Genomic DNA, 549,009 nt, shown 5'->3' on the forward strand with positions numbered 1-549,009 from the left:
CCTGGTGAGTGACATCGTAAACTGTGATCAAACTAACCGTGTATGCTCCACTCCTGGGTTCCATAATATGGGCAGCTAGTGCTCTACCGGGTCTGTCACCCTCCCCATAATATCTGGCCTGACTTCTCTGAGACATGTGACGTATCTCTTGATCAGCCACATCGTTATACTCTGCAACTTTTTCTTTAATAAGAGCAAGCACAGAAGGGTCAGGAGAACGTTCATACCACTGTTCGAACCCCTTCAATTCACGCTCCAGTGTGGACAGGATGATCGAAGAACCCCCGCTTGGAGACCAATACAGACCCCACGTATAGCTACCTTAAAGGCCTCCCATAGCGTCCCTACAGTATCAACCAATCCATTATTGTGTGTCAAATAGTCAGCAATGGCCTCCCGAACACCCTCACAAAACACCAGATCTAGCAAGGAGGAGGGCTGGAGCCGTCACTGGAAAGGGGGGGGGGGGGGAGTGTAAGCCGGCATAGCCATACAAAGATGCACAGGAGAGTGATCCGACAATGTTCGGGGCAGGTGCTCAATCCGTACTATCCAGTTATTTGCATCCAGATTCAGCAGCCAGAAATCTATACGAGACCAAGGATGTCTGGCATAGAAGTGGCATGTGCCCTCCTTTGTACAAGGATGGCGCAACCGCCAGGCATCCACGAGCCCGTGTCAGCACACCGTCCTGCAGCGCAGTTGCTGCCCTCTTAGGAGTCAGGTCCGTCATAGACACTCTATCCATAGTAGGGTCCAGCGTCGCATTAAAGTCGCCCCACAGATAACAGTGGAAGGGGGTAACTTGTATAGTTTTCCCCATAAGGTGTCATAAAAGGTAGGGTCGTCAATGTTAGGACCATACACATTAACCAACACCAGTGACCTCCCATACAGCGTCCCCTGAACTATGATATATCTCCCACCATCGTCTTCCTCGACGGAGAAGGGCACAAAGGGGGTACCTTTTTAATCAGGATCATCACCCCCGCGCATAGGAGGAATAGGAGGCAGCCAGCTTTACCACGGACCATCTGGTAGCTATTTTAGATGCCACCTGTTTGGTAAGATGCGTCTCCTGTAGGAGAGCAATTCTGATATGGTGACGATCTAGATAGGAAAGCACCTGACGCACTTTCCTCGGGTTATTGAGCCCCCTTACATTTCAACTAAGCCAAGATATCGTCTTGCTATTGGAGTCAGTCATGTCCCATCTGTGAAGTGCAAAAACCGGTCACAATGTCTATAAAATATCCCAAACATTGCCATACCATAACCACTGCATGCTGCCAGTGTACAATCCATATCGTAGTGATCCCCAACAACCCTCCCCACCCACTCCAGCAGAATAAACCTGCTGTGACAATCCCATATGGAACATAGATAAAAGAACCCAAGAACATGTTGCATAGCTAACAAAACATGCAAGTAGGATCTCCAATCAGAAAACAGTGCAACCAAGATACAAAAATGTGCCATAACAAAGAACACAACCTTGTGGGGATTTCCCATGTAGAGAAGCGCTAGCAGCCACTGGCACCCCGTGAAATACAGGGTGGACCGAGACTCAAAGTGAGAAGCTATTCAAGACATGTCTCAATGCGGCTCCACATGCTATATCGATAAAGAAGGCTCTCCCGCCTCCGGCAATGGTCCCACCAGTCATTACAATTCAATCAGCAAAGGCAATATAGATTGAGAAAACATGGCATTCATAAGAGGACATAGTGATATACACATAATTTGCAACATCAGAACAGTGGAGGCATCCCAAGTTAACATGCAGGGACTGCCACGCCAATAACAGTTGTGGCAGAAAAACAGTAGACGATGCAAAAGGATACCAAGCTCATCATATTAGCCATCAGAGTCAGTATCCCACTCTCTCTCGTATTGGTGAGCGACGTTCCAGCTGTCGAGTGTATTGAAGTGCCTCCTTTGGTGTCAAGAATATGTGGGTTTTCCCGTCATGCTGAATGCGCAGGCAGGCAGGCAGGGTAAAGCATTGCATATTGGATATGGAGCGATTGCATTTTTTTCCTTGCAGTGTGGAATTCCCTGCGCGCCTGCAGCACCGCCACTGTGAAGTCGGGAAATAGCTCCACCTTCATTCCATGTTAATTGAGGCTGCCCTTCTTCCTCGCCAGATGGAGCGCAGTGTCCGGATCCTGGTAATTAAGCAGCCGGGCTATGATAGGACGGGGCGGCGCTCCCGGAACTGGCCGGGCAGCTAAGGAACGATGAGCTTTTTCAACAATTAGCACCTTCGAAAAGTGTCCCGCCCCGAACTGAGGTAAGAAGCATCTCCACATAGAGCTCCATAGGCCTGGTGATGATCGACTCCGAAATGCCAGTTATGCGAAGATTATTCCTTCGGGGCCGGGCCTCAATGTCTTCATTCTTAGCTCTAATAACCTCCAAAAGATTTCCATACTGGCACAAGAGGAACTAACTGCCTCGACCCGATCCTCGGTGGTGGAGATTGGTTGTTCAGCCTCGGCCAACTGTGCACCATGCTTATCCAGTTTGGAAGCCATTGTGTCCATGCGCAGGTTCAGGTTATCAATTTTTGCATCAATGTTATGGAGGCTCTGTTGCATGGACATCATCAAGCGCTCCAACTTAGCACCTGAGCCCTGCTCAAGATCAGTTTGTGTCCGACGCATTGGGGGTGTGTGATTTGGGGGTTTGCTTGGCTTCAAAATTAAGTTTGCTTTGTTGTTTGTCTGTGCGCCACATGCCAAACAGGAGACCAGCCAAGCACAACCAGAGAGAGCAGTAGCAGCCAGACAGCAATTGCAAGCAACAACCAGCGTCCATGACTGTTCTGATCGGAGCCCCACAGGTATGAAGTAGGACATCGGGAGGGTAAAGGACGCGGTATACAAAATATTAGCGCCAACTCCGGTAACCGCAAAGCACAGCACAGCACTACCAGGTACCCACAGACAAGGACCGTCAAAGGTACAACAGCCCTAATGTCAGGAGTACAACACAGGAATCAGGAGAAAACACCCTATGTGAATAGTAAAATATAGATGACCTGCGAGGCCCACACTCCGCAATGTCACGCACCGTGCAGCGGAGAATCAAAAATGCAAACCAGCCAAGAGCCCATCAAGCGCACTCAGCGCCAATGATCACAGCCCCACACAGCAGGCCGCGCAGCAGGGGCATTGGAGGTCGCGCACAGCTAAGCGCGAATAGGGTATGCAGCAACAGTATATGCAGAAACACCGTTCCTAGGCAGGGAGAGGACTTATCAGCAGAGTATGTAGTGCATAGAAAAAGGCACAGGTATCGCTCGCTATAGGCCCAGGAATGCCTCTGCAGCAACAATCCATCAAGTGCACTCAGTGCCCGCGATCACAGGCCGCGCAGCAGGGGCACTGAAAGTCACACGCAGCCAAGCGCGAGTAAGGGCAAGTAGGCCACAGCAGTGTATAGAGGAACGCCGGCCCCAAGCAGGGAGAGGACTTCCGTTATTGTAGAGTTGCCGCTCTAGTGTTCACGCTACATCACTATGTAGCGTGAATGGCGGCCATTTTAGGTCACGCGGCGAGCGCAAGAGTAAGGTGCCGGAGCAGTGAGTGTATGCAGCACGCTCGGCGCTCTCTGGGAATGCACTAAATGTTAATAAATTAACATATTCTAGGCAGCACAGCGTCCTGTCTTTATTGGGCCCAACACCATCTTTACAGTGGCCACAAGGCTGGGACCCAGGAAAATAAAAGGACCATTCAATAAGAAAAAAAACACCGGAGACTCTGGGAAGACACCCTCAGCACAGGAAGAAGACAACTAGACAACACCACAAACTGGGCCACAGGAGGGGACAAGAGCAGCAGAGAGAGCGTGGCAGAAGCGGATGGGCACCAACTTCAATAAGGAGAGCTCGTGGAATCCAGGTACAAGGGCACCACACAGCAAGGGCTGCAAGGGAGGAAAACGGCGCGCCCAGGAAGGGTGAAGCAGTAGGGAGACAGATAGCCTTGGCCCAACCACGCGCCAGGAAGCGCGCAAGGGGGCTACACTACGTGGGAAGATCCCGACTGAACAGGAGCACTGGCGGAATCAGGGGGCAGAGATACAGGAGACGTGGACAGCCCCCGGCTCCATCCGGAACAGGGAGAGGAGAGCAGTGCACCAGCCAGCCCCAAGAGCCAGAGTACAGCGCCGGAAAAGCGCGAAGCCATGTGCGCAAACATCCTCGGTGACAGCGCCGATACCATTCCGGACCAAACCGGGAGAGCCCCTGATGAAGGGGGAGGACTGGAGAGAGTACATCTCAAATTATATCGAGGTCCTGGAAGACGAGAATGAGGAGGAGTTCACGAGTAAACGGAAAAGAAGGATTTTACTACACAATCTAGGCCCGGAAGGGCTCAGGGTATTCAAGAATCTGGTACCCAAGCCTTGGCAAGATGGAGAAGATGACGTCTACGCCCATGCGATAGAAGAACTTAACGAGCACTACCGGCCGGCAGTGTGTGTGTCGATAGACCGCTACAACTTTCAGCAGCGGAAACAAGAAAATGGCGAATCGATCGACGAGTATGTGGCGGCGTTGAAGAAGCTGGCGTCGACATGAAAATATGGCGCGCTCCATGACGAGTTCATCAAGGACCAAATAGTGATGCACACAACAAATAAATCGGTGCAGGACAAACTATGGGCGAGCGGAGATTCCTCATTGAAAGAAGTGATCGCGATAGTGAAGAAGGCAGAAATGGCGCGCAGATGCGCAGACGCAGCCAAAAGAGAACAAGTAGTAAGGCCTATGGTTAACAAGATCGATGAAGAAGAACCCAAAGGAGGGAATAAGAAAGCAAATACGGCTTACAGAGGGCCCAACAAATGGGTCCACAAGGGAAGCAATCAAAAGGAGTGAAGAATCCCTGCTACCGTTGCGGGAGTTCGTCCCATGAAGCACACGACAGGAGATGCCCAGCGTTCCGCGCCAAGTGCATGTTTTGTGGGGTGATGGGACATTACGAAAAAGTTTGTCGGAGGAAAGCGGGACGCAACACGGTGAAGTACTTAGACCAAGACCAAGAAGGCATGGAAAGAAGTTGCCAAGAGGAAGAGGACGAGGTACTATGTATAGAGGAGCAAGTTCTAAGTGTGGACACCAGGAGATCGAACAAACCGGTGCTGGACATGCTAATAGGTGGGGTGATGATAAGCATTGTGGCGGACTCAGGATCGCCAAACACGATTGTGCAGAGAGCAGTGTGGACTGGGATATTCACGCCTCAATTGGGTCCGCAGTTTGAACCGCCAGACATCAGACCGGTCACGTACCTGGGGGACCGCATCCCAATAGTGGGATTTAGACCGTTGAAATTTGAATTCAGAGGACGCAGTGCCACTTGCAAATTGTATGTAGCAGAAAAAGGCCCATCGGTACTAGACTGGATGGATCAAGGGGACCTGGGTATCAAGCTGGACCCCGGCGGAGCGGTGCAGGTGCTGATGACGGAGCCGGAAAAATGGCCGGACCTAGAAAAGTGGAAAAGAGATTTTCCTAAGACGTTTGGCGGAAAAGTTGGGAAATTGGAAAAGTTTTCTCACAAGATCGTCCTCAAGACGGATGCCACGCCAGTGGCACACAAGGTGAGGAATGTGCCGATCGCAGTGAGGGAAGCGGTGCAACAGGAACTGCGTGAACTGGAAAGAAGTGGAATAATTGAACCCATCACGTGCGCGGAGTGGCTGGCACCCCTGGTGGTAGTCATGAAGCCCAATGGCAAGGTCCGGTTGTGCGTGGACCTGCGCGAACTAAACAAAAGTATTGTGGTGGAGAAGTTCGCGTTACCCCACATTGAAGAAATGCTGGCGAAAACCAAAGGAATGAAATGGTACTCCACCATTGACTTGACGTCGGCATACCACCAAATAGCGTTACACGCAGAGAGTAGGAAGCTGACATCGTTCATAACTCCCTTCGGGTGCTACCAATTCAGCAGAATGCCGTTTGGCCTTGCGTCAGCAGCGGCCGTCTTTCAGAAACTTATGCATCGCCCCTTTAAAGACATGGAAGGGATCCAATACTTCCAAGACGACATCCTGGTAATGGGCAGGGATCAACGAGACCACAACGCCAAGTTGTCCAAAGTGCTGGAGGATAAAGGACTGACTGCAGAGTGGGAGAAGTGCCACCTAGGAATAACCTCGGTCACCTATCTGGGACACGAAATTAGTGAACAGGGAATCACACCAAAGAAGGAAAATGTGAGAGCAATATGTGACGCTCCACCCCCTGCCAGCAAGGAAGAAGTAAGGTCCTTCCTAGGGATGGCTGAATATTATAGCAAGTTCGTACAACACTTTGCCACCAAGACCCACCACATAAGGCAGCTTACGAGGGAGAAGACGGCATTCGCATGGACGGAAGAGACACCGAAGGAGTTTGACGGTATCAAAAGGGATGTTGTCCAGGTCATACCCCTCCAAGGGTCTGATCCGCTGGGCCAAACTGTGGTGACAACGGATGCCAGCGACAAGGGACTGGGAGCAGTCCTAATGCAAGATAGGGCCAGAGGAACTATGGAGACATTGAGCTTTGCTTCCAGAGCCGTGACTGACACAGAAAAGAAGTTCAGTGTTATTGAAAAGGAAATGCTGGCAGTAGTCTGGGCCATGGCCAGATTTCGCCAGTTCTTATGGGGCACGAGGTTCCAACTTAAAACAGACCACAAGCCATTGGTGAGAGTTCTCACGTCCAGCGGACATGCAAGCGCCACTCCCAGGATTGCAAAAATGACCCTCAAACTGTTGGAGTATCGATATGACGTGGAATACATCCCGGGGAGCAGGAACAAGGTGGCAGACTACCTGAGCAGAGCTGCAGCAATGGAAGCAGCAGAAGAGGAAAAGGATACGAATGAAGAGATGGTGGCACTGATGGAAGACCCGGAGAAGGTAATAGGCAATCAGGAATGGACGGATGCGTACAAGGAGGACAGGAACATCCAGGAGGTGATGGGACACATAGTCGGAGAAGGGCCCGAAAAGAAACATCTAGGAGGAAACCTAAGGAAGTAATATGAAATAAGAGAGGAACTGTCCTCGGATGACAAAGGGGTGTTCGTGTACAGAGGTGATAAGGTGATACCCCCGGAGGGGCTAATCCCGAGGCTACTCGCAATCCTGCACGAGGGTCATCTCGGCATAGGAAAAACCAAACTGAGGGCCAAACAGGGATACTGGTGGCCAGGCATGGATATACAAACGGAGCGCCATGTCAGGGAGTGTTACCAATGCCAACGTGCAGACAAGACGATGACACCATTGAGGCCGGCCTTAGGAAAATTCGCCACCCCGTAGAATCCATGGGAGGAACTCTCCGTTGACATATTGGGACCAGTTCTGGACGATCAAGGGATCCCGAAATATCTGTGTGTCCTAGTACACAGGTACTCGAAATGGCCTGAAGTGCACATCAAAGAGGAGATGGACACGGAGACTATACTCCGGTTCCTCACGGCTACCTTCCTCAGGGAAGGCATTCCCAAGTCCATATTGAGCGATAATGGTCCCCAATTCACCTCAGAAAAAATGGCTCAAATACATGGAGAGGAACGGAATCATCTCTAAACATACGTCCATATATTACCCCGCGGGAAATGGACAAGTGGAACGGTTCAACAGAGTCCTAATGGGGTCCATTCAGGCAGCCATCATGATCGGAAAGGACTGGGAAAAGGAAATCTAACATACGATTTGGGCCTATCGCATCACCCCCACGAGTACGGGGTACAGTCCCTTCCAGATTCTCAGGGGCAGAGATCCTTTCACTAAAGACAATTTGGCATGGAAGGAGAAGACTGTGACCAGCAAATGGTCTCCTGCTATCGTACAAGCAAATTTGGAAAAAGCTCACACCATATACTCTGAACACTATAACAAGAGAAAAAATGTAAAGGACACGTCATTGGAAGAAGGAGAATGGGTAAGAGTCAAGTTGGCTGTGTTACAGAGGAAGGGGGACAGTAAATACAGCCGACCTCTCCAAGTCAAAGAGGTTTTCGATCGAGCAGCGCGATTGAGTGATGGGAATGTGTGGTCCCAAGATCGCATGGCTCGATGCAACAAAATATTACAATGGGCTCCTGAAGATTGGGAACAAGGAGCGACTGATCAAAGCACTTCAGAGAATGAGCACGTCACCCAGGAAGGAAGCAAGGAAGGTGCGGATCCAGGGTCGGAGCAAGGAGGCAGTGAGACTCCCAGGGCAGAGACAATAAGTCGAGAGAGGAGAGAGTCAACTTGCAATGAGAGGCCGTGTGTCCAAGAAGGTAGAGAGAGGGGTCCACAATGGCTGGAGGAAGAGAAGTGACGTCCACCCCGGTAAGATGCACAAGAGGGGGGCGATTGGTGGCGAGACCCTCCAGGTTCCGGGACTATGAGATGGGTGATGGACATTGACACCCCAGACTGTGTTTACCCTCGTGGGACAACCGTGGTTACTCATTGGGGCAAAAAGGGGGAGATATGTAGAGTTGCCGCTCTAGTGTTCACGCTACGTCACTGCGTAGCGTGAACGGTGGCCATTTTAGGTCACGCGCGGCGAGCGCGAGAGTAAGGTGCCGGAGCAGTGATTGTATGCAGCAGGCTCAGCGCTCTCTGGGAATGCACTAAATGTTAATAAATTAACATATTCTAGGCAGCACAGCGTCCTGCCTTTATTGGGCCCAACACCATCTTTACAGTTATGAGCGGTGTATGAAGAGCGCCGGTATCGCCGGCCACAGGCTCAGGTATCGGCAACACACAGCCACCTCGGCAGCCACAGAGGAGGCCCGCCAGGCCCCGATCTCACCTGAGTGCAGATCTGGAAGACAGAAGCGGCAGCCGCGGCCGGCGGAGGAAGCACAGCACCCGGCCGCGCAGAACCAATAAGCGAGGGCTTTCCGGCCGCCGACACGGCCCCTCCGTCACCAGCCGGGGACTATACAGCACACAAGGGCCGATCGGGCGCAAAGCCGCAGGACAGAAAGCCCACCACCTCACCGCAGGGCCGCAATTTCCAGCTGCTGATAACGCCACTGATCCAAGCAGAAACCAGAGCAGAGAGATCGCAGGTCCCACAGCGCCACAGGAGACATCCCGCTCCACAGCCGCGGATCCACCACGATCAACACCAGGACCACCGCAGCACAGCAGGTAGGCCATCAGAAAATGCAGAGCGATGCCGCCATTTCATGCCAGACGAGGGACAGAAGTAAAGACCCAAGGCAGCAAATCCCAGCCAATGGATATCAAAACGCTCCCCAGGCAGTGAAGGGTGCAAATCTGTATAGTGGAGCCGTGGATAATTATGAGTAGGCAGGATGATAGTCGGATTGAAGTCTCGGCCAGCAGAGCAGCACTAAAGTGCAGCCATCTTGCTCCGCACTCTCTAGCGCCCCCCCTTACAGTGAACATACTTGATCAACTACTTTGATATGGCACATAGAGGAGACGGTATATATATCCAATTTTAGTTCCCGCATTTGTGTATGACAAGTTGGGGTGCGTTCTTAAAAGAAAATTGAAGCTAAAAGATAAAACAAGGTATAAAGAAATAAAGCTTATGTTATGGTGTTGCATGGGCGAAAAGAACTGGAGGGGATATGGTACGTTGCGTATAATGGATATGAGAGATGGAAGAATATTTTAGACTTCAATTTTAGTTTCAGAATTATTTTTTAAATCTCCTACGTTGATGGAAGATGTTGGGGGGTATTGTTATGATCTGATGCATATGCTTTGAGCAATCTGAGGAGTTATGCAACTCAAAGAATTAGAATTGGAAAATTAAAGACAAAACCATAATCTCATTGTCCACCAGAGGTCCTCGATACAACTTTCACATTTCTTTCACATACAGTGAGATTCACTGGGATTCTTCGCTGTATAAATTAAAACATATTTGACTCATAACCCATCCTATGTGGATGCTTGGAATGCTACCCCACCCTTAAACAATCTACTGCTGGGTCTCCCCCAGGTATTAGTAAGAATTTTGGGTTTGTCTGCTGCAGGAACATACACTTGAATCCATAATTTCAAACTTCTGCCTATCCCTCTTCGTCTTAAGGTCTGAATGATGTGAAAATGTCTCTTCCCATCTAAGCAAGAAACCGTTGCATGTAGCAGTAATGTGGCAGTTGGGTTTGTCACACAATCACGTGCTATGCATTCTTTTGCCATTTAGTGGTTAGGCCAAAAAACAGATTTGTATTAAAAATAAAAGGTAATAAAATAGAAATTATTAAAGAGACCAGACTTTATAATAAGACATTGTTAACACCCATCACCCAAAAACCCACAAAGGCAAACACATGGGGTGGACCACAAGTCTCAATACACACTGACATCTGAAGAAGGTGAGCTAAAAAACACATAAGCTTGGCTCCTCTGAAAATAGAATCATAGTTAGTTGTCATAATCTGCACTTGTGTAGTAACCGTAAAATTAGTTGGTGCAACTGGAAAAGCCAGTCAAATGTTTCGTGAACAGCGCATGCGATTCCGACCGGCAGCGAGAATATGTGCTTATGCAACGCCCTACATTTGAAGAGGTCGAACGAGGCCCATTGTTAGGACGGGATTATCCTCTGCATGGTGCACAATCATGTCCCCTGCCCTGCGTGCTCGAACCGAGCGTGCCTGCTGTCGTGGCCTTTAGGTCGAGCCTACCAGACAGCAAAAGCGGTCTGGTTGTAAAAGACCTACTGTGGGCTTACCAAGAACTTGCAGGGGTTTAGAACCCCGACATGGCTTAACAGGTTGGTTTTATGGTCACTCATTTGCTTGCTTCTTTATTAGATGGCCTTCCTTGTTATTCTATGTGAATTTGTAGGGAGTGGCTTATCACCCGGGAGAGTATCTAGGCACTGTCCTTCTTGTGTTTGTCCCTCCTCTGGGTAATAGCCTCTACCAGTCCTCTTGACTAGATGATTTGTGTCCTTCCACTGCCCCCTTCTAGGAACTATTTTCTCTTTGGTTAAGCACTCATCACAGGGCATGTGTTTTCCAGCTCTCTCCCTCATGTTTTGCTCTGCCTGCCACCCCCTACTTGTGGCTGATCGCTCTCTCTCCCCTCCACTTCTATCCCCACACCTCACCCCCAATGCTACATGTTGCTATATCAGGTGTATGCTTCTCCCTTGACCCGATGTTGCTTTCTTTGGTTGCTTTCCCAACCCACTCACCCCATCTCCTTTGTTTATTTTTTTAATCTATCTTTTAAAATATTGTTTTTGGCGAACCAGGCAGCAAATCGCTGCTTCACACAAGTGCTTTTGTGCACTTACTGATGGCAGCCACCATCTTAGAATGGAAATAATAAACAGAAGAAAAGGTCACCTGTATGCATGATTATGCCTGCACACAGCTACAGAATGTCATGATTGGGTCATTGCATTTTTTGGGCCTATACTAAACAGCACCACGAAAAGCACAGATTTTTTAACAAGGCTGTCCAAGATCAACAAAGAGCCTTGACAAACCCTGTAGATCCCAAAGGCAAGAGCTAAAGGCTTTGTCAATGTTTGTTGGATTTTGGCCCCAAGCCTCACATCAATCCTGTGTCTGTTCGGAGGCCTAAGTCTACCCTCGACTTACAATGGTTCTGGACTTATCCTGGATTTGGAAGGGCGCACCCCTCTTAGTGACAGCTGGACTAGAGTCCCTATCATAGGTTTCACATGTGTAGCTGTTGGAAAGTGGGTTATTGGTAGGGGCAAATGTAGGTCTGCCACTGGCAATAAGGCCACTAACACATGCTAGGACTCAGCATAGGTCTTAGAAAATTATTCCTTTGCTCAACCCTTGGTAACGTGGCTGCGAGCAGACAGGCTTAACTTCAAAGACAGGTATGTAAAGCATTTAAAAACACCATTTCAGTAAATAATTAAGACACAACACAAGATAAAAATCAAACACCAATTTATAAAAATAGGTAATATTTTTATCTTTTAAATGACACCAAAATGAAAATAATCCACTGTAGGGAACCTGAGATATGAATTTTTAAAGATTAGTCACTTTCTAGTGCTTAGAAACCAACAGCGCCCCTTTAAGTCTTTTTCTTTTCTCTGTCAGGGACACACCTTTATAAATTGTTCTGAAGAATTCTCACCACTGCAGTGGGCCGCCTTCTTCAGCAAGCGGGGTCCAGTTAGAACACCTTCCTAGCGTTCTGCTTGCAGGTCCCAAAGTATCCAACACGCAATCCAAGGTTCTGGAATCTCCAAGAGGGTCCTTGAAAGTGTGAAACTTCAATTCCGCAATCCACTTGAACAAAACCCCTTACAAATCCACTGTGCTCCAGGCTTGGAATTCTTTGTGGGGCTGTCCAGGTGAGCTCTGTTAACCTATAGCTTGCAGGGAGTTTCCACTCTTGAGTCTTTTGGCAGCAAGGTAATCCACAGGGCTGTAGTTTCAGAGGGTGCAGTCTTCATATGGCATGCCTTAGAGTTCCTTGCACACAGCAAAACCTTCAGCAGGGCACTTCTTGCTTCATTCAGTTTCTGCCCCTCTCAGATACTTATTCAAAATTCTCTGGGTCAAGCACCAGGTCACTGCTGACCAATGAGAGCAGGGCAACTCCTCCTAGTTATGACCACATCCTGTGGAGTGTGTCATTAGTTTGTCCCAGAATGCATCATCCTTCCAAATCCATAATGGCTGATTTTCCAGCAAGGAGGTAAGAGCTGGCTAAACACACCCCCTGGGATATCTCATTTCCATGGACCATCCCAGTAACATCTGCAAATTCCTTTCTTAAGCCTAGTCCTGACTCTGGGTCACAACTGTCATTGTGTACTAAAACCCAGGCCTCCCCTCTTGCCTTTGAAGAGCGTAGTTTACGACGCCACCTCCTGGCCTGGAATTCCTGTAGAACAGATCACTGCCCTCCCAGCAGCCTGGCTAATCCACTTAATTCTGACCAATCAGGGCAGACCACTGAAAGGCTGAATTTGGACTTACAAACAAGAAAGTCTCATAACTTATTGTATGTACACTTTAGGAGAAAATCAACACTATAATATTGTTGGATTTACTACGACCATTCTGGGAAGTCTTTGAATGGTCCGGCTAGTCCTCTCCTATCAATATTTATTAATCAATCACTTCCTACCATGTTAACCTATGGGCCATGTGGTTTGCAATGGGGAAAATAACTTGCGCCACTTGTAGCACCAGGGCTTATAAATCCATATTTTATAAGTATTTCCCAAATTTCTACCGGACCCCCACCCCCTGTGCAACTAGGGGAGACTTCAGGGGTTCTGAATCTGCAGAAATATTGCAGATCACCCTTACCCAATTCTTCCAGCATCAAAGTCGAATTTGAGCACCTCTTTAAGACAATGTGGGGAGTGAAATGTAAAATTTCACTTAACCCAGGCTTCTAAAAACTCATTTTATAAGGGCGCTCCTTATAGATAACTGACCCCCCACCCCTGGGATACCTAGGGGTGATCCTGGGGGTCCCTAATATGCATAACCATGATAGGTTTTTAATTTTTAAGGGCCCCTACCCCCAAAGTCGAGTTTGGGCACAATTTAGGGTTTAAACTGACCTCAGGCTTCAGCACTGCACACATGCTGGTGCAGAGAATCTGCTGGCCTCTAAACTGCCATGCCCCAGGATACTGGAGACTTCTAGGTAGTTTCAATCCCCTGCCCTATTACATACTAGGGGCTTAGGTGGTAGGTCATGCCAACTACAGTAGTAGTACTATAGTGTACCCTAGTGTATGTTGGGTGTTTTAACTGTGTTCTAATGTATTCCTTTTAGCTTGGCACTGGCCCTGGGCCTGGTTAAACAGAGCCCAGGGTCAGTCAGAGTCAGTTACCACCAGTTCCAGTCAGAAAAAAGTTGGGGGGTGCCCAGGGCACAGGATGACTTTGCAACAGTAGCGCAGAGGTAGCAGTATACTGTGTTTCGTAGTGATTACAATCTGACCAGGCCAAGTTACCTGTGTTGGATGAGGTGGAACTTACTGGCCGACTCACCAAAAATTCACCTGCTCACGAGAACCGGAAATCCTAGTGCCAAAGATCCCATTCGCTTAAAAGTAGGTATACTAGCAGAGTGGTGTGCAGTACTTGGGTGTATGAATGAATCAGAGTGACAAAGGCCTGTGGGTTCCATTTTGGGACATCCTGGTGTACTCATATGCACAAGAAGAAGTTGAGGTTGCTTCAACAGGTCGTATCAGATACCGAGGGCTGCTAATTAGTCTTCATGGAACTGCCATTCGGTGGGTATCAGAGGTGAAGGGCGGGCTGCTGTATCTATTGTCAGGGTGTTAAAGAACCTTCAAATGAGGGGAGCCTTTTGTCATTCTTCCTGGTTACTGTCCAATGTGGACCTGATGGAGCAAGGATTCACACGTTACGCGACTTGCTTGCATTCATGAACCTCGAATAACATGTAACAGAGTAACCCAATATGTTTGTCTTACTAATTTCCCTTTATTTTATTTATTTATTTATTTATTCAAAGTTTTGTATAGCGCGAACAAGATCCTTACAGATATCAGAGCGCTTCACAGAGACAGGGGTAGGGGCAGCAGGAAAGAACAGGAATAATGGGAGCAGTATACTAGTCACTAACATAGTAGGATAATAATAACGTACAGAGAACATATCAATATACAATCAGGTAGACAAGTAATATATCAATATACAATCAGGTAGACAGGTAATATAAGACGGCACAAGTCATTAATCTCACTACAGAAGTGTTCAGGTAAACCCTGGATGTGTGGGTGGCTTATACCAAATTCTTAGGCTAGAGAGAACACTGAGTGGGGCATCGGGAGGGTGATTCAGTGAACCAAAGTGTATCATATATTGGTCGGTAGTAAGAGGGTAGCATAGTAGTGTCACCATCAAGTATAAGTATAGTGCCAATAGACAAGGTGAACAGTGATACAAAGCGATGCAGAGTCTCTGATCCAGTACCTATAAAGTTCAGGAGATCTTGGCCAGAGGATGGTTTTCACCTCTTTCTTGAAGAGTGCAGTGGAGGAGATAAGCCTGGTTTCAGGAGGGAGCGCATTCCAGATCCTGGGTGCCATTCCTGAGAAGGAGCGCTTGTATGTTTTCTCTTTCCGAAATCTACGAGGTTTCAGGAGTAGATTTTTTGTACTTCTATTGGATCTCGAACCTCCTGATATAGACAACTTTTGAGCGAGGTAGTTGGGTGCATTGTGGTGCACGGCCGCGTGTGTCATAACTGCAATTTTTAGCTGTATTCTGGCTTCAAAAGGCAGCCATTTTAGAGACTTTAAGTCTGGGGATATATGCGAGTGTTTTCTTGAGCCAGTAATGAGTCTCGCGGCAGCGTTCAGGGAGGCTCTTAGGGGTGCCGTTGTGGATAGCGGGAGTCCGCTGAGGGCCACAATTTCGTAGTCTATTCGAGGGATGACTAAAGCTTGTACAGCAGTTTGGAAGTCTTCGGCAGGGAGGAAGGGTTTAATTTTCCTCAGTGTGTTGATTTGGAAGTTAGCTCCTTTTGTGGCTTTGCTAACGTGCTGCTGCATGTTGAGCTTGGCGTCGAGTGTGATGCCTAGGAATTTCGCCGAATCCACGATGGTAGGTTGGACATTGAGTGCTGTTAGGTTATTGAGCCAGGTTTGGGTGGTGGAAATTTTCGCCGGGGGTGAGATGAGTAAGAACTCAGTTTTCAGAGCATTTAGTTTGAGGTGATTATCGGCCAGACAAGATTGAGTGTTAATAAGTGTGGAATTCAGATGTTTGATATCTTCCGGGGATTGTAGCTTTAGGTAAAGTTGTGTGTCATCGGCGTACATATGGAATTGGACATTGGAAGCTTGGAGCAAGGTGGCGAGCGGTTCCATGACGAGGTTGAACATTGTGGGGGAGAGGGAGGATCCTTGTGGAACACCTTTTGACACTGGGAATGCCCAAGAGACGCTTGCCTATGTGTTTACTAGAAATTAATAACGCTTGTCATTAAAAATGGCCGCTGCTTGGCGGGATTTTCTTCTGCGCATGCGTTGGTCACACTCACGTGACGTGACGTACTCGCAGTTCTGGGGGGAAATGTTTGCTCATGCGCAATACAGCTAAAATGGCCGCTTTGTCTTCTCATATGCTCCGTGCTTGCAAAGCTGCTTTTGCAAAGTTGTTTGTTCTGCATTAACCCTAACGCTATAGATATTATAAAGTAAGGGGTATAGAGTAGCTATTCATGGTATACAGTGTATTCATTTATTTCTGTGTTTTAATTTGTTTTCGCTTACTTTTCATGTACTGCGGTCTAGGGGGTCTGAGGTACACTCGTGAATCCATCTTGAACAGCCTTTCTGCGCATGACAGTCTTCTGCCAGTGGCATTGAATCCCTGCCAACCAGAGGTCCCAGCCAAGATGTGCCTGGGAAGATGCACCCTCACCTAGCAGAAGAAGCTGAAATGATCCTGCAAATGCTACAATTGTATTTTATTCATTGAATTCTGTAGAGTAGGTCATGGGAACCCCAAATTCAATAGGCGGTCCCACACCATGTAAATTTAGGCTTGTAGAAATGAAATGTGATTGGTGTGTTGACCTATCCTACTTGAGGACCAATCGAAATCGGGGATTCTGACACTTGCAACATTTGGGGGGTGGTACACTGACCCGAAAACAGTATAACTAGCCTAGGTTTAGCTAGAGAATTTGTCCGACTTGTCCGAATAGCTGACCTGTCACTGACCCTACGCACTCAATAGGAGATTGATACAGAGGGCTGCGGAGCACTCTGTCCATAATTTCCAGAGACCCAAGCGGGGTTTTAAAACCTTAAGTGCTGGCGGAGCACTTTGCTGGAGAATTCGATAACCCAATCGGGGTTCTGACTGATAGCTGCAGAGAGGGTGGAGCGCAGGCGTTGCTTCCGAACTGCGGGTGCTGGTTTTACCTTGGTGGTCCTGTCCTAATCTGGGTTTCCTGTCCTGTGGTGTCCATTCTGCACCTGCTGTCCTACTGATGACGGTCTTTCCTTGGGGTCCCTCCCGTTCTTGACTGACCTGTGACCAGGGTTGGTCTTCACACCATTCTAGGTAAATGTAGTGCTGAAACTCTATATTGCACCTTCTAATTTTCTGTCTTTTGCTTTAATAAAGACATATTTGCATATATTGATTTTCCATGTTTTTCGCACCACTAAATGAACAAGTCATATCTTATCGTTGTTATTCTAGCATGTTCCATTTCTTACCCATCCTTTAAGTACATTCCTTTTTTCAGTTCAGGATACATAGATGTTCCTTGTCTTTACCCACTGTTTAGTCGATTCAAGTAATTGCACCGGTTTATTAGTATGGTCTATTTGCAATTTACCTATAGTTCCACTTTATGGGGAATTATTTCACTGTGAAATTCTAGTATGCTCTTTATTCTTCCCTGTCTTTTAGTCTCTCCATACTAAGTTTAAAATCTGAAACTGCTGCCTAGCATGTTCCCTGTTCTTACCTCCCTTTAGATTCACAAATAGTTGGTTTTATTTACTTCCTTTATGGATACGTGCTCTTTGTAATTCTGGTTATCGATTGCTTGCTCGTTGTAAACCTCATGTTTTCTGAGCTTGATGAATTTTAGATAAAGGTTTTCAAAACTTCTTGGGTTTGTGGTTATTATAGTACAAATAGAATATATGAAGCATAAGTATTTTGGTGTCTGCCTTTCTTTCACAGCTAGCTCCCTGATTCATTGTAATCATAGGTACCCGTAACGGTGGATTGGTAAGTCGGGTACACTGAAAATAAAATAGGAAGGAACTGGGATACTGATAGTAGAGTGTAAGGTTACCCGATTAATAAATATGGTAAATTGAAATTATATGGGCCCGATACGTATGTGGTAAATTTGTTGGCCGGGTGACCTGCGCGCTCTATCAGTATTTTTCTGGTAGCAGAGGAAATGGTTAGGGACTAGTTAAAGTTAGGTAGGACTAGTTAAGATAGGTAGGTAGGTTATATGCTGCTAAAAATTTATTTTTGCTGCTATAAAGATTTTGCTGCTAAAACTGTGAACATTTTATTGCTGCTAAATTGATAAATCACGTGAAATGTTTTTGCTTTAAAATTATGAAATGTTTTAAATTGTTTTTCTTGCTGTTATATTGATATATGTATTAACAAACCTTGTTAGTGATTGTTATATGTTTGTCTGGAATCCCCGGGGAATTGAATAGCGGGTGGTGAGGAGAATCCACGCCGTGGTGAGGTCATTGGCTCGAGGAAAATTAGTGCATGGTTAGGCAGAACTGGAAGCGCTAATTATGGTTTCTGTATGAATAATTGAATAAATGATAGCAACGAGTTCGCTGATGAAACTTCGGTTGTGATATAACCTAGTAAGGGTCACACGAGAAAGGAGTAGTAGGTTCATCGGAGCTTGAGTGATAGCAAAAGAGTTCGCTAGTGAAACTTTAGACTTAGTATATATCCCGGAAAGAAGTGGATGAGTCGAAGAAGTAGCAGGTTCTCTGATGCTTGAATGAAGGGTAGGCAGAAGAGATCTACCCGTAGTGTTTGAAAAGTAAATGGAAGTAGTTTACTTGCAGTAAAACAAATCTTTCCTGTCTAGACACTCGAGTACAGTGGCGAATGTGTTTACGTTGTTAATTAAATACAGCACATGCACTTTAAGAAAGAAATAAAGTTTCCGTTACCGTGTGGAGGAGGGAGTCAGTTGCGGAGCTGCTCTGACGTCACTCTGTGCCGTGCTGGGATTGGTAGAAACAGCGGGTGTGTAATGGAGCTGGAATTGTAAAGGAGGGGTGAGTGCCGAAGCGTGAGAACCTGTCTCGCGAAAAGGCCGCGCACCCATTGGTCGAGATTTATTTGAAACCGTGCACTTGATTGGTTGCACGAAAATAAAAGACGCAATTAGATTGGAAGTGACTTGTAAACAAAGTCGCTTGCGGAAAGGTATATGTGGCATACGAATAGGCCAGTGACTAGACCTGATCCAAGACATTTAGGGTTTGAAAACGATCAGTGGAAAGGTCATAACACCAGCATTATGTACGGAAACAAGAGAAAATTGACCCTTATAAACAAAGTAAAGAATTATTTCAAGAAGGACAAACCTATCAAAACTAGAGAAGGTGTTGTCATTCCGCCACCAAACACTCCCGCATCTTTTATGATGTTTGATAAAGGGTACCACTCATGTGTATGGTTGGAAAATTGGGCGGAATACACGAAAGAAGACGGAATTTTGGCTTTTCCATTAGAAGGTACATTTAATGGCAGGATTTTATTTAATTTGAGAACCCGAATGAATGATTTACATCCCAGACCTAGATTGACGCAGTACGAAGCGTTAGAGGAATGGGAGATAGAGGCTTTTGAGAGAGACAAGCCCCGAATGGACAAAGGTTTAACAAAATGGTATCCGAAATTGAAACAAGAAACCCGAAATAAAAAAATGAAGCAATGGAGACAGAATATGATAGTAGAAGGACTGTATCCTATGATGGCACTAGGAGAACCAGTGGGAGAGAAAAAGGCCGAAAAGACCAAACACTGGGTAACTAGTGGGGAATCGGATGACGATTATTTGGAAGATTTGTTCAATCCACCTCCTTATAATGAAGGACCCAGATCCCCTAGTGTAGGGGATGCTTCCCAAAGACCCCCATATCAGGAAGGGACTAGATCTATAAATGTAAGAGACAGCTGTCAAATACCTCCCTATAATGAGGGCCTGAGATCCATAGGTGCCAGAGATACCTGTCTAAGACCACCGTTTAGTGAAGAGTCAAGATACTCAGGTGAGAGAAACTTCTGTCCAAGACCTCCTTACGAGGGTGAGGCAAGACCTTTAAGCACAGGAAATCCGTTCTCAAGACCTAATTATGGTGAAGGACCAAGTATGACGCATCCCACTGCCCCGAGTTGTGCTCCAACTTTGACTCCACAGGTATTGCATGAGAATTCCTTGGAAAGAATATTGCAGGAAAAGGAGCGAGAGGCTCTAGCCAAACAAAGAACCGAAATAATTCAGAAAATCTCCAAGTTAAATACTAGCCCGGAAGCCTTGACAATCCCAGTGACTATTGGACCAGTTGTTCCTTTGTATGGGGATAGACAGGGGAGTCCAAAGACTCCGATCATTACCCCGACTGTAGTGCAGCCAAGAAAAGAGCCCTTAATTGTAGATGATCAGACGAGTGAATGTGAATCTGAGGTTTCTTTGATGGATTTACCGATCAGGGACTCAGGAAGGAGGGCGCAGAGGAGACATAATCCTTTTAATACAGGAGAAATTCAAATGGAATCAACTTCAGGTGCTAAAAGTGTCACAGTAGTGACTCCTGAAGAGATTGAGAGATGGAGTCGAGAATTAGAGAGACAAACTCCTCAGTCAAAACCCTTAGATATTTACAAACTGAGAATAGAAATTGAAGAACTGATGGCTGGAAATGTGGGGTTGGATAGATTAAATACCTTTTCTGAAGAAGAGCTGCTGTTTATTTGTAAGAGCATCACCCGTAATACTAGGGTGTTCCATGAGAAGTTAGTGGACACCGCGGCTAGTATGGGAATTGATATTGGGAAATCTAAATCATTGCAAAAATCCTATAGAGCAGAGTTCTCAGACAAAGATCTGGAAAATATGAATGTGTCAGAAAAGAAGGTACAGATCAAAGAATTAGTGAATCTGTTGCAAAAATGGGGAGAATTAGAAAAATGGAAAGCCAGATGGGCAAAGAAAAAAGAGGAGATTAGATCCAAACAGATGACTTCTGAGTACGTCTTAAAAGAGGCAGACAAAGCAGAACAGTTATATCCTATGCGAGAAGTGCCAGGTGGAAAGTATGTGCACGTTCCATGGTCCAGACAGGATATTGTGTCCTTTACCAATGACTTTCCGAAATTACGAGAAAAACCCGTGGAGTGGTACAGACAGGTAGAAAGGTTTGTGAAAGTACAAAAATGCCTGTGGAAATATCTGGATGGGTTTTTCGATATAGTAGTTCCCGTAGATTTGTGGACGGAATGTAAGATTGCCATTGGTTGGCCTAGCGAAGAATACCCGACTAACCCTACTACAGGAGCTCCTTCTCATGAGGTAATGAGAAAATACGATCAGGTAATGTTACACCTGAAGGGAAAGGTGCCTGCAAAGGAAACTGATTGGACCAGAATAGATAGAACTACACAGGAAAGAGATGAGACTGTGCATTCCTTTTATGAAAGACTGCTACAGGTGTTTAAAACATACAGCGGTATAGATAACATCGAGATGAAGGACATGACACACTTGATTTATAGGTTTGTAAATGGTTTAAGACCTGAAATTTGCCAGTGGATCAAAGACAATAAAATCTGTTGGCAATCTAAGAAAATAGATAAAGTCTTGCGATACGCAAAGTATTGCGAAGACGAAATGGCTGACAAACGGAAGGCCTTAAAAGAAAAGGTCATTTGGGCACAGGTAAAACTAGCTGAACAACAAGAAAAGCAGTTGGGTAAAATGAACAGTAATACTCAAAACCAAGGTTCTGGGGCGGAGGGAAGCCCAAAGTGAAAATGAGCCGAGAGGAAACCAAAAAGAAGTTTCCCTGTCACGGGTGCGGACAGATAGGGCACTGGAGAGACAAGTGTCCATACGCACAGGATAATAACCCCCAAACTCATGATTTAAATCCACAGACGCAGAATGTAAAACCAAGAAAGACCCAGCAACAGGTAAAATCGAGTCAGTTGCCTCGTGCAACTAGACCCAATTTTAAAGGAAAGGCACCGCAGTGTGAAGACATAGAAATTTGGGGATGAAAGGAGGATAGAAATGCAGCAACTTCGCAATTTCTGTTGAATGATACTTTCCTCTGTGATGATCAATACTGACGGGGCCTGAGGGGGGAGGACGAGGAGTGCGTACTTGGCGCCTTCTTGTTGGTAGACCAGTCAGGGCCATACAATGAAGGAAAGGTTGAAGGCAATGATGTCACCTTTCTGTTGGACACTGGGGCTACCCGTTCTACTGTAAGAACAGCAGACGTTCCAAACCTACCCCTCTCGGGAGAAGCAATCCAAGTAGTGGGTGTATCTAATCAATTGATTAGTACCCCAGTTACTGAGCCCATGGAGATTACAATAGGGAATTTCAAAGAAATGCATAGATTTGTTGTTTGTGATACCAGTCCTGTAAACCTATTAGGACGTGATTTGTTGTGCAAAATGAATTGTACCATCTTTTGCACACCAAAAGGCATCAAAATTCAAACCCCAGACGAAGATGGAATATACAAATTAATGTTAATAAGACCCGACTCAGAAATTAAAAGATTGACGATACAAGGACTTACCTGAAGAACTCCAACAAACAGTGAAACCAGAAGTATGGGATTTTACTGGAAAAGATGTAGGATTAATGGCAAATGTAGACCCAATTAAAATAGCCATAAAAGAAGATGCAGTTTACCCAAATACTAAACAGTACAAAATGAGTGCAGAAGTGAAAGCAGGAGTTGCCATTGAAATAAAAAGATTACTAGAAGCAAACATCATACAAGAAGTGTTGAGTAGTCCATGTAACTCACCCATAATTGGAATCAAGAAACCTACTGGTAAGTACAGAGTAGTGCAGGACCTAAGAAAGGTAAACAAAATCGTTGTTCCTTGCTGTCCTATTGTTCCGAACCCAGCAGTGATCTTGTATCAAATTCCATGGAATGCTGAGTGGTTCACCGTATTTTGATTTACATGCATTCTTTTCAATCCCATTGCATCCAGATAGCAAATTTCTTTTCTCATTTGAATTCGACAGTCACGTGTTCATTTGGAATCGCGTCCCTCAGGGGTACACAGAAAGCCCCTCAATCTTTAATCAGATTCTGAAAAAATGCCTTGAATCTTTGGTCTTACCAGGAGAATCAGTTTTGGTGCAATATATAGACGACCTCTTGGTGGCGTCTAAAAGTCAGAAAGACTGTGTTGTTGACACCATTGCCTTACTGAACCATTTAGGTGAAGGAGGGCATAAAGTATCCCCTGACAAACTACAGTTCTGTACCAATTCAGTAAAATATCTGGGGCACCAGATAGAAAAGGGAGTCAGGAAAGTTACTTCGGAAAGAATCAGAATAATTCGAAACATGCAATTACCCAATACTCAGAAAGAAGTCAGAATGTTCCTTGGAGTCGTAGGTTACTGCAGGCAATGGATTGTGGGATTTTCAGTACTAGCAAAAACATTGATAAAAATGACAAAGAAAGGAGCAAAGGACCCAGTGGAATGAGATGAGGAAAGCTTGACAGCCTTTACAAAATTACGAGAATGTCTGTGTACAGCTCCAGCATTGGGAATGCCTGATTATTCAAAAGAATTTGCACTGTTTTGTGATACACGAGATAATTGTGCACTGTCAGTCCTAACTCAGGAGCATGGTTTGACTAGACGTCCAGTAGCATATTTTTCTGCTACCTTGGATCCAGTGGCTGCTGGATTACCTGGATGTCTGAAAGCAGTAGCTGCAACTTGCACGAGTCTTGAACAGAGTGAATCCATCGTTATGGGACATCCTGTAACTGTGTATGTTCCACATGCAGTTGTAATCTTACTGACCAGAACTAAGACCCAGTATCTCACACATAGTCGGCTGGCTAAGTATGAGAGGATTCTTGTAGGTGCTGCAAATGTAGTCATTACTCGATGTAACATACTGAATCCAGCAACCTTATTACCCGAGTCACTGATTGCAGAAGCAAAGGGAGAGGTCGAGCATGACTGCATTGACCTGACTGAGTTTAGTACCAAACCACATCCAGATATCAAAGAAATGCCCCTGCCTGTAGAAGATTATGAGCTGTTTGTAGATGGCTCATGTTTGAGACACGAGAATGGAGGCCTAAGTGCTGCCTATGCTGTAGTCACAGTATCACGCGCTATAGAAGCATCCTATCTATTTGGAATAAAGTCTGCACAAGTAGCTGAATTGATTGCACTGGCAAGAGCCTGTAAAATTGGGAAAAATAAAAGAGTAACCGTATATACTGATAGTCAATATGGTTACGGGGTTGTGCATGACTTTGGCCAATTGTGGCTGCAAAGAGAGTTTCTGACTTCTTCAGGTACTCCTATCAGAAATGGAAAAGTGGTACAGGAATTACTGGACGCAATCCAGTTACCAAAAGAATTGGCAGTGGTCAAGTGTATTGCTCACAAATCTGGTGACGATAATGTGACAGTAGGTAATCGATATGCTGACCAAGTAGTCCAACATTGTGCAAGACATAAAATGTCAGTCAATATCAAATTGGGGGATATGGAAACAGCTGCCAACTTATGGTGTTTGAGAATGTGCCTACATGGGAAGAATTGAGAGATTTACAGAATGCAGCGACACCAAAGGAAAAGGAAAGGTGGAGAAAGTTTGGTTGTCAACAGAGAAACAAGGATGGTGTCATGGTTGGCCATGATGGTATGCCTGTGTTGCCCGACAGCTTGCTTGCATCTATGGCCAGGTTAATACATGGAAATACACACACTGGTAGGGATGCCATGGTTCGTGTTTTTAAACAGACATGGTTCAGCTCGAAGTTCAGGAAAGTAGCAGAGTCACTCTGCCAGAGGTGCTTGACATGTCAGCAATTCAACGCTGGGAAGAAAACAGTTGTTGAAATAGGTAAAATTGGGAAAGCAGGAGGTCCTTTTACAAGATTGCAGATTGACTTCATTCAGTTGCCTCTTTGTAAAGGAATGAGATATGTCCTTGTTATTGTCTGCCTATTTTCAAAATGGGTAGAAGCTTACCCGGCCAAGAAGAATGATGCCATCACTGTAGCCAAATTGTTACTGCGAGAACTTATACCTAGGTACGGGGTTCCAGTCACAATTGGATCAGATAGAGGTGGGCATTTTCAAAATGAAATAATTGGTCAGATCTGTGAAGCATTCAAAATTACTCAAAAGCTGCACTGTGCATATCGTCCAGAGGCTTCTGGAGTGGTGGAACAGATGAATGGCACTATCAAGTCGAGACTAGGAAAGATGTGTGAGTCTACTAACATGAATTGGATAGAGGCTTTACCTCTTGTTCTGATGGGAATCCGAAGTATTCCAGACCGAAATACAGGCCTGAGTCCCCATGAAATCCTGATGGGAAGAGTGATGAGACAAGCGTGGGTACCAGGACACAAACTGATAAGCATTTCTGATGATTTGGTACTTGAATACTGCAAGCAACTGGGTGATCAAGTGCGTTCTATCTCTCACCAGATTGGGGAAGACGCCGTCGCCAGTCCAGCAACTCCAGTCCATAAATTGAAACCAGGTGATTGGGTGGTACTCAAGAAACACACTCGTTCAAGTTGCCTTGCACCGAAGTGGGGAAAACCAAGACAAGTGATTCTGGTGACCACAACAGCGGTGAAGTGTGCCGGTGTGCCAAAGTGGATCCATGCCAGCCATACCAAAAGGGTAACAGAAGAAGAAGAAACTGACGCTGAAGGTTGTCCAGCTGAGGGGTCTCCAGACGTTGGTCCTGAAATAGCTGATGACGAACAACCGAGCACCAGTCAAGATGAGTGGAAACCTATAATCGACCTGACAGATGATCCCATAAGAACAAGAAGTCAAACCTATTCAGACAGAGAGCGGAATAGTGAGGAAGAGACAAGAATAGGAGGAGACAATCAGATTATCGAAATCCATGTCAAATCTGATGAAGAAGATCATATAGGGACAGAACAGGTGATCAATACACCTCCAAGAACTCCTGAGAGTGAAAAAGGACAGACAGAAACAAAGGCGAAAGTTCAAGCGGAAGAAAATCAAAGGTTCGAAGTGCTTGAACAGGATCAGATAGAAGTAGACGAACGTGTTCAGGAGACAGAAAGTGAAAAATCCAAAAGTCAAATCCAGACTACACCTGAACAAGGCCAGCTTAGCAACCAGGCAGAAGAAACCGAAATAAGACCTGGAACTAGTCAGATAGAAAGGGAGGAAGCAGAAACAGAAGTGCCACAACAAAACGAAAACAAAAGAGCATTAGAAGAAAGCCAAACAACAGTGCCAGTTAAAAGATTCAAGAAAAGGAATAAAGAACCAAGATACATTAAAAGACTGAGACTAAGACTAAAAACAGTAGAAGAAAAGCTTGAGCAAAGAAAGCAAGGTCCCAGTAAAACAGAGCAAACTGGAGAAAACTCCAAACGAAGACGTGATCGAATAAAAAGATTGAACGAAAAATATCAGGATCCTGAATGGACTTACTTGGTATTGGAAGAATTTGAGGAACTTGAGATAACTGACGAAAGTGACGAAGAAGTGACGGCTGATCAGTCTGCCGAAGAAGAAGAACCAACCTGAAAGTTGCTCAGTGTAAGCAACCTGTGCAAAGTTACAAAGAGGGGTTGAGAAAAGCTTCTTTTAAGCAGAAATGTCTGATTCAAATGTGAATGGAAGACCTAGACGTAATTGCTGTAAAACATGTTGTAAAGTATGTATATGTAGTGTAGCCTTAGTGTTAATATTATGGATAGGACTAACCTTTACTATTCCTTATATGATGAGCAAAAGTACTAATACTGACCCTATAGAGACTGTGACGAAAAATACAGAAGAAGTGACATCACAAAGTGTAGAAGGACATGAGAAAGCACTTAGCATTAGACAAACTAAATTGGACTTAGAAGCACCAGATGAGGAAGGACTACATTATCACGGAATCAAAAACCAAACTCATTTAAACGTATTCGCTAACCTTTTAGTGCACTATGTAGAAACCATGGAAATAGAAGACTGTTACGCTTGCATGAAGCTACCTACTTCTGTAGCTGAGGGAGTGACTTACCATCACTTGCCACTAACATATGGAATTTCTTGTAGTATACTAGCTAGCTTATTTTACAAAAGAGGACCGTTACAGTACTATTACTCTAACTCAGACGTGATATTTTCTGAACTTCCTATACGTGGAAATCTGAACCTTGTACATACAAAAAGTGATGTAACACGTTATATGGGAGAATATTTTCTGACTATAGGTACTATAGATTTAGGTGAAGCACATAGAGATAACTTGACCTGTTCATTACATGAACAAGAGAAAATGTTTCTAAACATGGCAGAGAAAAGAAGAGAAAGTTTCCAAAGAAAGGCGAATGATAAAAGACAGAAAACTCCTAAGTGGGCTGAAAACATGGGAAGCACCTCAAATGGTGGGGCTAATCCTGCTTTGTTGCTGGATTTCGAAAGAAAAGGGAAGCTCTGTCTTCACCGAGAAAAGACTAGTTATTATAATAACATTTTCATTGGTTCCAGTCAATGTGAACATAATTACAAGATAATTGGAGGTTGGGGTTTCAAAAATGGGTCAGAACCTGTGTTTCCCGGAATTTATTACATATGTGGAAACAAGGCTTATTTCAAATTGCCGGATCACTGTATGGAAGCTGCTATTTTGGAATTGTCTTCCCGAAAATATACCATGTGAATGAAATTGCTGGAAGCAATGAAAACACTAACAGTTTAGTGCGCAGTAAAAGAGGAAGTGTAGGTGAAATAATGGGTAGTATATTTAGTGCATTGATACCTGCAGTGGGAGTGGTTCTGAACACACACAGAATTTGCAAATTGTCAACTATAGTGGGTCGGTTGTCTACTGACACTGCTAGTGGATTTCTGATGGTCAATACCGAAATGGTTGCGATCAGATCTATGGTTTTGCAGAACAGACTTGCTCTTGACACCTTATTAGCAAAAGAGGGAGGAGTCTGCCGAATGTTGAAAGCGCAACATTGTTGCACTTACATACCCGACAAAAGTGTGCAACTCAAAAGGTATGTGAGGAACATTACCAATTTGGAAAAGGAACTCAAACCACTGGAGGTTGATAGTGCCTGGAAGAGACTTAATGATGGTCTCTCCGCTGTAGGTCATTGGTTTTCCAACTTAGGTAAAGGTTTTTTGTTAAAGGTACTGATGCCAATTGCAGTAATCGGTTTTATTATACTCCTCATATTTGTCTGTTGCAAATGTTGCAAACACCAGAGAAATATACCGTGAATAAGAGAAGTGTGAAACGGAGTGGGGACGAACTTGAATTAGAAGAACTGAATAATCAGATTTATAAAAGGGTGAAGAATTCTCACCCTAACAAAGATACGAAAGAGAAATTGAATCGAATGTTGGAGGAGATTGAATTGGGAAAATTGTGAAAGTTGGCATCTGATTCCATTGGTTTTGTGATGATAGTAAATATCATCAAAGAGGGGATTGATGGAGCAAGGATTCGCACGTTACGCGACTTGCTTGCATTCATGAACCTCGAATAACATGTAACAGAGTAACCCAATATGTTTGTCTTACTAATTTCCCTTTATTTTGACACTGGGAATGCCCAAGAGACGCTTGCCTATGTGTTTACTAGAAATTAATAACGCTTGTCATTAAAAATCGCCGCTGCTTGGCGGGATTTTCTTCTGCGCATGCGTTGGTCACACTCACGTGACGTACTCGCAGTTCTGGGGGGAAAGGTTTGCTCATGTGCAATACAGCTAAAATGGCCACTTTGTCTTCTCATATGCTCCGTGCTTGCAAAGCTGCTTTTGCAAAGTTGTTAGTTCTGCATTAACCCTAACGCTATAGATATTATAAAGTAAGGGGTATAGAGTAGCTATTCATGGTATACAGTGTATTCATTTATTTCTGTGTTTTAATTTTTTTCGCTTACTTTTCATGTACTGCGGTCTTGGGGGTCTGAGGTACACTCGTGAATCCATCTTGAACAGCCTTTCTGCGCATGACAGTCTTCTGCCAGTGGCATTGAATCCCTGCCAACCAGAGGTCCCAGCCAAGATGTGCCTGGGAAGATGCACCCTCACCTAGCAGAAGAAGCTGAAATGATCCTGCAAATGCTACAATTGTATTTTATTCATTGTATTCTGTAGAGTAGGTCATGGGAACCCCAAATTCAATAGGTGGTTCCAGACCATGTAAATTTAGGCTTGTAGAAATGAAATGTGATTGGTCCTCAAGTAGGATAGGTCAACACACCAATCGAAATTGGGGATTCTGACACTTGCAACATTTGGGGGGTGGTACACTGACCCGAAAACAGTATAACTAGCCTAGGTTTAGCTAGAGAATTTGTCCGACTTGTCCGAATAGCTGACCTGTCACTGACCCAACGCACTCAATAGGTGATTGATACAGAGGGCTGCGGAGCACTCTGTCCATAATTTCCAGAGACCCAAGCGGGGTTTTAAAACCTTAAGTGCTGGCGGAGCACTTTGCTGGAGAATTCGATAACCCAATCGGGGTTCTGACTGATAGCTGCAGAGAGGGTGGAGCGCAGGCATTGCTTCCGAACTGCGGGTGCTGGTCTTACCTTGGTGGTCCTGTCCTAATCCTAATCTGGGTTTCCTGTCCTGTCCTGGGGTGTCCATTCTGCACCTGCTGTCCTACTGATGACGGTCTTTCCTTGGGGTCCCTCCCGTTCTTGACTGACCTGTGGCCAGGGTTGGTCTTCACACCATTCTAGGTAAATATAGTGCTGAAACTCTATACTGCACCTTCTAATTTTCTGTCTTTTGCTTTAATAAAGACATATTTGCATATATTGATTTTCCATGTTTTTCGCACTACTAAATGAACAAGTCATATCTTATCGTTGTTATTCTAGCATGTTCCATTTCTTACCCATCCTTTAAGTACATTCCTTTTTTCAGTTCATGATACATAGATGTTCCTTGTCTTTACCCACTGTTTAGTCGATTCAAGTAATTGCACCGGTTTATTAGTATGGTCTATTTGCAATTTACCTATAGTTCCACTTTATGGGAAATTATTTCACTGTGAAATTCTAGTATGCTCTTTATTCTTCCCCGTCTTTTAGTCTCTCCATACTAAGTTTAAAATCTGAAACTGCTGCCTAGCATGTTCCCTGTTCTTACCTCCCTTTAGATTCACAAATAGTTGGTTTTATTTACTTGCTTTATGGATACGTGCTCTTTGTAATTCTGGTTATCGATTGCTTGCTCGTTGTAAACCTCATGTTTTCTGAGCTTGATGAATTTTAGATAAAGGTTTTCAAAACTTCTTGGGTTTGTGGTTATTATAGTACAAATAGAATATATGAAGCATAAGTATTTTGGTGTCTGCCTTTCTTTCACAGCTAGCTCCCTGATTCATTGTGATCATAGGTACCCGTAACGGTGGATTGGTAAGTCGGGTACACTGAAAATAAAATAGGAAGGAACTGGGATACTGATAGTAGAGTGTAAGGTTACCCGATTAATAAATATGGTAAATTGAAATTATATGGGCCCGATACGTATGTGGTAAATTTGTTGGCCGGGTGACCTGCGCGCTCTATCAGACCTCCTTCTCTCACATTTCAGCCAAGACCTGGAACAAGCTCCCGGCAGACATCAGACGCGCCCCCTCCCTGAACATCTTCAGGGAGACCCTCAAGACCTGGCTTTTCGGGTGGACAGAGCTGCTGACCTCTCCCCCCTCCCCCCAACCCCCTCAGCGCCATGACATCCTCACGGGTGAGTAGCACGCTTATAATCCCCCTGATTGATTGTTGATAGTCAATGTGCGGACTGCTCGCACCTCACCATGCCTCGGCTGTGGGTGCTCCAGCCTGGAGACAACCCTGCTGTTAGAAGCATCACTCAAGAAAAAGGCTGAACTGTGAAGGACACGTGAAAAGGGAACCGAACCGGAACAGTGCCTAAAAGGTAGACAGGGAATCTATATACCCTTTCTGCCAACTGCATGAATGTGGGAGCAGCCAACCCACTTGTTCCAGTTCCAAGGTCTCGTCAACTGAGAAGGGGGCACTCCACTAAGTAGTTAGAAGACCACACTGCACAGCCAAGGACTGGTGTCTGCCAAACAGCTAGTTCCCCGGAGTTGAGGAGACATCACCTGGAGCCCAATCCGAAGGAAGAATTGTTTGCTTGTACTGAGACTCAAAGAGCCCTGCTTGAACAAGAGGGAAGGAAAGCACTAACCCTGCAGGAGGAGTAGACTGTTGGAAGGGGCTGTAGCAACTGACCATGGAGCAGTAGTCCATCCAAGCAAGATTATGCAACCTGAACAATTGACTAGGGCAAGGGCACTGAGTGTTTAAAGACGCTTTGTCGGATTTACTGTGGCAGTGCCGGAGTGTCGCTGTGTACTATCCTCATTGTCACTGCCAAGCCGCTAAAGCTGGTGTGCCTGATTGGCTGGCCCTACTGTAGCAGGGATGGGTCGGTACCTGTGCCACCCAGTGTGTGGCAGTGAATGTGGACTATGTGACCACAGCACGGCTAGTTAGTACTGTGTGGCCCAGACCGCTTCAAGGAAATAAAGACTGCAATCCAAAGATACCTGCCCAGGATACCCCTCTAATGGTAGAGAACCCGCCACTCTGAAGACTACCAATGAGAGTTAAGTGCTGAAAGGGTTGTACGTAGCCCAGGTTGCAAGGCTCTTATAGGACAAGCCCCAGGGCAACAGTGGCAAACCAACCCAGATCCAATGGGGGTGGACCAGAAACCTATGCCTGGCCCGTCGCCTACCAGAGTCTGGCACGTATTAAACTAGATCACAGTCGTGCATTACCTGAAATTCTCAACTTAGTTAATCTGCTGAGTCACTTGTTACCCCTTGAGATATTCCGCTGTTGGAAACATTCCCCGGTGCTGCATCTAGTTTGCTTGCCGTTCTTCCTTTTAATTGGTCAGCACCTTGTCGATCCTTGATACACAGTGCAGTAAATAACTGTTGTGTGGGCTATTGAAGACATGCTAGCTTCTTACCAAGATTTATAACCATCCCCTTGAATTCTAGTGCTTATACTATGCTGCATTTCTCCCTTTCCACTGAGAACCTAGTACCTTGGACTTGTGTTTCTATTGGTTATGATCAGCACCAGGAGCACTGGATTTCTGGAGCGTCTTTTAAAGGGCTATAACCATCCCCCTTAATTCTACACTATTTAGTAGATGCTGCATTGGTCCTTTTCCCTTGAGCAGTCAGCATCCTGGACATGGTCACCAAGATCTTTGGATTTCTGAAGTTTCTTTGATTTGTTGTACTGGTGACATTACACGACCCTGGACCGAAGCGCTTCAACCTTTTATGCATAGGCCCTCTGCCTAGTCTTTCTTTAGATGCTAACTCCTAAGGAGAATACCGCAACACCCACCAAGTTAATCCCCCTCTCTCATCTTCGGGGATAATGACCCCATAAAAACTAGTTTTTACTGGAATGTCTGTGTATTGTTACCAAAGGGGGGAGAGGGGTATAATTCCATTTCATATTTGTTTCCAGGAATCTGACTACCTATTCTGGACCTAACTCTAATGTCTCTATGTTCACTGTGCACCCTACACAATTCAACAGAGGTATACCTGTTACTTCCTTATATAGCTTGAAGGAAATTCCTTTTACAGGTCAGTAGTCAAACTGGACTTGTATGTTGATCGTTGCTAGTGATGGCATTTTGAGATCACTCTTGGTCAGACTTTCAGTGCCTCGAAAGGATCAAAGGGTTTTAAACCGACTGTGACTCACATATCCCTCTTGTGACACACTGTTATTCAGAAGAACAAATTCTTCCAGTCTAGTATTGCCATAACAATTCACTCCCCACCCAAAGGAATCACGTTGAGCAGGGAGGCCGTCTTGACCTTCATTGCTGTAGTCCAGCCCAGAGAGCGGGGCTTCTATGTGGTAAGCATGTCAGACACGCATCTGGTCATGGCTGCTCTATGGACATGCCCTTCTTTAGCAGAGGATGATCTGCTCTTGTGAAAGCAGACAATGTTGCGACTTTGTCAGATTCAATTTCACTTCTCTCCAATGAAAAGAAACGTATTCTGGCCTATCATCTGCAGAGTTTACTTAAAAGCAAATTAGCCCTTGGTAGGACTGTGATGCATCATTTGAATCACTTGTTTAAAACCCTCCTATGAGCTAACGGCACTGGTGTTGAAGGAACCATCCCTGTGTTGTATCGCACCGCCCATATGCATGAAAGGAAGAAAACACACTCTGCCACCGTACGGGTTTACAAAATTGCATTTTCCGCGACGCGCAATTTTATTGCTTCCAGGATCTTTCCAATGCTATCAAAGTAGTCTTTAAACAGTTTCCCACTTGCGCTTTGCCATCAAGTAGCAGCTTTAGGACCCGTGCCTGTCCTTCTGATGCAGATCCAGGCATTATAAATAACAAGCATTTGCAATGCAATAGGTCTCGGGTTAATTAAGTTTGAGTAACAGGAAATGCGATCACGTGGCTAAAATCTTTTTTGAAAGACCGCACATTTCAGGTAGTGGAGGGGGCCACTCACTCTAAAATCTGGCCCCTCAGTCAGGGAGTGCCCCAGGGCTCCTCTCTGAGTCCCACACTATTTAATGTGTACATGGAACCCTTGGCAGGAATCGTACATCCATTTGGGTTTGAAATCATAACCTATGCCGACGACACACAATTAGTAGTGTCCCTAAATCACCCAGACAGTACTCCCCACAATCTGAGTGGCTGCCTAGAAGCTATAACAAAATGGATGGCCTTGTCCCACCTGAAATTAAACGGGGATAAAAAAGAGTTAATGTTCCTGGGGAACACAGCAGCACCAAGACCTACCATCGATTGGGCAATCTGTATGGGTACTCCACCAGAACCAAAGGATCGGATTAAAAGCCTAGGTGTATGGTTGGATGACACTCTTAGCTTCAATCAACAGGCCACAATACTGTCTGCCACATGTTTTGGCCTGTTGAGGATGCTAAGGAAGGTCCTGCCTCTCCTCCCGTTTCAAGCACGAAGAATAATGGTCCAGGCCATTGTCCTGTCCCGTCTTGATTATGGGAATGCCCTCTATTTGGGCGCCCCTCCCCAGCACAATAAAAAAACTCCAAGTAACTCAGAACGCGGCAGCCCGCCTTCTCCTTGGACTCCCCCGAAGACATTCAGGAGCCACCGCCTTGAGGAAATTACACTGGCTGCCCATCCAAGCCAGAGTAAAATTCAAGGCGATGTGCATTATGCATAAGGCCATGTGGAAGAAAGCCCCTGCAATTATCTGTTCCCTTGCCACCCCTTACCATCCATCGAGATCTCTTAGCTCTAGCACACCTTTTCTGGCCATAACCAAGAAAATCAAACGAGCCAGATGGGGTGGTCGCTCCTTTTCACTGAATGCGGCCTTAGTCTGGAACTCCCTGCCACCCACAGTGCGTTGTGAACCCGACCTACAAAAGTTCAGAAAAAGCCTGAAAACACTTCTTTTCCATTAAGCTAGATAGCAATCCCCAACAAAACCTACCGTCCCACAGCGCTACGAGGCCTCCGGGTAGTAACGCGCTCTACAAAACACATTCTCATTTCATTTCATTTCATTTGAGCTATTGGCATTGCTAAATATTGCAACACCAACTGCAACAAAAGCTACTGGTGCTGCATTATTTGGCAATACCTCAAACTTTAATAATGCGACACCTATTGCATTGCAAATACTTGTTTTCCTGGCTGTTGGTACCTGTGGTGGGGCACTACGTGCATCTATGCGCTGTACAGCAGAACACAGTTCTCAAGAAGTGTATAGTGCCCCACGCTGGTATACCCCAACACACTACGAAGGCCACTCCGATGCTGGTGTGAGGGGGGGTGGAAGGAGGGTGGGGGATCGAGGGGGGGGATGAAAAGTTAACGCGGTTCCAGATGAGGGGGCTGTGGCTGTGTGTGGTGGGGTCGAGCTGTGGAATAAGAGCATTCAAATTCTGGCAGGCCGACTTCTTTTCTCACGGCTAAATGACTCTCTGGGGGCAGCAGTCTTAAGCTGCTCGCCTGCCAACAGACGCTTCACGGTTCTACTGACTCAAAGAATGGACCCACTGGTAAACACATTTACGCGTCTGTGTGCGGTGGATACCTCAAATAAAAGCGTCAACCTTTTCAGGAATGTGTTCGTGCAAGCCTGTTTCTGTAGACGAGTGATGTCGTATTTGCATATGGCGCCCACCGGCCCAAGTCATCGCAGCGTTGCCAGCCTAACAACAGCAGTGTTTATTTAAGATGCTCGGATGACGGTGGTAGCCAGTGGCGGCACTGAGGGATGCCTGCCTAGCCTTTTAGTACCCGGTCAGTGCCCTGCAACCTCTGGCCTCCGAGCGAATACTGCACACAAGCTGAGAGGAACAGAAAGTAAGCAGTGCTCGTAAGAATGTTGTTTATTTCCTGTTACTTTAATTCCATGCCTTTCCCATAGCCCTTTCCCAGTAAGCAAGGGGGTGATGATGAAGGACCAATGGGGTAGGGGCAACATGATGACACTGCTGGCTCTCAACTAATGTGTGAAACCACTTAGGCCATCCCTCATATTAACGTGAATTGAGGTCCGTAATACAGAAAATCTTTAACCCCTTCCATGCTGGGCCGATTCTGCTCCTGTGCTGAAGATTTCAGCGCGGGTGCGGTCATGACGGCCCCCAGCCGTCATCAGCACACGAGCACTGTAGTGCATGATGGCTGGGGGCCGTCATCAGCATGGAAGGGGTTAAAATTATAACAATTATAGATATAACTGTGTACATAGGATTACAGTTCGTTTTGTTTAAAAAAGATAACAAGACAGTGCTGTTATCAGCGCCGTCCGCCCCTCTGCAGACTCCCCCTGCATTCCAGAGAGGCGCGCGACGCGATCCTGTCTGCCATGCCATGCTGTGGAGACAAGACCTGGCCGCGCGCACAACGTTTGCCTATGGGGAAGCGCTGCGCGCGGCCAGGTCTTGTCTCCCTTCGTCGTTCTGAGACGCCGACTATAGTTCTCTGGCGAGAACGCACTTTCAGCGCGTTTCTAGCCGAGACCTAAAAAGCAGACTCAAGGCTGCTCAGCCCACACCCAGCACTGCGTTCATGTACTTGTGGGTAGACTTGTCCCACATGCTCTAACCTTTGTCATATCATATGCTTTGGTGACACTGCAGGAGTGTGGGCACTTAGGCTCAATTATTTTCTCTACCTTAAAACTAAGGCTGGAAAGCTGGCCCTCTCACTGCTAGGGAAGTTGTTATACATACCACAGGTGTGTAATCTCTGGCTTTCTATTACTGCTGAAAGTTCTCCAGCTGTGCCAGTGGTAACTGAGTGTCTCCTGGTGGCCGGAATTATCATAAGAAGTTTTGGCACCAATTTAGATTTACTTTCCATCATGTTAGCTGTGGAGTACAGAAGGAAATTATTTCCTGCTACTAAAGAGTTTCAACATTAGGGTATACGTTCACTGGTAGTATGTCTTGGTTCCAGAGTCACCATTAACAATCCTACTGCCTGTGAGGTTCTTTTCCATGGTAACAATAAAAACATCTGATACCGTTCAGTGCAAATGTCAGTCTCATTGGGGGATTGAGCAACACAATTCTCCTGGAAAATCAACTCATTTGTTTTATCGTGACCCCAAAGTACATGGGAACAGGTGTTCTTTGTGGCTCTTTTTAATGTCCTGTAGTATGACAATGTCACTTTTGAGATCGAACATTTGAGGCGTTTTGGTCAAGAGGTCTCCAAAAGTGTTTTCTTCACAGCCAATAGTGCTGGATGTTTGCAGATGTTAAATCTTCATAGTGCCACACCATGGGGCCTTATTTAGCTATGTTGCATCAAGAGAATAATGCATTGGGCACAAGCACTGACATTTCAGTTTTGGGGCTGAATAGTCAGAAACCTTCTACCTTTTTAAGTGTCACTTTTAGACTGAACATTTCTTTACACCCAATTCAGAGTGTTCTGCTTCATTGGCATTCTCAAAACCATCCAGACAAATCCCCGGATTAGAAACTATCTAGGCCTCAGGAGGAAATTCTGCTCCACTCGCGTAGTTTTTCCCACTCTGTGCTCAGAGTAATGCACATAGTTCCGAAAACACGGAGCACAGTTTTTTTCCTTGCTTGCCCTTGCCAACCTTAAGTTGGTGAGCGTGAGCGAGGAAAATCTTACTCCAGACCTCCTCCTGGTGAGATTTCTCCACATGTGCGGCAGTGGATGGCTGCCACTGGTTGATTGAGAAACCTTCCGTTCACGTTGAGGAAGCGGCCACTCAAGCAAAACATCTACTTGAGTGGCAGAAAGAAGTAGCGCCCTCTTGCGCTGTGCATGGTGCCATTCACACTGATTTTCTAGTGCACGACAAACACCTGGTGCTAAAATACAGCACGAACAGAGTGACCTAAGGTATTCCGCTGCTTGCAGATCTCGGTGTAGCGCAGTAGAGTTTTTTGGTCACTTTGCAGCATTCCGCATAGCGGAACTCTGCCCAGGCCTGGCACTATCGAACAAGTTAACTACCTTTAGTAACAATATATCTGTAAGAAACATTAGTTAGTGATAGATTCCTTACCTAAGAATTACCCCCAGGCGTCAGACTTGATCCTGAAAGTTTTCGTCAGCAGTACCCCTGCGTATCAGAAGGTGGCGTCATGCGGCTTTGGGTCGGTCGTTGGCATCGTGGTCAGAGAGATGACGTCACGGCAGCTACTTAGACGCCGCCCTTGCGCGCGGACGTCAGTTCTACACACAACTTTCCGCGCCAGGAACACAGAGCCATGCAAGATACTGACCACTGGTGAAATTAAACTATGGCCCTGAAAGGCATGACCTTAAACCTAGAAATCAGTTTGCAGAACTGGGAGGATGGGTGGGGCGGTAAGGAATCTATCACCAACAAATGTTTCTTACAGATATATCGTTACTGAAGGTAAGTAACAAGATTCCTTACCTTAGAATAGATACCCCAGCAATACCAACCCCGGTGGTGAGTCTGCGAACGAAGATCACACCAGGAAGTCCCGGAGAACAGAATGGCCAAGAAGCCGTCTCTCCGGACTTGGCTGTCCAGGCAATAGTGCTTAGAAAAAGTGTGCAACGAGGCCCACGTAGCTGCCTGACAGAGGTCTTGTAAGGGGACACCACATCCCAATGCCGTAGTGGCAGCAGTCGCCCTGTTGGAATGGGCGCCCATCCCCATCGAAGGCTCCTTCTTCTCCAGAGAATAACAGGCTTTAATACACAAGACAGATGCAGCGAAAGGGTTTTTTTAAGAAAAACTCAGTATGAGTGAGGCGCTCTGCCTGATGTTTACGTCTGGGTATATAGAAAGCTGAGTAATAGTAAGGTTCGTAAAGAGCGAGCGGAGAAGCCCGTAACCACTCAAAATGAAAAACACAAGAATTTCACAAATCTAAAGAAACAGCATTGCTCTCGCACACAAAACATTTAGGGTTCGCAGAAGGCGAACAATTGGAGTTGAAAGCACCACAACAGTATCATAAAAGGAACAGATGCAGATTCTTGAGTGTGTGTTCCAAGAAGAGTTGTTTAATCAATCCACAATAGGCCACATTTAGCCGACACGTGTTTCGTCGTGTGAGTGTGGTTCACTACGACTCTTCAGGGCTTGTGGCTAGCCTGTATGTGTACAGGTCTAGAAAGGTAGATGTTCAATAAGGACATCCATCAAGTGTGGACAGGATTCTTTAGATCAAACAAGTGGTCTGGTGACTGGTACGCACACGTATTAAGTATACGCCTCTTTATAAATCAACACCTCGACGTTTTAATTTGAATCGGAAGCAAATACACTTGCTTTCTGGCATTATCTTTCGAAAGACCACTTATTTGATCTAAAGAATCCTGTCCACACTTGATGGATGTCCTTATTGAACATCTACCTTTCTAGACCTGTACACATACAGGCTAGCCACAAGCCCTGAAGAGTCGTAGTGAACCACACTCACACGACGAAACACGTGTCGGCTAAATGTGGCCTATTGTGGATTGATTAAACAACTCTTCTTGGAACACACACTCAAGAATCTGCATCTGTTCCTTTTATGATACTGTTGTGGTGCTTTCAACTCCAATTGTTCGCCTTCTGCGAACCCTAAATGTTTTGTGTGTGAGGGCAATGCTGTTTCTTTAATACACAAGACGACCCATCGGGAGATAGTCCGCTTGTGTACGACCTGACCTTTCTTGGCGCTTAGATAGCCAACAAAGAGCTTGTCATCCACCCAGAACTGTTGTGTGTGATTCAGATAAAATGAGAGGGCACGTTTTGGGTCCAGACGGTGGAGCCTCTCTTCCTCTCTGGAAGGGTGCAGAAAGAAGGTGGGCAAAGTGATGGTCTGCTCGATATGAAAGGCAGTGACAACCTTTGGCAGAAAGGATGGACGTGTTCTGAGCACAACCTTGTCCGGATGGACAGACAGAAAAGGAGGTTTACAAGAAAGAGCCTGGAGCTCACTCACTCTCCTGGCAGAGGTGATGGCAACCAGGAAAGCAGTCTTTAAAGTTAACAAACGAAGAGGACAGTTGTGAAGAGGATCAAAGGGAGGGCATATCAAGTATGTAAGAACCAGGTTCAAGTCCCGCTGTGGCGTTATGAAGGGACTAGGAGGGAAAAGATGAGTAATGCCGTTGAGGAATATATTTACAACAGGGGACTTGACAAGGGAGAGCTGATCAGGAAGCCTAAGAAAGGCTGAAATAGCAGAAAGGTAGCCCTTGATAGTGCCCAGAGCAGAACCCTGCTGGGCCAAAGAAAGAAGGAACAGAAAGACTTCTGAAAGAGGGGCAGAAAAGGGATACACAGCCTTTGCTGTGCACCATGCCACAAACTTGTTTCACCTGCAGGCGTATACCAAATTAGTGGAGGGATGCCTGGCTGCCAGAATGACATCAGAGACTTCAGGAGGCAAGTCGAAAGGAATCAACTGCTGCCTCCCAATCCCCACGCAAAGAGGTGGAGACTGGAAAGCTTTGGGTGGAGGACCGTCCCCTGCTGCTGCAACCGAAGTTCCTCCTGAACAGGCAGACGGATCGCGTGATCAATGGTCATATTGGGTAGCTCGGGATACCAAACTCTTCGAGTCAGTCCGGAGCCACAACAATAACTTGGGCCCTGTCAAGCACTCTGGGAAGAAGTGGTATAGGCGGAAAGGCATACAACAGACCGCAAATACACTCGCGACGGAAAGCGGCGCCTAGTGAGTGCCGCCTTGGAAATTCCAACGCGCAGAACAGCTGACATTGAGAGTTCTCTTCGGTGGTGAACAGATTTAAAGAAGGCTCTCCCCACTGTTGAAGGAGACCTTGCGCCACTTCCGAGTGAAGACGCCATTCGTGATCTATCATGTACCTGCAGCTGAGTTTGTCCGCCCTCGCGTTCAGTGAGCCTGTCAGGTGTTGAACCACCAGGAGAATGCCCTGATGTTCCAGCCATATCCAGAGGCGCAGAGCCTCCTGGCATAGGGTGTTGTCTGTGAACACCTGCACTACTCTCCCCTTGACAGACGGAAGGAATGCCTTCAGTGCAAGTTGGATCGCCCGAAGCTCCAACAGGTTGATATGGAGCCTGGACTCCGCCGGAGATCAGAGGCCTCTGATCTCCGCCTCTCCCATGTGGCCGCCCCAACCCAGGAGGGACGCATCAGTCACAATTGTGGGCTCCGGTTGGGGAAGGCAGAGGGATCTGCCATTGACCCAATGCCGGTTCATGAGCCACCACTGTAATTGTTGTGCAGTGCCCACCGAGACCCGGAAGTAGTCGGACACGTTCTCCTGATGCTGCGCCCACTGGAACATCAAGCCCCACTGCAGAGCCCGCATATGCCACCTGGCATGATTGATCAGCAGACTGCAGGAGGCCATGAGGCCCAGCAGCCTCAAGGACATTCTGACCGAAACCCGGGACAAGGGCTAACAGATCGAAATAACAGCCCGAATGTCCCGGACTCACTGTTCGGGAGGATAGACCCGAAACTGTGCCGTGTCCAGAACTGCTCCAATGAAGAGGAGCTTGTTAGAGGGAATCAGGTGCGACTTTGTCACACTGATGGAGAACCCCAGCAAATGCAGGAGGTCAGCCGTAATCTGGAGGTGGGAGACGACTGTCCGGGACAAGCCCACCTTCAACAGACAGTCGTCGAGATAGGGGAACACTGGAACCCCTGATCTGCGCAGATGAGCTGCGACCACCACCATCACTTTCGTGAACACCAGAGGGGTGCTGGTAAGGCCAAAGGGGAGCACAGTAAACAAAGTGCTTGAGGCCTAGCGTAAACTGCAGGTAACGCCGGTGGGTCGGTAGGACGGGAATGTGGAAATATGCGTCCTGCAGGTCCAACGCTATCATCCAGTCTCCAGGGTAGAGGGCAGACAAGATCAGAGCCAGAGTTAACATCTTGAACTTCTCCTTCCGGAGGAAGCGATTGACATCCCTGAGGTCCAAGATAGGACGCGGGCCCTTGTCCTTCTTGGGCACCAGAAAGTAGTGGGAGTAACAGCCACGTCCTACTTCTGGCCTAGGAACGCGCTTAATGGCCCCTTGGTCAAGAGGGCCGCAACTTCCTGTTGAAGAAGTGCCAAGTGATCCCCCGACATGTGGTGGTACTGGGGTGGCATGGCTGGAGGGGTAGTCTCGAAGGGGAGGGAGTAGCCCCTTTGGACTATTGGTAAAACCCACCTGTCAGAAGTGATGGTGCGCCAGTGGGAGAGGTGATGGTGAATCCTGCCACCCACTGGCATTTGATGGGCCTGAAAAACCGGACTAGGAAGGTATGGAGGTATGGAGGCAGAGGTGGCCGGGGCGGAGGTGGACTGACCCGCCCGCTGGCTCCCTGACCCAGTTCAGCGGGTCCCGTGGCTGCACTGAGACTATTGCTGCGCAGGCCTGTGGCTCTGAAGTGAAAGTGTCGGGCACCCCTTCCATGGCCACAAAAGAAGCGAAAAGCTGAAGGCCGAGGAGGGCGCGTGGCAGAAAGACCCGAGGACTTGGCCGTAGCACGTCAGTCCTTAAAGCGCTCCAACCCACTAACTGATTTGTTGCCAAGAAAGGCGAATGTCATCAAAGGGCATGTCCATCAGAGTGTTCTGGACATCCCCAGAACACTGTCGGGGAAATCGTTCTGCCCAGCGAGTCAGCGGTGTCAAGGCCACAACGGATAGTGAACTTGACTGCATCCCTCCCTTCAGCAATAGCTTGAGAGAGCACTGTCCGGGCCTCCTCCGGACATTGAGGCAGCACGCCCACCACCGTATCCCACACAGAGTGGGAATAACATCCCAAGAGGCCCTGTTGTTCACCGACCTCAGCCCTGAACTGGCAGAAGAAAAAATCTTCTTACCAAACTGCTCCAGTTTCTTGGATTGCCTGTCCGGATGTGGAAAAGTAAATTTTGCCATGTTCTGTGTCCCTACGTGTCATCCATCATATGTTATGTGTGCATGATTAAATATGCATATGTATTCCCCATGTCCGATTAATGACGCAATTACAGTTGTGTCCACCTCTAGTATGCTAGTTTCCAGTCCTCGTGAATACTACGAATATCAGGCCTATGTAAAGCTACGTTGCCACGTTTCTCAGTGTGCACGTTATTTCATTGAAAGTCCCCGTTTCCAGGCCTCAAAAGGGCCCGGACACCAGATTCAGCTCCTGTCTCCTGAAGCCCTCGCTGAGGAGCGACACGGCCCCCACCTGTATCCTCGACCCTTCACTTACTTCCTGCCTCGCAGTGCCCGGTGCAGCCTGGCTCTGCCTCTGAGTCTGCCAAGACTATGTTATGATTCCAGTTATCAGTTCAGCCCTCCTTCCCTGCATTCCTAAAGCTACTGAATCGCATCAATAGTTTCCGTCATTGTCTAGCCTTCAGGGCTCCATGTTAGAGAATACTGTATTTAATGGTCATTTAATATTCTTCATCACGCACTACATGTAGAATAATGCATGGTCCAGTCTCAGAATCAAGTTAGCCTTTCCCCTCCTGACTTCTAGTTTATATCAACATGTTCCCTAAACATCAGATACTAGATAGGGTTTAGGTACATGTCGCTCCGACCCTCCAGACTTCAGTCTCTGCTCCTAGCACAGAGTTCATAGCCCCCAGCTTCTCCTAGTAATACGTCATTGCCAGTTTGCGCGCACCACTAGGTTAGAGGTCCCGGCTCCTCAGGTAGCCCCCTCCATGGTTTCCGCCCCATTCATGACATATTCTGTTACGTTTGCATCACATGTCTATGTATACGCCCTGTTACACCTTCTTCTCACCCTTATCTTTCGCGACTGCTACGCGTCACACCTACTGCTCCACCCACTGTTACGCCTATTGCAATGTAATGCTATGTGTTTGCGTTATGTATATATGCTCATGTTTTGTTATTAAAAGTTATCCTTCCCTTGTCCAGATCCTGCCCCCGGCAGCGCTGCCATCCTATTCCTGTGCAGGTTGTCCTGATCCTGTCCTTATGCTGTAATAAACCTGCAAAACTCCCACTACCTCGAATCTTGACTCTTATTTTATTGAGCTATCTGTTATTCATTCATGCACTCAAAAATAGGGTATTATTTATTTATTTACCACATAATGGCGCCCGAATAGGGACTTGCCCTTTCCCCACGCGTCGGTGAAGCCACGCCGACCCCCTGACCCTCTGCAGTCGTGACGGAACTCTTCTGCGCAGTGGCAGATATTTCTGCTCAAGTATCCCTCAGGCCCACGGAGGAGACGGAGGAGGCGGTCCAGCATCCAGACGAGACGGTGGAGGAACGCGGCGAGTCCCGACCAGAGCCCAAGCCAAGAGTCCAAGGTCCGAGGTATCCGGAGGTCCACCCGTAACTGAAGTCCGAAGTCCGAAGTTCGTCGTCCGTCGTCGTAGCAGTCCAGTCCAGTCCGAGGCCTTCCGTTCTTGCTGCCCGGTGAGTACCGTTACTGGGGTGGTATCTAGACAGGGTCAATTTAATTGACTCTGGTCTGTGGGTTGGTGGTACACAGTCCCACAAACGAAGTGTCCACTTCGGTGGATGCGGGTCCTGACGTGTCTCTTTACGAGACCGGTAAGTTTCGTACTGTTTCAGCAGTGCATCTAGTTTCTGTTCTAGTCAGTTTCTGTTCTCGAGAAAATTTATGTGTTCTGTTCTCAATATTTCCAGGTAGTATTCTGTTCGAACTGTTATTTTAAATGTTTTTCATGTATTTCAATGTCGTGGTATGAATGGGGAATAAGTATCGTGTTCATTGTGTATTGTATTGTGTCTAGATTACAGTTCAGTCATGCCCATATCTTCCAAGTTACGTCAGTTAAAAACTAGAAAGGGTCTGCTGGAAGCAGCAGTTCCCGTCCCGCCCAGGGACAGTCCAGGTCACTTTATGTATCAGAAACATGGCATAAGCGCCATATTGTATCTAGACTTATGGGTGGAGTATACCAAACAGTTAGAAGAAAAGTATAGATGGCCCGTATCGGGTACATGGGATGCTGAATGCATCATGCGAGTAGAAGAAGCATTATGGAAAAAGAAAGCCAGACAGTCACAGAAAGATGCTATCGAGTTATGGCGTAAAGAAGCTCATAAAAGAACTGAAAAAGAAATCAGAAAGTCAGAATTAAGTAGAGAATCCTTAGAGCGAGCCCAAGAAAAAGAATTAATCGAGATAGGTGAACAAGTCAAAACTGAACAGAGAGACAGACAGAGGAATGCCCTTATTAAGGGTATGTATCTTCTTCTTGCCGAGGGCTTGCCAAAAGCGACCCCGGAGGCATCCAGTAATTTTCCGTCACCATTAGTTCCGACCAAGCTACGTCACAAACCGACCGCAGCTGATATTTTTATTTCGTCCTATCTGGACGACACAGTCCCTGAATATGCAAATCCTGTTCGCGCTCCGCCAGTCCCAGTAAATCAGGCACATCCTGCTTCTCCAGACACCGGGGCACCCCATGCAGTACCTGCTACGGTACCCCCGGTCCAGCCAGCATTTCAATTTCCCGCTCCGCCACGAAGAATATCAGTCGACGATTCTAGTCTAGGGGCCGCAGGAGGAGGTCCTCCTCAAACCCCGCCGCCACGCAAGCGTTTATCAGCACTCGAATTACATGCTCAAGCATCACAGCGTACTCCCAAGAGTAATAAGTCTGTTGCAGAAATCAGGCAAGCCCTTGGCGAATGTGCCTATGACCCAGTCCCAGGCGAGAATAATATGGTTTTATATTCAGTACGCGTAAGGAGGGTGACCGAGTATCTAGTCACCCTACCCAATATGAAAGAAGATCTAGACAGAATATATCGTTTCATCCGTACAGGGGATGATCCAGAAAGTATTAGTGATGCCATGTCTCAAAGGAAAGCTGAGATCCAGCGTATGATATTAAAGTTTTTAATTAACTGTCTAATAAGAGAACAAGATTACCCGTCTAAAGATCAGGCCGAAATGAAAACCCTGACAAAGTGGAGTGATAATATAGCCGAGGGTAAGCACAATACCATTAGTGCCATGGAGTGTATGTACAAGAAAATCCGTAGAGAAATAATAAAGATACACGAACAACGTAAAGCAGCACAAGTAAGCGAGAAAGAAAGTAACTCTGATACTGAAGAGGTAGAGGACGAGAATCCCGCCAGAATAGCGTATGTAGGAAAATCTAGATTTCCAGATCGCCATTTACGCCTAGAACACAAGTCAATTTTCCATCATTCAGCACCAGAACAAGGTTCCCTAGAACAAGTATTCCAAGCTACCGATCACATTCTGAAATCACGAATCGGTTACAGTGAGTTAAGTACCATGCATGAACAAGAACTAGCCCGATCAGCAGTCCGATGGATTACTGATTCTACCACTTTTCCAGACGAAATAGTGGCACAGATGTTTCTGAAATTGCCCCCAGCCGAGCAGCGACTGGTGGGTATGTATATGATCCAGCACCTCATTACATTGTATGAGGGTCAACATTGTGATCCAGGTCCGTTACACGATATCCTGAACGAGTTACTCCAGTATAGATGGAGAGGTCTAGGTACCGACTTAATTAGTGTCATTCTAGAACAGCGCCACAAATATAGAACGTTTCTGAACCCGCATTTTGTTCATGTCTCACCCCCAGAAAGTAAACCCTTTTACATAGACAGACAGAACCCGTTACGAGAAGTGCATCCAGTTAAGACAGAGGACGGTGAAATGCAACGAGTGTTTGTTTACACCCCGATTACAAAGATGGAACTCCTCGAAATGAAGAAATTAATTCCCTGTCATGACAAAGATCCAGCAGGATTCCATAGAGAATTAAAAGACATGCTCCGTATGGGAGAATACACTTACCCAGATATCATTAAAATGTTAAAGGTCCTGTTGCCCGCAGGGGTGTATGAAAAGCTAAAGGAAAAAGAATGGGAGGTGGGAGAGAAAAAGATAGATTGGACAGTTCTAGAAGCAGAAGATAAGTCACGTGTACCAGGTACCGGTCTAGGAGAGAAATGTAAAGAATTACCAGAATTATTGATTCAAGTTTTACCCAGATTATTAACAACGAAAAAGGAAGACTGGGATGCAATCTCAGCCTGTAAACAGAAACAAGAGGAAGATATTAGTGATTTTTATTCTAGGTTTGAAAAATGCTTTAGCATCAATAGTGGCCTCAAGACAAGTAGTGAGTCATACCCTCACCTTTTTGTTACTAAATTAGTCGAGAATTCAAGCCCACAAGTTAAAAATCGAGTTCTGAAAGTCGAGAGTACCTGGCAAGCTAATACCCCGTCCCAGATGCTCCAGATGCTCCAGTACCACCAGAATAGAATCAGGGAAGAGCAAGAACACGGGAGAAAACGTATGAAAGACACGAAAATGAAAGTACTAGTTGCACAATCTGTTCCTCAAGACAGTCAGAAGAGGGGTCCGAATCAAGCCAGTCATCCTGCAGCTCCCGTTAAAGGGAACTGCAACTATTGTAAACAGCCAGGTCATTTTATAAACGAGTGTGCAGTTCTGAAACACAACATAGCTACCGGTAAAACAAAAGAAAGACCACGTCCGCCTAGACAAGAGCAAGTTTCACAGACTCCTCAGCCACAGAATGCACAACAGACAGTTACAGTACCGCAGCCTATTGCTGCAACCCAGCATGTCACACAGCAGATGTACCAGTATGCACAGTCTGAGTATCCAGAGTACCAGCAGTATTCATGAAACAGCCTAGAGAGGGAGGTAGGCTTGCCTCTCATCGAGATACCTGTAGATCAAGAAGGTCCCTATGTTCATAGTCAAGTATTAGGGAAAGACAGAAAGTTCTTAATTGATACAGGGGCAAGTAGGACCACAATTAGTCACGCCGAAGTTCCAGGGGCTCCGCTCTCAGGCTCAAGAAATGTTTCCCTTGGATTTTCAGGAAAACCTATCGTAAATGAGATTTCAAAGCCAGTTACTCTAGAAGTAGGTCCATTGTCCCGTACTACTGATCTGTTACTTACTAAGTCATGTCCAGAAAATCTATTAGGCATTAAAACACTGAAAGAGTTAGGTGCAGTTATATGTTGTTCCCCAGAGGGAATACGACTGTTCCTACGTGACTTCAAGGGTCACTATGTATTACGAGATTTTGATTCAAGACTGTCTAATGTTCCGCAGCATTTATGGGCGCAAGGTCCAACTGATGTAGGGTACATGCAAATCACACCCCATCGTGTGACCCTGAAACCAGGTGTAGTGTTACCACGAATCAGACAGTACAGATTGCCACCTGAGGCTGTAGCAGCCTTATCCAAAATTGACGAGCTCATCGCTCAAGGAGTAGTTGTAGAAACTGACTCCAATGTATGTAATTCTCCGATCATTCCAGTCATGAAACGTACTGATCCAAATGCACCCCCAGTATATCGATTAGTGATCGACCTACGAGAACTTAATAAATGTATTATTCCTCAGTACCCAGTTGTCCCAGACATCTCTTCCCTATTAACGGCCATTGATTCCGAAGCCACGTTCTTCACTGTCATAGACCTCAAGAACGCATTTTTCAGTGTCCCTATTCATCCAGACAGCCAGTTCCTTTTCGGATTCTGTTTAAATGGAAGGAGCTATATGTTTACACGAGCTCCTCAAGGTTTCACAGAAAGTCCTAGTATTTACAGTCAAGCACTCAAGAGACAACTAGACAACATTCACATGCCAACTGACACTGCCCTGCTCCAGTACGTCGATGATCTACTGATCACAGCCCGTTCTGAACGTGCTTGCGAGCGAGCATCACTTACAGTCTTGTATTTTCTAGCCGAGATGGGGCACAAGGTGTCCCCTTCTAAGCTTCAATTCTGTGTCCAGCAAGTGGTCTACTTAGGACACTTACTGTCCAAGAGGGGTAGGCAGTTGACACCAGACCGTATCCAGTTAATAGCGAGTCTTCCTCAGCCCAAGACCCAGAAGGAGGTACGTGCTTTTATTGGCCTTACTTCTTACTGCAGACAATGGATTCCTCAGTATGCATTTCTAGCCAAACCACTGATACAGTTAACGACACAGGAGGCAGCCGTATCGACTGTTCTCCCTTGGACATCTGAACATACACTTAGTTTCAATGAGTTAAAGAAAGCTTTATGCCAAGCTCCAGTTCTAGCTACACCGAACTACAGTAAGCCTTTTACACTTTTCGTTACTGAACGCGAAGGTACAGCATTATCTGTTCTCACACAAGATCAAGCAGGACAATACAAGCCCTGTGCTTATTTTTCGAGCACATTAGATCCAGTCGCCCAGGCTTTGCCTGCGTGCCTCAAGTCAGTTGCAGCCACAGCACTAGCTATCAGACGAAGTGATTCCATAGTTTTAGGACACTCCCTGACAGTACAAGTTCCACACTCCGTAGAAGTTCTTCTGAACCGAACACAGACTCAGCACTTGACAATTGCACGTCTAACAGCTTATGAATTGACACTGTTCCAGCCACACATAGAAATCAGACACTGCAACGTCCTGAACCCTGCTACACTGTTACCATCAGCTAAATCAAATCCTGACCCACATGACTGTGTGGAAGTAGTTAACATTACGACAAAGCCAAGACAAGATCTGACAGATATTCCATTACCAGACCCTGACCTGACACTTTATGTGGATGGTTCATGTATGAGAACTAGTACAGGAGAACTAGTCGCCGCGTATGCAGTGACTACTGACACTGACGTTATTAAAACACACCGTATTGACACTCTGTCCGCTCAAGCAGCAGAGCTAGTTGCTCTGACACAAGCCTGCATACACGCCAAGAACCTGAAAGTTAATATTTACACAGATTCACGCTACGCATTTGGAGTCGTACACGACTTTGGAGTGCTCTGGCAGGAGAGAGGTTTCATGACTTCTCATGGAACCAAGATTCAGCATGGTCTCCTTATCCAAGCTCTATTAGATGCAATACATTTACCGACATCCATTGCCATCATGAAGTGCAAGGCACACACGAAAGTCACTGACATTATTTCCCAGGGTAACGATCTAGCAGATCGCACAGCCAAGCTCACAGCACAGACTCTAGACATTCCAGTTAATCAGACACATATTCCAGATCCGACCACATGTATGACAGTTAAGGACCCTACTCAAGATGTCATAGATATCCAGTTACATGCTACTCCCGATGAAATCAAGAAATGGTCCGAACAAGGAGGGGTCCAGACAGATCAAGGATGGGTAACGAAGGGTAGAACCACATGGTTTCTCCCCGACTCTATGGTTCAAGTCATTATCAATACCGCACATAGTCCAGCACATTTAGGAGAAAAAGCTATGTTAGATAGTATCCAGAACATTTGGTTCAACAAGCATTTACGAGCTGCAGCTAAGCAGAAAGTCCGTACCTGTATGATATGTTGTCAGTTTAATCCAGGTAAAAGTGTCCCGGTGGAACAAGGTGGATTCCAGCCCCCTGACCACCCTTTTGAAGTCCTCCAGATGGATTATATTCAGATGGAGCGATGTCGAGGTTTCAAGTATGTCCTTGTAGTTGTATGCGCTTTGTCCAGGTGGACAGAAGCATATCCAGTCCCAGATTACACAGCCACGACCACTGCCAAGCAGTTGGTTCGTGAGTTCTTCCCTCGTTATGGACTCCCTAGAGTCGTATATTCTGATAACGGCCAGCCATTCTCATCTGAACTCATGAAGCATGTTTCCCTTTTGCTAGGGTACCAGTGGAAGTTCCATTGTGTACGCCATCCTGAAGCAGCCGGTCTCGTTGAGAGACATAACCAGACTCTGAAAGTCCGAGTCGCCAAAATATGTAAAGAAAAAGGTGTGGACTGGCTAGTAGCTCTGCCAGTCGCTTTATTTTATATGCGCATGGTCGCACATTCCAGATCAGGTCTGTCCCCGTATGAGGTCGTTTTCGGCCGCCCCCCTAACATGTGGGGTACTCCTAGACCCCGAAGTATTACCGATGTTTCAAGTAATATGCTGACAGATTACCTAGCTTCCTTGATGTCTGCCCTCAACTCATGTCGTTCACAGGTTGCCGCCGCATTTCCAGACAATACCGAGGTGGCACCGCATGAAATCGTTCCAGGATCCATGGTGATGGTCCGCAACTTTGACAGATCAAGTCCGCTGGAGCCTCGTTGGAAAGAGCCCCGACAGGTCCTCCTCACCACCCGTACAGCCGTGAAGTTGGAAGGACGCAAAGGCTGGGTGCACCTTTCTCATATTAAACTTTTTAATGGACTAAAACCCGTCTTAAAGAACATTTCCCAGGATTTGAAGGATTGCCAAAATATTGTTCTCAAGGACTGTCCCGCAAATGACATTGCTACAACCCCTCCCCTGTTAGAGAAAACTCCGCAACAGGAGTATAAACAGAAACTACGGTCTAGTAAATTAAGTCAGCCAGTTTGATTGTCTAAGTCCTCCCCTAGGTGAAACGGTTAGACTGTTTCTGACATGTATAAAATAGACCCCCATAGTGAGAGAGTCAGTCAAAACTCAATCCGATGTATCGTCTTTCTATGTTTCATTTTATTTCTCAGCATTATGATTTCCTGCACCAGTTATGCATTTTTCTTGTACTTCCCAGTTCTTCATGTAAATAAGTCTTCCAATGTTACAGCAGAGCACACGTTTAGTGATCTGCCCCCTCATGAACTCTCTTACCGCCTCGCTATGCGTAATAACTCATTTATCCGCATGTTACATTACTCACACCAGACCAGCAATGCCACTAATTGTTGGGTGTGTGGTCGACTCCCCCCTTTCCAGACACCGAAGGGAGTTCTGCCACTTTTTCCTTATCCATTTTCACATAATGGTTCGTGTGGAGCATGGTCCACGTTAACGTCATCCTCAACAGATATGTCTTTTCTTAACAGTACATGTTTCCCAGACAAGCAAGGTCTTCCCCACAGAACCGGGTTAGATCTAGAAAATGAAGTGTATAATTTAGGTAATTATTCTTCGAATTTCATGGTCCTGAATGTTCAGTCTGATACTACTCCAGACTTACCTGCTATTTCAGTACTACCAGTCAAAGGCGAATTATGTGTCCGAAATAATGGTTCCATACATGTAGGACATAGTGATTGTACTACTGTTGTCAAGTATAGTGACAGTGGGAAATCTATTTTCAAAGCTTCACGTCATTCATATTTTATTTGTGGTCAGACCGCATATGTTCGTCTGCCCCTCGATTGGGAGGGAACCTGTTACATTGCCTTCCTACTGCCACCAGTTTTTCTAGCCCCATCTGATTATCACAGGAATACACATCTAGTACACATTAGACATAGAAGGGAGTCCCCAATTGTCGATTACACTGAAACTGCTCTAGAACAATATACAGATTTCAATAGAGGTTTCTTTTTCTTTATAGGACCTATCCAGAATAGTAAACTGATCCGTAGGTTAACCAGAACCCTCGAAGCTGTAGTAAATGAGACTGCCTCTGCTCTAGGTAACTTAACCGAAGAGCAGTCTGCTATGAGATTTGTCGTTTTACAGAATCGTCTCGTCCTTGACGTCATACTGGCCGATAGGGGCGGGGCCTGTAGAGTCATCGGATCTAGTTGCTGCATTTTCATTCCAAATAACGCGCCGTCTGTTTATTCAGCTATAACCAGACTCCATAAAATTGCCCATCTGTTACACCAAGATCCAGGCACCTGGACATGGTCCGGTTGGTTCTGGAATATAATTTCCGCCTGGGGATGGAAAGTTTTGTCTTTTCTAGGTATTGCAGTAGCGATCATATTCAGCTGCTGTCTCTGTATACAATGTGGCCCTGCGATTTGCGGCATTTGTGCTGCCTCTTGTATTCCTAGTCCCAAGCCCCGTTCTAAATCCCGTTCCAGGATAATTCGAGACGAGCAAATGATACTGTATGAAATGATAGATGGTATCATGAATATTGATGTTTCCTGATGGAAACGTAGTGACAAGGAGGGAATGTGGAAAAGTAAATTTTGCCATGTTCTGTGTCCCTACGTGTCATCCATCATATGTTATGTGTGCATGATTAAATATGCATATGTATTCCCCATGTCCGATTAATGACGCAATTACAGTTGTGTCCACCTCTAGTATGCTAGTTTCCAGTCCTCGTGAATACTACGAATATCAGGCCTATGTAAAGCTACGTTGCCACGTTTCTCAGTGTGCACGTTATTTCATTGAAAGTCCCCGTTTCCAGGCCTCAAAAGGGCCCGGACACCAGATTCAGCTCCTGTCTCCTGAAGCCCTCGCTGAGGAGCGACACGGCCCCCACCTGTATCCTCGACCCTTCACTTACTTCCTGCCTCGCAGTGCCCGGTGCAGCCTGGCTCTGCCTCTGAGTCTGCCAAGACTATGTTATGATTCCAGTTATCAGTTCAGCCCTCCTTCCCTGCATTCCTAAAGCTACTGAATCGCATCAATAGTTTCCGTCATTGTCTAGCCTTCAGGGCTCCATGTTAGAGAATACTGTATTTAATGGTCATTTAATATTCTTCATCACGCACTACATGTAGAATAATGCATGGTCCAGTCTCAGAATCAAGTTAGCCTTTCCCCTCCTGACTTCTAGTTTATATCAACATGTTCCCTAAACATCAGATACTAGATAGGGTTTAGGTACATGTCGCTCCGACCCTCCAGACTTCAGTCTCTGCTCCTAGCACAGAGTTCATAGCCCCCAGCTTCTCCTAGTAATACGTCATTGCCAGTTTGCGCGCACCACTAGGTTAGAGGTCCCGGCTCCTCAGGTAGCCCCCTCCATGGTTTCCGCCCCATTCATGACATATTCTGTTACGTTTGCATCACATGTCTATGTATACGCCCTGTTACACCTTCTTCTCACCCTTATCTTTCGCGACTGCTACGCGTCACACCTACTGCTCCACCCACTGTTACGCCTATTGCAATGTAATGCTATGTGTTTGCGTTATGTATATATGCTCATGTTTTGTTATTAAAAGTTATCCTTCCCTTGTCCAGATCCTGCCCCCGGCAGCGCTGCCATCCTATTCCTGTGCAGGTTGTCCTGATCCTGTCCTTATGCTGTAATAAACCTGCAAAACTCCCACTACCTCGAATCTTGACTCTTATTTTATTGAGCTATCTGTTATTCATTCATGCACTCAAAAATAGGGTATTATTTATTTATTTACCACACGGAGGTGCGGTGAGTGGGGTGTTAGGAAAGGAAAAGGGGGTCGCCCGGGCCGGGCAATGGCATCAGGCCGGGTTCCTATCCACAGAAGCCCCTGTGTTGGGCCTGGACCAGGTGCCCAAAAGAAAGTCCGAAAGTGCTTTGGTAAGAGGCAGCAGTGGCTCCGCAGATGTAGCCACCTGCTGAAGCACTTCTGTCAGGAGGTTAGTCCTGACGGCCACTGTAGGGAGCTCGAGGCGGATGGCCTCGGCGGCCCTACGCAACACCACTGCATAACTTTCACCCTCCTCCGTAGCCACGGTAGCATGAGTTAGCATGCCAAAGTCAGGAGAGGTATCAAGACCACTGGCATCCCCCAGCTCCTCTGCCCAGTCCGGGTCAAGCTCACACTGTGCTGTGAGAGGGTCAACAGACCCCTCCCAATCCTCCCCTTCCTCCGAAGGCTGAAGAACAGGACGAAAATAAGGAGGATGGACATGGGGATAGAAATCTCCCATCGGCGTCGCAATTGGCATTGAGCGACGCAGTTAAGTCACTGTGTCCATATTGGGGCTAAAACCGGGGGCGACGTCATCCGGTGGGGCGACGTCATCCGGTGGGCCGGTCAACGTCAGAGGTGGTGCCAACGTTGGTGGAGGTGTCACAAGGTCAACCGGCGTCAACCGGGATCCGAGCCAGGATTCATGTGGGTCCTGCGGCGTCGAGGCCGGAGCCCACAGAGATGCAGGAGCCACTGGCAGTAAAGAGCTAGGACCTCCAGTCTGGCTCTGCCGGAGCCATGGGGGAGGCACCACCCGCTCCCTCAACTTCATCGCGCAACCGGTGAGGGGAAGTCAGAGAGCAATCGCGCTTCTTCGACTTCTTGGAATGCTTCGTCTTACCTGACCCAGAGTGCAAAGACTTCGATCCCGACTAACGATGGTGGCGGCTCTGCGATCGGTCCCTGGACCTCCAACAGGACCGGGACCTTTGAGCGGCGCAGAGCCAACTGCCGGACTTCCAGCAACTTTCGGGACTGCTCCCGCAAAGTCTTCGGCGTCATGGCCCAGCATTCGGAGCACAACTTAGGGTCGTGGTGGTGCTCCAGGCAGTAAAGACACACGGTGAGGGTCCGTCACAGACAGAATCCGATGACAGTCCCCGCAGGACTTGAAGCCGAGCATCCCTACTGCACCAGGAGTCGATCAACTCGAAAAATACAGACAAAAAGGCCTCGAAAAACTAGTCAAAAAGTGACTGGGGGTACCGCTCTCTCCAGATCTGCGCTTGCTGGTGCGGAAAATGAAAGAACTGACGTCAGCACACGAGGGCAGCGTCTAAGTAGCTGCTGCGACATCATCTCGGCGACCACGATGCCAACGACGGATGCGGAGCCTCACAACGCCACCTTCCGACGCACTGGGGTACTGCTGACTAAAACTTTCCGGATCCAGTCTGACGCCTGGGGGTAATTCTAAGGTAAGGAATATATCACTACGTGTTTCTTTCAGATATGCACCAAACTAAACACATTTTGTTTAGTAAACAAAGTTTTGAGTAAAAGTTGCTTGCATGCAACACACTGGGCCTGTACATGGTCCAGAGTCAGATACATGTTATACTAAATGCCAGGCAGCATGGAAACCAGGTCCAGGTCTTTGTGTTTGGAATTCTTTGAGCCACTCTGGCAACCATCTCTTCATATTCACTGTCCTTGCGCTCCTTAAATAGCACTATTGAGACTTGGAAATAACAGAATGACTGAAATAGTTCTGTGTATGGCACGGAGGCCAGGTGCTGTAGGTTTCCAGATTTCATCATTGTACAATCCCTCTATGGACTATCCACAATATTTATTTTGGTTTAAACACATAGTAGGACACATATTCCTTCCACCTGCAATAATGGAACTATTACAGATGGGCAGGAGAATTGTATGGGTGGGGCATGATTACTTTGAGACGGGCTATGTGTAACTATCTGACCAATCATTTTACACAAATGGACATAATGAATTAAAGTGCTATGCATCTAGAAAAGCTTTCAGGTCCCAAAGTAATCCTATGCTAGGGGCAAACAATCTTTATGTCCTCTTTCTAGCTTCACAATTAATGACTTCTCTTTCGAAATGCATCACAGTAGAACATTCTCAAATACACTGTGAACCCTAGGTTTTAGGTCACAATTTCCAATCATAGTCCACATAATCCACTCCAGTCAATCACCCTGTCGACATGTAATATCACAAGGACAAACAAATCAGTTAATCATTCGGAGAGTAACTTGCCCAAGGCTGTACCCATCCTCCTGCAAAAGTCAATCACATCAAATCTTCTGCAATCAAATCCTCAAGGGATGCACTTCCAAGTCAACCATGTAACGTTCATCAACCATTACGGAATCAATTATCACCACACCCCTCTACTTCCCCTTCCTTTTTAGAACTCACCAACAATCGCAAGGAATTACCTCTTAACTCAATCAAGCAGTATCTGGCCTAGGCTCTAAAATTCTGTGTCCAATGTATCAGTCCACCAGGAAGTAGCTGCCTTTAGCCTCCTGAGTGGCACTCAAAGGACATCATTGTCTTCCAACCCACCCATGGGATCACACCATTCAATAATATCATAAGTACACATGACCCATTCCAGAGACCAGTGTGACTGTCCACATCCTCTGGACTCAATTATGGAAAACCCAAAGATGTTTTGAACCCACAGTCATCAACTACTTTCACCGTGACTGGGGGGTTGTATTATTGTACGTACATTAATGCTTTGAGAAAGCGGTCTCTGATATGTTAATATAAAAAATGAAATCTTGCAAGTGAAATTGAATCAGTTTATAAACTCTATGCCTCCACAAATACCTTGCTCCCTTACAATAAAAACAACAGCTACTCTCTTGACAAATAAGTGAACTTTCTCAATGTTGAGGCAATACTGTCCGTTTTAAAATCAGTTAGTAGTGGTCTCTATTTCAGCTCTTCAGGTCCAATGTCTATTTTCACATTTCACAGAGATTTTGCCTGGCGGCATATATTGGTACAGAGTCCCCTATTATAAAAATGGTTGTAGTTAAAAACTCAATACTGTGGAATATTTCCTGCTAGTCTTTACAATCTCTTCCATAAAAATCAGTTGAATAAAAAAAGAGGAAAAAAGTGCCACTGGGAGACAATATTGGTAAGTCCTACCATGTATTATAAATAGAAATGTTTTTAATATATAAAAAGGAAATCCATTTGACTCATGTGAGGCAGATGTGGAGCTTATCCAAAAGGTTGTACAGTGCAAAGAATCAAAGATTAGGAATGTTTAAAAGTTTGAGTAGAATCCGCTTCATCTCTTAAGACGGACTGTGGTGCAACATCTGTTAAATACTGGCAGCCTACAAGGCTCTCTCCACTCTCAACTTCTCCGTGGAGGAATAATCCCCAAAGAATTCTGGGCTCTTCACAACCAGTGGCTCCTGCGGTAATTTCACAAGACATCTTCCCTCTCTATGGTGGAAACCCACACAGGAACCAGTCGTGCTCAATCAAGTCTGGTACGTAGTTCGGTTAGCACTCATGCTGGATTCGTTCTTTTTACCGCTTGTGCAACCGCCTCATCTTGTTACCTGAAGATACAAATAAAAATAGTTAATGAAAATGTTATTAATTTTATCATACTTTTTTTCTCATGATGTCAAAGGAATATAGGTTTAGGATTGTGCTTTACAACGTAATATTTCACTGTTTTAAGTTAAAAGCGATAAACATTCTCATAATGTTTTAATAGTAGTCCAGTGTATTTGGTATATTTCATTTCCCCACTTTACATTACTCTAGAATATCTAGTATGGAAAAAAGCAAACAAATATATAGAATTAGGGATAGGGCTATAACAACTCTGGAATCGCCTTGCCATACAATTTTCTTTTTCGGGGTGCAGCGTGTGGAAAGTCTCTGAATCAGGAGCTGTAACCTTGTACTGAAAGGAGTTCTAACAGTATTTCTAAAAATCTACAAGTTCCTTTGATACGGTCATTCAATGCTGCAAACACATGTCCTACAAGTGCTGTTGGATGATTCTTATTTGTAAACTCTGGGTTTTACACAGTCTTAGAACACTGAAAAGAGAACCTCGTTAAAGGAGAATTGCTAATGGAAGGTTGTGTAATAAAAAAAAATGATTTTCCATTTCAATCAAATGCAAAGGACGTGCAAAGTCCATAAAACGTGGATGAAGAGACAGATCCAGATAAACTAATGGAAAAAAGAAAAAGCCAATATCTTTTTGTTTTTTTATCTTTGCCTTGTGGGCCTATTTCTTTAGGAACTATTAACAAATCTGAATGAATAATATGAAACAACGATTTAAGTTGGAGAAACTGGAGACATCAAGGACAGCAGACATAGCAAATGAACGGTTATGATACAAGACCAATTCCAGGTTTTTCGTGCCTCTCTTGATTGAACTCTCAATGGTGTTGCACTATGTCTGTATGGATAACACATGATTGTTCTACTGTCTATTTGCTCAACCTGATCGAAGGAAAGACTTCAAGCCAAGCGACTGCTCAGCATAACAAGATGTGGAGTGGATCTGACTTTTCTGTATGGGGACGCTACACATTGACTACAGTCGACAAAGTGGGCACCCCAACCTTGTATCAAGGAGTCTGTGACAATGCACTTGTGCAGAAATAAATCTTGAAAAAGCACACCTTCAGCATGTCCTTTCTCTGACACCACCATGGAAATCTGTGGAAAGCCACCTGTTATAGTGTATGTATGTATTTTGTGCTTGCAAAGCGCAACATTCATCCTGGGTAGGATATCACGGCGCTAAGATTGCTAGAGTCAGTGACCCGATGGTGAAGGTTTTAGAGGGATTTGTCAAATTTGGGGAAGAGTAAAGTTTTCAGTTTTTTCCTGAAGGTGAGGTGGCAGTCTGTAAGCCTGAGATCTGTAGGCAAGTCATTCCAAATGTTCGAGGCCAAATGAGAGAAGGAGCGACCGCCCATCCTGGTTCTCTTTACTACTGAGGTGGATGCTCTTGCTGTGTATTGTGAGCGGAGATTCCGGTTAGGTACATAGAACTTGATCCTGTTTTTTAGGATATTTGGGCCGGTGTTATGTAGTGCCCTGTGAGTAATGCATAACATTTTGAAAGAGGCTCTTTGCCTCATTGGAAGCCAATGTAGGGTTCTCATACAAGTTTTGGCTGAGTCATACTTTTTTTGTTGCAGACTGCCTTTGCTGCCGCATTCTGAACCAGCTGCAGTTTTGTGAATAGGTAGTCTGCCATGCTGACGAATAGGGAGTTCCCATAGTCCAGTTTGCTGATCAGCAGTGACTGGACTAGTATTTTTCTGCATTCTACGGGAATCCATGTGAAGACTCTTCTTAACATTTTTAGCAGTGCAAAGCTTTTGCCACATAGGCTTGTGACGTGGTTTTTCATGGACAGGGTATTGTCGATAAAGACTCCTAGGTTTCTGGCGGTCTGTGTAGGAGTGGGGGGAGCGCCTAGGTCAGCTGGCCACCAGATATTATCCCAAAGCTGTTGGAATCCTCCCAATAGGAGGATCTCCGATTTGTCGGCGTTTAGCTTTAAGCAATGACTGTACATCCAGTTGGACAAGTCGGTTAGGCAGTTGAGCAGCCTGTTTTTGGTGTCGTCCATGCCTTTTAGGGTTACCATTAGTTGAGTATCATCCGCATAAGAGCAAATGTGGATACCCCACTTTTTACCAATGGTTGCCAAAGATGATACATAGACATTGAATAATGTCGGGCTCAATGATGCCTCCTGTGGGACATCGTATTTGATCTTCCGGGGGGCAGATGAGAAATTGCCTAGGCGTACCGATTGCGATCTGTCTGACAGGAAAGATTCGAGCCAGCGTAGGGCTTTTGCCTGTATGCCTTTCGGGGCAAGGGTTTTTAGTAAAAGGTTGTGTGACACGGTGTCAAACGCCGCCGACAGGTCTAATAGTATCAAGGCGACCGTCTTGTTCTACCTGTGTTCTAATGTCGTCAAACACTGCCAGAAGGGTAGTCTCGGTGCTGTTAGCCCTAAAACCTGTCTGGGCGATATCCAGCAGGTTGTTGGTTTCCAGGAAGTTGGACAACTGTCTGTTTACCAGTTTTTCAAGGACTTTTGATAGGTATGGTAGTTGTGAAATCGGTCGATAGTTGGCAGGGTTGTTTATGTCTGCACCGGCTTTTTTTAATAGTGTAGTGAGCAACTGCGTTTTTCCAAATTGTGGAAATTATGCTTGGTCAAGTGAGAAATTTAGTGCTTGTGTAACTGCTGGGCAGTTAGTTGTGAAAAAATATGGTGTGGACAGGGGTCCAAAGGGGAACCTGATTTAATCTCCAGCATGGCCTTACTCACTTCCTCCTCAGAATAGGGGCCAAAAGTTGAGCAACTTGCCGATGGCATGGGATATATGTGTTGCTCAGTTTGTTCCTGGAGATTATTAGAGAAGGAGGTGTAGATTTTCTCTATTTTTTCACAGAAATAATTACTTATTTTGTCGCACCCCTCTTGTGATGGGGTCAGGTTTAGCATAAGGCTTGGAGGCCTGCAAAGTTCCTTGACTATTTTAAAGAGCTCTTTAGAGGAGTTTCTGTTGTTGGAGATTCGTAGCGTAAAATAGTCTTTTTTTGCTTTCCTTAAGGCAGTGTTGTAGTTTTTTTTTTTTTTTTAAATCTTTATTTATCAAGAGATCAAAAAGAGACATTAACATTTTCAGTCGTTAAGCACAATTGTACATCATTATCAAGTGTCATCGGGTGAAAAGAACTTAACAGATCTTGTGTTAGCACCTATCAGTGTCTAAAATCGCCATGCACTGGAACATGTAAGAGAGACAAGCATACAGAAAGCATGGCCAAAGTTTGCTTCTTATCCATAAGCAACTCCCTGATAATGCACTTCTGACATATCCTTTTGAATTCAACAATACTTAATTGTAGATAAACCATAAAACATTAAAATCCAACTAAGGTCATCATTGAGCACATTAGTGCGAATAGCCACATACAGTTGTCCACAGGGTTAGTTACTCAGCATTTCGCCTAAGGTAGCGCTGCGTTCTCGCATCCACCTGGCCCCCCCCCAGTATCGTGTTGGCACACCCTTTGCTACTAGTCCTCGTCCTCCTCAGATTCCGAGTCCTCACCCTCTGGCAGGGCCTCGCATGGTTCCCCCCTGTATTTGTTCCATGGTGTCCACACCCTATTCCATTTGCGAGGGCATGCCCTCAATACATATATTGCTCTTTCCTTCACCATGAGGAGGTCCATGTTCCGTATCCACCCCGCCACCGTCGGCAACTCCGGGGCCCCCCATCTCTGCGCAATGTCTCGCTTGGCCACTGTCACCGCCAGTTGTCCATACCTATTTAGGTCTGTAGGGTCCCAGACATTCAGCAAGCACATACGGGGTTCCGGTAGGACAGATACATTGATGGCCTGTGAGACTGTGCGCAAATTCTGTCTCCAAAGTTCCCTTATTTGTGGACATTCCCATATCGTGTGGAGGAGAGTTCCCTCATCCCCGCACCCCCTGAGGCAGTATGGGTGTGTTGCCCTTTATTTATTTATTTATTTATTTATTCAAAGTTTTATATAGCGCGAACAAGATCCTTACAGATATCAGAGCGCTTCACAGAGACAGGGGCAAGGGCAACAGGAATGAACAAAATAATGGGAGCAATATAGTGGTCAATAAACATAGAGTAACATAGATAACAATAATGTACAGAAACATATCAAAACCTATCAAATACAGTCAGGTAAACAAGTCATATAAATCCAACAAAGAGTAGCATATATTGGTCGATAGGACGAGAGTAGCGTAGTAGTGCCCCCCTAGGTAGTAGGATAGTGCCAAAGGGCAGGGTGATCAGAGATACAGCGCGATGCAGAGACTCAGTTCCAGTCTCTGTAATGTTCAGGAGATCTTGGCCAGAAGGATTCTCTTCACCTCTTTCTTGAAGAGTGCCGTGGAGGAGATAAGCCTCGTTTCCGGAGGGAGCGCATTCCAGATCCTGGGTGCCATTCCTGAGAAGGAGCGCTTGTATGTTTTTTCTTTCCGGAATCTACTAGGTTTCAGAAGTAGATTTTTTGTACTACGATTGGATCTCGACCCTCCTGATATAGACAACTTTTGCGCGAGGTAGTTGGGTGCTTTGTGGTGCACCGCCGAGTGTGTCATTATTGCAATTTTTAGTTGAATTCTGGCTTCAAAAGGCAGCCATTTTAGAGATTTTAGGTCTGGGGAAATATGCGAATGTTTTCTCGAGCCAGTAATGAGTCTCGCAGCAGCGTTCAGGGAGGCTCTTAGGGGTGCTGTTGTGGATAGCGGGAGTCCGCTGAGGGCCACAATTCCGTAGTCTATGCGAGGGATGACTAAAGCTTGTACAGCAGTTTGGAAGTCTTTGGCAGGGAGGAAGGGTTTGAGTTTCCTCAGTGTGTTGATATGGAAATTAGCCCCTTTTGTGGCTATGCTAATGTGCTGTTGCATGTTGAGCTTGGCGTCAACTGTGATGCCTAGGGATTTCGCTGAGTCCACGATAGTAGGTTGGACATTGAGTGCTGTTAGGTTATTGAGCCACGTTTGGGTGGTGGAAGTTTTCGCCGGGGGTGAGATGAGTAGGAACTCGGTTTTCAGCGCATTTAGTTTGAGGTGATTAACGGCCAGCCAGGATTGAGTGTTGCTAAGTGTGGAATTCAGTAGTTTGATATCTTCCGGGGATTGTAGCTTTAGGTACAGTTGTGTGTCATCGGCGTACATATGGAATTGAACATTGGATGCTTGGAGCAAGGTGGCGAGTGGTTCCATGATGAGGTTGAACAGTGTGGGGGAGAGGCAGGATCCTTGTGGGACACCTAGGTCTGCAGGCACTGGTTTAGATAGCACATTGTCGATCTTGAACTTCTGCGACCGGTTATGCAGGAAAGAAGCAAACCATTTGAGAACAGTTCCCGAGAGACCCATTCTAGTGCTTAGCAGCTCCAATAAGTTCTCATGTTTGACCGTGTCAAAAGCTGACGATAGGTCAAGAAGGATGAGGAGACAGGAATCAATGCGGTCAAGGATTTGGAGGGCGTCATCAATTATGTGTGTCATAGCTGTTTCCGTGCTATGTTTCGCTCGGAAGCCTGATTGGTGAGTGTTGAGAAGGTCAAATTGGTCAATGTGTTTTGTTAGTTGGATTTGGACACATTTCTCCAGCAGTTTGGCCAGGGTGGGGATATTGGTGATAGGCCGGTAGTTGTTCAGGTCAGACGGATCAGCTGTGGGTTTCTTGAGTATAGGTGTGACTTGCCCCACCTTGAGGGAGTCTGGGATGAGACCTTGTTGAAGAGAGCTGTTGATGATTTTGGTCCAAAGAGGGAGGAGCAGGGGGGTGAAGTCTTTTAACGCATTAGCAGGTAGGGGGTCTGTGAGGTGATTAGAGGGCTTCAGGGTGCAGAGTAGTTTGTATATATCTTCTTCCGTGTAGCTGTCGAAGTGCAGCCATGATGCATTGTTTTTAGGTTGAATGTTGGACATTCTGGTGTGATTGGGGAATCGGCTTAAGTCCATGACGAGGTCATTTCTTATGTTGTCGGTCTTTTGCTTAAAGAAAGCAGAGAAGGCTTCACAGTGTGGGGTGTCGCTTGTTGCTTTGTTTGATTGTAAGGGTTGTGCCTTTGTTTGAGTCTTGATTAGTTCGAACAGTTTCCTTGGCCTGTTTTTTGCTTGGTCCAGTAGACGGCTAAAGAAGTCAGACTTTGTGCGCTTTATTTTCCTGAAATAGTCATTTCTCTTTTTTTTAAGCGTCTTTAGATGCAGTGATGAGGGGTCAGATCTCCAGGTACGCTCTGCCATTCGCACAGTGCGCTTGTCGTCATTGAGTCTGCCATCGTACCAGGGGTTAGAACTTTTGTTGGAGACTCTCTTCAGTTGCAGTGGAGCGACTTCATTGACTATCAGTTTCATAGAGTCAAGGTAGTGGTCGGTCAGTGCTTGGGCATCCGAGACACCTGGAGGGGGGAGGAGGAGATTGTCGAGGTGGGGAGGGAGTGTAGTGGGGTTAAGACTCTTCATGTCCCTTTTCCAGATTTTGGATTTGGTGGGCTGAACCGGGTTAGGTTTAACTTTTCCGTTAATAGAGAAGGTGATAATGTGGTGATCTGACCAGTCACAAGGTTTGATCGCCTCCAGTTTGGTGGAGTCCTCCTTGGCGATGATGAGATCGAGTATTGCGCCTTTGTCGTGTGTTGGTCTATCAACTATTTGGGTGAGGTCAAGCGCATTAAGGAAAGTTTTGAGACTGTTCACCTCTGTGTCTTTCTGATCATTCCAGTGGAGGTTGAAGTCTCCCAGGTAGATTTGGGTGATCTGCCGACCGGCATTGGAGGTGATCGTGTCCATGAGTTGTTGGGTGAATATGAGGTTGTCGCCAGGCGGGTGATAGATGAGATGTAAAGCACAAACTTGTTTGCCCTCGCTGGTGATATCGAGGCAGAGGAGTTCACAGGAGGTGAGGGAGGGGGAGGCAGCTTTAGTGACGGAGAGGTTGCTCCTAAAGATGCATGCAATTCCCCCGCCCGTCTTGACAGGCCTATCCAGTCTAATGATGTGATAATTGGGGGGGACTAATATGTCCATTATCGGGGTAGAGGCTTCAGTAAGCCACGTTTCCGTCAGAATGGCTAGGTCCAGTTCCATTGCTGAGACGAGATCAGCGATGTCGGAGGAGTGTCTTTGGGCCGATCTGCAGTTGAGAATACTTTGTATTCTATGTAGTAGTGTTCGGGTATAGTAGGTGCGGTGTAAGATTTTTAGTTGCACTAGGCGGAATCTGGCCGAAATGCCCACCTCTCGCGGCGAGGCAAGCGCCTCGTTCCACTCCGAGTCATCCATTTCACCCAGTTCATCCACCCATTTTTCTTTAAGTCTCTGTGTGGGATCTGGCAGGTTATTAATCAGTTTTTTGTACGTGAGTGAGGTTGCTTTCTGTTCCATAAATTCGGTTAGTAGTCTGTCCTCCAGTGGTGATGATTCTGGAAGTGTGGTGTCTGGTGGGATTGCTTGCAATAGAGCATGCCTGATTTGCACATAGCGATATGTCTCAGAGGGACCCATGCCGTACATCTGTTGAAGCTGTGGGAAAGGAACCACCGTGCCTTTGTCCCAGAGGTCCCCAACCACCGAGATCCCTATGGCATCCCATCTCTCGAACCCCTTACATGTCCGCAGGGCACCCAGTGTTTTAGTGTCCCATAACGGAGTTAACCTGGTAATTTTACCCTTCCACCCCAGACGTGATTGCGCCGCATGCCATATTGTCGCCGTGTGAAGCGTTGGGCCAAGTAGGGCCTTCACTTGCGGGTAGTTGTACAGCACTGAAAGCATACCTTCAGTCCCCAGTTGCGACCAGTCCGCCTTATACGCGGGGTCTTCCCGTGAGACGTGTATCCAATGATTAATAACCTTAAGCTGGGACGCCCAGTAATAAAGATGGAGATCAGGCAGCGCGATCAGTGTTGTAGGTTTTAAGTTCATTTTTATAGTTGAGTTTGTCACTGGGTGCTTTAGTTAATCTCCATTTGTGTTCCAGTGAGGTACATTTTCTTTTTAGGATTTTTAATTCCGGGAAGTACCAGTTCTCTGAGAACATTCGTCTGGATTTGCTATTTTTGCATGGCGTTGAACAACGTTCGAGTGCATTCATGCTGCTGTATTGCAGGTGTTGAATTCCATGATCACTGGAGGAAACAGGGATGTTTTTATGGTGACAATGATGTTGAAATTTCTCCACAGAAAATTTCTTCCAGCTTATGGTTTTCCCTGCAGTCTGGAGTAATGGTCTCAGTCCACCATTCTACTTTCCAGCACTACCAGCCCTAGAGACATCCCTGCAGTGATCTCATGGAGATGCTCGACCTCTGGTACAATGAAAATGTATGAAACCACGAAGTCCAAGGGTGATGGAATTTGTTTGACTGGGGAGTTGTTTGGAGTTGCTAACATTTGAAAACTGTGGAAGTTTAATTTAGCTATTTCAGTGGATACGGAAAAGGACAGTGGCATAAAGCAGATTGACAAGGCTTCCCTATACAGAGGGGACTGCGGGGTGCCTGGCATTCCCCTAACTCACGGACATGCGCAGTTCAGACACTAAATGGGAGTGGAGGTCTAGTGAGCCTCAGGGGTTAAAGGGTCTGTATTATGCCCTCGGCTAGAGCAAAATCCCCTAGCATCTTAGGACTGATATCACTACCACCACATACTTAGAAGAAGACCCACGCAAGTTCAACAAAGCAATGGTGACACAAACAGCAGTGGTGTCCAATGCAACTGTCAATGACAAGCACCATTTCATATATTCAGGCCCATGCACGTTGGCCACATGGTGCTGGATTTAAAACTTAAAGGATTACCTAGGATCATGAGCTCAGTTTTTTCACCATTTAGCTTAAGGTGAGAAGCACCCATCCACTTAGATACTTCCTCAAGACAAGAATAGATGCCGTTAGACCTCTGATCGGCTTGGTTCAACGCTACAACCAGTTGAGTATCATTGGCCTAGGTCATCATGGGGATCCCGAACGGGGCTTCAATAGCCGCCAGAGGGGCAATATAAACATTAAAAAGAGTCTGGCAAATTGATGAGCCTTGAGGGACTCTGCACGTTAGGGGGGTGGGTTTTGAGACAGTGTCCCCCTCGAAAACCTGGAAGAATCTTCCCTCCAGAAAGGAACACATCAATTGCAGCACAGTACCAGTTACTCCTACGCTCCCAAGACGGTGAACCAAAATTAGATGGTTCACTGTGTCAAATGCTGCGCTCAGGTCGAGGAGTATAATGGCTGAAGACCCTACTGAATCTAGAATCTTTCTGCTTTCTTCCACCACGGCTAACAGAGCAGTTTTGGTGCTTTGTCACAGGCGGAACCCTATTTGGGAGGGATGAAGCAGGTTATGAGATTCAAGCAACCTAGAGAGAGCATGGTTTACATATTTCTCTGTGATCTTCTCAATTCCTGGAAGGAGGGAAATGGGGCGATAATTGCCCTGGTCCGCAGGATCCAGATTCGTTTTTTTTAATAGCATTGTCAACATAGCCCCTTTCCAATTAGTGGGGACTATGCCTGTGGAAAGTAAGGCATTAATCAGGTCAGTGATGGTGGGGGCAATTAAAGGTGCTACCAGTTTCAGGATATTTAGAGGTGCAGGATCCCACTTTTAACGGAGGAGGGCAAAGTTAAAAGTGATTCCTGTGGTAGAGGTGGAATGGCTTCCAATAGGTGTTCAGTTAAATGTTGACTCACATCCAAATACTCGTTTGAGATATTGCATTCATCACCAGTTTCGGGTAGTAATTTAAGAATATTGTGTACTTTGGTGATGAAGAACTCTGCCTGTTCATTGCAACGTTGACCCAAGGTGTCAAGTACAACTGGCGGGGCGGGGGCTTGGAGTAATTCTTTTGATTTCTGCTTTATAAATGCCAATAGGCACCCTATATTCCAAGTTCTTGTAGAGTGAGAAATCTTTCCTCCAGCTTCTTTCCAATACCTTACAACTCTGTTTTAAAATGCAAAGTTCGGAGGAGAACCAAGGGGATTTATGAGATCCGCCAGTCTTTATCAATATTTTTGGAAGGACCACAGTCAAGGAGTACTCTATCCAGTTACAAAAGTCCTCATTGTCTTTGACTGGACAGGGATCAGGCTTAGGGATGCGATGAAGCTGTAGTGAATTGCAATTAATGTGAAACACTTATTTCTAGACCACTCACCTAATCCTTTGAGGAATTTGTCGACCCCTCTCTGCTTACTGCTGGGAAGAGTTTCCAGATATTCTTGAGCCCGCATCTCAAAGAGCCCTGCAGAAAGAAAAGGAGGAGGCAGATGAAGCTCACATGGGAGGCAGCAAAGCGGGCACTCTGCATACATCAAAAAAAGACCAACGTGTTACTTGTCCACAACAGTAGTTCTAAACCGTTCAGTCAAGGAACAGTGCCAGCACTTATGACAACCAGAATAGATCAGGAAATTAAATGATCACTCTTGCCTATGTTCCACTTTATGCCTACCCTCCACTATTAGGGTGCATTCAGGATCACATAGTGAATACAAGCATGATTGTTATATTTGGGTTAAAGTACCTATACCAAGCTTTATAAGAAACTCACTGAGGAGTTCTGTTGCTAAATAGGGCAACTAGGTCGAATGCTCAGTTCCTTTATAATATCAAATGGGTATTTGTATCGTTTTAGTAGCAGAAACGGAAAGCTGAAGAAAAATGCATAAAAAATGAACAATTTGAAAGGATGATAGTGATTCAAGCTTCACAGGGAGGTACTGTGGTGGAGTGGGGGAGCGGGGGGGAGGGGTGTGGGGGTTTGGCGAAGGATTGGGGCTGGAAGGGGGGATCAGAACTCAAAAGTCAACGAATGTCCACCGAGTCCTCATATTTTCTGTTAAAAGACAGAAACTTTAATCACACAGCAGAAGTATATACTACACAATTCAAATTAAAAGGCATACAGAGTTGTAAACTAAGCCGCATTTAATAATGCATTACAAAAGGGGTTGGTGATGGACGGAGCATCTGAATCAATCAAACACTCACACCCAGTCAAAAGATCTGGGTTTAATCCATCATCGTTCTTTAGCCCACTCTGCCACCCCAGTTCAGACATGCCAGAAACCGGTCCTCGGAAGCTTGTTTCCGGTCCAGGGAAGGCATGGCTTGGCAGTTCGGGCTGGACTGTTCCCATGAGGCACAGGGTCAGACTGATTTGCATATAGCCATGTCTGAACTGGGGTGGCAGAGTGGGCTAAAGAACGGTGATGGATCAAACCCAGATCTTTTGACTGGGTGTGATTGTTTGATTGGTTCAGATGCTCTGTCCATCACCACCCCCTTTTGTACCGCATTTAATAATGCAGCGGGACACCCCCTCCTTCCCAGTATTCCCCTGCCCTTTCGCGAAGGTTATGATCTCGTATCTACAGTCCCCAATAAACTTCGAGTTTAGGCACAGGTGCCGATGACTATTACTCATAGGTAAATTTGGCAACTTGCAACTAAATTACTATTTCACCCCTTTCCGTAAAAAAGTCTTAATGTGAATGGCACACTCCTCTACGCACGTTTATGGTCTAGTCCCCAGTACAGGCTAAAATGTGTGTATTACTCACTGTAGCATTTCGGGCTGTCCCGAGGAAGCTTACAGGCTCTGCCATCACATCAGTGGCTACTCTCTTAAACAGTCTGTATTGGCAGCCTTGCTCGTTGTGATGTTTACGGGGTGAACTGTGTAAGAAAGTGCCCTCTTTTCGCATGGTTGCCCCCACGTTTTGCTGAATTATTTATGTACTTTGACTGAGTGTGCCCTAGGTTTCTGCCAAACAGGTACCCAGGGCCTATGTTCTTTCCCTAAAACTGCATTGAAACCAAAACCCAATTGTCACTCTCTGGCCACAGGTCAGCTCCTGATAAATGGTACACAGGTACCATGGGCACAGCGACCAGAAAAGGCTTCTAAGGGCTGCCACACTTATTATGCCACCCATAGAGGCCCTGTGTATACAAGTACACACACACGTACACACACACACACGTGTACACACCCACACCCACACACCCCACCACCCCCCTACCTTTTCAGGCTGAGTGTTTTGGTGCAGAACAAAGTGAAAAGTCGACTTGGCACACATCCCTGGGTGCCATGCCTACAACCCAGTGCCCTGGCATAGATCAGCCACCCCTCTAGCTGGGTGCACTATACCAGTGGTGAGGGTACAGGTGCATGAGCTCTGTACCCCTACAGAATCTAAGTCAATTCTGAAACATTGTAAGTGCAGTAATGCCATTATGAGTATATGGTGGTGGGAGTTTGTCATTACTAACTCCACAGAATCATAATGGCTTTACTGAAAACTGAGTAGTTTGGTATCAAACTTCTCAGCACATTAAACCTACAATGATGCCAGTGTGGGATTTAATGAAAAATGCATACAGAGGGCATCTTAAAGATGCCCCCTGAAAAATGACCTAACACTACTGTCCAGGCTGAGTGGCTGCTCGCCAGCTGCCACCACCAGACATGTTTCTGGACCCCTGGGTCGAGAACCTGCTGCTTTTGGGGGGGTCTTAAACAATGCATATCCTGGGATGAGGTGCCAAGCCTCCTCCCCCAGGATGGGGAGGGTCCACGAAGGGAAGCATCCTTTGTGAGCTTCCCCAGGCCTTTTGCTGCTTCCAGCAACTTGTCCCCACTGGTTCTGACCCCCACTTTGTGTGGGAGAACCAGCGGAAAACCAAGTGAGGAAGGGATGTGTGCCCAACTTTGCAAACCCCACCCCTCAGGTGGGGGAGGCGAGGTGAAGCACAACTCTCAGTCCCCTCCATCTTGCAGATAGGAGGACCCAGACAACCAGAGTGAGGCATATGCCCTCCTCCCACTGGAAGGTGGCATAATAGGGGGTGCACCCACCCCAAGGAAGGGACTCATTGGTCTCAACTTTTACTTACCTGTATCGCCCATAAATCTAGTATTTAACGGCACCCCCGAAATTTGCCTCCTCAGAAAAGCAACAATCAAGAAGAAAAAAGACCGAACAGCCGTGCTTGCCTGTCCCCACCTCAAACCTCCAGAAGCAAAACTCCGGTGTGTCCTACTGCCAGCAACCTCAAGAACCCTGAGGACCTGCCCTGCCTTCCAAAGTAAAGACTTTGTCTCCTGTGAACACCGGATTTGTTCACCCACAGACCCTAGCTCTAGCCAAATCCGCGAGTCTGCACCACTCTGCACCCGTCTTCAACGGCACAAGTTTGAGTTGGGTAGCCCAACACCACGAGGAGGTCTGCCCGTCGATTCTGACATGAGATCTGGTGATCTCGGACCTGCCTCAAATTTCTCAGCGAAGCCTGCAGCCTCTTTCTGGAGGATCCCCCCCGACTGCAACCAGAGCTGGTAAGACAAACCCGACGCCTAAAGACACCCCTGCACCTGAAGCACCAAGGACTTGGGTGGTCCAACCGACGGTGTCCCAGAATTCCCAGGCATCCTAACTTACATATCCAACCAGTGGTCACCTCCAGAAGATCTTCGTCCCGAGCCTTTAGTCTTTGTTGAAACCACAGAATCCCCATTGAAATCAACAGGGCACCCAACAGCAAAACAGCACCCTGCGCCCAGCCGCCCCAGCGCCGCTGCAGGTGTACTTTGGGTGCTAAATCAGACCCCCCTTTGCCTTGAGCTAAACCACATGAGCTTTGCTCCCACAACCCAGTGTTCTGCTCGTAAGCAGCCACCAACCGGAGGCCCCTATGCCCCATTTGATAACATTAGGCCACAGCACTCTGCACCCGGCCGCCCTAGTGCTGCTGAGGGTGTAACAAGAGTGAATCCTTGACCCTGGGGGAACCCTTGTTCTAATCCCAGAAACTCAACCCCAAAGACTGAGTACTTACCTGGTAACCATTAACTTCATTTCTCTCCATAGGAACCTATTAACTCTTTCTCTGAAAAATGATCTGTGTGGAGTTGATTTGTATGTAAACCTGAAAAATTAAAATTGTGCAAAACTGATTTTACTTACCTTTTCTCTTGGAAAGGTCCCAGTGTGATATCTAGGCGTATCACACTGAGTAGAAAAAATTACTTAAAAAGTAACGAAAAAGTAATCTGTGCAGTAATTTCAATACCTTGACTTACTTGTATTTCAAACAAGTGCATTTGAACTTGCTTTCACTTGTAAACACTGCATAATCTTTTGCAAAGCATATATTTCACTTAGCTGTGCCAGGCTTGGCTCAAGAAATAAAATTACTAAACAATTTGTCTGAGTTCAGTCTTTGAGTGTGTGCCATTATTTGCTGATTGCGTGTGTGCAACAAATAATTAACACTACCCTCTGATATAGCCTTACTGCCCGCCCACACTACCACAAATAGAGTAAGGAGCTATCTATTTTTACCTCAGCCTACCTTGGGGTTCCACTGGACACTGTGCACACTATACCTCATTTTGGTATAGTATATACAGAGCCAGCTTCCTACAAACTGTGAGAGATATCTATGCTGCAAGGCCCATCCTCAGCAGCCCTCGTAGCCAGCGAGTGACAGGGTTCTGGTTTGCAGCTGCTGCCTCCTAGCCAAATGAAGTATGGAGGCGGCTGTCAGCTGCGATTTCTCGGACAATTGTAGATTCTTGCTTCAGCGACAGCACAACCTTCTTCCACAGGATCTCAGAGGCAGCACAGGCCTCTCAACATGAGGCAGACTGGTCGGCAAAGAGGGTGTGAGGTACAGTCTTAATACAGCTCACACAATAACTGTGCAAAACAACCAGGGTGCTCCTTCATAAAATGGGTCATGCCTGGTTTCACGCTCTGAAAAAGCCAGCATTCTCCCTATGCCAGGAACACAGTGGCTTTTCCTCCTGGACAGTCTTCTGTTGCAGTGGCAGTCCTCTTTCTCAGCAGGCTTCTATATTCAACAACACTAGAATGAGTCTTCTACCCATATCATTGATGTCTTTTTCAACTACCTCATTTTTGTTCTCCAACGCGTCATTGACTTGGAAAACACAAGGTGTTTTTAGAAGAACCCTCTCTCAACTACCTAGTAGGTGACATGCTTCATCATTGGGTTCCCACCCTGGTTGCCGATCGCTTCCAGGGTGTGCTGAGACTCCCTATTACAGCAGAGCTGGGGTTTTTGACAGAGTGATGGTGTGAATATGTCAGCATGAGGTAAAAAGACAAAAATTGGCTCGAGACTCCTTTCCACAAATTGGGACTTAATTTCTAGCACTCTCGTCAATATTAAAAAACAGTGGCGGATAGATGTGGGATATTAAATTGCTCCCACTTTTCTTCAATGTGGTCGACACGTTTCAGTCATATTTTTGTGCCTTTCAGGGTCAGTTTGGCTTTTTTCAGGACCAAAGAATATGTTAAACTCGCAAGTGTACAAAAGCATGCAAGTGTAGGGTGTTGTGCAATGAATACTTGCAAAACCCCCAGTGTTAGTGAAGACGGTATTTCTTGTATACTGTCCAGTCAAAATAAAATGTTAGGGAGAAAGTAGAATTTAAAAGACATCAGGTAGGTCATTACTTTTTGTGGAGCCAGATAATTAATTCACTTTTTTTTAACCGCTCCTTGATATCCTGGAGTTTCTTACATTTGAAGCTGCGCATCATTTTTTATTTTGTGATATCAGCTCATGTGATAACTTTAGTATTCATATATGCAAATGTGCATTCTTTTTTTGGTAATAGATCATATGATACCATCTGTGTTCATATATTCGCAATCGTTTCTTTTTAAAAAACACATAGGTATCGAGATATACCAACAGGTAAAAAGAGAACGATTTTTGTAGAGAGCTCAGTCGCATGTGCTATTTGTTGTGCGTTCACAGTAAATGCGGCCCATTGAGCGTACCAACCCAGCCTACATTAGGGTGGTGATATGCCGTTGGTATTTTAGTAACATGGGAAAATACCTTCATTTCATTAGAATCATGTGTCTGGGAATGTAATCTTGTGTGCAGATAGTCAGATCATCCGTGTCTACTCGATTACAGTTGTGACATTTTTTTTAAAAATAACCATCATCTCTCGGAATTGGCATTCCATGGAGAGACAGGGTGAGGGTGTTTTACCATTTTAAAGCAGAAAAATCTTAGCGCGCTATACCCTGGTTCAATCGTGTGATCTCTTATGTGGGTATGTTATTAGTTACGCAATTAGTGTTTCAAGCAGATAGTTGTAACCACATATAATAATGATAATTCAAAAACTGTAGATCACACAGACTTAATTTGAGGTAGCTTGTTGCTCCTTGGGATACAGCGAGGAGGTGGGCCCTGTGGTCACACTCTGTAATGGGTTTAAACTAACACATAGACTTAGCTTGAATGGGCCGTTTGCTCTGAAATCAGGCTCTGCACGTTATAATTACTTCTTTAAGGTACCTCACCCGCAGTCAAACCTACCGCATCCTCAACAGTCCTGTAGATTGAGGACGGAGGTCGGGTGGCTCAGTTTAAAAATGCTATAACGGTTTCCGGTCCGCCGGGAACCGCCATGACCGGTGTTTGACCTCACATAGGATGGAGCGGCGTCCTAACGTGTGTTTGATTTGCACAGACGTGCTATGACGTGTGCTTGTTGTGGATATGCGAGACCCTCGCTGTCTGTCACTGGATTCTCGTGTCATGAGGCGACATAAGAGGTTTTGTTATTTTTAAAAAAGCCCATGTGCCTTTAATGCATATATACCTCCAAGTTGTCATATAGCATCTAGGGGAACAACCATGTGCATGAGCACTATGATGACATGGTGCAGATTTTACTTATCATTGGTTTATCATTCCTCTGTTAATATTCCCATATATTTATAATGGTTCCTGCATTTGGAAAATTCATCACGGAGGAGCAGGATACTTGTGGGTCAAAAATTGAAATGTATGGTTTTGCTCATATTAAAACCTTCGTTCTGTAGCGGTGATCATGTTTCCATTTTTTTAAATTATCAGGAGCTATCTAAATTAATGCAGTTTTTTCATACCTCCAACTTTATACATAGTACATAGGATATAGCTCCAAGGTGTATTGTCATTCAGCCCTGTTTTAGGAGTTGACATTTGGTATATCCACCGTTGTTCTTTCTCAAAGAGGCAGCTTGCCAGATTTCCTGAAGAGTTTAACAATTGTTCTATAATTACCCAATTCATGTCATTGGGAGTGTGTCCCTGTTGGATGAAGTGTTCTGTAATTTGTGTTCTGTTTGTTCTGCATCTTATATTATGTTCGTTTATTCCCGTCTTGATTCCGCAGGAGTTCATGCCCACGTATTTTAAAATTATGTCTGTGGATTGCAATTTGTGTGTTTTCGTAATGTCCAGGTGTTATCTGGTTTAAGGTTCAGAGTTTTTGTTGTACTCGTTAGATGGCAGACCTAGTTTCAACAGGCATGATGTCCAGTCACCTCCGGAAGACCCCATAACCTTCTGTGCTTCTTACATCAGTGGCTATACGGTGTTGAGGTCTTGCTCTTACCATACTGTATTTGAAGCACTGTGCGTTTTTGAAAGAGAAGAGGAGTTTATCCCATTTTCGGTTTCCTAATTGGATTATGCACAAGTTTATTTATTTATTTATATTTAATCTTATAAAGTGCGCAGCTACCCGAAGTTTTCCCGGCGCTGAACCAAAGACAAAGGAAGTGTGATTGCAGACTCGATTATTGATTAAAAAGCCAGGTTTTAAGATCTCTGCGGAACGTAAGATGGTTAGATTCCGTTCGAAGAGGAAGAGAGTTCCACAGGGACGGGGCTAAGAAGGCAAATGAGCGACCGCCCATTCTGGCTCTCCTAATTCTGGGAATCTGAAGTTTGTGTTGATTGGATGACCGCAGAGAGCGCGAGGGGACATACAAATGAATCAAGGATGTTAGATATTGAGGTGCCTTACCCCAGATGATTCTGTGTGTGAAACAGAGCGCCTTAAATTTAGAGCAACTCAATGCGGAGCCAATGAAGGCTACGCAGAGAGGGGGAGGTAGAGGATTGAAAAGGTAAATTACATAACAGACGTACTGCCATGTTCTGGACAGTCTGTAATTTACGAATTACCTCTTTGCTAGCCCCCAGAAGAAGGATGTTGCCATAGTCCAGGCGAGAGGTAATAAGCGCCTGGACTACGGTTTTCTGGGTGTCAAGGGGGAGCATCCAGGCAATTTTCCTCAGCCATTTAAGAATGACTGTGCAGGTGGAAGAGACTTTAACAGCATGTTGCCTCATGGACAGTTGGTTATCAAAAATGATGCCCAAATTGCGTGCTGTTTTGGAGGGAATGGGAGGGGTACCCATTTGGACAGGCCAAAGAGAGGGCCCCCCATAAGGCGGTGTTATTGCCAAACAGAAGGAGTTCTGTTTTTCCTCCATTTAATTTTAGCTTGTTGTTGTGCATCCAGGAGGCGATGTTGCTAAGTCCAGAACAAAGGGCAGATGTAGTAACATGATGACTGGTGGAAAGTGAGAAGATGATCTGAGTGTCATCTGCATAAGAAAATATGGAGAGCCCCGCTTGCTCCGCAATGGTCGCCAAGGGTTTTTGTTACAATTTTTTTTATGCAATTCGAGATGGTATTATACATTGTTACACACGTTAGGGGAATCGAGTTTTCATTTCTAACTGGTGGACCAAGTAGGGCTTCCCTGTTTTGATTAGTAGCTCTTTTTGAAAAAAATTTAAAGGATCTTTTCTGGATAGTCGTGATCCTGCTACTTTTCTTGCAGTTGTTTGGCTTGGATGATGAAAATCCATTTTCTTTGAGCTGTTCCTCCTTAAATCGGAGAACTTAGCCATAGGGAAGGTTTCTCAGCGTGTCCTCTGGTGGAAGCTGTCAAATTTGAGCAGCATGTTCTAGCTGGCTTCTAGGCACTTTAGGCAGATCTTCAGCTCCTCCATCAGAAAGTGTAAACTTCACGTGTCATCTCCACGCCTGTGGGAAAATGGCTGTAAGGCACATACTAGTCCTTCAAATACTCTGGTGAGCACTCCCTTACTAGGTCACAAATAACTTTGACCTGGATGAAAATAGGGTGGTATGGATTTTCATTTAATACACATTTCCCAGACAGGAGATGCTGATCCACTGACCCAAACTTCAGGACCAGTTTGGGTTGGTTCCCTTTCAAATGTAATGCCCAGTCGCTCCACAGACACTCCCTTTGTGTAAAATGACAGCTCTCCAAGCAGGTAGCAATGGGAAGGCTTCATGCCGGAGTGCCGCAATAATGAGCATAATGAAGTGCCTGTTCTCTGCATCAGGCGGTCCTCAGCCTTCTTGAAGCAGTAATCTCAGACAAAAAGATGGGCTCTGGCCACACAGACTTCCTCACCTTGACAGAAACTGCAGTGTCCAGTGTCACCCCTCACCACTAGCACCAGCAGTGCTGAAGAAGAACTAATTCGCAGCCCTCTGGCTAATAATGATTTTTGAAGGGCAACCTACAGATACAGTAATTCAGGAAATAGACTTCCACTGTTGTGTGTGTGTGTGAGGGGCTGTCCACTGGATGTCAGGGGAAGGTTCTGGGTTTCACATAAGAGCTGAACTTTACACTAGAGAGGTCAGCAGACTGCACACTCACTGACACAAGAAAAACAAGTGGTCACGCTACAGATTCTCAAAATATTTGTACACTGTCACCACTGATGTGTTACACCCATGGCATGTTACAATCAGGGCATTGACAGTAGATCACCACAAGCTATCAATGCACACTTGGTGTACCACTCCAGGTCACAGAACAAGTTCTGGACACCAATTTCCAGGGACATGCTTAAACCTCTGTACACATGCTAGATTAGCATAACATCAGGGCCATAATAAGGATGCCAGTTTCAAACATACTTGGGACACAGGCACAGGTTTGGTTAATATGAAGGAGACATTCCTATCCTAACACATATCTTCTGGTCTGACAGGCAAGAACTCAAAAGGTAGAAGCAGTTGGGGGCTATATTTCAGCCCAGGTTTCTGCAAATTGATCTGTTCCAGACACTTGGAACAGCAGAGGTGTTTCAAGAAAAGAAATGAACAAAATAAATTTTCCTTTGCACTGCATATCAAGAAGGCTGCCTCTGACTATAATACGGCCAGGGTGGGCCAAAAATGGAACATAATAAATTGAAGTGTGTGGCTGGAACATGTCACTGGTAGAAATGTGGATGGGAGGGATTTCATTAAATACTTTGACACTTCACCACAACGTTTTAAGGAAAACACATGTATTTCTCTTTTAACTGTTAGCACATGTTAAAAGGGGCAGAAGCGGAGGTAAGGGTCACAGTGACAAGTAGTCTAACTAGAAAAAAGGGCGAGTATGGAAGTGCTGGATGGTTGTCTGTTAAATGAAAGCCCAGGACTGGATATACCATGTCAGCTTCATGCGGCCATATTTCTACGTGTTCTTCATCCTACTACCTGCACCTAAATGCTGGCAAACTCAGTTCTAGAACAAGACGGGACTTTAGTTCAGCTCTGAACCTTTCTAAGGAGATTTCAAGCAGGAGGTCTGTGATTAAGGTGTTCCATAAATGAGCACCGAACTAAAAAAAGCCCAATCCTGCTACAGCTCACCTGTTAGAAAAACTGAGACTATGCAGACAAATACTTGTGAGGGAAAATTGATGTGCTGGGGTAACTTTACAATTCCCCAGTGAGCTAAAGGGCAAATGCATAACATTTTGGCATTATGAACATTTTGCACAACGCTGTAAACACTTGATGACTGAAATGGTACCAAACATTTATTAATGCAACTCATTTATCATTAATATTAGGGATTTTAGATGCTACTTCTTCACTTCTGGATGGCAATATTCTGTATAGTGGCCCAAGGCAAATTGCAGTTCTACCAAGGGGTTTGCGAGTATCACAGAGTTCGTGAGCAGGTTTCTGATAACTATAAATACATACAGATCAGTAAGTCTCACAGAAGCATAGCAGAAGTCCTGGGTGAGCACCTGCCATCCTTAAAACCAAAGATGCAACAATACTCACTTTGTTCATGTGCACATTCCAGCAAGTAAACCTAAAGTTACGGGCTTCATAAAAGTGTCTAGAAAGAATCACTCACTAAAAATAAGGAACATTTTAACTGGCTATTGGTTTGTAGCTTTTAGTGCTGTAGATTGACATGCTTTGCAAACTCCTGCCATCTAGTGTGGGGTGCAGACTTTGCAAACTTGTTTTCTTTGATGCCCAAGTCTTGATTTCAAGAGAACTCGTGATCCCACCACAAACCACACCCTGCACCAGGAAATGCTTTTTTCCCCAGTGGGTGAGTTATGCAAGACATGACAACTCACTTGTGAACATGGACGAAAGACTACCCAGCAGCTGAAGCTTGCAACTCACTGTGATCGTGCTAGTGCGGACAGCTGGAGTAAGTGGGTGCACCTTGTTTTTGGATGTAATATTTGGCGGACATTTTTGTCCTCATTAGGATTGTCTTGTTTCGAAAGAGCGTCTAAAATGTTCCAATCGCCAAATGGACCGGTTTAAGCTCTAGAAAGTTGATATATGATACTTTCATTGCTCCTATCATCCAGCTACCTTTGAACAGTCATGTAGTTCAGATGTGGTCCCCACCTTGTAAGTGAGAAGTCTTTGATAATGGTCACCTGTGGTTCAGGTCCAGAAATGGTCTGACTAATAACACAATTTTAAATTGGGATGAATTCAAGGCTCAACCAACACTAGATCTTTCCATTTACCCATCACTTGTGACCATTGTCTGGACACACACTCCTCTAGAGCACACACACATATACAGCAGAGTGTGTGCACTATGGCAATGCAGGAGGCCATCATCCCCACAGTTTCATGATAGTTTTCACTTTTAGAGGACGTGATGTGTGAAAAAGTGGAAGCAGCCTTTGAAATCACCCTATCTTGGTTGGGAGCAGCTTCGAGGTCACCGAGTTTAGAACTGCCCCTAAAAAGGGTTGGATCCGCTGAGGACAGAGATAGAACTTTTTGGCATTGATTGTAAATCATATCCTGTGCAGGAGTGACACAGCTGCTTAAGTGTGAGCTAGGCATTGCTGTCTGCTGCTGTTTTTTTAGATGCTGATCACCCAGATACAGACACCCCAATGGCGTGCCCTGTGGGTGCAGGGGCATTTACAGAAGCGCTTCTACCTCCTCCTCAAATGCTGCCCCTGAGTTTTCCTCAGATATGGGCCTTCTGCACCGGTTTCTCCTGAAAGGTGTGATGATGGTGATACCTGGAACACCGAGGTGTTGTTGCAAATTTCGCACTCCGTCGTGCCTTTTTAGAGTACTCCCATAGGTCTTTCATTATTGGTGTCTTGTTTATCTAGTCCATAACATTTTCCAACCAAAATCCAACAAGCATTTGCAATGCGATAGGTCTCGCATTTGCAAGAGTTTAAACTATTGGCATTGTAAATGACCATGCCTTATATTTATGTGTAAAAAACCAACACGTAAATAAAAGGCATTGCCATTTACAATGCCAATAGCTCAAACTCTCACAACTGCGAGACCTATTGCATTGCAAATGCTTGTCTGTAGAAGGTATCAGTACCTTTGATCATTACTAGAGGTCCCTAGAGTCTGAAACAAAGCTTTTGTACAGCAGGGTGCAGCACTTGAGGCTGTCACTAGAGGTTCCTGGAGTCAGACATTTGTCCTTTTACGTAGTACCTTTGGTCATCGCTAGAAGTCCCTGTAGTGAAAAACAAATCTATGTTTATAACATGCTGTAGTAGTACTTTAGGTGACTACTATATGTCCGCGAGTTCAGAAACAAATATTTTCCTTATGTCGATATTAGAGAGTCCTGGAGTCAAGCACAAATCTCTGAAACAGGGTATGTAAGGTCCTAAATTGAGGTCTGGATCCAGACCCAGTTCTTTTCCGTAGCAGACTGCAGTACCTTGGTTTGTTCCTAGAGGTCCCAGAAGCACAGTGCAATTCCTGTGTTATCACTGGGGGTCCCCAGTGTCACGTATGTCCTTTTTAATGAGTCTACAGTACCTTATGGAATTAATCGAGGTCCTATTCGTGTCCACCACTGCTTTTTCAGTCTCAAGATACACGAGAATTATGAATAGAGCAGTTGCCTTGAAAAGGCTTTTGTTGGATGCGAAAAGAAACAAATCACTAAAAGACGTTTGCATCAGTCTACATCCCGGAGAGCACTTGCCTTCAACATAATTCGCTTATTGCCTCGCACAAGTCTATTGACTTTTGCTTATTAGCTGTGTCCTGAATAAATATGCTAGTCATTATCCAAGCTATCCATAGGTTCTGGAAGAAGCAGAAATGGCTTTTTAACACACAAGTAATCATCTGTATCTAGAACAGCAAGTTTTATTATAAAAGATAGTCTTGAGTAAATCCGTCCAGATGGAATAATGGGCATGCAAATGAAAGTAAGAGAGCGGAGTCATTGAAAGACAAGCCAAGAGTGCACTCCACCCCATCACCATACAGACAACATTGGCTCTGCTGGCATTAGATGCCGTTCACTTTCCATCAGCCGCGTAACGCCTGCTAATCCTTGATAACCTATTGCATGGCTCAAGCCACTTTCTTTGAAAATAAGATCAACGAAGCAGCTTGCAAACCTAAAGAGATCTATCAGATCGCTAAAAGTTTGCTTAAACTCCCGGACAAACTTCCAGATCCTCTGACCGCACAAACCCGCTGCAATGAGCAGGCTGACTATTTTTATAACAAAATAGCAACGATCTACTCCTCCTTTCCCCCACTTCCTCATCCTCTTCCAGAACAGCAATATTACAGACCCACCCCTCCTATCTCCCTGGAATCCTTTGCACCTCTGGAGCACACCAGCCTAGAAACTATAATGCTGCAGGTAAAGTCTGGATCCCCCAGTGACACAGCCCCAGCTCGCTTCCTAAAAACAATCACGCCCACCATTCTCCCCACTATCCAAAATCTGATTAACAACTCTCTCTCAACAGGACTCGTCCCTCCGAAGTGGAAACAAGCTACAGTTAAAGCCCTCCTTAAAAAACCTAACTTAGATCAGATGAACCCAGGAAACTACCGTCCGATCTCCCTGCTACCATGGATTACAAAAATTGCAGAAAACATGTAAATAAATGAATCACGGAATTCCTGGAAACAAACAGATCCCTGGATACCTCGCAGACCGGGTTCCGTCCCATGCATGGAACTGAAACTGCCTTACTAGCAGTAACAGAAGGAGCTAGAAGGATTGTGGATGAAGGCGGCACTGCGGCCATTATTTTACTGGACCTCAGTGCCGCCGTCGACACTGTGAATCATGACATCTTACGTCAAAGAATGTCAGAGCTAGGGATAACTTCAACTGCGGCAGCCTGGCTACACTCCTTTCTCTCTGACCGCTCCTTCCGAGTCTGCGAGGGCAAGACCACATCGCCCAGCAAACCTCTCAGTTGTGGGGTTCCTCAGGGCTCGTCCCTGAGCCCCACACTGTTTAATATTTACATGCTCCCCCTTGCAGAAATAATACACCCTTTTGGCGTTCAAGTCGTGTCTTACGCCGACGACACGCAATTGGTAGTTACCCTTACCCATCCCTCTTCCTACTCCAGTGATCTCAGAGGCTGTATGGAAGCAGTCTGCACCTTGATGAGCCAGTCTTACCTAAAGCTCAACGGCGATAAAACTGAGCTAATGGTGCTGGGCAGCGCCCCTCAAAAATCTATTGACTCACTGTGGCCGCCAGCACTAGGCCCTGCTCCCTTAGCCAGAGATACCATCAAGAGCCTGGGTATCTGGCTGGATAATGCATTAACCTTCGGCCACCAGGCAACCAAATTAGCAGCCACCTGCATGAGCATCATCAGACTCATACGTAAGATTCTACCACTCCTTCCTTTCAAGGCCAGACAGATCATGGTCCAGGGTCTAATTCTCTCCCGGCTGGATTTCGGAAATGCCCTATATTTAGGAGCCCCCGAATCCACCCTGAAAAAACTGCAGGTTATTAAAAATTGCGCTGCTCGGACTCTTCTACGCATTCCTCGCCGGCAATCAGTGAAAACCGAACTAAGAGCCCTGCACTGGCTACCTGTAAAAGACAGAGTTAGCTTCAAAAGCATGTGCATCGCCCACCGTGCTTACTGGAGAAAGGGAGCAATTCTCAATCATACTCTGATTACCCCCTACCACCGCAACAGGCAGCCGAGGTCGACCCTCGCCTTTCAAGCCACCATTCCCAGGTTCAAAAGAGAAAGAAGTGGAGGAAGAATGTTCTCAACTAATGCTGCAAGGCTCTGGAACTCCCTTCCACTTTCCATCCGGTCGGAACCTAACATCTTGCCTTTCCGGAAAAAATTAAAAACCTTCTTCAACAGATAACCTCGCCCGGCCTCACCCTCCTGTATTTCGGCTAGAGCGCTAGGACGCCTGCGGGTAACTATCGCGCTATATAAAAATCTATTCATATCATATCAGATAGTGGACATTACAAAGATGAGGGTAGAGGGAGATGTCGTGATGTGAGGCAGCATAAAAGTATTCTTGCCTTTGGTAGAAAAAGTCTTGTTCGCACCCCTTCGTTGATTTGAAGTGAGGTAATTTTTAAGAATGTTTTGTGGGTGGTGTGAGAAGTTGGCCTGGTATATGATGTTCACTATTCTAGTGAGCACCTTGCACGAGTCCAAACAACCCTTATGGTGATGGTTGTAAAGTCAACCTTATAGACCAGCTATCCTAGTGGTAGCATGGACAAAGCAGTCTTAGGCTAAACTCAAGAGGGCATGTGAAGCCAGCTGTTTTACTATATGTAACCCCTTTAATACCAAATGAAAGGACACGACACAGGTTATATATATATATAAAATATATGTGTATTTATTACTAAATTAATCCTCTGAACTCTTTATGAGGTCAGAGGCACAAGCTCATAACACGATACTTAATTATCATACAATAAGTTGCACAAAATACAGCAATGCCCATGGCGCACTTCGAACCACATACTAAAATAGTGGTATAAGAACCACGTCAGAACAAAAGATAGGCCTAGGGCCTGGAGAATCGCTGGGGCTACCCTGTACTACCAAAGGATAGGGAGCAGGAGGCCCACGGGAGGCGGGTGCAGTGTCTTTACATACACACGCGAGTTACCATAGAGTTAGAATGGGAACGAAAGAAATGGAAACTAGGTCTTTTAGGTCACTTCCGGATGGACTAGGAGAAAGCTACTGAAAACTAGGACACTAGGATAGTTAATACCCACAGGAGCACCGAAGTACTTGCGTTACCTCACCCACAGAAAGCGGATGCATAGGTGTCAAGTGTGTCGGGTTTCGTCGCTGAATCCTATGGAGCCTTGAAGAAAGATGCTGCAGGCGACCAGGAGGGAAGTGTCTGGTTGGATCCAAGGGCGGATCGAGGATGAAGAGTACCTGAAAGCAGAGGGGACAGAGTCTGGGTCACTAGCCAGTGACCAGGAAGGAACCAGGCGATGTCGCAAAGCAATCAGGTGATGTCGTGAAGCTTGTCTCTGCAGCCACGTGGACCAGGAGGTGTCGATGACGACCAGGAGCTGAATACGGACTGTCCCGCGAAGGATCTCGCTGTCGTCTTCCGGATTGGAGTCAACAAGCCTTGGCAAAGGCAACCCACGCAAGAATCCAAGATGGCTTCTGGACCAGACCAGCAAGGTCTGATGGGCTTCTCCTTTTCAGGGAAGCAGGGACCAGTCTGGAGCAACCAGACCAGCGGTGTAGATTCAAAGGTTCGTCATCACAGAGGCCACTAGCCAATGGGCAAGTGACCGGACAGACGCGTCGAGCAGAAAAATGCAGAAGGGCCCCACGCGGCACTGGTGGAGTGTGGAGGGCTGATCTTCGGTGCAGATGGTGCTCGGGGATGGGGCTTCTCAATCCCCAATGCACAACTTCGAGGGTGCCTCGGAAGTTGCATGGAAAGCAATTCGCTGGCTTTCCAAGATGGCCGGTCCCACGTCTCTCGTCGCCTCCACGGGTCTCAGCTTTGCTGTGGCTGTGGATCGGGCTGAAGGAAGTCTGGGTCTTGTCAGGCGCTGTGCTCGGGCTCCGGCGGGAGCGTCGACAAAGCAAACCGTTGATCGCTTGATGGTGCCTGCTTACACAGGGTGGTCACTCCTTCAGTCTTCTATCTTCAGGTAGAACGTCGAAGGTCCAGAGTTTCGTTTCAAGTTTCAGTCAGGATAAATCTAAAGTCTCTAGACTCAGCTCCTACCTATATACAAAATTTAGGGGCTGGATTACCTGCTAGGTCCCTCCTATGGGTGGGACCAGGGAAGGGGGTGGTTACACCCCTTTCCCTTTGTCTAGTTTCGCGTCAGAGCTGGGGCTGGAGTGCTCCAGCACCGGTTTGAACCGGACTATGCATGGGACACCTTGTGTGCCCCAGGCAGTGTCTCATTTCATTCAGCCCTCCCTGCCCCAATACACTATGGCCTGTCTGGGGTGGTGCTAACAGGAAACCTATTGTCCAAGCCTCCCTCGCTGGAAGGACTCCTAGCAGCAGGAGGTCAGACTTGTGTCTGTGGCAGAGGCATCCATTTTGTGATGCTGAGGCTCTGGTTAACTTTAACCGGGATTACTAGGAACAACATGTCTTCTCCCTCTAGAAGGGTGGAATGCTACCCCCGTCGCCAGAACTGGCGAGGGGGTAGTATTCCAAAGCGTATGACACCTTACACTACATGTTTTGATAAAGCCAAACTAAAGTTAGCATTCAACCGCGAGGATTATAATGCACTTAAGAGTATATGGTATGGCTATATCATAGAACAGCTATAAGGACATGGTTCCGAAAGCTGCAGACAGACTAAGCTCATGCTAGAGCCTCATCTCACATAAAACCAAGCACTCTGCCTTCAGGATTGTTAAGGCCTGCCATAGGAGTGACTTATAGGTGCATATGTGTCTATATATAATGGTAGGTATAGGAATACTATACCTAAGCAAGGGGTGCTTACACGACCTTGCCCCAGCTGAGTGATCAGCCAGTTGTGTCAGTTTGGATGGCCAGCCAGGGGTGGCATAAGATAAGCTGCAGCCCCTGGTAGGCCTTGGGTGCACCTATGCACTGGGTACCTATGGTACACTGTACAGGGACTCGCAAGAATGACCCATTTCCCAATGGGTGATGTACCTTAAGTACATGGTATGAATTTAGAGAGAGAACAGCTGTGCTGTGGGTTTGATTAGCAGGCCCACAGCCACATTAAAGTCTAAAAACCAGTGAAGCAAAAAGCAAAAAGCGGGGTGACCATAGGAAAGCAGACCCTACTCTCCTACAGGTGGGACTTCAGTCCACTGGCTACATCCTTCAAGGCACCAGAGTGAGTTCATTTGTAAATGCTTAATCTCGTAAATCATCCAGAAGAAAAAAAGAGGAGCCATGTTGAAAACTAATAGTTCAAGCCCACTGTGGTGCTACCAGAATCAGTGTCATGTTGCTAGTTCTGCTTTTGCTGAGCACTATGTGTATCAGTGGTATCGGGGGGAAAAGCGTAGGCAAATGTCTTCGACCAGCTTATCCATAGGGCATTCCCCTGGGATTGTTCCCTTGATTGCCTGGATGCGAAGTATCGGCATTTTGCATTCTGGTGTGTTGCAAATAGGTCTATTTTTGGGGTCCCCCACTTCTTGAATAGCTCGAGTTTCCTGTGGATTAAGCTCCCACTCGTGGGATGCTGATGTCTGTCTGCCTCCACATTGTCCTTTCCTGGTAGGTGTATTGCCAGGAGATCTATTTCTAGTGGGATGGCCCATCTTCATATTTGTTGATGTAGAACATTGTTGTGGTGTTGTCGGTTTGTATCAATACTCTGTCTGTACAGTTGTTTCTGGAAGGCTTTTAGGGCAAGGAACACAGTCTTTAGTTCCAGGTAGTGGATGTGTCTGATCGCATTTGTTGGAGTCCACAGACCCCTCACCTTGGACTGGTTTATGTGTGCTCCCCATTCCCTCTGGGATGCGTCTGTGGTGATGCTCACTGTTGGGTTTGGTGGTGTTAAAGGCTTCCCCCTTGTTATGTTCTCTTTGTTCCACCACACTATCTCCTCTTGCACTGCGCGCATTACAACCACTAGATCTTCCCAACTTCCTGTAGCTTGTGACCATTGTTGTTGGAGCCATTCTTGGAATGGTCTCATGTGGAGTCGTATATTGGGGACTAGGTATATGCAGGACGCCATCATCCCCATTATTTTGCTCGCTGTCCTCACTGTCAGAGCTTGCCCCTTCTGGTATTGATGCGTCTCCTTCAGCAGGGCAAGTGTTCTCTTGTCGCTGGGGAACACCTTGCTCTGAATGGTGTTGATCTGTGTGCCCAGGAAGATCTTTACCTGTTCTGGCTCCATTGAGGATTTCCCCCAGTGAACAGAGAATCCCAGTTCTGTCAGCGTCTGTGTGACCCACTGTGCATGTAGTTGGCATTGTTTGTAGGAACTTGCCTTTATTAGCCAGTCATCGAGGTAGGGGTATACATGAATCCCTTCCCTCCTTAGGTACACTGCTACAGCTGCAAGGCATTTTGTGAAGACCCTTGGTGCGGATTTTAGTCCGAAGGCTAGGGCTGTGAACTGGTAGTGCGCTTTGTTGATGGCAAATCTTAGTAGGTGTTTGTGTTATGTGTAGGTAGGCGTCTGAGGTCTATGGTGGACATAAAATCTCCGTCCCTTATCTGAGGAATAACCTCCTGTAGGGATGTCATTTTGAATGTTTGAGTCTTTATGTATTGGCTTAGGAACCGTAGGTCCAGGATGGGTCTTAACATCTCGTCCACCTTAGGTACGAGGAAGTAGTTTGAGTACACTCCCTTTCTTTGACCCAAACCGTTTCTATCGCCTTCCTGTGGAGGAGGTCTTGTGCTTCCGGTAGGAGGAGCGCGAGTTTCTTTGCAGAGCGCGCCTTGCTTTTTGGTCTCCTGTTTGGTGGCTTATTTTCCAGTTCTATACAGTATCCGAACTGTATGATGTTCAGTATCCATTTGTCTGTTGTTATTTTTTTCAACTCCTGGAAGAAGTATCTTAGTCTGCCTCCTACTGGTGTTACATGTTCTCTGATCCTTGACTTGAGTGCGTGTAACTGTTTTTTGGGTCTTTTGTCGTGCCCCTCCCCTAGAGGTGTTGTGTGGGTTGGCACGTTCGGTGCAGCAGATTCACTTTGAAGTGGGATGCTGGCCACCTCTTGTTTGTCCTCGTCCATTCGAACGCCCGCAAAAGGACTGGCCCCATGGTTGTTACTGCCAGGTTTGCTGCTGCTGACCCTGCTGCGCTTGGTTGTTGCCCTGGTATGTTTGTTGGAATATCTGGTGTTGGGGGGCCCCTTCTCATACCTCTGAACTGCAACGCTCCCATGGACCTTGCAGTTTCATTCTCCTTCTTCAGCTGCGTTAGTTTTTCATCTACTGAAAGGTGTGTTTAGAATATTATTCTGGACTTCTGGCTTGAAACCTGAAATTCTCAGCCAGGCATGTCTCCTTTCTGTTATCCCAATCATCATGAGCCTGGTGGGTGTGTCTGCCGCATCCAGGGCTGACTTGAGGCAGGAGTTTGCCATGTTCTTGCCTTCCTCCACCTGGTGTGCTGCTCTCTGCTGGTACTGTTCAGGGAGGTGTTCGAGTAGTTGTCCGACCTCTTCCCAATGCTGGTACATATGCCTGTTGAGTAGGGCATTAGAGTTAGCAATGCGCCAGTGAATTGCTGCATTCCTCTCTATTTTCCTTCCAGTGAGGTCCATCCTCTTACTTTCTTTGTCTTGAGTTGGCCCTGAGGTCTTGGGAATGTTAGCCCTCTTTCTGGCTGTTGCCGCAATTTATTTTTATTTATAAAGTTTTATATAGCGCAAACTTGATCCCGAAGGATATCAGATGGACGTCGAAGTTTTCGATCTTCCTCTCCTTCTTCGCGTCCCGGCTCTGTGATCTTGATTGTGAGATGTATTCTCCAACTTTTTCGGTGGTTTTCTGTTTTATCCTCTCCTTTTTCTCCAAAATCTCTGGAACCTCTCGGTGACGATCCAGACCCAACGGTGGAAAAAAGAATCTGAAGATGGCGCCCAAAGGTGGGAGCTCCCGGGGGAAGCGCGCCGACGTCACGGGAGGACACCAAACGGTGGACGTCGACGCCCACCTGAGCTACGAAAAAAAAAAAAACCCAGACAAATACTACGATACCAGATCCAACCACTAGACCGTGGAATAATGCACAACATAGTGAATCCAGAAAGATTCACACTACAAAACTATTTATTTTAAAAGAGAAAATCACATTTTGCAAAGGGTACTGAAAGGTTTTGCAATTTTGCTACAGGATGGTGCCCTGGGCCTTCTCTATTGTCTGATGGGGCAGCTTTGCTTTAAATGCGCCCTCTTTGGGAGCAGCAGGCAGCTTTGCATTAAATGCTTTATCGGTTGGAGCATTAGGCAGCTTTGCATTAAATGTTCCATATTTGGGAGAAGCAGGCAGCTTTGCATGAAATGCTCCCTCTTTGGGTGTAGCAGGCAGCTTTGCATGAAATGCTTCCTCTTTGGGAGTAGAAGGCAGCTTTGCATTAAATGCTCCCTCTCTGGGAGAAGCAGGCAGCTTTGCACTAAAGTCTCCCTCTTTGGGAGAAGTAGGCCGCTTTGCATTAAATGTTCTCTCTTTAGGAGAAGCAGGCAGCTTTGCATTAGATGCTCCCTCTTTGGGAGCAGCAGGTAGCTTTGCATTCAATGCTCGGTAGGTTGGAGAAGCAGGCAGCTTTGCATTAAATGCTCCATCAGTTGGAGCAGGAGGCAGCTTTGCATTAAATGCTCCCTCTTTGGGAGCAGCAGGCATCTTTGCATTAAAGCTCCCTCTTTGGGAGCAGCAGTCACACCCCGGCTGATGCTCACCTTTGGATCCCTGTTTCTGCAGCTCCCGCTCTTGGATAAATCCACCAAACATCTGAGTTTCCATGAAGACTTCCAGGAATCGCCGAAGGCTCTTGGAGGAGACGGACTTGCGGAAAGCTTCCCGATGCAGAGTTTTCTCGTCCCGCTCCCCAGGGACCAGGAAGAGTGAATAGTGACCCACAACCTCTACGAAGAAGCGCACAAAGGACTCGGAGACAATCTCATTGAGGGGGCTAGAGTCTGTGTGAGAGAAATGAAGTGAGAATTATTGAGGGAGACAGAGCTGAGAAGGAAGGGAGAGAGGAAAGCTAATTCTCAGCAGTTGTCTATGGCAAAGAAAAACTAAAAAAGGAAATTTAAAAAAAAAGTGAACAGACAATATAGAGAGGTTCAGAATACCAATGTGGAGGTAAAAGTATAGTATTGACTTACTGACGTTGAGAGGGTATTCAGCAACACTGAAAGGTCACTGAGTAGCAGCTCTGCTGTTTACTTAGTGACAATAGGAAGCTCCACTAAGATATACTCTGGGGGTGATTGTGGGATTTACTCAACGACACTGGGAGGCTGCACTAGGACTCAATGACACTGGGAGACTGCACTAATGTTCACTCAATGACACTAGGTGGAAGCCCACTGACTCACTCAGTGAGACTGCACTAGAAATCCCTGAGTGACACTAGGAGACTGCGCTAGGACTCCCTTAATGACACTGGGGGGATACTAGTACTCACTCAACACTCAATGATACTGGGAGGCAGCCATCGGACTCACTCAGTGAGACGGGGATACTATACTAGGACTCGCTCAGTGACACTAGGAGACTGTACTAAGATTCACTATGACCCCGGGAACCACTTCTCAGACTCACACAATGACACTGGGAGGCTGCACTAGGACTCACTCAATCAAACTTAGTGTCTACACTAGTGTTCATTCAGTGACACTGGGATGCTGCGCTAGGACTCACTCAGTGACACTGGGATGCTGCATTTGGACTCTGTGACACTGGGATGCTGCACTAGGACTCACTCGGTGACACTGGGATGCTGCACTAGGGCTCACTCGGTGACACTGGGATGCTGCACTAGGGCTCACTCGGTGACACTGGGATGCTGCACTAGGGCTCACTCGGTGACACTGGGATGCTGCACTAGGGCTCACTCGGTGACACTGGGATGCTGCACTAGGGCTCACTCGGTGACACTGGGATGCTGCACTAGGGCTCACTCGGTGACACTGGGATGCTGCACTAGGGCTCACTCGGTGACACTGGGATGCTGCACTAGGGCTCACTCGATGACACTGGGATGCTGCACTAGGGCACACTCGGTGACACTGGGATGCTGCACTAGGGCACACTCGGTGACACTGGGATGCTGCACTAGCGCCCACTCGGTGGCACTGGGATGCTGCACTAGGGCTCACTCAGTGACACTGGGATGCTGCACTAGGGCTCACTCGGTGACACTGGGATGCTGCACTAGGGCTCACTCGGTGACACTGGGATGCTGCACTAGGGCTCACTCTGACACTGGGATACTGCACTAAGTCTCCCTCGGTGACACTGAGAGGCTGCACTAGGGCTCACTCGGTGACACTGGGATGCTGCACTAGGGCTCACTGTGACACTGGGATGCTGCACTGGGGCTCACTGGGATGCTGCACTAGGGCTCATTCGGTGACACTGGGATGCTGCACTAGGGCTCACTCGGTGACACTGGGAGGCTGATCTAGGGCTCACTCGGTGACACTGGGAGGCTGATCTAGGGCTCACTCAGTGACACTGGGAGGCTGATCTAGGGCTCAATCGGTGACACTGGGATGCTGCACTAGGGCTCACTGTGACACTGGGATGCTGCACTAGGGCTCACTGGGATGCTGCACTAGGGCTCACTCGGTGACACTAGGATGCTGCACTAGAGCTCACTCGGTGACACTGGGAGGCTGGTCTAGGGCTCACTCAGTGACCCTGGGTGCCACTTCTCAGACTCACTAAACGACACAGGTATGCTGCACTAGTGTTCACTCAAAGACACTGGGAGGCTGTGATAGGACTCACTCCATGACACTGGAAGGCTGCGATAGGACTCACTCAATGATACTGGAAGGCTGTGATAGGACTCACTCAATGACACTGGGAGGCTGCGATAGGACTCACTCAATGACACTGGGAGGCTGCGATAGGACTCACTCAATGACACTGGGAGGCTGCACTAAAACTCACTCAATTACACTGGGAGGCTGCGATAGGACTCACTCAATAACAATGGGAGGCTGCGATAGGACTCACTCAATGACACTGGGAGGCTGCACTAGAACTCACTCAATGACGCTGGGAGGCTGCGATAGGACTCACTCAATGACACTGGGAGGCTGCGATAGGACTCACTCAATGATACTGGGAGGCTGCACTAGAACTCACTCAATGACGCTGGGAGGCTGCGATAGGACTCACTTAATGACACCTGGCTGCTTTGGGATTTACACTGACAAGCTGCTCTGTGGTTTGCAAATGCAAAAAGAACAGTTGATGGACAGAATGCAGATTAATGTCATACATTTTCCCCAGTACAGAGATCTGGCCTAAACCCATCTTTTTTTGCTCACCATGCCAGTCCAGTTTGAACCCTGCCATATGCAAATCAGTCTTGACCCTGCACGCAATGGGAACAGTCCAGCCCGAACCGCTAGGCCAGGTCCTTCGTGGACTGGAAACAAGCATCCAAGGACCGGTTTCGGGCTTTCTGCCCTCAACAGCCAGGATAGCTTGATTCCAGTGGCACAGTGAACCCAGGACCCACGTCTGGGCATACCTGGCGCACTCTGGCTGACAAATGAAAAAAGAACAATTGATGGAGAGAATGCAGAACAATATCATACATTCACCCCAGTACAGCGATCTGGGCCTAAATCCATTGTTTTTTTGCTCACCATGCCATTCTAGTTTGGACCCAGCCATATGCAAATCAATCTTGACCCTGCGCCGAATGGGATGCTTGTTTCCAGTCCAGGGAAGACATCCCTTGGCAGTTCAGGCTGGACTGTTCCCATGAGGCACAGGGTCAAGACTTGTTTGCATATAGCTGTGTATGAACTGGGGTGGAGAAGTGAGCTAAAGAACGTTGATGAATTCAACCCAGATCTGTGACTGGGGGTGAGTGTCTGAAAAGTTTCGGCGCTCCATCCATCATCTCCTTGTGTTTGCTTTGCTTGCCCTAAGTTGGCAGGGTATGCCCAGACGTGTCCCTTGCTTACTTTGCCACTGGATTCAAGCTAGCCTGGCTGAAGAGGGCTGTTAGCCCGAAACCGGTCCCAGGATACTTGTTTCCGGTCCAGGGAAGACACAGCTCGGCAGTTCGGCTTGGACTGTTCCCATGAGGCACAGGATCAAGATTGATTTGCATATAGCGGGTAAATGGTCAAAATATCCAATCCAAAATATAGACAAACCAAAATATTGAGTCCAAAATATCTAATGGACAAAATATCGAATGGACAGAATATAGACATCAAAAATATCGTTTTGAAGGTAAGTAATGTAATATCGATTTTAAAAATATAGACAGTCAAAATATCGAAGTACATTATATAGTTTATTAAAAATATCGAATTTTTAATAATATCGCAATTTTTTAAGTGTTTTTTATGTTAGTATATGTGTGAAAAGTGTATATATTTTTGTAATTTATTTTAAGTAATTAATTTTATGTTATTTAATTATTGTGTAATTTAATTCTGTAGCGGGTTGTGGGTTTATAGGGGAATAGGGTGGGATGTAATTTAATTATAATTAATTAAATATGTTAATTAATTAATTGGTATTTATTTAGAATAAATTGTTAATTTTTAATTGGTAATTAATTAATTCTTAATTGATAATTATTTTTTATTAATTGATTAATTGATAATTATGTGAATTAAAGTAATTTATTTTCTGTAGCGGGTTGTGGGTTTATAGGGGAATAGGGTGAAAAGTAACTTAATTATAATTAAATATGTTAATTAATTGGTATTTATTTAGAATACATAGTTAATTTTTAATTGGTAATTATTAATTCTTAATTGATAATTTTTATTAAATGAATAAATGATGAATATGCGAATTATATTAATTTTTTTCACTAGAGTGGGAATAGTAAAATTTACCCCTATGCTATCCAACGCTTTCCCTACTGTTGCACTCTCTGGAGTAGGAATAGTAATTTTTACCACTACGCTATCCAACGCTTTCCCTACTGTTGCACTCTCTGGAGTGGGAATAGTAATTTTTACCCCTACGCTATCCAACGCTTTCCCTACTGTTGCACTCTCTGGAGTGGGAATAGTAATTATTACCCCTACGCTATCCAACGCTTTCCCTACTGTTGCACTCTCTGGAGTGGGAATAGTAATTTTTACCCCTACGCTATCCAACGTTTTCCCTACTGTTGCACTCTCTGGAGTAGGAATAGTAAATTTTACCCCTACGCTATCCAACGTTTTCCCTACTGTTGCACTCTCTGGAGTGGGAATAGTAATTTTTACTCCTACGCTATCCAACGCTTTCCCTACTGTTGCACCCTCTGGAGTGGGAATAGTAATTTTTACCCCTACGCTATCCAACGCTTTCCCTACTGTTACACTCTCTGGAGTGGGAATAGTAATTTTTACCCCTACGCTATCCAACGCTTTCCCTACTGTTGCACACTTTGGAGTGGGAATAGTAATTTTTACCCCTACGCTATCCAACACTTTCCCTAATGTTGCACTTCCAGGAGTGGGAATAGTAATTTTTACACCTTCACTATCCTACGGTAACAATATTGTGTATTTTTTATTAATATTATGTTAATATATATATATGTTTTAACAGATATGATTGTATTTTATATAAGAAATTAGTTATTTAATAATTAAGGTAATTTAAGTATTTAAGTATATTTTAGCTATTTATTTTAAATATTTTTTTAATTTTACATTAATTTTAAGAAATTCGATATTTTTATAATGTATATATATATATATAAACGATATTTTGTCTGTCGATATTTTGGTACTTACCTGTTTGTAGATAGGAATTCGATATTTTGTCTGTCGATATTTTGAAATCTATATTTTGGGTAGTCTATATTTTGTCCCTCGATATTTAGTCAGTGATCCCATATAGCGGTGTCTCACCTGGGGTGGCGAAGTGAGCTAAAGAACAATGATGGATTCAACCCAGATCTGTGACTGGGGGTGAGTGTCTGAAAAGTTTCAGTGCTCCGCCCATCATCTCCTTGTGTTTGCTTTGCTCTATGGTTTACACTGTCACACTGACTAGCTGCTCTGGGGTTTACACAGGGACACTGCCTGGCTGCTCTATGGTTTACACAGGGACACTTACTGGCTGCTCTGTGGTTTACACTGACTAGCTGCTCTGTGGTTTACACTGACGGGCTGCTCTGTGGTTTACACCGTCACAGTGACTGGCTGCTCTATGGTTTACACTGGGACACTGACTGGCTGCTCTGGGATTTACAATGTGACACTGACTGACTGCTCTGACGTTTACCACAGCACCTCTTCTGGGATTTACCTTGCCTAGCACTGAGAGGGGCTGGCACACACTCCGCGAACAGCTCGTTCCTCTGTTCCAGGATTTGTTCCAGAGCTGCCTGTAGCTTCCGTGGAAGGATGGAGTCTTCATCGTCCATCTGTAGGACCAAGGTCACACATGGTAATGCACAGAGAGTCAAACATGGTGCAATACAGATCTGTCAAAATGAGGCCATTGAAACCAAGAGACATGGGGACAAGGTCTACTATGACAGCATGTTCATGATGAAATAGAGGTAAGTAGACATCAGTAACAGACAGACACTGTGGCATACTGACGTGATGCACATACATACACAATCAACATGATATAGTATCAGGCCATGATACATGTTTTGGAGGAGATTCATACATAAAGAAATAGACATGCAAGAGGAAATATCCTGAGAGACTCAAAAACAATTACGGAGATAAATTGATACATGCAGGCAGAGATATAGTAGAGATGGGAGTCACATATAAAGGTCACATAAACATGACAACACAGTACACACTGGGACACATATATGAAGATCTCTGGCCAAGAATGCCCAGTGGTATATGGTTTTGGTATATATTTATTCCACCTTTTGGTTTCTAGCTCCTGACAACAAAGAGGGGCTTGCGAGCGAACAGCGGTGTAGGATCTGGCTGGCAAGGAGCTATCCAAAGTTCCTACCTTCTGCTCCAATTCAAAGAAAGTAATGTGTGACTAGCATCCCTCTTCCATAAACACAAACTCTTTACGTGTATGTGATTCTCATTGAGTCGATGTCTGTATTTATTAACCAACTAAGGAGCTGTTCTTGAGATACCTGGTTTTAGGCTGGAATACACACCCTGCTTGCCCAAACCAGTATGCCTTCCTTTGCACATGAATAGCCCTAACCAAATGCTTTCTTCTCGCAGCAGCTGACCAGCCACATTTTTAATAAGGGTCTTTTTATGGTCTACTGGAGATGTCTAAGATCACACAGAGTCTTTAAGGCTTGTCTAGCGGAGTGATATGAAGAGAAGACTACTGAAAGGACATTCTCAGAATCACTTGAGGGCTTGAAGGAGGCATCTGGAGGCCTATAGAGCGCACCTGAGGGCTGATTTGAAGTATTTAAAGACCAGTTGAAATGGGTGTAAGTGGGGGATGGGGGGAATGAGAGTATACTGGGTGTGTTTGAGAGCACACCAGTGGTCTCTAAGAGTACATCTGAGTTACTTAAATAGTAGCCGATGTTGTCTCATGGTAGGCTAAGGAATAGTTTGGTGTCTCTGAAGACCAAATGGAGGTGTCTAAGGGACAGGCTGACAGTTTGCGTATGGTCTCTGATGACCAGTTAGGGGTTTCTAAGTGAGGTCTGGGGTGTCTTCAGGAAGAGGTAGGTTGTCCAATGGATACGGATAGCCTTTGATGAACTTCTGAAACCAGGATGTGACTTTCTGAAGGACATCCTATGACTAATGACTACAAAGATGTGTTTGAATATGGATTGAGGGTTGTCTGGCCAAGGGCTGAATAGAGTATGCACCAATTAGATTCTCTGAATACCAGCTGTTGATCTCTAATGATTAGCTGGGAGGGATTGGAATCTTGGCTCACTGATGTATCTGATGACCAAAGGGGGATGTTTGAAGACCGGTTGAGCCTTCATGTCTCGGATGGTCGATTGAGGATTTCAAAGAGCTGGCCCAGCGTGTTGGAGGGTGGTTCAGGAGTGTTCGAGAGTTGACTGGGATGTTTGTTGGGAGATGTTGGGTAGCACGCACCAAACACTGACATTAAGGGACCTACATAGACACATAAAAAACCGAGACAGATAGGCATGCGCACGCATAAACACTGGAACAGGCAAAAAGATGGGGCAAGAGGCAATGTGAGAGGCAGAATAATACTCATTGTCACACAGTAATCCCCAGTCATAAAATGAAACTTCGTAACAATGAAATATTAAGAGACAATCAGCAGCAGAAGACAAAATACTAGGGTATACCAGATGCTTCACAATAAGACACTTTTGAACACATCCAGACACTGCGAAACAGTCACAAAAAGACCAGTAAATGATTACTGCAGTGTCTAACGCAGATTAACAGAGGATGCCATACCTGGTGCAATACAGTCATACAATGTGACACATAAGCTGAGAAAAACACACAATAACACAATTAGACCCAAGTTCTAAAAATGTAGGACACCATAAGCAATCTTTCATTGTGATACACAATCAGACACCGTTATAGTCTGACCCCATTTATACAGATGCTGCGATTCACGATTTGATGATGCAATGCACTACCGAATGCCTCAATACGCAATCAGACACTCAACGCATAATCAGACCCAACTTTCCACATGTATGTCCCAACACCTGGTCAGCACTGTTACACACACACTCAGATACTTTCTGAGAATAGAAGACCTTAGAAAAGACAAAGACACTAACACAATCTGACACAGAGATGTATGTATGTATGTATGTATGTATCTTGTAAAGCGCACTGCTGCCCTGAGGCGTCGTGGCGCTGTAGACCGCTGGGGAACCCGTCCTGGCTATCCCTGTGAGATGGTCCCTACTGGGTATCTCCAAGGTGAAACCAGGCATCCCCGGCGAATGTGGGGGGCCGTTGTAGAGATAAGGCAAGCTAATTCCCAGAGTTGCCGAGTGTGATCCCTGGTTAGAGTAGGCACCGAGGCGAGAATTATCGAGTCCGCTGATCCTGTGGCTCTTCACAGTGCGGTCTTCTCAAACCTATGGCTCTTCACAGTGCTGTCTTCTCAAACCCTCAGTCTGATACGCCGGCATACAAGAATCCGCTTTTTTGATGCCCAAAATGACAGTCGTACATAGTGAGCGCTTTGAGACCTGTCGGTGAGTTGGCGCGATACAAAACCCAGTACAAATACAAATACAAAGGTAGACATGTACAGGCACAACACAATGTGTTCAGCCAACTTGTGGGAGATGCACAGACAGAGCTACATGGTGTTCACTCACCTGTCTTAGAAAGCGGTTATGAACTAGATCCACCACAAGAACCTGTTCAAAGACAAACAATATGATGAAACGTCTATCCTTAAGACAAGACACCTACCCTTCCTTGCCGCACCTTATTCTCTCAATATGTAGCATACACCAGCCAACACTCTTAGAAACTACACATAGAGGGCCCGATTCACAAAGGTAAACCGAGACGATAGTCGAACTTTACGACTTTCAATATTCACAAAGGGCATTTACGAGTAGTCAAGTTAGACTTTTGTCTAAGTTAAATTTAAGTTTTGGTCTTAAGTTTAACTGAGACCAAAAGTCCACAGTCTTCAGTGAACTCACTCTAGATGTTACCTGTGACGTCTATCTTTACAAATTCTCCAATTATGGAAGCGCTCGCCGTTCTGCACTAGGTGCAAATTTTCTTTCAGTTAAATCCCAGACACCCCTAAGCAACATCCTCTTCAAACCAACATGAGCAAGTCGAATGGTAAGTGCAGGCAGAAGCAAGAATAAAAATCTGAGATTTGTGGCAGTCCGAGTACAATGGAGACCGATGACCTGGTTGTATTTTCCAGCTAATATTTTATATGAATCTTGGTGGCTACATCTACCAACAACATAAAATTGACGTGCCATAAAGTAATGAGGTAAAACTGAAATTAATAAAAACATTTAGAAAAAAATTAAAGTTAAAAAAGGCAAAATAATGATGTATGATTATACTATACCATGCTTATGACAATGACTGAGGATTTAACAGTTACCTCATTTGGCTCCCAGTGTCACAAGTGGAGAGCAAGCAAAGGGTAAAATACCTAGACAACACTCATCACACCAAAGGCAAAGGGTCAAAAGACGCTGATGGAGCTCCAACAGTCTGGTTACGCATCCTGAGAAACGCTAGATCTGATCATCTACTGGCTGTCTCTCAAGACTGCGATCTGATAGGCTTCCTCCTGGTCTAGGAATTAAGACAATTTGTCCCAGACCATTCCACCCCCTCCAGATCCTTGACTTACCTCTTCCACTGGCAGTTCCTTCAGCCGGGGGAGGGAGCTGGACAGGAGCCCGATAAGAAAGGGGGTGGGTGAGCAGACTATGTCGATCATGGAGGGGGGCAGCACTGGTATGTAGGTGTGCTGCCAAGCGAAGGGGTAGATAAGGGCCACCACTGCATGGCAGCATTTGGAGAGTGTGCTGAAAAACAAAAGAGAACAATGCGGTTAGTACACATGCAGTATGAAACCTTTCAGAATACAGGCAGGCCCAGACATGATAGGACAGGCATCATGGAACTTGGGTAGGCAAGTGAGGCAGCATATAAGCAACAAAGAAACATGCCCACAGGCACCAGGGGAAATAAACTACACAAGAAGCATAGAGCCAGGCCATTGTGGAAAAGTAAATTCTGCCATGTTCTGTGTCCCTACGTGTCATCCATCATATGTTATGTGTGCATGATTAATATGCATATGTATTCCCTATGTTCGATTCAAGACGCAATTATAGTTGTGTCCACCTCTAGTATGCCAGTTTCCAGTTCTCGTGAATACTACGAATATCAGGTCTATGTAAAGCTACGTTGCCACGTCTCTCAGTGTGCACGTTATTTCATTATAAAGTCCCCGTTTCTAGGCCTCAAAAGGGCCTGGACACCAGATTCAGCTCCTGTCTCCTGAGCCCTCGCTGAGGAGCGATACAGCCCCCACCTGTATCCTCGACCCTTCACTTACTTCCTGCCTCGCAGTGCCCGGCTCACCCTGGCTCTGCCTCTGAGTCTGCCAAGAGTATGTTATAGTTCCTGTTATCAGTTCAGTCCTCCTTCTCTGCATTCCTAAGCTACTGAACTGCATCAATAGTTTCCGTCATTGTCTAGCCTTCACGTCTCCATGTAAGAGAAATACTGCATTTAATGGTCATTTAATATTCTTCATCACGCACTACATGTAGAATAATGCATGGTCCAGTCTTAGTGTCTGTTAGCTTTTCCCCTCCTGACTTCTAGTTTATATCAACATGTTCTCTAAACATCAGATACTAGATACTGTTTAGGTACATGTCGCTCTGACTCTCCAGACTTTAGTCTCTGCTCCTAGCACAGAGTTCATAGCCCCCAGCTTCTCCTAGTAACACGTCATTGCCAGTTTGCGCGCACCACCAGGTTAGAGGTCCCGGCTCCTTAGGTAGCCCCCTCCATGGTTTCCGCCCTATTCATGACATATTCTGTTACGTTTGCATCACATGTCTATGTATACGCCCTGTTACACCCACTTTCACCCTTATCTTTCGCGACTGCCACGCGTCACGCCTTTTGCTCCACCCACTGCTACGCCTATTGCAATGTAATGCTATGTGTTTGCGTTATGTATATATGCTCATGCACTGTTATTAAAAAAGTTATCCTGTTCCCCTTGTCCCGATCCTGACACCAGCAGCGCTGCTGGGCCCTGCCATCCTATTCCTATGCAGGTTGTCCTGTTCCTGTCCTTTATGCTGTAATAAACCTGCGAAACTCCTACTACCTCGAATCTTGACTCTTATTTATTGAGCTATCTGTTATTCATTTATACATTCAAAAATAGGGTATTATTTATTTATTTACCACATAATGGCGCCCGAATAGGGACTTGCCCTTTCCCCACGCGCCGGTGAAGCCACGCCGGCCCCCTGACCCTCTGCAGCCGTGACGGAACCATACCGTGCACGTGCAGATATTTCTGCTTCAAGTATCCCTCAGGCCCACGGAGGAGACGGAGGAGGCGGTCCAGCATCCAGACGAGGCGGTGGAGGAATGCGGCGAGTCCCGACCAGAGCCCAAGCCAAGAGTCCAAGGTCCGAGGTATCCGGAGGTCCACCCGTAACTGAAGTCCGAAGTTCGTTGTCCGTCGTCGAAGCAGTCCAGTCCAGTCCGAGGCCTTCCGTTCTTGCTGCCCGGTGAGTACCATTACTGGGGTAGTATCTAGACAGGGTCAATCTAATTGACTCTGGTCCGTGGGTTGGTGGTACCCAGACACACAAACGAAGTATCCACTTCGGTGGATACGGGTCCTGACGTGTCTCTTTATGAGACCGGTAAGTTTCGTACTGTTTCAGCAGTGCACCTAGTTTCTGTTCCAGTCAGTTCTGTTCTCGAGAAAATTCATATAAAGTCATATATTCTGTGTTCCGTATTCCAGGTAGTATTCTGTTCGAACTGTTATTTCTAAATGTTTTTCATGTATTTTAATGTCGTGGTATGAATGGGGAATAAGTATCGTGTTCATTGTGTATTGTATTGTGTCTAGATTACAGTCCAGTCATGCCCTTGTTTTCTAAATTACGTCAGTTAAAAACTAGAAAGGGTTTGTTAGAGGAAGCAGTTCCTGTCCCGCCTAGGGACAGTCCAGGTCATTTTATGTATCAGAAGCATGGCATAAGTGCCATACTATATCTAGATTTATGGGTAGAGTATACCAAACAGTTAGAAGAAAAGTATGGATGGCCCGTATCGGGTACATGGGATGCCGAGTGCATCATGCGAGTAGAAGAGGCATTATGGAAAAAGAAAGCCAGACAATCACAGAAAGATGCCATCGAGCTATGGCGTAAAGAAGCTCATAAAAGAACCGAAAAAGAAATCAGAAAGTCAGAATTAAGTAGAGAATCCTTAGAACGAGCACAAGAGAAAGAACTAATCGAGATAGGTGAACAAGTTAAAGCCGAACAGTCAGACAGACAGAGGCATGCCCTTATTAAGGGTATGTATCCTCTCCTTGCCGAGGGCTTGCCAAAAGCGACCCCAGAGGCATCCAGTAATTTCCCGCCACCATTAGTTCCGACCAAGCTACGTCACAAACCAACCGCAGCTGATATTTTCATCTCGTCCTATTTGGACGACACAGTCCCAGAATATGCAAATCCTGTTCCCGCTCCACCAGTCCCTGTAAATCAGGCACTTCCCGTTCCTCCAGACACCGGGGCACCCTTTGCAGCACCTGCTACGGTCCCCCCGGTCCAGCCCGCCATACAAGTCCAGCCCGCATTCCAATTTCCCACCCTGCCAGGACGAAAAGCATCAGTTGATGATTCTAGTCTAGGGGCCGCAGGAGGAGGTCCTCCTCGAACCCCGCCGCCACATAAGCGTTTAACGGCAGCCGAATTACATATGCAAGCGTCACAACGTACGCCCAGACTGTCTGTTGCAGAAATAAGAAAATCCCTTGCCGAATGCTGCTATGACCCAGTCCCAGGCGAAGATGATATGGTTTTATATTCATTACGCGTAAGAAATGTGGCCGAGTATCTAGTCACCCTACCAGATATGAAGGAAGATCTAGACAGAATATATCGTTTCATCCGTACAGGGGAAGATCCAGAAAGTATTAGTGATGTCATGTCCCAAAGGAAAGCTGAGACCCAGCTCATGATATTAAAGTTTCTGATTAATTGTCTAATAAGAGAACAAGATTACCCGTCCAAAAATCAGGCCGAAATGAAAGCCCTGATGAAGTGGAGTAATAGTATAGCCGAGGGTAAGCACAAGACTATCGGTGCTATGGAGAGTATGTACAAGAAAATCCGTAAAGAAATAATAAAGTTACACGAACAACGTAAAGCAGCACAAGTAAACGAGAAAGAAAGTAACTCTGATACTGAAGAGTTAGACGACGAGAATTCCGCCAGAATAGCGTATGTAGGACAACCTAGATTTCCAGATCGCCATTTACGTCTAGAACCCAAGTCTACGTTCCATCATCCAGTACCAGACCAAGGTTCTCTAGAACAAGTATTTCAAGCTACCGATCACATTCTGAAATCACGAATCGGTTACAGTGAGTTAAGTACTATGCATGAACAAGAACTAGCCCGATCAGCGGTCCGATGGATTACTGATTCTACCACTTTTCCAGACGAAATAGTGGCACAAATGTTTCTGAAAATGCCCCCAGCCGAGCAACGACTGGTGGGTATGTATATGATTCAGCACCTCATTACTCTGTATGAGGGTCAACATTCTGATCCAGGTCCGTTACATGATATCCTGAACGAGTTACTCCAGTGTAGATGGAGAGGTCTAGGTACCGATTTAATTAGTGTCATTCTAGAACAGCGCCACAAATATAGAACGTTTCTGAACCCGCATTTTGTTCATGTCTCACCCCCAGAAAGTAAACCATTTTACATAGACAGACAGAATCCGTTACGAGAAGTCCACCCAGTTAGAGGAACGGGTGGCGAAATGCAGCGAGTGTTTGTATACACTCCGATCACAAAGATGGAACTTCTGGAGATGAAGAAATTAATTCCCTGTCATGGTAAAGATCCAGCAGGGTTCCATAGAGAATTAAAAGACATGCTCCGTATGGGAGAATACACGTATCCAGATATAATTAAAATGTTAAAAGTTCTGCTGCCCGCAGGGGTGTATGAAAAGCTCAAGGAAAAAGACTGGGAGGTGGGAGAGAAAAAGATCGATTGGGCAGTCCTAGAAGCTGAAGATAAGATACGAGTACCAGGTACCGGTCTCGGAGATAAATGTAAAGAATTACCTGAATTATTGATTCAAGTTTTACCCAGATTATTAACAACTAAAAAGGAAGACTGGGATGCAATCTCAGCCTGTAAACAGAAACAAGACGAAGATATTAGTGATTTTTATTCTAGATTCGAGAAATGTTTTAGCATCAACAGTGGCCTCAAGACAAGTAGTGAGTCATACCCTCACCTTTTTGTTACTAAATTAGTCGAGAATTCAAGTCCACCAATTAAAAATCGAGTTTTGAAAGTCGAAAGTACCTGGCAAGCTAATACCCCGTCCCAGATGTTGCAGATGCTCCAATACCACCAGAATAGAATCAGAGAAGAGCAAGAACATGAAAGAAAACGTATGAAAGACACGAAAATGAAAGTACTAGTTGCACAATCTGTTCCTCAAGACAGTCAGAAAAGGGGTCCGAATCAAGCCAGTCATCCTGCAGCTCCCGTTAAAGGGAATTGCAATTATTGTAAACAGCCAGGTCATTTTATAAACGAGTGTGCAGTTCTGAAACACAACATAGCTACTGGTAAGACTAAAGAAAGACCACGTCCGCCTAGACAAGAACAAGTTTCACAGACTCCTCAGTTACAGAATGCACCACAGACAGTTACAGCTCAGCAGCCTATTGCTGCAACACAGCATGTCACACAGCAGATGTACCAGTATGCACAGTCTGAGTATCCAGAGTACCAACAGTATTCATGAAACAGCCTAGAGAGGGAGGTAGGCTTGCCTCTCATCGAGATACCTGTAGATCAAGAAGGTCCCTATGTTCACAGTCAAGTATTAGGGAAAGACAGGAAGTTTTTGATTGATACAGGGGCAAGTAGGACCACAATTAGTCACGCCGAAGTTCCAGGGGCTCCGCTCTCAGGCTCAAGAAATGTTTCCCTTGGATTTTCAGGAAAGCCTATCGTAAATGAGATCTCAAAGCCAGTTTCTCTAGAAGTAGGTCCATTGTCCCGTACTACTGATCTGTTACTTACTAAGTCATGTCCAGAAAATCTATTAGGCATTAAGACACTGAAAGAGTTAGGTGCAGTTATATGCTGTTCCCCAGAGGGAATACGATTGTTCCTACGTGACTTTAAGGGTCACTATGTATTACGAGATTTTGATTCAAGACTGTCCAATGTTCCACAGCATCTATGGGCGCAAGGTCCAACTGATGTAGGTTACATGCAAATCACACCCTATCGTGTGACTCTCAAGCCAGGTGTAGTGTTACCACGAATCAGACAGTACAGATTGCCACCTGAGGCTGTAGCAGCCTTATCCAAAATTATTGACGAGCTCATGGCTCAAGGAGTGGTTGTAGAAACTGACTCCAATGTATGTAATTCTCCGATCATTCCAGTCATGAAACGTACTGATCCAAATGCACCCCCGGTATATCGATTAGTGATTGACCTACGAGAACTTAATAAATGTATTATTGCTCAGTACCCAGTTGTCCCAGACATCTCTTCCCTATTAACAGCCATTGATTCCGAAGCCACGTTCTTTACTGTAATCGACCTCAAGAACGCGTTTTTTAGTGTTCCCATTCATCCAGACAGCCAGTTTCTTTTCGGATTCTGTTTAAACGGAAGAAGCTATATGTTCACACGAGCTCCTCAAGGTTTCACAGAAAGTCCTAGTATTTACAGTCAAGCACTTAAGAGACAACTAGACAACATTCACATGCCAACTGACACTGCCCTGCTCCAGTATGTCGATGATCTACTGATCACAGCCCGTTCTGAACGTGCTTGCGAGCGAGCATCCCTTACAGTCTTGTATTTCCTAGCCGAGATGGGGCACAAGGTGTCCCCTTCTAAGCTTCAATTCTGTGTCCAGCAAGTGGTATACTTAGGACACTTACTGTCCAAGAGGGGTAGGCAGTTGACACCAGACCGTATCCAGTTAATAGCGAGTCTTCCTCAGCCCAAGACCCAGAAGGAGGTACGTGCTTTTATCGGCCTTACTTCTTACTGCAGACAATGGATTCCTCAGTATGCATTTCTAGCCAAGCCACTGATACAGTTAACGACACAGGAGGCAGCCGTATCGACTGTCCTCCCTTGGACATCTGAACATACACTCAGTTTCAATGAGTTAAAGAAAGCCCTATGCCAAGCTCCAGTTCTAGCGACACCGAACTACAGTAAGCCTTTTACACTTTTCGTTACTGAACGCGAAGGTATAGCATTATCTGTTCTCACACAAGATCAAGCAGGACAATACAAGCCCTGTGCTTATTTTTCGAGCACATTAGATCCTGTAGCCCAGGCTCTGCCTGCGTGCCTCAAGTCAGTTGCAGCCACAGCACTAGCTATCAGGCAAAGTGATTCCATAGTCTTAGGACATTTCCTGACAGTACAGGTTCCACACTCTGTGGAAGTTCTTTTGAACCGAACACAAACTCAGCACTTGACAATTGCACGTTTAACAGGTTATGAATTGACATTATTCCAGCCACACATAGAAATCAGACGCTGCAACATCCTTAATCCTGCTACACTGTTACCATCAGTTAATTCAAATCCAGCCACACATGATTGCGTGGAAGTAGTTAACATTACGACAAAGCCAAGACAAGATCTGACAGATACTCCGTTACCAGATCCCGACCTGACACTTTATGTGGATGGTTCATGCATGAGAACTAGTACAGGAGAACTAGTCGCCGCGTATGCAGTGACTACTGACACCGAAGTTATTGAAACACACCGTATTGACACCCTGTCCGCTCAAGCAGCAGAGCTAGTTGCTCTGACACAAGCCTGCATACATGCCAAGAACTTGAAAGTTAATGTCTACACGGATTCACGTTACGCATTTGGAGTCGTACACGACTTCGGAGTACTCTGGCAGGAGAGAGGTTTCATGACTTCTCATGGAACCAAGATTCAGCATGGTCTCCTTATTCAAGCTCTGTTAAATGCCATACACTTACCGACATCTATCGCTAACATGAAATGCAAAGCACATACGAAAGTTACTGACATTATTTCCCAAGGTAATGATCTAGCAGATCGCACAGCCAAGCTTACAGCACAGACTCCAGACATTCCAGTTAATCAGACACATACTCCAGATCCGACTACATGTATGACAGTTAAGGACCCTACACAAGATGTCATAGACATACAGTTACATGCTACTCCCGAAGAAATTAAGAAATGGTCCGAACAAGGAGGGGTCCAGACAGATCAAGGATGGTTAACGAAGGGTAGAGCCACATGGTTTCTCCCCGACTCTATGGTTCAAGTCATTATTAATACCGCACATAGTCCAGCACATTTAGGAGAAAAAGCTATGTTAGACAGTATCCAGAATATTTGGTTTAACAAGCATTTACGAGCTGCAGCCAAGCAGAAAGTCCGTACCTGTATGATATGTTGTCAGTTTAATCCAGGTAAAAGTGTCCCGGTGGAACAAGGTGGATTCCAGCCCCCTGACCACCCTTTTGAAGTCCTCCAGATGGATTATATTCAGATGGAGCGATGTCGAGGTTTCAAGTATGTCCTTGTAGTTGTATGCGCTTTGTCCAGGTGGACAGAAGCATATCCAGTCCCAGATTACACAGCCGCGACCACTGCCAAGCAGTTGGTTCGTGAGTTCTTCCCCCGTTATGGACTCCCTAGAGTCGTATATTCTGATAACGGTCAGCCATTCTCATCTGAACTCATGAAGCACGTTTCCCTGTTGTTAGGGTACCAGTGGAAGTTCCATTGTGTACGCCATCCTGAAGCAGCCGGTCTCGTAGAGAGACATAATCAGACTCTGAAAATCCGTATCGCCAAAGTATGCAAAGAAAAAGGTGTGGACTGGCTAGTAGCTCTACCAGTCGCTTTATTTTATATGCGCATGGTCGCACATTCCAGATCAGGTCTGTCCCCGTATGAGGTCGTATTCGGCCGCCCCCCAAATATGTGGGGTACTCCTAGACCCCGAAGTATTACCGATGTTTCAAGTAATATGCTGACAGATTACCTAGCTTCCTTGATGTCTGCCCTCAACTCATGTCGTTCACAGGTTGCCGCCGCATTTCCAGACAATACCGAGGTGGCACCGCATGAAATCGTTCCAGGATCCATGGTGATGGTCAGGAATTTTGACAGATCAAGTCCGCTGGAGCCTCGCTGGAAGGAGCCCCGACAGGTCCTCCTCACCACCCGTACAGCCGTGAAGTTGGAAGGTCGCAAAGGCTGGGTGCACCTTTCTCATATAAAAAAGTTTTATGGACTGAAACCCGTCTTAAAGAACATTTCCCAGGATTTGAAGGATTGCCAAAGCACCATTTTTAAGGACTGTCCCGCAAAAGACAATGTTACTACACCCCCCCTGTTAGAGAAAACTCCGCAACAGGAGTATAAGTTAAAACTCCGGTCTAGTAAAATAAGTCAGTCAGTTTGATTGTCTAAGTCCTCCCCTAGGTGAAACGGTTAGACTGTTTCTGACATGTATAAAATAGACCCCCATAGTGAGAGAGTTAGTCAAAACTCAATTCGATGTATCGTTTTTCTATGTTTCATATTGTTTCTCAGCATTATGATTTCCTGCACCAGTTATGCATTTTTCTTGTATTTCCCAGTTCTTCATGTAAATACGTCTTCTAATGCTACTGTAGAGCACATGTTTAGTGACCTACCTCCCCATGAACTCTCTTACCGCCTCGCTATGCGAAATAATTCCTTTATCCGCATGTTGCATTACTCACACCAGTCCAGCAATGCCACTAATTGTTGGGTGTGTGGTCGACCCCCCCCTTTCCAGACACCGAAGGGAGTTCTGCCACTTTTTCCTTATCCATTTTCACATAATGGTTCGTGTGGAGCATGGTCCACGTTAACGTCATCCTCAACAGATATGTCTTTTCTTAACAGTACATGTTTTCCAGACAAGCAAGGTCTCCCCCACAGAACAGGTTTAGATCTAGAAAATGAAGTGTATAATTTAGGTAACTATTCGTCGAATTTCATGGTCCTGAATGTTCAGTCTGATACCACTCCAGACTTGCCTGCTATTTCAGTATTACCAGTCAAAGGTGAATTATGTGTCCGAAATTATGGTTCTGTACATGTAGGACATAGTGATTGTACTACTATTGTCAAGTATAGTGACAGTGGGAAATCTATTTTCAAAGCTTCACGTCATTCCTATTTTATTTGTGGTCAAACTGCATATGTTCGTCTGCCCCTCGATTGGGAGGGAACCTGCTACATTGCCTTCCTACTGCCACCTGTTTTCCTAGCCCCATCTGATTATCACAGAAACACACATCTAGTACACATTAGACATAGAAGGGAGTCCCCAATTGTCGATTATACTGAAACTGCTCTAGAACAGTATACAGATTTCAATAGAGGTTTCTTCTTCTTTATAGGACCTATCCAGAATAGTAAACAGATCCGTAGGTTAACCAGAACCCTAGAAGCTGTAGTAAATGAGACTGCCTCTGCTTTAGGTAACTTAACCGAAGAGCAATCTGCTATGAGATTTGTCGTTTTACAGAATCGTCTCGTCCTTGACGTCATACTGGCCGATAGGGGCGGGGCCTGTAGAGTCATCGGATCTAGTTGCTGCATTTTCATTCCAAATAACGCGCCGTCTGTTTATTCAGCTATAACCAGACTCCATAAAATTGCCCATCTGATACACCAAGATCCAGGCACCTGGACATGGTCCGGTTGGTTCTGTAATATAATTTCCGCATGGGGATGGAAAATATTGTCCTTCCTAGGTATTGCAGTAGCAATCATATTCAGCTGCTGTCTCTGTATACAATGTGGCCCTGCGATTTGCGGCATTTGTGCTACCTCTTGTATTCCTAGTCCCAAGCCCCGTTCTAAATCCCGTTCCAGGATAATTCGAGACGAGCAAATGATACTGTATGAAATGATAGATGGTATCATGAATATTGATGTTTCCTGATGGAAACGTAGTGACAAGGAGGGAATGTGGAAAAGTAAATTCTGCCATGTTCTGTGTCCCTACGTGTCATCCATCATATGTTATGTGTGCATGATTAATATGCATATGTATTCCCTATGTTCGATTCAAGACGCAATTATAGTTGTGTCCACCTCTAGTATGCCAGTTTCCAGTTCTCGTGAATACTACGAATATCAGGTCTATGTAAAGCTACGTTGCCACGTCTCTCAGTGTGCACGTTATTTCATTATAAAGTCCCCGTTTCTAGGCCTCAAAAGGGCCTGGACACCAGATTCAGCTCCTGTCTCCTGAGCCCTCGCTGAGGAGCGATACAGCCCCCACCTGTATCCTCGACCCTTCACTTACTTCCTGCCTCGCAGTGCCCGGCTCACCCTGGCTCTGCCTCTGAGTCTGCCAAGAGTATGTTATAGTTCCTGTTATCAGTTCAGTCCTCCTTCTCTGCATTCCTAAGCTACTGAACTGCATCAATAGTTTCCGTCATTGTCTAGCCTTCACGTCTCCATGTAAGAGAAATACTGCAGTTAATGGTCATTTAATATTCTTCATCACGCACTACATGTAGAATAATGCATGGTCCAGTCTTAGTGTCTGTTAGCTTTTCCCCTCCTGACTTCTAGTTTATATCAACATGTTCTCTAAACATCAGATACTAGATACTGTTTAGGTACATGTCGCTCTGACTCTCCAGACTTTAGTCTCTGCTCCTAGCACAGAGTTCATAGCCCCCAGCTTCTCCTAGTAACACGTCATTGCCAGTTTGCGCGCACCACCAGGTTAGAGGTCTCGGCTCCTTAGGTAGCCCCCTCCATGGTTTCCGCCCTATTCATGACATATTCTGTTACGTTTGCATCACATGTCTATGTATACGCCCTGTTACACCCACTTTCACCCTTATCTTTCGCGACTGCCACGCGTCACGCCTTTTGCTCCACCCACTGCTACGCCTATTGCAATGTAATGCTATGTGTTTGCGTTATGTATATATGCTCATGCACTGTTATTAAAAAAGTTATCCTGTTCCCCTTGTCCCGATCCTGACACCAGCAGCGCTGCTGGGCCCTGCCATCCTATTCCTATGCAGGTTGTCCTGTTCCTGTCCTTTATGCTGTAATAAACCTGCGAAACTCCTACTACCTCGAATCTTGACTCTTATTTATTGAGCTATCTGTTATTCATTTATACATTCAAAAATAGGGTATTATTTATTTATTTACCACACCATGACACAGGCAACATGAAGACAGGCCCTCAGAGAATCAGGCACAGAAAACATGGACCCATGTCCTGAGAATACAGGAGACAGGTAGGAGGAAGTTAGACCTGGAGACGCTAGGAGACCGACCAGAAGGGAAAACCGAGCTGAGATGAACAGGACATAGGAAGCGGGAAACCGAGTCCTGGGAAGGTACAGAAAGCAGAGGTCAAACAAGTGGGTGAATGGGCAGGAGAGATGCAATCTGGTGTCCAGTTGTGGGATGCTGGACAGAACGCAAACAAATCAGTATCAAGCTTTGATCGCAGATAACAGGAAGCATCGAGCCAGGCTAGGGGAAGGAAGACAGGAAACACACGTAGTGGTGTCAAGACTTATAAACAGGTCCTTGCTCTGATAGTCTCAGTAAGCATACAGTCTAGCAGCGGGACAACAGGAAGTACAAAGAATAGATAGCAAAATTGCACGACAAAGAAAATACTTCCCGCATTTCAGAACGTACCATATTGACTTTTCTGTCTCGACAATTCTAATTCATTTCGAGGTTGCAAATACTTGCATTAGCTGTGTGTACCATTCACATTCATAGTTTACATTTTGTATTTTATACTGTGATTTACGGCATAAAAGTTGCACGATACATTGAGCTGTTCTATGGACATAGAAAAAATACTTAGCGCATTGTGTAACTGCATTTCTAAACTGTATAATAAAATTGCTACACATATTAGAACAATCAACATTATTTAGAGCTGTAAGTACATTTGTCCATTAAAATATTAATAATCAGAAAGAAGGATCACTTGTCCTGCATAACTCGGGTATGCATAGTTTGTTCTAATTATTCTCAGTAAAAAACCCTCCTGCACGTGTTTTAGATGGCAATTCAAGCAGTATATCTTGGTTCTCCGCTAATCCTCACACGTGTGTGCACAATCATTGGGTTTAGTAATTATGCAACCTTCACCCGGAGGTAGTACCCTTCGTTAAAGGCAGTAGTGATTAGTGATAGTGATAGTGATTATGTGAGGTGGAACTGTTTAAAAGTCGTTCATTCCCAGAGATATGCATTTAATCTGTTCTGGGTTTGGAGGCAATAAAATCAGATAAGGTGAAGGAGAGTGATTAGGACTCTCTCACACTATAAAATGTGAATTAGGTCGACATGTTTCAGCCCTTAGTTGTCAGTAGATCAATTGGGCTTTCTTCAAGACCTGGGTGCAGGATGTGTAGAGACCATTGGCGTCTCTAAATGTGAAAAGACATATAGGTATTTGCCTAATGTACAGTTTTTCAGAGGAAGCGTAACATTCTACTGCTCCTTCGAGGTCAATAGATACCTGTGGAAAAAATGACAAACTAAACAGTAGGAATGGGGAGGTGGGTTTACACAAAACTGAAAAATTGGTTTAAATTACCAGGAACAATAAGACATGCCTGTTGTGGCGTTACAACTAAAAAATGGCAATACTTCAAGTGACTATCCCTAACTCTCGGTCAGGGTCAACTTTCTCATTAATGGCATTATTTTATTCGACCATTAGTCTTGTTATCAAAAAATGGCAAGATTCCTTTCCTTTCTATCGAAACCCAGTTCTATTACAGAGTCTTCTGTGGTAGTTTCTGTTATTCTACTCTCACTATTGACTCTTGGATCGTTTGTATACGTGTAACTTATTGAACGAATGATAATATTTCATCAATCCCTTTCGGAGCCCTAGTTTGGATGCACTCGTTAATTAGGATTAGCTTCCCATGCTTATAGTTGTTGTAGTAAAATCACGTCTTTAGCTAAGTGTTCCCTCTCTCAAAGGTGTCACGCAAAGGTCAAGAGGGCTACCCAAGCGTCTAGGTCTAGTTGCGTGATCTGGTATTATCTCCCCAATAACTTTACAAACATTGCCAATGTCATTACACGCCGTAATCCATATACCTTGTCTTGCGGTATTACTTAGCCTCATCGGTGTCCCGGCGGGTCACGGAGGCCTTCTATAACAATAACAAGTTATTTAGAATTAAAATAAGGGTTATGAGGATACATTACGGTTCCTTCGGCGTTCGTGTCCACGCTACCTGCGGTCTCCACGCAGCAACTTGTGCTGACTCTACCACCTGGGCCCGGGAACTCGTCTTCAATTCCGGGTTCGCCTGTTAAGTTGAAAACTGCATGGCAAGTGTGGACAGACTATCGCTCTATGTGAAAGTCTGTTTTCTATACTGCACTTGAGCATAACTGTTTAATGTATTGCTATAAATTAAAAATTTGTAAAAAACGGATGCTGTGCTTCTCCTTATTCATATGATTAATTCTCAATGTTACAAATATATATTCTAGGCGTTTTATGGCTTGCCAATGTTACAGCATTATGAGAGGGAGGGTGTTTTCAAAGTGGGGTCATTTTGTCATTCTGACCTTTCTTTATCTGTTCCGAGGAAGGCTGTAGGTGGAGCTCCTGAGTTTCATGGTAAAAAAGGTTCTTTTTAGGAGTCTCCTCGTAATGGGAAGTAATTGCTGCAACTCAGTTATGCACGTGGTCTTCATACTTTTTTCGAGTTCGCTAAAAAAGAGAGGGGGAAAGGGGGTATTCATGGTATTCTTTGCTATTGATTTCTGAGTTGGTCACTTATGATTACAGTTCATGACTCAATTCGTGTTTAGTTTCCTTATGTATTGTGGTTCAAGATGGGAGGCACTCATTTTCATATTTTCTTTGTCGGGCTATCAATTATGTGTTGGGCACCGCCTCAATTTCCAGTTCGGGTGAGGTCTTCTTACCGATGTTTACTTCTAAATATTTGCCCACGGAATGTTATCATTGAGACCGTCTATGTCAGTTTTCAATCTGTGTACCCACCTTTGCTCCTTCTCAAAAAGGATCCTTTCTGCATTATGGTCTCTGTTGCCTAGTGTTTCTAGGATCACCCAGTTCAAGTCATTAACCCCTTCTACGCTCATGACGAGCTGAGCTTGTCATGGGCGTAACCTGCGCTACGCGGATGACGAGCTGAGCTCGTCACGTAACGCGTTTTTTTTTTTAAATCGCAGCGCGCAGCGGGAAAACCGCTAGCGCGCATGCGGGTAATAGTGTGTCCTGCTTCCAGGTGATGGTTTGACATCTTGGTTGTAATTTTTTTGCATTTAACATTACTTCGATGCTCACACAGCCGCTGTTTTACCTTCCTGCAGGTCATACCAATGTATCTTTTTTTACATGGGCATGTGATCATGTAGATCACATGACTGGTATTGTAGTTTGTGTGATGTATTAGCTTCCATTTGAAATCTGGTAATAACTATAATTCTTTTGAAACTTTAGTTAGTGGGCACACTGAACATGATCCGTATGGGTAATGTCCGACGACAGGCCTGGCGTCCCAAAGTAGGGAGGTTACAGCTGGAGTTTTCTTGGGGGGTGGTCGGGTATGGACTAGTATGTCCTTTAGGTTCCGGGTTCTTTTGTTAGCGAACCTGGGTTTAGGCCATTTGATGTTTGCCGAAGTCAGGATTCCCCAGTTTTTGTTGACAATCTTTTTCAGATTATTACTTGCCGGACCGTATGTAGTGACACAGGTCAAAATGTCGGTTTCTGGCATTCTCTGTGTGGGTTCCAAGAGACCATCTCCGTTTTGGTTCCTTGCTCTCTTTCTGCACTTCTCAATGACTCTTCTTGGGTAATTTCTTTCCTCAAGTTTTTCACATAGCTCACTTGCCTGTTGTTTGTATTCTGTTGTTTTGCTGCAAGTTCTACGCAGCCTTAGAAATTGGCTGTAAGGGAGATTCTCCCTTAACGGTCTGGGATGAAACCTCTGGTAGGAGAGTAAACTATTCTTTGATGTGGGCTTGTAGTAGGTTTTCATCTGTAGGGTTTGGCCTTCAACGTAAACCGTAATGTCTAGAAAGTCAAGTTGTTGTTTGTTTGCTGTATATGTGAAATTCAGCCATTCATCCCGTGTATTTATCCAGGCATGGAAGTTGCCAAGGCTCTCCATATCTCCTCCCCAAATCAAGATGACATCGTCGATATATCGACGCCAGAATAATATCTGTTCATGGTAGGGATTGGAGGGGTTGTTAATGTGCTCTGATTCAAAATTGCTCACATATAGTCCCGCTACACTAGGAGCAAACGTACTTCCCATGGATGTTCCATGGCATTGCTGGTACATGGTGTTGTTGAACTGGAAGTAGTTTTCCGTGAGGGCCATATTGCAGCATTCTAGGACAAAATGCCTAGGTGTTTTGTAATTCCAGTCGTTGGCAAAGATGGTTCCAACAGTGGTTCCTCCACGGATGGCTCCGATTGAAAATAAGGGTCTACCCATCCTTGGAAATGGGGGTTGAAGGGAGGAAAAGGCATCCCTGTTTGGTTCATTGTGTAGTGAGGTGTGTGCCAATAGTTGCGGCCTCGCCGATTTCCCCTTCTGTTGCAATTTCTCCCTCTTTGGTTATTGAAAGATTCATCCCCGCTCCAATCGGAGCCATCCGTGGAGGATGATGGCACTCACGGAAAACGACTTCCAGTACAACAACATCATGTACCAGCAATGCCATGGAACATCCATGGGAAGTACGTTTGCTCCTAGTGTAGCGGGACTATATGTGAGCAATTTTGAATCAGAGCACATTAACAACCCCTCCAATCCCTACCATGAACAGATATTATTCTGGCGTCGATATAACGATGAGGTCATCTTGATTTGGGGAGGAGATATGGAGAGCCTTGGCAACATCCATGCCTGGATAAATACACGGGATGAATGGCTGAATTTCACATATACAGCAAACAAACAACAACTTGACTTTCTAGACATTACGGTTTACGTTGAAGGCCAAACCCTACAGACGAAAACCTACTACAAGCCCACGTCAAAGAATAGTTTACTCTCCTACCAGAGTTTTCATCCCAGACCGTTAAGGGAGAATCTCCCTTACAGCCAATTTCTAAGGCTCCGTAGAAATTGCAGCAAAACAACAGAATACAAACAACAGGCAAGTGAGCTATGTGAAAAACTTGAGGAAAGAAATTACCCAAGAAGAGTCATTGAGAAGTGCAGAAAGAGAGCAAGGAACCAAAACAGAGATGGTCTCTTGGAACCCACACAGAGAATGCGAGAAACCGACATTTTGACCTGTGTCACTACATACGGTCTGGCAAGTAATAATCTGAAAAAGATTGTCAACAAAAACTGGGGAATCCTGACTTCGGCAAACATCAAATGGCCTAAACCCCAGGTTCGCTAACAAAAGAACCAGGAACCTAAAGGACATACTAGTCCAAACCCGACCACCCCCCAAGAAAATTCCAGCCATAACCTCCCTACTTTGGGACGCCAGGCCTGTCGTCGGACATTACCCATGCGGATCATGTTCAGTGTGCCCACTAACTAAAGTTACAAAAGAATTACAGTTATTACCAGATTTCAAATGGAAGCTAATACATCACACAAACTGCAATACCAGTCATGTTATCTACATGATCACATGCCCATGTAAAAAAAGATACATTGGTATGACCTGCAGGAAGGTAAAACAGAGGCTGTGTGAGCATCGAAGTAATGTTAAATGCAAAAAAATTACAACCAAGATGTCAAACCATTACCTGGAAGCAGGACACACTATTAATGACTTGAACTGGGTGATCCTAGAAACACTAGGCAACAGAGACCATAATGCAGAAAGGATCCTTTTTGGGAAGGAGCAAAGGTGGGTACACAGATTGAAAACTGACATAGACGGACTCAATGATAACATTCCGTGGGCAAATATTTACAAGTAAACATCGGTAAGAAGACCTCTCCCGAACTGGAAATTGAGGCGGTGCCCAACACATAATTGATAGCCCGACAAAGAAAATATGAAAATGAGTGCCTCCCATCTTCAACCACAATACATAAGGAAACTAAACACGAATTGAGTCATGAACTGTAATCATAAGTGACCAACTCAGAAATCAATAGCAAAGAATACCATGAATTCCCTGCTTTCCCCCTCTCTTTTTTAGCGAACTCGAAAAAAGTATGAAAACCACATGCATAACTGAGTTGCAGCAATTACTTCCCATAACGAAGAGACTCCAAAAAAGAACCTTTTTTACCATGAAACTCAGGAGCTCCACCTACAGCCTTCCTCGGAACAGATAAAGAAAGGTCAGAATGACAAAATGACCCCACTTTGAAAACACCCTCCCTCTCATAATGTTTTAACATTGGCAAGCCATAAAACACCTAGAATATATATTTGTAATATTGAGAATTAATCATATGAATAAGGAGAAGCACAGCATCCGTTTTTGACAAATTTTTAATTTATAGCAATACATTAAACAGTTATGCTCAAGTGCAGTATAGAAAACAGACTTTCACATAGAGTGATAGTCTGTCCACACTTGCCATGCAGTTTTCAACTTAACAGGCGAACCCGGAATTGAAGACGAGTTCCCGGGCCCAGGTGGTAGAGTCAGCACAAGTTGCTGCGTGGAGACCGCAGGTAGCGTGGACACGAACGCCGAAGGAACCGTAATGTATCCTCATAACCCTTATTTTAATTCTAAATAACTTGTTATTGTTATAGAAGGCCTCCGTGACCCGCCGGGACACCGATGAGGCTAAGTAATACCGGAAGACAAGGTATGTGGATTACGGCGTGTAATGACATTGGCAATGTAAAGTTATTGGGGAGATAATACCAGATCACGCAACTAGACCTAGACGCTTGGGTAGCCCTCTTGACCTTCGAGTGACACCTTGGAGAGAGGGAACACTTAGCTAAAGACGTGATTTTACTACAACAACTATAAGCATGGGAAGCTAATCCTAACTAACGAGTGCATCCAAACTAGGGCTCTGAAAGGGATTGATGAAATATTATCATTTGTTCAATAAGTTACACGTATACATAGGAGCCAGAGTCAGTAGTGAGAGTAGAATAACAGAAACTACCACAGAAGACTCTGTAATAGAACTGGGTTTCGATAGAAAGGAGAGGAATCTTGCCATTTTTTGATAACAAGACTAATGGTCGAATAAAATAATGCCATTAATGAGAAAGTTGACCCTGACCGAGAGTTAGTGATAGTCACGTGAAGTATTGCCATTTTTTAGTTGTAACGCCACAACAGGTGTGTCTAATTGTTCCTGGTAATTTAAACCAAATTTTTATTTATTTTATTTTAATTTTGAAAGTTTTATATAGCGCGAACAAGATCTTTGCAGATATCAGAGCGCTTTACATAGAAAGGGGGAACATGAGGGAACATAGTCAAACAGGTACGTCAGTAATGCTAATAGTACAAATACGTGGGAGCATAGAAAATCACGTAAGTCGATAATACAAGTAAAACAAATAAGCAAAGGGGTCGAACAAGTAGTACAGATCGGTGCAGAGTCTTAAAAGAATTCAAAATAATACTTCAAGTGTATATAGCCATGAGGATAGCTTTTACTTCTTTCTTAAACAGTGTAGAGGAGGAGATACGCCTCGTTTCGGGAGGGAGTGAGTTCCATATCCTGGGTGCCATTCCTGAGAAGGAGCGTTTATAAGTTTTTTCCTTCCGGAATCTTCGAGGCTTCAGCAGAATTTTTCAGTTTTGTGTAAACCCACCTCCCCATTCCTACTGTTTAGTTTGTCATTTTTTCCACAGGTATCTATTGACCTCGAAGGAGCAGTAGAATGTTACGCTTCCTCTGAAAATCTGTACATTAGGTAAATACCTATATGTCTTTTCACATTTAGAGACGGCAATGGTCTCTACACATCCTGCACCCAGGTCCTGAAGAAAGCCCAATTGATCTACTGACAACTAAGGGCTGAAACATGTCGACCTAATTCACATTTTATAGTGTGAGAGAGTCCTAATCACTCTCCTTCACCTTATCTGATTTTATTGCCTCCAAACCCAGAACAGATTAAATGCATACCTCTGGGAATGAGAGACTTTTAAACAGTTCCACCTCACATAATCACTATCACTATCACTAATCACTACTGCCTTTAACGAAGGGTACTACCTCCGGGTGGAGGTTGCATAATTACTAAACCCAATGATTATACACACACGTGTGAGGGTTAGCGGAGAACCAAGATATACCGCTTGAATTGCCATCTAAAACACGTGCATGAGGGTTTTTTACTGAGTAATTAGAACAAACTATGCATACCCGAGTTATGCAGGACAAGTGATCCTTCTTTCTGATTATTGATATATGACCCAGGGAAACTGAACGGATCACGTTTTCCTTCTCCCCTCACTTTGATCTCTGACATTAAAATATTAAAGCAACGTATAGCAAATCAAGTGTAATGATATCTAAAGGTGCTGTGATGCAACACTGCGGACGGCCTGTGCGCATTGCCTGGTACGGATTTAGCATTGCGGAATGCAATGAAGTCAGACATTAAAGAAATACATTTTCGTATTATATACTTCAATACTGTGTCTTAGCAAATAAGGTAGATGGGGAGAGGGGTTGGCCTAACGGCTAAGGCGCTCGCCCTCGGACCTGGGGATCTGGGTTCGAGTCTCGGTAACGACGCCAAAAAAACCCCTGTGATTCTGGGCATATCACTTAATCTCCCCGTGCCTAAAATGAAAGTGTGTCCTCATGTAACGTAACTGGTGCTATGTAAAGCGCTCTGATAACTGATTCGGTTCGGTTCTAGTTCGCGCTATATAAAACTCTGCAAAAAAAAAAAAGGTAATTCCATATAATGAAGGCGTCATTCTTGATATTTGCATTGTTAATAGCCAAGCAAATATTACACTGTGATGTCAGTCCTGCCTTTGGAATAGTAGCATAACAACTACAGGACCTGAACCTATTGTCAGCATGCTTTCTAGTTCTATACTGAGCAATTGCTCCCCCAATATTTATGGGTACCTATATGCGATATGCACAGCATTTGTTTGTGTAATCTGGCAAGCCTGATACTGCAGAAGTCCAAAATAGAGCTGAGCCACAATGTCATGAAGGTATACTGAAATGTCAAATTAGCCATACCACTAGTCGAGACTACTTCAGGATCGGAAGGCATCCATAAAGGATTATCTTGGATTTTATCTGTGAAGAGTCGACATGACACAAATCCCAATGTGCCATGCCTACAACCCACTGCCGTGGCATAGGTCAGCCACTCCTCTAGCTAGATGCACTATACTAGTGGTAAGGGTACAGGAGAATGAGCCCTGTACCCCTCCAGTGTCTAAACCAATTCTTAGATATTTAAGTGCAGTATTGCTATTAAGAGTATATGGTGATGGAAGTTTGTCATTACAAATTCCACAGCATCATAATGGCTTTACTGGAAACTGGGAAGTATGGTATCAAACTTATCAGCACATTAAACCCACACTGATGCCAGTGTGGGAATTAATGAAGAATGCATTTAGAGGGCATATTAGATATGCCCCTTGAAAAACAACCTAGCTCTAGTGTCCTGGCTGAGTGGCTGGTCCAGCTGCCACCACCAGACATGTTTCTGGACCCCTGGGTCGAGAGCCTGCTGCTGTCAGGGGTCTCAAACGATGCACATCCTGGGACGAGGTGCCAAGCCTCCTCCCCCAGGATGGGCAGGGTCCACGAAGGGGAAGATTCAAAGGCCTGTCGCCATTGTGAGCTAACCCAGCCATTTGCTGCTTACGGCAACTGGCCCCCACCGGTTCGGACCCCCTCTTTGGGCAGGAGAATCAGCAGTAAAACCTAGTGAGGAAGGGAGATGTGCCCTCCTTTGCCTACTCCACCCCTCAGGTGGGTGAGGCGGGGTAAAGCACAACTCTCAGTCCCCACCATCTTCCAGCTGGGGGGGACCCAGCCAACCAGAGAGAGGCCCCCTCCCACTGGAGGGTGGCATAGTAGGGGGTGTACTCAACCCAAGGAAGGGACCCATTGGTCACGACCTTTACCTACCCCTAAACCAGCAGCCCCGAACCTTGCCTCCTCAGACAAGAACAGACCAGAAGAAAAGAAGAAGGACCGAAGAAGCCATGCTGATGATCCTGAACTGAGATCTGGTGATTTCTGACCTACCTCGAATCTCCATTCTACGCCGGTAGCCCCTTTCTGGAGGATCCCCGGACCGCGGCCGTAGCTGGTAAGAAAACCCGAAGCCTAAAGACACTCCTGCACCAGACGTCCCACGGCCTTGGGTAGCTCAACCAATGGTATCCCAGCATCCCAACTTACCTCTCCAACCAGTGGTCACCTCCAAAAGATCTTTGTCCCGAGCCTGCAGTGTTTGTTGCAACCGGAAAATCCCCATTGAAACCAACAGGACACTCAACGCCGAAACAGCACCCAGCACCCAGGAGGCCGCTGCGGGTGTACCTTGGGTGCTAACTCATATCCCCCTTTTCCCTGAGCCTAACACCAAGAGCTTTGTTCCCACAACCATGTGGCCTGCTCGTGAGCAGTCACCAACCGGAAGTCCCCTATCCCCCATTGGATAACATTGGGCCTCAGAACTCTGCACCCGGCCCCCCCTAGTGCTGCGGAGAGTTTTCTGGGAGTGAATCCTCGACCCTCGGGGAACCCTGGTTCTAATACCAACTCCCACAAATAAGTACTTACCTGCAAACCATTAACTTAATTTCCTTTCATAGGATTACATTGACTGTTATTCCTTGAAAGTTCTTTTAAGTGTAGAGTTGGTTTGTATGAAGCATTTAAAAACTGCAAATGTACTAAAATTGAATTACTTACCTTTTGTCTAGGCAATGTCTCATAGTGATATCTAGGCATATCACACGGATTAACAAAAGTAATCTAAAGAGTAACGTGCACAGTAATCTGTAAAGTAACTGAAAAGTAATTTTGAACTGTTGACTTACCTGTAATTCGACCAACTGCATTTGGACCTGCCTTCAACTGTAAATCACTGCATAAGATTTTGCAAAGTATCATTTCACTTACTGCACCAGGCTTGGCTTGGTTCTAGAAATAAAATAACTAAATAATATTTTTGAAACGAACAAATTGGCTTGAGTTCAATCTTTAAGTGTGACATCATTTCTTGCTGGAGTGTGTACAACAAATGGTTAACACTACCCTCTGATAAAGCCTTCCTGCTCATCCACACTAATACAAATAGAGAGTAAGGTGCTATCTTCTTTTACCTCTGCCTTCCATTGGGGTTCCACTGGACTCTGTGCACACTATACCTCATTTTGGTATAGTGTATACAGAGCCAGCTTCCTAGAATGAATACATACATAAATAAAGAGGTGCTTTCGGCCAGCCCTCTTCATCCAGTGGCCTGTAGAACGGTCAGTCACTGAAGCAGATTATGTCTGGGGCTCGATTACTCAATTCACCAACCAATATGTCTCACTTAATACCACAACAATGGGTTTCCGGGGCGTATGTTTGATGTCAAGGAATTAACACTCAATGGCCAACTACACCCAGCAACAACAAAGAAAGAACAAGTATTAGAAATGCAAATAGGTCTCGCATTTTTTTAAAGTCAGAGCTACTGACGTAAATGGCAATGTCTTTTACCGTTGGGTGAACACTACAATGCAATCAAACACATAAGTAAACAAGCTCTAGCAACGAAAGTCCATTGAAACAGTAGTGGGAAACTTGCAGGCAGAAAAACACAAGAAAAACACTTCCTGGTGAAAAAGCAGCAAGAACAGTTAGCCCTGGCCGCACCTATTCCCCATTTATAAACGGTCAAAAGATTAAATAAAATAATCTTGTTTACCAGCTTTTAAATTTCATCTAGAAGTAACAAGCGGAATCACAGTGTAAGATTCTTTGGCGAGGGGGAAGAAGGGAGAGTTATGGAGGGAGGAGATCTGTGCTTGGTCCCTAACCACGGAGGCAAGCCTAACTGACGTTTGGGCTGCACTGGCCAGTTAGGAGGCAGCAAAGAAGAGTGAAGCAGGAACCAGCAAATGGTAGGCAAGTACGGGCTTCAAGTCCTGTGCTGAACACAACAGTGTTGCAAACGAGCACATGCGCTCACAGGTTGGACCCTTAAAAACTACTTTTGCCTTTGAATTACTGTAACATAGAAGAATGACTAAAAAGATTAGCAAAAAGGACTAAGAATGCAAAGGAAAAAAATTGTAAAATAAAAGGACTGGCCACTTGCACTTCTTTTTAGACCTATGGCCACATGTGATCAGACATGTAATTCACATGGCCAATACCCACACTGTTTGTTTTTAAAAAAAATGTGAATGACAGCTGAACAGACTAATGATGAAGAGGTCTGGCCCAAATCTCTTTTAAGCATGGTTTATAAGCATGTGTTTTTAGGTATGGAATTGACCAAAGCCTTTTGATTTTTGGGGCTTTCAGTAATCCACTGGTCTGTTGTGCCACACACATTGTTCTTCCTCCCTCTACAGCATGGGGCATTTGGTTAGCCTACTTCAGTCATTGACTAGTTTCACTGTGAGTGATGGCATTCTGCTTTTTCACATCACCTTGGCCTTATGGGCTGCACTCCCAGAATCCTAGCTGAAATACGGATGTCTTTATTTGGCTGTATGCTATCCGAGTGGCACCTGGGCCTTTATAATTACTTGCTTAAAATGCTTTTTTTCAGTGAACTGTGACCTCAGATTGCCTCCTAGACCACACTGCCTACTTTGGGCTCCCGGTCCTGCATTGTGACTCGTGAACACTCCTAACCTGAATGGTGCACGTTGAGAGGTTGCGATACAGATTCTAGTCTGCTCAGTCAATTATCACAAACTGTACGCCTACTTTTGCACTGATCTAGTCCGATTGTGCGCTATGTTCACTTCTACTGTGACTGAGGGGTCTCAGCAATGGGTAGATGAGGTGTAGGCTTTTTTTAACATTTAGAAATGAGCAGCACAGCAATGGACTGGTGAAGTGTGAGGTTTGTGCAATTTGTAGGTGTGAAGAAATGAATAACTGACTTATTTTGCAGTGCTTTGTAACACACGTAAGCCTTTTGGAAGCACTGCAAATTACCAGTGTTACTACCGCCTGATTTAATAAGAGTGAGTTTACCTACCTCGAAATGATTGAAGTCTGAGTCTGTGTTGCCACGATTCAAACTGTGAATAGCAAGATGTACACAACAAATATTTAAGCTACAGAGCCCTCGTGAAGACAAATGATGATCTATTAAATACAAAATTGAATAATAGTATAGTTGGAGAGTTGGAGAGTCGGCCATAGTTAAACGAGTGAGCATCAATGAAGTTCCAAATTGTCCCAAATGGCTTGGCTGAAGTACACATGAAAGACAATGTAAATTATGTGGAGTATTCTGGGATTAGATATAAATTATGTGGCACAATTTATAACATTGTTAACCATCTATTTTTACGGGGTAATGTATACGGTTATGAAAAACATGCCAATGATATAGAGCATGCATAGATAGGTTTTTTCAGAAGAAAACTATAGCTAATGAGCGATCCCCATTTAAATAAAAAGTCTCCAGTTAATGAGTTTATGATGCTTGGACGGATAGAACTCCATGTTATTAAATCAGTCCCTTATACCTCCCAGAGTAAAACATATATAATGTTGCACTGAACATTATAGAAGGCTAATATACATTACTTTGAATAAAGGGTGATCCTCAAGTTTATGTTTTGAAAGCAGTGTCCTAATCTGGATTCTCGATACAGGTCCCTTTGGAAGTACCGGTTTTCATTAGGAATCTTTCTAGCAGAACAGTCTTGTAAATTGTACATTTATTATGTATGTGTCTCTTTAAGAAGCACGGTAAGACTGAATGAATCAGTCCTTACAGAGAGAAGAAGCATGTTTTCCAATTGTTCGAAATGCTGAACGTCCCCTTGAAAAGCCTGCTCTTTGAGAACAAAATGCGCAAAATAAACGTTGCCCCGGGGAAAGGCTGCGAGGTGAACATCAATCTGGGCAGAAATTACAATTTTTGAATGAAGCCTGACCAGAACAAACAGTAGTAGAGAGGCGACAGGTATTTTTTTGTAAAATACGCTAGTTCTGTGTGCGACGTGTGTTTGAGATAGAAACGTTTTGTTACAGGAATAATGCAGCTGATTGTGGATTATGTGCAAGATGGGGCAACTTCAAATTTACGTGGGAAAGTGCTGCATTTGTGTAACCCCTCTGTATCAGTTTGGCAGGAAAATTAGCTGACTGGATGGATCAGAGGGCCCATCTCTTTGGATCGGTTAACTCTGGATGCACAAGAGAAGCCCAGGCCTCCTTGGAAGGTTGCAGCACCTCTGGCACACCACCTCTGAATGTGGGGTTGCCTAGCGCTGCACATCACCTTGGGATGGGAGGCACAAACATAGCCTAGCTAAACATGGAGGTTGCAGAATGAGGTACCTTCTCGTACCTTCCATGCCCTTTGAAGATTGTTTCCGCTTTCAACAAGAGAAATCCACACTAGTCTGCAATTGTGTCAATAATGATAAACAAGCTATGTTTACAGTCTCATCTATACGAATTTAGCATAATAATAATAATTATTTTCTATTGCAACGTGTTGCGTCTGTTCTACACTCAGTTGAAACCTACCAATGCTTGCGCTGGGCTCTCGGCTCAGGGCCTTGGTATCTCTGCAGCCCAGCAGAGTCCTGCTGGCAACACCGGCTGCCCTTCCTGTGCCAGAAGACCTGAGGGGTCTGCTATTCCTAACGATTCATTCTGCCAGGGTGTGGAAGCTGTCCTGCGTTGCGAAGAGACATTAGGGTTTCTCCAAAGCACTTTGCTTGAAAGCCCTGAACATCCGAAGGTATTAAACATGTGGACATACAGATGTGGGACACAGTGCCTACCTGGAAGCTAGTGCTGTGCGTAGAAACCTGGTCACAAATCTGAACAAGAGCAGCAACATCATTGACTCACCCACAATATAAAGCAAATAAAATGCCTACATAGGACTCACTAGACGGTCTTTTACCAGTTAGATAACAAGCTGTTGCCATTGTGCAAAAGCAGCCGCTTGTTTATATTTGCATCGAGCTTTCACTTTAACAATAGCGGCCGCCCCCACACAGCACTCGCGGGGTGGGGCGGCAGCTACTGTTAAAGTGAAAGCGCGATGCAAATATCAACACCCGGCCGCCATTGCCAAAGCCGCCTGAAAATAGTGCTTATTGACTTGTGAAGGAGACCGTGCAACGCTGCAAGTAAAAGATCCAGTCGTTATGCTCGGTTGCAAAAGAAGACAGGGCGGTAACAAGGAGGGACTAAGAAGCCTCATATTGAATCGGAAGCCAGCATTTACCAAGGACAATGACACCAACCAATGAAAAAAATGGGTGGAGGCTTCCACAGCACTTCTACAGCATACCCTACTACAGCATGCCTGCGCGGGGCAGGCGTGAGCGGAGGCTGGAGGGAATTTTGGGGTGGAACAGGAGGGAGCCGGGGCTGGAGGGCACACTGGGGTGAATCAGGAGGGAGCCTACTCTGGAGGCACACTCACCTATGGCAGTGGGCTCCCGCCACAGAAGTGTTGCCACTCTGTCTGCGGTACTGTGAGAGGGCTCAGCCTGCAGTTAACGCAGACTAAATGAGGCGAATCTACATCAAAGAGGGTCAACTGAGTGACGGAGAGAAACCGGAGGCAAGCAGAGGAATCAAATGGAAGAAAGACAGAGAATGGAACCCATGGAGGAAGAGGAGAAAAAGGGACCTCGAGAGACATAGTGAGACAGAATCAAACGAGGAAGAGGCAGCAGACAAAGCAGGGCTCAAGTCCTTAATAAAGGGAAGAAAGGGTGTGACATCACCGTGTGAGACATTACAGTTTGTGACATCACAGGAAGTGACATCATTGCATGTGATATCACAGTGCATCACATCACAGGAAGTGGCATCACATTCCATGACCTCACAGGCAGAGACATCAGATCTTAAGACCTCACCAGAACTTAAAATCTAGCAGATATATCAAGAGTACATGTGAGCGCATTACAATATTTAAATTCTAATTTGGGATTTTTCCAAAATATCGACACAACCCTGCTGCAAAACCTGAGCCTCAATTTATACATTTATTTTTTCCAGACCCTGCCACGAAGAAATTGGCAACAAAGAAAAACGTGGCAGTAAATCTGGTCTGCTTAATTGGTAACAATGTCTATATTTTAAAATATCTTATGGGGTTAAGGTACCTGCTGCAGAGATCTTTGTGTGCCAACTAAATCTCAGGGAACAATAATAAGATCACTCTGGAGGATAACATCTTTGTTGTAGAGATCTGTGTTTTGCCTAGTCCTAGTTTTGAATCAAAGTAGCATGGAGGGTTAATTTGTGTCCTGAAAGCACATTGTGTAACACCTAGATGACAGATTTTTATTTTATATAAACGGGTATTTAGTTACTGCTTTTAAGACAGAGATCCTTTAGTTACTTGCAGTTCATAAACTGTAATTCTTCTAATATAGCACAGTGAGGTATGAAAGACATGGGACTACTACATCTTTTAACTCTCATTGTCTTACGTAACACATCCTGTACATTGATTTGCATAAATAGGATTTATTTTCAATGTATTGTGTGATGTAAAGCACTGCCACCTGCATTGGGATGAGTAGCACTATAAAATATAACAAAATAGTGTTATTTAAATTGATCTTTGTGTAAATACTGGGAGAGACCAAGAGATTTGACATTCTTACAGTGCATGCATCTCTCAGATACAGGGACTGAACAAAGTCAAAAGCTGCCTCTCTCAAGTTGTGGTTCTGAAAAATATGGATCCGTAATAGTACCGGACTCGAAATAGGACGAATTTGGTATCAAAAGACCGGAAATGACGAGTACATCAAGCACGTATATTTTCAGTATATTCGAGTGACAATTGCGCCTCGAAATCGTCATTTACCTTCTGAACCCTCAGTTGCATGTTGCCCTCTACATAGGCCTTAATCCAGTCGAATTTGATTCCACAAGGACACGTACTCCTTAATCGACTTCTTCCTGACCCCAGTACAAGTTAGAACCATTGCCCCAGGCCGAGCTCGTTAGGTCAGTTCCCTCCCAGTGGCCAAGCAAGATAGTATCTAGGCCCAACCGGCCATAAAACCATTTCAGCACGCACACCTGCCATATCTCGCTCACATCTTTCTTCACTCCTTTCTCCTCACTTATTTTATGGTGGGGAGGTGACCATTTTTATTAGGGGTCCAGCGATATCTGATGAAATGTTGGGCCTTGCCGGATGATTTGTTATGGGCAGCACGACGTGAAATATGTACATGTCATCATGACTCTGCTTTTCTTTTTGTAATCAGTAACCATAAATGAAATACCGCGCACCCAAGGAATGTTTCGCCAAAGGGTGAATATTAGGTATAAGAAGAGAAGCCTGACTTCATGAAAGTGTGCAGTCTCCTGAATATACTTGTATCGTACTTCTAGGACCCTGTCACCTTGGTTGCAGCCAATAAACTAATCTTTGACTTCACCTGGAAGACTCTGAAGTTTCTGTGGGTCTGACTCAGGAGAACCCGAGGTCTTTGGTGTGTTGATCCCCTGGCACCGCTGGGTTACCGGTTCGGCACCGGTTCCTAAAAACCCAGTACCTCATTTGGCGCCCAGCGTTGGGGCGATTCCAGTGGTACCAATCAGCCTGAAGATCGTGAGGAGCTTTGTGTGAAAATTCCGGAGGAGGGCCCACCACCTCATCGACCCCTGCATGTCGACGTGGTCCGAAGGTCTTTACTACGAGGTTCCCCGCTTCCCGACGGCTACAAGGACTGCTGCCCTGGCTATCGCCCTGATGTTGGACCCTTGAAATTTTCGGTAGAGCGAAACGCTGAGACGAGTCTTCTGGTGAAGCCATCGATAATTTTCAGTTAAGTATAAGTGGAGCGTCTCCTAGTCCTTAGTTGGACTTACTTTGTGATATCTTAGAGATACATAAAGGTTTTTATTGGTTCTTGCAAGTACCATAACCGAAGGACTCGTGTTTTCACGAGCAATATCGTAATCGATAACTCCTTTGAAGTTTTGGAACTAGACTAGAGAGAAAGGATGCCTAGTCTTAGACTCGGGAATTTGTTTTGTCTTGGTAATAATAATAGGGACTCCCGATTGGAGGACTCATGTCCGGTTCCTCCAGTTGGAACTCCGACTTACGAGCTGTACGTTAAACATGGGGTAGGCCCCATCGTTTACAACGAGGTATGGATTAAATACACTAGGAAAGACGGTGTTTTAAAATGGCCCCAATATGGTAGCTTTGATTCTGAAATTTTAGACAACCTTGAAGTTAAACTCTTCAAAAAGAAAGCCCGGCCGGCGATGTTTGACTCTTTCCGCATATGGCGCAAAGAAGCCAAACAAAAAGAAATTAAATTAGCTAAGAAAAATAAGAGAGAAGAAGGACTTTCAGTAATGCAAGCTGCCGTGCAGTTTAAAGATAATGAGGAAGAGCAGATAAATGAACAATTGCACAGGCAATGTAAAATGGCAATAGATAAGTGCTATCCAGTTTTGCCGTCTCTTCAGCAAGGGAAAGCAAAAGAGCGTGAAAAAGACCAGTTAATGTCGCAATTGTTAACTTCGCCACCGCCCTATGCGCAGAATGCTACAGCACCCCCGCAACCTCTTGTTGCACAAGCTGTGCCTCTGGCTTTTCCACAGCACCCACCAGCTGTTCTTCAGCTGGCTCCTACTTCTTCGGTGCAGCCTCCTCCAGGCCCACCGACCACTTCTGTTGCTCCTGTGTTTTCTACGATCTTGCCTACTGTACTTTCTACAAATGCCCCTTCTATGATTTTGCCTAGCACCACATCTATTATTCCTCATACCTCTTCTGCCATCTCTGCATCCGCTTTACCTCACCCCGTTCTTTCATCTGTTTGTTCTTCCGTTTCACCTTCCTTTCGGCAGAAAATGGCCAGTACTGTTACTAATCTTCTTTTACCACTTTTCGGGTCGCCTGCTACGACCCCTAACATAGGAAGAAGACAGTTGCGAAGTCAACTGCCCGATTATCAAGAGAGAGATTCCCTGAATAATTTAGCTCGGAAATGGGTCATGGACACTGCAAAATATGATTTACAGTCTGTCATGGAAGTTTTCCATCAATTGGAAACAGCGACACAGAGATATGTGTTCGAACAGATGTGTGTTTTTCTGTGCGAAGATTTAGAAGACAATGATCAGGATTGCCTCCCACAAGAGATGTGTCGTATAAGGTTTAAGTTTAGTCTGGGTATGATTGTAGGTCCCGATGTAGAAGAAGCAATTGAAATGCTATTATCACATCGAAGTAAGGGAAGTAGTTCTGGGTCACCATCAGAATCTAGTGCATCTAGTAGGAAAAAGGCACGACAATACCCTATGAGAGAAGTTCCCCCACAGTGGAGAGAGGGTGACGCGACAGCTGTCCCACCTGTCCTGCCCCACTTTCACCGAGTATGGGTACATGTTCCATGGAAACGAGCTGAAGTTTTAGCACTCAAACAAACACTACCAGATCCGCGTAAAAATCCTGCAGGGTACTATAAAGAATTATCACAAACTGCTGGGTCATGTATTATGAATTTAGCCGATATCGATATGTTATTCGGGAACGTCGTTCCACAGCCTTTATGGGGAAAAATTCGTCATGAAGATCATGACCAGGAATTAGGTGACACGTGGGCTAATATTACTGTTGCAGATGCACGACAAGTTGGTGGTGCGAAGCCTGAACCCCTGATAGCGGAACTACCTGGTAGGATAGTAGATTACATGAAGACAATAATGCCTGCGATACGTGTAAATTGGGATAAGTTATCTGCATGCAAGCAAAAGAAAGAAGAAACTGTGTCAGATTTCTTCACCAGATTTGAAGAAACATTCATTGACCACAGCGGTCAAGATATGACCACAGAAGGTGGTCAGAGATTGTTAGTCGATAAATTTGTGCACAATCTGCTTCCAGACTTGTGTAGAAAATTGAAAGATTCAGAAAGTTCTTGGGCAGTCTCATCTTCAGCCCAGATATTAGCTACTGCACAGTACTACGAGAATAGAGACAAGGATGAGAAAGATAAAGTAGAGAAGAAAACTAGAGAACTCAAAACGAAGGTTTTGCTACAGCAAGCTTATCCTCCACGTGGTGGTGGTAATAAAAATAATAATGGTCCGAATCACTACCGGAACACTTTTCAGCAGCCGCAGAGAAACTCGCAGAGATTCGATTACCATCAAAACCGCGTAGGTCCCAACCAGTGTTTATACTGCAAACAAGAAGGACATTACAAATATGACTGTCCTGCCCTGCCGCAACGTACAAACGAGTTTTCTGGCGTAAGAGGTCGTGGTAGTCAGCAAGCGCCTAGAGGCAGAGGGCGTGGAAACACCCCTCAGGACGCACGTCCCCTTCCACCACAAAACTCTATGAACAGGTTTGACCAGCAAAATAACGTATCTGACAGGACAGCTCAATACTACGTCGATGAGTATTACCCAGAAAATGAGCAGTGGGAGAATAACGATTGCTAGGACAGCCTTAGACGAAGAGAGGGAGTTGTTTCAGTTCCAGTAGATCAGAGTGGACCTTACGTTGAGGTGATTACATCGGGTGTGTCAGAACCTTTTCTGTTGGATACTGGTGCTACAAAGAGTTCTATTATGCACTCCAAACTCCCTGGCGCACCTTTGTCTGGCGAAATGAACGTTTCCGTAGGGTTTTCTGGCGCCCCGGTTAGAAATCCGATTTCTGACCCTTTATCTCTTTCTGTTGGTCCTTGTGAATTCGAAGCACCCCTTATTTTGACAACAGGTTGTGGTGAAAATTTGCTAGGATTAGATTTGCTAAAAAGATTGTATGCGACTTTGTACTGTTCTCCCTCAGGAGTACAACTGACTTTAGGTAAGAAAGTGGTTTCTCCCATGTATTTGTCGAGGAATACGCTTCCAACAGAATTGACACTTCTTCCGGATATTCTTTGGGCTACTGGTCCGAATGATGTAGGTCTTTTAGAAATTCCACCGTATGTTGTAACATTGAAGTCGAATGTCAAAATGCCACAAATTCCCCAATACAGAATATCCAATGAGGGTGAAAAAGCTTTGCTAGCGATTGTTTACGAGTTAATTGAGAAAGACGTAATTGAGGAAACACGAGGCAATGTTTGCAATAGTCCTGTTCTGCCTGTTTTAAAACGAACTGACCCTTCTCAGCCACCTGTGTATAGATTCGTGATTGATCTTAGGGAAGTAAATAAGATAGTGGTGCCACAATTCCCAGTTGTCCCCGACATTACAACATTATTGACTATGATTCCAGCATCTGCATCCTGGTTTTCGGTGATTGACCTGAAGAATGCTTTCTTCAGTACCCCGATTGCTGAGGAAAGCAGGGATATTTTTTCCTTTAGCTTAGGTGGTCGCAGTTTCCGCTTTAAACGCGCTCCTCAAGGCTACTGTGAAAGCCCCTCAATATACAGTCAAGCTCTGAAAAGTCAGCTTGACGCAATGGTTTTGCCCGAAGGTTCCACTCTAGTACAGTACGTGGACGATTTGCTCATAGCCGCGGATACTGAGAAAATATGTAAAATGGCCACATTGGCACTACTGCGTCATCTATGTGATCTACATCACAAGGTGTCACTTTCCAAGCTCCAATATTGCCGACAAAAAGTGACCTACTTAGGTCATCTCTTATCGAAGGAGGGAAGGAAACTGACCCCAGAAAGAATTCAGGCAATAGCAAAATTAAATGTGCCAAGAACGCAGAGAGAAGTACGCGCTTTCTTGGGCATTACATCGTACTGTAGACAGTGGATTCCAAATTTTTCGTTATTAGCCAAACCCTTATTGGCACTAACGTGTACAAATACACCCAATCCCATTCCTTGGTCTAATGAGTGTCAGAAAAGTTTTCTCGAATTACGCACAGCATTATGTTCGGCCCCTGTGTTAGGTAACCCCAACTACAGTAAGCCTTTCACATTATATGTCCACGAGAAGGAGGGCTGTGCATTGTCTGTGCTGACTCAGTTATACGGAGATAGACAACGGCCATGCGCCTATTTTTCGTCAACTTTGGATCCGGTAGCACGAGCATTGCCAAGTTGTCTAAGGGCCACAGCAGCAGCAGCTGTTTCTATTCGACAGTCTGCAGGTCTAGTAATGAATAATACACTAATCGTGATGGTCCCGCATGCAGTAGATACATTGTTAAATAGGACCAAGACACAGCACTTAACTAGTGCTCGACTGTCCAGTTATGAATTGACGCTACTAGCAAGCCATGTGCACATCAAAAGATGCAGTACCCTGAACATAGCCACATTGTTACCAATTGCTGAGGAATCGGATGCTTCAGAACAGCACGATTGTTTCCTCAGAACGGAGGAGGAGACCAAAGGGAGAGTTGATCTATACGATACTCCTCTCGCCGAATGTGATGGTACATTATGGGTGGATGGGTCATGCTTTAAACTCCCAAATGGTAATGTGACTACAGCATATGCTGTCACAACTCTGCACACAATCGTTGAAACTGCGCGAATACCACATGGTTCGGCTCAAGCCGCCGAACTCGTGGCGTTGACGAGAGCATGTGTGTTATCAAAAGGAATGAAAGTGACTGTCTATACCGACAGTCAGTATGCTTTTGGAGTGGCTCACAGTTTTGGACGACTGTGGAGAGAACGTGGGTTCCTGACTTCGCATGGAGCTAAGATTCAGCATGGTCAGTTGGTGAATGAGCTTCTTGAATCACTGACGTTGCCCCTGAAAGTAGCAGTTGTAAAATGTAGTGCACACAAGAAAGTGATCGATGATGTTGGTCGTGGAAATGCATTTGCTGATGAAACTGCTAAAGAAACGGCAAAGAATGTGATGAGCCGAATGTATGTTGCGAGCCCAGAAAGATGGACTGGTGATGTTGGAATATGTGAAGACACGATAGAAAGTGTGAAGTCCATCCAAGCTGAGGCCACGGAGAAAGAGTTAAGCATGTGGAAAGAAAGTACAGGGAGAATGGATGTAAATGGTTGTTGGATTGAATCGACAGAGCAACAAAGATGGATGTTACCCGATGCATACGTGCCTGCAGTGGTTACAATGGATCATGGGATGGCCCATATCAGCGCGAAAGGGATTTGCGAGTCGTTGGCCCCAGTGTGGAAGAATTCAGGGATTCCCAAGTGTGCAGAGAATGTTGTCAAGAATTGCATGGTATGTCTGAAACACAATCCTGGTAGGGGAACCCCAACTCCAGCTGGTCATTTTGCACCTCCTACGTATCCGTTCGAGGTTTTGCAGCTAGATTTCATACACATGGAGAGGTGCAACAACTTAAAATATGTGCTTGTGGTTGTTTGCGCCTTCTCAAGGTGGGTAGAAGCCTATCCCCTAAGGGACAATACTGCCTTGTCCACAGCGAAAGCCCTTGTGAAAGAGTTCTTCCCCAGGTTCGGAATGCCTAGAATGGTCTGGTCGGACAACGGAAGTGAATTTGTGGGTTGTGTGATGAAACGAGTGTGTGAAGGGCTAGGCATTAGTCAGAAGTTCCACGCTGCAAATCACCCCCAATCAGCTGGATTAGTGGAATGTTACAATGGCACGCTTAAACTTAAATTGGCCAAAATCCAAGCGAGCACGGGTCTTAAATGGCCCGACGCTCTACCCTTAGCACTCCTGTCCACCAGAATGACTGTGCATTCGCGAATGAAACTCAGCCCCTATGAAATAGTCTTTGGTCGGCCAGCCAACATATGGGGAGTGCCTAGGCCCACGAAGTTTAGCGAGCTGCAACACCCCATTTTGCTCGACTATCTGTATGAATTGACGGCTAAATTGCGTGTTTTATATCAACAGGTCCACAACACCTTGCCTCCGGTTTCCGAGACACCGGGTCACTCCATTGACCCTGGCTCCTGGGTTCTGGTCAAGAATTTCCAGAGGACAAGAAACGACCAGCCCAGATGGCCGGACCTCACCTCGTCCTCCTGTCTACAAGGTCGACTGTTAAAGTGGAGGGGAAGGCCAATTGGGTCCACGGGATCCACTGTAAGAGAATACCTTTCCCTCTGCCACATGACCAATGGGTCCGAACAGGAGGCACTGACTCAAAGCGCACAACTGATGAACGCGTAAAAGAAGCTAAACGCGATTGTGACAGTAAGGACATTTTTCAAGAAACTACGCCGCCATCAGAACAATTGAACTCTGTGGAACCTGAGCTACTATTTCCGGACCAGACAGCACCCGGGAAAAGACGCTATAATCTACGAACGAGAAAAACAGACTAAAGTAAAAGTGATTTATTCTTTGATCCGAGAGAAAAACCTGTGGACTAATAAAATAATAAGTTTTTCCTTCCAAAGTGCTATTTTGAAAATGCAGATTCTCCCATCTAGGTAACTTGCTTATTTTTGTTTTTTCGAACCGCCATCCGGGTTCCGCTGCTAGGGTCGCGGTTGATTAAAGACTTTTGGGTGCAGCTGACAACAATAGGTTGCTGGTTCCAGTTGGTCGAAGGGAGCCACCCTAGACTGACGGAAGCATCCTTTAGCAGAAACAACCTACCGCCGCGGGCAGCACCTTAGAGAGGATGGAGTTTCCTGATGTGGAGAGAGCTGCCAAACAAATGAACTTTAAGCAGAGACTTTTGAAAGCAATGAGAAAGAACATTTTTATAATGATGTGTATTTTTATGATATTTAGCGTAATGGTGTTTTTGATAAGCTATGTTTTATTCTCTTCTCATATGACATTCACGCCTACTACATCGCCCATACCTCCCCCTACTGTTTCCTCTCATTCTTTCCACTCTTTGCCTGACCACGAATCAAATAGGAGATTAGAGTTCATTAATAACTCCTTCGTTCAGCTATTACACCAACACCAACTTGTAATGAACACAACCAACTGTTGGGTGTGTGGTCTCATGCCCCACACCACGGATAGAGGTATCCCCTATTTGGTCCTGTCATTTAGTCACAATGGGTCAGTATGGGCATATAGGACAATGTTCATATATGCACGAGAAATCCAACCCCTACGTTCTGTAAAAGACAACCTCAAGACTAGCGCCCTAGTGAAGGGTATAGTTGACATGATCAAGGAAGTGACTTCTTACGAAGATACCCCGGACGATGAGATACTTGCATATGTAGGTTGGAATGTGACCGGATATGGCGCTACATTGAGTGAGAAACAGCAAGCCAAGAGATCGTCCCCTATCTGGATCGTACCCCATCAAGGTCACCTGTGTCTGCAAGGTATTGGTAGGAATCCCAGAGCTCAGCTAGGGAAGAGTGTCTGCACAGAAACGTACGTTTTTGGATCTCAGACTTCCCCTGCCTTTTTAGCCGCAAAGGGTACTTATTTCATCTGCCACGATAGAGCCTATACGTGGTTGCCCCCTGACTTCTCGGGCTCATGTTTTGTTTCATTCCTGTTACCCCCCACCTACACAGCAGCGGCGGACTACCATCGGACAAGGGTAGTTAGAGGTGTTCTGAGTAAAGAAGACACTGCGGGTCAAGAATTTGGTGACTTCGCAATGGGTATTCTGCCGTTCTGGGGAGCCATGGTTAACAGCAGAAACATAAGGCAATTGACGAGGGTAGTTGAATCCACCATGATTGAGACTGCCGGTGCCCTTAGTAACCTGACTGCTGAGCTCCAGTCGGATCGACTGATGACCCTTCAGAACCGGGTCGCTTTGGATGTAATACTTGCGGACCGGGGTGGAGTATGCAAATTGATCCAGTCCAGTTGTTGCATCTTTATTCCAGATAATGCTCCAACAGTATACAGGGCCATCTCCAAACTACATAAGATTTCCGAATCTATTCATGTGGATAAAGGAGATTGGTCATTAATGGGATGGTTCTGGGGGCTGATATCTGCCTGGGGATGGAAAATTCTGATGGTCATTGGGATGGTCTTAGCCATTCTTTTCCTGTTCTGTCTATGCATACAGTGTGCTCCTGCAATATGTGGCCTCTGTGCTACATCATGTGTAAGGAAGCCTGTGTCAAGACACGAACTCAGCACTAGAATGATGTTGCAGCAACACCTCAATGACTTTAGGAATATAGATCTGGACTCAGATTAACATGAGAATAGATTAATTGCCTATGTAAGGGCAAAAGGAGGGTCTGTGGTTCTGAAAAATATGGATCCGTAATAGTACCGGACTCGAGAATAAAAACTTCGTCGAAATAGGACGAATTTGGTATCAAAAGACCGGAAATGACGAGTACATCAAGCACGTATATTTTCAGTATATTCGAGTGACAATTGCGCCTCGAAATCGTCATTTACCTTCTGAACCCTCAGTTGCATGTTGCCCTCTACATAGGCCTTAATCCAGTCGAATTTGATTCCACAAGGACACGTACTCCTTAATCGACTTCTTCCTGACCCCAGTACAAGTTAGAACCATTGCCCCAGGCCGAGCTCGTTAGGTCAGTTCCCTCCCAGTGGCCAAGCAAGATAGTATCTAGGCCCAACCGGCCATAAAACCATTTCAGCACGCACACCTGCCATATCTCGCTCACATCTTCCTTCACTCCTTTCTCCTCACTTATTTTATGGTGGGGAGGTGACCATTTTTATTAGGGGTCCAGCGATATCTGATGAAATGTTGGGCCTTGCCGGATGATTTGTTATGGGCAGCACGACGTGAAATATGTACATGTCATCATGACTCTGCTTTTCTTTTTGTAATCAGTAACCATAAATGGAATACCGCGCACCCAAGGAATGTTTCGCCAAAGGGTGAATATTAGGTATAAGAAGAGAAGCCTGACTTCATGAAAGTGTGCAGTCTCCTGAATATACTTGTATCGTACTTCTAGGACCCTGTCACCTTGGTTGCAGCCAATAAACTAATCTTTGACTTCACCTGGAAGACTCTGAAGTTTCTGTGGGTCTGACTCAGGAGAACCCGAGGTCTTTGGTGTGTTGATCCCCTCGCACCGCTGGGTTACCGGTTCGGCACCGGTTCCTAAAAACCCAGTACCTCAAAGTACTTGTGAAGTGATAAGCTGGGTGTCCTTGTTTACCCTCCATTACATGTAGGTGTGAGGCTCCAGATAGCTCCCAGCCAGGATACTCAACACAAGGGGGCCTGATGGGCCTTTGTTATGGGTTTAAACTAATCTGATTAGCAAAAGCAGACAACATACAGGAGCTGCTGGAAGTGTCCTGGTGTCAGACGAATCACATCAGGGACGACTTCAGCATATTTCTGTGAATTCTGGGAGAAGTAGGAAAGGACTAGGCATGCCACTGAAAGTGGCAGACTTTGCAGAAGGGTAGATGGCGTCAACCCACTGAAAATAGTGGTTAGACGGCGTCTACCCTCGACTTGAGCCCTGAGACAGAGGGTTGCCACCTTTCTTGGGTAAAAATTCCGGCTACTTGTGTGTGTTTTGCTATTCTGGAAAGGCGAAGAGCTGGTTGGGGACAAGGAATTTGTATACAAATCTCCATTCTTTTTAGCAACAAGGCAGTCATTCCTCTGCTCGCTTTAACAATCAATTAGTCAGCTCTCAAAGACTTTTCAAAATCATTTCTTTAAATGCCTGTTATCTTAACTTTGTATTTCAAAGGGAAACAATTCCGGATTTCACAAATTTCGCCTATTTTTCTACAGGCATGGACATAAAAAGGCAGCCCACACAAATGGCGTACAGAAAATGATGGAATATGAAGTGGGGCCCAGAGTCTCACATAAATCACGGATGTTCATTGACCTTGGGGCGGAACAGGCCCCTCTCTAGGGATCTGGGGTCCCAAGGGGCTTGTTTTGGGCGTCTGGGCCACACCAGTCAGATGGTACCCTACCTTACAGCAGAGGGCTGGCCACAGAGCACCAACGAAGACCGAGAAATGGGGAGAAAGAATACACCTGTACAAAGAAGAGGGGTTGGGAAAAAAGAGCAACTACAAAGAGAAGTAGAGAGAAGAGCCTAGATGGGGCAGAGGAAGAGAGAGAAACAGAGGAAACGCCCAGGGAGTGCGTGTGAGGGAGACAACGGCAGGACTTATCCTGTAAATATTGCGAGCAGAACACGATATAGAAATCGGAAGAGAGGAGAGAACGGAGAAAGAGAGAACGGAGAGAGAGAGAACGGAGAGAGAGAAAACACACTGAAATGAGAAGAAAAGATGTAAAGGGAAACAAAGGTGATTGTGGTGGGGAGAAAAAGGTGAGGCCTGCATCGAGGCAGAGGACCTGTAAGGAGGGGAGGGAAACTGCGGAGAGGGAGAAAGTGCAGAGGGAGTGAGGAAGATTGAGAAAGACAAAGAACCTTGCTAATCTAGGAGGAACCCTGCAGTGAGAGGAGAGACCTTTGACTGTACTGTATTGTAAATGCATTTATATAGCGCTTACTTACCCCTGATGGTGTGTTGAAGCACTTTTTCGTCAAGCTGCACACTACTCCGGAATCCATAAAGGATTTATGATGAATTAGTATAGTGAAATATGAAAGTAATTTGAGTGGTGGATATTTTAGTTCGTTATTTAATTCGAGAGGGATAGAAGATGGAAAAAAAGGTTTGTATTTATATATCGCTTGCCACACCTGATGGGGTATTAAATCGCTTTTTGGGCGAGTAGCGCGCTACTATGGAGCCCAGTGAGGGGACATATAGGAGTGAAAAACGATGGTGTAGTAAAACAGGATACTGCAGCGAGAAGTGACCTGGCAGAAGGGGCCCTGAGTGACGGGAGGGAGGCTGCAGTGACGGGAGGGGGGCTGCAGTGACGGGAGGGGGGCTGCAGTGACGGGAGGGGGGCTGCAGTGACGGGAGGGGGGCTGCAGTGACGGGAGGGGGGCTGCAGTGACGGGAGGGGGGCTGCAGTGACGGGAGGGGGCTGCAGTGACGTGATGGGGAGGCTGCAGTGACGGGAGGGAGGCTGCAGTGACGGGAGGGGGGCTGCAGTGACGGGAGGGGGGCTGCAGTGACGGGAGGGGGGGCTGCAGTGACGGGAGGGGGGCTGCAGTGACGGGAGGGAGGCTGCAGTGACGGGAGGGGGGGCTGCAGTGACGGGAGGGGGGCTGCAGTGACGGGAGGGGGGCTGCAGTGACGGGAGGGGGGCTGCAGTGACGGGAGGGAGGCTGCAGTGACGGGAGGGAGGCTGCAGTGACGGGAGGGGGCTGCAGTGACGGGAGGGGGCTGCAGGAGGGGGGCTGCAGTGACAGGAGGGGGGCTGCAGTGACAGGAGGGGGGCTGCAGTGACAGGAGGGGGGCTGCAGTGACAGGAGGGGGGCTGCAGTGACAGGAGGGGGGCTGCCGTGACAGGAGGGGGGCTGCCGTGACAGGAGGGGAGGCTGCAGTGACAGGAGGGGAGGCTGCCGTGACAGGAGGGGAGGCTGCAGTGACAGGAGGGGAGGCTGCAGTGACAGGAGGGGAGGCTGCAGTGACAGGAGGGGAGGCTGCAGTGACAGGAGGGGAGGCTGCAGTGACAGGAGGGGAGGCTGCAGTGACAGGAGGGGAGGCTGCAGTGACAGGAGGGGGGCTGCAGTGACAGGAGGGGGGCTGCAGTGACAGGAGGGGGGCTGCAGTGACAGGAGGGGGGCTACACTGATGGGGGCTGCAGTGACGGGAGGGAGGCTGCAGTGACTGGAGGGGAGGCTGCAGTGACAGGAGGGGAGGCTGCAGTGACAGGAGGGGGGCTGCAGTGACAGGAGGGGGGCTGCAGTGACAGGAGGGGGGCTGCAGTGACAGGAGGGGGGCTGCAGTGACAGGAGGGGGGCTGCCGTGACAGGAGGGGGGCTGCCGTGACAGGAGGGGAGGCTGCAGTGACAGGAGGGGAGGCTGCAGTGACAGGAGGGGAGGCTGCAGTGACAGGAGGGGAGGCTGCAGTGACAGGAGGGGAGGCTGCAGTGACAGGAGGGGAGGCTGCAGTGACAGGAGGGGGGCTGCAGTGACAGGAGGGGGGCTGCAGTGACAGGAGGGGGGCTACACTGATGGGGGCTGCAGTGACGGGAGGGAGGCTGCAGTGACTGGAGGGGGGCTGCAGTGACGGGAGGGGGGCTGCAGTGACGGGAGAGGGCTGCAGTGACGGGAGAGGGCTGCAGTGACGGGAGGGGGGCTGCAGTGACAGGAGGGGAGGCTGCAGTGACAGGAGGGGAGGCTGCAGTGACAGGAGGGGAGGCTGCAGTGACAGGAGGGGGGCTGCAGTGACAGGAGGGGGCTGCCGTGACAGGAGGGGAGGCTGCCGTGACAGGAGGGGAGGCTGCAGTGACAGGATGGGAGGCTGCAGTGACAGGAGGGGAGGCTGCAGTGACAGGAGGGGAGGCTGCAGTGACAGGAGGGGGGCTGCAGTGACAGGAGGGGGGCTGCAGTGACAGGAGGGGGGCTGCAGTGACAGGAGGGGGGCTACACTGATGGGGAGGCTGCAGTGACAGGAGGGGAGGCTGCAGTGACAGGAGGGGAGGCTGCAGTGACAGGAGGGGAGGCTGCAGTGACAGGAGGGGGGCTACACTGATGGGAAGGCTGCAGTCACAGGAGGGGAGGCTGCAGTGACAGGAGGGGGGCTGCAGTGACAGGAGGGGGGCTGCAGTGACAGGAGGGGAGGCTGCAGTGACAGGAGGGGAGGCTGCAGTGACAGGAGGGGAGGCTGCAGTGACAGGAGGGGAGGCTGCAGTGACAGGAGGGGAGGCTGCAGTGACAGGAGGGGAGGCTGCAGTGACAGGAGGGGAGGCTGCAGTGACAGGAGGGGGGCTGCAGTGACAGGAGGGGGGCTGCAGTGACAGGAGGGGGGCTGCAGTGACAGGAGGGGGGCTACACTGATGGGGGCTGCAGTGACGGGAGGGAGGCTGCAGTGACTGGAGGGGGGCTGCAGTGACGGGAGGGGGGCTGCAGTGACGGGAGAGGGCTGCAGTGACGGGAGGGGGGCTGCAGTGACAGGAGGGGAGGCTGCAGTGACAGGAGGGGAGGCTGCAGTGACAGGAGGGGAGGCTGCAGTGACAGGAGGGGGGCTGCAGTGACAGGAGGGGGCTGCCGTGACAGGAGGGGAGGCTGCCGTGACAGGAGGGGAGGCTGCAGTGACAGGATGGGAGGCTGCAGTGACAGGAGGGGAGGCTGCAGTGACAGGAGGGGAGGCTGCAGTGACAGGAGGGGGGCTGCAGTGACAGGAGGGGGGCTGCAGTGACAGGAGGGGGGCTACACTGATGGGGAGGCTGCAGTGACAGGAGGGGAGGCTGCAGTGACAGGAGGGGAGGCTGCAGTGACAGGAGGGGAGGCTGCAGTGACAGGAGGGGGGCTACACTGATGGGAAGGCTGCAGTCACAGGAGGGGAGGCTGCAGTGACAGGAGGGGGGCTGCAGTGACAGGAGGGGAGGCTGCAGTGACAGGAGGGGAGGCTGCAGTGACAGGAGGGGAGGCTGCAGTGACAGGAGGGGAGGCTGTAGTGACAGGAGGGGAGGCTGCAGTGACAGGAGGGGAGGCTGCAGTGACAGGAGGGGGGCTGCAGTGACAGGAGGGGAGGCTGCAGTCACAGGAGGGGGCTGCAGTGACAGGAGGGGGGCTGCAGTGACAGGAGGGGGCTGCAGTGACAGGAGGGGAGGCTGCAGTGACAGGAGGGGGGGCTGCAGTGACAGGAGGGGGGCTGCAGTGACAGGAGGGGGGGCTGCAGTGACAGGAGGGGGGCTACACTGATGGGAGGCTGCAGTCACAGGAGGGGAGGCTGCAGTGACAGGAGGGGAGGCTGCAGTGACAGGAGGGGAGGCTGCAGTCACAGGAGGGGAGGCTGCAGTCACAGGAGGGGAGGCTGCAGTCACAGGAGGGGAGGCTGCAGTCACAGGAGGGGGGCTGCAGTGACAGGAGGGGAGGCTGCAGTGACAGGAGGGGAGGCTGCAGTGACAGGAGGGGAGGCTGCAGTGACAGGAGGGGAGGCTGCAGTGACAGGAGGGGAGGCTGCAGTGACAGGAGGGGAGGCTGCAGTGACAGGAGGGGGGCTACACTGATGGGGAGGCTGCAGTCACAGGAGGGGAGGCTGCAGTGACAGGAGGGGAGGCTGCAGTGACAGGAGGGGAGGCTGCAGTGACAGGAGGGGAGGCTGCAGTGACAGGAGGGGAGGCTGCAGTGACAGGAGGGGAGGCTGCAGTGACAGGAGGGGAGGCTGCAGTGACAGGAGGGGAGGCTGCAGTGACAGGAGGGGAGGCTGCAGTGACAGGAGGGGAGGCTGCAGTGACAGGAGGGGAGGCTGCAGTGACAGGAGGGGAGGCTGCAGTGACAGGAGGGGGGCTGCAGTGACAGGAGGGGGGCTGCAGTGACAGGAGGGGGCTGCAGTGACAGGAGGGGGCTGCAGTGACAGGAGGGGAGGCTGCAGTGACAGGAGGGGGGCTGCAGTGACAGGAGGGGGGCTGCAGTGACAGGAGGGGGGCTGCAGTGACAGGAGGGGGGCTGCAGTGACAGGAGGGGAGGCTGCAGTGACAGGAGGGGAGGCTGCAGTGACAGGAGGGGAGGCTGCAGTGACAGGAGGGGAGGCTGCAGTGACAGGAGGGGAGGCTGCAGTGACAGGAGGGGAGGCTGCAGTGACAGGAGGGGGGCTGCAGTGACAGGAGGGGGGCTGCAGTGACAGGAGGGGGGGCTGCAGTGACAGGAGGGGGGCTGCAGTGACAGGAGGGGGGCTGCAGTGACAGGAGGGGGGCTACACTGATGGGGAGTCTGCAGTCACAGGAGGGGAGGCTGCAGTGACAGGAGGGGAGGCTGCAGTGACAGGAGGGGAGGCTGCAGTGACAGGAGGGGAGGCTGCAGTGACAGGAGGGGAGGCTGCAGTGACAGGAGGGGAGGCTGCAGGGACAGGAGGGGAGGCTGCAGGGACAGGAGGGGAGGCTGCAGGGACAGGAGGGGAGGCTGCAGGGACAGGAGGGGAGGCTGCAGGGACAGGAGGGGAGGCTGCAGGGACAGGAGGGGAGGCTGCAGGGACAGGAGGGGAGGCTGCAGGGACAGGAGGGGAGGCTGCAGGGACAGGAGGGGAGGCTGCAGGGACAGGAGGGGGGCTGCAGTGACAGGAGGGGGGCTGCAGTGACAGGAGGGGGGCTACACTGATGGGGAGGCTGCAGTGACAGGAGGGGGGCTGCAGTGACAGGAGGGGAGGCTGCAGTGACAGGAGGGGAGGCTGCAGTGACAGGAGGGGGGCTACACTGATGGGGAGGCTGCAGTGACAGGAGGGGAGGCTGCAGTGACAGGAGGGGAGGCTGCAGTGACAGGAGGGGAGGCTGCAGTGACAGGAGGGGGGCTACACTGATGGGAAGGCTGCAGTCACAGGAGGGGAGGCTGCAGTGACAGGAGGGGGGCTGCAGTGACAGGAGGGGAGGCTGCAGTGACAGGAGGGGAGGCTGCAGTGACAGGAGGGGAGGCTGCAGTGACAGGAGGGGAGGCTGCAGTGACAGGAGGGGAGGCTGCAGTGACAGGAGGGGAGGCTGCAGTGACAGGAGGGGAGGCTGCAGTGACAGGAGGGGAGGCTGCAGTGACAGGAGGGGAGGCTGCAGTGACAGGAGGGGGGCTACACTGATGGGGAGGCTGCAGTCACAGGATGGGAGGCTGCAGTGACAGGAGGGGAGGCTGCAGTGACAGGAGGGGAGGCTGCAGTGACAGGAGGGGAGGCTGCAGTGACAGGAGGGGAGGCTGCAGTGACAGGAGGGGAGGCTGCAGTGACAGGAGGGGAGGCTGCAGTGACAGGAGGGGAGGCTGCAGTGACAGGAGGGGAGGCTGCAGTGACAGGAGGGGAGGCTGCAGTGACAGGAGGGGAGGCTGCAGTGACAGGAGGGGAGGCTGCAGTGACAGGAGGGGGGCTGCAGTGACAGGAGGGGAGGCTGCAGTGACAGGAGGGGAGGCTGCAGTGACAGGAGTGGGGCTGCAGTGACAGGAGGGGGGCTGCAGTGACAGGAGGGGAGGCTGCAGTGACAGGAGGGGAGGCTGCAGTGACAGGAGGGGAGGCTGCAGTGACAGGAGGGGAGGCTGCAGTGACAGGAGGGGAGGCTGCAGTGACAGGAGGGGAGGCTGCAGTGACAGGAGGGGGGCTGCAGTGACAGGAGGGGGGCTGCAGTGACAGGAGGGGGGGCTGCAGTGACAGGAGGGGGGCTGCAGTGACAGGAGGGGGGCTACACTGATGGGGAGTCTGCAGTCACAGGAGGGGAGGCTGCAGTGACAGGAGGGGGGCTGAAGTGACAGGAGGGGAGGCTGCAGTGACAGGAGGGGAGGCTGCAGTGACAGGAGGGGAGGCTGCAGTGACAGGAGGGGAGGCTGCAGGGACAGGAGGGGAGGCTGCAGGGACAGGAGGGGAGGCTGCAGGGACAGGAGGGGAGGCTGCAGGGACAGGAGGGGAGGCTGCAGGGACAGGAGGGGAGGCTGCAGGGACAGGAGGGGAGGCTGCAGGGACAGGAGGGGAGGCTGCAGGGACAGGAGGGGAGGCTGCAGGGACAGGAGGGGAGGCTGCAGTGACAGGAGGGGGGCTGCAGTGACAGGAGGGGGGCTGCAGTGACAGGAGGGGGGCTACACTGATGGGGAGGCTGCAGTGACAGGAGGGGGGCTGCAGTGACAGGAGGGGAGGCTGCAGTGACAGGAGGGGGGCTGCAGTGACAGGAGGGGGGCTGCAGTGACAGGAGGGGGGCTACACTGTGGGGAGGCTGCAGTGACAGGAGGGGAGGCTGCAGTGACAGGAGGGGGGCTACAGTGACAGGAGGGGGGCTGCAGTGACAGGAGGGGGCTGCAGTGACAGGAGGGGGCTGCAGTGACAGGAGGGGGCTGCAGTGACAGGAGGGGAGGCTGCAGTGATAGGAGGGGAGGCTGCAGTGATAGGAGGGGGGCTGCAGTCAGAATGAACCCGGCAGTGGGCGGTGCAGGCCTGCAAGGAGTGGCAGGGTCCAGCACTACCAGACGAGTCCCTGCAGTGAGAGGAAGAGCCGTGCAGTGAGAACACAGAAGACTCCACACTCACTGAGGGAGCAGAGTCTCACTGCTCCAAAGCCTCCGAGCTCACAGAGAGCAGAGTTTCACTGCTCCACAGCCCCCGCGCTCACTGAGAAAGCAGAGTTTCACTGCTCCACAGTCGCCGCGCTCACTGAGGGAGCAGAGTCTCACTGCTCCACAGCCCCCACGCTCACTAAGGGAGCAGAGTCGCACTGCTCCACAGCCCCCCGCGCTCACTGAGGGAGCAGAGTCGCACTGCTCCACAGCCCCCACGCTCACTAAGGGAGCAGAGTCTCACTGCTCCACAGCCCCCGCGCTCACTGAGGGAGCAGAGTCTCCCTGCTCCACAGCCCCCGCGCTCACTGAGGGAGCAGAGTCGCACTGCTCCACAGGCCTCGCGCTCACTGAGGGAGCAGAGTCGCACTGCTCCACAGGCCTCGCGCTCACTGAGGGAGCAGAGTCGCACTGCTCCACAGCCCCCGCGCTCACTGAGGGAGCAGAGTCGCACTGCTCCACAGGCCTCGCGCTCACTGAGGGAGCAGAGTCGCACTGCTCCACAGCCCCCGCACTCACTGAGGGAGCAGAGTCTCACTGCTCCACAGCCCCCGCGCTCACTGAGGGAGCAGAGTCGCACTGCTCCACAGGCCTCGCGCTCACTGAGGGAGCAGAGTCGCACTGCTCCACAGCCCCCGCGCTCACTGAGGGAGCAGAGTCGCACTGCTCCACAGCCCCCGCGCTCACTGAGGGAGCAGAGTCGCACTGCTCCACAGCCCCCGCGCTCACTGAGGGAGCAGAGTCTCACTGCTCCACAGCCCCCGCGCTCACTGAGGGAGCAGAGTCTCCCTGCTCCACAGCCCCCGCGCTCACTGAGGGAGCAGAGTCGCACTGCTCCACAGGCCTCGCGCTCACTGAGGGAGCAGAGTCGCGCAGAGTCGCACTGCTCCACAGGCCTCGCGCTCACTGAGGGAGCAGAGTCGCACTGCTCCACAGGCCTCGCGCTCACTGAGGGAGCAGAGTCGCACTGCTCCACAGCCCCCGCGCTCACTGAGGGAGCAGAGTCGCACTGCTCCACAGGCCTTGCGCTCACTGAGGGAGCAGAGTCGCACAGCTCCACAGGCCTCGCGCTCACTGAGGGAGCAGAGTCGCACTGCTTCACAGCCCCCGCGCTCACTGAGGGAGCAGAGTCGCACTGTTCCACAGGCCTCGCGCTCACTGAGGGAGCAGAGTCGCACTGCTCCACAGCCCCCGTGTTCACTGAGGGAGCAGAGTCTCACTGCTCTCTGGACGGTCTGCAGTGCACATGTTGGAATGTGTAACCCGCTCCTGGGGGTAGCGTCTTTGCGGGATGGGAGCTTTAGACGGGATTTTAGGGTGTTGCTTACAGAAGACGGGGCTCACGTAATATCAAACACGAATATCACAGCAGTGCAAGCAAAGCAAGGAAAGGGAGAGTCGAACTCTGCCAGCTGAGAGGTCGGGGTCGGAGCCCTCTGAACTCCGATGAGGTCATGTAATTTCCTTAAATGGGTTATTTTCAATGGTTGCCATGGCAACTAAAACAGCACCGGGATCTCTTTCCTTTCTCACTGCCAAAGTATGTGGATCGAGGCGAGCTGGCTCAAAATCCCACCCTCCCCCTCCAGGCTGGAGACCCTTAGCCCCTCCCCCCTCCGCTGAGAGGCAGAAAAGACAAAAGTCTTTCAGCTGGAATGTAAACAGGCCCTCTATCCCCTGCAGTCGGACCACAGCTGGCAGGAGTTAGTCCAACCTCCCCTTCCCCCTAAACTCACCACTCTTCGCCTTCCTGCCAGACACCGGATCACAGCAGAGGCCTCAGTGTCAGCCCCTCACACTGGAGCACATTAACACGTCCAGGACAAGGAGTGCCCAAACTAGCTGCAAACTCACGCCCTAGGCGAACCTTTTTTTTTCTATTTTATTTTTATGCAAATGTAATCTTTTTTCCCCCTCGGATTTGGTGTCCACTACATTTTGTTTTGCAGGGGACCGCCTGCTTTTAAGGGCTGCCCCTGCCAATTCCAGCTACCTTTGCACTTTAGTGTGGGGAATCATCATTCTGTGTCAAAACATTAGATTTTGTTCCAAAACAACACGTTACTTCCCTTCAAGACCATGACGCTCTTTCTGGTGGATGCTCTAGTGTCTAGTCTAACCGCACACTCATCCCCTTTAGAATATCCCCAGGCGTGGAACTGGATGCATACATTTTGCAAGCAGTGCTCCCACACACCGCCAGGTGGCGCAGTGCGGCTCCGGTATGGCTTCGTTCCAACCCAGAAATGACGGAGCAGAGCTGTATACCAGCGCCACCCCCACCCCATCAGTTTCTGGCTTGATGCTTTCCGCCCCTCAGAAGCAGAGCACAAAACAACTGGAGGGGCCAGTGTGCAGATGTCTAATGTGAGACCTTTTCAGAAAAGACCCATCCACAGGAAGGGGAGGTGGGAGAACAGTGAGTAACCTGCAGTTAGACAGAGTAGCCGTCAGAAAGAGAGTCACCAAAGATAACTAACCCGTTCTTCTAATGGATGCTTTTAGCCGTGGACTCTTCACTTTACCAATAGACACCAAAGCAGACCGTGGACTGGGCTCAGGCCAAAAAGATCCTGCAGGACATAACGGGCGAAATGCACTTCCAGCTCGACCTGTAGACTGTCCCCCAGACTATTCACATTAGAACTTATGACAATTCTTTTGAGTTTTGGAAACCAATAGATAGAATGGATATTGTCACTGACAAGAGTGGTTTTCTAAATCTGAAAATGAGTTCAGCAGGAGAGTCCTAGACATACAGTAGCCTGGAGATGGACTTGGCCCAGAGGACGACACACAGAATTCCAGAGGTCCAGCTGAGACTCATCAAGGCAGTAGTACTTCGTGAATGTGTGCTCGACCGTACATGTCGCGGCCTGACAAATGCCAAGGAAAGGCATGCCACGCCGTGTGTCCACACAGTGGTGGTAGCAGCCTTGGACTGGGTGGAATGGGCCCTTAGTCTTTCCAGAGCCTGCTTTTTGGTCAGTGCAAACGGATCTTATTGCAAAGGACCATCCACCATGGCTGTGTCCTTTCTGGCGCCATCTTTCCTTTCTTTGCCCTAGAGAACCCCACAAAAAGCTCATCGTCAATGTAAGAGCTTAATGCTCTTTTGGGTCCAGATTATGGATTCTCTCCTCGTCTTTGGAGAGGTTAGGTGGCGCAAAGAACATTGATCCCAGGGAAGGAATTTAGGTTCAATACACTGATAGAAGCTTGGACCACCATACTCTTGTGAAGTAGTATGCTGTGTCTGGAAATCAGGATCGCATGGCATCAGTCTGTGGCGCCTGGCCACCTGCGTATTCACCGGTGGGCAAGAGTAAGGCTTAGGCCAGGTGCCCATCTGGGTATCAGAACAAGCAGCCCTCACGAACAGGGGCCTACTAGGAGATCTGAGGGTCTGGCGCAGTGTGTAGCGGCAGAAGCACTTGGTTAAAAGCTGGGAAGAAACATCGACGATTAAACATTATGACTTATGACTTAATTCTTTTAAGTTTTTGGAGCTAATGGATGGAATGGATATTGTCACAGACATGAGTGGATTTCTAAGTCCGAAAAGGAGTTGAGCAGCAGAGTCCTAGACATAATGTAACCTGGAGATGGACTTGGCCGAGAGGACGACGCACAGAGAATTCCAGAGGTCCAGCTGAGAATGTAAGGTGTTCATAACAGAAATCCAGAGTGAGAACCAAATGGAGGGGAAAAAAAATGCACAGAGGAAGGCAAAGGTGATCAAAAAAGATTTGATGGGAATAAGAAACTTTAGATTTAAGACCGAGAGGAGTCAAGTAACAAATAGTTTCTTACCTGTCGGTGTAGTTTTGCAGCTTGAAGATCTTTCTGGATTCACTATGCTGTGCATTATTCCGCGGTTGGGTCTGGAATCGTAGTCTTTTCTTTTTTTCGTAGCCCAGGTGGGCGCCGACGTCCCACCTTCTGGTGTACTTCCTGTGACGTCGGCACGCTTCCTGCGGAAGCTCCCACCTTTGAGCGCCATCTTCGGATTCTTTTTTTCTTGTTTTTGTGATCTGTTTGTGAATCCTTGGCAAGGTTTTCAAGTTCTTCCTTAAAGTAAATGATTTATCATCTTGTCTCTTAAAGTGTCTGTTTGTACTTCATACCTTGTATTTCCACCTTCTTCTTCAGCCTCATCTTTCTGGCGGAGGTGGGTGGGTTTGCTAGTGAATCCAGAAAGATCTTCAAGCTGCAAAACTACACCGACAGGTAAGAAACTATTCGTTTTGCAGGGTGAATCTTTCTGGATTCACTGTGCTGTGCATAGACGTGGCGGCTGGGTGGAAGATGAGCGTTGGTTATTGAATATGTGTTGAAGCACCTTCTGTCCTACTTGTGCATCCTTGTTCATTTGTATATCCATGCAGTAGTGCTCAGTGAACGTGTGCACTGAAGCCCATGTTGCCGCCAGGCATATGTCTTGAATGGGTGTGTCAGCCATGAAGGCTATTGTTGCTCTCTTTTTTCTGGTCGAGTGGGCTTGTGCCCCCTCTGTTAGTTCTTGCCCTGTCTATTTGTGGCAGAATTGTATCGTTTGTGCGATCCATCGTGCAATGGTGTCTTTTGTTACTGGTCTACCCAGGAAACGGGTTGCGAAGAACACAAAGAACTGCTTTGTCTTCCTGTGCTCTTTTGTTCTTTCCATGTAATGAATTATTGCCCTTCTAGCGTCCAGAGTGTGCAGTGCCCTCTTTGCGCTTGTGTATGGTTTCTGAAAGAAGCTCGGTATTTATATTGTTTGGTTCATGTGAAACCTTGACACCACCTTTGGCATAAAGTGTGGGTCCGTTTTCATTACCACCCTGTCATTGTGTATTTGGATGTAGGGTTCTTGTAGCATCAGCGCTTGCAGCTTGCTTACCCTGCGCAGCGAGGTGATTGCCACCAGAAAGGCTGTCTTCATTGTTAGGACTAAATTCAGGTTCCATGCCGGTGGCGGCATCCTCTTAGGTGGTGCAATCCTTTTTGCCCCTTCCAGGAATCCTAGCCTACACAAGAGGAGACACAGGAAAGAAGCTCTTTCCTGTCTCTTCTCGTGTGTAGGCTACTATCGCTGCTAGGTGTTACCTTAGCGAGGATGAACTTGGTTTTGCTTTCAGCAGGTGTGTTAGATATTTTAGCACCGTTGATTCCCTTGTCATTTTCTTGTGTAGCTTCTCCTTGCTGCACCATTGTGTGAACCTTTTCCATTTTGCCACATAGCACTTTCATGTGGCAGGTCTCCTTGCCTCCCGTAGCACCCGCAGCGTGCTCTCCGGTAGTCTTAGGTGTGCAAACTATGTCTTCAGTAGCCATGCAGCTAAGCTGAGGCTCTCTCCCTCTGGGTGTAGTACTTCTGTGTTTTGCATGGAGAGTAAGTCTTTTCTTTTCCCGAACTTGCGGGGTGGTCCCTGTGCCATTTCCATTATTTGTGAGTACCAGGTCTGCCTTGCCCACTGTGGTGCCACCAGGATCAGTGTCATGTTGCTGGTTCTGCACTTGCTGAGTACCCTCTGTATCAGTGGTATTGGGGGAAAAGCGTAGGCAAATGTTTTTGACCAGCTTATCCATAGGGCATTCCCCAGGGATTGTTCCTCTGGTTGCCTGGATGCGAAGTACCGACATTTTGCATTCTGGTGGGTCACAAATAGGTCTATTGTTGGTGTTCCCCACCTCCTGAATAGCCTTTGCATTTCCTGTGCATTGAGCTCCCACTCGTGGGATGCTAATATTGGTCTGCTGAGCCTGTCTGCTTCCACATTGTCCTTCCCTGGTAGGTGTATGGCTAGCAGGTCTATTTTGAGTGGGATGGCCCATCTCCATATTTCCTGCGCTAGGTTGGATAGTGCAACTGATTGTGTTCCTCCCTGTTTGTTGTTGTTGTGTTGTCTGTTTGTATCAACACACCCTGGTTGTACAGTTGTTTCTGGAAGGCATTCAGGGCAAGTAGCACGGTCTTTAGTTCTAGGTAGTTGATGTGTCTGACCGCATCTGCTGGAGTCCACAGACCCCTCACCTTGAGCTTGTTCATGTGTGCTCCCCATCCCATCTGGGATGCGTCTGTGGTGATGGTCACCGTTGGGGTTGGTGGTGTTAAAGGCTTCCCTTTTGTTATGTTCTCCTTGTTCCACCACTTTATCTCCTCTTGCACTGCGTACGTTACAACCACTAGATCTTCCCAACTTCCTGTAGCTTGTGACCATTGTTGTTGCAGCCATTCCTGGAATGGTCTCATGTGGAGAACTATATTGGGGACCAAGTGTATGTAGGACAACATCATCCCCATGATCTTGCTCGCTGTCCTCACTGTCAGAGCTCGCCCCTTCTGGTAGTGGCGTGTCTCCTTCAGCAGGGCAAGTGTTTCTCTTGTCGCTGGGGAACACCTTGCTCTGTATTGTGTTGATCTGTGCACCTAGAAAGATCTTCACTTGCTCTGGTTCCATTGAGTACTTCGCCGAGTCTATGGAGAATCCCAGGCTTGGCAGTGTTTTTGTGACCCGCTGTGCGTGCTCCTTGCATGTCCTGTGGGAATTTGCTTTTATTAACCAGTCGTCGAGGTAAGGGTACATGAATCCTTCCCTCCGTAGGTGAGCTGCCACAGCAGCGAGACACTTGGTGAAGACCCTTGGTGCGGATTTTAGTCCGAAGGCTAGGGCTGTGAACAGGTAGTGTTCTTTGTTGATGGTAAATCTTAGTAGATGTTTGTGCTGCCTGTTCATGGGAATCTGTAGGCAGGCGTCTTTGAGGTCTATGGTGGACATGAAGTCTCCGCCCCTTGTCTGAGGAATGACCTCTAGTAGGGATGTCTTTTTGAATTTTTGTGTCTTTATGTATTGGTTTAGGAACCCTAGATCCAGGATGGGTCTTAGCGTTTCGTCCACTTTTGGTACTAGGAAATAGTTTGAGTACACTCACTTGTTTCTTTCTCTGAATGGAACTGGTTCGATGGCCTCCTTTTGGAGGAATTCTTGTGCTTCCTCTAGGAGTAGCGCTAGTTCTTTTGCTGAGTGCGCCTTCTTTTTTGGTTTTCTGTTTGGTAGTTTCTTCTCCAGTTCTATGCTGTATCCAAACTGTATGATGTTGAGTATCTATTTGTCCGTGGTTATCTTCTTCCATTCCTGGAAGAAATGTTTTAGCCTGCCTCCTACTGGTGTTAAATGTTCGTTGAAGTTTGGTTCGTGTAACCCTCTTTTGTTGACCTTGTTGTGCCCCACCCTCGGAGGGGGTCGTGTGGGTGGGCATGCTTTGCGTGACGGAGTCACTTTGAGGTGGGTTGCTGGCCCCCTCTTCTTGTTTGCCCTCGTCCATTCACCCTCCCGTGAAAGGACTGGCCCAAGGCTGGTACTGGCAGGTTTGTCTCTGCTGGCCCTGCTGTGCTTGATTGACCCGCTGGTAGGCCTGCTGGAATGCCTGGTGTGATGTTCCCGGCTGGTTTCCGCCCCTTCCGTTTGGTCTCCGTGTCGGGGTACCCCTTCTCATTCCTCTGAACTGTAAGGCCCCCATGGACCTTGCAGTCTCATTTTCTTTCTTGAGCTGGGTGAGTTTTTCATCCACCGGTGCCCCGAACAGTGTTTCTCCATTGAAGAGAGTGCTCAGAATGTTGTTCTGTACTTCCAGCTTGAAGCTGGAGATACTCAGCCGGGCATGCCTTCTTTCTGTGACCCCGATCATCATAAGCCTGCTGGATGTGTCAGCCCCATCCAAGGCTGATTTCAGGCAGGAATTTGCTATATTTTTTCCTTCCTCCACCAGGTGTGATGCTCTTTGTTGGTATTGCTCAGGGAGGTGCTTGAGCAGCTGTCCGACCTAGTCCCAGTGCTGGTACTGGTGTCTGTTTAGTAGGGAATTGGAGATTGCAATGCGCCAGTGTACCGCTGAATTCCTCTCTATTTTCCTCCCAGTTAGGTCCATCCTCCTAATTTCTTTGTCTGGTGGTGGGCCTAAGGTTGTTGGCACATTGGCACTTTTCCTGGCTGTTGCCGCAATAATGGAGTCTGCCGTGACGGATCCCTGGTCCTTAGAGGAGTGCTTGTATTTCTTCTCCGTCCTAGGCGTGACAGACCTTCAGGTCGCTGGGTCTTTGAATGCCTCCCTCCCTTGGTCCAGGACTCTTGGGAGCATGGGGAGGAATTGACTCCTTGTTTGAGTGGGGAACAGGGTCTCTAAGAGGAAGCATGCCTTTGGTTTTTCTTCCTCCAGTTTTACTCCATAAGCAATCGCCGCGTTCCTGATGACCATGTTGTAGACCCCAATGTCATCTGGCGGTGAAGGCCTCGAGGGGTACATCTCCACAGGCTCGAGGTCCAGCCACTCCAGGTCCTGTGCCATCGAGGATGCCGAGCCGAAACTTATCCGCTGGTCATCATCACCTTCTTCTTCGTAGTACAGGCCCTCTTCCTCCAGGTGTTCCTGGGGCTCGGGGTCTTCGGCGGCTCTTCGGCGTCGAACTCCTCTTCCGCTTCTATTTCGACGATCATCGGCGGCTTCGACGGTATCGTGAACCTTTTCATTTTCTCGTCGAACTCGCTCTTCTTTTGCAGGATGTTATCCATTTCGGCCCGAGCCTTCTCTTCTTTCTCTCCATTTCGGCGTTGAAAGTTTCGGCCGATCTCTTCGGCGCCGTCGTCGAAGCGGCCTTCGGGTCCTTCTCCTTCGAAGTCGAGCGGTCCTTTTCCGGAACGTGCTTCGACGACCTTGGCTTCTCGCCCATTTTTGCCATCTGGGAGTCCATTTCAAAGGATCCGCTGGGCTGTTTATCCATGGATGCATATGCGGCCGTCGAGATTTTCGGCGCCGGTGCTCCCTTCGTGGACTTAGACTCTGTTTTTCGAGAGTCTGACTCAGACTTTCAAGAGTCTGTCAGGGGTTTAGGGATCGACGTCTCTTCTACCTCTTTAGATGTTTTCTTATCGGTCTCTATGACCGTGTAGTCATCTGGTCCCTCGGCGATGTTGTCTTCCTCGTCTCTGGAGAGGCCCAGGTCCCGAAGCGACGGAGGTTGGCCTTTGCCTTGCATGGTGTAGTTGGCACTTCTGTCTCTCTCTAACCTGGAGTGTCTTTGGGGTGAAGACGGAGCAGGTGTTGCAATCCTTGCTCTCGTGGTCGACCGGTAGGCAGAGGTTGCAGACCGGGTGCTGGTCCTTCTGAGCGTATTTGTAGTGGCAGTTACGGCAGAATTTAAAAGGTGTTTTGTCCATTCCTGCGCTCAGGGGGCCTCCTGTGTGCGCATTTTCCTTTGGACGTCGAAGTTCTCGACGTTCTCCTTCTTCGTCGTCCCGGCTCAGTGATCTTGTTCCTCGGAGTCTTCTCCAATCTTTTCCGTGAAGAATGCGTCTTTTTCCTCCAAAAACTCTGGAGCCTCTCGGTGATGATCCGGATCCAACGGCGGAAAAAATAATCTGAAGATGGCGCCCAAAGGTGGGAGCTTCCGCAGGAAGCATGCCGACGTCACAGGAAGTACACCAGAAGGTGGGACGTCGACGCCCACCTGGGCTACGAAAAAAGAAAAAAAGAAAAGACTACGATTCCGGACCCAACCGTGGAATAATGCACAGCATAGTGAATCCAGAAAGATTCACGCTGCAAAAGTCTCCTACGTTCTGCACAATTATTGCATGCACAGAAGGGTCTCATCAGTTTGGAAAACTTTCAGTCAGGAAGATTTCCAACTTTAAAGGATTCGGTTTTAAGACTTGTCTGCTCATCCAGCTTCTTGTGAGGTTTACAAACATAGGGAGATTAGAGGCCTCCAGTAAGACTCCCTGTTTGATGTAAAAAAGAATCAAAGTACCATCTGCATCTGGACCTACCCCAAGGAACACCCGAGAAATTAACCCAAGTTCAGTGGGATTTGAACCAAGATGGCTTACTGCCAGAAAGGAAGAGATCCAGCCAAGAGCACTGCAACAAATGTGGAAGTTGCAGAGTTTGCTGACGTGATCGATGCTTGTGGTAAACACCACTGATAGGCCTAGTGAAATCAGCCACAGTCCACCATGCAGCGATGCTGATCCAAAACTAAAAGGACAACGATCCCAGTACAGAGTCTGGGTCGGAAACTATCTCGGAACAAATGTAGTGGAGTATTAGTCTCCATATGACGCTGTAGTGGAACATGGCTGCCGTTTCAGCAGCCCGTCCAAGAAAGGGAGAAGTGATATAGATCTGAAGTAACTCAGATCACTGGTGTCCAAAGAAGTTTTATATGAAGAGGTTTTAGCAAAGATTTTTGAAGCGGAAATAATACAGTAATAAGCTATAATATCCATCAATAAATGCCTTGTTTCAATATGTTGTTGAAAGCAATGGGGCAACCCAATATCCCTCAGAACCTAGACATATATATAGTAAGTAACAATTGGTTCTGTCGGGTAAGAGCATTTATTTACAGTTCAAACATTTGTATAGTATTAATGAATTTTTCAGGATAGAAGTTGGAAAACAAACAATAAAAAAATTTGCGGCGGTATCAAAAACTTTGTACTTTTCTTTTTTCAATCAATCAAAAAATTCAAAATGTAGGCTGTATAGTAATTCAAAAAATAGAACGACACAAGTGACATGAATTTACAGTGAATAAAGTGCCCAAGTGACAGATGGTGTTTGAGTGTATGTTACATACAAGTGACAAAACGATACATAAATTATGCAAGGGAAAATTATGCAGGGAAATAGACAATGTTCAGGTCCAAGCCATATATGCTTTCAGTATCTCTAGTCCAAGCAACGATTGCTTAACAAATCCAAGGACAATGAGACCTAAGAGTATATGGACACGGGTATCAGTCGACGTTTCAACCATGACCAATGCACAATGAGGGGAATGTCATGGCGGGTCTTCTTCAGGACAAGGGGAACAAGTGATGAGACAGCCAATTCCATATGTGTTTATCGATTATGTTAACGGTGTCAACTGAACGATTATGAAGACACTATTCTGGAAATAGGCGTAAATATCCTGACAATGGACATTTAGCAAATACTAGGGCCGTGATCTGGGAAGGATGATTCCAACAGACCGTCTGAGGTGAAATCGCTGTTGTGGCAAATCACATAGAAATTATACCCGAATAGGTAGAAATAGGCCAAGATAAGTGGCTAGGTAATCTTGGAGACGGTATAATTGTCCAAAGAAACATATCAGAAATGGAGGCATCCATTCAATTTGGGGGCATCCATGCAATCACCTAATAACCATGGTTGTAATTTGATTCTTTTGTACGAGCCGCAAAGTTGCAATTCACCTTGCGGCTCGTTTGAAAGAATCAAATTACAACCACAGTTATCCAGTGCCCACATGGATGCCCCCAAATTGAATTGATGTCTCCATTCCTGATCAGTTTCCTTGGCCAATTATACCGTCTCCAAGATTACCTAGCCAATTATCTTGGACTATTTCTTCCTATTCAGGTATAATTTCTATTTGATTTACCACAACAGCGCTTTCACCTCAGACGGTTTGTTGGAATCATCCTTCCCAGATCACGGCCCTAGTATTTGCTAAAGGCCCATTGTCAGGATAATTACACCTATTTCATGAATCGAGTGTCTTTGTAATCCTTCAGTTGACACTGTTAACATAATCCGTAAACACATATGGATTTGGCTGTCTTATCACTTGTTCCCTTGTCCTGAAGACGACATGCCATGACATTCCCCTAACTGTGCATTTGTCAGGGTTGAAACGTCAGCGGATGCACTTGTCCATATACTCTTAGGACTCATTGTTCTTGGATTTGTTAAGCAATCGTTGCTTGGACTAGAGATACTGAAAGAATTGAATATGCTACTTACCAGTATGCATCTGTTCTTGACATGTAGGGCTGCTAACATTCATATCTTATGCATAGATCGCCGCCTAGTGTTGGGTCCGGATGATTGCACATTGTTGTCCTGGAAGAGTCTTCGAAGTATCACGAGATAGGTGGCTCCTCCCCTGGACTACAGTGCGCATGGGCATCGACTCCATCCCCAGATTGTTTTTTAGCCATTGTGGCAGAGATGGAGTGAAATAGTGTAAAGGATGTCCATGCTAATGATGAATATAGAGAGAGTATCTGAAGCCGCTACGGGCACCGGGGAGGAGGGCGGGCGATATGAATGTTAGCAGCCCTACATGCCAAGAACAGATGCATACTGGTAAGTAGCATATTCAGTTCGAGGCATGTGGGCTGCTAAATTCATATCTTATGCATAGAATACACAGCAGTCCCTCCATTAAGGGCGGTTGCCCGTGCCAGCTGCAGAAGCCTGAAAAAGTGTCTTGAGAACAGCCTGTCCTACAGCTGCCTGCTGTTTTGAATGCACATCTACACAGTAATGTTTGGTAAATGTGTGTGGTGTAGACCATGTGGCTGCTCTACAAATGTCTTCTAAGGGAATGTTCCCCAGGAAAGCCATGGAGGCCCCCAATTTGCGTGTGGAGTGCGCCCTTGGGGGTATTGTTAAAGTACGTTTAGCCTTTTGATAACAGATTTGAATGCACTTAACAATCCATCTGGCTATTCCTGCTTTGGAAATGGGGTTGCCTTTGTGCTGTGCGGAGAAGGCAACAAAAAGTTGTTGTGTCTTTCTAAAGGGTTGTGTTCTGTCAATGTAGTACATTAGCGCCCTCCTAACGTCTAATGTATGAAGCATTCTTTCTGCTACTGTTTGTGGGTTTTGGAAGAATGCAGGCAGGTCAATAGTTTGGTTGATATGAAACTGTGACACCACCTTAGGAAGGAATTTGGGGTTAGTGCGGAGCACTACCCTGTTGGAATGTATCTGGATGAATGGCTCTTGGATTGTGAGCGCCTGCAGCTCACTTACACGTCTGAGCGATGTGATAGCAATGAGAAAAGCCACTTTCCATGTGAGAAACTGAATCTCGCAGGAGTGCAGTGGCTCAAAAGGTGGGCCCATCAGCCTAGTGAGGACCACATTGAGGTTCCACACTGGAGCTGGTGGTGTTCTTGGAGGAATGACTCGCTTCAGTCCTTCTAGGAAGGCTTTAATGGCAGGCACCCTGAAAACAGAGAGGTGTTGCCTATTCTGGAGATAAGCCGCTATGGCGGATAAATGTATCCGAATGGAAGCGTACGCTAGATTGCATTTGTAAAGATGTAACAAATAGCAGATGATGTTAGGAATGGATGCATCCAGCGGGTTGATATTGTTGTCTGTACAGTACATGACAAACCGCTTCCATTTTGCTGCATAGCAAGCTCGGGTAGTGGGCTTTCTTGCCTCCCGGATGATGTCCATGCATTCTGGAGGCAGGTTGAGGTAGCCAAATTCTAAGACTTCAGGAGCCAGATCGCCAGATTGAGCTGTCGCGGATCTGGATGCTGAATGTCGCCATGGTTCTGCGTTAAGAGCCTGGATGTGAGATGCAGCCTCTGATGTGGTACCACGGAAAGTTCTAGAAACGTGGTGTACCATGGTTGGCGTGCCCATGTTGGAGCAACCAGGATGAGAGTCATCGAGTGTTGCTTTAGCTTTCTTGCCACCAGCGGAATGAGAGGCGCTGGGGGAAAAGCGTACGCAAATTTGCCTGACCAGTTCATCCATATCGCATTCCCTTGCGATTCCGGGTGAGGGAACCTGGCGGCAAAGCTTTGGCATTTTGCGTTTTCCCTTGTGGCAAACAGGTCTATCTCTGGATAACCCCACTGCTGGAAGTACGGGTGGAGTACTGATGGATGCATCTCCCACTCGTGCATTTGATGGCTGTATCTGCTGAGCAGATCCGCCATCTGATTGTCCTTGCCCGGGAGGTGTTCCGCCATGAGGAAAATGTTCCTCTGAATGGCCCACTTCCACATGCTCTGAGCCAGATGAGACAGTTGTGGTGAGTGAGTACCTCCCTGCTTTTGGATGTAGTACATGGCTGTCATGTTGTCCGTCCGGATCAACACGACTTTGTTGCACAAATGTACTTTGAAGGACTTTATCGCCATGAAGATTGCCAGCAATTCCAGGTAGTTGATGTGCAACTTCTGCTGCTGGGTGGACCACAGTCCCTGCACAGTGTAGTGGAGCACATGAGCTCCCCACCCTTGGAGAGATGCGTCCGTTGTTAGGATTATCTGTGGCACTGGCTCTTGGAACGGTCGTCCCTTGCAAAGGTTGTGTGGATTCCACCAATGCAGAGAGTTGTATGCCCGACCGGTCACCAACACTAGGTCTGTCAGCTGTCCCCGAGCCTGTGTCCACTGATTTGCCAAGCATTCTTGGAGCGGGCGCATGTGCAACCTCGCGTGCGGGACTATGAAGATGCAGGAGGCCATCATGCCTATCAACTGCATGAACACTCTCGCTGGCAGGGAGTGTTGCGGTCTGAACTTTTGGATCAGCGACTGAATGCTGTTGATTCTGACTGGGTTTGGTTGAGCCATAGCAGTCAGGGTGTTTATTGTCGCGCCCAGATACTGCCGCACATGGTTTGGTTGAAGGTGCGACTTCGGGTAGTTTAGCGAGAACCCCAGGCTGTGAAGGAGTTGAATAGTGTGGGACATGTCGGCGGCGCACTGTCGTTCCGACTTTGCTTGAACAAGTCAGTCGTCTAGGTACGGGTAGACATGTATGTTCTGTCTCCTGAGGTGCGCCGCCACTGTCGCCAGACACTTTGTAAACACTCTGGGGGCAGTAGTCACCCCGAAGGGTAGGACTTTGAACTGATAGTGCCTGTTTTGAATGGTAAACCTGAGGTATTTTCTGTGGGATGGGTGGAGTGGGATGTGGAAATAAGCATCCTTGAGGTCCAAGGTTGCTAGGAAGTCCCCTTGATTGAGCAGGGGAAGGATTTGTTGCAGTGTCAGCATGTGAAAGTGTTCTGACAGTATGTACATGTTGAGGGGGCGTAGATCCAGAATAGGTCTGAGGGATCCGTCCTTTTTTGGGATGAGGAAGTACAGGGAATAGACCCCTGTGCCTTCCTCTTCCACTGGTACGAGCTCGATTGCGCCTTTTTGCAGCATCACCAATACTTCCTGCTGCAATAAGTGCAAGTGCTCTGCCGACATAGGACGGTGTCTTGGGGGAATGTTGGGAGGAGTGGATGTTAACTCCAAACAGTAACCGTACTGGATACGTTTTGTCACCCACCTGTCTGTGGTGATGGACGTCCAGACTGGCAGGAACTGCTGGAGTCTCCCCCCGACAGGTGTTGTATGGTCGGGGGGCAGTGACAGAGAGTCACTGTTTGTTGGCGGCAGAGGAACGGGAGTTGTTGTTCCCTCTGCCTCTGCCCTTGGCACTGTTACCTCTGTAACCCCCTCTCCCCTGCTTGGGGTACGAGGATTGCGCACCACCCTTTGTGAATTGTGTTTGTTGACCCAAGTGTCCTCTGGTAACACCACGTGCTCCTGAGCGACGAAAAGTGCTTCCCCTGAATTGTTGTGACTGAAGCGCCCCCATGGACTTAGCAGTCTCGTTGTCTTTTTTATTCTTTTCAAGGGTGGTGTCTACATCTGTACCAAACAGTCTGTCAGGATTGACGGGCTGGTTGAGGATTGTAGTTTGAATGTCAGGCTTAAATCCAGATATACGAAGCCAAGCTTGTCGCCTTAACATGACGCTAGTGTTAATTCCCCTAGCCGCTGTATCTGCCACATCAAGTGCACACTTTATTGCAGCGTTTGAGATAAGCTTTCCCTCTTGTATGAGCATTTCGGCTGCTTCCTTAAACTCATCAGGTAGGTGTTGAAGGAGCTGTTCTAGGGTGTCGTAATGCGCCCTATCGTATCGTGCCAATAGTGCCTGTGTGTTTGCTATACGCCATACATTGGCAGCTTGCGCAGCCACCCTTTTGCCGGATGCCTCAAGCACTTTCGACTCCTTGTCTGGGGGAGGAGCTTCACCCGTTGTTTGGGAGTTCGCCCTCTTGCGGGCATTGGCGACCACCAACGAGTCCAGAGGCAACTGTCCCCGAATATAGGCAGGATCTCCAGGTGCTGGCCTGTATTTTTTCTCGATACGTGGGTTCACCACTCTTTCCCTGGTAGGTTCCTTAAAGATCTCCGGGGCATGTTTAAGGACACCTTTGAGCATAGGAAGTATTTTAACTGTTCTTTCAGAGACAGAGAAAGTGTCGAACAAAAAATCTTCCTCCACCGGGTCAGCATGCATGTCCACATCATGATTTGCTGCTGCCCGTTCTATTAAAGCATTAAATGCTGCAGAATCCTCTGTTGGAGATGTACGTGTCCCAAAACCTTGTGGATCTTGTACCACCTGATGTCCACCTTGGTCCCCAGTGTTGTCATATGAGTCCTGCAGAACATCAGGGTCATTGTCAACTGGGAAATTGTATTGGTCATCTTGTCCATCATCCTCTCCTCCTGATTGTGTGGGTGAAGGAGATGGACTTCTTCTTGGTGGTGGCAGAATAGGTTCAACAAGGGCAGGAATGTCCTGTTCCGGCCTCTTCTTCTTTAGTGGAATAACATAGGATTCCAGTGGTTGGGAAGTGATTTTCCTCTTGTAGAGGGTCAATTTCCCTGTTTGGGCATCGATGTAATGCTCAGAATGGTCTTCTGAGGCTTGATGTTGATCCGAGCGTCCCTTTTGCGTCGAAAGATCCGACGTGTTAGCAATTTTCGGAACCGATCTTGGTGCAAATGCTTTTGGTGCCACCCTAGGTGGCAGAGTGTAGAGAAGCTTGGTCGAGGTCTTTGGAGGCGGTGCCGTTGACGACAAAGTCTGCTCCCTAATACGTTTGAGGGAGTCGGTCACCTGCTTTGTGAAGGAGGCAGAGGGTTTGGTAACCGACGGCCGATGTTCGGTGGCGTCGGACTCCCCCGGTGTGGTCGAGATTTGCCTCGACGAATCTTCGGCTGCAACGTGTCGCGGCTCCGTTGGAGTCTTTGACGCTGACGCCGTTGCTGCCGTAGTGCCTGCGGCCTTCGGGCCGTGGCTTTTAGTCGACTTTGATTCGACTGCGCGTTTACTTGACGGCGCCGTAGGAGCGTCCGAAGGCGTGTCAACAGACTTAGACGTCCGTGCCGGAACAACTGTGCTTGACACTTGATGGACGGGCGTCTTAGAGGATGGTTCCGTCCGCACCTTTTGCGACGCTGTCGACTCGACAGCCTTCTTCGACTTCGGTGGGCCTGAGGGCGACGGAGCCGGTGAAGGAGCAGGCTTCGATACTTTTTGTTGGACGTCGGCCATTTTAGGTTTGGTCGATTCCGAAGGTTTCGGTTTCGATTTTGGCTGGACGTCGGCCATCTTTGGTGCCGTTGGATCCGAAGGTTTCGGTTTCGATATCTGAGATGGCGGCTCCGCTTGAGTGTCCGTGGCCGGGCCAGAAGGCGGGGCCGGGGATAGCGGTGCAGGGTCGTGGGTAAGGCCGAGTGGCGATCCCGTGACCTGAGCCTCAATAATGTAGACTTCGGGGCATAGCTCTTCCTCTGAGCTATCTTCCGCGGCCCCATAAACTTCTTCATCGTCCCCTACCTCCTCGACGTATTCAAGGTCGTGGCCCTGTCCCTCGACATGTTCCTCGGGATCGGCTTGGACCTCCGTCGACGGTGGTGAAATCTGGAGATGATGGCTGCCGCCGTCTTCCGCGGGGTCGTCGAATATGTCGTCGGGTGCCGGCGCCGCTCGCTGGGCCTCGAGGCGCGCCGCGCGCCGATGCTTGAGCGGCTTCTTGGACCTGAACTTAGAGCAGGCCATGCAGTTTTCTTCGTTGTGGTCCGGAGATAGGCATTTATTCCAGACCGGATGCACATCGATGTGTGGATATTTGGATCCACAGACGGGGCAGAACTTGAACGGGCTCCGCTCCATGTTAAGTTCGTCGGGTCTTGCTGCGACGAGAGGGCCTCGATCGAAGAGTTACTTGACTCCGTAGATGTCTGGCTCAGAGAGTCGGACGACGCTCGAGACCGTACGCAAACAATACCGACGCAGGTAACGAAGGCCTTTTGGCCTTAAGAACAAAGTTGTTTTCGGTTCCGACACGGAGACGTCGAAACAACATCCGAACCCAATGGCGGAAAAAAACAATCCGGGGATGGAGTCGATGCCCATGCGCACTGTAGTCCAGGGGAGGAGCCACCTATCTCGTTATACTTCGAAGACTCTTCCAGGAAAACAATGTGCAATTATCCGGACCCAACACTAGGCGGCGATCTATGCATAAGATAAGAATTTAGCAGCCCACATGCCTCGAACATATTGTTTGGACCGGAACATTGTCTTTTTCCCTGCATAATTTGTCCTTGCATAATTTACGTATCGTTTTGTCACTTGTATGTATAATACACTCAGTCACCTTCTGTCACTTGGGCACTTTATTCACTGTAAATTCATGTCACTTGCGTATTTTCTGAATTACTAGACAGCCTACATTTTGAATTTTCTGATTGTTTCAATATAGGCAGCACTATTTGATACACTTAAAAAAAAAAAACTGTCCAAACCTTTGGATAGCAGGGTCAGCACGCATGCCTCTAAGCAGATTTTTGTCCCAAAAATGTCCATCCTCAACTTGAAATACAGTATAAAGGAAAAATGAAAGAACAATAGCGTAGTTAACTTAAAATCAAAAACCCCTTTAAGTTGAAAGCTTTGAGTATTTCCCAAAACTACCTCTATACCTGGTGTAAACCTGGGTTTCTCAAGAGACACAGTTTACATCTCATCACCTCCTCCAACAGAAGGATGGAAATGCTTAAAGTGACTTACAAGGAACAAAGTGCATGTAGCATGCATGCACACACTCAAGCAAAGGTTTACCTTAGGGTGTCGGCCATGAAGATAACCCTCCTCTCCAAGAGCAAAGAGGCAAAGATTCGAAGAAGATGGCGAATGCTGAGTGATGCGAACAGGCACTCGAAGTCTACATGTTCCAGCCGGGAATCCAGAGGTCGGTACAGCTCGATCACCTGGGAGAGAGATAAGGGTTATGGAGCAGAGAATAGATCTCAACCATTGGAAGGGGACCCTACTAAGTAGGGTCCCCTGCCAATGTTATGCAGCTAGATCTTATCACAGTGCACAGCTACAGCAGAAACAGTCAACCAATTACTAAAGGTGACCAATATACAACAGAGCCAAGGATTGGAGACAATCACTCAAGCATTGCATAAACTCAAAATAAAATAATGGATTGGAGGCACATCAACACTTCTCAATAAAAATAAAGAATACCTTGAATGGAGTGGAAAATGTCAGACAAAGACTGGAGGCACAATTCGGCTGTTACAGTTAAAGAACAGGCCCAATCTCCAGAGTGGTGGGGAAGGAATACACAGTTGAGGACTGATGAACAACAGAGCTGATGGAAGGAGGCACAGCTCTAATACTGTAACCTGCAAACAAAAGAAGCTACTACTGCCCAGTTTAGAGTACTCAGTTCACTCATCTTGAAAGAATGTAAGACTGAGATCCTTTCATTATTGCCATTTAGCATTAAACATGGTTCGATAGCTTAATTACCAATTTTAGAAATGTCTTGGTTCCACTCATGCTTCACTAGGTCTACTATTATGAGATTCTGAGTCAAGGTGCAGAAGACTGACCTTAAGGGGCACCAGACATGAGCCAAAAATACATCACAAGCTCGGTGAAATGAAAATAATAGTGGTCAAGACGTACACACATACTTATGAAGGAACAACTACAACAAAGATTAGGAAAAAGCAGACATCTCATCTAGTCCAGGCTTCCCATGTACACCGCTAGCTGCAAGCAAGGCTGTCAGTTCCTGATCCCCAGAGTTCTTTGTGGGCTGAGGAGCTTTCTCCATTTCTTACCTCGTTTCCGGAGCCCGGGAGGAAGTTTTTCACAGTTATAGTTCGACCGAGCGCCGGGAAGGGCGCGTCTATGATGCTCCTCATGAACGGCTGCACTAGAGCAGGTGAGATGCTTCTTCTTTTCTCCACTTCATCCAAGATCTTGAAAGGAAAGACAAGAATGTAGGTAGTTGGAGAGCAAAAGAAAAACAAGCCTCTGGTTATAAAGTTACTGGGCGATCTGTCCGACCTTCACCCATGATCTTGCACAATTACAACAAGTCTCAGGGATTTGTGCATCGCCAGCGTGACTCACATTTGATATTCACTAGAGCCCCAACTACAGGAACAGCTATGCGTTCCAACAGCAAGATCTGCAGCAAAGTACTCTAAATACACATTGAACTCTAAGGGCTTACAGAGACACCTGATCTTTTACATCTTAAATACCCGGATTTCACTGTAGACAATATTTACAAAACATGCTATGCAGACGAAGGAGGTACAGCTCAACATGAAGAGTACTACAACACGTCTGCATCCATGGCATTTTGTAAGACTGGTCCCCTGAAACAATGTCTATCCAAGTCCATACCATTCCATCAGGGAAAGAGCATCATTACATCCTGCACCTCTCCCCCACCACAGCAAGTTCAGTATAGAAAGTGTTTGATGGCTTCCATGTCTTTGCCACTCTTCTGAATGGGATCGAAACGTCGTCGACCTTAAAACACCGTGTACACAAACTATTCTAATTATATGTGTTACGGTTGTCGTTGTTTATCATGCTTGTCCTATTATGCACAATTAAGAACAAGCAAGTTTTTTTGTTCCGCCTGATTGTACTTGTATGTTGTTTGTTGTTTTCTATGTAAATTATCACCTTGTCACACTTTGTATATTGTCTTGCATCGGATATCCCACTGGATATTACATTTGTCCATTGACAAAAAATCTATTTATCCTGAATAAATTGTACTATCCGGCTGGATGGAACATATAGAATCGATTCTGATCTATATTTATTGCCTCTGTTGAGTTTTTTTCTAACAAGGACCATTGTTTTCTGTAAACAACTGACACCCTAGGTCCTTGATTACCTTTTAGGGCGTGCACAAGGACTACAAACATTTCTTTGTCCCTTGATTGGGTCCAGTACTGTTGCTTAACTGGGTCATTTCTAGCTCCTGCTTCCCCATTGAAGTTTGTGACAGGACAACGTGGTGTATCCACACTGTGGCTTACTGAAGGGGCAGCTTTGATGGTTTTTTGTCACCAGTTCAGATATAGATCCACAACTTATTGATCGCTCGTTTGTGTCAAAAGAAAGTGGGCGATGGGTGTCGATGTTTTGCAGCGGGTGTGATGGGCGTAGCACCAGCATTTGTTTTTGAAGTACGAGTTACTTACCTTCGGTAACGATGTATCTGGTAGAGACGATTCTAGCCACAGATTCCTTAACGTAGAATTATCCCCAGGCGTGAGACTGCATCCGGAAAATGTTTTGCCAAGCATCCCTGTGCGCGGCGGGAGGAGGGCATCACGTGACTCCGCCCAGGTGTCGTCCGCGTACGTGACGTCAGCGAGGTCACATAAGTCCCTACCTGGCGCGCCTACGTCAGTTTTCTTCTGAGAACTTTTCCACGCAACACGCAGAGCCAGCAGGCAAAACTGTGAGAGCATAGGAACAGTGTGCGAAAGAGCAGAAAAAGTGGAAAAAGGAATGGTGAGGAACACCACCATAAAGAGCAGTGCCAGGCACTGCAGTACCCAAAGGCAGGGAAAAGAATAAAGAACAGAGCCCAGCCCTGAGCAGCAACCCTGCCAGTACGGAGATAAGCCCCCCCCCCCCATTGGAGACAAAGAACATATATATATATATATATATATATATATATATATATATATATATATATATCTCGAGCTCCGTGGTTTGCAAAACCCTCCAGAAAAAGCACTCGCAGCAGGTTAACTCCGTTAGAAAGTTTATTGCGCAAAGTAAAACAAACGCGTTTCAGCTATTGCCTTCGTCAGTGTCAGCTGGCGGTGGCAAGGCGGAAGCAAAATAAAGCAGCGTCCACTGAAACAAACAATGGACTACTAACTCAGATATATGGGCGCCATCTTACAGTGGTGAATTGCCCAACAATTCTAATGCAAACGAATCATGCAATGTTTAGACTGGTCAACACAGTACTAATAATCAAAACAGCTCTATTTCATAAGAAAGAGCAATTATCTATGCATGTATTACAATCTTATACAAAATTGAGCCCTGGATGGGCTGATTCATCTTGTATGTCAACAATCCAATCGGTATATGCCGACCTGACCCTCATTGCAATCGATCATCACAAGTTCCCAAATTATGGAGGGACATGTCTAGGCTAAATAAAACACTATAGCCTAGAGCCAACATTTTAATTAACAGAAATGCTGTGTACCAATGATGACATGCATCCTCGTACCTATTCTTACTAAACACCTAGTGTCATTACTATACTATTATAGTTAGATGCCCCTCCACAAACAGAAATTCCAGGTTAATTCCCAAAACAAACAAATAATTCTTAGGGAAGACACAGTCCATTTCCAATACATCATAACAATTGCTGCAACTCAAAGGTGTGATAGGAGTTCCTCTCCTGCATTAAGGCCCCCAGGTGATTTTGTCTGTAAGTCCACAATGTATCTGGACTCGAGTCGCCTTAATTTCATTTTCAGATCCCCGCCCCTTATATTATGTGGGACACAGTCTAGGCTGAAAAAACTGAGGAGGTTCCTATCACTGTTGTGACACAAGGCAAAATGTCGGGCCATCGGGTAGCTTTCATCTCTGTTAGCGAAGGCCCGTTGATGTTCCAAAACACGTAACTTCACTGCCTTCGTCGTGCTCCCCACGTATTTAAGTCCGCAGGGACTTATATATATATAAAAATGTCATGATAACAGGTAGCAGGACTAGAACCCCAACCAACAACAATGAAGGGGAACCAGTCTGGCACAAACCAGGAACAGCAAAACTCCAGGACAGCCCGATCACAGAGTGTGACAACCCTCATAAGGAACAAAAGGGCAGAGGCACAGCCAATAGACCCAAACCAAGAGAATGGCAGAGGGCCCAAAACCCCAGTAATAAAGCAAGGGATGGGGGGAGAATGTGGTGGAAGGTAGGCCTCAACCTGGAGCAACCAGAGAATGAGAGCACAGAAGCACCTATAAACCTATCCTCCAATATGCCAAAAGGAGAGGAAAGGGAACAAATAAACAGGACGAACATCCTGTCAGAATGACGGAAAGAATGTACTCATAGAAAACACAGCCGCCCACATGGAGGAGAGTGCAGAAGACCAAGCCAAAAGTCCTCGCAGAACGGGGAGGAAGGGTGGGCCGTGAAGGAATCTGCGGCTAGAATCATCTCTACCAGATATATCGCTACCGAAGGTAAGTAACTCGTACATCTGATAGAGACTACTAGCCGTAGATTCCTTAAAGTAGAATAGATACCCTAGCCATACCCAGAGGGGAGGAGGGTCTGCAAGATGACCCCACCCACCTGGACATAACAGAGTCCCACAGAAGACGGTTCAAGTGAACAGGGCGAAGAGCCCCGTCCCCCTAGGCAAGGGGAACCCCTACACTTAGAGGACCACCGACCCCAGAGGCGATACGAGAAGACAAGAAAGAGGTAGCCCGTCCTCACTCAGCAGAGGAAAAGAGGGCAAGGCAAAAAGAGGGCAAGGCGAAAAGAGGGCAAGGCGAAAAGAGGGCAAGGCGAAAGGAGGCCAAAGCACCCCACGCCCATACAGAGCAACAGAACCTCCACCCAAGGCCAAGTCAATAAGAGGAGCACCGAGGGTGAAGAGCAACCAAGGAGAAGAATAAGAGCATAGGCAAACCCCCCCCCCCCCCGCTCCCCACAGGAACACACCCAGTGAAGAGGCACCCAGTGAAGAGGCAATAGACCAGAAGGCAATAGGCCATACACCAGCAATAAGCAGTCGGAAGCAGCCAGGGAATCCCAAGGTCATCCAGGAAGAACCATCCAACGCTCTGCAGGGACAGACTGCGCTCGAAAGGGGGGACAAGAACACAAGAACCTTCTCATCCCCATGGAGGAGAGGTAGATTGATTGCAGAGCCCACTGGAAGAAGCAGACAAGGCAAGGATGACTGTCCCACGAAAGCGCCAAGAAGGCACAATGGTGCAGAAAAACAGTAGGTCAGCACCGGCAAGTATAGCCAGACGCCGAGAGCACCACGGAAGGATACACTCAGGGCAAGCCAGACGTCAGCCGCAGACAGAGCAAGAAGGCGAGAAGGGTCCGGACACGCTCCAGGGAGGAGTCCGCACCCACAGCCCAAAAAGAAGAAGAACCAGACAGAGCCAAGACGCCAGGCCACAGACAGCAGGCCAGACCAGGCGAACAGCGCAGTGACCCCAGAGAAGGACACCCTGGGATACAGCTCAAGCCATCAGCAAGAGGATTATATCTGCAACATACCTTAATGACACGGAGATCAGAGGCCCGAAGGCGACCACAGCTCCCCAGCGCAAAAAAGAGCTATATAACAGCTACCACTGCCCCACATAGAGCATGTTACGTCCAAGACATGGGAACCTCTTAGGAAAAATTTCCGCAACAGAGGACAACAGAAAATACCTGCGGAAAAACCAGCAGAAGGCTTGTCAAGCAGCCAGAGTGAAAAAACAGAAGGCCTAGTCTCAGGGCCAGCATGATGGAGAAACCCATAGCAAAAACGCACAGTCAAGAAGGGCCGGCCAGCAGCCAACAGAACCACAGTCCCAACAAGGAGGACTCCAATGCACATGAAGCACACAGACTACACAATTAGGGCGATCCTCCCAAACGGTAGAACACCTCCCGAAACCGATCAATTCACATGTCACTGAGGGGGAGGAGGAGGAGGCGGCCGAAGCCCGCCAAGAATCTCTGAATGGCCGAGTCCGCAGGGGCGTGAAACAAAAGAACGCCATCGAAAGGAAGGTCCACCAGCATTCCCGAACGTTCTCCAGGAACACACTTTCCCGAAGCCAGGCATGGCGACAAAGTGCAACCGAAGAAGCCATGGCACGACCCAGTACCTCCGAGATGTCCAGAGCAGATCGAAGAATAAACGCCACGAGCTCCCGGCCATCCAACATATGGTGCCTCAAATCAACACAGGCACGCCCGTGAAAAGCAGCAGACATAAGGGACTCCGCCAAGTCCCACAAGCAAGAAGTGGCCCTAGATAAAAAACACAGCGTGTTAAGGGCCCGCAGAGCTGCACTGGTTGAGAACATATTGCGCCCCCAGGAGTCCAGCCAGCGTGCCTCCTGTGACGGAGGAGACAACAGCGGTGGCAGAGGTAAAGGCATTCTGCAAAAGGGGGCCTCTGGTAGAGGGGTGAAGGGAAAGACACACCGGATCACTCGGCGCCGGATGGTGGCGGTGCAAAAGGTGTTGGGGCACCGGGTCCCCCGTAGCGGGATGGCCACAAGTCCCCAAAAGAAAAGAATGGAGCGAACCCTCGTAGGGAAGCAGCAGCTCCCTACCACCAGATGGAGAACGTCCAGAAGATGACCCGCGGGGAAATGGGCAGCTGGATCACCCATGCGCAAAATTCCCACATCCATGTAAACAGCGAGAGCGAAGGCCGCACCCGCCTCCGTAGGACTCTGCGGAGGGCTAAGCATCTCCTCGGTAGGCGACGGCTGCAAGCTAAGGCGGCCATCCCCCAAGCCAAACGGAGGAAGGAAGGGCCAGGTCCGGAAAGTAGGGCGAGGGACCAAGGAGTGGAGGCCCTGCGCCTCCTCTGGCGAAGACCGCTGCGCGGAGACTGAGAGGAGCCATCCTTAGACGACATCGGGAAAAGTCACAACGCGTCGGCCCATCTCCGGCGAGGATGACACCAGCAAGCGTTGAACAGCTGGAGAAGAGGTGTCCGAGGACGAGTCAATGGCCCGAAGTTAGCCTGGCGCCGTAGAGTCCGCAATCTGAGGCAGGACATCGTCATCCGACGCCAGAACGACCTCCGCTACAGCGCTGGGCGCAGGAGACCGGGGCTGGGCCGGGGCTGGGCCGGAGCGGGGGCGGCAAGGGAACAGCGGCGGAAAGGCATCGGCCTGACCTCCGACGAGGCAGCCATCTGCTTGGAGGGGCGAGAGGGACATGGGGAAGGACGTTGGGTCCCCCGCCAACCTCGGCCTGTGTCTGGACGAGCAGGGCCCTCAGCCAGCCCCTGTGGCGCCGCCAGGGCCAGCAGCTGCCAGCGCCGAAGCGGCATCACCTTGGCCTCGGAGGAGGCCACAGCCTGTCCCGAGTGGGACTCGGGGATGCAACCCGAGTCCCGGCGACCTCCTGCAACAACACAGGGACTCCTGCGGGAGTGTGCGGTGAAGCAGAGACGCCGTGGTCCGAAGGAGGGACCCCCGAAAGGCCGTACCCCAACGGCACCACATCCTCCAAACCTGGATCTGAACCAGTCGGCGCCGGAGCCAGCAGTGACGCTGCGGAGGGCCCCACAAACTGCAAGGGATCCAATGACATCCTAGGAGGGGAAGGAGGAGGAGGAGAAGCCAGCGAGGCCTGCAAGGCTGCCGCATATGTCTCCATCTGGGCTCTAGTCGCCCCCACACCGGGAAACGGCAGATAGGGGGAACGACACGTGGGGCCGCACCACCTGTGGAGAGCTTGCACCCCCAACAGACCGGGAACCGGCCCTCGGGGACAAACTGCGACACTTACCGATAGGTGAGCGACGCTCTTGCGGCCTGGGAGAAAGACTATTTCGAAGACTGAGGCAGCGGTTTTGAGAACCTTTCGCAGGGGCCGGCGAGGTGACGCCGCCTACCTGAACATGCGAGCTGAGAGAAGTTTCATCCGGCGCTCCCGCCGGGACTGCGGTTTCATCTGCTGGCACGCCTCACAATCAGTGGAGTCGTGGTGTTCCCCCAAACACAACATGCAGATGGGGTGAGGATCCGTCGCCGACATCAGGCGTACACAAGACGAGCACATCTTAAAGCCTGAAGGCATTCGCACACTATTCCCATACACACGCAATAGCGAAAGGGAAAGGCCTGAACAGGCCAGAGCACGATTTGGATCCGGTTGCACATGGAAAAGGAAAAAAAGGATGTAGGCGCGCCGGGGTGGGACTAATGTGACCTCGCTGACGTCACATACGCCTGAGCGGAGTCACGTGATGCCATCCCCCCCGGCGCGCACAGGGATGCTGTGGCAATAAGTTTTCCGGATACAGTCTCACGCCTGGGGATAATTCTACGTTAAGAAATCCGGGGCCTGTAGTCTCTATCAGATCCATTCAATTTGATGCGTTTATCTCATATCCATACTCTGATTCTAGCAAGGTGGTTGATTACTGTTTCAGACTCAGTGGAGAGGTCTCTGGAGTTAAAGTAAATCTGCATGTTGTCTATTTAGGAGTGGAAATGTATATGGTGGGATCAGAGTAGGTTCATATGTGGTTTAATGTACATGTTGAATTCAGCTTCTTTGGGAATCCACAAATAACCTTTCGCCCAAAGCAGAAGACCTGTCCCCGTCTCACCATTTGACAGCAGCAGAGCAGCATGGCTGGTGCACTCTGTTGAATGTGGCAAGTTTCCCCGCATATAGAATTTTGTAGCACCCAGCGTTGTTTCTCTTCGGTGTTTGAATCCAAACCTAGATTGAAGTTTCTCATGAATGCATTTGTTTCATTAGGAGATCTCTGAGATCTTCAGAGGCTCTTTCACTAAAGACACCCAGGGTAAGGCTGACCACTCGTGGTGACTGTTCATTAACCAACTTAGCTACCAAGGCCTTGAATGAACTTTATCTTGCATTGCATCAAATGGCCAATGATAATCAATTTAGGGAAGAACTTGAGACATGGCTATTTAATGGCTATGGTTCTGCTTGAAGTGAACCTCTCTGTTGGTTTCTAGTGCCTGTGAGGTAGCTAAGCGCTTTATAAGTTTGATTTGATTGACTTGATTACAAAACAAATTAACTTGAAAAGCCTGCAATGTAGGAACCCATCAACATGTGTATTCAATTAGAGTCACATGTGCAGCAGTGAATAAAAATAGCAGCCTCAACAGACTGTGCCTCAACTGTGAAGGCGTCAGTCACACCAGACTACTGACTACTCTTACCTCTCTCATTGCCCCACGAGGCCTCGTTCTGCGCTCTCATTCACTCTCAGCCACCCAGCTCACCCTCTCTCGCTCCCTCCCTCTCTCCACTTCTTCCTTCTCGTGTCACTACCTCTGTTCTAGCCTCTCCTCTGCCAGCTCATCCTTGTCTTACTCCTATTTTGTCTATCTCTCCCTGGTTTCCTCCCTCTCACCTTTTCGTGCTCACCTTGGAGAATAGGTTGAAACAGCCGAGGCGGCTAACGATGCAGTAGACTTCTGGAAGACGCTTCCCTTTACTGCCGGGCTACGAAGAGAAAAAAAAACAGTAACAGGATTTCTTCATACAAAATGTTGAATGACTGCTGTTAAAGCATTGCCTGGCTCCAAAGGACACTGGAGAAGAAATACGTTACTTCTCTATAGCACCGATTATAGAAGTTTGATGCTTGTTTCAGGTTACTAGAGTTTGCATTCTCCGGTCATCTAGTGATCCAATTTGAAATATTCTTGTGGGTCAGAGGGGAGAGTACCTGCAAGTACATACACCCTGATGACTTTCGTAAGACCCTCCTAAAACAGTTTGATTCGGTTCTATCACCAGATTTGCCATGCCAAACCATCACAAACAAGTATTGGAAATGCAATAGGTCTCGGATTAGAAAAGTTTGAGTTATTGGTCTTGTAAATGTAATAATTTAATAATTTAAGTTTGTTTTTATAATTTCAAATTTATTAATTTTGTTATTAGAAATGAGAATTTTGTTAGAAATTGCAAATGTGACACCTATAGCATTATTAAATGTACATGTTTAATATTTCCCGGACGTACATGTATTGATATGACAAATTGTAATGTAGTTATAACTTTCGCAAATGTGACACCTATAGCATTTGTAATGCAACATATGTTGGATTTACGTGACTTAGATGTATTGATATTACAAATAACAATGGCTTTTAATTTTTGGTAAATAATACTTAAATAAAAGTGATTGTAATTTATAATGGCAATACCTTAAACTTTTGTAAATAACTTTTGTGAAGATTATGTTCAGTGTATTTTATTGTGACGAAAATCCAAGAACAGAAGTGAAATATTAACATCTTTTTGTAAACTTAAACGTAGACGTAAACGTAGTATACTTGTAAAGCGCACAGCTGCCCCAGCAACGGGGCGTCCCGGCGCTGTATAACTCTGGGGAACCCGTCCTGGCTTTCCCTGTGGGATGGTCCCTTGCTGGGAGTCCCCAAGGTGGAGCCAGGCATCCCTGGAATTGGTGGGGCCGTTGTGGAGATTAGGCAAGCTAATGCCCAGAGTTGCCGAGTGGAACCCCTGATTAGAGTAAGCACTGAAGCGAGAATTATCGAGTCCGCTGACCAAGGTCCACGACCCTGCCGCGTCGGGAATTGAACCCTGGTCCCAGGCTGACTTCTGCTCTCAGGCCTGCCGCCTCTAACCAGTGAGCCACACCACTCCATTGTGACATTTGTAATAAAGCTTGAACCATTGGGAGAACATATTTGAACCAGTTGTTTTTGAATGGTTGTGCAGATTGATGCTGTGGTGGTGCTGAGTGATGCTGTGGTGGTGCTGTGGTGGTGCTGAGTGGTGCTGGGGTGATGCTGGGGTGGTGCTGAGTGATGCTGGGGTGGTGCTGAGTGGTGCTGGGGTGGTGCTGAGTGGTGCTGTGTGGTGCTGTGGTGGTGCTGAGTGGTGCTGGGGTGGTGCTGAGTGATGTTGTGCTGCTGAGTGATGTTGTGCTGCTGAGTGATAATGTGGTGGTGCTGAGTGATAATGTGGTGGTGCTGAGTGATAATGTGGTGGTGCTGAGTGATAATGTGGTGGTGCTGAGTGGTGCTGTGGTGGTGCTGAGTGGTGCTGTGGTGGTGCTGAGTGGTGCTGTGGTGGTGCTGAGTGGTGCTGTGGTGGTAATGTGGTGGTGCTGAGTGATAATGTGGTGGTGCTGAGTGATAATGTGGTGGTGCTGAGTGATAATGTGGTGGTGCTGAGTGATAATGTGGTGGTGCTGAGTGATACTGTGGTGGTGCTGAGTGATACTGTGGTGGTGCTGAGTGATAATGTGGTGGTGCTGAGTGATAATGTGGTGGTGCTGAGTGATGCTGGGGTGGTGCGGAGTGATAATGTGGTGGTGCGGAGTGATAATGTGGTGGTGCGGAGTGATAATGTGGTGGTGCGGAGTGATAATGTGGTGGTGCGGAGTGATAATGTGGTGGTGCGGAGTGATAATGTGGTGGTGCTGAGTGATGCTGGGGTAGCGCGGAGTGATAATGTTGTGGCGCTGAGTGATAATGTGGTGGTGCTGAGTGATGCTGGGGTAGTGCTGAGTGATGATGTGGTGGTGCTGAGTGATGATGTGGTGGTGCTGAGTGATAATGTGGTGGTGCTGAGTGGTGCTGAGTGATAATGTGGTGGTGCTGAGTGATAATGTGGTGGTGCTGAGTGATGCTGGGGTAGCGCTGAGTGATGATGTAGTGATGCAGAGGGCAGAAAGGCACAACAAGTGCAAATTTCTTTTAAAACCATCCCTATTTATACGTTTTTCCTGGCACCCTTGGCTGTGTGTGTGCGCGCAGTGCCGGTGTGTGTGCGCTGTGCCGGTGTGTGTGTGTGAAGTGCCGGTGTGTGTGAGCTGCGTCTGTGTGTGTGAGCAGTGTCTCTGTGTGTGAACAGTGCCTGTGTGTGTGAGCAGCCTGTGTGTCTGAGAGCATTGTGTGTGTGACAGTAACTTGTGTGTGTGAGAGCAGTGTGTGTCAATGCAACGGGGCTCATGTTATCGACCTCAGAAGCATGAAAAGTGTGTGTCTTGGAACATCTGAGGGCAGCTCGTGTTACAAGCTTGCTTTGAAGATGGTCATGCAGTGCTGGGAGTGGAGCAGATGGTCCTGTTTATGACCTGCACAGCGCGTGTGAAGTGGGCACGGATGAAGTGACTGGGGGTGAGGGGGTGTGCAGCCTGGTGTGCTGAAGCCTGGCAGCAGATGCGGCGCGCGCACACAAAGTGGCTAAGTGGCTGGTGGCAAATGGACGCACATCAAAGGAGCCGCGAAAGTAGCATACAAGCAGAGGGCTTTTGTTATTTATTTATTTCCTCCCATCTGTACTAGTGTTCGTGCTCAAATTACCCCAGATAACACGTAAATTATACATGATGAAAGGCCAAGAAATTATGTTGGGTTACTGCCACAATATATGTACAGTTCATGAATGTGCAATTTGTTGTTTGCTGATAGCTGAATTAATAAAGCTAGCTCATAGGGTTAAAGCGCTGACGACCGATCTACGTGTGATATGCAGTTAACACGCTGGAGACCCTTAGGGCCGACGCAGCCTCATGTTTCTGTGGTCGATAAAATGAGCAGTTCGGTTTATGTGCACATGTCAAATAAATTAGTCTCTGTTGTCTTAGTATTATTACACTTAAAGTGTAGGCTGTTTTACTGCATTTAGTTCAATATACACTGCTATAACCAGTGTTGCACGTTTAGTTATAATGTTTCCGATTGTCAGTTAGTTTTCGGGTGGATTAACTTTCTTCTTTAATCCTTCAGTGTTGTCTTGTAATGTTTTATACGCATGTCAATGTTTGTTGGTGAGTTTAGTACACGAATTCCGTATGTCCGCATTTGCTACAGTTTTGGGTCTTTCGTTTTTTTAAGAATCGGATGGAAGGCTTCTTGTGGTGATTGTGAGTTAAACAATTGCCCGTGCGACTGTTCCTTGTGCGTTGTTTCAGAGTTGGTGCTCCCCCTGGGTAGTGAGTTCTGTGATTTGCAGCGATAGAAGGAAATTGCAATGAAAGGAACATCGAATAGGAAGATGGGTCTGATGACTTTAAAAAGAGAGGAAAAAGTGAATGAATTAAATAGTGAAAGAAAGATGCTGAGGAAGGACGGGGTGTGTGATAAGGGAGGGCAGGACATAAGATGGAAAGAAAGAAAACTGGGTAGATGAGAAAAAGTGAGAGAAAAGGATATGAGAAAGGGACGACACAGAGCGAATAGAGGTTACAATGAGGATCGGAGAGAAGGAAGGTAATTCAAAGGGAAAAAAGAAGGAAGAAAAAGAATTACGCATTGAGAGAAGGAAACTGTGGAGTACAGGGAAAGAAGAAGTAAGCCCTGAAGTAAGAGAAGGAAGTAAGAGAAGGACTGTCATAGGGAGGATGAGGAAGATGGGGCAGACTGAGGCAGCTGGAGAATAATGGAACGTGAGAGAGTGATGCGTGGGCAGAGAGAAGGCAGGCGCTGGAGAGGGAGGGGGTGGGATGCCTGCGAAAGGGACGACACACAGAGCGAATAGAGGTTACAATGAGGATCGGAGAGAAGAAAGGTAATTTAAAGGGAAATATTAAAATAAAGAAAAATAATGAAGAAAACAGCACTAATTAAAAAGTGAGAGATGGGCGAATGAAAGAAACCGTGAAAAGAAATGGAAAGGAAGGAAGCAGTAAGTCGGCCGGCTGGGAAATGCTCTCGGCATTGTGAGGGGCGCATTCCTTTGAAGTGTCGGGTCTGGTGCAGTTATGCGAGGCAGGCTGGTTAGAAAGCAAATGGCAAGCGCGCTGGGGAAGCCTGTGGGAGGGATGCTGAGGCTTTGATGTGGGGAAATGCGTGTGCTTGTGGTCACATGATTTCACGTGAACTGTTGGAAATCTGCTTTTTAGGAGAGCTTAGTTTAAGTCTTGGTTTCACGGCATTAGACTCGTCCTATTCATTCCTGCGGAATGGAATAGGCCGAGACCTAAAAAACAGTTCATTATTTTGTGACTACCTTTATGCATCAGTGATGGGTAGCAGGCATGTAGACTGATAATAAGAGCACAGCAGGAAAACAAATACGAACCCTAAATATCGTTCTATTTAATGCTGTGTGCCCTTCCTCATTGCTGCGACAAGCATTAGTCTACACCACAATGCTTGCAAAAATATATAGGGTGTGCCATATCGCAGTCATGCAGATGTCAGTTAATGGTGTAATAACTGTAGGAGAGTGGGGTCTGCAATCCTATGGTCACCCCAGATTTTTGCTTTTTGCTTCACTGGTTTACGACTTTCCCTGGCTGTGGGCCTGCTAATCAGACCCACAGCCTAGCTGTTCTCTCTCTAAATTGACAACCATGTACTTTAGGTGCATTTACCAATTGGTACTGGGCCACCTTATCAGTCCTTGTAACAGTGTACCTTAGGTATCCAGGGCATAGGTGTACCCAGGGCCTACCAGGGGCTGAAGCATGTATTGTGCCACCCCTGGCTGGCCATCTAAAACTGACACAACTGGCTGCATGACAGCTGGGGCAAGGTGGTGTAATCACCCTTTGCTGTAGATATAGTATACCTATATCTAACCCTAAAATGGACACATATATTCCTATCAGTCACTCCTATGGAAGGCCTTATCAATCCTGAAGGCAGAGTGCTTGGAATTATGTGAGATGGTGCTCTGGCATGAGCTGAGCCCGTTTGCAGCTTGCGGAACCAAGTCCTAATAGCTGTTCCATGATAACGCTAAACCATATACTGTTAAGTGCATTATCGACCTCGCGGTTAAATGCTAACTCTGGTATAACATTATCAAAACATGTCGAGTAAGGTGTCATACGATTTGGAATACTACCCCCTCGCCAATTCTGGCGACGAGGGTAGCATTCCACCCTTCTAGAGGGACACGACATGTATGTAACTGTGAACCCCGGTTAAGTTAACTCGAGCATTGGCATCACAAAATAGATGCTGCCACCACAGACACAAGTCTGACCTCCTGCTGCTGGGAGTCCTTCCAGCGAGGGCGGCTTGGACAAAGGGTTTCCTGCCTTGGGAGGTGCTAGCACCACCCCAGACAGGATTTTGTGTATTGGGTAGGATAGGCCTGAAAGGAATGAGACATGCCTGGGGCTCACAAGGTGCCCTGTGCATAGACCGGTTCAAACCAGTTGCTGGGGCACTCCAGCCCCAGCTCTGGCAGGAAACCGGACAAAGAATAGGGGGTGTAACCACCCCCCTTCCTGGTCCCACCCAGGGGAGGGACCAGGTCAGTACTGGAGCCCCCTTTAGCAGGATAAAGGTAGGAGCTGGTCCCATTCTAAGTTAGATTAATCCTGAACTACTCTACAAGAAGAAACTCTGGACTTCGACGTTCTGCTTCACAGAAGACTGAAGAAATCTCCCTTGTGGGTAAGGAGTGTCCACCCTGCAACTGCAGGCACCATCAAGCGTCCAGCGGCTTCACTTTGTCGTCTTCCCTCGAGGATCCAGACTTCAGAGCCTGACGAGACACGGATTCCCAGACCTCTCCGACCTCTACCTACATCTGCAGCACAGCTGAGACCCGTGGGTGCGACGAGACACGTGGGACCGGCCATCTTGAATGAACCTGCACTTCGCTTCCAGCACGACTCCCGAGGTAAACTCGACCAAGTGCTTTGGGGACTGAGAAGCCCCAGCCCCGAGCAGCTCCTGCACCGAAGATCAGCCCTCCAGCCTCCACGAGATCTGCGTGGGGCCCTTCTGCTTGTCTGCTGCTCGACGCGTTGTCTGGTCACTTGCCGGCTGGCTAGTGACCTCCTAGACGACGAACCTTTGAATCTTTGCTGCTGGTCTGGTTGCTTCAGACTGGCTCTTGCTCCCTTCCAAAAGAGGGGCACCCCGGACTCTCCTAGTCCACACCAGACGCTTTCTCCACTCACCGCGTGGGTTGCCTTTGCCAAGGCCTGTTGACGCCGAGTCCGGATCCAACACCGCCGACAGCGAGAGCCTGCGTGGGACAGCTCGTGCCTCCATCCTGGTCGTCGAAGACACCTCATGGTCCACGTGGCTGCAGAGTCAAGCGTCCACAATTCACCTGATCGCGACAACAGCACCTGGTTCCTTCCTGGTTCCACACCGGTCACTGGCTAGTGACTTTGAACACTGTCCCCTCTGCTTTCAGGTCCTCTTCTTCACCGATCCACCCTTGGATCGCACCGGACATCTTCCTCCTGGTCGCCTGCAGCATCTTTTCTTTCAGGCTCCATTGACTTCAACGCGAGAACCCGACACACTTTGGCACCTATGCACCCGCAGCTCGTGGGTGAGGTAACGAGAGCATTTCGGTGCTCAAGGGTAGTCTAACTGTCCTAGTGTCCAGTTCCACAGTCATTTTCGTCCTACCTAGTCAGGATTGTCCGTACTTACCTTTAACTTGAACTGTACTGTCCATAGACGCTGTTACGCATCTCGCGTGCGAGTTCACACTCTGCACACACGTTTCGTGGGCCTCCTATTACCTACCTGAAGTTAGTGTAGCATGGTCCCATCGATCCTACAGCCTCTGGACAGCTCCATTCCTTTTATCGACTCTCACATTCCACTTACTTAGTATATGGTTTGTCGTGCCCCTAGGGCACCATTGTAAGTTTGTGCAACTTGTCGTATTTTTCGTAAGAGATTGTCATGTGCTTAGCCCTCTGACATAAAGAGTTCAGAGGTGTTGTTATTAATAAATATACTGTTTATTTTCATAACAACCTGTGTGGTGTCCTTTCATCTTGTATTCAAGGGGTTATATTGTGGTAAAACAGCTGGTTTCACATGCCAAAAGAGTTTAGCCTAAGACTGCTTTGTCCATGCTACCATTAGGATAGCTGGTCTAGAAGGCTGACTTACAACCAATCACCATAAGGGTTGTTTGGACTGATATATGATGCTCACTAGTTCTAGTGATCACCTTGTATCAGGCCAACTTCTCACAATAACTAAAAACACTAGTCAGTGTTTTGTTAAATATAATTTTTAATTAACTGCCCAAAACTAGTTAGCTGACTTAACAGGGGTCTGCACATACCCTTGTAAGCATACATGTACCGGCTTGGACGCCAGTCAATCCAACAAGCCTTATAACTGGATTCCAACCTTCAGTGAGTAAGGTAGTGAAAATTGAGCCTGCAAGAGCACTGATCTGTTGAGGCAGCGGGGCATTGCTCAGTCGATGAAACAGTGTTTGTGGGGGCTTTTGGCAGATACTGTTGAGATGACAGACAGATTCAATATAAATCCCCCTCTAGCCCTCCAAACTGGCTTTGGGAATCTGTAGAAAGCGAATAACAGATGAAAGATGATAACTCTTTCAAAAACAGAGATGGCGACCCACCACCTGGAACTGGGTTAGGGTGATTTAGGTAATGGTTGTGTATAGACCTTGCTACATAAAACAGATCTTCAGACCTAGCCCTCTAGCAGACATAAGTGCCCAAGAGGTTGTGTAACTCGGTCTGCTACCCACAGCACAGTACACGGGATGGGGCGACATTCAGTACACTGTGTTCCAAAGATTGTGTCGCGCAGGCCCACCATCTTGAACAGACCTGAAAAGTCCAGTTAGAAACGGACCAGTGATGGCCCTACTTACTGCAGTGATCATTTATTTATTTAGAGTTGTATATAGCGCTAGCTAGACCCGAAGGCATCAGAGCCCTTTACAAGTAGTGTGCAGAGGATAATTTGAGCTACATAAGAGTATACGTGTAGGTCAAATGTGGTCAGTGGGAGCTATAAAAAAACATTAAAAACAATGAGAACATACAGTCAAAGTGAGGCCTCATGCTGCTCGGCTGCAATTGGTTTCCCCTGCTCATGGCGTTCAAGTGTAGCAAACTGGCCCTTCCATCACTATTCAAAATCTTTAACCATGTTTTATAAAGGACACTAAAGAGACCGTGATCAGCTTACACAAAGTGAAGGGCAGTGAGGCCTACAAGGCATATGATGCTCGTCATTTGATCATTAGACCCTACATCAAACATGCTTTCTTAGGAGTTTTGCGAAGGGAACATGGGTGGTATAAGTAAGTTTAACAGATGCTGCTGTACTACAAGGGACCCCATATTTCGTATTATATTTTACTCAATAAACCAAACCATTTTGGGAGTTGCAGTCCTGGTTCACATCAACTGTACTAAAGCCACACATAGCAAAGTTCTGTAGAAGTAAAAACTGGACTGGAATATGGTGCTATTAAGTGCAAGGAAGCATCTGGGGGACATACCAATTGACCTACCCGAACCTCTAAGACAGGAAGTGACCTTTAATGACCGGAAGCATTAGGGAAGATGGTGCATAAGACAACAAGTAGTGCTGCCAGCTCAGAAAAAGTCCAGCTCAGTGAGTCATTAACAGACAGCAAAAGGCCCCACTCCTCCCAGCCCAAACCCCCTGAAGTGTCCGTCAGAAGGAAGATTATAGAGCCCAGCTCTGGTGGAAAAACTGATTTTTGAACATGCTACAGCAAAGGAAAACTGGAGCTGGCGGAACATGAATAAAAGCTCAATAACATAGCATAATATGTGTATTTGTAAAGCGCACGTTCACCCAGAAAGGTATCTAGGTGCTGAATAACAGATGTTTATTGTTACCCAACTCAATGGTACTAATTTTATCGACCTCAGAAGGATGAAAGGCTGAGTTTTCCCGTCAGGATTTGAACCTGTGATCATGAGGTCAAACAGAGGCCCATACGGTGGGCGCATTAGTCCACCAGACACGGCCTCAATACACTGTAGAGAATTACAGTCCAGAATAATACAGCACAGATATGCAGGCCTACTAAGGACTTGATGAAAAAGTGTTCTGCCAGCGGTAGGGGAGCTGGGCGCCATTATTTATTTTAGGCAGTTTGGGTGAAATACCGCCCTAGTCTGACAAATTACTGTCTTCCTCAGGAAACAACATACACTGGAGATTCGAACCAAGCCTTGGATTTCACAGTATATCAAAGTGATCCTTTGTTTATGACCATCCTGAAAATATTTCCTAAAAATAAAATTCTTACTTGCATTTTGAAAACTTGGAAACATATGAACAAAAGTATGGAAATTCCAGAAGACATTTCTTTGAATAGCTTGCTTTTTGTGTATGTTTGTGATATTTACAACCATATCTATTATAGAGTATTTGGAGGTTGGCATACTAATATACTTATTACTTATCAACCTATTAAACAGCATTTAAGAAACGTAGACAAAGAAGGGTAAAGATCGGGCATCAACATTTCTGAACAGGAAGAGAGACAGTGTAAATACCATGGCTTGGGGAGGGGAAGCTGCATATGGAACATCAGTACAACACAGGAAGCACCAGAGATAATCAGCCCCAAGCACACTCAACACGTTATGTCACTTGGCACCGTGACAACAAATGATAGGAGACAGATTTAAGAGCTTAGAAAGCATGTTTGCTATATGTTTGGCTACTAGAGCACCTTTGATGTAGAAAAAGAGGAATTTACATTTCCGCCGTTGTGGGCGGGCAGGTTTGGTCATGTGTTCGCTTTTGTGTAAAAGAAGCAATAGAATGTTTTTCTTATTTCTACTAATTCAAATTCGATTTTAAATTCTACCACTTCAATTTTTGCCTGTCAGCGTAACTCTCTAGGTATTCCTTGCGACCAATTCAGTTTTATAGTAATGTTCCTCATAGGGGTAAAGATACTGAGTGGAGTGCATTTTCACCACCCCAAAGCTCGACAATTACTTAAATGATTTAAAAAACAGAAACAAGGTTTGGAAAAGCCAACAGGGCATTGGCTTCCAGCCTTCTGGCTCAGCCAATGCTTTGTTTTTGTGAAACATTATTGTCTGGGAAATGCCAGACGCTTGTATAAATAAAAAAAGCTTGGCTATCAACACACACAACATTGTTGTAGTAGTCCCTTGCATGGACGGGAGCTTCCCACTTTGAGTAGGAATGAGCTCCTACTGAGTACAGCTGAAGGCTGTCACTCACAGTAAGTTTAGTTAATGGCTGAAGTGGGCTGAACCTTTACCTCATGTTGCAGTGAGCGGGTGAAAAATAAACAGCAGACCAATGGACGAAGAGAGGTGGCTGAATCCCCAAATACGCATATTAAATATATAATTTTAGCAAAATCAAAAGTTCTTGCCTAACACCAGAAGTACAAAAATAGCAACTCTCCAAAAAAATAATATTCTTTCAATGTGCATGTGTAATACTTTAATGGGACCACTGCAACGTTTTTGTTTAGTGTTTACTTCACACAGACCTCGCCTCTCCTCTAAGGAAAATATCATAATAAAAGCCAACAAGTTAGGCCGTCTCTCTCGCACGAAAACAGTAAAACCTTTCCCATCCAAAACGAGCTTTAGATCAAGAGTGTAAGCACATCTCGCTCACCTGGGAGGATGCAATCCCCTGCTCACTGACCTCTCCCATCCACACTGGCACCCGCAAGGTGTCCTACACACCACAGCTCGCCTCACTAAAGGCCTAAGGACATTCGATCACATCAACTTAAAGCTGAAGGAACTTCATTGGTGTCCCTCCCAGCAACCATCATATTCGACTTCAGGTGCCACATCCCCAAGGCTCTTAGAAACAACAATCCAGCATACCAGGCCGAGGAACGAGCTATGTTGGACATATAATGCAACACAAGAAGCAAATATATCATTCAACCGGAAAAGAGAAAATGAAACGCCAAGGACACATCAGCCATTGACATCAGAACTGCCACTACTCTTCTGCAAAGAAAACAAACTGAAAACGCATCTCTTCGCAAAACTCTATCCCTCACCCATTAGCTTCTCATCCACTCCCTCCCTCTGTAAATGTTCCAAACGTACAGGTCTCGCATCATTTTGTTCAGGGCTCTATTGCTTCTCAGCTAAGTTTGTGCTACATAAATACCTCTACATAAAAAGATGGTGCAGAAATCACGACTTCAATTTTTTTTTTTAACTCATCGTGCTTGTCAAGTATTACAATGTTGTGGCCATTAAATCAATCGAGAATAATATATCAAAATGGTGATCATGAAATGCTCAGGTGCACCACTGAGTGCCTGTATATGTATGTGGCAATTCTATGGCACTATCCTATCTGAAAGGAAGCCGAGCACTGTACACAGTCCGAGATAAAGATAAGAGCAATGCGTGATAGGAGGGGTCGCTGGTTTGAGGACTCTTACTACATCACAATGTAATGTTCTTTAAAGAGGGGAGTATTCAGCTCCTTCGTAAATTCGAGCAGGGTTGGAAATTGGCGCTTCGCTCCATATCACAGGTGTACAGAGGGAGCAGTCCTGTTGCCTCATTGTTTCTTTTTTTTACACTTCTTTGTCTTCAATGTGATGGTGTCTTGGCTACAGGTGTGCCAAGAGCCCCCAAGAAAGTGAGTTGATCAGGCAAGAAGGCAGGGGTACCGGTCGGTGTAGCGTTGTAGATGCTGCAGCTAGTTTTGAAGATGGTGCGGGCCAGCAAGGGCTGCCAGAGAAGTTCCATCAGGATGGGGGTGATGCGGGTATATTTCTTCAGACCCAAAAATGATGCAGGCTGCTGCATGTAGGATGCCCTTGAAAAGGGGGCAGTGTGGCAACTGAGAGGTCATCGAGCAGGGCTTGAACAGCAGATCTGAAGGTACTTTCTGGAAGGTAGGTTTTCATTTTCTTATGTAAAGAGTGCTGGTACGTGGATATCACAGGTTTACTGGCAATGGGTTCTTTAAGGGCAAGACTTGTGTCCAGGGTAAATCTAAGTGACTTGGCAGTGGGTCTTAATAGTGGTCAAACACGTCCAGGTTCATGCTCTTGAGCCAGGTTTGGACGAGTTGTTGCTGGTTGTTCTTGGTGAATAGCAGGAATTCCGTTTCGCTGGAGATAAGCCTCAGGTAGGTGCTGAACTTCCATGTTTGGATGAGGTACATACACCATTTGAGCCGTAGGATATATAGTTGTGCGCTGTTAAGAGCATTGGTAAATATTGGTTTTATCCATATGGAGGTTGAAGATGATGAGTGACAAGATGGAACTTCAGGGAACTCTGCAGGGGATCAGGATCTTCTGGGACTTGGAAGTGCCTATATGAACGTACTGGTTATGATTGGATATAATGGAAAACAACGAGTGGAGGACTTTTGCAGTGAATCTCATTTGAGACTTTAGAAAGTGAATGAGGGTGGGTCGGTCGATGGTGTCAAAGATAGCTGAGAGGTCCAGTAATATCAGAAGGCAGGGGTCATCTGTTTCTGTGGTCAAAAAAAAACTATGACTTGTGAGGCAGCGGTCTCCATGCTGCAGCATGATCTGAAGCCAGATTGGTAGCTATTTGGAGCAGATGTGATCTTTATATTGATTATGTTGTGCACAGACTGCTTGTTCAATGATCTTGCCAATGATGGGTAGAGGACTGATTGGGGATAGCTGGCAATGTCATTAGGGTTTACTGTGTTTTGTTGTAGGAGTGCGAGGTTCTGGTTTGTCTTAAGAGCTCAGGGAAGATGACTTTAGTAAGCAAGACTTAGACAATGGGGAGTTCGGGGTGTGAGCCTATCCAAAGAGTATTTACTAGATGTTCGCACTGAGGAAACTGCAACAGTCATGTTAAAAAAACAAATAAAACACATTCAAAGGATCTGCTAGAGCTGAAACAAGTTGTCCATGGTTCCTGCACAGGATACAGGGTTTTTGGATTCTTAAGAGTGACATGTTTGGTAACATCTTCGGCTCTACCTTACAATTTATTCTAGCTTTACTAATAACATAATTTTCTCCTCAAACTTTTTTTGTCCCTGCTGTGTGTTAGAGCTCTTTTACCTATGAATTATGTGGTGATTTTGTAGCCGGCTAGCATGCCAAATCACCCTGCATGGGGTACGAGAGCTACTATTGCAACCAAAACCAGGAAAACAATAGTTACCAGAAGGCGTCTGCAGTATCCAAATCGCCTGCTGCCATCTTCACCCGTCAGGACAAATGAAAAGGTTTCACTGCATGGAAGAGAGGGACAGGTGACAGGCACTGTCAAACTGCTGATTGTCACATGACCATGCAGACAGACAACATCCACTTGCACACACAAGGCATGAAACAGCTGTTTACATTAAGGATGATAGTGGGAAATACTGCATCATCAACCTGCACACCACCACCAGACACCCAGCCCAGACCTTCAACTCTATTGCATCATTGCAAACAGCTCACCAACACTCGGCGAAATATATTCACAGTGGAAAAGCACCTCTTGCCTTTCTGAAAGTCAGCAGCAAGAAAGGAGTCGGATTAAACAAGATTCATAAACATGTGAACACCCATGAAACCAGTGTTGTATCTGGCTCGTCTTCCAAGGTCATTGTGCTTTTCCTGGTGTCACAATAGAAGAAATGGATGGTTGACTGGGAAGGGTCAATTACTCGGCAGTGCTGACTTGGCTATTAATATACTTTCAGCAACAATGGTCTTTGACAAAAGGGAGGTATACTTAAGAATAATTATAGGCCACAATCTGCGCTATAATAAACAGGAAGTCCAGCCAGACCCCAATTTTAATTGATAATGCAATAAAAGGAATATCAAAGTAACATATTTACAGTGGGACACAGTCCTGTATCCAGCAAGGCTAAACACACGAATGACAATATACACAGGGTAGGAAGTTTCTCAGGCAATTTACAATTTGTGAGCAGCTAGAGGAGTTAGACTGAATCAATTTAGCTTAACTCATGTAGAAAAAACGAAAATAAGGCACATATTAGTGAACTAGTGTTTTGACTACATAACTGTCGACGGCGTTTCGATCCTGTTAAAATAAAGGATCATCATCAGGACAACCAGTGTATTGCCTGAATATGCAAGCCTATTTGAGAGGGATCCGAGGAGGACAAGGTGTGAATGCCTAATGGTACCACGGAATTGATTCTTGGTAGAAGAGTGCAAACGGTCCGGGCTCTGATGCCTAATAGGTCTGTTCGCACCGGTCTGACCGGTGCGAATTGGCCCTCCAGATGCGTTGCTGCAGTTCCATTCGGAACTCCCAGGTCGCCTCATCGTAGGCAGGAACCGCCATTCGGCACAATCCTTCTCATCTAACTTCGACCCTCAATTAGGATCCCGCCACCTACGCGGTCTCCTTCACCACGATCGTTCCAAATCAACCGTAGCGGCCCCACTAAAGCGTAATACTGCACCTATTAGGCATCAGAGCTGGACTTCCTGTTTATTATAGCGCAGATTGTGGCCTATAATTATTCTTAAGTATACCTCCCTTTTGTCAAGGACCGTTGTTGCTTAAAGTATACCAATACCCTTGGTCCTTGCTTACCAAGTGGGTTCCCTTGTTTTTTTCAAAAATAGACTTCGCTATTAATGGCACCTGATAATGGAATTACATATTTTACCTTCTCCTGGTCTAGCCTGTGTAACCAACTAGTGCACATGGAAACCAGAGAATTATTGAAGCCAGAGTAATACAATAGCTATTTCAGTTGTAGCCTAAAGAGGAGCTTTAGCTGCCTATTGTTGAAAGACCTATTGTGGGCGATACCAATATTTACCATTAGGTTTTAGGTCAGCTCCTTGCTTAGCATTTGTTAGCTTTATTGTCAGTCTCATTTATTGCTTTTCTTTCTCTTCTTGCGTTTGTCCCTCCAATGCAACATTGCATCTTTACCATCCTTTTAACTTGATAGTGACTTGTATCCATTCACTGATTACACAGAGGGAACTATCTTTTTCTTTTGCCCTTATAGCACTCCATGGGACCTCATGCTTTCTTGCTCTCCACAGTGAGCTGCTTCCCCATAACACTCCTCACCCCAGGCTTTTCGTATTGCTTCCCTCCCATCCCCCAGTCCGTTCATTGCCCTCCTGCCCCCCAATATAATCCACAGGCACAGGTCATCAGTTCCATAATCGCTGAAAAATTGAATTTTGTACAGCCGCCTCAGCAGGGCTTTTGACGTGACATCTACAATGCTAGTGAGCCTGGGAAGGTGCAACCAGACTACGCATGGTCCATCCTGGAGGATTCCATTGGAAGTGTACATATCATGCCCAGTACAAGATTTAGTTGTGGCTGGAACTGTTCCATTCCAATAGTCTCCATGACAGTTCCTCCTACATAACCCACATGTTGGTGTGAGGCACATGGTTAATACAAATGAAAATGCCTACAAACACTGCAATACAACTCTGAACTTGCACAAAAACTGAAAGATGGAAATAATGTGCAATCAATCAGTAACAAAGCGGATTTAATGTGCGACCATCAAGAGACCACAGTGAGTCTGCTTTCCAGGTGCACTTCTACTAGGAAAATGCATAATGTCATTGACAGCTTAAATGTTAAAAGTGCTCAGGGCCCACAGCTGCCCACAAAGAGTTTCTAAACGTTGCCTCTAAAAATTGATTTTGCAAAGTGCTTAAGTATCTGAGCTGTTGCTCCTCACAGAGATGGGTAGTAAAACATATATATCACATATGTACAGACTACTATTTAAGCAGACATTCAAATGCATAATTTAGACAAAAAAGAACTTGCAACCAGGCTATCAGACACAATTATGACATGATATCCATGACTACAACTCAAGCAAGAGGCAGCAAGGTATCAGCAGCCATACAGACTGGTCCACTGGCCCGCAGGCTACCTGTCAAACTGGTCAACGGGCCTCCAGTCCTTCGCATCAGGGAAGCAGAACTGAGGAATGGCTTTTAGCTGGTCTTCAGCTTCCCGCATAAACTTGAAAGACCGCTCCAGCTGTGGGAGACACAAGGAGATATCAGGAGAATGTACAGCAAGGACGAACACAAACAAAAATATCTAAAGATCATAAAGACAGGGAGATGGATATAGAGAAACCCAGCAAAGAAGGAAGAATGAACAGCAAGAGATGATAAGAATGATGGTACAGAGGCAGGTGGGGAAAAGCAAATGTGATGTTGGTGAGTGGAACGGTTTGGTGAGATGGACAGCGCACACTGCTCTACTGGTGGTTAAGAACACATAGCAGATAACGTTTTCTTCTAGCACTAGATAACCTATTGATCATTTACAAGCCCAGATTCTGGGTCTTTAGACCAGGAATTGAAATAACAAACTGTGATAATTGAGAGCAACTGATGAAATTCGGTGACTCGCCTCATCCATCTGTGCAATCTTGGCATCAGTGGCGGGTTCTCTGCTGAGCGTCACCCCACTGCTTGCCGGAGCAGTGCAAAAGAAAAAGAAAATTATAATAACAAGCAGTCATTATCATTTTATTTTTCTTTAGACTCCAGCCATTTCGGGCGTCGCTGGGCTCCCCGCATCAGGAGTGGCTTGCTCTCTCCCATGTGCGCAATGCGCTTTGACCGGCCCTCTAGGGCAGGTCAAACTGTCATGCGCACTTGCCCAGCCTCCCCAGGCACTGCATGAGCATCCAAACAGTACGTTCAGATCAATCACAACGATTGGCTGGCAGAGTCCGGAAGCCTGGGTGCTTGCGAGCTGCATAGGACGCGGAGAGGCATGCTGTGGCATTGGAGAAGGTACTTTTTTTTCTTTTCACCCCCGTTAAGAGGCAGCCGCCACTGCTTAACATTCCAAGAGGTCCATGATCCACACAGCCTTAAAGCACTGGGTCAACCAGCACTGGGAATAATCACGCCTCAGTCAGATCTTTCCTTCTGTAGGCCTATCGCCATTTTCTTCCTATAAAGCTCCCAGTGTGTTCAAGTACAAAATATGACAAGACGATCCAGACCAGCTTGGTACAGCATACATCCAAGACACTGGGAGCCATGGGTAATTTTCAGAGTACCATCTAATTCAGGTTTTCAAATTAGAGTTTAAGTATAGCTCTTGAGAAAATAGTGAAATTCCGACAAGGCTGCAGGACTCATGGACAAATGCATCGGATCAAAAACAAATTCAGCCTTAAGCATTTCCAAGTCAAAACTCTTAACTGTGGGATCAATCAGCTAACTACATCTATTGAATCTGCCCCATTCAATGCCATTTGATGCAGCAATTCTGCCAAAATGGTAAAATCCTGTTAGCCCCGTCTCTGTCTTGGAAAGGTTAATGCTATTCTTCTTTATGATGAAATTACAATCTTATTAGAGAACTAAAAATTTAATTCTCAACAGAGGCATCCAGAATACATCCCTACTATTGCTATTGGCCAGGTAGAATGTTTAATATCTCAATGACAAATGTAGTCCTGCAAAACACATCGCACAGCCCATGACTGACTACAAATCACGCACTGATGACAATTTGAAATTCTGTCCATTGTATTCAAAGCCTTGTAGGAAAACCCACAGTACCTAGATTGCTTTGCTATGTCAAACAAGGTCAGCAAAAAAAGGAACTACTCCAACTCAATGACTGATGAAGAAGAACAATAGTTACTTACCTGTAATCTGTGGTTCTCCAGTATTGGTGTCTTTCATAGATTCACATGCCTGAATCATTCCCCGTCGTCGGAGTGGGAGTCCCACGGTACATAAAAAAGCAATAAAATGCTATAAATATATAGTAATACCAATAGAAATGAACCAGGAAGTAAAACAGCCAATGGTACAGTAGGCAAAAACTTCCCATCTATGACTATCACAGTCATTTTGTATAGTCCAAACTACAGCCAATCAGGCGCCAGCACCCACCAGAATGTTCTCCCCAGAGGCTCAGGCTCTCAGATTTTCTCGCAAGGAGTGAAGGTAAACCATAATAGCCTAGAAAGCCTCTGAGGGGAGGTGGGCGGGTTGCATGTGAATCTATGAAAGACACCAATACTGGAGAACCACAGATTACAGGTAAGTAACTATTGTTCTTCTCCAGTATTAGGGGTGTCTTTCATAGATTCACATGCCTGAATCAGAGTAGCTAGCAGTACATATCTTTGCTGAACAGACGCTCATAACACCCAGCTTGTCAGCTAGTAATGCAAATAACAATGCAAAGAGAATAAACACATATCATATAAAGCATAACATAATGCAATCAAGAAAATATGTGAAAACATAACATAAGAAGCGTCTGACAGCAGAAAAACAAGGAGGTGGGAAACAGAGGCTCACCTTAATGAAACAGATTCCGTAGAACAGCTCGACCCACAGAAGTATCAGCCTCGCTGATGGACTCTAGACAACAATGTCTGGTAAAGGTATGGCGACTCGCCCAAGTCGCCGCCTTGCAGATCTGCTGAAGTGGGACTCCAGCGAATAAGGCCGTAGATGAGGAGACTGCTCTTGTAGAGTGCGCTCTGGGCGCAGATGGTAAAGGTCTCCCAGCCTGTGCATGGCAAAAGGCAATGGCAGCAGATATCCATCTTGCAATAGTCTGTTTTGATACTGCCTGCCCTTTACGAATCGCACCGTAGGTAATGAACAACTGGTCAGAGGTGCGTACAGCAGAAGTTCTTTGTAGATAGAATTTAAGACATCTTCTAATGTCAAGCGAGTGTAAAGCTCTTTCCGCAGGAGTTTGCGGGTCTGGAAAAAATGATTTAAGAACAACAGGTTCGTTCAGATGAAAATCCGAAGGTACTTTAGGAATGTATTTGGGATTTGTGCGAAGTATGACAGAATCGCTAGTGAATTGGAGGAAAGGATGATGAACAGTGAAAGCTTGGATATCACTAACTCTCTTGGCGGATGTTAAGGCTAAAAGCAGTGATACCTTCCACGAAAGATACTTCAAGTCAGCTCGATGGATGGGCTCAAATGGGTGACGCATGAGTTGACCCAGGACCACATTCAGATGCCACAAAGGAGGTGGACGACGTACTGGAGGGAACATTCTGAAGAGGCCTTTAAAGAACTGTTGGATAATTCTTGATGAATACAGAGAATTGGACCCATCCTGTCGATATCTGGATATTGCAGCCAGAAATACCTTCAAAGTAGCATGGGACAGACCTGTACGTGCCAACTGCAAGAAAAAAGGAAGAATTTCCTCAGGCTTTGCTAAAAAAGGGTGAACACCTGCTGAACGGCACCAGATACAGAAGCGTTTCCATTTGAGACTGTAAGTCTTGATGGTTGCGGGTGCTCTAGCTTTGGCCAACACCTCTTTACAGTCTGCAGGGATGTTCAAGTGTGCAAACTCATGGTGTTCAGGAGCCAAGCCGCTAATCTCAGCGATGCTGGGTCCGGATGGAAGATTTGACCTTCCTGAACACTGAGCAAGTTCGGGATTGGATGTAACTGAATTGGTTTGCTCTCTGATAGTAGGAGGAGCTCCGTAAACCAATATTGGCGCGGCCATCTGGGCGCGATCAGGATCAGTCGGCAAGGTTCCTTCCTCATCTTCCGCAGAACCTTGGGGACTAACGGAATCGGTGGGAAAGCGTACGCAAACCTCAGGGACCAATCGAGGGAGAATGCATTCCCCAGAGAATTCTTGTGGGGGTGCCAGCTGGCGAAGCTCAGGCATTTGCTGTTGGTACTTGTCGCAAATAGGTCCAGGTCTGGCCAACCCCACTGATGAAAGATGTGGTCCACTGTGTTCTGGTGAAGCTCCCATTCGTGGTTGGTGATTGTTGTCCTGCTGAGTGCATCCGCAAGGACGTTTTCCGTTCCCGGAACATGCACCGCATGCAACTGTACATTGTGGTGAAGAGCCCATGTCCATAATTCCTGCGCCTCTTGAGACAGGAGAAGAGATCGAGTTCCTCCCTGTTTGTTGACGTAGTGCATACTTGTTGTGTTGTCTGTTCTTATCAACACATTGGTGTTCTGAATGATGGCACAAAACGCCTTGAGGGCAAGAAAAATGGCTCTCAGTTCCAAACGATTGATGTGCCACAGTTTCTGTTGCACAGTCCATTTGCCACTGATCGTGAGGCCTTGCAGATGAGCCCCCCAGCCCTCGAGGGATGCATCTGTAGTGATGGTGAGACTTGGTGGTTCTTGAAGGAACGCATGACCCTGACTGAGATGACACCTCTGTGTCCACCACAGAAGAGACTCCTTCATGAGTGGTGTGATTTGAATGAGGTCCTCGAAAGTGCCTGAAACCTGTTGCCACTGCAAGGCTAGTTCCTCCTGCAGCGGCCTCATTTGAAGCCGGCAATTTGGAAGTAATGGAATACAAGCCGATGCCATCCCCAGAAAGGATTTGTAAAGTCGGACAGAAACTGACCTTCTTTGCATGAGATCTTGTGCTAGCCGACTTATTTTCATTTGTCTCTCCTTGGAGACGAAAGCTTTGCATTTGTGAGTGTCCAACATTGCTCCTAAGAATGCTATTCTTTGAGACGATTGCATTTGGGATTTGGAGAAATTTATTGTCAGGCCTAGAGACTGAAACAGGTGGAGACACTGTTGAAGGTGACGTTGAACGGTGCCATGAGAATTGGCCTTTATAAGGCAATCGTCCAGATATGGGAAAATTTGTATTCCCTCCAGCCGGAGGTGCGCAGCTACTGGAGCTAAAACCTTCGTAAAAACTCTTGGAGCTGACCGTAGTCCAAAAGGAAGGACTTTGAATTGGTAGTCCCTGCCAGCCACCCTGAAGCGAAGGAATTTCCTGTGGCGAGGTAGGATGGGGATGTGGAAATATGCATCTTGGAGGTCTAGGGTGACCATGCAATCTCCTGCTGTTAGTAGATGCAAAATTTCTTGAAGAGAGAGCATCCGGAACGTCAATTTCCTTAGATATTTGTTTAATGCACGAAGATCGAGGATCGGGCGCCACTCCCCGTTCTTCTTTCTGATCAGGAAGAACCTGGAGTAAAATCCTAGTCCTCTCATCCTCTGAGGAACGGTCTCGATAGCTCCTTTTTGTATCATCATTTTGATTTGGGTAAGCAGCTCCTTCAGGTGAGCTGGAGGCGGGCCCTTTGGCGGTACATTTGGGGGAAATTTTTCGAATTCTAGGGCATGGCCCCTGGCGACAATATCCAGGACCCATTTGTCCGTTGTTATCGACTGCCAATTGGAGTAAAATTTGGAGATTCTTCCGCCAAGTCTTTTGAGAGGGTGGAAAGACGGTGGTGGCAGGTGAAAAATATCATTGTCGCTTGTCCTTGCCGCGGTAGGTAGCCTTACCCCTGTTTGGGGTGTATTGAGATCTTTTCTGCCCATAAGACTGGTAGCGCTGATTTTGGTAGCGCTGATTACCCTGACGGTATGAGGATTGCTGATGTTGTTGCTGGTATCCACCTCTATTGAAGGACGTTCCTCGTCCTCTCGCTCCTCGAAAGGGCGGCTTGTGAAATTGTAGAGTGCCCAAGGATTTGGCCGTTTCGGTATCCTTCTTGATAGTCTGTAAGGCCTCCTCTACCTTGGGGCCGAATAAATATTCGCCATCAAATGGCATGTCTAGAACTCGGTTTTGTACTTCCTGTCTGAAGGCAGTGGAACGTAACCACCCCTGTCTACGGAGAACCGCAGCCCCTGCTAATTGGCGAAAACCTGTAGATGCCACATCAACAGCTGAATCAATTATCTCTTCAGAGGTCCTTTGACCTTCATTGAGAATCTGGAGTGCCTCCGCCTTGGATGGCTCAGGGAGGAGATCGATAAATGGTGAAATGTCAGACCACATTTGACGGTCGTAACGACCTAAGATGGCTAATGCGTTGGCAGCACGGACAGTCGTTGCAGCCATGGTGGAAACTCGTTTTCCTATTGAGTCTAGGCGTCTGCCATCTCTATCCGGCGGCGCCGTAACTGCAGAGGACGGATTTCTGGCCCTTTTCTGGGCCGCCTGGACAATTACCGAGTCAAGTTTTGCTTGTCCAATGAGACAGGCAGGCGTCTTGTCTGGAGCTTTATATTTTTTATCAATTCTTGGCAAGACTGGAGGAATGGAAGCCGGCGTTGACATCACCTTAACACCTTCCTTCCAGATGAATTCCACAATGGGTATTGTCCTAATTTGTCGTCTGGGCTGATCTTTAAAATCGTAAAGGAAACATTCTTGTTGAGTATGCTCCATTTTCATATGAAAACGTGCGGTTGCACGCTCCATCAGCAAGTGAAAATTTGCTACATCAACAGGAGGGGAGGCCGACGCAGTCTGAGGAGATGTTGAAGGAGATTGGACCTGATAGTCCTCCCACTCCGATAAATCATCCACTTCTCCTTCTTCCCGTTGGTCGTCATCTTCCGAGGATTGCGGGTCCTCTTCGTGAGCAGGTTGTGGGTGTGAAGGTGGGCACACCGATGGGAGCACGGGTGGAGGCGTTTCCGAAATTGGAGTTGCTTGTCCAGAACCTGCCGATTCCGAAGGTGGAAACCTCCGATAGTAATCGTCCAGCATAAATTGCAAGTTGGATATTAAATCCAAAGGCACTTGAGCAACAGGGGTAGTGACAGGCATCGATACTTCAGCAGGAGAGTGAGGATCCTCATATTCATCATCCTGAAGTTTAATATGTAACTCCGATGGACTAGTGGCTTGTCCAAAAGTATTCTGGACCATCTCATTGTCACTGTCAGAATCCAGTAGTTGGTCTGGGACTTCAGAGGACACCTTGTGAGGTGAAACACGCAGGGGTGAAAGCCTCATTACAGTGTTGCGCAGTTGTTCTGCTGCTTGGCGTGGTGTTAAAAACACCGTCGACGGAGACCACACCTGTAGTGCCGTGCATGAGGATAACTGCGGCGTCGTCGGAGGGTTAACTTCCGATGGATTTGTCGTCGACGGACCACCTCTCGTCGACGGGACACTTTTCGGCAACGAAATAGTCGTCGTCGACGGGACACTCGTCGTCGACGGAAGACCTTTCGTCGACGGGACACTCGTCGTCGACGGGACAGTTTTCGTCGACGGGACACCCATCGTCGACGGGACACTCTTCGTCGACGGGACACTCTTCGTCGACGGGACACTCTTCGTCGACGGGACACTCTTCGTCGACGGGACACTCTTCGTCGACGGGACACTCTTCGTCGACGGGACACTCTTCGTCGACGGGACACCCTTCGTCGACGGGACACTCCTCGTCGACGGGACCGTCTTCGTGGATGAGTCACTCCTCGTCGACGGTGTTATTATCGTCGACGGCGTAGAGCCTGACGACGAGCTCGTCGACGGAGTCTTTTTCGTCGGCGGTAAAGCCTTTAAAGGCGTCGACGACGAGGCGTCGACGACGGACGTCGACGAAATAGGCCTCACAGAAACAAAAACCATCGTTGGAGATGCCGTAGACGAGGACATAACCATACTAGGTTTTGGAGATGAAAATGTTACCGTAGATGTCACTGAAGTCGTCGTTCTCGTCGACGAGGAAGCTGAAGAAGACTTCACAGGAGGCGGAGATGAATTCTGTGGTAACATCCTGTCAGAAGATAGGGGAAGCTTGAGTTTTTTCCCCTTTGAGGAAGCAGAAGCGCCTTCCATGCCCCTGGAGGTGGGGACAGCCTGAGAAGTGGAAGGTTGATCCAGTCCTTTAGCAGGTGGTTGTTTTTTAGGCAGTTTAGCCTTGGGAGATGACATTCCCTCAGGCGCAGATCTCTTCCTGGAGGCTGAAGTGGAAGCAGAGGTGACACTGCCTACTTCAGAAACAGGATTAGAAGAATCCTTTAGCCTCTTCAACCACAGCAGTAAACGACCCTCTCTATCACTGAGAGTCTTCTGAGGCATGGTTCTGCAGATCTTACAATCAGAGGCCTGGTGGTCTGGGTAAAGACAATAGATACACTTTTTGTGTGGATCCTTCTCAAAAAGCCGAGGCTTACCACAGCAGTCACAGGCTCTGAAGAGAGATTTCTTTGAAGACATCCTGAAGAGAAGACACAGATGAAGTTAGAAGTTTGAAAAACTGAGCAGAGCTCAGGGAGACTCCCTTCACACGACGTGCGGTAGAAAATCTGAGAGCCTGAGCCTCTGGGGAGAACATTCTGGTGGGTGCTGGCGCCTGATTGGCTGTAGTTTGGACTATACAAAATGACTGTGATAGTCATAGATGGGAAGTTTTTGCCTACTGTACCATTGGCTGTTTTACTTCCTGGTTCATTTCTATTGGTATTACTATATATTTATAGCATTTTATTGCTTTTTTATGTACCGTGGGACTCCCACTCCGACGACGGGGAATGATTCAGGCATGTGAATCTATGAAAGACACCCCTAATACTGGAGAAACACCCTACTCCCTGGAAAGGACGGTCCTGAAAGCATGAAGGCTAGAAGGCCTGCTTCTGTTTTGAACCTTCTCTAAAGATGGTTTCTCCATCAATTTCTTCTACTAGGAGTAGCCCTGATTTGGATATTCTCTCTAATTTCTGACACCTACTAGTCATCTGGCAAATTTCAATAATTGCACTAACTGATTAAGATATGGATTATGAAGATACTGTCAGTGAAACTCAAATATTGTTAAAGTGTATGGGTTATGATTCAGAAGAAATTAACAATGGTACAGACAAATTGAAATCAGTTCTGACAAAATGGAATTAATAATACAAAGAGGCCATTATGCGTTCAGAGGCCATCCTAACAGACTGTGGGTTCAGAAGGGCAGCATGCAGGGAGATCCAACCATAGACTTTCTTGGTGGTCATTTCACCAGCAAGTTAATGCTCCTATGAAAACTGCACACATAGGCAGCTAAGCACATGCAGAAGCTGCAGAGAGTCATTTCCCTTTAAAACAATACAAGTTCTGGAGTTATGGGTTGAGACTATTCAGCTATATCATATCAGTCACCTGCAAAGGGAACTGCTGAGTAAGTTCTGGAGTGTAGAGATCCCCCGTTGGCTTCTTCAGCGATACCACCACAAAGTACTCAAAAAGTTGTCTTTTCCGGTACTCAAGCAATTCACGCTCTAACGTCTGGTACCGCGGGGCTTGGCTCAGTCGCGACTTCACATGGACCAGGCGCTGGCTGTGAGCTGTTGCAAGGAAAGAGAGCAAGGAGGCTTTACATTGACTTTGGACGCATCACACAAGTCTTGCATTTCAGAACACATGAACATTGAGACTCAGACCAGGAAAAAAAAAATATGAGCTTTTCCACTGCTGCTTATTACGACGACTACTAGATCCAAACATCCGATGGATGATCCATCTTCCAGCGTAGGTCCATCTGAAGTATCAACCTGGCAAGTACCATCAATCCACTCTGCAGCATGTGTTGGCAAACAAGCCATCATACGAGTGTTTTGCAAACTTTTATACACAGATCGAAGGGAAACAATGACATTATTTGATATTCGGGTTTAGTTTGCTAAAGGGAGATGGGACTGTGAGCTAAAGTACTGATTTTAAATTAAATGGTCAAGGGGTTTCTCTTATGGCATCTTCACCTCCAATGAGATGCTCTAGTCACTGAGGACTCTGGCCCTTGTATGAAGGACTGGTGTGAACAAGCACTAAACAACCTCCTACTCAGCGCAGGCACAGATTCTTACTCTTGGGAGGCATATGTTGTTTCACATGCATATACCCATCTCTTTGGTAAGAACCTCACATAAAGCAAGCATTGGTAAAGCTAATTGGGCTCGCCTTTGTGACCAGTTGGCTTTGCTAATAGTTTTTAGCCAGATGGAAAAAAACCTTGTAGCGGTCATCTGTCTCATATTGCAGGCACGCGCAACAAGCATGTGTTATGTTATGTTATGTTATGCGTTTTTATTTGGCGCACAGATGCTCCAGCTAAGGAGCGTCCTGGCGCCCGACAAGGCAGCTGCACAACACAACTAAACAAAAGAACAGACATATGTATACACACTAAGGAAATAAAAAGGTTTTCACCGCACGACGAAAGGAGAGCAAATCGCTCATAGCGCGAATCGCTGGGGGCAAAGAGTTCCAGAGGACAGCTGCGCGCACTCGAAACGAGCGTCCACCAGCCCTACTCCGCTTGAAGCGCGGCACCACGGCCAGTTCAAGGTCAGCAGATCTTAAGGGTCGCACTGGAATGTAGTTGGCCATAAGGACCAAGAGGATCGTTGCTGGGGACCCCTTCAGAATCTTATAGGCGACGCAGAGGACCTTAAACTGGATCCGCTGGGCCACCGGGAGCCAATGCAGTGACCGCAGGGTACTGGAAGCAGGACAGAATCTTGGGAGGCCTACCACCGCTCTAGCTGCGGCGTTCTGAATCCTCTGTAAGCGCCGGATCTCAGCCTGATTCAACCCGGCCAACAAGGAACTCGCATAATCCAGCCTAGAGATGACAGTAGCTTGGATCATGAGTTGCCTGGTAGGAGCGTGTATGTGTGTGTCAATAAAATGACGCAGGCATGGTTCTTTTCTTTTCAGTTACTGATACGAGTTGGATCACAAAGAGCTCTGGATTCCACATCTGGAAATAGTCAGGCCTCTTGGAATGACTCACAGGCAGCACTAAAGTGATGCATGCACATACTTGGATCAATCCGAACTACTGGTAATTATTCTGGGCACATTCCATTGCATGAATTTAGCTTGCCTGTACCATTCTAGACAAAACAAAACACAACCAAAAGCCCTAAAAAGAGATTAGAACCTGAAAAACGTGTCACCTTATGCTGAAAACAAACATCAGATATGTTTGGTTTTTTAGGGCATTATGAAGAAGATATAGTTTGAGTCACTATGCCACAGAAAGCTCAAGACCCATGCCTATGTGAATTTACAGAGACACACTTATAATGAAATGCAGAAGTCAATATGAACAACAGGTTCACATTGATACAAAGTATTACATTAATCTGGGCAAAATCCATTATTAGGTCATCCAAGTCATTACTCACAACGATCAACAACATGCAAATTTGCCATAAAATCGCCACAAATCGGACAGTTTAGTCACTCTGCCAGGGTAGGATCCCCTTTGAACAAGAACAAACTCCTCGCCCGCTTCAGTCTTATGGAGCCCCATTGCTTCCATTGCGAGTAGCACGCGAGTCCCTGAGGACTCGAGCAAGACCACAGCAGTACACGGCCATATCATGACTGCCTGGTGGTCTTCCTTTGCCTCTATTCCATTGTTGGATGTACAAGTAAGCAAAGAGAGCAAAGTTCCACCTTGTAGGATGGTGAAACCTACATAAAATATCAAATACACAGGAATAGGCATTGCAAACACTCTGTCCATCTGCATAGGTCCCAATTAACCCCGCAATAGCCTCACAAGGATAAGGTAACCACTTGATCAGGAACGCTTTGCAGATCGGCCTTACTCTGCAAAACACGAGCAATAACAACTCGAGGCCAATTCAACGATTTACAGGTTTTTTACTAATAATCCATTATGCCTGCTGGGGAGAGACCAATTTACAAAGCTCTGCATTTTCCTTATATAACACATGCACGCACCAAAAAAAACAGGTCTTAGAATATATATAGGTCGGCTTATTAATCCACTTTACAACAGATCTTCTGATTTGCCTATTAAATGGCTCCTCGAGTGCATGTTTCCTTCTGGGCTCAAAATTTGATACCCATTAAATTTCTATTTAAAATGTAATTTATTAATCACTCAAACACCCTACTTATCTGAGAGCGCAAACAATCAGTTGTAGCTATCAATAGAAGCTCGGTCTCGTACTTACCAGTAAACAGAAATATTTTAGACCATATATGAGGAAAAAATGGTGTGAACTAGTCTGGTTAGCATGTTGGTGCCATTTAAATCCTATGATTTATCTTGCATGTGTATTGTGCAACAATATGCATTGTATTGTATTACAACATCTATATAGCACTCACTACCCTGATTGGTCCTACAGAAAAATGTAAAAGATGATTACAACAGTTACGACCCAGCACGTTGTTGACGTATGCATGTGGCTTCAAATGTTTCATAAAGAAGAAGGTCTTCTAGAGCTGTAGTCACCATGTTGAGGCCACTAGCCTGATATTACAGGCTGATTTGTCTATACGTGCACGTACATATGCAGTTCAGGACAGACTCGCATCTTGCACTAAATAGGAGGGGGGCTCTATTCTCGACCAAAGCCCATAGTCATCTTTGTCTCACAAATATACAAGAACATGTGTATCTAGAAGAGAACATCTCACCTTTCCGCTTCTCTTCCGTGTCACTGTCTGATTCACTGTTGTCGTCAGTTACTGTGGGAAAAACAGATTGGCCAAGGTAAGCAAGGGAGAGAATGTGACAGCCACAAAGACAGCAGTAAACATGTGGAACAAAAGAATTTGAAGAAAGGGACAAGCAAATAAAGACAGGAGACTAAAGGTAAGACAGTAAGAAACGGCAAGAAAAGGAAAACAGATGTAAAAGAAGTAAGGAGTAATTAGACAAGGTGATGGAAATGAAATAGGGTAGAAACTAACTACATTTCATATTTGTAATAAATTAAATGTAATGTGCATCAAATGAGGAATGACATCCAGAGAATGGACAACAGGCAAGAAAAGGAGGTGTGAACAGAGAAAATAAGGGAGAATGAAAGGAAAAGGGAAAAACGACACAGAAAAAAGATTAAAAGAATAGGAGAACAAAGCCAAGAAAGTTAGAAAAAGAAAGGTTGAAGGTGAAGAGAAAGAATTGAAGGAAAAATAAGGCAGGTAGGAAATAATCTATGGGCGAGGAGACCAGGTGAAAGTAAACATAATACAATCGATACCTCATCACATGCAAGGAGATGACTCACACTGGTGAAATAAGTAAGGTGACACACATCATCAAGGTGCTTTCAGATAGAGTAACCGTGCTTCTTCAAATCAAAAACCATATCCAGCTCTCAGACGCCATCAATGCCTCACTGAGTATCTAGCCACATGTTTATAAATCAGGCACTGCTCCCCAAATGAAAAACGGGGAGGAATCCCTCAACACACCCTTGTGAGTGAAGGACCCCTAGGCACATCTGTGCATGGCAAGAAGTGATGGTAGCCTACGTTCAGCAATGTGCAGGCTTGAACCCTTGTGGAAACCTCCTAGTACGTGCCTCAACGGTATAGACAGAGTGGTGGTCTGGCGTCTCCCACCACGAATAAATAATACAGGGCAGGAATACTTTCAAAGGCAGCACAAGCAGCGTGAACTACACTTCATTTCAGATTTGTGAGACTCAATGGAGAAGAAAACTTTGTCAGACTTATAGCTTTACCTTTCCCAGAAGAGTTCTCTGTAGACTGCGAGAGCCTTTTCACTCGTTTCTTCCCTCGCCGGGTCTCAAAGATTGCGTTTATTTTCAGCACTAGCTGTATGAGGGAGAGAAGAGGTAAAATAGATGAGTGTCTCCTGCGGAACAAGAAGAGAGCACAGGAACCGGAATGGAATGGATGAAACTGCCCATTGTTGATTCATCATGTACAGGTCCCACCAACCATCATCATCACTTAAAAAGTATAGCAATACAAACACTCCAGTTGGATCCTCGCATGGCATGCAGCACATAAGATCTGCACCACATATTTGACCAAAACAAACACACTTCGGGTGGAATAAATAACATTGCCCTGGCACTGTAAAACGGTTAGTAGCACAGTCTGCAGATGCCAATCTGAAATCACAGATCAACGCTGTCTCCTCCGCCTGCATCCTCATCCTGCGTAGGCTACGTAAGATCTTCAAGTGGCTACCCCTACACACGAGATGCACCGTGACACAAACCCTTCTCACCAGCCAACTGGACTATGGCAATGCCCACTACGTAGAAATCGTGGCACACCTTCTGCAGAGACTTCAGAACATACAGAACGCCCCAGCCAGATTCATCCTCTGCATTCCCGGAAGAACTCATATCACACACCACCTCAGGAAACTCCACTTGCTCCGCATACAGAAGTGTTGCCTATTTAGGCTGCTCAACCATGCACACAAGGCTCTACACAACAAAGGACCCACCTACATGATCCACCACCTGAACTTCCACCAGCGTACGCACCACTTCCCCTCCCTTTCACTTGCCCATGCTCCCCGCATCTACAGAAGCAGAATAGGAGGACGCACCTTCTACCACATTGCAGCAAAGACTTGGAACAGCCTCCCCATGCAGCTCCGGACCATAACATCACTTGCAGAATTCTAAATGGCGCTCAAGACCTGGCTGTTTGAATAAGCATCCGGGGCCTGCAAGCACCTGGATACCCGATCAGGTGATTAGCTGCTCTTTATAAATCCTGATTGATTGATTGATCTTCAAATCCTTAAGACAGCTCCAGTTGCATCAGCACAAGTACTATCTATGAGTCACCACAAGACTCGCAACAGAGCAAAGCATAGGATACACAGCCAGATGCTGTGAACTAAAACCACATTCATCTAGGTTCAGACCAGGAGATCCACTGGGAGTCCTTCAATTGATATGGACACCCAGAAACAGCTCAGACTCCCCTATCAATAGGAATCCCTCTGCCATCCCTTGCACTTCCAACAATCCCAAACACCTGCTCATGTGCAGTGCACAAAGTGCTCTGCCATCTCCCAAAACACAAATCCGCCTCAATTATGGAACTGCAATATATGTGGACACTGTTTTATGTACTGAAAAAAACTTAAACCACATTGAAAGAACAGCCAGTTTCCAGGAATGAGTTACTCTGCATAAGAGCGACAAAGAGGACTCCGACACTGCTCATTGTTCTGAAACTATAAGCAAAAATGTGGACACTTCCTTGAATATTGGTGAAGTCTTCAGATTTTTAGAAGGTCACATTGAGAGAACAAGTCACCCCATTATGAGGCACACCAAATGCTAAATGACTGAACAACTCACAGTGGAGTTGGGATGGTTATTCACCAGAGAACCCAACAGACAGCAATCATCTAACACCTGTATTGGAATACACAAATCCAATGGATGATAATATTGGGAGCTCTTACCCTGGGTATCTTCCGTCTCCGTCGGCCATTCTGGAGGTCTGCTGAATTGAAAAATGCTTCATCTGGGCTGCTTGGGATAGAAGGAGGAGGACTCACTCCCCTTTGCGGGGATGTTGCCCCATCTCGGTTCACCTTTCTTAACTCTAAGAGTTTAAAGCTTCGACGTTCTGAATTCTGTCGGAAGAAGGCAGGCTTTGGGTAGATCTAAAGTAGGAAGTGGGGGAAAAAAAGTCCAGAGGGGTGGATCAACTATAACAATAAGTTCAAAAGATGGATAGCCTATAAACAGATGCTTTCCCAGTGTGCTTTAAGAAAGGTTAGACTGCGGAGTCAGAAGCAGGGTAAGGGATGCCTAAATAACAATTTCCTGGCTCTGCTGCACATTACAATGATTAAAACACAATTTTAAGAAGACGAACTGGAACTTCTGAAAATATAATTTGCTTTACTATTAAGGGCCATAACTCAAAGGGAGTGAAGTAATTCCTAGGTTTGAGCCACCACTTTATCCCCCCCCATCTCCCAAATATGTGGCAAACTTATTCGATGTCCTAATTCTGAAAGCATAGGATTCAGTACCGATTAAGCGACTACCGCCTCCAAGAGCACAACTGCTCGAATAGAGGGAATCAGGCCTCGCCACACTCCTATATACACTGGGACCCCTCAAAGAGATGTTATTCTCATACCTTGTTGGGTGTGCTGGGCGCTGAAGATGTGGGCGAGGCTTGCAAAGAAGAGGCATATTTCTTTCCAAGGAACTGCCCATCGATTTCAATATCTTCATACGGATTTTCCTTTGATGGAGTATCTGCAAGAAACAGAAGATGATTAGAAGAGGCACAAACATTTCTTAGAACAAATAGCAATCTTGTAAACATAGCTGCACCATTAATGCAAGTTATATTTCCCTGTACTCATGTCAAAGTTCTCATAATATACAAGTGCACTATATCTAAACCAGTCCCTTAGCCTGTCCAAAAGAAGTGGTGTTCTGCATAGAAAGAAGTGTTCAAAGTTTTGCAGAGGCAGAAGAGAAGTAATCGGTGAAAGGATTTTTTTAGTTCAAACTTTAAATCATTACTGGATTTGAGCTCATTGTTTAATATGTGGAACCTATGTGACCCTTTGTGTTTAGAGTCTGCACATGATAACCAGATCACATACATCCAAGTCCCGCCACCCCCACACAACTACTGCACACAGCAGTCATGGTTGCTGCACCAAGCTATCCGACAAGGACATGTGAGACCTTCTTGCAGCCTCATAATCCACCTCACAGGAGATTGTTTAACTGCAGTCTCCATGAAGTCCTTCTTAAGACTGTTCTACTTTGATAGGGACAAGAACTCTCCACACGTATTTATTATCTTACTATCTGTCCACCATATCTCATACACTTTTGCATTTTATTTCTTCTGTATACCTATCAGGCTGGCATTGCCCGCCACTGGTTTTCAGGGTTCTTTCTCATCCGAGGTCCCTCATCCTTGCTTTATTAGGTCGAGCTATTTATAGCTCTGAACTATTGTAGGGAAAACACCACTCTTGAACAAGCGGATTCCTCCCAATGCATGTTGTCTATTGAAGCGTGACGCTTCGCCAGGTGCGCGCTTGGCCTCACTCACACCCCATATGCTCGTTCCCTCCCACCCGCTTGCTCCCCCTCACCCCACGCCTCGCACCAGACTTCATTGGAATGCGCTCCCCCGCCGCTCGCCATATGCTCGTTCCCTCCCACTCGCTGCCCTGCTCCCCCTCCCCCACCCCCCACACAGCAATGCCAAGAGCTTGCCACAAATTTACAGCATACCACCCGCATCCTCTTTCACCTCTACCCACCGCCACAAATCCCCAGCATGCCGCCTGCAGCCTCTTTCACTTCTCTCCACCACCACATCCCCAGCACGCCACCCGCAGCCTCTTCCACCTCTTCCCACAGCCACAAATCCCACACCCCACCCGCAGCCTCTTTCACCTCTCTCCACCGCCACAAATCCCCAGCACACCACCCGTAGCCTATTCCACCTCTCCCCACCGCCACAAATTTACACCACGCCACCTGCAGCCTCTTCCACCTCTCCCCAGTGCCACAAATCTCACCCGCCACCCGCTGCCTATTCCACCTCTCCCCACCACCACAAGCCTCGGCACGCCATCCGCAGGCTCTTTCACATCTCTCTATTACCACATATCCCCCTGCAAGCAGGCAGGCCACAAACAGAGCAGGATTTGCTGGAGGTTGCAGGGTAGAGCCGGGGCCGTTCTGTTGGCTTCTTTTGCAACTACCATGCTTGGCTATTACAACCAAATGGCCGTATTTATTTCTATGATGTATATACATGCCTTCCAGCTGTGTGCAAGCAGTCACTACCCGGTGTCCAGAGCAACCAACCCCTTCTCCCAGGGCCCTGTGTAATTTTATGCAGTTTGGTAAAACTCAGAGTACATTTTCCGTCTCCAAACGCTGGTAAGTCATTTGCGAGAACAACAGACCTCTATATTCTCCAATACATTTTCTGAGTGCGGCATAGAGCAGCCCAGGCAGCAACAAGCTTCTTTAACCGAGAAGTCTCTCTCTTCCTTCCAAATATCTTGGGTGATATATAATTAACATGCCCCATAGTTTTGACTTCGTATGTTCATTTATTATTTAGCTGCATTTTCATACCATTATGAGTGAGTATATACACGACATATCCCTTCGGCGCTTGGACTGTTTGACCTGCATTTTCCATACATTATCAGAGAATACATCTAGAAGACGTGTCTGCATAGTAACTTTACCACGCCGATTCTAATAGGTTAACACGTACGTTACGCTGTGTTTATTATCAGGCAATTAATACATAAACATGGCTAAACTTAGGACTTTAAGACAAGCATTTGCAATGCAATAGGTCTCGCAGTTGTTAGAGTTTGAGCCATTGGCATTGTAAATGGCACTGCCTTTTATTTATGTGTTGGTTTTTAAAACGTAAATAAAAGGCATTGCCATTTACAATGCCAATAGCTCAAACTCTCACAATTGCGAGACCTATTGCATTGCAAATGCTTGTAGCACTTGTCATGAACCTCACCACTCTTCAAATCAGACAATCGAGTTTCCCAACGTATGAAAATCAGGTCCAAAGATCCCTCACTGTGGGCGGGGCGGATACGAACCACTTATGGTCCACCCTCTAGGAAAGAGGTCTAGGATCATCTAAGCATTCATGGTCAATGCGTGCCAAATTCTCAAAGCATGCTAAAGACAGACACCAGATACGCAAGTACCATGCACGACCAGACATGCACTGTGGAGCAGAGGACGGACTAGCAGTCATGTTTAAGAGCCACAGCTCTGATGAGTTGCAGCAAGGCAGCTGGCGATCTGCTGTAAATGCTATCACAATGTCCCTTCTGCTCTGTGTCAAATCCAGGTTAAACACCATCTGATGAAGGACTACAACCAAGGTGTGCAGCCTGTGTATAGTCATGGAGCGAGATCTCATAATTCACTAGTTTGTGGCTCGTTAATTATTTTAACGTTGTATTGAATTTGACAAACACCTAGGATTTCTAAAGCTTTGCTGCACTCAAAAAACCAAAGGGACACTTGTTTTTAAACGACACTCTATTAATAGGAACAGAGAGACAGCAATTTCTAATCAGACAGAAAATATTAATAGAATGGATTTTAGTGGCTGCAGAAGACCCTGTGATGACACAGTGGCTAGATAAGCTTACATGGGCAGGTCCCACTGCTGGGTTCATAGCACCCCAATAAAGCATCATTCACTCACTTTTGTAAAGAGCCTTGTTACAATGATCATACACACATCTACCATGATGTGTATTATGCTCTAAATCTCATATCTTCAGTCAGAAACAAATCAATCGCAGAACCAGGTGAGTTGAAAGATTTCTGCAGCTCCGAGTAAATAAGCAAACCTTGGTTTTATCTGCCCAACAAAGGCTGCTCTTAGAGGAGATGTTAGAGCCACACCAAGGGCAATGGTCCCAGGCAGGTTACATGAAGAGGAGGAGCTTGCTGCTTGGTAAGGAGCATGCAAGGGAACGGAATTGTTAAACTCATTGCATATCTGTAAACATATTTTGTACTGTAGCACATAATACAGTGTTTATACCATTTATAAGCACTATAAGTAAATAAGAGGAGTTATTACCAAATATAACGGTACTGAATTTACCTCAGAAGGATAAAGGCTGAGCTGACCTTTTCTAGGGGCTACGGGCAGTCAAATCATGAGGGATCATGTGTGGGTACCTAGGTTTGCCACTGGGGTTCCAGGGCCACCTTAGTAAGCACTCCAAACTGAATAGCCAAGACATATCTTTTAGGCACCCGACTGACACACTGGTAACATTTGGAAACATTCGAGATTTGTTTCAAGACCTCATAAACCCATATTCAGTGCAACATAAAGGCAATACTCAAAAACACCAATGTCTGGTCAGTGCTTTACTGTATAAAGTGAAAAGCACCTTTTTTATTACGAGGTAGTAAAAGCACTTTTAACATGAAGTAGTAAGATACGCAATAAAAACCATAGGCACCGTAAGGACGTAACTTATGACTCTAAATGTATCTATAGATCACTAGATGCCAAATTAGGTTTTAACATTGAGCCAATGTTACCCTTCAAAGGATGTTTTAAATAAATTCTCTAAACTTTGAAAGCATTCGGGTGTCTTTAGTGAAAAGGGGATTTGATTGGCGGGATAGGACTATTGATAACAGCACCTGAGCTTCATTGGCACACCAACTTGGTACCCAAAGAATGTTAAAAAATAAAAATGGTTGACTAGTTTAGCAATAAAAATGTTGGTGTTGGGTGATGTACATCCACTAGGGATCAGATTTAATTACAGTGGATAGCTGAGCTTGTCTCTTTGGTACAAGTTCTCACTGTATTCATTTTTTCCTTGGGCAGAGCACCCATGGGAATGTCGCGGCAGCGCAAGGCGATAGCAGCAGTCAGTGGTCAGTGGTCAGCAGGTCAGCATTCCGTAACTTCAAACAAGGATATCTCCAGTACTGTAAGACTCCCAGAATCATGGAGACATCAAATGCTCTGCAAACGCGGATGTCACAGTATGACTGTGAAAACTTTCCATCTCGTGGCCTCTATGAGACTAAAGAAGTAGGAAATGCGGCGTTGTGGGTTTCATCCAGGTAGGGGAAACTTAACCTAGAACAAAAGGAATTGGCTGAAGACCGCCACCCACCACGTAAGCACGTACCAGCCCACTTGGACTTTTATGGCAAGGGACCCTGGCTATGGGGACTGAATGGATTTTAATGTGGAGAGCTGGTAGGATAGCCTCACCTCTCCCCAACCCATAGCAGTGGAGGTGAAGGCGTCAGTAACTGACTATAGGTTACACTCCAGTCACAGTCAGCCCCAACAGAGCTTGGCTAGAGAGGGTTGTAGTATTCTCACCAAATAATACAGCCATTTGTAGAGCACGAACAGCTACCACCAGTGGAGGTGTCCCGGCGCTAGGACACCAAAGGAGGGTACATCTTGAATGAGGAAAGAATTGTGCATGTGTGTATGAGAGAGATTGTTAAAGTGATCGGAGGTGAGCAGAGAGAGAGGTTAGCAGGGGTGGGAGTGTGGGTACATAGGGTTATCCAGAAAACAGAAGTATAAGACAGCATAGATTGACAAAGCTGTGCAGAAGGCGCTTTTGCCAAAAGATGGCCACAAGATGCAAGTGAACACTGATGCCACAGAGGTTACATAATAAAAGCATTACAACTATTATAAAACAAAACCAAAAAACAATAGACTATAACAACAAGCCGTACAGCGAAGCTTTGCAAACAATACCGCAGCAGTACAAGTCACTATTCCAAACCAATGCAAACATCCTCCGTGACATCTGCACGACCCATCATACAGCAATCTTGGAACAGAACACGCAATACTGTCCGGATTAGGACAGCATCCAATTCCAACAAAGAAATATTTAAGATGCTGAAAACCCTCCAGTCTCTCCCTGGGACCGACGCTCGCCCCGCCCTCCTGCTGAAAGGTCACCTCCGTCCAAGAAAACGTCATATAAAAGTTCCATCTGTCAGGGATAGTGCCAAGCCTTCAATTTCCACTTCAGATGTGCTCTCCGTGCTGGACCAAAAACAGGACTTTGGAACTACCAAAGAAACTCAAGAACATTCTTTCCAACTTTTTTCGTCATCAGAGCAAGAAAAACTCCCGCTTTTTCTGCACCCCATACAACTCTGTATTTCTAGTTTTTTTTATTAACAGACAATCGCATCATGTCTTTGGTATGGCTCGCTGAGTTAAAACGCTCAGTGCTGAAATATGTGATAAAAAGCAGGCCACGGTTTTAAATGCTGGCAAGGTCGACTCGCCCTTCTATTCTTCTGAGGTTGCTAAACTGAGAACCATCTGAGTGGGGAACAGCAACACCTGATGGTTTAGCTATTACAAACAGCATATGTGGTGTGCAGTGCTAAACATAAATGCTATATATTACATATCCCGCTTTTTCTGAGAAGAAATTGGCTTGTGTGTGGAAAGATACTACATTTGGACTCCTCACCCAGTGTTCACTCCATCTGAAATGTTTATATATTATGCCCATGATCCTTTAAAAAGCAGCAAACATTACCGAAAGCAGCGGATTTAGAGCCATATGTGAAGAGGAGACCGGAAGTTTGGTTTTCCCCTAGTAGGCAAGAGAATCTGTACTGCTGAAATTAAGACAACTGCTACAGGCTCATAACCAAGAAATAGACACACTGCTTGTTGTGTAGTGACTGCACTTTTTGAGTCCCACTGGCTACCACGCAGCCCTCTTCACTTCAAGAGACTTCTTGCACACTGGAATGGTTAAGCCCCTCCCCCCCCTTGTGCCTTTTACAAGATTTAAGAGCACATTTTTCAACCCCTGACTTACTGACAACCTGACAACCTGTACAGTTGCCCAGGGCTCTGCACTATACCCTCTCTTTTCAGGAAATTCTTATGAACATTTTAGGTGAGGCCTGGGCAGCACTTGCCCTGCTGCGAGGCATGCAGTAGTGGAGTATGGCTGTGGAGGTCCGCCCACTCTCCACCCATATTTTTAAATGGCTTGTGTCATGGTCCTTCATAAATGCTGGCTTCTGAGTTATTAGGCTGGTTAGTCCCTCATTTGGTACCGCCTTGTCTGCATTTGTTACCCCCATAACGACTCACTAGACCTTTTACTGGTCTTGTTCCAAGGTCTGCTTTATCTTGGCAGTGAGCACTATTTTCTTTAATGATTTACCCCACTTCCAGCCACTAGATCGCAGCACGCCGCAAACTTTTATGTTACTTATTAATAGCGGTCCCCTTTAAGTATAGCGGCAGCGCTTATTATTTTTTTATTAAGAAGGGTGCGCGGCCGCTATTAAAGTGAAAGTGCGGCATGGGCGCATTTACAAAAAAAAAAAAAAAAAAAATCTGTCAACTTGACCAAACGATGCTTTTATGTCAAAGCTCTGCATGCAGCGGTTTCACTTTAATGTTGGCCACGCCCCTTTCTTTAGATGCAGCTGGTCTAAAGAAAGGGGCGCGGCCTCCATTAATGCGAACGAGCTGCATGGGCGCTAGTAAACAAAAACTTGTAAATGCAAGACCTATTGCATTGCAAATACTTGTTGTACATAGCACACAGGAGGCAGTTTCGTTATTAGCCGATGTCCTGAACTAGCACTTTAAAGATAAACACCAACATATAAAAAAAAAAAAAGGAGAAAACACTGACCTGTCAACCACTAGCTCTAGGATCTGTTGCTAGACTGCCCAAGGTCTCAGGAAAGGTAAACGTCCCAAGCCAACATGGAGGCCGAGCATCAATATTCTCTGAACAAGGAAGCACAACCTACACTTGGCATGCTCCCAGGTAATGTTGGAGGGGAAGTGAGGGGCAGGCAGTCTCAGACAAGGAACAACAAAGTCCATTCTTGCCATGTCTGGCACCTTATCCCCATGCCCTCTTTAGCGTGCCCTGCTAGAGAGAACATCACAGTGCGGGAAGAGCACTGCCCATCACCTCCGCCCCAATCACCATTGCTGAATAGGAGTGTAGTTGTGTGGGACACCAGGGACACAATTTACCTCCTTTTTGTCCCACCAGAAACAAAATATTTACACAAAAAGCACCGGAGATGCTCGTGAATGATTGGCTTCTGCGGGATATGTTATTTATGTCTCATGCTCTTAAAAACTTGTTAAACTCCAACGGTTTTGGCGTAAACAACAACTCATAAGAGCTGCCGATAGCAGGATCCAGTTTGAACATACAATCTCCATCCAAGGAACAACATATTGATACAAATTAAAGAACATTTCTTCATTTGGCATGCCTCAAACATGTGAACTGAGATCAACCTAAGAAAGACAAAGCTATTTAATCTTCTATCAACTTTTTAAAAAGATGAGGTCTTCAACAAATTGCACAATAGGCAACAATCGGAGCAACTACTACCTGCTTGCAGCACTCTTACTGTAAGATTTTGTATCTATATTCAATAAATACTTCAGCAAATTCATATTTCCATATGTGATGGGAGTCGCTAAACACTCCCAAACAAGCATAGTTGTGGCTCAACCATGTTGGGTTCCGGAAGAATTGCTGAGGACAGTCACAAAGCTACATTATTCTTAAGGTCCTATGAGAGAAAACAACTAATAAGGACAATAAATCCTTGCACCCTCTCGTATTGGATATGTGTGGTGAAATTAGAAGGTTTGGAGGATTCTATTCTGCTTTATGAAGGAGCGTTCTAAGGGACTCATTTGGTGGGTGGCTGGCTGAAGATGACAACACTCGCTGTGGTTACTCATTAAATAATATTTCTAATAAGTTACATATGAAGAGTCCTGGTTTGCAACAGATTTGGCGATGAGGAGCCAGCCTCAAGACCTACAACGATCAGAGGTAGTCCAGAACCCAGAAATTGCTGGGGACTGCGGCAACAATCATGTGTTACCTTACCTGGGATTGTGCTGGGAAGCACAATCACAGCAAATCAGCAGAGATGTACAGTACTGCCAGCAGGGAAGTTTTCTGGATTCTACAATTAGATTTGTATACTTTGGCTATGATGGGGCCATTGCATGTGCTGTGCGCATGAGACACTTGCCTCAGGCAATTTGCACAAGCTGAGTTGTCCACTTTTAATGTTGGAATGACCGCTTTGGCATCGGTCCTGCTGATCACATAGTTCCCTCAGAGGCGGGAGCCCTTTTGCTTTGGGCATTTATTTGGTCATATGCACTCCTTATTTATTTGTACGTGTATCTCATGAAACACTCAGGTGCACTTGTTGATACGCACATTTGTACTATTGGAAGCTGATCATAACTATGCTCAATAGACAGTTGGGCACTTATTCGGTGATATGCACACCTAAAAACACATACTAGAGTAGATATTATCGACCCTGTCTCTGGATGCGTGCATCACACAGATCTTCAAGGGGGTATTTCTTTTCATGTTTTGTGTTGATGCGCTCACCACATTATCTTCCGCATCTATTATACAATTTAGTGGGCACTATCATTGCTTTCTATTATACTTGCTTTGTTATTTCTTCACCATGGAGTCATTCAATTCTATTAGTAGACCTCTATTTATATCGCAACCTGGACCACCAGTCACAGAGTGGGAGGATTTGTTGGAATGTTCAAAAACTATGTGGAAGCTTTGGATGGCCAAAACTTTCAGCCTTATAGGAAGAAAGCTCTATAGTCGTATGCACTTGGAAAGGAAGCTAACGCATATTTAAATATTTACAAAGGATTTAAAACTTAATGGCCAACCTATTCAGGATGGGTTAATGGAAGCCAAAGACACTTGAGCTGGGGTTTGCCAAAAAGGTAACTCTGGTGATGGCTAGACACAATTTTTACCCCCAACATGATAATGAATCAGTTGACAAATTTGTCTCCAGACTCACAGAATTATCCATTAAATTTGGTGCGTAACCCATTGTTCGCTGCATGAGTAAGAAGATGCAGGAATGCCTTCGTGCTGAGAACAATCCATCATTTAAAGATGCCATAGATATTGCCATGGTGGTGGAACAGTCAGAGTTTTGCATGAAAGAGATAGAGAAAAAAGACAAAATTGGCAAGGATGTAATCAAGTGTTGGAAAGACAGTGAGCTGTGATCAAGATGTGGGTGCAGTGTTGAAGACCAGCAATAGAGTATTCAAACCGAAGCATCATGCCAAGCCAAGCTTCCAGTGTGACTACTTACATAACTCAGAGTTTAAGTCCTGTATTGCACTTAAACACAAGTACAGAATTGGGGTCCTAGAGGACATTTTGCAGTTCTGTGTAGTAATGACAGGAAATTCAAAGTAGCATTTGTGAATGATGAAAGTAACTTGGAAAGGTGGACTGGGAGGATCTTGTGGGTTATGTGTGACCAACAAGAGAAAGGGAGAACATTCAGGTCAAAAGCTGATTTTGTGATGAATGAACAAATTGGTAATACATTCGGATTGCATATACCATTATTTCACAAAGTATATTTTACTGACACTGACCTGGTGTTGTGTTACTACACAAAGACAACAATCCGGCTGATTATCTCGGGGAGTCTAATAACATCATGGGGATTATGTCCTCTACCACCAAGTTTGAGGGGAGAAAGATTGACGGTAAAATGTATGTGGCAGTCAACCTTTTCTTAGGCTGGATGCATCAGAATGGTCTCAATATAGTTATTTACCCATGTGCACCCAATCAAGTCATGGTTGTTGAGAAAAAAATCAGTTGCAAACGTCTTGCAGGAAGCACAGCAGGTCGTCAAAGAGAAGTTGGGGTGTTTGAAAGGATATGCGCACGAAATTATTTTGAAGCCTGATGCTATTCCGGTCCTGCACAAACTGAGGAGTATTGCTTTACTAGCTAGAGCAACCGTGAAGGAAATGTTGGAGAAAATGCTTGCTATTGGTGTGATTGAACAACCTTCTTGGTTATCACCCGTGGTTATTACGGAGAAAAGTGATGGTCGGTTTTATATTTATCTTAGGTTGTTCAATGAGAATGTGGTGGCAGATACGTATCCCCTGCCCAACATTAGTGAGCTAATATTGTTGTTGGGGGCAGGTAAGTATTTTTCTAAACTTGACCTACAGAATGCTTATCAGATAAAAGTTACATGATGATTCTACACCTTTAACGGCGTTTATTACTATAGAAGGTACATTCCAGTTTGTGTGTATGCAATTCGGCTTATGTTCTGCTGCAAGTGTGTTTCAGCAAATGATGTCAAAAATGTTCAAGGGAATGGTAGACATCCTGTATTTTCATGATGATTTTTTGTTTTTGGGTGAGACTGTTGAACATCATAATCTGGAGCTCAGGTAAGCTTTGCACAGGTTGAATGAAACTAGTCTCCCGCTCAGAAAAGATAAGTGTTTGTTCTTAATTCAGCAAGTAGAATATGTAGGGTACACAATATCAATGCAAAATCTTAGCCCTAAAGAGAGCTTGTTGAATTTCATTAAATTAGCACCACCACCTTCAGACAAGGACCAATTGCGGTCCTTCAATGAATTGATTGAATATTATTCTAAGTTTGTGGAAAAGTATGTGGATAAAGCAGAGCGTTTGAGGGTGTTGTTAAGAAAATTTAATTTTGTATGGGGTGCTGATCAACTAAAAACAGGTTTGAGGCCATGAAATCGGAACTTTGCAATGCAGGTATCTTAGTAACGTTTGAAAGCAAAATTGAAGTCCATTTTGACTGTGGATGCTAGCGTCACGGGAATTGGAGCTGTGTTTTCTCAACTTCACTTCATGGGCGGTAGCTTTTGCTTCAAGGAGTTAACAAGCCCAGAATGGAACTATTCAATTATTGAGCAAGAGGTTTTAGCGACAGCATGGGGTGTGAAGTATTTTCAAACTTATTGGTTGGGAACACAGTTCTTGTTACGTATGAATTACAAACCTTTGATTAAGATCTTACTACCTGGCGGTGCTGGTAAGGGTTGGTAGGTTGGCTGCAAGGTTATAGAAGTATTGCTGTGTCTTGGAACACATCCAAGGGTGGAGAAGCTGTCAAGCGGATTGTTGGTCTCAGCTACCTCTTGATTGGCATTTGGTAGATGGTCTTTCTGTGATGGGAAGGGAGAGTGAAGGGGCTATGGCCTCAGTACAGGATGCTGCAGCTTAGAGTGATGGTGCTATAATTATTGATGAATGGAAATGTCAAATAGAAGCGGATTGTACACTGAACGAAGTGATGCGTCTTGTGGCATTTCGAAGAAGAAGAGAGTGCAGTCTCACTTTCAGTGAGGCTGTTTGTTAAGGTACTAAATGAAACAACAGTGACCGGTGAAATGCTATTATTGAGGAAAGAACAATGTGTTCCTCCATATGGGTTATGCTCTAAACTAATTAGCATAGCGCAGGAAGGTCATTTGGGTCAACCTCTTCCAAAGAAGAGACTGAAATCTGAGTACAGGTGGCCAGGGATGGATAAGCAAATCACATTGTGGGTGGAGAATTGTGGTATTTGTAGGGCAGGAGAGAAGAGGAGGAAGGCGGGTGGTCAGTTGGTCATGAGTCACATTGACAACCCGGGGAGACCTTGGCATACCCGGTGTATAGATTTCATAGGCCTCATGAATGAATTAAGAGTGGATTTAAGGTTTCCTCTGGTGGTTGTGGATGTGCACACCGAGTAGTTAATTTTGTAGTTTGAGAGGTAACCACCCATTCCATCATTTGTCTTATGAAGGGAATTTTTAATGAACAAGCTTTTCCTTCAGTTGTCATAACAGACAATGGTACTCAATTAACACCCAGTGAAATGCAGGGCTTTTTGTTGTCTAGTGGAGTCAGGCACAACCATACTTCTTTATACATTCCACAAGGCACTGGCATTGTTGAGGTTAAAGGAACCATACAAATGGACGGCGAATAGACAAGAGGTTGAGAAGATGGTTTTGGATATGGTGTGGGCTTATCGTTCAACTGAACATAGAAATTCTGGGAAGACGCACTTTGAGATGGTTTGTGGTACAGTACCAGAAGCTAAGGTAGCTCCAGCATAGGTGAGAAAGTGGTTGATGCGAGGAGAGAATGGTTTGAAACCCTATGTAATCGTGCACGGTTGTGTAAAGGGTTGGTGATCGGGTGAAAATGAAATCGGGGTGGATGGATAAAGTTCTAAGTTCAGGCAGCCTTTCAAGGTAACCAAAACTCACTACTATTCAGGGGTAATTGAGAATTGGGAGAAGCAATCTTAGAAGAGTGGCTTTGTGCCGGAAAGGAGGGGAATGCAAGTTGGGAGAGGAAACCTGTAGTAGGTTCATGTTGAGGTTATGCTTCCCAGTGTGTTAGGGTGGAGGACATGCAACTTCAGGCAGAGAAGATTTGCAGGAAGCTGAAAACCAAGGTGTGAAAAGGAATCAAAGGTCGCGCAGATCACCAGCATTTTTACTTGATTAACCACAGTAAGAACTTTCGGTTTATTTTACCAATTGGTATGCTGTTATTTGTTTGAGTTATAACGGGAGATGTGTTATATTGGATATATCTGGTGGAATTAGAATGTGTGGGGATTCATATCTTGTTTTATGAGGGACTGTTGTGTGGTAGCCAGTTGGTAGCTGGCTAGCGAAGACTAATCTCTCGTTGTAGTGTCTCATTAAATTATATTTAAATGAATTTTCGTGTGAAGAGTCGTGCTTCGCAACACATCCCATCAAGAATATTATAGTCTACCACCAAACTGAAACTTGTAATTGGAACATGGCTAGCGTTGCTTGAGCTGCCAGGCTTCACGCATAGAGCAAAAACTGTCAACATGCTCCCTCCCCCACAATTATGAAGACTAAGCAGTACGAAGTTTTTTTAGTCACAACCTACACTGAGATCAATTGAAATTTGATGAAGTTTCAAAGTTTTGTTTCCAAACATTTACTTGAAAATTAGGACTTTTGCACCAATTTATGGACCAAAAATTAAATGTGTAGAGAAAAAGTTTGCATTGGTTTAATTCTTACAATATGATGAAAATTACATCACAATGTGCAAATAAAACTTCACATGGGCAAAAGTGAGCTTACACCAGGAAACTGTGAAACTTCACTTGCACAAAAACAAACTTTGCACACCATAATCAAAACACAACCTTGCACTTCTAAAGAACAACACTCTTCATGTATGCTCCTGGCAATCTTGCGTTTTCAATACAACTGATCACAGGGTACATATCCGCAAAAAGTGTTTTGACTATTCATTGAGGGTCTAAGCACCATATAAATAAAATGGAATAAAAAGTAATCAATCAATACTGATGATACGAGGTACAAAATTAACATTACAAGATAAGCTAAGATTGGCTCTTTAGTCAGAGGAAACAGCTGGATTATAAACGTGGCCAGGGATATTCATGTGTTCCAGACAGCACATGAGGTTTTCATCTAAGTAAACATGCACATTCTCCACAGAGAGCCGATGAGGTAAGCCCAACTTAAATACCTTTTACATATTCTCCTTAGTTTGAGAGGTTGTTCTTATCTAGAACATCTGCATACCATTTTTCACAGACTGCAACTGAGGTTATATTCTAAACAGAATACCTTCACATATATTCTCGTTCAACCGTATGAGGCGCTGTACTCTGGCTAGATATTTTCAAACACATTTTCTGCAAACAGACCGAGAGCTTAGACTTACCTACCATCTAATACATTCTCCACAGACAGAGAATGAGGTACGGATATATCTAGATATCTTTGAGTACATCCTTTACAGACAGGGAGTGAGGGTAGGTTCTGCCCAGATATCCTCAAATACATACTCTACAGACAGGGAGTGGGGTTAAAACCTAGCTAGATATTTTTCAATACATTATCTACAGACGGAGAGTGAAGTCATGTGCTTTACATAGATATTGCTCAAATTCTCTATAAGGAGGGGAGTGAGATTATTCTCTACCTAGATATCTTTCAATACATTCCTTACAGACAAGGTGTGAGCTTAGGGTCTACCTAGACATTTGTTAATGCATTCTGTACAGAGAAAAATTACAATCTACCTCAAACGCATTCTGTACAAAGAGGAATGAGGTGAAAATCCAGCTAGAGAGCCTACAAAACATTGTCTACCTACAGACAAAGTGTGAGGTTCGAATCTACTTAGATATTGCTTAATACATTCACCACAAACAGAGAGTGAGGTTAGAATCTACCTAGATAACTTAAAATGTATTTTCTACAGGTTTTACTCTAGAGTATCATCATACATATTCTCCTTAAGCAGTGTGTGAACAGAAAATACTGACAATATCTTAAAATACATTCTCTAAAAACGGTGAGTTAGGTCAGACTTTACACGGAATGTCTTCAGATATATTCTGCACAGCCAGCTGGCGAGTTTACACTCAACCTAAAATATCTTTGTATACTTTCTCGTAAGACAGTGTTGATATGATTAAACCATCTTTGTGGACATTTTCCTCTGGCAACGCAAGAGGGAGAACTTCATATACTTTTGCCGTACACATGTGGGTTTATACTATACTTCGAATATATTCTCCATACACAAATTGAAGGTTACACCCTACTCATAATCATAGGAGAGGTGTGGCGCCGCGGCCAGGGCGACTGACGCTGGAATCTGGGGATCAGGGTTCGATCCCCGGCTCTGGCAGCAGGTTAGCCCAGCACCATGTGACTCTGGGCAATAGCTTGCTTAATCTTCCCGACGGCCCCCAGCGCCTAGAGACCCTTACGGGTGATTGTGCGCTTTACAAATGTGGATTATTATTATATATATATATTCTACAGTGCGTAAATTTATACCTTCTCTAGAAAATGTTTGTAGGTATTCAACATAAACACTGTATAGGTTTACAAACTACCTACAATATCTTTACCTACGTTTTTAGAGGGGAGAGTGGGTTAAACTATACTTGGAATATTTTCTTATACATGATCCACAGACAACATGTGAGGTTATACTCCATTTACAATATTTCATGTATATGCTCCAGTGTATCAAGATTATAATGTCTCTAGAATAAGTTCATACATATCAAGCGTGGATTTCATATTCTATGTAAAATATATACACACACATATCCATATATACACACATATGTGCGCACACATACATATCTATATATACACACATATACATGCACACATATCCATTTCCATATATACACATATATATGCACACACATATACATATCCATATATACACACATATATATGCACACACATAGAAATATATATATATATATATATATACACACACACACACACATATATATATATATATATATATATATATATACACACACACACATATATATATATATATATATATATATATATATACACACATATATATATATATATATATATATATATATATATATATATATATATATATGTGTGTGTATATGTGTATATATATATATATATATATATACACATATACACATACACACACACACTCTCAGGCAGAAGGAGAAGTTATGCTCCGTATCTTCCTAAATACTACCCACAGACAGCCTGCGTGGTTATACTCGGAATGTCTTCATATGCATTCTCTTCAGACAGGAAGTTAGGCAATTCTTTAATTAGAATATCTTCAGATAAACTCTCAACAGGCGGCATGTGAGGTCATACTGTACCGAGAATATCTTCATATACATTCTCCTCTGAAAGAGTTCGTGTGAGAATCTTGTTCTGCGTGCCCCAGCCAGCTCGATGATTCTCCAGCGCTGACTGCGGTAAATCTTCAAACTCGTATGACTTTCTGACACCCAACCATATGGAAATGGGGAAAAAAACACAGATTTAACAAAATATAATCAATTGTTGTTGCTTCATACACTTCCTATTGCTTGGCCCATTGCGATATACTGCCTAGTCATGGTTGTGGACTTTCTTACGGGAAAAGGAACCATACAAATTGCATACGTGCTTTTTTTTGCCTGGGTAAGTTTGCAACTTCTGAGTCTGTTTTTTTTCACCTTGCTTTAAACTTTGAGACCTCATCAAGCAAGTTGACCTCTGCTTTAGAGTTATACATATATGAAATAAAACAAAACATCTAATTAATGGAAAACAGATCTATGTCCAAAGGGCATTAAAAAGGTTATTCAAGTAGGTATCAGTTACCAATTGCATCGAAAGAACCAATATATCTATATCTTATGTAGAGTACCAGGAGCTTATACAGGCTGGAAAATGTCAGATCATTGACAATCAAGCCATTCATCAATAAATCTAAGTCTCAGGCGACTAATAAATAGCCTAGATGGGATAGAAATGTCCACTGAAAAACAGTTAGTTCACAATCTAGAGTTGTTGATGTCATTTGAAGATTCTTTTGGACTGTGTTGTATACAATTATGTGTACTGTATTCAAATTAAAGCAAATAAAAAACAAATGATTCTGGGGCCTTTCAGAAACACTCAATCTAGTTGACTTGTTTTACTGTCCAAGTCGCTACCCAACTGAGAGCACTACAGTACGAACAAGCATGGTTGAACTGGCTCTGCGAAGGACGCTGGCACCAATAGGTTTCTGCTTTGTACCCAAGGAACATAAAGTGCCCATTAACTCCAGCAAGAGCTCTTTTAAATTGTAATACCACTGCTTCATTCGGAAAATCCAGAGCTTTTGAAAAGGCACAATGGTGTCACTGTTCCCTGGACACTGGCTCACCTTGCCAACACCGCAGATTATGCGGGCACAGAGGCTTATACCATCGCAGTTGGTTGTGTCCAGTTGACTGGTCGACAAAGGGCAATCGGAATAGCATTGAATGAATCCCAAAGGGAAGAAGCTAATATGGAGCCAAATATTTTGCAGATAAATGCACGCCTTTAAATTTGGGCTTCCTTCCATGTTTTATAGCCCTCTTCTTTTGAGCAGTGCAGCTTTTGTAACTACAGCATCGATGTCAAGCAAAGTAGAGTAACCTCTTATCAAGAAACACTTTTTTTTTTTTTTTGCAGAGTTTTATATAGCGCGAACTAGACCCGAACCGAATCAGTTATCAGAGCGCTTTACATAGCACCAGTTACGTTACATGAGGACACAATTTCATTTTTTTTAGGCACAGGGAGATTAAGTGATTTGCCCAGAATCACAGGAGGTTGTTGGCATCGTTACCGAGACTCGAACCCAGATCCCCAGGTCCGAGGTCGAGCGCCTTAGCCGTTAGGCCAACTCCTCTCCCTTTGATTTCAATATATCAAAACATTTCTAAACAGAAGAGATTTTTTAAAAATCAAGTCAGAATTAGTTGATCGGATTTAACATGAAAATATTGGCTTCTCGAGTACATGGGGGAAGCCATATAAATGGATTTTGCCAGTATATGGTCAAATTCCTATTAAAAGCTTAACTTTATAGTAGCCAGGCAAATAGCATATTGTATTGTATTCCACTGCACTACAGGCAAATGAGGATACACCCTCTAAGTTGCACACCAAAACTTGTGCTCCTCTTCTGCACCCTTTGCCAGAGCATTAAACATCAGTATATAAATCTGATCCCACTCCTGGAGGAGCCGTGCTCCTGACCTGCCATCCACCTCCCCGCTACACCGGACCACTTAAGCGTTTTTGGAATTTGTCAGTTGGGTCTTGCTGGAGAGTGCAAACAAACTCAAAGTTTGTGATACTAATGTTTGCAACATTGCAAATGCTATGTAGCCTTAAAACCTTATTCCTTACCCATGCAACATCACAGTGATTTTGAATCAAGTTTTGGTCTGACCCAAAAAAACAATTCAAAGGCATGTTGGGTGAGCATTTGTATGTCCCTTTTCCATTTTAAATGGGGGCTTTCTTGGTTAATCCACCCTCATAAAGAGGACACACATTTTGTATTGTCTTCTCCTCAGGACTTCAGCTCCAAAATCACTTGGATTGAGGGAGTTATGGTATGTCCAACCTCTACAATTTCAGACAAGTCCTTAGCTCCAAGCAATACTTTATTCATCACTCTTCAGCAGCAGTGATTACAATTACCACTCAGCACTGCAGTCAAACATTTTGATTAATTCTGGCTTTCCCCAAAAAATGTAGGAATTATATATACATCTATACAGACAAGTGAAGCCTTTGATTAGAGTCTTCAATTGTTCTCCTCCTGCTTACATTGATAGGAAGGAGATGGGGATTTCACCGATTCAAGAGTGGAAGGGAGAAGTTACAGTACTTTCTAGCACAAACAGATGAATGTAATTGCACTCCTGTATACACTAAATAATTCTCTCTCTCCTTATGGAGGTCGAACTGATGCCTGCGCTAATGGAAAGTGAAAAAACTGAGACCAGGTCAGTCTCAAAGAAGAAAGGGAAAACAGACGTCCTCACTCTGGAAGCAGAAAGAGGAAACAAGACCTTCATGAGTTTCCAGCATAGTGGTAACAAAGGTTTGCTAAATCTCTGGGGATTGCAGAAATGAAATGAAAAGTGAATTTAAAGAACACAGTAAACCCGAGGGTATCTAACAGTGCCCAGTTAATTTAGGATGAGAATAAGCCAGTGTTTCAAGGATTTTTTAAAGTAAACAAAGGAGTCACACTTAGTCATTCTGGCAGTCAGAGCAACCTGACACTCTGCCTCTCAGAAGGAGCAAATCAGAGCTTCTCTGGACAATGGAAAATAGAGGCATCCTTGGTCTCTGTGGACAAAGAGCACATCGAGGATTCCTCATTACCGCATGGGAAAGTTCCTAAAAAAGGATTCCTCTGTCTCAGAAAAGAGAGCTCCTCAAATAAAAGCTCAAAGGGCAAAAGCATGTGGGAGGAACCCTATGCTACTCCTGTCACTATGAAGTAGATGCAAACCAAAGTTTCTTCAGTCTCTACAGAGATGGAGTAAGTTGAGGGATTTAATTTCACAGGTGAGTACGTGCCACAACAAAGGCATCCTTTGTCTTGTAGGAACACGGGCAGACGGAGTTATCTTTATCGTCGGTGAAGGGGACAATCAAGCCTTAGTCAGTCTCGTATGAAGAAGATGCATACAAAACTCCTGTCAAGTGCACCTGCCAGGCCAGAAATATGCTCATATGCTCCATTGACCTATTCACTAAACAAAAGAAATCAACAGGAGGCGAGGCAAACATCTAGGAAAAGGGAACAGAATGTCATTGGTGGCTTTATTTAAAAAAAGAGTAGTAGTCTGTAATCAGGTAAATACCTGCTTTGCTAAACCAAAAGATATTCTTTGAGATCTTCAAATTGATTGGCCCAGAGTGTGGTGTTGCATCTCTTCTGAATTAACCTAACTTGCACTGTTATGTTAAAGTGACTTGTAAAGCGCATGGCTACCTTGTCAGGTTTCCCAGCGCTGGCCTCCTCACCAAGCAAGAGTGCTTTATCCATTAAATCGTATTATGCGGATGAAAACAGCCACATCTTGAAATTAAACTGACATCATATTATTCAGGTGGAACCAGCCAAGTCAATCAATCAATCAATATTTGAAAAGCACGCTAATCATCCTGGGGTAGTGAGAGGGGAAAGGGGTCTGGGGGGAGGGGGGGAAGGGGGGAAGGGATCCCAGGGTTCTTCCGAAACACTGTGAGCGAATTACAAGCTCTCAATGAAAGTGGCAGACCATTCCACAATTTAGGGCCAAGATATGGAAAAGACCAATCGCCATGCCGCGACTTCCTGTTCCTAGGAATCGCTGCCAGATTAACATGGCTTGGAAGCAGAGCGCAGTTAGGCACGTAGTCCTAAACCAGAGATCTTACATACAGAGGCCCTGTATGATCAAGGCACTTATGCATATTTCATACGGTCTCAAATTGGACCCGCTGCTCAATAGGCAACCAGTGCAAAGTACAAAGCAAACTGTCTGTAGAAGTAAGCCCAGGTGGACAAAGAAGCATACAAGCTGCTACATTTTGAACAATTTGAGGCCGCTTGAGCAGAGATTTAGCGACACCCACATATTGAACGTTTCCGTAGTCGTCCATTCTGGATATCACTAAGGTCTGAACAACCGTTTGACAGGCCGAAGCAAGTAGACATGCCAACATTTTCTTCAGCCAGACTTTTGACCACCTGCATTGGAGAGGAGGTCCAGCCCAAAGTAGATGGCCATAGGTGGTGACCCCAGAGATATGAATGATTACCTACTAACAGGGCCTCTGTTTTCTCTGCTTTAGGCTCCAGGCCGAACCTTGGGCCAAACCGACAGGTGCTAAGGACTTCCATATTTCGGTTAGCCTTAGTAGATAAGGACATCACGATTTGCGTATCAGTGGCATGGAAAGAAAGGGTCAGCCCATGGGTCTCCAGAATGACAGCAAGGGGCCTAACATATAGATTGAACAGAAGTGGACTCGGGGGAGCCATGAGGCACCCATCGGGTAACAGATGGGATTTCGACCTGTATACATGTGAATGCACCTGAAAGGTGCAATTATACAGGAAAGCTCTATGCCATGCCAAGGCTGTACCCTGCACTTCCATTCCTTCCAGACGACACAGCAGAGTAGTGATTCACTGTGTCAAATACGGCACAGAGATTTAACAGAATCAATGCCGCTGAACTGCCTGAATCTAATTGGCCACGCAAGTATTCCATGACATCAAGGAGAGCAGACTCAGTGCAGTAACCCTGATTGTTATGGATGCAAAATCAAAATCTGCTCCACATAAGATGGATGTTGCCGATTGACATGCCTTTCCAGCCCCTTAGCTAAGGTAGGCTGAAGAGATATTGGCCTGTAATTTGACCATAAAAGAGGGTCAAGATTGGGCTTTTTTAGTAGGGGGATAGCTAGAGCCCTCTACCTTCTGCTAAGGTGACATTTTGAAGTTTTGTGAATAGCACCATAGTAGACATGGCCAACTTACTCAATATATGCGACGGGGGCACCGATCAAGCAGAGAGCCAGACCTAATGGCAGACAACAAAGCGATGACTGAAGACCCCTCTAGTGGGGCAAAAGCGTTCAATCCACCTGGCACACATGGAAAATGTACATCTGCAGAGGCACTGAATGTAGCAGAAAAAAGTGGCTTGAATATCTTGTATTTTCTTTAATAAAAAGTTAGCAATGTTGTCACATTGCAATGTGTAAGAAGGGCAGTGGAGGCTGTAGAGTTCTGGTTAGACAAATTCTTTAGAACTCCAAAAAGAGTTTTGGGGCAATTATTCACTGCAGAGAGTTCGTTTGAGTAGTAAGTAGCTCTACTGATGCACCAATTTTTTGATAGTCCTTTAGGCCATCCTATAAATGTGTTTGTTCTCCTTACTGAATGATTAGTGCCATTTCATTTCCAGATCTTCACAATATTTTTTCAATTGATGCAAAGCATCACTATACCATCGGTCCAGTGGAAAAATTCTGTGCTCTGCATATAGTAGGAACACAAATTATCTACTGTGGACCTAATCCACATGTCGATACTATCAAGAGTCAATTCAGTTTTATGGGGGCGCACCAAGAAAAAGTCCAAATAAAAAATATATCGCTTATGTACGTAGAAAATGTTCTTTATTTTTAACTCTTTCTCTTAAAATACAGATCAGTCGGCTGATTCGTTTTATAAAACTGTCTGGTGATCTGTATTTTAAGAGAAAGAGTTAAAAATAAAGAACATTTTCTACGTACATAAGCGATATATTTTTTATTTGGACTTTTTCTTGGTGCGCCTCCATAAAACTGAACTAACGATTCTTTATGATCTGGAAAACACAGCAACGCCAAAAAGCAGCTGGCGTTGGGGTTGGCAGCACAAAACCTTAAGGACTTACTTTGAAACTGAATGTTAGGTGCGGCATCATAGTGTCCGCTGCTACGCCTTTTGAGATTCCATACTATCAAGAGTCAACTTCCACTAAATTACTTAGTCTGGGGCATTGTGCTTACGTGATGAATTGAGCTCTGAATAGCCAGCTTTGACTAGTCCTCCCAATGGAATTCATCTGGCTGATCAACGTTTGAGCCCCAGACAGAACGTGAATGCAAAACAGGACCGTAAAATAGTCTGAGCAAGGCAAAGGAAGGGGATAATTAGACAATGTTAATAACATTAGAAAAAAATGGGTCTAAGAAATGCCCTTCTACAGGTGTGGGAATCTTTGCGATCAGCTGCATGTCAAGTGCCGCAAAATCCTTTATCACGGATATAGGCATTTTACACACCAAATCATGAAAATGAATATTAAAATCCCCCAGAATAGTACTACTGCTCTATGAAAATTTGATTTGCTCAACCATGCAATGAGTAATGTTTGAGAATGTGTTCTTTTGAGCCTCCACCACGCAAACACTAGAGCGGAAACATAAGCTTTCCTCTGTCACTGGATATTTTTAAACCCTGGGCTGTCCTTACTCTCAGGGCACATCAAACATACACATAGGTATACAGCAGATGATCATAAATAGAACATTTTACAAAGCCTTGGTATGTTCCTTCACACTATGAGTATTTCAGTGCTTCTCCTTATCCATTCGCTATAGATGCTTTATAAGGACAATCCCCATGATCAAGTTGGCCATGGTTTAATATTTCCTTAAGCAAGCCTGCAGAAGCACTGGATTTGTGTTCCTCATACAGAGGGAAGCACGATTTGATTTATCCAGTGGTGGCTCCTCTGTTAGAGCGGAGTAACATCACCCCACTGCTTAGAGCCAGCAGATTCAAAAATAAAAAATAAAATGATAATACAATTTTAATATCATTTTCTCTTTCATCTTGCAGGCTGCCAGCCGACTCGACCGCATCTAAGGGCAGAGCCATCCTGACGGTCAGCAGCTGCAGCAGGGTGGAGTGTGGTGCATGTCGGTTTGGCCACTTGTCAACATGCGCGCCTAAATCTCTCCAACCCGAGCTGTGTTGCCCAGCCGGGTGGAGAACAGGCATACTGTCCCTGAGTGCGCGCCAAACCAGCCCACTCAGACCAATACCAGCGCTTCTCTCATGTTGGGTATTATTATTAACAGCATGATAGCAGCGTCTGGATTAGTGTTTAGGAGCCTATGCGCCAGCCCATGGGCTGCCAAGACAGGAGCAGATGAGCACTGAGACGGCGGCCGGCAGGTAAGTACTCTTTATTTTTTTCCGTTACTCTTCCCTGCACTGCCTCACCAAACTTGTTTGACAGCAGCCGCCACTTGGTCTACTCCTCCACGGAGAGGGAAAAAAACGTGGGTTACTTGATTTGCTCCCTTGATTAAGTGATTAAGTGATTAAGAATTCCCACCTACATTTTCATATGGCCACAAACTCCAAAGGGCCTTTGCCTGCCTGATCACCATCGATCTAAAACCGAAGAGCTATGCACCTGCTGACTATGCATATGCCTTCATTATTACACATTCTAATACAATCTTATGTTCTGAGAGTGTCTATAAGATGAATCGCTATATGCTAATATGTGCCAATCATGTTATTGGCATTCCTAGGTTCTATTACACTAATCCTTATTGTACATATCATGATATAATAAAATACTAGAGCTATTATAAGTCTTTGATATGTGTGCAGTTATTTCTTGCAGGAGGGGAAGTGATAAGGAGGTGGTTTATATGAAGGGCCACTGGAATGATGAGATTGTGAGGCCATGACATTTTCCACATAATTATAGATTTTACATTTGCCACATTACCCATCATCTGCGGCATAGTCTGCAGATTTTAACAATAAGAAATGTTGTTTCTAGTTCACAAGTTACATAAAAATGCAGCAAAATGTGCAGCCACAGAGTGGAAGGCTCTCTGCAAAGCTTAACTGGTTACCTCTCTGCTGATCATTGCTATATTTAGATTTTAAACTGGTACCAATGAGGGGCAACCAATGCCTAGACAGTGCTAAGAAGTGTAAAAATGTCAAAATAATGAAGTAATAATATCACAAAATGTGCCACCTCACACTGCATAATGTGACTTTCAGTGTCCAATAATTCACTCAAACCTGCCAGATAATTTGTCCCTCCCCTATCGCATAATTTCAGGGGTCCTGAGTATATTTAACTCCCTACAAGTATCTCTGACTGGTATGTTGCTTCTCTATGCAATCCTATCCTGTAACAATAGTGCATGGGTGGGCCTGTGAGATACCGGTCTGGTGTTCAAGCTTAGCAGGGTGACCAGAAATACCCACAAATCCGGAGGGCTATGGGAAATCTATCGGAGGTATTCCTAAAATAATGTGGCACGAGACAATATGAAACAACTAAACAAACAAATAAAACATGATAATATTGCAGGTCCGAAGGAGTAAACCATACTGAGCCATGGATGACTATGCTTAAATCATAGTTCATCATGAAAGCAGAGCTGGAAATATAGGGTGGTCAGATTAGGACATCTTGCATTGCAACTCTCCACTTTAAAGGAAGGAAGCTTTTTGTTTACCCACTTCCCAATAATGTTGAACATATTTTTGTTCCCCTTTTTCAAACGAAAATGCGCCGATATCGGTCTGCTGCATTTGATTCATGCGGTGACCCTCTAATTAATGAATCTAGAAACACCTTGCTTGGGTCCGGCCGCACAAGCGGAGCTACACGTTTGTGTGAGACGGGCATTTCTGGGTTTGAGTCTTCCCCATATGTGCAAATAGACTGGTCTTTCTGCTTACCAATGGTCCTGTGTAAAACTACATATGGCTGATTATGTTCATGCCTTACCTAGGACAGAGGAATCTTTACCTTCAGATCTAGGAATAAGGAAGTTTTTCTGTTTTATTTTCTAGCTACATGGGATTTTCACACTACTTCCCTAGCCTAGAGGCATATGATGAGCTATGCTGCATTTCCTCTGCTCTCATACACATCTTTTTATTGCCTACGTTGAAACTCAAATGCTGGTTCGACTTCTGCATCACGAGATTGCAGAGACCTCAAGTTTGCACTTCCCCAGTTGGAATCAAGGAAGCCTCGATCTTCCATTTCCATCTGAAATGCAATATTCTGTCTCCTCCCTTCCACATCCAGCACTTGACAGGTTTTGATGTGCCAGCCCACACAGGACTGATGAACCTTTAGTCTGTCACACCACCTTGCAGAAGCTGTTCCACACCTTTGCTAACCCAACCTGGTAGGAAAGCAGCTTTAAATGGTCCCTTTGTGATCTTGTGTGAGGAATTGGTGCCTCTATTCATCAACATGATTTTTAAGGCTCTTCCATATGCCACCATACCTAAAGCGGAGGAGCCCAGCTGCTCAACGTTTTTTTTATAAACACAACTGATGGAGTGCGAAGCCTGATGTACCACTGGCAATATAACGTATTAATGAAGAATTGAAAATGAGAAAAATATTAGTTTTCTTTTTTCCCTTCTTTCTCTGTCCTTCTTCCCTTCCTCTCTTTACTTTCTTCCTTCTGTAGCTTAATCTCTCACCCCTCTCTTCCCATCTCTCTTCAATATTATATACAAGTATTGTTTGCTATTGGTGCATGTATCATAATCAACGTTTTTATCTCCATAGGGGTATATGCTGGACTTGCATGTCACTGTATTTGCTGTTACTTCGCAATTCTTAATTTTATCACTAAAATAATTCATACACAAAAAAGGAAGTGAAGTCAGATCACCTGTGATCAGCATTCGTCTTGTGCTTTCCATTCCAACGCCTTCTGCTCACTGCTGGAGGTGGGGACGACGGGAGAGGGGGAGGAGGTATTGAGGGCAGAGGGGGTAAGATTCTTTTCTCCTTCTTAAAGCCAGCGGTCTGTCTTGAACCCACCTCCTCTTCCCCATCATGCCTGAACGTCCGGCGGGGCTTTGGGAGTGGGTTAATGAAAGGTTTTTGATCTGGGACCGCTGGTTCTGTGTAAGCGTTCTCCAAATTGCACTCCCGCCCCCTTAAGCCAGAGGCTTGTGCTTTCTCCAAAGTGCCAAAGATGGGATCATCAGCTCGCACATCGTTGTTGAAGGGTTTCCTCTGCTGGCCAGTGCCGAGCCTGTCCTTGCCACCTGTAACACCTTGTTCTTCCCCCACCTTCTCCTGAAGGCCCTGTGGGGAATAGTAAGTACCCGGAAACTGAGCTGGAACTTCAGCAGGTCCATCTTTTAAGACCTGCTCAAATATTTTTACTTGACAGAGCACAGAAGGAATGTCTTTCTCCACTTCCCTTTTATCTCCACCTTTCCTATCGGTGCCTTTTCCAAGACCAGCCTGGCCTTCATCTCGCTTTTCTTTCCATTCCAGGTTCTTATCCAAACCTTTGGTCTTTGAATCATTTTCTTTGCTTTCCAGTTCGCAACTCATGAGTCTCCTGAGTGGCAAATTCCTACACCCCACTTTCTTTTCCGTTATCAACGGAATGACCGGGTCCTCTTTCCTCCCAAGTTCTCCTTCCTTCCTGGAGAGGAGCAAGGATGGCGTCTCACTTTTCTCTTCCCACTGCGATATCTTGTCCTTAATGTTGCACACCTTCTTCACATTGGCTTTGTTGGGAGGTGGTGGCCTGTGTGGTGTCCCGAGCTGACTTCGAAGGATTTTACTGGGCTCTTTCACCCCCAGATCCATAGTGGGTTCACTGATAATCATTTTCTGCCTCAGCATGTCCCGGTCTGGCACAACCAGCCCCGGAGGTCTCAGCAGGTTAGCCAGCACCTTCAATGGGCTCCGAGGGGGTGCAGGATCCTCTCCAATCGCAGCGGCCTCGTCTCCAGAAACAATGGCAGTGCTGAAGCAGTTCTCACGAGAAGAAACAATCCAAGGTCTTCCAGGTTCCTTAACAACTGCTGAACATTTTCTATCCACAAAGGCGAAGCTAGAAAACAAAAGCGAGAAAACAAAAAAAGGCAGATTACCATCAGTGAAAACTTTTAGCACAGTGCTTGCTTTCCCTAGGGGCCCTGCTCTTTGTAGGTCATGCAGCCACAGGGCCCACAAATAACATTGCATCATTTTTGCAAATCGCTGAACTAAACCAGGAACACAGCCATAAACCCCGGTTACAACATTCATCTTCAAACTCTAAAATTAAGCCATCATTTGACGTGTTTTCAAGGCTCCTCCAAGGCAACATAGAAACAGGATGGGTGAACCACGGTCATCTCTCTTACAGAACCATACACCGTTTAGTTAACCAGACTTACACAAACCATGCACACAGCAAACTCCACAAGACTGCTTATGAAAACAGGGCGACGCAATGGTTCTGGTCCAAAGAGACCCTTTCCTTGTATTCAAAGTTAACACACAAAAGCAGAGTGTAAACGCGGCCATTGACAACAACAGCTACAAACAGCAACATCAAATAAGAGGATGGAACCTGGGAGAAACAATCAGCTATTTGGGGAACTTTCAGCTCTCCGTCTTTTGCCCTCATGTCACCAAAAGACGTTCACATCCTGTGGAAATTACTTGTGTCTCTGCCTCCATCACTCAAAGCCACCCTGGATCAACATGAAGAGTACAATGTAGAGCACATACTTTTACAAGTCAAATACCAAATTCTTCCATAGGGGACACTCTATAGGGAGAAATGTGAACGGCATTTAAGAGCTTTAATGCACTTTAGATGCAAAGCACATCTGACGATCAGTGAAGAAAGCAGAGTGCCTGAAGGAACAGTAGCCTTCCTGATGGCACACAACTTAGGCCCTCATTACGAGTAGCCTCTTAATTCCAGTGGGGCTGGTATCAGCAGTTACCCACCTCACCTGAGTTATGAGATTCGCAGATCTCTTACATTTTACCTGAAGATTTCAGGAGCTAGAAGTGAGTCAAAGTCTGGCATAAAATGAGTAATTACTGAGCAGATTGGACCTGGAATTGCCGTTTACCCCTGGTAATTCCTCATTTCTTAATGGGCCCTTGGGAGACAATTCATAATGAGCTGGACTTTGCGCACCCGGGACTTATCAGTACACCTGGTATCAGTAACTCAGATAGTGGGAAAATCTAGCCTGTTTACCGGTTTACTGATCTTTCACGCTTTTGGGTAAGTAGAAGGGTAGGTCCCAAAATCCTAGTAGTGCAATTACTTTACTACTATTCAACTTCTGATCTGATGTATTTCGTGCTTAGGTGTCTGCTCAGGTGGCATGGATGTGGTGTAATAATTTTGTAATGTCAACTAAAAGCTTGATGCGTGTGGTTTACAAATGCTGGGTGCTGCTGTATGTGGTTCTTGTCAAAGCGGTTGCTGCATAGGCTGTTTGGGCGAGGGTTCCGATTGGTTATTAGGCCTAGGGTTTCCTATTGCACTTTGGGATTAGGGCTTTGATTGGCTGTTAGGGCTAGGAATGTGATTGGTGAATAGGGCCAAGTCTCCCATTGACTCTAGTTTTTAGGGTTAGGGTTCTGATTGGTTAGGGCTATAGTTCCATTGGGCAATAGGACAATTTTAAGCATAGGGTTCAGCGCATCTTATCCAGGGCGTCAAGGCTAAGGGCGGAGAGGACCTGGGCAGTTACCTGTTGTGCTGGGCGCAGAGGACAAGGGCAGTTCCCTGTTTGGGTCAGGCCTAGGGCCAGAGATGCTGCCAATTTTCACTTACGAGCTACCACCTCTAAATCCACCAAAATCCAAACACAATATCAGCAAAGGCATTCTACTCATGCACCACAACAAACCTCACACAGATTTCAATGTGTATTGTACCACTACAAAACCCCACAAACCACACCTACACACAATTCTACACCAACTACAAAACTTTGGCACCTGCATTCTCACACAAAACATACCTCTGTCCTACACCACTAACATCATCAATACAACACAAAGCCACATTATACTAAATGTAATGCATCCAGATACACACTCCCTGTTCAAACAAAACACCAGCTCAATCCTCTACTTGCTCCCAACAGATCCCCTTTTATCATGACAAAACCTATACTAAGCCTCCCATCACCCCATCCACCAACACCTGCCTCCCCTTTTTGCCAATTACCCACAACCATACAATCCCTGCACACCACTCCGGCATACACATTACCGGTTCCAGTGATTAAATCTAACACAAACACTCATAACTCTTGTCCATACCCTCTTACCCACCACATACTCGTCTTCAAAACACATCATCACCACCCCTATATTATTCAAATACCACTCACCAACAGTACTGCACATAGAAATAATACACAGAAAACCACTACATCAATATCTCCTCTCACTACTCCAAAAAAAACACACACAAATCTCAATATATTATATTCATTACACATATATTTCCTTACTACGTGATCATCTATCTATATATTTATTTAGTTATTCCTATTGGACAAAGAAAAAAATACTCTTGAAAGCTTTTCTCTGTCCTACCATCACCCAACATATTTATCAATGTATCCTCTAGCATCACTCTCTCAGCTCAAACCCTACCACAATGATCTCCAAAAGCACCCTTCCTAGACTCCATCCCCCTCTCCACCTCCTGGCTCACCCCAAACATCTGTTTACTTCTATGGTCTTCCAAACAACCCTCCTGCATGTTATCTCTCCTTTGACTAGTCCCAAACATTTTTCTACTGATTCTCTTTCTCCCTAATCCCCGCCAACATATTCCTCCCTCCTCCATATCTTTACTCATCCAAGACCTCAGCTTACTACTATGATCTCCCAATTAACACTTCTGGTATTCTTCCCTCTTCTATCCTTCCACTACTCTATTCAATACAACAAAGAGACTCATGTCCACCGCTCAAATTAACTCGTACCTCCCTATACTAATACTATACGCATATTTCCCTATATTAATACACTACTTATCATTTTGGTTTCTACTCGCTGAAAAGCACTTTGATGCCTCATCAGGGGTAGTAAGTGCTATATAAATACAATTATAATGAAGGCCTAAAGTGTTAAGAAGACTTGCAAGGCAATGCTAGACCTCTAAACTGCATCTATAACTGATTAATCTGCATATCTACTCTCCAATAAACTGTCCTGGTCACTACCACAGGTTTTGGCAAACGGATGTGGACGTCTCAGAGATTCAGGATTGGTTAGACGTTTCTTGGTGAAGTTCGAGGTTATTGGTACCAAAGCAAAGATTACACTGGCAGTATGGAAATAGACTGACAGCTGGTGTCTGTCTGGAGCCGTCTCAGTAATCCATCTACGGCTTACTGTGTCTGAGGTCCATTACTGCTTGACAGGTGGCTGTGCTGCTAGCAGCAGCTTGTCTGCCTGCAACAATAACATTTAATGTTCCTCTGTTGGAGTTCAAGCTCATGCTATAGAATGTCTTAATCTTAAAGGTGAATCTACAGTAAGAATCCCTTTATTATAGTTACCCATACGAGCTCCATCCCTGGGGCTGGGAAACCAAATGAACTACAAATGCTCTACAGTCAAAGAGATCAGCCACTCGAATATGCTATGATCATAAACAACACCATAAAGGGGACTGCAGAGCTGCTCAAAGCTGCCAGCCCACCGAAACCATCATCTGTGCATCTCGCACACCTTCTCATCCACCACACCGCTGTGTCCCACAACATAACCGCACCTTGTGGTCATCACATACAAAACAAAGACAACACCCTTTCAATCACACACCCTACATGGCGTAGCTTGCTGCCCATTTAGGGAAAGTGCTGCAAATAGAATATAGAGATATCAGCCCCCTGAGGCCTAATGTGGAGAAGTGTGGCTCACTGGTTAGAGGAGGTAGACCCGGACGCTGAGATCAGGCCCGTGACCAGGGTTCAATTCCCGACGCGGCAGGGTCTTGAGCCCAAAATGTCCACGGACTCGGTAATTCTCGCTTCGGTGCCTACTCGAATCACAGGTTCACACTCTGCAACTCTGGGCAATAGCTTGCTTAATCTCCACAACGGCCCCCTGCGGCGGGATGCCTGGCTTTCACCTTGGGGATACCCAGTAGGGGCTATCTCACAGGGAAAAACCAGGACGGGTTCCCAATGCAAAGCGCTTTGAGACCTGGCGGTGATATTGCGCTATATAAAAACCCATCCATCCATCCATCCTAATAATTAGCATAGTGGTATTAAGACAGAAGCCTGGGCAGAGCCAGAGGAGGCATCTGTGCAGCGCATAGATAAGAGGTCCAAAGCATTCATGGTCTAAAAAAATATTTAAAAAACTTAAACCTACATTACCATCCAATTAGTAACAAAGATTTAGAGCTTCATTTAACATTTGGCAGAGCCCTCCTTCGGCGAAAAAGATGGTTCTTCCCCCAACACAATTAGGGCAGCTGCTAATTCGCCATAGGGCCCTCACTGTCCGCGCATCATGAGGCAACATTATGATGGCATGTGAAAGTCAAATTTGACAAAAGTGCACCTGGGGGCAGATGGTTATTTAGAGGGCTAGTGAACCACAGGCATGCACTGATTGAACAGTATCATTGGCATCCTATTCCACCCCTACGCCTACCATCCAAACTCCACCTGAAAAAGAGACCTTACTCTAACTCCATCAAACCTCTGTCAAATCACTTCTGATTCACTAAAAGGAGAAACAGGAGTTAAGACCATAGGGACATTTTGTAATGAACACAGGCACAGTAGTTTGATCAGGCTTTAACCGTGGGATTTCCGTCCGATTACTATATTTAGGCATCTAGTTTAATCTATAACATGTTCGGACTAAATAAGCTTTGAATCACTATATAAGCTGCTTTTTCAGCAAATCGGCTACTGTGGTCCCTTTAGACCAGTCAACAGTTTTTTATGGGACACTAACATGGGCTGATACTGTGCCATATAAAGGTCCACAAACGCCAAATGTCTCCTATTGCCCTACCCACCACAACAGAGATTCAGAAGCTGTGCATGAGGGGGAAGAGCAAGACCTATTTTCGCCTTGACAGTTCTCTCAGAAATTAAAGGCTACGGTTCAACATTGACACATTTCTTTCTAGTTACAACATTCTAAACCAACATACTTTTAAGTTGGATTTTGCAAATGTAACTTGCAATTCGGATAATTGGAAAGGAATGTACAAGGACAGAAGAACTACAAATTTTGAGGTGGATCACACAGTTCAGTTGCTCTTTAAGCATTTTGGAGAGATATAGGGAGACACACTTCTACTGCCAACGAGCACGGTGTGGGTGACATCCCCAAAAGCTCACTTCACATGGAGCCTGAATGGGCAACAAGGCCTCTGTCTGAAGGTGAACTTTACAACACCGGATTCTGAAATAGGCAGCACGTTTACTCATCAAACTTCAGCAATGTCACTGCCTGCCCTCATTGTGGACAGTGAGCAAGTGACCAAAGCTCTGTGATCGCACTGAACATCTTCAGCCATTTCCAAAACATTTCTGAGCCTTAGTGGCAGAGGCAGCGAGCATTCTAGTCTGCAAACGGGGTTGACTCCTGGTCAGTCACAAAGGGATCAATTATAAGAGATTATTCTGAGTTCATCTATCGAAGTGACCACTATAAACAGCACAGTCCCAGCTCTGACCACCTGATAATTAAATGAGTAATTGTTGCGGCATGCTGAGATCATCGCCAGTGAACCTCACCCTGGGGATTTGTGCTCAGCGACCAGAGGAGCCGGTGCAGGAATGAGCTAGTACGAAAGAGGCTTGAAGGTGAATTCTGATGTGCACTGAATCGCCATGAACCTTGGGCACAATGAAAAGTCCCCGGTACTCAACTCAACAGTCCGTGCCTATCAGACATGTTCTTGAGCTATACTGGGGACTTCATGTCGGAGACCGTTCTTCTTCTCACTGGAATTAATGATCTCTTTAAATTTCGACTGCCCACAACAATGCAAGTGGTCTGAGACTACTACTGAGATAATGAGATGTGTTTCTGCAGAGGTCAAACCAGCAGTACATTCCCTCTCCAGAAAAAGAATACACGCTGGCAAGATATCAAATGTTGACGGGCACAATTTTAGGACAACACTGGAGATTTTGGATCCTGTTTGGTAACAACATATTCCTAGGCTTGAAGGGCCTGTGACAGGACACATCAGAGAAGATACTGTACTCAAAGCAAAATTTGTGGAAGCAAGAACTTCTTCGAGCTATTTCTCGTGATACACTAGTGGTGTGGTTGTAGTTTGCAATGAAATTGAAGATGCAAGGCTTTTAGCTACTGGGTCTGCAAGAGACCACCACTAAGATGACCACATCCTGCTGGAGCTGGAATGTCTGAACTCAACTGGAGAAGCTCTTTATCTTCTGGGCGTGCTTTACCTAATAAACTTATGAGGGTTTATACCCCCCGAGGGGAATCTCTCACAATTCTTACACAAGTTGAACGGATTCACTGTTTATAGAGCATGGAAGATCACGGTCTCCAAGAGTGAGAAGAACAGTAGTCTTGAAAAAATTATACCACAGCTTCCTACAAGAGCAGACAGGATGGCTTCCTACAAGCACCTGGATGGGGCCAGGGCCTGCAAGGGCTGAGAAGACAAACCGCTATCTACAAGAGCCGGAAAGACCAACCGCTGTCCACATGAACTGGGAAGGTGCCTGCCTGCAAGAGATGGGATGGCCACAACCTAAAAGCAACTCGATAACCGCTGTCTACTGCATCGGAGGTAAAGCCTGCCTCCTACAACTTAGGTGAGAGCAGCCTACTATTGCCTCTTGCAGTGTGTTTCCTTACATGGCCATTGCAGATAAGAAGTTGAGGGAGGCAACTGTTGAAAACTATTGTTAAATACCAGTAAGGGACAATGATTGGCTTTGGACACAATACTAGACCCTAATGTCCTCTGTACATACATATTAAATACAGTGATGGCAGACTTCAGGAACTATGGTTACTGCACACCTGTCAAAAAAGCCTTACACACTTTATTTGACCTCACCCGCTCGTTAGCTCCCAGCACTTTCAATTAGTCCGATTATGAGCCTTTTATTGTGCCCGGCTGTGAAGTATTTCAACCAGTGAAATTTCTGTTTTAACAAGAACCTTTTATTGTCATTCTCATTTAATATCGCTTGATTTCTCATGCCGACTGGAGGCGAGAAGGCGGCAGCTGACAGAAGCCAAGGGCAGAGGACAGCTGCCAACTGGATCCAAGATGAGATGGCGCCTTCAGACAGGAGCAGAGATGAAGGCTGCCTATAGAAGCAGAGATGACGGCTGCCTACAGAAGCAGAGATGACGGCTGCCTACAGAAGCAGAGATGACGGCTGCCTACAAGATATGGTATGACAACGGTCTTCAAGAGGCTGGATGCCACCACTGCCTACAAGAGCTCATACTAACAAATACTGCTAACAAAAGTGGAGAGATAGGACGATTGCCATCTATTAGAGCTGGGATGACTCACTCCTCTATCCCACAAGAGCTAGGGTGATCCTCCTGCCCACAAGAGCTACGTTGATCCTCCCGCCCACAAGAGCTAGGGTGATCCTCCGGCCCATAAGAGCATAGATGACCTCCCTACCCCTTTCCCATAAGAGCTGGGGAGACCCCCTTTCCCATAAGAGCTGGGGCGACCCCCTTTCCCATAAGAGCTGGGGCGACCCTCCACTGCCCAATACAATTGGAGTGGCCCTATCTCTGGGAGCTGGTGTGACTACTGCCTGCCGTGCTACAGCAGGGGGCGACCGCTCCCTGCCCGCTACAGCAGGGGGCGACCGCTCCCTGCCCGCTACAGCAGGGGGGGACCGCTCTCTGCCCGCTACAGCAAGGGGGGACCGCTCTCTGCCCGCTACAGCAGGGGGCGACCGCTCTCTGCCCGCTACAGCAGGGGGCGACCGCTCTCTGCCCGCTACAGCAGGGGGCGACCGCTCTCTGCCCGCTACAGCAGGGGGCGACCGCTCTCTGCCCGCTACAGCAGGGGGCGACCGCTCTCTGCCCGCTACAGCAGGGGGCGACCGCTCTCTGCCCGCTACAGCAGGGGGCGACCGCTCTCTGCCCGCTACAGCAGGGGGCGACCGCTCTCTGCCCGCTACAGCAGGGGGCGACCGCTCTCTGCCCGCTACAGCAGGGAGCGACCGCTCTCTGCCCGCTACAGCAGGGGGTGACCGCTGCCTTTGAGACCTAAGGTTATTAATGCCTGCAACAGCCAAGACAACAACAACGTGCTACAGCTAGGGTATAGACTTCCTGCTGCAGCCAGGAGGACGCTTACCTATGGCAACTCCGATGAGCACTTCCTCCTTGAGCAGGGCTGACTGCTTCCTGTAGTAGCTGGGATGGCTGCTTCCTGCTAGAGCTCTGGGATTCCATAGGCCTACCAGAGCTCAGACGACCACTTCCTAAAGAGCTCCAAGCCTACCTCACAGCCCCCTTTCAGGCAAGTGGGCTGCCAGCCCACAGCTCTGCCATGCAGTTCCACCCCATTGAGAATTTCCAAGACGGTGAGGCTAATCAGCAAGGAATTTAAAAGCATGTTGCTTATCTAAGCTTTGTAAACATTCATATATTTATTAATGTAGGAACAAAGTGTTTGAGAAATAGGATGTATCACATAAGCTAACCTAAAGACAAAAAAAAAATCACGTTGATGTTTACACATGAAGAACCCATTAGCAGCTGAAATAGTTTACAGACTGATGAAAAACTAGAGAACAGACACTCTTACCTCTGGAGTGGCAACTGCACACGCGTCTCGGGTGACTTGTTCCCTATTGCTGCCGCGCCAGTTCTCATGGCGTTAGCACAAGGCATGGTGATGATTCACCTGCGGGAACTAAACAGAAAGAAACAGGTCAAACCAGACAGGGCACTCTGCCATTACCCAATTTTAAACATGCGAGATGAAAATCACTGACTGGCTGGCAAAAAGTCACAGAGTTTGATGGCAGAAAGAGCACCAAAAAAAAAAAAAAGACCTTCATCAAACTTTGTGGCACTTTAACATTCTAATCATTGCACAGTTCATGACACCAGAATGAAGGCCACCACTGATGAAGTGAGCCATGTCAAGGGCCCACCCACAAAAGCAATGCCAAGTGCACCCTGGTTCACATCAGTCATGTCAAGCACAGAATGTACATGACAGTCTTATATCTAACAGACCTGAGCTACCTCTGCAAGCCAAGAACAGAACCGCCAAATCAAGAGCTCCCTTCAGCCACAGCCAAGCCAGAGTATATGCAGCCTTGCCAGGAACAACTCATGGCACCCGCAAACCTCATCCACCATGCCAAACTCAGACCGGAGAAAAGTGTAAAGCCTATGTAAACTACTGTGTCCCATCAGCCGGGGAAAGCACACACTGATCGACAGCCACCATATTAAGTTCACAGCTGAACTGCATCAGTCAAAAACTGAGGCACGACTTGCAGAGTTTCATGAAAGTTGGCTTTGCTACCAAAGATGCGCCATAAATAACACCAGGGCATGGCTGGAAGTCACTGACAAAAAGAAGCCACACTCCCCAAATCATACCACACAGCTTCATTGAGAAATGGCCTATTTTCCCCAAGTAAGAAAGGCAACTGGCAGCCCACTACACAAGGGCAACTGAGCAGCCAGCGTGAAAGTTAAGGCCACAGCCATTGGCCTAGCCACAAGCTTGTGCATAACACAACAGCATCGGAAACTAGCATTGGCAAAGCCAATAGATCACACTTTTAGGGCCTCTATTGGCTTTGCCAATGGTTTTAGCCATGCTTCACAGCATCCCGTATGCTGTGCAGCGTGGCTAATAAATAAGAAAGAAAAATGGCCTACACATCATTTTGTAAGCAAGCAGACCAAGCATGCGCGCCAAATGATGATAGCGTTTTTTTAGGTCGAACCTGGACAGCGTGTGCACTTCTATGCAAGGCATGCTGCATTCAGGTAGGGACTTGAACCTCCGCTCATATTTTTCATTGGCTTGGGTCATTGTCCACTGAAACTGACTGTTCGTTGGTCAATAGGCTTAGTAGTCCTTCCTTAGTACCACCTGGTCTCATTTTGTAACCTCCATGGCGACACTCCCTCTTATGTGTGTTGTTGCTCAATGGGCTTTAATTACAGCCTCCAGTCACTATTTTCTCAAATAGCTTTGTCCTGCCTGCTGTTGCAAGCAGGACACGCTCTCTCCTAACGCTTTAAAAAATATATATTTATTGCACGGGCACCGAACGCATTTGCAATGCAATGGGTCTCGCATTTACAAGAGTTTAAGCTATTGACATTGTAAATGACAATGCCTTTTTATTTATCTGTTTTAAAAAACACAGAAATAAAAGGCATTGCCATTTACAATGCCAATAGCTCAAACTCTTGCAAATGTGACACCTATTGCATTGCAAATGCTTTTTTTCTTTTGGTTTAGAGACCCGAGTTGGATCACTAAACAATAAAAATAAAAAGTAATGCAAGCTGCAATAAGGGTGGGAGATGCTAAACAGAGGGCGGAATCATGGAAGGCAGGGAAACAACAGGAGTGTGGGGGAAGCAACACATGGGTGTGTGGGGGGCACAAAGCGTGCGTGTAAGGGGAAGCAACAAAGTGGGTGGAGGGAAACAAATGGAGACAGAGCAACCTGGAGAGGTTGGAAGGGAACAACCAAGAGAGCCTATTATGGAGCTGAGGAGAGCACACAATTGAGAAAGCATCAAGAGCATCATAGAAGAGCCAGGAAGAGCATCATAGAAGAGCCAGGAAGAGCAACACAAGCACAACAGAGAGGGAGACGTACACTAGGGAGGCAGCTGGAAAACACTTGCATCTTTGTAGAATGCTTAAACAAGAAGAAACAAGCATTGGCATAGCCAATAGGTCTCGCCTTTGAGACCTTATAAGTGTTTAGCCATGCAACGGTTGATGTTGCACCAAGGATATTGTGTTGCATAACTAAATACTTATAAGGTCCCAAAAGCGAGACCTATTGGCTAATCCTATCACACACGCTGGTATCACACCACAAACATTCTTTAATACTAGGCCTTCTGACTAAGAGGTGGAGGCCCTACTCAGTCCCAATTGCATCCAAGTAGGTGTTATAGAAAACCATACATACATAAATAACGTAGTAAATTAAAGGATGTAACGAATAGATCAAAAGGGGGAAAAGTATTGGAAGTGTGCTCACGAAAATAATGGAGGGGGAGGATGTAAGGTGGACAGTTAAGAGATCTCCGAGGCAGGAGCCAAAGAGGAGAAAAACAAAGAGAGATGAAACTAAGATACAAATGTGCCCAGAGGCCACTGTGGAGTAGTTAGTAGCACTTTACAACAATCCTGCATAAAACAAATTAAACTCAAATAAAGGGAGGGGGTGAATGCTTGAATTGGTGCCCTCTGGAAAGCACTCCATCCATATCTTCTGAAAGAAAAACAGGATTAAAGTAAAGAAATCCCATTAAAATAGTAATGGGCGGAGTCAGGGTGCTAGAAAAAAATATGTCAACAGTCAGGGAAACAAGTATACAGTTGTCAGAATGACTTGCAGTAAAATGCAGTACATGATACGTGTAGACCTTAAATTGTGTATATTATTTGTACAAAGCGCTGGCGCTACCCAGGGCGGCTTCAAAGCGCAGCTTTGTCTACTCACAAATCACTGAACTCTGAAGTCTCTCACTCTCCTTCTCCACTCCGTCTCAGACAGTCCTGGTGAGGTGCCTTAGTTCAAGGGCTTGAGTGCGTACACGCCGTGATTGCCCGCAGCGCGTCAGAATTCAGTGGAGCCCAGTAAACCCCTCATTAAGCTGTTTTGGTGCATGAATTTAAGAGCGGGTGGGGCACGAGGCTGCCTAGGGTCTTTAATTCCTAGCTTCTGGCGCAAGGTGGTGTTGTGACTGAGAACACTAGAGTTCAAGTGTCTGAGGTCATTCCAACATCCGCGGCTGTCACTAGGATCTCTTCAAGTGACAGCTTGAAAAATAGCTTTTTTAAAGCGGGAGGAAAGGGCTCCCACTTGGCACTGGGCACAGACACACGAGGCGACAGCCAAGTTTAAAAGAGAACATGTGAGGGGCATCAAAGCAAGCGACCCAGGCCTGGCCATGGAAATGTGATGACAGAGAAGTGCCCTGAGCAGCTGACTCCAGGCAAAGAAAAGACCCGAAGGGATCCAAGCGCACACATCCAGGATAAAGTGCAGCTTCATTGTGATTTCTTTTTGACACTGTGGACCCCGTCGCACATCTACTCCCAGAGGGTTAGGAATGTTACACATGCTTAATTCAGAGTAAAGTCCGGGAGCAGTCGCAGGAAGCTGCGACGAGAACAGCTTGGCAAACACGGTTATTTTGTGTGCAGTAATTGGAAAGGAAGGCGTGCCTGGTTCAAGAGCTGAGCGGCAGCATGGAGTAGAGCTGGAGGCCCGGTCGAAAGAAAAGGGGCATGGCCACAGGCTCAGCAAGGGTGACGGTGAGCATAAGGAGGCCGCGTGTGAAAGGCTGCCAATTGGAAACGGATGGCACCCTGCGCACTCTCGGAGCAAGCAAATGCACACAGCTCTTTTCAAGCACTCGTGCGTGTGCTGGCATCCACCTTGCGGGAGTGAGCAGTGGCGGCGCGAGAGCCATATGTTTTCAATTACCATGCGCGCCGCTGCTCGCTTCCGCAAGGTGGATGCCAGCACAAGCACAAGTGTACTTGAAAAGGAGATGACCGATTTCTAAAAGGTCGTCTCCTAGAGCAGCGCATGCGCGTTGCCTGGGCGAGACCTAAAAAGTAGCGACTAAAAAAGAGAGCACTGTAAGGGAAAACTAATATGTCCATGCTCCAGGAAAAGGATAAATAATAAGAGGAAAGAAAGTCCACACAGCGCTAACGAATGAGAAGCAAGCAAAGAAAAGTGACAATGAAGCCAACCAATAGTACTCTAAGCCCAGTGTAGGCTAACAATGCACCTCACAACAGACAGTGCATGCACTGTCTCCTAGGAGAGACTTAGAAAGAGAACCGAGTTCTAGACACTACTTGGACATTAGAACCCACACAGAACTTGGACTAAGAGGAGAGCCTAAGGTACATTTTGTGGAAGGTTTAAGGTCGTATCAGTGACTAGCAAGCCCTGGTTCAACACAATCCTAGTACCAGAGAGAGCTCTGTGTCTTTCTTTGGGGACACAAGCTGAGAGGAAGTGCTGTCTCTATGCAGAGATGTTATAGGGTACCTGCAAAAAGGGACTCCGCCTCAGTGCCCTAATATTTCAGGGCCCCTTGCTTTTTACTGACCAGAGACCCCAATCCACAGGAGAAAGGTAGTTATTTAACTTTCAAAAGTATCTGAAGTTGCGGTCCACTCCAGCAGAAACGTTTATTTTAATACCTTTGTATGTTTAAGCTACACGAAATCTGCCAACTCAGAAGCAGGCATTGGATGATGTAGCAAGTATGCAAATCAATAATTACGGGGGGAAACTGACGTGTGGAATCACACAATACCTGGTGCCTCGAGTATACTCAAATTAAGATAATAAAATAAAAACTGTAAACTCAAATGTCTGCCTTTTTCTGTGTTTCCTCTGTGTATGTGAGCTTGCATTCTTTTTATTTTCTTTTATGCCTATATAATTTCTAACAATTATTCCATTTAAATAATCTGAATAGGGGGCCTCAAATTATGTCTGTACCAATTGCCGCAGGAATTCAAAAGGCTTTGTCTTTGTGTACTCGAAGCAGGGACTGTGGGTTACTAAGCCTGTCCCTTTGCTGGCTGCAGTACACTGGTGAGGCTCTCATTAGTGAAGTGGACTGCCTGCTTTCCTAGTCTGAGGTCAGTGCACACCACCTCATCACACCAGCCTGGGCTCCATCAACTTGTACAAGACACGCCTCAGCGTACTGCCTGGTGCAGCTTTGCAAGCTTTAAGACCCCGTGAAGAGCTTGTGGGGGTTACTATAGGTCCATTCTGTTAGAAGGTGGTTCTGACACTAGGGGCTGCCCAGATTTTTCGCTTTTTGAGCACCGAATTGTTGAGCTTTTACTGTGGGGGAGCCTCATAATCTGGGACTCACCCACAGTGAACTCATAATGAAGGAGACTGCATTGAGATTTTACTGGTGTCCCCCTGGCTTGACAAGGCCGCTGCGCAGCAGCTGGAGTATGGGACACTGTGCTAGTTACATGCAGACACGGGTGTACATGCATGTGCACACGTGTAGGGGCTGCGCAGGGGAGATTCCTAGTGTGCGCAGTCCAGGAGCAGCTACAGAGTGAATGTTGTGGTAGGACTTATGCAGAATTCGGTGGTGACATGGAATAGGCTTTATACACTGGAAAGGAACATGCCAGGGAAAGTCAGTGTGTCTTACTGTGTTTTCACTTCATTATTCCCCTATGGGGATGTGGGGCCCATGGCTAAAATGACTTCCACAAGGCCTGCAGATTCCAAACACGCACTAAAGGCTAGTGTAGCAGATGTGAAAATAAGTATTCTGCAGAGTCCAAAGTCATATTTGTACTGCTTTTGGGTCGTCCAGAAATGTCATATTTCTCTGAGTCCCTGGCTGGGGTCTGGCCCTGGCAGGTTAGATTAATAACCTTTCTTCCCAGAGCGAAGATCTTCCCTCCAAGGAGAAAAGATAAGTGGAGCTACCAGCCAATCCACCAACTGCTGTCGCTGGGTGCCAGGCACCAAGCTGAACCAAGGCAGTAAGGGGGAAAGGAGTTGAGTTTCAGAGGCCATGTGGCCAGAGACACTGGATGATGCCATGTTTGAACAACTCCAGAGGCTGGACAAGAAGGAGGGAGCAGGAGCAGGGAAGTTTTTTATTTATTTTATTTGTGCATTTTTATATAGCGCGGACTTTACCCGAAGGTGTCAGAGCGCTTCACAATAGGAACAGAACGGATACATGAGAACATTACAAGTGAACAAAAAACAAAAGCAAACGTTACATTGAATGAAGCAATATTGACAATCGTGAGCCAACAAAATACAAGAGGTAGCAAACGGTGCATTACAGTGACGTGTGCAGGTTACAAAAGCGTACAAAGTTAACAGAGGTATAATATTGCAATATATGGAGGGCCCTCAAGCACAAGAACAAACATTACGTAGGCCATGGTGGCACTTGTGCAGGTATCGAAAATAAACAAATGTAAGAGGTAGAAAACAGTGTGTTACACGAGAAAGTGACGGGTGCATGTTACACACGAGTACCAAACACAGGTAGAAAGATAATACCGCAATAAATGGCAGACTCTCAAACCACAAGCACACTCTGGGAAGACACTTCCATAGTCATGTACAGTAGATTTTTCTATAATGGAAGGGCTTCCTTCAGAAAATAGAGAGGGCATGGATTACATTTGGAAGTGTCTTTGAAGGAGGAGAACTTTGAGGTTAGTTTTGAAGGCCTGGGAGGAGGTGGTGGTCCGGAGCTGCGGCGGAAGGGAGTTCCAGATTCTCACCGCGTTGCCTGAAAAGGATTGTGCCATCGTTCTTTCCTTCTTGAAAGTGGGAGGTTCAAGCAGAAGATTTTCCGCATTACATGATGGTCTAGAGCCTCCAGAGAGTTTCAGTTTATTCGCCAGGTAGCGAGGAGAGGAGGAGTGCAAGGCTTTGTGGGTGATACAAGCAGTCTTGTAGATAGCTCTAGCCTCGATTGGAAGCCAGCGGAGGGTGGATAACATCGGTGTGATGTGGTCGCTTCTTTTGGCCCCATAAATGAAACGAGCTGCTGAATGGAAAACAGATTTAAGGGGAGACAGGTGGGATTTGGGGAGGCCAGTAAGAAGAGAATTGCAGTAGTCAAGTCTGGAGAGGACCAGCGATTGCACCAGGGTTATAAGGTCCTGCTCCGGGAAGAAGCGACGGATCCCCCAAAGAAGGCGTAGATGGTATCGAGCAGACTTTGCAATGGAATTGATGTGGGGGGGTTAGATTGAGTTTTTTGTCGAGAGTGACACCCAGGGATTTTGCGCTGTCGGCAATGATGGGTTTAGTGTTCAGTAGATTCAACTGATCTATCCATGATTGCACCGGGGGAGAGATTGAAGAGGAGAAGAGGAGGAATTCAGTTTTGGAGGGATTCAGAATCAGTTGATGAGTAAACATCCAGTTATGAATGGAGTCGAGAGTAGAGCTTAGGATAGAGAGATCGTGAGTGGAGGTAACCTTGAGGTAGATTTGAGTGTCGTCAGCATAGAGATGATAGTGGATCCCGGATTTACTTAGGAGATTTCCTAGTGGTTCTAAATAGAGGTTGAACAATGTGGGTGCAAGTATAGGGCCTTGAGGAACACCTTGACCTACCGCCACAGGAGATGAAAGACTGTTCGCTATTTTGATCATTTGTGATCTATCAGAGAGGAAGGAGGCAAACAATTTAAGCACAGTGCCCTCCATGATCATTCTCTGTTTAAGAATGTTGAGAAGGGTGTTGTGATTGACAGTGTCAAAGGCTGCAGAAAGGTCAAGGAGAATTAGAAGACAGGACTCCCCCCGACTCGAGGATCCTCAGCGCATCAACCACTTGGAGTAGGGCTGTTTTAGTGCTGCAGTTTTGAATGAAGCCAGACTGGAAATTGTCAAGAAGATCATTGTCCTTGATATGACGAGAGAGTTGTTTCGCTACACATCTTTCTGTAATGTTCGCAAGAAAGGGTAAGTTAGTGATTGGGCAGAAGTTGTTGAGGTCAGACGCATCAGCAGTTGGTTTTTTAAGAAGCGGGGTGACCTGCCCAGTTTTGAAGGAGACAGGAAGGGAGCCTTGATAGAGGGAGAGGTTGACCAGAGTGGTCCAGTAGAAGAGGGAAAGGGTATAAAAGTCAATGGCAATGGCACTGGGGATGGGGTCCAGATGATGGTTGGAGGGCTTTGTTTCGCGGATGCACTTGAGAAGGGCATTTTCAGATATGGTGTCAAAGTTTTGCCAAATGGCTAAGGATTTGCACTCCTCTGGAGGGGTAGGATGAGCGACCTGATCCACAAGTGATTTCACTTTTTTGTCGAAGAATAAAGCGAAATCCGCTGCTTTGTTTGCAGAAACCTCCAGCTTGGAGGAAGGGGGAGAGCAGTCAGGACTCTTGATGAGATCAAATAGTTTTTTGGGTCTATTTTTGGCTGAGTCAAGGAGGGTTTTGAAGTGCGCCGCTTTCCAAAGGAAGATGTGTTTGTGGTACTTGGATCTTGCTGACCGAAGCGTGGACAAGTTATCGGTGGAGGGCACTTGCCTCCATTGTATCTCCAGGAATCTTAGCTGCTTCCTTTCTTCATAGAGGGATTTGTTGAACAAAAAACCTCCTGTGATTCTGGGCAAATCAGTTAATCTCCCCGTGCCTAAAATGAATGTGTGTCCTCATGTAACGTAACTGGTGCTATGTAAAGCGCTCTGATACCTGATTCAGTTCGGGTCTAGTTCGTGCTATATAAAACTCTGCAAAAAAAAATAAAAAAAAGGTGCTGAGGGGGTGGGCCTTAACCTTTTGCTTTTGAGTGGAGCGACGTTGTTAATTTCATCTGCAAGAACTGTGAGGCATTGGGAGGTGAGATCGTCAACATCTAGGTTCGGGTCTAGCCTTGGAAGTGATAAACGCTGATTCACAGAGGGGACCGACGGAAGTGATGTGTCGCTGTTTGATAGGACACACAGAGACTTCCTGCCAGCCCCCTACTCAACTTTTAACAAGTACATGCACAGGAAGAGAAGCTCTCTCTGGGGTGTGGTCTGCTGAGGCGAAAGGTGCTGGAGCCTGGTGCAATGGGCAGTTTTCCACCCCTGACTGCCCCCCAGGCCCCTAACAGTGCCAGAAGAAGAGCCCAGGACCGGGGCGCCGAAGAAGAGGCCTCTGCGCAGGGAGAATAGAGGCGCAGGGAGCCAGTGAAAACTGCTCCCTGCAGAATGCACCCTCTTGGAAACCCTGAGGAAGAAGGAGAGTGCTCCCAGTGGCTGGGGAGCACCCCCAGGAGCAAAAAGACGCGTAAATGGGGCAGATCGGACCCCCAGGGGCTGAAATATGGCCCCCGGAATGTAGGCAACCTTTGACCCCTAAGAAGACCGACAACGAAGCACGTGGGGCTACGTCTCCGCTCTCAGAGATGCCCCCGGGGTGGGTCAGGTCGGGGAGGCTTCCACCCAAAAGAAGTGATGAAGATGCCCCCGCGGGGTGCCAGGAGCCTACCCTGGTCCCCGCCCGCTGAATCCCACGCCGGGGAGCGCCGTCGTGCTCCCCGTCAAGAGATGCAGGAGCCCAACTCCGGGCCCCATGTGAGGAGGCGGGGGTGGGAGGCGCCGTCGCCCCCCCCGCAAAGAAGACGGGAGGAGGGGCCCGGGACCCCATCTCCTGGCCCCAAAGTGTCCAGGATGGGGGGGGGGGGGGGGGGGAGCGCCGCCACCCCCCGCGCCCCCCCCGAAGATGTACAGGGGCCCGGGACCCCATCCCCGGGCACCGAAATGAAGAAGGCCAGGGGAGTGCAGCCGCACTCCCCCCGAGAGCCGGCAAAGCCTCGCACGTCTGTGGCAGACCAGAACTGAGTGGCCGGCTCCCACGGCAGCACGCGAGGGTGCTGGCCGGGCGGGGAGCCGGCGGGGGCAGCCGGGGGTGGGCTCTCCGGGCTGACCTCCAACGTATGGGCATGCAGGGGTCCCGGGTGGGACCGGGATCCCCATCCATCGAAGCCGGAGAGCTGCACGGGGCCCGGGTGGGACCCGGCCCCCGACCACCAGCAGAGCGGCCGAGAGTGGGCTCCCCGGGCCGCATTCCCTTAACTGGGGGTCCGGGTGGGACTGGGCCCCCCACCAAGGCCCCAGAAAGCAGTGAAGCACCAGCACAGCTCTCTCCGGAGCAGCGGGAGAGCCACTCATCTAATATGCGGCAACACCCATTATGCCTTGCAGGCCAGGACCGGCCTGCAAGGGCAACACAGCGTTTTCATGGCTTAAGGTGGCCCCAGAAGAACGGGGTCACCACCCTCCATGTATAAAGGTGCTGGGGAGCTGCTGGAGAAGCGCAGTCTCCCCACGGCACGAAGAGCAAAGTCCCACCCCAAGTGTCTTGGGGATTCAAAGGAATCAACCCCTCCAGGGCTCTACTTAACACCTTCGGGCTGGAACTTTTGTTCTTCAGCTGAGGGTGTTTTGGTAATTGCATCAAGAAGTGAAGGGCTGAGTTGGGGATGTCTGCAGAAGGGCATCCCCTGGAGGTGAGGTTCAAGGTACTGATGTTCCATGTGAAGTACTGGTCTAAGGTGATGTCATAAGCAAAGTGGATTTAAGTGGCTGGACACTCCTGCTAGGGTGTCTGACTGTATTTACTTAATCCTGCGATCATCTGTGATGCCTTTAGGGGCTGAAATTGCAATGCATTTTTAATGATATCCAAATGTGCTGAGTACTGTCATTCTAAAGTGTGTGTAAACATGTATTCTTGCTGCTGCGCTTAGGTGAAGACCCCTGACTATTAGTCCTTAAGATGTAGAGGTGCATACTGTATGGTCAGTAGGAGATGCTCAGTCAGGGTCATGAGTCACCAAGGCAGGTGTAGCCTGTTTAATGTTTGTTGAGGTAATGGGGGGGTGGGGGTCGCCACTGGGATGGTGCCACTGCGCAGGGCCCTCACTCCAGGTTAAGAACAATTCACTGCATTGGGGGCAAGATGATGTGCATACATGGGAGTGGTGGTACTAGACCCCACCCCCCCTGTGGGAGGGGTGGAGATGTTATGCAATGTCACAAATTAATTCCATCAGCTTATGTATATTTGTAAATTGGTGTATAGTATTGAGTGGTGTGTGTGTTTAATAATTGTACTCTTACTTTTATAAAGCAAAGTACAGACTGGACAATCAATTACTGAGTGTTATTTTTGAGCACCTGCAAAGGTGTAGCACGGTTACAACGAATTTTTTACAACGCACTACCATTACATCGCAACTTTTACCACGCAAACCATTACAACGCAATGCGCTGGGGGGCGCTCTAGGATAGGGAATGTATTTAATATACTATCCAACACCTTCCCTGCTATCCACGGGGACTGGAGTTGGAATAGTAAATTAAATAATTCACTATCCAGCGCCTAAAAGCATTATGCGTTGTAATGGACTGCGTGGTAAAAACCGCGTTGTAAAGGCATGCGTGGTAAAAGCATGCGTTGTAGTGACACCAATCCCCTGCAAATGGCGATTACTAGCCCACACCACCTCCCTTGAGTAAGCCTCAGACTGCTCTGCAAAGCTACCCTCAGAGTCAGGCGCTGCCCTATGGTGTTTGGTTCCCAGTGAAGGACAAATGTGTCCTGTTATTTGTGCAGGCCTCACAGATTCTGCCTCGTTTTCCAACACATTCCCTGTGCGAAGGAAGTGCTCCAGGAATGGAAAGGGCCATCTAATGAAGTCAGCAAAGTGATTGGGTTTAATTGACAAAACATTTGTTTTCTTTTGATTTTTAAACCAGTCTCTTTCAGCCAAGTTTACTGAATTCATGCACAACAAATAAATAAAAAAAATTCACCGGAGATGTAACCAGAAATCTCGCATCGTACCACCACAACTCACACTTCTGTAACCTGAAGTCTCTCATCTTACCACCACAACTCACACTTCTGTAACCTGAAGTCTCGCATTGTACCACCACAACTCACACTTCTGTAACCTGAAGTCTCTCATCTTACCACCACAACTTACACTTCTGTAACCTGAAGTCTCGCATCGTGCCACCACAACTCACACTTCTGTAACCTGAAGGCTTGCATCGTACCACCACAACTCACACTTCTGTAACCTGAAGTCTCGCATCATACCACCAAAACTCACACTTCAGTAACCTGAAGTCTTGCATCGTACCACCACAGCTCACACTTCTGTAACCTGAAGTCTCGCATCGTACCACCACAACTCACACTACTGTAACCTGAAGTCTCGCATCGTGCCACCACAACTCACACTTCTGTAACCTGAAGGCTTGCATCGTACCACTACAACTCACACTTCTGTAACCTAAAGTCTCGCATTGTACCACCACAACTCACACTTCTGTAACCTAAAGTCTTGCATCGTACCACTACAACTCACAGAACACACACTTCTGTAAAATGAAGTCTCACATCATAATACCACAGCTCACACTTCTGTAACCTGAAGTCTCGGGTCATAATACCACAGCTCACACTTCTGTAGCCTGAATTCCTCCTCATTTCTCCTCTGAAATATACTCCTAAAATCGACCTATGGATGAACCAACTAACCGCCTTCAACTGCCCCCCGCCCCCGCATCATCGATTCAGCTAAATCCCTAGGAATTACTCTGGACAAGCATCTGAATATGAAGTCTCATATCAGCAATGTGTGCAAGGGAACTAACCACCTTCTAAGAACACTCAGGAATCTGAAACCTTTCCTACCGAAAGCAAATTTCAAGCAAGTGGTCCAAGCGCTTGTCCTACCGAGACTTGACTACGCAATGCCACGCCATGTGGACTCCCTAAATACTCTTTGGCCGCCCTAAAGGCCTCACTGAACACAGCGGCCAGATTGATCACTGGCACCAAGCGGAATACACACATCTCTCCGGTTTTAAAATCACTAAATTGGCTACCCTATGAAGCTAGAATTAATCTGAAGATTGCCTGCCGGACGTCTCTTGTAGGAAGAATACGACTTTACGTTTCAGGTTAAGTAAAAAGAACACATGGTTAGGACACAAGAAGAACCCCAGAAGGTGCTTGCATCACGACAACCCCAAACGTTTTTGTAACATTTAGGAGCTAGAATCTCTAACAGTGGCAATTTTATCCTATAGGGTGGGGGCAAACATGCCACATTCTTTTGCCCACCCAGCCGTCTAATGGGGTAATCTGCTACCAATACATGCTGCAGAGCGCTGGTTAACTCGTCATCGTGGGGATCATCCTCCTACAGTTGGCACATGGGGAAAGTTTCACTATTGTAAAACTAGTTAGAACTTTAACAGAAGAGGGAAGTTGTATATTTGTATTTAGGTTTGCATCTGTATTTGTACAGCAATTCACCCAAAGGCATCAAGGCGCTACAGGAAAGCATCAACAAGCGACTGTAGTAAAAGGTTTCTTTACAGGACAGTTAGTAAGGATACAGCCAAGATTTCCTGAATAAGGATTAGATTTGCTTCCTTAAGTAGCAGCAGGGGCAGAGAACCTAACAGTTACTGTATAAAGAAAATGCCCTTCCACTATTGTGTGTCTTTTCTCAAGGTAGAATTTACAGAACTGGGGTTCAAAAAGAATTATCTGCGGATCTAAGGCTGTGCAAGGGACCGTACCAAGCAAATCCGGAAAAAGCAGAACTAAAAGTAGGTGCATGCAGTTCCCCCATTGTGTTGGGATCAATTTCATGTAGGGTTTAATACACTATTTCCAAATAAAAAACTATTTAGGTCGACAAATGAGCAAGTGCATGCATGTTTGCAAATTATGCATATTAAGGCAACTCACCCAAGCAAACTGAATTATCTCTCAGCGCTTGGACAAAAGAGATATTTATGACCCGAATCCATGGTAGTCAGCCTGCCACGCTGGGTTCTGCTTTTGTAACCTGCAGCTGACCCAGAGAACACTGTGCTAACAAATTAACTACTGAGCTATTGCTGTACACAGACCGGCTCTGTATTAGTTATAGGCCTCGCGAGACTGCTACACTAGATTCCTGCTCCGAATTAGAGGCCTGATGACACTGCTTCACTAGACTCCTGCTCCGAGTTAGAGGCCTGATGACACTGCTTCACTAGACTCTTGCTCCGAGTTAGAGGCCTGATGACACTGCTTCACTAGACTCTTGCTCCGAGTTATAGACCTCTTGAGACTGCTTCACTAGACTCTTGCTCCAAGTTAGAGGCCTGATGACACTGCTTCACTAGACTCTTGCTCCGAGTTATAGGCCTCTTGAGACTGCTACACTAGACTCCTGCTCCGAGTTATAGGCCTCTTGAGACTGCTACACTAGACTCCTGCTCCGAGTTAGAGGCCTGATGACACTGCTTCACTAGACTCTTGCTCCGAGTTAGAGGCCTGATGACACTGCTTCACTACACTCTTGCTCTGAGTTATAGGCCTCTTGAGACTGCTACACTAGACTCCTGCTCCGAGTTAGAGGCCTGATGACACTGCTTCACTAGACTCTTGCTCCGAGTTATAGGCCTCTTGATACTGCTTCACTAGACTCTTGCTCCGAGTTAGAGGCCTGATGACACTGCTTCACTAGACTCATGCTCGGAGTTAGAGGCCTGATGACACTGCTTCACTAGACTCTTGCTCAGAGTTAGAGGCCTGATGACACTGCTTCACTAGACTCTTGCTCCGAGTTAGAGGCCTGATGACACTGCTTCACTAGACTCTTGCTCCGAGTTAGAGGCCTGATGACACTGCTTCACTCCGAGTTATAGGCCTCTTGATACTGCTACACTAGACTCCTGCTCCGAGTTAGAGGCCTGATGACATTGCTTCACTAGACTCTTGCTCCGAGTTATAGGCCTCTTGATACTGCTACACTAGACTCCTGCTCCGAGTTAGAGGCCTGATGACACTGCTTCACTAGACTCCTGCTCTGAGTTATAGGCCTCTTGATACTGCTACACTAGACTCCTGCTCCGAGTTAGAGGCCTGATGACACTGCTTCACTAGACTCTTGCTCCGAGTTATAGGCCTCTTGATACTGCTTCACTAGACTCTTGCTCCGAGTTAGAGGCCTGATGACACTGCTTCACTAGACTCATGCTCGGAGTTAGAGGCCTGATGACACTGCTTCACTAGACTCTTGCTCCGATTTAGAGGCCTGATGACACTGCGACACTAGACTCTTGCTCCGAATTAGAGGCCTGATGACACTGCTTCACTAGACTCTTGCTCCGAGTTAGAGGCCTGATGACACTGCGACACTAGACTCTTGCTCCGAGTTATAGACCTCTTGAGACTGCTTCACTAGACTCTTGCTCCGAGTTAGAGGCCTGATGACACTGCGACACTAGACTCTTGCTCCGAGTTATAGACCTCTTGAGACTGCTTCACTAGACTCTTGCTCCGAGTTATAGGCCTGATGACACTGCTTCACTAGACTCTTGCTCCGAGTTAGAGGCCTGATGACACTGCTTCACTAGACTCTTGTTCCGAGTTAGAGGCCTGATGACACTGCTTCACTAGACTCTTGCTCCGATTTAGAGGCCTGATGACACTGCTTCACTAGACTCTTGCTCCGAGTTAGAGGCCTGATGACACTGCTTCACTAGACTCTTGCTCCGAGTTAGAGGCCTGATGACACTGCTTCACTAGACTCTTGCTCCGAGTTAGAGGCCTGATGACACTGCTTCACTAGACTCTTGCTCAGAGTTAGAGGCCTGATGACACTGCTACACTAGACTCCTGCTCCGAGTTAGAGGCCTGATGACACTGCTTCACTAGACTCTTGCTCAGAGTTAGAGGCCTGATGACACTGCGACACTAGACTCTTGCTCCGAGTTAGAGGCCTGATGACACTGCTTCACTAGACTCCTGCTCCGAGTTATAGGCCTCTTGATACTGCTACACTAGACTCCTGCTCCGAGTTAGAGGCCTGATGACACTGCTTCACTAGACTCTTGCTCCGAGTTATAGGCCTCTTGATACTGCTTCACTAGACTCTTGCTCGGAGTTAGAGGCCTGATGACACTGCTTCACTAGACTCATGCTCGGAGTTAGAGGCCTGATGACACTGCTTCACTAGACTCATGCTCGGAGTTAGAGGCCTGATGACACTGCGACACTAGACTCTTGCTCCGAATTAGAGGCCTGATGACACTGCTTCACTAGACTCTTGCTCCGAGTTAGAGGCCTGATGACACTGCGACACTAGACTCTTGCTCCGAGTTAGAGGCCTGATGACACTGCTTCACTAGACTCTTGCTCCGAGTTATAGACCTCTTGAGACTGCTTCACTAGACTCTTGCTCCGAGTTAGAGGCCTGATGACACTGCTTCACTAGACTCTTGCTCCGATTTAGAGGCCTGATGACACTGCTTCACTAGACTCTTGCTCCGAGTTAGAGGCCTGATGACACTGCTTCACTAGACTCTTGCTCCGAGTTAGAGGCCTGATGACACTGCTTCACTAGACTCTTGCTCAGAGTTAGAGGCCTGATGACACTGCTACACTAGACTCCTGCTCCGAGTTAGAGGTCTGATGACACTGCTTCACTAGACTCTTGCTCAGAGTTAGAGGCCTGATGACACTGCTTCACTAGACTCTTGCTCCGATTTAGAGGCCTGATGACACTGCGACACTAGACTCTTGCTCCGAATTAGAGGCCTGATGACACTGCTTCACTAGACTCTGGCTCCGAGTTAGAGGCCTGATGACACTGCAACACTAGACTCTTGCTCCGAGTTAGAGGCCTGATGACACTGCTTCACTAGACTCTTGCTCCGAGTTAGAGGCCTGATGACACTGCTTCACTAGACTCTTGCTCCGATTTAGAGGCCTGATGACACTGCTACACTAGACTCCTGCTCCGAGTTAGAGGCCTGATGACACTGCTTCACTAGACTCTTGCTCCGAGTTAGAGGCCTGATGACACTGCTTCACTAGACTCTTGCTCCGATTTAGAGGCCTGATGACACTGCTTCACTAGACTCTTGCTCCGAGTTAGAGGCCTGATGACACTGCTTCACTAGACTCTTGCTCCGAGTTAGAGGCCTGATGACACTGCTTCACTAGACTCTTGCTCCGAGTTAGAGGCCTGATGACACTGCTTCACTAGACTCCTGCTCCGAGTTAGAGGCCTGATGACACTGCTTCACTAGACTCTTGCTCCGATTTAGAGGCCTGATGACACTGCTTCACTAGACTCTTGCTCCGAGTTAGAGGCCTGATGACACTGCTTCACTAGACTCCTGCTCCGAGTTAGAGGCCTGATGACACTGCAACACTAGACTCTTGCTCCGAGTTAGAGGCCTGATGACACTGCTTCACTAGACTCTTGCTCCGAGTTAGAGGCCTGATGACACTGCTTCACTAGACTCTTGCTCCGAGTTAGAGGCCTGATGACACTGCTACACTAGACTCCTGCTCCGAGTTAGAGGCCTGATGACACTGCTTCACTAGACTCTTGCTCCGAGTTAGAGGCCTGATGACACTGCTACACTAGACTCCTGCTCCGAGTTAGAGGCCTGATGACACTGCTTCACTAGACTCTTGCTCCGAGTTAGAGGCCTCTTGAGACTGCTACACTAGACTCCTACTCGAAGTTAGGGGCCACTTGAGACTGCTCCTGAGTTAGAGCAGGAGTCTAGTGAAGCAGTCTCAAGGGACTTCTGAGTTAGGAGTCTCTTGAAATAACTTCACTAGACTGCTGCTCTGCATTTACTCCTTTGATACTTTTGCTCTGATTTCAGAATCTATTGAGACTGCTTCACCAGACTCCAGCTCTGAGTAAGAAGTCCTTTGAGACTGTTTTACCATGCTTCTGCTCTGGATTTAGCCCCTTTAGACTGCTTCACTAGACTCCTGCGCAGAGGTAGGAGCCCCTTGAGACTGCTTTACTATACTACTGCGCTGGGCTAGGAGTCCTTTGAGACGGCTACACTAGACTGCTGCTCAGCACTTATCCCTTGAGAGTACATCACTATACTTTTGCTCCGAGTTCAGAGTCTCTTGTGATTGCTTCACTAAACTCCTGCTCTGTATTTAGTCCCTTGACTCCAGCTCGGAGTTCGAAGTCCTTTGAGACTACTTCACCATGCTTCTTCTCTGGATTTAGTCCCTAGATACTGCGTCACTAGAGTCCTGGGCTGAGTTAGGGACCACTTGAGACTGCTCTACCAGGCTCCTGCTCTGTATTGGGACTCCCTTGAGGCTGCTTCGCTAGATTCCTGCGCCTGTATTTAGCCCTTTGAGAATGTTTCACTGGTCTCTTATTCTGAGTTGGGAGCCCCTTGAGACTGCTTCACTAGACAGGCCCTGAGTTAGGAGGCCCTTGAGACTGCTTCTCTAGACTCTTGCTCTGAGTTAGGAGTCCCTTGAGACTGCTTCACTCCTGTCCTGCTCTGTATTTTCTTCATACCTAGAAAAGCATCTATGGGCGGTGAGGACAGGCCTGGGATTCTTGGCCTGCCTCTGTGGCTGGCAGGGGCAGCTATTTTCTGCTCGCATTGAAGTGTTCCAAGGCCAGCACGGCTCTTTGTCTCTTACACAATAGCAGTGAGAACTAAATGCCTGTGGCCAGCTCGGAGGAGCTTCCAGGCCCAGAGCCCACAACTGAGGTCTGGCAGGTAGTCGGAGCCTCGGGAAAAGAGAATATCCTCTGTGGAGTGATTCAGATGCTGAAATCAGAAAAACCTTAAACCTTCCCCTCAACTGGCTTTCCTAAACCATAACAGCGCCAGTACAGGGAGTGGGAGAAAACAAAACCACACACTCCTTCTCCAAACAAAACCCCAAGCACTCAAAAACACAAGAGAGAAACCACAACCTGCCATGAACTCTGGCGACCACAACCCAAAGCCTCGGGCACCCACGAGCGCTCATCCATCTCTAAATCCTAAAGCCCAATCAACTTTCACCGTCAGCCAATAGGAAAAGAAAAAAAATGGTGTACTTGCCAACGTTCTATGGAAAGCAGAAGTAGGATTCTGCAAGTCACAAAACCACTAGTTAGCATAATGATGACACCAGTGACCTTGGCAAAAAGAAGAATTGATAGACGCAATGCTGAACAATGCAAACATTCACCCCTAGTCACAATGATCTGGCTTATATCCATCAGTCTTTTGCTCACCATGCCACCCGAGATTGGACCCAACCATATGGAAATCAGTATTGAACCTGTTCCTCATGAGAACAGTCCAGCCCGAACTGCCAAGCTAGGTTCTCCCTGGACCAGAAACAAGTATCCTGGAACCGGTTTCGGGCTTTCACCCCTCATCATCCAGGCTAGCTTGAATCCAGTGGCGCAGTGAGCAAGTGACCCATGTCTGGGCATACCCTTCATAATACGTGCGACAAAAGCAAAAAGAACAATTGATGGAAGGAATGCTGAACAATGCAAACATTCACCCACAGTCACAGAGATCTAGGTTTAATCCATTGTTTTTGTGCTCACCATACCACCCCAGTTTGTTCCCAGCCCTATGCAAAGCAGTCTTAACTCTGCTCCTAATGGGAAAAGTCACATGACTGTACCCAATATTTTCATCATAGTAAATCACATGACATGCGATGGGGCCTGGGTCAAAGTACCGAACCCTATGGCGACTGACTCAGATGGTACCATAAGAGCTAAGCATCATGACATAAATGAATGAACTCTGTGCGCTGTGGCTGTTTAAGCCTGGCTAATACACCTCTTCATCAATAACATACCTGTGCAGTGCAGTGACGTCAGTAACTCCAGCAGAATTCCCAGCATGCAGTTTAGGACATTGTCCAGGTTACAAGAGACAAGTTGGAATTCTCAAATCTATTCCTACTCAGAGCGTGCTTCACCGCTTAACAGGTTCATTTGCAGCTTCTTCAAAATCAGTAGGAGACTCCAAGAAAAATGTAGGCTATTTTGCTGAAAAAGCAGTAGCCTACTTTTTAAATCAGTAACGCTGGGAATTGTCTCACATCGGTACTTCAGCCGAGACGGTGCACTTTAACCAGGACAAGTCATGGAGAGCAAAAGGCCACTTTATTAGGACAGGTCTGAAGGTAGCTTCAAAGAAGTTTAGAGTCGCCAAAACCCCACCTTGCCTACACAGTTCAACAAAAACCTATACTTGATGCTCACACCCTCCCAAATACGACAAACAACCCCAGCATCCACTCCCATCAAATAGCTTTTCAACTACCGTCCTTTCAACCGCCCCAAACGTTGCCTTCTAAGTGTCCCATCCTCCAACAGCCCCGGTAATTTCCCCCAAGCCTTCCGGCCTCGTGCCACAACCTGTACCTCTGTAATGGACACAGTCCCTACTTACCCCAAGGGCAACTTTAAACGGGTGCGCCAGGCGGAAACAGGGACAGGGTGCCCTATTAGAAGTAATGTGCTGCCCGTGGGCAGCTGAGATCTCGCACTGACCTGCGGGGTAGTGAATTAATAAAGCCAGACCAGCTCCTGCCTGTACTTCAAAGAGGAGACAGAGCTCCCCCTGCAGGTGAGTGCAGTGAGGAGCTGTAATAATCTGCAGGGGGGTGTCTGGAGGGTGCATGGGATCCGCTATCCCCCTCCAGGAGGTTGCCCTGAGACAGCACACTAACAATGGATCTCCTTTTTTGTGGTGCACAACCAGTGCGCCTCCTAGGGGTCAGTCCGCCTCTACGCCTGTGTCCGTAATAGGACAGAGGCAAAGTGATTCCCTCATTTGTGTTGGGCCACACCGCATACAACTGGGGGAATGCCCTCTGTGCCAGCACTATCAGTATTACAGAAGGGGTCGCACCACGGCCCCTCGCGGCGGGATGCCTGGCTTTCACCTTGCGGATACCCTGCCGGGGTTATCTCACAGGGGAATACCAGGACGGGTTCCCTAAGCAAGCGCTTAGAAACCGCTCGGTGATTTGCGCTATATAAATTCCTGTACATTTACATTTACATTTACTGTCTGCAGCCCCTTCAGTAATACCGCAGTGCTTCGAGGGTGCACAAAGCTGGCGCACATGCCCATTGTGTCCCTGGGGCATAATGCATATAGGGCACCTGAAGGTGGAATGATAAAATACTCAACAAAGTGACCAGCAAATAGATGAAATATTCAATGACCCCAAGGGAAAAAATAGGGGCAAAAAAAACAAGCATTAGAAATGCAATCGGGCTCGGATTTATTTGAGTTTGAGCTAATGGCATTGTAAATGCCAATGTCTTTTTGCCATGTGTTATGGAGTGTGTGCATGTGGTGTGTAGTGGAAGTATGTTGGTTGAATTGTAATTTTACCAATGGTGGCATGCTGTGCTTTATATGAATATGTTTAAAAGTAAAGTGTACCATACTGCGATTGCTTGGTGGAAAAGTGCACTGCCGGCTGGAGGTGTGTGTGCCTGGTGGAAGGGTGCACTGACGGCTGGTGGGTGTGTGCTTGGTAAAAGCGTGCACAGATGGATGATGGCTGTTGGTGTTTGTGCATGGTGAAAGCATTCATTGACGGCTGGGGGTGTGTTGTTGTGTGTGTTGTTTTCTGTGTGCTGGTGAGTGTGTGCTGGTGAGTCTGTGGGGGTGAGCCTGGGGAGTGAGTGTGGTGGTGAGTGTGTTGTGTTGAGTGGTGACAAGTGTGTGGTGTTGAGAGACTGAGGTGTGTGGTTTGTGTGTGCGTTATGTGTGTGTGGTGTATGTGTGTGTGGTGTTTTCTGCACACACACACTGCCCCGTAACATTCACACACTGCTCACCCGCACACTCCCAATGTCACCCTGCATAGTCACACACTGTCACATAGTCACACACTCAGCAGCACACAGCACTCAACAGCACTCTGCCCTCAACAGCACACATCACTCTGCCCTCAACAACACACAGCACTGCACTCAACAGCCCTCTGCCCTCAACAGCCCTCTGCCCTCAACAGCACTCTGCCCTCAACAGCATTCTGCACTCTGCCCTCAACAGCCCTCAACAGCCCTCTGCCCTCAACAGCCCTCAACAGCCCTCTGCCCTCAACAGCCCTCAACAGCCCTCTGCCCTCAACAGCCCTCAACAGCCCTCTGCCCTCAACAGCCCTCAACAGCCCTCTGCCCTCAACAGCCCTCAACAGCCCTCTACAGCCCTCAACAGCCCTCAACAGCCCTCAACAGCCCTCTACAGCCCTCTGCCCTCAACAGCCCTCAACAGCACTCTGCACTCAACAGCATTCTGCACTCTGCACTCAACAGCATTCTGCACTCTGCACTCAACAGCATTCTGCACTCTGCACTCAACAGCATTCTGCACTCTGCACTCAACAGCATTCTGCACTCTGCACTCAACAGCATTCTGCACTCTGCACTCAACAGCATTCTGCACTCTGCACTCAACAGCATTCTGCACTCTGCACTCAACAGCATTCTGCACTCTGCACTCAACAGCATTCTGCATTCTGCACTCTGCACTCAACAGGATTCTGCACTCTGCAGGATTCTGCACTCTGCAGCATTCTGCACTCTGCAGCATTCTGCACTCTGCACTCAACAGCACTCTGCACTCAACAGCACTCTGCACTCAACAGCACTCTGCACTCAACAGCCCTCTGCCCTCAACAGCCCTCAACAGCCCTCTGCCCTCAACAGCCCTCAACAGCCCTCTGCCCTCAACAGCCCTCAACAGCCCTCTGCCCTCAACAGCCCTCAACAGCCCTCTGCCCTCAACAGCCCTCAACAGCCCTCTGCCCTCAACAGCCCTCAACAGCCCTCTGCCCTCAACAGCCCTCAACAGCCCTCTGCCCTCAACAGCCCTCAACAGCCCTCTGCCCTCAACAGCCCTCAACAGCCCTCTGCCCTCAACAGCCCTCAACAGCCCTCTGCCCTCAACAGCCCTCAACAGCCCTCTGCCCTCAACAGCCCTCAACAGCCCTCTGCCCTCAACAGCCCTCAACAGCCCTCTGCCCTCAACAGCCCTCAACAGCCCTCTGCCCTCAACAGCCCTCAACAGCCCTCTGCCCTCAACAGCCCTCAACAGCCCTCTGCCCTCAACAGCCCTCAACAGCCCTCTGCCCTCAACAGCCCTCAACAGCCCTCTGCCCTCAACAGCCCTCAACAGCCCTCTGCCCTCAACAGCCCTCAACAGCCCTCTGCCCTCAACAGCCCTCAACAGCCCTCTGCCCTCAACAGCCCTCAACAGCCCTCTGCCCTCAACAGCCCTCAACAGCCCTCTGCCCTCAACAGCCCTCAACAGCCCTCTGCCCTCAACAGCCCTCAACAGCCCTCTGCCCTCAACAGCCCTCAACAGCCCTCTGCCCTCAACAGCCCTCAACAGCCCTCTGCCCTCAACAGCCCTCTGCCCTCAACAGCCCTCAACAGCCCTCTGCCCTCAACAGCCCTCTGCCCTCAACAGCCCTCAACAGCCCTCTGCCCTCAACAGCCCTCAACAGCCCTCTGCCCTCAACAGCCCTCAACAGCCCTCTGCCCTCAACAGCCCTCAACAGCCCTCTGCCCTCAACAGCCCTCAACAGCCCTCTGCCCTCAACAGCCCTCAACAGCCCTCTGCCCTCAACAGCCCTCTGCCCTCAACAGCCCTCTGCCCTCAACAGCCCTCAACAGCCCTCTGCCCTCAACAGCCCTCAACAGCCCTCTGCCCTCAACAGCCCTCTGCCCTCAACAGCCCTCAACAGCCCTCTGCCCTCAACAGCCCTCAACAGCCCTCTGCCCTCAACAGCCCTCAACAGCCCTCTGCCCTCAACAGCCCTCTGCCCTCAACAGCCCTCAACAGCCCTCTGCCCTCAACAGCCCTCTGCCCTCAACAGCCCTCAACAGCCCTCTGCCCTCAACAGCCCTCAACAGCCCTCAACAGCCCTCTGCCCTCAACAGCCCTCAACAGCCCTCTGCCCTCAACAGCCCTCAACAGCCCTCAACAGCCCTCTGCCCTCAACAGCCCTCAACAGCCCTCTGCCCTCAACAGCCCTCAACAGCCCTCTGCCCTCAACAGCCCTCAACAGCCCTCTGCCCTCAACAGCCCTCTGCCCTCAACAGCCCTCTGCCCTCAACAGCCCTCAACAGCCCTCTGCCCTCAACAGCCCTCAACAGCCCTCTGCCCTCAACAGCCCTCAACAGCCCTCTGCCCTCAACAGCCCTCAACAGCCCTCTGCCCTCAACAGCCCTCAACAGCCCTCTGCCCTCAACAGCACTTAACAGCACTCTGCACTCAACAGCATTCTGCACTCTGCACTCAACAGCATTCTGCACTCTGCACTCAACAGGATTCTGCACTCTGCAGCATTCTGCACTCTGCACTCAACAGCACTCTGCACTCAACAGCACTCTGCACTCAACAGCACTCTGCACTCAACAGCACTCTGCACTCAACAGCACTCTGCACTCAACAGCACTCTGCACTCAACAGCACTCTGCACTCAACAGCACTCTGCACTCAACAGCACTCTGCACTCAACAGCACTCTGCACTCAACAGCACTCTGCACTCAACAGCACTCTGCACTCAACAGCACTCTGCACTCTGCACTCAACAGCACTCTGCACTCTGCACTCAACAGCACTCTGCACTCTGCACTCAACAGCACTCTGCACTCTGCACTCAACAGCACTCTGCACTCTGCACTCAACAGCACTCTGCACTCTGCACTCTGCACTCAACAGCACTCTGCACTCAACAGCACTCTGCACTCAACAGCACTCTGCACTCTGCACTCAACAGCACTCTGCACTCTGCACTCAACAGCACTCTGCACTCTGCACTCAACAGCACTCTGCCCCCAACAGCACTCTGCCCCCAACAGCACTCTGCCCCCAACAGCACTCTGCCCCCAACAGCACTCTGCCCCCAACAGCACTCTGCCCCCAACAGCACTCTGCCCCCAACAGCACTCTGCCCCCAACAGCACTCTGCCCCCAACAGCACTCTGCCCCCAACAGCACTCTGCCCCCAACAGCACTCTGCCCCCAACAGCACTCTGCCCCCAACAGCACTCTGCCCTCAACAGCACTCTGCCCTCAACAGCACTCTGCCCTCAACAGCACTCTGCCCTCAACAGCACTCTGCCCTCAACAGCACTCTGCCCTCAACAGCACACAGCACTCATCAGCACCCAGCACATAACAGCACTCAACAGCACACAGCACTCATCAGCACCCAGCACATAACAGCACTCAACAGCACACAGCACTCAACAGCACACAGCACTCAACAGCACACAGCACTCAACAGCACACAGCACTCAACAGCACACAGCACTCAACAGCACACAGCACTCAACAGCACACAGCACTCAACAGCACACAGCACTCAACAGCACACTGCCCCCAACTGCACTCTGCCCCCAACAGCACTCTGCCCCCAACAGCACTCTGCCCCCAACAGCACTCTGCCCCCAACAGCACTCTGCCCCCAACAGCACTCTGCCCCCAACAGCACTCTGCCCCCAACAGCACTCTGCCCCCAACAGCACTCTGCCCCCAACAGCACTCTGCCCTCAACAGCACACAGCACTCAACAGCACACAGCACTCATCAGCACCCAGCACATAACAGCACTCAACAGCACACAGCACTCAACAGCACACAGCACTCAACAGCACACAGCACTCAACAGCACACAGCACTCAACAGCACACAGCACTCAACAGCACACAGCACTCAACAGCACACAGCACTCAACAGCACACAGCACTCAACAGCACACAGCACTCAACAGCACACAGCACTCAACAGCACACAGCACTCTGCACTCAACAGCACTCTGCACTCAACAGCACACAGCACTCAACAGCACTCTGCACTCAACAGCACTCTGCACTCAACAGCACTCTGCACTCTGCACTCAACAGCACTCTGCACTCAACAGCACTCTGCCCCCAAAAACACTCTGCCCCCAACAGCACTCTGCCCCCAACAGCACTCTGCCCCCAACAGCACTCTGCCCCCAACAGCACTCTGCCCCCAACAGCACTCTGCCCCCAACAGCACTCTGCCCCCAACAGCACTCTGCCCCCAACAGCACTCTGCCCCCAACAGCACTCTGCCCCCAACAGCACTCTGCCCCCAACAGCACTCTGCCCCCAACAGCACTCTGCCCCCAACAGCACTCTGCCCCCAACAGCACTCTGCCCTCAACAGCACTCTGCCCCCAACAGCACTCTGCCCCCAACAGCAGTCTGCCCTCAACATCACACAGCACTCACCAGCACACAGCACACACTATCAACAGCACACATCACTCTGCACTCAACTGCACTCAGCACTCAACAGCACTCAACTGCCCTATGCCCTCAACAGCACTCTGCCCTCAACAGCACTCTGCCCTCAACAGCACACAGCACTCAACAGCACACAGCACTCAACAGCACACAGCACTCAACAGCACACAGCACTCTGCACTCAACAGCACTCAACAGCACTCTGCACTCAACAGCACACAGCACTCTGCACTCAACAGCACACAGCACTCAACAGCACACAGCACATAACAGCCCTCTACACATAATTGCCCTCTCCACACGACTGACACCACAAGGGGCATGTAGCGTCTGGCTCGGCGGCGCTGTTGGGAGAGAGTCTGGATGTTAGGCCACCACCGGCCGCGCTGACATCTATCTGTAGCTGGGTAAGATTGCTGCGGATGCTAGATCAAGCTGGAGAGGAAAACGTTTGACTGCCTATCTCTGCGCCCAGCCTCCTACCTATATGGGGCATACATCGGTCCTGAGCCACCCCCCGGATCACTGAGGACCCATCAATATTTATATGCCTGATTTGTTGGGTCTTGGCTGAGGCTATATCCGAAGTGCTGCGCAGTATGAATTACACTGTAAGAAGGAGGTAACCACCTTCACTCGCTAACTTCCCCGCATCGCTCCATTCTTGGGATAATCGCGCTATGACAAACAGATGCGAGTCTACAAAGGGTACCTCCACTGGACATTTTAACCGGTGTCACTTGATATACTAAACGTACCAATGAATGCTTAAGAGTGCAGTGCTAAGACGTGCAAGTGTTTTTTTTTAGTGACAAACACGATGTTGCATTATTCCAAGTGACTCCCACAAATCCAAATTCTCTTCGTAATCATCACTCACCCTCGTAATGCACTATTGCGGTCTGTCCCTTCTTCGGAAAGGTTCGTTCTATTAAAAAACAAGTGGCACTTCAACCGATCGCGAAAGCGATCGTATTGTAAAACAAGAACTACAGTGTGGACGAGCATGTATGAGTCATCTTCTGTGAGCCTCGCCTGCTGCCTCTCGTCATTTAACATTGAACGCGCTCACCGCTGTGAACGCGTTCGCATCATCTGGCTTGCATTACACGGGCACTCTGACAGCTCGTAATTAAGATTAATCACTCTGCCATGCTCGTTCTCGCACACAAAATGCCACATCGGGCACGCGTACATTACTTACAGCCTATCACTTCAAGGCTACTACATACACAGCACAGGGAAGACGAATCACTGACCAGATGCCAGAAAACGCAAAGGAATGTGTGGAATTCCTCTCACCAAGGCCCTTCTTCTTCTTCTTTTTTTTCTTATAACATTAGGATCTCGAAACTCCTCCCCCAGGGGGAGGAGTCCGAGCCCTAAAAACAAGCATTTACAATGCAACGGTTTCGCCTTTTCAAAAGTTAGAGCTATTGGCATTGTAAATGACAATTTTTTTGTTTATGTCTTTGTTTTGAAAACAGATAAATAAATGGCATTGTCATTTACATTGCCAATAGCTTAACCCTTTAGGTGCTGCCGTCGGCCAACGGTCGTCACGGGCACTACCTCCCCAGTGCTGCGTGCGACCGCTGGACGTCCAGTTCAGCACTGGATAATGGACAGCGCAGCACTGGGGAGGTATGTTTACAAGCTCCCAAGGTGTTAATCTCTCGCAAATGTGAGACCTATTTTACCCTACTGGACGAGCTCAGCAGACAGCAATTACTACCACACACACACACCCAGAGCCACACCCACCCAGAGCCACACACACAGCCAGCCACACCCACCCAGAGCCACACACACCCACCCAGGAGAGCAAGCACAGCGAGGGGGCAGGGAAGCAAGCACAGCCAGGGGGCAGGGAAGCAAGCACAGCCAGGGGGCAGGCAAGCAAGCACAGCCAGGGGGCAGGCAAGCAAGCACAGCCAGGGGGCAGGCAAGCAAGCACAGCCAGGGGGCAGGCAAGCAAGCACAGCCAGGGGGCAGGCAAGCAAGCACAGCCAGGGGGCAGGCAAGCAAGCACAGCCAGGGGGCAGGCAAGCAAGCACAGCCAGGGGGCAGGCAAGCAAGCGCAGCCAGGGAAGCAAGCACAGCCAGGGGGCAGGGAAGCAAGCACAGCCAGGGGGCAGGGAAGCAAGCACAGCCAGGGGGCAGGGAAGCAAGCACAGCCAGGGGGCAGGGAAGCAAGCACAGCCAGGGGGCAGGGAAGCAAGCACAGCCAGGGGGCAGGGAAGCAAGCACAGCCAGGGGGCAGGGAAGCAAGCACAGCCAGGGGGCAGGGAAGCAAGCACAGCCAGGGGGCAGGGAAGCAAGTGCAGCCAGGGAAGCAAGCACAGCCAGGGGGAAGGGAAGCAAGCGCAGCCAGGGGGAAGGGAAGCAAGCACAGCCAGGGGGCAGGGAATCAAGCACAGCCAGGGGGCAGGGAAGCAAGCGCAGCCAGGGGGAAGGGAAGCAAGCGCAGCCAGGGGGAAGGGAAGCAAGCGCAGCCAGGGGGAAGGGAAGCAAGTGCAGCCAGGGGGAAGGGAAGCAAGTGCAGCCAGGGGGAAGGGAAGCAAGCGCAGCCAGGGGGCAGGGAAGCAAGCACAGCCAGGGGGCAGGGAAGCAAGCACAGCCAGGGGGCAGGGAAGCAAGCACAGCCAGGGGGCAGGGAAGCAAGCACAGCCAGGGGGCAGGGAAGCAAGCGCAGCCAGGGGGCAGGGAAGCAAGCGCAGCCAGGGAAGCAAGCACAGCCAGGGGGCAGGGAAGCAAGCACAGCCAGGCGGCAGGGAAGCCAGGCAAAACCTAATAAAAAGGGTATGCATGGAAAACTTGTGCAACACCCCGAGGACACACCGTATAAGCCGCCCAGGAGCAGCGTATGAACAAGTACACCCGCCTTCCCTCCAATGGAAGTCAGCCCATTCCACCCCCGCAAGAAGGACAATGAACGTGGCTCTCATGCCCAGCGTGTCGCACAGACGGCACCGAAGTGCTCCCACAAATAAACAGTTGTGCGAGAGCTCCCCAGAGTCCTTTGTGGTGGTGGAAAGAGAAGTGTTCGAAGAAGATAAAGCCGTTGTAAATGTACCGGAGTGTGAAACCACCTTCCAGCCGGAGCCCTTGTGTTCAGCTGTAAGAGTGTCGGCGAACAAACATTACAAAAGTAGCAACCCCGCGCTGGAAGGGGCCATAAACAAAATGCACGAAGAGGAACATCGTTGGTGTGCAGCCATTTGGAAGTCAACCTATTATACAAAGTGACAGCATTGCCCAGGAAAGAAGGATGTCAACTTTTGAAATGCAATTAGACTGTTCTGGGATTCGTAGGGGTATGAGAAATGCAGCTCGCTCCCGGTAATTCTCTCCAGCTGGGATTTCAATCTTAGGGTTTATTGAGGGATGGTGGGGTTAGTGCCCCTACTGGTGAGGGACAGGCGGTTTATCATAAAGCCCAGTCATTTTACATGGAGCTTCGTATCTGCATTTAACGAGCATTAATTGTGCGGAAGAACCTTGGCACACGGAAGGAGTCGCGATTATCATGTCTCTATGGTCAGAGAATGCGGAAAAAGGAAGAGCCGTCTCCCGGTCACAATCGGAATTGTAGCCACATCTAAACTACAAAAAAAAGCTTCCGTGACGGTTATGAAAGACTTTGACGTGGACACTAACCTACCAAGAGTTCGAAAATAGCCCAGGGTCGGCCCTCTAAGGGGAGTGAACTTGCACTTTTCCAGAGATAGTGATTTAGTATTCGGGTGAGCAGCTAGTGTGCACCAAAGACTACTTCCATGGAGGATGAGGAGTGAGCTTCCATGCATTGTAGGTAAAAAAATAGGCCCTCCATGCGAGTGATGCAGTTTCTGTGGGCATGTGTAGAACAACAACTATATCATAAAATACTTGAGAATGTAGAGGTCGAAATAAGACACCCCGGATCTAATTTAATACAACGGTGCTGTGTTCAGCAGGCGGTCAAATGCCCCTATAACGCTATTTGTGAACGCCATTCGTGGAGAAAGGAACACTCGTAGCCTTCATGGAGTAGTGTTCGGTCACCTAGGTTCGGTGGAGGTGCACTTGTCTCAGTCTGAGAGAGGCCATTCCCAACGTGCGTTGCTGGATTAGGAGGTAGTGTCATCTGCAACAGCAGCACTCTGCCTTTAGAGGCGAAGGCACAAGCATTCGAGTAAGGAGGCGGCGGGGGGCTAGAGTTATGAACCGCTACACTCCACCCTCAAGGTTCTTCATCCGGGGATGTGGCAGCCTTTGTGGCCTGCTGTCCCATCCCTGCACAGGCGGCGGGAGGAGGTGAACTTGTGGGGTGAATAGCTCAGTGTACCACATCTCCCCAGTCGACGAAATAAGAATTACTACCCAGCCAGCTCCCCTAGGTTTACATAGTCATACAGCGCCATAACACATCTTTCGGGGACACATATGGGGTCTCTTCCCACGAAACCCTGATCACAGACGCGGATGTCAGGGGCTTACACTGTCATAACTTTACCCACCCCAATACCATCGCTGCCCGCCCCCAGCCCGTGTTAACTATAAAGATTTCCGTACGAACCCCCCACTTGTGTTGTAACGGAGGGGAGATCATACCCTTTCCCGTTAGTCTTTTCACTGAGGGGAGGAGTGACCTTCGCTTCTTTCTATCCGAGGAGTCCTCTTATCTATCTCCCCACCCACCCAAGACCTTCGGAGAGGAAACCTCAAGTCCTTGATTTTCCCAGGGGTCTGTACTCACTTCGGCCGGGCTCCACTGCCGCTCGGAAAAGCTGAGCGTACTGGAAAGCAGGGCCGCGGCCTTCTCGGGGTATATGGGTGAAGGAGGAGGCCAATCCCGGAGAGACACGTCAGGCCGGCCCCAAGAACACGCTGCTTATGCCCGCCCCGAGTGCAAAGTCCGCCCCGCCAAGAACCCGCCCACCATCTTCCCAACTCCGTAATGGGGGCGGCCCCAAAACGCGAAAGCTCCTCCCACGGGTCAACCCAGCCGCCTGAGGCGGCAGCCTGCAATTCTCCTTAGGGTTGTTCCTGTGTCTGTTTTTTTAATTCCTGCACTGAAATCAGAGCTCGCGATCTAAACACCTCCAAGACGGATGTCAGTATAAACCAAGTCAGGTCCCGGGCCGGCCAGCCAATCACAGCGCGGCCCGGGGAATGCTGTCACGGGGGTGTCCCGGGCCGGCAGCCAATGACAGCGTGGCCCAGGACAAAGGGGCGGGACTTAATAAAAGACCGAGAAACGCCCCCGAATCGCGTTTTCAGGGGAAAGCGTGATTGACAGCCTCTGTCTCCCAATGGCTAGCCTTCATTTATGGAGCTAGCCAATGGGAGACAGAGGAACCAAAGCCCCATATGTAGGATCATGAGATTTCGCCGTGGGCGGAGCAACTGCTACGCAATTGCAACGCCTAGGGCGAAACCTAAAAATAGCCTTCCTAGCCGTAATTTGGGTGAGAGGGCTAGCTAAAGAAATACTCTCACAGGTCAAAGCACAATATAAAGAAGGTCACTACGATCTACTGTCCCAGCCAAACTGTCACTTAAGCCCCTCCCTGAAAATAAACCACCCTATCCCTGGGCATGTCGTTTTGGAAGCCGCACCTGCCCAAAAGACCCCAGGGGAGAAGCGTCAAGCTACTCTCCACACAATTCCCCCCAATCTTAGAAACCACAAAAAACCATTCAAACCAATAACCCAGACTTCGAGAAACACCGAAAACTTGTCACTGTAGTCAATGACAATTTAATTAACGTTATTAATGCTTTGTTGACACAACTGACAGCTTTTCTTAATGGTAAGGTGTGGCCCATATAAAAGGATAAGCAAGCTGAGCACTCACAACTGATCATGTTCAGATCTCTGCAAAGTTAACTCAGCCTTTCATCCTTCCAAACTGGTAAATCAGGATTATAATACAACTTTTATTAACAGTGTTTTAAACCCGTATAAAGTGCAGCATTTTAAATTTAAAAACAAACATGAGAAGAGGGGCAGAATCCTAGTCTCTTTGCCTGATAGAATTGAACACGACCCAAAATCTAATATTGTGCCTGAATTGTAAAAGATTAAGTGCCAGGGCTCAAAGTTTTGCTCAGAAGCCAGAATGGTGGGAGTGCCCAATGCCAAGGCTGTGCAGACTTTATTCCAAGTCATGCCTCTCTCATCCATCACCAGGCACTCCATGCCTCTTTATATCACTCCTGCAGGTTCCTGCTTTATCCCTGTGTGACTTTTTTCGTTGTTCTCTTACTCTTCAGCCAGTAAATTCTTTATTCTGTACCAAGACCATAAAAGTTACAAACAGAGAAAACATACACCTATAATTATAAGATATACATGTAGGGTCATAAGAAGACCATCACATAAAAATGGTTACAAATTTAAAGAAACATAACTTCTAAAACCAATTATGTAAAAGAAAATAAAAAACAGCATTTAAAATGGCATAGGGGATCAAGATCAACGGTTTTATAACTTGACGCACAGAATCAGTATCACAGTCTTATTGGTGAACAATAAATACAAAATCATGCGTGGGAAGACAAAAACCTAAAAAAATAAAACCAGGAATTTCAAATGCATGATCAAGACAAAAACTAACCAGGTGACAGAAAGTGGCTTACATCAGAGACCTAAACTAAAAACATCATATTTACAAACTAATGTTATCTCAACACAGGTTACATCAGTATTTTGGCCGGGATACTCCAACTCAAGTGGAGATACTTGTCAACCAAACACACAATGGACTCCTTAGTCTCAGCATGCAGAATCCTGAGTACTACCCGGCTCTGCCGGACCCTCAGCAGCCTACAAATCAGAAGGAACCAACGCATCCTTGGACAGGCATAGACAGGACAGTAAAAGAAAAAAAGGTGTTAATCTTCATCAGACTGCAAGCATACTGAACAGGTTAGGTCCATTCTTGATTTCCAAATTGACAAACCCCATCGTGGCAAAGTGCCATGGCAAAAGATGGTGTACAATGTTCAGCCCTCCTGAGTTAGGAGGTAGTCTAGGAAGGGCTCGAAAGAACTATACATTTTAAGTTCAAAGAAAGCTGAGGTGAGAGACCCCCGGTTTGTGTTGCTCACTTCTAAGGCCTAAATGTTTCCACTGGAAGCTTCCTTGAGGGAGCCCTTGGAAAGGTTTACTGAACACCCATGATCAGCCCATTGAGCTTCAAAGCCTATTTAGCGCATGGTGTCACCGATATATAACGTAGCCAGTGTATTCTGTAATTCCTGTCGAGTACAACTATTTCCTTAAAGCCATTAAAATACTCAACTAAAGTTGCTGTATGTTTCAGCCTCCGCCAATACAGACCGGGCCTTAATCTGGCTTTGTAGACAATAGCACGAACTCCCAGATCCCAAGGTAGAGAGGAAATATTGGAGTGCTTTTGGGGAGGCTTATCAAATCTTAAATAATTGTTTTCCGCCACACCCATAGATATAGTCTTCCACGAGCACTCGTTAGACAATATTTTTTCAAATCTTGTATTTTCAGTGATATGACCACCGAAGGCCCTGGTTTTATATTTGGACTATACCATTTCCGGCTGAAAGGCAATAGTTCTCTCAAGGTTTTCCCAAACCTGGCGTGTCACGCATTTTGGTGCTTACTTTCCCTCCATGCTAAAGGACAGTAGATGTTTTAGCACCCAGGCATTGCAAATCAGGAATGTGGAAGGACATATCGTTTGGGGTCGTTGGCCACAAGTTTTCATGTGTATTTTGTCCTTGGGACAAGTAAGCTCAACCTCCGGCAGCAGAAAACCCTGTGGCTGCCAGTTTGCAGTACCACATTATGGATCAGGGAAGGGCACGGTCTACAGTTAAGGTAATATTTTTGGCCATATGTTAATGGTATTCAAACTTGTATTCGTGGTTCATTAATTGAAAACCTTTATTATGAGGGTGAGCGCTCTAAATAAATGTTGTAAGCTCCGACTGCACTACGGACAGTGGTTCTAGTATAAAAATGTGTACACACGTTTTCAAAGTTTAGCAATATGAAGCTTTGTATAATGTTCCCAGAATGCTCTCTGATTTGATGCAAATATTTGCAGAAGCTTTAAAGCAAGATTGATGATTCTTTGCTTTGAAAATAAAATGTTTCATAAAAAAATTCAAGTGGTAAAACATGATTTCTCTTAACTACTCTAAATTTTCTGGGCACCATTTCTTTGCTACCATTTAGTAATGTGTGTTAATTCATGCTAGTATTTCCCAAAAATATTCATAATGGGAAATGAGTGTAACCGGTTTCAGTAAGATTATGGAAAACACAAATAAACAAGCATTGGTAAAGCCAGTAGGTCTGAAATTGGTGGTCAGCTTTTTAGTTTTGTCAATGTGTGACTTATTTTGGCATGGTTTTTGTAAAACCTTATTGGTGTGAGAGCTGCTGGACCCTCACCATTATAACAAACATCGGCAAAAAAAACATTGTTTTTGGTCTCAAAAAGCACACACTGCCATAGTAGTTACCTGGCACTGAACAAAGCTACTTTGTGTGCAGATATACTCCTTGTGAAAGAGCAGAATGCTGTCACTCACAGTGAAGCCAGCCGATACAGAGAGAGAGACAGAATTGTAATAAGCGCAAAAAGTCATGGTAAATGCCAGACCAAATTAGGGGCCCAATTATTAAAGAAAGTCTCAAAAGTGCAACCATGGTAGAGGTCCTTGAATTAAGTGCAGCTATATGGCTTTTGTGAATTCCCAAGATTTTACAGAAGTAGGACAAGAAATACTACTACTAGAAAATTTCTGACACCGCATTTTAGCATGAACAAATATGCATGTGTAGATTTGCTCATGCCAACATCTGAGTGTTTGCAAGTTCACTTTCCCTCCAACCACTTTATCCCCCAACTCTGGAAGTAGATATACGTATGCCATTGCCAGGAGTAATTTTCGAACATTTCTCAGTATGGGAAGAGATTAGAGAAGATTTGTTGAAAACGCTTAAAACATGCAAGTTAGTAGGTTTGCACAGACTCAAGAGAGCATTCTACCCTGCAACTATTGCTTGCCACCACCTTCAGTCCCAGTATGTAGATCTGCGGAAACGTGGCAACATAGGGGATTGCAAGTATTCAAACACTACTATGGTATGTGTCCTGACAATCAGACAGGCTATACAGCTCTTATATAAGGAGATCGCTGCCATAATTTGTCGCCGCACTACATGGCACCAAAGGGACGAGTGGATTTTGTTACAGGACAAGTAGATTTATGAAGCAACCTGCCTCGTGGACAAGTAAATATTTTATTACATTCCACACCCCTGCAAATGCTTGCTTATGAAGTGGTAGTAATATTGACCCCTACCATGACATTGGTACCTCGCCTGATTGCAAAACATGGTCAAACACGTTCTTCAGTATCCTGCTCCACATCACTGGATATTACTTCATTACAGCAGTAGGGATCCCACTGGGCCCGGGGGCACGACGGGCAGTCTTGCTTTGTTATTAGTGATGCAAGCAGTATGTCTGATAATTCCATCCCCTTTTTGACATACTGACTTAGTGTGCATGGTGGAGAGTCATGACTCGCATAATGGGACCTGAGAAACATTTCCCAGGTATCCGAGAAGCACTGATCTGCTCAGACCTTCATCCACCCGGGGTCAATAACATTTGCACGAGTGTCACTGGGTAATAACACCAATATTTCTTATTGACAGTTTGTGCTGCTTTTCCTTCATAACAGAATTTCTTTTCAGTTTTGTGAAACCAGGGATCCTGCTGGAGGACGCCTCCCAATTGCAGATCTGGGTTTCCTCAGATATGGGGCACTGTACAAGGGAGTGAATTCCATTTTCTATGTCGGTTTTCTCGACACATTCATTCTAGCTCATCCCCAGTCTGAGTGTGGTGGGCCGCGTCCATCTTTGCTCACTAACATTCCCTGGAGTTAGTATATTCCGGTTTTTGGGGTTCCTATTTGGTTCCTTTTACTGAGTCACGTAGAGACAAGGTGTGGCGTGAATTCTACTTTATGAAAAAACAAACGCCAGGGTCATCTCTCTTCTAAGAGAAACTGGCGCTCTCTGGAACGGAGTCTGTGAATCAAGACATTACCACTAGCCAAACCCTAATCAGAAACTCCAGCACCCCAAAACATAGAACTGAGGGACTCCGTCCTTTAATAACTCCACAGTATTCCATCTTAAAACATTCTTAGGAGCGCCGCTTCAATAGTGCGGAAGGTGCAGTTGTTCCTGGCCCATGGTGGCGGCTGGGTTTTTCCTATTTTGTATGAAGGCCCAAACACCCTTATAAAGCTGCTGGGTAGTGTACTTGTAGGTAGATACCCTTTTCTTCTGGATTCAGCGGCAATTGCTGGACAGGAAGGCGCTGGTGATGCGCAATAATAAGAATATCTTTCAAGTGTGTTCAGTTTTTACCCCATCCCTTTCTCCAGAGAAATACAAAAGAGTCGATGCGCGATGACGTCACTTCCGTTTGGTATTCCGATTTAGGTTTTGCAGTTGCTCAGCGCAGTAGGGCCGCCATCTGAAGAGTCACTGTCGCCAATTCACCTCGTTGACAGCAGGAGAGCCAGTAATCTACAGGGGCAAACGCTCCTTTCCGTAGTCTCTATGGGACTACCGCAGACTTCTCTGGACCTCTGTCCTTCCCCCTGCAGCAGGGGCAACTAGGGCTGCCTTCCGTGGAGCCAATGTGCACTAACTAACCTCCCTGACCTGAGAGAAGAGCCAGGAGTCTGTGGAGGGAGGGAGGTAGTACAGTCTCATAGGTGCACTAGATGGAAAGGACAACCTCTCTACCCCATGCAAAGGCCATCAGGGCGGACCTCTAAAGGGTCAACCTCCCTGACCTTAGAAGAGCCAGCAGTGTGGGGGGGGTCGGTCTGGTACAGACTCATAGGAGCCCTAGGTTGAAAGGATAACCCCCTACACACCCTCACCATCACCCCTCCTTCCCTCCCCCCAAGGCCATCAGGGCGGACCTCTGATGGGTCAACCTTCCTGACCTTAGAAGAGCCAGCAGTAAGGGGGGTGGGGGGGGGGGTCGGTCTGGTACAGACTCATAGGAGGCCTCGGTTGAAAGGATAACCCCCTATACCCTCAACCCCCCCCCCCACCCCCCAGACCATCAGGGCGGACCTCTGATGGGTCAGCCTTCCTGACCTTAGAAGAGCCAGCAGTGTGTTTGGGGGGTGGGGGGTCGGTCTGGAACAGACTCATAGGAGCCCTCGGTTGAAAGGATAACCCCCTATACCCTCAACCACCCTCCCCCCCCCCCAGACCACCAGGGCGGACCTCTGATGGGTCAGCCTTCCTGACCTTAGAAGAGCCAGCAGTCAGATCAATCAACTTTATTTGACCGAAAAGCCATAAAAGTAAGAACATTATACAGCTTACCAATGAATAAATATACCTCAGTCAACAGCTCACCGGGAATGCTAGAGATTATGTTGAATATGTAATAAATTAAAAACAAGAGCAAGAAGAGCTCAAGTGAGCATATGTAAAATGACAGCAGTCTTATGGGAGCTAGATGAAAAGGATTCCACCCCCACAGCAAACCCCTGACTGAACGGGCTGGCACAGACTCGTAGGAGCCCTAGAGGGACCGACACCCTCCTCCCTGCAGGCGCTGTCCTACGAAGAGTCAATGGGCCCTAACCCAGCTCCCTGACCTCCAAGAGCCAGCACCCCCCATGGGTCAAGCGCAGACTCCTGGAGCCCCCGGTGGCACAGGGACAGACCGCTGCGTCCTCCTTGGTAGCTGCTCTGCAGGACACCGAGGTCAGGTGTCTAAACTGTGACAGATGGGCGTGGGGGGCATCTGCCCCGCCAGGGGCTAACGACCCAGGAGGACTCAGATGATGAAGCAATAAACCCCCACCCCCGCCCTGCTGGGGACAGGCGACAATGGGGTTGTAATCGAGACCCCTGCATTCTGCCAGTTTCCACTGCAATGATTTTAAGGAGGTCGGACTCCACCCACACCCCTCGGCGTCTACGAAGGACAGAAGGTTCATCAATATTGTAACAACAATGGAACCTCCCTAAAGTAATCACACACTGCCCGTCCGCCTGGAACTTTCCTGTGTCAGGGCTTACATTTTTGTTTTAAATTTTTAGTTTATTTAACGTGAAGTCACGCCCTCGATCCAATGGCTTTAGAGCGCTTTGCGTGAGTACCTAATGACACTACACAATGTCAGATTTATTACTATTTTAGGCACAGAAAAATTACATGATTTGCCCAGAATCACATTGGGTTTCATCGACACCGGGCCTCGAACATACGTCCTCAGTTCCTATTTCGACATTTCTGCCTTTAGGCCACATGCCATCAGTACGTTGCATCATAATATAAGGGAAAAAACTGAAATTGTAAACCTACACTAGTTGTCGTGACCTTTCATATATCTCCGAGATATTCGACTTTTCACTGAGTCACAAAACAGCAGCAGGAGCATGCATCCTCAACCTACCGCGCTAACATATTTCCCGAGGTCAGACCTTCCTTCCCACAGTCTATGCAAGAACTGGGATGCTCTGCACGCTCGCACATTCCTCTTGCTCCTGGTTAATTTCTAGGGAAAATCGGTATTTTTTTCTAGTAAAATTACCTACCCATCCCCAAACCTTGATTCTTGAAGCCTCTCACCACCCCATAACAACCTCTATGTCTGAATTCTGAGAAAAACCTCACCAGCTCTATACACCACACATCCTTAACCCCTAAGCCACTAACCACCCCTACATTTCTTCCACTCCTAATCCTAAAACTCTTTCTGCCCATCAACTCCACCCATGCTTGCCCCTACACCTCACCACCCCTAAATTCCATCCATTCCTGAACCATAAAAGCAATTCACCACCTTTAATCTCTATTCAGCCTTGAAAGTTAAAAATCCTCACCAGCCCTAAACTCTGGACACTGGTGAATTCTTAAAAAACAACAAAAAAACAACACCCCTGCACTCTGCGGATTCCAGATCCTTTAAAGCCATTCACCAACACTGAACTTCACTCATCCATGAACCCGAAATGCCACACGCACCCCTAAACTCAACCCCGATTCATAAAAAATCCTTCATCCTCCATAATCCTTACCCACCCCTGAACTGAAAAAACCCTTACTACCCCTAATTCATACCAGAGTTTAAAGCAATTTTGGATTTTTCCTGAAAGTTATCTTTCCTTTAAATGGTTTCCTTTATTTTTTTATATTTCCTTAAAATTGTCTTTCATTGACATTGGTTTTCCATGATTTGATTTCCTCCAAAGTGGGCTCTCAGTTTCCCCCCCAATTAATTCACATCACATACATATTGAAAAGTAGCTGAAACCCAATCGATGACTTATTTGGAACAGCCAGCCACAGCCTAAGTAGCTATGCCCTATACCACTAGTTCTTAACCTTTTGACTTCTGTGGTCCCACTAATCTGAGGGCCCCTACTGAATCATTATTGGAATTCTGAGACATCCATTAAGTCGTTATTGGAATCCATGAACACCAACCTAAGCAATTATGATTTGAACCTCAAAACAATACACAACAATACAGAAACAAGTATTCATCAATCAAATACGCAAATAATTAAATAGTGAATTCACACAAAAAAAAAAATAGTCAACATTTTAGTTTCAATGGGAAGGCTGGAACTTTTCTAAACTCAAGACCACCAGTAGTCCATACTATATTCTATTTGATACACTTGCACTGCTCCCACCGATAACTCTGAGGATATCAACTTAATTAGCTTCACAATTACAAAACGGGGTAAAAATGTCACATATTGCGTCTTTATTTATGTATGTTTTATTAATCTGGTAATATTAATTTTCTGAACAGTCTCGGACCCCATAAATAGGCATTACTGACACACAGAGGTCCTCCGAGCACAGGTTAGGAACTGATGATCTAGACAGGCACAAAGGTGCCAACCTTTTTGAAAAAGATTTGAATGTGTATGTACCAGGTACAGTGCAGTCCCAATATTGACGGCTGCCATTTTGCCGGTGGCTCAATCAGCCAGCTAGACATGTTCTCCAAGGCTGTAGTGATACTTAAAGCCTACCCACTGCTTACCAGTGGTTAGCTTTATTGTCTGTCACTTATTGCTGGCTTCTTATTTGATGCCTTGCCTTCCATCCGCTGGAGCATAACATCTTTATAATCCTTATGATGGCTGACTTGAATCCTTTAGCTGCCCTCATTTAGGAAATTATTTTTTTCTTTTATCACTTTGTGAGAGTACAGGTGTTTTTTTTAGCTCTCTCCCTTGTGTGCTGCTTCCCCTCTTAAATACCTCCCCCGTACTGTGCTGCTTTCCACCCTTCCCTACTTGTATGTCAACAAGAATGCTTTTGCAGAGGCATGTCTAGAGAGCAGACTTTAAGGGTTGTTTAGTGTTCCCCCACATATCACAATGTACCAAAGCACAAACTTTGGCACATGAAGAAATTTATGGCGCAGGGACGGGCCATATGCTGCACTCACTCATCTGGTGTCTTAAGGCAGAATGTGTAGTTAATAAGACACTTCGCCTGGTGTACCATTAGGAGGACCATATGGCTGAATCCTGTTAACCCCTTCGACGCTGATGACGAGCTGGGCTCGTCATGAGGTAGCCTCCTGCTACGCTGATGACGAGCCCAGCTCGTCACGTAACATGCGCTTTTAAATATCTCAGCGTGCGAGCGGAATTCCGCCCGCACGCATGCGGTTAAAAGTAAATACAGCCTTGGCAAGGATCTCCATTTACAATCTTACTTCTTCCTTTTAAAGTTTGTTCCGTTTCACGACTGAAAAGTATTAGAAAAATAAATGGTTTCGTTTATAAAGACTGAAAACATTTAATTCAATTTGAGAAACCATAAGACACATTTACTTTTCCTCCAGGATTCGATTTTTGTGTGCCTTTTTTTTAACAAGGCAAACACTGGGGAATCCAACAGCTTGACACTCCCTATCATAATGGCAATACCTACTGGCTTTGTCAATGCTGCATTAGTAGATGGTACAAAAGGGGGTGGTGATGGACGGAGCATCTGAACCAATCAAACACTCACACCCAGTCAAAAGATCTGGGTTTGATCCATCACCGTTCTTTAGCCCACTCTGCCAAACCAGTTCAGACATGGCTATATCATGCAAATCAGTCTGACCCTGTGCCTCATGGGAACAGTCCAGCCCGAACTGCCAAGCCATGCCTTCCCTGGACCGGAAACAAGCTTCCGAGGACCGGTTTCTGGCATTCCAACCGTCTTCAGCCCGGCTTGCTTGAATCCAGTGGCAAAGTGAGCAAGGGACTCACATCTGAGCATACCCTGCCACACTTATGGCGGCCAAAGCAGTACAAAAGGGGGTGGTGGGGGGGATGTACGCAGGAACTAAAGGAGGGTTGCTGATCATTGCCCCTGCATTGATTCCGGTCCAGAGACGGCATGGCTTGGCAGTTCGGGCTGGACTGTTCCCATGAGGCACAGGGTCAGACTGATTTGCATATGGCCATGTCTGAACTGGGGTGGCAGAGTGGGCTAAAGAACGGTGATGGATTAAACCCAGATCTGTTGACTGGGTGTGAGTGTTTGATTGGTTCAGATGCTCCGTCCATCACCACCCCCTTTTGTACCGCTTTGTTCGCCATAAGTTGGCAGGGTGTGCTCAGACGTCGAGTCCCTTGCTCACTTTGCCACTGGATTCAAGCAAGCCTGGCTGAAGACGGCTGGAATGCCAGAAACCGGTCCTAGGAAGCTGGATTCCGGTCCAGAGACGGCATGGCTTGGCAGTTCGGGCTGGACTGTTCCCATGAGGCACAGGGTCAGACTGATTTGCATATGGCCATGTCTGAACTGGGGTGGCAGAGTGGGCTAAAGAACGGTGATGGATTAAACCCAGATCTGTTGACTGGGTGTGAGTGTTTGATTGGTTCAGATGCTCCGTCCATCACCACCCCCTTTTGTATCGCTTTGTTCGCCATAAATTGGCAGGGTATGCTCAGACGTTGAGTCCCTTGCTCACTTTGCCACTGGATTCAAGCAAGCCTGGCTGAAGACGGCTGGAATGCCAGAAACCGGTCCTAGGAAGCTTGATTCCGGCCCAGAGAAGGCATGGCTTGGCAGTTCGGGCTGGACTGTTCCCATGAGGCACAGGGTCAGACTGATTTGCATATGGCCATGTCTGAACTGGGGTGACAGAGTGGGCTAAAGAACGGTGATGGATTAAACCCAGATCTGTTGACTGGGTGTGAGTGTTTGATTGGTTCAGATGCTCCGTCTATCACCACCCCCTTTTGTACCGGTATGTAAAAACCCAGCATACACGTCAAGCAGGATTGTATTTTAAAGCAGCATAGGACACTAATCTCAAAAGGGACACTCACAGCCCCACAATCTGCAAATTCTGTCAGGTAGAGTGCTCATATCTTCCCATTCACGTCAGCCTATTCTCTATTCTGGAGAAGCACTTCACGCCTTTCTCAAACCTACTCAAATACCAATTGCTGGCTGGCAGAATTAGGAAAGCAGGAGCAAATTGAGCCAGCAGGAACTTCAGGATGAGAAAAGGTAAATTTCTTAAAGTTACTTTTCCTTAACATTTATTTAACATTTGTCTTCATCACTGAATTGGATTTCTAATCCATATAAAAATAGTTTGTGTCATTATTTTTCTAGCTTGTCCCTTTCGTGGGATATACGGCATTAGGATTTTAATTTTACTCTAGGTTTCTACATAGAACAGCTAGGCCTGCTGCAGTGAAATATAGCTTGTGGGTGCTAGTCACTGGAAGGATTTGTGAACATTACATTTCTTTATGTCCTACTTTTAAATACCATGCACCCTGCCTTATGGGTGACAAAGTCAACATAGGGGTGAGTCAACATTTTAAAAGGGAGGTTATGACCTGTCAATAGGGTTTATTTTAACAGGTCGAATTGCAGTGCTTGAACTGCCACAGTCGGGCTACAATGGTAGGCTTGAAGCAATGTTGTTCAATGACACTGTAGTGGATGGCACTATAGGTGGTGCAGTCCACTAGTAACATTTCGCTTACAAGCCCTGGGTACATTATTTACCATATACTTGGACTGATATGTAAATTAAATATATAAATTAGGAATATGCTAATTTACCCATGTTTAAAGGGGGAGCACAGGAACTTTACTACTGGTTAGCAGGGTAAAAGAGCACAGAGTTCTACAGCAAGCAAAAATATAAGATCCAGCAAAATTTGAAAAATATAGGGTGACCCTGCTGAAGAGGCAGCTTTCCTATATGATCACAGTGGGTGATCACTGAGAGCGACCTTCAATGTGTGCATATACAAAGGAGGTCATCGATTTATTTTTTGCTCCTGTTTATGCACACACAGTAGGTGGTTATTTATATAAGAGTGTTTACACTCTGTGTAGTTCGTGTGTGTCCACACACACACACCGTGTTCTCTTCAATCTGTGTGTACCTCCAAATATGTTGTCAGGGAGGGGTGATCTTTAACATATATTTATGACACACTTTGACAAGAGACTTGTCCTCAATCCCGCTCTCTAATCTGTGTAATTGTATGTACACGCTGTTGGTTAAAGTCAGTCAATGTGCATTTACATGTGCTTGTCAAAAAGTTAACCCTTTTGCCTGTGTGCATGTACACAAATAGTGGCGGCAAATGCACCCTTCACTGTGTACACACACAAATATCACGCCCTTAACTCTGTGTCAAGAAATACATGAGTTTAGTTTATCACAAAAGGAGTAACTTTGGGAATTCAAAACGTGCATAAAGGTGATAGAGTATATATTGTTTTTTTTAGCCTTGAAAAAACCCCAGCATCACAGGCCACATGAGGTGAAACCCGTGTTGGCTAACAAAACGAAAAGCTTCTAAGAAATATACCGCTGGAAATAATGATCGGCAAACATATTTGTGGAGAACCGTGTAAAATAAATACAAAAGTGTCAAAACATAGGAAAGCTTTTTTTCCTCCAGAGACATCAGTTAAAAGCTTTCTTTTGATAACTTTATTAAGGTCAATGACCATAAAAGTGCAGATAAAATATGTACAAGCACAATGATAAAATACATAAATATGTTAGGACAAGGGTGAGACTTGAAACACACCTGGGGGGGAACCAAATTGCAAACAGGGGAAACAGTGGTGCGCATACTGATGTCTCACACTAGATAATAGTAGGTGCTGTCTAGAGATATCTTACTATGGCGACTGTCGAGAAGGTGGACTCTGTGTGTATTCATCATGTAATACAGTAAATATAAGCTGTTTTGTGTTTTAAAAAGTTAAAACCATAGACCTATACATTGATTGATTCACGAAATGCCTATGTCATATACTCGTATTTTTACTGCGCCGCCGAACCCCAGGGATGTCGGCTGAAGGGCGGTGTATTTTTACATATGATGAACAGTTATTGAATATACGACGGCCGGCCCCTGGGATGTAGGCCTCAAACTGTATATTTTCAGAAATGCAAATAAAGGTCTTTAAAAAAAAAAAAAAAAAATATATATATATATATATATATATATATATATATATATATATATATATATATATATATATATATAAACAGTTTTAAAAAAAATATGTATTAACCCCTTCACTGCGGCGGCTATTCCGCCGCAGTACTAAGGGGGCGGGGCGGAAATGCGGCGGGCGCATGCTGGTGACGGAACCGCTCCGTCACCAGCGTCGGTTGCGCTGTGCTTATGACGGAGCGGTTCCGTCATGGCCCGCCCCGCTCAATAGAACGCTCAGCACAGGCGCGGAATTCACGCCGCGCATGAGCGGCGAGCGGGCCATGACGGAACCGCTCCATCATCAGCACAGCGCACCCGCAGCTGATGACGGAGCGGTTCCGTCATCAGCGTGCAAGGGGTTAAACAGTGAGTTATCAATAGAAGGGGGCAATTAATTCCTATTGACAAAAGCAGTTCTACGCCACGTGCGATACAAAAACGAGAAACAGAGAAAACAATGTTAAAACTCTACAGGCCTGTGTACATTGTCTGAGTCCCAAATTTCTACACAACGGCATCAACCATCATTTCCGAATTCTACTATATGCCGGGCAGAAGAACATAACATGCACAATGTCCTCTCTGCCATTGTTACAAGCAGGGCAACTACCCTCATTTGAATTGGCCCATTTAGAAGTTAGTGAACTAATAGGCAGGGAGCCATGTCTCAGTTGAGTATATAATTTCCTTGCAAGCGGGGGCTGAACTAAATCCAAAAATTCCTCTTTCTTGGATTCAGTTTTCATCAGCAAAAACTCAGTGGATAACCTGCCCAAAGTTGTCGAACAATGTAGTAATTTAAAGTTGTAATGTCTCACAGAAGCCAACAACTCTGTCCTCTGGGTCCTCGGGCAACTTTCCTCGGGGGTATCCCATAATTGGGGTAAGCCAACTAGGTAGAAGAGAGCTTTAATATGGGATAACCAAGGTATGTTTTTATTCTTTATCAGGCCCCAGACCGCAGCGAATTCTACTCTATAGACTGAGAGCTCTGGTACAGACCAGAGCCTTCTCCAGTAGAGTAGTGGTCGTGCGGCCACCAATTCTTTAATAGACTCCAAGCCCATATCCAGCCGCAATGGTATAAGACGGGTGCTTTGGGGTAGGCCCACCAACCTAAGCATGAAGGCCTGCTCAACCTTTAGTAGACTGTGTGTTCGTATGTCCCCAAAGTTCTGCACCATACATAGCTGCTGACCTAATTTGGGTACTGTAAATCTCGACAACAGGGGCAACTGGTTTAGATTGAGTGGTTCTGTGAAATGTACCAATACCCCCCAAAATCTGCGAGAGTCTCAGGGAAGATTTAGATACTTGATGGCCCCAGTCAAAGTGTTCGGTCAGCGTAACCCCGAGGTAGACAAAAGTTTTTACCCGTTCGAGTGGAATACCACTCAATTCAGGGTTCGGGCGGGTGTGCCTCGGGGGGTTGAAGATCATAAACTTGGTTTTCTCCAAGTTTATCTCCAATCCCCTTGAGGCACAGAAGGATACAAACCCGTCCAGAACCCGCAGGATGCCCGTTGATGTTCGGGACAGCAACAAGGTGTCGTCCGCGAACATCAGAGCGGGCGCCCGGCCAGTGGCCAACCGCGGGGCATCACTGTTCCTGACACCATTAAGTGCATCTACCAGACCGTTAATATAGAGGCTGAAGAGTGTAGGGGCCAGGACGCAGCCCTGGTGTACGCCCCTGGTTACAGGAAAACGGGCCGAGAGTTCTCCGTTCTTCCCACACCTCACCTGGGCATAGTTCCCAGTATGTAGTCTAATTAGGACATCCAATAGGTAGGACGGGAGACCTAATTCTTTCAACACCAGCCATAATCTCTCCCTGGGCACCAAGTCGAAAGCGGCCCGCAGGTCCACGAATACAAGGTAGAGGCTGCCACCCTCTACTCTTGCAGTTTTCCAGAATAGGACCTGCAGCCGAAAGACTTGGTCCAAGGTCAAGATGCCCGTTCTAAATCCGGCTTGGAGGGTGGTCAATATTTCGTGTTCCTCCATCCAACCCAATAGTCTGTCCAATAGTATCCGGCCCAATAGTGGTATCCAGAAGACTGATGGGCCTGTAGTTAGATGGAACTAGCGGGCAACCCTTCTTAAAAATTGGGACGATCTCCACTCCCAACCAGGTCTCCGGTAACGCAGTGCCCCGGAGAACTGCATTAAAATGGACTACCAGGTAAGGTGCCCAAATTTTAGGTTGGGAGCGAAAGAGATCGCCTGGGAGCTTGTCAAGACCTGGGGCTTTATTTGGGAGCAATCTTTGAATAGCAGATTCCACTTCCTTGAGTGAAATGCTCTCCAGGCTTTCAATAGGAATCGTCTCCCGAGCAACCAGCAAGCCCGGGCGGTATCCCGAGCCCGAGGCCCCCCGCCAGATAATCTGCAGGCATGTGAGCAGTGAGTTAAATTAATCTCTATAGTAGCCACAGCTTTAGTAACTGTGCATCTGGCACTTAATCAGGGCTACTGGAAGTCTGCGATGGGGGAGGGCCAAATTATGAAGCAGGGCTGACTAAATTATGCAGCAAGAAAGGGCAATTTATGAGGAAGGCAAACTATGCGGCATAGTGCGAAATGTTATGATTTTATTACCACATTATTTTGTCATTTTTACACAATTAAACACTGCATGGGTAAAGGCTTTGCGGCATCAGTGCCAGTATGCCACCCATATACAGTAATAAGCAATAGAAAGGGGAACCAGTCAACTTTTCCCAATGACCAACCATTGTGAGGCAGCACGATGCCAAGTTTGAATAACTTTTGGTCCCTTTAGGTAGAAACACATTTTTGGTGAAAAACTTCAGATTATGCAACAAATTATGAATTATGAGGCAACTTAATAAATATGCAGAAAAAGCCCCACAAAATGACATTTCCAGTGGCTCTGTACTTAATGCAGGGCAAGCCTGTACAAAGTGCCGTCACTCTGCACGCATGCACAATTCATCCCGTTCACAGGCACGCAGGAGTATGTGGAATATTATTACATGATCACTACTTCACGTACTTCTGAATCATATCCGAATTATAAAAAGGTACAGTCCTTTTCCATTTCTACTACCTGTAAATGAATATTTCCTAAATATTACCATTTTTATTAGATATTTTCGGGCAATTTACAAAGGCAAACGTAATCCTTCATAAAAGAGGTGGTAGTACAGGTGTACGACTTCAGGTACTCATATAGGGGCTTGTGAATCGGCCCCACGGTGCCAGGCGGTTGTGCTCAGTGTGCATGTAGTGTAGCGGGCGCTGCTCCAGGCACACAGAACACTACCTTGTATTCACACGCACAGGGCAGGCCTTTAGCGTGAGCTCGCTGGGCCCACGCCCAGGGCGCCGACCTTCCGAGGGGCGCAGCGGCTGCCTGTAGCAGTCTCACACTGACCTGGCTGCAGAGAAAAGGCTATTTAATACAGGCACCGTGTCTACACCGTCTGTTTTTCTTCTCATGGCCCTCCAGTTCTCTAAGCCCTCTCATTTTTCCAGCACACTGACACCAGGTGGGGGGAGTGCCACTATGTTTGTCGCCCAGGGCGCTACCTGTCCCAAGGCTACCTCTGCACAGGCAGGCCAGCCTGTGAGAGCCTCTGACACAGGGGCCGCCCTGCGGGCTCCGTATCCACGGGCCAAGGCAGTGGCCGCAGAGACACGTCTCTGAGAAGGGTCAGAGAGCGGCGCCCCGACCTCCTCTCCATCACATAAACATTCGTCGTTCCCAGGGTATAGGCACATCTTTCCGCAGCTGCCTCTGAAGCCAGAGAATCTGCGGGCGGCATTAAATTACACCAGGACCCCGCCCCCCTCGTTGGGCCGACTGGACCCGCCCTTCCCTCCCTGGGCTGTGGTGGTCCTGGGGGTCTGATCACACGCCCTCTTCGTCTAAAGTGCTCGTATAGTGAGTGTCACTTCTAGATACAACTCAAGCCCCGGGGTGGGGGAGAGTGCGCAAAAATAAACACGTCATTATTGTTGTTATTAGCACATAAGAACAACGGAGAACTGTTGTTGTGTGTGTCTTGGGGCGCATGGGTGATTGGCGTGCATATGTAAGAGTGGGGAGGGGAATGGACGTGCTGCAAGGAAGTTTACTAGCTAGTGGTTTCATAAAATGTGTCACTTGCATAGTGCTCCGATGCCGTTGCCGAGACCACGCAGCGCTACCGCCATGTCCCGAGGCACTACGAGCTACGAGGTTAGCTCAGAGTAGCGCATAGCGGTCATGTCTATGGATTCGCAGTGCTCCATACTCCTATGTTTGGCCGGCAATGCGGATAGAATGGGGCTTTGCGGGGGGTGGCCGACCGGAGGGAGGCTCGCCCCCCCGGGGATTTTGGGGCTCCGGGAGGAAGGGGAGGGGAATTCTATAGGAGGACACAGGAAGGGACTGGGCAGTTTGGGCTTGTCGGCGGTTTTGGGCTTCTTTTGGGCTGGGAGGGGATAAAAACGGCCATTTTGGGTCACTGGGCACCATTTTGATGGGACAGTGACCCAGCAGCCGGGGAGGTGAAGGGGTTTTTTGTCCCACCCGCCCTCCCTGTTTTACGCTAGCTAGGGTTGGGGGGGGGGTAGAGTAAGGGTTTTTGTTGGTTTCAGGTGCTTTCTGTGGTAGGGTTGCCGAGTGTGTCGCTAGGAGCAGGTGCGGGGGTGGTTTTCTTTGGGTTGGCGCTTTTCCCTAGTATAATGGGGGGGGTAGGATAGGAGGAAGGAGCTTTAATGTTTGGAAGGGAAGGAGTGTGCAGAGAGTAAAACATTGAGCCAGGCGTTTGTGGAAATGTTAAGGAGTTTTATGAGGTTGTTGGGGAACTGTTTAGGGGTGGGGGTGGGGGGATTGACAGATATGTGCATATTTAGTTAGGCCTAGTTTTGTGCGGCAAAGGCCAAGGTTGGGGTATGTTCAGGATGCACCTGTTTCCAATAAAAGCGGCCTTTAACACACTATATACCTGTGTCCGGTCGGTTCTTCCCCTCCCCGTCTCCCGATGGGCCCCAAATGGCCCAATGAACGGCTGCGGGTCATAAAAAACGTCGTGTACATTCACACACCGTAAGGGGAGACTTCTAGACGCACGGTTTGGTAGTGCTTGACGCTGCACACTTTCAGTGAAATGTATGCATGGAGTGTATTTCAGAGCACTTTGCTGCAGTAACAGTGCGAGCAGAGTGAATGAGAGCGGCTTGCAGCCTCGACGGAAGCAGGAAGCGCTATGAACACTGAGGTGACCAGATGTCCAGGATTTGCTGGAAGTGGGTCTGGTTTCAACGTTTCTCCCAGTACCACAAGCTCGAGTTGCTTAACAGGGTGGACTGGCCGGCGACGAGGCTTCTTTTGTCCCCTGCATGGTTAGATGGTAGATCCCACGTTACAGGCAAAGTAAGTCCCACTTAGACTGCGAGCCAATACTGAACTTCATAGTCCTGTTTTTACCACAAAAATACGAATCTTGGGACCTTACATCCCAGTGTCACCCGTTTTCGAGATTAGTGAGTTTGGCCATTAAAGTCGTTCTGTTTTCTATGGGCGATTCAGAACTCTATTGAAAACAAAGGGGCCAGTCTTTTCAATACCTACTTAGAGCAAGGCGGAGTCCTGCAGCAGAAGATACAGAGGTACGTTTGATAAACTATCAGAACAGGCCTTTATTTAACCCCAGAGTATAATTAGACTGTTTAGAATAGGTTGTGGAACACGTGCATCTCTCATCTATTTACTTTTATGTAGTTCCATAATTGTTAACGGTGAGATCAGTTTGTAAACAAAGCAAATGATGCAGGATAGTTTAGTCTTTCTTTTCAGTGAGCGATGTAGTGCAGCGATTTAATTAACCCAGATTAACCCTTGCATTGGGTACATTTACACAAATATTGTTTAAAGCAACAAGGTTCAAAAAGGTATCAGAATGCAGCCGATTTACTTTTTTCAGTTAATTCAGAAACACTCTGCAGGGCGTTTTAGTAAATCCTATTATATCCAAATGACGAGTTTTCCAAAGGATTTTGGAGAGGGATGGAGACCATGTTCACTTTCAGTATTTTTTAAATTATTTACATTGTACTTGCTGGGTTCCTGCTTATATTGATAACAGGCAGACATGTGTTTCGCCCTATTTGACCTATGGCTTTCTCAAGGCTTTTTCAGAAAGTATGTTCCAGGGGACGAGAAAAGCAGAGACAAATCGGACAGCATGAAACTCAACATGGACCTCTCACAACCAAACCCTTCAAGCGACCCTTCTTTATTTAGGCTGACTGCGTTAATTAGAACGTAATTGGAGTAGAAGCTTTGAGGAGAGTTACTTTCACACATAACTGACTGCCACAAAAGCCAAATTTTTGGATAACAAGTATACATGAACGGTAAGTACTTCACCTTGTCGGGTTTGAGTGCTTGGCAGACGTGAACAAAGCAAACACTTTCAAACGACAGAGCTTTAGCTCTCCCTGGAGTTCTATTGACATTTTAAGAGCCTTGAATACTGGTTATCATAAGTAAAGCAAACACTGTCAGCTACTCAAAGGACTACCAGAAAATTTCTAAAACCAGCTTTAAGCACACTCAAAGAACAATCAGAACTGGATGAAGCAAACATGATCCTCTTGAATGTGGCAAAGAGAATATCTGACCTTAGGCTCCCTCAAAGCTTTAGTCACTCTACCACCCTACTTACACAACCTCCTAGGACGAAAAAAACTGAGCTTTGGCACGACACAAGAGCCCTAATTTCTTTTGATGCATACATAGCGTTGTCTACTTCAAGAACTACATGCTGAAATGCCCCATGACACAAAGTATCTCATCTCAAAGTCAGATCTCAGGATGCTTGATGGAAGCATTCATTACCAACAAACTGGTTCACTGCAACTCAACGATCCAAGGTATGGGATCCGTGCATCACCAAATAATCCAATGCTTTAAAATGCTACAGTGTGACTCTTCAACAGTGAAGCCCACAGTCACAATATGCCTCCGGTCCTCAAAGCACTCCACTGGCTTCAAGTCTAGGAAAGCTGCTAACCTTGAGGTTCCGCTCTAACCCCACAAAGCATCTTACTAGGTCTGTAACAGCTCACATATTAGAGAGTCTGTGGCGTCCCTCGTCTCCGAGCTTGGATGATACCCCTCTCTACACATCTACATCCTTGGTTGGAAGAGGACTCGTCACCGACAAGCAAATGTCTTCAATGGCTGCTCCAACCCTTCCCTGGGTCACAGCTCTTCTCCCTAGTTCAGACTCTTTCAAGCTCTATCAACGTACGGCACCTTACAGATAACAAACATACAGAATAAACTTGACAGGCAGGCTAGCCGACTGACAAATAAAAGAAAAACAAAAGAGAAGACTGGAAGCCCTTTACAGCCACTGCCCGCAAATCCTAGAACTGCCTCTCTCTTGGCTCTCCTGACCAATACAGCACCTAGACAACTTTTGAGTTTTTGGCTCTATATAAAGGAGAATTTGATTAAATATGTTTTTTTCCCAATCAATTTGTAAGTGTCTTGGTGTTTAGTGTTCTATAACATGTAACACGATCATTAAGCGTGTCTGTAAGTGCTCCTGATCTGGTTCACCTGCGACCAAAGACACAGAGAGCTAAAGTGAAATGCCCACGATCACACAACTTGGACAGGTAGAGAAGCCAATTCCAATTCCAAAAATTCTTTATTTCGGTCATATAGACCATAAAAGAGACAGTAAAAAACAGCACATACAGTAAAATACACATTGTATTAAGAAAATTACATATTATAAAATACTCCATCCCGGCGTAGGAATAATTAGGAAGCTGGAAAGTTCAAGAGGGTTCAGCATATATTTTTTTTCCTGATCAGCCATATAGCCATAAGAAATTTCGAGACGGCAAACACAATGTGACCCAGGGTACTGGTTTTCAGGATCCTATATGCCTGTGCGTACTCTCTGAACCCTAGATTTTTACAGAGTGGTGCTATCCAGCGTTTCCTGGGCCTTTGGTAGGCGAGGCACACAAACAGGATGTGAAGGTCGTCTTCCAAGTGGGTTTTACAGCATGGGCAAAATTTATCGGCCGTGTTAGACCACTTGGATGTAAAAGTTTTAGTAGGCAGTGTGCCAAGCCTCCATTGTACAAAGAGTTTTCTCGCCAGGATGGGAAAAATAAAATCCATAAAAGGTTCAAAAATATATGAATTTTTGGATTCTAAAAATCGCAAAGTAAGGGTGCCACTGTGTTGCGCATTTACCAAGAGTGCAAGAGACCTGTCCTTAAAAATTTTTGACAGGGCTTTGCGCGAGATTGCTTGGCAGCCTCGCGCTGGGTCCTCCCAAAGGTCACAAAGATTCATTGTAGTCAATTCATTTTTCACAGAGGCAAGCCAAGGAATTTTTCCCCCACAATTAAGGCTCATGACGTGGGTAAGGTCCTCCCTATAATGGTGCAGTTCATTCGTGGACCAGAGCCTGTGCCAAAACTTCACTGGTTTGGACACAAGCTCCTCTGCAATAGGGGGGAGCCCCAGGTCCATTCTCAAGGGCAGAAGTGGCGTTGCACGCGGAAGAGTCAGTAAGCGCCTTAAAAAACTATTTTCAACTGTAGACAGGACCTTCGCCGCTTTATGCCCCCAAAGTTCACAGCCATAAGTGGCCGCTGCCTTGGCCTGGGTCCTGTAGGTCTCAAGGGCCGGGCTCACAGGCTTAAAGGACGAAGAATTGGCCACCTTCAGAATTGCACCAGACAGTTGAGACAGTTTTACCCTTGAGCGTGCTATCTGGTGGTCCCAAGATAAGTGTTCCTGTAATGTTACCCCCAGATATATGAAGGTGGACACCCTTTCGAGACTGGCCGTCCCCAAGGTGGGATTAGGTCTTGTTTTAGTGGGTGGATTAAAAATCATGTACTTTGTCTTCCCTGTGTTTATCTCCAACCCGTGCTGAGCACAGAAAAGATCAAATCCATCCAGGATCCTCTGAATCCCCATGGGGGATTTGGAAAGAAGGAGGGTATCGTCGGCAAACATAATTGCCGGTACCCTCCTTCCTGCCAGGCAAGGGGCGTCGTTGTTGTTGACATTTTCCAGGTGGGAGATGACATGGTTGATGTACAAACAAAACAGGGTTGGTGCCAAGACACAACCCTGCCTCACCCCTCGAGAAACGGGGAACCTAGATGATAATTTGCCATCTTTCCCACACCTGACCTGCGCATAGTTGTTCTCATGCAGCCTGACTAAGATGTTAAGTAGCTGGGGGGGAACTCCCAGCTTTCCCAGCACCTCCCACAGCTTCCTGCGCGGGACTAGGTCAAAGGCTGACCTCAGGTCCACGAAGACCATGTACAGTCTTCCCCCCTCGATGATCACAGTCTTCCAGTAAAGGAGGACAAGGCGGAAGATCTGGTCCATGGTCGACGTGTTCTTCCTGAAGCCAGCCTGCAGAGGACTCAAGATGTCATTGTCCTCTACCCAGTCTAATAGATGGTTCAAGATAAGACGCGCAAAGAGCTTTTGGGGGACATCTATGAGGCTAATTGGCCTATAGTTAGTTGGGTTCAGAGGGGAGCCTTTCTTATGGATTGGCACGATTTCGGCCCCTAACCAAGAGGGAGGAACCACCATACCTCCTAAAATAGCGTTAAATAAAATGAGAAAGTACGGGGCCCAGATGTCGGGATGGTACCTAAACAAATCACCGGGTAGCTTGTCCAACCCCGGTGCCTTCCCCAGGGCCAGACACTCTAGTGCTGTCTTCACCTCACCTAGAGAAAATTCCAGGGACATTTCTGAGGGACAGGGGAAATCCGCCGCCAACCCATCGGGCCATAGTGTGGTTGCATGGTACAACGCTCCGAAATGGGCCTCCCAAACAGAGGGGGCAATGTTAGGCTCTACAGCAGGCGTGAGCACCCCAGTGCCGTTGTTAACCAGAGCCCAGAACTTCCTAGAGTCTCTAAACTTCAGGGCTTCAAACAGTTCCTGCCAGTGGTTCCAATCCCACTCAGCCCTAGCGCTGGCCAGTGCTGACTTGTACTCCCTCCTCAGGGTTGCAACCCTCTCCCTATCACTACCTTCTTTGATGGCTGAAAGTAGATCGGATTTAATTTTCCTACAGGTAGGAGTGTACCAAGTTGCAATACGGGTAGCTTTCCTTCTTAAGGGCACCACCGGGTTGAAAACGTCTGCAAGGTCCCTGACCAAAGTCTGGTGGATGCCGGAAAGTCTCTCATTATAGTCGGAGAGTTTAGGTTGACTAATGAGAGCATCCACCTCCTGAAGCATGGGGAGTGCTATACCATATAACTTATTCATGGCATTTTCATTATTGACCAGCTTCCCCCATTTTACCCGTCGTCTACTTGTGGTGAGGAGTATATCCCCCTGGTCACCTCCAGCACCAGTGGTTGCCAGCCCTACAGCGGCGGTTGGGTGCTGAATTTCCAAGAGGAGAGAATTGTGATCGCTATCTGTTCTTAATGCCACTCTAAAATCTTGCACTTTAGGCCATAAAGATATATCAATAAATATATAATCCAGCCTGGACTCGTGCCCCTTTCTATTAAATGTGCACACCGATGGAGTATCGGAGGGAGTGCGCCCATTGCATGCCCTCAGTCCAAAGTTCAAAGTAAGGGAGGTGAGTTGTATTGCCAGCGGAGACCATGCTTTAGGGTGAGGCGAGGAGGAGGGGGGAACTCCCCAAAAATCATCCTCAGCTGTAAATGGTCCATCCATTAGACCCTCGAGAGGTTCAAAATGGCAATTGAAGTCGCCTCCCATCACTAATTTCAAGTCCGCTGGTAACTGACCTAGAAAGGATGAGAGTTTGACTAGGGTGGTAGATTCACTGCCCACAGCAACTGGTCGAGAGTAGACATTTACAATTGCCCAGGACCCTTTACCAGGCCAGTTGAAGCGAACACACTGGATGTCCTGGGAGAGAGTATCCACACTTTCCACCTGACACCCAATGTGACTCGCCACCCAAATTGCCAGCCCGCCCGAAGGTCTCCCCCTACCATTCCATTTTGCCGGGATTTCATAAATATCATACCCCCTCATATAATGCGGTTCCCTTGCCCACGTCTCCTGTAGGAGAAGAATGTCACTCCCATCAACCAGGGTCTCCCACTCCGGAGTACCCACCTTATTCATAATACCCGCCACATTCCATGACTGAATAACCAGCCCTGAGCCTCTGGGTTGCGTGGAAACTTCACTTGGTGGTAAACCTTGGGGCTGTGGGGAGACTTCGCTTAGTGCGGACACAGTATCGCATGTGTGCATTGCCGAAGCGCCCAACCCAGATGTGGTAGGCTGCGAGATGGATGGTACAACACACTCCTCCTGTTGCGATATGGGAAGAGAGCTTGGGTAGAGTGGTTCCTGTACTTGCATTTGGGTACATCCCTCGGAGATCCCCCCCTCATTCGGAAAATCCTGGATCTTTGCCTCAGCTACAGGGTTGAGGAAGTCCATCCCTCTAACTGCGATCACATTGGGAGATTTTACAGAGTGTTTGAGTATAACTCCCCATTGTGGTCAATCAACATGGTCCAGGCAAGAAAATCTGTTCTGGTGAACAAAGTTACCAAGAGCGGGGATTGGGTTATGCTTGGGTCTGTACCGTGAACCATCAATTGCAAAGCCCACTCTAGTCCAGCCCTGCTCCCTCCCTGTGGGTAGGTTGGTCACATGTGGATAAAAATTTGAGAGGGGCACTAGTTCTATATTTGACTTATCCGGCCTTACCAGCCAGTTGCAGATGTAGGGGGCGACTAGTGGGCTTTTAAAGCTAATTATGACACAGTCCCCAGCCCTATTCTTGGGAGTGACTCCAATCCATGGAATCCTTCTAACCATTAGGACATCGCCTTTGATATTGGGTGGGAGGGGTCTGTTAATGTTGAGCCAACTACTTACCTTATTACGGAGTGAGTCCTGTGGCTCTCTGGTACCACCAGTGAGCTCAGGAACTCCCACCATTATTGCCGTGTAGGGCACAGCCTCCGGAGGCAGATTCACCACCCTACGCCTGGTATTAGGACTGGTAATGTGACCAGAAGGTGCATTAGTGTCACGCCTCACACTCCTTGGTTCAGGTACTACTGGTGGCTTAGATCTTCTTGGTGCGGGGATAGGGGGCCTGCGGGTTTGTGAAGGAGGGAGTGGGGGGGCATGATTAACTACAGTGCTATTTAGTACCCCCGTCTGGGCCTGTGTGGATGTTTCAACAGTAGAATGACCATTCCCCACGGGTTCTCGAGGAACCAGCTGTGCGCTTGCATCCAACCCCCCACCAGAAGTGTTTCGCATATGCGCACTTTCTATAACTGTGAGTCTAGCGACTAGAGAGTCTAATTTTACAGATAGCGGTTCCAACAAGTTCTTGAAAATGACCGTAAGTGAACTAATTAGAGCATCTGCAGGGTTGGGTAGGGGCCCTCCAAATATGAATGGCCCTAAGCACCCTGGTTCAGCTGCGACAAAAGGTGAATCTAATTGGTCAGACTCAAAGCCCAAACCAGTACTATCAAAAGATGCCGACATGTCCGTGCTGGCATCCAGTGTTAGAGTAGTCGTATCCACTTTAGCCCTTTTTGATCCTGTAATCTCTCTTGACCTTTTTCTTTTCGGTGCATGGGACCTTGCACGACCCACAGAGTCTGTTGCCAATAGGGCCGGGCCCTCCTCCAATGACTCAATTGATTCCACACAGTTCACATACGGAGTGGTTTCCACTACCCCGGAAGGACACAAGGGCTGACTGTCCCTTGATTGAATTGTCGGGGTCCTAAGTTGTTGGAGCACTGACTCGATAGTCTCATCAATGCTATCCAGGAGTGATAGGTGAGTATTATGGAGAATTATTGGAGTAGTGGCATCTTTTGACGGAGAAACCAGAATTTCCTGAGACAAATTTTCAGTATTCGCCTCTAGCAGTGTCTCTGTCACTGTGGAATTTTTCCTGGCTGCAGCGCTAGCTTTGGGGAAGAAATTTTCTAGAGTGTTAGCATGCTGTTGGGCAGACTTACTCCGGGATCCTCTGGAAGCCATGGAGGTGATTCGACACGAAGAGCAACCTTGGGAAAGCAAGGGCAGATATCACAAGAGGCCAGGAGTCAGAGGAATGGCCCGGTCCGGTCTCTTCCGGCCTCTAACGGCCTAGAACGGCCCGCTCTTTGCCCGGTCTTAGCCCCGGACGCTCCCGCGCGCTCCCGCGCAGCGTCTCTCTCTGATATTTATGGGCCAAAGACCAATGGGGCGTGTTGTAGAAAGGTGGGGGCGGGGCGTTCAGGGAGAGCGGGGCCAGGTGACTCAGCCTCCGGGACCGGGACTCCTGGGAAGGTGAGTCCCGGTTCGCGCTCGCAGCCCTGAAGCCTCACACGCCCCCACAGAGCAGCCAGGCAGGAGACCACGGGCAGACGGTGAAGGTGAGATGATTCTGCAGCGGGACCCGCGGAGCGGGTTCCGCAAGTCGTAGGCTCAGGCAGCCCTTAGAAGCAAACAGCACCGGCCAGGAGCAACAAGCAAACAAACAGCGTCCCACGAGGAGACGGGTCCAGATGCCTTTAAGGTTGTAGAAAGGTGGGGGCGGGGCGTTCAGGGAGAGCGGGGCCAGGTGACTCAGCCTCCGGGACCGGGACTCCTGGGAAGGTGAGTCCCGGTTCGCGCTCGCAGCCCTGAAGCCTCACACGCCCCCACAGAGCAGCCAGGCAGGAGACCACGGGCAGACGGTGAAGGTGAGATGATTCCGCAGCGGGACCCGCGGAGCGGGTTCCGCAAGTCGTAGGCTCAGGCAGCCCTTAGAAGCAAACAGCACCGGCCAGGAGCAACAAGCAAACAAACAGCGTCCCACGAGGAGAAGGGTCCAGATGCCTTTAAGGTTGTAGAAAGGTGGGGGCGGGGCGTTCAGGGAGAGCGGGGCCAGGTGACTCAGCCTCCGGGACCGGGACTCCTGGGAAGGTGAGTCCCGGTTCGCGCTCGCAGCCCTGAAGCCTCACACGCCCCCACAGAGCAGCCAGGCAGGAGACCACGGGCAGACGGTGAAGGTGAGATGATTCCGCAGCGGGACCCGCGGAGCGGGTTCCGCAAGTCGTAGGCTCAGGCAGCCCTTAGAAGCAAACAGCACCGGCCAGGAGCAACAAGCAAACAAACAGCGTCCCACGAGGAGAAGGGTCCAGATGCCTTTAAGGTTGTAGAAAGGTGGGGGCGGGGCGTTCAGGGAGAGCGGGGCCAGGTGACTCAGCCTCCGGGACCGGGACTCCTGGGAAGGTGAGTCCCGGTTCGCGCTCGCAGCCCTGAAGCCTCACACGCCCCCACAGAGCAGCCAGGCAGGAGACCACGGGCAGACGGTGAAGGTGAGATGATTCCGCAGCGGGACCCGCGGAGCGGGTTCCGCAAGTCGTAGGCTCAGGCAGCCCGGCCCGGCCCGGCTCAGGCAGCCCTTAGAAGCAAACAGCACCGGCCAGGAGCAACAAGCAAACAAACAGCGTCCCATGTTCACTTTCAGTATTTTTTTAATTATTTACATTGTACTTGCTGGGTTCCTGCTTATATTGATAACAGGCAGACATGTGTTTCGCCCTATTTGACCTATGGCTTTCTCAAGGCTTTTTCAGAAAGTATGTTCCAGGGGACGAGAAAAGCAGAGACAAATCGGACAGCATGAAACTCAACATGGACCTCTCACAACCAAACCCTTCAAGCGACCCTTCTTTATTTAGGCTGACTGCGTTAATTAGAACGTAATTGGAGTAGAAGCTTTGAGGAGAGTTACTTTCACACATAACTGACTGCCACAAAAGCCAAATTTTTTAATAACAAGTATACATGAACGGTAAGTACTTCACCTTGTCGGTTTGAGTGCTTGGCAGACGTGAACAAAGCAAACACTTTCAAACGACAGAGCTTTAGCTCTCCCTGGAGTTCTATTGACATTTTAAGAGCCTTGAATACTGGTTATCATAAGTAAAGCAAACACTGTCAGCTACTCAAAGGACTACCAGAAAATTTCTAAAACCAGCTTTAAGCACACTCAAAGAACAATCAGAACTGGATGAAGCAAACATGATCCTCTTGAATGTGGCAAAGAGAATATCTGACCTTAGGCTCCCTCAAAGCTTTAGTCACTCTACCACCCTACTTACACAACCTCCTAGGACGAAAAAAACTGAGCTTTGGCACGACACAAGAGCCCTAATTTCTTTTGATGCATACATAGCGTTGTCTACTTCAAGAACTACATGCTGAAATGCCCCATGACACAAAGTATCTCATCTCAAAGTCAGATCTCAGGATGCTTGATGGAAGCATTCATTACCAACAAACTGGTTCACTGCAACTCAACGATCCAAGGTATGGGCTCCGTGCATCACCAAATAATCCAATGCTTTAAAATGCTACAGTGTGACTCTTCAACAGTGAAGCCCACAGTCACAATATGCCTCCGGTCCTCAAAGCACTCCACTGGCTTCAAGTCTAGGAAAGCTGCTAACCTTGAGGTTCCGCTCTAACCCCACAAAGCATCTTACTAGGTCTGTAACAGCTCACATATTAGAGAGTCTGTGGCGTCCCTCGTCTCCGAGCTTGGATGATACCCCTCTCTACACATCTACATCCTTGGTTGGAAGAGGACTCGTCACCGACAAGCAAATGTCTTCAATGGCTGCTCCAACCCTTCCCTGGGTCACAGCTCTTCTCCCTAGTTCAGACTCTTTCAAGCTCTATCAACGTACGGCACCTTACAGATAACAAACATACAGAATAAACTTGACAGGCAGGCTAGCCGACTGACAAATAAAAGAAAAACAAAAGAGAAGACTGGAAGCCCTTTACAGCCACTGCCCGCAAATCCTAGAACTGCCTCTCTCTTGGCTCTCCTGACCAACACAGCACCTAGACAACTTTTGAGTTTTTGGCTCTATATAAAGGAGAATTTGATTAAATATGTTTTTTTCCCAATCAATTTGTAAGTGTCTTGGTGTTTAGTGTTCTATAACATGTAACACGATCATTAAGCGTGTCTGTAAGTGCTCCTGATCTGGTTCACCTGCGACCAAAGACACAGAGAGCTAAAGTGAAATGCCCACGATCACACAACTTGGACAGGTAGAGAAGCTGAAATTAGACCCCCAGGTTTTCTAAGTCTACTGCGGACTGCTTATCCTTATAGGGTATTTGTTACGTATGGAGCAGTTCAGGCTTTTAATTATTATGTCATATAGTTTTACTTGCAATGAGATTTTAGGTGACAATCGCCAATAGAGAAGTTAACTTTACAGACACTTACTAAAAAAGACTAAAGGAGCTGATAAAGCTATTGTTACTCATGTCTGGGATGTTCCTTTTTCAACCCCTCGAACCTGATCGGGCGAGTTGTCTCATGGGGACTGAACCCTGCGATTTGAAGACTGCACACAGTTCTCTGCATCAGGCACATTCACCCCTTGAGCTCGTCTGCAGACATTCAAGGGTGCTGAATGCAGATTGCATACAAGTATTCGCTACAAGTGCCCCACCCATTGAGCAACGTTTCAAAGAAATCAACGTTTTACTTCCTCATCTGCGAAAGATCTAGTCTACCGGTAACTGCCCACTGCCTCTGAGATCACTGCTGGGTTGGGTCAGTGACAGTCACATGCCTCGTGTTCATGCTGCCTCAGCCACACCTGCTGTGTAATGGAAAAATATATGGAGAAGGTAGTTCTCAAAAAATGTCAGTGCCTCGTCAAGGATAGCGTGCAAGGCTTACCTCATAAGGGATTACATCTTCTGCAGCCCTACTGACAAGTCTGCCAGTAGACACATCAAATACCCAAACAGTGCAGCCCCTCTAAACTGTCAGTAGGGCTGGGAAGCTTTCAGTCAGGTGTAATGTGTGGGGAGGACTTCAATGCCGTGTGGAGAGTACTGAAAACAGAGCACTATGTTCGAATGCGTCGTAGAGTAATGCAAACGATCACAAACCCCTTTCTTTCCTCCCAGATGGTTCTAGACTGCTAATGTTTCTATTCACATAGTGCAAACCGTAAACTACATTGTCTCTTGGTGCACCATTTTTGCAGCTTATACTTGTCTACCATAATGCATCTTCCGGTTGCTAAAAGCAAGTCACCCCATATGGCCTAGGTGAAGGCATGAAGGACAGCCATATTCCCAGCCGGAAGGTTTGTGCCATTCACGAAGCTGGAAAGAGCAGCAGTGATTGTAAGGCTGAGCCAGGCACAGCGCTCCATAAGGCCTTAGACAGCAGAGCTATCGGTCTTGTTACACATTTCTCAGTGACGAGCCAACCACCTTTCACAACATTAATAATGGAGGGGGTGGGCGAATTTTTAAATTACACCTGCCTATTCAGGTCAATTTAGAAAATGTTGCTAAAAAAATATATACTAAATTCACTTGATTAGATGCAGTCAACTGCACCAAATCCTGTATTCTGCCACGCAAGGACCACGCATTAGGTTGCAGCGTATCTAGTTTATCCGCGGTCACCAGAGTAACAGCGGGTAATTAAAATGTCTGCCACTCCCCAGATCATCTTGTCCACCTCCTGCGTTCTGCCCTAAGTCTTCTAACAGCATGGAACGAAGATGACGTGCAGTGCTACCAACTGCAGTAAGGGACTGCCACTACTCGTCCTACACATCAGTCATACATTTCTGCTGCAGTACTAGTCCCCCATTTTGTAGGTTTGGACTACAGACCGCTTTAGGTGCTTGTAGGGAGATCTACTGATTTATAAGTACTTGAATAGGCATGGGTCAGCCTCTGGATCATGATAGGATGGCTTTGTGGTCTATCACAGTTGTGTGCTCCTGATTCAGTGGTTTTACCCCCCATTCATGCGTTTGTTCAACCCACAAACCTTTCCACCCCACATTGTTCGGACTGGATGAGTTGTATCCGTCCAAAACTTACTTCCACTCACGCTAAAATCTATGCTTCTTTGAAACATAATCACGTTTGCCCTTAGCGAACTTCAAAAAGAGTTGACTGCCATTACAAGTCGTAAATTCGCACAGCCTTAGTTATAACTATACACGATTTAGAAAACTAAAGTGGAACATTTCCAAGAGGAACAATGTCTGCAGCAGACTACTAAAAATGGAACGGACTTGTTCAATGGTTTAGTACTGAATTTTTTTTACTGGTGAAAGCTATCATCTAATAATAAAAGGTTTCATTGCATGAATTTACCTCACTTATTTCACCCTTCAAGGCAACTGCCCTAGAAACCCTTAAACGTTTAGCGCTCCATACGGTTCAATGTGCTTCTGGGCAAACCAGCAGCGTCAGGAACATTCCTATGGATTAAAACGGACGCATGTAAGATAATATCTACATAATCGGATAGGATATCTCTATAGAATATACGAAGAATACAGAAAATATCTGTATGGAATTAGAACATCTACAGCACAGGCACATCTGTACAGAATTACAGTGCACATCTATATGGGGAACTCGAGCACATCTGTATGCAATCATGGAGGGCACATCTACAGAGTCGAACACAGCCATATTTGAACAGAACCACAGTGAGCATCTATACAGGACAAAACCAGACGGATCTGTACGGGTTTACACTGGAACCTTGGCATGGCATAGCAAGCCGCAGCTGTACAGAATAACAAAGGTTAATTTGGTAAGAATAATACAGGGCACAGCTGTACAGACCACCAGGGCGCATCCAGGATAGAAAAGAACCTCTATCTAAGAACATCTGTGGAGTAAAATAAGTCACCTATGCATCAAAAAGTTGTGTGCATCAATAAAGAATAAAGGAGAACATCCGTGCTGTTACAGATAAAGCGGATCTAAACACAATAACACGCTCAGAGCAAATAGGAGCAAATATGTGTAATATGAAAGAGCAGACATTAATGAGATAACGTGCAACAACAAGGGATCCTTGAATTAAAAACTGCACCTTGAATTAAAAACTGCACCTGTACAAAAGACAGTGCACGATTCTGGAAAGTTTAAAATTATATAATATAGAGCCGTATGAATAAAAGGGGGACTGTTCAGAACACTGGCCGCTATAGTAGAGATGGACAACAGGTTACAGATGTACCCATTTTAAAAATCTGTTGTTGTGCACTCGTATTTGTCAAACACGTAGTTTTTAATTACTGCTGGCATTTGCACTTTTGAAGCACGTTGATCTAATAACGGTAGCTTGCACTTATCTAGTAGACGCGCTGACTCCCCGGTCCACCGCAGCTTATTGCTGATTGATGTGGAGGGAGAAAACAGCGCTGGCACTTCCTGGTAGGGCCACGACGGGCGGCCATTTTTACAGGGTGTCGGTCTAGTGCTCCAACCCTCCCAATCTACTAAACCCTTGGCCTGTAGCGCAGCGGTGACGCGCAGCGGTAGCGCCATTGATGTGCCGAAGAGGCGCCTAAGAGAAGCCAGTCTGCGCCAGTCCGCGTCCAGACGCTCCCAGCTTCCCCTATCACATTGGGCCTATCATCATGGTAGGACATTGTCTCTCCTATAGTTCTCAGACTCTGCACTTGCTACGTCCCTCTGTCAACTCGCAGTGTCTCCACTCTTTTCTCCCGTCCAAGCTCGGGTCACATTGCACTTCTTGTGACTGGAGCCTACTTCTCCCACTCACATATAAAACACAACCCACACACAAATGGAGAATGTTTCTCCTGAACTGTCGGTCGTTACCTAAGCACCACATAGAGCTCTCCATGTTGATAGAGGAGCTCAATTCCGACGCCCTATTTTTGACAGAAACGTGGCTGCAGCTGGAAAACGATCCAGCTATAGTGAGGGCTATTCCCCAAGGCTACATCTTGAAACGCCTGGATCGCCAGATTGGTAGAGGCGGTGGACTTGCCATCATTTATAGAGACATCCATAAATGCCGCATCATCCCCTCCTCTGCATCGACGCGAGAGAGCTTTCTGTTTACCTTAGAATTCACGCCTACCATCTCATTCTCTGGTATGCTGGCCTATCGCCCTCCTGGTGCACCAAACAACTTTATTTCTGACTTGACGGATACTGTTGCTAGCGCCCTGTTTTCCTCAGCAAACTTCACACTGCTGGGCGATCTCAATCTTCATCTTGACGACCCATGCGACATCTCAGCCACCAACCTTAGGACCAATTTTCTCGCCTTGGATCTCTGCCAAAAGGGTTTCCTTGCCACACACAACAGGGGTCACCTTCTGGATCATATCTACAGTAATATAGATAACCTAAAAGCTGAAACCCCCATTCCACTCCCGTGGACAGACCACTTCCTAATACCTTTCACGTGGTCCATAAATCCCTCCCCCACTTCTCACACTCCCAAAAAACATATGGGAAGGAAATGGCCCTCTCTTCCACTTCCTGAATGGGAACGTGCTCTCATTAATAACCTCCCCCAGCGATCCACTAACCCCACTGTAGCCACGACCAACTTCAATAACTGGATTTCCAGCACCCTTGACCAAGTCCTTCCCCTCATTCCCCTAAAATCGACAATAAGAGCTAAAGTCGCTCCCTGGTACACACCCTCTCTCAGAACCATGAAGCAAACCTGTCGCAAACTGGAGCGAGCCTGGAGGCAGGACCGTTCTCAACAAAAGAGGGCCGAATACAGAGCCGCCATAAGACTTTATAAAAAGGAAATCAATACTACACAATCTCGCTTCTATGAGGGAAAAATCAACATGGCTGCCAATGCGCCCAGGGAAATTTTTAAAATTGCTAAATCCTTAATCTCCCCCCCTCGAGAGCGTCCTTCATCCGATGGCGTGCAAACTCGGTGCAACAACCTTGCAACTTTCTTCTCCCAGAAAATTCAGATTATCTATTCTTCATTCACTCCTGGAGATGGTAACATTGATCCCATTTCTCCACTGGTCCCCGACTTCCCCACCCCCTGTACACTTGAAAAATTTCCACTTCTGGACCCTACCTCACTAAATAGGTTGATCCCTAAGATCACCTCGGGATCCCCCAATGACCATGCACCCCCCCAGGCCCTCATTAAGGTTTTGGACGTTATCCGTCCGGTCATCCTGGACGTCCTTAATGCGTCCATCACCTCTAACACTGTCCCGCCCTCCTGGAAGTGTGCGATGGTCAAAGCTTTGCTGAAAAAGCCCTCTTTAGACCAGAACAACCTAGCCAACTTTCGACCCATCTCGTTGCTTCCATGGATGAGCAAGTTACTTGAGAGGCACGTCAACAACATCTTAGTCGACTACTTCGAATCGAACGGCCTTCTCCGTGCCTCCCAGACAGGGTTCCGTCCTCTGCACGGAACCGAAACTGCTCTCCTGGCGGTAACAGAGGAAGCTAAAGCCGTGTTGGACCAGGGAGGTAAGGCTGCCATCATCCTACTCGATCTCAGCGCCGCGTTCGACACGGTCAACCACTCCACTCTATTACACCGACTGAGTGGTTTGGGCGTGTCGGGCGCGGCCCTGGAATGGCTTACCTCCTTCCTGGATAATAGATTCTTCCAGGTGTTTGAGGATGAGTCAGTTTCCCCTAAACACCCTCTTAGCTGTGGAGTGCCCCAGGGCTCTTCCCTGAGCCCTACCCTTTTTAACGCCTATATGGAGCCTCTAGAGAGGATTGTTCTTCCCTTTGGGGTGCGTATCGTCACCTACGCAGATGATACCCAACTGGTGGTCTCTCTTGACCACTCCGCAGGATCATCCTCCACCTTGGGCCCTTGTCTAGAGGCTGTTGCCAGATGGATGCATTCCTCTCACCTCAAACTAAATGGAGAGAAAACAGACATCATGCTGTTGGGCAACTCCCCTCCATCCGCCCTAACTTCCATCTGGCCCCCAGCCCTCGGTCCGCCTCCCCCCCCAAACCCCAGATTAAGAGCCTGGGAGTCTGGCTGGACAAGGCGCTTGATTTTTCAGCCCAAGCTACAAAAACTGCCTCCACGTGCATTGGGTTGTTGAAATTGCTTCGTAGGGTGCTTCCCCTTCTCCCTTTCCAGGCCAGGAGGACCATGGTTCAAGCCCTGGTCCTTTCTCGCCTGGATTATGAGAATGCCCTTTACATGGGAGCCTCAGCAGCAGTGACACACAGGCTTCAGGTCACACAAAACTGTGCTACCCGCTTACTGTACAACATTCCTCGTTGGCAATCAGCCAAGAAGGCTCTTAAAGAGCTTCATTGGCTCCCAGTTGCGGCAAGAATACAGTTTAAGGCCATGTGCATTGTGCACAAAGCTTTTCACCGCACTGGCCCAGCAATTCTACACTCTATAGCCACACCTTATCTACCGTCCAGAGTTCTACGCTCCAGCTCTCTGCAGCTGGTAACCACCACAAAAATTAACAAAGCTCGCTGGGGTGGCCGATCCTTCTCTTTTACTGCGGCTAGGTTCTGGAACTCCCTCCCCTTGGCCCTTCGAGAAATTAACAACCTTTTGCCCTTTAGAAAGGCCTTAAAACGTACCTGTTTGCAAAGTCGTGCTAAGCCTCCACGAACTCGCCACCTGTTAAAGGCCAATCTATAATGAACAGCACCGGGCACGTCTACAGAATAGCACTATGTCAATGTGTAAGGAAAACACATGGTCCATCTATCTATACAACACAACAAACAGGGCAATCTGCGAGGTTTAACAGAGGACACACCTCCACTGAATAACAAAGGGCCCGTCTATATACAAAAGGGCCATGCTTAAGGAACAGCACAGGCCCATGTCTACAAAACAGCAAAGAGTCTATTTTTACAGAATGACAGTATACGTGTGCACCTTATATCATCACAGCCAGGGTCATCTTAAGGATTTTTGAGGTCTCAGGCAAGACATATTAGGGGGCTCTGTCGGAAACAAATTTGAATTTTACTACCCATTTCTTGCTAACTCAAGCCCAAATAATGCTGAACTACTAAACGATATGTTAAACTTTGACACGGTCATAACAAGTTTAAATATATGTTGCTCAGGACCTCAAAATCACTAATATGAGACAGGGCAGAAAGTAGACAAAAGTCAGACAAAAGGTAGAAAGGGAGAGAGAGGTTTAGAGAGGAAAATGGGATTGGTGGATAAAATCGACAGAGATACCTCTTTCCCGCAGGGCCCCTTTGTACTGCGGGGGCCCTGGGCAACCGCCCACACGTTTTAAAACGTCTCTTGGCGTAGCGTAGGGCTGGAGCCCTGTCTTCCCTGACGCCAGCGTCGGCGTGATGAGCTCACCATGACGTGACGGTTTCATCGGTCATCGTGTGACGTCGGCTGGAGGATTTGTTTCTCTTGTCAACGGTCTTTGTGAACTGGCAGTCTCAGCCCAGCGGCACAAGTGACGGGTCCCTTCCATGGACGGTTCTCCGGGAGAACGGGTCAGGCAGACGGTAAGCTTCTTCGGTCTGCATTGCTCGCCGGGTTCCTGCTTAATCCAACCAGAGGACCAACAAGTGTGTGCGGAATGCGCTATACATAAAACGGGCGGACTCCCTCTTCAAACCAGTGACGACCGTTACAGTGACGAGCACTAAAATCATGCCTGCGATTTTCCTGGTGTATTCTCACGGCGGTTCACCATGTGTGCTGAGGGGAAGCAGCAGAAGAGCACTAAGAAAGCGAACTGTTATAACAAACCCGATATGGCAACTGCAGCTCTCTCTGCTCTGGGCCCTCACCCAGTCTCATTCAACTCAGCACTTAGAAGCCTTCTGGGTATACGCGCTTTAGAAATACTACAATGTTTGTTTTCCTTCGACACAGCACAAGTTCAGTAAGGAAGGGCAGCACCAATGCAAGTTTCTCCTAAAATGCACACAGTGAATATGCTGTGCAGTATATAACTGAGACTGCTTCACTCTTATGTACACACAAAGCGGGTATTGGCAGAATTGGCAATAGCAGGGCAAGCTTTCTTCGCAGCAGTGCATTTTTCCTCAGACACATTGTAGGAAGCCGGCTCTTTATAGAATATACCAAGATTAGGTCTATGAAGCAAAGCTCCTGGGAATTCCCATATGAGTGGACAAACTTGCTCTAGCAATATCAAGGTGCTCTTCTACTGGGTAGTGTGATTGAGCAGCCTTAGGCTTATCAGAGTAGAGTGATAGACATCGGCAAATACACACAATAGTCAATAAATGATGCACACGGCTCAATAATGAGATCCACACCAATTTATAAAAACAACACGTATCTTTATATATGTTTAGGCATCAGAATCAATCCAATCAGGTAAGTATATTTTGCACGAGAAACACTTTTGCCTTTCAACAGTGTATTTTTCAGAAGATGCAGCGTTATCCTATGGGAGGAAAAAAAGTATGCCATTAAGGGACAGTACAGCGACTTACACAACCAATCTCCGGATCTCCAGGATGTAAGGCGAGTATGAGGCAAGGTCAGAGGCAGCACCAACAGGTCACCTCCAGTGGCACGAGGGTGGCCAGGTGCAGAGGAGCTAAACAGTGTCAAATGCCCACTGTTAGTTAATTGAGATTGGTCTGTGGTAAAAGAGGATGTAGGTTTGATTGGGAGGCCAGTCGGGCTGAACCAACCAGTGGGTTTATGTCTTGCGGTGCTAGGGGATGCGGGCTGAACCAACCAGTGGGTTCAAGTCTTGCAGTGCTAGGGGATGTGGGGACATCGATGGTCCTCTTCTCCTCTGGCCAGGGCAGCCTGGTGCAGAGGGTCTTTGAGGTGTCTGGTTTTTTCGTCTGGGAGCACTTGTGGTTAAAGCGGGCCTGCACACAGAGACTGCAGGCGGATTTGGAAAGTTCACGAGTGGTGACACCAATGTGGACTCTCTTTAGGGCTTGGGGACCACGCTGACACAGTTGGCCCACTTAGACTCAGGCTGGGGGGGGTGGTGCAGTGGTGTTTGGTGGTGTGCGGTTTTATCGTGTCTCAAGTCCTCACTGTGCTTCTTGGGGTGCCTGCAGCTATGATACTCCACGAGAGTTCCTCGAATCTTTATTGAAGACAGGCAGTCCTCCCAGGCTTTGGCAGCACAGCAGCTTGCAGAACGAGTCAACTATGGTGAAATTCGATGGGGAACAGCATACAGGCCGGCAGTTGCTATTCTTCAGTCTGCTTTCGCAGCTCTTCAGTGTCCTTCTACGTAGGTCGTCAGGATCTTATTTCCCTTGCTCACTTTGCCACTGGATTCAAGCAAGCCGGGCTGAAGACGGCTGAAATGCCAGAAATCTTTCCTCGGAAGCTTGTTTACGGTCCAGGGAAGGCTTGGCAGTTCGGGCTGGACTGTTCCCATGAGGCACAGGGTCAGACTGATTTGCATATGGCCATGTCTGAACTGGGGTGGCAGAGTGGGCAAAAGAACGGTGATGGATTAAACCCAGATCTGTTGACTGGGTGTGAGTGTTTGATTGGTTCAAATGCTCCGTCCATCACCACCCCCTTTTGTACCAATTTGTTCGCCATAAGTTGGCAGGGTATGCTCAGACGTGAGTCCCTTGCTCACTTTGCCACTGGATTCAAGCAAGTGGCAGACGGCTGAAATGCCAGAAACTGGTCCACGGAAGCTTGTTTCCGGTCCAGGGAAGGAATGGCTTGGCAGTTCGGGCTGAACTGTTCCCATGAGGCACAGGGTCAGACTGATTTGCATATGGCCATGTCTGAACTGGGGTGGCAGAGTGGGCAAAAGAACGGTGATGGATTAAACCCAGATCTGTTGACTGGGTGTGAGTGTTTGATTGGTTCAAATGCTCCGTCCATCACCACCCCCTTTTGTACCAATTTGTTCGCCATAAGTTGGCAGGGTATGCTCAGACGTGAGTCCCTTGCTCACTTTGCCACTGGATTCAAGCAAGTGGCAGACGGCTGAAATGCCAGAAACTGGTCCACGGAAGCTTGTTTCCGGTCCAGGGAAGGAATGGCTTGGCAGTTCGGGCTGAACTGTTCCCATGAGGCACAGGGTCAGACTGATTTGCATATGGCCATGTCTGAACTGGGGTGGCAGAGTGGGCTAAAGAACGGTGATGGATTAAACCCAGATCTGTTGACTGGGTGTGAGTGTGTGATTGGTTCAGATGCTCCGTCCATCACCACCCCCTTTTGTACCGATCCAGGGTCTGGCATTGAAGTTGCTCTCTTCTTTTCTTAGCAACCGGTTTCAAGTGGTGGGGCTCGGCAACTTCTCCTCCAGAAAAAGGGAATTGACTTGTGGGGCTCCCCAGGGCTCTTCTCTGTCCCCCTCCTTTTCAATTTGTACCTCTGTCCCCTAATCCACTCTCTGAGAGAAAGCAAGATTGGAACGTACAACTATGCTGATGATCTTCAGGTGGTGTTCGACATCAATTCATCACCATCTTCAGTATCCAACTTTCAAGGCACCATGATCTTTATAAGTGATTGGATGAACGACAACCTACTCAAGTTGAACCTAGACAAAACTGAGCTGATTCTTACAGGTGGACCTTCCAACCCGTGTCACTCCAACTTTTGGCCATCCTCTTTGGGTAACTCCCCTGTGCCAGCCAGCTCCACCAAAAGTTTGGGCATAGTGATCGCTAATGACCGGTCACTGAACTCCCAGATTGGCTCAGTGTTTTCCGCTAGTTCCTTTCAACTGCTTAGAATAAGAAAGATCGGTAGATTCTTGTCCAGGAAAGGTCTGACCCTTGTTATCTTAGCTTTGGTTATCTCCGGATTGGACTATGCCAATTTGTTGCATGTTGGCATCCAGCTTACCAACTGAGACTCCTTCAGTTGGTTTAAAACCAAGCTGCCAGACTTATCTTTCACCTACCGAAGTGGCAATATATCAGACCGCTCATGAAGAATCTACACTGGCTTCCCGTGGCCAAGAGGAGTGCTTTTAAGCTGGGATGCACTATCTTCAAAACCCTTTACGGCAATAGTTCAACCTTCATCTCTTCCAGAATCCAACGCTATATCCCCTCTCGAGACCTGCGATCTTCCCACTTAAACCTGTTAGTGACGCCCTCTTTCAAACGCAAGCAGCATGGCTGCTCTAGATTCACCTTCTTGGTCCCACAGTTTTGAAACTCCCTTCCTGTGGAGTTGAGGTCGGTGACCTCCTATGCCCGGTTCAGAAAACTGCTTAAGACACAGCTGTTTACTCAAGCATATGGTGACCTAATCTAGTTTCCTGTTGCTCTTCTCTCCTCTCCGCCCTTAGCGCCATGAAACCGTCTGGTGAACGTGTGCTCTATAAGTGACTATAACATAACAACCCATGGAGAACCTCTGAAGAGTACCCCTTCATTGGTGGTAAGGGTGCTTTCTCACATCGGGATGGTGCACTGATTATGTAAGTCAAGAGAACAGCAGGCCTTTAAATTGTCCACTGGGAAACCACTCCTGTTACACACGTGGGAGGACAGTCTCATTTTTATTGATTTTGGTTGTCTTCTATAGAATCCATTAAGTGTTCTATGCGCCTTTTATAACCTGTAATTACACCACCTTCAAATCCAGGCTGCAGCAACCGGACCACTCACACCAAAGGGTGCTGTTTAGATTACCCCAGAGCACCAACATGAATGCTCTCAGTAAAGCACTGCGCTGTAACGTAGTGGCGCAGTGAGTAAGGGACCCACGTCTGGGCATACCCTTCACACATAGGGTGAATAGCAAAACACACAAGATGATGGACGGAATGTTGCAACAAAGACCTACAAAAATAAATAAAATAATAAACTACGGTCTTATCCCATCATCAATGGGTGGACGTGAACTACAGGTACCACTACCTCTATTGTGTTTCTGTGGAATCCATTTTGATTCAGTTCCATCCCGATATCCTTTTGAAGCCTGCAATGGCCCCTAACAAAGCAGCGATGATCACAAGCGTATGTCACTAGCGCCTCACAGGAGGCTGCACTTCAGTGTTCATCATGTTAAATCTGGAAGAGCTTTCAATCAGTCAATCAATCAGGGTAGGTAAAGCGCAACTACTCACCCGTGTGGGTCTCAAGGTGCTGGAGGGGGTGCGGGTCAGTTGCCTGCTGGATGTCACGGGGTTGCAGCTGCAGTTTGTAGGGGCCCTGGTATGACTCAGGGGTTCGAGATCACTCCGTAATGACTCACCTTCCTAACAAGTCGCCATAGGTTCAGGGGTGTATGGTGTTGCCCATTTACGTGGCACAAAAATACCACTTGGTGACCGTGCAACTACTTTAGCAGAGCTATGGAGGTAGATCTGCTGTGCTGTTTCTCTAAAATGTATCAAGTGATTAAAAAATGCACACTTATCACACTTTAAGCAATACTCCGAGGAGTTTACCCCAGCCAGTTGAAAAAATACGCCTATAAAATGTATGCTTTTGAAAATATGGGCTCGGATTTGTTTTACTCTCACAATGACCCTCCTTGTTTGAGTGTTCAAGGGTGAAAATCGAAAACTTCCCTCCACTCTTTTCTTCCTTTTTATGAAAAGTTTTTCTGAGAAAAGCCTCAACCTTCTCCCACACTCTGGTTTCAAAACTTAAGTAAATAAGAGCTCTAAATATGCCACGTGGGTGCAGCTTCCAAAATCTTGCGCCTAGCACAGTGAATGTCCTGCCACCGGATGTTGAGTTATGAAACAAAAGGACTCCAAACAGTCCAGGAATTAGCATGATGACGGTCGTGGGGTAAACAAAGTTGAGCTTTATAAGTGAAATGCTCTGTGGGGAGTGCACATAGATTTTAGTCTACCTTTGTGACTAGGGACCCACTTAACTATAGCCAACCAGTGCTGTAATGCACTATGTAGAATGTGCAGGAAATTAACCAAAGGCCAAGATGCAGGCCAATACCCCAAGCCCACCAGTATCACCTTCAAGATCTAGGCTTTATTCCCTATTGTACCTTTGCCTCAAATCTGAAAGGCCTCATAACATTTCACATTCAACCCCTGCCTCACACCACATATGTGAATACTGTGTGCTCTATAGTACTGTACCTCCCCGCTGGGATGCCAATCATACTCCACTGTGGTGCCCCCACTTCATTCCCTATTGCAGGTCTACCTCCAAGATAAGAGGCCTAGCATCATTTATAGATCCTCTGCCTCCCAGCTGAGAGGCCATGCTTCATAGCGTTTTACAACGCTATCTGCCAGCTTAGAGGCCCAGCAGCGCCCATGCGTCCCAGGCGAGAGGCCTGCACCTCTACTGCCCAGTGTCCTGGCTTCAAAGCTCAGCTTTGCTCTGTTGAAGTGCTCATCCGTGGGAGGGGGCGCCCGGGAATCTGCAAGTCTGAGCTTAGATCAGTTAAACGCATTACGGGTCTGCTCGCCTATCGTCTCAGAAATACGAGCCGCTGCTCCCCCGCCATGGAATCTGCTCTCCGTGGCCAGCTGCTGTGCGCGGGGGCCGAGAAAAGCCATCAATCCCGCCCGCGGAGGAGACGGGGCAGCGCGTGGCAAGGATCACCTGAAGGGGCGGACAATAGCTGCGCCCCCGGGGGGCGAGGGCGGGATCCGACCTGCAGCAGAGCGCGCATCTGTGAGTGGGCGCACCGAGGCCCGGCAGTAGCAGCACTGCTCCAGGGGATGCTGCAAGAGGCCTGACGGCTGTGCTGCATACCTCAAATCCGACACTGCTGTGGAGGCGGCAGAAGCAGCCTAGGAGAGGTAGGGTGCGTCTCAGCCACTTCACGCGACCTCCTTCCGGATATAAACAATATACGGGCAAATAAAAACGTTTGGCCAATCGGCGCAGTCTATGGTGGTGTGAGCAGTACTGGTACACCCGGTGCCAAGCCTGTTATTGAAGAGAAGGCCTGGCCCCAGTGGTACCGGTGCACTTGTACTGTTCTCATTTATCAGTTCTGTTCCTATTGTGAAGCGCTCCGACACCTTCGGGTAAAGTCAGCGCTATATAAAAACGCATAAATAAATACCGGTAAGGTATGGCATCTCCATCAGAACCAAGACCAGGGTTGACACCTGTTCACCATACTCACCCAAAATTGGTGCCCCATTAGCACCGCCAAGGCTCAATGTCCTGATACTTCTAGCTCTCAGCACTGCTGGCATGAGGGGTATCTAGGCTACCTAATGTCAGCTCTCCTCACCCACCAATTCCATAGTCAGTCCTCAGAACTGCGACATTTGCGGTTCTCAGGCCCATCCTTATCTCTAGGCCCATCTTCACCTATCTGCCACTGCCTGCTATCATTGACAGGTCTAAATATCCTAACAGATTTGAAGTAAGTGCCATCGCTTTTGGAAGAAACAAAATGTAGAAGCACGGTTTCCTGCATTCATTACTCAGTTCCAGAAGGACAGTATCAATGGAAACACTCTCTCCCTGCTCAGTCTCTCCGCCTCGGCAATGACTCATTCCACTTCCAAGATATCCAGATGCCTTTATAAAGTCAGGGAAGACTCTGGGTTACCATCACCCACTGAATCCGGTTTCTACAATAGGTTTAAAGCTTGTCAGAAAGAGCAGGGATTTTTGAAAGAGTGGAAATGGCACCAGTCATTGGCCCAACCAAGGAAGCAGAAGAAGGTGGGCTGCTGACTCCTTTCATTCCTCTGTACACTTCACCTGGAATGCCGCTGTGCAGCTGATAAGTCTGACACAGCTGCCACCACGGTTTTACCTGCAGGACTAGGGGAAACAGTCCCACGCGCCTTTAGTGGATTACTATGTCGCCAAACCAGATTCCTCAGCTGCAAAAGAATATGCTTTTTAAAAGGTGCCACAGAAAATCCAGGCTTTTTGTGGACCTGCCATAGAGTTAAAAGCGGTCTATAAGGCTTCCAGAGGGTTGAGGTAACTGCATTAGCATAGAAAATGTTTAAGTGTCCGCGTAAGAATGCCCAACATGGCACGAGAGGGTGCAAGCCAGGCTTGTAAAGGTTTTGGAGAAACAACTTTTAGCTGGACTGGCACTCGGGGAGTGTATAAGCTCTCTTCCTGGCAATATTGAAGTCAGGAAGGCCAAACATTTCAAGGACCCCTTAGTGGCCACTTTACAAGAAGCATTGAGAACTTGTCAGTTTCTCTACAGTAAATAATTTTCAGCATCACAATTGTGAGTTAAGTGTGAGACCATTTACCCTATTCACAGATGACAAGAGCCAAAAGAATCACATCAGACAGTACCAAAATTGACATTACTTTGGAAGAAATGGCCACAAGATTTTTGAACAGGGGATATCCGAGTGAAGTTCTAGAGATTGCAAAAACAAGGGTTAAATCGATCGAAAGAAGAGAACTCTTAAAATCCACATCCAAGCAACCAGAAGCTCGCATAGTAGCAGTATCTAAGTATTCCACACAAAGCCAAAACTTCAAAAAAATAATCACCAAACATTGGAGGATGCTTAAACTAGAACCAGACTTTCAGAAATCATTTGAACAAATCCCTATATTTGCACACACCAGAGCCCAAAATTTGGGAGAAATCTTGAAAAGTCGTCCACAAAAAATCAAAGAATTCAAGGGTACGAAACCATGTCTAAACTGTGGGAACTGTAACAGCATTATAAAAGGAAACAAAATAAATCATCCCATGAAAGGACATGAGATCAAACTGAGGGTGAACGCAACATGCGAAACGAAAAACGTAATCTACTGAAATGTCCCTGTAAAACCGAAAGGAGCATCAAGACGAGGCTAACAGAACATAAATCAAATATTCGGATGAAAAACACTAAGTCAACAGTGGCCTCACACTTCATGGAGGCACAACACAACATATCACAATTGAAGTACTTGATATTGGAGATTGTAGAAAAGCGTGAAGGAAGGGACAACACCAAAGTCATGCTGCAACGAGAACATTTTTGGATTCATAAATTAAGTACCCAGAGCCCAGCTGGGCTAAATGAGCGCATGGAACTGTCATGTTATCTGTAATGGACTTTAAAGTATTACTCCACCTTGCTCTGAGAAAAGGAAACCTGTGTAGTAGCAACGTTACATCATGAGTATTTATACATAACCATTTCATCACTAGGTTACTTTTTTCAAATACACGCAGCGGACTAACCGATAGCTCACTTGATAGGAGCGGGAGGTTCCACTTATAGTAACGGAGGGGTTCAATCCCCGAGTGGGGAGTTGACATTTCTTTATTTTTATTTTTATTTTCACTTTTATTTTTAACCTTAAGTTTGCACTACTATATTCACATTAGCATTAAGCACTCGATATTATTTTAGCTGGTAGCGGAGGATAACATCATAGAGTTATACATGTTTGTACGAAGGGTCACGTGAACGGACCACCGTCCTATGACGGCTCTTGTAGTTGACATAAGGGGTGAGCAATCCCACGGGAGGTTGTTGATCGACAGGAGAATGTCCGGAAGATAGGAAACCAGGAACTGCAGAAACGCCGCACACAGCGTTTTCAGGTTAGTTGCGACAGAGAAAGACAGTAAGGGTGATGTAATAAGGATAAGAAAGGAACACAACGCTGGCCCAGCATATTTGACTATAGCTATAGCTTTGTTTTTTCACAGCATTCTTGAACATCCCATAGGCGACACGTAAGTGAGACACAGCCATGAGAACATACGTTTTTAAAGACACATGCTGTAAAGGTTTATAGGGTGATTTTGATTAAAGACACACATGTGGATTTTTAAGTGGACGCACATGCACACATACTCATGTATGTTACCTTTTGATTGTAGATATGATTCCCTGATGAATGGCGGTAATGACACGCCCGAAATGCATTGGATTTGAAAAGTAATTGTGTCGCTGATGGAAATATGAGGAAATATTTTCAAGCAGTTAAAATGGAATAAGAAAAGTGTACTGAAAATAAAAATACGAAATTACATAAGGAACTATTGTACGGAATCTTCTTTGACAAAAGAGGAGAACAAGGAGTGCCCATAGGGATGTCTTCAGTGGTCCACTAAAGACACAGTTCACTATTGTTTGCAGGCGCCCAGGGACGTTGGCCGCCACCTACGGGGCACCCACAACTGAATAAAGTCCACACTAGAATCACTGCTGTGCACCATTCCCCAAATTCAATAGCCAAACCAGATTCCTCAGCTGCAAAAGAATATGCTTTTTAAAAGGTGCCACAGAAAATCCAGGCTTTTTGTGGACCTGCCATAGAGTTAAAAGCGGTCAATAAGGCTTCCAGAGGGTTGAGGTAACTGCATTAGCATAGAAAATGTTTAAGTGTCCGCGTAACAATGCCCAACATGGCACGAGAGGGTGCAAGCCAGGCTTGTAAAGGTTTTGGAGAAACAACTTTTAGCTGGACTGGCACTCGGGGAGTGTATAAGCTCTCTTCCTGGCAATATTGAAGTCAGGAAGGCCAAACATTTCAAGGACCCCTTAGTGCCACTTTACAAGAAGCATTGAGAACTTGTCCGTTTCTCTACAGTAAATAATTTTCAGCATCACAATTGTGAGTTAAGTGGGAGACCAACAGCAACAGCCAAAGAACTGATCCAAACAACCAGCCCCACACACGACAGCCTTAGTAATTTTGGACAATTATTACTTCTCAAGGTATTCTTCTAACATTGTGAACTCCACCACTCAGTGAGCAGAACATTAATTTCAACTTTTGAGCATCAATCAAATAACTTTTAAAGAAAGTTTGAGTGGACCATGCACATCTCCCACAAGGCAAACACCACTTGGCACTAATGCAGAGCATTGTAAATAGAAAGAATGCTTCTGCTTGAAGTAGAATTTCTGCTCATTAGAGGCATCATAACAGTCTTTCACGTTGCTTTTCAAGTATTAAGGACTCAAAGTTTCACAGAATCAAACTAACACAAAAAAATCACTAGTCCCCCTTTCAGCTCACATCACCTTCACATATCCTGCAACATGATAGTAACAGCAGGTACTTCACCATATCTGGTAAGATCAAGTCTATGGGTAGCTATGCAACAGTGGAACTCTCAAAAGGTCCAATGTAAATCAAGGCAAGAAATTGAAGAGAAGGCACCAAACCTTCCCTCGATACTTTCCTAGGATCTTCAACTCCTTACCCGCCTTGATCCAGCAAGTACCCTCACTTCTCTGCCCGAAGACCCTCCACTTCAAGCAGCCATTCTCATTCAAGTGTAATCTTCCATTGATGAAGTACATCTGTTTATCTCCCTTGACCTCCATTCATCCATTCCTTCACCCCCTTTCATGGACTCTACACCATTTGCTCCTACTTTCTACAGCATACATTGCTCCGTAGCTAGGGCCACACTACATAAATCCACAGATTTAATTTTGACCTTAAATGTCTGCTGTTTACTTAACTTTTAACACCATATGCATTGTGCTGCTGCGATCCCTAACCATCCACATTTCCAATTGGAGCGTTGCTGCAGACGACAGGAAGGCTTACTGCTGGTTGTGCCTCTTTAGGTCTAGCCTGACAGCTCATATGTGTTGCAGCTGTCTGCAACAAGTATTGTTACTGCTTGCTTCACTGGCTTCCTGGTAGGAAGCGGGTGATTTTCAAAGGACTCTGCATGGTCTATATGGCTCTTCATAACCAGGGACCGATGCCCATGAGGACCTTTTAACTGGTATATTCCAAAAAGACAGCTCAGATAAGCATCTATGAGGAAGGTGCTCATTCCCAGGTTTCGAAAGGAAAGATGGGGGTGGTCGCGCTTTTTCTGTGGCAGCAGCCAAAATATGGAACACTCAGCCTATCCATATTAGGAGTCTGAATTTCTATGCAGTGTTCCATACGCAGCGAAAAAAACAGTCTCTTTTCTCAACCATAATTGTGTCCTGGTATTCTCATCTTGACAGTTTACCGGGTTCTAGCGCTTCGACACCTATGGCTTAATCTGCTTTATATATCCAAATACAAATACCAACCATCGGATCTTGCTTCACCCAGGAGACTATTACTCTCTCGCCTCCTGATATTAGCTATTTGGTGCATTAATCCATCTTCCAGTAAGTGACTACATTGCAATTCACGAAGGACTTGGTGACATCTGAAAACTCCACTCAATCACACGATCATTGTTTTTCAGTATTCAGCGCATTCATGCATGCAACACATGAAAGCAGCATTTGTGAATGTCTGAGTGTTGAAGTATTGGCACATTAAAGCAACACTTATTGGCTATTCCAATACTCGTTTTTGGGATTAATATCGGGGAGGAGCCACCTAGTTCTGGGAGAGCAGAAAACCTAGCCTGGCAGCCCTATTCCTCCTTGATTGTCTTTGACAGCCATCTATGGTTCTGCTCTTGCCCCGCTCCTGTTGTGTTCTTTCTGCTGGACCATAATCTGCAGTGTTTGTGCAGTGTGTATTCAGGGCACGTTATTCAACTCATTCTTTGCCTAAATGCCTCCTTTCAAGGGACCTCTTTGTTGGCTTCTGTTCTGGGGAGCCCACAATGCCGCCTGCTGGGACGCCCACGATCCTGGAAGCTGGTGACCTACAATCCACGCATGCGATAAATCAACACGACCGCTCCTGTGTCTTCGGCTGTCCAACGCCAAAAGCAAATTTGGAAGGGTCTCTACAACAACACACTTAGATTTACAGCGAAAGCCAACAGTCACCAGAGTGCAAAAGAATCCCCTCGTTTCATAAAAAATAAAACGCACAACTATTTGGGGAGGTTTCTTTCGAAAAGCAAAACGCTGAGGAGTTTGAATTGGAAACGGTGGCTTTCTTCTCCGAGCTTTTCAGCAAAGCCAAGAACAGCAAATCTTTCAGAGGCGGCGACTGTGCACCTGGACAGCAACCATGGGCTTCTAGGGGCCAGCAGTGTGCAAATAAGGGGAGAGGACCCTGGACTATCAAAAACAGCAAGAGGTGGCGAGGAGCCCAGGGAACAACAATTGGCAAACGCATTGAGAGGAGCCCTGGGCTACAAAGAAATAGAAAAGGCAATTGTTTGCAGCGGAGGTTGGAGCTAACTGGATACGAGACATGGGCTAGAAATCAAGAGCAACAGGCAAATGACTGGAAAGCAGCTTTGGGCACAACAAAGGCATGGACTGTAAGGTGGTAAGGAGTTAGTCCACATAGACATGCATTCCAAAACTCTGGAGCGACTGGGGAACGAGGCAGCAATGCAGCAAGTCTGAGCAGAGCAAAGACATGCTCCAAATAGACATGTACCATTCAAAATTCCTACACCTGGCATCTTAGATGCCATATAACAGATGCAAGTCAAACTAACCTGAATCCTGTGGTTTAGGAAAAGCAACTGAAGTAAAAACATTCACCTTTTTGGCACAAACCACCAGATGAGAACCGAAATGGATAATATGCAGCAGACACAGGGCCATATGGGCATTTCTGCTGCCAAGGCCAGATGCTACTAAAGCTAGAAAGAAGAGCGAAAACCACAAGGTTGTATACGGATTCAATACAAGTCAGTTAAAAAGAGGCCACGGTTAAGACCATGACTGCATCAATTTGCAAATGTAATTAAAAGCTCAAGTATCATCCAGAGTAAAACTGGAAGAGCGGACCATAATGAAAAGATTTTTTAAATAGTGTCCAATGCTGAAGGTCAGCCAGTTTCTGAAACATTTAAAGTTTTAGTAGATAATGAACCAAGGGAGGCAAAAGGTTACAATTGATCACCCTAAGTGGTTAGGGACCGAAGAGCTCTCCTGATTACACAGTCAGCAATTCAAGCACTGCACCACATGCCCTCCTACAAAGCGGGAAAAAAACATAGTTTCTCTGAGCGGAGGTGCATGCGGACAGCTGCAGTGTTGCCCCTCTACCTGGGAGATTCATTCTCCATTCTAGACGTACGGGTTTCTTGACTGTCTCCAATTAATTTTATGAACACTTACGATCCATGGAACGTTTAATTTTATCTACAACTGTTTAAGCCGGGTACTTTGGCATACCTCTACCCATCTTAGTTAACTAACCGATCAATTCCTCTGCCAGTTTTGAATGATACAGCCACTATTGCAGGGCAATATAGCCCACTTACCCGCAAGTACAAACTAACTTGGGTCATGAAGTGGCAGGCAACAGTCTCGTTATTAACAATCGTGCAAAACACAAGCATATCAAAATACTGCACTTCTCTCCAACCGTCTTATCCTGATGAGGACCCTATAATTCACAATCGGTCGAAACGATGTAAACGTATTTTTGGGCAACTGTGCTGCACCTATAAATCATTGAGTTTTCTGTCTCAATATAAAGGACTTTCTGCTCTCTACGAAGAAACAGAACAGAGCCAGAAAAAAATTATGTATATACTTATATTATTCCCACTCAGATAATTCTGTGACATTCACTTGAGCACTTCTCTTCATGATGTATAATTTTAAAAATAGTGTTGTGGCTGATGCCCTTATGCTTTCTATCAATTCTTTGATTTTTAACAATGTGTAGTATGCAAATGTTATTCCCTGTCCCACTAGGAAGCAATGTCTAGTCTGAATATATATATATATATATATATATATATACATACATATACATATATATATATACACATACATATACATACATACATACATACATACAACATATATATATATATATATACATATATATATATATATATATATATATATATATATATATATATATTATGTATTTAGACACTTTCAGCAATCTTCCGGCGCTGAAAAGGAGAGCACACTGGTATCCTCGCAAAAGTGCTTTACTGCAGATCCCTCAACCCCCCCAACAGACGCATTTCGCCTCACGGCTTCATCAATGTCAGTTTACTGTGCAAAACAAACGGCCATTTCAACTCGTGAAGCCCCACGGGAACTACATTAACAGTGAAGACAGACTTCAATACCATTTGTAAATATCGTGGCCATCTTAAAACATGTTTTGTAGAACACAGAATTCATTAAAAATGCAGTTTGATAAAGTGCTGTGTGCAATTAAAATAACAAATTATTACAAATCAGGGGATGAAAAAATATATGAATATTATCAAATTCATTAAACAAGGCTTGCTATTATAATCACATGAATATTGATTTAATACTATTGGACCATTTGATTTCGGTAAATTCCAATGCATTCTTAATCAATAGTGTTCACTTTGTGTTCCTCCCCTGTAATACTATCTAGCCCTGAATGGGCTGGCGTCTCAGTATCTTTTCGAGAACAGTGTAATATCTCGATTCCTTATTCTACTCCTTGTGTCTCTGTTTAGACTCCATACTGGTGACAGTGTTCCTGATCAGTTCTAAATCGTTACCTAGCTGTCACTTGTTTGTTTAGAGTCCTCGGTGTTATCTAGGGATTCTTGATGTCACTCACTCTTCGTTACTGTGTTCCTATAGATGTACCCACATTTCTTCATCGTTATTCAACCCTATAGGGGCCTTGGTCTGGAGATCAATGATGTATTTTGATTCTAAAATGTTTAATGCTTTGACTATCTCCTCCCCTTTCCCTTCGATCCACCTGATCAAGGCAGTAGAAGGTCAGTAGGTCCTTGTTACTTTGATGATGTTGTTCACAGTGGCGCGCCACAGCGTATGTTTTCCTTGTTTGTTATAGCACGCATGTCTTCGAGTATTCGCTTCTTTGTAGGGTGAATAGTACTACCGATATATCGCACATGGGCACTCCAAACAGTATACCGTAAACTCTGAGTGACAGTTTAAGAGTCTTTTAATTTCTCTTATAGGTCTTGCATCATCTAGCCTCCCTCGATATGTCAGTACTTTTTTACTGTTTTTACAGGCCTTACAGCGAAGGCACGGATAAAAACCCTTGACATCAATTGCCTTGCGAGACTGTGGCATGGTGGAAAAGTGGCTGTGGACAAGATGATCTCCAAGGGATTGGCAGCATCTGTAGGTGATGGATGTTCTGGGAGATGTTTTCTTAGTACATTGTCAGTTTTCAAAATGTGCCAGTTTTTATTAAAAATGTGCACTACTTCTCCCGATTTGATATTAAAATCTGTTATTATGGCTGGTTCATCTTTTTTCACTGTAGATTTGACCACCAGTAGATCTTTTCTATCAACCTTCGCTACCTTTTCAGCAGCCTCCCTCAGAATATTATCAGAGTATCCTCTGATTTTAAACCTAGTGCTTGCCTCATCTTTAGCCCTTTGGTAATCTCCCGCCGCAGAGCAGTTACACTTCAGGCGAAGGAACTCACCAAAAGGAATGTTCCGCACTGGGCTTCTTGGATGGTGGCAAGCTGCATGTAACATGGCGTTACCCGCTGTGGGTTTCCTATACAGCCTGGTCTGTAAGATGTTCTCCACAAAGACTTCTAGATCAAGATAGTTAACAGAAGTCGCGCTGATGTTGTTGGTGAATCTTAGATTCCACTCATTGTCGTTCAGCGCGGCGACGTACTCCTCTGCCGAGGACCAGACACCGCGCCAGATGACAAAGAGGTCATCTATGTACCTAGTCCATAGCATTATCTTGTCTGACCAGTGGTCGTGGGCGTCGCCCCAGGCCACGTGCTTTTCCCAGCAGCCCCCGAATAAATTTGCGTAGCTGGGGGCAAAGCATGTGCCCATCGCGGTCCCCCATATCTGTTTGAAATGCTTGCCTGCGAAGAGAAAGATGTTGTTATATAAGCAGAATCTTATCATATACAGCAGCATTTCATTGTGTTTATAGTATTTCAGAGGCTTCTTATCCAGGAACCATTTTATGGCTGAAATACCATCTTCAAGGCATATGCACGTGTATAAGTTGGTGACATCCAGTGTGATCAGAAGTATTTCTGATTCCCACACGTCCATGAGTCTTAAGAAGTCCTGCATATCTCTCACATACGATGCCAGGTCCTTTACAATCAGAAATAGAAAAGGGTCAATAAATCTTGAGTTATTCTCCATGAGACTACCGATTGATGACACTAACGGTCTCCCTGGTGGACTCTTTTTGTTCTTGTGGATTTTGGGGAGATGATGGAAGGTTGGTATCACAGGCGTCTCACACCGAAGGAATAGAAGCTCTTCTTCATTTAACATTCCTTTGTTTTTCCTACCTTCTAAAATTGTTTAGTACTCCATAGTGCATTTCACGTATTCAAATTTCTTTATTACTTCATAACAATTAGTGTCCGCGAGTTGTCGCAATGCTTCTTGTACATACAGTTCTTTCTTGAATACCACAACATTTCCCCCTTTGTCAGAGGGTTCGATTTCAATATTTTGGCGATTGTCAATTTTTGTAAATCCATAGGAACTGCCTCATTAAACACATCAATGGCGTCATGCGCAGTGTTCGGAAGTATTTTTGATTTTAGTTTTAGATTGCTGGGATCTCTTGTTTGGGTCACCCCTGCTACTTCCAAACTTGTTATTGTGTCACGGCCTTCGTCAATTTGTGTGAGGGCCATGGATTGTAGGGCCAATAAGGCCTCTAGATCAGTTCATTAGAGTCCTCCCCTCTACCATTTTGTTCTTCCCAGATGCTTGCATTTCTCGGATTTAGAAGAAAGATTTTTTGACATTTTAATTTTCTGATGTACTTGAACAGGTCTATTCTCGTTTGTATTAGGTCAAATTCCGCAGTAAGACAGAAAGTTAGGCCTCTTTTGAGAACTTTTATTTTTATCTTCGGTCAATATTCAGTCCGAAAGGTTGATGACTGTATTGTCCTCAATGTCTGTTGCCATTTGCCTCTTCTGCGTGTAACTCTTGGTGATGCCGTAGATATTTCTCCCCTCTTTTCCCTCCTTGTTTTGCCTTTCCTTTTAGATCTTTGGTTTGTTGTGGGGGGTGTATTCTCTGTGGGGGGTCTCTGTCGCGTTTCTTTGATAACTTGATATTCTTGTAAAAAAAGAAAAAGGGCACTCATTCGGTCTGTCACTTTCCCTCAAGCTTGTTGTCGGTTTCCCTTCTGAGACATCAGCTTCCGATTCAGAAGTGTCTCTATTTGTAATGTTGGGAGTGCCTTGTGCCATTCGTTTCCTTGTGGCATCAAACTTGCGAGCAAACGTTAGAATTCGGCCTGTCCTGGTATGTCGCTCGTCTCGCTGAAACTTCGTTTGTTTTCTTTTTCTTATACCTGCTTCATAATCTTTCACTCTCAACATCATAGCGTTTTTCAAATCTTCACTGGATTTGGTGTCCATCTTTATTAATCATTTCCTCCATTTTGCGTATCTCTGCCAAACATTTCTCGCGGTCACTCCACGCGTACTTTATCAACATTTGCACCATCACTTTTGCCGAATCAGCATTGTAATGGGCCCATTTTTTCAGAAGAGCCGGATCGGGGTTTTCATATGATGGCACAGTAAAAATACATAGACCCCTAGGAATTCGATTGCAGTCCTCGTAGCGCTGTAGTGAAGTGGCCTCCCACCATTTTCTAATTTCTCTTTCCTGCATTTTTTCTTTCCTCGATACTGGACATGATTTGTTTGAAGTATTACTCACGTGCACAGTTAAAATATATATATATATATATATATCATCCGTTTCTCCCCCGTTGTGGAAAGAAGATGAGCCGCACACGGAACACCTATGCAGCAGCATTTATTTTGAGCAATTGTGGAGCAATTTGCCTGACGCGTTTCGTTCATGTCTCTGAACTTTATCAAAGGTCACACAATATATATATATGTTAATTACAGAGTGCCGGTGGCAAAAAATGACTCTGATTTTTGGTGGCTAATAACTTGACGCCCATGTGGCAAATCACCACAAAACATTGCAGACCTATTTCTTTTTCTACAAGTTTCACAGAGATTCATCAAGAGGGTTCAAAGACAAGTGGAGTCCCAAAATCATTTAGGCACCAATGCATTTTGTCTGAACTTTGTACTTGCACTTAGTGCTAAAACAGCTGAACGGATTTGAATGAATTTTGGCAGGAATATAGATTATGGTGTGAAGATAATCCTTTTGGGTAGTACAGGTGAGTAGGGTAAGTATTTTTTACTTGTATGGTATTGTAACTTAGTGATATCTGTTGTTGCAGTAATTTCACTGTATTTCGTGAAAGTATACCACAGTACCTAGCAATGACATGGAATTATACGATTGACTAATGACTGCCTTTACAAAAGTTAATATAAGCCATGTTGTTTTAAGGACACTTTCCCTAAGTTCTGGGTTTGAGGCTTAAATATAGGTGTTAGGTAGTGTAAAATGATAAAACCTATCACCATTTAATTACAGTGACAATATATAGGGAAACATTATATATAATTTCTATATATTTACAAAATAATAATAATGGAGTACTACAGTATTACCAAGGGGGTACTGTAATACTTATGTAAATATATATATTTATATATTTACAAAGAAATCTGTAATACATTAGAATTTGTGAAATTTTTTTCATATTTATTTTTTTATAAAAAAGTGCACGGAGTATCACAGAAATACAGAGAAATTACTGCACAACTTAAAAATAATGAAGGGGAAAAAAGGTAAATTTCTTTAAAAAAAAAAGGTTATTTCATAGGGACTAGCGTGGTACTCCGTAAGTTAAAAAAAATATGCACAATAATATAAATTAATTTCCCTACCTACTAACACTTTAATAAAGTGGCAATAGGTAGGAATACTAATAAAACCTACTACTTACCAGTAATTAAGGCCCTAACCCCGAACATTGGTAAAGTGTTTTTAAAATAATTGCCCGCATTTTAATTTTGTAAAGAAAGCCATATACTTCCTTGTCATCCGCATGTACCACAGGACTACTTGCTTAGTGAAACTGAGCGCCAGATGTGTAATTGTATTGTGTTGTGTTACCTTTGCGTCAAGCACAGTCTCGCATACTTAAGTCCCATGTACAAAGCAACACAAGTCCCCCATGCTTGGCCCTACGTTGCTTGGTAAATCTGGAGGAACGCAAGACAGCGCAAATCGCTGTCTTGCATTGATCTGCACAACAAATATTCCATATTCCTGACAAATTTAATGTACATCCTTATACCACTCCAGTCTATGCCACTCCACTGTACGCTATTCCACCGAATGCCACTCCTACACCGCTCCACTCTACTTCACTGTATGCTATTCCTCTCTACCCAACTCCACTGTACGCCACTCCACTATACTCCCCTGCACTGCCACTTCAATGTACGCTATTCCACTCTACACTATTCTGCTGTATGCCAGGCTACTTTATTCCACTGTATGCAATGCCATTCCATTCTATGCCACTTCACTCTACCCCACTCTACTCTATTCCACTGTACGCAACTACACTACTCACTTGCATGCTATTCCACACTACCCCACTCCACTGTATGCCCTTCCTATCTACTCTATTCCACTCCATACCCCTCCACTCTACTCTACGCCACTTCACTATTTCATTCTACCGGAATCCACTGCACGCCACTATAAACCCCTTGCATTTTGCACTTCAATGTACGCTATTCCACTCTACACTATTCTGCTGTATGGTAGGCTACTCTATTCCGCTGTATGCCATGGCATGCCATTTTATGCCACTTCACTCTACCACACTCCACTGTACTCTATTCCACTGTATACACAACTCCACTACATGCTATTCCACATTATCCCACTCCACTGTATGCCACTCCACTGTAAACTACTCCACTCTACACCAATCTACTCTACGCTATTCCTCTGTATGCATCTCGACTCTACGCCACTCCTCTCTATGCTATTTCACTCTAACCCACTCTATGCTATAAGTGTACAATCCACAGTACACTATTCTGTGCTTTTCGACTATACACCAGTGCACTGTACACTATTCCACTATATGACACTCCAATGTACACTAGTCCACTGTACCCCCACTCCACTGTAAGCTAATGCACTCTACTCCCGCCACTGTACGCCACTACAGTCTATGACACTCCAGTTTATGCCACTCCACTGTACGCTGTTCCACTCTGTTATTCGACTATCTGCCACTCCACTATACGGTACTCAACTCCAGGCCATTCCAGGGTACGCCACTACAGTGTACACTGTCCACTGTACCCCACTCCACTGTATGCTATTCCTATCTACCCCATTTCACTACACGCCACTCCAGTATACGCTATTCCACTCATTGCTAGTCCACTGTATACCACTCCACTACAGCGTTACTCAACTCTATGTCACCCCACTTTGCTCTATTCCACTGGATGCCACTCCACTCTACACTATTCTACTGTACTCCACTCTACTATGCCACACAGTGTCACTGCACTCTATTCTGCTCTATGAACCTCTGTTACACTATAAGACACTCTACGTCCCTCCACTCTATCAAACTCTACTCCACTCTATACTACTCCTGTGCAACGCTGTAGTCCACTCCGTCACTATACCAGACTGTACTTCACTCTACAGCACTCTACGCAACTCTACAGCATTCAATCAGAAGTTACTTCACTGTACTCTGTAACACAATTCTCTACTCTACTAATCCACTCTGCGCCACTCCACTTTATACTGTACTTTAGCACTGTATACCACTCAACTCTAAAACACTCTATGCCACTCAACTGTACCACACTCTACCTCACTCAACTCTACAACATTGTACTCCACTATATGCCAGTTTCCCACACTCTGACATGGTATACCACTTCACTGTATAACACGCCATCCCACTCTATTAATCCTTACTCCACTCTGTTACATCACTACACTGTACTATACAAGATGCCACTTCACTATATGACAATTTATTCCACTCCATGCTACGTCACTCCACTCCAATGGGCAGCAGTTTACCCCACTCTACGCCACATCACAAGACTTCAATGTACAATGCTCCACTCTGCAACACCTTACTCTATAAAAGGTGCACTCTACAACTCTGTCACTGTACGACACGGTACTACTGTTTGCCCCTATACTCCTCTGTACAACACTGTATTCCAGGCTGCCACTGTATGACACTCTACACCACTCTACAAAACTCCATGATACTATGCAACTACTTCTACACCACTCCATCCCACTTTTCTCTACTACAGTCTGATACCCTACTTCACTATTCAACTGTACACCACACCACTCTATGCAACTCTGTCACTTGCCTCTACAACAGTCTATATCACCACACTCTACAACACTCTACTCCACTCTATGCCACTCAACTGTATTCTACAACATTTTCCACCAGTCTACAACACTCTACTGTGCTACACAGCACTCCACTCCATGACACTTTACAACACTGTATGATATGCGGGGCACTTTACTCCATGCCACTCTACTGTACAACATAACACTCCACTATATTACAGTTTACTTCACTCTTACCTACATGACTCTATTGAACTCCACTATACAATACTTTAGCCCACTCTATGCCATTGTTCGACACCCAACTCTACGCCGGTACACTGTACAGCAACCTACTCTACTCTATGCAACTCCACTGTATGCCATTTTACTACACTCTATACCCATCCACTCTACTCCACTGTACTACACCGTATAACACACGAGCACACACCATTCCACTAGATGACACGGCAAACCACTGTACAACACTACACTGTATGATACCCTCCACCACTCAACTGGACGACACTCCACAACCCTGATCCGTATGACACTATACTGAAGTGTACTCCACTCTATGCCTCTAAATTGTTCAACACTCTGTGGCTGTACGACACTATACGATATTGTACTCCACAACACTGCAGTCTACGACACTCTGCTGTGCGACACTCAACTGTACGACATGTCACTCCACTGTGCAACACGCAATGATATTCCACTCTACTATACGACACACCACTCCACTGTATAACACCTTGCTCCACTATGCGCAATGCCTCTCAAATCCATTCCACTATACAACACTAGACTCTGACACTAGACTGCATGACACAGTCCTTCACTTTACTCTACGACAGTGCACTTAACAGCACTCAATTAAATGACACTCAACACTAAGATTTAAAACATTTTTATAAAAAAAATAAAAACCATTTACATTCAATGAAAAAAACCAAAGGTTAAGGATAAATTATAGTTAGGAAAACTTTGTTTCTATCATAACTCAACTTAAACTAAACAAACAAATTCTAAACTTGAACTTGTAATTTGTGCACCACCTTCAATTTACTACAAGTCACACGCACCTCGTGCAAGCAAAAATATTAAAAACATGTACTGATATATTATGAATCAGATTTTTGCGATTTCCTTTAAGCATCACAGGAGTTCATATTGTGCCCTGTTTTAGTGAAGTCACTTTATGCTTACGTTACATTCATCAGGCTTTTTGCGGTCAATAATCGTTCAGCTTTAAGAGAAAATTTTATAAAAGCAGCCATTATTTGAGGAGATTCCCCTTTCATACAGAATAGTAGAGCGTGCCGACATAATCTAATGCCATACATATTAACAATTATTTTCATTAAAATTGCTCTATTAATAAGATCGGGCAGAGTGATAAAATATGAATCAAACTTTCTTCATGTAGTAAGCAAAGTCTGCACTTTGTATTCAAAGGTTGAGGTTGGGAATGTATTCCAATGATTGGCATAGACCAAAATGTAACTGCAGCCGCTTATTTTTATAGAATTATCCAAGTAGTGTTGTGCAGTATTCCTGGGGGTACGGCTCCCTGTAAGTATCAATCGTTATCCATGCATGCCTTCTTTTTCTGAACTCTTCTTTATCTTCGAGGCATGACAGCCTCCTTGTTTGCTTGTTATTGACTTTTTTTTAAAAAAAAATTCTGAGGAAGTGTCATGTACCATAGCTCTTTAGCTCTCAACATTGTTAATGCTTTGTTAAGCGTTTGCGCCCAGTTGTTCGAATTCTGGTGCATGTTATTTTGAATTTCATTCCATATCAAAGCTCATAATGTTTCCATCCGAGGATCTTACTAATGACATGCATCTGATCAATGCACCTGTTTGTGCTAAATTTTGATTTATCAGTTCGAACTCTAATCGAATCTGAGAGGGAGCTGCACTCTGGGGAAGCTGAAATAGAATCTGAAGACCTTATGTTGTGCTGAATTGAGGAAAGGACCAAATTTACCCAGGAAAGCTTCAGTGTCTAAAACTCTCAACTCCTATGTTTTGCAATAGTAATGGTACTACACGTCGATAGTGACTACATTCCTTCAATTTATGAGTTGGCTCTCGGTAAACAAGTAAAGGGCCTTTTCCTCCAGGTTATCGACACTAAGCACATTAAAAAGAAATGCAAGGCTGAAATTATGTTAAGCGCTTGGAAAGTTTGGGGAAAGGTTGTTAAACTCATACAACTTAAGAAAGTTAATAGGTATACGCTATTATGGAAACACAGTACTCTTTGCGCGCCTTCTTATGATGTGATAGCAAGAAAATGGGAAAGGATTGGTATAACTACAATTAGCGATTTCTTGATTAACGATTTTGATACCACTTTTAACGACCTGAAACAAAAATACCAACTCTCAAACGGTGACTACATTAAATTCGCGCAGGTAATAGCGTATCTAAGAGCAAAACGTCCCTCTATTGACTTGGGGAGAGTAGAGATAATAGTAGCCCTTAACAATACAAATACTAGAATAGGAGTACTTTATAGGCTACTGCTAATTAATATGTCGGACGACCTGGGGAAAAAAACAGAATCTAGCTGGGCTTCAAAATTAAACAATCCTGACGTAGATATTGATAGTGTATTAGAGATGAGCCAACGGTTGATTATGGCCAGTAACTTAAAAGCACAAATATATAAAACAGTATTCAATCTCTATTACACACCCGCCAAGCTGTTTTTATGGGGGAAAAGGGAGAATGACATCTGCCCAAGATGCTCGAAAGGTCCTGCCACCCTGATACATATGTTTAGTAGCTGTCCTTCACTTGTGTTAATTAAGAATATGCTTTCGAATTTCTGGGAAGAGCTTTTTGGGCACAGGGTACCAGACTCTGATACACTTTATGTCTTAGGTTGTGATACTTCTCTAAAATTGACAAAATCAGAGCAAAAAATACTTTATATTGGTACCGCCGCTCTTAGAATCATTCTGGCAGCTCGATGGAAAGAGCAAGAACCTCCAAGTTTTCATATGTGGCTCTCCCGTTTTCTGGCAATCTATAGCATAGAGACGGCTATATATAATACAAGGGGAAAAAGAGCAAGGAAACTTGGGGAGTCACTCTGGCTTCCTATAACGAATTGGAAATTCAAACACAATCCTATGACTACATAAGGGTCTCAGATCGCTCCATTCCAGCTACTAGCTCCCATGCTTTTTGATGTATTTTTGTTATTCCTTTTCCTTTTAATGAATCTGTAATGTATTGTTTTATGTTTCATATGAAGTATTGTATAGATTTTGTCTGGCTCTGCCTGTGTTGGGTTCGTAATAAAAATAAAATAAAAATAAAAATAAAAAAAAAGGAAAGCTTCAGTGTCGTAGCAAATATTTGGACAAACGTGGCTTGTATTGCAGTTAGTAGTGGCTGAAAAGTCGGGCTCTGTAATTTCCGGTGAATTTGCTGGACAGCTGAGATTAGGGTGGGCTCTCCCCAAGGGCAAAGGTCGGTCTGGCAGGCGGCAATTGAGGGTCAGCAGTAAAAATGTCACTTGACCCCTTGACTTTCACCGGGGTGTGGAATTTATTAAAATATCTACTTGTCCATGGGGCAGGTTGCTTCATAAATATACTTGTCCGGTAACAAAATCCACTTGTCCCTTTGGTGTCATGTAGGGCTGCCACAAATTATGGCAGCAATCTCATTATATAAGAGCTCTTATATAGCCTCTCTGATTATGCCAGGGCATAAACCATAGTAGTGTTTGAATACTAGTTATTTTATGTTGCCACGTTTCCGCAGATCTACATACTGGGACTGAAGATGGTGGTAAGCAGTAGTTCCAGGGTTGGAATGCCCTTTTGAGTCTGTGCAAACCTACTAACTTGCATGTTTTAAGGATTTTCAACAAATCTTCTCTAATCTTTCCCATACTGAGAAATGTTGGAAATTTACTCCTGAGAGTGGAAGACATAAACCTTCTTTCAGAGTTGGGGAAAAAATAGTTGGAGGGAAAATGAACTTTCAAACATCCAGGTTTTCACATGAGCAAATCTACACATGCATATTTGCTCATGCTAAAATGCAGTTCACAAATATTTTGTAGAAGTACAATTTCTTGCCCTACTAATGTAAATTCTTGTGTATTCCCAAAAGCCATATACCAAAGGTGCACTTTTGAGACTTCTTTAATAATTGGGCCCCTAATTTAGTCTGGCGTTAACTATGACCTTTTGTGTTTATTAAAATTCTCTCTCTCTCGCTGAATCGGCTGGCTTCACTGCGATTGACAGCATTCTTCTCTTTCTCAAGGAGCATATCGGTATACAAAGTAGTTTTGTTCAGTGCCAGTAACTAATGTGGCAGTGTGTGCTTTTTTGAGACCAAAAACAATTTTTGCGTTTGCCAATGTTTGTTATAATGGTGAAGGCCCGGCAGCTCTTACATCAATAAGGTTTTACAAAAGCCATGCCAAAACAAGTCACGCATTGCCAAAACTAAAAAGCTGACCACCAATGTCAGACCTACTGGCTTTGCCAAGGCGTGTTTATTTTTGTTTCCCATAATCTTATTGAAACTGGTTACACAAATTTTCCAATATGAATATTTTGGGGAAATACTAGCATGCATCAACACATTTTACTAAATGATGCTGCAAAGAAATGGTACCTGAAATTTTACAGTAGTTTAGCAAAATGTTTTTTTCCCTACTTTCATTTTTCAGGAACATTTTATATTGAAAGCAAAGAAACATTAATCTTGCTTTCAAGCTTCTGCAAATATTTGCATCTAATCAGGGAGCATTCTGTGAGCATCATGCATAGCCTCATGTTGCTAAACTTTGATACCATGAGTACACATTTTCATACTGGAACCACTATCAGTAGTGCAGTCAGAACGTACATTTACTTAGAGCGCTCACCCTAATAATGAAGGCTTTCAACTAATGAACCATAAATACAAGTTTGAACAGCATTAACACATGCACACAAATATTAACTTAACTACAGGCAGTACCCTTCCCTGTTTCCCTTTGGCTGCCAGTTTGCAGTACAACATTAAGTATGTGCTGCAGGGGGCTGGGCCTACTTGGCCAAAATACACATCAAAACTTGTTGCCCTTGACCCCAAATGTCCTGGGCGTCGGGCTATAGGAATTCCACATCCCTGCTTTCAACATTTAAATGCCACGGGCCCCACCCACAGTCTCCGGGTGGGAGTACATTTTCACTGGCTCCAAGAGATGTATCCTCTCGCCCCCACTCCTATGGGCCACCATTAAAGTACCACCCCCCATGTCGCTAGGCCCACCCCTAATGGGGATACCTTCCATTCACAAAGCGCCTATGCAGACTTCTCCCTCTTCCAGGCAGTGTTCAGGCCCCCTTGCACACTTCAGGCAGCACCATTCCCCTGCACAGCCGTCCTGCCCCCACCTCCCCCATTCAGCTCGGAAGCCTTGCTACTCACCAGCCGAGCAGCGAGCCTGCAGGCAAGTTTTAAACACCCGACGTTTGTTTGCAGAAGTTGCTCGCCTCTTAAATTTGAAAATGTGACTTGGAATCAATAAGGTGATGGAAAAGCTTGCTCCTCGCAGACAACAAATATCTGAAAGGGCTCCCTGCAGTGTACGTGGGTGAATTATATTCCCCACAGTCGCTGCTTATTTGGAGCCGCTGCCCTGAAAGCCAGGCTTGTTAATCTAAGTACAAGGGGGCACCGCTGTAAACAAGGCCTTTCGGTCTCAGACGGGGCCCGGCAGCTGCGAGGGAGCTGCTCTGAGAAAGCGGCCCCTGTCCCTGCACTGGGTGAATGAAATAAAAAAAAACAGAACTTACTCCTGGCCACATAAGTACCGATAAAAACACAAAAATAGGTGTTCATTAGTCTAATTTAGGGATTAGGGTTCAAAGCATTCCTCCGAACAAACGTCGATGTTGTTATGCAGTGCGGCTGTCGTCATGCAACCTGAAGAAAAAGCACAGAATCGAAACCAGTAGTGCGCGGGGGGCGAGGGAGCGCGGCAGCAAAGCGAGCACGAGCTAATTAGAAACACATGTTTATTATTAGGTCTCAGATGCTGCTGCTTAGCGTAACAGACACCAATAGGACATGGGGAGTTACATTACTAAAGAAGCTGGGAAATTTACACACCTTTCACCAATGGCGTGCTACCTTTTTTACAAAGACGTACACAAAAGCCAATAGCAGGTGACGAAAACAAAAGCACACGCACAAGCGTGTGGTCAGGTTTCAGAAGCCCCTACATGAGGTCTCTCGCTGCGCGAGCAATGCTGCGCACTGCAAAGCTAGGCGCGAGACCTAAAAAGGAAAAGTGAATTTTTTTTTTACATACAACCTTCACCCACTCTAGTAGTGGCATGCTTTGTCATCGGGTACACGCTAACCCCTATAAGTCAGGGTGGGCTCAACCGTGTTCCAGGGAGCTCATTGTATATTAATGTGTTGGGGACGTAACGTGTAAATAAAAATTCCTCATTGACTCCCACGGTATGCCTTTATTAGCCTTTATTAGCAGGTGGATGGGAAAATATTAAAACAAACTGTAGAAGGGGCATAGGATCACTGTATCCTGGTCGCCCTGCTGTTATTTATTTTAATCTTTTCCCATCCACCCGCTAATAAAGGGATACCTTGTCATGATTATCAAGAAAACTCGAACAGTCCTCATCTGTATATTTAACACCTAAGCAGGCCTTCTAGTGCCGCCTTGCTCCACGGCTTATATCTCAAGAATACTGAGACAATATCAATCTGGTCTAATTTGGACACAGTGCCCTAAAGTTGCCCCACGTAATTACTTCCTTATAGGCGATTCTGATAGGGCCGATGGGCCAGCACTGAGCTCACTGCATAAAGCAACGGCGCAATTGGCAGTATTGCCAATAGTGCACTGGCCTTACGAAAAAGTCCTTACAGAGGGCTTCAAAGGGCTTCATCATATTGGTAGCGGTATAAAATATCCTCTATCGCCATAATCCCTCTCAGTCCTTTATGGCCAACACTAAGTGTCACGGCCTATCTTAAGAGCTGTGTTAACCCAGAATGGTGCTGCTCCCTGGTGAAGATTATCATTTATGTCCAGGCTTCTATGGACATCTTTCCAGACTGTCCACATTGCCGTCGTCCTGAGGGGGTACATTAGTAATGGGAGAGGTCTGGCATAGTATAGTATGCTCAGACCTAGTGCTATGCGCACCACAGATGTTTCTAGAGTGACCATGGGGGGCCAATCGACAGCAGAGGACAAAGTATCCTAACTGCGAGAGGTGTTGAACTAGATGTAGCCACACCCCCACCCAGGTGTCTGCATGTTTTGCAGATTTTTCTGCTTACCAATATAAACGCTTTTAACACGCTTATTTAAGGTCAGGAGTGTCTTGGAAGTCACAAGTAGCCTACCAAAAGTATAATTGATTCTGGGACCAGTAACCATTTTTTGGTCGCGCCTGAGCCAGCGCATGCGCTGCTCTGCGAGACATTTAGTAGGGACTTTAAAAAGTGCTACCACAAGCAGCTTTGGCTGGCCTAGCGCTTGCATGCACGCAGCTGCCATATAAGTTTGACTGCTGCAGGCCGTAGCGTGCGCAGCTTTTTTTTTTTCAAGCATTGGCCACACACACACACACACACACACACACACACACTCTCCTCCCGCTTCTCCCCCACCACATATCGCGGCCAATGCTTGTTGTTTATTTTGAATTTTGAGTTTGTAGGAGGTAGCTTCATTTATATTTTGTAGGGTTTTTAGGTTTGAATGCTGAGAACGCAATGTTATTCTGAACAGTTTTCCGTTTTCCCTTGAAAGAAAACTAATTTAGCAGAGTGCAGGCTATCTCCATACCTTTCCCTTTTTAATCTGATCCAGGCATTCCGTGAATACCTCCATAATGAAAGAAATGCAGACCGGCAATTCAGGCATAGGAAATTGTGCCCAGACTCACCAACTTCCTCTCCGTTCGAAGGCACCTTTATTTTAAGAAGTCTAAAACATCCTCATAGACCTCATTGGGCCCTCCCTTTACATCCCCTAGCAACACCACCCCCACAAATCACCAAGGGGTATGTTTTTCTAGTACCTGTACCCTTTATGTGATCAGCAAGCAGCTGTGTAATGGCCATACTCGAAACATGTTTAGATGTTTGAAGCTAAGCTGTCTCTCCCTACTTTTTTTCACCTCAGCCCCCACCCCACCACGTTTTTGCTTTCTCTTTCTCACTTGTTTTCCAGCTCCTTTCCATTCACGTTTTTTTATTTATTCTAGAACTTGCACTGATAGATGCATAAATTATGCCAGGGAAACAACCAAAACAAGCACTGGCATAGCCAATAGGTCTCGCTTTTGGGATCTTATAAGTGTTTAGCCATGCAACAGTTGATGATGTTGCACCAAGGATATTGTGCTGCATGAGTAAATAGTTATAAGGTCCCAAAAGCTAAAGCTATTGGCTATGCCAATGCTTGTTACCACTTGGGTTCTAGCCCACAAGGAGAACTGTAAGGCGGACCACCTGTGAAAGTCGCAGTCCACTTGTGCCAGCAAATCCTGCAAACCCCATCTAAGCCTATTGTGACCAGGATGCCCAGGTATCCGAGTCCCGAGGAGATCCAAGGAAAGCTAAAGTCATTTTGGGACCTTCTAATACAGTATTTTGTAATCAGCAACACTGCGCCAGTTTGACCAGTTGAAGGTCGAAAACTTCTAGATCAGGGATTCATAGATGTTCAAGAGAAATCTAAAGAAAAATAAGCACTCTCGAAAAAACACTTTTGTGTCTAGTAGGACAACAATTGGTGACAACTCAGGCATACCTGGGGCTGAGAATAATAAATGGTAGAACATCAGAAGACCGTCCACCAAAATATACCCACCTGGGAGGCAATTCGCAATCAAGGCTTGACTACACAGCAATTTCACTACCATTGTTGTCCCTTCTCACTCGGTTTTCAATTGAATTCACGAATAAAAGTTACCATTCATTCCAACATATTAATTTTAATTTAAAGTTTGTTTTCAAAGCATCAAAACAGTGCGACAATGGCAGAAAGCACATTCACAACTGACTTGAAACGACTGAAATGGTCTACAGAGAATTTAGACGAATTACAAGTAAAAGTCCAGAGAATCAAAACGGAAAGTGAAACTAGCGACTGCAATAAAATACAAGAGTGGACATGTTTTACTGACAAACTGGCCACAATTATGGCTGTAAAATCCAAACAAGCCTCACAGCCGCAAAAAACGTATTGACTGGGAATTAATACGGAAGTTGAAGAGAGAATACAAAAAGAAGAAGTGGGAACACAAAAGACGACAGGAGGACAACTTTTGGACTAAACTACTATACACCACAAAGAACATCAATTCAAGTGCATTCTGGGGAATAATAAACAGGCTAAAGCGGCCCGTGAATCCAACTGTCTCAAGTGTACAAGAAAAAGATTGGGTCTCATTATTGGTAAACAGATTCACAGACATTGAGTCGCCGAACCGCCAAACACAGAGCGACAAGGGGCAAGTAATTACCAAGGAACAAGAGGAACAACCAGGAACACTTGGAAACCAAAGCTTTAGTGTTGAAGATGTAAAAAAAGTAATCCTGAAGGGCCATGGAAACGGGGGCCCAAGTCCGAATGGCATCCCCCCAATAGTCTTCAAATCAGACCTCGACTTCTGGAGTGGAAGACTAAAAAAACTATTTTGATGAGGTGGAGAAAGAAAGACAAATTCCTTCAAGCTGGCGTGGGGGCAGTTATTACATCAATCTTCAAAGGAGGCACCAGAACGTCCGCGTCCAACTATAGGTTAATACCACTTCTGGACGTGGACGCAAAGTTTTACGCATTGCTATTACTAGAAGAACTGACGATCTGGTCTGACACTTTAAAACTGATACCACTTAATCAAACAGGGTTCAGAAAAGGACGCAGGACAATCACAAACATCCTGTCGCTTTCGATGATCGCCAACAAATATATTCGGAGGAAACAGCAGCTTCACCTCTGTTTTGTCGACTTAAAGGCGGCATTTGACAGTGTGGACCGTCACATCTTATGGGGAAAACCGCGCAAGTGGAACATCCCGGAAAAATTACTGAGAGGAATACTACTTCTATACTCAAACCCATGGATGAGAGTAAAGCTAGGAGACGGCTCAAGGCTATAAAGAAAGGTTACAACCACCAAAGGGCTAAAACAAGGATGTGTTCTGGCCCCGCATTTCTTCAACCTTTTCATGGCAGACCTGACACCAAAACTTAACATGATTATATCTCATCCACCCAAATTAGGCTCCTTATCATTATCTCGCCTATCATATGCGGACGATGTCGTCCTGATGAGCCTAACTAAGATCACTAGTAGGAATGCTGGAATACATAACCGACAACAGGCTAGAGATAAACACCGTTGATCACTAGACATCGGATGGCCAATCAGCAACTTTAACTAGAGGGCAAAAAACTAGAAGCCGTATCCAATTATAAGTACCTGGGTTTTTACATTGACCACAGGAATAATCACCGGGAGCAAAAAGCATACATGGCCCAGGGGACAAACGCCCTATCGTTTGCTTTCAGGTCGCTAGCAAAAAAACTGAAGGGGCCATCATTTAAATCCCTTCTAGCAGTAATGAAAACCAAAATGCTACCAACACAATCATATGGCAGCCCTGCACTACATGGGAAATATGCCGACCTGCTAAACAAATCGCAAGTTTTAATTTACAAGCATTTACAATGCAACGGTCTCGGCATTGCAAAAGTTAGAGCTATTAGCATTGTACATGACATGATTAATTTAACACGTGAATGTCGAAACATTTTTAGGCAATGAGCTGTCCTTAGCCCCAGGTGTATGGTATGTGGGAGAATGCACTGAACTGCCCGCAACACATATCATTCGTTTGTTTTTGTATTTAGTTCCTCGTGTATCACTATTGGTCCTTTTGTGAAGCGCTCTGACACCTTCGGGAATAAATACTTTTTTAATACCCTATTTATAGATGATTCACCAATTACATGTGTTTTGACCTTAGTTTTCAGAGAGACTGAAACCATAGTATAGTACTTGGACATATTTACCTTTAGTTCCAACAGATTTAAAAGAGGCAAAGCCTTCCAACAAGAGCTGTAGTCCATTTTCCGTTCTCGTAATGAGAAAGGCGTCATCTGAATATAAAAGAACTGGGATTGGTTGCTTCCCAATTTGGAGCACACCCTTTCCACAGGTTGTTAACTAGTTATCTAAGCCATTTATATAAAGTAAGAATTAAAAAGGGGCCAAACAGCATACCTGCCAAATATCTCGAAATTATTTAGTATGTGAAATACAGTCTCTATCTTGGGAACAGCAAACCTTCCCAAAAGTATCCCAATGCACGAGACAAAGAAGGTCAATCATGGCTTGTTCCACCCCCGTGGATCTAAACAAGCCCTATAATTTTGCACGGTTTACATTGTCATACAGGAGAGGTCCATAAAAGCTGTTTGAATGGTACCTCTCCTGGTTTTCACTTATATCCCTATGATCAGGGACAAATTGTAGCACTGCTAGGGCATCCCCATACCCCAGCGAAACCAAATTGATCATCAGAAATTGTATTATTGTCCTCCGCTCACTTTTCCAATTTGGACAATAAAACCTGACCCACAATTAGACATATAGAGCGATGACAAAAGAGATTCTATCTCCCTTTCTGAATATGGGGACAATAATTGTCTCTTTTCAAGTGTCTGAAAGCGCACCAATTATTGTTGTATGTAAAACATTTGTTAATAAAGGCCCCTATAAATCCACATTAACATAAAAAATGTCAGCTGGCACACCGGTGGGACCAGGAGCTTTCCCGCAGACTCACTTATTAATGTCATTAATCACCTCACCAAGATTGATTTGCTGAGTTATATAAGCAGATGCACAACTGTCCTCCTTCCGGTGCCAGCAGCCCCTGCCGGGGGCAGGCGTGCAGCATGTAAACAAGACATCAAGACAGGGAATAAACACGATACGTGTAAACCCTCAGCACAGGCCCCACCAGGGAGCCAGAGGGGGGCACGGTTTACGCCCCGAGCTGCCCCTTTACGGGATTCTGGGGGAGCCCCCACCCTCCCATTTATTCCACCTCTGTGGATTCCTGCAGTGTCCCTTGAGGTCTTGTTAGGGTGGGTGGGTTTTCACCCTCACACCGCATTTTGGTGCACGTGGTGTTTTTTCAGACAATCACTGAAGATGTGTGTGGTCAGGGATGCCATGTCCACATGAAAGCGCCACCTGCCTGGTCATCAGCGCATGTCCCTGTGCGTGCCACCCAATAGTGCCTTGCGAGGCTGGGGTGCTTATTGGCGCTTGCCGCACACAGGCCGTCCAGGCCGTGGTGTTTTGGACATGGCGCCCACGGTTACAGCCCCCCTCATAGCACGCACGCCACAGACCGAGCTGTGTCTTGCTGCGGTTACAACATTACTGCAGCTCTTCATGTGTAGACTTGGGAAGGCTGAAGGAGTGAGTTGGCCCTGCAGTTGCGCCTGTGCAGCACGGCCGGGCTCTGCTGTGCAAGAAGACGGTGTTTGCTGTGATATGTACACATCTCACGCCACACCATAGAAGTGCCCAGGCGCCGCTGCCGGTGTGAACGGCCGCACAATCATGTTCTGTGTGCAGCCCCGGGCCACAATTTGCGCTCTGTGGCCTCAGGCGCGCTGTAATCCCGCAGCGCTTCACGAGCCGAGCTGCAGTGAGCTCACCCGTGCGTGCCAGGAATGCGCTGCTCGGGCTTCCGTCAGGGCGGTGCCTGCAGAGTATAGCGCCTCGGGTTACAGCTCTGCGGCCCTCATGCTGGTGGTGTCTTTATGAGCCTCCCGCCCGTCAGTGTGTGCTCACTGCTGTCCCGTCCCAGACTCTGGGGTGTGTCTGCAGTGACAGAGCTGCGTGTAGGGTCATTCTCAATAGTGCCTCGAAGACAGCCTTCCTTACAGTATAGCCTCGCGTTACAACTCTGCGGCCCTCATGCTGGTGGTGTCTTTATGAGCCTCCCGCCCGTCAGTGTGTGCTCACTGCTGTCCCGTCCCAGACTCTGGGGTGTATCTGCAGTGACAGAGCTGCGTGTAGGGTCATTCTCAATAGTGCCTCGAAGACAGCCTTCCTTCCAGGGTTCAAGGCGCTGAGCTGGTCATTACTGGTGCTTAAAACGTAGAAGTGAAAGCGGAGAGGGGCGGCCAGGCTCTCTACTCGGATACCTGCCTGGTCTCCGCTCCACCGACCCGCCCATCCGGGTGCCTAGAGGCACAGTAAGTGCTTCCCCTCACACCGGGCTGCACTTTAGCAGTGACTGTCGAGCTCAGTCTGGCATTGAAGGCGAGCGGGGCAGCCGGGCTAGGAGCAACATGTACCCTACGTTTCCTTTACGAGTTCAGGATGGGAGCGAACAATGGCAAGCAGTACGGGAGTGAGGGTAGGTGAGGGTGCCGCTGCCTGCTTGAGGGGGCAGAAAGGGGCTGCGCTACTTACTCCGTCCTCTGCAACATAACTGTATGCTGTTGCGTGCCATGGAGCCCCGCTCTGCCCTCGGCCGCTTTCGCCATTGAATACGCTAACTTTTGCCGATGTCTGCATCGAGTCCCACTCGTTTCCTCAGTTTGTTTTTGGGCAGCGTTGTGCGATCGCTATAGTAACAAGCAGTGTTGTAGGCGGGAGGGGTGGTGCGCTTGTGCGTGCGCGTGTGTATGTGCGCTTGTGTGTGTGTGAGAGAATGCAGCGTGGGGGGCCTGTATGTGCGTGCGTGGGTGCTTGTGTGTGTGTCTGAGAGAATGCAGCGAGCGCGTTCGCGTGCGCGTGATCGTTTCGAATCGCCTCCAAGGCGATGCGCGCGGCCAGGAATGTCTCCTGGAAAGGAGACACGGCCACAATAAGTTCTCGGCGGAGACGCGCTTCCGCGCGTTCAGCCGAGCCCTAATAAAAGAGTCTTTCAAATCCATCAGACCGCATCTCCAGCGCAAGTTAGGATAGAATTTGGAGTAACTAATGAAACACTGTGGAGAATGTATGCAACTATTAAACAATGGTATAGCCTGAAGCTAAACACAGCAGACTCGGAACTAAATAACGCGTTCTGGGAGGAACTAGAGAACGATGAAAAGTCCCCATACAACCATTATCTAAAAAAAGCCTTATCAGAAACCGGTACCGGCTCTGGGAAACCAACTTGCCTTATTCAGCCTTCAAACAAGCCATAAATAAGTCAGCAAAATGTCACTCTTTGTTAGTCAACAAAAACATCCTCCGTAAGAGAAAACACGCCTGGATGGTAATTACCAACTATAAAAAACACTTACCCCAGTGTCGTACATAAATATCACATTTTCGGCCTACCGGAAGCTACTACTAATGGCCCTGCGCCTAGGCCATCGCAGACCAGTCAACATGGTCACACAAAGGGACGAAAGATTGCAGACTATGCGGGAGCAGTAAAGAGGACTTTGTTCATCTAGTCAGCATTTGTCCAAAACTATCAGAAGCACGAACCACCTTTGTAAAACACGCTATGAACTTCACAGGCATAAGGACATGCAGATCAACTATCATAGTAGGCTTGGACCCAACAGATACCCCATTGAACTGCCCATTAATAAAGTTCCTCTCGGCACATGGAAACATTAAAAACAAATAAATAAACAAATAATACCAATAAATAAACTACGACGGTCCCTAAGCATGGTACCTTAACATCAAGACTGACTGGTCCTGACCCAGAACTTGCATTTTAAAAGAATAATTGAACAGTTGACCAAGAACATCTGTAGAAACATTCCCCCTTGTGCAGTCGATTAGATAATAAATAAGCTTTGGTCTAATCACCTGCTGACGACGACCATCTGGAAACCTCAGCATATCACTAAGAGATTGACTAACTTAACTGACTGATGGCACTTTAAACAGAATTGAGAGCTGATAACGGTTAAACACAAGTTTTTTTTAAGTCGGCTTTATGAATCATATAATAATAATTTTTACTACAGTTCACTAACTTGTTAGAAAATGTATTGTTGTTGTTTTAATTAACGTAAACAATAAAAAAAATCACTTTTGTGTGCTCTTAAATAATTCGTCACAGTCTTTGTGGCCTGACTACCAATTTATATTTCACATTATAAAAGCAGGATCACTGACATAATATCGACAGTCAAAATATCGACTTACCAAAATATTGAGGTAAAAATATAGAATGCCAAAATATCGACTTCCTATTTACAACAGGTAAGTACAAAAATATCGACTCCAAAATATCGATAGGAAAAAATATAGACAGTCAAAATATCGATTTTTTAAAATATCAAAAGTAATTTTAAAGTACTATAATAATAAATATGATTAATTAAAACATACTTAAAATACTTAAATAAACTTAAAATTAATAAATAATTATTGTCACTTAAAAAATATATACAATATATTTTTTCCGTTGGATAGCGAGAGGTTTAAATTTACTATTCCCACTCCAGTGAGAGCAACAGTAGGGAAAACGTTGGATAGCGTAGGGGTAAAAATTACTATTCCCACTTCAAAGAGTGCAACAGTAGGGAACGCGTTGGATAGCGTATGGGTAAAAATTACTATTCCAACTCCAGCGAGTGCAACAGTAGGGTAGGCATTGGATAGCGTAGGGGTAAAAATTACTATTCCCACTCCAGCGAGTGCAACAGTAGGGAATGCATTGGATAGCATAGGGATAACATTTACTATTCCAACTCCAGCGAGTGCAACAGTAGAGAAAGCGTTGGATAGCATAGGGGTAAAAAGTACTATTCCCAATCCAGCAAGTGCATCAGCAGGGTAAGCGTTGGATAGCGTAGGGGTAAAAATTACTATTCCCACTCCAGAGAGTGCAACAGTAGGGAAAGCGTTGGATAGCGTAGGGGTAAAAATTACTATTCCCACTCCAGCGAGTGCAACAGTAGGGAAGGCTTTGGATAGCGTAGGGGTAAAATTTACTATTCCAACTCCAGAGAGTGCAACAGTAGGGAAAGCGTTGGATGGCGTAGGGGTAAAAATTACTATTCCCACTCCAGAGAGTGCAACAGTAGGGAAAGCGTTGGATAGCGTAGGGGTAAAAATTACTATTCCCACTCCAAAGAGTGCAATAGTAGGGAAAGCGTTGGATAGCGTAGGGGTAAAATTTACTATTCAAACTCCAGAGAGTGCCACAGGAGGAAAAGCGTTGGATGGCGTAGGGGTAAAATTTACTATTCCAACTCCAGAGAGTGCAACAGTAGGGAAAGCGTTGGATGGCGTACGGGTAAAAATTACTATTCCCACTCCAGAGAGTGCAACAGTAGGGAAAGCGTTGGATAGCGTAGGGGTAAAAATTACTATTCCCACTCCAGAGAGTTCAACAGTAGGGAAGGCTTTGGATAGCATAGGGGTAAAAATTACTATTCCCACTCCAATAACTGCAACAGTAGGGAAAGCATTGGATAGCGTAGGGGTAAAAATTACTATTCCCACTCCAGCGAGTGCAACAGTAGGGAAAGCATTGGATAGCGTAGGGGTAATTTCTAATATCCCCACTGTAGTGAAAATAAATTAATATAAATCACATAATTATAAATTGATCAATTACATTTTAATTACCAATTAAGAATTAATTAATTACCAATTAAAAATTATTCACCAATTTAAATAAAATACCAATTAATTATCATGTTTAATTAATTATAATAAATTACTTCCCACCCTATTCCCCTATAAACCAACAACCCGCTACTAAAAATAAAATAATATTATTCACCAGACACCCGTACCCACGTGATTTGTCACGTGGGGACTATATATAGCCCCCAGCCCCCTCATACCTCCTGTAATACCACATAGATCGAAACCATACCAAAAGGTTGGCCTGGACCATCAGGGAGGGAAGGAGGGATGTAAGTAAGGGGAGGGAGGGATGCAAGTAAGGGAAGCGAGGGAGTAGGACTCAGAGTAATGCAATTACCGGTAAGTAATTGAAGCATTACCTCATCGTCCCTCCCTCGCTTCCCTTCCTTACAAAATTGAGATGTACCAAGCCAAACAGGACAACCAAAGAAGGTATGCAAAAAACAGGTTTATTAAAAAACACAGAAGACCAGGAAAAAACCACTATTCAGGAACTATAGCAGAAAGAACCCTGGGTCCAAAGACATCAGCACAGTCAACCTCCTGCCCAATCCTGTAATGAGAGGCTAATGTCAGCGGGGAAGCCCAGGTGGCAGCCCGGCAGATCTCCGAAATGGAAACCCCTTGGACCTCCGCACAGGAAGCAGCCATGGAGCGAGTGGAACAACCCTGAACCCCAAAGGAGAAAGGTGACCCCCCTCTTTGTAAGCCAAAGAAATCAGCGAACGAACCCAACGACTCAAGGAAGGAGTAGAAGGACGCAAACCCCGATTCACAGGACCAAAATTAACAAAAAGGGAATTCGAGAGACGGAAAGGAACGACCCGCTCCAAATAGACCAGGAGAGCCCTCCTAACATCCAAAGAGTGAAGCAGGACCTCAGACTCCGAGGACGGAGAATCAAAAAAGGAAGGAAGCACCAACTCCTGATCCCTGTGGAACTGAGGATCCACCTTAGGACGAAAGGAAAGAATCGGCCGCAACACGATTCTGTCATCAAAAATCCGACAAAAAAGGTGCTTGGAAGAAAGAGCACCCAGTTCACCCAGGCGGCGAGCAGAGGAGGTATGAGGGGGCTGGGGGCTATATATAGTCCCCATGTGACAAATCACGTGGGTACGGGTGTCTGGCGCAGAGACGCCTGCGGGTATTCGTTCGCGCATTATAAATGGCAGCAAATAAATAAATAAAAATACATAATTATCAATTAATCAATTAATAAAAATTAATTAATAACAAATTTAATTATTTACGAATTAAAAATTATTTGACAATTTATTCTAAATAAATACCAATCAATTAATTAATTAACATATTTAATTAATAAAAATTAACTTCCCACCCTATTCCCCTATAGACCCACAACCCGCTACTGAAAAAAAATATTCACATTTGTCAATTAAACAATTAATTAGAATTAATTACAAATTAACAATTAAATTAACAATTAAAAATTAATTATCAATTAATTCAAAATTACAAATGAATTAATTAACATATTTAATTAATTATAATTAAATTACTTCCCACCCTATTCCCCTATAAACCCGCAACCCACCACTGAAAATGATTTACTAAAATTAAAATATGTATCAATCAATCAATTAAAATTAATTACCAATTATATTTTAATTAATTACCAATTATTAATTAACTAACAATTAATTATAAATAAACAATATATACATTAACATATTTAATTAATTATAATTAAATTACTTCCCACCCTATTCCCCTATAAACCCACAACCCGCTACAGAATTATATTACACAAAAAAAAAGTAATATTAACTTACCTAAAATTCGATATTTTTGTTGTCTATATCATGTCTAGTCGATATTATGTCCATTCTATATTTTTGATTCGCTATTATGTCCATTCCATTCGATATTAAAATTTTCTGGTCGATATTTTGGTAGTCTATATTATGTCTAGTCGATATTAGGTCTGTTCTATATTTTTGACTCGATATTATGTCTAGTCGATAAAAAAAACTCGATATTTTGACTGGTTACCATAAAAGCATACTAGATCAAACTCAGAATAAGCAGTGTCAAATAAGCATTACTACTCCGGGAGGGCCGCCCCTCTGATGTAATGGATGATGTTCCAACCTAGGCCTCTCCTACATGAGTAGGCTGCCGGAGGACGGCCTGTACCCTCGGTGGCAACAGGGTAGGAGCGGGACAGGGCTGCTCCCCCCTCGAATATAAGAGTAGAGCCCCAACGAGTGGATTTGACACTCCTTGGGAGTTGGTGCCTGGTCAGCAGCACTCCTTATAAGAGAGCTGTTGCTGGGAGCTTCCCGGGTCCCCACCCTTGGACCATACCGGCCTAGCCTTGGATAGCACAGTGAAGATCGCGCTTAGTGAGGGAGACCCTCGGCATCTGCAGGATGGGCAAGGATAAAGCAGCACGATCAACTGGCGCCAACATATCACACAGTACACCACGCCACCCTCCACAGCGCATAACGTGGCAAACGTGCTCTGGCAACGGGGGACGAGAATGACAGAAAGAGAAGAAACCCCCCGGGGCGGAACTTCTGGAGGCTAGGAAGGCCCTGGAATATCAAATTGAGACCGTGTTGATTGACATGAACCTTCTGAGGGCAGACTTGTGTGAAGTAGCAGATAAAGTGTCCACAGCCGAGCGTGACATTGTAGAGTTAAAAGGAGAGGTGGTGACCCTAAACAGCAGGTGGCCCAGATGACCACGGCCACGCGGGTCCTTGAACGTCTGGCTGAGGATGCAGAAGGTCGCGCTCGACGCAGCAATATTCGGGTCCTCGGGTTCCCAGAACATGTGTAGGAGAGATTGACAGAATAGTTCCTGGAACAGTGGATACGCATTGATTTACATCCACAAGGACTGTCGGAACTCTTTGCCGTGGAAAGAGGGCATAATGCCCTGGTGCCACCGCCCTTTATGGGTGGCCACCCGTGGGCTATCATAGCCAAAATACGAAATTATCACAACAGAGACTGTATCCTGCGGGCCGCAAAGGAGAGGAAGAACCTTAGCTACGGAAATAGCAAAAGCACCATATATCCGGACTACACCAGGTACAGGAACAACATAAAACCTTTCTGGGAGTTAAGCGGAAGCTGCGGGACCTACAACTGCAGTATATGCAACAGTATCAAGCCAAACTGAAGGTATTGGCGCAAGGCAGGGCCCATTTCTTTGAAACACCAGAGGTGTGGGAGTGGCTGGGGAGATGCCCTCCCTTCCAGCGAACAACGTACCCATAGGTGGAGGTGGGGCTCCCGCCCAGGAAAGAGACACAGCTAAACGTACATTCTACAGAGAACCCCGACGTGACCTCACTAGAGGAGTAGAGAGCCACAGTGGGAGAGGATGCACTATGCACCTTGGAACAGTGGAACTGGGGGGGCCCAGCTTCACCTGTTGCCTCATTGATGCAGGAACCGGGCAAACTATCTGAAACACTAAGCCTATTGGGTGGCGTTGGCCCAGAAACTTGGCTGGACGCAGCCCCTGACACGGATTTCGTCTGATGGGGAGTTGTGCATTAAGACTCTAGACTGCTGGATATTTTCATATTACTATTGAGGGGACGTGGATGGGCTGTATGCGAGCTGAATGGGTATGGTGGTACTCTACGAGGTGGCAGAGGAGGTGGCTGCGAATGATGACCACTGACTGTATTGCCTATATCACTGAAATTGCACTAATTTTGCCCCTTGGTGGGCTTCTGCTGGTTATGTGGATGGGCTGGCCAGGTCGGGAGGATCGTTGCAATGAGGAGTTTGTTCGCCCCTGTTGGGCTGCTGGAGAAGCTGTGCACGTCCTGGCAAGAGCATGGGGTGGGCATGGACGACTATGCAGTTGCATGCTATTTGTCCATGGGGGGAGGGGTGGGGGGGAGGAGAACCCGTTACAGAATTGTTTGTTTGTTACTTAGTTATGAAGGCATGCAGCGTTTGTCGACAGCAGATGGTGAGCAGAGTTATGGGCGACGACTGAAATACATAACACATTGGCATGGCGATTGAGGTTAGGTTTCTAAGCTGGAACGTTAGGGACTTGGGTACATGCACAAAACACTACAGAGTGCTCTTATCCCTTAAACGGCATCTTATATCTGTAACCTGCCTACAAAAAAAAAAAAACACACCTACATGACACAGGTGCCGCTAGGTTGGCGAAGAATTGGTGTGGTAAGATATTCCACTCTTCCTATTTAACTTACACTAGGGGCGTGTGTGTGACTCCCAGAATGCCATTTACCCTGACGTACATGGAGGCGGATGTGAACGTCGCTATGTGCTGTTAAAAGGAACGCTAGACTTTCGTGACTTCACCATGCTAAACACGTAGCCACCAAATGTGGAGGATCCTGCGTTTTACCAGTCCATGAAGGATCTGACAGCCCAAGAACTTGACGTGTTTCTCCTGTGGATGGGGGATTTTCACTACGTATTGGATCCTAACCTGGACAGAAACCCGCCCAGACAGGGAACTAAACCACAGCTGACTAAAAGGCTCTGAAGTGATGTGGGATATAGGTATACGAGATGTATGGCGGGAGGGGCACCTGACCCAGAAACTGTTCACATGCTACTCGCTCACACACAACACGCATAGCAGACTGGACATGGTATTAGTGGCAGGGATGTCCACCTTCCCAGATGTCGAAGTGACACATTTGACCAGTTTGTCCGACCATGCCCTGGTTAGCTGTGTGGTGAAACAGAATGCCCCCGCAAAGGGCCATAGAATGTGGAGAACGTCTGCGGACATTCTAGAGGACCTGGTAGGAAGAGAGATCCTGTCCCAGGCACTAACAGGCTATATGACAATTAAATGGGAGGGGACGTCCAGAAGAGCCATGGAATGGGAAGCAATGAAGGCAGTACTGCGGGGTGGGACTGACATGCGAGGTCTACTGGCAATCACAGCTGGACCTTAGAGTGGAGAAGGATGCCCTAGCGGTGGTCTAAGCAGGGGATCAGGTGCACCTGTCCCTGGTTGAGTGGGCGGTGCACAAACATGTCAGCGACATATGGGACAGGTTGGACAAGTACACACTGCCCGTATCTACAACGACTACACAGAAGTCAGACAAATCAGGGTGCCTTTTGGCCTGGATTCCAGGGAAGGAACAGACCCCGCCCTTGACGACCAGCATGCTCACGTCAGTGGGTAAAGTGGTACACACCAGGGCTGCAATATTTGGGGTGTTCCAGAAGCACCTACAGAAAGTGTATACAGCAGACCCAGCGGTCCAGGCGAACTGATACATACAATTTCTGTGGAGTTTGCCCCGAACACGCCTCCCTGAAGATAGGCAGGACGCTGCACGCGATATGACTTTACGCAGATGATGCCCTTTTCTATATAGCCTCACCCCGTGTGGCATTGCCTAGGCTGCTGCAGCTCCTGGAGGACTGAGATGCAGACCAGAGAAGTCTCCAATTGACATAAAATCCATACTCTTCCCTCTGGCTCGATTGGCCACCCTGCCCTTGGAACACCTCTCTTTTCTTGGGTTACGCTGGAACTAGCGCATTTTCCATATCTGTGACGCTTGAGGATGTCCAATTATTGCATCTTAATGTGAACAGGGCGTGGCTGTGCTGTGGCGATCGGTGACCTTCTCGAACTTGTTGCCATTCTCATTGATGGGCAGACTGGCGGTGTCCAAGAAGGTGGTACTGCTGCGTTGCCTGCATATGCTACAAAACTAGTTATGCCCTAATTCCAAAACGATTTTTAAGCAACTAAAATCTGTGCTTGTGTCATTGTTTTGGGCGGGATGTCGCTGCAGTACGAGGAGGGGTGACTGGAACCACCAAGGCTGGACTTATACTATTAAGCAGCACACTACCCAGTGGCTTGACGATGGAGATAAATGGGAGTAAAGACTGCTGACGGGACGTGTCCAATCAACAAACTCCCGGTGGCATTGATGGAGAGAGCGAGAGTCTCGGATGACATGCCTTATATAGTCCGTCATCTGGCAGCTATACGTGGAAACGGTCCTTAGAAGCAACAAGTTTCATCTGGTACTTCCTATATGGATACTTACCCTGGTGTGGGAAATGATGACTCATGTGTCATTCCAGGCATGTAGGAAGGGGAGATGTGAAGTGTTAGTCGACCTTTAGCCGGGTCAAACATTCATTACATATGAACTGGCATGTGGTGACGTTGAGTTGGGTAAGGGCCACTACTTACACTATCCTGGACTGACAGAAATAGTTAAAGTGACCGTACCCACCTACCCCCCATGCCACTCCCTAGATATCTCACTCACCTATGGCTCTGGGCGCAGATTGATCTCTCCTATATAAAGCAATGGAGGACGGACTCAACTTGTCCCCCTCCTAGGGCAAGGGCGGCATAGGACGCTGACATGGACAAGCCCCTGGGTGACAAGATGTGGGCAGTCATAAGTGTGCTTACTCATACAGTATCCTGTAATGCAAGTTTTAAACTGATACATTACACTTTTCTACATCGCACCTACCTCACACCAGTGAAACTTAACCGTATTGCCCAGACCTGCTTGGACGCTTGCCCATGGTGTGGAGAGACTGGGGCCGATTTCCTACACTTAGCATGGCAGTGTCCCACTGTGAGCCGGTACTGGACCCATGCGCTGGGGATTGTACAGAGGGGCAAGGGCTTTCGGGTTGAGGGGTTGCCACTGCACTGTTTATTGGGACAGATTAGGAAACCCTAGGGGCGCAAGATAGCATACAAGCTGTTGGTTACTTTTAGTGCTGGTGCAGTAAAAAAAGGCCATATGAAATTAAGCCGTAGAGATGATAAACTGGTAGAGGATATTAGAGAATGGAGTGAGTAGTGTGATGCCTTTTTGATCCCTGACCTGGATGAGAGTGAGCTGCGTGATTCAGACACCAGCGTGGGCATGGGGGAGGCGGAGTGAGAGACTTGTATGTAACTTTACAGTGAACTGAACTGCCATTTACCGGTCCATCCTCATTGTAAATGTGTACTCTGCTGTAAACTGCCACTTATGTATACCACTTGAAAGCGTGTGACTGCGGCAATTTTGTTAAAAACAAATAAAGGTAGCTTGTGCTAGCTAGGAGGAGGGTGGCCCTCACATGGATGGGACAGAGGGCCCCCAGACGTAGACACATGGCTCAAGGATGTGAGGGAATGGTCACTCGCGGAGGAAACACAAATGCAACACACTAGGAGGGATGAGAAATTGCAGGAGGACCTGCTGGCGTGGCGAGCCATGTTTATGTCAGGGTTGGCTGCAGTAGAGCACTCATCACATAGTGACTCGGAAGGGACTAGTGGTGATGTATTCTCTGAGCAAGAATCTGTGGGTGAGGAGGGAGGGGCCACTTGAGGGCTGTTCGAACAATGCATGAGAATGGGTCTGGCCTGATTTCCTCACGAGAGCATATGTTACCTGCTTGTTATACTGCTGTACTGCATAAACTTGTGTGCTTTCAGATGTTGTCCTAATCCGAGATGTGCCATAATGAGAATGTCGAACTGTGTGCAAATGTATTTAACGATGCCTTGGTGGGGAGTTTCTTTTATGTTTTTTGTCTTTTGCATAAACCTGAAAAATAGTTTTAAAAAAATAAAATAAAATAAAGGTAATAAATATAAACCCTTACAAAATAGTCATCTGGAATCGGGTAATAGCTATTTTGGAGCACATTTAGTAACTTGGGAAGGGTGCGCTCTTGAACATGGCGGCACTGCCAAGCAATGTCAGCGGAAGGGGTCTCCATCTAATAACATCTGCCTGGAAGTTCCACACAATTCTATGAAGATTACAGTCTAGATTTAATTTTCTATCCAAGGCGACAAAAATGCCCAGGTATTTAAAACCCTCTCTTTCTACAAGGAATCTCTGAGGCGGTGTGTGCAGATCATGTATGGTGCCTCTGTGGTAGAGGCTAGACTTATCCCAGTTAGTTGAGTTCCCAGATGTACGCCATAGTCATCTAAGACTTGTAATACTATCTGGATGGTTTCTCTGGGTGGAGTTATATAAAGTAGGATGTCGTCGGTGTCGTCGATGGCCGCTGAATAGGAGCTCTGGATGAGAGCTCCGGGATTAGGGATCACCAATTATGGTATAAATCCCTGCATAAACCCTGCTGCGACCAGTGACCTACTGTAACAAATGGAAACACTACAGAACGGGATAGAAGAAAGAAGAAATAAATAACATACCGGGGCCATAGACCCGGCTACCTCTCAGTGCCGGACTGCAGGGCAAGGACGGATGGTGGACGTGGGACGGACACGGAGAATCCCCAGGCAGCGACTGCAGTGAAGGACACGAGGAAGCCACCGGCAGCGCGCCGCTGTATAGCAGATGACTCCTGGAGCTGCGCTGGTCCGGCACGCCTAGGGAGAAGGGGAGGCAGCACCGACTGCATCGCGGGGACAGCGGGCAGGGACTGGACACAGCAAATGTGGAAATGCCGATCGTGGTCCGAAGAGCAGTGATCACGCGAGGCAAGGTATTGTCATCCTTACCCTTCTAGCGCTGCCGCCCGCCCTTCCTACCAGCCGATGAGGGAATATACGGGTCATTAAAGTAAAGCGGAGAGAAAGTAGGTTAGATCCGCCCCGCCTGAACTTAAAATGGCGGCCATCGCCGACGAAAAGCCAGCAGATACAGCATTGACATGCAGGACAAGGCTCCAACATCCTCACGCACCCAGCACCAGACCGCTTTACATCGCGATGCAGAATGATGGCTATAACGCGATGAATAAATAAAGGTGAATAAAGTAAAGTGAACAAATACTCGAAGTGGCACGCCTGACTCCAAAATGGCGGCCGCTTAAGACACCCAGACTATCTCCTACTAGGCAGCTTCCAATGCAAGTTGAAAGACAACAATCCAAAGACACAGACACGAAACATTAAACACAAGGAATGGAGTCAACCCAGACCCTTATTTGATGAGGGAAAGGGTAAATGGTCCAACTTCTAAGGGTGGAAAGGGAGAAAGTCCTTTGCCCTCAGAAAAACAACCAAAACGACAGACATCTTGGAATGACTAGTTTGTCCTTTTCACCATACTATACAGAGCATAACAAGAGCTAGATAATTACTGTTATATGGAAAAAGGATAACGGAAGAAAACCACATGAAACAGGGAACGCTACCAATATTCCACATCAGTAGTGAAACAGCTTAAGTCAAACAGAGAAGAGTTATCTTAAGACCAAGAAAGAAATCTATATTTAACGCCATACAACTCCAGCAGTGGAATACGACAGAGTCTTTCAGAGAATAGCAACCTTAAAACCTACAACGAGGAGCAAAAATGGTCGAAAGTTACCTAGCGGCGGTTGGTTCGAGTGCCAAGAACATAAAATATCCACCCACCCTAACAAAAAATGCAGCCAAAAAGTTCAAACATAACACCCTAAGAAACAACCCAGATTCACTGTTCTCTTACCCATATTTTGATAATGTTAAAGGCGCTATAATGAACGACCGGATATTCTACACAAATAAAACAGCTAAATGGCGTAATACATTCACAAGAATGCTAACCATAAAAGCTATGAAAAACATCCCACATGGCTCAAAAATAATGACCTCACCATCAAAAAGATGCAGAGCAGAACTATGCATTACCATCTATAAAACTGGAATAGTACTGATAAAAGCAGCGAGCAGGGAACTAGAGAAGTTTGACAAAATATTCCAAACGATTAAAAGAATCTCTAGAGTGCTTAAATTACCAACCACACCCGACCCCCACATGAAGACACCTCTGCTATCAACGATATGACTACCAGAGACACCAATGATCTAACCACTAATTCGAGAGATAGAACTGAAATAGGAATGACAGCACCGGGGAACGAGACAGAAAGGACAGAGAGGTCTACGAGCCATGCGAATGAAGAGCATGGCCAGCTCCAAAGGGAAGAGTCGACGCCGCTTCCAAACGATGAGACTAACCACGTAGAGAGCACATCGGCCCGAGTGTATCAAGCCATGATAACCAGGAAATGGATAAGGTAAAAGATACCAACCTTCCTCTATCTCTCTCTAACACAAGACTAGAGTCCTGTAGACCCTCTCCCACTAAAACACTCCTAGCATCACATATCTTAGACAACTCTTATGTCATCCCTAATAGAAACGCAACGGCAAACCAAACAAGGGATACAAAGGAAAAGACCGCATCATTGAGAATAGGTCATAAACTGAGAAGAGCAAAATGCAAACCCAGGATAAACAGGTTAATCATCCCTAAGAACTCTCCTCTAAACCAGAAAGAGATTAAAGAGCTTCAGAAGCTAGTTGTCAACCTGGCACAAGACTCAATCAATACTCTACAAGCGATTGAAAAAATCTGGGAGATGACGGTAAGCACTCACACTAAGGTCACGCATATCCAAAATCTCGTACACTCCTCACAAAGAAAGAGGAGCGAGATGGCCATGCCTTTAACAAATAGACACAACCGACCAGTTAGGACGAAATCCTTGTCAAAGGAGGAAACTCTTGCCTTACTCCTAACATATGAACCTTCAGACTGTGTGAGGGAGGAGAGAATCAAAACAGTACCAATTGACTCTAATCGAACATCCAGAAAGAATGATAGAAAACCCAACCTTCACAACTTACAACACATCCAGCTAACAACAATCGAATCCAAAAATGAGAACCATAGTAATTCAGGGAAATCTTTGACTTGTCTTCTACTCAATTGTCGATCGGCGACCAAACATGCATCAGACATAGCAGCCCTCATCATCAACAAGGAAATTGATCTGGCAATCCTTACAGAAACTTGGCTATCAGAATCGTCATCTCCAACCATGGATCTCTTAGTACCACCTCAATATAACATTGTGAGACTAGATAGACTAAGAAAGCTAGGAGGAGGTATAGCCTGCATTCACCGATCAAATATAGAGGTCAACCAAATTCAAGCTGACCCTCTAGAATCCTGCGAATACCTAGGTCTTAATATAAGATCAGCAAACAATCAAAGATGCAACCTGCATGCGATTTATCACCCTCCAGGAGATAACGAAAAGTTCACTGAGCAGTTAATGGAGATCATAACGGCAAACTCTAACTCTGATACCAATAACATATATCTAGGCGACTTCAATTTACATTGGGATGACTGCAAAGACAAACTGGTTAACACGCTTAAAGAGGCACAGGGTCAGACTGATTTGCATTTAGCCATGTCTGAACTGGGGTGGCAGAGTGGGCTAAAGAACGGTGATGGATCAAACCCAGATCTTTTGACTGGGTGTGAGTGTTTGATTGGTTCAGATGCTACGTCCATCACCACCCCCTTTTGTACCTCTTTGGCCGCCATAAGTGTGGCAGGGTATGCTCAGACGCGAGTCCCTTGCTCACTTTGCCACTGGATTCAAGCAAGCCGGGCTAAAGACGGCTGGAATGCCAGAAACCGGTCCTCGGAAGCTTGTTTCCGGTCCAGGGAAGGCATGGCTTGGCAGTTCGGGCTGGACTGTTCCCATGAGGCACAGGGTCAGACTGATTTGCATTTAGCCATGTCTGAACTGGGGTGGCAGAGTGGGCTAAAGAACAGTGATGGATCAAACCCAGATCTTTTGACTGGGTGTGAGTGTTTGATTGGTTCAGATGCTCCGTCCATCACCACCCCCTTTTGTACCGCTTTGGCCGCCATAAGTGTGGCAGGGTATGCTCAGACGTGAGTCCCTTGCTCACTTTGCCACTGGATTCAAGCAAGCCGGGCTGAAGGCGGCTGGAATGCCAGAAACCGGTCCTCGGAAGCTTGTTTCCGGTCCAGGGAAGGCATGGCTTGGCAGTTCGGGCTGGACTGTTCCCATGAGGCACAGGGTCAGACTGATTTGCATTTAGCCATGTCTGAACTGGGGTGGCAGAGTGGGCTAAAGAACGGTGATGGATTAAACCCAGATCTTATGACTGGGTGTGAGTGTTTGATTGGTTCAGATGCTCCGTCCATCACCACCCCCTTTTGTACCGCTTGATCAAAATCAAGCATGCCTATTGATTCTACTGGACCTATCATCGGCGTTTGACACGGTAAATCACGAAGCATTAATGACCAGGCTGCAGGACAGGATGGGTTTGTCTGGAAATGTGCTGAAATGGTTCAAATCCTTCCTACAGAACAGAACACAACGATTCCTGGCCAACCAATCGATTTCACCTCCATGCCCTAACTCAATAGGAGTCCCTCAAGGATCGACGTTATCCCCAGATCTGTTTAACTTGTATGTTGAACCTCTCATAGAAATTCTCCGAAAATCACAGATATCCTACCACATGTATGCAGATGACACGCAAATATACATAAAGATTGCCTCCCTTGATGACATTGAAATAATGAATGAGACATTAAAAAGGGCATTACAATGGTTAACCACCAATCATCTGAAGCTAAATGCACACAAAACAGAGTTCCTATTAATTTCACCACCAAGGACCCATACGGAAATAAAGGAATGGACCAAATTGGTGACTGCGCTAAACTGCACCCCAACCCTAGTCAACTCAGCTAAATCGCTAGGAATCACCTTAGACGAGAACCTCGACATGAAAGCCCATATTAATTCATTGGCGAAAAGTGCCCGTTCCACCTGAACTACTTAAGGAAATTGAAACCTTTCATCTCTGAAGCGGATCTTAAGCTGGCAATCCAATCCTTAGTCATCTCTAGGATTGAATATGGTTGCACCACCTTAGCTGGCTTACCTAAAACGCACACAGCACCACTAAAAGCTTGCCTCAGTGCAGCGGCAAGACTCATCACTGGATCAAGGAAATTTGATCATATATCTCCTCACCTGAAAGCATTAACCCCTTCCATGCTCATGACGGAACTGTTCCGTCATCAGCGTCGGTGCTCCGGTGCTGATGACGGAACATTTCCGTCATGAGTCAATATGATTTATTACCCTTCAGCACTGCAGCGAAATTCGCGCAGCACTGAAGAGGTTAAACTGGCTACCTTATGAAGCCAGAATCCAAATGAAGATAGTATGTATCACTCATAAAGAGTTCCATTGCAACACTCCAAGATACTTAGCCAAGAAAATCGAGCTATCCGTAGGTAACAGACCAGCTAGGAGCGCCAAGGAGTTGCTGTTGCGACCAGCCCTCTTCCAAAAGAAAAGAACTTATGACAGAGCGTTCACAGGAGCGGCCCCAAGAATCTGGAACTCACTCCCCCTAACATCAGGAAGATTCAAAATATTGTAACATTTAAGCGGGAAGTGAAGAGCCTTTTGATGAGTAGATTCCTTACATAGGAAAGCCTATTGATCACTGTTATGATCCATTGCTGTCCTAACACTGAACATTTATGTCATCAGAAGGGGAAGACTCGACATAACTAGTAGGAAGGCTAATTTGAGGACACCAGATTGACGCCTCGTATAAGACTAAGCGGTATCCTTACCGTTACCCCATGCCAATGTGAACTTATGACTGTATCTCACATCCAAAACTATTTAATCCTCTACCTCATTTTTGTCTGTATATAGGGCTTACGATATAAGTTAAGTCTAACTTACCTCTTAATGCAAATTGCCCCTGTGTGAGTAACATATATCATCTACCTCATTTATGCTTGTTTTTTGTAGTATTGTTAGTGTATATGTTAAATCCCCAATTCACTTTCTATGTTAAGCGCTCTGATACCCAAGGGTCTTGTTCGCGCTATACAAAACTCTATAATAAATAAATAAATAAAGCAGGATTTTCTCACTCTCGTCCGAACCCTACGCAACTTGGAACCCACTACTATCCGGGTGCACCCTAATCAGGCCAAGGATTCCAGGACTAGTGCAAATAGGAGGGGTGAAAAGGGGCAATCCTGCCTGGTTCCGCTCCCAATTGGGAATCCCTCTGACAGAATTCCATTGACCCACACCGCCGCAATTGGATCCTTGTAGAGCAAGTTTATCCAGGACTGAAACTTTGGTCCGTATCTGGAGAGGACCTTCCTTAAAAAGCATTGAAAATGCAATAGGTCTCACCTTTAAGTTCAAGCCATTTGCTTTGCTAATGGTATTGTATAGGAAAGCAAATGGCTTTAACTTAATGATAGGAGAGACCTATTGATTTTTTAATGCTTGTTATATAGATGTTGCACGAAACACATACACACCATTTCTCTGCAAAATGTCTGCATTAGGCTCCCACAGATCAACCACATTGAAAATAAATGAAAGGAAACTGTATTTAAAACAATTTATTGAACAAGTATTCATGGTCATCGGGCCAAAACTCTCTGAAGAACAGAGTTGCCTCTATCGGGGGGGCTGAAAGGCTGAGGCCCTGGGCCAGAGCCAACTATGCCCATGCCTTAAACTTTATCTGGGAATGTGTACTAGATGCAAGGTGCGAAAACTATGGCAGAAGTGCTACCACGTAGAAGGTGCACTGGACAGTTGGGATTTGTAAATAATCCGGCCTCAGCCGCCCCCGACAGGAGAATCCGGAGGGGTGTGAGGGCTGAGGCTGGACAGGAGGTGTGGGACCTTGCATAGGCCTCCCCCTCAGCCCCTACTTCGCACCCAGGCGAGTTGTTTTCGAAGATCCGTCCACGGGCGGACCTCGAGACGTGCAGGGGCTGCACAGGAAGAGATTTCTGGAGTCCAGGGGTGAGCGACTGAGGGAGTGCACAAAGAGACTGAAAGGCTGGGAGATCACCGGGAGAGGGAGAGCCACGTACGGAGGCGTCAGAGGACCCGAGGAGGGAGGGGGAACACGACACCGGGCGCGAGAAAGTGGCAGGCGGAAAAACACAGGGTGAGAGGAGAAAGTAACATTGAGTGAGACAAAAGGCAGAGCGAGAGAGGAGAACCAGAGCGCAGATAAGGAAGGGGCTGAGGCAAGCCAGACAGGGAACAGAACGATAGAAGCCTGTAGGCAGGAGACAGAGAAAAATGAGTCAAGAGACAGATCTTAGCGACCAGGTAAACAAAGAGGCAGAGAGGAGAGAATGAAAACCAAACAGATCTGAGAGAGCGTGAAAAAAAGGCTAGAAGGGAAAGAGCGAAGAGGCAAAAAATAATAATAATATATATGGAGAACAGACTGAGGAGAGGCGTGCAGAGCAGAAACTAGATGATAGAGTCGGAGTCAAGAGACCACTAAAAGAGACATCAGGATGGTAGAGGAAACGAATCATAAGAGACTGCGCCAGAGTACATGAAAGGGAGAGAGAAAATATAGACGGTAAAAGAGACATATAGAGAGAAGCACGGTCCGCCGATTTCTTGTCTTTATGGGGCCATGTGTTTGAAATACTTGGCCCCATAAAGATAAGAAACCGCTTACGACAGCCATTATGCAGGCGAGGCCGTCCAAGTGGGACGGACGTAAAAAGAGAAAAGTCTACGTCCTACACAGACCTCTTTTCCAATGGCTGGCCATAAACAGTGACGCCGGCCAATGGAAAAGAGGGGCGGGGCTTTAAGCCTGTTACTGAAAGCTACTCCTAAACATAAGAACTCGCCGAGCGAGCTGCGCATGTAAGCAGCCACGCTAGCCAAGACCTAAAAAGGGCCAATCAACCGCTTCAAAGGCTTTCTCAGCCTCCAGAAAGAGGAAGACATGTGGATCTTGTCTGTGTCAGACCGTCTCTAGCCAATTATATAATATACGGAGTTAAATCTGGTCGACATCCCAGGCATAAAGCTGGACTGGTCATTGTGGATAGAGGGGGGAGATAGCTTTTACCAGTCTGGAGGCCAATATAGTCGCCAGGATTTTTCTTTATTTACAATATTAACCAATTAGATATGTTTTGTCCCAGGAACTCCTTGGGACATTTTTCAACACCCACAGGTTTAAGTATTCAAGGGGACTGACCAACTTTCTCATGGTTCATTCCATCTTTAGCTTCACACCAATGGTAGTAGTAAAACAGTATCTAGGATGGCGTGCTAGGCGCTTTTGCAACAGAAAAAATATATTATCTTTTTAGAGAAAAAAAATAAAATGTATAATGCACACTAAGTACATTGGCAAATGCCTTCACATGTGAGAAACGGAAATTCACACAAGATTTCCAGAACCACTCAATGGAAAATGATATGGTCTTCGCTTCAGAGGAGCACTTCTGGACTACCCTGTGAATTGCCCCCCCCCCCCCAAAAAAAAGAAATGTACCTCAAACAATGGGTAGTGGATTTACAAAAGTAAATTTACTTTTAATTAAAAAAAAACACCGGACCCTCTGAGTGCCCCCGATGTTCCTCCTAAAACAATGATGCGGTGGACGACAGGAGTTCCTGGTTTCACTCTTAGCAGTACTTTGTTGAACAGCATATATGTGTAATGTCTGGAGTAACTCTGATAGACAGCACCTGGTTAGCTCCCCATGGACAACCCTTGGTCTTCAGTTTTAACTCGCACTTGTGTAGCCAGTCCCATCAAATCATAGTAAAGTTTGCTCTATCCTACTTCTGCCAGCATCGGAGAACGAGAGCGCCCAGGACATGGCTAAGTGGTGCCAACCCTGCACTCGAAGTGGGACAACCCAACACCATGGGACGTATTTACAAAGGCAGTGTAGTGCAGGTAAGGACTCCTCCAGCAGTACTCCTGTGCATACTCTTAAATGCCTTACCCCAAAACATCTGAAACGGGAATGCATAGGGAATGGTCATATAAAATCTGTACAAAAGGGCTGTATGCTCTCTGTCCACTTTTACTAACAGGGAGTTGGGCGTTTCAGAGAAGCATTTAAGAGTGCGTAAAATAACTACTTTCCTTTCCTTTTGTGAATGGACCTCCCGATCTACCGTCACCGACTCCAGATGGCTTTGACAACATTATCCTATCCTGAGCCCTCTAAGCTGGTCCTCTGACATTTGGTATTGTCCCTGACACGCCTGGCATCTGCTGTAATACACCCATCAGCAGCCTGCGGACGCCCAGAAATACTGTGCTCAGGCAGGGTCATATTGCGGTCAAGATGCAAGGAGTTGGCATCCTAAAACACCATACGATCACAAAAAAACAAATGCAACCTTGAGCCTTTGGGAAGGATCCCCCCCCCCCCCCCCCCCCCAAAAAATGTAGGTGATTAGGCTGCAGGATTCACCCTGAGATCTGGATACAGATAGCCTATACTCTAGAACACCGACCAGTAGCAGACACGTGATCATAGCACGGATTATAATCTTGTGATGTGTCGCACATCGCTGCATCCATTTACACTAATGCACGTGTGTAGACGGTGTGGAAAGATCCCGGGATCAGGGTGATCAATGCTGGGCTTTTGGTTAGAGCAAGCTGCTGACAGAGTCAGCTCCTGCACGGTATACACAGGCCTATCAGGAGGAAGGAAAGTGGGATTATGTAAAGCAGCAGTGCATTGTGATGTCAGCTGGTGAGGCACACAACCAGAGCCCTGTGGAATCAGTGAGGTAAACCACCAGAGCACTGTGACGTCAGCTGGTGAGGCACACAACCAGAGCCCTGTGGAATCAGTGAGGTAAACCACCAGAGCACTGTGACGTCAGCTGGTGAGGCACACAACCAGAGCCCTGTGGAATCAGTGAGGTAAACCACCAGAGCACTGTGACGTCAGCTGGTGAGGCACACAAACAGAGCAGTGTGGTGTCATATAGTGATTTAACCTGGTGATGTAAACAACCAGTGCACTGTGATGTCAGCTAACTGTGTGAACACACTGTGAATTGTGATGCCATCTGATAATGAAAACAACCAGAGCACTGTGACGTCAGCTGGTGAGGCACACAACCAGAGCCCTATGGAATCAGTGAGGTAAACCACCAGAGCACTGTGACGTCAGCTGGTGAGGCACACAACCAAGCAGTGTGGTGTCATATAGTGATTTAACCTGGTGATGTAAACAACCAGTGCACTGTGATGTCAGCTAACTGTGTGAACACACTGTGAATTGTGATGCCATCTGATAATGAAAACAACCAGAGCACTGTGATGGCAGCTGGTGTTGTGGGCGCACAATGCATTGTGATGTCGGCTGGTAAAGTAAACAGACAATTGTGATGTCAGCTAGTTATGAAACCAAACGCCTTCTCTATAAGACACTTTGTTGGACGAACATTGAAAAGAAGAAATTAATTTTGGGGGGGAACTTCGCAAGGCCTGCGGCTCGCGCTGGGAACTTCCGGTCTGGCTTCCTCTGCTCAGCAGTGTCTGAAGGTCGCTACCAGCACCGCGGCGGCTATCGGAGCCATCGGCCAGGGAGTCGTTAAGAGTAACATATTTGTCTCCGCTCCCTGGCTGCGGGTCTCTAAAGGCGGGCACTGAAAGGCAGGAGATGCTGGCGGCCGATAGGAGCGGACAAGCAGACACACCGGTTTCTGCAGCCTCTGTTCATATCCAATCCTCGATGCGCCACTGCCCATGGGAACCGAAGAGCGCCCCGCCTTCACTCTCTACTAGTATCTTCCGCATTCTCATTCTGTGTGATCCCCACAACCGCGAATGACTCCAAAGAGCCGCATGCCTTCTGTGTGTGCCCTTTGGGGGGACACCTTTATGTGTGACTCTACTACTTAAATGCATTCTGCCTGAACCCTCTCATGTTACGGATGATGTGTAAAGTGCCCTAATGCCAAGCCTTTCGGACGCTGTAGGACCAACCATTTAACCACAGAAAGCATGAGTGGGGGCGGGGGTGGGGTGAAATACTAAGGGGGGGTGCAGAATTTTATTTTATTTATTTTATTATTTATGCATTTTTATATAGCGCGGACTTTACCCGAAGGCGTCAGAGCGCTTCACTATAGGAACAGAACTGATACATGAGGAGAACATTACACGTGAACAGATTACAAAAGCAGACGTTAAGTTACATAAGGTAATGTGACAATTGTGAGCAAACAAAATACATGAGGTAGCAAAAAGTGCACAGGAGGATCAAGTGACAAGTGTGCAGGTTACAAGAGAAAACAAAGTACAATTAGATGTATAATACTGCAATATATGCTAGACACTCAGGCACAAGAACAAACGTTACGTAGGCAATGGTGGCACTTGTGCAAGTATCAAAGGCAAACAAAATGTGAGAGGTAGCAAACCGTGTGTTACAGGGGAAAAGTGGTGTGTGCATGTTACAAAAGAGTACCAAACACAAGTACAAGGATAATACTGCAATAAATGGCAAACACTCCAACCACAACAACACACTGGGAAGGCACTTCCATAGTCATGGAGAGTAGAATTTTCAGTAATGGGAGGTCTTCCTTCAGGTAATAGAGAGGACGTGAATTACTTTTAGAGAGGACGTGAATTACTTTTGGAGGTATCTTTGGAGGAGGAGAACTTTGAGGTCCCTTTTGAAGGCCTGGGAGGAGGCAGTGGTCCGGAGCAGAGGCGGAAAGGAGTTCCAGATTCTCACTGCGTTGCCTGAAAAGGATTGGGCCATCGTTCTTTCCTTCTTGAAAGTGGGAGGTTCAAGCAGTAGATTTTCCGCATTACGTGATGGTCTAGAGCCTCCAGAGAGTTTCAGTTTATTCGCCAGGTAGCGAGGAGAGGAGGAGTGCAAGGCTTTATGGGTGATACAAGCAGTCTTGTAGATAGCTCTAGCCTTGATGGGAAGCCAGCGGAGGGTGGATAACATCGGTGTGATGTGGTCGCTTCTTTTAGCCCCATAAATGAAACGAGCTGCTGAATGGAGAATAGATTTAAGGGGGGACAAGTGGGATTTGGGGAGGCCAGTAAGAAGAGAATTGCAGTAGTCTAGTCTGGAGAGGACCAGCGATTGCACCAGGGTTATAAGGTCCTGCTCTGGGAAGAAGATACATATTCCCCAAAGAAGACGCAGTTGGTATCGAGCAGACTTTGCAATGGAATTGATGTGGGAGATTAGATTGATTTTTTTGTCGAGTATGACACCAAGGGATTTTGCGCTGTCGACAATGATGGGTTTATTGTTAAGTAGATTCATCTGATCCATCCATGATTTCACCGGGGGAGGAGAGAGTGAGGAGGAGAAGAGGAGGAATTCAGTTTTGGAGGGATTCAGAATCAGTTGATGAGTTGACATCCAGTTTTGAATGGAGTCGAGAGTGAGTAGAGCTTAGGATAGAGAGATCGTGAGTGGAGGCAGCCTTGAGGTAGATTTGAGTGTCGTCTGCATAGAGATTATAGTGGTTCCCGGATTTACTTAGGAGATTTCCCAGTGGTTCTAAATAGTTCTAAATTTTAACCTGCTTTCTAGCAATGGCTGGGCAGGCATTCTATCTGCACGACTCCACCAGGCCGCATGGTCAGTGTGTGACCTTAAACTGATACAAGCTCTGTTTAACCCCACACTGGCCACACCTATGTCTATTGTAATGCTAAACAGCCATGCACTTTCCACGTGACTTCCATCCTCGCCTTCTATCAATGCGATACCGGTGTGAGCCCTGGACTGTCGCACAACTTCCTTCTAAACCTGACAAGCCATAGAGTCTGATTCACAAAGGTAAATATACACGTTGATACTTAATCACATGTATAATTACTACTACACCAAGGTGTAACTCTATACATTTTTGGAGTCACCATTTCCGAATGGAGATTTACTCCTAGATATAGACTTTCATGTCTCCACTCGCTCAAATCATGAGTTCCACCTCCTACAACAGAAGTTACAAGTGTTAAAACGTTGTACATGTAGTTTGAGATGTCGTTCACAGTAGGGCATGGGTATTCACAAACATTTTTCCAGGGTCTGAACAGTTTGGTATTTGGTGTGAACAGGGGCCGCCGCCCTCATGCCAGCTCGGCGGGGGCGTAACGTGGGTGTTAGTCAAGGAAAGTATGTACATCTAGTGGTTGAACTCAATTGCACAGTGTGAAACCAGAAAACCTGGGAAGAATCCTGGCTTCCCCACATGACCAAATCGTGTGATCCAGGGCAATTATTTTATTTCAATTTCCCTACTTTTTCTTCATTATAAAGTATAAGAAGACCTCAAAATACATTACCTCAGGATGCGTACTGCACAAAACCTCCTGTGTTTGGATGTAATCACTAATGGCATTGTTGTCGGGATTGGGGAAGGGAAGTATGAACGCTTCTAAATTCATGTTTGAAAACCATCACCTTTAAATCAAATACTTTCGAATGCACGGCTATAATCTGATTTACTAAGCTGAAATGGTTCTACATGTTAAGGAAATACACTTTATGAATTTTGAAAAGACGATCATATTTTCACACGTTTGATGTCTTTAAAAATTAAGGCTCTCCTAAAGTTAAGGGTTGAGGTACTTCCTTTGTTTAACTGCAATTAACCTTTAAATGAGTGCTTGCTGTTTAACATTTGTTTAATGTTAGTGCTGAGTCGAGGTAACAACAGCCCAGTGCTGCTGCGACCCCGGGTGCTGCATGTAAAGGTCCCAGAGTTGTACTTTGAGTATCACTGCCGTAGGGAACCCCCATACCATCGGAAAGTATTGAGAAAATTATTAGTGGTTTTAATTCTTTAAAAAATGCAGATGTAGAATTTAAAATGTGAACTAAAATATTTATTATGAACTTAAAGCTACTATAAGTAAAAGAAACTGGTACACACATTAAGATTTTTTTTTAAAAAGCTTCCCTGCCATAATATTTTGATCGTGTAGTACATCTTATGATGAGCTTAATCAATTTGTATTATTTTGTATTTATTAAAAGTTTTACAGTTACTTATTTTTTAAACTTATTAAATAAAAACATATATATATTTTTAGATAACAGCAAACACAGCCCTTTTGTGGCTGTGTTTGTATTAGCTTGTCCCTCTAACCCCTTCCTTAAATTTCCCTTAATCCCACACATTTACTATGAAGTAGTCCCCCTTTTCCAGCCACTTCCCCTGTTTCCTTGTTACATTTAGTACTAAATGTATACCTAAGTGTGCAGAAATCACACAGAAAAGATGGGAGAATGTCACCAGTAATAGGTAGGTTTGTGAATTACATTTTTTAGTAATTGAGTAGTATACTCCTTTACATGCTACAAAATGCAGTTTGGGAATCTGCCCCAGTCTTTATACATGGCCACAAGCTCAGACCACACAACAATCATTGGCGTCACCCCGGGTTTCTAAGAACCTGGGCTATTTACAGTACATATAAAACATGTGGTGCTGTTAATTCATGCTTCAGTACTTGAGAGACAGGCTGGCAAAGCAATCCTCTCATAGGTAAATTAATTCTGCTCAAATATTTCAGCATTTAAAACAGACATTATTGGGAATTTGTCGTGGTTGCAGGGTCTCCCGGGATTTTTCTGCTGAACCGTATTTTTGCTGACTATAAAAATCTGTCATTTTATCCATGCTAACTAGACGTAAAGTGCTTGTGTTCCTCCTTTCAACATGGTCAATGTGGTATACTGCTGATTAACCCATTTAATTTACTTACAAGTGCCTAGTGTATGGTACCAATGCTACAGGTGGACTGCAGCACTCATTGTGCCACCTACTGCGGTGGCACTGTGAAGCATGTTTACACACTGACTGTTTATGTTTTTAAAACTGCAACTTCAACCTGTCAAAATAAACTCTTTTGACAGGCCTAAACGTAAAAAATATTAATAAGTCACCCTACGTAGACCTTATTGCCCATAAGGCGAGATGCATGGTATTTAAAAGTAGGACATGTAAAAGTTTAATGTTAAACATGTCATTGCAGTGAGAAAAAAAAACTAAAAGCTACTTCCACCGTAGCAGGGTTGGGTGTTCCATTGGAAGGCATTAAGATACAACATTAAGTTTAATAAATGTTATCTCCGATTAGTAGAATCTAAAAATGTAATTTGTGGACCTTTAGAAATAAATAATACAAGCTCAATTCACTGGTGAAGCCGGTGTGTAATAAATATTTTGGAAAAATGACTTTTAGAAAGTTACTTTTGACCCGCTTTGACGTCATTGTCAAATCTGCTGGAATTCCAAGGCCTGCTTGACAGGTCTGCTGGGTGTTTTTTCATGACACTTGGGATGCACGTCAAAGGAGGGACCCAAAATGCCAAAACAATGTGTGTGTATATACTGTCTGCTTACTGAACTATGCTTTTGTTCTACCAGACTTCTGTCTGAGTTTGTTGGGGGTATAGGTACTACCTAAAGCAGAATTTTAGAGTTAGATGTGAGAGAAGACTAGGATTGCCAAAGCAACACACACACACACACACCTCCCCCCTTAAGAGCCCAAGTTTAGTATGGCTGAAGATTTCGGCCATCTTTAAAATGCCAAGTGTGTAGGGGATGACCTGGGAACCTTTACCCCGTTGGTAAGGGCATCCCCAAGGGTCATTTCCCCTACTAGCTCTTGCCCTTCGCAAATCTGGCACCTCCAGGCAACCACTTAAGAACGCTCCTGGACCCATGGAAGATCAGAAGAGGACTGAACCTGCTGTCTGAGACCTGAAAAGAACCTAAAAGGACTGACCTACCCTCCCTCTTGCACCCAGGACAAAGAAGCGGACTCTAACTGTCATAAAGTTGTTCTCCTGTTCAAACTATGTGGACACAACAAGCTACAAGAGGGCTTTTCATGCAACTGCCCAGCTGACAGCGGCAATTAACCTGAAATGGACCCTCCTGGTGGGCTCAGCCAGCCACCCTCTGCATCTCCCAGTCCCTCCCCTGAGATCCTGGGGTGCTGTAGAAGTGTGCTCCTGTGGTAGATAGGGACTTAAAGTACTGAACACAAAATATAAAAACTATGACCAGGACGAAACTGGTTAGTATAGGGGACCCAAACTCCATTGCACTCAGTGTCAAATTCTACCTAGGTTTTCTTTTACCGCGACTATTACTGCCATGTTGTACTTCTTGGTGCCATTTCTGCTTAAAACTTTAAAAAATCATGTATCTTAAGTTCTCTTCGTTCATTTTTTGTTATTTTGGTTTATTAGAAGCTTTTTCTTTTTTTAATTGATTTGGGGTTTTTTATTGTTTGCTTCACTTTACTATTTCAGTACTGCATAAATACTTTACACATCTCCTTATGTGAAGCCGGTCTGCTCTGTACCAAAGCTGCCAGTGGATTGAGCTCCGGTTAATTTATTGACTTTGAGAGTTCACCCACACAAGGACTGTGAATATTATTTGAGGTGGGTGCCCTCCTCCATCAACTAACAACCCAATGTATACATCGGAGTGACATCCAGAACTTGGGTTTTGCAGTACCATTCAGTGATGAGTTAAAACAAAAAATCCCTTTTGTAATCGGACCTCAAAATCAACTTTTTATTTTGAAATGGACTTCTGATTTTTAAATTGCCCATTTTTCCCCCTAAATTTCATTCCGACTCCTGTTTTGCACCTGGGATTTTTAGAAGAATGGAAGTTGATTTGGAATGCATTGAGAGCCTCAGCTTGTCAGATCAGAGGACACTTCGTAGGTGGGGAGAGGGAGGCTGAAGCTGGCAAAAGGGTCCAAGATGTTGGAGTGCCAGAAAGCCCTCAGAACGTAGGAAGAAGTCTGCTTGTTACAGTCTACCACACAAGAGCAAGAAGATGGAGAGAATGAGGAGAAAGAGGGGGATGCCCTGCAGTGGCCCCAGTACCATAGGAAGGGTTCCTTCCAAACCTAGGTCACCTTCCTTGTCCAATGTAGGAAGAAAAGTGTCCTCCCAAGGCCTAACGCTGGCAGAGATAGAGGACAGACTAATAGAGAGGTCTCTAAAGTTGCAAATGGCAACTCTTGACCTGGAGGAAAAGAAGCTGGATACTAAATAGAAGAATATAGCAGCAGATATGTTACTGGAGGAAAGAACATTAGCCTTGGTCCTGGAGGAGAAGGCCGCTCTGCTGGACCATAACAGAGACCAGAGAGAACTAGACCAAGAGGGCTTCAGAGTCAAGTGAAGTGCCTTGGAGAAGTAAAAGGGCCCACAAGCCTCAAAGACCTCGTGTCTAGCTTTGTGATGGCGGATAACAGACAACTGTTTTGAGGCCTAGGAGAAGGTCTTATGTATGCATAGTTTCCCAGCAGGAGGACTGAGAACCTATCCTCTGAAAGTACATGCCCACCACAGGGATACCTTGCAGGCCGTTGAGAAGGCTGTCCAGATGAGATATACCCTGCTTGAAGGTAGCCCTCATTTTAAAGTTTGGTTTAACTCCAGAAAGGCAACCCCTGAAGTTCAGGGACAACCAAAAGCAGTCCCGTCAGTCATAGGTTGATTTTGTGTATTACTCCAGTAAGGAGCTGGATAGTTGGGTGAAGGGCAGCAAAGTAAATAATTATGATGGAAGATTTACAATTTAATACTGAAGGAGCACATGTACAATTACCATTTTACATCAGCACCTTATTGATTCTAAACGCACTATACCTAGAGAGCAGAAAGAGGCTGATCTCTGGTTCAGCACCAGAGTGTGTCCAGAAAGGTACCTGCTAGTGACCCCAAAAAGGGCGGTTCGGTCCAGCTCGGCAAAAGGATGAGATCGTTCAGGATAAAAATAAGAGAAGTTCCGCAAATGGCCCCAAAAGAGTTTGGAGGGAAAGGTTTCCCATACCCTTTCTGCACATGAGGGTAGGCTCTGATTGGCAGAAGCCAGTGATGCCCTTTCCCCCCGCCCAAGTTTTATGACTGTTACCAGTCAGGGCATAAGGGAGGAGTAAAACCACCCACATGTAGGCCTTTCACAGGGGTGGCCAATGTGGGGTTGACCCCAGGAGGAGAAGGTAGAGCATGCCCTGGTGTCCCTTTTTTTGGACGTAACCCAGAAGGTAAGTGGTTGGTCCCAGAGATGGGAGTCATGAAATTCACCAGATCACAGTACATGGGGACCATATCATTGCTCTGAAGGATACTTGTGCCAGCCATCCAGAACTTTATGACAGAAAATATGGTCGCCCCAGAGCAGTATATGCCAAGACAAGTATGTATGATAACTCAGGCCCATGGTATCCATGGAATGGGGGCAGGGGAAGTGGTCTAGGAGGGTTATAGTCATTCCCCCAGATGTCCCCTGACTGCAGCCCTGACTACTGCCGGTGAGAGAACAACTGGCTGTGGAGTCTGCTACGGGTGCCACAAAGAGGAACCTCTAGGAGCCCTTTCAAAAAAACTTGTTGTTGGACCCGGGGTCTCCGGTCCACCTAGGGTAGCTTGGCACAAGGGGTAAAGGCTTAACTCCAGGGCAACTTGTCGTACCTGCGTCACACTCACACAGAACCCCAGTGCACCTCCAACAAAAAATGACACCACACCTTAGTAGAAAAATAGAAAAGTTTATCTCTAGTGTTTGATAGAATTGAATTTGTCAATACATTTCATCAATCTAGACTTTAGCAATGTAAAAATTCCAGCATACACTTTCAGTGAGAGAAAGAAGGTTCATTACATTTGATTCAGAGCATTATCAGCAGATTTCAGTAACATTGCCAATATGCCGTTGGTAATACACTATAACCAGGCAAGGGGTTAACCGCATTGGCTAGGAATTAGACTGGTATTTGCATCATCAATTTCATAAATGAATGAACACATCAATAGTCCCAATGAGGTTGAATAAATACCATTACCATCAAGTCTTCTGGACATCTATTTACTTGACCCCCATGGAAGTTTAAGAAAACGGCACAATAGATATTATCCTTCTTTTCAAACTAAAATCTCACAGTAACAGGCTTTTGCATTATTTCAGTAAAGCATTTCCTTGTACCATTCTGGGAAAGCAGTTCAGGCAAATTAACTTGGAGAGAGAACCAGCAGAATTCGCAGTTCCTGACAAGGCTGGAGAGCACAGACTTTATGGCCAATGCTAGCACTACAACCAGGCAGAAAGATGAATGGTCGACAAGGAAAATGATCCAGGTAACTGAAGTAATGGGAAAGGTTTAACCAAAGGATCGGGCCCGTGCAGAGTCACCACTGAGATGGAATGAACTTAACTTTTAATATCCCCCTCTAGTTGGCAGGTTTTCTCATTCCGTTTCCCCTTAGAGTAGGCAATAGTTTTCTAAGCTTCAGATCGTCAGGACTAATTCACCTCTTAAGGCCTCCCAACCGTGTGGGGAAAAGCACCCTCGATGTTAATTGAGGCCGTTTTCTAGATCTCCTCACCTTAGTCCTAGCGTATTCGATTCCCTCAGCTCCTCACCTGAGGATCGTTGTCGATAGGAGGAGGCCGTTGCCCGCACTAGGGGAAAAGGGGGGCTCACTGCCACAATCCCGCCTCACTCATTATCCCAGCTAGGCTCTCAGTGCCGGGAGCGATCAGCCAGCAGTGCTCGGCGGAAGCAGGAGGCGGAGCACTGACGTGGGAGAGTGACGCGCTGGGCTGGGGCCTCGGTCGCTAGGCGACTCCGCCCAGCGTCTCTCCCGATCCTCCCACAGCTTCCCCACTACCCGGCCCGGCTTTCCCTCCCAGTCCGGGCCGCCACGCTGAACAGGTCACACTAGCAGCAATTGCCTCAGGAGCGGAGGCCGGCAACAGCCTCTTATGGTCCCACGCGCAAGAGAAACCCTCGGGCTGCAGCGGTGAGTTAATGCGAGACTGGCAACACAAAAGGGGGAAAATCCCAGCTGGCTGCGGTATTGGGCAATGCGTTCCTTCAGCTGGGAGGGCCCTGGGCTCACGGAGGAAAGGCGAGGGGCAGTCCTGTCAGACTAGCGCTCCAGGTAGCAGCAGGGGCTCTCAGGGGGGGATACTTCACACAGGCATCACCTTCCGCTGGAGGCGGCAGCACTCACCACCTTTTAAGGATATGCCGTACACGACCTGGAAGATCCCCTGGGTCAATCTGGAAGTTCCACTCCTGTGGAGGCACGGGGGAAAAGCGGGTCCTGGAGTTGGTTACTGGCGGGGTCAGATCAGCAGGTGGGGCTACGTCAACTGTGAAGGGCAGCAGCCCCAAGAGGCAGTCAATCCCTGCAGTGCGCCAACCTCCACACTCAGAAGCCTGTACTCCAGCCAGCCCCTCAGTGACCACTATCTTCACAAAATGGCCGCCCAGCACTCCCTCTATATATAGCCTGGGCCCAAGTGACTAGAGTGGACCAGAAGGTTCCAGAACCTCTCATGTCACCCAATGGCCCAAAGCTCTGAGGCAAATTCTGACAGGCCACCATTTTGTGTTAGAACACCTACCCTCCATTTTAGCAGGAGCTCCTGCGCCTCACCAATAATTAGTAATGATGGTGCGCCCAGAGTTTTAAAGCCAACACAATCAAAAATGTAGTGGACAAAAATTCAGAAGGCCAAAAAGAAAAAAATATAAGGAGGGGCCACCCAAAGGCTGACAGGTCTAACACTTGTGTGTTCACTTTTTGCTGTCCAGAGCAAGACTAGATTTAATATCACGTATAGACACAGGTCGAAACGTCGCCGGAAATAGAATTGCCTGTTCTACGCGACGGTGTTGGGACAAAATGATTTAAAAACCTACCATCGCTGAAACACACTTATACCTTATTTAGAAAGGCTGAATTCATTAGCTGTCGTTGTATATCTTTGTTTGAGCACATTCACTTATTACACGAGCACTTTTTGCAATAGGCACGGAGCACTTGGAACTATATTACTTCTAAAGCTATGTAAACTATCGTAAGACAAGCAATGTATGTTTTGGGTGTGTACATTTGTGAATAATTTGAGCAGAATTAATTTACCTTTGAGGAAATTGCTTTGCCAGTCTCTCCCCAAGTACTTGGAGCATAATTAATAGATTCGACAGAACGGAATGAGTTTATATGTGCACAAGCTAGGAGGTCATACGTTTTGTGTGCCCCCTCCCCTCCACAGGGCCCTTTCCACGTGCACCCACGTCCCGTGACCCCACTCAGCCACACGCACTCCACGTGGTCCCTGCACAGTCACTCACACGTCACAGGGCCCCGCAAACTTCCACATTTTATGCCTGACAGAAAAAAAACGAGCCGCCCACCTTTCGTGCAGGCCTGAGCACATATGTACTTCTCGTGTCACCCGGAAACAGTGGCCCTAACCACCAGGAAACATACGGTTCCTCCCCCGCGTCTGACTCATGCAATAATTGAGATAAAACAATGCATTTTCAGACCTTCGTTGCAAACTCCAGCAGTCGGGCTTTCCTGTTGGCTACTGGCTTGGCAGGAGTAATGGACTGGGCTCAAAAAGTTTCCAGAGGGCCGGCATTGATCTTGTCAGCTCTTGCCTAATGTCGGAACTTTCAGTCAGCTGCGTCCTTGATGACGTGGTATCCGTGACCTCTCACCTACCCTCCTCCATTCAACTCCGCGTGCCCTGCGCCGTCCGCACAGGTCTGCTGACACAGGAACCCGTTTCCGAGGGCGTCCAGAGTGTTCACACCAACAGCCTTGATGCTAGGCGTTGCATTCCCACTTGCGAACCTTGTATCTAGGAAGTGTGGGACATTGAACCGGGAGATCCGAGTTCTAATCCCACCCGGGTCACCAACATGGCCAACGTGTTGAATCGTGGACAACTCCTTGCCATACTCAGTCCCTTTTCCAATATCTTCTGAAAACTTTAGAGGCGCTTAGAAATAGGGAACCATAGCCAGGGTTGGATTGGGATTGAAAATCGGACCGGGCACGCAAAAAAATATAGGCCCCACATTTCCATAATCACTCCTCAGTCAAATCACTGCTCTGGTGTAATCTTAAAAAAAAACTTGGGGGCGGTAAAAAAAATGCACGCGTTAGGTTACAATGGTTAAACAAGTGAGGCCACTTCTACTCAGGCCCCTGCCCCGCTCAGTATGTGCACACATAAGGGGCCCACTCAGGCCCCTGCCCCGCTCAGTATGTGCACACATAAGGGGCCCGCCAGCCAGACAAAGGGAGTGACACTTCTGCCTGTTGCAAAACGGAGGTCATGACGCTCACCTGCCTATAGAAAGGCCACTCAGACACCCACTGGGCCGGTGGCTCGAACAATAGAGACAGCGCCCAAATCCCCCCCCCCCCCCCCCCCCCCCCCCCCATACTGTTACCAATCCGACGCTGACCACAGCCAGGAAGCACTACACAGAAAATGCCGATTAAATGCAAAGAGGGCAATGCGTCCCTGCCAGAAGTCTTCAAGAATGTTATTAGAAAGCACCCGCCGCCAGTCCAGAATAAACACGAGGAGGCCAAGATCAAACACCGAGTGCTCGTTCATCTGCTGGCAGGAAAGGTGAGGTAGGAGTCGGCCTTGTGCCCAGCAGCAGTCACAGCTGTGCGTCTTGGACTGGCGCCAGGTCTCGGTGCCAGGCCATGTATACAGACAAGCCAATTAATGGCAAAGCACAACACGCTTTGAACTATAGTGGGATTGGGGTGTGTATTGCATTGTACTGTAGCTCCTGCAAAAAAAGCGCTTCAGACGCCTCACCACCCCTGAGAAGATACCGAGGCGCACGGTCAGAACATTGCGCTGTAGATGGAACAATGTGTCTTATGTTGAATTTACAGCGCCCACTGTGGACCAAACAAGCGCTTCGAGTACACAAATAAACATGCGTTTTTCAAACACTTGGTTAACAGTAGTAGGCACTATATACACATGATTAACTGGGTTTCTCATATGAGAATAATCATGTTATAGCACATACCATAAACTGAATTGTCTACTAGTGCTTAACAACCACTTGTTACCACCCAATTCAAAATACTCTTTCTATCTGCACAGGGAAGATGAAAGGCTGAGTTGACCAGACAGCCAGTCAAAGTGCAACCTGCTAGTTATACACAGATCTCTATAGCAGGTTTGCAACTCACTGAGCTGCCATGCTGTGCCATACTGCCATCCGGCAGATTCTTGGCCCTTACATATCAAAATAATAATTAAAAAAGCACACAACAATAGCACCTACAGGATCCATCTCTGTAGGACTGGATCCAGACTAGTCATATCAGGATTCAAATGCATGACCTGCAAGAACAACCCCCAACCAACCCACCACCTGTCCATGGCCCCTCTGTCTCCCCATCGATCTCATTCCCCGCTTTGCGGCAGACATCTGAAGTTAGGTACTACAGAGCAAGATACGGCGCGGTGTAAGGCCCGAGCAGAGAATACTACACACAAACGTTCAGATTGTGAACCACCATACTCTCGGAGATGTCGTCACCTACGCGGGGATCAGCTGTAGGCAGACTCGGCTGTGAATGGGGGATACATGCCCCACCGGAAGCAGAGCGGGAGCTCCTTCTCAAGCTCTCGGACCATCCCAGAGAGGGTAAGAAACAGCAACAACCACCAGGAGCTAACGCGAGAACTGAAGATCCGGCTTTTGCCAAACGCTGGACCCACCCGAGCCCAAGCTCCCCCACTGAGTGGTTTGTATAGGCGGCTTGTGGTCCAAACCTCTCACTCAATCCCTTGCTTACAACCACAAGCCTACGCCGCAGGTCTGGAGAGCACGCTCTCCAGACCTCAAGCACCACCCCACAATTCAACACCAACACATGTGGCCACTGGCAACCCCCGTCTCCCATCCATGCACTGCAGATGTAGCAACCAGAGAGCCGATTAGCAGGAAGCGCTTTGGGACCCAAAGAAAAAGGTAGAAAAGCAGCATAGAAATGCTACAATACAAATATGAGGAATCATTAGTGCACACCAAGAAACACTCCCAGGATGCAACACAAGGGGCGGGTGATAAATGAAAAAGTCAGTATTGTATCTTCCAGAAGTACCCAGATGTTTTCAGGGTAGAAGAAACAGAGCTGCAAATTCCATGATGTCATCCTAAATAGGACCTGGTACAAAAGGTGTGTATATATATATATATATATATATATATATATATATATATATATATATATATTATATAGATATGGTATGGTCTGTGGTCCAAGGCTGAGAGCACGAGCAGGTCTCCCTTTACATAATGTGTCCCGGTAGAGAAATACAGGTCATTAAATGACCCCATTTATCTGCATGCCATTGTTTATCAAACAGGTTATCTTCGCTTTGCACCTATTTGACGAGTCCTTGCTCCTACACATCAGTATATCCCACCCACGAAAACGGACTGCAGGGCTGGGCACTTTTAGGTTAATTGCGCTCCATGATGGGATTCCATTTTTTCTTATAGCACAAAACAGTAATCAAAGTGCTTTACAGAGATCAGCTGCACAAGAATAAGATACAGTGAAAACTAGGTAGAGACATTTATTTACACAAATGTCAATTAAGTGTATGAATGAAAAGTAAATGTTATCTCCTGACAAATGACGAGGAGACAGACTACCCTATGGTTTAACACAGGATAAAGGTCAGACATTAAGAGGATATAGGAAAGAGATGTCTATTAATCAAGAGGCATACCTGGTCTTGTTTGAAAACTGCATGTGAGGGAGACACCATCACTGGAAAAGTCCCACAATCTGGAAAAAACAGTGCCAGGCTTTGTGCATGAGATACCCAGCATCTCCAGAAGTGTCAGAACTCTGCAATTTCTGAATACCCCTGAGATGATGTGCTTCTGGGAAAGGGTGCATTATGCTGTGCTTTGCGAAAGAGCTTTTGGCACAGTCGAGGACCAGTACTCAGTATAACTAGTGAATTTGCTCAATATGGAGATTCACCAATCTTTGCTTAAATTTCGATTAGGCCAAACATACATATGACGTAGATGGTTCTTGGTGTGGTAGCCAACATCTCGAGGGTCAGTGATCCAACAACGATACAAGCCAAAGCATCAGCACTCTGCTTCGAACTCTTAAGCAGGACATGGCATCCTGCCCTCCTTGGACAGTATTCTTTACAGAGGTCTTGTGTGTAATCGCTGAGCCAACACGCTCTCCTATAACAGGAGGTTACAGCATTACTCTTAACCTCTGCAATGACTCCCTCTACAACTCGGGCAATCACCCTCACTGCCCCAATTCAGGAAGGACCTCAAGACCTGGCTGTTCAACTGAACTACAGATCCCACCATGAGACCCTAACGGGGGATTAGCCGTGCAGTATAAGAAACCGGATTGATTGAATGACAAGTCGTTTTCTTCGTGACTGTACAGCACTCTATATCAGCAGAAAGATGCCTCTATTTGGAAGTCTCTCAAAACATAACATACCTTAAAGAAAGCCAATTGTAAAACAATCAATCAATCAGGGGTTTGTAAAGCGCGCTACTCACACGCAAGGGTCTCAACGCGTGGGGGTGTGGGGAGCAGCTCCGGATCAGTCGAAGAGCCAGGTCTTGAGGTGGGTAGGAGCTGAGAGCCAGTACACCGAGGGAAACTTCCATTTAGATGCGGGTCACCTCACGCGCTAGCCTATGGAGCAATTCTCCTCATATCATTAGGTTTCCTCAAGAGCGGCACAAACTATTTAGTTTTAGCCTCTCTGTAGGTATCTAAAGAAGCGGCCGGCCCTGAGATAGTAGGGTTTCTTGACCCCTTCACTCACTTTCACATCACGGTTTTATGGTCCTGATGAAGCGCCACAGAGCTTTCTGACCAGTGAGGCACGAAACATGTTGAACTTTTAGTTACTTCGACACATTACGCCTGTTGGAGTAACGCACGACTTTCGAGGTCATTTATCCTGACATGAGTACCTTCACATTAAATGTATCCGGTATCCCTTAGCCAGTTTTAACTTTTCACACACCCTCTCACTTTCCACATAGGACTCCACACCCGTACTCATCTGACGGCTGTTCAATCAAAAGATCTCTGCCAAAGTGACCCTTCGTAGGGTATTGCAGCGCCAGCCCAATGAGGAGCAGATGCCCGATGATGAAGAATGACATCATTCGGGTGTGTGAGGGCAACAAGAGACAAGGCATGTGCTTGCCTCTTACTAGTGGGCTCTAGACCTAGGACTCTCCTACTACCGTTTCTTTTCTTCTCCTTCTTGTGTGTAGGTGACTTTCAGCACCTCCTGCTTTTGACCAGTTTAAGAAACTGCACATACAAAAGTATGTTTTCACTGGAAGTAAAAGCAGCTGAAAAAATATGATGCAGTGTGAGAAGGCAACCAAAGCAATATCAAACTTGTTACCAGTTGTATGACAGGCCTGTGAATGGGATTAGGTGAAAGGGTTGTAAATTTACCACCGATTAAACTGTGTAAAGGATACTTGAATGGCTAGTTAAACTTTACAGCTATAAACACGTTACCAGGTCCCCAATAGAAACCGGATTTTGTTAGTAGTTAAAAGACGAACTTCTCTACTTGCTAATAGTTAACCAAAAGGCTTAGTGAGACAAACTCATACCAACAACATACAATGTTAGTGTGCAGAAAATATCCCGAGCAATGTACCGCGGAGGATGGGTCGCTCTTCCACACTTCTGGTAAACAACTACAACCCTGGGACCAGGAAGGACTTATCTTCGCCTGGAAAAGGCACCTCAAGCAAAGACACCCCCGCCCCTCCACCCACCCGCTGCCAGCATCCTGCCTGGGATATATTTCCAACCAGCATTGTGTGCAAAATTAGTAACTCGCGCCCTTCCTTCACTTCCACAGAAGAGGGGGCGTTCTCCGTTTGAATTTCGTATACGTTTACAGGATGTTTTTCTGGGTTGGCAGGCCTTGCTCGTGGCGACACTTTTTTTCCAGTAAAAAAAGGTGGATGTGGTTGCACTGCAGACCATGCTGCAGCCTTCTTTGCATCTCCCCCCTCTTCTCCCTCCCCCCTGACGTGTGGAGGCTCCTTCCTCCATTTAAGCAACAATCATCCACCACGCAAAACTATCATTTTAACGTCTACGGTTTTCGCCTTCCTGTGTAAACAGCACCAGACCCAAAATCATAGCTTAGCGCACTGCGCCAACCCCTCTCTGCCACGCCTCTTCTCTCATTGCATCTCCCACAAACCCATTCCCTCGGCAGCATTTATTTGTAAACGTGTATACCACCCTATTGCACACAAGTTCATTTCTTTTTACATTCTAGGTTGTCACTGGAGGTATCCAAGGGTGTGATCTTTCCGTGGGCACATAGCAGCGTCTGTGCACACGACTAGAAGGTAAAACTCAATGTTACAGGGGTCTAGAGACCCCCACGTGAACCTAACTCAGCTAACCACCCATGCTTTCCTTCCTCAGCAGGAATATTTGTAATCATATTTATATAGTGCTTAATACCTCAGATAAGACGTTAAAGCACTTTTCGGCAAGTAGCATGCTACTCCAGAACCCAAAAAAAGGATTAGTAGTGGATTAGTATAGGGAAATAAGAGTTAATTTGAACGGTGGACATGTGAGTCTGTTAGTTGGATTGAATAGGATAATGGAGGGATAGAAGAGGGAAGAGTCTAGAAAGTGTTATTTGGAAGATCATAGTAGTAAGATGAGATTTGGGACGAGTATAAGGCAAGATCAAGGAGGGAAGAGTCTCAAAGGGATTAGGGAAATCATAGTGGTAAAATGAGGTTTGGGATGAATCAAAGGAGGGATACATGAGGGAAGAATTTAGGAATGGTTGTTTGGGAGATCATAGTAAAATAATGTTTGACATGAGCCGAGGAGGGAAGAGTCTAGGAAGGGTTATTTTGGAGAGCCTAGTAGTAATTTCAAGCTGAATGGAATGGGCCTCGAGCCCTCCCTGATGGCGCAGTGCTCACACCAAAGTTGGTAGATTTTCTCAGCAGGCCAGTGGCTCGTTTCCCCCGGATACAAATGAGCTACCAACTAACACCAACTAGGGAAACATTTATCCCACTAGTTGACTGCCCTTGAAGCTACATCTTGACCTTCCACTCAAATAGACACGCTTCAAAGGACTCTGCCCATTTTATTTTTAGATTGTCATAGCAATCCTGCGTCTCTGCAATGGGAGCCCTTGTGGTGTGGACATACGAGTCCTCGTCAGATGGCCATGGTGTCATTGTCAGATCTCCACGAGCATTATCAATCCCAGATCCAACATCATCATCAGATCCCCATTTAAATTCACCATAGGAATCGTCTTTCGATGAACACAATCACCTTCATCAAACGGCATAATCTCGTCCTCATCAAATCACCACAAACTTCCTCTTTAGACAAGTGATATTCCAAAGAAAACTAGTGCACGGTACAGTACCCTGCCTCTCCAAGGCGAGCCTGACCATGTTTTAGCTGAGGAGATGTAATTAATTGTTGGAACATAAAACATAGCTATCCAATGACAAGCATGCCTCTTGCTCGATAGAGGTAGAAAAGGTCCTTGCTTCTAAGACATTCAAGACATTGTGATGATACCCTTTGCACAGGACTGCATCATCCAAGATCATGATGACTTTTTCACATTTGTTTACTTGCCTCCTCGCTCGAAGGACAACATCTTACATTGCAATCGGTTACCTCTCACATCGAAGAGGCATCCATCTCACATCATGATGGTATTCTAACATCAATGCAAACTCACATCTTGAGGACCACTCACATATCACTGGGAAGTCATCGCACTATGTGCTGGGCATCGTCTTTACATTGGGATGGTGGGTAGCACCTCACACCATGACACAATCATATACCTCACACCAATGTGATGAACAGTGTAGGAAATGCACCTTTTTTGTGTGATCAATGTAGATTTTTCACCCTTTGCTGGACCCTATATTTCTGTTGGCTTTAGAAATCTGTGTTGGTAAACCTGCTAACCAGTTGTACATTGTTTGTGCTCCCCTCTAACCATTGTTACATTGACTTACTGCAGATTGGCACATTTAACTTGCTCACAAGTCCCTAGTATATGGTTTAAACAGTGCACTCAGGCCTGGAAGTTAAATACCACTTGTGGACTGCAGCACCTGCTGTGTTATGTGTATTTCAAAAGTGCACTATTGCACAGGAGGGTATCCTGGCGCTGCCATCCTCTACAGTGGCAGTGCAAACAAGGTGACAGGCCTACCCTGTGTAGCCTGACTGATGCAGTGTGATCTGTTAAAATAACCCTTTTGACAGAGTAAAAACCACCATTTTAAATATTATTAAATGACCCCTATGCATGCTCTGTATACCACAAGGCAGGTTGCATGGTATTTAAAAGTGGGACAAGTAGAAAATTAAAGTTACCATGTCCCTCCAGTGACAAGGATTTAAAAGCAATTTTTACTGTGGCAGGCCTGGCTGTCATATGTATAAAACCTGAGTTGGGATTAAAATACTAATATAGTTTCTCAGGAATTCAACTAGCTGGAAACAAAACGAAACAACTATTTTTAATAGTTATTAAACCACAATAGAATGGTGGAGTTGAATTTGTAATAAACACTAAGGAAAAGTAACTTCTAGAAAGTAACCCTTTACCTGTCAGAGGGCTATTTAGAATAAGCCTTTGCCCTCTCCCAGTCAATGTTCAGCCTTCAATATGTGTGAAATAGGTGTGCATGGCCTCACAGGAGCAAATAATAAGGTGAGACAACTCTCTGAACTTCACAGAATTTTCACAACAGGGCAGTGGGCATCCTGTGATACCACACAGTTAAATCCTGCTTGACAGATCTGTCGAGGTGTATGTAACATTTGGGGCACTCTCTCCCCAGTCTGGTTGCTGCTGGACCATGCTTTCTTTCAACCAGACTTATGTCTCTGAGTTTATTGTGTATACAGCCCCCGCTTCAAACTACATTTTAGTGTTTGATGTGAAAGGACACCATTAGGCACCATAGGACACCTCTCAAGCACACCCCAAACCCTCTGATGCCAAGTTCAGTGAGGCTGAAGACTTTCACCATTTTAAAAATGCCCCAACACATGCCATTTTGGGCCGGTTTGCATTAAGGCAAACAGTAACTGCTGCAAAAGTGAGTGGGGCTACCTCTGGGAACTTTTAACCATTGATTAGGGACAGTCCAGGAGTCACCCCCACCCCCTCACTAGCTAGACACTTTCTAGACTGGATCCTGCTGTTGGCCTCTGCTGGACACCCTCCGAGTCTCTAGGTTCCCCTCGCTGATGTCTTCAGAGGCTTTAGAAATGTGCTCCTGTGGTTGATTGGGACTTAGAAGAATAAGGGCATGATTTAGATATAGGCCGTTCGGATATTCTGTGACAAATGTGACAGATATCCCGCTGGCCAGTGTACAAGGACTTTATATTCTTTGGCACTTGTAGGACAGGAGGCGGGATATTCGTTACTTTTGTTGTGTCCGTGTAACGGAGTGAGGCGGAATGTATCCGAGGAGTGGTGGGCTCCCGGCAATGACCCTGTTGTGCCTCCTTCCTTACAGAGGGACCCCTGGGGGACCGGACTGGACGACCTGGATGAGGAACACGGCGCCTTTAAGTGGGCGTTCTCGGAGGAGGAGGAGACCACTCCTCCTGTATACGTCAGTGAGCTCGGACTGGTTAAAGCACAGGAAGTAATGCACGAGGGGTGTGACATCACCCCGGAGGAGCAGGCGAGAAGCGGAGACGGAGAGCGTTTTGGGAGGAGAGAAGAAGGCGATTGCGGAGGACAACGAGGAAACCCCGAGGAACATCCCGGAGGAGGAGAAGACGAGACCAACGGTGTGCCAGGAGGCCAACGACCCCGTGAGCCGCCGTGCCACTCTCCCAGGGGAGGAGCGTGGCTGACCCAGGTACGGCAGCGTATGGCGGTGTGGGCGGGAAGAAAGTCTGTGTAAATAGAGTACATAGCCCCGTGTTCGTTTGTCCCGCGTCTTCCCCTTCCTACTGTTTCCTTTACCCCGCGTTTAACCCTCACCTCCTGTAGCCTCCCCACGTCACCGACAGTAGTTGAGCTGCACGTTGAACACTGGTGACCCCTCCCTACCTCACTACACACGGTCCCAAAGGTGCACTCCCCGGAAGACCGCTGAACTAACGGCTCCCTCTCTGTTGGTCTTCCTTTTCATGGGATCCGGAGCGGCGAGCAGTCCTCCCTGACCAGACCTAGAAGAAAAAGCCGGGGGGACCTGAAAACGGAGAAGAGAACACCCCTGCTGCCAAAACGGATCCCAGCCAGTTTGCTAGGGAAAGACTCACATTTAGAACCAGGAGAACTTTAATGCTAGATTCAAAACGTGCAATAACAATAAAACCCTCTTTGCCTGCAAGACCCGGTGTCCATCTCATCCCTCACGTGCAACCTGGTACAACCATTAGACCTGACCCCGACCCTTCTACAAGTGTACCCAGCAACCCTGGTCCACCAGCCCAGGTTACAGTCCGTCTAGATCGAAATCAGGGCTTAAGTCAGAAGGTAAAATCTTTGCCCAGGACGAACCTGGTTGGTGCATTTAACCTGCGCTTCATCGAAGTCAACATAAAATTGTTCCGAGGTCCTGGTGTACCGCGACCATAGACTATCTGGGGCATAGTGCTTTTTGGCACTTTTGCTACTTTAAAATACTTTACACATTGCCCTATATTAAACTTGACGGCTGCGTCATAGTTGCCACGGGATTCGGCTCACGCTAATTTATTAACTTCAAGGGTTGTGATTATTCCTTGAAGTGGGCAGTCACCCACTGAAACAGTTATGCAATTTTATACAAGCGTCATAATATATCTGGACAGCCATCCAGCTCAAATCCATTTCATCATGGCAACATCCTCAAACTGTGATATGGCTTCTTCTCACAACATAACAAGTTTTTTTTTATAACGCAATTTGGCATTCCCTCATACCTCACATCATGACACCATCCCACATCATGAAATGGCATCTTTCTCAGACTTGATAGATATTCATCTCACATTACATCGCAGAAGACATCACAATAGGTACATCACAATTTGATGGATACACTTTCACATTCTAACAGCTCTCTGTTTTTCCTACTCTCAGGCACCATTTTAACAGGTATCCTCACTGATGGAGACAGGAATCCATTTTCTCTACGGTAGGCTCAGTTCACAACCCTACTAACTGAACCCATGTCAAGCCATGTCTCCTGTCCTAAACACTTCTTGCCTTCCAAATGAAACCGTACAGAGCTCTTTCTAGCAGACTCACTGGCACAGCCTGTATACGTGGAATACACAGAAGTGTGTTCTGTAACCAAGCTCCTGCCATACAACTGCAAAAAAGAACAATTGATGGACAGAATGCAGAACAATGTCATACATTCACTCCAGTACAGAGATCTGGGCCTACATCCATAGTTTTTCTGCTCCCCATGCCATTCCAGTTTGAACCCAGCCATATGCAAATCAGTCTTGACCCTCCGCCCAATGGGATCAGTCCAGCCCGAACTGCCTGGCCAAGTCCTCCCTGGACTGGAAACAAGCATCCTAAGACCGATTTCGGGGTTTCACCCATCATCAGCCAGGATAGCTTAACTCCTGTGGCATGGAAAGCACGGGACCCACGTCTGGGCATACCCGTCCAACTCAGGGTGGCAAATGCAAAAAGAACAATTGATTGACAGAATGCAGAATAATGTCATACATTCACCCCAGTACAGAGATCTGGGCCTAAATCCATTGTTTTTTGCTCCCCATGCCATTCCAGTTTGAGCCCAGCCACATGCAAATCAGTCTTGACCCTGCGCTATAAGTGCACCGGTTATGCCCAGACGTGGGTCCCGGGCTCACTGTGCCACTGGATTTAAGCTATCCTGGCTGATGAGGGGTGAAACCCCGAACCCGGTTCTAGGCTGCTTTTTTCCAGTCCAGGGAGGACATGGCTTGGCAGTTCCAACTGGACTCTTCCCATGAGGCACAGGGTCAAGACTGATTTGCATATGGCCAGGTCTAAACTGGGGTGGCATGGTGAGCAAAAGAATGATGGATTTAACTCATATCTCTTAACTGGGGGTGAATGTTTTGATTTGTTTAATTAAAGTATAACGCTTTCTCTGCTCAAGATTTAATTACATTGTGTAACTATCCAGTTAATTAATATGTTTGCCATAATCTGTTTAAGTTCTTAAAAAGCTTTTTGAAGCGGTTTTAAATTATAAGCATTATCCGAAGATTTTACCTCATCAAATTCTATTTAATGCTGTTTGAGTAGGTGGTTGAACTTTGCTACTGTAACATCTTGTAGTCAGTCTAAAAAGCAAAAGTGTTTTAGCTAAGCATTTTTATGAGTATCTAAAATTATTTTAATTCTGTATTTGTGGATCTCAGTTGAGGTCTGGGTCAAATACAATTTTACTGTTTACTGTTTGATTTGTTCCGCATTCAGTCCATCAAGTGTGTGTCTTTTGCTTTCCCTACCATACAACAACACAGTGCATCAGGACACCCAAACCACACATGGTGTATCGCACAATGTGTCTCCTTTCCTGTTACCCATAGAGACACGAGTAGGAATGCAAACCGATACATAACCAAGGGCTCTGCAATAATTAACATCTAGCTTCCGCCAGATCAGAAACTGCGTGCAACCAACCAGTGCGAGAGCTCCACTAATGTACTATCAGAAACGATGAACCGCAGCGCTTAGAAGTAACACTACCAACTCCCCCTGGGCTACAAGGAGGGGCGTATAATCGCCCACAGACTGTGTCTGGAACAGCAAGCACCACGCACGTTTAAAATACAACACACCCATCTCTAGGACCGTCCTCTCGCGTCCTAACAAGGCATCTTCCAAAGCCGACGGCCACCGTCTCATCCCGACAACCACTCGCCTCACATTCCTTCCGGCAAGATGGTCACTGTGCCTCATTTGTAAAAACATCTTGTCAGGGGGCCACTGCAGCCTCTGCCATGCTGGCAGAAATAGGACCAACACAGCTACCAACCATCACACTCCTACAAGCGTGACAATGCGGACTATTCGGTCCCCAAAGCTATACGGATGGCTTGGGTGGCAGGTAACAGTCATTTTTAAATGTATATTGAATTAATAATTGATTGTTGTTGTGGTTATCTGAGACAGCGCCACATTACGGTAGACAGTCACAGGCGCCGGTGTTGCCAATTAAGTGCCGCTAGCACAAATTAAGCACTTGAAAATCACCCCGTCATTACAATGGTCGCTCTCACGCACCATGAGACTGCAGTTATGGCCAGCCTGAGCACCCCCTCACACCGCGACAAGCATCTACCCAGCCCACCACAAAAACGGCCCCAATAACATGCATCTCCCCGAGGCTCTGGGGCGGGTGCGGGTCCCCGGGTCTGTCTGCCCGCGTGAGGGTCTCTTCGCCCCCTCTAGGGGTCTCGCGCTGTCTCTCCTCGCTACAGAACGCACTTTCACAACTTCAGGACTCGGAGACGAGTCGGGTTTTAGGGTCGAGCGGAGGCATTCACACGCTGAGGACTCCTTTCCTGGGGGCGGGGTCTATTATGGCTTGTCCGGGGGGGGGGGGGGGGGGGGCATGGCAGAATGGGGGTGCAGAGAATAGCGAGAGGAGCGGGGGTTCACACCGTATAATTTGTTTTTTTTTTTAAACACAACGTAACAAGGTTAACTTGGAGGAGCGCGGGCAGGGAGGCAGTTAAAAAGATGTATATCTGTGGATGCCCCCTAGAAGAAGCGCTCCACTTGTGCCCCCTGCACTGTACTCGGGTAACATTCCTCAGCCGCTCGGCTGTTTCACTAACCCCCCCCCCCCCAAATTCACCCCCCAACCAGAAGGTAGCTGGGTGAGCCTCAGCTCCCACCCACCCAAGTTATACTCCATTTTTCTCCCTTGAGGTATCACCGTACCTGGCTGGGGGGGCTCCGTCTCCATGGTGTGTGCTGGGGGCTCCCCCCGGCATGGCCCGGCGTCCCCGCGTTCTCCCCCCGGGCGGGCTGGGTCCGGGCCTGGGAAGAGTTGTTCGGACTGCGCCGGGCTCTCCTCTTCCTCCTCCTCTCTCTCACCAGCAGCGCCCGGTGACGTCTCGTCCCTCCTCCCACACTGCCCCCTCCTCCTCTTCTGGATCTCCATCCATCCTCTCTCGGCCCGAGGGCTTTCCGAGACCGGGGAGGGGGGGGCAGCAAGAATGAACCTGGGATGAGGGGGCGTAACATGAAAGGACGAAGGAGCCGGACAAGTGTCACGCGAGAGAGAGGGACTATAAGCGGCATCCTTCTCTGGAGGAGTGAGGTTTGGGTGAGGGGGCGGTTACTTAAGGGAGCGAAGGACCAGCAGACCTCCCCCCCCCCCCCTCCTTGAAGGAGTACCCGTAGGAGAAAGAAGTGCTGAAAAGGGGCACCCAGAAAGAGGGCAAAGAAAGTAGAACAAGTGAGTAGGAGAGGGAGGGCAAAGGGGACTCGGTCAAGTTTGTGAAAAGGGGAAAGTAACGTCAATGGAGAGGGAAGGACAGCTGAGAACCGAGAGGGATCCTCACAAGAAGTGGGGGAGAGAGGTGCCACATGAAAGGGAAAGGTGACCATGGAAAGGACGTGAAAGAAGTAGCTTAAGAGCCAGCAAAGGGCCCCTAAAGGGAAGGGGTGAGAATAACCTACGAAAATGTGCTTGTGAGGGGCATAGATGTAACATTACAAGGGGGAGAGGACGTTAAAGAGACCGGAATCAAGAGCTTGAAAGTGGAGTGGTATCTGAAATTAGGAGAGCGAAGGTAAAGTAATTTAAGATGGAGAGGGAATGCCTAAGAGAGAGGGGGTCTGAGTGACTTCCTGATAGAAAAGGAGAGGGATGACTGAGGGGCGAGGGAGCGCTCACATAAGAGAGGAGGAGGAGGAGGGAGTGATCATCCTAGCGTTAAGGACTGAGGCCACCTATGGAGAGAGGGAGTGATCATTCAACTAAGAGAGGAGAAGGGAATGATCATCTTATGGGGGAGGGCGAGCTCGCCTAAGAGAGGATGTGCGAGTGGTGACCTTTGAGAGGAGGTGGAAGCTGTCACCTTTGAGGGGAGAGGGAGCAACAATGTATGTACTGAGGTTCATTGGTGCATTTCAGGTGAGAGAGAATGTGGGAGTGATCACAGATAGAGTGAGGGAGTGCTCATCTTAGAAGAAGGAGAGAGGGTCTCCCACGTCCCTCAATCCAGGGAAGATCTCTCCCTATGAGCGAGAGTGATCTTCCATGGATTGAGGGACGTGGGAGTAGTGACCTATAGAGTGAGAGAGTGCTCACCTTAGAAGAAGGAGAGAGGGAGGGATCTTCCATGGATTGAGGGACGTGGGAGTAGTCACCTATAGAGTGAGAGAGTGCTCACCTTAGAAGAAGGAGAGAGGGAGGGATCTTCCATGGATTGAGGGACGTGGGAGTAGTCACCTATAGAGTGAGAGAGTGCTCATCTTAGAAGAAGGAGTGATCTTCCATGGATTGAGGGACGTGGGAGTGGTCACCTATAGAGTGAGAGAGTGCTCATCTTAGAAGAAGGAGAGAGGGAGTGATCTTCCATGGATTGAGGGCTGTGGGAGTTGTCATCTATAGAGTGACGGAGTGCTCATTTTAGAAGAAGAGAGAGGGAGTGTTCTTCTATGGATTGAGGGCTGTGGGAGTGGTCACAGATAGAGTAAGGGAGTGCTCATTTTAGAAGAAGGAGAGAGGGTCTCCCACGTCCCCCAATCCAGGGAAGATCTCTCCCTCTGAGCGGGAGTGATCTTCCATGGATTGAGGGACGTGGGAGTAGTCACCTATAGAGTGAGAGAGTGCTCATTTTAGAAGAAGGAGTGATCTTCCATGGATTGAGGGCTGTGGGAGTTTTCACCTATAGATTGAGGGAGTGCTCATCTTAGAAGAAGGAGAGAGGGAGTGATCTTCCATGGATTGATGGGCGTGGGAGAGGTCACCTATAGAGTGAGAGAGTGCTCATTTTATAAGAAGGAGAGAGGGAGTGATCTTCCATGGATTGAGGGCTGTGGGAGTTTTCACTTATAGAGTGAGGGTCAGTCCAATCACTCAATCACACAGCATACCCCCTATGTTTAGGTGTATGTGTGCTACAAAGAGAAAAAATGTATAGAGAAATGAGAAAGTATCCCACGTGCGCACCACCAGAGGAGCTACTCGTAGGTTCTCACCAGCTTGCCCTTGTTTTTGTCATCATCGATAACTTTCTAAAAAGAAAAAAGAATTGTGTCCAGTGAAGGAAAGGTGTAGAAAAAAGACAAACAATAAAGACCCTGTGAAAAATGAGACTCAACGAGTCTCTAATAAAATTGAGCTAGACTCGCACACATCCTTGTCACTTTTAATCCGAACTGTGAGTCTCGCCAATTCCCAAAAAATGGCATGTTGTAAAACACTTCAAGGAAGTCCAACATGTTTCATTGCCTGTTAAACACTAGCAGCAATTTTATCAGGGCAACCGAGGACAACAATCACCTCCCTGGACATCTAACAATAAAAAGAGTGACTGACAGACACAAACAAAACGGGAAACAAAAAGGTTTTGTTTAGAAAGAAACACCCCAAAGCAAGGCTTCTTTCAGTACAGGTATAAATTAAAAACGGACAAGTGGCTGAGACACTGTGAAAAGCAGTGAATCCCCTAAGACCCCCAATGCTGCCCGGCGCAGGGTCACCTTTAATTCACTGGATTTACTATCAAAATAATGAGGCAGGCGCTGGAAGCTGGAAGACAAGAAACACGTTTATTTCTCATGAGGAGAACCTGTCAACAGACACCGTGGTAATCTGCTGAGGTGTTCTAACAACAGCTCTCCTGCAGGTCACTTTTATACAGTATCAGGACAAAGTAATCTTTTTGATCAGTGTCATGTAAGCTTGGTATCCCCGCCCCGGATAGGTTGTCACACAAGCCAAACATTGTTTCATCAACATGGTTGCACAAGCCCAACAGTTATTCTCCTCCCACCCAGGCCAAACAGACAATTTTATCTTGAAGCTGGACCTTGCTTCAGGGTCTAAAACACGTGAGACCGGCCAGATCCAAGAGTGTTCTGGTGATAAAAACAGGTCCCATTGTTGGCAAAAACAAGTCTTGCTGTGTGCAGTGCAATAAACCATGTTTGCAAGAGTCTATTTGGTATTTGGAACCTGTTTGTGTAAGGGTGTAAACAGAGATGAGAGAAAAAACGAGTCTGTGGCAGCAAGTGGTGTTGATGTTTGTCATGGCGATAGTCACAAAACTACCACGAATGAGAGTGCCTGCTACACTTGTACAATGGTGTTGTGACACTGGCATGTAAAATGCACAAATGTGACAGTCATTGATGTACTCCTTGAACAGCAGCTCGTTATGATATGCTTGTGCCTTTCTCCCAACAGGTATTGACAATCGCAACGCAAGAAGGGTAATATAATAGTATAATCCTTCCTGAATACACACATTGTGGTAGCCATAGGAGTATATATACACCACACTGCATAGAAATTAGCGTAGACAGTTTCCCTCACACTTAGATACCTGCTAACATAGTCAATTGTGGTCCTGAAGAATCGCTAGATATATTCCATATAGCGTGAAACATGTTGACCTGACTACAACAACCTCTGGATCAGAGTTGGAAACATTAATCTCCATCACTCCCTTCCAGGGTATTCGTTTTTAACCAAAGCAGTGGCCCTCTGAATAAAGTAACCTAGGGATCACTAGCTTTATTTTAACTCACAAAAAAAACCCACGTCTACCACCTTTATCTGGCCCCATACCCGCACTTCATCTATACGGCAGTTGGAAAAAGATCTCCGCCAAAGAGCCCCTCTTTGAGGTGTTGCCCATTGGGTATTGCACCGCCGACCCAACGAGGAGCAAGCCCAGATGATGAAGCATGACACCTGAAAGGGTGTGTGAGGGCATTAAATCCAACATAATGGATTCCCAGGGTGAACTTCTGACCACCCTCTCATAATTCATTTACTGACTGCATCAATCCTCCTTCTCGCTAGGAACAACACGACAATTCTTCATTTAAATATACGTTCAGGGCAGGTCGTGTCTGGACCTTCTGTCTTCTATAGAACAGTAATTGCCTTTTACTCCTTGATTTTGATATCTGATAGTCCATAGCCCCCAGCTCACATACCAGTCTGGTCAGAGGGATGCCAGTATGGGCAGTGTGAAACAAAGGTGACCAACGGAATACAAAATGGCTGCGGTGGTCGGAATGACCGCAGTCCATGTGCGCGGAGGAATTTCCATCAGACAAGATTACGCAGATAATGTTCATGATTGTCGCTTTTGCCCTTAACAACACAGCAACCAGTCCTATGTTAAAATCTCATGGTATTTACCTAGTCGGAACCATGGGCCCACATACCAGCTCCCACTAAGTCATAAGTGTGTGTATCCTTTATACTTTCAGGCCCTTCATATAGCACAATCGGCGCTCTTTTTTCCTCTGTGGAAATAGACATAGCATATTTAGTGTTTCTAAAATATGCCATTGGAAATAACACAGCATCATTTCTATGAGTTCCAAAACACACTCGCCCTCAGTCTTCCAGACCAGTGTGCCCCAGTGTCTAGCCCACTTGTTACTCATGGCGCGGACACACTTTCATTTTGTCAATCTAAAACAACACTCAACATCCTTACTGCACGGCATTATCTACTTTATATTGCAGCTGTGCCAAAGCTAATGCCTACTCCTTATGCATGTTAATCGAGTAACGTATCACTCACTTCACGCTCATCCACAGCATTATATTTGTTCCCAAAGGCTGCCACACTCGTAAGGCCGTCAGTCTCGCCCCACATACTCTTACCGCACTCACAAGGAACTCCAAGCGGTAATTCAACTCGGCACGCCGCTCATGGGCAGATTCTGTCTATTTCAACACAATGTGCTCGGCCCCCATGCGCGTCATGGCGCCTTCCTCACCACGTGACCCCCGTTGCGTGCTCCTTAACATTACAATACACTCGGGTGCCATGTTAAAGTGATCAATGATGGTATATACAGACACCATAATATTACTCTGATGGGGTTCTGATGGAAAAGCATATAAGCGCACATAGCGTGATTCAGAAAAACCACAATGCTCTTAAATCCTGCAAGTTTAAACCAATCGTGGTTGACTGAACTACCTGCATAACGTGATCATCGTTACATTCCCAATGTCAAGATGGTGGATTTGGGCACCATCTTTAAATGCCCCAGATTGTAATGCACTAATAGAGCAGATCACTAGATATTTCTCACGTTGGTTACTAATGTGACACAGATTACACAATGTGTCACACTCATGTCAGGCAGCATGCATATCAACCAGCATGCATACCAACCAGCATGCATCCATATTAGCAAAGCTGCAGTGGTATCATGCATCCCAAAAAAATTGCTCTGTACCAGATGTAGGACGTACGAAGGCCGGGCTGCCTCTTTCCCCAAATATATCTCGGCGCACCCTTAACATTCAATCTGGGTGAGGTTACCGCCCCATCCGGGTATAAGCCAATGTCTACTTCATAACACAGGAGTGTAAATTCTGTCTAGATTACATCCGTCGTCATTGTCAACAATCAAAGACAATTGATGCAAAACACAGTACCCAGATCGTTTCTATGTCACCATCTACTGATCTTATTCCACTCAATCTGGTCATTAAGGCCAATCTGGTCTGCTTTCTCGGAAAATAGCCAGCGAGCTTCCTTGGATCTTATCCAAGCAAGTTGAGTTGGCCACTACCTTCTCTAACACCACCCATATCAATGATCTATGGTTGTGTTGATTTTACCTGTAGTGTTGTACCAGGCGCGTGGTCAATTTTCCTGCTTTGATTGTGCTCAGATGTTCTTGCACACAAACCTTAACTTTACAGGGCGTCAGACCTATGTAATGCAACCCGCATTGGCATGTCAGTCTGTAAATCACATTTACTGAGTTACAGTTGCTGAACTTATTTAGGTGCCATGTCCTTCCATTCAGCAACTGCACATTTGTAGTCTTTTCTGTTAAATCACATACTGAGCAACAACCACATGGGTAGTGCCCAGGCGGAATAGAGCTGTTCACAGTATGCTTTATGGGTTTTGTATGACAAGCCTGTCCTTTAAATTCTGGGCGCCCTTAAATGCGAACCTTGGTTGCGGCATTTGAAACTCTGTGGTAGATAGTAACAGCCAATGTTTTCTTATGGCCTGTCTGATCTTTGTGGACAAGGGATCAAAAGTAAGCACAACTGGCGGGCAATCATTAGATTCTTTATAGTTTCTTTCAAGAAGTGCCTCCCGGGTGTGTTATGATCCCTTTTGTAGCTCTGTTAACAATCTTCCTTGGGTATGCCCGCTGGACTAATTTCTCAGTCAAGCGTTCGGTTTGTTGCAAATAATCATACGTGGAGGAACAATTCCTACAATATCTAAGGAATTGGCCCACTGGAAGATTATCCCTGAGGGCCCTTGGGTGAAAGGATTGATAATGTAACAACTAGTTGTTATCCGTTGGTTTTTGATGCACATTTGTGCTGAGCTGTTGTTAAGTACTCCAATGTCCAAATCAAGATAGGTCACACTCTCATTGCTTATGTTCCATGTAAACTTCAAGCTTTCGTCTCGGCCATTCGGTCAGGGTTTGACTTAGCGGCATCTGCCTCACAAGCAAGGAACTACAACTCCCATGATCCTTGGGAGAGGAAGTACTTTAGGCGTGGCAGCGCTAATGAGGATGCGTGTAAGTCTGTGCATTTCCTGGTTTCCGATTCCTGCGGTTGGATGCGCAGTCCGCCAGGAGGAGTTCTTGCCTGTTTCCCGAGTGTTGGTTCCTGTTCGAAGATGCAGATGGAGTGATTCTGTGATCGGCGTTGATCGGACGGTAGGAATCCTTCTAAGAAGCGGAGCGCTGTGGTGGAATACCACGTGCTGCCGTTTTCGTTTGAATTTCCTTCTAAAAGCGGAGCGCTGTGGTGGGATACCACGCGCTGCCATTTTCGTTTGGTACTTCATAAAGTATCAACAACATTCAGGACATAAGCAGAGCGCAGTGGTGAGGGTAACCACACGCTGCTGTTTTCGTTTGTGGTATTCTATTGAGACATCTAATTGTGAATTGGAGCGCAGTGGTGGTCGCAACCACCCATTACCGTTTTCTTTCATGGTACTTCATAAATAAGAGAAAGGGAAATAACATATTGGTGACAAGAACCAAGTGTTTGCCAAATTCTTTATTATAGCATTTTTTTCTATTCTGAACTAACATATTATGAACAAGAACCTTCTGGTGTGCCAACACGCATTGTTTAGTCCTGTGGGATGATTATGCAACCTTGCCATTTATTATTTTGGACAATAATGACAACGGGGAGTCTGATCCTTCTTTTAGTTTTCTCTTCAAGTGTCCGGGGAAAGGTCTATTCTTTGGAGACAAAGAATAATAGGAACCCTATTATATGAAAGCCTGTCCGGAGCCATATGGTATGTGTGTGGTTGTCAACAGTCATTGATTGGGTGAGAATGACAATGTGGCGGTGATGCTCATAGACACTTCTCTGTTTTTTCCAGCTTACTTATATGACCATTGAACGGTCTTGCGAGTATACCATATTGATGTCTGTGTTCAGTTCTAATCAGGTATATAGGAGTTTTAGTGAGACCACATGAGTGAGGACATATATCATATGCACTGGTTATATTCTTGTCTTTTGTTGTTTCAGGTCTCCTTCCCTGCTGTCCCTTCCCTCTCCTTTCCCTCGCCTGATGGTTTGAATACTCTGTGCATTATAATCAGGGTGTTGGTAACATCAGGAGGTGGACCCTTACTTGCGGCAACTGGATCCTGCGGAGCATATCCTGACAAATTCAGCCATTCCAGAAATTCATGCAACTGGTTTTCCGGTCCAGACCATACAGACAGGACGTCATCAATATACCTCTTCCAGAGGCAAATGTGCCTCTGGAAGGGGTTAGATGAATGGTACAGGTGATGTTCCTCAAACTGCCCTACATAAATGCAGGCCAGACTGGGCGCAAAAGTTGCACCCATTGATGTACCGGCTATTTGCAAAAACAGTTAGTTTTTATAACAAAAATAGTTACAGGTCAAGGCTAACTCAACACATTGCATCCCAAAGGACTGTGGAGTATCATAAAACTACTCCTGAGCCCCAAGAGTGCGAGCTGCTGCCACCAACGTCGCCTCTTAGGGTATGCTAGTGTACAAAGACTCAATGTCAATTGTAACTAAGAACTGTTGTTAAGGGTCAAAATCCATGTCTTCAATAGTGTTCAAAATATCGGTGGTGTCCTGGACATAGGATGGTTGCTTTACCACCGACTCTCTTAAAAAGAAGTCCGAAACTGCGACAAAGGTTCTAGAACGGAAGAGATCCCCGAAATTATTGGGCGTTGCGGCGGTGGATGTTGGGCCTTATGAATTTCAGGCAGAATGTTGAACACGGAGTTCTGGGTTTTACATTGATCAAAAAATCTTTACTCGTTATCCACTTTTTCTCTTTCGCTTGTGAGACCATAGTTGTAATTATGCTCAAAAGTTCATCTGCCGGGTTCCTGCGGAGAGGTTGATAATTTTTCCTTTCATGTAATAACCTCATCACCTCAGCTTCGTAATCACAAGTTATCATTAGGACACCAGCCCCGCCTTTATCTGCAGACTTTATGGTTACAGAGGCATTGCCTTGTAGGGTTTTAGTGGCCTGCCAATCGATCTTACTCATATTGTTAAAACTATTTTGCTTATGTGATTCTTCCAGTGACTTTATTTCATCAAGCACTAATACTTCTGGGCCCAGCGATGAATTGGGCGGGCAAAATTGAGATGGACGATGGAGATTAGTAGAGAATACGGATGGAGGATCTTGTTCCTTATTAGCAAAGAATTTCTTGATCTTAATCTTCCTCATAATTTTATGTACTTCCATTCTACATTTAAATGGGCGCGGGGTAGGAATATACCCTAAACCTTGAAGAACCGGGTTATTTAAGACCCAGTGGCGCCAGGGGAAACGCCCTAGTCTCCGGGTCCACCTGTCTTAGAGTACAGAGACACGGGTGATTCTTGGTGACGTCAAAGATCAATTTTATTAGCTGCAGCCAGTAACAGAGATCCTAGAAGTACAACACGGTGTATGTTCTCAGGAGACTGCTCCCTTTACAAAACCAGTCATCCCTTTTTATACCAAAAATTATGCTTCAGGCAAATATTCCTAATTTACAGTTGACCACTCACATGTTTTAACAGAAAGAAAAGGCAGGATCATGATGACAAGCCCATTTTTCAGTTTGTCCAGCCCATAACCAGTTATTGGTCAAACCCAACATTCTTCATCAGACAGGTCGATCGAACCCACCATAAAAACGGGCACATCCCCATCGTAAACGGATCATAAAGAAAGGAGCAGAGACAGGTGTGAGCAAGATAAGACATAGTTATGCGCAATAAAAGGTTTGATGGTGTTTTGTGTCTCGATCCGTAATCTTGATCAGCTACCGGGAAAGGGACTGGTTTAACAAGTTTGGCTTCAGGCAAGAAGGTCGCTCGCTCAGGTCATTCAGAAGACAGCTAAAGTGTACGTGTGTTTGGAGACTCGTTCGGCCACTGTCACCGGCCTATGTGAGGGCAACCACAAAATGGCTGCCGCACGCAAGATGGAACCCGAGGGTTCAGAACGGACTCCCTGATTTCATGGTGATCTCGTCACTCGAATAGGACGAAAATACCCACACATCTAGCACTCGCCATATTCGGTCTGCTGATACCAAAATCGTCATGATACGACGACTAAGTTTTATAACAAGGTTAAGAATTTCAATACCTCAGACCCTCCTTTTGCCCTTACATAGGCAATAACCTAAACCCATGTCAGTCTGAGTCCAGGTCTATACTCATCAGATCATCAAGATGTTGTTGTAGCATTATCCTATTACTCAGCACGTCTCTTGATAGGGGTTTCCTTACACATGATGTAGCACAGAGACCACATATATATGTGGAAGAGGTGTGGCGCCGCGGCCAGGGCGACTGACGCTGGAATTTGGGGACCACGGTTCGATCCCCGGCTCCGGCGGCAGGTCAGCCCAGCACCATGTGACTCTGGGCAATAGCTCGCTTAATCTTCCCGACGGCCCCCCAGCGCCTAGAGACCCTTACGGGTGATTGTGCGCTTTACAAATGTGGACTTTACTTTTTTTTTATATAGCAGGGGTACACGGTACACAAAGACAGAGCAGGAAAAGGATGGCTAAGATCACCCCAATTACCATCAGAGTCTTCCATCCCCACGTGGATAACAGTTCCCAGAACCATCCCATCAACGACCAATCTCCTTTATCCACGTGTATAGATTCGGAGATTTTATGCAGTTTGGAAATGACCTGGTACACCGTCGGAGCATTGTCTGGAATGAAAACACAGCAACTTGATTGGATCACTTTACATACCCCACCTCGATCTTCAAGTATGACATCTAACGCAACTCTGTTCTGGAGAGTCATAAGACGATCCGACTGGAGCTCAGCAGTCAAGTTACTAAGGGCACCGGCAGTTTCAACTACGGTGGACTCAACCACTCTCGTCAGTTGTCGTATGTTCCTGCTGTTCACCATAGATCCCCAAAACGGCAGAAAACCCTTCAAGAAATCTCCCAATTCTTGTCCTGCAGTATCTTCCTGACTGAAGACACCTCTGACTACTCTTGTCTTGTGGTAATCTGCCGCGGCTGTGTAGGTGGGAGGCAACAGGAATGAGACAAAACATGTGCCCGAGAAATCAGGGGGCAGCCATGTGTATGCTCTATCATAACAGATGAAATAGGTACCCTTAGCTGCTAGGAACGATGGGGAAGTCTGGAACGAAAAAACATATGTCTCAGTGCAGATACTACTCCCTAACTGAGCTCTCGGATTCTTGCCATTACCTTGCAGACAAAGATGACCCTGATGGGGTACAATCCAAATCGGAGAGGATCTTTTCGTTTGCTGGTTCTTACTCAGACTAGCTTCATATCCGGTCACGTTCCATCCAATATACGCTAGTGTCTCATCTCTCGGGATAGTCTCATAGGAACTAGCTCCTTTAATCATATCGACTATTCCCTTAACTAGAGCACTATTCTTTGGATTATCCTTCACAGAACGTAGGGGGTGGACTTCGCGAGCGTAGATGAACATCGTTCTGTACGCCCATACAGAACCATTGTAGCTAAATGGCAGGAATAGATAAGGAATACCTTTATCAGTAGTATGAGACATAAGACCACACACCCAACAGTTAGTTGTGTTCACTACTAATTGGTGTTGGTGCGGAAGCTGAACGAAAGATTTATTAACAAACTTCAATCTTCTAACGGACTCATGTTCAGGTAGAGGGTGAAAAGAATGCGAAGGAACAGTAGAAGAAGGTATGGGTTGTGTAGTGGATGCAAACGTCACTTGAAAAGAGAATATAACCTATCCCATTAAAAACATTATTAAGCTAAGCAACATGAAAATGCACAATATTAAAAAACATTTTCTGCTCATTATTTCACACATTTTGGCTCTAAAGTTTGTTTCTTCAACGGTCTCTCCATCTCGAAAAACTCCATCCTCTAACCTTGCTGCTCGCGGAGGTAGGGTGTTCCGTGCTAAGGAATGCGTCTGTCAGTCCAGGGAACGCCCTAGGACCAACCAGAACCGTCGACCTTGTGTCTTCGGCTTGCACTCCAAAGACTTGGCGCCGCGACCCTACAGCTGAACCCGGATGGCGGTTCGAAAAACAAAAATCGGTCAAAACAGTTTCTCAGATGGGAGAGCTGATCTTTCAAAAATAGTAAAGAAAAAGGATTTTTATTTTATTAGTCCCATGACTCTTGGTCGCAAATTATAACGGTTTTTGCCGGGCGTTGTGTGATCGCAGAATAAGAGTTCAGGTTCGGTAGTGTCCAGCCGCACTGATGGTGGCACGGCTTCTTGCAAAGGATCGTCACTTTCACGCTCAGAACTTGTCCAAATTAAACGTGCATCGCTAAAAGGCAGAAAACGAGGCACAGTTTCGGTCTCAGAATCAGGAATGCCCTCCTGGACCCACCGGTCGTACGGTAGAGGCAGAGGAACCCTCTTACAGTGTACGCCGTGGATCCAGTTTTTCTTCCCTTGCACTTATACTGCAGTTCTCGTAGATAAAAGCACCAAGTATGGACCGGTCCAGAGGGGCTGATCGTTCTTTGTCCGTTGAAAGTTCTTGATCAGCACCCACGATCCGGGATCGATTGCATGCCCTGGATCTTCAGAAGCCTGAGACAGTGTATCATGAACCTGTTGGTGTAAGACACGCAATTTAGCCGTCAAATCATGCAGATAGTCAAGCAGTACAGGGTGTTCAGTCTCGCTAAATTTCGTCGGCCTCGGTACTCCCCATATGTTTGCCGGGCGACCAAAAACTATTTCATATGGACTAAGTCCCACTCGTGAATGCACAGTCATCCTAGTCGACAAGAGTGCTAATGGCAAAGCATCAGGCCATTTAAGACCAGAGCTCGCTTGTATCTTGGCCAACTTCAATTTGAGGGTGCCATTATAGCACTCCACTAGACCAGCTGATTGGGGATGATTTGCAGCGTGGAATTTCTGGCGGATTCCTAACCCTTCACACACTCTCTTCATCACTTGACCCACAAATTCACTCCCATTATCACTCCAGACCATTCTCGGCAAACCATACCTAGGGAAAAACTCCTTGACAAGTGCTTTAGCTGTGGACAAGGCAGTATTATCTTTTAGGGGGTATGCTTCTACCCATCTTGAGAAGGCACAAACAACCACAAGTACGTATTTTAGGTTGTTGCATCTCTCCATGTGGATGAAATCTAGCTGCAAAACCTCGAACGGATATGTCGGAGGCGCAAAATGACCAGCTGGAGTTGGAGTTCCCTTGCCAGGATTATATTTCAGGCAAACCATACAATTCTTGACCACATTCTCTGCACACTTAGGAATTCCAGTATTTTGCCATACTGGAGCCAACAACTTACAGATCCCTTTCACACTGATATGAGCTATTCCATGCGCCATTGTAACCACTGCAAGCACTTACGCATCGGGTAACAACCATCGCTGGTGCTCTGACAACTCAACCCAGCAACCATTCGTGTCCAATTTACCCGTACTCTCTCTCCACACACTCAACTCTTTCTCTGTAGCTTCAGCTTGGATAGACTTCACACTCTCTATCGTTTTTTCACACATTCCAACGTCACCAATCCATCTTGCAGGGCCCGCAACATACATTCGACTCATCACATCCCTCGCTGTTTCTTTCGCAACTTCGTCAGCAAACGCATTACCGCGACCAACGTCGTCAGTAACCTTCTTATGTGCACTGCATTTCACAATCGCAACTTGCAACGGCAAGGTAAGTGATTCAAGGAGCTCATTCACCAACTGACCATGCTGAATTTTGGTTCCATGAGAAGTGAGGAATCCATGTTCCTTCCACAATCGTCCAAAACTATGAGCCACACCAAATGCATACTGGCTGTCGGTATATATGGTCACTCTCTTTCCTTTCGATAACACACACGCTCTCGTAAGTGCAATCAACTCGGCTGCTTGAGCTGAATTATGTGGGATACGTGCAGCTTCAACAATCGTCTGTAAAGTCGTGACAGCATATGCCACAGTCGCATCACCATTTGGAAGCTTGAAGCATGAACCATCCACCCATAAGGTACCTTCACACTTCTCAAGAGGAGTGTCCCTAAGATCCACTCTCCCTTTCGTTTCCTCCTCTGTCCTGAGAAAGCAATCATGCTGTTCAGGAACATCTGTGTCTGCTACAATCGGCAACAACGTAGCTGGATTCAACGTATTGCATCTCTTTATGTGCACATGACTCGCTAAGAGTGTCAACTCATAACCTGACGAGCACTAGTTAAGTGCTGTGTCTTAGTCTTATTTAACAAGGTATCCACTGCATGTGGAACCATTACAATCAACATATTATTCATCACTAACCCAGCAGACTGTCGAATAGAAACAGCTGCTGCCGCTGTGGCTCTCAAACAAATCGGCAACGCTCTAGCTACCGGATCCAAGGTCGACGAGAAATACGCGCATGGACGTTGCTTGTCCCCAAAAGACTGTGTCAACACTGAAAACGCGCATCCCTCTCTCTCGTGGACATAAAGCGTAAAAGGCTTACTGTAGTCGGGAGTACCCAACACAGGAGCCGAACACAATGCATCGCGCAATTCAGAAAAACTTTTCTGACAGTCGTCAGACCACGGGAGGGGATTCGGTGTATCTTTACAAGTCAATGCCACCAGAGGTTTGGCCAGCAAAGAAAAATTCGGTATCCATTGTCTACAATATGACGTAATACCCAAGAAAGCACGCACTTCTCTTTGTGTAGTAGGCACACTCATTTTCGCAATTGCTTGAATTCGTTCTGGAGTCAGTCTTCTTCCCTCCTTCGATAAGAGATGACCTAAGTAGGTCACTTCTTGTCGACAATACTGCAACTTCGAAAGAGACACTTTGTGATGGAAATCAGACAAATAACGCAACAACAGCAAGGTAGCTTCTTTACAAATCTCCTCAGTATTGGCAGCGACTAATAAATCGTCAACGTACTGGAGAAGAGCAGTACCATTAGGTAAAGCAATCGTGTCAAGCTGTGTTTTTAAAGCCTGACTATAGATAGAAGGACTCTCGCAATAGCCTTGAGGAGCTCTCTTAAACCGGAAGCTTCGGCCTCCTAAAGAGAAGCCAAAGATATCCCTACTCTCCTCGGCAATCGGGATGCTGAAGAAAGCATTCTTCAAATCAATCACCGAAAACCAAGTGGCTGAAGCTGGAATCATGGTCAGTAAGGCAGTAATGTCTGGAACAACAGGAAATTGCGGAACTACAATCTTATTCTCCTCGTGAAGATCGATCACGAACCTATATACAGGTGGTTGCGAGGAATCGGTCCTTTTTAGAACAGGTAAAACCGGACTATTGCACACATTACCTCTCGTTTCTTCAATTACATCTTTCTCAATCAGGTCATGTATGATCGCTAGCAACCCTCTTTCACCTTCACTAGAGATCTTGTATTGGGGAATAAGTGGCATTTTAACATTTGCTTTCAACGTCACAACATATGGCGGTATCTCCAACAGACCCACATCATTAGGACCAGTAGCCCAAAGAATATCAGGGAGAGAAGACAATTCTGTCGGAAGTCTATCCTTTGACAAATACATCGGGGAGACCACTTTCTTACCTAATGTAAGTTGTACTCCCGAAGGGGAGCAATACAGTGTCGCGTACAATCTTTTCAACAGATCCAGTCCCAACAAGTTCTCACCACAATCTGTCGTCAGAATAAGGGGTGCTTCGAATTCGCAAGGTCCAACAGAAAGAGATATAGGACTAGAAATCGGGTTCCTAACCGGGGCGCCAGAAAAACCTACTGAAACATTCATCTCGCCAGACAAAGGTGCGCCAGGGAGTTTAGAGTGCATAATAGAACTCTTTGTAGCACCAGTATCCAACAGAAAAGGCTCTGACACACCTGATGTAATCACCTCAACATAAAGTCCACTCTGATCTACTGGAACTGAAACGACTCCCTCTCTTTGTCTATGGCTGTCCTAGCAATCATTACCTTCCATATTCGCACCTTCGACATAGTAGTCGTCAGTATAGTACTGAGTCGTCCTACCAGACGTGTGATTCTGCTGATCAAAACTATTCATTGAATTTTGTGGAGGAAAGGGACGTGCGTTCTGGGGGAACCCTCCACGTCCTCTACCTCTAGGAGCTTGTGGAACATTCCGACCTCTTACGCTAGTAACACCATTCATACGCTGCGACAAAACAGGGCAACTACTCTTAAAATGGCCCTCTTCTTTGCAATATGCACACTGATTAGGGCCTACAGGAAAACGCGGCTGAGAAGGCTCGAACCTTTGCGAGTTTCTCTGAAACTGCGGAGGCTGCTGATAATCACTCTGGTCACTACGGGGCGGATATGCTTGCTGTAAAAGAACGTTCGTCTTTAGCTCTTTAGTCTTTTTGTCTGCCCTATCCTTCTCATCCATATCCCTATTTTCATAGTATTGTGCAGTAGCCAATATCTGTGCCGATGAGGAAACAGCCCACGAACTCTCGGAATCCTTCAACTTGGTACATAACTCGGGAAGCAAATTATGCACGAACTTATCAACAAACAACCCTTGACCACCTTCAGTACTCATGTCTTGACCACTGTGGTCAATAAATGTTTCTTCAAACCTAGTGAAGAAATCGGACACAGTTTCATCTTTCTTTTGCTTACATGCAGACAATTTGTCCCAGTTTACTCGTATAGCAGGCATTAAAGTCTTCATGTAAGTAATGATCCTACCAGGAAGTTCTGCAACTACAGGCTCCGGTTTAGCACCACCAACTTGTCGCGCATCCGCAGCACTAATATTGACCCAGGTATCACCTAACTCCTGCGCATGGTCCGTGTGCCGAATCAAACCCCATAAAGGTTGTGGAACTACATTTCCAAACAACATGTCTATATCGGCTAGATTCATAACGCACGAGTCTGCAGTCTGTGATAATTCCTTATAGTACCCTGCGGGATTTTTACGGGGGTCAGGCAAAGTCTGCTTAAGAGCCAAAACTTCAGCTCGCTTCCACGGAACATGTACCCAAACACGTTGAAAATGTGCTGGCACAGCTGGGGGGTTATTATTTGCACCAGCAGGTACTTCTTCCTTCCATACCGGAGGAACCTCTCTCATTGGATATTGTCGCACTTTTCTTCTAACAGAAGGATCAGGCTCAAACAAGGACCGAGAAGGAAACTCGTTCCTAAACGAGAGTAGCGTCGCTACCGCTCTTTCAACGTCGGGACCCACATTCGTGCCTTTTGCAAACTCGAACCGTACACGGCACAACTCAGGCGGAGTTTGTCCCCGATCACCATCTTCCAATTCTTCATAAAGAAAATCACACATTCTGTCAAAAACGTACCTCTGTTTCGGTGCTTCCCATTGGCGGTAGACATCCATAACAGACTCTACATCATATCTTGTAGGGTCAGTAACCCATTTACACGCCAAATGATCCAATACTCCCTTCTCTCTAGAATCAGGCAGTTGGCTACGCAACTGTTTGCGCTCTGAATTGGGTTTTCAATGACCCAAGGAAATGAGAAAAGAGACTAGTAACAGTATCCGCCATTCTCTGTCGGACAGAAGGAGAAGTTGACAGAACAGGAGATAGAGCGGACTGAGTAAGTGCCAATGTAGGAGCAGTAGCAGAAGGGGCAGCGAGAACAGGCGAAAAAGTCGTAGGAAGTAAAGACGGAGCAGGTAGCAAAGTCGGCGGCCCTTGAGAAGGCTGCGCCAGAGGAGTAGGAGCCAACTGAAGAGGAGCTGGCGGCTGTGCAATAGCAAGAGGCAAAGCAGCCAGAGGTTGCTGCGCAACTAAAGGTTGCGGAGGTGCTGTAGCACTCTGCGCATAAGGGGGTGGCGAGCTCAACAAATGTGACATTAAAGGGTCTTTCTCAAGCTCCTTCGCTGCATCTTGCTGAGGAAGCGGCAAAGCTGGATAGCATTTATCGATCGCCATTTTACGTTGCCTGTGCAACTGCTCACTCGCTTGTTCTTCTTCGTTATCTTTATACTGCATTGCAGCTTGCATTATCGAGATACCCCTTTCTCTTTTATTTTTCTTTGCTAATTTAATTTCTTTCTGTTTGGCTTCCTTTCGCCATAGGCGGAAAGAGTCAAACATCGCCGGCCGGGCTTTCTTCTTAAAAAGTCTAACCTCTAGAGTGTCTAAAATTTTTGTGTCAAAACTACCATATTGGGGCCATTGTAGGACACCGTCCTTTTTCGTGTAACGAATCCATACTTCGTTATATGTGATGGGGCCCACGCCATGTTTCACATAGAGCTCATAGGTTGGAGTTCCAATCGGAGGAACCGGACACGAGTCCTCCAATCGGGAATCCCTATTTCGACCACAACAAAATATTATTCCAAGTCCGCTAAGTCCAGGCATCTTCGCTCACTAGTCTAGCTTCAAACTTCAAGGGAATATCGAATATGATAGTCTCGTGAATACACAAGTCCCTCGGCTTTGGTACTTGCAAGTCCCAAGTCAAAGATCCCGAGTTCCAAATCAAAGATCCCAAGGGATACCCAAAGATTAAACTAAGGACTGGGAGAGGCTCCACTCATACTTAACTGAGGTATCGATGTCGGCAGCAGGAGACCCGTCTATCGTCTCGCTTTACAAATCATCGAAGGCTCCAAGACAGGGCGACAGTCAGGGCAGCAGTCCTTCGTAGCCGTATACCTCAACCTTTATTTAGGACTCCAAAGGGTATGCTGTGTGATTGAGTGATTGGACTGACCATTTTTTCTTTTGTGTGATTGTTTTAAAATAGTAAACAAGTGGGCACAGAGGATTAGGCCTGACTGTGCTAACGAACAGCTGGCCTTGGGCAAAGATAAGAATATCTTACCCACCCCAATCCTGCAGAGAATATGAATTTGAGAAAGTGCCTACTAATGCCAGATCTTTGATGTGTGAATTTGGATAGTGTGTGACAAGCATACTCCCTTGTTTCATCTGTAGTTTACGAACTACATATGGCTGTGGGCATCAAGGAACACTTCATTGTGCTTATCCTGAATTTTCAAAGAGGTAATAAAGGATTAATGGAACTCTGAAGAACAAGGTAACTAAAAGTTGTAGTGAGGCAGTGTTTAACTGGTTTGATGAGCTGCCTTTGGTACTCTGGTCAGTTTGAGCCTCTGCGAACCAAAAGAGAGACTATTATTTATTTATTTTTAGAGTTTTCTATAGCACGGACCAGACCCAGGGAAGGGTATCAGAACGCTTTACACTGAGGGCACAATACGAAATAAAACAATTTGCAAAACGAATAGCATACAGGCGTTAAGCTGCTAAGAAATAATAAAGGACAGCCAATTACTATTTTAATGTACACCTCTCGTGTCTCCAGATTTGCAGCTGAATGATTGATGAGACTCTGCAGTATTGCAATCAACGGATTCATTAGCTCAACAGCTTCTATTCCCAGGTTCAAGGTGCCTGTCTATCTGCCCGACTGGAGTCTGCCACTATTTGCAGCCTGGCCACTGTGTGCATGAAAAGATTCATCAGTGAAAATTAACACTGCAACCCCAAGTGGCGGCATCCCTACCAGATCCTGCTTACCACAAACACTGCTGTGAAGTGCAGAGGAATACTTGCCTGAATTCACACATCGCACTGTGAGCAGATTACCAAACCGAAGGTTCTGGACCTGCTGGCCGTGCTACCCCTTGATCTGTTGCTGCCAGCCGAGGAGATTCTGCACCTGCTGCACAGAATTTTCTGCTTCTGCAGCCCACGGTCTCCCTGCTTCGATGCTTGGAAGTGCCCCTCTTGCTGATGCCCTGATCCTATTTGGAGGGAGCCTGCGACCCTTCGAGCAGGAAGCCTGCCAGCCAGGTACCTGATCCTTGATGGGTCTGGCCTGTCTTCTTTGCACTAGCACATCTCACCCCCTACTGTGTGCTGTCAATCTCTAGTGAAGAGAGAATAATTGGGCTTGGAGGCTTTTGGGCTAAAATGTGTAGATGATAGACCTACGTTTGGTAGAGGGATGAAGATGAGAAGAGCGAAGTTGGCATATTGAGATCGGGTAAAACCTCATCATACTTCAGCAAGGGATGATAGGAGACATACGACTGTGGAAGAGACCTCAGGGATGGATAATGGAACTAAAGAGGCATTAGGAAATGTGAAGCTGGGTGTTGATTCTTGGGAACACCTGACAAAATAAATCGGATAGTAAAGGAAACATTTGAAATACTGACTCACTTTACCATGCATTTGTGTTTTTAATTTCAAGCTGGTAGGTGACGCAATGCTTATGAATGGCTTGCAGATGTCGGCCCATGGAAAAGATAATGGACGACCTGCTGCAACTACCCAGCTTGCCTCCTTCCAGAAGTATGTCATCTTAACAGCAGCCAACACCCTGAAAGCATAAGTATTCTAGCTATACACCAGGAATTAATGACCTTCACCAAACCAGCCTAGGAGTCTGTGGCATAGAAAATTCTTCCTCCTCTACACCTTTCCTCACTTTACAAAAATAATCAAACTTTTTTCCCTTTAGCAACTCATTATTACCACATGATCACTTCCCTGGTGTTGTACTCGAAACAGGAGTCTAAATAAGATATTTCATGCCTTAAATATGAACTCCTGAAATGTTCTCACGATGGAGTTAATACTAGCACATGTGTACTTACATTGATGATATTTTGGTAGTCGGTATTATAGTCCCAATATGCACACCGGTTAATATGTTGACTACAGGATTGTGGCTTCCAGCTTCTCTGCGCTCGGCCTTCCAACCCAGCCATGGTGGAATGACTGACTGTGTTAATGATTACCGGGCATCCAATCTCCAGATCTCGTTGTCACAGGTCGAAGGGACTCTGTTGCACCAGTCCCAGGGCTGTCACAAGAAGAGGGCAGCCATTGCTCATTGCCCAAACCCTATGCTTGTGTGTGTTACACCATCTAGATACATAATAAGAAGCAGGCCTGGTCTCTTCCTTCTTGGTGCAGCTAATGCTGCAACACCAATATACATCACCAAATAAAGTGTGCTCCATGTCCCCAGGGTGCTGGTTTCATAACTTGTAGGAGATACCAATAAGGGCCCTTCATACCATTTGGCCTTTGGCTCAAAGAAGCTTTTAACATGCCAGGCCAGTCCCGCTAGCCGTTAGCAGACTTCTCAAAGGATTCTGTGATGCAGGTAAACTCAGCATCCCTGTTACAGCTGGAGGAGAGGTGGTCAGAAGGATGGATCAGGAGACACTCAATTAGGAAAAAGTAAGTGAAGGTGCCTTCATTATTTGAACGTCAGCGCTTAGGCACAGCAGCATCTTGATAAATCTAGTAAGGGCTTCATCCTCCCTCCAACCATCGCCAACTGCAATGCTTCCCCCGGAAAAACACACCAGCTTTCCAAGTACCACCGCATCCATAGCAGAGCCCCAGGGACAGCCATTGTGGCCAGGTAAAACCACACATCTACTGCTATGCTAGCACTGTGGCTCAAGTTACTGCTCCTGCATGACCTTTGTGGGCTTCCAATCAAAAGACAAACTCACAGAAGAACCAAGCCACCGCTTTGGATGGACTTTTACATCCAGGAGCAGACTTCAGTGTACCAACCAAGTACTTTATTTTAGCAGAACTTTAAAAAAATAGTATCTTAAAGTTCAAGATGTCTGGGAACCGAGATTTCACAGTCCATGCAGCTGGGGACTCTGCTCCGCAGTTCATTAGGTGTTGGCCCCGCTTCCACCACTCCTTAAATTTACACTCACTAAGCCGCCTCCCCAGCATAAACTTGGAATTCTGTCCTCAATCAAGGCCTGTCTAGCACCGCAGTGCGTCAGAGCACCACAAGTGAATCTGATAATTGGATGCCTGAGAGTACTGGTCTGTTTCATAGCCCGCAAGTCAAGGCATCTCCATGTAAATCTAGGAGATGACAATATTGCAAGATTATCCAATGTATTTCTAAGAGTGCTGGACCCAAGCCCGCTTTTAAGGATAATCGCTCTCTATGTAAATGGATCCCACTTAGACTCATTGACTGTAAACATATCTTATGTGGACAATCTGGGTGTCTTGCATCTATGCTTACCTCTTGGACCTACATTAGACACACATGCTCTAAAGCAGCACAGACTGCAGATGATGATTCGGCGATGACCAGAAACAGCCCGGTATAGACAACGCACAATGTTGTCCTGCTGGCTTCCTTCTCCTCTTGTTTGCAGAGGAAAAGAAATTAGTGTAGTCGATCGAGGGAGACATTCCTGAGGCCTGTGGCTTTGGGGCACCTCAGCCAGGCCCAGGACCTATGGAACATATTGTGCAAGAAAACAAGGGGCGACCCAAGATGAAGGCTCCCAGTGCTTGGGTAGCCCACTTTCAGGGGGTTTTGCACCATCCTTGATACCATAATCAGACGTGCCTGCAGGCTGCACGGATGGCAGTCTGCTTGACTTATTGTTTGTTTTTGGCCTTGTTCAAAAACCACCTACCTAGAATTTCGCCCTATAGCTCCACCTGCCACTGATCACCTTCCTACCACCATGGACGCAAGCTATCGAATGGGGAGCTCCTCAGCACACCATGAAGAAAGGGAGGTGAGTGGCCTAATCAGCGAAATTGTGATTGAAATTCAAAACTGTGATTAGCGCTAACCTCACTCCGCTCTCAACCTGTGCAGCTCTTTAAGACACCTAGCAGTGGACCAGATGTGGGCTGTGATAGACTTTCAGAAGACGGACTATTTCCAGGTCCTTTGTGCGTTTTTCAACACCGCCACTCCAGCATGGTTTGGTTATGCCTCTTCCCAAAGACCCCACACTAGCCCAAAGAAACTTAGCAACCAAAAAAACATGCATTGCAAATCAGTATTTTTAGTGAAACAGAAATTATTGTACATAGTTATTTTTAATGAGGAGCAATAGCTCAAAGCTGAGAAAGTGGGACAAAAAAGACAAACCTTTAGCCCTGATATTAATTTAATCTCCCTCTAAGATGAAGGGGCTTATTATGGGAGAACTCAACCAAGACTGCACTGGTGGCATGTGACCTCCAGCGAAACCTGGCTCACTGTCAATTAAATACTATTTCAATAGATTAGGCAGTGGCAGCTCAGAGACAACCCGCCTGCTTTAAATGATGCAAATCACCCCATCTCACCAGGTGACACACACGAGTTTGTGCCACCACAACCCTGTCCAGTCAAAACAGTAGCGGAAAAATTAACTATAGCAAAAAGGACCTGGATGCTTTACCGATCATAGAACTGCCTTCTACTCAAGCTCCTTTGACATCCTCAACTTCTGAGGGGGAACATATGTGGTATGGTAAAAGAGGTGCAGTGGGGACACCAACCATGTTTCCAAAGCATCAGCGACAACTAGCTACCATCCATTAATTCAACGCTTCTCACAGCAGCAAACTTCCTGACATGGCAGTCGCATAAATTGGAGCTTTAGGTGGATTTGCTCAACCTTTGGCCAACTTTGCCATAAATCTAGACAGTAAAATAAACTAGAAGTGAACTTAGGTAACCTTATTACTACTAACATTACTTCTAAATGTGCAGGTATCCCAATAGTAGAAAATTCAATTTTTTCGCGACCTGCTTATAATCAGCTACATGGCACCCCGGAATTTAGTGATGGAAATAGTCATTACTGGGCGTGAATCTCATCTTAGAATACAAAGGGCTTCCTGATGACTACGTACACCTATTAAACCTGCATATAGGTGCAAGCCAAGTATGCCGAGGGGAAGAGTAACCTGGGCACGCAAACAAAACGTGGAAGACACTTTCTCTTGAGGAGGCACAGATTGGACAAGAAGTGCTTCCATTGCCAGCCCATCCTGATGACAACACTCTAAGGAGTAAAGTGCCTATTCAGAACTGAAAGTATAATTTCCTATGAAGTGGAACAGAAACTAAATCCCAAAATTACTTGAGTCCCCATGTAGACTTAATGTCCATGAAATCACTGGTCAACTTAGCAGTGGCTGCTTTCAGAGATACCTCAGCCACCAAGAGTAACCAGTATTTCTTTTTCAGCACAGCCTTTGAAGAAAATGAAATGAAGCTGGATGATCCCACAAGCCGTGGAGTCCCAGCGAGTACAATGCTGATTACATGTCTGTATGCCATGAGATTTGATTAAATTGGTCAGCCTTCATAACATCCTTTAGGCTGTCTGCATTGTGGACAAGTTCTGGAGTGGTCCACACGCGTCTCCAATGCAACAAGGGCCGCAAGTGGATTTTGCCGAGACCTCAGTGACACCCAGGTCGCTAAACAATGGATATAATGGGGTGCTTGCATGAAGAGATGCAAGATTCCTAACAAATTTATTCTTGGTTTTTATGAGATCGTCATGTTTTGAAAAAACCCCACAGTTCAGCCCCATACAGGGCTGAACCCTGGCCCTTGGCCTTGTAGCTCTTAAGTGCAGGAGAGATGGGTTTAGTGTATGATGTAGAAAGCTCCTTAAGTATTACAGCTGAAATCTGCTTAAGCTTGGTAGTTGCTTTGTTGATATGGAGATGCCAGGACATGCCCTCTGCAAATGTGACCTCAAGATATGCCAAAGAATCAATATTCTCTAAGGAACTCCCCTTGCAAGTAAGCTACCCTTAAAAGATGTATGCTGGTTATAAAACATCACTCACTAGAACGGGTAAACATGTTCTGGAGCCCTAATGGAGACTCCGAGATCAACAGGGTATCATTCACGTATACAAGAATCAGAGTTTTGAAACCAGCCAAAGATGGAGCGTCTGCTTTTGCCTGGGACAACAAGGAAACAATATCATTAACAACAAGCATTTGCAATGCAATAGGTCTCGCATTACTTAAAGTTTGAGCTATTGGTGTTGCTAATAATAATCCAACGCCAATAGCTCAAACTTTCAGTAATGAGAGAGCTATTGCATTGCAAATGTGTTTGTTTCTAATTATTTTCAAAGCAGTAAGCGTGTGTGCTGCGATTGCTTAAAAAAGAAATAGAAAAAAACATTTGCAATGCAATAGCTCTCGCATTACTGAAAGTTTGAGCTATTGGCATTGCATTATTAGCAACGCCAGTAGCTCAAACTTTCAGTAATGTGAGACCTATTGCATTGCAAATGCTTGTTACACCTTGTAACAGTGTCAGAGAAAAGAGTTGCCTTAATTACTACCAATTTAACTCTCAAATACATTAGTTAACAACTGAAAGATGGCTGGCCAATAAACCTTTGCACGAGGAAAATACCACTATTAAGCCACACACCACACTGCTGGGAACTGGTAAAGTGCATCCATCTTGCTCGAAACCACATTAACCCAATATTTAAGAATCTCTGCATGCCAGAATCCATATTTCCCGAGGAGGAGCAGCAACACTTGCTTGTGAGAAACCAAACAGCGTCTGTGTGTAAAGCACCATTACAACAAGAAAATCCACCATAACTTGGTTTGCATAGTACAACTGCCATTCTCAAAACCAAATTACCCCAGTTTGTAAAACCCTATGCCGTTGCAAGAACTACTGCCAAGGACTCACTCCAACTCTCAAACCCTCTCCACGTAAATCTAGTCCACATACACCTAATCACAATAGTCTGTCTGCAGAGTTCCGCTAGCAAGGGAAGGATGCGTGCACTAGAAACTGCAGGGGCTGCCCAGCCACTATGTCAGCAGAGAAATCTCGCACAATGCAAAAGCTCGTAATCGCGATGCGGTGGATCTGCAATGGCTCTGCATACTACCTTGATCACCAGAGATGCAGCATCCTAGCTTTAAGGACATTCCATCGTCCTTTCTATTATCCCCAAGGGATCACATTGGAAGCACAGCACTGGGTGTTGGTCTTCAAGCTCGACAGGCACAGTCTAAATGCACTTTTTAAAGTAAACGATAACTGGAGCTATTGGCATTGTAAATGACAATGCCTTTTATTAGTTTGTTTTGAAAACCTGCAGTCGGTGCGTAAACACGCACTTTGTACATATAGTCCTTGCTTACGAGAAGCAAGGGTGTCAGTAAAAGAGACTGCCAGCTTTGCTTCTCATAAGCAAGGGCTATAAGTACAAAGTGCTTGTTTACCCACAGCTTGCAGGTTTTCAAACGCATAAATAAAAGGCACTGGCATTTGCTCAAACTCTCGCAAATGCAAGCCCTATTGCATTGCAAATGCTTGTTTTACCTCTCTGAGATGCCACTGCAATGAAATGACAGTTGTTTCCTGGGTCACCTGGGGGCCTTGGCAGTACTGGGCATTTAATGATAGCAGGTAATGGGCATTCATAGACAGCTGCTTTGAACAAGGGTGCAAAAAGCCTCCACAGATCTTGTTTCTTCTTCTTCTTCTTCCGTTCCGCCAACTTGCCTTGCACATGCAGTTTGACAAGTTTGATAATAAGGCATTGGCAGTGGAGACGGGTGCTTCTTCCTAATGCTTAATCTGGCTGTCCCTGTATGAGGGTGGTACCAAAAGATGAGGTAAGGGGAAGCCTACTTGAGTTCTCCGACCAGTGCCTCTATCTCTGCCACTCCCTTGCAAGCTTCCACATATCCAGAATGGAGGGTGATGTAGAGGCCCTCAACTGAGAAATACAAAAGAGTGATAGGTAGAATGCTTGAATTAATTTCAACCACTGGTAATTAATTATTTAGGCTGCATCCCAGTCCATCATTTTCTTGCCCGCCATGCCACTTTAAACAGAAATTAGCTATATACATATCAGCCTGGGTTCTATACTCAATAGGACCAGTCCAGCCCTAAATTTAAGGACAGGTCCCATCTGCACTGGAACACAAGCCACCCCAGACAGATTACAACTTATTTGGGCTTCAACTAGAGGATGCAGCTTGGCTTCAGTGGTACAGTGAGCACAGGGCCCAGGTCTGGGCATATCCATTGTACCAAAAGTATTAAAATGAGGAATATAAAACACTGATATGTGGAATGCTTGAATTAATTTCAGCTTACTGTCACTCCATTGTTTACAGTCCGCTTTCAACTTTCCTGTTTTCTAATAGTATTTTGATTTTTAGTAATCTATACATTGACAGCGTCTAGTTGCATGTCTTGAAGATGATCATGTTACTTTCATTAATAGAGCTTTGTAGCCTTCTGCATTGGCATATCCCATCCACTAAATGCCTGCTTCAGCTTTATTTTGTAGCGCAGTGTTAAAGGAGCAGGAATTTGAGGGCCCATATGGTCTGCTGAAGTGAAATATATTTTTGTGAGCCTATGGCCTTCGGAGCAGAGGATGACTTTTTAAACTCTTGATTCTCCAAGCAGCGTCCTCCTCCCGGGGCTCCTGCAATGTCTGAAAGCATCAAGAGTCACAGAAGTTGGCAAAGGGACATCTCCTGCAGCATCCTGGCTCTCAATAGCAACATTCCCATGTGCTGATATATTGCCGGCTTCCTGGGGGACTGGAGGCTTTAAAAAACTAGACCTGTAAACTTGTTCGAACTACAGAACTGTTTGAACAGAAAAGTCGTACAAGTACATTTACAAATTTAGGAGGCAGCTCCAGCTACTCAGTGATTTTGGTTCAGTGACTTTTTACACAGAAAGTGCCTTTTGATTTACTAATAGCCCTGCATACAAAGAATCCGCATACAATTCAGTAAATCGGAGGCGGCTCAAGGCTCATGGCAGCCCTGGGCAGGGAGCGCAGGTAGGGGGCCCCGGAAGAGGGGGTCCGGGCAGGCCCCAAAGACGGGGGTCAGGGTGTTTGGGAGTGGAATAGAGCCGGAGGCCGCCAAATCCCTGCCAGGGCCGCCATGCAAATATGTATCCATCCTCAGAGGATTATTATATGTAGGATATATATTGGCGTGGCGGCCCCTGGGGTTTAGTGGCCCTGTGCAGGTGCACAGCTTGCACCTGCCTAAGGCCGCCCCTGAGTAAATGTTTATCCCATCCACCTCCAGCTGTTTCGATTAAATGTCAGTACTTGGTTAAAGTATAGGTGATTTTTGGAGTTTTAATTTATAGCGCGAACATGACCCGTGGGTAGAAGAGCGCTTTACATGAGCACCAGTTGCGTTACAGACCGACACGCTCCTTTTAGTTAGGTGCGGGGAAATTACGTGATTTGCCCAGAATCACAAGACCTTAAGCATCTCTGCCGAGACTCTAACCTGGTTTCCCCTCGCTCTAGCCGTTAGGCCATATGTGATCGATCCAAATGGTTCCCGATTCCAGTGCTTTCTTTGTAAAATAATAAGTGCTCGTGCCCAAAGCCCTGCTCGCACATCCGTTGTCGGCGTTATAAAATGTGCCAGTGACTAATAGCAAATCTGCGTAGTCCAGAATCCACCTCAGGCATTTTTCCCGTTGCCAGCAGCCAGACACTCCCAGCCCGTTGCCTCACTCTTGAAGTTTGATGCCAGCTGTCTCATTTGGCGACTGTTTTTCTGTTTTGCTCTTCCTGTTTATTTCACCTTTGTATACTGTTCGCTCTGTTACTCCAGAGAAATATCTGAATACTCCAGGGAAATATCTGACACAAAGAAATAAGTGCCGGTCCCCAAAATTAAGCAGTGCCCATTTTTTAAGCCCAATATAGATTTTAATTCTTCGATACGTAAGTAGAGCATTGAACAGGTTTACACTAAGTTTGGTATGAAGTTAGAAATTTGCTATGTACAGATCTTTTTTGTTTGCTGAAAATCCGCTCTATAGTTTTTGAGACAATTACAGGAAAAGTTGTCAGTTGGACTTCAAAGAGTAAATCGTGGGTGTGGGTATTTGTACCTCTTAATTCCGGATATTCGGAAACTTTTGGTCAACGTAGAGGTCACGAACAACAGTTTCAATGTAAAATTAATCTGCAGACATTGGAACCGTATGTAAATGGTTTGCAGACCCCTGCAGTTTGCGTGACCGCACAGGTTGGACTTTACTGTTTTGTCTGTCACTGTTTGACGCCAGGCGGCACGTGATTGGTTGCAACCCTCGTGTCCAACATATCATGGAGTACTACTGTGGGCGAGACTGGGAAAAAGATGGCAAACTCTTTGGGGACTTTATCACAATCAGTGGAGGTCGCTGAGGATTCGCAGACATCTAAATATTGTAATTCAAATGGAGGTGGCCCGATGTGTGCTGGGATAAAGGCACACGGGGCTTTGCTGAAGTCATGCCCTGGCCCAGAGTTCGAAGAGTACAGTGAAGGCCTGACTGACGTGGCACAGGGCGAGGCCATGGTCTGCTGCATAGGGCCAGAGCCTGTGCTCCCCGGGTTCGGTCCCCCAGGCATAGAGGCTGGAGGGAAGGCGCTGCTTAAACTCGGACCCCACAGCATAGCCTAAAGGCTCAGGGGCCATAAGGCCTGTGGAAGGCAGACACCGTGACACACGGAAGATGCTGGAAACAGCCAATGGCCATTATATTCCCTTAAAAAAACTAATCTTCAGTGAGTTTAAAATCTTGAGCAGGTGAGAGTTGGTGCGCAGGGCAGTGTCCCCCTCAGCGGTCTCTCTCGTCACAGCCCTGCTGCCTTGACCTCCTGCGCTGACTCGGGTCCCCGTCGGATCGAACAGAGAACAGGCAATGGAGCAGGCGGTGGAAGGCGGGCAGGGCAGAGTTCCTCCCGTGCTGCTCACTCCCCTCTGCCGCACACCTCCGCACCACTTCATCCTCCCATGCTGAATCGTATGGAAAACCAGGTACAAGAACTTGAACGTGGAGCAAAAGTGAAAGATTACCAGTGGTAGCACGCACCACAGAGGAGCGGGAGGAGGGAGCGCGACAGCGAGGCTGCTGCGCGTGCTAGACACGGACGGGAATGGGCGTTGCAAAGGCGGGACATGCGCCCGCCTTTGCCCAATCCCGTGCCGGTGAGCGTGTGAGCAGCTTTCAAAACCCCCTTACACGAGGTCTCGCGCTGCACGAGGATTGCTGCACACTGCAACGCTAGGCGCGAGACCTAAAAAGTGAAAACAGGGTTGGTGCCAGGACACAGCTCTGGCAAAAACCTTTACACACTGGTACCCTTTCTGCCAGCAAACGAAAAACCTGATCAATGGTTGAGGCCCTGTGGCAAAACCCTGCTTGAAATGGACTAAGAATGTCGCTCTCCTCAATCCAATCTTGTATTTTATTGATAAGGCAACAACCAAAATGTTTCTGAATACAGTCTATAAAGCTTATTGGGCTATAATTGGATGGTGCTGATTGGTCACCTTTTTTATATATAGGTAAGACTGTGGCTCTTTACCACGATTCAGAGACAGGAGTCCCTGCTTCAATTGCATTGGCCAAGGCTAAGATATGAGACCAAGACTCTATATCAGATAAAAAAAATGTGCTGGGATGCCATCAATTGCAGCCACTCGCCCACGCAAAACCACATTCAAAGACTGTACAATATCTGCTATTTCAAATACAGGCATAGGACTGGTGTCTATCTGAGAAACTAGAATACCTATTGATACTGTGGAGCCAACAGGGTTGCCAGAATATAAATTGCTAATATAGTTTACCCAGTCGGAAGCAGACACATTATTGGCTGGATCCTGTGTGGCTCTGGAGCGGCCCTGTGCCACCAAAGACCAAAATTTGGAAAGATCACCAGTAGAAGATCTAGTCCATATGGGCGCTCCAACTCTGCTCATACCAGTCTCTATTGACTTGTAAAATAGCCTTTTTGTATTCCTTCCTTAGTACTGGTATATGGGCCATATATTTTGTTTTTATGGCATTGGCTAATGAACGGCTTATTGAATGACATTCTTTGTTATATCATGATTGCTTTTTACTTCTATTCTTCCTGCGAGTTACATTGGAGATGGTAAAAATTTATAAAATAAGTTCAAAGAATACCCCCGGATCAGGGCCAATTGGTCAAGAGAACTCACTTGGGATTCCACAATCTGCGCAAGAACTAAGTTAAGGTTTTTTTTAATGGCAACCAGAATTTCCGGACCTGCAACAATCTGGGGTCATTTCAGATTACGTTTATCCACTGTCTAGGCAACCACCCTTGTATAGGAAGGTGGATTGATATGTAAGGAAATACACTCACTAAATGTTTCAGCTAGGGGATTATGGTCACTGTTGGTTCTTTCTAACACAGTCATACCAATGACTGTCGGCCATAATCTCAGATCAACTAAACTATAGTCTATACAACTTGTATGAGGAAGCTAATTGTATTGTATTGTAATTGCATTTATATAGCGCTTACTACCCCTGACGAAGCGTCAAAGGTGTGGGCATCCTTGTGGGTTAGATTTGGTACGGTCATTAAGTGCCCTCAAACCATGCTCAATTGTGAGTGCCTTCGAATAATTGCAGAGGGAGCCCGTATATGAACAGGTTGAATATCAGGAAGAGGGACTGCCCAAGCGGCGTCCTCATCCTCTGTTATATGCACATCATGGTCGTCCAATGGTTCAAATGTAGATTTAAATGGCCCCCTAAAATAAAAGTACATTGTTGGGGATGTTGATCTAGAAAATGCGCAAGACCTTGTAGGGCGCATGAAACCTACCCTTTTCTTGCCCCCCTTACAACAAAAACTTAAGAATGGTTACCCAGAGGTTACTACCAATAACCAACAGAATGGCCAGTATATCATAGGAATCAATTTTAATGTGGTGTACTATTTAATGAGTTTCGAATCCAAATGGCCAAACCCCCTGCATCCCTTCCCCTTAGACTATAAATAGCAGGGACAAAAAAGTTGAGATAACCTGGCCTATGGATGGAATCCACGGACCAGGTTACTTGTAAGAGGCAAATGTCATATTTGGCCATTAAACCATTCCAATCTGGGAGGTATATTTTGGATCAAAGTCCAGCTACATTCCACGAAGTAATATAGTAGGATCAATAAGTGTTTGAGCCTGACTTGGAATTATGGACTCTGACGAAGAAAGCAGGGGGCTACCAGTTGAAACAGTAGACACGATATTACCAGGGTTAGGAATGAGCTCATTAGTGGGCAAAGAGTCAGATCTAACAATACGCAGAGCTTGGATCAAGGGGTCAAAACAAGCACCACTCGAAGGCTGACTCACAGGAGACCTAGATTTTGAAGTGGATAATTGGACCCCCCCTTGCTTCTAAAGGACTAGTTATATTGGAAATTATTGATTTCAACCAAAATAAAGAAGAAGAGGGGGAGCAATCTCCCTTCGGAGTCAGTCTATATCACGGAGCCTTCGGTCGGAGAGAGCAGCTGTCCTAGGATACACCGTTCGTGGATATTTAAATTGAATACTGGAATGACCAGGAGAAATAGTCCTGGCACCCAAGGCCACCAAATTATCAACCAAGGCCTTTGAAGTGAGAATTAATTCCAGTGTGCTAAAATTGGAAGTAAGAGAGAGGGATCTTGTAACTCTAACAATATCATCACGGATAAAAGAGCGACAGCCCCTAACATGACGTATCCAGTGAGTCACTTTATTCTTCAATTAATCTTCCCCCTCATACCATCCTGTCCTAGTTAACTTAGGAACATTTGTCATCAGGATACAACTATCCATGAGAGACCCTCTTTGCTGATTGTATTGATCGGTGTAGTTGGTATATTTGGTTGAGCTGGTGTTCTCCCTACCCAATGAGGGAGGGCTACAACTGGGCTGTATATTGCTTTTCCCCTGACCACCCTGAGGTTGACCACCCCTTGAACAAGAATTTACTGGGACTGCATAGGAAGGCTTAGTAGCCACATGTTTTGAAGGGCGTTGTTCAAAGTTATTAATTTCAGATCTACCCGATGGTTGAAGAATTTCCACCATTGGTGGGCCTTGGACTCTGGTGCTTGAGCCAACCTGGCTGGAGAAAGGGTGTTTATTAAAGGCTAGGAGCTGGTTCATAGTATCCATCACGGTTGTAACCAGCAATTTGAGAGCCCCAGCTTCGGCCTTTAAGTCCAGCATAAGGGAAACTTGTTGATCCTGATCTGTTTGAGTACTAGTAGAAACAGCCTGTGAAATAGAAGTATACTCGAAGTCGTTACTACTGATATGCTGGTCCATGCTCAGTTCTGCCAAGGGGACATATCGGTTACTACACGGTAAAGTCCCATCAAATGAAGACTGTAGGTCTTTTACAGACTCAGTTGATGCTAAACGATGAGCACATGGAGGATGGACTAAAACCTCAATGGGTTGAATCTACGCACACTTACTGTAATCGTTGAATAGTCCAGGTATATTAGTTTGTTTCAGGGAGTGGTCAATGGTTGTGTGTGCACTGGTACTAATGGGGAGAACACAAGGAGCCAGAAGTGGGAGCAAGATTCACTTGACATTCTCCCACTAGATCCTCAATGCAGTCTAACACGCAATTCTCAGCCGGCGTGTTTGGTACTTTTTTTTGTCTTATTTGTAGCCCAGCACCCCCGCCCCCCCCCCCTTCTATTGCTTTAAGTTTGTTCATTCAAGCAACTAAAGAAGTAAATAGACTATCAGTAAGTTTAAACATAGGCACATAAAGCTCTATGGCTAGAATTACAGCACAAAGCTCCCAGACAAACAATGACATTAATCCAACCATACACTCTTGCCAGAGAACCATTTTGTTTTTTATAGAAATGTAGACAGTACCCATTAGAGGGATGGCCCAGCCCAGGCAATGACGGGCGTGGACAGATCCGCCCATTTCCTGGGCTTCACCCCGCGCGTCCCGCACCTTGAGACATGTCCTGCGCTTAAATAGCGCGGCGAGTTGACATGGGTGACCCCCTCCTCCAAGGTCACGGCAGGCGGGGACAACAGGCAAGTCCTGCAGCGGCCGAAAACTCCCGCACGTTCTTTCATCGAAGTCATTATTGATCCAGAAGATGTAATAGTCTGGATGAAAGCAGCACAGCCAGCACATGCTTCGTCTAACAAGACTTCCTAAGGGCCGTAATCCTATAGCAGCAAAAGTTGCTGACACATGGAATATAAAGCAATTTTGAAGCTGCACAGGAATAAAATAATTAAGTCTCTGAGAAATGAAGATGCTGGTGCGGTGTGTGGCACCAATCCAGGATGGAAGGTGTTACAGTTGTACGCAAATGAGTGTGTGTCAAATGGTCAAGATACTGGACAAGTAGGTCACTGAGCCATAAAGCCTCTGAAGTGGTGTGATGTCTCACCAATCCACGGTAAGGAAAGTGACCATAACGAACAGCAATGGAGAGTTCAATGGCAACCCGCTGACAAGGCGTTCCTTGTGCCAAGTCAACTCCTAAGTCTACTTAATAGGACGCCAAGAAACCTTCCAGCCCTTGCTTATGAGTGTGGTCAACTAAATACGCTAATAAACAAGTGAAATAACATTAAGAAAACACATCCAAACAGACATAAAACAAAAATAAGAAACCTTGTTGTAATGTTGAATCATGGAAATCATTATTATAAGACGACATAACTGTGCATGTTGACATTGCAACCCTTATTTGGAAACATGTGTACCATGCTCATGCAGGAGGAAAATGAGATACTGTGGTTTGCACACTTTGTTTGCCTATAGTGACACGCTCATACAAGCACCGTTGATTTCAAATATTTTTATCTATCCTCAGTTTCCAGAAAGGAGAGCCCTTTAGATTCTTGGAGACCGGACCATTCAAAGGGGATTCTGTTGCAATGTGAGCAATTCAATCAGTCAAGATATCTGCATTCTACCTTGTTGCGCATCGGCTCTCCCTGGAAGATGTACTTCCTTTCCAAAGGGATGGTCCAGGCTGCTGCCCCTCCTCATCTTCAACGTTCCTGAACTTAAAAAATGCTGGAAGACTCACACGACTGCCAGGGTCCGCGTATGATGTGTGCTTGGTGGTGTGATGACACAGTGCGCCACATGTCCATTCCAATAGGACTGGTCCGGGAGTCTCCATTTGGGGAACTGGAATATCTGCCCTGTGTTGCAAACTATTGTGTTAAATATTAATAGAAGAATGGATGGTAACAAAAAAAGAAGCAATGGGTTTAGCCTTCACTAGTCTTTATTTTTTTTCAATTAAGGATAACAGTAAATATGCCAATATCCTGATGTTGCTCAGAATTTTCGTTTCATGCATCGACAATATATAATGGCCAGGAATAAAAATAGAGGCGGGAGACGGGGTAAGTACCTCACCCATAACAAGGCAGATTGCATTAATTCTCGGTAACCGCCAAGCTTAGCTGGATCAGTCTCCCTCGGGAGTAGTGTGTATACAAGGGATGGGTTGAGATGACAGAAATCCATGAATGGTACCACTATAAATGAATGTGTTCTTACTTTATAAGTATAGTCAGTCCTCAATATTTGTCCCTATTTTAGATCTCAGTGGAGAAAGAATATATCAAATGAGTGAAGTTACATGGGCACTTAGAGCCTCCTTATGAATTTCTCATGAATTATCAGTATGATGCTACCCATTTCATAGGTAACTTTCCGTCCTTGTTGTCTTGGAAAAAACGCCTCATCTGGAAAGCTCGCCCCAGGGAATGTCATCATTCAGGCCAGTGAAGAACCGGGTCAGAACCCAGCGGCGCCAGGGGCATGCCCAAAGTCTTCGGATTCACCTGTCTTGGTATACAGAGACACGGAATACTTATGGATGGCGTCAAAGATCAAATGTATTAGCTGCAGCTAGTAACAGTAATCCCAGTATTACAACACGATGTACAACTCAGGAGACTGCTCAACTTTCGTAGAGCAAGACATCACTTTTTATCCACATTTGGCTCATTATTAATGCACACCCACTGCGACAAATACTGACGAATAAAATACATTTTCCCACGCATTATCACATCGTAAAAGCTCGATTTACATTGTACCAACCCACAAGTTAATTATTAGGAATGTCCCAAATTCAATTTCAATGGTTGTTTGGATAGATGCACTGCTTGTTAGTTGGTGGGAGGTTAATCTTTACTTGCAGTTTGGTGGTGCTCAAGAAGGAGGCGTCGAGTGTCCTACGACGTCAAAACTATAACAATAAATGCGAGGCTAGAGAAACTCTAGTCCCATCCCTTAGTTGGCACACACATTCACGATGTTTCTTTCATGAAAGAAAACTACTTCCATTCAATGTTCATTTAACTTCTTTGGGTTTATTTGATACTCATTTTGTGAAATTTATTCCATTTTTTTCTTCAAGATCAGAAAAATCAAATTAAGGATCGGGCATGGTTATTTTCCACATATCCAATGCATTTCGAGCATTGTTGGCATGCTCTTCATCAGGGAAATAGACACTAGGAGCAATAATATATACAGGTATTAGTATTAATGGTAATCGGATTATAACCTAACTGTTGCAAAACATCCAGCTATTGTACAGTATATACTTCCAAATGCGTGATCCAAATTCAGGGACATGTTTAACTATTAACCGCTAACATGTAAGGTGATACATAATATGCGTGATCTATGTGAACATAAGTAAACACAAGATTGATTGAAATGCAATAGTTTGCTTACATGCCCTTCGTTGTCTGTTATCCTGGGAATCTATAAAAAACGGGTAAACAAAAAAAGGATTTGTCAATGCCTGTGGGCAAAGCGGTAATCCATGGTTTTTTTTGTGGGTTTGAGCGCTGGTAAACACTAACCTGAATGGTGACGGGTAGAAAGAAGCTATCCGGAAATCTTCTCTTCTTAAGACGTGAGAACTATTGGATCCATAAACTATCCACCCAGAATCCCATGGGGATTAATGAAAGAATTGAATTTTCATGTTATTTATGATCAATTTGCTCTTTGTATTGATCTTGTTGTTATTGTGTATGCCCTCACTTTGACACTATGCACCATAAGGTAGTCGTTTTAGCCCCACTTCCACCATAGCAAACACAGCAGCATAGGCAGCATTCTAACATTGCGCACAACCCGGTTCAATACCAGGACCTTCCAACCTTCATGGTTTATTTTTCTTAACTTTTTCAGTTTAGTTTTTAACTTTTTTAGTTCTCACCCTTTTCCAAAACCCAGGTTTGAAGTCACCCTGCACTCAAACAAACCACACGAAGATACGTTTACTTAAGCTTTGGACTTTAACCCACACCGCAATAGTGATTCACATAGTCTGTTTACCATCTCCATTTACGGGACCAACCACGTGACACCCAATGTTTTGAACTTATGAAACGCGGGAAGCCATTGCTTCGCCGGCGTTTCTCGGAGAAGATTCCCGGATAGCTTCTTTCTACCCGTCACCATTCAGGTTAGTGTTTACCAGCGCTCAAACCCAAAAAAAAAACCATGGATTACCGCTTTGCCCACAGGCATTGACAAATCCTTTTTTTGTTTACCCGTTTTTTATAGATTCCCAGGATAACAGACAACGAAGGGCATGTAAGCAAACTATTGCATTTCAATCAATCTTGTGTTTACTTATGTTCACATAGATCACGCATATTATGTATCACCTTACATGTTAGCGGTTAATAGTTAAACATGTCCCTGAATTTGGATCACGCATTTGGAAGTATATACTGTACAATAGCTGGATGTTTTGCAACAGTTAGGTTATAATCCGATTACCATTAATACTAATACCTGTATATATTATTGCTCCTAGTGTCTATTTCCCTGATGAAGAGCATGCCAACAATGCTCGAAATGCATTGGATATGTGGAAAATAACCATGCCCGATCCTTAATTTGATTTTTCTGATCTTGAAGAAAAAAATGGAATAAATTTCACAAAATGAGTATCAAATAAACCCAAAGAAGTTAAATGAACATTGAATGGAAGTAGTTTTCTTTCATGAAAGAAACATCGTGAATCTGTGTGCCAAATTCAATTTCCACAAGCCGGACAAACCCATAATTGAAAGCACTATCCATGTAATGAAAAGTCATAAGAAAAGGAAACGGTTCAGATGCTGAATAGGATAGGATATGTACAAGGGCACTAAAGTTAACGATATCCTGAACATTGATTGGCAATCTCAGACAACGATCAGCCAGGGAAAATTGGCTTCGGAAAGGGTCAGTTTCAGGTGACGGGGTCAGCGTCCTGCAGTTCACTCACAAGTCAGAAAAGGCCTAGTTAATGCGTACATGAACAACGAAGCCCATGCGACTTTGTTCGTTCGGTTACCTCCACAGGCCTACGTGAGGGCAACACAAAATAGCGTCACAAACAACTCAAACAAAATGGAGTCCAGTTTGAGAATCACAGAACCTCAGCCCCTCCTTTTGCCATTACGTAGGCAATAACCTAAACTCATGTCAATCTGAATCCAGGTCTATATCTATTCTCATCAGGTCATATGGTGTTGCTGTAGCATCATCTTATTATCCTTCACTTCTCTCGGGACAGGTCTTCTCACACACATCGTAGCAAAAAGACTACAAATGGAGGGACCACACTGGATGCACAAACAACACGAGAAAAGGATAGCTAAAGCCATACCAAGAAACATCAAAATCTTCCATCCCCATCTGGACAACAGTCCCCAAATCCATCCAGTCAATGACCAGTTCCCTTCGTCTACATGTATAGACTCAGCGGACTTATATAACTTCCTGATGGCTTGGTACACTGTCTGGGCATTATCTGGTATGAAAAGACAGCAACTAGACCCGATCAATTTACACACCCCACCTATATCTGCTAATATAATATCTAAAACCATACGGTTTTGTAACGTCATAAGACGATCTGCCTGAAGCTCAGCTGTAATATTGCTAAGAGCACCTGTAGTTTCATTTATAGTTGCCTCAACCACTCTCGTAAGCTGTCGAATATTCCTACTATTGGCCATAGGACCCCAAAAGGACACGAAACCCTTGAAGAAATCTCCAGCTTCTTGTGCGACAGTCTCTTTCGCATCAATAACACCTCTACCATATCTTGTCTTATGGTAATTGAAAACAGCAGTGTATGTAGGGGGAAGCAAAAATGCCACATAACATGTGCCTGAAAAATCAGGTGGCAACCATGTATAGGCTCTGTCGTGACAAACAAAATATGTGCCTTTAGCTGGCACAAACGGTGGAGAACGCTGGGATGCATAGACATAGGTGTGAACACACACACTCTTACCAAACTGAGCTCTCGGATTCTGACCATTACCTTGCAGACAAAGATAACCTCGGTGGGGTACCATCCAAATAGGGGGAGACCTTTTTCGTCTCTCCTTCTCTGTCAGACTAATGCTATAACCAGCCTTGTTCCAACCAGTATATGCTCGTACTTCATCCTTAGGGATAGCATTATACGCATCGATATCTCTGATCATATCTACTATTCCCTGTATCAAGGCATTATTACTCGCATTATCTTTGACGGAACGTAAAGGAGATGCTTCATTCGCATAAATAAACATTGCTTGGAGTGCCCACACTGACCCATTAGGCGAAAAAGGCAAAACCAAATATGGCATTCCCTTATCTGTCGTATGCGGCATAAGACCACATACCCAGCAGTTCGTGGTATTTACTACTAGCTGATGCTGATGCAACAACTGTATAAATGAATTGTTAACAAATTCTTATCTTCGTGTCTGCTCATGTTCAGGCAAAGTGTGAAACTCATACGGAGAAACGGTAGGAAAAGAAAGAGTAGGTTGGGACGTAGGTACAGGCGTCTGTTGTGTAATATAGACAATCCAACCCACACAAGCCAATGTAATATTCAAAAACATCAAGAAACACAATATTAAAAAACATTTGCTACGAACCAATGTACACATTTTCATTTTAGAATCAATTCTCTCAACACTTTTCTCAGATACAAAAGACTCCATCCTCTAACGTGCTGCTCGCGGCTATTACCTTCTTCACTTAAGTGTGCGTCAAGATAGTACTAACGACCAAGAACCATAGACCTTTCGTCAATTTGCGGCTCACCCCTTAAGGCTGTACCGCGACCCTGCAGCTGAGTCCGGATGGTGACTCGAAAAAGGAAAAAGAAAAATAGTCTCTTGTCTGAAAAAGGTGTAACTCACAACAAAAATTCAAATTTTATTTGTCCTTTCTCGGTCTTAGGTTGTAGCGCTCTCTGATAGGCACAATTTGCTCTTGAAAAAGTTTTTCAGGATCCGTTGTATCCAATCTTAGATGTGGTGGCACAGCAGCTTGCAAAATTTCATCATCTGCACGTTCTGACTGAGTCCATTCCAAATGTGCGTCGCTAAAAGGTACGAATCTAGGAATTTTTTCACATTCAGAATCAGCTATACCTCCCCGCATCCACTGTCATACGGTAAGGGCAATGGAACCTTTTTACAATGGGCACCATGTACCCAATTCTTTTTACCAGCTACTCTAACTGCAGTCCGAGTTGACAATAACACTAAATGAGGTCCAGTCCACCTTGGCTCCAAGTTCTTAGTTCGTTGGAAGTTTTTAGTAAGAACGTAGTCACCAGGTTGAATTGTGTGGCCTGGATCCGCAGTCACTGTCGGTAAGCTGTCATAGACCTGTTGGTGGAGAACACGTAATTTAGCAGTCAAGTCACGTAAGTAATCCACCAACATAGGGTACTCAATATCACTGTATTTCCTAGGCCTTGGCACACCCCAAACATTGGCCGGACGACCAAAAACAATTTCATATGGGCAAAGTCCCACACGAAAATGTACTGTCGTCCTTGTTGACAAAAGTGCCAATGGCAAGGCATCTGGCCATGTGAGACCAGAGCTTGCTTGTATCTTAGCTAACTTCAATTTCAGAGTGCCATTATAACATTCAACAAGTCCAGCGGACTGAGGGTGATTCGCAGCATGAAATTTCTGATTGATACCCTAACCCGCAAACACTTTCTTCATGATCTGGCCCACGAATTCACTTCCATTGTCGCTCCATACAATTCTCGGCAAACCATACCTAGGGAAATACTCTTTGAGCAAAATTTTAGCTGTAGACAAGGCAGTATTATCCTTTAGGGGGTAGGCCTCTATCCACCTGGAAAAGGCACAAACGACCGCAAGGACATACTTTAAGTTATGGCATCTCTCCATATGAATGTAATCTAGCTGTATCACTTCAAACGGATACGTTGGAGGAGCAAAATGACCAGCTGGAGTTGGAGTTCCCTTTCCAGGATTATACATCAGACAAATCATACAATGCTTCACCAAATTCTCAGCACATTTAGGAATTCCAGCATTCTGCCATACTGGAGCCAACAATATGCATATCCCTTTCGAACTAATGTGAGCCATTCCGTGAGCCATGGTAACCACTGGGAGCACATACGCATCGGGCAACAACCATCGCTGGTGCTCCGACAACTCAACCCAACAACCTGTCGAACCCAACATACCCGTAGTTTCTCTCCACACACTCACTTCTTTTTCCGTAGCTTCAGCTTGAATCAACTTCACACTTTCTATTGTGTCTTCACATATTCCACCAGCCATAACCCATCTAGCAGGGCCCGCAACATACATTCGACTCGTCACATCCTTCGCCGTCTCTTTCGCAACTTCATCCGCAAACGCATTCCCTCGGCCCACATCATCCACAACCTTTCTATGCGCACTACACTTCACAATTGCAATCTGCTTTGGCAGAGTTAGTGATTCAGTATAAACATTCACTCGCTTTCCTTCTGACAATACACACGCTCTAGTCAATGCTATTAACTCTGCTGCTTGCGCTGAATTCTGTGCTATACGTGCTGTTTCAACAACTGTATGTAAAGTTGTGACAGCATATGCTGCAGTCGACTCTCCATTCGAAAGCTTAAAACATGAACCATCTACCCATAAAGTACCATCAGCATTCGAAAGAGGAATATCTTTTAAATCAATTCTAGCCTTCGTTTCCTCCTCTGTCCGGAGAAGACAATCATGCTGTTCCTGAACATCTGCCTCCACAGAAATCGGCAGCAACGTAGCTGGATTCAACACATTGCACCTTTTGATGTGCACATGGCTAGCCAAAAGCGTCAACTCATAACCTGACAGACGCGCACTAGTAAGGTGCTGGGTCTTTGTCCTATTCAATAAGGTATCCACTGCATGTGGGACCATCACAATCAACGTATTATCCAATATCAAACCAGCAGACTGTCGAATAGAAACAGCCGCTGCCGCTGTAGCTCTCAGACAACTCGGCAACGCTCTAGCTACTGGATCTAACGTAGCTGAAAAATACGCACATGGGCGCTGCTTGTCTCCAAATCGTTGTGTCAACACTGACAATGCACAACCTTCTCTCTCGTGTACATACAATGTGAAAGGTTTACTGTAGTCCGGGGTACCCAATACCGGAGCAGAACACAATGCATCAAGTAATTCAGAAAAACTTTTCTGACATTCGTCAGACCAAGAGAGAGGATACGGAGTATCTTTAAGAGTCAGTGTCAACCGAGGTTTTGCTAACAAGGAAAAATTCGGGATCCATTGTCTACAATACGAGGTGATACCTAAGAAGGCACGCACTTCTCTCTGTGTGGATGGTACAGTCATTTGGGCAATCGCTTGAATTCGTTCTGGGGTCAATCGTCTTCCCTCCTTCGACAAGAGATGACCTAAGTAGGTTACTTCTTGTCGGCAATACTGTAACTTTGAAGGTGACACTTTATGATGAAGGTCAGACAAGTGTCGAAACAAGGAAAGAGTAGCTTCTTTACAAATCTCTTCGTCATCAGCAGCGACCAGCAGATCATCAACATACTGTATAAGAGTAGCACCAGAAGGCAACACAAAATTGTCAAGCTGAGTTTTCAACGCCTGACTATAGATGGAGGGACTTTCACAATAACCTTGAGGAGCACGTTTAAACCGGAAGCTGCGACCTCCTAAAGAGAAGCCAAAAATATCTCTACTTTCCTCAACGATCGGAATTCTAAAGAAAGCATTCTTCAAATCGATAACTGAAAACCAAGCAGCTGAAGCAGGGATCAGAGTTAACAAAGCAGTGATATCCGGGACAACAGGAAACTGTGACACAACAATCTTATTAACTTCTCGAAGATCGATCACAAACCGATACACAGGTGGCTGAGAAGCATCAGTACGCTTAAGGACAGGCAGAACAGGACTGTTACACACATTACCTCTCGTTTCTTCAACTATACCCTTCTCAACCAAATCATAAATAATCGCTAAAAGAGCTCTCTCGCCATCACTAGATATTTTATATTGAGGAATACGAGGTAGCCTAGCATTTGACTAAAAGGTGACAACATAGGGTGGAATCTGCAAGAGACCAACATCATTGGGACCTGTAGCCCAAAGTGTATCAGGAAGAGAACGCAATTCCAGTGGAAGACAATCTTTAGACAAATACATCGGGGAAATCACTTTCTTACCCATCGTAAGATGTACTCCCGAAGGAGAGCAATGTAATGTCGCATGCAATCTTTTCAGCAAGTCCAAACCCAACAGATTCTCACCACAACCAGTCGTTAGAATAAGAGGAGCTTCCAATTCACAAGGACCAATAGAAAGGGGCAAAGGATTAGAAACCGAGTTACAAACTGGGGCGCCAGAAAATCATACTGAAACGTTGCTCAAGCCAGACAAAGGTGCGCCAGGAAGTTTAGAGTGCATAATAGAACTCTTCGTCGCACCAGTATCCAAAAGAAAAGGTTCTGCCACACCTAATGTAATCACTTCAACATAAGGTCCACTCTGGTCTACTGGAACTGACACTACTCCCTCTCTTTGCCCGTGGCTGTCCTAACTATCATTATAACCAGCACCCTCACTCTCGACATAATAATCATCAGTGTAGTACTGGGCAGACTGAACAGTCGGAACATTCTGTCTGTCAAAACAATTTGTGGAATTCTGAGGGGGAAAGGAACGCTCATTCCGGGGAAACACACCATGTCCCCTACCCCTAGGAGCTTGTTGGAAACCACCACGACCTCTCTGACCAGATACACCATTCGCACGCTGTAACAAAATCGGACAACTACTTTTGAAGTGACCTTCTTCTCTACAATAAGCACACTGATTAGGTCCTGGCGGCAATCACGGAGCGAAAAACTCGGGCTTCTGTAACAATCTCTGAAACTGTGGAGATTGTTGAAACTGAGGCTGATTCGAACGAGGCGGATAAGCTTGCTGCAAAAGAACTTTCGTCTTTAGGTCTCTAGTCTTCTTCTCTACTTTATCCTTCTCATCTTTATCCCTATTCTCATAATATTGTGCAGCAGCCAATATCTGGGCCGACGAAGAAACAGCCCATGAACTCTCAGAGTCCTTTAACTTATTAGAAAGTTCGAGGAGTAAATTAAAAACAAATTTATCTACGAAAAACCTCAGACCACCTTCTGTACTCATGTCCTGACCACTATGATCGATAAACCTTTCCTCAAACCTCGTGAAGAAATCAGACACACTCTTGTCTTTCTTTTGTTTACATGCTGCCAACTTATCCCAATTCACTCGTAAAGGAGGCATCATAGTTTTTATTAAATTAATAATCCTACCAGGTAATTCTGCAACCAAGGGCTCAGGTTTGGCACCTCTTACCTGCCGACCATCTGCAGCAACAATATTAACCCACGTATCTCCTAATTCTTGCGCATGATTCTCATGACGGATCTTCGCCCACAAAGGTTGAGGAACTACATTACCCATCAACATATCTATGTCAGTTAAATTCATAACACACGCATCAACTGTCTGAGACAACTCTTTGTAATAACCAGCAGGATTCTTACGGGGGTCAGGCAAGGTCTGCTTAAGAGCCAAGACCTCTGCTCTTTTCCAAGGGACATGTACCCACACTCGCTGAAAATGAGCCGGTTCAGCCTGAATACCCTGATAAACATTAGCAGCAACTGCCTCTCTCCATACAGGGGGAACCTCTCTCATAGGATACTGCTTCACTTTCCTCCTAACAGAGGAATCAGGTTCGTACAATGTCTGAGGCGGTAGTCTAGACCTAAAAACAAGTATCGTCTCTACGGCTTCCTCAACATCAGACTCCATTATCGTCCCTTTAGCAAATTCGGACTGAACATCAAGCACTTCCTGCGGAATCGGACCCAACTCATTATTTTCCCATTCCTGACGGAGAAAAGTACACATTACATCAAAAACATACCTTTGCTTAGGCAGCTCCCATTGTAAGAAAACATCCATAACCGCTTGTAAATTATACCTAGAGGCATTTAAAATCCATCTACGAGCCAAAAGATCCAACACTGCCCGTTCTTCGGGACCAGGAAGCTGACTACGACTCTGCTTACGTTCCAAAACAGGGGTCATATTCAGTGACCCAAAGAGTGGAGACAAAAGACCAGCAACAGTCTCGGTCATTCTTTGTCGAACAGAAGGAGAAAAAGTTGCCATAAGTACAGGAGAAAGAGTAGTTTGAGGTGACAGAAGCGTAGGGACAGAAGTAGCAGGAGTCGGAGATACAGGAATGTAAGGTACAAGAGCTTGAGGCAAAGCTGATAGCAAAGCTGGCTTCCCTAGATGGGGCTGCACCGTAGGAGGGAGAACCATCGGTGCAACAACGGGTGGCTGAACAACAGCAGGGGGCTGAACAACAAAGGGTGGAACAACCGGGGGTAATGGAGGTGCAGTAGCACCTTGCACATAAGGGGGTGGTAATCTCAGTAAATGAGACATCAAAGGATCTTTTTCAGAGTCTTCAGTCACTTTTGAAAGGGAAGGCGGCAAGGCCGGATAACATTTATCGATGGCCATGCAACGTTGTCTATCTGAGACTTCACTCGTACGATCTTCTTCATCTTCCTTAAACTGCCTAGCAGCTTGTAGTACTGACATATTCTTATCTTTCCTATCTCTCTTTGCTTGCTTAAGTTCTCGCTGTTTGGCTTCCGTACGCCAAAGGCGGAAAGAGTCAAACATTGCCGGCCGGGCTTTCTTCTTAAATAGTGCAACTTCCAAATTATCTAAAATATTTATGTCGAAACTACCATGTTGGGGCCATCGTAAAACACCATCTTTTTTTGTATAGCGAACCCATACTTCATTATAAGTAATAGGACCCACTCCGTGTTTTGAATAGAGCTCGTAAGTCGGAGTTCCAACCGGAGGTATCGGACACAAATCCTCCAATCGGGAATCCCTGTCGCAACCACAACTAAATAATTTCCTAAATTTGCTAAGACCAGGCATCTTATAGCTCACTAGTCTAGCTTCAAACTTCAAGGGGTTATCAACTATCGATACACTCATAAATATACGAGCCCCTCGGCTTTGACTATTGCAATAACCGAATCAAAACCAAGAAACAAAACAAAGTCGTGGGAGCGACCCACTTATACTTAACCAAAATATCTGTCACGCCACCAGAAGACCGTCTATCGTCTCGCTCTACAAATCATCAATCGAGGGTCCAAGGCAGGGCGACAGTTAGGGCAGCAGTCCTTCGTAGCTGTCGGAAAGCGGGAGGCCTCGCAGTAAAAACGTTCGGTCTACGTCGACATACAGGGGTCGATGAAGTGGTTGGCCTTCCTCCAGAATTTCCTCATGGGGCTCCTCACGATCCTCGGGCTTGGACCGGTACCGCTGAAGTCGCCCCACGAGGGCGCCAACTGAAGAACCGGGTCAGAACCCAGCAGCGCCAGGGGCACGCCCAAAGTCTTCGGATTCACCTGTCTTGGTATACAGAGACACAGAATACTTCTGGATGGCATCAAAGATCAAATTTATTAGCTGCAGCTAGTAACAGTAATCCCAGCAATACAACATGGTGTACAACTCAGGAGACTGCTCAACTTTCATAGAGCAAGACATCACTTTTTATCCACATTTGGCTCATTATTAATGCACACCCACTGCGACAAATACTGACGAATGAAATACATTTTCCCACACATTATCACATCGTAAAAGCTCGATTTACATTGTACCAACCCACAAGTTAATTATTAGGAATGTCCCAAATTAAATTTTTACAAGCCGGACAAACCCATAATTGAAAGCACTATCCCTGTAATGAAAAGTCATAAGAAAAGGAAACGGTTCAGATGCTGAATAGGATAGGATATGTACAAGGGCACTAAAGTTAACGATATCCTGAACATTAATTGGCAATCTCAGACAACGATCAGCCAGGGAAAATTGTCTTCGCAAAGGGTCAGTTTCAGGTGACGGGGTCAGCGTCCTGCAGTTCACTCACAAGTCAGAAAAGGCCTAGTTAATGCGTACATGAACAACGAAACCCATGTGACTTTGTTCGTTCGGTTACCTCCAGAGGCCTACGTGAGGGCAACACAAAATGGCGTCACGAACAGCTCAAACAAAATGGAGTCCAGTTCGAGAATCACAGAACCTCACCAGTAATATTGGTCTTCAATCGGATGAGCCAACGCTGTTCTTTTTCAAAAAGGTTTTCTGAACATTATCTGTGTTAGTCAAGATCTCCAAGATAACCCAAAGCATATCATCCGGGATATGTTTGGATGTCACAAAAAAGGCACTCTTTGTCATCTTTATACAGTGTCATCTCACATGACTCCTTTGTTCATTGATGCAGATTTGTATTGGTCTAGTTATCATAGCAATATATTTCAAATGTCACACACAATTGATGAGATAAATGCAGTTTTTAGTGTTACAATTAGTGTGTTTCACTGATTTCCACACACCTTCCAGTCTCAGGTCTACCACGTTTGTAGCAGTGGTTGGGTGACACATATTGCATTGTCCACATGGATAGTGTCCAACAATGGGTGGAAGGCCCCAACATGTGGTTATGCTCTCTGTTGGCTAAGATTTTCTTGTACGTTTAGTGGCAAAAAGCGGCCTATCATCCTTTAGGCCTCCACTGGTAAGTATATTCCATCGTTTATCCATTTGATCAATTTTGGTTGATCATCTCTGACCCTTGGTTTTAAAAGTGATTCTCTAATTGTTATTCCTTTCTCTCTTACGGACTGTGTGAATGATCTTTTCTGGGCATTCATGGTTGCGATGGTTCTGTGTAGGATCCTCATCTTCTCAGTTGAATGTTGAGATATCACTGCAGTTCCTCCTAATCCTTAGGAACTCGCCGAAGGGGAGATTTCTTCTTTAAGCTCTCAGATGGTGACTATCAAATAACAGTAAGCTCCTGCAGTCATTAATTTGCAATACGTTTTTGTTCTCAACCAGCCTTCATCTGGTGGTTTTCATAAGGTCAAGAAAAGGGAGTTCCTTGTCAGATATGGATGAGGAGCCAATATCACACAATGGAAGCTAACCAATGCTTCATTTGTAAAACAAGGAGTGCCGGTGCCTAAAGCGCTTCTCTAAAGTCTGAAGTTGGTGCAATTAAATGGTGGTGCTTTCAATAACAAAGCTGTGTAGTCTTTAATTCAACGTAGGCCTCTTTAAATCCACTGCCAAACATGCCCTGCCCCTTTATCTCTTCCTTGCAGGTTCTTGCTTTCTCTCTTTGTGGCGTTTTTTCTCGCTTTCTTTTCCTCTGCCTTTGCGCTTTGTGTGTTTATTCCCTCTCTTGCTCTCAGTAAATTTCTGAAGCGGAAAAATATGTACCAGTCCCCAAAGAATTAGGGCCATATGTATCAACATTCCGTTTTGCGATTCCTCAATAGCGATTTATAGGGAATCGCTATTTGGAAATCGCAAAATGGTATGTATGTATAAAATCGCTTCTTTTTAGCGATTCCTTAAAATTCCATAATTACGATTAGCAAATTGCTAATCGCAATTAAGGAATAATTTCCCATTCATTTCTATAGGCCAGGAGGCCCATAGGAATGAAGGGGAAATTTGCGAATCGCAATTTGCTAATCGCAAATTGTGAATATTTTCAAGGGTGCAGGGGTGTCTCAAGAACACCCTGCTGCACCCCTGAAAATGACATGTGTGCGCATATGGCGCACATACATGCCCTAAGGGCATGTATGAGCATCACATGGCACCTTTCGATTTTTAAAAAAATGCTTTTTTAAAAGAAATCGCAACTTACCACCAACTAGAGGTTGGTGGTAATTTGCGATTCCTTAATGGCATTTTGGAATGTTTTTTTCCTTGATAAATTGCATTTAAGGAATCGCAAAATTTGCAATTCCTTAAATGCAATCGTAAAATAAGGTATGGTAAATTTAGCGATTCCTTATTTTGCACCAAAAATGTTTCATACATACCATTTAGCGAAAATGGGTTCGCAAACGCCGGAATTCTGCGAATTTCGGCGTTTGCGAACCTATTTTGCCTTGATACATATGGCCCTTAGTTCCTGAGGGCCCCAGCGGCAACCACCAGCTCAAATTAAGCACTGAAGATAACATGATCTACACAGTATGGATTTCCAGCTTGTGTTTGTACAACATGACATTAGGAAAGTCCCACCCCTGCTTCCTGGTTCTGCCTGGTTCTGCATCCTTAAACCTCACCTATCACACCTTAATTCCTCTCGTGCGGGGAGATTTATCTAAAACTTAGCAGATCTGACGCTGTTTTTAACAATGATAAATATGAAGGGGGTCCTGGTTTGTCCCCTAAATGGGCAAAGATCTTCTTGAGAAGATCTACAAAGACCCTCAATAAATTAACAAAACAATACAACATAAAGCTTAATTATAAAAAATAAGATAAGATCGAGGCTGGTAGAGGCCTTGTTTTTACTGTGAACATCTTATATCAGTGGCAACTAACATGAAGGCATCTAACCATCCCACAGATGGAAATAAACTCCTAGTGAACCTAAGGATCATGTTTCAGTACATTGTAAGGCTACTTCGAAACAGATAGCAACAAAAGGAACTGGAAATTCAGGTATAACGATAGAAGTGACAACATTTGTTCCTCTACACAAACATACCAAGGGAGAAACCTTAGATTTTTAATGCACAGTTATTGTCCCATCCTAGGACACACGTCCAACGAATGAATGTGTCAGTCAACTTTTATCAGCCAGTTTAGAAGAATCTAAGGACTGAATGTTTTAGGCGTGTTAATCCAGGAACCCTGACAAATAAAATCTGGTTGCTACTACAGGGCATGCGGAGAGTACTGTTAAATTATTACTTGTCCCTCTATGTATATCAGATAGTTATTATGATGTACTTAATTGTGATAACTTACTTATGCTTTCTGATCCTAAATATTCATTGGGACATAAGAAATCGTTTGACGCAATGCAAGCTCAATTGTTTGAATCATGTCTAGGCCCCAGAATGAATATGCAAGCTTCAATTTAGACCAACTCTAATAGTCTATGGAATATTACAAGAAAGCATGAAGTTTAAGAAAATGGACATACAGCTTCAAAAGCCAAAAATAAATCCCTATTCTAGACCATTCTACTTTTGTTATGTCTACGCCTTTTGGTGGAGCAGTGGCACAGGGGTGCAGATTGCTGCGCCACAGCTCCGCCAAAGGACGCTCATGACCAGCTGCCAGATTACGACTTTTCAGTAGTCTGGCAAGCGGGCGGGATGGAGGTCCTATAGTGGTGACTCTTTTAACGGCTGCGGTGCCTTTGAAAAAGGCACGACACTACACGGTTCCTGCACTTCATGGACTCGAACATCCATGCTGTGCAGGAACGTATGTATATTAACAACAGGGGGAACCCAATTAACCATGAGGCATCTGGGTAAATATACACTAACCAAAAACAAGCGATGCCAAAGGTATTTCAAATCTAAACGTAATTATTTGAGGGGACAGATACCATCAATTATCTATCTCCAACATACACATTTATATTGACTAAATCATCAATCCTATTTTATGTTCATCTTATGGCTAATTTTTTAAAAGAAAATACAACACACAAAAATAATCTTCATGTATTAGTCTTTAAAGATTCTCTTAAAGATCTTCAGTATTTTAGTCATACACAAAGAATCACACAATACATATTCTTATCTCGAGTAATTTTCAGCAGGACATATAAGAAAAATAACAAATAAAATGAAACAGTTGTTGACCCTTAGTCCATGGGTAATGTCTGAAGCTCAAATAGTTTGAAAAATAAGGAAAAACTGGTATTATCTCTGGTAACCTTAATTCCTTTTTCGAACACCAAGAAATATATACATATATATATATATAGGAGTCAGTGAAGCACAACTCAATGTTTTTGTGGCTCCTCAAGTCAATCCAACTCCTAGGGAATATATCCCATATTATTTCCAAATCAAACCAAAGGTGTCGAAATCAATAGTAAACTGTCGACGCGTTTCGGCCTGTCAAGCAGTTTCAGGCCTCATCAGGACAATGGGCAAACAAAACAGGCAGTATTTACCTAAGACAAAATTCAAAAAATTACAATAAATATACATCTAAAATAGTCACATTATCATAGTCACATTATCAAAACAGTTAACTTCACGGACACAGGTACCCTAGAGTGCCACTACCATTCTAGAGGGGGATATTCCTTGAGGTTAGGGTCTCTAGATCATTATCACACCTAATTGAAAAGTGGATATAGTAAAAACACCACCACCAAGTGAATATGTTCATGAGAAACAACGGAAAACCAAATTTCCAATCTCCTTTTTCCTTGCAACTAGAGACATTATATTGCCCAGCATCATACTAATCTACCAATTGTTACAACCAAAGCACCCTATGTGCAACTTAGGGCGTTACCTACCGCATTTAAAACTGGTGAAAATCCCAGCTTTGTATCAAATTCATTTATGCAATTATATGTCATACCCAAGGTGTAACATAGCAATTTTCATTCCAGCGTTACAACCTGCAATAACAATATACAAAAAAATCTAAACAACAAAATATATAATATAGTTCAAAAAATAATAATAATGTTCAAAAATTAAATAAAGTTGAATCTATGTCTAGAAAATTATATTTTATTCATAATCATATCCCCTCTTGTAAGCTCTAATGTATCCAAACTGCCGTAGTCGACAACCAATTCATACTGTCCCTTCGTGTATTGTTAATGAAAGTAGTCCCACGTCTCTCTTATTAAGTAGGTACTACAATGCAAACAAATACCTCGATAAATATTGACAATATCTGTCCTCAACATATCGGCAACGCCGTTATTGTTGGTGGTGTGTGGCAGCAAGCCGTCGTGTAATATATAAGCTGTTAAAAATCGTGTTAAAAGAGTACACCGGATGATAAATATCGAGCTATAATCCCCAACTATATCTGTACCTTGCATCCAAAATGCGTGCCATAACCAGCATATCAGGAACGTATGTGCATACACACAGGGGGGCACATTTTATGCCCTCCTGTGTGCATCCACATGCGGTTGAGCACAGGGGGGGGGGCTTTGTTTCCTCTCCTCTAAGGTTTACATGGAGGAGGAACCATATCGTAAACCCTGGAGGAAAGGAAACTCGTAAATGTTTTGCGGGACCGCGGCGGTCCGGCCAAGCATATTGCTGCCCTGACCGCTGCTCCAATGCCAGGGAACGGTGGTTCCCTGGTGGAGCCTGCTGTTCCAGGGTGGTCCGACCGGCCAACTCCTAATGGGACAGTTGGACCGCCGGTGCGGAGGTGGCTGGATCTGTCACTACCACACCACCACGAGTCTGGCCTTTATAATAATAAACTGAGCTTATACAGCGCCTGGTTACACTAACCAGTGTGTCCCCGTGCTAATAAATTGGCCACCAGCTTACCATACTATTATGACCTCCCCCACCAGAACCTCACTAGGCCTATCCCCTGGGAAATAGGTATGTTTTCAAGTCTTTGCGGAAAACCCCCTCAGAGGTCTCCACACGAAGCCTGAGGGGTTGGTTGTTCCACAGACAGGCAGCCAGGAACCGGAAGGACCGCCCTCCCATTCTTGCTCTTCTGATTTTAGGAACCTGCACTAGACCTGCCCCCCTGGGATCTCAATTGACGAGTCGGGGTGTGTGGAGTTAAGAGGTTGAGAAGAAAGCAGGGTCCTTTCCCCTGTGTAATCTGATGACTTACACAGAGGGCTTTAAACTGTACACGCTCCCCCACTGGCAGCCAGTGTAGCGTCTCTAAGGCTTTTTTTGAGGCTGCTCTTTTAGGCAGTATCAATACCAGGCGGGCGGCAGCATTCTGGATATGCTGCAATCTCTGGAGAAATGCCACATTAGCTCCCAGATAGAGGGCATTCCCATAGTCCAGCCTTGAGGTGACCAAGGCATGGACTAGGGATTTCCTGGCTGTAACAGGGAGTAAACCCAGAGTCTTTCTGAGGCCCTTAGTGCCCATATAATACATTCATTGATAAGGATTGCAATGTCGGTTCTAAAAACATTGTGTTACTGTTTAAGGGGTGAAATGTGGCGTATTCAATAATTATTGATCCTGAAATGAATACGGGCCTGCCACTCAACACCCACAAACACGGTGAGCCATTAAATAAACTTGTCACCTGAAGTAATGGGATGATTATGTCTAATATTTAAATTAGGTAAAATTACTCTACATCTGCCTCCCTGGATGCTAATTAATACGCTACAAAGAATCCATCACTCAGCAGCAGGTAAAACTGAGCTGATTGGCTTACATAACCTCTCCACTTTATAGTAGGTACAAGTCGCAATAAGAATATTCTTCAAAGCTCTTTGCATTGTCCACTGTACGGTCCATGGAACTGGATCAGTCTTCCTATAATTCAGAGGTATTGCGACCTCTAGATACATGTTTTCTATGTGGTGTATCAGAGGAGCTAAAATCAAAAAGTAAGCCGCTACAACGGATCTAGTATCACCCTGTAATATATCAGGGAATTTCAACACAAATGGTGCGTGGTCTGGTTTATCTTTTTTACCTGTTTTGATTGGTTTTAAATGCTATGTATACTGTTTTAGCTGTATTGTTTAATTATGTACACTTTGTATTGCTGTCTACTTTTGGTCAAAGGGTTGTCTTATGTAAATATGTACTTGCCGCTTTTATGGTTTTTAACCGATAATACAGCTTTTTTTGACTGACTGACCTATAATTCAGTCTTCCCGTAATTAAAACTCACGTTGTACAACCAAAGGAGAAACCTTAGATAGAGCACAGCTCTACTCTTGATAATTTCATTAAGAAACAAAACTCATAGATGGAAGCTAACACGGCCTACACATAGGCAAGTTTGTTGAATATGCTCCCAAAGAAGATTTGGACCAACATACCATTTTGAATTCAGAAAAGCGATACACACTTGGCTTTTCACAAAATCTGGACGCAAGAGACTGTAGGACAAGATCCTATAGGTTTGTAAAAGCAGCATATGCAACTATCCCTGGTGTTCCTTTTGTGTGTAAAACCATGGGATGATATTATCACATATGGAGCACACGCTCTGGGACTCTTGGATGACACTGAAAATCAACATCAGTAGATGACAGCAACCAACACTTATCTGAAATCCATGCACAACATGATCGAGTAACTCCTACTCAGTAATCTGGAGAATGCTTTAGGGCCTCAGTAAGAGGTAAGAAAGTGTAAAAGAAATCCTGTAATAAAATTGAGCCATAGAAGTCCAAGGATAAACCTCGCATTTCTTTAAAATGTTTCTTCTACACCTTAATGCTCCCATATGAAATGCTGTTCAATCCAGTTAAGTTCATGATCACTTATAGCAACAGTTCTACAGACACCTGCGGTCTATTTTCTCAGTTTCTCAACGCAAGTGACTTGCATTTCTACAGCACCCCTCCAGCAGAGGAGGCATTGCTGCTAGTACAGACAGAAGGGAAAAGAATAGTGAAGGGTTTATTCCACAGTTGCAAGTTTATGCTGGGTATGGGGTAACATTTCTGTGTTATTAATATGTTCCTAGGAATGGCAGGGGCAGGATTACCCCATAACCCTCAAACACCAGCATATGAGTAGTGGAGCCTGTTAGAAAGCATTGCACCAACAGGATGTTTTTGAGGAATGCAGGGAACAAGCATCATCATGTGCCTGAACAAGGTTCAATGAATATGGGACCCCAACAGTGAGGGCCTACAAGTAGCTGTTCTGGACTGAATCAGACATGGCCTGCAGTGGAAGAGTGTCATCTACTGTGGAAGTGTATCGCCCACTTCCTCTTCTCTCTGTTTTGCAACGAAAAGCGGACATGGTGTTGAAATTGTGTAGAGCTTTGCCTTCATGAAACCCAGGCAGGCTACTACTCAGGTCAGAAATTAAAACATTTTAAGTAGTATTATTTCAGTAAATCGGGGACACATTTATGCCTAACCTACTGGCTGTGCCAATGCTTGCTAGTCCTGTGATGCTGCAAAAACAGCTGTTCTGCCACCACAGGGGCGTCATCTCTCATTAACACACTAAGGGGCATATTACCAAGGGGGGCGACAGGCAATTATCTCCGGTTTAGCGGCCGCTAAGCGGCGATAATTCTATCGCTCTATTAGCAAGCTGTCGCTAACTGATGTTAGCGACAGCTTTTAGGCGATAGCGAGCGGTTTGGGGCCCGCTTTGCATGTCAGCGATATTTATCGCTAATGACATGCAAAGTGGGCGTACCCAACCTGTTAGCGACTGAAAGCAGTCGCTAACGTCGCTATCGCCTATTAGCAAGGCAGGCGTAACAATGGAAGTATTCCCGCTATCGCCAAAAACTAAAGCCTGCTCAGACCAGTTCTTAGCCATGTTATATAATGGGAGGTGGATAACATGGCTAAGAGCATTTCGTCGCTAATGCGTGAATATCGCTGTATTCTCAGCGATATTCACGCATTTCGCTGCTATCGCTGGATATTTTAGCACAATGGAGAAAAACGTTGCTAATAGCATGTTTTCTCCGCTAACATATCCAGCGATAGGCAGCGATAAAAAAATTGCCGCTAAGCCTATTTAGCGATTAATATCGCTACTTGTTGGTAATATGCCCCTAAATGTTTGTATGTATGTGCTACTTTTCTTGTTTGAAGGTATAGCCTGTGTGATTCAAAGAATGCTGGTGGCATCAAGCAACAAAAGCAGATTAGTGGGCATGGTGCAGCACAAGTCATAGGGCCTGCAAAAGTGTAACCTTTCACCCAGTGACATAAGAGGAAGTGAAATCATGATAAATGACAGTGAGTGGATCTGACAAAACAACCACGTTTCAAGCAAAATTATTGAAATACTTTCAAAATCTCCCCACAATTAGCTCCACTGGTTAGGCGCTGTAGCCTTTTCCCCAGCCTGTGTACCTGCCAATGACTACTCCACATACGGAGCTTAGTTTTACATGTCTTTATTCATTTGCTTGTAACTGCGAACCCAATATTCTAAACCAGCCTTCAACGCATTCCGCTTTAACACTTGCATTGTTCTACAAGGGCCCTCAGGAGCCAAAAGGGTTCCATCATTTCTAACTCACAAGACTCTACATCTACAGTGGAAGCGGTGTGGTGCTGCGGCCAGGGCGCCTGACTCTGGACCACGGGGTTCATGGTTTGATCCCCGGTGCTGGGGGCAAACTCCAAGTCCCTTGTTGCAACGAGACAGAATACTCTAACATGGCCCCTTGAACCCCCACCATTTTGCCAACGATTAGCCTCCATTAATCAGCCTCCCCTGACGTGCAACCCTGTAGTAGATGCCCAACCGGGTGGCCTGACAGACACTGGCTCCCCGTGACCGGTAATCAATCTTACCCCGGCTGGTTTCCCATACACTGTAGTCTTGACAGGGGTCCCTGGGATCGCCAATTACAATCTGGAAACCACAGGCCAATTGATTAACAAGCTTTCTCATTGGCTAGGTAAATACACAAGATATAATGTGTCTGACCATAAAAATATCCTTATGGCACGGAGGGCCACATGGACATCGCCCTCTAGGAAACCATCGAGGGAGATTGTATTATCATTAGTCTCAGATGCCTTGAAATGGCACAAATAATTTTGAGTATTTTTCTATATCCTACTTTCCAGACACCTGTATAAAACCACTTCCCTTTGGGCTTCTTTTATAGACCAGCCATGTGTGCCTCAAGTGCAGACTAGTCTTTGGGCCGTGGTGACTTAGAAAGTGCATTGGGTGGACAACAGCCACTTTCAAATCGTTATGCCCCATAGCGAATCTTAATGAACTGGAGTGACGCCCATGGAGAGAAGGTAAACGCGTTCTGCCGGCTCACCAGTTGGGTACATTATCACAGGGATTGGTAGATAATGGGGAACGAGTCCATCCCCCTATATCTCCCTCATGTTGAGTGCATTCCCCTGGTAATTCACATCTTATTGGGGCTTCGAACTCGCCAGCCGACACTTTAACTTCCTCCGTGGGCTCCACACAAAGACCCTGGATGGACCTAAGACTCATCTCTTGGAATGTGGAAGGCTTGTCCGCTAGATTCTTAGATGCAAGGTGGATACAGTTTATCAAGTCTTTTAACATCATTTGCCTGCAGGAGACATGGGAAGTCTAGAAATTCTTTCCCCTTGAGGGGTATAAGACCATCTTCTGTCCAGCGGTGGGTTCTAGCACTGGCAAAGCGAAGGGGGGGCATTATTATTTTTGTAGCTCTCGAGTATGGTGGCTTCTTAGACTCTTCCGTGTTACAGGGCCAAAAAATTGCGTGTTGGGAGAGCTCTCCCTTTGATACTAACCATTTTTTATAATGCAAAAAGGATGCCGTGCCGGTCCTAAAATGTTGTCGCCTTAAGTGGTGCATGGGGCTCAATAAAGGGGGCGGGCCTCAGTTACAAGAACCTTATTTTGGATGGGGATTTTAATTGTCATCTTTGCCCACATATTTTACACTCATCACCCAGTACACAACCGTTAATGATCTTGGAGAACATGCACATGGAGCACACTATAGAAAGTGCTGAGATACATATTTTCCCTTCACACTCACAATTTGGCTTTCACTCTAGACAAGATGATTAACCGGTCAAAATTCCAAATCCCCCTGACATACAAAGGAAGGGGGTCCGTCCCGATTATTTACTTCATCTTTGTCTCAGCTTGTACGGGTTGGCGCCCTGCTTCCTTTAACATCTTACATAGTACCTTCAGTGACCGCAATCCTTTGTCTCTGACCTTGGAGGGGTAGGCAACCACTCGGAGGGCTCTCGTAAGCCAGGGGAATGCACTGAACGTGAGGAAGATATAGGGGGATAGATTCGTTTTTGGAGAGGTAATTCCCCATTATCTACCAATCCCTGAGATAATGTACCCAAATGGTGAGCCGGCAGAACGCGTTGATCTCTTACTTACATGGGGAGGGGCTTACGCTGATCCCAAATAGATGCCAAGGCTTTTAATCACAGACTGCCAGCAGGAGCTACTAACCTGCTTGGATCCTTCTGCGCTTGGCGAGGAGGTCTTAAGCTCCTTTGCCTCCATTACCCAGTCGGTCTCCAGACTATTAACAATTTCTGCTCATTGCCAGTGGAGAGGTGTGGTGCAGCGGCCAGGGCAGCTGACTTCGGAGCACAAGGTTCACGGTTCGATCCCGAGCTCAGCTCAGCACCGTCTGACTCTGGGCAATAGCTCACTTAATTTCCACGACGGCCCCCAGCGCCTTGAGACCCTTAAGGGTGAGTAGTTCGCACTTTACAGATTTACATTTACATTGCCCAGAATACCCCACATGGTTTGACTCCGAGTGGTCCCAAGCTCTCTTCCTCCTGAGGCAGTCTCCTCAGGATAGGGAATGGGTGGCAAACTTCTGTCGAGTCTGTAAGGGGGCTGTGAATGAACGGAGGCATCTATTACAAAATACAGGCATGGGCTGAGATAACCAAAAGCCAGTCAATTAAGGGATAGCACACTCTTTTAGCAGATTATTAAAAGTCCCGGTTTTTGCGACCCAACAAGGCCTGCCTTATGCCACCACATCACCCCTGAACAGTGGGTCACCTATTTTGACGCTGTATATAATTTCGGTCATCAAAAAGGGCCTCTCAATGACATTGCCCCTAGTTTGGGGGACACATCAGTCACTTTCTCGCTGGAGGAAGTCTACAGAGGCATTGAGGCACTGTCCTGGAACCAGGCGTCAGGAGTGGACCTGATGGAAGTTTGGGCCCCAGTTTTGACTTTAGTATTTAAACGATGCAGGGAGGAAAGGGTTGCTGCCCTCTTGGTCAACGGCCACCATTATACGATCTATAAAAAAGGAACAAGGACAACCTGAAATGCTACCACCCTATATTCCTCATTGATTCCCTAGTCAAGGTTCTGGGTCGGGTTCTATTAACTAGACTCTCAACATGGACTGACACAAATCAAATAATGGTTGGTTGAAAGCTTTATTTCGATATGCAGAGATATCTTAAAAGCATTACATACATATAAAACTGCAGATCGATAATACAAATGTGTCAAGAATTAAAAAGAATAAAAAGTACCTTTTATACATACAATAAATTAGTTAAAAATAGATTAAATTGAGATAGACAATCTATTGCAGCGAATCAACCATGTCCATGAAAAAAATTTAGAGATACCACAAACTATGGGAGGGGAAGTGTCGGTTAATAAAATACGTAGCGCCACCGAATGCAGGCGCGTCCCCAGACGTCTGAATAGGGGTTTAAGCCAGTATCTCCTTGGACGAAAATAATCCGGGCACTCAAAGAAGATATGTGCCACCGTCTCACGCCTTGTGGAACAGAGGGCACAAAAAGGCGATAACTGAACTGGCGATTTCCATCTGGAAAGTAGGTCCCCTATCAGGAGAATGCCTACTCTAAACTTAAAGTAAAGAGCCCTATCAACTGGCATGGTGATCAAATCCAGGTACGGTTCATAGGCTACCACGTCCTTAATTCTTAGAAAAACCGCAGTCGAATTGCAGTGGCGTGGATTGCTGATGAGTTGGCAGGAGACCCAGTCCCAGTAAAGGTTTTTGAGGACAGCCTTGGGTGGAGCAGATTTTGTAAACCAACAGTCCCCCAAACCCAGCTCCCCCAGGAGATTTTTAGTATCCCTCAGCCACTTGATCTTGTGCCAGCCCCCCATTCCCATCACCTCGGACAACCCATCAGCATAAGATTTTAACTCTGGGACCCTCCACAGGCGAGCCCATAGAAGCAATGGCCGGAGACGGGCCTGGTCCTTAATCGACTTGCAGCCCACATCCAAGAGCACCGGAACTGTAGGGGTGCTCGAAGGGAGAGCTAATAGGTCTTTCAAGAATTTGCTCTCAGACTTGGATAGGGACTCCAAATTACAATGGCCCCACAGCTCTGCCCCATAAAGTGCTGACGTGACTCCTCTTGCCTTGTAAATGTCAATTGCAGGTGCCACAAAGTGTTTGGGTGAGGCTCGATACTCCTTTAACAATGCACCCCCTACCCTTTTATGGCTGAGAACCATCTTATTAATATGTGACATCCAGGTCATAGTGTCACTCAGGCGTATTCCCAGATAGTCAAATTCGGAGACTTTCTCGAGAGCGACTGAGTTCAGAACCGGAGGGCGGCCTATTTTCCGTGGTGGATGCATTATCAAATATTTTGTTTTATCCACGTTAATAACCAATCCCTTTGTCAAACAGAAATCCTGGAAACGGGTCAAAAGCTTCTGGAGACCCTGGGGGGTCTTGGAAATAAGGAGGGTGTCGTCTGCAAACAGCAATGTGGGGATCCGAACACCCCCCAGGGAGGGTGCATCCGCTGGTTCTTGAAGCAGGTGCTCTACCACGCCATTTACATACAGGGAAAATAGGGTGGGAGCTAGCACACAACCCTGTCGGACGCCCCTGCAGACCGGGATCCTATCCGTCGTTTCCCCATTCTGGCCCCAACGCACCTGAGCATAATTGTCTGTGTGAAGTTTGATCAGGAGCGACAGAATGTAGGGGGGCAATCCAAGGCCCTGAAGAACCCTCCAGAGTTCCTCCCTGGGAACCATGTTAAAGGCAGTCTTTAGGTCAATGAAGGCCAAATAAAGACTGCCCTTGCCCAGCTCCACCACCTTCCAGTGCAGAAGCATTAATCTAAAAACCTGCTCAATGGTGCCTGTTCCTGAGCGGAACCCTGCCTGGAAGTCAGATAGGACCTGGTTTTCGTCCGCCCAGTGGAGGATCCTCCCTAAGATCGCCTTCCCCGCCACCTTTTGCGTCGAGTCAATCAGGCTTATCGGCCTGTAGTTCCCTGGATTGTCCCGACACCTCTTTTTAAAAATGGGGACGACCTCCGCCCCCTTCCAAGATTCTGGGACCGGTCCCCCCTCCAAGATGGCATTCAGAAGGGCGGAGACCAAATTGGCCCATTCAGTCGGATAGGCTCGGAGTAAGTCCCCTGGAAGTCCATCAGGGCCGGCTGCTTTCAGGGGTGCCACGGACCTTATTACATTCTCTACCTCCCGCACGGTGAAGGAATCGAGAATACTATCCCTTACCAAGATGGGAAGTGAGACTGGCTCATTCAGAGGCCCTTCTACTAAAGAATATAAAGCCCCAAAATGGTTGAACCAAGTCTGGGACGGAATAGTACAGGTCCTCAATGTATCGTCTGGTCTGGTCCTGGATCCCACCAGGTTCCAGAAACCCCTGGCATCCTTCCCTTGGCTGGCAACCATAAGGTCCGCCCAGAACTTTCCTCCTATTCTTTTTTAGCTATTTGTAGACTCTGGGAATAGAGCTTCCTGGCCTCCCTAATCCTAGTTTGGGATTTTGACTTAACTGCCTCCACCAGCATTTTCTTTCTCACCCTGCATGTGTGGGTATACCAGCCCTGTCTCCTCAATGGCCTATTCTTATCCCCCTTTTGCCCAGTTGGTACAGTAAACAAGTTGCTTAAGGCCTTGGTCAGGTCACAGAACTTCCCAGATACCTCCACTGGACCGCCCTCAGAAGTGGCCAAGTTGAGTTGGGCTACAGCCAAAAGTTGCGTTATAGCTGCAACCTTCTCTGTGGAGAGGGTAAGCTTTGCCCACTTCAACCGCCTGCCACAATGCGAAACAGATGTTTCCCCAAGATTGGCAGCGGTACAGGGTAAAGAGCCCCCTGTGCTCTCTGACCACCAAGGAAGCAGAGTAAGAGAGAGCAAGTTGTGATCGCTCTCGACAGACGGGACGATTACCATGTCCCTCACCGAGCTCCATAGACCCACGTCTAGCAAGATGTAGTCAATTCTTGACGTGTGGTCAGGCCTATTGTATGTGTGGGCTCCCGCCTTGTCCGAGCATGACCTCCCATTGAGGGCCCTCAGGTCAAACTCCATGTTAAGGGAGTTAATCTGGAGTATCACTTCAGTCCACCTCTTGATGGGAGTTAGCTCTAAAGCCGGGATCCCCCTCCTATGGTCCTCCTCCTCCTGATCCAAAGTGTCGTCCGAGCCCAAGGGCTCGAACGTACAGTTCAAATCACCAGCGACCAGGGTGCATGATTTGTATGGGGATAACCGTAACAGGCCCTCCAAGAGAGCAATTCTGGGCGACTGTCTACCACCCTTGGTGCCCCGAGCATAGATGTTGTAAAAGAGCGTTCCAGTCGGGCAGGGCCAGCTTTCTGACAATTCCAGCCACGTTCCAGCTGAAGACCCTAAGGACTGGATCCGTCACAGCTGGGACGTGACCGGACACGCCATCGGCAACAACTCCGACCGGGACGACTAGTCTGCTGCCCTCTCCAATGTTGTCCTGCCCCCCGTCAGGTTCCCCACTGGCCATTGGTACTGTATAGTTTTCTATTGGGGAGGGCAAACTGGTCAACATTTCGGTAGGATGGGCAGACCCTCCCAGTTTGTGTTCCCCCGACCCCTTCCCACAAACATCTTTGAGTCAATATCCCATAGAGCCCCAGCTCAATCCTGGCCGAGCTGCCTGAGGGTAGAACCGAGGCTCCACCGGATATAGTGGGCAGCCACTTATGCCATGGCGTGTTTCCCCAAGTGGTAGCCCAAAATAATTCGTAACGGGGCGCGGGTAAAAGTAGGTCAGATCCACCACGCTGATGCCAGGCCCACCCACCACCTGATTTTGGTTACAGATTGTGTGTGCTACTCTGTTGTTTTTAAAATTGACAACCACACAATCACCTTCCAGTCGTTTCTTGCCCTGTCCTACCCAGCCTACCCTGCGGACTCCGAGAATCAGCCCATCCAAGCCCCTAGGTAGCGGTTTGTTAGTTTTTAACCAATGCAAAGTGTTGTTTTTTAGGGCCTGGTGGGTTTCGAGCTGATCATCCTTCAAGTGAGGGACATTGACAAGTACAACAACATATGGGTGACACTCAGGGGGGAGATTTACGGGGGGCTCCTGGGAGTTGCTTTCAAAGATGTAACTCCCGGAAGACCAACTCCCGGGTGGTTCGTTATAGGTTTGGCCGAGAGGTCCGGCCCAACTCCTTTGCCACTGACTATTCCCTGAACTGATTTCTTAGACTTAGCCGAGTCCCCACCCACTGGCAACTTGGCATGGCCTGATTTCTTTTTCTGAGCTTTAGAGGCCTTGGGGGAACTAGCATGGACCTGGGCTGCATGGGTGGTAGATCCCAGTTTAACCGTGGCAGGAGCTACAGGGGTAGGGGTCAAATCCTTGCAAGCCACGGCAGTGGGTGCATGCGTTGGCGAGGGTGGGGCCTGCACTAGATCTCCATGTGATCGTTTTCCCATATTCCCACCAGAATTGTCCTCACTGGCTCTAGACGGGAGTTTGATGAGAGTTTTAAGTGAGAAAAAATTATCAAGGGTAGACTGTTGAAATTTATCTAGCCGTTCCCCCAGGCCCCTAACTTGATCAATAAGCGGGACTAGTAGGGTTTTAAACAAGTCCTCGAATTGCTTAAAAGAAGCAGGGTCTAGCGGAGATGATGACTTATCAGGGGAATTAGAGTGTACCTGCACAGCCTCAGATGCTACACCCAGAGAAGGATTCCCTCCTACCAAGTCGGGGTTCGCTAGAGCTAAACCACTGCCTAGTTTGGAGCCCATGCCCCTTAACACTTGCTTCCTAGGGCGCTTATGCAATGTGGAGTGGCTGCCTTTCCGCGTACTCACAGCCCTTTTCCTCTTAGTGCAATTGGAAGAGTCTTGGGCCAAGCACGGCAAAGATAGAGCCTGAGGAGAGTCTTGGTGTAATAGATACAAGTCCTGGCCGCTATCAGGGCAAGAAGGATCAAGGGTACAAGGGCCCGAGACCGCAGGACTGGCACCAGAGGATGGCAATTGTTCTGCCAAGCTCTCCAGTCTGTCGATGCTTGCTCTTATGGCAGACAACCGTGGCTGCTCGGCCATGTCTAGACAGGGAAGGGGAGGATCCGGCACAGTAGTGGGCGACAAAACCTGCGCCAGAGAGCTAAGAGAGGATCGTCTGGCCGGTAAGTAGTCCTGAGAGAGGCGACGTTCCGTCATCACAATCTCCTTTTCTATCACCGCGGCTACCCTGGTAATGAATTTGTCCATTGATCCTATCAATACACTCCCAACAACTCCATCACCCCCACCCCTGAGGATTTCCCCCGACCGGGTAGACATGATGAAAGCAGCTCCCTCGGCCGACGTTCAAAAACCCTCAGAGACCACAGTCGCAGATGACAGAGGGGTGGCCCAGCCCAGCCTCTGACAGCCCCTGACTGCCACAGACTGCCCGCCCTTTGCCCGGGCTTTGCTCGGCATCCCGCTCGCGTCCCGCTAAGCGTGGGACTAGCCGTTACATAGAGGGCGTTGCGAGCGTGGAGCGTGTCTCCCAGGGGGCGCGGCCAACAACACCTGGTCAACGCAGGAACTCCTGGTCTAGAGAGTCTCTGCTCGCGCTCCACCTCACAGGCTCCTCGGGTCTTCCTTCCTCACGTCAGCAGTGGTGGCCCAAGCAGCGTCAACCCCTCGCAGCTAACCGCGAAGCGGCACCCGCGAAGCGGGTGCTGCGAGCTGTAACGCGGAAGCGGCGGTATCCCTCAACAGAGGGATAGAGGGCAGCCTGCACAGCTTGTCCACCTCCAACAACAGTAGCCAGGTAATGGCAGCGTTTGGTATCCCGCCGAACTCCGGGTGCTCCCGCCTTTAGTTCTGGTCGAGCGTGGGGCGTGTCTCCCAGGGGGCGCGGCCAACAACACCTGGTCAGCGCAGGGACTCCTGGTCTAGAGAGTCCCTGCTCGCGCTCCACCTCACAGGCTCCTCGGGTCTTCCTTCCTCACGTCAGCAGTGGTGGCCCAAGCAGCGTCAACCCCTCGCAGCTAACCGCGAAGCGGCACCCGCAAAGCGGGTGCTGCGAGCTGTAAGGCGGAAGCGCGGTATCCCTCAACAGAGGGATAGAGGGCAGCCTGCACAGCTTGTCCACCTCCAACAACAGTAGCCAGGTAATGGCAGCGTTTGGTATCCCGCCGAACTCCGGGTGCTCCCGCCTTTAGTTCTGGTCGAGCGTGGGGCGTGTCTCCCAGGGGGCGCGACCAACAACACCTGGTCAGCGCAGGGACTCCTGGTCTAGAAAGTCCCTGCTCGCGCTCCACCTCACAGGCTCCTCGGGTCTTCCTTCCTCACGTCAGCAGTGGTGGCCCAAGCAGCGTCAACCCCTCACAGCTAACCGCGAAGCGGCACCCGCGAAGCGGGTGCTGCGAGCTGTAACGCGGAAGCGGCGGTATCCCTCAACAGAGGGATAGAGGGCAGCCTGCACAGCTTGTCCACCTCCAACAACAGTAGCCAGGTAATGGCAGCGTTTGGTATCCCCAATAATATCTGAGATCCAGTTTGGCTGTCGCCCGGGTAAGTCAACCATTGAGCAATGCCTCAATCTTTACTTATAAGTAAACAAGTATACTGTTGCTCAACCGGGAGCCCTGTTTTTAGCCTTAATGGACCTTACGTCCCCCTTTGACCGGGTTAACAGGAAGAAACTGTGTGACTTAATGATATCTCTGGGCATCGAGTCTGCCATTGTATTCCTATTAATGAATCTCCATGCCCATATTACAGCGGCAGTTAGATACTCTCAGGGAGGGGGCTTACTGAACATTTCAGTTGCTCCAGGTGGGGTCCGCCAAGGTTGTATATTAGACCCTTTTTTATTTACTATTTAAATTAATGGATTAGATGCTGTCCTCTTGCCATTACAGTCTGATTGTCCATGAGTCGGCAGGAAATTTTTGCCAGTTTTATTAAATGGCGACAACGCAGTATTATGGCTCACACAGCACTGGCCCTGCAGGTTTTAATTGATGGGTTTGTTGACTTTATGGATAGACTAAACCTGACAGTCAACAATACAAAGTCTTATGTTTTGGAATCGGGCGTTCGTTTAAAGCGGGATTCCATGGTCTTTCAAAGGTCCCGGCATTCCCCTATTTAGAAATCCTAGTTGAGGAAAAATTAAACGGGAAAACACTGATGGAGAGAAAGCTGAGTGACTAGAATAAATCTATCGGGGCTATTGCCAACCATGCCCTCTGACTGGGATCTTGGTCACCAGATGTGATTTTAAAGTTGTACCAGCCTATATGCACCTCATAGGCGTTATATGGTAGTGAAGCCTGGGGGTATACTTCAGCACATAAGCTACAGGTGGCCCAAAATAAGGTTTTGCAGCGGATTCCCCAAAGCACTCCCACCTTCACCATACACAAAGAACTTGATGTTAACTATTTAGCTGACCAAGTGACAGTTAAACCTCTGCTGTATTGGGTAAAGATATGGTCTGCGAATAATAAGGATCTAAACCGCCTGATCGTGTGGAGAAGTGTGGCTCACTGGTTAGAGGAGGCAGACCTGGAAGCAGAGGTCAGCCTGGGACCAGGGTTCAATTCCCGGCTCGGAAGGGTCTTGAGTCCTAAAATGTCCATGGACTCAACAATTCTCGCTCCGGTGCCTACTCGAGTCACAGGTTCACACTCTGTGACTCTGGGCAATAGCTTGCTTAATCTCCACAACGGCCCCTCGCGGCGGGATGCCTGGCTTTCACCTTGCGGATACCCTGCAGGGGTTATCTCACAGGGGAATAACAGGACAGGTTCCCTAAACAAGCGCCTAGAAACCGCTTGGTGATTTGCGCTATATAAATTCCTGTACATTTACATTTACATTTACATATCAGACTGCCTGTCACTAGAGCATGCTTTTAAAATCCCCTGGTTACGGTATGTTAAGGAGTCCCTATTTGCTTTAGGTAGGACAGATATTTTGTTTACACATTACTCAGTAAGGCCTCAGGATTTTTTTTTGCCTCAAGTTTTATATAGCGCAAACTTGACCAGAAATCAGGTATCAGAGCGCTTTACATGAGGACACATTAATTTTTGATAGGCAATAGGTATGGGAAGATTCAGAGGATGTTGAGCGTCATTGCCGAGACTCGAACCTGGTCCCCCAGATTTGAAGTAGACCACCCTAACTGTTAGGCTACCTCCTCTCCTATCCTCTTTAACACAATACAATAATTGTTCTTTAAACACGCCACTGCCCTCTGCAAAATCCCCGAGCTCCTGAAACCAGCAGTTAGCGGGCACGCTTTGTTAAAGCCAAAAGGGCAAGGAAAACTATCTCTCTATCCTTACAAGCGCAACCAACAGGTTTTTAGTAACCCGTTTTAGGTTCGACCTGCTTCACGAGTTTCTGGCGTTCCAGTCTTGTTTTGTTCCCCCAAATGTGAGGCGACTCTAGGTCTCCGCAGGACACGTCACATTTCGTCCTTTTATATAAATATTTGAGCTACCCAAGGAGAGTTTCTTCAGCCCCTTTTAAAATTCATGAAGTTCGGGCAAGTCCGAATGGCGCTCATGTACTTGCAGCTTTTGCCTAATGATCTCACACTTTGTGCAATGACAAATTTTGTGCGGGCCGCCAATAGATCAATACGCTCCAGACCCGATTGATTGTTGAATGGCTTTTTGTGTCCTTTGCCCTGTTTCTCTTTTTTTCTTCTTTTAATTACCCGTGACCAGGATTTGCGTTTTATCATCTGTTTTTTATTGTATTGTTGTATCTTTTATGGTTGCGATTGAACTCGAATAAAGATCTACTTATTTACAAGTTAAGCACTGTTGAAATCAAGTTATCCCATTTGTACACCCGCCCACAGGTAGTGACAGCAAGCAGGAGAGAAGCCACTTTATTTTAAATTTACCCTGTCTGGTATTTCATTGTTTTTAAAATGCACATCTTTTTTATGCCTAATATTGGTTATTCTTTGCCTAGTAAGACTATCAAAGACAGAGCTCTCTGTCACATGTTGGGTCATAAACATAGTTACATAGGGTAAGTGTTTCGAGCCCGCCCCTTTAAGAGTCTTCAGCCCCTTCCCTACATTGACGTGAACTATGCGTTTGCTCAAAGTGAGGCAAACTTCACAGACTCTTTTCCCTACTATTCGAGGACTGTAGTCACCTCCGCCTATCCTATGTCAGGGGCAGTGTTTAGTTTGTTAAAAATTAAGTGATGGGCCCCAATTTTTCTTTTAAATATGTTTTTTTTGTGAAAATCCTTTTATTAAGAAGGAAAAACAAATAATATCACAAAAAGCAACATAAACACAAAAAAGCAGTCATGAAAATATACGAGAAGGTTGAAATCAAATGTGGCCAATAAATAATCATAAACAGCCCTAAGGGGCACATTATAATGGAGCTGGAAACCAGGGTTCCTATTTGGGGCTGACTTCAGGGAACAGTATCATTAAAGGGGGTTAACAGCCAACCTCTGCTTTCATTCCTGGGGGCCCAGATTTTTGTGCACTTGCCCGGACAACCTCTGCTTTCATACACCACTCTCGCAGCCTGCATGCACCAGTCCATATCGGACTCGCAATCTGAACATTTCAATTCAACTCCCCCCTTCCACGTTCCACGATGTTGCGTTTAGCTACCATGCAACCCAGGGAGACCCACAGTCGCTCCGGCCTGGTGAGGTCAGTGGCCTCCCAAATATTCAAAAGACATACAGCCTGATTCATCAAGCCGAAATCGGCTCGCAAAGGGCCAGATTCTGAGAATCTGGCCCTTTGCGAGCGCTATTTTTGCATTTGGGATTCATCATCCCAAATGCAACAAGCACTGGCGTTGCCAGTAGGTCTCGTAGAATGCAGTGCATCCTTCTTGCTGTAGTAGGGCGATTGGGTGGCTGTTGGTAATTAGAGAGTGGCCGGAAGGAAGCCAGATGGGGGCAGGAGAGCTGAGATAGCGTGTTAGGGGAGGAGAAGCCACAGAGCACACGCTGGGCGAAGCCCTTTGATGTGCTGTGCGGCCGTGAATGCCAGCGTGTTAGGGGAGGAGAAGCCGCAGAGCGCACGCTGGGCGAATCCCTTTGATGTGCTGTGCGGCCGTGAATGCGCGTGCTTGTTTGCTCACGTGATTCACGTGAACTTAAAGAAAACCGCACGAACGAAACCCTTGGTTTCACGATTATTTTCAGCACTTGAATTCTCGCTCCCTCAATGCGCTTGCGCGCATTGATAGGTCTCAAGACCTAAAAATCGGTAATAGCGATTTCGCTATTTTGCGAGGAATTACATTTAAGGAATCTCTATTTGAGATTCCTTAAATGCAATTCATCATCCATTTAAAAATTGCGAATTTGCAATTTCGGCCCGCTATTTACCGCGAGGTCAAACCTCGTGGTAAATAGCGAAAACTTAGAAAAATGATTTTAAAAGCATTTTTCTAAGTTGCATGTTGCACACACACATGTCCTTTGGACATGTGTGTGCGCAACACCTGTTTCAATTTGCATTTAAGGGGTGCTACAGGGTGTCCTTTGGACACCCCTGGCACCCTTTAAATCGCTATCTTATTTGCGATTAGCAAATTGCTAATCAGAAATAAGGAATACTCCCCATTCATTCCTATGGGCCTTTTGGCCCATAGGAATGAATGGGGAGTTATTCCTTATTTGCGATTAGCAATTTGCTAATCGCAAATAAGGAATGTGTGGGAATCGCATTTCTTTATGCAATTTCTACATGAATCCCGTTTTGCAAGTCCTTAAAAGCGATTCGTTATGAATCGCTATTAGGGGCTCGCAAAACGGGAGAATGATGAATGCTGTTTGTCTCGGAGTAGCCTCAATCTCCTTACAGCAAACCAGGGATAAAGAGGAAATGATCAACCCCCAATATCTCTGAAGAGTTGGACATTCCCACCATTGATGCAAATAGGTGCCTACCTGGCCACAGCCACGCGGACATACCGGAGAGCTCAGAAGTCGCATTTTAACCAAGACGGAGCTCGTGTAATAGGTTCTATACAATAATTTCAGTTGAATTACTTAGAACCGGGACAAAATCACCACCTAGAAAGGGGAAGCGAGGGTCTCCCGCCAGTCCTCATCGTCAATGTCACCCATATCTGCGCACCATTTAGTACGGACTTTGTCAAGAAGGTCAGGTGAATTATTAAGGATTTTTTGGTAGGTTAGAGAAATGGCCTTCTCTGGAAGATAGTCGTCCAGGAGTCTGTCCTCCAAGGGGGAGGACACCTGTAGTTCGTCCCCCCTGGAAAGCGCCTTAGACAGTGCGCTTCGCACCTGACGATAACGGAAAGCTTCGTTCTCATGCAAGTGAAATTTCTGCTGCAGGTCCCTAAATGCCACTATTCCACCCCAACCCACAGATTGCCCAACTTGGACAGTCCAATCAGGTCCCACTTCTCAAACCCGGGCTGACGCCAAAGCAGACTTAAGCGGTAGGAATCGAACAATGGTGTGGCTTGCGTAAGTCTACCCTTCCAGCCGAGGGCCGAATTTGCCGCGTGCCAGATGGAGACAGCCATGGAGGTCGCAGTGAATTTCGGTTCAAGTTTTAATCCCCCAATACAGTGCCCTCAAGTAAGTGTCAGGCAGCATATTGTGCCTGTCCATCCTATATGCAGGGTTGGTAATGGGCCCATGCATCCAGTGATTGAGAACAATAAGCTGCGAGGCCCAGTAGTATGATCTGATGGCCGGTAGCGCTATACCACCATCATACCAGCTCTTGGTTAATTTGGCGAGTGCGATTCGGGGCAGTCCATCGCTCTATAACAGGCTGTGAACTTCAGAGTCAATGGTGGCAAAATATTGAGGCGGGACTAAGTGTGGTGTATTCTGCAACACGTACAGAAAGCAGGGGAGCGCCATAATTTTATAGAGGGCTGCACTCACCAGGAGCGTAAGAGGAAGGGTCTTCCAATGTTGTACATCAGCTTTGAGGCACTGAAGGGGGGGCAGGGAATTACGTTGATAGAAAATCTCCGTATCTGTTGTAATATAAATACCCAAGTATTGAAAGCCCTCCATCACAACCTTGGCCCCACAGCCCGGCGGGAGCACAGGGAGGTGCCCGCTGAGGATATATATGAGGGAATTATCCCAGTTAATGGTATAGCCGGAATAGTTATGAAAAAGAATAAATACTTGGAGTACATAATGAATCGTAAAGCAGAATGTCATCCGCGTAGAGGGACACTTTGTCCACCAACTCCGGTGACCAATTAAGCCCCCGAATCGTGGGATCTCCCCTGAGCCATATAGCGAGAGGCTCAATCGCTGGGGCAAAATAACAAGGGAGATAAGGAGTACCCCTGTCTCGTGACCCTCCCCAACTCAAAGACTGCCGACCTACTCCCATTCACCGCGATTCTCGCAAGGGGTTTAGAGTAAAGGAGAAGCACCCAAGAAAAAAATCCGCTCACAAAAACCGTACCTCCCCAACATAGCAAAGAGGAAAGGCCATTCGATCATGTCAAACGCCATTTTGGCACCGAAGGTCATAATTACTGAGTCCTCCTGTATGGCGGTAGCTCACCCCCAAAACCCTGAACAAACAGTGCAAATTAAGTGCCGTATTTATGGTTGGCATAAATCCATTTTGATCCAGGTGGATCAATTTCTGAAGAAGGGGTGAGATGTGAAGAGCCAGGATCTTGGCCAGAATTTTAACCTCGGGGTTAAGTAGAGAGATGGGACGATAAGAGGAGCATCGATCAGGAGGCTTTCCATGTTTATAGATGACAACTATACTGGCCAACCGATGCGTGGCCTGGAGGACACCCTCTTGTACACTTGCATTATACATACACAGTAAGTAAGGGGGAATGAGTGAAGCCACGTTTTTATATAAGTCAATCAGGAGTCCGCTGGGGCCCATCACTTTCCCGGACTGTAGAGAGGAGATGGCCTCAGAGATTTCTTCAACCGTTAGTGCCCCATGTAAATCTGTGATCTCCTGAGAGTCCAGGCGCAGCAGCGTAGCAAGCAACTCGGCTGCCTCCTCCCGAGTGGATGTAGATACAGTGGAATAAATTTGGCGAAAATAAGCGGTGAAGGTGCCTGCAATACCAATTCTGTCATGATGTCAAACTGTGCAGTCATCTACAATGTCAGCCACCCATCTATTAGCCAGATCCCTCCTATCAAGCCAGGCCAACAACTTGCTGGCTTTATCTCCAATGTCATAGATCCTGTGCTTAGAGGCCCTATAGAAGGCCTTTGCTGCTTCGTCCGTTATGTCCCGGTATTTCTTTTGTTTGATAGCCAACTTGTGCCAGATCTCTGGTGACATCTCAAAAACCAGGTCGCGCTCAAGGGTCACGATCTTCTCCTCAATAGTCTCAAGTTGGCGACGCTTTTCTTTCTTATGTTCCGTTACAGCCGCCACCCCACACCCTTGCACTACGGTTTTAAAGGCTTCACACATTATCACATCAGACTGGACCAGCTGTCATTTTCAGCAAAATATTGTTTGGTAGCCTCTGTCAATCTGGTGCGTATTTCAGGAATTTTAAGATACCAGGAGTTAAGGACCATGTCTCGATGACTGGCGGGGGTTGTGCTGCCTTAACAAGCGGCAATTGGCGAGTGATCGGAGATACCCCAAGGAAGGAAGGAAAATTTATCGGACATTGGGAGCTGATCAGCCTTACAAAAGAAGTAATCAATACGAGAGAGGCTACCATGCACGCCAGAATGAAAGGTATATTGCGTCTCAGGAGGATTATAGACTCGCCAAACAGAAAATCGGACAATATCCTCCAAGACGAATCGGGGTGGGGGGGGTAAACGATCCAATGACCCATCCAAAGCTGCATTACAGTCACCACCCAAAAGCATATCTCCATCAAGCAATCCCAACAGATGCGCACCCAAGTCATTCAAGGTGGTGGAGGGTAGTTTAGGGGGGATGTACAGGGATGTAACATTGAGAGACCTCCGCTCCCATTTCCCGACACTGAAACAAACTGGCCCAAAGGGTCATGCACAACGTTCTGAATTTGAAAAGTGAGGGCACTCCGTACCAGGATACCGACACCCCCTGGAACCGGGTGTATAGCATGCATGGGCAATGAGTTTATAACCCCATCTGTTAAGTGCACAATAAGTAGAGCCCTATATGTGAATCTCTTGAAGACGTACCAGGTCTGGAGACTGTCTTTTAGGCTATTGCAGCACTATACCCCTCTTCATACGTTCACCTAGACCATTAACATTCCAGGAGAGAAGTTTGAGACGGCCCAATGATGGACCAGCTCGATCAACCACACTCTTCATTTAGGATATAGCAGGGCCCCCCAACCCACATAGCTCGGAGAGATATAACACATCTCTCGGAAATTCCCCACAGCAGAAACCCCTGCAAAGCTGATAAACAGTGAGATACAAAATAATCACAAGCTACTAATATGGTTGTTTGTACTGTCATAAAAATGCCCACACAATTTAGACTGTTAGAAACGACCACTTGAAAAGGACTGCAAGAAAGAAAAAATAAAACAAATAAAAACACACCAATCAAACCCCAGGAACCACTAAACACTACCCCCCACCCTGCCTCCCTGCAACGGCGACTTAAAACTGCTCATCACCCAAAACTGCAGAGTGCCTGTATACCCAAAAATAAATAGGGGAACGCTACTCAGCCTAGACATCCCAAGAACTTAGACCATTAATCACCAATTTCACCCCTGCAGAACCCACCGACCAGCCCAATATTAAACATCATAAAGAGCTTCACACCACAATTGTCGAAAGCATATCAAAATTCCCCGAATGTCAGCCCCCACACACACACAGCCCCACCAGCCATCCCAGGCTATGCAAAAATGCCCCAAGAGCAAAACAGAGCGACTGGCCCATTATTAGACTCCCTGAAACACATAAGTCTGTCACCAGTGCATGACAATACAGAGCCGCTCAAAAAGTCCTCATTGTCTCTTGTCGATTCATCCCAGCTTTATCGCCCCAATCTGCAGCCACTGAGGCGCTGTGTTTTCTGATGCGACTTTGTACGTTCTTCTCCTCCTCCATTCGAGGTTCGCCAGATGGGGAAGAGCGTTTCTGCGCTTCTTCCGAACGCTACCTTTCCAATCAGTCCCAGGTATCCTCCTGAGTCCCAGGTATCTGCCTGAGTTGGAAAGAACCATGTTTTGCCATTGGCCTGCACCCGGAGTTTGGCAGGGTAGAGCATGGCATATTTCAAGTTGTGACTTCTGATTGCACGCTTTACCTCCAGAAAGGACCTGCATTGCAATAGCACTTTGTAAGTGAAGTTAGGGAGGAAGGTGAAAGTGGAATTCTCAAACTTGAGCGGTGGAGCAGCCCTCGCAGTCTGCAAGATCGCATCTCTATCACGAAAATTGAAGATTCTAGTGAGGATAGCGCGTGGCAGAGCCCCTGGCTTAGGGGGACCCCCGGAACTCTATGAGCATGTTCCACCGAAAGAATTTGTAAGAGGGAATGAGGCTGCTAATGCTTCTGGATAAGGTCTTCTACGAACAGGTCCACCACCTGCCCCTCCACCCTCCACCCTGTCCGGCACCCCCAGAATTTGCACGTTGTTCCTATGGGCTCGCCCTTCATAGTTCTCAAGCTTTGTTGCTAGATCCGACGTCTGAGCTTGAAGTCGCTTGACCGTAGTTTCCAACGCCTTATTAGATTGTTGGAGGGTGGATATGGAATCTTCGTTCGCCCTAACCCTGTCCCCCATAGTTCTCAAATCAACACAGAACAAAGTTATTTGCACGGTCACAGTGTCGATTTTCACCTCCAGCGCCTTGTGAACTCCCTGAATAGCCGCCATTACGTCAACTAGAGTTAGGGCCTCATCTTCAGAGTGGTGCTTTAAGTCGGGCGAGCCTTTATGCCCCTCCACCCCTTCTGACTTGGTATGAGCATATTTTGCCTGTCTAGCCGCAAGAGGTTGCTTGGGTGGCCATCTCAGCAGCGCACTATCGTGCTGCGGGTTCAAACACTGAGAACCCCAGCCGGACAAGGAGGACTGTGGATAGAGGAAACAGTAGGGCAGAATTGGTCCCAGAGCGCCCAACAATGGGCTCAACAAGCTGAAAAAGTCCAAAAGCACCAACGCGCCCCAGTGACACTCCAGGGAGCCCTGACCAGCGCCCGCCTCGACAGGGGCAGCAGTCTACAGATACAGGGAGAGCCAGCAGCCAGCAGCACGCCGAGAGGGGGAAGCCCCAGTGTCGATCCTGACCCCCGTTGCACCGCCACTTTAAACTTCAATCAGGGGTCCCCCGTGAACTACTACCTCGCCGGCGCTCCACACCACTGGGATCCAGCCGGCCCGGTCCATGGCTAGCTGGAGTAAAGTCACAAAATGGCGGATGCGCCAGATGCCGCTCCCATCTCCTCGGGTAAAGTCACAAAGATGCCGTTGAGGGAGGCGGGAACCCAAACCAGGCGGCTCCACACTCACATCCACTTGGGCCCGCAACAATGTGAAGACCCAGTGGGCCCCTAGTTTCGGTAGCCCACCCGGTCAACTGTCACAAGCTCCGACGGCCGGAGGCTCCCGTCAGCAACAAATGCAGGCACCAGTTAACAAGGCGGGGACTGGGGGGGCCACCGCTGCACCGTGGTGATGGGGGCAGACGAGAGGACACCAGCACGGCAGCGGAAGTCTCCCGTCCTCCCACCCCGCAGCCAGCCGTGGAGCGCCATGTGACGTCATGGCCGAAGCTCCGTCCTCGCAGCGGTCTGAAATGGCGGGATCGATATCTCCGGATCCAGGCCTATGATTCAGGGCAAACAGGCAGCAGGCGATGGAGCTTATCAAGTGGGTCATTCTCCCAAAGCTAGGTCGTTGAATCGGATGATTGCGGCGGATACGGGGAATCGGGCTATGGCGACGGCCGGAGCTCTACATAGGCAGAGCCATCTTGGGTGTTGGCAAGCCCCGCCCCTGCCGGACCCTATTTTAGGAGGCCTCTGCAGCTTGCACCAACGATTGTCCCTTACAGCGCTGCCTATAACAGTATCAACACAACTATTAACCATTTCACACCTACAAGTGTGACAATTCATTCTATTTGAGGCCCCCATAGCTATAAGAATGGTTTGGGCGGAAGTTATTAATCATTTGTAATGTATATTGAAATAATAACCAATAGTTGATTGTTGAATGGCTTTTTGTGTCCTTTGCCCTGTTTCTCTTTCTTTCTTCTTTTAATTACCCGTGACCAGGATTTGCGTTTTATCATTTGTTTTTTATTGTATTATTGTATCTTTTATGGTTGCAATTTCACCAGAATAAAGATGTATTTATTTACTAGTTAAGTGTAGGGGATCGGGACCACAGGCACTATGATAGTAGGGAACAATATAATAATCACGCGGACACTCAGTGTGGGCTAGTCGGACCGGAAGTCCCGAGCGACCCCGGCCCATTTATTTATAGCCTTCTGGCCACACCTGGCCAGAAGGTGATACATAGTGTGCAAGTGCTTCTGGCCTCAGCCGAGACCTGGGGGAAAACCACTAGAACACTACATTCCTTCCCAAGTTGGTCTTTTGAACAAATCAAAGCAAAACAATTAACATGCAAAGTCTGCTAGTCTCTGGCTAGGCCTGGGGTTAGGCCTAAGGTTATACTGTTGTCGTCCTCTCGTTGGTGCACACTCCGGGTTGGTTCTCTGTGGCGGAAGTGGTGACGGTGGCGCCGCCACAGGAGTGGTTGTTGGTGGATCGGAGTGCTGAAATTCTTCTGACCCACTTGCCGTGCTGCCTCCTGCCGGTGATTCACCAGCTTGATCTGTATTGATAGGCTTAGATGGTATTCGCTTAAACCACGAGACGTTCCTCGTCACTTCTTCTCCGTTACGCTGCGCTGTTATGGCAGTGCCCTTAGTTGTTCTGATTGTCCATGGTACGGCTTCATTTGGAGTTCGGAATTTCCCACCTGGCCTTCTCACTCGAATGAGTACAGAGTCTCCCGGAATTAGTGTTCGGTCTTGGGCTCTCCTTTTCCTGCTCGCCCTGTTGTTGGTTCTCTTCCGCCGGGCTTGAGCGCCTTCTGGGAAGTATGGGTCAGGTACCCAGTTCTCAGCCATAGGGAGCAGATCACGCCTTGGTCCCGATAGCATGAGTGACCAGGGGGATCTCTGAGTCGTGCTGTGTGGTGTGCTCCGGTATTCTCTGAGGAAGTGTTGAAGCGCCTCCTCGGGGTTCGTTCTTTCTACTGTAGCTATTCTCAGGATCTTGCTAATAGTCCTCATAAACCGCTCCACCTCTCCGTTGGCCTGGGGCCACTGTGGTGTGATACGATGATGCGTCACCCCTAATCCTTGCAGGAATTCTTTGAAGTCACCTCCTTGAAATGGAGGACCATTGTCCGTCTTGAGGCGGTGCGGAATTCCAAACATGGCGAAGGCCTTGCTCAAAATTGGTTGTATGTTCGTAAAGCTAGTAGATTGTGCCAGTTCCACTATGGCATATTTCGTATAGCTGTCCATTAGTACTACTGTAACTCTCCCATCCGGGAAACTACCAAAGTCCAAACTGACCCACGACCATGGTGATGGTGCGGGGTCTTCAGTGATGATAGGTGCTGGAGCTTCCGCAACACTGGTTAGCTGACACGCTCGGCAGTTCTGCACTACAGTATCGACGCTGCTCTCAAGATTGGGAAACCATACTTTTTCGCGCATTCTGGCTTTCATTCTCCGAGTGCCCTGGTGTCCTTCATGGGCTAGCATTGTTGCTTGGTCTTGCAGTGCTAGAGGAATCACAACTCGAGGTCCTCTCAGGAGGAGCCCATTTTCTGCTATGCTAAGCTCGTTGTGTACTTTCCAGAATTGACCCAACCGCAGCCGGTCTGCTTCACTCCACCCTTGGACATCTCGTAAAAAGCCTTCCCAGGATCCTGTTCGTATTGCGTCCATGACTCTTAGGAGGACCACATCATTGGCATAGTGTGCCACAATTGTTTCCGCTGACAGGGCTTGGGGACAGGCCCATTGGGACAGCATGTTCACAAACTCCTCAGTTTGCCTATCTTGTTCTATCTCTAGTGCTGCATCCATGGCTGGGTGTCGAGATAAGAAGTCAGCGGGGTTCTTTGCCCCGGGCCTGTACACAAGGTCTATTTGATATTGTTGTATTTGAATGGCCCATCGTTCAATTCGCGGTGGTGGATGAGGGGCTGTGCCTCTAAACAAAGGTATTAGCGGCTGGTGGTCTGTCACCATTTGAAACGGGTGTCCAGTGATATAAAGGTGAAAGTGGTTACAGGCGCATTTCACAGCCAGGGCCTCCCTTACGATTTGGGAACACCGCGCCTCAGTCGCGGTGAGCGCCTTGCTCGCGAATGCTAATGGAGCCCACGCCCCTGGTTCTGTCTCTTGTGTGAGCAGGGCCCCCAGTCCAACAGGGCTGGCATCCACCAATATTTCAGTGTGTCGCGATGTGTCGAAATAGGCCATGGTGGTCCCGTCCAGTAGTGCGGTCTTGACTTTGGTGAACGCTTCTTCTTCTGTGTCTGTCCATTTCCATGGACTCTCCTTTTTCGTCAGATTCCATAGGGGCTCAGCGATTGTGGCCAAGTTCGGGATGAACCTGGCACAGTAAGTAACTTCTCACTTCAGATGCTGTCGTTGAGGCAGGGGCATGTCTGATCGCATGTGACTTTCTAGGGTCCACCTTGACTCCGTCTGAGTTGAATATGTAGCCAAAGAATTCTATTGACTTTTTGAAGAACTTACATTTGTCTTTGTGTAGTGTTACCCCGTGTTCGGCTAATCTTCGGAGCGTGGCCTTCAGTCGCCGATGATGTTCCTCGCTGGTTTTGAAATGTATTAATATATCGTCGCTGACGTTTAGCACTCCCTGTAACCCTGATAGTATTTCCTTTATGGTGTTTTGGAATATTTCGGCAGATGAGGATATTCCGAAATTTAGCCTCTTATACCTCCTGAGGCCTAGATGCGTCGAGAAGGTTGTTATGTATCTGCTTTCTTCGGCAAGCCTTAGTTGGTGGTATCCGGCATTCAGATCTAGTTTCGCAAACCATTGAGCTCCGTTCAAGTCTGCTAGTATATCATCGACTGTGGGTGTGATGTGTCTCTCCCTCTTTATCGCTTTGGGCATTCGCATGTCTGTGCAAATTCTTATTTTTCCTGGTTGCCGGGGTTTCTCTACTATCACCATGGGGGACACCCATGGTGTCGGGCCTGTCACTTTTTCAATGACTCCTTGTTTCTCTAGTTGTGCAAGTTCTTGTTCAACTGCGGTTCTCAGGTGGAACGGAATCCTCCGGTGCTTCAGTGAAATAGGTTGAATTGCTTTGTCAATGTGCAACTTCACGGGCAGTCGTTTGATCGTTCCTAGCCCTTCAAATAGTGATGGAAACAGCTGTAGGATATCTTCAGTCTGGAGCACTTTGACGGCGTTGGCAAACGCAATGAGGTTGAGATCCTCTGTGGTGTGGCTCCCGACTAGCAGGTCGGCTTCTTTGACATGAAATGTCGTAGTGACTTCCCGGTCTTCTGATTTGACCTGTACCAGCATCTTGCCTCGTAGAGGAAGTGGCTTTTGGCCGCCATACGTTAGGATTTGATTCTTGGACTGCACTAGTCGTGGCTTAGGGTTAAGGTTCTTGTAGTGCTGTATGCCCATCACATTCACTGTGGCGCCAGTATCTATTACTCCAGTGACTGACGAGCCATCAATCTGGATTTGGCATTTTGGTTGGGGTCTGCGCCTCCTCTTCAAATCGCTCGTGAAGGATACGAAATAGCATTCGTCGTCCTCTTCCGTGGAGGAATCGTCTAGGCGGGTGTGTTGGTGGTGCCGTGTCGTCGTGGGTCGCGACGGTTGAGCCTCGTCGAGGGCTAGTTGCCTGACTGCTTCAGTGATCGTCTTCCTTCCGGATGGGTTTCTTCTGCGGAAACCTCCTCGGCACACACTTGCGAAGTGGTTTGGCACTCCGCACTTGGAACAAGTCTTCCCTCACGCTGGGCAGCCATCTTGGTTGTGTTCTTCCCGTCCACAATAGCCACATGGCGGCCGTCGCGGCGTTCTGGTCGGCCATCTTCCTTGCCCGCTCCTACCGGGGGTGCGGGCGGCGTCCACCCTCTCTGTTTTTATGTTGGTTCCGACGTCTGCTTGAGGATTAAGGGCTGCCTCCATCGTTGTGGATCGGCATCTGACAGTTCATGCGATCATGCGAGGATTAGTATTTCATCTAACGTGATGCGTGGTTGACGCAGTATCAGCGTCCTCAACGTTTTGTTCCGGCATCCTTGAATTGCCTGCAGGGCCGGTCGCTCCACACACCGCGCAGCTCCCTCCTTGAGTGCCGGGACCCCTGACCCCTCTGCCGCTGCCTCGCACAGCCGTGTGCCTGGACTGCTGTTCTACCGTTTTTTTTCTGTCTCCTTTGCCTGTGCCCCTGATCGTGTATTTTGCTCTGTTATTTCCATTGTTTGCTGTGTTTAAACTTCTGTGCCCCTGATTGTGTTTTTGCTGTGCCCTCTGTGCCCCTGTATTCGCCGTCCTAGTGTCCTTCCCGCCGATTCTCCCCCTCCCCGCCGCTGCTCCCCTGCGGCCCCGCCCCTTTTCGCTTCTGTTACCCGCCCATTGGCCACCCCGCTCCCGCCTCCCAGCTGCTCCTCCCTCCTACGGACCATTTAGGGAGGTCGCCGCGCAGTGGTGAGCTGTGACCCTTACCCCTGCCTGCAGGGCCGGTCGCTCCACACACCGCGCAGCTCCCTCCTTGAGTGCCGGGACCCCTGACCCCTCCGCCGCTGCCTCGCACAGCCGTGTGCCTGGACTGCTGTTCTGCCGTTATTTTTCTGTCTCCTTTGCCTGTGCCCCATATCGTGTATTTCGCTCTGTTATTTCCATTGTTTGCTGTGTTTAAACCTCTGTGCCCCTGATTGTGTTTTTGCTGTGCCCTCTGTGCCCCTGTATTCGCCGTCCTAGTGTCCTTCCCGCCGATTCTCCCCCTCCCCGCTCCCCGCCGCTGCTCCCCTACGGCCCACCCCTTTTCGCTTCTGTTACCTGCCCATTGGCCACCCCGCTCCCGCCTCCCAGCTGCTCCTCCCTCGCTCCGCCCCCCCCCCACTCTCCATTTATGGCAGAGTCCGCACGTACGCGCAGAGGGCGCGCCCTATGCGCGCCGAAGGCGCGCCAAAGGCAAGCCCATCTGCGCCCGTCTGCGCCTGGCCCGCGCCCAGCGCAAGGACCCCTGCTCCCCGGCGTTGCCAGCCCACACGACGGACCTACGACGCTGCCACCCTCATCGCACTCAAACCCGACCGAAACCGAGCCTGCTACCGAGCCACCCCGAGACGCACCCACGACCCTTCACCTGTCAAGCCTGCAAGTTCACCTGCCACCGGACCTGCACCGCACCCACCAAGCCGAGCACCAACAACAGCCACCTCAAGTGCATCCTGCTCAACACCCGCTCCATCCATAGACACGCTATCGAACTTTGGAACCTACTCGACACAACTTCACCAGACGTCGCCTTCCTCACAGAAACCTGGATGAACGCCTCCTCTGCACTCGACATCGCCATTGCCATCCCGGACGGGTACAAGATCATCAGGAGGGACCGCGTCAACCAGACCGGAGGAGGCATCGCCATCGTCCACAAGAACACCATCCGCATCACGACCAACTTCGACGACACCTTCAACGCCGCCGAACACCTGCACTTCCAGATACACACCGACCCCAAGACGACCCTCAGAGGCACCCTCGTCTACAGACCCCCGGGACCACGCACACAATTCAGCGAAGACATCACGGACTTCATCAGCCCGCACGCCCTCCCCTCCGCTGACTACATCCTCCTAGGGGACCTCAACTTCCACCTGGAGAACAACAAGGACCCCAACACCGCCGCCCTGCTGGACAACCTCGCCAACCTCGGACTCAAGCAACTGGTCAACACCCCCACCCGCTACGCCGGCCACACGCTTGATCCCGTCTTCTCATCCAGCAAGCACATCACCTTCAGCCACTCCACCGGACTTCACTGCACCGACCACAGCTGCGTCCACTTCAGCTTTCGAAGGACCACGGTCCACCACCACCCGCAACAGGTTCCTCGCCGGAACTGGAGCAAGATCACCGCCGAGCAGCTCACCGCCTCCCTCAGCCAGAACCCTCCCGCCAGCACTACGGACCCCAACAAAGCAGCCCGCAACTTCACGCAGTGGCTGACCGCCTGCGCCGATGACCTCGCACCATTGAAGATCCCTCCCAGCAGACCCAGAAGCAAGTAAGCCTCCTGGTTCACCGACGAACTCAAGAACTCCAAGAAGAACTGCCGCTCCCTCGAGAAGGCCTGGCTCATCGACCAGAGCACAGACAACATGACCGCCCTCAAACAAGCCACCCGCAAGCACCACCAGGTTATCCGCACCACCAAGAAGACATCACTGAAGGAACGACTGGACAACAACGCCCACGACAGCAAGGAACTCTTCAGCATCGTCAAAGAGTTCTCCAACCCCAGCACCGGCATCAACGACTTCACTCCTTCACAAGATCTCTGCGACTCTCTCGCCTCGTTCTTCCACCGCAAGGTCGCCGGCATCCACAACAGCTTCGGCGCACCATCCACGCACCCAACGGTAGAACTAACGCCCCCCACCGCCACCCTCCGCAACTGGACCACGGTGACCACCGAAGACACAGCCCGCACGATGAACACCATCCACTCCGGATCTCCGACCGACCCCTGCCCACACCACGTCTTCAACAAAGCCGACTCCACCATCGCACCCCAACTCCGGAACATCATCAACACCTCTTTCAACTACGCCACCTTCCCGGAGAGCTGGAAGCATGCCGAGCTCAGCGCCCTACTGAAGAAACCAACAGCGGACCCCACCGACCTCAAGAACTTCCGCCCCATATCGCTCCTCCCTTTTCCTGCCAAAGTCATCGAGAAGACTGTCAACAGACAACTCTCCGCCTTCCTCGAGACGAACGGATCCCTTGACCCCTCACAGTCCGGTTTCCGAGCTAACAACAGCACCGAGACCGCCCTCATCGCAGCCACAGACGACATCAGAACCCTGCTCGACAACGAGGAAACAGCGGCCCTCATCCTCCTGGACCTCTCTGCAGCGTTCGAGACTGTCTGCCACCGCACCCTAGTTCAACGCCTCAGCAACATCGGTATCCAAGAGAAGGCACTGGAGTGGATCGCTCGTTCCTCGCCGAAGAACACAGAGAGTCCGCCTCCCCCGTTTCGATCCAAGGCCACCAAAGTCATCTGCGGCGTACCGCAAGGATCATCACTCAGCCCCACCCTCTTCAACGTCTACATGGAACCTCTTGCAGCCATCGCACGCCAACGCAACCTCAACATCATCTCCTACGCCGACGACACCCAACTGATCCTCTCCCTCACCACCGCCAGAACTAGCCTACACGAAGGGATGAAAGACGTCGCCGAGTGGATGAAGAACAGCCGCCCGAAACTGAACTCAGACAAGACGGAAGTCCTCATCCTGGGACCATCGCCCTCCGCCTGGGACGACTCCTGGTGGCCCCCCGCCCTGGGCAACACCCCCAATCCAACAGACCTTGCACGCAACCTGGGCTTCATCCTGGACTCCTCCCTCTCGATGACCAGACAAGTCAACGCCGTCTCCTCATCATGCTTCAACACCCTACGCATGCTCCGCAAGATCTTCCGATGTATCCCGACCGAAACCAGGAAGACGGTCACCCATGCACTCGTCACCAGCCGACTGGACTACGGAAACACCCTCTACGCCGGAACCACAGCCAAGCTACAGAAAAGACTCCAACGCATCCAGAACTCCGCCCGACTCATCCTGGACATCCCCTGACGCAGCCACATCTCCGGCCACCTGAGGGACTTGCAGCAAGAGAATCACGTTCAGGCTCCTTACCCACGCACACAAGTCTCTCCACGACCTGGGCCCCAAGTACCTCAACGACCGCCTGACCTTCTACACGCCCACCCGCCAGCTACGCTCCACTAGCCTCGCCCTCGCCGCCGTACCACGCATCCGAAGAGCCACCGCCGGAGGAAGATCCTTCTCCTACCTGGCGGCCAAGACATGGAACTCCCTCCCCATCCACCTTCGGCTGACCCAGGACCACCTCGCCTTCAGGAGACAACTCAAGACCTGGCTGTTCGAGCAGTAGCGGACCCCTTCCCCCAAGCGCCTTGAGACCCTTCCGGGTGAGTAGCGCGCTATACAAATGTTATGATTGATTGATAGATTGATTGATTGAATTAGCTGCGCGGTGACTTCTTTTGTCTGGTCATCTTCTGTACACGTGCTCACCAACTCTCTCAGATGCGCATGGAACGCATCCATTGCCTCCCCTTCTCTTTGCCTTGACTGACGGAATTTAAATCGCTCATAGTATGGATTGAGCTGAGGGTCAAAGCGCGCATTTAGCGTTAGAACTGCGGTGTCATAGTCGTTGGCAGCTCCAGTATTTTGGAGATGGGCGAATAGCTTGTAAATTTCAGTCCCTCCAAAATGCAGCAGCAGCGATCTCTTGACCTCATTATCCTTTTCTCTGGTGGCTACAAAATAATTGTTTAGTTGTCCAACCCACACTGCCCATCTTGGTGCCGCTGTTGCAGGATCAATCAGTTCGCTAAATGGCGGCAGTGCTTGGATTTGCGAACGTGCTGACTGCAGCGTTGGTGGCCCTGCTGGTTGCACTGGGGGTATTGCTTGTTATTGTCTTCCTGTCGCGGCATTTGGCGTGTTCGACATTGTGGGGTACTTGTTACTTGATTGTTTTCTTCATGCCCTTTGTTGTTTGAGGCTTCACTACAAGAGATTATGTGGCTTCTCTCTTGGTTTTGCCAGTGCTTACTTCCTTTTCTTCCTTGTGTGCGTAGTGGGTTTGTTTGTTCCTAATACGCCCCTGGGCTGTCATACACTCGCTCCTCTGGTCGTGTAGGTGCTGGGTTGACTGTTTTCCCTTGCCGGGTCTCTTGCGCGTTCACTCGCGCTATGCCTCGCCCTTGGCGGGCCTTGCCGCTTCTGCGCATGCGCGCCTCTTCCAGCCGGCAGTCGGGCCTTCCTGCGAGCGGGCCTGTTGCTGGCACTCGCGTCTCTCTGTCGCTTGCCGTACCGGTGCCCCTACGCAGCCCCTGACTCACGCTGCTCACCGGTGCGGTTGCTGGCATCGCCGAGAGCTTCACTCTGCGCTGTGCTCACGGTGATGGACGCCTCACCTCGCACCGCTCCTCCGACTCTTGCGACGCTTCGTCGATCCCTCAGGTACATCTACTCTGCTTCTTCTCGGGCGTTTATTGCGCATCCCACCCTGGTCGCCAGTGTAGGGGATCGGGACCACAGGCACTACGATAGTAGGGAACAATATAATATTCACGCGACCCCGGCCCATTTATTTATAGCCTTCTGGCCACGCCTGGCCAGAAGGTGATACATAGTGTGCAAGTTCTTCCGCCCTCAGCCGAGACCCAGGCGAAAACCACTAGAACGCTACATTAAGCACTGTTGAAATCAAGTTATCCCCTTTGTACACCCACCCACAGGTAGTGACAGCAAGCAGGAAAGAAGCCACTTTATTTTAAATTTACCCTGTCCGGTATTTCATTGTTTTGAAGATGCACATCTTTTCTATGCCTAATATTGGTTATTCTTTGCCTAGTAAGACTATCAAAGACAGAGCTCTCTGTCACATGTTGGGTCATAAACATAGTTACATAGGGTAAGTGTTTCAAGCCCGCCCCTTTAAGAGTCTTCAGCTCCTTCCCTACATTGACGTGAACTATACATTTGCTCAAAGTGAGGCACACTTCACAGACTCTTTTCCCTACTATTCGATGACTGTAGTCGACCCCGCCTATCCTATGTCAGGGGCCTTTAAGTGGGATGCAAAAATTGGTGGGTCTCTCAAAGGGGCGTTGTCAATGTAATTAAGAGCGTTGCTTAAAAACATATAAGCTAAAAATGTGTGTTTAGCACAGTTTGCCGCCCGACTTGTATTTTGCTGTTCCTGTCATTGCGTCCAGATTTATGATACAACAAGTCACATCATACCTACAAGTCAGGACTGTTGGCTTTGTGAATGGTTGCAAGTTGCATAAGATAAATAAGCAGCAACTATGGCTTGTATATAATATTGAAAACACTTCCACTTAAAGCCCTGGCAGTGACACCACAACAATGTTGCTGCTCCTGAGATTCAAAAAGAGAAGGGAAATCCTGAGAGAAATGACTCTCTTTAACCCCTTGCCTGCAGGGCTAATTCCCCTGATGTGCTGGGGGTTGGGGGGGGCGCGCACAGCGCCTCGGTGCTCATGACAAGCTCAGCTCGTCATTAGCCACGGTGGCCATGTGCTCATGACGAGCCTGGCTTGTCACAGCCACACCTGTTTCTTTAGAATGCTCAGCACAGCGGGTAAATTAGCCCAGCGGGGAAATTAGCCCCGCGTGCGAGCGTTGCGGCCGTTATAACGAGCTCAGCTCGTCATGAGCACACCGCCACCATGGCTCATGACGAGCTGACCTCGTCATGAGCATGGGAGGGCTTAAAGGATTTTCCTTCTCCAACAACGCTCACCACACGCACATCGATGTGCCTGCTGTCACTGCAGTCCGGAAAAAAAAACGGACTGCCTGTGCAGGGCACAAAACAGAGCCCGATAGAGACCCATTTCAGGGCTCCTTTAAAAAAACTGCCGGTGCTCAGACCTGGTGAGGACCGGCCCATTTAAAGCCCTGTTGGGCCCCATTTATGAGGCTGCTGCAGCTTGCACCATTGATTGCCCCTTACAGCGCTGCCAATAACAGTACCAGCACAACTACTAACCATCACACACTTACAAGTGTGACAATTCCTTTTATGTCAAGCCGCCAAAGCTATAAGAAGGGCTTGGGCGGAAGATATTAGTCATTTTTAGGTATCGCCGGAGCCAATACGCTTGCGCATTGCTCCGCCGAGATTATAGTAAGCGGAAAAGAACAGTCTACCAAAACGGCTGCAGATCGCATACAGGTCATGTGATCTATGCGCGTGCACACCATCGCCAGCCACATAACACACCACCATTTGTCTGTGCCTCGGCATCAGACTTCAAAGGCTGCCGCTCCCCCGCCCCCCCCCCACGTGCACATCGCGCACCACCATTTGTCTGTGCCTCGGCATCAGACTTCAAAGGCTGCTGCTCCCCGCGCCCCCCCCCCCGCCACAGCAATGCCGAGAGCTTGTTTCTGGACGGAAATTAAAGCCTACCATGCTTATTTACAGTAGCCTTACTCCTCAAAAGCTGTTGCTGTGTTGCCATCTCTCTAGGGACACTCAGCTTGAAAACACTCGACTTGCTAGCTGCAATGCTACATCCGCTATGCTTTGCCTCTAGACACGTTGATCCCTTGGAGACTGTGCCGACTCTGCCCCTCCTGATTCTAAAACTGACCAACGCAGGCCCCACGCCTCCTCACCCTCACACCCCCTCACCCTCACACACCCTCACACACCCTCACCCTCACCCCCATCACCCTCACCCTCCCTCAACCTCACACCTTCACACACCCTCACTCACCCTCACAACCTCACACCTCACACCCCTCACCCTCACAACCCTCTCACCCTCACTCACCTTCACCCCCTCACACCACCACACACCCTCACCCTCACACACCACATCACTCAGGAACATCACCACATCACTCAGGGACACCGCCACATCACTCAGGGGCACCACCACATCACTCAGGGACACCACCACATCACTCAGGGACACCACCACATCACTCAGGGACACCACCACATCACTCAGGAACACCACCACATCACTCAGGGACACCACCACATCACTCAGGAAAACCACCACATCACTCAGGGACACCGCCACATCACTCAGGAACACCACCACATCACTCAGAAACACCACCATATCACTCGGGGACACCACCACATCACTCGGGGACATCACCACATCACTCGGGGACACCACCACATCACTCGGGAACACCACCACATCACTCAGGGGCACCACCACATCACTCAGGGGCACCACCACATCACTCAGGGGCACCACCACATCACTCAGGGGCACCACCACATCACTCAGGAACACCATTACATCACTCAGAGACACCACCACATCACTCGGGGACACCACCACATCACTCGGGGACACCACCACATCACTCAGGAACACCAACACATCACTCAGAGACACCACCACATCACTCGGGGACACCACCACATCACTCGGGTACACCACCAGATCACTCGGGGACACCACCACATCATTCAGCGCATGATGGCGCAGCGGGCGCGCCTAAGGCGAGCCCGTCTGCGCCCGTCCGCGGCCGGTCGGAGCATGGGGCATGTCCCTCTGCCGGTTTTATTAAATACACTTCTGCAGATCTGATTCGACTGCATTCCTATTGGCCTACTCCCCCCGCGACTTTGTCGAGTTTTGAGCCACTGGGGTTTCTCTGTGCTAGAGATACTTTCCCTGAGATAGCTACCCCTTTGTCCCCAGTCCCTCTCTCAGCCATCAACTCTCCACCCAACAAAGGGCTTCTGTTAGACCTGGCATCCTTGGCGTGGTTTCCCCTGACTTTTTGATCTCTACCTCCTATGTTTTTGACTCTTTGCTGGATTACTTTATGTTGGTTTATGTCCGTTTTAAGTCTGCCTAAAAGTATATAAAAATATTATTTTTATATCAGACCTGTGTGGTGTCCGTTTGTGGTGTTCATTATAATTACTGAAGGTGTTGGTGCAAATACTTTACACATTGCCCTGGAGATAAGCCTGTCTGCTCTGCCAAGCTACCAAGGGGGTGAGCAGGGATTATCTACTAACGTGTGTCCACCTGGCCCTGACTGGAGGAGAGGGTCCCTATTTGGTCGGAAGCCTTGGCCTCTGCCAACTGGAGACCCCCAATTCCAACATTGTTGGCTAGCGGTGGGATATGAACGTGTATTTGCGCCTGACCTACAGTGATTGGTGTGCATCACTAGTTTAGTGCAGACCTACCACATACCGAATTATTTTTTGTTCTTGGTCCTATTTTTGAATTTCCTTGAAGCACCATGTCACAGTCCAGGAAGGCACTCAGTGAAAATATGCCCAGTGAGAAGGAAGCCAGCATAAGGGGAGAAGTTGATTTTAACATTGAGGATCTGTATTCCTACCACAAGGATGCTCTCAGGAAGTACTGCAGAGACTTTGGATGCCCCATTAAAAGCAGCTCTAGAAAGGACGAGCTGCAGGACGCCTTAAAGGTCTGGTGGGAGGCCAAAGAGGCAACGGGGACAGGTGCTGAAGAGACGGAGAATCCACCAGGGAATGGCTTTGGAGCAAAGGATCTGCCAATAGGCGGACCAGCCTCAAGGCTGGCAGCAACCATTCCAGCAGGGGTCTCTCCCCGGAGGAAATTCAAGAGAACCAGAGAGCACGAGAACATGAGCTGGAAGTCCTGAGGCTCAAGGCCCAGATGGAAGAAAAGAAGTTAATTCTGGCCCATGAGGTGAGCATGAGAGAACTGGATCTAAAAGCTAAACAGTGGGAGTCCGGTTTGAATGGTGGCAGCGCACAGCCAGTGCATGGGCATAGGGTATATCTCCCCAAGGATATAGTCTAGAATTTTCAGAGGGGGGAGGATATCTATGCATGGTTCACAGCCTATGAGATTGCTCTTAAGATGGGTAAGGTGCCTATGGAGGATTGGGGGGCGGGCTTGTGGAAACATTTTGAGGCTTCTGGGAGGGATGTCCTCTCACCCTTAGAATTAGCAGGCAAAATGACCTACCCCATATGAAGGAGGCCCTATGCCTCAGGTATGGGCTTACCCCAGAGCAGTATAGACAGACGTTTAGGAACTTTAAAAAGTTAGAGTCCAGTACATGGGTGGAGTGTGTGAACCTGTATATGCGTGCATTGGAAGATTGGATAAAGGGCAGCAAGGCAACTGATTATGAGGGGTTGTTCCATTTAATTAGTTGGGAGCACTTGAGCAGTCTATGTGTTCCAGAGCTGCGCCAGCATCTTTTGGATAGTAAGTTAACTGATCCCAGGGAGCTTGCTAAGGAGGCGGACCGCTGGACCAGCACCAGGGTCCACAAGGGGATCGTGGGTACCACAGCCAAAGTTGGACCGGGTCCCCAGCAGAAGAGTGGGGGGGACACAGGTAACAAGAAGGAGTTCCCTAAAGGGCCCCCAAAACAGTTCAGCTGGAAAGGAGTCCCCGGCCCCCCAGTCTCAGGCACCACCACCCCCTAAGGGTGGGCGTACCTTTCAAGGTCCCATTAGGTGTTACAACTGCAATGGGAATGGTCACATTGCCCTTAGGTGCCCCAAGAAGTCCCCAGCACCCCCTGTTGCTCCCAAACCGGGTTTGATGAGTGTAACCTTGGGGGAGGAGTTAGTACCTAGTGGGGAGGAGGAGCTGGCAGTGATGACCCATGTCTCTTTAGGAGACCAAGATGGTCCAGGAAACCTACCTGCCTGAAAACACTAAAAAGTACAGACAGTGGGTGACCATCAACGGGAGGAGGGTGGAGGCTCTCAGAGATACGGGAACTTGTGTGACATCTGTCAGGTGTCAGTGGGTCTCTGAGGAGCAGGTTATCCCAGATGTGTTACACCCAGTAGTGTCAGCTGACAACTCTGTGCGCTGCTGAAAAGTGGCGCAAGTTCCCTTCGAGTGAGGGGGGTCTCAGGTCCCTTGAGAGTTGTTGTGAGGCCCTCCATACCGGTAGACTGTCTGCTAGGTAATGACCTGGAGAGTTCTCCCTGGAGGGAGGTGGAACGCCAGGTGCATCTGGAGATGTTGGGTTGGCCTGAGTGGGCCTGTGCGACCACTCGGTCCATGGCCGCCAGTAAGGGTGGCAAAGCAGACTTGGAGCCTGAAACAGTGGCCCAGGTACCTGCCCAGAGGAGGAAGGGCAGGGGGCGTGGGAATCCAGCCCCGGCCGTTCCCGCGGTCCAGGAGGAAGCAGACCCGGAGGGGGATGCTCTGGTACCTACAGGGGAACAGGTAGCCGAACTGGGAGACTTGCCTCAGCTGACCCATCGGCAGCAGGAAGGGGGTCCCTCCAGGGAGGAGTTCTGCAAGGCGCAGAAAGAGTGCCCCTCTCTTATTGGTATGCGGCAACAGGCTACAGACCAGGCAGCAGGTGGAGAGTCCAAACACCATCTCATTTACTGGGAGGATGGGTTGTTGTATAGTGAGCCTAAGGTCATTGAGCCCGGTGCAGCCCGTGTGCTGGTGGTACCCGAGCGCTTCAGGACCTTCTTACTGGGTCTGGCTCATGACGTGCCTCTCGCAGGACATCTGGGGCAAGACAAGACCTTTCAACGGCTTGTCACCCACTTTTACTGGCCCCAGATGAAGAAGCACGTAGGAACTTTTTGTAGGACTTGCCAGACTTGCCAGGCCAGTGGCAAGAGTGGAGGAAGGTGCAAGGCACCCCTCCAACTCTTTCCCGTGATTAGCCCCCCTTTTGAGCTAGTGGGCATAGACATTGTGGGGCCTCTGGAAGACAGCCCTAGGCAACAGGTTCATCCTGGTCTTGGTGGACCATGCCACCCGGTACCCGGAAGCTGTCCCTCTCCGGACAATCACAGCCCCTGTGGTGGGCCGTGCATTATTGGGGATCTTCTCCCATGTGGGATTTCCCAGGGAGGTGGTATCCGACAGGGGGACCAACTTCATCTCTAAGTACATGAAGTCTTTGTGGGAGGAGTGTGGGGTAACTTATAAGTTCACCACTCCTTACCACCCTCAAGGGAATGGTCTGGTGGAGAGATTCAACCGGACCCTCAAAGGCATGATAATGGGCCTCACAGAGCCCATGAGGCGGAAGTGGGACGTCTTCCTACCCTGCCTGTTGTTTGCCTACAGAGAGGTGCCCCAGAAGTCTTTAGGGTTCAGCCCCTTTGAGCTTCTGTACGGTCACCCTGTGAGAGGACCTCTGAATCTGGTGAAGGAGGGTTGGGAGAAATCCCATGGTAAGACCCCTCAGGATGTGTTCAGCTATGTGCTGGCCTTCCGCAACCAGACTCAACGCTTCAGGAAACTCGCTCAGGCGAACCTAGAAGCCAGCCAGGAAGAAATGAAAAGATGGTATGACCAGAATGCCACTCTGGTCGAATTTCAACCTTGGCAGAAGGTGTGGGGGATGGCCCCAGTGGAGCCTTGTGCGCTCCAAGATAAGTGGAGTGGGCCGTATGAGGTGGTGTAGCGCAAGAGCGATGTAACCTACCTGGTTAACTTTCAGTCTCCCAGGAACCCTTTGAGGGTCCTGGCTGTGAACCGCCTCAAACCACACTTTGAGAGGTCGGATGTCACAATGCTCCTTGCTACAGATGATGGGATGGAGGAGGAGAGTGATCCTCTTCCTGACCTCCTGGCAGCCAAGGAACAGGATGGGTCAGTGGATGGAGAGGTTCTCTCCCCCACCCTGACCCCAGAGCAGCAGAGAGACTGTCGCCATGTGTTGGGTCAATTTGCATCCCTGTTTTCCCTGACCCCAGGAGTCACCAATTGGTGCATCCATGATGTGGACACTGGAGATAGCCCCCCTGTGAAACAGAAATTTTACAGGGTCGCTGACAAAGTCAGGGTCAGCATCAAGGAAGAGGTTTCCAAGATGTTGGCGCTAGGGGTGATTGAGCCATCCAGCAGCCCGTGGGCTAGTCCGGTGGTCTTAGTACCAAAGGCTGCTGTGCCCGGTGCCACCCCAGAACTCAGGTTTTGTGTGGACTACCGCGGGCTCAATGCGGTCACCAAGACTGACGCACACCTCATCCCCCGAGCTGATGAGCTTGTGGATCGGCTGGGGGCTGCCAAGTATCTCAGTACATTTGATTTGACTTCTGGGTACTGGCAGATTGCCTTAACTGAGGGGGCAAAGGAGAGGTCGGCGTTTTCAACCCCAGAGGGGCACTTCCAGTTCAGAGTCATGCCCTTTGGTTTGAAAAACGCCCCATCCACCTTCCAGCGACTGGTCAACCAGGTACTGTCCAGACTGGAGCAATTCAGCGCCGCGTACCTGGATGACATTGCTGTGTTCAGCTCCCTTTGGGAGGAACACCTGCAACACCTCTGGGAAGTGTTGAAAGCTCTGCAGAATGCAGGCCTCACTATCAAGGCCAGTAAGTGCCAGATAGGGCAGGGATCTGTGGTGTACTTGGGACACCAGGTAGGGAGCGGCCAGGTGGCGCCCCTACAGGCAAAGATTGATACCATTCTGGATTGGGAGCCCCCCAAGACCCAGTCAGAGGTGAGAGCCTTCTTTGGCCTCACCGGGTATTACAGGAGGTTTGTCAAGGGGTATGGCACCATTGTGGCCCCCTTGACGGGGTTGACTTCTAACAAACAGCCCAAAAGGGTGATTTGGACCGAGGCCTGTCAGACTGCATTTGAAACTCTGAAAGCTGCCATGTGCACCGCACCCGTGCTCGGGGCACCTGATTTCTCCAAGGAATTTGTAGTGCAGACAGACGCTTCAGAGCATGGGGTGGGAGCCGTGCTCTCCCAACTGAATGATGAGGGCGGGGACCAACCTGTAGTCTTCATTAGTAGGAGGCTACTCCCCCAGGAACAGAGGTGGAGTGCAATTTAAAGGGAAGCTTTTGCCGTGGTCTGGGCGCTGAAGAAGCTCAGACCCTATTTATTTGGGACTCACTTCCGGGTTCAGACAGACCACAGGCCCCTCAGATGGTTAATGCAGATGAGGGGAGAAAACCCAAAACTGTTGAGGTGGTCAATCTCCCTACAGGGAATGGACTTTACGGTGGAACACCGCCCTGGCACAGAACACGCCAATGCTGACGGTCTGTCCAGATTTTTCCGCCTTAGTGATGAGAACTCCTAAGGGGTTGGGTAGTTCCCCTCACTTTCAGCTGGAGGGGACACGTGTTAGACCTGGCATCCTTGGCTTGGTTTCCCCTGACTTTTTGATCTCTACCTCCTATGCTTTTGACTCTATGCTGGATTACTTTATGTTGGTTTATGTCCGTTTTAAGTCTGCCTAAAAGTATATAAAAATATTATTTTTATATCAGACCTGTGTGGTGTCCGTTTGTGGTGTTCATTATAATTACTGAAGGTGTTGGTGCAAATACTTTACACATTGCCCTGGAGATAAGCCTGTCTGCTCTGCCAAGCTACCAAGGGGGTGAGCAGGGATTATCTACTAACGTGTGTCCACCTGGCCCTGACTGGAGGAGAGGGTCCCTATTTGGTCAGAAGCCTTGGCCTCTGCCAACTGGAGACCATACCCCAATTTCACAGTGACCTATCTTAATACACGTTCACTGGTAAAACACCAGTTGGAAATCTTTGCTTTGTTAGACTCACATATTGCTGCTAACGGAGACTTGGCTCAATGAAGAGTCTGCCCCTGACATTCTTGCTGCAATCCCCACTGGCTATTATATCCTCCAAGCGAACAGAGCTTCGGGTAGGCCAGGAGGTGGGGTAGCAGCGATTGTTAAATATCCTATCCGATTCTCCGCCCTGACTACTGTCGGTATTCCTTCGGTCGACTACCTTGTGCTGAGACTGGAATCCCCTGTGACCCCCTTTATCTGTGTCCTAGTCTACCGCCCTCCCCAGTCCATGCCCGACTTCCCTACGATGTTCGGGGACATGCTCTCCCAACTTGTCATTAATAATTCTAAAATCTTAGTTTTAGGTGACTTTAATTATTGGCCCTTTGATGTAAAAGAGAGTGCTTACTCTGCTACATTCTCTGATCTCCTATCCAGTATGAATTGTCTCCCACACATAAAATCAGCAACCCACATTAAGGGTCACATCTTGGACCAGGTTTGGACCTCCAACCTGGACATATCTTCCCCCCTCATCTCACCCTGCTTATGGTCCGACCATTTTATAATTTCCTTTTCTCTTATGGCTACCCCTTGCCTTAGCAGAGCTTTGGAGGGCAACCTCTCGGCCCGGAATCGGAATAGGGCCGATCTCAGTAAATTTGTCACCTTACTTAGAACCTCTACCCCCCCCTAATCTCGGCTCCATTGATACTCAAGCGTCTGCCCTCACACACTGGCTGGAGTCAGCCAGTGACATTGTGGCCCCGCTTAGACAGATTAAGCTTAAGCGCCCTCACAACGCCCAAAGGTGGTTCACTGAGGACCTCAAAGTCCTGAAGCTGGGTCTTAGGCAGGCCGAGCGCCGGTGGCGATGCAGCTATGCTCCCGACATGAAACTACGGTTTACGACCCTGCTTAAAGAGTACAAAGCAGCGGTCCTACAAGCTAAGACCTCTTATTTTTCAAACAAGATCGTTGACTCCGCCACCAAAACCAAAGATATTTTTTCCATCGTGGAGGAGCTGTCAAACCCAGACAGGGTTACTATTAAACCTCTCCCTTCCCGTGCACTTTGTGACTCTCTAAATCAGTTCTTTGTGGAGAAAATTGCCAATATTAAAAACAGTATTTTGTCTTCGGCCCGCCTCATCCCCTTATGCCTGACTGTTCCCCACCCTCCCCCAACCCCATGCAGCTGACTCAGATTCCTCCAATCTCGGAGATGGAGTTCCTAGCTCTCTTAAATAAGGTTGCCTCTGGTTCCCCTACCGATTGTTGCCCTCCCTTGATCCTTCGCGAGGCTTTCACAGCCTGCCCCTCCCCCCCGTTGACGCTGCTGAACAATTCTCTCTCCTCTGGCCTAGTCCCTGGGTCATTCAAAAGCGCCGAGGTTGTGCCCATCCTTAAAAAACCTACGGCAGACCCTATGGTCATGCGTAACTTCCGCCCCATTTCCCTTCTTCCCTACCTCAGCAAAGTCCTTGAGGTCTCACGTCACTAACACCCTGAGTACCTTTATTGAAGTCTCTCACTTTCTCGACTCCCAACAGGCCGGCTTCAGACCCAATCACTCCACGGAATCCGTTATACTTTCAGTCATGGAGGAACTGCGGAGAGGGGCGGACTCTAACATCAGTCAGGTTCTGGTGCTCCTGGATTTGTCGGCCGCCTTCGACACGGTCGACCATGATATTCTGGTCGGCCGTGTCGGGGAGGCTGGCATCCGGGGCACCGCCCTTGACAGGGTTCGCTCCTTTTTGAGCAACCGCCGCAAGGCGGTTCGGCTCTCTCAGTTTTCTGCTGACAGGGTCGGGCTGACCTGTGGCGTCCCGCAGGGTTCCTCCTTATCCCCTCTCCTTTTTAATTTATACCTGACCCCCCTTATTCAATCCTTACGAGGCAGCTGTGTCACCGCGTTCAATTACGCGGATGACATCCAGCTGGTCTTCGATATTAACTCTGCGGACCAGTCCATCGACAACTTTCAATCTACTCTCTGTCACATCAGTGACTGGATGGGGGTGAATCACCTGAAACTCAACCCCGACAAGACAGAGTTGGTGCTTGTCGGGGGGGCTGCCAATCCTTGGAAATCCACCTTTTGGCCCACGAGGCTGGGTCCTCCCCCCAATCCTGTCAACTCAGTAAAAAGTCTTGGGGTCATCATCAGCAATGACCTTACGATGAAGCCCCAGATCAAGCGGTAGTTTCCTCCAGTTTTTTTCAGTTAAGTAAAATCCGTAAGATCGCTCGCTTCCTGACCACCGAGGCCCTTACCCTGGTCTTGCTGGCTTTAGTCATCTCTAGGATAGACTACGCCAACTCCCTTTATGTTGGTATACCGGCATACCAACTAAAGAGGTTACCACTTGTCCAGAACCAGGCCGCACGGCTCATTTATCATCAGCCCAAACACCAACACGTCCGTCCTTTGTTAAAATCCCTCCACTGGCTCCCTGTCTCTGAGCGCTGCAAATTTAAATTAGGTTGCATTATTTCTAATTCCCTTGCTGGTATAGGTCCTTCTTTTATTTCCTCACTATTGCACCCATACGTCCCCTCCCGCAATCTCCGCTCCACCCACCTGCCCTTACTTCAGGTCCTGACCTTTAAACGCAAAAAACAGGGAGGACTGAGGTTCTCATTTCTTGCCCCGCTTTTCTGGAACGCACTCCCTTTAGGTCTAAGACTTGCCTCTCCTTATACCCACTTCAGATCCCTTCTTAAAACCCACCAGTTTTGTAATGCCTACAATTAATACTCCTGGCTCTACGGACTGTCTGTTTCCTTATGATTTAGCGCCAAGAAACCGCTGGGTGTTAGTTGCGCTTTATACGTTTTTTTTACATTCAGGGGCACCACCACATCACTCAGAGGCTCCACCACATCACTCAGGGGCTCCACCACATCACTCGGGGACAACCACCACATCACTCGGGGACACCAACACATCACTCTGGGACACCACCACATCACTCAGGAACACCACCACATCACTCAGGGGCACCACCACATCACTCAGGGACACCACCACATCACTCAGGGACACCACCACATCACTCGGGGACACCACCACATCACTCGGGGACACCACCACTTCACTCGGGGACACCACCACATCACTTGGGGACACCACACATCACTCTGGACACCACCACATCACTCTGGGACCCCACCACATCACTCGGGGACACCACCACATCACTCGGGGACACCACCACATCACTCTGGGACACCACCACATCACTCTGGGACAACACCACATCACTCTAGGACACCAGCACATCACTCTAATACACCACCACATCACTCAGCCCAACCACATCATCACTCAGCACCACAACAGCACTGTCCTTGCTTGCTACCAACAAGCAGTGCCATAGCCAATAGGACTCGCATTAGGAAAGTGTAAGCTATTGGCTTTGTGAATAAAAATGCTATTAATTTATATATTTTCAAAGCCAACACATATTTAAAAAAAATGTCATTTACAATACCAATAGCTCACACTTTCCTAATGCGAGACCTATTGCATTGCAAATGCTTGTTAATGTATAGTGAATTAATAACGAACAGCTGTTGTGCTCATCTGCAAATTATGGAAACAACGCCACCATGTGCCGTGTTGCCAATCAAGTGCTGGTGCCGAGCACTGGATACCACCGGTTCAAATTAAGCACTGGTCAGGGTGCCTATTGCTTCTCAGTTTCATGAGAAGCATATCAATAAAGGCACTCCGGAAGTCAGGGACAGACGGACGGTTTGAGCTGGGATGGATTGAACGCCGCCAAAATACAAACGGTTGGATATTTTTAAATATATCAGGTGTCCTTACAGCCGTACGTATCTGCAACACGTTTACTTGTGATAGGGCATCTACTGAAAGCATTTTATTTACTTGCATTTTAGTATCCCCAATCCTGGCGGGAAAAGGTGAAACAGTAGTATGTCTCCTTGATCTTCCGAATCAGCCAGTTCTCCCACGGTAAAGCTTACTTACGTTCCAGATCTCAGCGTACAAAAGACAGCCAATGGTGCCACCTGCTGGCACTCTTGTGAAACTTCTACTCGCCATGGATGGAAATAGAATGCTTTATATGGAAATTTATACTTGTAATAAATAACTGGATCCGTGATGGCGGCTTTCATCTTTCCGTTGAAGCATCAGGTACTAACAACAGAAATACACATAATACGATCACTGCAAAGTATGCTTCTTCTATAAGTATTCAAATCTGGTGAACCTTTTCTTTATTTAAGAAGCAGCAATGGAACGCCGCAAAAAATCTTATAGCAGCATTGTAGGCCTGCTGGAGCGGAGTCAGAGGGATGAGGGAGGTTTGTGTACCTTAGTGGAGGCAGGGGTGTGGGTCGCCACTTTGCACCCGGACTATTGGTTCAGCCACAGACAGTAGATCCAGCAGCCTATAGAACTGAGGGTTTAGGGATTCTTCCTTTATTGGATGAAGGCACCTGCTGCAGATGCCTCTCTTTATCTAGCAGGTTTCAAGGTGTAATAGTGACAAGATACCTCTGGTGGCTAATGCATTTGTTGGAGAGAGACGTGTTGCCACTTGATCATGTTTCACACGTCATAAAATAGCATAGAGGGTAAATGTAGCTTCTGCAGAGCACAACATTTAAATTTGCAAGTTACTGATTGGTGTTTTGTGTAATTTAGCTCAATGTCTTAATGTTTTAATTGCACAGGTTCTTGTGTTACCTGCAGGTAACCAGTTGCAATCCTAGCAATATAGTTAAGTGAGCTATGCACCTGCGTCAAAGTGCTGCATGTAACCTGAAAGGCATGCGTTTACAACCTTGCAGGTTTATGTCTATCTTTTGTTATTTTAAGGTTGTTGAAGAAGTTCCTTTGGGTAATAATAACACTTATTGGTAAGTGCTCTATGAATGGTTTTTAGTGTAATGTAGGGAAATTGATTATTATGTGGTGTGGTTGTGAGCCATGTAATAATGTCACAATCTTTATCAGGCCCAGTTAGGTCTCTTTAAGTGGACCATAGCTCAGTCGTGGGTAGCTGTGGCACAGAACAGTCAGGCTTAATCAAAGCAAACACGTGTAAAGCAATTTAGAAGTACCAGAACATGGTACAATAAAAACCCAACACGAATTTATTAAATAAAGTGTATTTTTAGCTTTAAATAGATACTTAAACAACATGGTCAGTCACAGGGATCACTCAGGTCCAGGGGGTGGCTTATCTGTAGTAATCAGCATTCTTAGAGTCCTTGGTGCACTTTTCTCCTTTAGCATGGTCCACCTAAGACGTAGTCCTGATGCCGAGGATGCTAAAGATACTGTGAGTTTAACTGAGGTCCACAAACTTCAGGGTGTCGTCTCTGGCCTCCGACCTAGGAACTCATTGTCCCACGAAGCAGCAGGGGAGTCCAGTGCAGGACTATAAGTTGCCTAAAGATAGGCAAATCCTTTTCTTTGGGGGACCAGGGTCCACTTCAACTTCAGCTATGTGTTCCACAGGCTCGGGGCTAACTCGGGAAGGTCTGAACTCAGTCTCCCAGCATGCACGTTGTCATCTGGTGGTAGGCGGTGGTTCTGTCAGCTAGGCTCTCCACAGGTGAAGGCTTCTATAGCTCTTGGTGGCCCCAAAGGGCAAAAGGAGGCTAGCCAAGTAGCCTGTAGAGTCACTTCTTTTGTCCTGGCACGAGTGGAGCTGTGTTCCACCAGTGGGAGCAGCAGTCACAGTCCCTTTTTCTGGTTCCTTGGATGCAGAAGGTGCAGTCTAGTGTTTGGTGCAGCCTCTCTTTGCTGGGACCATCCTTCTTCTGTCTTCTTTCCAGTCAGGTAATGATCTGAGGACTGCGGGTCTGGGGTGCCATTTTCATGCCTTCTTTTCATTTGTGTCAGGGGTGGACTTACTAGACAATGGGTAAATAGTTCCCATGAGGCAACCCTCCCCACTTCACATCACTTCCTAGCAGTTTGGCTACCCCTCATACCCGGATGCCCCTCTCTACCTTAAACCAAGATGGCGCTAGCCTTCTTCCCCTGTGAGGAGCCCTTGGGGCACCACCGGGGTTTAACCACCATAGATCACCATAGTGAGCCATTCCTCCTGGAAAACTGGTTCTGCAACATGTTTTCCCCATCTGAAGGATATACCAGTCTGTCTGCCTACACAAAGGAGTAGGCAGGCAAAGGGGTAATCACCCTTTGCTTCACTAAGGCAGTAGCCTCTTTAAAGCAGGGCCATCTGTGGCCATCGCCCGGTAGTCCTCTTGTTATAGGAGGTCACACCTCCTCTTACCAGCAATTGTCTTTGTTCCCTGTTCCTGGGAGCTCTTCATACTTCCTAGAAGGGGGGTAACATGTTGTATCAGTTGACAACTGCTCTAGATAGATAGGAAAGGCTACCGGATGTTTGGGCAACAAAGTGGTGACTCCCTAAAGTCACCTTTCTATTAAAGGTTATTTTAAATCCGATCTCAGTAATGAGTCAGGTTTAACTTAACCATTCATATGATATCTTGGAGTAATATCTTTGGTGGCCCTAAATGGAAGTTCTCGTTTAGAGCTGTGGCTAGTGAAACTCCAGGTAGGCCAATGAAAAGATCAATTTTGTGATCTCACTGTCAGTTTTGTGTTAAACCACAAAAGGAAAATACCCTTCTTTTATATATGAAGCACTCTGCCTGTTGGGATACCAAAGCATTCCCTAAGGGTGGTTTGTTAATATTAAAAAGGAAGGTTTTGATCTGGAAACAAGTTTTATATTGCCATGTTGAGTTGGGGGTTTTAAAGCTGCCTGGTTAGGTTGCAGTGGTAGCCATAGAGCCATATATTCATCTTGTCACTGTAGTGATGGCACAATTATGTGATGCAGTCCTCTGGTTACATGTAACTTACTAGCCATGGGTACCCCCTGTACCATATACAAGGAACGTATAGGAAAGTTAAACGAGGCCATCAGGAATTAGTAAATTGTACATGTACTTTAGATATCAGAGCATATGCACACCTAGGACCAAAGCACCACAAAGTAGAACAAATAGCAGCATAAGTCCAAACACGTGGGTGAGGGGGTGATGGGTAATCATACAAAAAGAGCTCCTTTCCTACTAATAGTTACACAAAGATACTGACATCCCTGGCATTCTTATGGGAGCTACAACTCTTACCTGCAGAGCCTGAGAAAGTCACCACCCACGTACGAACAATGTATATCTCTTAGCAACTTCTGAAGTAATAAGTTGAGTGTCTTTTCTTTCTCTGACGGGTGACTGTTTGAGATTGGCATCAAGATGTTAGTTTCCAGCTGTGATCATCTGGCATGCAACTACTCCCAGCCAGGATAGGACACAGACAAAGAGGAGTTCAGATTGCTTTTTAAGTGAACTATTTGCATTGGGCTGAGCTGGAACGGGAAGTATGAGTCTTCCCTCACTTGCATGTGGCCCTGTGCTCGAAAACTACATTAGGACATCAGAGCATTCACTGGGACTGTCTGCATCCAGCTCAGTAACAGCTGCTGGATCCATGGCTACCTGAATGACCTACAAAAAGTACAGAAAAATAAAGTGGGAAACCCTATCGACCCTTGGAGGCTTGGGAAGTTTAAGTATTTACAGGTAAACCTCAGAGGGATTTCGAGACATAGTAGAGTTCAAGTTACTTAAGTGTTGATTTTTGTTTTTGTGTTGTTTAGTGAACTTTAGTGAGGGGGGAAATCAGGGAAAGAAATCCACCCCATGAGACAGGTTGAGTCAACCACACCAGCTGATTTCATGGAAAAAATCCAGATAGCAGTCTAAGGCTATGAAGTAAGCAGTCAGAGTTACCACCAATAATGTTATGGGGGTCCACACACCAACCAAGAGATTGTGGCTACAGCATTAATTTTCATGAATGGAAACACCAAAAGCCTCATACAAGAAACTCACATGCTAGAAGCTAATTAAACATCTCAGTTCTAAATGATGCCCAACAGAATATATTTTGTTCTGCACCTGAAACAGTTGTGGAAATTGACATTTTAGTTCACAAAAACTTTTACTTCAGAAGCAAAAAAGAGACATGGAGTAGAGATTGGTGGAGATACAAGGATCACATTGAGGGTTTCTCCTCACAGGCAGCTTTACTCCGTAAAGCAATAGATGCACTCATTTCTCAAGAGAAAACAAAACCCAAAACTCATTTGGGGGGATGATTGTCATCTCAGAATGTTGTAGGAAATGGTTAGAGGATGCAGACCCATACGGTACATGGCGGCACGCACCTATTACAGAGAACATTCTCACATTTCTTCGCAAAACACAAGAATTGCTCATGTGTAGCCCACATATTCTTAGACAAGTTACTACTGACACCAGAAGAAGTTCAATAAGGTCCTCTGGCTTTGTCTGAACATGGTTCATAACATGCACCCTAAGAGTGGTAGGAAAGACAGAATCCACTGAAAACTCAACAAGCCCATACTCGGGGACCCAGTGCTGTTGATGAAGATGAAACAGAGACTCAAAGACTACTTACAACAACAGTGGTGGGGTAAGCAAGGCCACTGTTTTGGATGCTGTGAAGGTGAAACTCAGAGGCAAATTTATCATAGACACAGCACATCTCAAATGTATGAGAAAAGCACTTTCCCAAAAAAGCTTAAGGTAGACCTTGAAGAGACAGAACATAAACATAAACCAACACAGTTGCGAAAACTATGGAGAAACGTAATTATGCACAGAGTGCAAATTACAATCCTGGAATCAGAAAGAATCCACCATATTTTTACCAAATTAGACATGAAATATTATGAATGAGATAAGAAGGCAGGAAAAATGTTGGCCGAAAAACTGTGAGCCATTATGTTAAGGTCACTTATCGAACATAGCATTCACCAACGTTTCTTGGCGCTAACAGAAATGCCTGAGAAAGTAGGACCACTGTTTTCATTGATAGAGTAACTAGGCTTTTGTTAGACTTTACATGCTTAGTGTGGTGTTCCCCCAAACATTTTGCCTTCACTCCTCCTGTTTTGCTGAATGTATGTTTTTTTTGGGCTAAAGGACTGTGCACTTTGTCACCGTTAACCAATGCTAAAGTGCTTGTGCTCTCTCCCTAAAGATGGTACTATCGACTTACACCTAATTAGCACATTTAATTTACTTGTAAGTCCCTTGCAAAGTGGTACTAACCCGTACCTATGCCCTGTAAATAAAATGCTACTTGTGGGCCTGTAGCGCTCATTGTTCCACCCATTAAAGTAGCCTTTTAAAACATGTCTCAGGCTGTGCACTGTAGCCTGTGGTGCAGTTTTACACTGCCATATCAACCTGGCAAAATAAAACTTTTGCCAGGCCTAAACCTTCCTTCTTAATATGTAAAAGTCGCCCCTAAGGTAGGTCCTAAAGTCCCATGGGCAAGGTGCATTGTATTTAAAAAGTAGGGCATTTTGGTTTAAGTTTTACATGTCCTGGTAGTGAAAAACAACTAAAGTTGTTTATCACTTAGGCAAGGCCCATTCCTCCCATTGACTATCACCAAATTACCGTATTACTTTTTGTGAATGATAACTTTGGATTGGGAGCAGATGGGCCATGCTGTTTACACTCAAATGAATTGTAATTTAAAATCCTCTTTAATGGTAAAGTCAAATTTTGAGTCACAATTTTGAAAATGTCACTTTTTGAAAGTTTATATTTTCATGTCCTAACTGTTTGTGCATACTGCTAATGTCCTAAGTCACATGATTGTGAACGACTCTATTGCAGGGGTTGGTTATTCCTGCCAGACAGTGAGACAAAAGGGACTGGGTGTAGGCAGGCTGGGGCACCGGGCCAGGAAGCCTGGAAGCGGAGCAGTGCCCTGCTCCACTTACACTTCAAAGAGCTTGCTTCCAGTAACCAAAGGACCCTGACACCAGCCTTTTATCACCCCAGACTTCTGGGAGTCTTGACAGAGAAAGGAAAGGACTTTCCAGAACCAGCTGTGGTGGTACTATAGGGAATCCAGCCTCTTCAAAAGCTTCACTTGGTATACATTTTCCTGAGCCACTTTTCAGTACACTCCTGGACCTGTGGACTACAGACAAAGGATCGCCTTGTTCCCCAGAGGGTTAGCCCTTATGCTTAAGGCTAGCCTCGCTCCCGAGAGGACTGCCCTGCTGCTTCTGGCCTGCTTTGCCCCCCAGAGGGTTGTCCTGCCCTACTCTGTGAGAAGGAAGACTGGACCTGCTCCCTTCATTCCAGGCTAACCAGAGTAACTCCAAGGGTCAGTTGGCTGACCTTCTGTTCTAAGCTACAGGGACACTGCAAACTTCAAAGACCTCCCTGCAACCGCCCAGTTGACGGTCTGCAACTGGACCTGGCTGAGCCCTTCCAGCCTCTGTTCAAGTGAATTCCTGATCCTCATTAGGTGCCTCCCCAGGTCCTGGACCCATGGCTAGTGTCAGAGTGCACTCCTCCACCAGAAAAGGAGAAATCCTGAGATTTTGATCTCTTTACGATCGTGAATGGGCTGGTTCGCACCACAACTCTGCTGCTTATGCAAACACCAACGCAAAGCTCCGGTTAACCAGATGATTATTTGCACTACAGTAAGACCAGCAATGCTAGATCTGCACTTTTAGCTACTGCCGTGACAGCCCGCAGTGACGGCTAACGCAAAGCTACAGAGATGACTGCCCGCGACCACAGTCCTGTTCATCGCACTGCAGCGAGTACAATCCACAACACCCTCCCTGCTCCCTCACGGCCTCCTCCACCACAAATGGAACTCTTCACCCTGGAGTTAACTTTTTCAGTGTATCTAACCTGGTTCCTGTATCCAGGATGTGCTCTCTTGCGGTCGGCCTGAACTTATGACTGTCTCTTGGTCTAGCATGATCAGTTGACCACGATTTTTAGGCTCTATACTTCCCCAAAACTTTAAAACTGAATATCTCCAGTTCTACGATTGGATTTTCATTTTTTGGCATCTTTTATTTATTAAAATGTACTCTATTCTTCTAAATCGGTTTGGGATTTATCTTGTGTTGTGTTTTCCCTTCATAACTGCTAGAGTCCTGCAGAAATACTTTACACTTAGTGCATCTAAGTTAAGTCTGACTGCTTTTGTGCCAAGCTACCATGGGGAAGAAGCACAAGTTAATTTAGTTACTTTTGTGGTTCACTCTGAATTGCATTTTACTCAGTAGAATTCTGTGGCGTTACATAAAATCTCGGCGAGATTCTGTAGAGTTCTGCCCACCCCTACTTTGAAGACTGAAAAAAATAAACTGACTGCAAAACGACTCGGAGATACACATGAAGGCCATAGCACGATCTCTCGGGCAGCGTGCACAACACTCCTGCAACCAGGGGCAGTCGGTGTCTTCTTCCCCTGAAAAACATCAGTGAGCATGGCCAATGCCCTGGCATAGTTCATGGTAGCACGGCCACTGAATTCACACGTTGGGGGCAGTTGCAGCCAACAAAAGTGTTATTTATGTCTGACGCTCTGCGCCTAAATATATGTTATTTGCGTTCACTCGTGATAGAGGGAAATCTTCTTCCTGTTACACTCCAGGCCCCCACTTCCAGCAGGGGCACGTACTGGGCAGGCTAAGAGGCAACCCGCCTGCTCTCTCCACCACTCCAAGGGATCACTGTAAAAGCCAGGGCTGTAAATAGACACCAGTGGCATTCTGAGGACCTCTAATACAGCATCTCTTTTTGTACCCATACAAGTCTATGGGCTGTTACAAATGGGACACTTCATGCAGCCCTATAACTTTGAAAAGCTGCCATACACCTACCATACATATGTGTTCATTTGTTGAATATATTGCTTTATAACTTGTACTGATGGTAGCTAGATGGGTATAGAACCTGAAATACAATGTCAGAATGGCAGCCGAACAAAACCTAGCATCATTTACCCAGTTTTGATGGGTCTCTGAAAGATCTGCAGGGCTCCTCACTATCCCCCGACAGTTCAGCCTGTATTTACTCCCACTGATTCGAGCCTTAAAAGAGAGGAAAGCCTGTACTTTCAACTACGAAGACGATTTCCAATCGATGTTCTCTATTAGCAACTCCCCTGAATCGATCAGTGACTTTCAGACCACTATGCTGCTTATTAGCCGCTGGATGACCAGCAATCACTTGAAACGTAATTCAGACAAGACTGAACTGGTCCTAACGGGAAGTACCTATAATCCTTGCAGCCCGCTCTTCTGGCCAAAGGCTGGTTCAGTGATCTCAACGTACATCTATCAGTTGAGGAAAATAAGAAAGATCAGTAGATTTCTCACCCAGGAAGCACTGATTCAAGTGTTACTAGCCTTGGTCATGTCCCACATTGATTACCCCAATTCTCTATACTTTGGCATCCCACTATACTTAACCAAATGACTACAACTGGCAGCGAGACTGATCTTTCAACAACCCAGGTGGAAACATGTCACTCCCTTCATGAGGAAGCTGCATTGGCTTCCTATTCTTTAGAGATGCGCCTTCAAAGTATGTTGTCTCATCTTCAAATCTCTGAATGCCCGAAGGGCTAAATTTGTCGATGGCCTATTCAAAGGCATATCCGCGCGTAATTTGCTTTCTGCTCACAAAAATCTTCTATCCACACCCTCCTTCAAACTGAAGCGGCTGGGTGGTTTTAGGTTTGCCGTACTAGCACCCAGATATTGGAATTCCCTCCCCTTTGAAATCAGATGTTGCACAGACTTCTTGAGCTTCAGGAAGCTTCTCAAAACTTGGTTGTTTAGACAAGCATATGAGTAATTCACCATGGCTTCATCACCTCTTAGAACAGTGTCATGAAACCAATGCGGTGAATTGCACTTTACAAGAATTTGCTAACATAACATAACATCTGAAGCTTGCATACGTGAAATGCACACACAGGACTGAGTGAGTGACTGAATCGATAACCCCTCAAATACTAAGAGTCTGGTTTTTTTAACATGACTCTACCTCCCTTTGGAGTGGTATTCTAGGGCAGAAATCTGAACTGGTTAGTGAGCTACAGGGACTTCTTTCTGTGAATGGGCGGGAGCTTCGATTGGCTGTGGGACCTTTCTCTTGGATGCTTCACTGTGCAAAAACTTTAAGGGCTTTCAAGGTAAGGTGAATACAACTTTTGTGTGTCCAAGCACAGGAACCATTTAAGATCTGTTCGATCAAACTAGAATCCTTGTTTTTTTCAGTCCACTTCAGTAACCGGGAAACAAGAGAGAGATATAAGCACCTTTATAACAGCAAAAAAATACTTTTTTGTTCTGGGAAATGCTGGCTAAAATGCAGATTTTCCTAGGTAGCTGTATCTAAACAGTTTATATTAAAGGATAATGTAAGATTCTTCTGAGTGATGCAGGCTCAGTCAAATAATCACATGTATAGTGTGTGTTTGCGCCAGTGAGGCCAAAAGTGTAACACACATGGGGCTGTGGTACTAAACCCGCCCCCTCCCATGACTCTTCTCCCCAAGAGCAGCTGCCAGTGAAGGACTACAGAAGCACAGTTAGATTGAGAGGTCTCTAAGCCACCTAAATAGTACCTTCACCCCCGAAGACTGCCAGCCCCAAGTCCTCTGTGTTTGCTGCGTCTTTACAGCGGCATACCCACAAACAACGACCTTGCACACACTCCTTCCAGTCCAGCCCACTGCCTACACCTCCAAACTCGGCTCCTACCTGAAGCCCTGCTGATTCCCCTTTGTTACCCCTGGTTCTGGAGGGTCTACATTACCTGGGCTTTCCTGACCTCAGCATTGGGTCTACCTGCTCTGCACGAACCTCGCAGCTGCACCTTCACCCACCATAGTAACTTGTTACTGTTTAAAGGAAAAACCCTTCACCACGACTCAACACCATGTGACAACTACGTCATGAAACAAGATAGTGTAAGCTTGCCATGCTTGAAATTCAAAACTCAACTCACCTTAAAAAGCCCAAACCGAGAGCACGTCCTGCCAAAAAGGCCCAAAACAAAACAACCTTTAAAATCACAACAAATGGTTAAAAAAAGCAACAAATGTTCAAGTAGGATGTAATCTTATAAAAATATTAGGGGTGTGCGCTGGTAAACTCTGCCACATGGCGGTTGGCTGAGTTTTTGTCGAAGTCTGTGCTCCAAGCAGAGTGCGGAGTGGCAAAATTCTGCAAACTCCACCAGAGGTGTGGAGTTTACCGCACACCCCTACTTGAGAAGGATTTGCACCCCCTCAACCAGTAACCCAATTTCTTACATTGGTTAAGCGGTGGGATCCAGTATTTGTATTTATGCAGTGCCACTTAGTGATTTTGTGTAACATTAAAATCCCATAGAGATAACTTGATATCAGACTCATTCTCCTTGATTAAACTCCTTTGCTTTTTCAAATTCACTTTCATTCCACCTGCCTTTGTGCTCCTGTAACCCTGCCTGCAAGAGCGTAAGAAATTCTGCAGGGAGAGGGTGTTTCTAGCAACCAAGAGCTCCAAGAAGCAGGAGCTACAAAAGGCACTCAGGGCCTGGGAGGAAGCCTGCCAGTTACAATCCACAGAACAGGAACAAGAAGAGGATGAGGAAACGGAGGAGAATGAGGTGGAAATAGAGGGGGAGGATGAAACCCTCCTGACCATGGCCCCAGAGAAGAGAGACGGCCCACAGGAGTGATGTCCCCTGCCAGATCCAAAGCAGGCATCAACTTCTCTTTCTGTAACCTGTCCAGAGAAGAGGTGGAGGACAGAAGAGCCAAACTAAAAATGGAGAAGGCAGCTGCAGAAAAGGAGGCTGCCAAGGAGGTGGCAGCTGTCCAGAAGGCCTTGGAGGAGAGAAATACTGAGACCGACAGGGCCTTAAAAAAAAGAAACTCTTGCTGTCTCATGAAGGGAGTCTCAAGTAGCTGGACATAAAGGCCATACAACGCCCAGGGTCTAGCAGTAATGATGGCAGCAAAAATCCAGTGTCCATTAAAGATAGGATGGTCCACATTCTGAAGGATCTGATGCCTAACATTGTTTTGAGGGGTGACATAGACATGTAGTTCGAGGCTTATGAGGTTCCTCTAGAGGTGCATAGACTCCCTGAGGAGGCTTAGAGAGCCAATGAGGACAGGGATTCAATATTGTCCCTCAGGAAGTGGACAGGATGAGGGTGTCCTCATTATGGAAGCATTTTTAAAGAAGTATGGTCTTACCCCTGAAAGTATAGAATCAAGTTTAAGGACAGCAAGAATCAGTCCTGGGTAGATATCATGGATTATTCCAAGAAGGCACTTGAGGGTTGGGTGAAGGCAGCAATGTTGCTAGTTAAGAAGAGCTGTTCAATCTGATTCTAAAAGAAAAAGTCAGTCATTATTTTGCAGAGCTGTGACAAAACCTTGTTGACTCTAAGATTGCTGTCTACAGTGAGCTTAATACGGATGTGGGCCTATGGCTTAGCACCAGGGTCCACAAAAAGGTACCTGGGGGATCACCAAAAGGTTTAACAGGGTCCCTACCAAAAGAAGGAGGTGGGAGACAAAAATAAAAGCAAGAAGTTCTCTAAAGGCCCATAAACAGTTTTGAGGGGAAGGACTCCCAGTCCAAACCTGACTAAAAGAAGAGTGATTTCCCGGAGAAGAAATCCCCAGGGAGGTTCTCCCCAAACTAGTAAGAGTTTCACAGGTATGCCACAATAAGGAGGACGCCAAATTCCCTAAGAAGGGACAGCTCCCCTCTGAGGGGCAGACACCAGAGTTGGCCAGTTAATCACCTGGGGAGGAAGTTGTCCTAGTTAGCATGAGTGGAAGTGCAGAGGTTACATTAGTGTCCCTGGGTGACAGAGAGAGGGTACCTAAGGAGCACATGTCTACTGACACAAAAATTACAGGCTGTGGGTCAGCATTAAAGGGCAGCATGCAGTGGCTCTGAGAGACACAGCAGCCAGTATGACTACTGTCGGATGTACGTCGTTACAACGCATGCTTTTACAACGCATGCCTTTACGACGCAAGTTTTACAACGCAAGTCGTTACAACGACTTGCGTTGGGGGCGCTGGATAGTGAATTGTTTAATTTACTATTCCAACTCCAGTCCCCGTGGATAGTAGGGAAGGTGTTGGATAGTAAATTAAAACTATTCCCTATCCTAGAGCGCCCCCCAGCGCAAGTCGTTGTAAAAGTTGCGTTGTAATGGTTGCGTCGTAAAGGTACTTTATTGTAAAAGTTGCGTTGTAAACGCTGTTCCCCCTACTGTCAGGTGTCAGTTGGTGTCCTCAGAGCAGGTAATCCCTAACGTATTCCACCAGGTTGTAGTAGTTGACAACCTTAAGAGTCACTATCCTGTGGCACTGGTTCCCTTTGAATGGATGGCGGTTGGGCCGTAGGTTCTTTAAGGGTAGCTGTGAGTCCAGCTATGCCTGTGGATGGTCTGCTGGATAACAATGAAGAAGAACACCATCTGGAAGGAGGTGGAGCTCCAGTCCCACCTGGAGAGGTTAGGATTGCCTGAGTGGCTGTGCCTAACAACATGGTCTACGGCCGCTGGAGAGGGATGTCAAGAGGACCTGGAGCCTTGAAAAATGGCCCAGGCATCTGCCAAAAAGAGGAAGGGGAGGGGGAACGGGAAAACCACTCCTGAGTCTCCCACATGTCCTGGAAGAGGCTGAGACTGAGGGTGACGCCCCGGAACCTACAAGGGAGTACATTGCTGCCCTCGAGGACCTACTTGGGCTGGCCAGCTGGTAAGCTAAAGGGGAGTCCGCCAGGGAAGTATTCTGAAATTGCCAGAAAGAGTGCCCTACTCTTGAAGACCTACAGTGGCAGGCTAAGGCCCAGGCAGCTGACCACACCTCTGTTAATCACCTAAAGTTCTGGGAGAACAATCTCCTGTATAGTAAGCCTAAGGGTCCTAAGCCTGCTGCAACCTATTCGTTGGTGGTCCCCTCATGCTACCGAGCCTTCCTTCTGGGTCTGGGTCATGATATGCCCTTGGCAGGACATCTGGGGCAAGACAGGACGTTTGCCAGGCTTGTCACCCACTTCACTACAGTGAAGAAATTCAGAGCATTGTGTATAAAAAGCTCTGTGCATGATTACTAAAAATTCAAAAGTAATCCTTTGTGTTAATGGTAGCCAGTGGGGCTGCCGGAGAGTTGGGGTAATATGTGGCCACTTTAAACACTTTCTTTCCCAGAGTAAGCCTGGGATGACTCCTGGTGTCCAACGGCACTGGGGGCAGCACCGACCCCCACTGACCACGCACGCAACCTGGGAATGATCCTCGACTCAACGCTCTCAATGACCAAGCAAGTCAATGCCGTCTCCTCCTCCTGCTTCAGCACCCTCTGCATGCTCACAAGATCTACAGATGGATCCCGACAGATACAAGAAAGACAGTCACCCAGGCCCTCGTCAGCAGCAGATTCGACTACGGAAATGCCCTCTACACGGGAGCCCCGACCAAGCTCATCAATCGACTACAATGCATCCAAAACACCTCGGTACGACTGATCCTTGATGTACCACGACACGGCCACATCATTCCCCACCTGAGAAACCTGCACTGGCTCCCCGTCAACAAGAGGATATCCTTCAAGCTCCTCATCCACGCACGCAAGGCACTCCACAAGACCGGCCCAGCCTACCTCAACAGACGGCTCTCCTTCTACACCCCCAACCGCCAGCTACGCTCCGCCGACCTCTCACTCTCCACCGTCCCGCGCATCCGAAGAACAACCACCGGCCGGAGAGATCCTTCTCCCACCTCGCCGCCAAGATATGGAACACTCTCCCACTGAGCCTATGACAGACCCAAGACCTGCTGACCTTCAGGACGATACTAAAGACCTGGCTGTTCGATCAGTAGCGGCCCCCACCTCCACACCCCCCAGCGCCTTGAGACCCTCGTGGGTATGTAGTGCCCTTAAAAAATGACTGATTGATACCCAAATTGCAGAGAGACCATGAAGGAGATGGGTATGGTTCCATTTCTAAAAGCCAGTCTAAGAAGTCTGCCGGCTTTGCGACTTCTGTAGTAAGCAGAATCTCTATTTTAGAGGTATGCAGCCACAACATTTTCTGATGGCTCCACCATCTGTTGTACCACAATTTTGCTAGCGATGAGTGTGATCAGCATACATATAGAAGTGGTCTCCCATTTTATGTAAAGCAGATGCAAGAGGCAGCATGTAAAGGTTTAACAATAACAGTGACAGGATGGACCCTGGGGGACCCCGCAGTAACATTTTGAAGGTGGTAGCCGGAAAAGAGGGACAGCGACTGACTGAATCATGCCTTTCAATACATAAATTAGCCAATTCAATGCTGTTCCTCCAACACCAATGACCTGTAACTTAGAGATCATTGTGAGATGGTCAATGGTGTTGAGGTTATGGTGTCCTTATCCAACAAGCCAAAGAAGAAATTGATGCACTGCATCTAACGCATGACTCCCACCTTCTGTGAAAAAATGTAACAATCATCGTCCTCCTGCCCCCTGGTTTACAGAGCAGTTAAAAGCTGAAAAAAGTAAGTGTAAAGCTATGGAAAGAATTTGGAGAAGGGATTACTCCCCCGAATCCAAAAGTACTTACAAGGCCACACTGAAAAAATATCACGCTTTATGTAAAATAGCACGAGCCGACTATGTCTCTTCCACTATTCTGGGGGCAAATAACTGTCCTTGTACCCTATTCTCCATGGTTAAGAAGTTAGCAGGCTCCAGTACTCAACCTAGCCCGCCTGTTCTAGACGAACTACAATGTAACACTCTCGCTAACTTCTTCATAAATAAAGTAGAGCAAATGTACCTGACATTAGGAGGAATTAGTGTGACGAGTTCGGCTCTGCCTTGTCCTGCTCCGGTACCCACTGTGGCAGAGGGTCCTCTGCTTAAATTAGAGAAGTGGACTCCTTTGGATATTGGTTCCTCGCGAGCATTAAATCGGGTTCTCCGTGCGACCCTCTTCCAGCTTCGGTGCTCCTACAAATGGAACAGCCTGCTTTAAGAGTTGTCATGGAGCTACTTAATGCCTCTCTTAGCGAGGCAGAGATGCCATCCGTCTGGAAACATGCGATGGTCTTGCCTTTGCTGAAAAAGCTAAATGCGGACCCTGCTATGCCGACTAATTTTAGGCCTATTTCCCAACTCCCGATGTTTTCCAAGGTTTTTGAAAAACATGTGAACGCACAGTTATCTACGTTTGTGGAATCCTCTAACTTTCTGCACGCTTCCCAGTCGGGCTCTAGAGCAGGGTTCTCAACTGAAACTACCCTGCTGGGCGTCTCGGAGATGTTACGCCAGCGTTTAGACGCAGGTGATACAGTGGCCCTTATACTACTAGATCTAAGCGCCGCGTTTGATACGGTTTCTCATACTGTATTAATAAAGTCTCTACAGGCACTGGGCATCTCTGGATCGGCGCTTGGTTGGCTGTCGTCCTTCCTATTTGAGCAAACATTCCAGGTCTTTTCCTCCAGGGCCACCTCAATGTATTACACATCCCTGTAGGGGGTGCCACAGGGCTCAATTTTGAGCCCACTTTTCTTTACCATCTATGTGCAACCTCTGGCAGTGATTGCCGAAGAAGCATGGTTGGCGCTTTTTTCATACGCCGATGATACTCAAATCATCTTTTCTTTATCGGCTGACAAGAGACTGGGTCCTTCTACCCTGCAATTGGGCTTGCGCAATATTGCATCGTGGATGCAATCTAACCTGCTCAAGCTCAATGGGGAAAAGACGGAAGTTCTAAATTTTGGTAAAAATACAGAACATTGGGGCCCTCAACATTGGCCAGTTGAAATGGGGCCTTTACCTATGCCTTTCTCTCAGGTCCGCAATCTGGGCTTTATTATCGACAATAAATTGTCAATGAAACAACAGGCAGTACAAACTGCTGCCACCTGTTTTACCATCGTCAAATGGTTAAAGAAAATAATTTGGATGCTCCCTGCTGATACTCAAAGGACGGTAGTCCAGGCACTTGTAACATCTCGCCTGGACTATGGAAACGTCCTTTTTCTGGGTACAAACTGCGTAAGCTTCAGGTGGTGCAGAATTCTGCAGCCAGATTGCTGTGTAGACTTCCTAGAATGTCTAGCACGGCTAATGCCCTGAGAGAATTACATTGGCTCAGGGTGGAACATCGCACAAAATTTAAAGCCCTGTGCTACATGTTTAGAATCAAGAATGGCTCGGCACCCAAATACTTACAAGATCTGGTATGCCCTTATCATCCCTCCCGCCTGCTTCGTTCCTCCACGGAAGAGAAATTTTAAATTTCCAGGATTAAATTGATGAGAATGGGAGGCCGCTTTTTTCTTTTCTTGGACCAACCCTGTGGAACTCTTTACCTGAGGTGATGCGGAAAGAGAATTTGTACGCCAACTTTCGCAAGCAACTAAAAACGTGGCTTTTCAATCAACAATTCTAATCTAGGTTTTCAGAGTTTCTTTCAGGGCCTGCGCTTGGAAACCCTTGTTGGGTAGCTGTGCGCATTACAAAAATAAATTAACATAACATAACATCCCAAAGAAAAAGTTGTTCTTGCAGCAAAAGAACATACAGCTGAGAAATTGGCATGGTCAGATGGCTTCTCAACAGGCGTTTAGGAGACATTTTTATCATTACTGCTGGGGACCTCACATAGGTCCCTAATGGATGGCCAATACAGAAACTCTACATCAGACAATGTCATAGACATCTTGATAATTAATCTTAATAAATCACCCATGTAATCTGCTTCCTACAGGATGATTTCAGCAATTAATATGGATGCAAAACTGCTGATTAAGATCCTAGCTACTAAGCTGCGAGATTATTTAACCAACATGGTAGATCTTGACTATCTCAGCTTCATCCAGGACAAAAACACTGGAGACAACATCAGCAAGGTGCTACATAACATAGATATCTCAAGCAGAGAAGATGGTTCAGTCTCAAGAGGAGGTAAACGCCTACAATAGACTGGAGTGGACTGAGAAGCGGGCATGGGTGAATGGTTTCTTAGGTGGACACTGATGGCTGCTTCGTCCCAATTGCTCCATTAAGACATACTAGAAGGCTCTCTGAGAGGATTATAAAGCAGAGGGGGGCAAGACAGGTGTGTCCTCTCCCTTCTCTTCTTTAACCTGTTCTTCCAGCCGTTCAAACAGAGGGTGTGGCAAAGAGAGACATAAAAAGGCAACGTAGTCCACACAAATTACAAACAAACATTTTCTAATTACATGTTATCCTTAATCACAGAACTACAACAGTCTCAACCAGCCCTATGGCCAGAACTCCAAGCCTGTGTAAGGGAATGTGTTTTTTGAATTATCTGAGGGCCTCATCTTGTCACTAAGCACAGAGGAGATGGGAAGGTTTAAAACAGGAAGCCTCATTCTTCTACAAACCATCTGAGCATAAGCACCCTGAGACCAAAGGTATAAATATAACAGACCTCCTTAAAGTTATTTAAAACAGTGTCTCTCCCCTCAGTGAAACCAAACAAACAGAAAAATGTAGTATACGTTTCTGCACCTGGCACTGGTCCTGGCGAAGAGGCATATAGCCATAGGCTGGTTGGGGATTAGAAGTCCTGTTGCGTCTCTTTGGGCCAGGGACACAACTGAATGGGCACTGGTGGAGGAGGCACACATTTAGGAAGTCCTAGAGGGATGACCAGGTAACAGAGGATTCATCTTTTTGGGTGGACACTCTGGGGGGCATATTTATCAATTGGTCATGCAGCGCAGGAAGCCACCTTGCTGCGCTACATTACAGGGAAACGGCAGGAATTGCCATATTTAAGATAATATAGTGTATTCCTGGCTTTTCCCAGTACTGACTCAAAATCTGCTGCCTAGCGCCCGCGCAGGCTCCCTTACACCATGGTGCAAGGGTGCCTGCGTTGTAAAGAGGATTGTTTTTGTGTTGGAAAAGCCACTTGCACGCACACAAAAAAAATCCCCTGGGGCATTTTCCTCTTTCTATGTGTGCTGCAGAATGAGGAGTGTTTGCTGCACTGTAAAGTGTGCATGATGGTTTGGCCATCCCTCTTGGCCAGGCTAAACCGTCATGCACTCTTTGAATGTTCTCCACCCAGGCTGAATTACAGCCTGGGTGGAGAACATACCTAGGCTCCCATTCCCCATCTGAAAGCCAACCCATGGAGCTCAGACCATTCACAACGCTGCATTGCAGCGTTGTGATTGGCTCAGGGGAGCCTGGGTGCTTCCTTCTTCCGGCCTGAGCGGAGGGACAACGTGCGAGAGATGGAGGAGAAACGCAGCGATCAGGTAAGTGAACTTTTTTATTAAACCTCCCACCTCTCCTTCCCGCCCTGCCACCCCTGTACTGTACCGGTCGCCACGGTCTGACAGGGTAGGTAAAAATATACTATATCTTCTATATAAAATCTACTCGCAACAGGACAGAGCGAAAGCTATCCTTTTAAACTGTTTGAGAGAAGGAATTGGGGATCCAACTGGACGAGGAGGAGGAGTGGAAGGGTATTCACTGTCAGTGAAATGCTTCCCTGCCTGCAGAGCACCCTTTTTCACTTATCTGTGAGCACATATTTAAAAAACAAAAAAAAGGTATATTGACCAAAAAAATCTCTTGATATACTGAAATGGATAAATTAATTGCATTATGCACTAAACTATTTAGAGGTTGTCTTACTTTTAAACTGTTACATTTTCCTCACATTGTATACAACAGAGTCCCAATTTAAAATATACTGAACCTATTATCAATTGCTTTTCCTTACACAAAAAAGGAACTTATACAGGGCCACAGACCCTATTGAACCACTGTTTGCAAAATATACTTATATATACCCCAGGTTCTCCAATTGTGGTGTTCCCTTATTTTGAAAATATATGCTGGTGGAGGAGGGCCTCGAAACACCAACTATCGAGGGTCAGTGGACCTGCAAGCGTCAGCAGCTACCAGGTGGAGCTGCGCAGGGAGGGAAGCAGTTCACTGACAAAGCCAGTGAAATTACTCCTTTCCTTGTGTAGCGGCCACCATTAAATAGTGTGAGGGGGAGGACTGGACAGCTGGGGGGCGGGAAGCGCTAAAACGTTGTGCTGGAAGGGGGGGATGCGGGGGGTCGAGCAGCGATAGGGGCACGGTGCAAAGGAGGGTAAAAAAAAGTGGGAAAAGGGGGATAAGAGACTAAAGGTAAAAGAGAGTGCAAAGAAGGCAGAGGGGGAAAAAGGCAGAAAGCACAAGGACAGAAGGCAGACCAGCAGCAGAACAAAGATGCTCCCCACTAGCCCACCTGGGATAAGGGGCAGGCGGGAGCCTGCAGGTTGAGGAGGGCCTTGAACACTAGCAGAAAGGATCAGTGGACCTGCAAGGGGCAGCAGCTACCTGGCGGAGCTCTGCAGGCAGGGAAGCAGTGAGTCAGATTACCACCATTCCTCTCAGAACCCACAGAGATCAGCTGAGGAGTCCCCCAGGGCTCCTCCCTGAGCCCAAACCCTCTTCAAAGTCTACATGGCCCGCTTGCAGCCACAGTCAAGAACCCCGGGCTCAACTATGTCAGCTGATCCTTTCCTTCACCGAGCCCACAATCATCAGAAACAACTTCCACGACGGGATGAAAGCCATCACTACCTGGATGAGAGACAGCTACCTCAAGCTCAACTTGGACAAGACCGAAGTCCTCATCCTGGGAAGCCTTCTGGTGGCTCGCCGCGCTAGGAACCACCCCCCACCCACTAACCATTCACAAAACATCTGCAGCATACTGGATTCCTCGCTCATGATGAACTGCTGTCTCCTCATCATGCTTCCACACTCTGCTTGCTTCAAAAGACCTTCAGATGGATCCCCACTTAGGCTAGAAAGACAGTCACCCCGCACTCATCAGGAGCAGAATTGGCTACGTCAAAGCACTCTATGCAGACTTTACCTAGAAACTCTTCAGGAAACTATAGAACGTTCAGAACGTCATGCCAGACTGTTCCTTAACATCCCCGCAAAAATCCACATCCCCGAACACCTCCGAGAACTCCACTGGCTCCCATTCACCAGTAGAGTCACGTTCAAGCTCCTCACACACTCCTACAAAGCCCTCCACGAGGCCGGACGGGCATATCTGAACCACTGCCTTTCATTCCACGTATCCACCAGAACACATCCACTTTGTCGAACTGGGCCTTGCCACGGTTCCTCAGGTCTGCAAGAACAGGACAGGAAGAAGGCTGTTCTCCTACCTCGCCGCCAAAACCTGGAAGACACTGCCTCTTCACCTCAGACAATCACCGTCGCTGACCGAATTCAGGAAGGATCACAAGACCTGGCTCTTCAACTGAACCTCACCGCTATTCAAGACCTATAGCCCACCCCCCTCCCCCCGGCACCTTGAGACCCTCACGGGTGAGTAGTTGTGCTTAGCAAACACTGATTGATTGATTGATTTATTCTGATAAGAGCAAACAACTTTGCAATGTACACAAGTGTAAAGGAAACTCTACTAAAGATCTCATATTGATGGTATTAGATGTGATATCATAATATCATGATCAAAACTGTGGGCTGGGAATATTGAAGCCAGAATGTCAAGTGGTCACAATATAATGACCAGAATGTTGAGAGACAAAATATCGAAAGGTGCTTTTGTATAGATTTTTCATACCTAATTCTACATATACGTATCTTTATGATATACATATACCTTCAAGGTATGTAGTTGTGGTGTTAAGCACAGAAATCCTGTAGCTTTCTATGTGCACTAACCTCTTCAATATTTTATTGCATGATATTCTGGTCATGCATGATGCTGTGAACTTTCGACATTTTGGCTTGAATATTCCCTATCACAGTCATAACCAAAATATTGTATGATAGAAATATAATTTTCTAAATGTTGTTTACATTGCCCCTTTGGAGTTAATAATAGAAACTACACAATGGAGCAATATTTCTTTTATAAATTTTGATTTTAAACACTATGGGGCCGATTCTGATCCTGGATTTTTATTTTCCATACAAATAGGATTTGTATTTTTTGCCATACAAATTGTAAAAGTCCCTTCCAACCCGTGTAGTACGATTCGTACGGGAAAAATACATACAGATCGGCCCGATCCTTACAAATTGGATCGGGAAAAGCTGTACGACACGGACGTAAAAAAGACCATACAATTTGTAAAAAGGCTGCCCAACCCGTCAAGTATGATTCGACCGGGTTGTCAGCATACGATTTGTATGGAAAATGGCCTGTATACGGGGAACGACTCGTACCGGGCAATGAAGCGAACCCCTATACGCCTCGTACCCTGGTATGACTCATTCTCGGGGTACGACTCATACCGGGGTATGGGTCGTATAGGGGTATGAGGCGTACAGGGGTCCCCCCACATGCGAGGCGTGTGTATGGTGCGTACCCCAACATCGCGTATGTACGCACCGTATGTACGTGATTTTGGGGTATGGTGTGTACATACGCGATTTTGGGGTACGGTGCGTACATATGCGATTTTGGGGTACAGTGCGTACATACGCAATTTTGGGGTACGGTGCGTACGTACACGATTTTGTGGTACTGTGCGTACATACGCGATTTTGGAGTATGGTGTGTACATACGCGATTTTGGGGTACGGTGCGTACATAGGCGATTTTGGGGTACGGTGCGTACGTACGCAATTTTGGGGTACGGTGCATACATACGCAATTTTGGGGTACGGTGCGTACATAGGCGAGTTTGGGGTACGGTGCGTACGTATGCGATTTTGGGGTACGGTGCTTGTACGGTGGGTACACGACCAGTACCCCTTCATCGTGTATGTACACACTGTACCCCACTTTCCGTGTCATCCGTACATACCGTACATACGCACCGTACCCCTGTATTCATGGGGTGTACTACGTGTACATGAGGGGGTCTGTCTCGTATCGTTTTCGGGGCGTACAAGGTTTTTCCGGCACTTTTTGGCTCTTGTAAAAAAAGAGCCGTACGGAGTGCCATTTGTACGAATCGTACTTGCCGGGTTGTAAACTGCTGCTGGGAATACATGGGAACGTCGCGTACAGAGCAATCCGAATCAGAATCGCTTGTATATACGAGTTGTATGGTCTTTTTTACAATTTGTATGGAGTGCGTCTATTTGTACGGATCGTACTTCCTAGGTTGTAGGGGCCTCCTTACAAGTACGAGTTGTATGGGGAAAACGCTCCATACCACGATTTGTACAGCATTTTTCCAGGATCAGAATCAGCCCCTATATTTCTGCCCACCAATATTTATGCTAATGACAATCTTACAAATAAACTGATATTTTACTCCAGGCGCACTACACTACATAGACTTAAGCAGATTAGTAGACTGTTGGTGACATAGTGCCCTAGGTAGGACTGATAATACATGGTGGATTGTGCGAGCTGTGATCCCTAGAGAGCAGCAGAGAGCTACGGTGGCCGCACAGAGCAGCAGAGCAGCAGCGCAAACAGAGCGGCAGCGGAGTTCGAAAAGCGGGACGTGGGACCCGAAAACGCAGAAAAACGCAGAGAAATGCCGCATCGCAGTCCCGCAATACCGTGTCTGGAGTGATGGTAGGGAGAGAACCGCCTGTTTGAGGGGCCTACCTGGGGGCCTGGGGGTTTGCCCTGGGGGTCTGTAGTGCCTCACGGTCTGGAGCAGTCTGTGGTTTCCAGAAGCGCCATGGTTATCAGGGACTATAGCAACAGTAAGAGCTCACCTTATTTCACCCGTCAGAGCCTGAGCTGAGCTGCGAGGAGTGTGTCTGTGGCGTGCGGTACCTGGGCTGCAGCAAGAGCGGCTGGAGCCGTAATGGTTTAGCTAGCCACGGAAGCTGACAGAGCAGCGAGGCGAGGCGAGCTGAACTGTGAGCTGAACGCCTACTGGGGAAAACGCCGACAATGCCGCCCTGCATCTGGAGGGACACAGACCACGGGTAGTGTAGCACCTACCTGGGGGCCGGCGGCAGAGAGCTATAGTGCGGCAGATCGATTTTTCGTGGCTTTTTACCGTACTCACAGCGGTTTGAAGCTTGTGGAAGCGGCTGAACCTGGGCAGCAGCAGGAGCGGCTAGTGCTATAAAAGCTGTATAAGGTTTGCTTGGCACGGAAGCCGCAGCCTGAGTGATCTGAACGGTAGGGTCCAGGGGGGCCTTAGTGCTGCTGTGGGGGGCCGCATTGATTGATTGATTTTCAGAGGCTGGTGAAGGCCGGTGAATAAAAGCACTGATTATTCACATTTAGGTTACCAAGTGCTTCCCCGAGCTGGCCCTGCGAATCCTTGGTAGAACGTCATCCTTCCTACTTCCTCATCCTACTCCATCCTTTATTCTTCAACAAACGGAAAAGCACCAAGAGTAAGTGTCTTCTAAGTCTTTTAAGCAATGGTAATGCCATCTAGGTGTTTGCGCTCAAATATAAAAGCAAAATCAGTAGTAGACTCAGAAAGTTGTAACTTGAGCGATAAGAGTTCCCTTAAGCCCCAGAAAACTATTTGTCGCCGGAGAAAAGAGGATCATCTTTTACTCCTGAAAACATACCCATCGGTGATGTCGATGTTTTTAAAAGGGGTAAGAAGCTCTAAGCGAGGAAAGGGGTTAAAAGAGGAAGAGATAAAGGAGGTTTCAGGTGAAGAAGCGATGGACACCCATGTAATAGCGGGGAATAGGGTGGAGAGCCAATTCATAAAACCGGAAGCGCTTTACCCCGCTGTAATCATACATCAGAATTATGGGGGTAAAATTGATGTGTTACAACCTCCATGTGAAATGGATGTACGGCAAGTAGAAAAGGAGGGTAGTACTCCAGAAATGGAAATAGACTCATCGATGGGCAAGGTAGAGGGTTACCCCCTGGAGAAGAATGTCACCCTATTATCTCCACTGGCAGGATTGGTAAACCTCTTGGATAATACAAGAGGCACACAGAGATCTGTGCCGGGCTTTCTGTCGACTAAATCAAGTGATCTTTCTTTTAAAGTACAACAGCGGATAGAATCCAGCTTTAGATCTGGGCAGGCGAAAACAGAGGATTATACCTTACCGGACATTGCTAGTCAAATGGAAAAGAATGCAGAACTAATGACGCAGCTGAAAAAGTCTGGCACTTTGGAGATGGATCCTGAATTGTATCCAGATTCAGAAGTGTACCCGGCCCCAATAGGAGCTCAAATACATATGCCTACCATGTATAGCAGTACACCTACCAATTTATCCCAAGCTGCTGATTTATTAGATCTCTCTGTTGAAGAGATATCAGGAGTTTCAGTGGTTGAGGATAAAGGGGCAGGGAATTTTTTGAATGTAAGTGAGAATGTGTGGACGGGGGGGATCATGGAGATCTTTTTTGCATTAGAAAGAACCCTCTCCGCAATTTTATCTTTGTTAGAGAAAAGTACATTAAACACTGATCACATACTGGAAGTCCTCTCGCCTATATTGGTAGGGGTTCAAGACATTAAACAGTTCAAGCAAGCCCTAACGATCCCTGAAAAGGCTCCTCTAGTACCCAGTCAAGAATGTCAAATACACAATGGGATGCAAAATATTAATACAAATTCAGTGGTGGGGGGAATAAAAGAACTGTTTGTGGGTCCTGAAAGTGCTTCTCACGAAAGAAATCCAATTATAAGCTTGTTCCGAGCTAATCTTCACAAGTGTGCAAAGGTCACTACAATAGGCGAAAACTTAAAATTAAAGGTTTCCTCAGCTCTAAACCCAATACGTGTTTACCCAATTTTTTAAAAAATTAATCCAAAAGAATCAAGACTTCAGGTACCTGATGAATTAGTTAACATCTCAGTTAGTGCACCGTTGGGAGAGGTCTCAATAGTGAGGAAAGGAAACGCCAAAAATGGCCGTAGGGGGAAGAAGTAGATGAGGAATCGCCGTTTCCCGAAACGTAAACAGAAAAAACTGCGGTTCCATCCTGAAAGTGAAATAGGAAATAGTTATACATCCCCCTCTATCAAAAAGAATACAAGGACTGTTGGTCAATCTATAATGAATGCGAGTCAAAATCATGGGCAGGAAAATGATTTTCAGCCGAATAGTCAGATTTTAGTGTTGAACGCCCCTTCGAACCAAGAGGGTAAGGAAGAAAGTGGGCTAAATTATGATAGAAGCAGTGACCTTAGTTTGAGAAGTAAATTGGATAATTTAGATGACCCTGTAATAGATCCAATTGTAGCTCCAGGAGGTGCCGTAAGACACCCCTGTGGGCAGGATATGTCCCCAATAAGGCCTGAATCCAACCAGGGGATAGGTGGGGGGCGGGGAATGACTACGGCTGTTAATAGTAAAGGGGGTAAGTTAGAAAGAGATTTACCCTTGGGACAACCAGGTATCAATAAAACTAGGAACACTGGTATAGGTGCCGGGCAAGCGAATAGGGTTTTAACTTTTAGCTCCCTGTTCGATGCCGAACCAATGCTATTGAATAGAAGTGCCCTCCTTTAGACACTATCTGAAATAGAGGATCTAGGGTTAATCACCAGTAAAGATATTGAATTGGTACACTTAGATTGGAGGAGCGCACCCCCCAGAACTAACGCTACTTTCTTATCAGGGGTAGTGTCAGCACTGGTTTTAGAAAACGTTGATGGTTTTAGGAGAAGAGGAATAGACGTGATCCCTAGTGTAGTTCCTTGTAGCGTTCTGACCAAAAGCCTTGGAACAATTTATCGGGCGCAAGGGAATGACTCCACTGAGTACGAGGGTGTAAACACCCACATAAAGTATGAGGACATGGAAATAACAGTAGGAAGAAAAACAGGTGTTAGAGAAATTAATATTTTAGCACCCGAGGTTTGGTGGGCTCCTAGTGCAAACGGGGAAGATGACGTGACAAAGTGGAGCTGGGTTTTGAATGGGGCAAAAACATCCACCATAAAGCCCACAGAACGGGGGTAGCCAATTGGGGAACATTATATCATGGAATGTGGCGGGGTTAGGAAAATCTAGTTATAAGCTTAAAGCTTTAGTAGAATTAGACCCCAAGATAATCTGTCTCCAGGAGACGTGGGCGCGGAAGAGTTCCAGCTTGAGAACTTTTATGTGTACTCTAGCACAGCAAAAAAATCTGTAAAGGGGCATGGAAGTGGAGGTCTAGCCATCTTACTCAGTTGCGACATAGCATGGGACCCTGTGATATATAAACATCCCTCAAACTGCTGTATTTGTGCAAAGCTGAAAATAGTAAAAGTCAACTTGGGGCAAGCAATGTTTCTGTTGCTGGTAAATGTGTATATTCCCCCGGGGAGGGCGTCTAATCCATTGGTCGACTCCATCTGCACTTTTGTGCAAAGTTTAGGTAATACTGAAGAACGTACACGTATAATGATGGTAGGGGACTTTAGTGCTAAGCTAAGTAATAGTGCAGTCCTGTCCTTCTCTAATTCGGACCTGGAGGAGGTTTGGGCTATCCCAGAGTCTGTATTCCCGGCCCAATTAAAATCTGATAAATGCGGCCTATCCCTTCTGCAAAATCTTAGGAATCTTGACCTTGTACTTTTAAACGGTAGATTCCCGGAGGACTCTCCCACAGCTTATACTTTTAATGGGACATATGGCCACTCTTTAATTGATTATATGGCAGTTTCCTTTCAATTGTTTAATGTGTGCACACAGTTCAAGGTACTCCCTACAAAGTTGAGTGACCATAACATTCTAGAGGTAAATATGGTTATAAAGATTGTGAAGCCCGAACTCTGGAATCAGAGGAATGAAAATGTCACTTATTCTCGAAATAATGGCCGTACTTGTTGGTCATATAAGGCGCTTCCAAACTTTAAGAGGGTTTTCAAGAATATTGCTTTTAGCCCAAGTCCGGAGACCCCGGTTCTGAGGTATGAGAGGGTTTTGGCAGCAATTAGAAGATTGGGAAGAAATAAGCGAGGTGCGAGAGTCCCCCCAATAGTAATAACATCATGGGAAATTAAAAAATTGAATAAGGAGTTAATGGTTTAATTAGAGACCAATTTAGAGAGCCCAGATTACAAAGGCAGAGATATATATATATAGGCTAAAACAGGTTCGGAAAAGGAAAATAGCATCAGATCGGAGGACGGTTGAAGACGAAAAATGGGTTAATTTTCGAAAAGTGGCCTTATCCGGGGATACTAGAAAGTATTGGGCATTGATAGCAAAGTTTTGTGATGGGAGAGAAAAATCAGAACCCATTTTAATCTCAGAAACCGAATGGTTTATTTATATTTCCCAACTTTATGCTCCAAATCAACTAGCTGATCATTTTGAAGAGGTCGCTAATGCTTTTTTAACGGGGGTGATGTAGGAGCACCGACATGTTTGGAGATTGAAGGATACATTAAAGGGGCAAGATACTTTAGTGCAATGGGGCCAGATGATGTTCCTGTAGCTATAATAAAACAGGACTGCGAGGATTGGGCTACATTTTTCATCCGTTGTTTGTCCACTGTTATAATGATGGGGACATCCCACAATCTTGGAAGGGAAGTATATTAGTCCCGTTATATAAGAAGGGCCCAAAAAATTCCCCGGACAGTTTTAGACAAATTTCCCTTTTAGATGCAACGGGGAAACTGTTCGCGAAGAGTATCCTTGGCCACTTGCAAGAGTGGGCATTCGGAAATAATTATATACCTTTGGAACAAACAGGATTCCGTAAGAATAGTGGCACATTGGATAACATCTCTGTTCTGCAAACCTTAATTGAAAAATATCCCGTGGGTTGGGGGGTCCCGTTGTACCCAGCCTTTACAAATTTCTCCACAGCGCTCGATAGGGTAGATCGGGGGACACTGTGGAGAAAATTGGTTACAATGGGGATTCCAGGGAACCTCCTAAGATTAATAATTGCTCTCCATTCTTCGACCTGGACAAAAGTTTTATTGGGGGGAACACAAGGCCTCTCAAAGAAAATAAGCACACATAACGGGCTGAAGCAGGGGTGCCTTCTGGCCCCTTTACCCTTTTCTATTTACATCAATGATCTGCCGAGTAGTGTAGGACAGAGTAAAGGGGACCCTCCTCAAGTAGGTAACCTAAAACTGAGTTGTCTGTTATATGCAGACGATGCAATAATAATGGACTTAACACCAATTGGTTTGCAAAGACGACTGACAGAGCTAGTTAGGAATACAGAAGAGTATTTTTTAAAAATAAATATTTTAAAGAATAAAGTTCTGATTTTTAGTTATCAAGGTTGTAAGGTTAGAAAAAATTTGAATTGGTTTCTGGGAAAGGAAAAACTGGAAGTAGTAACTTTTTATCCATATTTAGGAAAAATATTTACTAACAGGTGTTCAGCCAATAGACACATGGATCATTGCAAAGGTAAAGCGATTTCACAAGCCTCTGCAATTAATCACATGTACATGCAATGTGGGAAAAGACATTTTTCACGCATTATTTCAGTTTATAAAATAAATATCCCACCGACTTTGAATTATGCTAGCGAAACAATAGATGCGCATGAGTGGGCCAAATTTGAGAAAGTGGAAGGAAAGATCTGGCGCCAAATATGTAATCTGAACCGTGCAGCGCCGATCGCAGCGCTTAGACTCGAATTTGGTCTTCTTTCTACATATGTGTTATCAATGGCTGCCTGTTTAAGGTGGTGTAATGCTCTGATAAACGGTTCCGACAATTTACTAAGGGCAGCGTTGCACAGGGAAATATTTGTAAACATGTTGGGAAAAAGTGCTATTTCTAGAAATTATTTAAAAGCATTAAGCATGTTTGGTTTAGATATGGACGGGCAGAGGTTTTATGTAAAACACCCTTAAAAAAGATAATTAAGAAAACAATATTTGTGGTTTCTCGTGAAAGAGATTTGAAATTGTACTCATTGAATAGAAGTATGGATTGTATTGTTGGGAGCACCATTGTTAAAAATCCCCAACCTTATGTCCTATGGAACCTGAAACACGGAGTACGTAGGGTGATTCTGTTATTAAGATTGAATGTATTACCTCTGAGAATTGTAACAGGTTCCTGGGAGGGTATTCCCAAAAATGAAAGATATTGTCAGCTATATAATTGTGGTATACAAGATCTGAATCATGTTTTGTTTGTGTGCCCTGCACTCCATTCAATACGACGTAGACATTTAAGGATTGGTTTTCTAAAGTATAATATTTCCACAGCAGAACAGGCCTGTAACTGCCTTCTCTCCCCTCCATCCGAACTGATGTGTTTTAAAATGTTTCGCTTTTTCAAAGAATTTTTAAATATTTATTAAGATCGTAAAATGTTACGGTGATTTGAGTGTCTATAGTACTTCTATGTTAGACCATTTACCCTGCTGCTAGGGGAGGTTGCGAAATAATCTCCCAAAAAGTTGCACAGAGCACTTGCACTTTTTTCGGATGTGATAGTCGTCTTTTTAAGTTCTTATGTGCACCTTATGAGATACTTTCGGTGCTAGTTATTCATTGGTAAAGAGTGTTCCGTAGAGGATGCTTAGAGCATTATCACTTTATTGAGCACTTTATAAAAACTTTTTGCTGCTAGTATTAATTGGGATAATTTTTCCAAAAGAAGATGAACAGAGACCTTTAAGCTCAGGTTTTTACGCTTACAACCAAGCATGTGTATCTTTTTAAATGTAGTGAGTTGTTTGATATTTATTTTTGGATTACAACCGTATATTAATTCTTCTGTGTACCTCACTTAGGGGTTGATTAGGATCGCGGACGGACTTGAGTCCGTCCGCGACCCCAGAGGAGGTGGGAAAGTCCTCATGGGCTGCGGCGTTCCCTCCGTGCAGATTAGGATGTGACCGCCAGGGTGGCGGTCACATCCTCTATGTTTAACATTGCGGCGGGTGCAGCTTCAAGCTGCACCCGCCACAATGTTAAAAATGCATGCATCGCATTTGCGTGCACAAAGCGGCAGGCACCGCACGGTGCCTGCTGCTTTGTGCACGCAAATGCAGGAGGTACCATAGGTACCCACCATGTGCACCCCCACCCCCCCTTCACCAAGGGGGCCCGCAACGGGCCCCCGAAGTCAATGTCCGTATGCTTTTGCACGGCGGAAAAGCCGCTGTGGAAAAGCATATGATTTCCTCCATCCTAATATGGCTGGCGGTGTCTGATAGACACTGCCAGCCATGTTAGACCTTTTCCGCCGCGGTCGGAAGGCGACCGCGGCAGAAAAGCTGCGGACGGATTTCAAGACCCACCGCCATCCTAATGTGGCGGTGGGTCTTTTGAGGCTCCGCAGCGGTTTTCCCGCATCCTCCGGGCCAGCGGTGGCTTCCGCCGGCCCGGAGGATGCGAGAAAACCGCTATCATAATCGGCCCCTTAATCAGATTTTCCCGATAAACCATAGCGTGCTGCAATTGAAAGAAGCCTGTATATGTTGAAAGACCATCTGTATTGAAATGAAGTTGACCACCGTAGAGTATAGCTTAGTGAACAGAAAAACTGTTCTCTTTTAATTGAATGTTTTAGCATAGAATTAGCCTAAACAATTTGTATAAATTGGTAATAACTCATATATGGTAACTTTACTACCTAATGCTCATGTTTTTTTTTTTTTTTAAATGAAATGCGAATTTGTAATTTTATTTGAATTTTTTGGTGTATGGAATTGTGTTTTAATCATTTTAATCATTTTAATCAGTGCTATCACCCGCACTATTCAACATCTACATGGAGCCACTCACCATCATCCTCAAACAAGCCAACATTCCCTTCCATCTCTATGCCGACGACACCCAGATATACCTAGAAATCTCCTCCCTAGTAGACATGCAAAGACTAAACATCACCCTAGGAAAAGTACAAGAGTGGCTGTCCCGCAACCATCTGAAACTAAATCAAAACAAAACGGAAATTCTTCTCCTAGCCAGCAAGGAAAAGACCCCACAAATCACGGAATGGTTAAAGGCTATTGATGCTCTAGACTGCACTCTCATCCCAGCAGACTCAGTGAAGTCATTGGGTATCACTCTGGACCCTAACTTGGATACGATTAAACACATCAAGAGCACCGCAAAAGGTGCCTTCTTCAACCTAAAGCTATTAAGTAAAATCAAACCCTTCATCCCACCAACGGACCTCAAACAAGCCACGCAGTCCCTTGTCCTATCCAGATTAGACTACGGGATCGCCACCCTCACAGGCACGGCTAAACTACACCTGGCCCCACTTAGAACAACACTAAATGCAGCAGCCAGAATGGTGTCGGGAGTGAAGAAATATGAACACATCACTCCCGCGCTAACTGAACTCAAGTGGCTCCCAGTAGAAATGTGAGCTAATTTCAGAACCGCCTGCCTCACACACAAAGCTCTACACACTGGCAACCCCACCCATCTAGCTGCCAAACTCAAGAAAGCGGGACAGACAAGAAACCTCAGAAGCACTAACTCTCAGCTTCTCATCCCTCCGAAAACATGCAAACAAAAGACTCTATCTAGTTCCTTCACCGGAAATGCACCCAAAATCTGGAATGCCATTCCTATACATATTAGGACGAACTCTTCCTACAGAGCCTTCAAAACCCAGCTCAAAACGCTCTTCCTCAATCAAATCCTCACAAAGTAAAAACGGATCCTCTTTAACTCACGACCTCAAGACAAAAGACCCAGAAACTACGTCAAAGCGGATTAACGTACCTCCTTAGACCTTGGACTCACTATTTACCTGGGCACTCTTGGTGTAATAATCTGTGTATAACAATGTAATCTGTTTATAACAATGTTGTAAAGCGCTCCGATACCTCCGGGTCTGGCTAGCGCTATAGAAAACTACCAAAAATAAAAAATAAAAATAAAAATTTGCCGCGAGGCAGCCACAAGTGCGTCAACACAGGGAGAGAGCGTAAACTTGGCCCATGGCCATTGGGGTGCTTTATGTCCACACCAGTATACATTGCACTAGGTCAGATCATTATTTATGTATTTTAGGCACAGGGAGATGAAGTGATTTGCCCAAGATCAAAGTATGTTGACTTGACGCTGGGGCACGAACCTTGTTCCCCAGTTCCAATGGCTACGGCAGTGACGCGACATCTCCTCTTTGTTAAGTGTATTCTTATACTGAGTTTTTTAAAGTGGATTTTCTCAGTGTTTACACTGTTCTACAGTATATAGAACATATGCAGACTAAGGTGTATTCTGTTCGTTTATAACTTACTTTTATTAGCGCTCAGTGATGTGTTCTGTCTCTGGGTCCATGAGGGGGCGCTGACACCAGGCCGGAGTCAGTGTACACTCTCAACACCAACTGTTCATTGCAGAGTCCAGTAACAGGACAAGCAGAGGCGAGCCTCATGGCCTGTAATGCTCATTACAGAGCCCAGTAACAGGACAAGCAGAGGCGAGCGAGCCTCAGATCCTGTAATGCTCATTGCAGAGTCCAGTAACAGGGCAAGCAGAGCTGTGCGAGTCTCATGCCCTGTAATGCTCATTACAAAGGGACCAGTAACAGGACAAGCAGAGGCGAGCAAGCCTCATGGCCTGTAATGCTCATTGCAGAGCCCAGTGACAGGACAAACAGAGGCGAGCGACCCTCATGGCCTGTAATGCTAACTGCAGAGTCCAGTAACAGGACAAGCAGAGCCAAGCGAGCCACATGGCCTGTAATGCTAACTGCAGAGTCCAGTAACAGGACAAGCAGAGCCGAGCGAGCCTCATGGCCTGTAATGCTTATTGCAAGGAGTCCAGTAATGGGCCAAGCAGAGGCAAGCCTCATGGCCTGTAATGCTCATTACAAAGGGACCAGTAACAGGACAAGCAGAGGCGAGCAAGCCTCATGGCTCTGTAATGCTCATTACAGAGCCCAGTAACAGGACAAGCAGAGGAGAGCGAGCCTCAGATCCTGTAATGCTCATTGCAGAGTCCAGTAACAGGACAAGCAGAGGCGAGCCTCATGGCCTGTATTGCTCATTGTAAAGTCCAGTAACAGGGCAAGCAGAGCTGTGCGAGCCTCATGGCCTGTAATGCTCATTACAAAGGGACCAGTAACAGGACAAGCAGAGGCGAGCCTCATGGCCTGTAATGCTCATTACAAAGGGACCAGTAACAGGACAAGCAGAGCCGAGCGAGCCGCATGGCCTGTAATGCTTATTGCAAGGAGTCCAGTAACAGGACAAACAGAGGCGAGCCTCATGACCGGTAATGTTCATTGTAGAATCCAGTAACAGGACAAGCAGAGGTCAGCGAGCCTCATGGCCTGTAATGCTCATTGTAAAGTATTGTACTGGGACAAGCAGCAGCAAGCGAGCCTCATGGCCTGTAATGCTAACTGCAGAGTCCAGTAACAGGACAAGCAGAGCCGAGCGAGCCTCATGGCCTGTAATGCTTATTGCAAGGAGTCCAGTAATGGGCCAAGCAGAGGCAAGCCTCATGGCCTGTAATGCTCATTACAAAGGGACCAGTAACAGGACAAGCAGAGGCGAGCAAGCCTCATGGCTCTGTAATGCTCATTACAGAGCCCAGTAACAGGACAAGCAGAGGAGAGCGAGCCTCAGATCCTGTAATGCTCATTGCAGGGCCCAGTAACAGGACAAGCAGAGGCGAGCCTCATGGCCTGTAATGCTCATTGTAAAGTCCAGTAACAGGGCAAGCAGAGCTGTGCGAGCCTCATGGCCTGTAATGCTCATTACAAAGGGACCAGTAACAGGACAAGCAGAGCCGAGCGAGCCGCATGGCCTGTAATGCTTATTGCAAGGAGTCCAGTAACAGGACAAACAGAGGCAAGCGACCCTCATGGCCTGTAATGCTAACTGCAGAGTCCAGCAACAGGACAAGCAGAGCCGAGCGAGTCTCATGACTGGTAATGCTCATTGCAGAGCCCAGTGACAGGATAAACAGAGGCGAGTGACCCTCATGGCCTGTAATGCTCATTGCAGAGCCCAGTGACAGAACAAACAGAGGCGAGTGACCCTCATGGCCTGTAATGCTAACTGCAGAGTCCAGTAACAGGACAAGCAGAGCCGAGCGAGCCACATGGCCTGTAATGCTAACTGCAGAGTCCAGTAACAGGACAAGCAGAGCCGAGCGAGCCACATGGCCTGTAATGCTCATTGTAAAGTATTGTACTGGGACAAGCAGCAGCAAGCGAGCCTCATGGCCTGTAATGCTCATTGCAGAGTCCAGCAACAGGGCAAGCAGAGCCGAGCGAGCCTCATGGCCTGTAATGCTCATTGCAAGTAGTCCAGTAATTGGGCAAGCAGTGGCGAGCGAGTCTCATGGCCTGTAATGCTCACTGCAGAGTCCAGTAATAGGACGAGCACAGCTGAGCAGTCCTCAGGGCCCGTAATGCTAATTTCAGAGTCCAGTAATGGGACAAGCAGAGGCGACCGAGCCTCGTGGCCTGTAATGTTCATTGCCAACAAACCATTGTAAGCAAAGCATGTACTGAAGCTGATTGCAAATCTGCTGTGACTCAAGATTTCTAAGTGCATTCAGGATTAACGACGGATTGGACAAATCTGAACTAGCATAATGGTGGTCATTTCTGACACTCTATGGGCATACTTGCACGATGGTCTCATATGCAGTGTTCGCACTGGCATAATGGTGGTCATTTTTGACACATTGTAAAGAGTATTTCATGATCTTCTTATTTTGTTTCATTATCGTTTAAAGCCTCAGCCTATGAGATGGATGTAATGTGCATTCACCTATTCATTCACCCTTTAATCATCATTCACCCATTCATTCATGCATATCGATCTACCCACTCACATATCCACACACCACATACACAAACTCACCAATCAACGATGAAGCACTTTCACTTATAAAATAACTGAACCTATTGGCTAGATCAAATGGCTAGGCTTTCATAAAACTGTAGTCCACACACTCACACACACAGACATGCAGTAATGGAAGAGTGTGGCAGTAATGGAAGAGTGTGGCAGTGATGAAGAGTGTGGCAGTGATGAAGAGTGTGGCAGTGATGAAGAGTGTGGCAGTGATGAAGAGTGTGGCAGTGATGAAGAGTGTGGCAGTGATGAAGTGTGTGGCAGTGATGAAGTGTGTGGCAGTGATGAAGAGTGTTGCAGATAACCCAGATCTATTGCTTTTCCAAGGCTTGTTACGAAAACTGCTGTGTGAGTCCCCTCCTCCGTAAAGTGCTGTGGTTCCTCTGTTGTTCTAAATGTGCCATGTATGCAGTGTGATCATTTGTTTGGATGTGCTGTGTATCTCTGCATGTATTAATTCCCTTGGTGTGCAGTGTTATGAAAAGTGTGGTGTTGTCTTTCATGTATCTAAAGTGACACGTCTGCTTGTGTTGGTAAAGTGCGGTGGTGCACATTGTACGGAAGTGCGCTGAGTGATCGTTTGTTTGGTAGTTGCTGTGTATCTCTCTGCTTGTGTTAATGTCCTTGGGGTGTAGTTTTATGAAAAGTGGTGTGTTGGTTTTCATGTTTGTAAAGTGCGGTGGCTGTATCCTCGTTAGCACGTGAAGTGCCTGCGTTGGTGAAGTACAGTGGGACACATTGTGCAGGGGTGAGCTCTGCCCAGAGCCCCCTGGCCCTCAGAGCACCTGTCCCTCGGATGCGGTGAGAGCAGCCTGTCTCCTGCTCATGAGAGGCCTATTGATAGAGCGCGCGCCGCGGATCCCGGCAGCACCCCTGACTCTGCATTCCAGTTGCAGTCTGCCCCAGCTGCTTCCAGCGGACTCCCGTGCTCTCCCAAGCTGTGCAGGCTACACACTGAGCTGCTTTCTCTCTCTTGGGGCCATGGTTCATTCGTTAGCTACTGACAAAGGGCCTCGGGTTACAAAACCCAGGACAATTACAAGGCCATCTGCACTAACTGCACAAACTGAGGTGGGAGATAAAGGCAAATTATATCAAATGTCTTGGTGCTGCTGGGCACAAAGCAGGCTCCGTGCCAGGCTGGCATAATCAGGAGGAGTTGGTTCAGATATGCTGACGTATGGCTCATATTTAAGCGCTATATATGGGTTGAAGAAGGTTGTGTATTTACAACATTAGGCTAAGAGGATCAACATACTATTCAACGCTGGGGCTCAAGTCCAAAAGCATTTTACGAAAATATACTACAATCATGTTAAACATGGTAAAATCAGCATACCTGGCCTGTAAGATAAATGCTACCAATGGGTTACCGCACTTAGGGCCAGATGTAGGTAGGCTTTTACCGGGTGGTAACGGCCGAATTCGGCCGTTACCACCCGGTAAAAGCAATTTGAGATGTAGGTCCCTGTAATTTACAGACTCGGTAAATTTACCGATAGGTAAATTTACCGAGTATGTAAAATACCGAGTCGGTAACATTACGGATTCCGGTAAATTGGTATGTAGGTGGGACTCTTCTGAGTCCCACAAGCAGTACAAAATCGGTATTTTACCATCAAATAATACTTGATGGTAAAATACCGATTCTGGTGTGCATGCACATGTGTGCATGCACACCTATGCCATATGACAGGCAGACCTGCCCTTAGGGCAGGTATGCCTGCCACATGGCACCCGAGCCTCTTTTGGGGGTGCCAGAGGGTGTCAAAGTGACACCCCCTGCACCCTTGTGACAGTCGGTATTTTCCGATGCGGTAAATACCGACCGGCAAATGCCCAATCAATCCTATGGGCTTCAAAGCCCATAGGAATGCATGGGCATTAACTGGTCGGTATTTACCGCATCGGAAATTACCGACTGTTTCCGATTCGGTAATTGCACATCTGCAATTACCTACATCTCGGTATTTTTATTTTCCGACCTCTGAAATACCGAGTCGGTATGACTCGGTATTTAAGAGGTCGGAAAATAAAATTTTCCTACATCTGGCCCTTAGGGCCAGATGTAGGTGGCCAATTACCGGTCGGTACGGTAATTGGATTTTGAGATGTAGGGCATGCATTTACAGAATCGGTATTTTACCGAATCTGAAATACCTACATCTCCCCCCCTCTATTTTACCACCTCTTAAATACCGATTCGGTATGAATCGGTATTTAAGAGGTGGTAAATTAAAATTACCTACATCTGGCCCTTATTGCCATCCACCACAGTAGCGCTGCAACTGCAGCCAGTGAATGCTCGTTCGTTCGTTCAAATAACTTTATTTCGATTTCTCAAAGGAAATCATAAAAGTATGCAAGTTAAAATATAACAACATAAAATCATAATACACTCCCAAAAAGAAGAGAAACATCATAATATATTGTTACACAATTCTGATTTTACATAAGACAAATCAATAACGGTTTCTAATGGCAAGTGCCACTCTAATGAAGCTTAATACAGCATTACAGATTTTTTCCGTGGATAGTGATAACAAATATTCATAGCCTTCTTTATAATAAGGCGATCCAAGGGACAGTAATAGTGGTTTAATAAAAGAATTTCTTGGATCTTTGTACAAGGTACAAAATAAAATTAAATGCAGTGTATTCTGTGACACTTTGTTATTACAGGGACAACAGGGTAGAGTCGCCTTCCAACCCCCCTGCTCTGGGAAAGCAAAAAGAAAATGTAAGGTTCCAAGTCGAAACCTAGTTAAATAAAAGCGCCCTTGCATTTTCAGGCCAGTGAATGCAGAGGGTACACACTGCTGCAGGGAGGGCAGGGGCAGGGTGGCACTGTGCACACGTCTACAAGGAGGACAGGGGCAAAGTGTGCACACGTCTACAAGGAGGACAGGGGCAAAGTGTGCACACGTATACAAGGCGTGCAGGGGCAGAGTGTGCACACGTATACAAGGCGTGCAGGGGCAGAGTGTGCACACGTATACAAGGCGTGCAGGGGCAGAGTGTGCACACGTATACAAGGCGTGCAGGGGCAGAGTGTGCACATGTATACAAGGCGTGCAGGGGCAGAGTGTGCACACGTATACAAGGCGTGCAGGGGTAGAGTGCAGCTGCTTTCCTCCCTCCTTCCCCACGGCAGGACGGCAGCAGTCTCCAGACAGCCTAACGTGCAATCACAATGACACCAGGGAAAGCGCTTAGATGCTCATGGGAAGCATACAATCTAAACTGTGCTATGGGGGAAATAGTAATAAGTATAGCGCCTGTGGCTTCTTAGTGTTAGAAAACCTGCGCGCCAACCTAGGCCTTCCGTCCCCAAATTTGAAGACAGGTGTAACTGATGGGGAGCTGTGATGCTTGGTTGTTGCCTTGCATCCCCTCTGCAGCAAATGCAAAACCTACTGAGATGTCCGATTTTCCTAAAGTGATATATATGGATGAATGAGACGCAGACTTACCGCTCTGCTGGAGCCCGGGTCCGGGGCTGTTTGGAGAGACACAGGAGGGGGGCGATTGGCGAGGGGAAACTTTGGCCAAAAGAGAAGGGAAGTTAATATGGAGAAACAAAAGAGTAAGCAAGCGGTGAGAGAGAGGGGGAGTAAAGGGGTAAGTGGAAAGAAATTCGAAAGAAAGAGAATGTGGGAGAAAATGGAAAGAGGCGTGGAAAAATAATGAAGAGGAAACAAAAAGGGGGAACTGGGTCCTGGGAGATGTAGGAAGAATGATCTGGAAAACATACAGTGGGTTGAAATAAGTAAAATACTAAAAGTCAAAGCGAGAATAAAAACATGTAGAGAAGGGAGAGAGGGAAATCAAAGACAAGCGAATGAGAGAAAGAAGTAGGAACGTGGATGAGCAAAAAGAGCGAAGGAGAAACTCAGAAGGGAGAGGATGGAAGCCAAGGCGAGAGGCGGGAAGGACAGCCCTGCAGTGCGCGATGCCGCTGCTCGGAGTCTGCTGGCCGCGGCGGGCGGAGGCTTCACAGCAGCACGGCTCGTCGAGCAGCTGAGGGGCAGGTGGGCACACAGCTGCCAGGGGCGCGCGCTCGCAGCGGCCGGGGCCTGTCCGGACTACCTTGTGGGCACGACTGAAGGCAGTCTTAAAATACGTAGGCAAAAAAAAACTTTTCCCTAAGCAGCCATGAGGCCTATTTACTTTTCTCAATCCAGCCCTGTACTTTTTTGGAAACATTTAAAATGCACAAAGCATTGTTAAATGGGGTTACATTTAATGTAACCATTTAGCGAAAGTCCTGTGCCTGCTGCCCTGAAGGCGTCGTGAAGGCAGGCGTCGGGAAAAGCCAATATAGAAATACCGTGTCGTCCCATGCTTCTAACAACACCCGTCTCTGCTGCCCAGGGGTTACCCTGCTTCCGCCAGCTCCCACCCTGCTGCCCACAAGAAAGTGTCCTGCTGCCTGCGGGTTATGCCACACCAGGCCTACTTCAGACACCCCCCTCCCTAGTGCCTACAACATCCCAGCCTGCTTGTAGCGGGTTACCGGACACCCTACTTTTCAAATTCAGCTTCCAACCTGCTGCCCACCGGTGACCCCACACCAGGCCTGCTTCAGACACAGGGCTTTTAAGTGGGCCGGGTCTGTCCGGGTCTGAGCACCGGCAGTTATTTTTAGAGAGCCTCGAAACGGGTCTCTATCGGGCTCTATTTTCGGGCCAGAATACGTTTTTTAAAATATATTTTAGGACTGTAAATAGAATAGTTACGGAATGTTTAGGGAGAAATCAATTTTATACTACTGATAATCGAATAGCGCCTAGACACGTGCAGGGAATGTTAGTGCAGCAGTCAGTGCTCTCGAGGGGCAATCAGGAGAATGTATCTGCTATGCACAGTGTCTCCGACTCCAACAGCACAGCAAACCCTGTCCCATCCTTCACGCTCTGGCTCTACAAAGGCCTGGCTGGTATTTCGCACATCATTTAGCAGTGCCGCCCACCCCCCATGTAATCAATTACGGCTGTGCCACACCTCGAGAATGGGGCCTTGCCCTTCATCCCTGTTAATGACACAAGCACCGCCGCACGCTGCCCGCAGAGCGCGGCTGGGGGGGGGGGGGGGGGGGGGGGGGGGGGGGGGGGGGGGGGGTTAACAGAAAGCTATTTAATACTCTTTAACGGACTAAGTGATGATGCAATGATTGATATTTTAAGGCACTTTACTTGAAGAAGCTGGTAGGGTGAAATGTCCCATAAGTTCTGTGACTCGTAGCGGAAATGGCCTACCCTTGAAGATCTTGATCCCTGCTTATTCTTTCTGTGAGAAAAGTACCCCTTTTAAAGATGCATGAGTTTGTGTGTGTGAAACAGGGAGACCTTCTCCTTCACAGGCTTTGACTGCTGTACAGGTGCTGTATGGCTGAAGGAAGCGTGCATGACCTCAGCTCATGTTGTGTCTACGCTCTGAAAGGAATACATGCTTCTACTGGCAGTGCACACTTTGGGCACATTTATCAACACTCAACAATATGACAGTGACGCAAAGTGTTGTTAAAGTATTTACTTTCCAGCACAAACATTCTTTGCACTGTAAAGCAGCATTAAAAGTAAAAGCAGACAGACATACAGGGAGGCGACGCGACAACTACACAAGACAGATGCGGGTGAACCTTCTATTCATTTCAGGGCTTCTGTTGACATCACTATTTGAAGATCGACTACACAAAAGTTTCCTTGGTCTTTAGGCAGTGACTGGTGGGGTGAACGGTGTGGGATTAAGATAGTACCCTACACTCACTGTACAGTTATTTTTGCACATCTACATTACACGTATTTTTAATTTGCCGCATGGGAAGATACAATGATTTGCTAAGGAGCATACAGTTTTTAAGTGAATTGTAGAAGCACTGAAAGCAGGAAACGGTGTTGTGGGCAGCAGGAAAGGGGGTGTCTGATTCAGACACCCCCTTTCCTGCTGCCCACAACACCGTTTCCTGCTTCCTACTTTACCCTGTACCCAACCTGCTTCAGTCAGTTCCCTCCCTGCTGCCCAGAGGACCCCACCCTGCTGCCCATGGGTTTCCCTGCCCCTACCTGCTTCATTCATTCCCGTCCCTGCTGTCCACATGACCGTACCGTGATGACCACGGGTTACCCCCACCAGGCCTGTTTGAGGTCCCCCCCACTACCTGCAGCCCACAACACCCTTCCCTGCTTCCCACTTTACCATGGACCCTACCTGCTTCAGTCAGTTCCCTCCCTGCTGCCCACAGGACCCGCTGCCCATAGGTGACCCTCCCCCTTTTTTTAGCTTCCTTCCTGCTGCCGACGAGTTACGCTGCACCAGCCAAGCTTCAGGCACCTCCCCTCTGCTGCCCACAACACCCTTCCCTGCTTTCCATGTTACCCCTGACCCTACTTGCTTCAGGTAGCTTCCTGCCGTGTGCCCACTCACACGAGTTTGCGCGTCTTATAGACTCTTCTCCTCTAACTCGTTCCAACCCACGCTCCCTCAATTCCCTCATGGCCGTCAATCAAAGTTCCATTGCTTTAAACAACTGGATTGCAACAGCCGCCATTCCCACTGGACTCACCAAATCTTATAGACGTCCACCCCTGGATCAAGGATTCACTCACAGTGCTTAATTCGAGCCTGTGGTTGCAGGTGGGGCCCACTGACACTCATTGTTGGGGACCAGTACTTATTTTTCTTCATGAAACCTCTGACCCGAGCAAGAAACCGTCTCACCTCATCGGTGATGAAGATCTGGCCCTACATTGGTTCTTATCATATCTCAACGATCACTCTCAAGCAGTGACTCACTCCTTGCTGTTCTTCCTTTTGGGACATACATTGTGATGTCCCACAGGGTCTGTTATGTTATGTTATAATATTTGTAAAGCGCATGGCTGCCACAGCAACGGGTCGTCCCAGCGCTGACTCGGTCTGTATCTGTCTGATACACTCCTTTAATTATCAATTTTACGCCAATGAAGATGATACCCAATTGATTTGCATCTCAATGGTGAACGGTTTTCAGTGGATGGTGCTTCCCATTACTGCGCAAATGGCACTCGTTATAAAATACAACATTTAAGAAATTAGGGAATATAATGACCAAGGTGTTTTGACATTTAAATAAAAGAGTGATTGAAAAGGTTAGAATAAAAGACTCATCACGTCAGGTCTAAGCTCCTGTGAAGTCAGTCTTCTGTGCTGTTTCGCATCCCACTGTATGAACACTCAGTACCACAGAAAGACTGGACCGCTAACCTTCGAACAGAGGGGAGTGAAGACCTGGATTTCCAGCCTGGGCAACGCATCATGAAAGCGAGAAGTTCAGAAGTGGTTGGAGAGTTAAATATTGGAATATGGCGAGAAGAATAGGAAGCAAGGAAGGGAAGGACAGCTGGGCTGAAGGGGAGGGAGGGCTTTGGGATGAGGCCAGGTACAGGAGACCAGCAGAGGTGGTGGGCAGCAGGAGGGTGGCATAGGATGTGTGGAGCAGAGAACCAGTGGAGGTGACGGGGAACATGTGCATGGTAGAGGAAGAGAGGAACATGAGCAGAAATAGCAGGGAGTGCGAGTGTGGCAGAGGAGGGCACATGCAGGAGTTGGTGGGTTTGCAGGATTGCTGGACACGCTCACAAAATCTTCCCTGGTGACAATAAGGTGTTGTCAGTCTTCTCATTTTCTGGTGTCAATATCTCTTTTGGCCTCTGGATGACTTCACCCACAGGCTACCCAGAAGGACTGGGTTATCACTTATAAGATGGGGTTAACCTCAGTAAGTGGTAAGACAATCCAGGGGCCATTAGTATTGTGCCATGAATACATGTTCACTTAAAGATTTATTGCATCTTGAACCAGCCATAACCTTATCATATTGAACCCTATTCCGATGTATATTTCCATTGGGAACTGAGGCGTGTACAGCAAATGTCAATCCCTAAAGCAAGAGAACTTTCCCAAGGAAACCATCATCACCTGAATGACTTTGAATCAACAGACTCTGTTACCATAGGTCTGCTTTATAAAACAAATAGCCAAAGCTGCGTTCATATCCTCGTGTCCCCGCTTGGTTTCGGCACATTATTGTGATAAAGTTGGCTGTGCCTTCAGTGAACTTGGGTATCATCAAATACAATTGTTTTCGAAATTCAAGGAAGAGATAGAAGCATATCATGGAAGAGTGGAGGGAAAAAGAACTCAATCAATGCAGAACTGAGGAAAATTAACATTAAAACACCAACATCTTTAAATGTCTTCCATCAATCAGGTAAATTATATGATAAGAGTTAAATGGGAGAGTGTTTGAAAAATGTTAGTGAGAGGCTGTAGCAGGAAGTTTATGGACATTTCATGAAGTTTAAATGCCGAAGCAAATCAATAAAAATGGTGTATAAATTATATGCTGTGCTAGAGGTGGGGATGAGCAAGCGGATTTGGTTCATTTGCCGATCTCATGACTAAACATTTCTCATTTCTGGTTGAAAGTAAAATAAATTTTGAAGCTAAACATTCAAGACAGGCACAGAAATAGTTATTTCACAAAAGATTAAGTCTGTGGTATTAATGTAAATAATGTGTATTTATTATTTTACATTATTGCTACTGCATGCGCGCCTGTCATCAGTAGTGATTGAGGTTACAGCAAATAACTTTGATGGGACTTTTTAAAGAAAACACCATGCCATGTATTATCTGCTTATATTTGAAGGTTGTACTAGAAAGGTATAGATTGAAGTTAGTAGGGCACATGATTATTATTCTGTTACTTGAGTGTTACTTTTACAGCGTGCCATACGTATTTATATATATTTTACAGTATAGTGTGCTTATAAAAATACAAAAACTATGTAAAATATAAAAATCCATAAATTGTTCCGACTTAAATTTGGCTGATGGAATTACAAACTTAATAAAACCTAATTTTAAGTTAATCAATTTCTTTGCTATTCCGGGCAAGATCTCAAATTTGGATCTGCAGGTTGCTGAATTATGTCAAACAAATATTTTTTCAACATCTCCACTCTTTTGTTTCTTATCTCACTCCATTTTTGCCTTAATACATTTGAGGGCATACAGCAACAAAATACCTGGAATGTGATGAAACTTGTTTTGGTGAAGTTTTCAGTTGATAACTAACACATATTTTAACATAGCCAGTTTAGCAATATGTAGCAGATCTAAGATTATGAAGCAGAACTAAAATTACAACCAGCTTATTAATTACAACATGATTTTATGTACATATATCACATTGATACAACATCTATTCAAATTATTGATCAATAAAGCAGATTATACTATAGATTATTGAGCATAGGAATACTGTGGTATCTTCTTTTGTGTCAACAGAATATTGAGGGACAAAATAAGGAAAGGTAAGTACATATCGAGAAAGTATAGCTTTACTATTCTTAACTCCACATCTATGCACCATGACGGTATACATATATATATATATATATATATATATATATATATATATATATATATATATATATATATATCCAGATAACTGCTCGAAAAGACCCCTACCCACATAGAACACTTGCAAGCAGCATACAAGCAGACTCGAACCCAGATTGTGTGCACATTTTTGTGCGTTTATTCGTCGGCCATAACGCGTTTCACCACCGGAGTGGCTTGATCACATGACAACGCTAGAACATGGGCGGACCATTTAAAAAAGCTACACCTATAGCACGTGACAGTGAAGTGAATGATAAACATAGAAATAGAAAAAATGTTACATCGTTCCAAAACAGAAAGGAATTATAAAAAACTTCCTGTGTATTGCGAATACACATACACATGATACTCATAAATTGTATAAAGGATTGTTGCGCAAAATGATAGATTTTTAAAGTTATTATATGTATAAATTCATTCAGTTATGACACACGCATAGTTACCAACTAATTTGCATAAAAATAATTGCTTAATATACATCGATACCAAAGTAGCTGTATAAATACATATATGCTTATGAAAGCTGCAAATAAACATTGGAAATAGGCTGTGTAAAAGTTCAATAAGACCTAGTGTATAAGCAAGGACTAATTGGTTACAGAGGCCCCTAAGTGGACAATGTCTCACTGCAAAACTGGGGCTGAGATGATAATTCTGAAAGAAGAACAAACAGTGAACGGGTGCTAAGGGTGATGATGATCGATAAGAATTCGATAAAAAACTGGGTTAGGTTTAGGGAAGAAAAGGGCGGCAGCCGGGATTTGAAAACAAAGGGGAAGGTACTAGTGTAATTTAAAAACCTCACGAATTCAGTGAGGATGTATATGGAACAACGAACTAAATGTCATGGTAGAAATAATTCATGACAGGAAGTTGATGATACGGATTGCCAGATATTGGGCCTTTGGAAGGGGAAAGAAGCGGGGGTAGGGCACTGAAGGTGGGACACAGAGTTATTACTTGAAAAGGGTAGCTTACAATCAGAGACAGGTATGTAAGTCTTCTGTGTTGTTGAGGCCTCCCGGGTTTTTGCTGTTGAAGTTTAGAATGTACCGGGTTTCTAATTTGCGCATGTTCTCTATCACCACCTTGTTTCATTTTGGGGACTGTGTCTACGACATAATATCGGAGGTCCTGTAAGTTGTTGTTATGGACCTCACGAAAAAGTCTGGCCAAGGAGTAAGTGGGATCCTGGTTAGTGATCGCCCTCATATGTTGGAGAACCCTCATGTTGGCTGGTAGTTTAGTGCTACCCACGTATCTCAAGGGACACGTGCATTCGAGAACATAAATGGCAAATTCAGTTTTGCAGTGGAGGTTTTTGGTAATTTTAATTTCTTTATTGCTAAAAGCTGTGCGGTAACTGGTGGTATTAATACCATATTTGCACGCTTTGCAAGAGTGACATTTAGTGAAGCCATTGGGTGCTTTAAACCATTCTGTGGAAGGCTTGGATTCAGGACAGTTTGTCACAAGGCTATTGTGTAAAGAAATGGCCCTTTTGTATGTGATGCTCGGTTTAACCGGCATGTATGAGCCTATGATGGGATCACTGCGTATAATGGGCCAATTTTTGTTGATAATTTTAGCTATGGCATTTTTTTGGGCACTATACGGTACAATTAATCTGACCCCTGTGGCGCTGTCTGATAAAGTATCTGCATTTTCCTTGGGATGTCTTGCTTTTTTAGGGATAAGAAGGATGTTTCTATCTAGCTCCCTAGTTTTTTGGAGTGCTGTGTCTATGGTTGTGGTGGGGTAGCCCCTGGCTAGGAATCTTTCCTTGCATTCTTGTTGGGCATTAGCTAAGTCCAACGGGTTGCTGCAAATCCTTTTGATTCTCAACATTTCCCCGTAGGGAATGCTGTGAATCAAATGCTTAGGATGAAAGCTAGAGTAATGCAGGACGGAATTACCAGCGGTTTCCTTCCTGTGAAGTTTGGTTTCCAGAATGTTATTGGCAATATACAGTTCCGTGTCTAAAAAACAAATGTGAGTCTTACTGATGGTGCTTGTGAATGCAAGGTTTATGGCATTGTTGTTAAGAGTGTTAACCCATTCCTGTGCCTCGTTTGCTGTGCCATCCTAGACCAAGATTAGATCGTCAATGTATCGATAGTACAGTTTGACGTGTTTTTTGTACTGTTCTGCATGTTTGCCCTTGAGGACCAGCTTCTCCCACCAGCCCATGAAGATGCATGCGTAGCTGGGGGAGAAGCTGGCCCCCATTGCTACGCCCCTGGTCTGTTGGTAAAAGACCTGATTGAAGGTAAACATGTTGTGATTCAAACAGAAATTTGCCATGTCCAGCAACATGCGATTATGTTCGGGCGATGAGGCTCTGTTTAGCTTGAGAAAAAATTTCCAGGGCCCTCATGCCATCTAGGTGGTTTATGCAGGTATATAGAGACAAAATATCTAAAGTCAGTAAATGGTAGTTGGGATCCCATGCAAAGTCTTTTATTTTTCCGAGAAAGTCACTTGTGTCCCTCAAATAAGATTCCAGCCCAGTGACACAGTCTTGCAAAAAGAAATCTATATAATTGGAAGTATGTTCTAAAAGGCTGTGTCTGGTGGAAATGATGGGCCTGCCCGGTGGATTCATGGCATCTTTGTGTATTTTGGGCACAAAGTAAATGTTTGGAATCGTGGGGTAGTCGTTTCTCATGTACAGGTATTCTTCCTTAGTTATTAAACCAGCACTCTTCCAGGCTATCAGTTTCATGTAATAGGAGTTGTCCATTTCCCTAACTGCTGCGGCACTGCTGATGTGATAGCAGGTGCGGTCGTTTAGTTGGGACATGGCTTCGGCCATGTATTGGTCTTTTCCCCATAAAACAACGTTCCCTCCTTTGTCGGAGTTCCTGATTATGACTTGGTTGTTGTTTTTCAGTTTGCAAACTAGAGTTTGGTATTGTCAATTTTGCTTGGACATTTTCTTCTTGGAAGCACATGTTCTGTAGTTGAGTTTTTTGATTTCCTCAATTACGTGCTCATTGTAAATGTCGATTCCGTCATGGAGCATGATTGGATTAAAGGTAGATTTCCTTTTGAACGGGGTCGGGGCCACTGCCACTGTAGACTGGCTGAAAGGTTGACTGCCAGGGTGGGCGGATGGAACTTGGGAGTTGTCTGCGCGACCTTCTGTATGTAGGTCCCTGAGTACATTTAACAGGGGCAGTTGGGACCCTGAGGGTTGAGATGTACTTTCTTCGTCCATGTTTGGGTGATTGGCGATGGTATTGCCCCCTGACTTTTTCATTTTGTTCAATTCGTGGTATTTTCGTAATTTTAATTTGCGGATGAATTGATAAATGTCCATCCGCGTGGTAGCATAGTCGAAGTTGGATTCGTTGCAGAACGATAATCCTAGGGATAGTATTTGGATTTCTGCTTCCTTTAGGACAGTTTCAGTTAAGTTTATCACCGTTTTTTCATGTTCTCGTTTCTTGGTGTTATTTGTGTTGTGTAGTGGTTTGTTGCTCAAGGTTGCTGTGGTTAACGTCGGTTCCACCATCCCCGCCCCCGTCCTCTCTTTTTCCCGCTTGAGTCTGTTTGTGCGTTTGCGGGCTTTGCGCCTTTGGCCACGTTTGTAGTTTCGCCTCTGCCGGTGGAGTTCTGCCGGTTCCTTGGTCTTAGGCTGGCCAGTCGTTCCTTGGCTAAAAAAACTATTTCATCGCCTGGTGTAGGTATGGCGCTAGGGTCATTTGGTAGGGGTCTGGTGCTGTTTCCCTCAGTTTCACTTTCCGCAGCAGAGCTGATGTCCGAATAGGTTGACTCGTTTTGATTTGTAGCGTTTGAGGTGCCTGCCTTGGGGTTGTTCCTGTTGGGGCCTGTATTTATATATATTTTACAGTATAGTGTGCTTATAAAAATACAAAAACTATGTAAAATATAAAAATCCATAAATTGTTCAGACTTAAATTTGGCTGATGGAATTACAAACTTAATAAAAACCTAATTTTAAGTTAATCAATTTCTTTGCTATTCCGGGCAAGATCTCAAATGTGGATCTGCAGGTTGCTGAATTATGTCAAACAAATATTTTTTCAACATCTCCACTCTTTTGTTTCTTATCTCACTCCATTTTTGCCTTAATAAATTTGAGGGCATACAGCAACAAAATACCTGGAATGTGATGAAACTTGGTTTGGTGAAGTTTTCAGTTGATAAATAACACATATTTTAACATAGCCAGTTTAGCAATATGTAGCAGATCTAAGATTATGAAGCAGAACTAAAATTACAACCAGCTTATTAATTACAACATGATTTTATGTACATATATCACATTGATACAAAATCTATTCAAATTATTGATCAATAAAGCAGATTATACTATAGATTATTGAGCATAGGAATACTGTGGTATCTTCTTTTGTGTCAACAGAATATTGAGGGACAAAATAAGGAAAGGTAAGTACATATCGAGAAAGTATAGCTTTACTATTCTTAACTCCACATCTATGCACCATGACGGTATACATATACATATATATATATATATATATATATATATATATATATATATATATATATATATATATATCCAGATAACTGCTCGAAAAGACCGCTACCCACATAGAACACTTGCAAGCAGCATACAAGCAGACTCGAACCCAGATTGTGTGCACATTTTTGTGCGTTTATTCGTCGGCCATAACGCGTTTCACCACCGGAGTGGCTTGATCACATGACAACGCTAGAACATGGGCGGACCATTTAAAAAAGCTACACCTATAGCACGTGACAGTGAAGTGAATGATAAACATAGAAATAGAAAAAATGTTACATAGTTCCAAAACAGAAAGGAATAATAAAAAACTTCCGGTGTATTGCGAATACACATACACATGATACTCATAAATTGTATAAAGGATTGTTGCGCAAAATCATAGATTTTTAAAGTTATTATATGAATAAATTCATTCAGTTATGACACACGCATAGTTACCAACGAATTTGCATAAAAATAATTGCTTAATATATATCGATACCAAAGTAGCTGTATAAATACATATATGCTTATGAAAGCTTCAAATAAACATTGGAAATAGGCTGTGTAAAAGTTCAATAAGACCTAGTGTATAAGCAAGGACTAATTGGTTAGAGAGGCCCCTAAGTGGACAATGTCTCACTGCAAAACTGGGGCTGAGATGATAATTCTGAAAGAAGAACAAACAGTGAACGGGTGCTAAGGGTGATGATGATCGATAAGAATTCGATTAAAAACTGGGTTAGGTTTAGGGAAGAAAAGGGCGGCAGCCGGGATTTGAAAACAAAGGGGAAGGTACTAGTGTAATTTAAAAACCTCACGAATTCAGTGAGGATGTATATGGAACAATGAACTAAATGTCATGGTAGAAATAATGCATGACAGGAAGTTGATGATACGGATTGCCAGATATTGGGCCTTTGGAAGGGGAAAGAAGCGGGGGTAGGGCACTGAAGGTGGGACACAAAGTTATTACTTGAAAAGGGTAGCTTACAATCAGAGACAGGTATGTAAGTCTTCTGTGTTGTTGAGGCCTCCCGGGTTTTTGCTGTTGAAGTTTAGAATGTACCGGGTTTCTAATTTGCGCATGTTCTCTATCACCACCTTGTTTCATTTTGGGGACTGTGTCTAGGACATAATATCGGAGGTCCTGTAAGTTGTTGTTATGGACCTGACGAAAAAGTCTGGCCACGGGGTAAGTGGGATCCTGGTTAGTGATCGCCCTCATATGTTGGAGAACCCTCATGTTGGCTGGTAGTTTAGTGCTACCCACGTATCTCAAGGGACACGTGCATTCGAGAACATAAATGGCAAATTCAGTTTTGCAGTGGAGGTTTTTGGTAATTTTAATTTCTTTATTGCTAAAAGCTGTGCGGTAACTGGTGGTATTAATACCATATTTGCACGCTTTGCAAGAGTGACATTTAGTGAAGCCATTGGGTGCTTTAAACCATTCTGTGGAAGGCTTGGATTCAGGACAGTTTGTCACAAGGCTATTGTGTAAAGAAATGGCCCTTTTGTATGTGATGCTCGGTTTAACCGGCATGTATGAGCCTATGATGGGATCACTGCGTATAATGGGCCAATTTTTGTTGATAATTTTAGCTATGGCATTTTTTGGGGCACTATACGGTACAATTAATCTGACCCCTGTGGCGCTGTCTGATAAAGTATCTGCATTTTCCTTGGGATTTCTTGCTTTTTTAGGGATAAGAAGGATGTTTCTATCTAGCTCCCTAGTTTTTTGGAGTGCTGTGTCTATGGTTGTGGTGGGGTAGCCCCTGGCTAGGAATCTTTCCTTGCATTCTTGTTGGGCATTAGCTAAGTCCAACGGGTTGCTGCAAATCCTTTTGATTCTCAACATTTCCCCGTAGGGAATGCTGTGAATCAAATGCTTAGGATGAAAGCTAGAGTAATGCAGGACGGAATTACCAGCGGTTTCCTTCCTGTGAAGTTTGGTTTCCAAAATGTTATTGGCAATATACAGTTCCGTGTCTAAAAAACAAATGTGAGTCTTACTGATGGTGCTGGTGAATGCAAGGTTTATGGCATTGTTGTTAAGAGTAATAACCCATTCCTGTGCCTCGTTTGCTGTGCCATCCCAGACCAAGATTAGATCGTCAATGTATCGATAGTACAGTTTGACGTGTTTTTTGTACTGTTCTGCATGTGTGCCCTTGAGGACCAGCTTCTCCCACCAGCCCATGAAGATGCATGCGTAACTGGGGGAGAAGCTGGCCCCCATTGCTACGCCCCTGGTCTGTTGGTAAAAGACCTGATTGAAGGTAAACATGTTGTGATTCAAACAGAAATTTGCCATGTCCAGCAACATGCGATTATGTTCGGGCGATGAGGCTCTGTTTAGATTGAGAAAAAATTTCCAGGGCCCTCATGCCATCTAGGTGGTTTATGCAGGTATATAGAGACGAAATATCTAAAGTCAGTAAATGGTAGTTGGGATCCCATGCAAAGTCTTTTATTTTTCCGAGAAAGTCACTTGTGTCCCTCAAATAAGATTCCAGCCCAGTGACACAGTCTTGCAAAAAGAAATCTATATAATTGGAAGTATGTTCTAAAAGGCTGTGTCTGGTGGAAATGATGGGCCTGCCCGGTGGATTCATGGCATCTTTGTGTATTTTGGGCACAAAGTAAATGTTTGGAATCGTGGGGTAGTCGTTTCTCATGTACAGGTATTCTTCCTTAGTTATTAAACCAGCACTCTTCCAGGCTATCAGTTTCATGTAATAGGAGTTGTCCGTTTCCCTAACTACTGCGGCACTGCTGATGTGATAGCAGGTGCGGTCGTTTAGTTGGGACATGGCTTCGGCCATGTATTGGTCTTTTCCCCATAAAACAACGTTCCCTCCTTTGTCGGAGTTCCTGATTATGACTTGGTTGTTGTTTTTCAGTTTGCAAACTAGAGTTTGGTATTGTCAATTTTGCTTGGACATTTTCTTCTTGGAAGCACATGTTCTGTAGTTGAGTTTTTTGATTTCCTCAATTACGTGCTCATTGTAAATGTCGATTCCGTCACGGACCATGATTGGATTAAAGGTAGATTGCCTTTTGAACGGGGTCGGGGCCACTGCCACTGTAGACTGGCTGAAAGGTTGACTGCCAGGGTGGGCGGATGGAACTTGGGAGTTGTCTGTGCGACCTTCTGTATGTAGGTCCCCGAGTACATTTAACAGGGGCAGTTGGGACCCTGAGGGTTGAGATGTACTTTCTTCGTCCATGTTTGGGTGATTGGCGATGGTATTGCCCCCTGACTTTTTCATTTTGTTCAATTCGTGGTATTTTCGTAATTTTAATTTGCGGATGAATTGATAAATGTCCATCTGCGTGGTAGCAAAGTCGAAGTTGGATTCGTTGCAGAACGATAATCCTAGGGATAGTATTTGGATTTCTGCTTCCTTTAGGACAGTTTCAGTTAAGTTTATCACCGTTTTTTCATGTTCTCGTTTCTTGGTGGTATTTGTGTTGTGTAGTGGTTTGTTGCTCAAGGTTGCTGTGGTTAACGTCGGTTCCACCATCCCCGCCCCCGTCCTATCTCTTTCCCGCTTGAGTCTGTTTGCGGGCTTTGCGCCATTGGCCACATTTGTAGTTTCGCCTCTGCCGGTTGAGTTCTGCCGGTTCCTTGGTCTTAGGCTGGCCAGTCGTTCCTTGGCTAAAAAAACTATTTCATCGCCCGGTGTAGGTATGGCGCTAGGGTCATTTGGTAGGGGTCTGGTGCTGTTTCCCTCAGTTTCACTTTCCGCAGCAGAGCTGATGTCCGAATAGGTTGACTCGTTTTGATTTGTAGCGTTTGAGGTGCCTGCCTTGGGGTTGTTCCTGTTGGGGCCTGTATTTATATATATTTTACAGTATAGTGTGCTTATAAAAATACAAAAACTATGTAAAATATAAAAATCCATAAATTGTTCAGACTTAAATTTGGCTGATGGAATTACAAACTTAATAAAACCTAATTTTAAGTTAATCAATTTCTTTGCTATTCCGGGCAAGATCTCAAATTTGGATCTGCAGGTTGCTGAATTATGTCAAACAAATATTTTTTCAACATCTCCACTCTTTTGTTTCTTATCTCACTCCATTTTTGCCTTAATAAATTTGAGGGCATACAGCAACAAAATACCTGGAATGTGATGAAACTTGTTTTGGTGAAGTTTTCAGTTGATAAATAACACATATTTTAACATAGCCAGTTTAGCAATATGTAGCAGATCTAAGATTATGAAGCAGAACTAAAATTACAACCAGCTTATTAATTACAACATGATTTTATGTACATATATCACATTGATACAAAATCTATTCAAATTATTGATCAATAAAGCAGAATATACTATAGATTATTGAGCATAGGAATACTGTGGTATCTTCTTTTGTGTCAACAGAATATTGAGGGACAAAATAAGGAAAGGTAAGTACATATCGAGAAAGTATAGCTTACTATTCTTAACTCCACATCTATGCACCATGACGGTATACATATATATATATATATATGTTACACCAAGAAGACCCGTTTTGCATGAAGTCCGCGGCCCGTTGACAGATGGCAAGTCCGACCGAGCGGGACACTCGGTAATTAATCCAACACACCAACTCTCTACTGCGCTTAAAAGAGAGAAGGACTCGCACTCAGGATAACAAGAGTTTATTTCGGCAAGGTAACGCGTTTCGACAGCAAGCTGTCTTGATCACACAATTTGCCAAATGACACAGGGAGTCAATACATAGGTATTAGATACAAACAAAGGACTTAATGTTTGGTAACTGATGTTATGAAAATACGGCGGCCATCTTAACACTGTAAATTATATCCACCACATTGGGTTGTATTTATACTACAAACATGTCATATTATATCCTGAAAACATGATTATGAACGTCTATATAGTTCTAATGCCTGTAACCAGATCCACTGTAATATGTACATTACTATATACATGTATTTACAAAGTGATTTATTCGACATAGTGTCAATTTGATCTGCAAAGTTGGGCTACATATATGTGGCATAGTGCCTCATTATTTCAAAAATAGACCTTCATTGTGTCAAATGCACAAATGGTTTCCATGGACATTTATCGATATCGTAGTTCATATATATACATTTGTAGATGGAACAGCATATCTATACAATATACCATATACGTTTTCCCGTGTCACAAAAAGAGAAAAAGTGAAATGTGCATAAAAAGTGCAAATTACTATCAGAATTTGTCTAAAAGGGACTTCCGGTTGACGAAATGACAGAAAATTCCAGAATTTCATTATAGCCAGTCTCGTCCACCTAAAAAAATCAGATAAGACTAATCAAGTGATGTGTTGAAAGTGAAAAATAAAAATGAAAATAAACAGAACATGGAAAACAGATGTTAGGATCTATATACATGAGAAAGGGAACATAGCACTTCATTACTATCTCATAGAGGAGTTAGCTGTTCACTCTTTTAAATGGAAGGCTAATTCTTCGTCAAGATTGTGGCCTTTCGGATACTTGGTTTCGAGATTAATAATCCATTTTGACTCGCGTTTGCGAAGAGCCAGAGTTCTATTTCCTCCTCTGAGCCCTACATGTACTTGTTCTAATGCAAAGAAACTAAGTAAGTTGCAATTAGAACGATGGTAAAGTTCAAAATGTCTTGCTATCGGGTAGTGGGGATCTTTATTTGTTACAGCCCTCATGTGTTCCAGTACTCTGTTCTTTACTGCCTTGGTGGTACTACCCACATATTTCATTTTACACGGGCACAAGAGTACATAGACACAAAAAGTGGTGCCACAAGTTAGAAATTGATCAATTCTCTTGGGGGTTGCATAGCCAGGAACTGTAACTGTTTTAACCATACTGCTATGCCGGCAGGCTTTGCAGTGCCCACAGGGAAAGAAACCTTTAAGCTGGTGTTCATTTGGTTCTTTGGTTGGAGTGATATCATTACGTACAATGATATCTCTTATACTCCTACCTTTCCTGTAGGTGATTTGAGGTCTGCGTGGCATGCTAGGACCAATGAGAGGATCACTGGTAAGTATCCCCCACTTGTCAGCCAAGATTTTAGATATTTGTTTGGAATTACTGTTATAAGTGAATATGGCCCGCACTATAGGTTCTGACTCTTGGCCATCAACCTCAGAAGTTGTCTCTGTATTGAGAATGGTAGTACGGTCTATTCTCCTTATACGATCTTTGGCTTTCTTCAAGACCCATTCCGGATATCCTCTATCTCTGAATCTAGAGGTCATGGTATCCATTTCTTTTTCAAAGTCCACAAGAGAACTACAATTTCTCCTCGCCCTCAGCAGTTCCCCATATGGGATACTCCACTTAAGGGTATCAGGGTGGCTGCTGAGAGCGTGGAGAAGAGTGTTCCCAGCTGTGGCCTTCCGAAAAAGGCTAGTCTTGAGAGTGTTCCCTTCAGGAGTTATGCGCAAGTCCAAGAATTCAATGGATGTATTACTCATCTGACTTGTCAATTTGATGTTCAAGTTGTTAGTATTGAGGATGTTAATGAACTCAACTGCCTTCGCTTCACCCCCTGTCCATATAATGAACAGGTCGTCAATATATCTAAACCATATTTTGACCATGGAAAAATATACAGACATGGCTTGGTCAGATTTGATCTCCTCCTCCCACTTCCCGAGGAAGAGATTGGCGAAGCTTGGGGCAAAACAAGTCCCCATGGCAGTGCCACGTACCTGTTGGTAAAGAGAGCCATTGAACATAAAGATGTTACCAGTTAAACACATCATCATCATGTCTAATACCATTTGTGTATGTTCAAGGAAATGTATTGGCCTGTTGTTCAAATAATGGAGACTAGCTTGTATGCCATCTCCGTGGTCAATTATGGTATACAGTGAATTCACATCCATTGTTATTAACAGATCATTGTTTTCCCATAATACATTCTCAAGTTTGCATATGAAATCAGTACTGTCTCTCACATATGATGGTAACGCAGTAACATATTCTCTTAGAAAAAAATCAACATATTTTGACACATTTTCTAATGTACTGCCAATAGAGGACACAATCGGTCTCCCTGGTGGAGACATGGGGTTCTTGTGCACCTTCGGGAGAAGATACAGTATTGGTAGTTTCGGGTAATCACGTTTTAGAAAACAATATTCCTCCCACGTGATCAACCCCATTTGTTCCCATTGTTTCAGTTGTCCCCAAGTGTCAACGATGCTCTTATTGTAAGCATCCGTCGTTGTAGAAACATAGAAATGTTTATCTTCCAACTGTCTTAGAGCCTCTTTGACATATAGATCTCTAGGCCAGAGAACGATATTACCCCCCTTATCGGCTGGGCGAATCACAATATTCGTTTCATTTGCCAGATTAGTCAAAAAAGTTCTTTGTTCTTTAGTCAGATTGGAACTTCCTTTGTTGTTAACATTTCTTTTCAGTTTCACTAGAGATTGGGTTACAACTTCTTGAAAAGTATCTATGTTGTCATGGGGTAGGATAGGATAAAAGACAGAGCGAGGTTTAAAACCTGTACGTGGGGTTCTATTAGTTGTCATTCCAAGCTCTGTCTCACTAGGGTCTTGTTCATCATCCCCATTATCAAGTTGTTGTATACTTTGTATCCCTGGTGCATCACCTACCGTAAAGATAGGAAAAGTACTTGAGACAGTTGCAGAGTCAGGGACAGTTGTACTAGAGTTTTGTTTGTGCAAATAGTGCCATTTCTTGAGCTTAACTTTCCTGACGAATTTATATAGATCTATTCTAGTGTCAGCATAATTGAAAATTTCTGAGGGGCAAAATGTTAGACCAAGACATAATGTGCATTTCTCGGAGAACGTTAAATGTCTGCTACTTAGGTTTATAATAGTTTGATTTACCGTAACAGGATCCATTACTCCTTGTTTGCTGAGCTTCTGGTTCTGGTTCCCACGGGCTCCTTTGCGTTCTTCTTTGTCTTGTTTTTGTTTTCTTCGTTTCCGTCTCTGTTTGCTCCTCCCCTCCCTCTTCCTCTTCCGCGGCCTCTCCCACGAGGTTTTCCTCTTGTCGGTGGGGTGGCTGGAGTTGGTTTCGGTACTTGTCGGCCCTTTCTTAGGACCTTGAACTCGTCTAAAAAATTGGCCCTTCTTGTTGGTATTGGTCTTTCTGAAATTGAGCTGATAGTTGACACTGAAAGATCAGTTTCTGAGCCAGTGGTATCAACTGTGATGTTTCCATTGGGTACAGTATCATCAGCTACTGCCATTGTCTGTGGTGGGAGATCTTCATACAGATAGTCATATTTTGGACTATAGGTCAGGATACGGCCTGTTTCATAATCCAAACAGTCTCTATGTAGCTTACGCTGTTTTCTAATCTTTATATCTTCCTCATGGCGTTCAAGTTTTGGTTTGAGGTCTTTCATGAATTTATTTATTAGATCTTGATCTGGACTTTTGGTCAAATCTTCCTCTATTGTTTTTATTTCAGTCATGATTACCTCACGATCCTCCCATGCATATTTAATCAGGATATTCATCATCACTCTTGATCCATTGGCTGAGTTTTCTTGCCAGTCTAGTAACATTTGCGGATTGAGTGATTCATATGATGGCATGATGTAAATTCGTAAGCCTCTGGGTACCATTTGTTTATCTACATAATCCTGAAGTGAGATTGCTTCCCACCATTTAGATGTTTCATTTTTTTGAAGTTTCTCCAATCTTTTGAGTTTAGTGAATAGCGAGGTGTCAGGAGGAATATCTTTCTTTGGCATGTTACTTATTCCTGAGCCAGGGGCCCTTGCGAATAAGGCTGCAGCCGCCGCACGTCGTTCTGCTTCCATGTTCAGGATTGGCTTTAAAAGGTGAGTCCCAATGTACTGAAAGTACCCAAGCGTAGTGCTGTATACTAACAAGCACCTCTCTGTTGTCAATAAACTCTTGTTGCATCCCCCTTCTAGCTAGAAGGTTTCTGTTGCCGTTATAAACTCTTGTTATCCTGAGTGCGAGTCCTTCTCTCTTTTAAGCGCAGTAGAGAGTTGGTGTTATATATATATATATATATATATATATATATATATATATGGTGGATATTTGAATAAAGATAGCAAATTAAATTTTGCGTCTGCGTTAATCCTTATTTACGGTGTTTCAAGAATTGTTTTGGTGGATATATATAGATTTCATAAAGGTGCACAGACGCGGAGTTAGGTATAGAAAAATATCTACATACTTACGGTTTGATTTTTTTAGCTCGATATTCTAGTCATGATACACTTTAAAGGTGCAGAGACAGAATATCGATGCAAAAATATTGAGTTGCACAAATATAGAGGTAAAAATATTGTGGGTCAGAAATATCAACAGACAAGATATTGTGGTCAAGAATATCGATGTTAGGTAAGTATTATTGATGTTTAAAATATAGAAATGTTTAATATCATTTGCAAAAATATAGTTGTTAAAAATATCAATTTTTTATTAATGTTATGTATTTTAGTAAATATTTTATAAGTATGGTATGTATGTTTGTGTAGAAGAATTGTTTGTATTTTTATTATATGTGTTAAAATGTTAGTAGTTATAAAACAAATGTATTTGAATTTTGCGTTTTTAGTTCCATAGCGGGGTGTGGGTTTACAGGGGAATAGGGTGGAAAGTAATTTAAATATATAAAATGTATAGATTATTTCTAGTTATTAATATATATTTTTTTGAATTTTGCTTTTTTGGTTCTGAAGCGGGTTGTGGATTTATAGGGAAATAGGGTGGGAAGTAATTTAATTATATACAATGTATTGAATATCTTTTATTTATTAATATTGTCTAATTGAGGTGTTATAGTGTTCATTGTGTAAAGTAATCTCTTATGAATTAATTAATAATTAATTAATTTTAATTTTCAATTAATTATGGTAATTCTGTAATTAGTTTTAGGTGTGTGTTGTGGTTTATGTGGTGTAAATGGTGGAAACTAATGTATTTTTATTTGATGTATTAATATTTAGTTGTTAATTTAAATTAATTAATTGACAATTAATTATGGTAATTGTGTAATTAGTTTTAGGTGTGTTTTGTGGTGTGTATAGGTGTAAATGGTGGGAAGTAATGTATTCATAATTGATGAATTCATAATTAGTTGTTAATTAATTTAAATTAATTAATTAGAAATTAATTATGATAATTGTGTAATACATTTTAGGTGTGTGTTGTGGACATTATAGTGTTAATGCATGTGTATTTAATGAATGTTTATTTTTTTTATTATTTAGTTGATTATTAATTATGGTAATTACGGAAATACATTTAAATAAAACTGTTGAATAGATTATTTATTGGTGTGGTGTAATATGGTAGGAAATAAAAGAAATATATGTATGTTTTAAATAATTTTTTAGTTTGTTAATATTTGCACCTTTTAAATAATTATTGTTTCTAAATGTATTTATTCATTTATTTTATATATTTGTAGCTTTGTTATATGTAATTTATATTATATTGTGTTCTTTTTATATGTTTAATATATTTAATTGAATATTTTTTTAATGTTTATTTATAAAAAAAAATTCTATTGTTTAAATGTTATTAGTAATTTTTGTTTCTCTGCTATCCAACACTTTCACTACTCTTGCATTCAGTGGAGTGGGAATAGTAATTTTTACCCCTCCGCTATCCAACACTTTCCCTACAGTTGCACTCAATGGAGTGGGAATAGTAATGTCTACCCCTCTGCTATCCAGCTCTTTCCCTACTGTAGCACTCACTGGAGTGGGAATAGTAAGTTTTACCCCTGTGCAATCCAATACCTTCCCTACTGTTGCAAACACTGGAGTGGGAATAGTAATTTATACCCCTCCGCTATCCAGCACTTTCCCTACTGTTGCACTCACTGGAGTGGGAATAGTAATTTTTACCCCTCCGCTATCCACTACTTTCAGTACTGTTGCACTCACTGGAGTAGAAATAGTAATTTTTACCCCTCCGCTATTCAATACTTTCCCCACTGTTGCACTCACTAGAGTGGGAATAGTACGTTTTACCCCTCCGCTATCCAGCACTTTCCCTACTGTTGCACACACTGGAGTGGGAATAGTAATCTATACCCCTCCGCTATCCAGCACTTTCCCTACTGTTGCACTCACTGGAGTGGGAATAGTAATTTTTACCCCTCCGCTATCCACTACTTTCAGTACTGTTGCACTTACTGGAGTGGGAATAGTAATTTTTACCCCTCCGTATTCCAATACTTTCCCTACTGTTGCACTCACTGGAGTGGGAATAGTCATTTTTGCCCCTTCACTATCCAACTCTTTCCCTACCGTTGCACTCACTGGAGTGGGAATAGTAATTTGTACCCCTCAGGTATGCAACATTTTCCCTACTGTTGTACTCACTGGAGTTGGAATAGTAAATTTAATTCCTCCGCTATCCTACACCTACCCTACTTATGACCTAATTGAAGTAGGAAAAGTAATTTTTACCCCACCGCTATCCAACACTTTCCCTACTGTTGCCCTCTTTGGAGTGGGAATAGTAATTTTTGCCCCGTTGCTATCCAACACTTTCCTACTGTTGCACTCACTGGAGTGGGAACAGTAATTTTTACCCCTTCGCTATACAATTCTTGCTCAACTGTTGCACTCTTTAGAGTGGGAATAGTAATTGTTTCCTCTCCACTATCAAACCCTTCCCTACTGTTTGTCTTACTGGAGTGAGAATACTAATATTTACCCCTCCGCTATCCAACACTTTCCCTACTGTTACACGCACTGGAGTTGGAATAATACGTTTAATTATTTTGCTATCCAGCATTTTCCCTACTGTTGCATTTATTGTATTTTGAAATGTACGTTTGAATTTTTTAAATAATTTAATGTTTTAATTTATTAGAGAATATTTTTTATTTTAAATTATTGATATATATGCGATACTGGAAACGGTTTATAGATGATGTGTTTTGTGTGTGGGAGGGGGATGAGGCAAGTGCGCAAGTTTTTGTTGATGCTCTCAACAAGAATCAGGAAAATCTTTTCTTCACCTCCAACATTAGTAAGGTACAGGCAGACTTTTTAGATGTTCATCTAATGATTGAAAACAATTCTGTAACTACCTCCCTTTTCCGTAAACCGACAGCTGGTAACAGCATATTACATGCCAGCAGTAACCATCCGCAACATGTGATCAATAATGTCCCATATGGAGAATTGGTGCGGGTCAAACGTATAAGCAGTACCCCTGAGATATTCGAACGAGAAGCCAGAAACACCATAGATAGGCTAAGAGTCAGGGGTTACAGTGATAAGGTTTTGAACAGTGCCCTACAAAGAAGTCGTGACAAATCCAGGGAATCTTTACTTAGACCTGAGACATCGAAACCCACTTCAGAAAATAGCACTCCGCGCCTGATTCTAACCTATAGCAAGCAGGAAAAACAAATTAGGTCTATTGTTAGGAAACATTGGCCAATTTTGATGACTGATGGTTTTTATAGTGAAGTATTACAAAATTCACCTACGATAACCTATAAAAAATCTCAAAGTATGCATAACAGCCTAGTGAAAAGTAGCCCAGAATCAGGTGGTGGCAGCACCTGGCTCAAGTACAAAGGCTTTTTTAAATGCTCCACATGCAGGGCGTGCAAGTTTGGTGTGAACACCACCCATTATAGCACACCATTCTGTCCTACTAGGAAGGCCATTCGGGGTAACTTTAACTATCATAGTGAGTTTGCTATATATGTCCTGACGTGCACCTGTGGGCTGCGGTATGTGGGCAGCACGAAGCTGCAGGTGCATGTCAGGATTTTGCAACACTTGCGTGCGATAGTGAATAATGACAGTGCGTACCCAGTGGCGCGCCACTTCAAGTCAACGCATAACAATGATTTGTCTCAGTTGACTTACTTTGTCATTGATGTGGTGGCCCCTCTCAGTCGGGGAGGTGACAGAGAGGGATTCCTAAGAAGAAAAGAGACAGAGTACATAGTGGAGCTGGACTGTAAATACCCAAATGGGCTCAATACAACTGAAGATTTGCATCATCTTCTATAATTAAGCACATTATGTATGTTGTGTTGCGTAGCATATGAGTAACAATCGTCACAAATCAGATCCTGATTAGGATTCTTGTTTTCTTTATTTTCTAAGGGTCTTCAAGGATTACGAATTACAATGCGTAACATGAGAAAGAATGTAGCACTGAGTTGTATCTATTAGGAAACAATCGTGTGAACCACATCTTCCACGACGTTGAACTGATTACAAGCTGAAATTCCTGTG

At 46.3% G+C, this 549,009-nt stretch overlaps 1 protein-coding gene across 3 annotated transcripts; it reads right to left on the reverse strand.

Moving 5' to 3' along the window:
• Positions 1 to 56,231: 56,231 nt before the first annotated feature.
• DENND2A (DENN domain containing 2A) lies at positions 56,232 to 389,474 on the reverse strand. Of its 3 annotated transcripts, XM_078668186.1 has the most exons (21): positions 308,446 to 308,478; positions 303,588 to 303,694; positions 240,794 to 240,901; positions 230,885 to 232,069; positions 220,993 to 221,117; positions 205,010 to 205,131; positions 204,321 to 204,524; positions 202,603 to 202,696; positions 201,548 to 201,598; positions 198,248 to 198,432; positions 189,255 to 189,364; positions 186,527 to 186,596; positions 173,050 to 173,127; positions 164,697 to 164,837; positions 163,678 to 163,826; positions 98,422 to 98,599; positions 97,406 to 97,447; positions 94,417 to 94,534; positions 88,857 to 89,096; positions 67,196 to 67,282; positions 56,843 to 57,025 (listed from the first exon to the last, which is right to left on the reverse strand). In XM_078668186.1, the coding sequence occupies exons 3-21, from the start codon at positions 240,877 to 240,879 to the stop codon at positions 56,994 to 56,996; spliced, it is 3,297 nt and encodes a 1,098-aa protein (XP_078524312.1). In that variant the 5' UTR covers positions 240,880 to 240,901; positions 303,588 to 303,694; positions 308,446 to 308,478; the 3' UTR covers positions 56,843 to 56,993. The 3 variants fall into 3 exon arrangements, with proteins under 3 accessions (XP_078524315.1, XP_078524312.1, XP_078524314.1); XM_078668189.1 differs by lacking the exons at positions 303,588 to 303,694; positions 308,446 to 308,478 and adding an exon at positions 389,317 to 389,474 and having other exon boundaries at positions 56,232 to 57,025; XM_078668188.1 differs by lacking the exon at positions 303,588 to 303,694 and having other exon boundaries at positions 308,446 to 308,479.
• Positions 389,475 to 549,009: the final 159,535 nt, after the last annotated feature.

The sequence above is a fragment of the Lissotriton helveticus genome, chromosome 1_1 (genome assembly GCF_964261635.1).
Source record: "Lissotriton helveticus chromosome 1_1, aLisHel1.1, whole genome shotgun sequence".
Classification (NCBI taxonomy): Eukaryota; Metazoa; Chordata; class Amphibia; order Caudata; family Salamandridae; genus Lissotriton; species Lissotriton helveticus.

Bases quoted from the DNA above. Each gene is read 5' to 3' on its own strand.
- DENND2A (XM_078668189.1), bottom strand. From the start codon at position 240,879: ATGCCTTGTGCTAACGCCATGAGAACTGGCGCGGCAGCAATAGGGAAC. The intron at 201,599-202,602 runs GTAAAGCTATAA...TTTTTCCCACAG, and splicing joins AGAGAACTCTTCTGGGAAAG to TAACTGACGACAACAGTGAA. The intron at 173,128-186,526 runs GTAACTATTGTT...TTCTCTTCGTAG, and splicing joins GATACTGCAGACGCCTTCTG to CCCGGCAGTAAAGGGAAGCG.